General features: G+C 38.4%; 3 protein-coding genes, 2 long non-coding RNA genes and 2 pseudogenes across 13 annotated transcripts; 5 read left to right on the top strand and 2 right to left on the bottom strand.

The window, feature by feature from the left end:
- The first annotated feature begins 87,831 nt into the window (after positions 1-87,831).
- On the top strand, positions 87,832-322,966 carry WDFY3 (WD repeat and FYVE domain containing 3). 8 transcript variants are annotated; one of them, XM_077882761.1, is made up of 67 exons: positions 87,832-87,943; positions 141,701-141,911; positions 154,728-154,851; positions 162,841-162,894; positions 166,550-166,659; positions 170,472-170,633; positions 175,132-175,324; positions 176,960-177,146; positions 179,209-179,375; positions 184,280-184,747; positions 185,756-185,857; positions 188,521-188,714; positions 192,555-193,012; positions 194,436-194,519; positions 198,464-198,641; positions 199,656-199,870; positions 202,434-202,546; positions 204,819-205,050; positions 206,254-206,354; positions 206,490-206,708; positions 212,846-213,027; positions 214,833-215,064; positions 217,016-217,176; positions 219,440-219,551; positions 221,270-221,460; positions 222,883-223,035; positions 227,936-228,009; positions 228,093-228,254; positions 229,592-229,686; positions 234,419-234,539; positions 234,752-234,969; positions 238,798-238,988; positions 240,218-240,352; positions 243,194-243,424; positions 244,788-245,021; positions 251,316-251,415; positions 253,731-253,891; positions 255,010-255,239; positions 256,355-256,464; positions 257,240-257,422; positions 258,297-258,454; positions 259,546-259,623; positions 261,027-261,254; positions 267,544-267,597; positions 270,145-270,313; positions 272,638-272,801; positions 275,208-275,356; positions 276,461-276,581; positions 277,715-277,800; positions 279,404-279,484; positions 282,559-282,613; positions 282,880-282,999; positions 284,573-284,690; positions 286,102-286,208; positions 294,076-294,229; positions 298,591-298,682; positions 298,915-299,127; positions 302,020-302,167; positions 303,431-303,585; positions 304,497-304,655; positions 307,668-307,847; positions 311,042-311,224; positions 312,308-312,404; positions 314,575-314,898; positions 315,474-315,585; positions 315,944-316,141; positions 319,620-322,966. In XM_077882761.1, exons 2-67 carry the CDS (start codon positions 141,732-141,734, stop codon positions 319,741-319,743), a joined length of 10,644 nt encoding a protein of 3,547 aa, XP_077738887.1. In that variant the 5' UTR covers positions 87,832-87,943; positions 141,701-141,731; the 3' UTR covers positions 319,744-322,966. The 8 variants fall into 8 exon arrangements, with proteins under 8 accessions (XP_077738887.1, XP_077738888.1, XP_077738886.1 ...); XM_077882762.1 differs by having other exon boundaries at positions 238,798-239,033; positions 243,194-243,373; XM_077882760.1 differs by having other exon boundaries at positions 238,798-239,033.
- A 14,402-nt stretch (positions 322,967-337,368) lies between these two features.
- Positions 337,369-406,034, bottom strand: CDS1 (CDP-diacylglycerol synthase 1). Its single transcript, XM_077882759.1, has 13 exons — positions 405,786-406,034; positions 384,688-384,815; positions 379,201-379,297; positions 372,783-372,880; positions 370,277-370,416; positions 355,048-355,106; positions 353,268-353,350; positions 351,875-351,962; positions 349,132-349,200; positions 348,028-348,180; positions 346,442-346,561; positions 344,293-344,396; positions 337,369-340,164 (listed from the first exon to the last, which is right to left on the bottom strand). Exons 1-13 carry the CDS (start codon positions 405,900-405,902, stop codon positions 340,035-340,037), a joined length of 1,386 nt encoding a protein of 461 aa, XP_077738885.1. The 5' UTR covers positions 405,903-406,034; the 3' UTR covers positions 337,369-340,034.
- Positions 406,035-450,237: 44,203 nt separating this feature from the next.
- Positions 450,238-451,717, top strand: LOC144304050 (keratin, type II cytoskeletal 8 pseudogene; annotated as a pseudogene).
- Positions 451,718-496,040: 44,323 nt separating this feature from the next.
- Positions 496,041-503,768, top strand: NKX6-1 (NK6 homeobox 1). The gene is made up of 3 exons (XM_077882758.1): positions 496,041-497,946; positions 499,728-499,900; positions 502,190-503,768. Exons 1-3 carry the CDS (start codon positions 497,274-497,276, stop codon positions 502,442-502,444), a joined length of 1,101 nt encoding a protein of 366 aa, XP_077738884.1. The 5' UTR covers positions 496,041-497,273; the 3' UTR covers positions 502,445-503,768.
- Positions 503,769-508,758: 4,990 nt separating this feature from the next.
- On the top strand, positions 508,759-513,537 carry LOC144304255 (uncharacterized). Its single transcript, XR_013371184.1, has 4 exons — positions 508,759-508,890; positions 509,250-509,569; positions 511,446-511,494; positions 511,931-513,537. It is a non-coding gene; the product is annotated as an uncharacterized LOC144304255 (long non-coding RNA).
- Positions 513,538-514,851: 1,314 nt separating this feature from the next.
- LOC144304049 (uncharacterized) lies at positions 514,852-517,629 on the top strand. Of its 2 annotated transcripts, XR_013371037.1 has the most exons (5): positions 514,852-515,070; positions 515,451-515,512; positions 515,615-515,784; positions 516,399-516,604; positions 516,907-517,629. It is a non-coding gene; the product is annotated as an uncharacterized LOC144304049 (long non-coding RNA). The 2 variants fall into 2 exon arrangements; XR_013371036.1 differs by lacking the exon at positions 515,451-515,512 and having other exon boundaries at positions 514,854-515,070; positions 515,554-515,784; positions 516,907-517,627.
- Positions 517,630-534,965: 17,336 nt separating this feature from the next.
- LOC144304254 (ATP-dependent 6-phosphofructokinase, muscle type pseudogene) lies at positions 534,966-536,622 on the bottom strand (annotated as a pseudogene).
- Between the last annotated feature and the right edge of the window lie 723 nt (positions 536,623-537,345).

Raw genomic sequence — 537,345 nt, 5'->3', positions numbered from 1 at the left:
ATGAACTAAATCTCCTTTCCAAAGCCCACCAGTCCCTACAGAATCTGTCTGCCTTCATCAGCAAGTTCAGTACATGCCCTCTGAATTGCCCTCCTCTTCTTTATGTACAGCAGATTGGCTTCTGCCTCATGACCTTTGTGCTTAACTATTCCTTCAGATTCTCATGACTAATCCTCATCATCATTCCAGTCTCAGGCTCAAAAGCCACTCCCTCAGAGGGCCTCAAAGTAACTCTATGTTGTTATCCTGCTTTATTTTCTTAATAGGACTTATAATTATCTGAGATTAACTCAGTAATTTCTGTTACTTATTATGGTAAAGAAATACATAAATTTTACTATCTTAACAATTTTTAAGTGAATATACAGTAGTGTTAACTACATGTACATTGTTGCACAGTAGATCTCTAGAATGTTTTCATCTTGGGAAACTGAAACTCTATATTCATTGAATAACAACTTCCCTTTCCCCCTTTCCCCAGCCCCTGGCAACCACCATTCTACTTCATGTTTATATGAATTTGCTTAACCTAGTTGCCTCATATAAGTGGAATCATGCAGTATTTGTCTTACTGTGATTGATTTATTTCACTTAGCATAATGTCCTCAAGGTTCTTCCGTTTTATAGCATATTATCAAATTCCCTTCTTTAAAAAAAAAAGGATTTTATTTATTTATTCATGAGAGACACAGAGAGAGAGGCAGAGACACAGGCAGAGGGAGAAGCAGGCTCCATGCAGGGAGCCCAATGTGGGATTAGATCCCAGGACTCTGGGTTCACGCCCTGAGCCAAAGGCAGATGCTCAACCACTGAGCCACCCAGGCATCCCAAATTCCCTTCCTTTTTAAGGCTGAATGATATTTTGTTACGTATATATACCAAATGTTGTTTATTTCTTTATTGATCTGGTTTTTATCTGTTCCCCCACTAGATTACAATGTACAAGTTTACAAGCTTCATGAGAGCAGAGACACTGTCTCCTTGTCCACTGCTATATCCCCTGCACATAGAACAGTTAAAGGAAGGTCCATAGAGATGCCAAGACGGAAGCTTAAACTTGGAGCAAATGATTAAATAGAGGAAGCAGTAGTCCCCAAGAACAAAGAGCAAGATTGTTGACAAAGATGTCTGAATGAATATGGCCTGTGTGTGGCACAAAGAGATGTGTATGATTAAATAATAGAGATTAGTGGAAAATAATTTGATACAGGTAATTACAACTCTCCTGATCTGGAATATCAGTTTGAATTTCTAGATTTTATCCTGGAGACAATAAAACAATGAAGTTCTGCAGACAAATGCATTAGTAAATACCATTTACTAAGCATCTGGTATATGCTATAGGCTCTCGCATACATTAATTCATTTAAAACTTACAATCCTACAACAACCCTACTATTACCTTTATTTCTCTGAAGAATATTTTAGGTAAGCATTTAATTAGTAAGGACAATTCAGATGAGAGCAAAAAGAGTACAAGTCTTTATTTAACTTTCATTTTTAAGAACTTAATTTTTCAAAGAGAAATGACTAAGACAAGGTAACAGACTGAGACTGTGAACAGAGAAAGAAACAGAAGGAAAAATTATTGCAAAATTTATTACCAGGGTGTCAGTTGATTGGGAGAGGGCAAGGCTGGTTGGTGGAAGAGAGGAAAATTTTGTTTTGTTTTGTTTTTAAAGATTTTATGTATTTATTCATAGAGACACAGCTAGAGAGAGAGGCAGAGACACAGGCAGAGGGAGAAGCAGGCTCCATGCAGGGAGCCCGACATGGGACTAGATCCAGGATCTTCAGGATCATGCCCTGGGCTGCAGGCAGCGCTAAACCTCTGAGCCACCAGGGCTGCCCGAGAGGAAAATTTTGGCAGAACATTTATTTTTTTTTTAATTTAATTTTTAAAAATATTTATTTATTTGAGAGAGAGAGAGAGAGCACAAATTTGAGAAGGAGAGAGAGGGAGAGAGAGGAAGAAAGAGGCTCTCGGGCAGCCCAGGGGGCTCAGCGGTTTAGGGCCGCCTGCAGCCCAGGGCGTGATCCTGGAGACCCTGGATCGAGCCCCACGTCAGGCTCTCTGCATGGAGCCTGCTTCTCCCTCTGCCTGTGTCTCTGCCTCTCTCTCTGTCTCTATGAATAAATAAATAAAATCTTAAAAAAAAAAAAAAAAGAGGCTCTCTCCTGAGCAGGGAGCCCGACCTTGATCCCAGGACCCCAGGATCATGACCTGAGACAAAGGCAGACACAATCAAAGGAGCCACCCAGGTGCCTCTTGGCAGAATATCTAAATAAAGGAGCTTATAGATATGCAAAATATGTGGCAAAAAAAAATGTACTCACAAAAGATCAAAGCTGGAGACAGAGAATTTGAGTATTTTTCCCTACAGAATGGTGAGATTTTAAAACTGAATTAATGACTTAACAGCATTAAAATGTTACCTTCTTCTTGTTTGATTTTCCTAACAAAAGCAAACTCCACCATATTCGTAAGGATTCTACAAAATTCTCCCCAAGTGAGGTTTAACTTTAGGCACAGCCTTCAAAGCTGACTGGCCTGAGATACCCAGAGAGGAGGGAATTCATAGAGTGAGATCACATAATCACAGAGGAAGTAGGAGAAGGATAGTGCGGGTATAAACTATTGCTTTACAAAGCCAGGCTCTCCCACTCGCCCTGAGATTACTTTTAAATTTCCCAAACCAAACAATGCAGAGATGTTCAGGTATCCCACAAGCCATTCTGTGACTGAAACCTTCAATGATATTTCAAAGACTTCAGACCCTGAAGTCTTTTAAAAAGAGTTATCTTTTATTGTCTTGATCTTCATTATTTTTCTTCATTGAGTCTTTTTTATGTCTGCTACCACTGGGACAGTGTTTCATGCTTGCGTTCACATCCAGTTAAATGCTAATTATTCTTCAACAGCATATTTCTGATTTTCTTCCCTAAATTATTATAGTACTGCATTAGGGAATGTGAGATTTCAAGCAAGCTGTCAAAAGGCTTAGCAGCACTGGATAAAGATAAAGAACAAGTTTTGTTGAATTTGGCTTCCCATTGGGTTTTTCCAAAGTTAAACTTTGAGTGTTATGTGAATATATTTGAATACATTGAACTTTCAATATTTGTTACCTATTTATCATTTACTGGTATAATCAGTGTGAGTGTGTACATACACACACATAATGTACGCCTGTCTTTCACTCTTTTATTAATTTATTCAACATTTCTTGACTCTCTGTGCACTAGGCACTGTATTAAATGTTATTCCAGAAACTTTGATCTTCCTTATGTTATTATCTAATTTAGAGTTAATCATTCTCCAATATTCCAATATGTTTTCTTCCCAAAACTAGTTTTGCTACTAAAAATAAGAATATTAAGACATTAATCCATGTTTGATTCTTAATGATGTTCTATTAAAATTTTGTCTTGCCAGAGTTGATTTCCCACTTCTCTTCAGTTTATATATACATATATTTAAAGATTTTATTTATTCATGATAGACACACAGAGAGGGGCAGAGACACAGGCAGAGGGAAAAGCAGGCTCCTCACAAGGAGCCCGGTGCAGGACTCGACCCCAGGACCGGGATCACGCCCTGAGCCAAAGGCAGATGCTCAACCGCTGAGCCACCCAGGCATCCCTTCCCTTCAGTTTAATAAGCACTTACTATATGCCAGGTACAGTACAGCACTTAGGGCAGACAAATTTCGAAGTGTGGGGTATTCAACAGCTGAAAGCAACACTATTCCAACCAAGTATACACGTAGGCCAAATTACAAGTTGGCCCCAATCTATTTTTTCAGCCACATCTTTATTTTTCTACACACTCAGGGATCTCTATTTCAGCCACGTAGAACTATTTCCCAAATTGAGTTCATAGTAGACTTGAAGCTTTAGATCTTATATTCAAACTCTAAAGGGACAAGATCTTTAAATCTTATATTTAAGATTCTCCCCATTTCTTTTACTTTTTTTGTTTTTGTTTTTGTTTTTCTTTCTGTTTTTTAAGTAAGCTTTACACCCAAGGTAGGGCTTGAACTCATGATCCTGAGATCAAGAACTCATGATCTACTGACTGAGCAGCCAGGGCCCATTTATTTCTAATTCAAATTAAATGAAAGGTAATATCTAAGACCTATCATGTATTCCAGAAAAAAACATATGGAGAAATCACAGAATGGTAATTCTGTATGGACATTTAAACAGGAAAATTGTAGAAATTTCTTCTCAGCAGGGGAAAAAATAAAAATTTTAATTATTTTTCACAAGTCTGGTCTCCAAATAGTATCATACTTTCAAAGAGTTCTGATGAATAGCATATAATTGTGATGCAAATATTTGGGAGGACATTTGTCCAGCATAATATTTTTGTAACAGAACCAAATATTTAAACTAAAAAAATTATACTATACTAATCTATGTATGTAATAGAGGCAGAATAGGATAGCAAATAGGAAGGCTGGCTCGGAGTATGACGGTCCTGAGAAAGAATCTCAGGCATTACTTATTAGCTGAATGACCTCCAAAATCTTAACATCTCAAAGTCCCAGTTTCCTAATCTTTAAAAGTTAGACATACAATAGTCAGGAAAATTAAACAAGAATGTAATAGGATGTATAGCACATTCAAACTATTCCATAAATGTTACCAAATGTTTTATTTTTGTACCTTCACTGAGAGAATTTAAGTTTAATCGAGTTAACAGGAAATCTTGCTTTCAGGGAGAATATTCCTTAAAAATGAGCACTGTCGAGTGTTTAGCTTTAGGGAAGGAATGGAACAATGATGTCAATATTGAGCAAGAGAGACTTGTCTTCTTCTCTCTAAAATAGGATATATTAAAACCTCATATATTGGGATTTTAAGCTTTTCATTAGGTATACTTGACATGCCACATTTTATCTCTGGATATAATTGTACTTTTTTTTTTTTTTTTGCCAGATTTGCCCTGGGTAGAGGGAAGGAACTCAAGTATAAGTCTTATATTACTTTGAGGGTGTTTGTGTTACATTTCAGTGTTTACTGTGTTTATCTGTGCTGAGTGCTGTTATTCAGACTACATCTAGAGTAAAGAATGCTAGCCTCTAATGAAAGAACCTTCTTGGCATACCTGGGTAGCTCAGGGAATTAAGCATCTGCCTTCAGGTCATGGTCCTGGGTTGGAGCCCTGCATGGGGCTCTGTACTCAGCAGGGAGTCTGTTTTTCCCTCTCCCTCTGTCCCCCCCCCCCCACCCCTGACTTCATGCTCTATCTTTCTCTTCTTTCAAATAAATAAATAAAATCTTAAAAAAAAAATAAGAAGAACTTTCTCTTTACCTTTTTGCCCCACCCTACTCCCTCTCCCCCCATCAGATTGCAGGTTTACGGATTGGTCCATCACTGAGGATGAAACTTCTACTAACCCCATATGCTTTTTCACCCCATTTTGTTGAATTATTAGAGTAAAAGTCAATACTCTGGTTTGAGTTTGGAGGTAGAAATAGATAGAATGGGCTTACTTTAAGTCTACTTTAGTATACCTGGTATAATAGCCTCTTAAACACTAAAAAATATTGATTGAATATATGCCATTAAAATGGCATCATGGTAATCTTTGCTAAAACATATAAATACTCATTTCTGCCTTAATTAACCTCTCCCCAGAATGTCATATGGGAGGTATATACACATGTGTATGATAAATCAAGACAAGGTCACACTTTACTAGTGCCTGAGTCCTGTCACAAACTCCCAAAATAAGCCCCAATTTTCTAGATTGGACAAAGTAACAAACTTGTCTCTACTAGATAGGCCTAAGGAGCTCTGATTTGGAAGTTTTGTTTTGTTATTTCTACTTCAAAGCCAAGTTTAAACCTCAGATCTTACTTTGTCAATGCTATACAGAAAGCCAGAGAAGGGAAGATGAGAGCATGCTGTCCCATCTACCCCCTCCTAAAACAGCTTGGATAATATCCTGATGAATCCCGTTCAACACCTTCCCTCACTGGAATGGAGTAGAGAAGGGTAGGGAAGGCAAGTGGGAACTGGGAGATGTAGAAAATATTTCCGGGAACTCTGGGTGGCTCTGTATTCTGAGCACATATGAATTAATTTTAATGTGCTTATGATCACTTCATTTATCAGAAAAAAAAAAAAAAAAAACAGAGAAAGATCACTATCTCTATATAATCCTAAAACAGATAGCAAACTCAACGCTCCAGGACTATTGATGTTAAGTATCAGTAAAAATAAAGTCAACTTGCTAGAGTAAAGAATTCACTAAAACCTTTCTATACCCACAATCATAATAAGTTCATGACTTATTACTGTACATTCCATAGTCCACCATGTTGGAAATGACTTGGCAGTTAATTGACAGCCTTTTCCAAAGCAAAGAATAGTATGGTTAGTGGGAAAAAGTGAATACAATATTTCCCTTTAAAGAGAAGAGGGGACACTTGGGTGGCTCAGTGGATTAAGTGTCTGGCTTCAGCTCAGGTCATGATCCCAGGGTCCTGGAATTAATTGAGCCCTGCATGGGGCTCCCTGCTCAGCGAGGGTATGCTTCTCCTTCTGCCTCTGTGCTCTATCTCAAGTAAAGAAACAAAATAAAATCTTTGAAAATAAATACAGAGAAGACAAGCCAGTTCATATCTATCATAGATGTTTCTGGCAATCATTATTTTTGCTAGACATAAAAGCTAGGCTAGGTAATCATTAACTGGTCAAATGTGAATTCCTTTTCCAAATACCTTTGTGTGCCTTTATAATACAACCTTCCTATACCTAACACTTCACTTAAAAACGAACATAAAGCTTAATAAAGCTTTTCTTCTCATCATGTAACATTTTCTCACAAATGATATTCCAAAATTCTGACACTCTGATCTGATAATTGATACTTTCTTAAAGAAATGACAAGAACCAGTATGATATTGATCTGTTCAACTAAAGAATTACAGATGGTAAAAATTAATCTTACTGACTGAAATGGGAAGACCAAGCAGGAAGATTTCAGTGAAACCCATACATTTTTGGAAATCAGTAGCTATTAAGTTGTTTCTGAAGAGAACCCAGATCTTCATCAGTAGAATTACATTAAAACAAAAGTAACTGGGCAGCCCAGGTGGCTCAGCGATTTAGCGCCGCCTTGGGCCCAGGGCGTGATCCTGGAGGCCTGGGACCCAGCCCCGCATCAGGCTCCCTTCAGGGAGCCTGCTTCTCCCTCTGCCTGTGTCTCTGCCTCTCTCTCTCACTCTCTCTCAAGAATAAATAAATAAATATAAACAAATAAACAAAAGTAACTTTTGAAAAGGAGTAGAAACATGAACAAAAATAATAAGTGCATATGGGAGAGGAGTTAATGTCCATTTCAGAGCAGGGGTAAGGATAAATGGAATGTGTGTGAAGTTGCATTTTAAGTTCCAAGCAGCTGTTAATTATCTACCTTTCCCATTAGACATGCACAATTAAAGTTTTTTGAATGAATGATTGCTAGCTAACTAAATAATCAGTTAAAATAAATGCTTAGTGAACCAAGGAAATGAAAATAAGAAGGTACTGCACTGCAGAATGATTTCTGTGACTCAACCAATTTTCTCTTTTCCTATGATAGGTAAGATTATGATTCCCATTCTAACTGATTTTCAGCACAGCTCTCCTGACATTACTTTTATGCTCATAATATGCCCTAATGCAAGTAAGTCAGAAGAGTCAAAATGCTATAATAATACTTTCCATTGATCAGATGGATGAAGTTCATTGTCTCAATTATTTAAGTCAGCATAGCAACACCTCTATTTGGAGTATTTGTCACTTGAAGATCTCAAGGTACTTTATAAAACTTTAGTGGGATGTATCTCCTCTCCACTTCAAATGGTAAGAAGCAGGGCACACTTAATTTTAACGAAAATTTTACAATGGAAAAACACCTTTGCTCTGAATTTAACACATTAGAATGCAGTTGCCCCTAGTACTTCAAGTTAGTATTAAATGAAACATTGAAGAGAATGAAAAAATTTTCTTTGGAAGATACAACAATGCATTCTTTCCCCTGAAGAGTATACTTCAGAGAATAACAGAAAGAACACTTTCTAAAAAAATCTTGTGAAGCTTTGCGGCAGTTAAGGGCAAGAGCAGATCTGGATTTAGATGGCAGGACCAACCCTTACTAACTGTGTGATTTGGACAAGTTACTTAACTTTGTAGGTCTCACTTTCCTTTTCTATACAATGAAGATGGTAGCAGTAATTCCTTCATAAGGTCAACATAAGGATTAAAGTGTGTAAACCGAGTAACACAGTGTCTGGCACATGGTAAGCATTCAATATGCTGTACACGTCAGCAGCAACTCTAAGCACCTCTAACCAGTGCTATTTAACTTTATGTGTCAGCTTCAAGGCTATTTTTGGATAAGATTATCATTTAAGTCAGTGAACTGTGAGTAAACAGATTGCCCTCAATTGGCTTCATCTAATCTAAATAGAACAAAAAGACCCACTGCTCCAAGCAAGAAGGAATTCTCCAGCAGATTGCTTTTGGACTTGATCTGCACAGTCAGGTCTCCTGGGTCTTTATCCTGCTAGCCTTTGGACAAGAACTGGGACTTTCATGAGTCTCTGTCTATTGGCCCATACTGCAGATTTGGACTTACCAGCTTCCATAATTATGTGAGCAAATCTTCATAATAAATATCTTTCTGTGTATAGACACATTTTATTGTTTCTGTATCTCTGGAGAACATTGACTAATATAATTAAACAAGCTTGAAAAAAAAAACAAGCTTGAGTATCTAAATCATAAAATAGGTTCAATGGTAAAAAAAAAAATCATCACTTAGAATATAAGATCCTTGAAGGTAAGGATCAACATTCAAATATTGACCATGCAACAAATATCCAGTAAATACTCAAAGAGTAAATTAACCAATCAGTGAATTTTATCACAACCATGTAAATACTGTGCCATTTTTTTAACTGTGTGCGAACTGATAACATACATTCGGCAGAACCTTAGGATTATCATGTTAAAAAGGTGTCGATGAAGATGTGGTCAAATCACCAGCGATGCCAGATGGCTGATAGAGAATATGAGCTGCCACAAATGACATCCTAGGGAACAAAATGTCCCAAAGGAAATAGAAAACTAGGGAATGGATGTATCACATCTGCCGTTGTCATGGATACTGTTCATCTTATCTGTGTCAACTTGGAAACTGAAAGCACTACAGAATAGAGGGCTAGCTGTCTAATTGAGGCCTCATCTGTTACTAGCCAAGTCCAACAGAGGCATCCTTAATGTTTAATGAGTACTCCAAGTATAGTTGGCCTCTTGCAAATTCTGCAAAATTTACACAGTTTCTATTCTTTTGTCCAGTTGTTCTCTACTCTGAGGGGTCGTTAGAATTGTTTGGAGAATGTTAAAAAATATCCTGGATAGCATTCCCATCTCCAGATATTCTGAGTTGGTGGTAAAGGGTAGTTTTAAAAGATCCCCAGGAGATACTAATATTATGCATCTAGGGTTAAGAACTGTGGCTCTGGGCTCCTACAGTCTAAGTAAGTCACAGAAACACATGTAACATACACACACATCAACCCTTTCACATATTAATATTATTCATAGTCCTTCACATCTCCAACTCAAATATTCAGAGAATAATAAGCCATGACAATTATATCTTAATGCTTGGGGTTTTTTTTTTTTTTGGTCTTAATGCTTGTGATATTATAATTATATGTATTTGATCCTCATCCATGATTCCTGCCTCCCAGCTTCTAAAACCTTTGGAATTTCGCGTGACTGAGCAATAAAGGTGTCTCTTGTTATTTTAATGCTATGACTTTTGGAAAGCCCTTAGGGTAAGGATAGGGGGGGTTGGTTGCCTGGAGAACCAACTAGATGATTAGAGAATAGGAAAGTTCAGTCCCAGCCAGTCCCTCCCATCCCTCATCCTCTGCCCTACTAGGAGGAGAGAGGGGATTGGATTTGAATCAGCCAGTGGCCAATAACTTAGTCAATCAGGACTAGGTAATGAAGGCTTATTAAAAATCCAAAAGGCCGGTTTAGAGAGCTTCCAAGATGGTTTTCATCTGACTGTTGATTCATATCCTTTATCATATCCTTTAGTAATCTGGTAAACTAGGTGTTTTCCCAGAGTTCCGTGAGCCACTCCAGCAAATTAATCGAACCTAAACAGGAAGTCCTTGAAACCTCCAATTTGCAGCCAGTGGTAATGAATGATGAGGGAGTAGAAGGCCAGCTGAGGACAAAGCACAAGTGGACACCCCCACAAGTCCCTCCCCATGGGATATGTGTGACATTTCTCCAGGAAACTTCCAACTATCTTAATGATAATGTTTTGCTAAAGAGAAAAACAACCTTAGCTTGACAATAGCAAGGCCTCCAGGATCCTGTGAGTCTCAGCGTATGAAAGTCCTTTTGGACATCTCACTTTTTCCTTACCTCCCCCAACTCCCTATTATATATATTCAGTCACCACTCACTATCCCAGGGCTGCAACTCTTTCTGCCCATGGCTATTGTCCCTGGGCTTTAATAAAATCAACCTTTTGCACCAAAGACAGGTCAAAAATTCTTTCTGGGCTGTGCCTCCAGACCTCACCAACATTCCAGAACTACATCAGTAATAGCCTAGAGCTTGCAGCTGTCATCTACACACCCTGCTGGTGTCCAAGAACTGCTGGTGTTTGGGGGAGAGGGTTCCCCTCATGTTGGAATTATCTGAGAATCCCAATTTACTGCTTGAAGTCTCTATCTTCCAATTAGGGGAATGCTTCGCTTTCAAAGTCTATCAAGGTAGGGACATAGGCAAGTGAAAGGTAGCTGGTTTTATAATTGACAAGCCTGAGAGAAGTCATTTGAAGCTAATGGTTAAATCAATGGTTGTGTTAACCTGTGTGTTTTAAAACAATCACATAAAAATCAAAAGACTAATACAAGACAGAGACAAATTCAGTTGATAAATTAACTGAAAATAAACTCATTTGTGAACATATATTTATAATTTAAAGCTCTGCAACATCTACATTTGTAGGGATTCACTAGAGTTACAATGATTTTGGAGAAAATCATCTCATTTAGAAGTTTTAAGTTTAATTTGTGGAACAAGGCATCTAGTGTCCAATAAAAATACTATTTAGAAAATTTATATGTATATATTTAATGATTTGTTTGCTATGTATTCTTTTTTAATTTAAATTCAATTAATAAACATATAGTGTATTATTACTTTCAGAGGTAGAGTTCAGTGATTCATCAGTCTTATCTAATACCCATTGTTCATTACATCACTCAGTTACCCCATCCCCCAACCCACCTGCTTGCTATGTATTCTATCCTAAAGGGATTGCTTGCTTGTGATCAGTTTGGTAAACCCATAACAAGTAGAATAGTACTTCTTAGTTTTATTTATTTTCACTTTTCAGAAACAAATGACAGTGAATAATTCCATTTCTAAGTATATATCCAAAATAATTAAAAATAGGGGTTCAGATATTTGTATACCCATATTCATAGCAGCATTATTTATAATAACCAAAAAGTAGAAGCAACCAAATAGCTATTGATAGATGAATGTGGAATAGAACACAATGTGTTATATACATACAATGAAATATTATTCAGCCTTTAAAAAAAGAAAATTCTAATACTACAACATGGATGAACCTTATGCTAAAGATGACATTATGCTAAGTAAAATAAGGCACTCACCAAAAAGAAAATAAATAAATAAAGCTTGCATTATTCCACTTATAAGAGGTACTTAGAATAATTAAATTCATAGAGATGTAAAGAATGTCTGGTTACCAGGGATGGGGCAGAAAAGAATGGGGAGCTGTTGCCCAGTGGATATAGTTTCAATATTGCAAGATGCAAGGTGTTCTAGATATGGATGGTGATGATGGTTGCACAGTAATGTGACTATATTTAATGACACTGAACTGTATACTTAAAAATGGTTGATAAATTTTGTTATGTGTATTTCACCATAATTAAAAATAAAAACACCAAAATCAGTTGATGTAGGAAACAAAGGCAAAAGAAAAATTAAATTTCCTTACTACTTACAGCCCACTGACGAGTTCTTGAAACAGGCAGAGTGACATTCATTCCTCTAGGAACTCCACTGCTTTGAGGTTAATGCTTTGCTAAGGGCAAAAGGCAATCTTAGCCTGACTTCCAGGATCCTGTAAATCTACTTTAACATATAAAAATTCTTTGGAAACTTGCTTTATCTCTAACCCCCAAGATATGTGTTGTCAATCATCCCGCAAACATATGACCCACCGATACACATCTGCGGAGTCTCATGACTGAGACTTTGTTTTTACTAAGCAGTAACGAATGACATTTTCCTAACAATGGCTGGCCCCCTCAATATCCTGGAAACCTTGTTTTCAAAATACCTTGGAGGCGTATGCTATCCCTAACCCCCTTCCAACCTGAAAGTATATAATGCACAATTCCTCGGACCCCACTGCAGCTCTTTCTGCCCAAGGGTCCTGTCCCCATGCTTTAATAAAACTACCTTTTTGCACCAAAGAAGTCTCAAGCATTCGTTCTTGGTTGTTGACTCTGAACCCCAATATCTTTCCTACATTATGACTCATTTATTTTGCTCATGAACCTGCAATTTGAGGAAGGCTGGATGTAGATGGTACCATCCTCTTCCCATGGTGTCAACTAGGGCCATTCAACTGTACCTAAAAGATCCACTTCTGATGGGTTACTCACATGGCTGATATATTGGTGCTGCTGTTGGCTGGGAGCCCATTCTAAATTATTGAAAAAAAGAGAGGGGCCTTCCTTCTCCCCATGGGCCTTTCTATGAGTCTTCTTAGTGGCATAACATGTTGGTTTGTTTCCTAGAGCAAGTATTCAAAGAGATAGAAAATGGATGCTAACAATCTCTCGAGATTCTACAATAGTACAAAGTTACTTCCATTGCATTTCATTGATTAAGCAAACAAACAAACAAAATTTCACCTAGATAAAAAAGGAGATATAGACCTCACCTTTGTATAGGAGAAATTGTCAAAGAATTTGTAGCCATCTTTAATTTACTACACCAACTAGCCTAGTTTTTTCTTTCTGTATTCTAGAACTCCCCTTCCCCACAAACCCATAGCTTCTGCTTGTAACTCAGATTGTCCTGGTTTTTCATAGACTTAAATCTAATCTCTCATACATGGCTACAAATTTGTGTCAAGGGTTTCTCTCTATGCATCCTCAGCCTCAAACCCAATATTAATAATCTGATTCTTTCTTTTCTCAATTCATGCTAATGGGAGTGAGAATGTGGTTGGTCCAAATCATCATTTCACGGTAAGTCATGTATGTCATAGGTTACAGACCGATCTATGCATTGGCTGCCATTAGATCAAGTGCTCCTAATGCCATACCAATAGCCAAAGGAGCAGAGTCATAAAATATAAGACATGGATGGTTGATTATCTTTTTTATACATGCTGTATAAATGTATACATGCTTTTATACATGCTGAATATAAAGTGAGGGATATAGGTGAGGGATATAGGTAGAGAGAGGGATATAGGTAGAGTAGTATATAGGTCATGAATGCAGCAAGCACTGTAATTCATTTTCCTAGAATAAAGTGAACCCCTTAGTGGCTCTAAAAATACTTACCACTGCTTCCCAGGTCATTAAGGTATGGAAGATAGAACTGGCTTATTTCTTATCTCTTTTATACTTTCTTCCAAAAAAAAATGCATGTGGTTTTCCTATAACATTTTATTTTCCCCTTAAGACTACCCTTAAGATCCACTTAACACTGCTTCCTCTGAATAAAATTCATAGTTGATTTTCCCTGGACTCTGCAGTTTACACAAGATTAATTCTTTTTATTCACATTAGCAGTGAACAAATAGCAATACAGAGGTGATTATTTCTTCCTGGTTGACAAAGACTCTCTCCTTGATCAAATTTCAGTTAGGCTCTCCTAAACCCATTTGGGCTTCAACCTTGGGCTTCACTGTCCACACTTGTTGGGACTGAATTGTCCAGTTCATTAAGAATCCTAGCAAGTCAGTTTAGTAAGAATATTCCTTATGCCTGATGTTTCCTCTTAGTAATTTTTTAAAAAGATTTATTTATTTATTTGGCAAGGTCAAAGGGCAGAGAGAGAGAGAGAATCTCAAGCAGACTCCACACTGATGGGGAGCCTGATGTGGGGCTCAATCTCATGACCCTGATATCACCACCTGAGCAGAAATGAAGAGTCAGATGCTTAACCAAATGAGTCACCAAGGCCCCCCACCTCTTAGTGATTTTCTATACACTGATTCCCACTCTGCTTCTTGGTAATAAATCCCCCAATTGTCATTATTGCATTCAGAATTGAGCCCAGTTCCACACCAAGATCTCTTCTTCCCTATCACAATGATTCCTGAATAAAATCTGTTTTTTTGGGGGGTTGTGGGCAGCCCGGGTGGCTCAGTGGTTTAGTGCCACCTTCAGCCCAGGGTGTGATCCTGGAGACCTGGGATCGCGTCCCATGTCGTGCTCCCTGCATGGAGTCTGCTTCTCCCTCTACCTGTGTGTCTGCCTCTCTCTCTCTCTCTCTGTGTCTCTCATGAATAAATAAATAAAATCTTAAAAAAAAATCTGTTTTTACACTCAAGCTTGAGTTTTTCTTTAACATGGTTTATTATTTGACTTTATGCATCACATTGTATTTCTCACTTTCATCTTTACCTATTCTCTCTTAGAGGATTTAATCTGCACAAAAGAACTTTGACAGAAGGTTTAAAGAGAGAGAAATCCTTAACAAGGGAAATGTTTTCTCATATAGCTGAGATTCAGAAAACTAAGAAACTTCAAAAAGTAGAGGGCAGACCAGAGAGTAGAAAAATGGGTGAAGGCATCAAAAAAGAGTCACATTAATAAGTGTTCATCAAATATAATATGTGCGTGTTTAGCACAAACCTAATTTGGTTGAAAGCAGCAACAAATCCCAACTAAATCAACTGTTTCCAGATTTTGAAGAATGTAAAAAGGTGTAGTGATCCTTATTTTTCCCATGCTACTCCCCGCTTTCCCCTCATGATGCAGAAGAATGAGTTTCCAAAGCATCCACACTACCCCTTTCTCCATTTTCCCCACTGAAACCAGAGTGATCTTTTTAGAATTCATTAGACTATGTCTCTCCTCTCTTTAGAACTTCTCAGTGGCTTTCAACCACAATTAGAATAAAAGACAAGATCACCCATGATCTGGCTCTTGCTTATTTCTCTCTCTCCAATCTGATTTTGTACCATTCACTCCCTTAATCCAGCTGTATCATTACTTTCTTGGATTTTTGTACCTCTTGTTTTCCTTATTTTTTTAAATCAGAGCTTTAATGCCATTTTCTCAAGAAACTTCCTCTGGCATCCCATCAAAGTTATCAGAGTCATTCTCTATACCATGCTCCCTAGTTTTTTTACAGGACTTACCACTCTTAGAGTTACCATATATTTGTACGTTCCTTTGTTACCTTAACCTATTAGCTCCATAACAGTCAAGACTATTATTAGTATTACTAGTTACCAGATCATTACCCAGCATGCCATTTTCTTTTTTTTTTAAGATTTTATTTATTTATTCATGAGAGAGAGAGAGAGAGAGAGAGAGAGAGAGAGAGAGGCAGAGACACAGGCAGAGGGAGAACCAGGCTCCATGCAGGAAGCCTGACGTGGGACTTGATCCCGGGTCTCCAGGATCACACCCTGGACTGAAGGCGGCACCTAACCGTTGAGCCATCCGGGCTGCCCAAGCATGCCATTTTCTTATAAAATATTTGGTGAATGTATGAATGATGAAAGCCTTCTTTCACAAACATCAAGCTTTTCATTGGAAAGCTCTTTCCCTCACATGCATAAATCCCTAGCAACACAATACAGCAATGCTAATAAGTCTTTCCTGTCCTCCAGTGTGTTTTTAAGTTACAATATAGAAACCATCATAAAAACAGCTAAAGAGAGACTGATCCTTACCAATACTGATGTTTAGGTTTAACTTAAACATCCCTATAACTAACTTATGTCTTAATGCAACTGAATTCAGATATTCACCTTTTGCTATTTGTTATTGTGCCTAGATTTATCAATATTAGTTTCAAAGATTAAGATATAAATTTACCTGTATAAAGTGGCCCACCTACATGGAATAGAAATGAAAATTCAAACATGTATATCGTCAAGTAAACTAATTTAAAATAATTTTTTAAATGAAAGCAATATAGGGAATACACTAAGCATAGCAATGATGTGTTATTCTTTTTTTTTTTTAATTTTTATTTATTTATGATAGTCACACACAGAGAGAGAGAGAGAGGCAGAGACACAGGCAGAGGGAGAAGCAGGCTCCATGCACCGAGAGCCCGATGTGGGATTCGATCCCGGGTCTCCAGGATCGCGCCCTGGGCCAAAGGCAGGCGCCAAACCGCTGCGCCACCCAGGGATCCCCTGATGTGTTATTCTAAAAAGACTTGAACACCAAAATGATGTATTTGATATTAATAACCAGTTCCCAGAGAATTTAGAAACTTGAATTAATAGTATTCTTTTAGAAAAGTCCAAGGATCTATAACTAAAGAAACAAAATCATTAGGAAGCCAGCAAATAAAGGAGAAACCATGAGGATTAGAAAGATTTCCTAAGCAATATCTTCAAAATTCCTAATTTATGAGGTAGACCCACTAAGGGATAAGTCAAGGAAATAAGCAAAATGTGACCTATACATCTTATATAATGTTATTTATTTATTTATTTATTTATTTTTAAAGATTTTATGTATTTATTCATGAAAGATACAGAAAGAGAGAGAGAGGCAGAGGGAGAAGTATGTTCCATGCAGGGAGCCCCATGTGGGACTTAATTCCGGGACTCCAGGATCACACCCTGAGCCAAAGCCAGACGCTCAACTGCTGAGACACCCAGGCGTCCCTCTATAATGATATTTAAAATGCCATCTAGCAGGGGCACCTGGTGGCTCAGTGGTTGAGCATCTGCCTTTGACTTGGGGTGTGATCCTGGGGTCCTGCATCAGGTTACCTGCTGGGCACTTGCTTCTCCCTCTGCCTATGTCTCTGCCTCTCTGTGTCTCTTATGAATAAATAAATAAAATCTTTTTAAAAATAAATAAATAAGGGGATCCCTGGGTGGCTCAGTGGTTTAGCACCTGCCTTCAGCCCAGGGTGTGATCCTGGAGACCCGGGATTGAATCCTGCGTCAGGCTCCCTGCATGGAGCCTGCTTCTCCCTCTGCCTGTGTCTCTGCCTCTCTCTCTCTCTCCTCTCTGTATATTCTCATGAATAAATAAATAAAATCATAAATAAATAAATAAATAAATAAATAAATAAATAAATAAATAAAATAAACAAAATTAAATGCAGGCTGACAGGAATGGAGGAATGGTAGAATTTTAATATACTCTGAAACTTCGTAAGTATAACATCAAATCATGCCAGCCTATTTCTTGCATAAGTTTTTATTATGTTCATGAAAAAGCAATCCATTCTATTTCATGTCCAAAAGGATGACCTGCATGTTTTACATAATAATCTAATCTTCCCTACAGGAGAGAAGACGAATAAAAATCAGCACAGAGCATCTGTTCCCAACATTTGGAAGTCAAGGCTTGTAGCAATGCTCAGTTGATTACTGCTGAGCTACAGTAGTGGCATGTGCATCCATCTTTCTGCTGAAATACATTTCAAAATCAAGCTTCCACAGTTAGTAGAAAAATGGTAAAAACAACATGTGCAGGTATAAATATAAATAATAAACATAAATTTCAATGTTAGTAGTAACCTTACTTTGGGGGAGAAAGTAACAACTACAATTGAGATTCTAAAGTATGTGAATTTCTATCTCTCTGTTCTGATGAATTCCAAAATCAAAATTTCATAGTTAATAAAAATTGGTAAAATCAATATGTGCAGGTATAAATATAACTCCAACACTAGTAATCTTAGCTTGGGAGAGATATTAGCAACAGGTACAATCTCATTACTATGGTTTATGAGGTCAAGAAAAGTTATCTTCCTAGATTTCTAAATATATAGTCTATTATCTCTTAGAAAATCACAACAAGCTGGCCCCTGAGATGTAACAGATCAAAACATGAAGGCACAAATGTCCAAGCTAGTCAGGCTATTTAGTTACTACATGGTAACAAATTTCTCCAGGCTACAGAAAGTGATCAAATATACATGAATCTAAGGAGATGATCTAAGATAGTTTTATTCTGTAGATCTCAAGTTGTACAAGAACAGGTCCAATTTGCCACCATCTTTCAGGTTCTCTATTTTGATCCAGGTTCAGACTCTTTTTCCACCTATATTTACTGAATACTTATTAAGTTTGAGGCATCGTAGAACACTGCCCTCATGGAGCTTACATTCCACTGAGGGAGAGACAGACAGTAAATAAGTCTATTATGTGGTATATTACATCCACATTCAATGAGTAGGAGAAGAAATCAGATTAAAGAAATAGGAGAAAGGCTACAAGGGATTTAAAAAAAAAGCAATTTAAAATAAAGTGGTTGTAAACAGCTTCATTGAGAAAGTGATATTTGCGAATACCTAACATCATACAGAATCCAGCTGTGTGAATATTGGGAGAAGCTTGGTCCAGCCAGTGTTAGATGCATCTTTGGACTATTCTAGAAACAGCAAGGAGGACAGTGTAATCAGATAGAAGAAGACAGTATAAGGAGGAGAGTTCAGAGAGATTGTAGGGACCAGATTGTGTGGGCTTTTGGTGTCCAATGCTGAACTTCGTTGAATAATTCGGAAGGTTTTAAACAGAAAATTGATATAAAAAGTATTAAAACTTGCAACTCGCCTCCCATACCCACAGACATTTGAGGTGTGTCTTACCCTCTACAATTCTATTCCACAGTAAGTATCATCATCTTACATATGGTATTTGAAATTACATATTATGTTTATTACTTATTGTCTGTCTCCCCTGGTTACAATTTAATTGCCACAAAAACAGGACTTTCCTCTTCTTCTTCTTCTTTTTTTTTTTTTATCGTGTTTGGTAATGTATTCCAAGTGCCTGACACACAGTAGACATTCAATAAGTAAATATTTGTAGAATGAATGATGTGACTTTTATTTTATTAGGTTATTCTGAAGCAAAGCCGAAGAGATAGGGAGGAACCAGAGGAACTAAAAAAATCAACAGCTAAACACCCCAAAAACAGAGCAGAAATACCAGATGCCACAGGGTAAGCCCGGGTTGCTTAACAAGGTTTAATATTGTAACAAAAGGGCCATCAAACAATTACACTTTCTGCAGTATGAGACCGGAGTGCTGCATTTTCATGACCTCAAATGAGGAATAGCTACCAATGAGGCCACAAAGTAGGCAGGCAAAGGTCAGGCGCTAAAACGCCTTGTATTCAGGGGTACAAAGTTTAGAATTTATCCTGTAGGTCTGGCTATGAAGTAGGATTAACTAGATACGATGGCAAATTAGATTTGGCAAGAGGAGAAAGCCTTGACCTCCAAATTTCTGTTCTGGGAACAGATTATATGCGCTGCACTAGGTTAATAGTTGTGGGGGGGGGAGGGCAAGATGAACTGAAATTCATCCCTAACCATCAGAAGGAAAAGTACGCCCAGGCTTAAAACCTTGGTGCTGTTTCTGACCCAATCCAACATTATAAAATACCTACATAAATAGCACATCTGCCTTCCAGGGGCTTGTTCCCTTAGCACAATATTAATGGGATGCTGTTAATAATGATAACACACTAAATGTTCAAAGATAGGGGCACCTGGGTGGTTGAGCATCTGCCTTTGGCTCAGGTCATGATCCCAGGGTCCTGGGATTGAGTCCCCCATCAGGCTCCCCGCCGGGGGCCTGCTTCTCCCTCTGCCTCTCTGCCTGTGTCTCTGCCTCTGTCTGTGCGTTGCTTATTTTTTTTTTTTTTTTAAGATTTTTTTTTTTTTTTTTTTTTTTATTTATGATAGGCACACAGTGAGAGAGAGAGGCAGAGACACAGGCACAGGGAGAAGCAGGCTCCATGCACCTGGAGCCCGACGTGGGATTCGATCCCGGGTCTCCAGGATCGCGCCCTGGGCCAAAGGCAGGCGCCAAACCGCTGCGCCACCCAGGGATCCCCTGTGCGTTGCTTATGAATAAATAAATAAAATCTTTTTTAAAATGCTCAAGATAAACTGAGGTACATTACAGTATTGAAGAGTGTATTTGAGCATACCTCCACTCAAACTGAACCCTTAGCACCAAACTGAAAGTGGTGAGCAGCACTCCATCAAGTGCAGCCAGAGCAGAGGTAGAAGCAAAGCAAGGAAATTATTTGATTGGCTAGAGCTTAGGCAGTTCCTGGTTGGGAAAATCTAGTTGGTTGGCTGTTTGGTCCTCCTGAGGTTTTGATTTCTCAGCCTTGAGACATGAATAGGCATGGACTCTGGCTTAGCTTTTTTTGCTTTGATTACATAGGCTGCCAACGCATTAGAGCCAGCTTGGTCTAAGGGCCAACCTGTTTCGTAACTTTAACACTATCATTTCCCAAAGCTTATTTTGGAGTCATGATAATAGGAAGAATTGGAATTCTTCATGTTGAGAAATTGACAAAAGGAAATAGTAAGGAAAGATGATTTTAGATGAGGTGAGACTATCTATAATTGAGAGTCTGCAAACAAATCATTATTCCCTAAAAAGATATATTTTATACCCTCGTAAAATCTTCTAGAAAAAACTTTATTACTTTGTTCTAGTGTTTCTCCAAGTCTGCTCTTATAGAACATCACAGTTGTGAGAGCTATGCTATGCTGCTCACATGGGATAATGGTGCTGATATTTTTATATATTTTAAATTTGTGGTGCCGATAAAGAATTTATTGTGGAGGCTGGAAGTCTAATACATGATTATATTACATCAGGGGCAGAAATACTCCTGAAGTTGCAAAGTGTTACTGCTATTTTTAAAATGTTTTTTCTATAACTTAATCCTTATCTATACCAATTGTGGTTTTTTTTGTCTTGCTCTTTCTTTGCCAAAAACATAGCATGCCATCTCAGTTGAGAGGCTCAAATTATCATCTTTGTTACAGGGTTCATGCAGATTATGCAAAACAATGTCTGTGTTTTGTGCATATGCTATTCAGGTTTGAAGCATTCTCATTATGTCTCATTTTTGGAGAGTATTCCCCTCTATATGTTGAACAAATCCAGGTACAAATGCTACATTGATATCTAATTTTTTTTGTGAGAGAGAGAGAGAGATAGAGAAAGCATGCGTAGGGTGGGGAGGGAGAGAATCTTATACAGGCTCCAGGCCCCCCTTGTACCCCATGGGCTTGATCTCACAACCCTGGGATCATAACCTGAGCTGAAATCAAGCGTCAGATGCTTAACCAACTGAGGCACCCAGGTGACCCAATATCTAATTTCAATACACACGTCCCAGGGTAAATGGGTGGCTCAGTCAGGGTCAAGTCCTAATTGAACTCAGGTCATGATCTCATAGGTCATGAGATGGATTACTATTCCCCCCACCCCCCACAGAGCCCTGCATGGGGCACCACAACTCAGTGGGGAATCTGCTTCTACCTGTCCATCCTCCTCTGCCCCTTCCCCCACTCACATGGGTGTGCATACATGTGCTCTCTCTCACCCTCTCTAAAATAAATAAGTAAATCTAAAAAAAAAAAAAAAACCTTAAAAAAATACATATACCTTCTTCCAATTCTCCTTATTCCTTAATCTCACATTGAGGATTATAAAAGCAAACTAGATTAAAATTTACAAATACTCAATGCATTAATGTTTTTAATGAGTCCATAAAATGCAAAGCCTATAATTTTCCATGTGATGATTTTTCAACTGCTCTGTAATGGTAAGTTCTGCCTGAGGTTCTCATGGGAGTGATATCCAGAAACAGACAAACTGGCGTGCCAAAGGATAGTGTGGCTACCAAATACCAATTTTTATAACTTTCTGTCAAATTCTAAAAAATGCTACTCATTGGGGCACCTGGGTGACTCAGTTAAGCATCTGCCTTTGGTTCAGGTCATGATCCCAGAACTATCTTTCTTTAATTGAGCCCCACATCAGGCGCCCTGTTCAGCAAGGAGTCTGCTTCTCCCTCTCCCTCTGTTGTTCCCCCTGCTTGTGCACACACTCTCTCTCTCTCAAATAAATAAAATCTTTTCATAAAAATGTTATTCATTTTTAGGAAAAAATAAAAAGAAAACATGTTCACTGTAGAAAGTTCAGAAAATACAGATTAATAGAGGAAAATAAAAATCAACCATAATACTACCGCCTAGAGATATTCATTGTGTTTCAGGATTTCTTTTCCTTCTGTGCCCATGGTTCTTGGTCATGCCACTTTGAAGAATGAAGAGGTAAATCAAGCAGAGTGGTGGGCAGCAAAGCGAGGTTTATTGAGAGATAGTACAAAGCTCCCTAATAGGGAGGGAACCCAAGAGGGTTGTTACCAGAGTCTCTAAGTCTAGGGGTATTTATGGGCTTTGTTGGTGGGCTGTTTTAATCATATTATCTTTTCAAGCCAGTGCTTGACCCTCCATGCACCTGTCACCCAATCAAGTTTTTGTCCACGTGCTCATCTACCCATTAAGCAGTTGTTCATGTGGGAAAGGGTGGAGGGCTCCTTACAGGGTGGTGTAAAATCCTTTTAAGGGTGGTTTCCTCCTAAGACAGGGGCCTCTTGTCCCTGCCTACCTTTCTTGCAACTGTATTTCATTAATTGTTTTTAGTAATACAAACTTTTTTCTATCATTTGTCTTTTTGAAAAGAGGCATCATACTGTATGTATAAAACCTACTTGTTTTATTTTTTAGGTAAAAATATATGATTTTTTTTGAGATCATTGAGCTGCAAGAAACAAAATATTCAAAGAATTTTTTTTCCCGACTCCCCCTCTCAAAGAATTTTAGAACAAAAGAAGAACTAATAGACAGAACATGAAGATGTACATTCAGTTCAGACTGCATGTGCATCAACTTAAAACCTTAAATCCCAGTATAATATGACTAGTCTCTGCACATCTTGGTTCAAAATATTGAAAGAAAATATATTTGAGATTATTTCTCATACAAACAGCAATGATTACTACAGTAGTATTACTTGATGTAAATGAAACTTATTAACTAAGCCTACCCCTTAAGTAGGGACTAAAATTTAATTGTAAAATAACGATGAGCTAGATGAGTATCTCTAATATTTCTCTTTTTTAAAATTATTGCAAAATAATTAACATACAATGTTACATTAGCTTCAGATATACAACATATTGATTTGACAATTCTACACATGATTCAATGCTCACCACAATAAGTATAGTCATTATCTGTCCCCATACAATGTTATTACAGTATTATTGACTGTGTTTCCCATGTTATACTTTTCATCACTGTGCCTTATTTATTTTGCAACTGGAAGTGTATACCTCTTAATCCTCTTTATCTTTGTCCACCTCCCCACTCACCTCCTCTCTGGCAACAGCCAGTTTTTTCTCTGTATTTAAGAGTTGTTTTTTGTTTGTTCATTTGTTTTGTTTTTAGATTCGTATGTAAGTAAAATTATATGGCATTTGTCTTTCTCTGTCTGACTTCTTTCACTCCATATCATACCTCTAGGTCCATTGATGCTGTCACAAATGGCAAGATCCCATTCTTTTTTATGGTTGAATAATATTCCAGTATGTAATATAATGTATGTATATGTGGTGTATATGTTTGTGTAAATATATATTTATTTAGGTCTTTAATCCACTTTGAGTTTCAAACATTTCTACTATAGCACTGAACTATTTTTCTTGTCTTGTATTTTATATATATATATATATATATATATATATATATATATAGAAGAAGATATATATATCTTCTTTATCCATTCATCTATTGATGAACACTTGGATTGCTTCCATATCTTGGCTATTGTAAATAATGCTAAATAAACATAAGGGTGCATATTATCTTTTCAAGTCAGTGCTTGCATTTTCTTTGGGTAAATACTCAGTAGTGGAATCACTAGATCATAGAGTAATTCTATTTTTAATTTTTTGAGGAACCTCCATGCTATTTTCCAGAGTGGCTGCACCAATTAACCTTTCCACCAACAGTGCATGAATGTTTGCTTTTCTTCACATCTTGGCCAACATTTGTTATTTCTTGTCTTTTGGATACTAGCCATTCTGACTGCTATGAGGTGATAACTCATTCTGGCTTTGATTTTCATTTCCCTAATGATTAGTGATGTTGAGCATCTTTTCATGTGTCTATTGGCCATCTATATGCCTTCTTTGGAAAACTATTCAGATCCTCTGCTCATTTTATAATTGAACTGTTTGGGTTTATTTTTGTTTCTGTTTTTGTTTTTTGGTGTTGAGTTATATAAGTGTTCTATATATTTTGGATATTGATCCCTTCTCCAGTATATCATTTGCAAATATCTTTTGTCATTCAGTGGGTTGCCTTTTTGTTTTGTTGGTTGTTTCCTTTGCTGTGCAAAAGCTTTCTATTTTAGTGTAGTTACAAAATTTATTTTTGCTTTTGTTTCCCTTGCCTGAGGAGACATATCCATAAGTGTGTTGCTAAAGACAATGTCCAAGATATTACTGCCTACATTTTCTTTTAGGAGTTTTATGGTTTCAGGTCTCTCACATTTAGGTCTTTAATCCATTTTGAATTCAAACATTTCTACTATAGCACTGAACTACTTTTGTTGTCTTCAAATATTCAGTATATCATTTTAAGGGCAATAGAGTATTCCTTCACAATAATGCATAGTAATCTATTTAAAAGGAACACCTGGGGGATCCCTGGGTGGCTCAGCAATTTAGCGTCTGCCTTTGACCCAGGGCGCGAACCTGGAGTCCCGGGATGAGTCCCACATCGGGCTCCCTGCATGGGGCCTGCTTCTCCCTCTGCCTGTGTCTCTGCCTCTCTCTCTCTCTCTCTCTCTATGTCTATCATGAATAAATAAATAAATAAATCTTTTTAAAAAATAAAAAAATAAAAGGAACACCTGGGAGGCTCAGTTGGTTAAGTGTTTGACTGTTGTTTCAGCACAGGTCATGATCTTGCAGTTGGCTTCATGCTCATCTCAGAGTCTGCCTGAGATTCTTTCCCTCCCCCTTTGCCCCTCTCCCTCTCTCTTATTTTCTCTCTCAAAAATAAATAAACAAATAACATCTTACTTATCTAGTCTTTCTATATATAACTATAGATAGTCTAACTATATATAGTCTCTCCCTTTCTTTTTGCTCCTCCCTCCATCATGCATTGTGTTGATTCCAATTTCTACAATTATACAAAAAGCTGTGATACTTGCAGGTAAATCTTTGGGACCAGTCATAATTTTTAAAGTTAAATTTTTAGAATGAAATTACTGAGTCATAAGTATGGAAGAAATTACTAGGTGTTCACAAAATCTGTTTATTCATCCTTCTTACACATGGCTGACCAACTAATCTATATTCCTTGAAGATTAGTATATAACTACATATAACTACATTTTCACCATATAAATATATTTTCACTAATAGCATATAAGTGGAAATGACATGTGCTAGGTTGGGTCTTGACAACATTGGACATGCCTCTTCCATATTTTTCCCCCTTTCTTCCACCAGGAAGTTGGATATAGTGGTGACCTAGTCTTTACCACACACATGATGACAATGCCTTACATTTGTGGCGGTCTTTCTACTAACTCATGAATGATTCCATGGAACAGAAAGAAGTATATGTCTTTCTTATTCAAGTCATTGCATTGTAAAGCCTTTTTGTTACAGAGGAGAGAATAGTTTTAAGGTTTCTTATGTGATTTGTTAGATTGCTGTCCGAAAGCTTACACCAATTGCTTTCCCTCCAGTATGAATGTTCTGTTTTTCTATAACCTATTCCATAATGGGCAATCATTTTTTAATCTTTACTTCTTGTAATTTGAAAATCGTTGTGAAATTCAAATATCTTTCCAAATTTTCTGACCATTTGTGGTTTCTCATTTGTAGAGTTTTACTTCCTGTCCCTTATCCGTATTTCTACCCTAGGTTTTTAAGAGCTTTTTTTTTTTTTTAAATCTTTATTTTTTTTTTAATTTTTATTAGTCACACACAGAGAGAGAGAGAGGCAGAGACATAGGCAGAGGGAGAAGCAGGCTCCATGCACCGGGAGCCCAATGTGGGATTCGATCCCGGGTCTCCAGGATCGTGCCCTGGGCCAAAGGCAGGCGCCAAACCGCTGCGCCACCCAGGGATCCCTTTAAGAGCTTTTTATACAAAGTTGTGAACTACATAAAACAAGAGAAGCAAAACATAGATATATGTTGAACTAGAAGATAGCACATGAGGGTTATTATGCTATTGTCTCTATTTACAGATATGTTTAAAGTTTTCTATAATAAAAGTTCAAATTTTCTATAATAAGAAGTTAGCTCTGTCTACTGAAAATGTCTAAGCAATGACCATACCTAGTGACAGATGGTGAGCTCTCTAGATATCATTCGTCAGTAAAAGAAAGTAGGGATCCTTATAAAAACGGCCAGATTCCAGTTCAGATCAGGAAATTTATAAGAAAAGCCTTAGACATCTTGTGGTGACAAAAGACAAAGCGGCCATCAAACTATAAAATAGAGTTTTGTCAAAGGGATATAAGATCCGGCTTGGTCAAAGATGGAATAATTTGAGCATAAAAACAATAATTTCAATTCATTAAAAATAATTTTATATCAACTAATATTCGATAAAGGAGGAAAGACTATCCATTGGAAGAAAGACAGTCTCTTCAATAAATGGTGCTGGGAAAATTGGACATCCACATGCAGAAGAATGAAACTAGACCACTCTCTTTCACCATACACAAAGATAAACTCAAAATGGATGAAAGATCTAAATGTGAGACAAGATTCCATCAAAATCCTAGAGGAGAACACAGGCAACACCCTTTTTGAACTCGGCCATAGTAACTTCTTGCAAGATACATCCACGAAGGCAAAAGAAACAAAAGCAAAAATGAACTATTGGGACTTCATCAAGATAAGAAGCTTTTGCACAGCAAAGGATACAGTCAACAAAACTCAAAGACAACCTACACAATGGGAGAAGATATTTGCAAATGACGTATCAGATAAAGGGCTAGTTTCCAAGATCTATAAAGAACTTATTAAACTCAACACCAAAGAAACAAACAATCCAATCATGAAATGGGCAAAAGACATGAACAGAAATCTCACAGAGGAAGACATAGACATGGCCAACATGCATATGAGAAAATGCTCTGCATCACTTGCCATCAGGGAAATACAAATCAAAACCACAATGAGATACCACCTCACACCAGCGAGAATGGGGCAAATTAACAAGGCAGGAAACAACAAATGTTGGAGAGGATGCAGAGAAAAGGGAACCCTCTTGCACTGTTGGTGGGAATGTGAACTGGTGCAGCCACTCTGGAAAACTGTGTGGAGGTTCCTCAAAGAGTTAAAAATATACCTGCCCTACGACCCAGCAATTGCACTGTTGGGGATTTACCCCAAAGATACAGATGCAATGAAACGCCGGGACACCTGCACCCCGATGTTTATAGCAGCAATGGCCACGATAGCCAAACTGTGGAAGGAGCCTCGGTGTCCAACGAAAGATGAATGGATAAAGATGTGGTCTATGTATACAATGGAATATTCCTCAGCTATTAGAAATGACAAATACCCACCATTTGCTTCAACGTGGATGGAACTGGAGGGTATTATGCTGAGTGAAGTAAGTCAGTCGGAGAAGGACAAACATTATATGTTCTCATTCATTTGGGGAATATAAATAATAGTGAAAGGGAATATAAGGGAAGGGAGAAGAAATGTGTGGGAAATATCAGAATGGGAGACAGAACGTAAAGACTGCTAACTCTGGGAAACGAACTAGGGGTAGTAGAAGGGGAGAAGGGCGGGGGGTGGGAGTGAATGGGTGACAGGCACTGGGGGTTATTCTGTATGTCAGTAAATTGAACACCAATAAAAAATAAATTAAAAAAAAATAATTTTATAAAAATGCATAAGTGATAATGATATTCCAACAGAGAGAGAGAGCCAAAAACAAAAAATTAACAAGAAATCATTGGAGTTAGTTAGAGCACTGACTCATTACTTTGAAAATGGCAATTGTGAGAAAGAAATCAGCTTTTATCACATCAATTCTGTGTAAAATATTTAAAATAGTCCTCACTGATAAAGGAAAGTTACTTAGAGAAAAATTCCAGAAAATAACTGTAAAAGAATTGACGGACTAAGAAAAATTCATTAGGAGAAAAATTGATAGGAAACCTTAACAAAGGAGGATTGATTTGCCATCACCAAAAACCAGTGACTAAACTTAAGCAACAATAAAAGTTGGGCAGACATATATCATGTGCCTTCAAATACGGTGCAATATGGTGTATACATCACACATAGTCTTGCAAATAAATAAATAAATCTGAATATTTTAAGAAAAGATTTAGTTATAAAAAATATTTAGTTATTTATTTGAGAGAGCGAGAGCATGAGCAGGGGGTAGCAGCACAGGCAGAGGGAGAAGCAGACTCCTTGCTGAGCAAGACAGATGCAGGACTCAATCCTAGCACCTGGGGAGCATGACCTGAGGTAAAGGCAGACACGTAGCCAGCTGAGCCATCCAGGTGCCCCAATAAATCTGAATCTAATTAGAACTTCCAAGCCAAATTCTAGCTTAAGAAATATAGGAGCTAGAGGTGCCTGGGTGGCTCAGTCAGTTAAGCATTTGGCTCTTAATTTCAACTCAGGTCTTAATCTCAGGGTCATGAGTTAAGCCTTACATTGGGGTTCCATGCTGGGTGTAGAGACCACTTAAAAAAATACAAAAATATAAAATATAAAAATATACATATATGGCCCCTCTAGGGGCTAGAGGACAAGTTAAATAATACCACAAGGAACCAGGCAAATGGGTCATTTCTCAAGACTCAAGACAAGTGACCCAGTTTCTCCAATAAATCAATGGCAAGTTAAAAAAAAAAGAAGGTGAGACTTTTAGATTAAAATAGAGCAATAATGTATTAAGTGTGAATCTTATATGCATCTCTAATCTAACAAACCAACCATGAAAAGGGAGTTTGGATGCAATTAGAAAACTGAAATATGAACTGTATATTAAATGGTATTAAGAAAATATGTTGAGTTTTATATAATGTTGACAGTTTGTATTGGAAAGAAACAAATTCTTATTTTTTAGTGGTACATATTAAAGTATGTATAGGTAAAACAACCCACTGTCAGGAATTTATCTTAAACGGAGCACAGAAAAAGATGGAGAAGAGAAAGAATAAACCAGTAGATAAAAGAAGGTTGGTGAATAATGGCAATTGTCCAATCTGACAACGGAAATATGGTTCAATATTTAACTGTCTCTGCTTTGAGGTGACTTGGAAAAGAATAGTCTTTTTTCCTCACCTCATACCTAACCTTGGTCTTTTGAAGTTTCATAGAAGTAACAAAGTGCTTAATATAGCTCAATTCTCCACCAAATAGGGTGGATATTAGGATTTCTTAATGCCAAGAACTTCCAACATTGTAGAATTAGAGACCTCTCAGGACAAAGGACAAAGAGTTCAACCTCACTTGGTAACATTCCTTCCACCTCCCTACACTTTATCAGGTAGAGTTTAAAGTATTTTGTGATGACAGTAATGGGGGAAGGTAGGAGAATTGCCTATCTAATTACATAGTGAATTTTCTATAATTAGATAGCAGACAGGAAAAACATGAACTACCTCCATTTTGACCTAAGTCTGCACTTTCTGATTAAGTTCTTCTTCCCAGCTTATTTCTTGACTCAGCTAAAAGACGCTATAGGCAAACCATCCCTTAATGGGAACCAAAACTACCCCTTAAGCAATAAGCACTGCTCTTATTAATGAGCCAGCAAGACCTCAGGTGATAGATTCCAAGGCAATGATCAACCTGACCTTTACTTCCCACCTGCACAAACTCACCCACCTTTGCCTCATATTCTTTTTTTTTTTTTTTTTGCCTCATATTCTTATATAAAGCTGAGAGGATTTCAGCACTTTTTACAGTCTTTGAGAGACTAGTCTACTGTCTTCCCAGTGGTGGCTTCAGAGAATTAAATTCCTTTCTTGTTTCACCATCACTTGTCACTCTGCTTTTGGATTTTGTTTTTTTGTTTTGTTTTGTTTTGTTTTGTTTTGTTTTTTATTTATTTATTTTTTATTTTATTTTTTTATTTTTTATTTTATTTTATTTATTTTTTATTTTTTTTAGCTTTTGGATTTTGTTACCAGCGAGTGGCTGAACCTGGTCTGTTTGGGACCCCCGAGGCCAGATCCTCTTGTACCCCTGCACTCCAGTTACAGACAGACAATTATAAGGAATTTGCTCATGTGATTTGGGAGGCTAAGAAGCTCCAAAATCTTCAGTCAGCAAGCTGTAAACCCAGGAGAGCTGGTGGTATATGATAATCCAAGAGCAGAAGACCAGTATTGTAGCACAGGCAGTCTGAATTTTGTCATCATGTTAGATATTTTGTGTTAAAATGGCTTGCAAATCATTAGCCAACATCTCAAGGGAAAATATACACTTCATGTGATATTCATGAATAATGACGGTGGATATAAATCTATATTTTAAATAGTATCCTTGATTGTCAAAATATTTTTTGGCTAACTGCTCTCCAGATCATTATTTTGTCTTATAATATGGCTGATAAAAATTTACATTATGGGGATGCATGAGTGGCTCAGTTGATTGGGACTGGCTCAGGTCATAATCCTGGGTTCCTGGGATTGAGCCCCACATTGGGTTCCCTGTGCAGGCTGGCAGGGAGCCTGCATCTCCCTCTCCTCTGCTTGTGCTCTCTCTCTCTCTTTCAAATAAGTAAGTAAAATTTTTTTAAAAATCTTACATTATGAATAAGGGAAGTGACAGTTCTGCCATTTTGTAATTTACTTACTTAAGCATTGTTCATCTTTATTCCAATGTTCATCTTTTTTTACAGGAATCTCTGTATGTCATTTCTTTATTTTGTGGGGATGATTTAGTTAAAATGGGTCATCTAAGCTATAAATCCTCTCAAATGGGCACATGCAAGTTACTCTGTGACATGATGAACTGAGAGTAAATACACAAGAGAGGGGCCCCTGTGAAGTCATCTGCATGTGGAGCTTCTACACTTCCATCCAAACATGTCCCATATCCAGAGTGCCAGAGAGCATGACCATTTAAAATGCCGACTGTTCAGCATGCAACAGTCAGTATATTAATATTGGTAAAATTTAACTTCTATGTTTTTTAAGATTTTAATTAATTAATTTATTTATTTATTCATGAGAGAGAGAGAGAGAGAGAGAGAGAGAGAGCAGGCATGCATGAGTAGAGGGAGGGGTAGATGGGGAGGGAGAGGGAAAGAATAATACCAAACAGACTCTCCCCAGAGCTGGCTGGCAACGGAGGCAAGAGGCCTTGCTTGATCTCACCACCCAGAGATCAAGGACCTGAACCAAAACCAAAACCAAAACCAAGAATTAAGTGCTCAACTGACTGAGCCACCCAGGTGCCCCAGTATCTTATTTTTATATTTAAAATATAGACAGGATCATTGTTTCTCACATCTAGTGGATTTTGGGTATAATACCCTTTATTCTATTTTTTAGAGGCCACTGGGGAGCCCATGAGACTTTAGATTAAAAAGAAAAACTAAAAAACTCAGGAAAGTTGCTTAACGTCTCTGAGTTTCATTTCATTCATCTGTAAGATGGCAATTATAATAATAATACCATGCTGACAGATTTACTATGAATATTAAATTGAGCATTATGTACAAAGTACAGTATAAAACACTATATAATTGTTGATTAATACTAACAAACATTTTAGTGGGAGTTATAAGCCTGCAGGGTATTGAGACATAAGATGAGTAAAAGAACTGTGTGAGGCAATCTGCATAATGCTTTTTGTATAAAAGTTTAACTGTTTTTAAGATTTTTTAGAAAGTTGGCATTAAGATGTTCTATTATTATAATAAAACTGGGGAGGGGGGAAGTTGCCCTGATATTATAATATCAGGGAATGCTCAAAACTGACAACGATTTCTCAAAGAAAGTTACTATTACATTCATATAAAATATGTATAGGAATAAAATAATAAGTAAAAATACCATCCCTGTCTACAATTTTAAATATCTCCTGGTTTGAGAACTATGAGTGTAGATGGACTATCTTTAATCATTCTTAATTCCATTAACTCAGCTTAAGTCAATTTAAGAAATTATTTATAGAGGTTACAACGAAGTTAAGTTTAAAGTGTGAAATAATTAAAACAATAATTTGATAATCTTATTTTTCATGTACATTGTCCACAAATAACCATATTTAATATAGATGATTCCGAAGTTTATTTTATTTTTTTTAAAGATTTTATTTATTTATTCATGAGAGACACACAGAGAGAGAGAGAGAGAGAGGCAGAGACACAGACAGAGGGAGAAGCAGAAAAGCAGGCTCTGTGCAGGGAGCTCCATGCAGGACTTGATCCCGGGACTCCAGGATCACGCCCTTGGCTGAAAGCAGGCGCTGAGCCACCCATGGATCCCTGGAAGTTTATTTTTTATTACTACTGTTCTCCTAGTATCTCTTAGAGATTTTTTTCCATTGTCTAAAAAATTAGCTCTCATCCTTAAATAGATTACTACCAAGTGTTTATTTTTGGTACGATTTTCTACTCAGAATTTTAGTCCCTCATCTTAAACTATGTGTAAGATATTTATATTCATATATTTCTCAATCTCCTTAAAATTAAAATTTCTAACACCCATTTCCAGTGGCTTCCTTCTCCCGACATGGCACCAGGCTCCTCTTTTACTGGCATTGGAACTAAAGATGTTTCTGTGATCCTGACTCTGAAGTTGAAAGTCATCTTTCATATGGTTCTTGTTGGCTCTCTAAATCCAAACATAACAAGACTCCTGATGATTCTTCCTTCAAAACATTTATTCCATCATCCCAACCTTGCTACTCTGGTGCTAACATTCTAGTTCAGGCCTTACCTTTCTTTATAGTTAATTCTCTACTCTCACCCTCCAATCCCCCATCCTTTCTAATTTAGTCCTTCTGGCATTCTGCACATAGATTAATCTTCCTGAAGCATTGTTTGTTTTCCTGTGACATTTTTCTGTTACAATTAGGTCAAAATTCTTACAATCTATAGAATAAAGACCCAAACTCCTAAATCTGGCCTTCATTCTAGTAGTCAAATTTGAACACATTTGACCAGGATTCCTAGCATACATATTACACCTTTCAAACAAGGTAGGGAGATGTCTTTGTTGTAAATATTCTTTGCTTTTTTCCCCCCGCCTCTCTCTATTTTTTTCACATCATAAACCAATAGAAATGCCTTTTCTTCTCCTCTGTTCCCAGCTCTTCCATTCACAGCTACTCATTTATTTATTAATCAAATATATACTGAGCATCACCAATGGTCCAGACTCTATATGAGTAGAGGTGAACAAGCCATGGTCCCCTGACATTTTATTTATTTTATTTTTTTAATACTTTATTTATTTATTCATGAGAGACACACCGGGGGTGGGGGGGGGGGGCAGAAACACAGGCAGAGGGAGAAGCAGGCTCCATGCAGGGAGGCTGACGTGGGACTCGATCCCGGGTCTCCAGAATCACACTCTAGGCTGAAGGCAGCGCTAAACTGCTGAGCCACCGGGGCTGCCCGGTCCCCTGACATTTTATTCTGGTGAGTTAAAAAGACAGAAAAACAACTAATGTGATAATCCTGTAATAGAGACATAAACAAAAGGAACAATGCTCACATAAAATCAGCTACTAATCGGGATCCCTGGGTGGCGCAGCGGTTTGGCGCCTGCCTTTGGCCCAGGGCACGATCCTGGAGACCCGGGATCGAATCCCACATCAGGCTCCCAGTGCATGGAGCCTGCTTCTCCCTCTGCCTATGTCTCTGCTTCTCTCTCTCTCTCTCTCTCTCTGTGTGTGACTATCATAAAAAAAAAAAAAAATCAGCTACTAATCTATTTCATTGTATTCCTAAAATTTGAGAGGAATGCCTCAGTCTTTTGAGTTGGGAGTCTACTTTGCCCACCACGAAGTTATGGTAAGCTGGGGAAAACAATTCAGGAAGGGAGTGAGTGAAACCGTCTACCATCACAAAGAAAAAGCAATTGAACTAAAATGAATACAAAATCCAGATCTTCACATATTCAACATTATGGAGCCCATGGACCATCTGTTAATAGAAGTGGGATACAGGATAATGTGGTTCTAACACGACTGCTGCTCTTTAGGCTGGCATTGATCCCTTATGCCCTGATGGATCCCCACTCTAACCAGCATTTAATGCATCTGCAACCACTGTTAGGAGTTGGGGTCAGGTTAAAAGAACACATTATTGATCCAATGGACATTTTTCATTCTTCCTTTTGACCAAGATAGTAATTTTAAAAACAAAAAAAAAAAATAGTTGCAGATATAATAATGATTATCAGAAGCCTAAGCAGTGTTTATAATTTAGTTGATGGTGGTGATTTATCACCTGTTTCATTTGCATCTCGGTGGAAACAATCTAATAAGATAAAATGTTTATTTTCTTGATTTGTCATGCAGGAGTTTATCTATTCCCTACTCCTGCTTGCGGGAAGTCACAATTCTCATTATTTTTTAAATAGAGTCAGTAACCCTTTTGTATAATGCAGAACCAACCAATCAATCAATGAATATTTAGAGAGTAAGTGCAATATGTTGGGAATAATAACAAAGGAGGAGATTGAGAAGAGATGAGAGGTGAAGTAGATGCAGCATAGGAGCAGATGTTTTTGCAGTGCCCTCTTGGAAAAGATAAAGGAAGCTAAGGCAAAGTGGAGTGGACCTTGAGAAGGCAAGCTCTGCTCAGATTTAAGAATGACACACTGAAATCTATGTGAGATTAATGCAGTCAGAGCAGAGACTTAGTAGGTGTCAAGAATACAGGACCAGCCTGCAGGGGGATGGGAGCCGTGGAAGGTGAGGAGAGTGGCCAAGAAATTCTGAAAACAGGTAAGGAGTTTTCTTCAGTTAGCATCCCCAAGTAGAGAGATAAAGTTGCTGGGTGTTTCTTTCTTTTCTTTTTTTTTTTTCTTTTTTTAAGATTTTATTTATCCATTCATAGAGACACAGAGAGAGAGCAGAGACACAGGCAGAGGGAGAAGCAGGCTCCATGCAGGGAGCCGACGTGGGACTTGATCCCGGGTCTCCAGGATCACACCCTGGGCTGCAGGGGGTGCTAAACCACTGCGCCACCAGGGCTGCCCTGGGTGTTTCCATCTAAACCAATGAAGTAATTCTACATCTGGAGCTGTTGGGAGCTTCCACAAAGAACCGAATCTTTATACACAAAGAACTGAATTTTTAGTCTGTGAGCCCCAAAGAATCCACAGTCTAGTTAGAAAAACATCATGTTGACATGAGAGAACAACAAAAATTTTTCAATGCAGCACAGTCATCCCTCCCCAGTTTCAAGTTCATCTTGTGAAAGTTTCAATATACATGGTTTTACTTCTGTATTACTTTTAGCAGCAAGTTTATCTTCATTTTAGATTGAGTATGCCTTGATGTGGATAACAGTAAAGAATCCAGGGACTAGGTCTAGAAAATAAAGGTAGCGTAGATGGCACAAGAGTTGGCCATTGTGCAGTTGACGATTTGTGCAGGTCTTGAGAGAGAGAGTCCAGAGAAAGTAGACTGCATGCTTAAACTGCATAGGGATGGTAATTTTTCAGGTAAGTGTACACTGAGCTTGCAGTCAACTAAGAGTGTTGGTGACTAATCACAGGTCAGGACACTCTTTTCCTCCTTTAACTTCCTATCATAGTAGAAGCAGAGAAACAAAAGCATCACGTTCTTAGTTTTGAACATCAAAGTTCCAAGTCAAGGTTTAAGAAAGAAATATTTTCAATGGACATATAAATAAGCACAATGAGTCTCCTGACTACCACATTTTTTACTCCCAGTCTCTAAATAGTTTCCTATCAGGAGAGCCTCTGCTTGTCTTCCCTCTATCCTCCATAGAGATGGAAAGGAAGCAAGGCATGGACACTGGTATAGTCTCCAAGAAAAAATCAAGTGCTCCGCCACCTTTCCATGGTGGCCCTTATTTCTGATCCTTTGGCTTCTAAAGGAGAGAGGGGATGGTGATGATCTTGCAGGAAATATTGGGGATTTGAGACTAGAAGAGACCTGAGCTCAACTTCAGGTCTGGTTGTACCTGTAAGCTCCTGAGCCCAGAAGTGTCCCTCAACCTTACACAGTATGGAGTAGCTGAGTAGAACCTCTACCCAACATCTAGGAGTCCAGGAGTGAGACAGACTCATGGAGAACCACTTTGTATCCCAAGAAGGAATGACAGAGGAACCAAATGTTTTCCTTCCTGCTTGTTTGAACCCTATGAAGACTGGAGAAATCTCCCAGGTAAAAGAGGGAATTGGGCAATGACACTAATGGAATTGAATGACTAGAAACCAGATAAGGTCAACCAGGATTCAGCAGATGACACTGAGGAGAGGTGGCTGGATTGGGAATTGGAGTCTCAGGCAGATGCCAGCCAAGGGGGCTACAAACAGCTCACACCATCATGCTATGACTACACTTAAGCTCTTTGAAGGTAAACGGTGTCCCAGGGAGAGGAAGAGAAAGAAAACAATCAAGGAAATTATGTCAATGCAAATATTATTTTTCTGCTATAATAGAGGCCCTGAAATATGTTTTGTAGTGAATTTTTGTACTGAAAACCCAGCTACTTTTTAAAAAGATTTTTATTTATTTATTTATTTGAGAAAGAGAGAGAGTGAACAAGCAGGGGGAAGGTATAGGTCTTCCCGCTGAGCAGGGAGCCCAATGTGATGTGGGGCTCCATCCCAGGACCCTGGGATCATAACTTGAGCCAAAGACAGATGCTTAACCAACTGAGCCACCCAGGTGCCCCTAATGTGGTTATTTCTAATGTGGTTAAGGTGTATTATTTCTAATGTGGTTAAGGTGTATTATAGAAAAGAAACATGACATTTTCACTAAACCCAATAGTGTGGCTCAGAAGTTTTGTAAGTGGCACAATAGTATAGGAATTACCTGTTCCTTGAGGATTTTTCAGCTGTTGCTTATGCTTATAAAACTGTCTGGGTCTTGGGGGACCTGCGTGGCTCAGTTGGTTGGGCATCCAACTCTTGATTTCAGCTGGGGTCATGATCTCAGGGTTTTGGGATAGAGCCTCCAATAGCCTCTGCACTCAGTGGGGAGCCTGCTTCTCCCTCTCCCTCTCCCTCTCCCTCTGCTGCTCCCCATGCTGTGCTTACTTGCTCACTCTTTCTCTCTCAAATAAATGGATACATCTTTTTTTTAAAAAAGGTACTTAAAAAAAGAACTTGTCTGGGTCTTACACTTTTTAGGATGTAGCTATTTTTTACTATGACTGATGATACATTGACATTTCCAAATTCATTTTTGCATTTGTTTTTGACTGTTATATTTTCTTAGAAATATCTATTTCGTTGAAATTTATGAATTTAATACCATCAAGGTTCCCCTGATACCATCATGTAACATTTGTCATGTCCTCTGTCTCTGTGGTAGAACCCCTAATGCTTAATAGCATACATTTGGTTTTTTGCTCTTGTTTTGTCCACTAACTTTGATGGAAGTTTTAAATTTTTATTGGTCTTTTTTTTTAAAGACTTATTTATTTGAGAGAGAGACAGAGAAAAAGAGAGATACAATGGGGGGGAGGGGCAGAGGGAGAGAGAGAATCTCAGGCAGGCTCCCCACTGAGTGTGGAGTCAGGTGCAGGGCTCCATCTCATGCCCCATGAGATCATCGTCTGAGCGAAAATCACGAGTGGGTTGCTTAACCAACTGAACCACCCAGGCACTGCAAATTTTTATTGATCTTTAAAAAAGAAAGAAAAAAACGACAAATGCTGAATGTAACAGTTTGGAGTGCAAGTTCTAGAGTCAGAGACTGACTGTATTTGAATCCTGACACAATCCTTTACCATGAAACTTGGCATAAATTACTCGATCTCTACATGTATTTTCCTTATCTGTAAACTAGAGGCTAATAATTGTACCAAAAATTGTAGGGATATTATGCAGATTAAATCAGTTAATACACGTAAAATGCTTAAAACAGTGCCTGGTATTACTGCTTAGGAAAAACTAGCTATTATGGTCAATGTAGGTAACTAATACTCAGCATTCATTCCAGCCTGCTTTAAATGTCAATTTTTGTACTGAAAACCCAAAACCACTTTTTCCAGGTCCATTTAAGGCTGGGTTCTGGATTCATCTAACCCAGCTGCTGCTGCTGTCTGTCCCAGTGGTAGAGAAAGGGGGTTTTTCTGCAAGAGCAAAGGAATTGCAATGGTAGCAGCAGTAGCCTCTCATCCAAGGTTTCTGATTCCTGTTTAAAATCTTTCACAATTGTGTTCTTGAATTCCACCATTCCAGTTGTAGCCTCTTAAATCTCCATCTTCTTGATATGACAAGGTTGAAACCGGCAGTGCAGTTCAGTATTCTTTTTTTAGCAATTCCTGAACGCCCAGCCAAAAGCTTTAGTTTCCAGCCTTTCTAATTATGTTGTAAGTATCAAATTCACTGTGCTAAATCCTTTTCTATTGAAAATAGTTGGAATAGTTTCTGTTCCCTAAAGTTATGTATTTCTGATAGTCCTACTATCTTCTAATTCGTTAAAATCTGATTTCTTTATTCCATTTTCCTATATAATGATTGTTTTTTTTTATTGTTATTTTTCTTGGTTCTTAGATACATTTCATTCACTTCCTTCTTTTCTTCCTTCTTCCCTGCTTCTTTCTTCTTCCTTTATTCCTTTCCTTGTTAAAGAGCAAATGCATTGAAATTTAAATAAAAACTTAAGGGATGCCTGGCTGGCTCAGTCAGTAGAGCATCTGACTCCATCTCGGGGTCGTGAGTTTGAGTCCCACATTGGGTGTAGAGATCACTTAAATAAACATAAATAAATAAATATCTGAAACTTAAAAAAAAAGTAAATACACTGAAAACTATGTACTTTTCTCTGCAAACGGTTTTGGGTCAAAATATGTACTTTTATTACATATTTTTATATGTAATATCGTTGTTATTGTTGTTAATATCTAACTGGTATACAATCACAGGTTTCATTTCTTTTTTTAACCAATGATTCTTTGGTTAACATTTTACTAACATTTGGTTAACATTTTACTATGTTATTTCCAAGGGAGTGGAGAGTCCCTCTATTTTGTTGTTGTTACTTTTTATTTATCTAATTTTATTGCATATGGTCAGTGAATATGGCCTTCTGTTTTTTTGTTTTGTTTTGTTTTGTTTTTATGATAGTCACACAGAGAGAGAAAGAGAGAGGCAGAGACACAGGCAGAGGGAGAAGCAGGCTCCATACACTGGGAGCCCGACGTGGGATTCGATCCTGGGTCTCCAGGATCGCGCCCTGGGCCAAAGGCAGGCGCCAAACCACTGTGCCACCCAGTGATCCCTGGCCTTCTGTCTTTCAAAAATCATTGTATATTTTTTTCACTCAATGTATAATCAAACTTTGTAGATGTTCTTAGGCACTGAGAAATCATGTGCCTTTGTTTATAGGGTACAAACTGATTTTATTTATATTTCATGTATTTTAAATTGTTTTATTTTTTTTGCCTACTCTAAATTAAATTTTCTTGTTTGTATTTCTGCTAATTTCTTCTTTTATTCAAATAGCTTTTGCATAATACATTTTAATACACATGATATTTCATTAAGTTGCATCTGTGAATATTTATTGATTTATTGATTTATTGATTTAAGAGAGGAAGGTGGGGAAGAGGCCAAGGGAGAGAGAAAGAGAATTTTAAGTAGGTTCCATGCCTAGCACAGAGCCTGCCTAGTAGTTCCATCTCACAACCTTGAGATCACGACCTGAGCGGAAATCAAGAGTCAAATGCTTAACCAACTTAGCCATCCAGGTCCCCTTCCTTTATTTCTTATAAAATTTGTTTAATGTAGATGGCTTTTTTTTTTCTGAAATGCATTTGTTTCTTATAGGCATTATACTTTCTTTTTGCTTATATTTTCCTAATATTTTCTTGCACAGTAAACTATAGGCTTATTAAGTTATTTTGTCCCATAAATATTTATAAACAGCATATAGTTGAATTTAATTTAATTTTTTAATTTAATATACTTTTTTTGAATGATTTTAGTTATTTATTCATGAGAGACACACAGAGAGAGGCAGAAACATAGGCAGAGGGAGAAGCAGTCTCCCTACGAGGAGCCTGTTGTGGGACTCGATCCCAGGACTCTGGGATCATGACCTGAGTCAAAGACTCTCAAACACTGAGCCACCTGGGTGCCCCTCGCTGAATTTTAGACGTAGATACTTATTTCATCAATAATTTGTTTTATCTTCTCTTTTTTTATTAGGTATATACATTATGCTTTTAATTTATTAGTAATGAACAAGATTTATTTATAAGAAAAGTTACTTTTATAAAAATGTACACATATCACTTTTTTCCTTTTTTTTTATTTTTTATTTTTTTTTAGGGAGGGTGATGGATAGAGGGAGAGGGAGAGAGAATCCCAAGCAGGCTCCATGCTGCAAAGCCTGATGTGGGACTCAATCTCAGGACCCTGAGATCATGATGCGAACCCAAATCAGTACTCAGTCATTTAACCAACTGAGCCACCACGTGTCCCATACACATTTATCATTTTAAAAATCTAAATAAGCAATTCACAAAAATATGAAGGAGATATGAACAAATTATTCCAAGTCTGTTGCCCAAAAATAGCCATTACTAAACTTTGGTTTAGCAAAATTTCACTTATATTCAGTTATGCAAATAGAATCCAGATGGGGATTAAAGGATTGCTTTTGATAAATTATTCAATTAAAATGTCATTGAAAAAAAATAAAATGTAATTGAACGAAAGTAGAAATTGAAGTGAAGCTAGAGGAATTGGTGACCTTGACATCAATGTTTCTTTACTACAAATAATAAATTTTAAAAAATTTTCCCCTGAATTAAGAAAACTGTGAGGAGGTTGGACTCATGACTTTATAAGCCACATATTATGAACATGCACAGTATCCATGGCCTTCTTGTTTGGAAGAAGGGGAGGTTCATGTACCTAGTTTCCTCCACAGCACTCTCCCAGATTTGTATGACTCATATTATTAATTATATAATGTCAACATGAATAATATTTACATTTTATCTTGCAGTCAAAATTCTTGACACTTTTCAGTGCTGGCTAATTTATGCCTAAAGAGATTGTGTTCACCATCAGTCTTTTTACCTCAGCTAATTGTTTTGTGAGTTCTATGATTCTCTATACCTCTTAGTTGACTAAATTTCATTGATATACTGTTTTTCAAAGGCCTATGGGCAATGTATTCCCTGAGTTTCTGTACCCTTGAGAATATATGTCCTTCTCTTTATAGTTGAATAATAACTAGGCTAGGGAAACATTTTACAAACACATTTTCTCTCCCTCAGAAATTTATAGACTAGACATTATTCCTTTGTGTTCTGGCATTCACATATTGCTATGGGGAAATTCAAGGAGAGACTAAATTTTTTTTTCCACCTTGAATGCTACTTGCTTTTCTGCATATAGTTTCCATAGAATTCTGGTTTTATTCTTAAAATTTAACAATTTGGATGTTTTGGGTACCAGGCTACTTTGTGGTGCATTCATTCTACATCAGTTTTTCTCTTGGATAAAGTTTACTCTTTTAATCTTCAAATTCTGGTCTTTATTTCCTGAAAGTTCCATGTAATTATTTTTGTTGTTGTTGTTATTTATTTAACTACACTTGGTCTATTTTCTTCCTCCATTTCTATGTCTTCCTCAAATCTATTTTCTTCTTTATGCCTATGTTACCTTTTTTCATATCAAATCTATTATTACATTGCTATATATATTTTCATTTTGCATCATACGATTTCATTAGATTGTATAGTCAGTCTATTTTTTTCTTTTCTTTTCCTAAGTATCTGAAAATATCTAAAAATCTTCTTTATTTTTGAGATGAACAAATATGTACAGAGGGAATAAAAGGTTTAAGGGATGAATACCAAAATGTTAACTGCATGTTTCTGGGTTTTTCTTTACTGTATTTTTCAAACATGGCTTTTATCTCTTTCATTTATTTTCTGAGATCTTCCATCTCAAAATTCTCCTTCTCTAATGCCTTAAGTTGTTTTTTTTTTTTTTTTAAATTTTTATTTATTTATGATAGTCACACAGAGAGAGAGAGAGAGGCAGAGACACAGGCAGAGGGAGAAGCAGGCTCCATGCACTGGGAGCCCGACATGGGATTCAATCCTGGGTCTCCAGGATCGCGCCCTGGGCCAAAGGCAAGCACCAAACCGCCGCGCCACCCAGGGATCCCCAAGTTGTTACTTTAAACTCTTGACTCTCTTCTTTGAGTTCTTTCTCTACAGAGAGCACTGTTATCTATTGCTATATAACAATATTACCACAAATTTAAGGGCTTAATCTCTGTGGGTTGGTGTTTGAGCATAGTCTAGTCAGATCTTCTGCTTTGAAGTCCCACAAAGCTGCCATCAAGGTATCAGGCTGCTGTTTCATCTGAGGCTTGACTGGGGAAGGATCTACTTCCCAACTGAACATGGTTGTTTGCAAAATTTAGTTCCTTTTAGGCTGCCAGACTGAAGGCATCATTTCCTTTCTTTCTTTCTTTCTTTCTTTCTTTCTTTCTTTCTTTCTTTCTTTCTTTCTTCCTTCCTTCCTTCCTTCCTTTCTTTCTTCTTTCTTTTTTTTTAAGGTTTTATTTATTTATTCATGAGAGACACAAAAAGAGGCAGACACACAGGCAGAGCAAGAAGCAGGCTCCCCAGGAGGAGGCTGATGTGGGACTTGATCCTGGATCCTGCAATCATGCCCTAAGCCAAAGGCAGATGCTCAACCACTGAGCCACCCAGGTGTCCCAGACCTCATTTTCTTTCTTTCCTTTTTTTTTTTTAATATTTTATTTATTTATTCATGAGAGACACACAGATTGAGAGAGAGAGAGAGGCAGAGACACAGGCAGAGGGAGAAGCAGGCTCCATGCAGGGAGCCCGACGTGGGACTCGATCTGGAATCCCCAGGATCACACTCCAGGCTTCAGGCAGCACTAAACTGCTGCGCCACCAGGGCTGCCCCCAGGCCTCATTTTCTTACTGGCTCTTGAAACCCTCACCACTTTGCTTTGTGGTCCTTTCCAAATCGCATGAAGCTCACAACATGGTAACTTGCTTCTTCAAAGTTAGCAAGGGCAAGTCTCCCTTATGTAATGTGATCATATATACAGTTGACGCTTGAATAACCTGGATTTGAACCGCACAGACAGTAAATACAATACTGTAAATGAACTTTTTCTTTCTAATGATTTCCTTAATAACATTTTCTTTTCCCTAGCTTTCTTTATTCTACTAACATAGTGTATAACATATATAACATACAAAATATACATTAATTCATGTTATCAGTGTTATCAGTAAGGCTTCCAGTCAACAATAAGCTATTAGCCATTAAGGAGTCAAAAGTTTATGCGGATTTTCAACTACACAGGGGTTGATGCCTCTAATCTCCATGTCATAATCATATACACCCTATCCCATTTACTGAAGTCTATTGGTTAGAAGCAAATTATAGGTCCTACCCATACTGAAGGAGAAAAAATAATATGAGGGCATAAGCACCAAGAAGTGGGACTCATGGGAATACCCTAGGATGTGTCCACCACATTCATGTTGTGTATAGTTTCTTGGAGAATGTATTAACTTCCTAGGCTGCCATAACAAAGTAATATAAACTGGGTAGCTTGAAAGAAATATTTGATTCATGGTTCTGGAGTCTAGAAGTGAAAGTAAGATATCAGCAGGGCTATGCTTTCTCTGAAGATCTAGAGAAGAGTCCTTCTTTGCCTCTCCCAGCTTCCGGTAGCTCCTTGATATCCATGGCATTCTTGAGCTTGTAGATACACACTCCAATTTCTGCCTTGGCTCTCACATGTACTTCTTTTCTATATGTGTCTCTGCATGTCCTCTCTTCTCCTTATAAGGCTATCAGTTATTGATTGAGGGCCTACCCTAATCCAGCATGACCTTTTCCTAACTAATTACATTTGCAAAGACATATTTCTTAATTAGGTTACAGTCTGAGGTTCTAAGTAGATGTGAATTTTAGGGGGACATTATTCAACCCCCTTGAAAGACTCTGCAGAAACATATCTTAGCTCTCGGTCTGTTTATGAGGTAATTTATTTTGTACTGTATACTCTCCTCTTCCAGTTCATTTATTTTCTTTTTCTCCTCTTTTTAGTTTTTTTTTTTTAATTGCTAGATCGCATTCTAATTCTTTTTTTAAAATATAGTGGCAAAAATTGCAGATTTGCTTACCTTTCTCCTTCTCAACCAACTATTAAAGAAGCTTTAATAGGTATTTGTTTTCTGTGCCTTCCTTGCAGCTAGGGGTTGCCATGACACGAAGTACTTGTAAATGAGTTACTGGCAAAATTTCATTGAGGACCGAGGAGTGATATGAGATTGCTGGCTCCTTGCTTCTTCTCCTCACGCTGCTTCAGCTCCAGCAATCCTCTTGGCTCAGAGAATAGGCAGAAGGCTGTAAAGATGGCACGCCAGCCTCGTGTCTACTTTAGTTCCGCCAACCCTTCAGCTTCATCTCAGACATTCTGTTTTTGCTGAGGCTCCTCCAGGCCCATATCTTGCAATTCAAATCATAGTCTTTCAAGATTGTGCCTCTTCCTTTGAGAGAATTCTGCATCCTGCTCAAGGTGAAGGAGGGCATGATTTGGTTCTCAGCGCTCAGTCTCTTTCCTCATTTCACTTCATTGCCTGGCAGACCTGCTTTCTGTTTTGTAACTAAGGGTTGTATCATTTCCTTATTTCATTGAAGATGAGGTTTTTTTCCCCCCTTCTAATTGTTTTTCAATTTTTTTATATTAGTAGATTTCAAGGAAGGGAATAAATAAAAATATCTCTTGTCTTTAAAAGCCTATACTGGGGGCTCCTGGGTGGCTCAGTCAGTTAAGCATCTGCCTCTGGCTCTGGTCATGATCCCAGGGCTCTGGGATTGAGCCCCACATCAGGTCTTTGCTCAGTGGGGAGTCTGCTTCTCCCTCTACCACTCTTACCCACTCTTGCTCCCTTTCATTCTCTCTCTCAAATAAGTAAATACAATCTTAAAAAAAAACAAAAACAAAAAAAATAAAAGCCTCTACTAAACTCCTTAAGACTTTTAATGTAATTATTTAAACTCTACTTTTTTTGTTGTTGTTGTTAATATTTTATTAATTTACTCAGGAGAAACACAGAGAGAGGGGCAGAGACAGAGGCAGAGGGAGAAGCAGGCTCCATGCAGGGAGCCCAATGTGGGACTCGATCCCAGGACCCCAGGATCACAACCTATGCTAAAGACAGACACTCAACCCCTGAGCCACCCAGGTGCTCCTTTAACCTCTATTTCTATAATATTCATTATTGAGAGTAAAATGATATAGTTTTAATTCTCTCTATTTGATACAATGAGTTTTGTAAACTTTTTCCTTTCCCAACTTTGCTAATATAGAATCTAGATGCAAGGTGTTACTGTATTAATATTTCATATCTCTTTCCTCTTAGGAATTATTAGTGATATTTAGCTCCGTTTGTAAGCAGATCTTCATCCATTTTTTCAGATATTTGCCCTTTTACCAAGTTTCAGTGCTTGCGGTTAGTCATTTCAAGTTCTCATTTTCTGTTAGCTCTTCATTTTGCTTCATATTTCGCTTTGGAGAAATATTTAAGGGATTTATTTATTTATTTGTAAGATTTTATTTATTTACTCATGAGAGACAAACAGAGAGAGGCAGAGACATAGGCAGAGGGAGAAGCAGGCTCCCTGCAGGGAGCCCGATGTGGGACTTCATCCCAGGACCCCAGGATCACGACCTGAGCAGAAGGCAGATGTTCAACCACTGAGCCACCCAGGTACCCTAAGGTTTTTATTTTAAAAAGTCCTTTAAAGATCGTGTGATAGTATTTGCATATCTGAGAGCATCTTTCTGTTGCCTTTACACACTACTAATTATACATATGGGCATAAAATTCTTTGGTTAAAACTTCTCCAGTTTCAGCTCACTCAATTTAGGCTAGAATGTGTTATGTTAATAAATGAACCCCAAATTTCAGTGACTAGAATTTTAAAGCTTTATTTTCAGTCACCCTATTTCTTGGCAGATTGGCTTCATCTTTATGCCACACCTAAGCTGATGGAGCATCTAGAATATTGTTGGTTGTCCCAGCATAGGGCAAAAAGAGGATGGCAAACTATCTTCTGGCGCTTAAGTATCTGTGGGAAGTGACAAGTCATTACACTTGCATTTTATTGGCCAGAGCAAGTCAAAGGGTCAGAACTGCTGTTAGTAAGGCAGGGGAGTATAATTGTCTCCCAGGGTTGAACAACCAATACTTGTAAATAGTAGTTGTAAACAATAACGTAATTCACAACACCCTCCTTATGTCAGATATTGCCACATTATGCTAGCATTTTCATTGATAAAGAAGAAGGTTAAATGAAGACTTCTACAACTGAGACATGAGAAATAAAAACAGGAATCAGTTTAGGGAAAAGATAATGATTTTAGTTTCAGACAGTTGAGTATAAAATACCTAGCAGTCATTGGATATGAGGCTGAACATAGGGGGGAAAGGTCTAGATTGGAGATATCAAGTTATGTGATCAATGCATAGAACTGAATTTCTTAAGAATTACTGGAAGAAGCACTGGGATAATGGTGTCACCTTGGAGAGCAATAACTGTAAGGATCAGGCAAAAGAAATAGAGTTGGTAAAGGAAACAGAAAGAGTGGGAAGAGAATTTGAAAGGAACCAGGAAGAGACCTGGCATATTGTAGCCAGGACGCAGGTGTGTAAGAACGCCTGGCTCTGGGGGTACACAACAGACCAGCTTCAGCCAAACGTGATAACAAAACCCCCAAAGAAAGAGTAATGAGTGGTGGTGAACCAAGAAAGCCAACACCAGGAAGATAGCAGACTAGCATCTCAAAGACTGTCTCCAAAGTGCTGAAAATCCTTGTAGGTTATATAAGGACAATGTGGGACAAAGGTTGGTGGGTATGTGCAGGTGGGAAGTAAAGGTCAGGTTGATCACTGTTTTGGAGTCTGTCACCTGGAATCTTGCTGACTCAGGTCAGTCCTTATTGCTGGAGAGGGTAGTTTCAGTTCCCATCAGGGGATGGTTTGCCTTCAGGGCCTTCCACCTGAGCCAAGAAACAAGCTGGAAAGGACTAGAAAGTTTAAGATCAAAATGGAGGCAGCCAAAGTCCTTTTTCAAAATAAACTAAGGAAGTAGAGCGTACCAAGGAAAGAAAGTTTTAGCATTTCCAAAATAAGGATAGACAACCTCTAGTATAAAGTGGAAATTATTTAATGCTGCATTAGGAGATTATTGGTGACTTTGGTATGAACAATTTCAACAGAATGGTAAAATTGGACCAGTTTCAACAGAGCAGTAAAGTAGCAGGCAATTGAATGACTATTAGGGATTTAAGTGGAGAAACTTAGTATAAATAGTTTATTCTTTTGAAAAATGTAGAAGGAAAAAAAAGAGATTGGGATGTTTCCTCCATTTGACCAAAAGAATTTGAAAGTGTTTAAAAGACCAAAGATTCTGTGTGTGTGTGTGTGTCCACTTATATTTTATAAATAGATGAATATACAAGATAAAACTGCCTGGAATTTAAGACTAAAATCAATTTACATAACTATGTTTAAATACTATAAAATTTATGTACCTCTAGTCAGTCTTTAATATCATGATATGTGTATTTGTCGGGCTTCTCTAGAGAAACAGAACCAATAGGATATAGATAAATATAATCTATAGATATAATGAAGAGATTCATTGTAAGAAATTAATTCACCCCTATCGGTGACTGAGAAGTCCCAAGATCTGCAGTGAGCAAATTGGAGGCCCAGGAGAGTCAATAGTATAAGTTGCAGTCCAAGCTGAAGTCCAAAGCCAGGAGAAGACCAATGTCCCAGCTTGAAATGGTTATGCAGCAAATAAATTCTCCCTTACTCTGCCTTTTTGTTGTATTTAGGCCTTCAACAGATTGGACGAGGTTTACTCGCACTGGGGAAAGCAATCTGCTTTACTCAGCATACCTATTCAAATGTTAATCACATCTGGAAATACCCTCACAGATAAACCCAGAAGAATGTTTAACCAAATATCTGAGTACTGGATGGCCCACTCAAGTTTGACACATTAAATCAACCATCTGTCATTAAATGAAATCTGGATTTATTTAAAGAAAAATAAATCTTCGATGTTGTATATATAACATAAATTGATTTTACATGACCTTGATTTGAATTCAGAATGATTTAACTTCTTGACGATGCAAGAAAATAGAAATGCATTTGTTAGTGACTGGTTCTATTTAGACTCCCAAGGTATTGCAGGGTACCTGGGTGGCTCAGTTGGTTAAGCATTAGACTCTTGATCTTACTCAGCTCAGGGTCTTAATCTCAGGGTTGTGAGCTCAAGCCCCTACGGTGGAGTCTACTTAAAAAAAAAAACCAAACCAAAAAAAAAAACCCAAAACCAAAACAAAAACAAAAACAAAAAACAAACAAAAAAACCCCAACAACCCAAAGGTATTGAGACAATGTAAAAGTAAAACAAAGAAGCTGTAGGTTGTGTTTTTGGTTGGTTGGTTTGTTATTATGTCCTTCTACTCCTATCCCATTGGCTGGAAGTTTCAAAAGTAGAGTAAAAAAGGAACTTGATTTTTAAAGGCACATAATCATGGCAGAAATGTCAGGAGATAAGGAACAACAAAAGAGGAAGCACAGAACATTTCAGTGATGGGAACGATCTAAAAAGATATTAGGCCCATATTTAACTTTGTTAGTAGTTTCTCCCCCAGTATAATACTGTCTGGTAGATAGTGCGCCCCCAAGTTAGCAAGCATTCTGATTGAGATAACTAGACCCAGTAGGCAATTTTAAAGAAAACAAATATGTTTTCTAGTATCGTTGTGACATAGAGGAAATAAGCAGGGGAAAAAATAATACACTGGTGTTCCAATGAGAGGAAATATTATGTGTTTGGAATCATCAATAATCCAGCTTATTCTATTCATCCCTTTTATTAGTATTATGTCATTAAGCAATGATAGCTCTTAATTGCTTGATTTAATACTTTTCCATATGAATTGGAAAATTTTTGTAATGCAAAACTGTGTTGCCAAAATTGGAGCAATAGAAAGCCCAAACAGACAGTCATTGTCCTCCTTGGATTTATAGACACAAGTTACTTGATAACATGTGATTACTAACATAAAACTACAAAATTGCATCTGTGATGAATGCTGTGAAGAAAGGTCGGGTGCTTATGTGAAAGCTTTTAATGCTGGGATTTTCTGACTTAGATATTTCACTGACGGCTTCTTTATGATAAGTGAAGAATGGAAAGAGAGGGAATAGACCACGGAAAAGCCCTGTGGCAGAAGGAGCATATGCCAAGGTCAGGGTGGCCGCAGCAGAGAAAATGCAAGAAATCATGGTATGAGCTGATGCTACAAAGGTGTGTGGTGAACTAACCATGACAGGTCCTAAGCGCCACTGAATATTTGTAAGTGGCAACAATGGACTGGGAGAGGCCCAAGGGAATGTGGGTAGACCAGACAAGAGGTATTGCATTTGTGAAAGTGAGCATAGAGTAGTGCCAGGGAAAAATGGAAGCATTGATGTTTGAGAGATATTTAGGGATAGATGATGCAGGGAATGAGAGAAATGGAAATGTTATGAATATTGCCTTTTGAGGTTCCTGAATAAAGCAATAGAAAACACCACTCAGGAAGAAAGTTTTCAACTACAGTTTTTGTACAAATCCAAGGAATATTTTTATAGCAATTAAATATGGGAACAAATGCTTATAGACTTCAGTTTATATGAACTGTTGATAACGATCTGCGTGTCCTAATAGAGCAGAATGAAGTACTCACATACTATCCCACATATGCTTCTATTATAATTCTTAATATGTTATCATTTCTGGTTTATATCTGTTTCCTTCACTACACTGTGAACTTTATGAGGGCAGACACTAAAGTCTGATTTATATCTCCAGCAGGCAGTGAAGCTTCTGACATAGCAGCCACTCAAATATTTGCAAAGTGAAATAATTAGGTGGAAGAACCAAACTTTAAAGTTTTCTGTTTTCCAAATAATTTTTAGTGAATTTACATATTTTTGAACAAAAATCTTTACATACAATTTGCCCAATTCAAAATTCCAAGTTAATAGCTTTACTTACTCATTTAAATTTTACCCATAAAAGAAAAATTTCACCCATAAAAGAAAATGTGGATTTGTTAAATATGGCTGCATTACTAATATGGTAAGATTTAATTGTTGGCCTGATTTCAAATAGGGCTATCAACAAAAACCACATGCTAGTATAGAATATAGAATGATATGTTTCTCTGTAGGATATTGATTAATTTTACCCACCATAGTGTTTTTTAGCATGATTAAAAGATATATGGAATAAATTGGTACCGTTTTCTTGAATTTCTTTCTCTTCATACAGAGGCGTCAAAGAGCAACTACTTTTTTCATCTGGTCAGCAGATGGCAGTGTTTTACTTTATTTAGCTAATAGAAGTTTCTTCGGCTCCGATTTAGACTTCCTCTACTAAATAACACAGTATTTTTGAGAGTTAATTTTATACTTTTTGCCCCAAAAATAAATATTATAGAATAGGGGCTGCTCTAGATTAAAAAATAATAATTTCACACATTTTTTAGTCAATTAGAATTTTCTTGAATTCTTTTCCAATTTGCTTTTTACAGGTTTTTTTTTTGAAATTATTCTCATTTTTTGTCAACAACAACAACAACAACAAAAAAACAGTTTCTTTTACCTTATTCCTCAGCTTTAGTTTTGAAAAAGGTCAATACTGAACAGTACTTCTGGAAACAAGGTTTAAATTATATTTAAACTAATGTGGCACAGTTAAAAGTTTCATTGGGCTTCAGTTACCATTTTATAAGATTTATCCTTTCAACTCTGAAGTTTTTGCACTGAAGAGTGAGTCAGGAGATCTGGGTTCTCTTCAGAGTGCCATAAAATATGCCCAAATGACTTATAACAAGGCGTTTGAATTCTTTGCCAACATTTTTTTAATGAATAAAGTAAATCCAGTCTGGGTATCACCATTTTTTAAAAAATATTTTTATTTATTTATTCATCAGAGACACAGAGAGGGAGGCAGAGACATAGGCAGAGGGAGAAGCAGGCTCCATGCAGGGAGCCCGATGTGGGACTTGATCCCGGGACTTCAGGATCATGACCTGAGCCGTAGCCAGGGGCTCAACTGCTGAGCCACCCAGGCTTCCCGGTATCACTATTTTTAATTTGTAAAAACATTTCCAAGATACTGGTTTTAAAAATGTGACCTCTCTATAAGGGATTGAGGATCCAGTGGGTCTTCAACCTTTAAGTAGAAACAGTTCACTGATAACAAAGTGTTCAGAAAACTCCTTTTCTATTATAATTACGATCATAATGATGAGCAAAAGCAAAAATTGTTGCTATTCACTTTCTTCATATGGTCATGGTATCTTCAAAACACAAAGCTTTATATTCTATTATTTATGTAAAAACATAAAAACAATGCACTAAGCGATGACTTCCTCTCCACCAAAAAAAAAAAAAAAAAAAAAGACACTCAAAAAAATCTCCACAAAACAAATGCTTCAGTACCTCCCTCGAATGTATTTATAAGAACAGAAAAAGTCTCTAATTGGAACTTTCTAAAAGCATTTCTCCCCAATTAGAGTGCAGTAATGACTCTAAATGGCACTGTCTCGAGGACAGCTCATCAGTTAATTATAAGGAGTTCTCTAAATTGAGGAGTGAAGAATGATACTAAATTTCAATCAGTGTAGATAAATATGGCTTGTCATTATTCACTTGATATTTTAGACAGTCCCTTTAAAGAGGAAGACATGGAACAGAAATATTGTCTTTTCTAAAAGAATAGAGATTATGAGAATCACACTGAACATTTACTACAAGACTATACTGTTGTCTGGAATATGGTTTTTATAGTCATTCAATTTCCATGACCCCCAGAGACTTTCATTTGCTTGTCCATTTATTTTCCATCCGGCTCTTTCAAACAAGATAAAATAATATGATACTACTACTGCTGTACTTAACAGCCTGGAAAACTGGGTGTGTATTTTAAATACGATAGTTATGTAGTTTAAAAATGTCTATTGAAGCTTCAATTCCTTTTAATTTTTGTGTTCCAACATAATTTAGCACTCTGTATTCTGGTAATAAATATCCTAAAATTCTATAATTTACATCTGTTTCTTTCTGAGATTATCTACCTGCCCAGGTTTAATTTACTCTTTTAGTTTTAAAAGCAAACATTAACAGAAACATTGGTTTAAACAGCAAGTTGTCAATACATGTTATTTATCCTGACAATCTTCCAAAATTGCTCTATTATATTTTATTTTCTTCCTCTTGCTTTTTGATAGTTTTCACGAACCTTTTATCTCTAGCTTCCTTCATTTCAAATTATGCTTTCCTTATTTGTGTTCATAGAATTCTCAATCATGTTAAAAACAAATATGGGTTTTGTTGGTTTATTGTCACAGATATCCTCTTGTTATTCTCCACAATCACCTTATTCATGAATTGTAAGTTGTGGACCAGGCTCTGCTTAGAAATAGCCCTTCGTGTTTGTTCCTCTATTCCCAGAGGAGTTTGCTGCACATGCCTCCATCCCTTTCCATCTGGCCTCTGCACAAAGGGTTTATCCCACTTTAACACAATTCTTTGTTTTAGGGAGGGCCTCGAGTTTATCTGAGAGTGAATACATATGAAACAATAATCATGTTACAGGAGAACCTGATCTGACCTTTTTTTTTCCATACACAAACCCTAAGATGACAGAGAAACTACACCTAGCCAGTAACAAAGACTAAGGGCTATAAGGATGACAGATCTGAAACAGACCTGCAAAATAGTAATGAAGGGTCTGATCGCCTTGGGATACTATCCATTATTACAGTGCTCGTGTTTCTACAGCCTCAGGAAGAGAAAAAGGCGTGCTACTTTTTTGTATCAGTGAAGAACCTTTGTGAGATTTTCACTTTGTAAGACATTAACAAGAAACGGCTGTATCTGCTTACTGAGCTATCCATGAACTTTATTGCAATATATTTCTTTCAACAGAAAAATATAATTAAGGTGTTAATGAATTAAAAAATGTGAACACTTTTTTCCTTAGTGTAAATGACAGTAAGATTCCTGAAACCTCTCATTTAACCGAAAACCCTCCTTTTAAAATGCATGCTGGTCTGTGTTTAAAACAAGTCAGTTGATTTTTTACTCTGTATTCATGTTATCCAATCTTTATTTCTGGAAGTAAGCAGTTTTATAAGGAAATACTTGTTAAGAATTTTGCTGTAATTTTGCTTAGTAATAGACTGGAGAGACACACAATCTAAATGAAGAATAAACATTAAAGGGCTAAAAAGTACACACACACAACACACAGGTCCTTTTTTTTTTTCTCTTTTTTTTAAATGCTTTGTTTTTAATAATTTATTCCAAAATGTATTTGGAATTTGAGACACAAAGCTGTCTGAAAGACTTTATTGAAAGAGTTTTAGATGCTGATGCAGTTGTCGATTTCAAACAGAATTACTGGTTTGAAAGATGGCAACTGAAATCTGGAACCTAACTGGGCACAGGTTACTTTGTGATGATCAAAGAACTAGAACCCCACCTCAATGACCCCACCAAAGCATACTAATATTTTTTATTGAACATGTTCTTTTCATAGGACTTTGAAACACCTTTTTATAGTAACCATGTTTTAGAGTCAAACTTTAAAAAATGACTCATTTTGAGGTAGCATCGAAAACTACATTCGAAAATATTTCTCCCCGTTATTTGTTCTGTTGAAGGAATTAACCTTTGAATGCGTCTAGTTCTCTTATTCTGGAAGGGTAAGGTGCTTTTTTTTTATTTTTTTCTTAATTTTTAATTTTTAATTTTTGGTAGCCACCATCCCTAAGAAACAGAAATTATAGGCCCCCAAATCCAAGTGCTCACATATATAATACCCCGTGTTTGGTGGCAGGTGCTGAACCGTGTGTTGGATCCTTACGAATGGGTTCCATTTGCCAAAGGCAAAGTAGTTAAGAAGAAGCAAACATCAAGTTCCCCCTTGCTTCATCTTCGGTGGAGGAAATTCACAAGCTTCTGTAGATTGCAGTATTAGGAAAAGCAAATTTGTCATTAGAACAATATTGCCACTTCCCACTCGAAGCCTGTTTCGGAGTGTCCCCCCCCCCCTCCCGCTCGTAACTGCTGACTCAGGTTGCCTCCGCCGCCAGTACTGAGGCTGGCCCCAGATCGTCCACTGGGTCGATCAGGAACAGACCACAGAGGGACAAACTGATGACCGCTCAGTAGTTCTGCGTTTACCAAAGCCTGTGAATCAGGTCTAGACACGATGTTTGTTAGGACCGCAAAGGTGTCAGTAATAATATCCTTTACAGGAAGGGGGGGGGAATCCCAAACCCTAAAATTTTGAGTGCACGGGCTCAAGGTCACTGAGGGAAGGCAGCATTGAGACTGGGCTCGTCAACTCCTCGAGGGGTCGAGCTGCGGCTGGAGCCGACGCCGACACCATCCAGGAGTCTCGCAGCCGCGCGGTCCTTTTGTGCCCCGGCTACGGCTCGATGAGCGCGGCCTCCCTTCCTCCCGCCGCTGCCAGCATCCAGCATCCAGCATCCAGCATCCAGCAAATGGGTGTAGGGGACGGAGAGCGGCGCCCAGCGAGCCCTTCGAGGCGCGGGCGCTGGGGAGGGTGAGAAGCAGCCGGGAGGCCGGGAGCCGGGGAGGAAGGCGGGGGCGGCGGCGGAGGGGGGCGGCGGAGCGCTGGTCCCTGGTCCCGGGGACGGAGCCCGGGCGTGCGCGCGTCCGGACGGGAGCGGGAGGGGAGGGGGAGGGGGAGGAGCGGGAGGGAGGGGGAGGGGCGCGAGTGGAGCCCGGACCCAGCGCCCGAGCCTGCAAAAGGGGGCGAGGGCGGCCCGCGAGGGCGAGGGGGAGCGGGAGCGGGAGCGGGAGCGGGAGCGGGGGGCGGGGGGAGGCCAGGAAAGAGGAAGGAAAGGCAGGAGGGGTGAGAGGAAGAGCGGCTGCAATTTCTGCGGCCGGCTCGGTAGGAGGAGCAGGAGGAGGATCCAGATCAGTCAGTCAGGCCGGCCCGGGAGGTGGAGGAGCAGGAGCAGGAGCAGGAGCAGCAGGAGGAGGAGGAGGATTAAAGATGGCCACCGGCAGCTGCGGGCGACGGCAACAGCCCCTCACTTCCCGGGATGGTCCCCGCGGGTCGGCCCGGCCTTGATGGAGAGGAGCGGCTCGCGGAGCGCGAGGAGCGCCGAGGCTGAGGCGGCGGCGGCGGCGGGGACCCAGCGACGAGGAGGCCGCGCGGGAGCAGGGAGCGGGGCCGCAGGAGGGAGAGGCGGCGGCGTCGCTGTCCCGGCCGCCTAGCGCCGCCGCCCGCTCCGGAGGGCCGGTTCCCGCAGCTCGCGGCCGCACAGGCCAGGCCCGCCCCGGGCCCCCCGCGGACGCCGCGCCCGCCGACCCCTGCCTGCCCGACGCCGCCGCGCACTCGGGCCAGGCCCGCCCGCCCGCGCCCGGTGAGTGCCCCCGCCCCGCGCCCCGCGCCCCGCGCCCCGCGCCGCTTTGTCTGTGCCGGGCGGAGGCGCTGCCCACTCGCGGCCCCGTGCCCGCTGCCCCCGCGGACAGGCCGCGGCCCAGCTGCCGCCTCCCCCGGGACCGCGCTGCTCCGAGCCGCCGCCGCCGCCGCGGTTGGCCGCCTGCCCTGTGCCCTCCCTCCGCCGCGGCCTGGAGAGGGCGCCGTCGCGGTGGGGTCGGGGCTGGGGTCACGCGCGGCCGGCGGCGGCGGGGGCGGTCAGCGCCCGACGGGGCCCCAGGCGAGCAGGGCAGGTGTGAGCCGGCGGCCCCTTTGCCGGACCCCGCGGGGTCTGCGCTGCCGGAGGCCCCTGCGCCCGCGCGGCCGAGCGAGGCCTGCGTCCCTCGGCGCCGCCTCCGGGGCTGCGGCCTCTCCTGCCCGCGGATCCCGAGCCCCGCTCGCCCCCGGCGCCGCGGGCTGGAAACCCTGCGTGTGGGCGGGGGACCGAGCGGCTCCTGGGCCGCTGTTTGCCGGTTTAGTGTCTCGGACGCGGGACGTGGTGGCATCGCAGCCCTGCACGGCTACGGCGGGGTTCGAGAGGCAGGCGTGACCTTTCCCTGCCGGAAGCCCCTCGGCCCACCTGGCCGGCGGTTGATCCCCAGGTGCAGCATTTCGTTCATTTACACCATTCGGGTCTGACATCTGCAGCGTTCGGTCCTCTTTTTCGCTGAGATAATCTGACAAAACCTGACTGAAAGGATGTTTACTATATGGGTGACTCCTTGCCTCTACTTCCAGTGCCTTGAAAATGGTTGTTTCCTGTGGGAAAATGGTGCTAATGCATAGGGAAAACATTTTTTTTTTTTTCCCCCAGTAATGGGTGTGAGTTGGTTAGTGCCAGATGCTTATTTGTAGTCTGAAAACGAAACAATTAAAAAAGAAATGCAAAACCTTTTGCTTTGAGATAGCACTGTATTTTCCAGGTTGGAATCGTTTGAGAGCAGGTTTAGAACAATTAGTTTCCACCATCCGGCTAATAAAACAAGGTAAAACAGAACCAAAAATATGTTGGCTAAAAAAAAAAAAAACCGAACAAACGTGTGTGTTAGTGCACAGGTCTAGCAAAAAATTAATGCTGCTTAAAAAGAAAAAAAAAAATCAAACTTTATGGTGGGACTCTAAGCACAGGAAATAGCTTGGTATGTTTTTTTATATTTAGAAATACATATTGCATTAGACGGACTTGAGAACTCTTCCTAGAATATTTGAGCACAGTACTACATGTTATACTTTGAACTACTCATTCTCAGGCTGCTAGAAATATAGATTTAGACTACTAGCTTCTTTTTCTGAGTTGAAATCAATACATGTAAAAAATGTTAACATTTCTCATTTAAAATTTCTGCAAAAAGGAGATATGAATTAGAGAGCATGACGTCCTGCTCTTGCAAAATCTGTTAAACAGGAAAAGAAAATAAATGACCGTATGATATTTCAATATTAGTTGGATTATCTACTCGGAAGATTCTTAAACTTTGCAATTTTAAGAGTTTATATCAGCCATTCTTAATTTGATGCATGTGCTTCAGAGAGGGTCCTTGAATCCTTAGAAAGCCTATGCAGAATGTAGCATATATTTGGATTCTTTTCTAGATAAAGAGTTCGTGGAGTCATCACATTCCCAAAAGATACGGCTCCACAAAAGATTATGAAATACTGGATATATAATTAATCTCCTGAATTTGGAAGGTAAAATTCTTAGAGACTTGATAGTTTATATTTATATCCTTCACCTTGCAGTTATGGCTAAGAAATTTTTGTTATTGAGAGTTTAGCACACACAAATCATTTTTCACGGTCTTACTGAACCCTCAGGAAAATATTAATCCCATTTTACTGATGAGGAGACAGATATTTAGAGATGCTTGTTCAAAGTCACACAGCCACTGGTGGGTCAACGTTTGAACCCAGGCGGTCTAAAGTCGGAGCTAGCACTCTTAGCAACAAGGCTACGCTAAGCTTTAAGTCAGTGATAACATTTCCTTGATGTTACAGTGAGTAATTGATGCTTCGTTAAAATTGAAAAGTGGATCGGAGATAATTATAACATATATCCTGGAATTTTAGAGCCACTGATTCAATGTAGGAAGATAATGCAGGTTATCTCAGCAAAAAAGAGGACCTTTAGTGATGCTAACCTCTCTTAATGATACTAATCTGAAATCATATCCACAGTAGGGCCATTTCTATAGCATCCTTGGAAGGATCATCCAGCCTCTGATTTTCATACCTGTGTGATTACAAGTTCACTTCTTTTTTCAACATTTTAAATCTTTTTCTGTTTATGTAAGTTAAAATCTGCCTCCTAACATTTCTGCTAAATTCCAGTTTCATACCTATGGGATTACAAGTTCACTTCTTTTTTCGACATTTTAAATCTTTTTCTGTTTATGTAAGTTAAAATCTGCCTCCTAACATTTCTGCTAAATTCCAGTTTCCCTTTCGTATGTATGGTGCATTTATCATCCATAAAAGAATTAAGAGATAAATGACTCCTACTCTAATTTTTTTTGTCATCAGGTTTAATGAAGTATAATTTGCATGCAGCAGTAAAAGTTTTGACAAATGCGTACAATTGGATAATCACAATCAAGATATGAAACATTTCCATCAGACCAAAAGGTTCTCTCCCTCTGTCCCCAGCACCTGGCAACTATTAATCTTATTCATATCTCTGTAGTTTTCTCTTTTCTAGAATATCATGTAAATGAAATCCTACAATGTGTAGTCTTGTGTGTCTTCTTTCACTAAGCATAATGATTTTGATACTAAGTTGTTGCATGTATCAATAGTTTGTTTAATGGTATGCTGATAAATGTTGTAACAACCTGCTCTCCAAAGAAAAAAAAAAACCTGATTTACACTATTTGCTAATTATTGCAGCATAAATACTATTATCATGGCCTGTGTTAAGGTATCTTGAGTCATGCCTCGTTTGAGTCAGTTATGAATAAAACTTTTGTAAACAGTGTAAGGGACAAATGTTTTCAGTTTTCTTGAGTTGTACCTAGGAGTGGGATTATAGGGTCCTCAGAGAAGTGTGTATTTGTCGATAGCAATAACTTTCTGTGAATTGCCAGACTTTTCCAAATTGACTATTCTATTTTGTATTCCTGCCAGAGTGTTAGGAGAATTTCAGTTGCACTGCATCCTTGTCAGTACTTATTATTGTCAGTTATTAAACTTCTGGCCATTAATTTGTGTGTAGCAGTCTCCTTTAATGTTTTTGACTTTTTAACTCATTTGTGGTAGTATTTGAACTAACAGAAGCTTATGACTGAGATTGCTGAATAATTTTTTGACTTGTTCATCAGTCATCATCTCACTGTGAAAGGTACAGCACTCAAAATGTTTCTTGATTATTATGAAATTGCCTTTCATGTTATTAGAATGGCTTTTTTGAGAGGAATCACTAGGGAATTCTGAAACTTAGCTGTTAATATTTTTAAAATGTGGCTAAGAAAAACCTAGGTAAAGCTTTGTTTCTTTCATAAAAATTTAGAATTAAAAAAAACCTCAAATTATGAAGCATTTCTTCAACTTTTGCTTAAACAAAAAAAAAAAAAAAAAGAGAGAGAGAGAGAGAGAGTGAGAGACTGAAATAATTTAGTCATGTAGACTTTGAACTCATCCAGGAACTTGTAAGAAGTGTTAATACATAAAAGATTGAAGCATTACTTTTCTGGTAATTAGAAAAATTAGAAAATTAGAAAGCCAATTTTCTTGTAATATTATGTATATTTCTAATTAGGTATATTTTTTTTTGCTACTATCAGTTTGTCAAGTTTTATTTTTCATATATAATGTGTAAGCGTTAATGACATTTAGAGTGCTGATTTTCTTCAGAGAGCTAAAATGGGTTTTAGTTTTTCCATTTGGAGTGACAACACATTTGAAGGCTAATTATTTAAATATAATTTAAAAGCAGTACATTTGTGATATTTTAGCATGCGTCCTTAACTATCACTTGTTACTTTACCGTCCAAATCTTACATACTTGGCTCTGGATTCATATATCCAACTGCTAGTTTAGACATACCCAACTGAGATGTTCCATAGACATGTCAACCTCAACCTATTCAAACCTCAACTCCTAATGTTTCCTTCCTGCAAAGTGTCCTCCTTCCTCCTCTCTTCTCATTTTGAGAAAATGCCATTCTCATCTACCATGTCACTAGGTGGGCACCTGACTGTCATCTTCCACTCCGCTGTCTTCCTCAGTTTCCACTGAAGAAGTCCTCGGTCCATTTGCTTTTATGTTCTAAGTACTTCTCCTCCTAATAGGCCTTAATTTGGGCCTGTAATTTGGGCCTGTATTTCTCTGCTGAAGTATTACAGCGCTCCTCTATACATGATCACCTTAGGTCTGGTCTCACCTCTGCACATCAGTTCCCCTCACACCCTTTCTAAAACAAATGCTTTTTTCTAATTTTGAAAAATACACAATTGTGATGATTTCAATATGCATTTTTTTTTTCTCTTTAAAAATTTTTAAGATATCCTAAGTCAACAAAGAGCCATTAAAGCATGGGCTACTAGTCTGTCCAAAGCTTTTTGTGACCTGGCTGTGGCTTCTCTGGTCTTATCTCTGACAGCGAGTCATTTATTTAAAAAAAAAAAAAGAGATTTGACTGTTTGCTGTGTGCTCTTCAGAGTGCTAGGTGATAGAGGTTTATCAAGCTTAAACTCTAGAGGGGAACAGACAAGTGTCTGCTATTGTCAGTTGGTACTAAGCGCCTAGGAGCAACATAAGGCTGGGTAAGGAGTTAGGTACTAGTAGGTTGCTGAGGTATGGGTGCCTGTGCCCTTAATAGAGGGCGGCTATATGAGAATGCCTCTGTTAATGGTGACATCTGAGCAGACTTGAAGGGACTGAGAGTTTTAGATCTGTGTAGGTGTTGAGGCCTTGAAGAGGGAGGGTGCTTGAGATGTTCAGAGAAAAGGACAGTGAGAGCTGAGGTCAGGCTGGTGGAGGTGCCTGCAGACCCAGCAGGCCAGCATGAGGACTTTGACTTCTGAGCTCAGAGTATGAGCCTAGAGTGTGTCCTCTGCGTGGACAGAGATGCATTCCTGTCTCCTGCTTGAAGTTTCTGAGGTATGCTACCTCTCCTACCTTAAGCCATTCCTTCTCTCAGGAGTAGTGCTGAGTTGTCTCTCCCGTGTTCCCTTAGCACTCTTTGTCATACCTGTACTTAATAGCTGCTTTGTCTGTCTCCTCTCCCTAGGCTGAAGTCCTGGATTGTTTTTTAAAACCTCTAAATTCCTTTTTTTTTAAAAGATTTTATTTATTTATGAGAGACACACACAGGCAGAGACATAGAGGGAGAAGAAGGCTCCTCACAGGGAGGCTGATGTGGGACTGGAGCCCCAGACCCGGGATCACTCCCTGAACTAAAGGCAAACGCTCAACTGCTGAGCCATTCAGGCATCCTGAAAACCTCTAAATTCCTATTTCCTAAATTCCTATTTCATTGCATTAATGTCTGTCGAATTTTAGAATTGCTGAAACTGGGGTAATTATTGAAAACTGGGTAAGAGATACTCAACAGTATTGCCTAGTGACTGCTACGTCATGGGAATGTGGATTCTGTTTTGCCAATCACTGTGCATTTAGTGCCCAAGCAATGAATCGTGCATAATTGTTCAATAAATACTTGGTGAATGATTAAGTGCATACCCGTATGCTTATTCTTTCTTCTCTTTCCCTTAAACCCATGGGCAAACTTCCCCCAAATTTCTTTTTTTTTTTTTCTTTTTTTATTTTTATTTTTTTTAAATTTTATTTATTTATGATAGTCACAGAGAGAGAGAGAGAGAGGCAGAGACACAGGCAGAGGGAGAAGCAGGCTCCATGCACCGGGAGCCTGACGTGGGATTCGATCCCAGGTCTCCAGGATCGCGCCCTGGGCCAAAGGCAGGCGCCAAACCACTGCGCCACTCAGGGATCCCCCCCCCCCAAATTTCTTAACATCCTTCCCTGCTACCTTATCCTTTATTTAATCACAAGCTCAAGAAATGCCAATACTTCAGAAATTCATTCATTCATTCATTCATTCATTCATTCATTATAAATGAATGTAAATGTAACCAAGAAATGTAGATAATTTCTTTCCAGGTTAAATAGGTGGGGGTTATAGCACAATTTTTGACTCATTTGCACTTCTGTTTTCCTTTCTTTGGTGAGAATTTTTTGAGGTTATTTTTTTAGGGGCTCTTGAATCTTTAATAAACAAGATACTGATAGGTTTAGAATATCACTTCTGTAAACAACTGAAGCAGGAGCAGAGTGTGAAAAGTCTAGTACCAGAAATAAAATCAACAGTTTTTCTTAGTGTGTTTCATTTGGATGAACAAACAATTAGAATTAGTTTATTCTCCTTACTATACTGGTGCGAGTCCTTGGGCTCTTTGTGCTCACCACTGACTGAGTCTGTAGAAATGGCCAGCTGTAGCAGGGACTCTTCAACATATAGGTATCATCTTAAGCATGGAAATCTTGGGGCGCATGGGTGGTTGAGTTGGTTAAGTGTCTGCTTTTAGCTCAGGTCATGATCCCAGGGTCCTGGGATGAGCCTCACATGGGGTTCCTTGCTCAGTGGGGAGCCTGCTTCTCCCTCCTCTTCCTTATTATCTCCCCTCTGCTCGTGCACTTTCTCTCTCTCTCTCTCTCTCAAATAAGTAAAAATTTTTTTTTTTTTTCTTTTAAAGAGAGAGACACACACAGAGGCAGAGACATAGGCAGGGGGAGAAGCAGGTTCCCTGCGGCGAGCCGCATGTGGGACTCAATCTCAGGAACCTGGGATCATGACCTAAGCCAAAGCAGACACTCAACCACTGAGCCACCCAGGTTCCCAATTAAATAAAAATCTTAAAAAAACAAAAACAAAAACAAAAAAACCTGGAAATCCTACCAGTAACTCTTTAGTCCCTCAGCCCTTACATCTCAGGCTTCCACATTCTCTCTCCCCCTGCCCCCCAATATCTGCATGTCTTTGAGCCTGCAGAGGAAGACCTTGAAAGAGCCTAACTATCGTGTCTGTTGTAAGATGAGGCAAAGCATTTAAAGTAACATATGTTAGGAATTTTTCTTTGATTTTTGTTTAACTAAAAATCATTGTGTGGAATAGGCTGTCTTATGTGTAATCATAAATATTGGATTTTTGATCTTTAATAGCATTGTAATCTGTTGTGATAGTATGATAGGCCCTTTAGTTTTTTAGTATGTGAAATACTTTATATATCTAAACCCACTCAGTGTGGTTAACTGTTGTATTTTGATGAATAAAATGGGCATTTCACTCTATGCTGAATTTTTGTTTTGGATTTGAGTTTTTTTTGTCGTTGTTGTTTAAATGGTTATGTGTGAGTAGGGCTTTCATTTTATTTCTCTAATAGAGTGGTCTTCCTGTTAAATTTGTACGTTTACTTAAGTCAAGGATGATTATTAGTGATTTATATTAAATTTACTCCCACAAATTAAAAAAAATTGTCACCTCCTTTTTATATATAGTATATTAGTATATGACTTAGGACAGTATTAGTACATTTAGTTATTTTAAATACAGTATATCATTGTTTGTACTATTCCACAGAAGAGCACCACTGCGGTCATGTGCTGCAGTACCCAGGCACACTTGAGACTTGTGGGTGTGCTGTGACAACCCATTCTTTTTGTTACACTGACCCAGTAGCAGACACTGGGAAGCCTTAGGAAAACTGAACCTCTGCTCAGCAAAGAGAACAGACTTAGGTGGTAATGCTACTATCCATTTTGGTGAAGTTACTTAGATAAGTGACTGTAAGTCAACTACATTCATGTGGAAGCTATAGTGGGTTTAAAAGTACTGTGCTCCTATTTTGGAGTCTAGAAGACTACTGGATGAGAATTTATTTATTTTTTTAATAAACTAATTACAGTTATTTGATTCTTTTGTGTATGGCCTAATACCTTTAGAGAAGATAAGTGCATATTTATAATGGTACTTTAGAGGCCCAAAAATTAAGGGATTTGGATTCTTGTACCACCTCTGCCACTACAGAGCTTGTTACTTTGGGCCTCTGATGGGTCTCATCTGGCGTCTGGTCCTCCATCTGTTGGCAATCTTTTTCACTGCAGGTCCCTTAGATAATAGTGGTAGTTGAGTTCTGACACTAGTTCTGTTTGCTTTTCTCAGTTCTTAAGCCTTTGGTACCTGTGTTGTGAGAGGGATCATGTTACAGTGTACCCTTTGACACGAATACAAGATATGTCATCAACACTTGATTTGCATATTTTTAGAAGATATATTTAAGAAAATAAACACATGCAGTGAGCAGGGGTAGTGGGAGAGTCACAAGCAGACTGTGCTGAGTGCAGTGCCCACGCAGGATTCAATCCCACAAGCCCACAATCACAACCTGAGACAAAACCAAGAGTCCAATGTTCAACCAACTGCACCACCCAGGTGCCCTGAATTTGCTGCATTTTTTTTTTTTCTTTTAATTTATGATAGTCAGAGAGAGAGGCAGAGACATAGGCAGAGGGAGAAGCAGGCCCCATGCACCGGGAGCCCGATGTGGGATTCGATCCCGGGTCTCCAGGATCGCGCCCTGGGCCAAAGGCAGGCGCCAAACCGCTGCGCCACCCAGGGATCCCAATTTGCTGCATTTTTAAAAATCCATTCCAGCTTCCTCTTCTTACATGTTTCTTTCTAGCATGTTTCCTTCTTCTCTGGCCAGTTTGGACTTAAAGAGGTCAATTAATTTAATATAAGCCTAAGAAAGGTAAGCATGTAGCATATAGCCATTATATTTATTGAAATATAGTTGACATACACTGTTATACTTAGCCATTATTTGGTATTAAAAACTCATGCCAAAATTATTTTGCATTTTTTTTCCTTCAGGGAGACGACTAATTTGTTTATATCTACATAGAACCTTGTCGGTTTATTGCCTTGCTCTAAATAAATATCCACATACATAAATTTTACTTTATAATTTAGGAGGTGATTAATTATTGTAGGTAGGATTCATCACTTTGTCATCCTTTCGCAGGGGCCATGCTAATATCTCTATTGTTCCAAGTTTTAGTATATGTGCTGTTGAGTGAGTGATAGGACTCAGCACTTTAAAAAGGATCCAACATGTGGGGCACCTGACTGGTGGAGCATGCAGCTCTTGATCTTGAGGTTGTGAGTTCAAGTCCCACATTGGGTGTAGAGATTAACTAAAATAAAATATAGTCTTTAAAAAAAAATCCCACAAGTATCATCTCAAAATATCCAGATCTCTTAGTACATTTTAAGTGTTTGAATTTAGAAAAGCAATTTATATATTTGTTTTAATCTCTCAAACTGCATTACCTTACTAATATACATATTTTTTAATTTTTAAAAAAGATTTTATTTATTTATTCATGAGAGACACAGAGAGGCAGAGACATAGGCAGAGGAGAAACAGGCTCCCTCTGGGGAGCTCCATGCAGAACTCAATCCTAGGACTCCAGGATCACCACCTGAGCCAAAGGCAGATGCTCAATCGCTGAGCCACCTAGGTGCACCCTATATTTTTAAATTTTGCAGTAATTATAAATGTACAGGGTGTTGCAAAAATATAATTCCATGTACCCTTCACCTATCACCCTTTACCTGGTGGTAACATTTTACATGACTATAGTATAATACTGATTTGTCTGTATTTTATTGCTAAAAGCATAATAGTCTTGCTCATTTTGAAAAATGTTGACAGATACAAGAATACTGATATTTTTATTCACCTCAGGGTGAAGAGGTTAGCATGTACAAATTCAAATTTTCCTCTTATTTCCATAGGCACCAGAGAAAGATATATATTTCTTCCTTGCATTTGCTGTAAAAAAAAGGTGATGAGTAACTAGGCAAATGGCTGATTATTTTCCACTGAGTAGTTCATTCACAGCCCTGAATATAGTCATGTAAATTTCAGTTACGTGGCATTCTTAATTTTGCTTTGTTGGACTTCTTTATTTAATCACTAGTATATTTGTTGACTGGGAGCTTTCATTCTTAACATGTATCAGAATATAAAGGACAGTTAGTCAAAGGTTATTTATAAGTACCCTCTATCACTATATTGAATATAAAGGAAATTTTGGAAAAGCAGAAGGGGTATTTATAGTGTAGATGAATAAACAGCTGTAGAACATTACCACATATTGTATAATGTATTTCAGCAAGTTTTATTCTCTAAACACGTACACATAGGGATATAATTGGCCTTCAGTAAGCATTTGTTGAGTGAATGAATGTACTTAGGTAATCATGTTGTCACAAAATTATGTAAGTCTTAAGAAAATAAATGTTTACTGTCACTCCTAGGAGTTCTAAAACTATTCATTATCGACTGAAAGAATGATAATACATGCTTTATTATGTTTTCTTATTCTCTTCACCTTAGAAATTCTTTGGTAAATTCATAATCAGTTTTCCTTGATAAAAGCCTGGGTCTCTGTGACTCTAAAGTCCAAGTTTTTCCCCTGGCTCATTGCTCATTAAAACACAGTATTAGGTGATAAATGCCATACTTAAGTAAACAAGTGTGAAATAAAAATTAGCTCCCTATCAGTTATTTTTAGAAAAATCATTGTGTATTGGTTGCCTATAATTTTATTTAGTTTGACTTATTTCGGTAATGACTATTGACTAAATTAGATCAAATATAAGGGATTAAACTTTCTCTGAGAACTGAGTTCTTATTTCCCAAAATGATGATACACACTGTAAATAGTCTCTCAAAGATGCTAAAAATGTTTTATAGTATGCTATGCTGGGTGCTATGGGAGCTACAAGGATATCTAAGACATGGATAATTTTCGCAATATCTTTATAATATAGTGAAGATAAAATAGACTCATAAGTAATTGAATAGTGTGTGATTAGTCTGTGAGGTATAGACTTTTTTTTTTTTTTTTGAGGTATAGACATTCTATGGATGCTTAGTGTGTAGATAGATTACTTTCAGTTGAGATGATTAGGGGAACCTAAGATGATGTTTGATCTGAATATCAGGGAGATTGATGGAATTACCTGGTGAAAACTGAAATTTTTTATTTCAGAATTACAGAAAAATTATAAAATCAATTGATTTTACTATCAGTCAGATGAATTTTCTAGGAAAAAATTAGTCTGAATTTATTATTTATTTAAATAATGAAGATAAGGATTAGGAATAAAATAAAACATTTAGGAAAAAAATCTCTCTCTTTTTTTTTTTTAATCTCTTTTTAATATGAAAATTTTACTTTTGGGGGCCCCTGGGTGGCTCAGTGGTTTAGCGCCTGCCTTTGGCCCAGGGCATGATCGTGGAGTCCTGGGATCGAGTCACACATCAGGCTCCCTGCATGGAGCCTGCTTCTCCCTCTGCCTGCGTCTTGCCTCTCTCTCTCTCTGTGTCTCTCATGAATAAATAAATAAAATATTAAAAAAAAAAATCTTACTTTTGCTCCTGAAGCATTTTGCAGCTCGGTTACCCTGAAATTTGTACTAAATATGATTTTCCTAGCCTGCTTTATTTTTAGAGATAATTTGATCTGTCGGATCAATGACAAATGTGCTTTATATATTTCATCTTAGTTTGGTAACTCCAGAAATAGAAGAGTTATCTCTTTGCTAAAAATGAAAACTGTTTTATTGCTGTTTTATTATTTCTGAGGTTCCAGTGTTTAAAGTATTTCTGTTTTCTCTGGGTGAAATAGTATTGAAAAATTATCTTGATAGGGTGCCTGGGTGGCTCAATCTGTTGAGCATCTGGCTCTTGATTTCAGCTCAGGTCATGAGATGGAGTTCCACATCAGGCTCCACACTCAGCAGAGTGTCTGCTTGAGATTCTCTCTCTCCCTCCCTCCCCCCCTCCAAATAAATAAGTAAGTAAGTAAGTAAGTAAGTAAGTAAAATCTTTAAAAAAATTATCTTAACGTTGTGAAGTTTCACATTGCTAAGAGGTAGCTCTTGGTGGCAGTTTAAACCGAGGTTAGAGGAGGAAGGAAAAGGACCGTGTGTGTGAATGGCAACACCATAGGTCGAAGGGAATTACTTGTTGTTCAGTGTAGCTGATGCCCTACTGGACCTAGTTAGACCTGAGCATTTCTGAAGGCTAGTTTCTTGTCAAACCTATATAAAGAGAATAAAAACTTATAGAAAGAGCAGAAAATCTTTTGAGTTTGCTTTAGTGATATAATAAATATTAGTGGAAAATGGTGTTAACACATTCGTGTTTTCCACTTCCTTTTCCAAAGAGACCTAGATTTAAATCTGAGTCACCAGGGTAAATAAATTTAGTGATTCCCAGCTTGTGTTAGATTGCATAATCTCACCAACCACATGGGTTGGCATAGGTGTTTCTACTTTTAGAAGGGTGTGGGGAAGCCAGACAGGACATGGCAGCTGCTGAATGGTATGGAGGCTACCATTACCATGGACATTATTTGTGCGTTTGGGGCAGGGCAGGAGAAATATGTGCTGAATTGCCTTTCTTGAGATGACGATATTTAATACTAGTGATGTGTAGGCATAGCAGGGAGAAGAGTATTGTGTCTTTCTTAGAAAGTTTATTCTTTTTCTTCTTTGTGAATTTGCATGCACTTTGAATTTTCTCAGCCTGACTACTACCTCATCAAAAATGAGCCTTTTTTCAAGTCCCACGTTGGGCTCCCTGCATGGACCCTGCTTCTCCCTCTGCCTATGTCTTTGCCTCTCTCTCTGTATCTCTCATAAATAAATGAATAAAATCTTAAAAAAAAAATGAGCCTTTTTTTGGCTGTTGCTTGCCAGTGTTGAAAGATCTTTAAAAGGATCCTCATATTCTGGCCTTTCTTCCTATTATACTTGTTGACACCTACTTTAAGCATAGATTTTAGTAGTTGCTTTGCATATCCTGATGTCAAAGCATTATTCCAGTCCTCAAGATTGTTTAGCAAGTGCTGTTTAGATGGAAGACCAGTTGCATTCCAGTACCTACTATTGTTTTGGTATTTATTATTTAATATCTAGCATGCTTATGTCTATTAATCACATCTGCATGTGCTTTTTCCAGTTTTATTAAAGCTTAAACATGCTCTTATATAGCATGCTGATTTTGGCATTTTGAAAATTTTTGTCCATCATTCTGAGTAACAGTTAAGTACTATACACAAGGTTTGAGTTTGGTGCATTTCATTATCTACTACCATTAAGGGGTCAATAAGTCCTGTTTTTACAAAAAAATTTTTTTCAAAAATTTTTAAAGATGGCAAAGTGACTACCTTAGTAAAGAATCTTCTGGGTTATTGGAGTTATTGTTAAAACTAAATTACATTATTATTTTTCTATCATGTAATCTGTTTTCTTCATGAGAGTTCAACTCACTGTAAGAGGTCTTAACAGCAGTTTAGATGATATATTGGCCAGTAACTCATTCCCAGATGCCTGTAATAAAATGGATTTTTAAAAGATAAATATTAAGCATAGTGTTAGATCGAGGAAAGGGTTACAGTAATGTAAAATTGGAATAGAGGAAAATAATTGACTGGTCAAAGGGTAAGAGCAAATGAAATTAATCCATGACATTGGGATGCATTTTTGCATGTGCTTATTGATGTCAGTAGGGAGTTGTTTTTGGGAAGAGGGACTTAGAACTCACATCACACTTGGTTTTGTTAGAGTAATGGCCTCCCTGGAAGTTGTCATTCTACAATAAATGTATTACATCTAAGATGAGTACTTTTGACATTCCTTTAAGCAGCTATCTGAACCCTTGTTTTTTTTTTTTTTTTTCATTCAACAAAAGTTAACTGTTTTCTGTTTTGAAATGTTAAGATGGTAAAATATGATTTCTCATTTTGAAGAGTTAGTAAACTACTTTAGCTTATGAACAGATAATTATTAAATATTGTGGTAATGACATCTGTTTTGAGGTTCCATTGGCTTTCCTCCCTAGGCACAGTATTTGGGGTTCCTTATTCCTTCATTTGTTCTTACTGTAGTTCTCTTAGCTTATAAGGGGCCAAAGGTAAGTACATACACCTTTTTCCTTGAATCTTAGGCTGCTTTGCAGTTTTCCCTTATACCTGTGATCCCATTTGTGGCTTGAATCAAGGTAGAGAAAGCCAGAAGGAGGAGCAACTTTAATGAAGGTGTAGTATTCACTGAAATGTTTAAGTTTATTCAGTGGAGGTGAAATATAATGAAGGTGGACAAAGTGATGCGAATCCCATTTTGAATACTACATGGGATTAGAAGTTTAAGTTTCATAAAGAAGTATTCAGTTTTGATCAAAAGAGATACTATTTGGGGCACTTGGCTGGCTCAGTTGGTAGAGTACATGACTCTTGATCTCAGAGCTGTAAGTTCAAGCCTCACGTTGGGTGAAGAGATTACTTAAAAATAAATAAAATCTTAAAAAAAGATACTAATTTATGTGACTAGATATTTACACTGTTTTACTGCTCTAATTACCTTATAGTTTTGTGTCAAATTACGGCTAGAACTCTTGGGAATGAAATGGTCATTCTATATGCTATATTAGAATATATAAACTGTGATGTAGTCTTTTTCTCTACTTTTAAAAAATTATAATCTAGTGATCAAAAAAATTCTTTTTGTATGTAAACCTCCAGAAATCATATTATGTTACTTTAATATTACTGTACTACAAAGTTTATAATCTATACCATTTAGAAAATAATTTTTTCTTTCATATACCTATTTGCTTTTTTTTTTATTTTATTTTTATTTTTATTTTATTTATTTATTTACTTATGATAGTCACAGAGAGAGAGAGAGGCAGAGACACAGGCAGAGGGAGAAGCAGGCTCCATGCACCGGGAGCCCAACGTGGGATTCGATCCTGGGTCTCCAGGATCGCGCCCTGGGCCAAAGGCAGGCGCTAAACCGCTGCGCCACCCAGGGATCCCCCTATTTGCTTTGTTTCTAAATTCTGTAAGTTTGCTTACTTGTACCATATCTCAAGATATGATAGAGTTTTGTATTTATGATGATAGAGCATGGGCAAGTTTTAGCCCAGAGCACAGGTTACTATTATACAGGACAGACTAGAAGTCCACGCTTAAAAGTAGTGCTGCATGTTAGAGCCAGTCTTGTCTACACTACAGGTGTAGAGGAAAGGTCTCTTTGGTAATCTGTATCTTGAGTAGAAAAGCCAGAGAGCAAACCTTTTGTTAACTGTGAATTCAGGGTGAAGAAGCACATGGAATCTTGGGGGAAAAAGTGTGTGTGTGTGTGTGTGTGTGTGTGTGTGTGTGTGTATAAATGTAAGTGAATCAAATATCTACAGATACACATATATGAGTGGCTGTAAGAGAATTCTGTTTGTGGGTCCTGGGCTCCAGATCATGGGCTGATTTCTGTCTTTGGGATTGGGACTGGTAATCAAAGGTAGGTATCCTAAGAAGAGTCAAGGTGAAGATCAGACTAGGAACCTCCAAAAGTGTCAAAACAGAAGCCTAGTCATAATAACTGAGGTATGAACAGGACTAGGACAGAAGAAAGGGTAAGAGTAGGACAGAATGTGTATGAGAACAAGCTAGGAACCCTAGTTAGGAATCCTCTAATCTAGGGCATAAGGGCTGGGTGAATTTGTATTAATGACGACTTGATCTGGAATCGAAGACTGGGGCTAAAACTGCTTATGCCTCTCCTGTTACAAGTCCATGGTGGTGATCTAGGATTTAAGTGACAGGAAAAGCGAGGCACATGGAGAGCAGAATTAGACTGGGCTTGACATTTTTGTAAGTATCTTTTAAGGAAAAAAATCATTCCCGTTGTTAATCAGTAATCATTTAGTTTGCTTTATTGGCACTAGTAAGGTGTCACGAGTTGAAAGAACTGCTGATGCCTCATAGTAAAGCCTTAACAGGGAACTGCTGCTGAAATGAACAAACTGAAGCTTTGGAGTAAGTACACTTTCTTGCAAAATAAGAGGATATGAAAAAGCATGGTAGGCATGAGGGTTCTAATGTCATGAATCTGAAGGCAAAAGTACAATATGATAGGAGTTGAGCTTTTGAGCAGGGTAAGAGGAAGCAAGGAAAATGTATGATTACGATAATTCGACGTTAAAATGAGAACCTTCCACACCTTTTTTCACTTCCTAGAAGTCATATTGGCATTTTTGGGGTTGCAGTCAGCTGATACTCATAAGCTTAAGGGGGAACAAAAGCTATTTTTGGAACCCATACTGGACATTGAATGTTGAATTGAAAAAGTGCGACTTGAATGAAAGAAATCAGAGGATCTCTGGGGATCTCATCTGCAGGAGTTTTTATACCTTCTTTCTAGACCCCTGCCATTAATGTGACTTCACACCAAGGATTTAGTCTCTCCGCCTTGCCTTTTCAGTTTTTACATTCCAATAAGAGAGGATTAGATTACCCTGTTCAGTTCTGATCAGGTATCTGTATTCCAGAGGTAGGGACCAGGATTATGAAACATAGTCATAGGCCCTGGAGTCCATGATTGCTGGGGGCCGTTCTCAAGAAGGGGAAATCAAAGGTGGGATAGCCGTCCTAGTAAATATCTAAAATATCTCAGCCTGTAGTAGTTTAACCACCTCTTTTCCCTTCTCTTCTTTCATCTAATTTCTCTCCTCACTTATGTAAGCGTAGATATAATCGTGTTATACCACCTGGGGATACAGTTTTTCCTAATGGGAGAAAATCTCAACACAAGCTGAGGTACCATATCCAGAGGCAAGGCCATAGGGCTACTGGTTCTAGTGTTACGCTGCTGCTGGTTGCATTGTGATTCTTGATATTTTACAACTTAAATTTAATTTCTGCCAACTTGCCCTCTGCGTGATTGGGAGAAGGGAAAAGGAAATAAAAAAGAAAATATGTTTAGTGATGCCTGGGTGGCTCAGTGGTTGAGTGTCTGCCTTTGGCTCAGGTCGTGATCCCAGGGTCTTGGGAGCCTGTTTCTCCTTCTGCCTGCCTCTGCCTCTCTTTGTGTGTGTCTCATGAATAAATAAATAAAATCTTAAAAAAAAACAAACAAACAGAAAATGTGTCTAAAAGGAAAGATAGGTGTACTTACTACATACTGGTGACTAGTAAGGAAATAAGTGCTGGCTTCAGTCTTTAGTATTGCATCAGTGCACACACCCTAATCTGTTTCACTTCAGATTTCTTACCTTCTGCTAGAATCTTGGCTTATCAGGGTTCTGTTTTTAACAAGCTGACCCAGTCCTTCGTTCTTGAGTCTGAGCCCCTCATAGTTCCATCTGTATGGAATTGGGATAGTCTTCTACAACCTTAACATGTGCACAGTCTGTGAGAATGTTTTTGAGAATGTACTCAGAATTCCCTGGAGTTCTTCTCATGGTCTTCCAAGCTCCCAGAGTTATAGTAGCAACCTCTCTTCCCCTTGATAGTCAGGGACAGTCGTCCCCCCCCCCCCCCCCGCCCCCAACCAGTTCTGTAGCCTTTATTTTTGTTTTTGTTTTTCTGCTGTCCTGAGGAAATCAAACTGAACATGATAAGCTCAGCTTTCAATGGAGTGAAATAGTTACTTTGTTTCCTGGTATAAGAATTTTCTTCATTGGGCACTAAAACTCCTAGGTCAGCAGAATTCAGAGTTCTTGAGATAAGAAACAAAATCTTGGGGATCCCTGGGTGGCTCAGCGGTTTAGCGCCTGCCTTTGGCCCAGGGGGTGATCCTGGAGTCCCGGGATCGAGTCCCGCGTTGGGCTCCCGGCTTGGAGCCTGCCTCTCCCTCTGCCTGTGACTCTGCCTCTCTCTCTCTCTCTCTCTCTCTCTCTCTGTCTATCATAAATAAATGAAAAAATCTTAAAAAAACAAAAAAAAAAACAAAATCTTGTGAGCAGAAAAGACATCACTCCACTGTAATCATTGGTTCCCTCCTCTGTTGTATTCTGGAGATGGGAAACAGCATTTATTGGCTGGTGGTTCAGAGCTTCGTTTATATCCTGTACCATCCCAAATTCAGAAGTTTTTAGCTGGGACAGCTGTATATTAAGCTTCAAGAAGCCTTTACTTCCTACTGGGGAGACAGCTGTGTCTGAGTAAGAGTCTACCAGATAATGAGGCCCTGAGCATCCACTTATTGTCATTTGAAATGGATTCTTGGATCAGAGGCCGTGTGATTTATGTGAAATATTTGGTTAACCTTGCATAGTGTTGCTGGCAAGGTGAATTCAGAATCAGTGTCTTTTACAGCAAGAACCAGCCATCACCTTTTAAAAAAAGTTTTTATTGAAATTCCAGTTAACATGCGGTGTCATATTAGTTTCAGATATGACATGTATTGATTTAGCACTTCCATACAACACCCAGTGCTCATCACAAGTGCAGTTTCATCGCCATCACCCAATTCCCCCATCCCCACACCTACTGCCATCTCCCTCCCTCCCTCCCTCCCTCCCTCCCTTCCTTCCTTCCTTCCTTCCTTCCTTCCTTCCTTCCTTCCTTCCTTCCTTTCTTTCTTTCTTTTCTTTCTTTCTAGATTTTATTAAAGAGATGGAGAGGGAGAAGCAGACTCCCTCGATGAGCAGAGAGCCCGATGCGGGGCTTGATCCCAGGACCCTTGGAATCATGACCTGAGCTGAAGGCAGATGCTTAACGCACCAAGCCACCCAGACACCGCTGCCATCACCATTTCTGGAATCGGGGCTTGCAGTATTTTGCATGCTAAGAAGTAGCACCTATGGAGAACTCAGGCAAATGGGTTCTGGACAGTAGAGTCACTTGAGGTCAGTTTTAGTGAGTCAGGTAATTGATCTCTTGCATAACTGCCCTTCCTACTACCTGGTTTGATTGAATTCATGAACTCACTGAGCAAGGACTAGGCTGGCTGCAGGAGGAGTAGTACTTGATCTCTGATGTGGGTCATGTATCCAGTGATCATTAAGAGGCTTCATATTTTGATTTGTTTGCTTTGGCAGTAGCAGGATTCAGTGAGGAATTTTTTAGGCTATGGCCCCAGTGTGAGAGGTTCATTCAAATAGCCACTTCTTAAAACTCCCCATGGGGGAAGAAAAAAATCTCCCCATGGTTTTTCCTCTGATCTTCTTCCTTCAAGGCCATTGATCATGCCACAGGAAGGGGAAGGATCGTAGGCTCTCTAACCACTTCAAGAAGTACCTACTACAGAAGTAATAATATATTTTATAAGTTCTCAAAACTTAAAAGTTTTTGAATACTTTTAGAATATATTTTGTCTTAATTGATTCAAATCTTTTTTTGATTTCATGTTTTATAGTTTCTCAGCCATAAAGGCTTCATTTTAAATTTTTATTTCGTTTATAAAATACTGAAATGCCATATATCCTGTGTTTGTGAAGGCATGTGTGTATGTATATATACATATACACACTCATTTGAGCATAGGAAGTGTTCTAAAAATTGCATACCAGACTGTAATGATTATCTTTGAGCATGGGTTGGGGGAAAAGAGGACTAGGTATTGTGGTAGAGAGCAACTTTTACTGTTTTACTTAAAAAACTGTTCTGCTTGACATTTTGTATTCTACTGAGCATGCACTTTCATTAACATGAAAAACACCATAAGATTTTTATTTCTTACAGTTAAAGTTAGGAGAGAGAATTTCAGGATAATTAAGAATTTATAAGCGCTGTGCTTTTAACACAAACGTGCATGTAATGTTTTTATATTTTTCTTTAGCTTATGTATTTAACAATCATCTACTAATTGAAAGCCATTTCATAAATCAGTTTTTCATGTATTTACACTAAAGTTGAGTTTGTTTGCTTTTCTCATCAACATAAAGTTTTCATTTAAAACTGTAACTAACAAGGACGCCTGGGTGGCTCAGCGGTTGAGCATCTGCCTTCAGCCCAGGGTGTGATCCTGGAGTCCCGGGATCGAGTCCCACATCACGTTCCCTGCGTGGAGCCTGCCTCTCCCTCTGACTATGTCTCTGCCTCTCTTGGTCTCTCATAAGTAAATGAAATCTTAAAAAAAAAAAACAAAACTGTAACTAACAAAAAAGTATAGTACATCCTAATCTAAAATGTCTATAATTCAGAGGTCAAATTATAATAAGGAGTTGCAGGAGGGAGGCTTCCAACATGTTATTCTCTCTTCCTAATTTTAGGTTTCATGTCAGGCATCTGATAGGGACCCAATACTATGAAGGGAAGTAGAAGGATGTACTTTCCAGTTTTTAGTATGGCAGTCCAGATTGTATTATCTTAAGACTATTCAGTAGTTGACAATGATTTTGTCACCTCCCCAAAAGCAGTCCATTTATGTCTTTAAAAACAAAACAAAACCCTATTCCTTCAAGTATATACATAGAGAAAAGTGAACAAATTGTAAGTGAATTTTCTGTAAATGAACATTTAAATGTACCATTTTTAAAAAATTTTTTAAAATTTATTTATGATAGTCACACACACAGAGAGAGAGAGAGAGAGAGGCAAAGACATAGGCAGAGGGAGAAGCAGGCTCCATGCACCGGGAGCCCGACGTGGGATTCGATCCCGGGTCTCCAGGATCGTGCCCTGGGCCAAAGGCAGGCGCTAAACCGCTGCGCCACCCAGGGATCCCTTAAATGTACTATTTTAAAAAATGAAAAGGCTGGCCATAGGCTGGGAAAAATATTTGCAAAATATATATCTCACAGTGGATTTGACCCAAAATATCTTAAGAACTGTCACTGTTTGATAATAAGACAAAGAACTGTCAAAAAATAGACAAAAAATTGAATGCCAATACATCCTGCATAGTAAGATGCAAGTATGTAGAAAGATGCTTAACATCTCTAGTCATCAAGGAAATGTAAACTTAAACCATAGGGTGATACTATTACACACCCACTAGCATGGCTAGGAATAAAGTCAGACAGTGTTAAAATTGGTGAGGATGTGGAGCAACTAGAAGTTTCCTTTCATACATTGCTGATGAAATGGTATTGCCACTTTGGCAAACAGTTGGGTAGTTTCTTATAAAGTTAAAAAACAGTTTCTCTGTGAGCTGTGAATTCCATGGTATATATGCAAGGGAAATGAAAGCATATGTCCACAAAAAAGCTAATGTTCATAGCATTATTCAAAATGGTTCTAATATAATTTTAATGAATAATTAACAGTATTGAACATCCTTTCATGTGTTTCTTAGCTCTATCTACATTTTTCTTAAGATTTTATTTATTTATTTGAGAGAGAGAACTAGCAAGAGGGAGCACGAGCAGTGGGGAGAGGGAGAAGCAGGCTTCCCACAGAGCAGGGAGCCCAACAAGGGGATGACTGACCTAAGCTCCAGACAGACAGTTAACCAACTAAGCTACCCAGGCGTCCCTCTACATCTGTCTTTTTAAGAAGTGTTGACATGTTCAGCTCTTTTTAAAATTAGGTTGTCTATTTTATTATTGAATAATAAGAGTTTTTTATATATTTTGGATATATTTTTCTTTTTTTATGGTGTATGTTTTATAAATACTTTCTCCTAGTTTGGGAGTTCTTTTTTTTTAATATCTTTAAAAAAATCTTACTATTAGTTATTTTTTCAATAAACTCTGCCCTAGACCAACATGGAGCTCAGACTCGCAACCCTGAGATCAAGAGTTGCATGTTCCATCAACTGAGCCAGGAACCCTGGATTTGTTTCATTTTTAAAACTGTATCTTTTGAAGAGAAGTTACTTTTGATGAAATCCAGTTTGTCAGTGTTTCCTTTTATGGTTTGTGCTTTATATCCTATCATAGAATTCTTTGCCTAACTCAAAGTCAACATTATTTTGTACTGTTTTCTTCTAGAAGTTTTATAGTTTAGATTTTACATTCAGATTTAGGATTCATTTTGAGTTAAATTTTGAGTATGTTCTGATGTATGGGCTGGTGAGATTCTTTTGTCTTGCTTTGGTTTTTGCATATGGATGCCCAGTTCTACCACCATTGGGTGAAAAGTTCTGCCTTTCTCCACTGAATTCATTGACGTCTTTGTCAAAAATCAGTTGATTGCATATGCGTATGTCTATTGCTGGAATCTCTCTTCTTCCATTGATCGAGGTGTCTACCTTTCACCAGTACCACACTGTCTTGATTACTATAGATTTAGAGTAAGCCTTGAAATCAACTAATACAAGTACTCTAACTTCTTTTTGTTTTGAAATTGTTTGGGCTATTCTCGTTTCTTTTTTTTTTTTTTTTTATTTTATTTGTGTGTGTGTGTGTGTGTGTGTGTGTGTGTGTAAATTTTAGAATCATCCTGTCAGTTTCCAAAAAAAGAAAAAAATACTAAAAGTACTAAAATTTTGGTACTGCATTAAATCTGTAGATAAATTTGGAGAGAAGTGGTAACTGTTAAATCTTCAAATCTGTGAACATAGTATCTCTCTCCATTTACTCTGGTCATCTTTGATTTATCTCATCAGTGTTTGTAGTTTTCAGGATACAAATCTTGCACATAGTTTGTTAGATTTATCCCTAAGCACTTCATGATTTTTGGTTGCTGTTATAAGTGGCAATATGTGTAATTTTCAATAGTTTCATTATTGATTATGTGGCAACATTACAGATCCTTTTTTTTTTTTTTTTTTTTAGATTTTATTTATTTATTCATGAGAGACACAGAGAGAAGGCAGAGATATAGGCAGAAGGAGAAGCAGGCTCCTTGCAAGGAACCTGATGTGGGGCTGGATCCCAGGACTCTGGGATCACACCCTGATCGAAGGCAGACAGATGCTCAACTGCTGAGCCACCCAGGTGTCCCCATGATGGATCTTTGTATATTGAATTATGTATGCTACAACCTTGCCAAATTCCCTTATTAAATCTAGTAGGGTTTGCTTTTTGTAGATTCTTTGGAGGTTTTATATATAGACAGTGATGTTGCTTGAAATAAAGACAGTTTTTTTATTTATTTTTAAAGATTTTTTATTTATTAAAGAGAGAGAGAGAGAAAGAAAAAGAAAAAGAGACAGAGGGTGAAGCAGGCTCCATGCAGGGAGCCTGACGTGGGACTCAATCCCGGGTCTCCAGGATCATGCCCTGGGCTGAAGGCAGTGCTAAACTGCTGAGCCCCCAGGGCTGCGCTAAAGACAGTTTTATATCCTCCTTTGTAATGTATGCTTTTTATTTCTTTTTTACACCTTATAGCACTGGCTAGGACTCCCTGTATAATGTTAAATACAAAAGACATTCAGTCTTTCACCATTAAACATGATAACTAATTAGCTGTATTTGTTTTAAGGATGCCAAGTATCAGGTTAGATTCATTCTGTTCCTACCTGATGAAGAGTTTTTAATATCATGAATGAATGTTGAATTTTGTTAAATGCTTTTTTTTGTATTGAGATTATCATATGTTTTTTTATTTTTTAGTGAATTATATTAATTTATTTTTTTTATTTTTTATTTTTTAGTGAATTTGAATTTGTCAAATGTTGAATCAGCTTTAAGTTATTTTCAGGAAAAACTCCATTTGGTCGTAATGTAATATTTCTATTATATATACTTAATATTTTGTTAAAACTTTCTCATCTGTCTTCACAAAGGATATCAGATTTCTAGTCTTCTTTTCTCTTAGTATCTTTGTTTGGTTTGGCATTAAGAAATTACTGGTCTCATAAAATGTAGAAAGAGCTTCCTCCAGTCTGGGTTGAACTTGTTAGTTTAACACACATATATAGTCTGTTTTGTTTTGTTTTGTTTTGTTTTAAAGGGTGAGGTATAAAATATACATATATCTGCTAAACTTTGAAAAAGGTAGGGGTAGTAAGAGATGATGGGACCAAAGGTTTATGGGTGGAAATGACACTTTTCAAACTATCTCTTTTTATATATTGATTTTTTTAAGCAAAACATGTTATCTTTCATATTAAAAACAGGGATGGGGAAAATCTTAAACTATTAAAACAAATGAACCTGACTGTATATTCATTTAGTGCTATATTTACATTGAAAGGGAAGAAAGAATGAATCTAAGTGACTTACTAACACAATATTTGACTATTTACTCTTGCCTGGGTGGAGGAAGAGGGAGGGCTTGCAAACAAATCTTGAACTCTTTCTACTGGAGTTTATTTTTGTAGTGATAAGAACAAAGCAACTCCGGGTCGTTTTTAGGTTTATTATGCTTTGAGTAAATGTTTTGAGGTTGCTTGAGCCAGGACCTGAGGAAGGAGGGATATACAAATATGAAATGGGGAAAGGCAAAAATGAATCCTGAGGGAATGGATTGCAATTGAAGGTACTAATGTGAATTCATTATTTTTGAAGCTAGTATGTATACATATATGTGTGTCTACATGTGCCCATGTATGTATATGTATGAACATGTGCATTTACATACGTTTGTATGCATATGTCTATGTATGCACTTGTATTTCCTGGTAGCTTTGCCAACAAAGAGGCTAAGAATGAAAGAGCAGAGAACACTTAATTGCCAAATCTTGATCTCTAAACCTGTTACCAGCACAAAGGAACCAGAGATCCTCAGAGAATTGGCTGATTGCAGGCCTGGGCAGGGTATATACCAGGTGAACCTCAAATCATTTTCCTTATTGATATACTAGAAAATAAGAAAATGTTTTTGGAAAAAAAATGGGAGCATTTCATAAGAAGCCTATTAGGCTTCCTACTGGACCAGTCTAGATTAATTTTATGATCAAATAAGTATAATAATGAATTATGAACCAGTAACAATAAGAATTCATTATTCATAGTAAAAAACTGATAAATGAATAGAGAAGGGAGGTTGGGTACCATGTGATTCCAGATATGATATCCTGAGGGGACATATCATCTGTGTGATAGTCTGGCCAAGACCGCATAACCTGAATCTAATCATGAGGAAACATTAGACTGACTCACACTGAGGAGCATTCTACCTAATAAAAAGGGGAGGGAGCTGTGTTCTTCCAAAACACCAATGTCAATAAAAGACAAAGAGTGTGGAAGTGTTCCATATTGAGGTTTAAGTGAGAGAATCACTAACTGCAATACCTGCCCCTAGACTGGATCCTATACTGGATGGTGTGTGTGTGGGAATACCATAAAAGGACATAATTGGGCCAGTTGAAAAAATCGGGGATGTGGATACTAGACTACAAAAAAATGTTATAATACTGTTCAAATTACTGAAGGTAATGTACTATGATTATAAAAGAGACTAAGGAAATGTACATGAAGTCAACAGAGCCAAGGGCCATGTTGTATATAATTTATCCTCTGTTTGTTTGTTTATTTATTTTTAAAGATTTTATTTATTTATTCATGGGAGACACAGAAAGAAAGGCAGAGACATAGGCAGAGGGAGAAGCAGGCTCCATGCAGGGAGCCTACATGGGATTCAATCCTGGGTCTTCAGGATCACACTCTGGGCTGAAGGCAGGTGCCAAACTGCTGAGCCACCCAGGCATCTCTATCCTCAGTTGGTTTAGAGAAAAAAATGTGTGTGTGTGTGTGTATGTGTATGTGTGTGTGTGTGAAAGGAAAGAACGTGCAAGAGAGAATGTGAGCACAGATGATAAAACAGAGTAGCATTAAAAATTGGTGACTGTAGGTATAATGGTGGTTTTGAATTCTGATATTTGCAGCTTTTCTGTAAGTCTGAAATTATTTCCAAACCAAATATTTAAAACATTTAAAAATATCTGCCCTTTATTTTTAGAGTTTCTTTATTTATAAAGAGTGTGGTTCTTTGTCTGGAACCAGTTTGGAATGAACATTTTTATAATATTTTCCTGTGTGTTGGTGTTGTGGCTCTGTAAGCCAACCATTGTTGAATATGACAGCAGTTAGTGGAAAATAAATGTCACTGTGTGGACAGCTACAGTCTAAAATCTAACTTGGGGAGGGAAACTATTTACTATAGCGATTAATTTAAATTTCTAGAAGTATTAGTTGCAACATCTACTGAATTCTTCAGAGTTATCATTTAACTGTTAAAAAATCAGAATGGTTATTTTATGTAAAAAAATCTAACTCTTGCACCCTGATTAGATTTTCTTGTTTTGAAAACTCAGAAAGGTTGTAATTTTTATTTGTTCATTCAAAAAATGTTTATTGAATGCCTACTGTGTGCCATAACCCTTCCTAGGCATTGAAGGTATAGCACCAAACAAAACAAAAGCTCTTGCCCTGTGGGTTTTAAGTTTTCATGGGAGGACACAAACAGAAATAGAAGTGAATTTAATGTATGTTAGTAACACTGGAGAAAAATAAACCAGAAAGGTGGATTAGGGATCTTGGGACCAAAAAAAATTTTTTTTTTTATTGGAGTTCAATTTGCCAACATTTAGCATAACACCCAGGGCTCATCCTGCCAAGTGCCTTGGGAGCAAAATTGTTAAGATTTTAAATAGAGCGGACAAAGAAGACTTAGCCCTGTAGACATTTGGGCATCAGTTAGAAGATAGTGCAGGAGTGAGGAATGCAGAGATAATTATCTCCTGGAAAAGCATCTGGGCAGAGAGAACAACAAATGTAAAGACTCTGAGATGAAGTATGCTTCGCATGAATAAGGAATAGCAAGGAGGTCTCTTAGGAAATGAAGTCAGAGGTAATAGGGGCCAAACTATGTAGGTTATTTATGCTATTTTAAAGATTTTGGCATTTAGTCTGAGATAAGAAGCCTTTAGGAGATTTTGGACACAGGAGTTACATTATATGAATTATGTAAGATTATCAGGATTGCTCTGACTGCTTTGAAGAGAAAAACTGAAGTAGGGCAAGGGTAGAAGTTGGGAGGCCAGTTACTAAATTGTAGGAAAAATCCAAGTGAGAAATGATAGTTATTCTGGTCAAAGTCTAGGTGAGGAGAAGTGGTCAGATTCTGGATATGTTTTGTAGACAGAGTCAGTACAGTTAACTGATAGGGTGGAGAGAGGGTAAGAACTTGAACTTAAGTGATCAGTGAGAAGAGGAGAAATAAGCAGCGGAGGTGAGGAGTGGCCAGTGAGATAGGATGAAACCAGGAGAGTCTTTGTTCTGGAAGCCAGGTAAAGAAAGTGTATCAGGGCTTGATGAGTCATGCCAGTTGCAGATAGGTCAAGAAAGGTGAGAACTCACTGGCCTTTGGATTTAACAATATGTAGATAATTGGTGGCCCTCAAGTTCAATGACATTTTGGGAGGCAAAAGTCTAATTGGAATGTGTTCAATTTGAATTGAAGAATCTTGAAGACAGAGTACTGACAACTCTTTTGTGACCTTTTGCAAAAAGGAATCAGAGAAACTGGCCATGACCTAGAGGGGTAGTGGTATCAAAAAGGTTCGTTGTTATTGTTTGTTTTCTAATGATTGGAAATATATGTATACACTGATGGTTTGCTTTATCTGAAGGAGGAAATTAGGAAATTGATGATATATGAGAAAGAAGTGGGCCTTTATAGAACACTGCCCTTGAAAAGTAGGGTCATGGTCCTAGTATTAAAGTAGAGGAGCTAGACTTTGACCCAGAAAGTTCAAGCACAGTAGAAGGGTAAGATTTAGGTAAGTTCGTAAGTGTGGTTCTGGAAGTACTCTTCTATAGGAATCAAGGCCAGTGTGTAGAGTGATTCAGATTTTATGTGGCTTTTGATTTTTTTTTTTCCCCTGTATAATGCTGTTCATCAGGTGTTCTGTCAGGAGTCCTGAGAAGGTATAGGAAGGCTATAGCACTGCTTATTAAATTTTTTTTTTTTTTCAGACATTCAACTTTTTGTTGCTCTTTAGTCTAACCATCTGGTTTGTAAAACACTTAGGAAGAAATTCCTAAAACCCTTTTGGGACTGTCTAGAATTTTTTTTTTTTTTCTTATTGAAATTCAAGCCAGAGTATGATCCTAATGTCCTTAGAATTTTCATGTGAATATAAGAAAATCAACTTAAAGACATATTTAGGGCAAGGTATAGTTAATTGTCTAGCCAAGTCTGGAATGAGGATCTCTGTGATCTTCTAGGTTATATAATTTAATTTTTGAAATTCAGTTCATACCTGTGTGCATATTCATAATTCATTCTCACCCCTTTGACAGTATAACTGACTTACTCTAAATTGAAGGCAACCAAAGCATGAAATGAAAACAGGTAAAACGTCAGGGTTAAAATGAGAACTCTGTCTAGAGTGTGATTTAAATTGTGATTTGTATAAAGCTGATACTTGAAATTATATTGCATATTACAGTTACAGTACATTGAAATCATGTCAAAGCATTTGCCTTTGGCTGCATTTATATGAAAATAAAGGATTATAAAACAGGATTATGTAATATTCTAGGCTTCTGGTACTTTAAGACATCAGTAGATTGGGTTAATATACAAAAACATTTGGTCTTCTATCTTACTGTTTCCCACTCTGTCTGGCCTCCTGCTGTTTTGTTTCTGCTTCTTTATCTCAACACTTGCTTGTACCTGGTAGTTCAAAATGGGTAAAACCAAATAATCATCCAAAATACTAAAATTTCTATGAAACAATAAGTATGAGCAAACAACTGAGGAGGAAGTGGCAAAATATATGAATAGGCATTTCATAAAAGAGGAAACATGAGTTAGCCAATAAATCTGAAGAAATACTCAGTATAATTAATCAACAGGAAAAAGCAAAGTCAGACCACAATTTGATGCCAAATTAAGGAGTTAGCATTACTAAGTATTGGATGTGGTTTAATATGAACAGGTAGTTGCTGGTGGGATTATAAATTGCTAAACACATTTGGGGAAAATAAAAATTGGCATCGTCATGAAAAATTGAACATGTGCATATTCCTCAACTCCTAGGCACAAACTTAAGTGAAACTTTGGCACATGGGACATAGGAAAAGGCGTGTGAGAACATTTATAACAAATGGTCATAATAGGGGGAAAAAACCCTGGGAGAAAAATAAGATACTATTGTGAGGAAAATGGATAATTATGATATATTTATACAATGAAGAAAAATTCTACAGTGAAAAGGTATGACCTGCAACTAAGGGGAACAACATGGATGAATTTTTAAAATATAATACTGAGTGAAAAAGTCAAACCCTAGAAGACGGGAGCTATTTTAATACTCTTTTCACAAAATTCAGTGGAATACTATGGGGCTGAGGGATATGTACATATATGATAAACTTTTAAAAACATATTTATTTGAGAGAGCAAGCACCAACTGGGGAGGGAAGAGGGACAAGCAGACTCCCTGCTGAGCAGGGAGCCTGATGCAGGTCCCAGTCCCAGGACTGGGAGATCATGACCTGAGCTGAAGTCCGATGCTTAACTGACTGAGCCACCCAGGTGCCCCTCTTGTGACAAACTATTAGGTAATTTTTAGAGAGAGTACTTGAGCACATGCTAGTGGTGGGGAAGCGGTTGTTGGTAGGGGAGGCAGAGGGAGAGGAAAAGAGAATCTTAAGCAGGCTCTATGCTCCACACAGAGCTCAAGGGGTAAGGTGGGGGACTTGAGATCATGACCTGAGCCAAAATCAAGAGTCAGAGGCTTAACCAACTGAGCCACCCAGGCATCCATGAGAGAGTGAGTGAGTGAGGAGGGGCAGAGGGAACGGGAAAAAGGGTCTGAAGTAGACTGAGCACGAAGCCCCTGTTCATTCCACTAGTGTGAGATGATGACCAGAGCTGAAACCAAGAGTCAGACACCTAACCGACTGAGCCTCCCAGGCGCCCCCCTGCAATAAACTTTTCAAAAAGCCAAGTAATGATAAACACAAAAACAGTAGAGCAGTTAGAGGAAACTGAAGGGGTGAGAGAGGTGGGGCATGGGAGGGGGTGAGCAAGTTAGGAGAACATTACCAGGAACTTCTATTTAGATTCTTGAGTTGGGTGGTAGGTACCTGGGTGTTTACTCTTTCTTTTTCTTTTTTTTAAAACATGTTACAAGTAACTTTTATGTAATAAGTTAAAAAATAGGGAAAGCATAAATTAGGAGACATGTCATCATTTCTGCTTATTCCCTTATTGCCACTTGAATTCCTAATGTCATTCAGTTTTTCACTAGAGGTATCTTGTTTTAAAGTCTTTTATCTTCTTTAAAAAAAAAAAAAAGGGGGGGGGGCAGCCCCAGTGGCGCAGCGGTTTGGCGCCGCCTGCAGCCTGGGGTGTGATCCTGGAGACCTGGGATCGAGTCCCACGTCGGGCTTCCTGTATGGAGCCTGCTTCTCCCTCTGCCTGTGTCTCTGCCCCCCACCCCCCTCTTTCTCTATGAATAAATAAAATCTTTAAAAAAAAAAAATAAAGTCTTTTATCTGATTAGGCTGGGGTGTGTCTGTCAAGTCACTTGGTAACAACTTGTTGGATGAATAACTGAATGAATCATTTGGGAAAATAATTCCAAGATTTTTTTTAAAGGTTTTTAAAGTTTTTTTTAAATTAATTAATTTATTTATTTATGATAGTCACAGAGAGAGAGAGAGAGAGAGAGAGGCAGAGACACAGGCAGAGGGAGAAGCAGGCTCCATGCACCGGGAGCCCAATGTGGGACTCGATCCCGGGTCTCCAGGATCACGCCCTGGGCCAAAGGCAGGCGCAAAACCGCTGCGCCACCCAGGGATCCCCTAATTCTAAGATTTAAAAAAACAACTCCCTAAGAGGTAGATTTTGAAAAATACTTCTAACACTTCAGGCTGGGTGAGCTAGCCAGCAAAACTAGGTTATTGTTATGTAGGCTTTTGAATGATAATTAACTGCATATTTGAAGGCAGTATTTCTTTTTTTAAGTACAACTCTCCTTTAATTATTTTTTTTAAATTAATCTTTACACCTACTGTGGGGCTCGAACTCACAACCCTGGGATCAAAAGTCACATGCTCTACCAACTTAACCAACCAGGCTTCCTTTGAAGGCAATATTTCTGATTATGTTTTAACTCCTGTAATAATATCAGAGAGATTAACAAATACATGACAAAAAACAGTCGATCAGAAAAGCAGAATGTTGCTAAAAGAGGAAGCGATTCATAGGTATAACGTTTTAGAGTTAGAAGGTCCGTGGGAATTAGTTCACCCTCCTTGTTTTTGAATGAAGGCACTTTGGAACCAAAGACGTAATCGATTAAGATCATAAAACTTGTTGAGAATAGAATTAGGAAAGATTAGAACCTATATTTCATGATTCATATACTAGTGTTTTCATATTGAAATACTGAATGGCAAATAAACATTTTTTAAGACTTTTTAAAAAAGATTTTATTTATTTATTCATGAGAGACACACAGAGAGAGGCAGAGACATAGAGGGAGAAACAGGCTCCCTATGGGGAGGCTGATGTGGAACTCGATCCCAGGACTCTGGGATCATGACCTGAGCTGAAGGCAGACACTCAACCACTGAGCCACCCAGGTGCCCCAAGACTTTTTTTTTTTTTTAAGTGATTTCTATATCCGTCATGGGGCTTGAAATCACAACCCTGAGACCAAGAGTTGCATACTGTGTTGACTGAACCAGCCAAGTGCCCCAAATAAAACAAATATTTTACTATCTTATATAAGGCATGCTAAATCACTTGAGGTTGGGTTATAACCATTAAGTGAGAAAACATTGTTTTCTGATTTTAATATAGAACAAACTACATTTACCTTCAGATGCTTGACAAATATACCTTGAAAACTAACAGGAATTTTTTTGCTTTTTTTTTTTTGCTTATATTTGGCTTTCCAAAATGAGTTTGATCTGTGATGTACCAATGAATACTGGACTGGATATGGGAAGAATTACGTTCTGAACCTGGCTCTGCCACTAAGTATCTGTTGTCCTTGATTCTTAGTATAACTTTTCCTGGTCTCAGTAAAATGAAGAAGTTGAACCAGATGGTTTATAGATACCAAATTTAAACAACTGTATTCTTTATGGATTTTATCTAGTAAATTTTATCTGTCTTGAATAAATCATTGTCATGTTTTCCACTACTAAATCACTACCAACAAATAAGGAGATAAAGAAGGAATCAGTAGAAAAATCAACTCATTATGCCAAAACATATTCTGAAAATAAATTGGGTTTTCTTTTTCTTTCTTTCATCATAGGTATAATACTTCTCCACATCTGCTTCAGGAAGAAAGTGCCTGCCACTCCTATTGTTTCTACGCAGGTTCATGCCAGCCCAGAACAGAGAATCAGGTCAGTTTTATGACTGTTTTGTCTATTGAATAAGGAGTGAGGAGCAAGAATTATGGTAGTCTTTTTTTGCATTAGCATTGTAACAAGACCACTGAACTCTGACTCAAAAAAGAGCTAGATTTTAGTCCTCCTTTAATTGCTGATGGCTGGGTAAGCTTAGGCAAACCTGCTTTCTTGAAGGGCTTGTAGTTTTCTGCATCCAAAAAAGGATATATTAGAAGAAATTACTTTCAGTTTCAATTTTGGCTTTAATGCATTATTACTTTTATTGTTGGTACCTACATAGAATAAAATCTTGTTTTTAAAACATCCTTTTCTTTTTCTTCTGGAAAAATCTAGTTGTAAGCTCAGGGTTTGGAACTCTTTAACTCTACTGTATTGTAGTTCCTTTGAGTGAATAGTTTATTTTTTTAATGATTTTATTTATTTATTCTTGAGAAACATAGAGAGGCAGAGACACAGGCAGAGGGAGAAGCAGTCTCCCCACAAGGAGCCCAATGTGGGACTTGATCCTGGATCCGGGATCCTGGGATCACACCCTGAGCCAAAGGTAGGCGCTCAACTGCTGAGCCACCCAGGCATCCCTGAGTGAATAGTTTAAATGATGAGCTATGTTGTAAGGCAGTTGAGGGTACTCCTGCTACCTGTTTGCCTTGGTTTTAGTATTTTGCTTGGCTTTATCGTTACTGAAGAGTTTTTTATGTGAAGTTATTAGTCCTTTGGTAATGTTCTTCAGTTTTTTTTTTTTTTTTTTTTAAGATTTTATTTAGTTATTCATGAGAGACCCAGAGACAGGCAGAGACAGGAGGAGCAGGCTCCGTGCAAGGAGCCTGATATGGGACTCGATCCGGGGACTCCGGGATCACACCCTGAGCCGAAGGCAGATGCTCGACCGCTGAGCCATCCAGGCATCCCGGTTCTTAGTTGTAGAGAGGGTATCTTTTTGACGATGTTAGTTCTCTATTGCATGTGATACAATTCCAATAGCTTAAGCAAAAGGGAAGTTATCAGACTTTTGAGTGTGTCCCAGGAGACATCAAAAGATTCAGGGACACAGAAATGCCCCTGGGCTATACAAGAACCCAGTACCCAAATGCAGTCAGGTTTCCCTCACTGTCAGTGGAGTGCCTCTTTTCTGTGTCTGTTTCACCATCTTCGGAGAGCTGACGCTTTTCACATTTCTCTTCTTTGTCATGGGAAACATGGTTGTTACCACTTCCCACACTCTGTGTCTTATAGTTCAGACTCCCAAAGAAAGGCTATCACTTAAGTACCCAACCCCAGATTTCCCAAAACAGACTCTGATTCATTAGTCAGGTACCCCAGAATAAGTTGTACCTTAGGTCAGAGTCTTTTTAAAACTTGACAATGGCTGTCTTGACATATTTATTTAGAAGCCTGTTCTCTGAAAAAGGATCTGATTTATTCCTACTGAAATGCAGATAGCTCATAATAGGAAATTAGCCCTTCAAGGTGTATTTGTATTTTAATTGGGATCAAACATCAAGCTAAAGCCGTGTTTCCCAAACTGAGTAGAAGTGAAGCCTTGAGTTCCAGTATATAATAATGATTAACATAGATGAAAGAAGAGCAGTAGGGATTGAAAGATGATATTTTAGGGTTTAGGGAGTGGGAGAAAAATGAGCAACCATGTTTGAGTAGTCAGAGAAGGGCAGATAGATAATCACATATATTTCTAAGGTAGCAGTGTTATTGAATATAGCAAGTAGAAGAAAAGCTCTTCAATTTAACTTTCTGAAAAAAAAGATTTGAAGGTTAAGAGAAAGGACCATTAGGTTTAGTCCCAGCTCAACTACTAACTGTGATTTTGCTTAAATCACTTATCTCTTGTGCACCGCAGTTTACTAAATTCGGGCCACTTACCAGCTGTGTGATTTTTTTAACTTCTAGACATCAGTTTCTTCATCTAAAGATGGAATTGATGATAGTGATCTCTCATCAGTTTCTTGAGAGGTATTACTATATATTAAGTGTTCTAAACAGCTCCTAGCACATCAGCATCCTCAATTTTTGAAATAAATGGATTAGATTATATGATTGCTGGAGTCCTAGCTTACTTAAAAAAATAAACCTGTGGTCTAAGATTTTTCTGATAGGACTAATGTCTTTTTTCAGAATTAATACTTAGAAGCTTTGGCCAACTACTTGAGCCTTGCATTAAGACTGATATTGGTACTGCCAATAAAAGTTATTTTGTATTAAGTATATATATTTGTTCTCTCTGGCTATATGTATTAATTTATTAGGGCTTCTATAGCAAATTACTACAAATTAGGTGGCTTAAACAACAGAAATTTATTTTTAGTCTTATAGTCTGGGGCCAAAAGTCTGCAATCAGTGTGTCCCTTCCATGACCCCAAGGACCCCAATCCCTCAAGGATTGGTCCCTTCCATGTGGGAAGGTTGTATTCCAGTGCTCTTTCCTTGGCCTGTAGATAGCTGTCTTTTCCCTGTCTCTTCACATCATGGTCTTTCTTTGTGTGTGTGTGTGTGTGTGTGTGTGTGTGTGTCCAAATTTCCCCTTTCTATAAGGATACCAGTCATATTGGATTAGGGTCTACCCTAATGATGTGAGTTTAATTTGATTACCTCTGTAAAAGCCTGACTGCAAAAAAAGTTACATTCTGAAGTAGTGGGGATTAGGACTTCAACATATGAATTCTCTGAGGGACACAATTCAACCCATAGCACTGCATAACAGATTACTCCAGCGATGTCTGGGTGGCTTAGCGGTTTAGCACCTGCCTTCAGCCCAGGGCTTGATCCTAGAGTCCCAGGATCAAGTCCCACATCCGGTTCCCATCATGGAGCCTGCTTCTCCCTCTGCCTGTGTCTCTGCCTCTCTCTGTGTGTCTCTCATGAATAAATAAATAAAATCTTTAAAATAAATAGATAAATAAATAAAATAACAGATTACTCCAAAACTTAGTGACTTAAGGCAACAAATGTTATGTTATAGATTTTGTTGATCAAGAATCTAAGCTGGTTCCTCTGGTTCAAGGCCTCTTACAAAGTTGCTTTCAACATGTCCACAGGGATATGGTTTCATCTGAAGGCTCTGGCGAAGGATCTGTCTCCAGTTCACTCACATGGTTGTTGGCAGCATTTAGTTCTGCCATGGTTGTTGGGCTGAAGGCCCTAGTTTCTCATATTGGCTGTTTGCCAATAGCCTATATTAATTCCTTTCCATGTGAGCCTTTAATTTTGTAATGTAATCATGGAAGTGTCATCCCATTACTTACTCCCTTTTCTCTTCGTTAAGTGAGTCACTGGGGCATCTGGGTGTCTCGGTTAAGCCTCCATCTCTTGGTTTTGGCTTAGGTCATGATCTTTGGGTCATGGGATTGAGCCCCGAGTCAGACTCTGCTCAGCATGGAGTCTGCTTCTCCCTCTCCCTCCGCTTCTCCCTCTGCTTGCACGTTCTCTCTCTCAAATAAATAAATAAAATCTTAAGAAAAATAAAAAAAAAGTCATTGAATCCAGCAGAGAGGATTACACAGGAGTGTGTGTACTAGGAGGTGGGGTCATTGGGAGCCATCCTTGAAGCTCCCTATAGTAGTATATAAAAATGAAGGGAGAAGATAATATGCTAAATGGAAAAATACATAATTTGATATTGTTCACAAAGCTTAAGTGTTCAACTTTTTAAAGTAATCTCTACTCCCAATGTGGGGCTCGAACTTAATGACTCCTGAGATCCAGAGTGTCATGCTCCACTGACTGAGCCAACCAGGCACCCTTAGTCTTCAACTTTAAACAGAAATTTAATACCCTTAAGCCATGTGACTTTGTAAGGAGAAAGTACCTCCTCACTCTTATTTTTTTAAAAAAGGAAGAAATGTAACTTTTATCTTCAGTTTCCTTATTTAAAATTTTTTTTATCCTTTAAAGGTTGTATTTATTTGAGAGAGAGAGAGTGTGTGTGCAGGGGCAGGGGAGTGGGTAGAGTGAGAGCATAAGCAGGGGTGGGGCAGAGGGAGAAGCAAACTTCCTGCCAAGCAGGGAGCTCGATGTGGAACTCAATCCCAGGACCCCGGGATCCTGACCTGAGCTGAAGGCAGATGCTTAATCTACTGAGCCACCCACGTGTCCCTCTTTTTTTTTTTTTTTTTTTTTTTAAAGCAAAATGGTGCATTTCATTAAATCAGTTATTTTTTGGTCCTATGTAGAAATGCTCAAATGGTATCTGGCTTTTTACTTTGCTGAGTTGTTAAACTATTTCTCATAGAATATCCAAAAGCCTAACCTTATGTCCCTAAAAATATTGAAGAATAAGAGGTCCTGTGTTGTTAAGATTACTTCAAATTTACCAGCTTTACTATGGTTACTTTCTTCAACTGAGTTACATTTTATTTTATTGTAAAGATTTTATTTATTTTAATTTGAGAGAGAGAGCAAGGGCAGGGGTGGTGCAGAGGGAGAAGCCGACTTCTGCCAAGCAGGGAGCCAGACATGGGACTCGATCCCGGGACTCTGGGATCATGACCTGAACCAAAGGTGGACTCAACCCACTGAGCCATCCAGTGCCCCTAAGTTATATTTTATATTGTTAGAAATTGTTAAGACATTTGTAAGGATATTTAATACAGTGAATTGGCTAAAAGAAATTACAGTCATAATTACTTCTACAGAACGTAGTGGCACAGTCACATATGCTATATCTACCAGCTAGCAGTTCTTAATATTTACGTTGATGGAGAAGTACTTGGAAAGTATTATTATGGGTTAGTTTTTGTAATCTTTGTTTGGAAGGCAGTATAGTTGAGTTTCTGGAAGTGAGATTTGACTTAATTGGCATTATCTTTGTGAGTTTAATCCAAGATAAGTTTGTGTGTATGTGGCAAATGGAGTGACATTTCTTCAGTAAATTTGGTCTAACAAAATCTCCACTTCAATGAGAAAAGATTGTTTTAAACAACTTCATTAGAATAGTTTGAGCATATACTTTTTTTTTTTTAAGATTTTTATTTATTTATTCATGAGAGACCCACATAGATAGATAGAGAGAGAGAGAGAGAGAGAGAGCAGAGATATAGGCAGAGGGAGAAGCAGGCTCCATGCAGGGAGCCCGACTTGGGACTCGATCCCTGGTCTTCAGGATCACGCCTCAGGTGGAAGGCGGCGCTAAACCGCTGAGCCACCCGGGCTGCCCTGAGCATATACTTCTAAAGCACTGATTACATGACTGAATTTTCTAAGCATTTGTTTATAATTATTTGTGAGTTATTATAAAATGAATTTGTGAGTTATTATTAGTGAATACCTAATTATTAGAAATGATGAGATTTATTTTTAAATCTTGCTAGGTTTGTAAGTTTAAATCATTTCATACTGTACAAAAGTAAAATGAGTATGAACTCAATAGAATTTGTATGGAATATCCTTTTTTTTACTTGTTAGCAGGATGTGGTTTAACAGAGACCATACAGAATTTTAAATTGAAGACTTTCTTTTGATACACAGAATGGCCTAGGGAATGCATTCTTATGTTTGAACAAATGGTAATATTTTTTCTTTGGAAAAAAGGTCTGCTGCATTGATTATGGCAGAGAGGAAGTTTTATTTATTTATTTATTTTTAAAGATTTTATTTGTTCAAGAGAGAAAGAGCAAGCATGAGCAGGAGGAGGGGCTTTAGACTCTGAAAGAAATAGTGTTGAATATTATATGGTTTAGAAGAATATTACCCAGAAATGAAAGTTTATGTAGGATGCATTCTTTTTTTTTTTTTTTTTTTTTAATTCACTAGAGACCAGAGAGAGTGAGGCAGACATAGGCAGAGGGAGAAGCAGGCTCCATGCAGGGAGCCCAGTGAGGGACTTGACTCTGGGATCACACCCTGAGTCAAAGGCCGACATTCAACCAACCACTGAGCCACCCAGGTGTCCCAATGTAGAATGCATTCTATATAGAAACATATATTGAGAGTTTAAAAAGTTTAAGAAATGGAATTCAATATGAAAAGTACAGGTTTTTTCTTTTTTTAAAGATTTTATTTATTCATGAGAGACACACAGAGAGAGGGACAGATATAGGCAGAAGGAGAAGTAGGCTCCCCACGGAGAGCCCAATGCGGAACTCGATCCCAGGACCCTGGGATCCTGATCTGAGCCAAAGGTAGATGCTCAACTACTGAACCACCGAGGTGCCTCAATACAGGTGTATTTAATGTGAAGCTTAAATTACAAAGTTTTAAAAGTTTTTATTATCAGAAAAAAATAGAAGTTGAAAAAAAACAACATCACTAATTAGAGTATTGGAATTTAAAATTTTCAGCTTTCTTTTATTTCAGGAATTGATACCTTAAGTTCGGGACTTAGAAATATAAATCATTTTTATCACACTTTATCCCCTTTTGTGATTTTTTTTTTTCTGTAGACTTCTGGTGATTGACTAGAGCTAGAGGTTTCTATGACTTCATCTTTGAGTTATTTTTGACCTCGAGTATTCCTTATTTGGCTCTTGTTTGAGGACAAATTATGCATTTTTTTTAGTATATGTGCTGCCAAAGCGAGCACAGACAAATTATGTATTGATCTTCATTAAAAATTATATAAAGATTTAAAAGCAGGTGTGAGAGAGAACTGTAGTGTAGTATATGTGTTGGTTAAGGTACCAAACTTAGTCATATTTCTAAGTTTAAATTTTTTTTTTAATTTTTATTTATTTATGATAGTCACACAGAGAGAGAGAGAGAGAGAGAGAGGCAGAGACACAGGCAGAGGGAGAAGCAGGCTCCATGCACCGGGAGCCCGATGTGGGATTCGATTCCAGGTCTCCAGGATCGCACCCTGGGCCAAAGGCAGGCGCCAAACCGCTGCGCCACCCAGGGATCCCTATTTCTAAGTTTAGATCATGGAGTCATTGCTATAGCTCTTTGCCCTAGTATACATTTCTTAATTTCTCTTTTTACTTCCTCATCTGTAAACTCCTCATCTGTGAATTTATTAATAATATTTAATAGAAGTTTCATAAGGGTTAAATGAGGTAATGTTTGCAGGGTTATATACTGTCATTAGCAGAACAGCATTCTCTTTATATTCTAACCTTAAATTTGTATTGTTTTCTGATTTGCTCTAGGTTTGAGGAGCTATTTTGCAGTCACCAAATACATATGTATTTGGTATTATAAATCTATAACCCAAGGAAGTCAACTTTTCATTTCTGTTTTCTCTTTAGACTTTTACTACTGGCCACTCCTGTTTTTTGTTTTGTTTTGACCTGGGAGAAAGGAGTGAGAGAGGGGGTACCTATTCCCTTCACAGTCTTATGTCTTCTTACCCATAGTAGCATTACCCCTTGCTTCAGTTTTATGAAAACCTCTACCACAGGGCTCCTGTATTAACCTGGTTGTGAGATGATTATGGCCACTTAGGAGCATCCTAAGAAAGCTAGGCTACTTCTCCTTGTAGAAGAAGGATCTATGTCTAAGTTGAGGGAAATACTGAATTTTGGAGGAAGTCTCCTGTTCACATGTTTTGCTGCTAATTTGGTAAGATGTCAGTTTTACTTTCCCTGAGCTTTTTTTTTTTTTTTTTTTTTGGGTGCTTTATGTCAGTGAAAACTAAGAAGGCCACAGCTCTCCGTAGAGTTTGTAAATTGGAAGTGTTGTACAATAAATGACAAAGGAAGAGGAAAGGAAGTGTGAAGCATAATTTCTCAAGCTGTTTTATTATCTTCTTTGTGTGTGGTGGTGAAGGAACCTCAAAGAGCCTAGTCTAAGGGTACCTGGGTGGCTCAGTTGGTTAAGCATCTCCCTTCAGCTCAGGTCATTATCCCAGGATCAAGCTGTGTTAGGTTCCCTGCTCAGTGGGGAATCTGCTTCTCCTTCTCTCCCCCTTCCCCTCTCTTCCTCAAATAAATAAATAAATAATTTTTTTAAAGCCTAGCCTAAATCATCTTTTGGAAAGTAAAGATTTAGTTGTTGTTAATGGAATGAAAGATTGTGTGAGTATGACCATACGCTGAAGTAAAATGTCAGTTAAAGAATGATTTAAAAACATAAAGGGAAGCAAAGATACATTCCATTCTTTTTTTCTTTTTAAGTTTTTAATTATTTTGGTTCTTTAAAAGAGAAATTAGGAAATCTTGGTTCTTTCCACCTCCAAAGAACTGAAGTAATTTATAATGGCTGCCCTCTCTCCCTTCCACATTTACTCCTTCCCTTCCTATTTTCCACATAATTTTTGACATTTCAGGTTGGTTCTTTTATATTTGGTGTTACTGCATGTTTTGTAGGAAGCAAATCATGTTATTGTGTTCATGATAGAAGACTTGTTTTTCTCCTTAAAATATCTGTAGCTCTTTCTTAACTAGATTAATTGCCTAGTCCAATAAATGTTTCAAAGAGATCCCTAAGAACGAATTTTTGAAATTGTCTCAGAACTAATCATGGTTCTTTTTGAGATCAGAGCTAAGATTTGTTTTATTTAAAAACAGTATCTTTTAAAATTAAAATAACCTTTTAAAATATTTTTACTTTCCTCCAACATCAGTAGATCATCATGATGCTTTGTGGTGTCTAAGTGGCCATTCAGGAATAAGGGCTTTTAGGGTCAGAGGTTGTTGAAGGAAAACTTTTACAGAATATAATGAGAAGGCAAGCTGTCCCCTATGGAAGAACACCTTAGTTTATTGGTGCAAAGGCTGTATGATAGAAATTGTGTTTTTTTGCTGGAAAGACCCAGTTATGTGTTTATGATAGAATTGCCTGAGTGGGGAAGGGCAGATTCTGTAAGAAGGGCTTGTGTGTGGGTCACCTGGATGGCTCAGTTGTTTAAGTGGTTGACTCTTGATTTCAGCTCGGGTCATGATCTAAGGGTTATAAGACCAAGCCCTTCATCAGGCTCTGCACTCAGTGTGGAGTCCACTTGAGATTCTCTCCCTCTCCCTCTGCCCTCCCTCTACTCATGCTTGCATACACTTTCTCTAAAATAAGTAAGCAAATAAATAAAATTTTTAAAAAGGGGAGGGGAGGGTTGTGTGTAGGAAGAAAATAAATTATCCATGAGAAAATTTTTGAGATTTTAAGTTTTAATATGTTTTAAGTTTATTGTTTGAATTAGCTCTTTGCTTTTCTTATTTTGCAGTCTTGTTTTCCATGGTTCATAGTTTATGAGCCTGGAGTGGAGATAGATACATTGAAGTCTAATAGAAGAAATGGTCTGTAAATTCAATGAATGGATATTTTAGCTATATCTTATAACTGTATTTTGAAGAATGTGTGAGGCTTGTGAGGCTTGAACTCACAACCTGTGACCAAGAGTCATATGCTTTTCTGACTGAGCCAGCCAGGCACCATAGGTCCTAAAAATATTTAAACAGTATCCTCTGTGATGTGTATTCCAGTAAAAAAAAAAAAAAAAAAAAAAAAAAAATGATGGTGTCAGCCATCTTTTTTACTTTAAGTTCATTGCACTTCTTTCTGCATGATTTTCCAAAGAGCTAGGCCTCTGAGAGTTGTAGGATCTTTTAAGATTAAAAATGTGTCTGGGGATCCCTGGGTGGCTTGGCAGTTTAGCGCCTGCCTTCAGCTCAGGGCATGATCCTGGAGTCCTGGGATCGAGTCCCACATCGGGCTCTCTGCATGGAGCCTGCTTCTCCCTCTGCCTCTGTCTCTGCCTCTCTCTCTCTGTCTCTCATGAATAAATAAATAAACCCTTAAAAAAAAAAAGTGTCTTTCGGGATGCCTGAGTGGCTCAGTCAGTTAAGTGTTTGCCTTCGGCTCAGGTCGTGATCCCAGAGTCCTGGGATTGACCCCTACATCAAGCTCCCTGCTCAGCAGGGAAGACATCTGCTTCTCCCTCTTCCTCTGCCTGCTGCTCTGCCTACTTATGTACTTATGTGCATGCACTGTCTCTCTGTGTCAGATAAATAATATCTTTTAAAAAAGTATCACAGAATTAGCAAAAAGAACATCTATGAGATTGTGTGAAGTATATACAAATAATTCTCAGATTATGAAAATATACTTTACTCCATGACCTTTTGTTTACCTTGATATAATGTTCTAAGGCAGACTGTAAACTACATGGTTTAAAGAAAGATTTGTGCAGTATGACCACAGATTTTCATCTTTGGTAACATGGGAGAAATTAATATGGTTTCATGTTTAAAGTATTGGTGATGTAAAATACATCTGTTTGTATAGGAAAAAAAGTCATGGTTTTGTGTATCCTTACAATGTACGTTACCTGGCTAGAGTGGTACACTATTCTAAGATTTATCAGTTGGCATTTTGTAGACCAATGGGAAGTTTCTTATTTTTGTTCTTTCAAAAATATTAGAAATCTAGAAACAAGTGGAGACTGCTCAATGGTTTTATCCCTCTCCTTTTATTTTTCTGAAGTATTTATTTTAGAGAGAGTAGAGGAGAGGCAGAAGGAGAGGGAGAGACAGAATCCCATGTAGACTCCCTGCTGAGTGTGGAGCTCTGATGCTGGGCTTGATCCTAGGACCCTGAGATCATGGTCAGAGCCTAGAGTTGGACACTTTAACCAGCCGAGCCATCCAAGCAACCCTATGCCTCTCCTTTTAAGCCAAAGTTTGCATTTTGGAAATTTTAAATATACAGAAATATTTATTATTTCTGCAAAATTTTACAGAAAATACAGCATTTATCTAAATACTTTCAACCTTGACTTAGTAGTTACCAGTGTTTTGCCACATACATTCCCATTGTATTTATATACATTTCAGGGAGGAGGGATGGCATCGCTGAACCATTTGAAAGTAATTTCAGCTATCATGATACTTCATAAATACTTCAGCATGGGCCTTCTAGAAATAAGGGTGTTCCTCTACATGACCATTACACTGTTATCATAGGTAACAAAATAACAATAATTTAGTACATTGTTATGTTAAATCCAGTCCATACCCAAATTCTCTAATTATCCCCAAGATTTCTTTTATAGCTTTCTCCAAACAACAATCTAGTTAAGATCCACATATTACATTTGCTTTATATCTCTTTAGTCTTTAGAAATCAAGATTAAGGGATGCCTGAGTGGTTCAGTGGTTAAGCGTCTGCTTTTGGCTCAGGTCATGATCCCAGGGTCTTAGAATCAAGTCCCGCATCTGGCTCCCCACAGGGAGCCTCTTTCTCCCTCTGCCTATGTCTCTGCCTCTCTCTCTGTGTCTCTCATGAATAAATAAAATCTTTAAAAATCTGGATTAAAAAGAAAGATAAAAAAAAAAAGAAAGAAAGATAAAAATCTAGATTAATTTCTCCTTCTCCTCCTCCTCTTTTTTTTTTTTTTTTTTTTTTTAATGATCCTCACCTTTTGAAGAGAGTCCAGAAGTTCTCTTGTTAGCAATTCACATTCTGCATTTGTTCCTTCCTGGTAGCCTGCCCACTGAAGTTAGAAAATACTCCTTCCACAGGAGCAGGAAGCCACATGAGATACATATGACAAAATTTGTAGGGGAATTGAATAGTGCCTGGAAGTGGTTATTACTGGGTTGAGGTTAACAAGTGAGAATAGAGAAGATTTCTTTCAGATTAATGAAGCAGAGTTTGAGAAAGAACAGGAAAAGAAAGAGGTTAAAGGGAATGCATATGGCAGTGACGGATGGCCGCAGGTAATTTGTTTATAGAGAGGAGGGAAGAAAAAGAGAGGGAGGAGAGAGTTGGGGAATCATAGTACCTAGTACCTAGAGGTAGAGGTAGAGGGCTAGATCCTCATTCTGCATTGGCTGAGAGGTTGAACGAATGAAGTCTTTGAATTTTCTGTACTAACTGTGTAGGTAGGCACAATGAACCTAGGTCAGCCTAACTGCTATTAGAAAAGCAAAGGAGGTTGTGTGTATTGCTTAGCTATGAGGTTTCCTGTGAAAGTACAGGGGTCATATTCATATTTTGTACTGCTTCTTTTATACTTTGGCTATATATATATATTAGAATAATTGTGTAGGTAGGTACTCTAAGTGGGAAGAGTTCTAGTTTTATAACTTTTGTATGCAATATACATGTATAAAACATATATGCAGTTTTATATAATGTAGTTTATGTATTGAACCCTTGAATTGAGAAATTTAAAAAAAAGAATACAAAATGAAAGCAGTAGAAACATTCTATGTTTGCTTATAAATATTTTCACTACTCATAGAACATACTGAATAATACTTCTCTCAAGTAATTTCTGATAAAATGTCAGATATTCATAGACATAAAGAACTTTTATCTGATTATGTTCAGTGCTTTTCAACTAGGAGGCATTGAGAGAGCTAGTTAATTCTCAAAATGGTGACATTTTACTACAAGACCAGTCTGTTTTACTGTGAAAATAGACTTTTTTTCTCATCCTTTCTCTTTTTTTCTCTTCTCTCCTTTTCCTTCCCGTATTTTTAAGTAGTGTACCTTTCTCTTCTGTTCCCTTCCTTTTCTTTCATCCCCTATTTTTAATGACCTCCTCTGTTTCTGAACTTCTATCCCATGTTATTTGTGTAAGAACACTGTAAGAACACTGAAGGCACTGCTTAATAGCAGATATTTTATGATTTGATCCAAGAAAAACCTCTGTTGTCTCATGACTGAGTTTATGTTTATGTTATACTAGCTTTTGAGCCTCTAGGCAGTAATTTTCACTTATTTATTACTTCTTAAGATCCAAAGTAATACATTTTCTAAGTGTTGGTATTTCTAAGTTGATCTAGTACGTTCTTTCCTATCCATATTCAGGACCAGTTGAGAAATACAGAGTGACATGATCAGATTTCATTTGGACATGGGTACTCTGTAGCTGTGTGGAGAGTGGTTTAGAGTGAGGGCAGGTGGAAGGATGATTATAAATCAGATGAGATATGCTAAATGATTAGTTCCTGAAACCATTCAGTATGACTGGAGATAGAAGGACAAATATAAAAGATATTCCCTTAGAATATGCTCCCTTTGGGGTGAGAGTTGAAGGAAAGGAAGGAAAATTTTTTTTAATAAGAAATTTATTTTTTATTGGTGTTCAATTTGCCAACCTACAGAATAACACCCAGTGCTCATCCCGTCAAGTGCCCCCCTCAGTGCCCGTCACCCATTCACCCCCACCCCCCCGCCCTCCTCTCCTTCCACCACCCCCAGTTCGTTTCCCAGAGTTAGGAGTCCTCATGTTCTGTCTCCCTTTCTGATACTTCCCACCCATTTCTTCTCCCTTCCCTTCTATTCCCTTTCACTATTATTTATATTCCCCAAATGAATGAGACCATATAATGTTTGTCTTTCTCCGATTGACTTATTTCACTCAGCATAATACCCTCCAGTTCCATCCACGTTGAAGCAAATGGTGGGTATTTGTCATTTCTAATGGCTGAGTAATATGAAAGGAAAGAAATTAATTGAAACCATTGGGTAGGCCAGGTTAACTGCCAAGTTTTACCTGGATGACTGATTGACTCTGTATCCTGTTTAGCTATGTAGAAATTATAGAAGAAAAAATAGAATTGAGGGAAAAAAAAATAATGGGTTAGATTTTTGAGCATAATGGCTTTTTGGAAAGAATTTCAAACTTAAAAAGAAGCTGCCACAGTAATATAAAGATCATCCATGTGTCCTCTGTTCAGATTTATCTATTAGCCTTTTGTCCCTAATGCTTTATTATTAACTTTATAAATGAATATTTCTGTGTATATATGTGTAAATACACACACGTGTACATGTATTCTTTTTGAATCATGCAAAAGTTACATTGAACATATCATATAGCACTTTAGTCCTAAATATCTTAGTGTGGGTTTCCCAAGGATGAGGATAATCTCATATAGAGCAGTCTTAAAAAACTTCAGTAGATTTAAGGGACGCCTGGGTAGCTCGGTGGTTAAAGTGCCTGCCTTCAGCTCAGGGCATGATCCTGGATTCCTGGGATTGACTCCTACATCAGGTTCCCTGCATGGAGCCTGCTTCTCCCTCTGCCTGTGTCTCTCCCTCTTTGTGTCTCTCATGAATAAATAAATAAAATCTTCAAAAACAAAACAAAACTTCAGTAAATTTAACATTGCTATCTATTTATCTATTATTATTATTTATTTTTAAGTAGGCTCCATGCTAGGCCTACTGAGGGTTGAACTCATGACCCTTAGTTCAGGACCTGAGTTGAGATCAAGAGTCAGATACTTATCCAATTGAGCCACCCAGGTGCTCCTATATTGCTTTGATCTGATTTGTCATTTTCTAGTTTTGTCAGTTGTTCACATAAATGTCTTTTATAGTAAGCAAAGTTCTTCTCTTCCACTATAGTATTTAGTCTGTGGACCCATATTGCATTTAGATGTTATGTCTTCAACGTTTTTTAATCTGTGAGAGTTCTTCATCTTTTCTTTGTCCTTTATTACATTGGCATTTTCAAAGAATATAGTCATCCCCCTTTCCCTTTTTTTTCCTTTTTAACAGTGTGTGCCTTATCTTCAGTGTATCTGATGTTTCCTCTTGATAAGATTCAGGTTATGCATTTCTAGATGGAATATCATATAAGGGATGTGTCTTAATATATCTGGAGGTATGCAGTGTCTGCTTCTCATTTGTAATATAAATTTTTTAAAAAAGATTTTATTTATTCATTCATGAGAGACACAAAGAGAGAGGCAGAGACATTGGCAGAGAGAGAAGCAGGTTCCCTACAGGGAGCCTGATGCGGAACTTGATCCCAGGACCCTGGGATCACAACCTGAACCAAAGGCTGATACTCAACCATTGAGCCATCCAGGTGCCCCTGTAATATAAATTTTGACCACCTGTTTCATTATCTGATTTCTTCGCTCTATGGTTACTATACTCTCATACAGTTAATAAGCAGACTGTGAGGAGGTACTTTAAGACAATTAAAATATCCTACCTCTCATCAAAATTTCATCCCCTTAGTGTAGGATCTACCAATTGTTGCCATCGTGGTTGTTACATGATGATTTTTTTCTTTTTTTTTTTTCATGATGATTTTTTCTAACACCAGTTCTCTCTCTCCTTTTACTAGTGATAACTCAGCATTCTATTGAAATAAGAGCCTTTTTATTTATCTATCCATATTGTTTTTATTATTGAACTCCTGGGTTCTTATTTATTACCCAATGATTAATAATTTATTACTATCCTTAAATATTTGGGTTCTCAAATTGTTCCAGATCTCATCAATGGGATCCTCTTTCTCCATGCTGGCTCCTGTTATCCTTCTCCATGCTCTTATCACTTTTTATTTTTTGCTTTTCAAGTACTTCATTGTTTTCTTTTCTTTTTCTTTTTCTTTATTTATGATAGTCACACACAGAGAGAGAGAGAGAGGCAGAGACATAGGCAGAGGGAGAAGCAGGCTCCATGTACTGGGAGCCCGATGTGGGATTCGATCCCGGGTCTCCAGGATCGTGCCCTGGGCCAAAGGCAGGCGCTAAACCCCTGCGCCACCCAGGGATCCCACTTCATTGTTTTCATTATTAAAAATAACCTTAATCTTCTCGGCCCCTAGAGTCAGTCATGTCTCCTAGGAGCCCTGGTCCCTGTTAGTGGGGGAAGAGAAATGATAGTAGGAGCCAAGATCTAGACATTTAGTATATATGTCGCCATTGGGTATTTTTGCTCCTGGGCCCTATGAGGGAACAAGCTAGAAAATATATGTATCTTTATATGTACACATACATATATGTATAAATACATTTGCATGTGCTTATGTAATACAGGTATATGCTTGAATATGGATATATACTTTAGAAATATGAGTTTACACTGGTTCCTCTGTTTTCCGTTTTTGTGTAGTGAGAACACTGATACCTAAATATCAGCATTTTTACTAATTTGCCCTAAGTGAGCGTCATCTAAAATGATTTCAGAATTACTTCACCTTTACCACTATAAAACCAAAACAACACCCCACCCTGGTAGATAATTAACTTCATTGGTTTTGTGTTTATTCTTCTGATTTTTCTTTTGATTCAATAAACAGATAACATGTATTTTTCCTTATTTCCTTTTTTTCTAGCACAAACACGAATGCTGTCTATATAAGTACTTTGGCACTTAGCTGTTTTCACTGAAAAAATATACCCTGAAAATCATTCTGTCTCAATTCATAGAGATCATCATTATTCTTCTGTGTGTGTGTGTGTATGCAAGTTCATTTGTCCTGTCTTCTGTCCTGTCTTCTCTAGGCTATCGAGGTGATTTTGCAGTTTTGGAGTGCTACAATGAATAATCTTGTGCATGTCTTTTTTACTGCTGGAGGTGGGTCTTCAGGATAAATATAGGTGTGGGATTACTGGCTTAAAGGGTAAATGGATATGTACTTTTGCTAGATGTTACCAAATCTCCTTCCATTGGAATTGTACTGTTTTGCATTAGAAAACAATGAATTTGGAATCAGTTTACTGTTTTTAACAGTGAAGGAATGGGGTAGTAATCTATATCAGAGAAATAGGGATAATTATCTGTGCTCTGTCACTGACCCACAATTTTACATTTTAAAGCCTGAACCACAGGAATCTACTATTTCATTTATAGAGTATGCCATTTAATTATTTTAACTTTTTATTACAGAAAATTTCAAACATCCATAAAACTAACACTAGACTTGACCTCTTTTAGGCTTCTGTAACTCCACCATCTCCACATATCTGAAGTGCATAGAAAAAAAGGTGAGAAAGAGAATAATAGGTTAGAGACTATTGTGGCACGGATCAGTGAAAATAGCGCAAAAGCAGTCTGGTTGATGGATGCATTAAAAGTTGTATCTCTTGGGGGATCCCTGGGTGGCTCAGCTCTGCTTATGTCCCTGCGCCTCTCTGTGTCTGTGTCTCTCATGAATAAATAAATAAAATCTTTAAAAGAATTGTATCTCTTATTTCAGGTCAAAATAAACAGTGTTTACTGTATACATATGTATTTGTTATTAGAGCAGAAGCTACAAATGTCTTTTATCAATGAACCTAAAACAACTTACAGACATTTGCTAGCCAGCATCTAAACATAACACAGAAAACGCTAAAAAATTCCAGTTTGTTTAATGACTTAGCCCAAATCAGAAGTCAGATACTTAACTGACTGAGCTACCCAGCCCATTTTTTAATTGGGTTCTTTTTTGATGCTAAGTTGTAAGAGCCTCTGCTTTATGTATTTTGGATATTAAACCCTATGTAAAGATATGATTTGCAAATATTTTCTCCTTTCTTTGGGCTGTCTTTTCACTTATGATAGTGCCCTCTGATGCAAAAAAGTTTTTAATTTTCATAACTCCAATTTATCCTTTCCTTTTTTGCCGTGTGGTTTTGGTGTCATATTTAAGAAACTATTGCCAAATCTATGGTCACGAAGAAATGCTCTTGTGTTTTTTTCTGAGAATTTGATAGTTTTAACTTAAATTATATCTGTGATCCATTTTAGGTTTATTTTTGTGAGTGGTGTAAGTAAGGTATGGGTCCAACTTCATTTTTCTTGCATGTGGGTTTCCAGTTCTCCCAGCACCTTTTTTTTTTTATTTTTTATTTTTTTAAACTTTTATTTAAAGAGATCCTTTCCTCACTGAATGGTCTTGGCTCTTGTTGAAAATCAGCTGGACATATATGTGAGAGTTTATTTCTGGGCTCCCTATTCTATTCCACTGCACCATACATCCATCCTTACACCAGAACGTAGTTTTTATTACTGTATTAAAGGTTTTCTTTTTGACTGACTAGTTTATCATTCTTGGTTTTTTTTTTAAGCTTTTTTTTTTTTAAGACTTTATTCATGAGAGACACAGATAGAGAGAGAGAGAGAGGCAGAGACAGAGACAGAGACAGAGACAGAGACACAGGCAGAGAGAGAAGCAGGCTCCATGCAGGGAGCCCAATGCGGGACTCGATCCCAGGACTCCAGGATCATGCCCTGGGCTGAAGGCAGCCACTCAACTGCTGAGCCACCCAGACGTTCCAAATTGACTAGTTTAACATTCTTTATGTCTACCTTTAAAAATGTTTCTAATATGTGTCTTTAAAATTTGCTTTAAAAAAAAAACATAAAATAAAATAAAACTTGCTTTCAATAGTTACATTTAGTTGACAGGACTTCAACATGAGCTGCAAATATCAACTTTATAATGAATATTGTTGGAGTTACTATACCAGGAAAATTAATATTAAAGCAAGCAAATTTGTGGTTATTTAATTGATACTGCATTTTTTTCAGAAATCATAGGGAAAACCATAAATACAAAAAAATGAATATTGTCTGTACTTGGCCATAGAAAGAACAAAAGGAATTGGAAAGACCAATTATATATATATAATCTAGTAAGTGATGCTTTAATTTCATGTTAAATGTCATTTTCTTTTAGTTCCAAAAGTAATCTACTTAATGAAACTCTTTCAGGAATTTCATAAAAGAAAATAATTTGTATTTTGTGAGGAACATTTTCAATAAGGAGCTAGTTAATGGCAGACTCTTAATTATTAAGCCAGAGCTGAATGGCCGTGTTTATTAGGCTTTTTTATGTTACAGATTTTTTTTTTTTTTTTAAAGATCTTACTTGTTTATTCATGAGAGACATAGAGAGGCGGAAGAAGCAGGTTCCATGCAGGGAGCTCGATGTGGGACTCAATCTTGGGACTCCAGGATTGTACCCTTAGCAAAGGCAGGTGCTCAACCTCTGAGCCCCCCAGGCATCCCTGTGTTAAAGATTTCTGACTTAATTTGTCTCCTTTCAGGCTGCAACAAAATTAGAAAATTAGAACATCAGATGTTATTCTTTCTCTGTTGATATACAGATTTTTGTTTTTATCACTTTTTTCAGAGTAGGTTTATACCTTCTTCCCCTATATTTTAACTGTAGGCCATAAGTAAATTATTTAGTATTTATGAAAAAAATATTTTGTAACAGGAATACTGGGTTATAAATTAAAGGCAGACCTCTCTAAGAAAACATAATTTAATCTTTTTATAGTTTGCTATAATTGAATTCTAACCTGTCATCCAAAATAGATGCTCCCGCATAACTTAGTTGCTTACTTTCACTTTTTTCCTGATAAGTCTCACAGTAATTGAAAGTTGTATAATGGCCAGTCTTATGTTATCTATATCCCCATGTACTTATTCTATCCCTGTATGATTTTGAAACAAATTCTAGACATCATTTCATCAGTAAATATTCTAGTACAGGTGTGTGTGTGTGTGTGTGTGTGTGTGTGTGTGTGTGTATAGAAACAGACTGCTAGTGTGTACAGTTTAGGGCAAATGCATTCAGTAAATTTTTAAAAAATGTCTACTATGGTCTAGATGTGGTAGATCAATGCTAGGGATAGACAAATGTTTAAGATAGTCTCTTTACTGAAGGAACTTAACATAATAGCTTAGACCCGTTTCTTATGCTGAAAATTTGTGGGCTCTGAAGTCTTGAAGAGTTTGAGTCCAGCCTTAGAAACACAAAACAGAATTCCTGAGCCAAATAAACAGTGAATTGTATCTGACATACTGACTCATACTCAGGGAGAGGTAATACAATATTCTCCTAGCCCTTTTATCTTAAAAGAAAAAGAAATAGAGCTACACTTGATGCCAGAAAAAAAAAAAAAAAAAAGTTAGAAATATACAGAGTTAGACTTATCAGTTATAAATCACTATTATGGTTTTAGATCAGGTGAATTAGAATGACTACTATGCTTTCATTATACTGACTTTATAGTTCCTTTTTTTTTTAGAACAGTGGTAATTTAAAAAATCATTTTCCATTTTCAGAATGTGCTGGTGGTTTTTTAAATTTAGAAACTATGTCACGTATACTAATTAAGATTTTCCTTTATTCTAAATATTTTTATATTACTGTGATTTTCCTTTTTTCAGTTTTGAGATATTGGTGACCTTTAATTTTAAATACCCCTGTTTTTAAACCTTCTTTTTTTTCTTTACAGATTTTATTTATTTGACAGAGAGTGAGAGAGCATGAGCCAGCAGAAGCAGGGGTAGTGGCAGGCAGAGAGAGAGGGAGGGACAGACTCCCTGCTGAACAGGGAGCCTGTGAGGCTCTCTATCCCAGGACCCTGGGATCATGACCTGAGCCGAAGGCAAATGCTTAACTCACTGATCCGTCCAGGTGCCCCTAAACCTTCCTAATATTTACTGATTTCACTTACTACTATTTCTTCTTCTTGCTGTTAGCATTTCAGGCCATCATCCTACCTAAACTGAATGGCTGCACTTTCTTTTTAATTGTCTGGATTAGACAAAGCTCCATCTGAATCCTTTTCCATGGTACAAGAATCCTCTTTATAGAGTGCAAATCTGGTTTTCTTACTCAGCTTCTTGAAATTCTCAGTGTTTCCTTACTGTCTTTAGGTAGAGCTCAGAGTATGTCCTATAACGTGTTTGCTTACCCAGCTGGTGGTTATACCTCTAGTCTCTTCATATTTCATCCTTATGTTTTCCTCATCCCTTTTTTTTAAGATGATAAAGTTTCTTTCTTTCTTTCTCTTTCTTTCTTTCTTTCTTTCTTTCTTTCTTTCTTTCTTTCTTTCTTTCTTTCTTTCTTCTTTCTTTCTTAGAGACTTTATTTATTTATTCGTGAGAGACACAGAGAGAGAGAGAGATGCAGAGGCACAGACAGAGGGAGAAGCAGGCTCCATGCAGGGAGCCCGATGTGGCATGTGATCCTGGGATACCAGGATCACGCCCGGGGCTGAAGGCGGTACTAAACCCCTGAGCCACCCAGACTGCCCATGTTTTCCTCATCCCTTAATAAGAAAGTTGTCCCTTAAGTTCTGGATTGCCTATAAAATGAATGTGATGCAGAATTCACTGCTTTAAGGCTTACTGCAGGTCTTCAAAAAATCAAATGCATCTATCTGTGAACTGTATATACCTTTAAAAGAGAAATGATAGCTTTTTAAACTTGTAGTTTAAAACAAAATTTCAACTAATTGTACAAAAATTAAAGTATTTTTAGCTAATATACATAATTTGCTCATTTAAGAAAAATTGGAGTTGCTAACATATGCCAGGCATTTTACTGTGTGCTGGTATATATCAGTGAACAGAAGAGAGATATTCTTGTCCACTTGGAGTCCATGATCTGGTAGAGAGTAGATAATAAACAGATAAATAGATATTTATCAACAGCAATTATAGTGTCTATGGAAGAAATGAAAAAGGTGAAGCGATAGAGAGTTATGGGAAGACAGAGTTACTTCTACATTGTGAGAAAAGGCTTGTCAGGAGAAGTGACCTTAAAGCTGAGAAATAAAGGAGCTATCCCTGCCAGGAGCTTATAGGAAGAGGGAATGCCCTGCAGTGTGAACAGTTGGTGTATGAGGAGTTGAAAGAATGCCTGGAGATGTCCAGGGGAAGAGTGGAATAGAGTTTGAGAGGTAGAAAGAGATCATGTTATCTAAAGTTTAAGAGGCTATGATAAGGAGTATGGATTTTATTCAACACACTGAAAACTATTAAAGGATTCTGAGGTTCCATATTACAGTTGGTGCTAACCAAAGCAAAAAGGCCATTTGGCTGCAAAAGAGAAAATAGGCAAGAGGGGATACACAGATGATATTTAAAGTTGAGAATAGATGAGATCCTTTCTAAAAAGGGGATTCCGTAGGAATTCCAGTTTTTAGGATTTGCATGCATGGGCAACATTGTTGCTTTCTTCTTTAAAAAAGATAAGACAAAGTTGTAGCACAGAAAATTTGGTTATTTCTATCTAATAAATATTAAAGACATGTTTTTTGTTTTGTTTTGTTTTAATTTGGCAGCAGTGTGGTTAAATGAGAAATTTAAATCTCCATCCAGCCACCTGTTGAATGAATAAGCCACTTTTACCAGTTACCATGTGACTTTGGAATTTTATTTCTCTGAGCCTCAGTTTCCTTATTTGCTAAAGAGAATAATAGCAGACTTATTTTAAAGATTAAATGAAGCTATCTAAAGTGCCCGGGTTGGTGTCTGGTGGGAGTAAACACTCAATATTCTTTTATTTTCCTTTTTCTTGCTCTTAATTTGTTCATATGTGTATCTCAACAGGAGAGGTGTTTGAAACATATGTTGTACTTAATGCATTATTTTTTTATATGATGTTAGGTAGATAGATAAGGAGAGATACAAACGTAACATAAAATATGTGTGTGTAGCATAGTTTATTAAATATCTGATAACTATTATTTGCCAAGTGTTCATAGACTTTTTGTCCTGATTTTCTCAGATTGTCATAACTCTCTTGTCTTCAAGGAAAGTCATTTCTGGGGCACCTGGGTGGCTTAGTTGGTTAAGTGTCCAACTCTTGATTTCAGCTCAGGTCATGATCTCAAAGATCCAGCCCCATGTCAGGCTCCATGCTCAGCAGGGAGTCTGCATCTCTCTCTCTCTATCCCTCTGCCCACCTCCCTAGCCCCAAGCATACATACTCTCTCTCAGATAAAATAAATAAAAAGAAGGTCATTTCTTAAATAATGAAACACTAAGATAAAGGTTTGTTTTGAAGTACTTTTGAAGCCTCATGAGTAGGAGAATGAATTACAGCAGTCTTATAGAAGTTATTTCTACTCCTATGTATTAAAATTTTGTAATTATTAATATAGAATTCTCAATTGCATAGTAAATTGTTCATTCTCAGGCAAAAAATTGGATAATCTAATACTTTGAAGACAAAAATAAAATACTAAATTTGAGTCTTTGAAATCTGCTTCTAATTCATTCTTCCCTTCCCTTCCACTTTTACCCCCCTCCTTTCCTCCAAATACAAGCAGTGACTCACAGAGTCTCTTCATGTGTATTCTACTGTGGAATATACTCCAGGGGATATTCCATTACTTTGAAATGTATCATAGTCCTATGACCTTTTATGTGTGAATTTATATCACATCAATTCTAAGATACATCAATTCTAAGATACACATTTTTTTTCCTGATGTGCAGTATTTTCACACTGGAATAATCTTGCAGTAGATATGTTATGAAATTATTATGTCATTTTTTTAAATTGGCAGTGTTTTTTTTCTTGGTACATAAAATAGTTAAGTCTTATAGTTGGTGGTATCTTGGATTTGAAGAAATATGGTAGCCCTTCAACTTTAAGTCTCAGGCCACAGAATACATAAATTTGATATTAATTTATGCTCATGTCAAATATGAATCAGTTTCTTAGAGGTCAGATTATGTTTTTTGCATTTATATTCTCAGTATTGATAAATGTAACAGGTCAGCAAACTCTGCATAGGCTACATAATAAATACATTTGACTTTATGGGCCCTACGTCTGTTGTAGCTGTTCACCTCTGCTGTTGTAGCACAAAAGCAGCCTTAGACAATACAGATGAGCACTGCTATGTTTCAGTAAATTTGTTTGTAACAACAGCCTGGGACAGAATTTTGTCAATAAGCTAAGTTTGCTAGCCCATAGTAGAACATTATAATGATCAAATTACTTCTGAAACATCAGTCCCCAAAATACTTCTAGTTCATCTTTGAGGCTTTTGGTCCATGTATTGTATTTAAAAAGTTTCTATTTGTTCCCACAGTTGCTTATCCATTCCATCTACCTGTCTCAAGGTCATCATAACTTACCTTCATGAACCAGTAGATATTTGTCTTTTCCCTGAGTGAACTTTGGTTTAAGTTTGCAACTGATTTTTCTCTTTGTTCACAAATGATAGTTTGTGATTTGTTATTCCATAGATAAAGTAAGATTGGTGAAAAACTGTTAACAGATTAATAAGTCAGAGATTTTTTTTTTTTTTTTAAGAGAGAGAGCGCAGGAGTGGCAGGGGAAGGGCAGAGAAAATCTTAAGCAGCCTCCATGCTTAGGATGGAGCCTGATGTGAGACTTGATTCACCACTCAGAGATCATGACCTGAGCCACACTCAAGAGTTAGATGCTTAACTGACTGAGCCATTCAGGCACCCTGAGAATAATAGTTTAATTTAGTCCTTTTCCTTGGTTGTCAGAGTTGGTACCAGAAAACTGACTGTATTTAGACCCATGCCTAGGAAGTTTAAGAGGTAACATCATGAAGTTAGTTGAATATGAGAGGTAACATAATGAACTTATTAAGAGCATTAACTATAGAGCCAAATAGCCTGATTAAATCTAGACTTTACCACTTGTTTGTGACAGTGGGATACTTATTCAGTCTCTCTATGCCTCAATATTCTCTTCTGTAAAATGTGGGTAATAGTAGTACTTATCTCATAGGGTTTTTTGAGGATTAAATGAGTACCTAGAATTTCAGTGTCATAAATAAGTAAGATACTTAGAAATATTTCCATTACTATTGAGTTTAAGCCAGAGTAATTTGCCGCTTAAAGTAATAAATATAAAAGGAGTTTGTAATGCATAGTGTTTTCTCCTTTTTACCATGGACGCCCTTAAAATACCATTGTTTTCTCTGTGTTTACTTCATGGTGACTAATCTAGTATCTGGCTCTCAGATGAATGGGAATTTGTTTTTCTCAAGGTGCTAATTTTCCAGTCATTCTTCTGATTTTATAAGACCCATCTTTTGTTTGAATTGGAGAAAGTGGTCTATTGTTCATGTCTGTAGTCCACTAGAAACTAAAATCTATGAGTTGTTCTTAAGGCTTTGTTCTGGGTCACATCCTTCACTTTTCAGTGCCTCAAGGTGATCTTTCTGATAGAGAATGCTAGAACTATTTACAAATAAATTTAACTTTCATTTGAACTCAGATGAGGCTACGTTAATAACATATCAAAATGATTATAGAAAAACTGTATCATGATATAACAATCTTACCTTCAATTTTTCTTCTACCATAACTTGTGACATATGATTTTTTTTAGTTTATAATAATTAGAAAAGCCACTTCAATAATATTTCTTGGTCACCTATATTTTCTTTTTATAACTCTTAGGTTTAACCATATAGTTGCTGGTACTCTACCCCTTCTGACCTAATAAAAATGGCATTTCATTTGATTCAACCTAATAGAAAGTGAGAATTTTGCCTAAAGTCTTTATACTCCTTGCAGTTTGGTTTGACTTCAGCTGTTTGTGACTTTCATTCTTTTAACAACATAATTAACTTTTTTCATCTTTATTTTATTTTTAAAGTGTTTTTTTTTAAGAGGGGGAGGAGGGGCAAAGGGAGAGAGAAACACATGCAGACTCTGTGCTAAGTGTGGAGTCCCAAGTGAGGCTCGATCTCACAACCCTCAGATCAAACCAGAGCTGAAACCAAAAGTTAGCCACTCAACCAACTTAACCACCCAGGCACCCCACTTTTTTCATTTTTAAATGTTGATAATACGCATCTTCCATGAGATATTGAGGACTATAAATGGTTGTTTAGAAGCTGTTAAGCTTCTAATGTCCTGGCAATAAGTAAAAGGCTTTATATATGTTATCTCTAATTTTGACAATGGACCTGGAAGAGTAACGATTATAAATGGCAGAGCTAGGATTTGAATTTTTTTAATGACCTAGTCTTGGAAATTGGTTGTGTTTCTCCCAACAGTGTATTTGTTAGAAAAGAGTTCTCTTTCAGGAGGGAGATAGGCTCCTTCCTCCTTTTGAAGGTAAGAGTGTCTAAGAATTTGTTGACATTTTAAAATCACCACAAAAAACTAAAGACTTTTGAATGTGCTGTCATGATGAAAAATTTATTTTTGCCCTTAAAGTTTTTTTCTTCTCAAAATTTTTTTTCTGTTTTCTTTGATGTGGATATAAATGATTTATAGATTAGTGGTCACTCCTGCATTCTCTTTCCGATTTTAACTTGAGATATGGTTTATTAACAATATACAATGAAAGCAGTTTGTCTGAATGTTCTTACTGGCACAGGATTCTTGATCTTTCAGTTTTTATTGTTTGTTTGTTTTTTTGAAATCTATGTTATTACATTTACAAAATATATAATTTACGTTGCTTTTATTGTTGATTCTGTAAAAGGACTAAACCATACCCCTTGTTTTCCCTGAAAATTGTTTTGTATTTAGCATATTTACCTTTTGATGAATTCAGGGTAGCAGTTTGCAGTCTGCTCATGGGCAATCTGCAGGTCTGGTTGCCAGAAAGAAAATTGCAGACCACGTATAGAATGAAAACATATGTGATAGAGTCTTTTGGTGTATGTATGGAATAAGAGGCCAGATTTTCTAGACAGCTGGAAATGTGAACGAGCTTTGAGAGCAGAGTGAGAAAATGTGTGTGAAAAGACCTGACAGCTTTACTATAAACCACACCTTTATATTTATGACTAATCTGGAGGGAGAATGGAAGTATTTTTTTTTTTTTTTTTTTTTTTTTTGAGAATGGAAGTATTATGAGATAAGTTGAATTGTAGTATTTCTTCATGTAGAATGTTATATTTGACAGGGGAAATATTGTTTGGAGGATTTTTGTATTCCTCCTAGATACCACCTGTCAAACCGTATGCGCAAAAATCATCGAGAAATACTGAAATGGGTTGTTGATTTAATGCCTTATAATGAATCAATGGTAAGACCAGGAATAAAACCTGAGAATATAGTGACCTAGACTACTTTTTCTTATCTGATCTTCTTTGGCAAACTCTTATTCTTTGCCCTGAATTTTTAGAGACTGTTTTCTTGTTAGTTTATTGTTTTTCTTTAAATCATTATCCCAGTCCATAAGATTTTTATTTTTTTCAAATTATTATGAAATAAAATTTATCTTTGGTTGGTATACAGCTCTGTGAACTCTAATAAATATACAGAGTAGTGTAACCACTACCACTTTATGTGCATAGAATGGTTTCATCACCCCAAAAACTTCCTTGTCCTATTCCTTCCTTGTCTCTCCCTTTACCTTTAACTCCTGGCGACTACTCTGACTTCATCAGTTTGTCTTCCCTATAATGGAATCTTACAGCATGTAACCTTTTGAGACTGGTTCCTTTCATGCAGAATAATGCTTTGAGAATCACCCAAGTTATTGTATGCATTGATAATTTGCTTTTATTGTTGAGTCGTATGTCTTTGTCACAGTTTGTGTATCCATTAACCTGTTGAGTGACATTTGGGTTGTTTCTATTTTTTAGCCATAATGAATTGAGCTGCTATAAACTGTGTTTAGATTTTCTGTGAACCTAAGTTATTTCTCAAGTGCAGGGATCAGTAAAGAACTAAATAGTCTGTATTTTAGGCTATAGGATCTCTGTTTTACCTACTCTACTCTTGTAATATGAAAGCAGTCATATACAATACATAAATGAATGAATGCAGTTGTGTTCCAAGAAGACTTTATTTAGAAACAGGAGGTGGGCCAGATATGGCACATGGCCATAATTTGCCAATTCCTTTTCCATGGAAATACCTAGTAACGGATTGCCAGGGACAATATAAATACAGGTTTCACTTGATAAGAAACTGCCAGTTTATTGATTTTTAAATACTGTTTAATAATATTTGACTGTGGAATGTTGATAAACTCAGACCTTATAGTTCACACATCAGGCCTACATAATTTATGCTGTAGGATAAGCTTTGGTCTTGTCTTACATTGAGGATCTGTTTTGACTTCTACTTTTATTCATATTCATATGAGGTCTTTTGGTGTAGGTGGATCATTCCTTCCCAAATAAAGGGTATACCATTCCTTCCCAAATAAAGGGTATACCCTTCTTTCAGTCATTTTTATTTGAGTCACTTAAGATACTATCTTAAGATATTTAGAGTTTTTTCAGGGATGTATTAGGATCAGTGAATCACAGTGAGAACTGATAGGTTTTTAAATCAATCGAACAGTGGATTTTATCCTAGAAATTGAGTGTAACTGAATAGGCAGCCATCACATCATGATATGCAGTCTGTTTAGAAGTGTTTGTTCATTTTTTCAATACCAGACCCAAACTGTTTATAATGGGAGCTCACTCAGGAGATCCTTGGGTCTTTGTATTTTGTGTAAGTTCCTGATGACGAGTTAGGCATTAAATCTTAGGTTTATATCTATGTCCTTGGAATTAGTCTGGGGAACAGGATTCTACAGTTGCTGTTGGAAGACTGTTGTTTCTGTTTGGTTTGTCTATGAGATGCAGAATTAGCTTTCCATAAACAATGTTTCCGTTACTTATGGAAATACTACTTAATATTTGGTTATGATTCCCATTGCTACAAAAGTAAGGATTTGGGGTTGAAAGGGAGGCAAAGATTCTTAGATATACCACAAGCTTGGAGGTGGTGAATCAGAAGAGGTATATATTTTTGGTTGTAGTTTACAATTAGTTTTGCTCTTAACAAGCAGTAAAGCCCTAGGCTCCTGACAACATTATGGAAGTAGAAGAACATTTTGTACTAGTCACAGTTCCACTTGTCTTAATGTGATGGTTGAAAGGCTATATCTGTGGGTGGGAAGTGCTACTGTTAATATATCCTTCTTATAAGAGATAACTCTTTGAAAAAAGAGCTTTTTCCTATCTACTGTAGGCTCTGGCACTGGCAACTGAATCATAGATGGTCTCCTTTGAGAATCAAATAAAAATCATAGACCATCTTCCTAGAATATATGTCTATTCACAAATATAATATGCAGTTTCAGAGATTCATTTAGCCCAAGCCAGCACTGTCTAATATATCCTTCTGTGACGTTTGGTTCTTAATATGGTATTCACTAGCTGCATATGGCTGTTGAGTACTTCAGATATGGCTGGTACAGCTGAGAAATTGTTTTTTATTTAATTAAATTAATATGAGTTTAAGTTTCAATAGCCACATGTGGCTGGTGGCTGCCATGTTGGACAACACAGGCCTGAACTCTTCCATGTCATCCTGGTTTAGAGACCCTATGAGACATTCTTAGATATGCCACTTCTGGGGAGTTTGATTTGTTCACTTTTTTTTAATTTTTTAATTTTTTTAAAAAGATTTTATTTATTTATTCATGAGAGAGAGAGAGAGAGAGAGAGAGAGAGAGAGAGAGAGGCAGAGACACAGGCAGAGGGAGAAGCAGGCTCCATGCAAGGAGCCTGATGTGGTACTCGATCCTGGGTCTCCAGGATCATGCCTTGGGCTGAAGGCAGACACTCAACCACTGCGGCACCCAGGTGTTCCGATTTCAAGTCTTGAGTAAAATATCATCAGAAGAATGGCTCATCAGAAGAATGGACCTTATTGTGCTCATACTTTCAGAACCTGTTATCCAAAGAATTCCCTAAAGGTCAGTGTATGGGAAGAGAAATAAGTGGTGTTTTGGTTTTAATCTTTATTACTATTAAATTTTTTGGCAAATTAAAATTATAAATTACTCATGAGTAGATACAAAATGTTATCTTCTTGAAAATTATTTATTTTCCATTGACTACTTAAAGGAGCACGCATAAAATATATACATCTATAGGCTTATACATATATTGCATATCTTTGCAAAGACATCAAGAAATTGGTAAGTATGATTGATTTTGGGTAGGTCACCTGGGGCCCAATGGTGGCACATTTACTTCTATTGTATATTCTTTTTAGTGTCTTCTTTTTTTAAACACCATGCATACTTTAAACTTCGAAAAATCTTTTCAATGGCTAAACATGGTTTTTAAAAAAAAAAGTTTTGCAGCTACACTTAGAGTTTTTATTACTTAGAAGATAGAACCTCATTGTCAATGAAATTGAAGATACCTCCTTCTTATTTGGTATATTACTTCTTGTTTTAGATGTGTTATTTAGGTATATTCATCTGCTTTTTCCTTTTCTGAACCTAAGTCCTGGGTCTGCACTTTGCTTTAATGTTTTCTCCTGGCTCTTTTATTTCACCAAATTCATCTTTCTTTTTTATCTTTCCCATTAATCCTTATTCCTTTACTATATTTCCTAACTTAGTTAATGGGGCTCTCATTCATCACTCAGGCTGGAAATCTCAGTCGCCTTCATCCATTTCCTCTGACCCTAAAAGACATCCCAGTCCCGGATTGTTGCTACTGTGTCTGTGACATTTCTTGTGTTTTCCCATACCATTGTTCCTTACCCTACCTCCATAGGCACTGCCTTTTATCAATGAAGAATCCTTTAAGTATTCATTCCGCACTTTATATGATGTTTAGAAATACTTTCTCTACATATATTACTCTCCTACTTCATAGTAGATATCCTATGAAGTTTATTGATATCCTAGTGTGTAAGGCTTTTTATGATCTACCCATGTCGACCTATTCTGTACAAGCTTCACCTCTAGTTTTTCCCACATTTACAGTGCTCCAGCTCTGCCAACTACTACCAGGACACAGCAGCATGTCTTGTGTCTTCTCCTCTGTATACAACGGTCTTGATAGAAATGAGATCTGGCCCATTGTCAATTGAATGAACTCCTGTTCAGTTTCTAAGATTTAGTTCAAATGTCACCTTTTGTATTGATCATTTTTGTTTACTTATTTATTGCTTATTTTAGCACTTACCACTTCTGTAATATTTTTTAGCTTAACTGTGTGTCTTTAGAGGGTAGGGACTTGCATAGTACTTTGTTGTAGAAAGTACTAGTGAATGAACAAGAAAATAAAAGGTAAAACATACAGCATTTTTGCACACTTGCTTTATAATTCCTTGAGCTCACTAATTCAGTATTTTTGATAATTTAGTAAGAGCTAAACTAAACTGTACATTTATGGAGAAAGGGCTTACTAGACTGTATAACTAAGATTGAGGAAGATGTTTACTTGTTTAAAGAACTGACTTTTTGGGATCCCTGGGTGGCGCAGCGGTTTAGCGCCTGCCTTTGGCCCAGGGCACGATCCTGGAGACCCGGGATCGAATCCCATGTTGGGCTCCTGGTGCATGGAGCCTGCTTCTCCCTCTGCCTGTGTCTCTGCCTCTTTCTCTCTCTCTCTCTCTCTGTGACTATCATAAATAAATAAAAATGTAAAAAAAAAAAAAACCAAAAAAACTGACTTTTTAAAAGTAACTTTAGATGATTCAGAATACTTTTTATCCAAATCATTTATATCATAAGTCCAAGACATTTTGAATATTATTTAAATCAGAAACCTTTAAGTAATATTTAAAGGCTAATAAAGTAAGCCTTTATTAACATATTCAGAGCTTACGTCTGGAAAGTAATAATGCTGTATTTACTTAACATATAATCTGTTGTTTCGACCTTTTACTTGTTCTCACTGGTATTCATTTGGATATTGATAACTATTTGCCTTTTATAATTTCTTAGCTTCAATATAAGTGTCATGGTAGTAATTTACTGGACTACAATGTGATTTTATGTTTCCTTTAAATACTTTCATATACATTTAAATCGATTCTGTGCTAATTTTTTAAACGAGTTATATGTTTATAGATCTCAATGATCTTTAATCTGTAGTCTGTAGACTTCAGTGATCTAGATTTTCAAATAGGAAAGTGTAGATTGAAGTCAAAAATGTAGGATTTGAAAAAAAAGTGTAAGAATTGAGAAATTTAAGTTTACTCATCTGTAGACATACGTATCTTAATGAATGTCTGAAATAAAGGATTTCCATATTGAGATAACTGAGGGAAAACATTTGTATTCTCTCCTTCCTCATGCTAAGTGAACAAACTAAGAGTAAAGAATAGGGAAGAAAGCTTTTGACTTTAGTGAAATGAGAAAACCATAATCCTAAGCCTCAGGACAAGAAGATCTGCCAGACACTGTGAACTTTAAAATAAATTGAGGAACTGTGAAAACATCTTAAACACAGCAAGAGCTCCCCCAAAGTAGGTGGCCTGGGAACTCTACAGAGTGGCAGGCAAGGGGAGGCTGCAGGAAAAGACACAGATAGACTTTTATGCAGAAAACAGTGGGGAAAAAGCAGCAGAGTGGAGGAGGTAGTTTACAGAACTGTCACCTAGGCGTCAGTTGATGTAAAGCAGCAGATGAGAAGTAAATCCTGAATCACAGTGCAGACAATTGACAGTTTAGCATTTTCCTTTTCTATCTGTGCCTCAGCCATACCGACTTCATTACAATTCTTCAACCATGCTAACTAAGCATGTTCTTACCTTGAGCCTTTGATTTTGCTTGTCCCTCAGCCTGGAAAATTCTTCCCTAGAAATGCTTATGGATTGTTCCCTCATTCAGGTTTCTCTTCTGGTGTTCACACTTTATTTATTTATTTAAAAGACTTATTTATTTATTCGAGAGAGAGAGAGAGAAAGAGAGAGAGAGAGAGAGACAGGCAGAGGGAGAAGCAGGCTCTTCACAGGAGCCCTATGCAGGACTTGATCCTGGATCCCAGGATCACGACCTGAGTCGAAGGCAGCCGCCCAACCGCTCAGCCACCCAGGCATCCCTGGTGTTCACACTTTAAAAAGCATTCCTTGACTTTGCAGACTCAAACAGCAACCCTGGGAACATTCTGTTTTCAAAGCTTACTTTACTTTTCTTCATAGCCATCTCACCAGCAGGCCTATATATTGATTTTTTTACCCCTTCCCTACTAGCATCTAAGCTCTAAAAGGATGCATGGTTAGTAGGCTTCTATTCCCCTTCCGTGTTCTTAGCACCTAGAACAGTGCCTGGCACATAGTGGTTGTTTAATAAATCCTTGTTGAATGGACTATTAAGCAAATACATGAATATAAAGGTGTTCTAGTAGGCAACATAGAATTAATTCTTGTACCCTGTAAAAATTGGGAGATCCACGTGGAGAGGTTTAAGAGACATTATCAACAGATAGCAATAATTTGTCCTTATTTTTATCCTGATTCATGTAAAATAATTATAAAAATGACATTTATTAAATCATTGACCATTGGAACACTGGGTATTTAACAATGTGTATGTAGTGGCACTATAAACCAGTCAGGATTTGGTTGTGAATCCATTCTAGCCAGTTACAGCAGCCAGATACTTACTGCAGGTTTTTTCATGGCTTACAGAGAGAAGGAAGGGCTCAACAAGCAGATTTTACGCTCATGGGTCTTTTTTTTTTTAATTTTTAAAAAATTTTTATTTATTTATGATAGTCACACACACAGAGAGAGAGAGAGAGAGGCAGAGACATAGGCAGAGGGAGAAGCAGGCTCCATGCACCAGGAGCCTGACGTGGGACTCGATCCTGGGTCTCCAGGATTGCGCCCTGGGCCAAAGGCAGGCGCTAAACCGCTGCGCCACCCAGGGTTCCCAGGCTCCTGGGTCTTGACCGTTTACAGACCTTTCCTAGTGTTCTGCCACTGAGCTGGGCTGTTGATCTTTGCTGCTTTCTCTTATATCAGGGTACTGTTGGAGGTAGCAAACTACCACCTGTAGGCAACGTCTGATCTAAACTGTTTATATGTGTCCCTCTAGTTTTTGCATTTTTAAATGAAGAGGAAAAAAGAGAATGTTTTGTGGCACCTTAAAATTATGTGAAATTCAAATTTCAGTGTTCATACATAAAGTTTTATTAGAAAACAGCCACACTTACTCACTTACCGGTCATTGATGGTAACTTTCACATGATAGTGGCAGTGTTGAATAGGTGCAGCAGAAACCACATGCTCAGATATTGATGATCTGGCTCTTAACAGAAAAAAGTTTGCCAGCTCTTGTTCTGGAATACTCACTGCCATTTTAGGAAGCTACCTCTACTGTTGCTTGCTTTACAGCCAGTATTAGGGGCCAGCCAAATGGATGTGTCATACTCTGCTTCCCTACTGGTTACTGAATCTCTGCTAACAGTGCAGCTAAAAATGTAAATGTCAGCAGAGTGTGGTCTCTGCTTCACTTCTGCCTTTCAGAATTTGGACAAGTGAGTTTGATTGGCTGAATGTCAATTGCAACAAGCCCCTATTCACATAGGAGTCTGGAAACTCTGCCATTTGCTTTGTAGCCCTTGTAATATATGAAGGTATATTATTGAAGCAGGGTAGAATGGATGTTGAGCTCTAACTGCTACCATATTTATCATACACTAATTGTAAGAATTTGCTTGGGTTTTGTTTTGTTTTGCTTTGCTTTTATAAGATTTTTTTATTTTTATTTTTTTAAGCAATCTCTACACCCAAATGTGGGCTTTGAACTCACAACCCCAGGATCAAGAGTTGCACATTCCACCAACTAAGTCAGTCAGGTGCCCCATTCGTTGTAAGAATTTGAAATCGATAGTCTCTAACTTTGTTCATTAACATATATATATATATTTCTAATTTAGAGCTATTGACTGGTTTAGCTATAATTGATTCTAGTTATGTAATAACTAGATCTTAATTAGCTAGATGATAGTCACATCACATGTATTCTAACATTCTTTTTTCCTTTAAGATTTTATTTCATTATTTGAGAGAACGAGCAAGATGGAGGAACAGAGGGAGAGGGAGAAGCAGGGAGCCCGATGGGGGCTTGATCCCAGAACTCCAAGATCATGACCTGAGCTGAAGGCAGATGCTTAACTGACTGAGCCATCCAGGCACCCCCTGACATTCTGTTCTTAAAAGCACTGTAAAGCCAGTACCATAGTTATTCCACTTCAGTTAAGGAAAATGTGGCTTATGGTCATTTGACTAATTTTCTTGAGGTCACACAGTGAGTGTACAGAGTTTCAAACCTACATTTTCCTGACTCCAGAACCCTTTTACTACCATCCTTGGTTCTTGCCAACCTATTGCTTGTCTACCTGTGATGTACTGTTTTTATGAATCTACCAGAAATTTTATGTAACATACTGAGAACATTTAAATATTCTAATTCAGTTCTCATTGCCTTTATAGAAACTGTAGCCTCTTATGTTTGTTTCTTCACTAAAAGCAGACTAAGATTTTATCCTTTTTTTTTTTTTTTTTGCATAATACTCATACTTAATGCAAAGGGTCTCTGAATATACAGCACTGTAAAATCTATTTTCTTAGGAGACCATAGAAGTTTTAGTATTAATACTAAATACATTTATATTTTATAAGGAACACATGTATAAACCTCGAGCACAATATTCATATCAGCAGCCTCACAAAGAATAGAGACTTTGCCCTGAAAGTAGCCAAGTATGCTAAATTAGGCCAATCAGATAAGGACTCAGGGAAATATTTCCTGTGAGAATATTTTGGTGAAAGAATATTTTTAATTTATATCCTTAGTCATAATATCCTAACTTTTTGAGGTTAAGTCTAAATATTTTCAAGGCTAGGCCTTGGGAAAAAATAAATGAAAGCACAAAATCAGACTTGAAGAGAAAAAGAAGAGACATAATGAAGTAAATAAAATATAAGCCTCTGAGGTACTAGTGAGGCCCAAGTACAGTGGTGTGCTGATAAATGATTAGCAACTGGCTGTCTAGGAAAAAATTCCCAGAAATCCTGATTGTTAGCATTTGTTGATTTCTTTGGTATAAATACTCTCATCATAGCTGGTTTTAAGTTATTAATGGTTTGACAACTGGTTTTCCACATTTCTGAAAATTTAGCCATTGGCTCGTATGAGCTGGTTATACCACACCACTAAGCTTAGCCTACAAATAAGGTAAAAACACTAGACAAGGCAGGGCAGAAATAGTTTATTTACATTTATATTTATATTGAATATGCAGGGAAAATATTTCATGAAACTTCGAGTTTCTCTTTATTTTTTAAGTTTTTATGTAAATTGCAGTTAACATGCCGCGTAATATTAGTTTTAGGTGTATCATATAATAATTCAGTCAGAGACAAATACCATCTGATTTCACTCATTTGTGGAATTCAGTTTCTCTTGTAAATCAAAGTGTTCATCTTATTTTAAAAAGTATATTATTTACAGAAGAATAAGATGAATAGTTTCTATTGATGTTGGAAGAAATTTTTTCTAAGATTATTTCATATTTTCTCTGTAATGAGAAAAATTGCTCAGAACATGTTAAATTACATAATATATTGTTGTATGTAATTGCTAATATTTATTTAATTTGTATTTTTCTTTGAATCCTGCCAGGAAATTATTTCCTTAATATTCTGAATATTCCATTTTTGGGATTACATGGTTGAGTGCATGGTGTGAGGGCTGGGAAAGACTTCAATTAAAGAGAACAGGAAACTTAAAAAGAAAATGTAGTTAGGTATATGTGGCATTTCCCTTATGTGTCAGATGTATCTAGAGATACTAATTGTTCTCCGCCAAGATATTGCTCATGAATTACGTTTCTTGTTGCTAGTCTGGTTACACCCATGGTGGAAGATACACAGAGTAAACATGGGTTTTGTGTGTGTGTCTTTTTAACATCTTTGGGACGAAAATACTTGAGATAATTTTGTCCAAATGTTTTAGGGAAGAACAAATAGTACTATCATTTCTGGAAATAGCTAGAAAATAAAATCACAACTGCTCTCGTAAATAAAATTATTTCACAATGAAAAGGTGACAGCTTCCATTTAATAGGAAGAACATTGGACTTGGAATAAAGTGTCTCGAATTTAAATTTCAGCTATTTCTACTTATTGGATCTTTTTGGTAAGTTGCTGTAACCTTTCTGAACTTCAGCTTCTTTATCTGTAAAGTAGGCATTCTACCCTTCTGTGGTAGGAAATAAATGAATACAATTTCATTGTACGTGGCTGTGGAATTCAAGTCTGTATTTCCTGGACAAAAACTGACACAGGCAGGAAACAAGAGTTCCTTAGGGATTAACTCCAGTACTGGCTCCTAATTACTGATGCTGTCCCTTTAGACTCTTAAAATGATTCAAGGGCAGAATGGCTGGTGTTTTCCACTTGGAAAAACTGATCACAAACCAATGTGCAGAAAAGTTTTGTGTGTGAAGAATTAACATGGAGAGAACAAAGCTACACAAATGTGATTGGTTAAAATAGCCTCTGGATAGGCCATTGAATTCCACTTTCTTTCTATTGTTGAAAATCTTTTTTTTTTTTTTTAAGATTTTATTTATTTATTTGAGAGAGAGTGCACGTGGGGGTGGAGAGGATCAAGAGGCAGAGGGGAAGGAAGCAGACTCTCTGCTGAGCAGGGAGCCCAACACGGGGCCTGATCTCAGGACCCTGAGATCACGACCTGAGCCAAACTCAGACGCTTAACTGACTGAGCCACGCAGGCACCCCTCTATTGTTGAAAATCTTTGAAAAATGTACTTATTTTCTCTGACACTTTTCTTCCCCATAGCCCTGCCCTCCTGCAGCTAGATCAGGTTCTCTGCTGTACTTTTCCCGAGTGCTGTGTGCTTCACTGGTACAACATGCTTTACCTGCCTATGTGACACCCAGACTAAGCTCTATGAGATCAGATATCACGTCATTCTTAAAAGACTTGGCATTTCAGAACCAGTGGTAAATGCCAGATCTGCTAATTGTTATGGACATTCACCACTGAATCCCAAAGCTCTTTCTGGCACAATGGCTGGCATTTTATAATTTACTCTTAATTGCAGATATCATAGTGCAAAAGTAATAGTGCATTCTGAGCTATAATTTCTTCGTATATAGCCATAGAAAAGATGAGAGAGAGATTATAACAAAGTTATAATAACTCCAAATACTAATAGAAGTTTCTTTTTTTATTAAAGTCAAATCTAGGTTATCAAACATGACAGAAGATCTTAGTATTGCCAATGTGATTTTTTGTTAATGGAGATCAAGGGTAGGCTTGTGTGAGGATTAGAAAAACCTCAGATTTATCATTAAAACCTGCACCATTTGGGGTGCCTGCGTGGCTCAGTCTGTTAAGCATGCAACTCTTGGCTTCGGCTCAGGTCACAATCTCAGGGTCCTGAGATGGAGTTCCACGTCAGACATCATGCTCAGCATGATGGGACATCAGACAACAGTCTGCTTGTCCCTCTCCCTCTGTTCCTCCCTGCTCTCTTTCTCTCTCTTTATAAAAAAACTACATAATTTATTTTGAGGTAATAACCCAGTTTTATTTCCTTTTTTCTCTCTGATACTGGAAATCTTCCTGGAAGTCTCTCTTCTTTTTCTGAGCCAGGTCCTGTTTCCTTAAGGTTTATTATACATGCCGGGTTATCATCTCTGACTAAAAGTCATTCCCTTTCCAGCCCAGGTGGATGGAGGGATGGAAAAACCTATCCAGACTTTGTACCATTCTAACAGTCACAAGTGGCTTTAAGAAAAATGCTTAGCTAAATATTCCTGCACATGTAAGTTTTTTTATTGTTACTTGCATAGCAGATGAAGTCTCCCTTATTTTTTTTTTTTAAGATTTTATTTATTTATTCATGAGCGACACAGAGACAGAGAGAGAGGCAAAGAGAGACACAGGCAGAGGGAGAAGCAGGCTCCGTGCAGGAAGCCCGACGTGGGACTCGATCCCAGGTCTCCAGGATCACACCCTGGGCTGAAGGCAGCACTAAACCACTGAGCCACTCGGGCTGCCCTGAGTCTCCTTTAAAGGATTTTTTTTTTTAATGTCAGGATTAAAAGGAATAAAAAGGCTAAATTGAGAAATAGCTAAGAATCACTTTAGAAAAAAATTAACTACTTGTATATGACTTAAATGTGGTTCAGTTGAAACTCATTTAAGAAATGGTTTTTATTTGTTTGATTTTAGTAATCATAGTGAATGTATAGTTCTTACAAAAAACAGCAGTTTGTTGGTTTTAATTTAACTAAATTCAGAAGTATTACAAAGTATTTCCTTTAAAGACCTGTAATTTAATGAAGGATAAGCACAATAATTTTGAAGCATTTAGTGTTCTTTAGTTAGTATGTGTTCTTGCAAAATATTTATTTTATGTGTACATAATTTTAATTAAAAAATGGTATTCTAAAAACATATTTCATCCTAATTTTAGTTCCTTTCACTCATCACTGTGTTTTTAAGATGCATCTATGTGAAATGTATGCTTTTTTTTTAAAGATTTTGTTTTATTTATTTATTCATGAGAGAGACACAGAGAGAGGCAGAGACAGAGGCAGAGGTTCTCTCAGGCTCCATGCACGGAGCCGGATGTTTGACTTGATCCTGGTCCCAGGATCACGACCTGAGCCAAAGGCAGACGCTCAACCACTGAGCCACCCAGGCGTCCCAAAATGTATACTTTTAAATGAATATATATGATTATCAACTCTGTTTTAGTTACTCCTCTTCTTAGTGATGAGCCATGATGAACCTCTGAATAGCTTCCAGCTCCCTAGTCTCCACAAACAACAGTACAGTAAATATCCTTTTAGAAGTTATTACCCATATGAGTTTCTTTGGAGTATATACTGAGTAGCAAAATGCAAGATTGAATAATGTGAAACTGCCCTTTAGAGAGGAGAAGTAACTGACACCACAGAAATACAAAGGAGTATAAGAGAATATAATGAAAAATCATATGCCAAAAATCAGACAACCTAGAAGAAATGGATAAATTCCTAGAAACATGTAACTTCTGCACATTGAATCAGAAAGAAATAGGAAATTTGAACAGACCAAGTAGGAGTAATAAATTGAATTAGTTATCAGCAAACTCCCAAGAAGCAAAAGTCCAGGACCAGATAGCTGAGAAATTCTACCAAACATTTAAAAACCATTAATACCTATTCTTTTTTTTTTTAAATCTTTAAAAAATTTTTTTTTAAATTTTATTTATGATAGTCACAGAGAGAGAGAGAGAGAGAGAGAGAGAGGCAGAGACACAGGCAGAGGGAGAAGCAGGCTCCATGCACCGGGAGCCTGACGTGGGACTCGATCCCGGGTCTCCAGGATCGCGCCCTGGGCCAAAGGCAGGCGCCAAACCGCTGCGCCACCCAGGGATCCCCATTAATACCTATTCTTAAACTATTCCAAAAAATAGAAAAGGAAGAAAAGCTTCCAAATTCATTCCTGGGTGGCTCAGTGATTGAACATTTGCCTTCGGCTCAGGGCATGGTCCCGGAGTCCCAGGATTGAGAGAGCCCACATGGAGCCTGCTTCTCCCTTTGCCTATGTCTCTGCCTCTCTCACTGTGTGTCTCTCATGAATAAATAAAATCTTTAAGAAACAAAAACAGAAAACAAATTCATTCTATGAGAGCAGCATTACTCTGATACAAAACCAGATAGACTCTACAAAAAACTACAGGCCAGTAATTCTGATAAACATAGATGAAAAATCCTCCCAATTTAGCAAACAAGATCCAGCAACACTATTTAAAAGATCATTCAGTATAATTAAGTGGGATTTCTTCCCAGGATGCAAGGGTGGTTCAATATTCACCAATCAACCAAAGTGATAAATCACATTAATAAGAGAAGAATAAAAATCATATGATCATCTTAATAGATGCAGAAAACGCACTTGACAAATTACAACATCCATTCATGGTAAAAACCCTCTCAACAAAGTAGATTTTGAGGGAACATACCTCAACATAATGAAGGCCATATATGAAAAACCTGAAACTACTATCGTACTCAGTGGTGGTAAACTGAGAGCTTTTCCTGTAAGGTCAGGAACAAATTAAGGATGTCCACTCTTAATACTTTTATTTAACATGTCACTGGAAGCCTTAGCTTCAGCAATCAGACAAAAAAAGAAATGTATCCAAGTTGGTGAGGAAGAAGTAAAACTTTATTTCATAAATGAATGAAAATTAATATACAGAAATCTGTTACATTTCAGTCCACTAAATGAAGTAGCAGAAAGAGAAATTAAGACAACTGTCCCACAGTTGCACCAAAAATAATAAAATACTTAGAAATAAACTTAAAGAGGAAAAGACCCATACTCTGAAAACTATAAAGCGTTAAAAGAAATTGAAGCTGACACAAGCAAATGGAACGATATTCCATGCTTATGGAATGGGAGAATCAATACTGTTAAAATGTCCATACTGCTTAAGGCAAGTATATAGATTTAATATAATCTCTATCAGAATACAAACTGCATTTTTCAGAAATCTGGAACAAATAATCTTTAAATTTGTGTGGAACCACAAAAGATGCTAAGTAGCCAAAACAATCTTGAAAAAGTACAAATTTAGAGCTATCACAAACCCAAATTTCAACATATACTACAAAGCTGTAGTAAGCAAAACAGTATAGTACTGGTACAAAAATAGACATGTACATTAATAGAACAGAATAGAGAATCCAGATAAACCTCCAATTATATGGTCAATTAATCTATGACAAAGGAGGCAGGAATATACAATGGGGAACAGTCTCTTCAACAAATGGTGTTGGGAAAACTGGACAGCTGCATGCAAAGGAATGAATCTGGACCAATTTCTAACACCATCCACAAAAGTAAACTCAAAATGGATTAAAGACGTAAGTAGAAGACTTGAAACTATAAAACTCCTAGAAGGAAATAATAGGTAATAAATTCTTTGACATTTACTGTAGAAGCATTTTTTTGGATATGTCTCTTCTAGCAAGAGAAACAAAAGTAAAACTACTGGAACTATACCAAATAAAAAATTTTTGCACAGCAAAGGAAACCGTGAACAAAACAAGCCTACTGAACAGGAAGAAGATATTTGCAAATGATATATACAATAAGGGATTAATATCCAAAATATGTAAAGAATTTATACAACTCAACACCAAAAAACCAAATATGATTAAAAATAGGCAGAAGACATGATTAGACATATGATCCAGTAATTTTACTGTGGGGTATTTACCTAAGGAAAACAAAAATACTGACTTAAAAATATGTGCAGTCCTATGCTTCCTGCAGTATTATTTACAATAGTCAAGATATGGAAGCACTCCAAGTGTCCATTGATAGACAAATGGATAAGGAAGGTGTGTGGGGGTGTGTGTGTGCATATTTGAGCACACACTGGAATATTACTCAGCCATAGAATGAATGAAATATTGCCATTTGCAACAGCATGGATGGACCTAGAGGGTATTATGCTAAGTGAAATAAATCGTAGAAATACAAAAGCATATGATTTCAGTCATATGTGGAATTTAAGAAACAAAACAAATGAACAAATTAAAAAGATAGAAAAGCACTCTTAAATGTAGAGAACAAACAGTAGTTTACAAGAGGGAAATTGGGGGGAGATGGGTGAAATAGTTTAAAGGGATCAAGAATACATTTCTTGTGATGGTCACTGAGTAATGTATGGAATTGCTGAATCATTATATTGTCCACCTGAAAGTAACATAATAAAGTATGTCAGTTATACCTGAATTTTAAGAAAATGGGGACAAAAAAAACCCATTATTTAGGTCCTCTACCAGACAGCTTTCCCTGTATGTGGGTCTTGTTCACATGTCCAGGAATTTAGGGCATTTCCTAACTTGCTGCTTGTTGCTAATTAAGAGGTGTAAAATGGCATTTCCTTATCTTAGCCTGCATTTCTTTGATTATTGAGTAAAGTAAAAATATCTCTTTCATATTTTGACCTTACAGGGTGCTTGTTCATCTTTTATTTATTTATTTTTTTTTTAAATTGGGAAAGCTGTAATTTTCTTGGGGATTTGAATTTGTTATTTGGGATTTTTCTTGAGATTTTTTTGTTGTTGTTAATTGTAGATTATAATCCCTGTGGTTCTAGACATTTCAAATATCTTCTCCCGTTGTGTTATTTTGCTTTTTGCTTGGTTCACCATGTTCTTTGCTGAGCCAAAATATTTCTAAAATTTTTTTTTAGAAGTGGGGAAGAGGCAGAGGTAGAGGGAGAGAGAGAGATGGTGCCCAGTACAGGATTTAATCTCCCAAACCAGAGATTATGACCTGAGCCGAAATCAAGAGTTGGGTGCTTAACTGACTGAGCCACCAGGGGCCCCAAATATTTAACTTTAGATTTGATCACATTCATTTTATTTTTGCATGTTATGTAGTTTTGAATATATGCTTAATAAATTCTTACGTGATTCATAAAAATATCTTCATTTTCTTTTATAGTTTTTCCTCTGACTGTTCGGTCTTTAATCCACCTTGAGTCCTTTGTGTATGGCTTTAGGTAGAGGTCAAGTGTGTCAGTACCACCTACATAACAGTTACATCCCTTTCTGTGGTCTTTTTCTAAGGTCTCAGCTGCATTTTGGTTTGCTTATTCTTATGTCAGCCACCGGCTTTACTACCGTGATATGGAGACGATTATTTTCAGAATTTACAATCACATAATTTAATGTGCAAGTTTCATTAAGGTTTTTTCTTTTATTTCTTTTTTTAAGCTTTTATTTATTTATTCCTGCGAGACACAGAGAGAGACAGAGACACAGGCAGAGGGAGAAGCAGTCTCTATGCAGGAAGCCTGACGTTGGACCCAATCCCAGGACTCTGGGGTCACACCCTGGGCTGAAGTCAGAATCTCAACACTGAGCCAGCCCTGCATCCCCTAATCCATTTCTTTAAATGCAATTAATTATAATTGCTTCATGGGTCTCTTCCCCATTTGAGGTACTAAATTTTGCTTTTTAGCAGAATCAACTAAAATGTCTTAGAATGACTATAGAATAACTTTGTCTTACATAATTTCAGAAAGAAAAATAAAGCTGAAAAATAATCTATATTTTCTTCAGTCCTAAGTCTTTGCATGGTACACTTCCCTACCTAAAACAATCCAAATTGTGATTTTTAGAATATTATATATAATTAGTAGGAGGAAGTTAAGTAACAAAATGAAACTTCATAGTCTTCATTTATAGAAAATTGCACTTCTTATAGGTTATATTTTCTGTTTAAGGAGCAGGATTCAAAAGCCTAGACATCTGAAATAAAATACTTTACATTTTTAATTTTAACCTCCAAAGATTCAGTCTCTACTAGTAAATTTATGAGCTAGGAATTTTCAGTTGTATAGCCTATACCTTTGTTCTCCAGCTCTAGTTGAGAGGTTAGCTGTAAAATGGATAAGGAGATGAGCAAAATGAGAATAATGCTGGTTTATGCTTGATCCTCTGGTCCTTCAAGAAAAGTCAGTGATTTTTTTTTAGATTGTTCCCACAAAACAATGAATGTTAAATATTATGGAATGTTTAAAAAAATTAACAAACCTAAGAACACTGATGTCCATCGTCGGGGTCACTGCCAATTTGTTTAAGATAGTATTTTATGTATTAACGTGGCATTCTTTCTAAGAGGAGGATGAAATTATTATAAGAAAAATATGGTAAATTGAGTTGTACTCTGCAAAATTATTCACTTTAATAACTTATTTCCCTAGAATAAAGGGCAATATATTTAAAACATTATTATCAATATTTTGGATGCATTTATAAAATGTATTAAATAGCCAACTGTTAAGAATAGCATTTTCCCTCTTATTCTTCCCCAAAGGCATTTTTTAAAATAGGCTACATGTGATCAACAGTGAAATGATGTAATTAGGACATGGCTATTTGTGGCAATCATTCTTATATGCTACTATTGGAACGATAGAGAAATACAGTTTTTCTTATTCTTTTCTCCTCTCCTTCTACCCCTTCACTCCTCAGCTCCCTTCCCTTGACCCTTTTAGTGAGAATGTACCCCTCAGTCATGAGAATGTAAGTATATTTTAATATTTCATTTGTATAATATCTAATGTAAAAAAATTAAAAGAGAAGCAATTAATATTCTGGTTAGCAAAAGGTTATATCTGGTAACAAGTAATCTTTTTGTCCAAAAGATTCATATTAGTACCACCTTTTTTTTTAAAGTATGTTTCTTTAAGGATTTTATAAAAATAAATTTCATAAGTGTTTTCATTCATATACCTCCGTTAAATGATATTTGGATAGAGGAATTTATGGAAAAGTTTTAAGTGTCAGCAGGAAGATTTCTTGACTCACTCTATCCACCTAACTATCATGTAGCCATCCATAAAAATGTATTATTCATATTTGGTATGTCAGGTATGTGGCAAACACCAAAAAGTTGAATATAAAAATATATATTAAAAAATCTATTTGAGGGCAGCCCCAGTGGCTGAGCGGTTTAGCGCTGCCTTCAGCCCGGAGTGTGATCCTGGAGACACAGGATCGAGTCCTGTGTCAGGTTCCCTGCGTGGAGCCTGCTTCTCCCTCTGCCTGTGTCTCTGCCTCTCTCTCTCTCTCGGTCTGTCATGAGTAAATAAATAAAATCTTTAAAAAAATAAAAAAAAATAAAATAAAAAATCTATTTGATAGTTTTAAAATAGGATTGTTCTATTTAAAAAAATACATTTTAAATATATATTTATATTATATATAAATATATATATAATATATATATATTTATAGGTCACTGACTTCAAACTAGGTTCAATGTATGGAAATGGTGGAGCTGCCTGTTCCTAGAGATACCCTCCATAACTTCTAAGATGTTTGTACTATACCTGTGGTAGATTGAGAAATAGCCTCATATGGGATCAGACTAGGTTATTGGCTGTTGACTACAGGCTCAACCCTGGTGGAGAAGTTTATGCGGATCTGTAGTACATGTTTTTCTAGGTGATGTGAAGGAGTCCTGTGGATTTGGGGAGGGTGGATGACAGTCAATGGCATAAAAACAGACATAAGGTAAATGAACATGCATTCTTACCAGAGTGCAAAAAGCTGTCAGAAAATTATAAATTTCTATTTCATTTATTACTGATGAGGTTGTGCACCACCCTTATATATTTGTGGTCATTTGCCTTGTTCTGTGAAATGTCTGTCTTTTGTCTATTTTTTTATTGGGTGGTTTACTTTTTTCAGTGAGTTATAGCCATTCTTTATATATATTAGATCAAATGATTTTTTTGTTCATTATAAGTATTGGAGATATTTCATTCCTAATTTGTGGCTTGTGTTGACTTTCTGTTAATTATTCATGTACAAAAGTTACTAATTTGGTAAGGTTAATTTTGTCTGTGTCTAATTTGCTGGGGTTTTTTTTTAAAGATCTTCTTCCTTACTTCCTTACCTTGAGGTTATAAATATGTTTTCCAACATTTTTTCTTATAAATATTTTAAGTTTTGTGTTTCAGATTATTTCTTAATTGCTTTAATGGCAAGGACATGGCGAATATAAGCTACCGAAAGCAGAGCTAGGTGGCTGGAACAGAAAGAGATTCGGATGAGGTGTGGAATGTCTTGACAAATATTTATTTGAATCAGTGATCATGTTACTATGCTGGAGATAAGTTTAAATTGTATTAAGTAAGATTATGAGCTATCTATGAGAGGTTCCTAGGCAGTAAAAAGAAAATCTGAGGAGGCCATTTTAGGTAGAGGAAAGGCCATGGGGGGAAAGCATGAAGAGTTTGAAATTCCATGGCATATTCAGGGAACAGCGGATAGGTGATTTTCTATGAGCGTAGAATGGGAGGAGGGATATTGCAGAAGACAATACTGCAAAATTGGGTATACAACAGATTTTGAGAAACGTTTTATGCCTTGTAAAGGGTTTTGGCTGTATTCCACTTGAGGCAGTCATGTCACTTTTAAGGGAAGTTATACTGATCTGTTAGGAATTTTAGGAAAGTGAATACACCACACCATGGAGGGTTGATACACTCACAGTGCCTTACATATAGTAGACTCTTGCCATTGCTCAGAATCTAATAGAATATTTTCCTCATAATTAGCTGCAGAGTCTGCAGTGCATTCTTTTGATTATTAGTGGTCAATTTTCAGTCTTTTTGAAAGGATTTGATATTTAGTAATAGGCAAAAGTTATATGGAGAAAGTTTAGGAACTAAGGCAAATGAGCAAACTGGGTAATACCATTTTTGGTAAAACATGATATATGATGACACTGATTTTTAGATAGAGTTTATAAAATGCTCTGAAAGCAATTCTAGAGAGGAATTTTAAAAAGCATTTTGAACCATGTTCGCATCATTCTGTGTACATAGCCTTTGAAAATAATTGGTGGGTAGAGCAAAATTTATCTGAATATATGAACTCTGATACTTTGAGAAACATGAAAGTATAGGAATTCACAATTAAAACTCTCATTATTGTATAATTTAGTCTGTGAAGAAGCCAACACTTACTTTCCCATTCTTTTTTTCATTGATAATGTTATTTTTTTTTTGTTATTTTTTTTTTATTTGTGTGATTTTACTGATCCAATTCTGCACTGTCTTTTGCATTTGTCATTTCCTTTTCATCACTTTCAGATCACTGAGTATATTCCCACTCACACAGAAGTGATTTGTTGTTGATGGTACTAAAGTGACTTCCTTTCTGGATGTTCCTTGTCCTCAAGATTGTTGTTGATACATTGATTCCCTGTCAAAGATTCTGGCTCACTGCTGTTTGTTTTGTCATCATTTGCTTACCAACCAATTCTGTTAGCAGTGATTTTTATCCTTTCTGTCCCTGCCTCCACATTTATAATTCTTACTTTCTGAATTTGTATCTGTTTTCCCTGACTACTTTAGAAAAATATGTTTTGGGTTACCCAATACCTCTCACCAAAAATGGTCATATGGTAATGGTTTACTTTTTCAAATAATAAAATTGAATTTAAACAAACCATAAAGATCGTAGTTGTCTTCTAAGCCTTCTTGTTTTAAAATAAACAGATAAGGAATTTATAGAAAAATTTCCCCATCTTTGGCCTGTTTTAAATCACCTTAACTTACCTTTGGCTTGAGCTGTTTCTAGTTCATTCATCTTCGAAACTTTTGTTGGTCTCTTTTTACTCATTTATCAGCCGTTTCTTAGTCTGTCCTCTTATTTGCCAGGTGTTAAATACTGGGGGAAAGAAGTTGAATATGACGTGAACTTTGCCTTCCATAATCTTATATTGTTTGTCTAGTATTGGAAAAAACAAATAACAGTTATGTAACATTGTGAAAAATGCTGTGATAAAGATATGCACCGGATTGTATGGGAAAGAAGGGATCATCTCTAACAGGGAGATTGGGGAGTGCTTTCTAGAAGAGGGACAACTGACTAGAGATTTTTTTTTTTAAAGATTTTATTTATTTTTTAATTTATTTATTATTTATTTTATTTTATTTTATTTATTTATATTTTTTATTTTATTTATTTATTAATGAGAGACACACACAGAGAGGCAGAGACACAAGCAGAGGGAGAAGCAGACTCCATGCAGGGAGCCTGACTTGGGACTCAATCCCAAGTCTCTAGGATCAGGCCCTGGACTGAAGGCAGTGCTAAACCGCCGAGCCACCCAGGATGCCCCGGACTAGAGATTTAAGGGATGATTAGTAATCAGGTCAATTCAGATAAACTGGAGGGGGAACCCCTTCTCCCCTCAAAGGATTCAGGGTATGCAGAGGCACAGAAGTATGAAAGCACAGGAGGGAGACCTGCATGAGACAAGGTATGGGCAGAGTAAAGTTTGAAAGATTGAAGGTCTTTTTTCTTCTGTAATATATGCATTTAGTGCTACAAATTTCCCTCTCACAACAGCTTTCATTGTGTTTCATACATTTTAATAAGTTGTATTTTCAGTTCAAGATGTTTGTGAATTTTTCTTGACACTTCTTCCATGTGTTATTTAAAGGTGTATTATTTAATTTAAAGTATTTGGGGCTACCTTTTGTTACTGGTTTCTTGTTTAATTCCATTGTGATCTTAGAGCATACTTTGTATGATTTCTCTGCTTTTACATTTGTTAAGGCGTATTTATGGCCCAATGTGTGATCTGTCTTGAAGTATGTCCCATGTGAATTTGAGAAGGATATGTATTCTTTTGTTGGATGGAGTGTTCTATAAATATCAGCTGTGGAGGGCAGCCCCGGTGGGTGGCTCAGTGGTTTAGCGCCACCTTCAGCCCAGGGCGGGATCCTGGAGACCTGGGATCGAGTCCCATGTCAGGCTCCCTGCATGGAGCCTGCTTCTCCCTCTGCCTGTGTCTCTGCCTCTCTCTCTCTCTCTGTGTATCTCTCATGAATAAATAAATAAAATCTTAAAAAAAATAGTTATACTTGAATTAAAAAAGAATAATAAAATTTTATTTTACCTTCATTTATTTCTTCTCTGACATTCCTCCTTTTCTTATGTAAATATAGTTTCCAATCTGTATATTTTCAGTTAAGACCACAGGTTTAAGGAATGAGAAAAGTAGATGGATTGAAAATTAGGATCTCAGAGTGAGATCTCACAATTTGAAATTTCAGAAATAGAGAAATTCCTATCGGGGGGTAGGTGAATATGGCCCGAAAGTTTTGGGCCTGCTAATATTCATCTCACTCTGGAGGTCAGTCTCTCCTGCCCTGTGCCATCCACTGAGGCTACTAATAAATGATCACAGAGCTGAATGATTTGTAGTAGAAGTAGTAGAGGTGTGTGGAATGCAGAAATATGCCAGTGTTAGATAATCACAAATTACGGAAGCATTGTGCTACAAATATTCTTCTTTCATGGATCTTATACAAAATTTAGAACAGAATTTGCATAAAATACACTTTCAGAGAATGCTGGGGATTTCAGGTCAGCCTACAGAAGTTTATTTATTCCATAAATGATTTAATTATACTATAATATTAATCATATCAAGTAACCTAACTGTTGTTTATCTATTGGAGTAAATTTGCCTTTGAGGCTGCCAAAACAGCAGTAGAGGCTGCTAGAAGGAGGGGTTCAAGAAACTTGTCTGGGACATGTCCTCAGTGGCTACTTGTACTTGGAAATCATATGTAAGTGAAGTGTTCTTAAATGGAAGCAAGTCGCTTTTGACTTTGGAATATGCTTTTGTCTATGAAGAGAGAAAAATTAAGCAAATTAAGCATACCTAAAAGATGTTTTGAGAAATTGTTTAGTTCAGTATATATGCAGTAGATGAGTGAACTAGATGGTCTGCAAAGGATGGGGAGATACTGGGAATAGGTCTTAAGTGATTGTATTTTGCTATATAAATAAATGAAGTGGCTGATTCATCTGTAAATGAAGAGACTAAAATCTGATAACGGCGAAAAAGGCAAAAAAAACTAATGCTTTAGCAGGCAGAAAGATTAAATTCCAATTGAGGACTGTATCTATAGGTATTTTTCAATGTGTATATATGTTAGATTGCTGAGTTATATAGAACCAGTGTGGTGGGAGTCTCTCTAGGTTTTGCCCTTTACTCTTCTAAAGTGTAAGAAGTTTTGCTTTTCTTTTTCACAGTAAAGGATTTTTTCCCCAGAAGTTTTAAGAATAAAATAAATACCTGAGAAATTACCTGTAATTCTTTGATGAAATTTTAAGATTTCCTTTAGCCATGTGAACTATTTATTTTTTTCTCTTATGGAATTAAGGGATGTTTTTTTCTTTTTTTAAAGGAAAGCTATTGGGACGCCTGGCTGGCTCAGCGGTTTAGAGTCTGCCTTTGGCCCAGGGCGTGATCCTGGAGTCCCAGGATCCAGTCCCACATCGGGGCTCCCTGCATGGAGCCTGCTTCTCCCTCTGCCTGTGTCTCTGCCTCTCTCTCTCTGTGTGTCTCTCATGAATAAATAAATAAATAATCTTTTAAAAATAAATAAATAAAGGAAAGCTATTTTAAGTTTTTGGCTGTGCTACTCAAAGGCAGCTAGTTACTTGAATAATATATTTTTAAAATTTAGGCTCCTTGTTTTATACCCTTCTGTAATTTAAATAATGGCAGACTCTTTAAAGAATTTTGGGCGGAGAAGATTAAAGTATCTGGGATTTTCAAGCATTAATACAGGAGATTAGAATAAGAAATACTGTCTGGGCTCATTGCAGTAATTATCTCATTGCTATTTAAATAACCCCCTGTTGGCACTATGGTGGTACAAATACTTTTGTGAAACAAAATAGGGTTTGTACTAGAAAACTAGTTCTTATAGAGAATTATCTTTATAAATATTTTGAAAACCTCTAGTGACAATATCCCCAAAATAATCATTCTGTGGTTTGTTGTTGTTATTATTATTATTATATTTTGCCTATCTCTTCTCCATTACTCTGTAAGTTTCTTATTGAGCATCTAACAAAGAAATAAATACTTCGCTAATTTTTTATCATTGTGTAAATCTCTAAAGCCAAATACTGTAAAGTCTTAAACTGTTTTCCTTACTTGCTTAAATAATTAAAAAAGTAAATAAAAAGGATTAAATGTTTCATGATTAGGCTCAAAGGAAGGAAAAAGAATTTATTGAATGTAAACTAATGTGTTTGGCGCTTAATAGAAACGAAGTTCTTTTATGTATGCATTACAAAAAGGCTGTGAGGAAAGATTTTACAGATGAGAGAAACCCAGGATTCAAAGGGGTTCACCTGAAGTTACCTGTATCACATGGATATGTTTTTACAGATTTGATTGAAAAGTGCTTATTCTTTTTAGTCTCTCATTGCTGAATAGTATTTTAAACATGATAGTTCTTATTCTGAATACTACTTCAAATATAAATATTGGAGTGGAGATAAAGCAATAATCCAGCAATCTGATATGCTTAAGTGTTTCTTGGTAAGGAAGGAGAGAAGGAGGAATCTGAATTTTTCCATCACTGAGATTATCTGAGTAAGAGAAATCCCAGTAAACCCACTTAGCTGATTAATATATATCCTTTTGTATCAGATAAATATTAAATAACGATAGTACAATAGCTTCATTACGTCTAGTTACTGTTTGTCGTTCCGTGATCATGTGGTTCCTTTTTTTAATGAAAGTTGATTAGAATCTTAAGAAAAATCAAAAAAGATTTATTTCCCATTCTACTTGGTGCTAAATAAATTATTTCTACAGTTCCAGTTTCTAAGAATTCTGTAATTTAAAATAAGCACGGGAGGAGGGCACCTGGCTGGCTCAGTCAGTAGTGCATGCGACTCTTGATCTCAGAGTTGTGAGTTCAAGCCCCACGTTGGGTGTAGAGATTACTTAAAAATAAAATCATAGGAATGCCTGGATGGCTAAGTGGTTGAGCATCTGCCCCCGGCTCAGGGTGTGGTCCCGGGGTCCCAGGGTCCCAGGATTGAGTCCGACATCGGGCTCCCTGCGTGGAGCTTGCTTCTTCTTCTGCATATGTCTTTACCTCGCTCTGTGTGTGTCTCTCATGAATAAATAATCTTTTAAAAAATAAAATCATAAAAAAAACGCACGTGAATATGAGTTAGGTGGGAAGGGTACTTGACCAGGAGGTAGGAGGTTTGGATTCTCATCCAGTTCTTTATCACTGTGAGATTTTGTGCTTATTGCCCTTGTCTCAGGGCCTTACATAAAGGTAGAGTTAATCCTCTTGTCCACCCACTTGCTTAAGTTAGAATGAAGAGCAAAGGAGAAGATCTGAAAGTGCTTTGAACTAGAGTATTATAGAGTAATAATACTTAACTTTTAAAAAATGACATAGAACCCTTGGAAAGCTGAGATCTCTTAAAAATGTTTTGAAGTGTTAGGGGAACATGAATCTAAATCCTCTTCAGGACTGTCTAGATCATGAACTTTAGCTATGGGCTAAGGAAAAAGCAGAGATAAGCATGATCTAAAATGTTAGCTAATCATCAAAAGTTATAATTCACTTCAAATTTTGTTTTTGTTCTGGGGCTCTCCAGGAGTATAAATAGCACATAGGTGATTTGAATGTATTTATTGAAATCCTTATATTTGAAGGACTTACCTATTTTCCAAGGATGAAATACATTAAACAGCTTTGAACTGGATGATCTTTGGTTTGTCATTTTGTGGTTTAGAGGCTCTTTTGGCTTTTGCCTATGTGTCTAAGTACTCTCCCCCATGGTTGGACCCCTTAGAGTGTTTTAAGTGCTCTCAGGACAGCAGTCACTTAGCATGGCGGAGCCACTGGCGGGGCTCTAGGCAGTGTCTTTCTACTCCTTACCTGGGATGAGTCACCTCATGGCCTCCTGTTGCAGTAGGCTAGATCCTAGAATGCATAAGCATGTACCCGTGGCCAAATATGGAATTCACTCAAAATTCTCAAGCATATGTAAGATGCCAGTTCTTAGAGTATTAAAAATCAGTAGACCAATGTTTAGTAAGTAGAGCTCTAGCCTTGCAGTAATCTTTTATTTCTTAAGAAATGGCATTACTGGCTAATGTGGTTATAGCGCAAAATTAAAAACTGATCTTCAGGTTATTCCTACTTTTCTACAGATTAAAAAGCTAATTGCCTTTTATCCAAATTCTGTATATTCATAATGTCTTCCCAGCCCTTCTGGTTCCTTTTTTAAGATACCCTCTTTTTGTATCTGAAATTAGGTGATTGCTGGAGCAGTTAGTGGTGATTGAAAAGGGCTGATGATGCTTTCTGAATGCTTAGTGTTATTGATTCTGGTACATATCCTAACCCAGTGGTTGGTTTGTTTATTTCTTAACTGCAGCTCTAGTCAGGAATACATTTTACATTGTCATTTAGTATGCATGAATCACCTAAAATAAGTTGCATGAAATAATAATTCCCCTTACCATATGTATTTCAATATCTTCCATTTCACTTTTTTTAACGTGCATCATGATCCACTAAATGAATTAACATGACTTGCCAGAGTTTCAAACTATAGTCTGAAAAAGTGATCTTCAAGCTATATGAAAATTTTTACTGTCATCTTATGATTTGTAAAATACATTGGGATGCATTCATTTTAATTTGTACATTTTCAAACTGTAATAAAGTAGACTCTTCAAACAGGTACCCAAAATGCAATCCTTCATCTAGAAAAAAAAAATTAAAAATAGAAAACCTTATGTTTCCAGGGGCATAGGCTGGTTATTTGTTTTGCTTGTTTGTTTTGGAGTGTTTTTTGTTTTTTTTTTTTTATTGGTTTGGTGTTTTGAGATGAGGGTGAACTTTCTATTCTTCATTCTTTTTATATCTGCTCAGCTATTAAGCAACAATATTAATAGTGAGATTTGTGGTCCCTTTATTTGTTGAACTTCATATGACTTAGTTGGAAACATTTGACACTTGTCCAATTAATGTTCTACATTTTATACACATTGTGCCAAAGCTAGTAGGAATATTGAGTGCCATGATTCCTAATATGTCACTTAGGGAGACTTATCAAAATTAGCTTTGCCTTTCTACATTTTCTATTTAAAGAAGAAGAAAAAAAACATTTCAAACAGGATTTTGTGTTTTTCTGGCTTTTTTTAAGCTCTTGACCTGATCAGGATGATGACATTTTGACTGTCTACGTATGAACATCTTTCCACAGAATTAGAAGTGTTTATCACCAACCAGCCAAGATGAACATGGTGAAGAGGATTATGGGGCGACCGAGGCAGGAGGAGTGCAGCCCCCAAGACAATGCCTTAGGACTGATGCACCTCCGCCGTCTCTTCACGGAGTTGTGCCATCCTCCCCGGCACATGACTCAGAAGGAACAAGAGGAGAAGCTGTACATGATGCTGCCAGTGTTTAACAGGGTAAGTCCTGGTTGCCAAGGCCAGGCCTTCCAAGGCAGGGTGGCACTGCAGGAATTTTAAGGTTATAATAAATCATAGGTAGGAAAAAATGATAGAATGAGTTGTTTTTGTTGTTTTTTTTTAAATATTTATTTATTCATGAGAGTCAGAGAGAGAGAGGGAGAGAGAGAGAGGCAGAGACACAGGCAGAGGGAGAGGCAGGCTCCATGCAGGGAGTCCCATGTGGGACTCGATCCCAGGTCTCCAGGATCACAACCTGGGCCGAAGGCAGGTGCTAAACTGCTGAGCCACCCAGGGATTTTAAGAAGCTTGATGTTTTCATTCCTTTTTTTCAGTTTGCGTAAAGCCATGTGACTATCTGAGACCTGGTCAGAGTGAACTTCATTTAGTTCTAACAGATAAAAGGAAGACTGAGCATTCTTTATATTATTCCTATAGTGGTTGAGTTTTGGAAGGGGATAGGAATTACCACTTGTCATTTCCATTATTTTTTGAAATGATAGTTAATTGCCTGAGTATTTTTTTTTTTTTATTTTATTTATGATAGTCACAGTGAGAGAGAGAGAGATAGATACAGGCAGAGACACAGGCAGAGGGAGAAGCAGGCTCCATGCACCGGGAGCCCGACGTGGGATTCGATCCCGGGTCTCTAGGATCGCGCCCTGGGCCAAAGGCAGGCGCTAAACCGCTGCGCCACCCAGGGATCCCTGCCTGAGTATTTTGTACACTTTACAGAATCATCTCAGTTTGCTCTGTTGTTTGGCAGGTTCTCTTTAAGAGATTTTGAAAGAGGATATTTATAGGCCCAAGATTGAGTCTAAATAGAGTTAGTTTCTTAAGATATTTTGTTAAGTTAAATAGAGTTAGTTTCTTAATATATTTTGTTAAGTTAATTACATGTAGCAATCTTGGTGGGGATATTTAAAATAATTTTTATATTTTTATCAGAGGTGTACAAGTACATAGTTTAAAAAGTCAGTAGTTCCATAGGGCTTTTAGATGCTCCACCATTCACTGCCAATTACTGCGGCTACTTGTAACTCTTTCAGCACTGAAGGGCACCCCTTGAGAGAAAGTTGTCTAAAAGCCTGTGGAGAATGGGGAAAGGACATCTCCAAGAATGTGATGTGGGTGTGCCTGGGCGGCTCAGTCAGTTGAATGTCTCTTGAATGAAACTCAATGTCTGTTGAATGAAACTCTTGATTTTGGCTCAGGTCATGATCTTGGGGTTGTGGGTTCCAACTCCATCTAGGGTTCCGTGCTCAGCCGGGAATCTGCTTGAGACTCTTTCTCTCCCTCTCCCCTTCCCCCTGTTTGGATGCTCTCTCTGTCTCATAAATAATTAAATCTTAAAAAAAAGAAAAGAATATGATGTGATTCTTGAGGTCTTAAAAGATAAACATTAGCACAAATGGAATTAACTAGACTCAATTAACCACGGAGGTAATTTATGTAAGAGATAAAGCTGAGTCAAGGGATGCGTGGGTGGCTCAGTGGTTGCGTGTCCACCTGTGGCTCAGGGCTGATCCCGGACTCCCGGGATCGAGTTCCACATCAGGTCCCTGCATGGAGCCTGCTTCTCCCTCTGCCTATGTCTCTGCCTCTCTCTCTGTGTGTCTTTCATGAATAAAATAAAATCTTTAAAAAAAAAATAAAGCTGAGTCAAGATAAAGGTAAATATTTTCATATGTGCCAGTATCTATAAGGAGTCCAAGACGTTGATTTCATATCGAGGAGGATCAAAAAATAAGACTGTCAAGATTGATAGGAGGCACATCAAGATGGATTTGTATATTGTATTAGGACCCAATTCTTTTTCCTGGAGTCATACAGAGCCAGTGAAGTATTTTAAACAATAGAATAAGAGAATAGAAGGGACCAAGGCAGGTTATCTTCTAGGTTTCTAATTTGGGAAATGTTTTTCCCAGTTGCTGAGAAAAAAAGGTTTAAAAGATCTTTTCACTTTGGATCATTGAGTCTGAACTATTTGTAAGCTTCCCAAGTGGATGTATTCAATAAGCAATTGGAAGCTCAGGTAGAGAATTTGGCTGGATATGTGCTTTGGGGACTCCGGCACAGAAGGGGTAGTTGGAACCCTGGAAGGGGATGAGCAGTTACTCATGGTTTATACTGCCAAGTGAGAAGAGCACTAGGCTAAGGATGAACCATGGTGAATATGAATGTCTGATGAAAGAAGGGGAACCCATGAAAGATACAGAGTATGAGCTGGTCAGTAGCACTACAAAAAGAATCAGGAGAGGGGTGGTTATCGAGCTCAAAAGATAAATGTAAGGAGAGAGAGAGAGTAGTCAACACTATCATGTACCATAGACCCAGTAAGATGAAGATTGAAAAATGTTCATGAAATTTGCCAGTTTGTAAGTTACTAGAATGCAGAGCCAGAAAACAGTGAATGGGGAGTAAATGGGAGATGAAAAGAGACAGTAAGGATATACTGGGGTTGTAGAAATTTTGAAAGAAAAGATAACAAAAAAAATTGATGTATGTGAACTTGCTGATGAGAAGGGTTTTTTTGTATGTTTGTAGTGTTTTGCTTTGTAAAGATGGAGGAGATGCAGCTCATAAAGAGAAGGGAAGGAAGCAGAAGGGGAGATTTGGAAAATTTTAAGAGTGAAATTGAGGGAGGAGAGCATGGAGTCAAATTAAGGGGGGTGGGGGTGGGGGCAGGTGAGCCTTGAGCAGGAGAAAGATACTTACTTCATCCTGGAGGAGAGCACGTATTGTTGGGTGTGCATATGGTTTGTATTTAAATGAAAAGTTGAATAAGATCTTGATGACCTTGGTTTCTTGTAGTCATCAACAGAAGATGTTATCTGTAAAGAGCCTTGGAGTAAATTTAGGGGGCTTAAGGAAATTGTGATGATTTGGAATATTATGAAAGGGAATGAGAGAGATAGTTGAAAAGATGGTAAAAGAATTAAGGTATTGAGAGTCCAATGAAAGTTAGAGATGATAAATTTGTACTGGATCTTACCCATGCGGGTGTGTGATTTTTGTAGGCATTCAGCAGCATGTGGGTAGAAGTAGAGGCAGATACATTAGTTGTTGGGATTGCGGTTTTGCGAGGGTAGTAAGGCAGAAGGGGTAGAAGGAAATAGATCAGTTCACATATCACCTATTGGGTTGAGTAGAAGAGAAGAGCAGGTGCAAACATTAGTACATTTCGAGGATGTTCATTTTCTTTAATCTATGAAATAAGAGACAGAATGATGGACAGAGGTTATGGTAGAGTACGAGTATGCAAAGAGGTGAGGAAAGGTTTAAAATAGCTGTTTTGAAAGTGAGAGAGAGAAACTGATTATGGAGAAGTCATTTTTTTCAAGCCCTGGTGAGGTAACAGTCATTAATTTTTATTGGAATCAGTTCTGGGAAGTTTTTTTTTAATTTTTGTTTTACCTCAGTGTCACTATGTACTATTGTCTACCGGATAGTTTGAGGTAATTTCCTTCTCTCAGACTTATGCACGTTTACAAAGTGTTGATAATGTTCAGAATAGTTAGGGCTATTGTTCTCAGCTATTAACATAAATTAGTAAGTAATATCTTACATATGTGCCTCATGTATTTCATCAGTTGGGCTTCTACAGCCAATTTAATGAGGCTTAGACTGGAAGAATCATCTAAATATTTGTTGTTGTTTTTTTAAAGTAGATTTAAGATGCCTTAGTGATGGGATGCCTGGGTGGCTCAGCAGTTGAACGTCTGCCTTTGGCTCAGGGCATGAGCCCGGAGTCCTGGGATCGAGTCCGGCATCGGGCTCCTGCATGGAGCCTGCTTCTCCCTCTGCCTGTGTCTCTGCCTCTCTTTCTGTGTCTCTCATGAGTAAATAAATAAAATCTTAAAAAAAAAAAAAAAAAAAAAGATGCTTTAGTGATTCTCTATTGCTTAGACTGTGACTCTGTTGTATATTGTCATGTTTCATTAAGTATTCTTTCAAGTCAAAAGTTTTTAATTGCCTGAGTAAAAGCACATATGTATATGCATTGTCTTATATACCTCTAATACAATGAGTGATTTAACTATCATAAAAGGTCAGCTGTTGGGCAGCCCCGGGGCGCAGCGGTTTAGCCCCGCCTGTAGCCCGGGGTGTGATCCTGGAGACCCAGGATCGAGTCCCATATCGGGCTTCCTGCAGGGAGCCTGCTTCTCCCTCTGCCTGTGTCTCTGCCTCTCTCTTCGCGCTCTCTCTGAATGAATAAATAAATAAATCTTTTTTTTTTTTTTTTAAAAAAAAAGGTCAGCTGTTAACTAATGAAAAGAGAGGAAGTTATTTCTGTACCATTATGACCAATTTAAAAAGTATATAAAGAGTATTTATTGGATTATAATAAACTAAAATCCTTAGATAAGACATTCCATTCATTAGGTTTTGAAATGCTTCATGTATTATTTAGTGTTTGACCATTTATACACGAACATTCTCCACTGCTAAGAAATAGCTTTAATGGGAGGCATCTGGGTGGCTCAGTTGGTAAGCATCCGACTCAGGTTTGGCTCAGGTCATGTACTCAGGGTGGTGAGATTGAGCCCTGCATCGGGCTCTGGGCTGAGGCATGGAGCCTCCGTAAGATTTTCTCTCTCTCCCTCGGTCTCTTCCCTACTTCCTCCCTCTCTAAAAAAAGAAAGAAAGAAATAGCTTTGATGAAAAATAGCTCGATATGGCTCTAGAGTTCCTACCATGATTGTTAAAAATGAATTGTACTGTCAATTTTTCGCTTGATTTGTACTCAATTGTAAATAAACCATATTGCTGTTAGTCATGGGCATCTATCTACAAAATTGTTTTTAAAAAAGAGTGCTCAGTAGTGTTATTTCAGTGTGTGATTTTTGCCTTTAAGAGACACAGGTTGAGAAATGACATGTGTTGAGTCCTTTTTCTGGGCCAGGGCTCATGCTGTGGTCGTCAGCTGCCTCCCATGGTCCTCATCGCAGTTCTGCAAGGAAACTGCTGCTGTCATTTGAGAGGTGGTAGTGGAGTCTGAGAATAGCTGAATAATACTTATCCAGCATTTTTAAAAATAATTAACCTTTTCAATCTTAAGAACAAAACCTTATTGACAAAATACTTAAGCTGTTCAAAAATGAATAACATTCTCATCATCTAAAAATTAACTGCCATTATTAATTACTGTGGTATATATTATCATACTTCATTGTGATTTTTTCCTTTTTTTTCATTGTGATTTAAAATACCATTTTACTAACTAGATCTTCTTTTAGAAACTCCCCTTGCTTTTGAATTATTTATTTATTTTTAAAAAAGATTTATTTATTTATTCATTCAGAGAGAGCGAGAGAGAGGCAGAGACACAGGCAGAGGGAGAAGCAGGCTCCATGCAGGAAGCCCCATGTGGGACTCGATCCTGGGTCCCCAGGATCACACCCCGGGCCGCAGGCGGCGCCAAACCGCTGCACCACCGGGGCTGCCCGTTTTTGAATTATTTAGATTTGAAAAGCACCTAAGTTGAATAGAATGTTTTTCTTCTTTTATCCCTTACAAGTGACCTTTACTTTTTAAAATGTTGGCTTTAAAAGAAGAATACTCAAATTGAGAACCAAAGGAGAGATTGATCAGGAGTCACACAGTTGTACTATTTGCATGTTTACAGCGTTGTATTTACATATATACAGTTTACTACTTATTACATAATACCAGTACAGCTGGTATTGGACAATGTAGCTTAGGTCTGTATGGCAGTGGATTGGCTAAATTCACATCTGAAATAGCTATATTTTCTTACCTAGCCATAGGCAAAACTGGATAGTTGGAAGCCCCATACAGAGTAGATGAGAGAGTGTATGTTCTCATGAGGTGGGCATATCCCAAAAGGGAGAAAGGGACTGAGCTAGCTTTCTCAGTTTCCTTTCTCTTGAGTTGGTGGTCCTTCTTAGAAACAAGGAGGATACACATGTTTTCCTAATCATTTATATTAATTAATAAGACTCATTTACTATGAAATAATGCAATTATATCTTCATTGTTAATTTTTAAAACCTTTTAAAATCAGGTTATTCCAGGTCTCCTAATGGTCAGTGCTATGTAACTTAATTTTAGATATTGCATAAGTTTAGGAAATCAGAGCCACCATTTTAGAAAACTTTGTATAAATTCCAACCTCTTTTTATTAGTCCTATTTAATAAATTTTTATTTGAGTAGTTTCATTCAGTAACAAAAATATATTGAGCTTCTATTTTGTACATGGCATTAATAAATAACACTATTGATTTGTTCTCCCTGAGTATGCCAACAGCATTTAGTTGAGGAAGTGCCAGAAAATTTTCTGTAATTCAGGTAGATATTAAAAATGACTCTTCTGATAACAAGACTAACAATGCTGTTCCCCTCTTAAGGTGAAACTGTGAAGTGACAGTGATAGGGTTCATGCGAAGTTTAATTGAGACAACTTAGTACTGAGTGATTTAGAGTATGGCTTGGAATGAGACCTAATTTTAATTTTTGTCTCCACCATCTTCTGGCTTGAGTTATTTAACCTCTCTAAACTTTAATGTCCTTATCTGTAAAACAAGGACACATAAAGGATTTTATGAGATTTGAATGACATTACGTATCAAGTATTTGAATAATACTAGGCACATTATAAATGTTTTGCATGGTAACTATTATTTTTATTGAATTTGCTAGATGGCATGTTTGTTCCTCACTACTCTGGGTTTTTTTTAAATCTGATTTATGAATGTCACGTATATGTTGTAGAATCATTTCTTCTGAGTTATATGTATTACTTCAGTCTCTTGCTTAGCTCTCTTCCTTGGCAGATAGGGAAGTGGAGAACCAGAAAAACTTGACCAGTAGTCTCTGAAGAGGAGGAGAATCCAAGCCTCCTTGGACTCCCAGCTCCTTGCTCCATCCTTTATGGCACACATTTAAGTACATCATTTAAGTGTTGTATGTTTTCAAGAAGTACCATATTTGTGGAAGGTGGTTCAATATATATACCTAATATTTTTGGATTTAATATTGAAGTTAATCACAGAAAAATCTACTCTTTTCTTTGCTACCTTATATATTCAGTATTATCTAAATGTCAGGTTCATATTTTAGTCCCTGTACCTCTCCAATCTTAGTGTGCGTATTTTCCATCTCATAAAATACATTCCAGTTTCACCTGTCTTTGTATTCCTCACGTACCTCAATCTTATGTCCCCTTGGAGAGCTGAGCACAACTCTCCGCGCTGCCCAGAACCCTCTTTCTTTTGCAATCTGAACTGTGTGACTTTGTCTCATCATGCAGTGTCACTCATCCATGCCGGCATCATCTCAGGGAGACCTTCTCTGACAGCCTTTCCCCACAACAGGCATTCCCTTCTAGTTACCTTGTTTACTTCCTTTACTAAATTACTAGTGTAATTTCCATTCTTAATTTGGTTAATATTTGTCTCTTCTACTAAAATGTGCACTCCACAAGCACAAGAATCCTCTTTGCTTCATTTACTTTTGTATTCACAACTCTCTATTTACCTTTGTATTCATGACTCCAGATATTGCCGGGCATGTTTAGATCAATACATGTTTATGAGTGATTAAATAAAAGAATCATTGGACTAAATTTATGTTAAAAGAGAAACAGTTCATTTCAAAATAGCAAATAGGACATAACTCTTTTTCCGTGATTTTTTTTAGTGATTTGGTCAGTTCAAGGAAGACCTATCTTTTGAAAAAAGTTTCTTATGGCAATAAAGCAGTTAAATATCAGGATTTGTGTGAAAAGGTAGTTTTGTTTTGTTTTTTTAAGAGAGCAGCGTTGGGGGGTAGGTGGTGGTGGGACAGAAGGGGAGAGAGAATCCTAAGCAGGCTCCATGCCCAGTGTGGAGCCAAACCTAGGGCTCAGTCTAACAAGCCTGAGATCATGACCTAAGCAGAAGTCAAATGTCGGTCGCTTACCCGACTAAGCCATGCAGGTACCCCAAGTTAGTTGGATTTTTAACAATGTATTTTTCACCTAACATGAAGACTCCTTGAAGAATCGTATCCTTTTTCACTAAGAAGTGATCTTTTAATCTTACGAAGTTGTCTAAATAACCCTTCAGAATAAAATAGCTCTTAGTAATTCTTCAGAGCTGAGGTGCCTAGGTAGCTCAGTCAGTTAAGCCTCTGCCTTTAGCTCAGGTCATGATCTTGGGGTCCCCACATTTGGCTCCCTACATAGCAGGCAGTTGGCTTCTCCCTCTCTGCTCATGCTTTCTTCTGTCCCTCTCAAAATAAAATCTTTTACAAAATAATTCTTAGGAGCAAAAAATATATTAATATATACTGAGTGATAGGAATATTGGCCTATTTTAAATTAGTTTTACAGATACCTGGGTGGCTTAGCAGTTGAGCCACCTGCCTTTGGCTCAGGGCCTGATCCCTGAGTCCTGGGATCCAGTTCCACATTGGCCTTCATGCATGGAGCCTGCTTCTCCCTCTGCCTATGTCTCTGCCTCTCTCTCTCTCTCTTTCTCTCTCTGTCTCTCATGAGTAAATAAATAAAATCTTAAAATAATAAAAAAATAAATTAGTTTGGCAGAAGGCCTCATAAATGCCTTAGCAGAATACACAATTGTTTTATAAACAACAGTTTATATACTCACATCTCTGAGTTGAAAGTAGGACGTTTATTCAAGCATGTGTCATTATTAGGCTTCTCAACTTCTAATCTTTTTTTTTTTTTTTTTTTTTTTTAAGATTTTATTTATTTCAGAGAGACAGAGATAGTGAGTGGGAGGGAGCATGAACAGGGAGGTGAGGGAGAAGATGGCTCCCTGCCTAGTTGGAGGGAGTCCCAACTTGGGGCTTGATCCCGGGACCCTGGGATCATGACTAGGCCAAAGCAGACACTTAACTAAGCCAGTCAGGCACCCCTCAATTTCTAACCTGCCTTCAATTTGTTTGTTAAAGAGTATCAGTCTAAGTGACATAGTTGAGCTATAAGCAAACAACATTTATCAATATCTCAGCAGAAAAAAAGCAATTTATTGAGGTCTTGAAAAGTACAGTTTATTTGTTCTTTGAGATAATGTAAAATTACTCCTGTGTCAAGCTAATGAACAGTCTTTAGATAGTTAAAGTTATATCCTATAGAATTGATTTGTTTGTTTGGTACTTTCAGCTCAATTTGAAGGAGGTTATAAAGAATATATTATCTGTTCTAAGAATGTAAAAAATATATTTCTGTTACAGGGATATTACATTATATCCCTTTTTTGAGGATCCTTGGAAAGAAATTTTCATGCTATTGTATAAAAACACAGATACTTCCTTAAATGTATATTTTTCTTACCTAAGGACATTGTGAACCAGGTGATAGAGTTTTTTTGTTTTTGTTTTTGTTTTTTTTTCTTTTTGAGCTAAAATTTATGACCAAAACATGACAAATACAGCATTAGTCTTTGGTCTTAGATTTTTAATCTTTTTCTTTCCATCCATTCCCTAGCCTTGGTTATTTCCTTTTTTTTGTTTTTTCTTAATTTTAGTTTATATTCTCATGTTATATTTTATGTATCCTTCAATTCTACTTATACATTCTCTAGAATTTGTTGTGGGGAGTGGGAGATAGCATATAAATCAACATATTTAGGGAACATCCCTATAAATTAAAGTAGAATACAAAGATAAGATATGTTCCTTCCTTATGTAGTAACATTTGAATAAATAATAAGAATACAAAATACTATGAGAGCTATTAAAATAGTTTTAAAGACTGTATTTCGTTTTAGCTATACAGAACACTTTTTAAAATAATATTTCAGGGTATATCCAGTTATATAGCCATTATAATACCATTTCTTTCTTTTTTTTTTTTTTAACCATTTCTTTTCCTATGACTATCGGTCCAGGTTTCATTTTCTTGTCTTCTTTGCCGAACTCACATTGTTTTATCTTTAAGAATTATGTATTCTAGAGGTTCCTTGTGGCTCAGTGGGCTAAGCTTCTGACTCTTGGTTTAGGCTCAGGTCATGATTCAAGGGTCTTCAGATTGAGCTCTGCCCTGAATAGGGCTCTGTATTTAGTAAGGAGTCTGTTTGAGATTCTCTTCCCCCTCTCCTTTTGCCCTTCTCCCCTGCTTGCGTGCATGCTCTCTCACCCTTGTTCTCTATAAATAAATAAGATCTCAAAAAAATTATTTATTCTAAAGTTCTTTTGTCTTAGACTTTTATTGAAACAAGTGGTTTTCTTTTCTTTTTTTTTTTTTTAAGATTTTATTTATATATTCATGAGAGACACAGAGAGAAAGAGAGACAGAGACACAGGCAGAGGGAGAAGCAGGCTCCATGCAGGGAGCCTGATGTGGGACTCGATCCCGGGTCTCCAGGATCACACCCTGGGCTGAAGGCGGTGCTAAACTACTAAGCCACCCAGGCTGCCCAGAAACAAGCAGTTTTCATGACCCTCACATTCATTTTCTTTATCCTAGTCTTTTTCCTAACAGTCTTGTTTTGGGAATTTTACAATTTCAAAATTCTGAGCTTTAACATGAGTTTACTGAATTCTGTATTCAGCCTAGGACTTAACCATAGATAAATCCCTGCTTTTCACCATCTGATGTATCTATGTGCCATCATAGAACCTTACCATTTTTCTCTAACTTCTTTTTTTAAAAAAAGAATCTCTTTTAAAAAGATTTACTTACTGATTTTAGAGCATATGCATGTGGGCCAGTGGGGGGAGGGACAGAGGGAAAAAATCTTCAGGCAGACTCCCTACTGAGTATGGAGCCCTACAAAGAGTGGGGCTGGATCTCAAGACCCATGGATCAGGACCTCAGCCTAAACCCAAGAGTCTGAAGCTTGACTGACTAAGCCACTCAGGGTCTCCTTTCTGTAAATTCTTAATTTACGATATCTTCAGAGAAACATCATGCTTTCTAAAATTTATCAGTAAGATTGATTCAAATTTTATGGATAAATAGTCTTTGGCTTTTTATTTCATTTATTTAATCATTCATTCAAAGGTTGTGTAAGGGATCCCTGGGTGGCGCAGCGGTTTAGCGCCTGCCTTTGGCCCAGGGCGTGATCCTGGAGACCCAGGATCGAGTCCCATGTTGGGCTCCCGGTGCATGGAGCCTGCTTCTCCCTCTGCCTATGTCTCTGCCTCTCTTTCTCTGTGTGACTATCATAAATAAAAAAATAAAAAATAAAAAATAAAAAAAATAAAATTAAAAAAAAAAAAACAAAGGTTGTGTAATATGTACTAGGAAGTGTAGCTAGATATGATTTATTGTACAAGTTGTATTTTAAACATATTATTCAAAGTGGTGTTTGGAAAATTGGACAGCTACATGTAGAAGAATGAACCTAGACCATTCTCTTACACTATACACAAAGATAAACTCAAAATTGTTGAAAGATCTAAATGTGAGACAAGAATCCATCAAAATCCTAGAGGAGAACACAGGCAACAACCTTTTTGAACTTGGCAACAGCAACTTCTTGCAAGACACATCTATGAAGGCAAGGGAAGCAAAAGCAAAAATGAACTCTTGGGACTTCATCAACATAAAAAGCTTCTGCACAGTGAAGGAAATAATCAACAATACTGAAAGACAACCTACAGAATGGGAAAAGATATTCACAAATGACATATCAGATAAAGGGTTAGTATCCAAGATCTATAAAGAACATATCAAACTCAACACCCAAGAAACAAATGATCCAGTCATGAAATGGGCAGAGACATGAACAGACATTTCTCCAAAGAAGACCTACACATGGCCAGCAAGCACATGAGAAAATGCTCTGCATTATTTGCATTCAGGGAAATACAAATCAAAACCACAATGAGATACCACCCCACACCAGTGAGAATGGCTAAATTAACAAGACAGGAAACAACAAATGTTGGAGAGGATGTGTAGAAAGGGGAACCCTCTTGCACTGTTGGTGGGAATGCAAACTGGTAAAGCCACTCTGGAAAACAGTGTGGAGGTTCCTCAAGAAGTTAAAAATAGAGCCACCCTATGACCCAGCAATTGCACCACTGGGTATTTACCCCAAAGATACTGATGTGGTGAAACACTGGGACACCTGCACCCCAAAGTTCATAGTGGCAATGTCTACAACAGTCAGAACTGTGGAAGGAGTCAAGATGTCTTTTGACAAATGAATGGATAAAGAAGATGTGTGTATACACACGCACACACACACACACACACACAATGGAATATTACTCAGCCATTATAAAGGATGAACACCTACCATTTGCTTCAATGTGGATGGAACTGGAGGGTATCATGCTAAGTGAAATAAGTCAGTCGGAGAAGGACAGTCATCATCTGGCTTTACTTATAAGTAGAATATAAGAAATAGTGAAAAGGACTATAAGGGAAAGGAAGGGAAACTGAATGGGGAAAATTAGAGAGGAAGACAAACCATGAGAGACTCCTGATTTTGGGTAACAAAGGGTTGTGAAAGGGGAGGAGAATGGGGAGATGGGGTGACTGGGTAACGGGCACTAAGGAGGACACTTGATGGGATGAGCACTGGGTGTTATACTATATGTTGGCAAACTGAATTTAAAAGGAGAGGATACAGGAATAGTCTAGAGAATATAGAAGCAGAATGAGGGCCTGAAATGGTTGTCAGGTGGTTACTCATAAATAGTAAAAGAGTGATCACTCCTGCATTTACAAAAAATGGAAGTTAAGAACATAAAAATAAACATTTTTTCAGATTCAAAGTAGCTATGTAAGAATACTTTTTTGACTTGATTTTCAAATCATAGCACACTTTGAAATGCACAGAATGAAGGGCAGTAGTTGACAATGCTTCATTAATTTTTTTTTTTTCCATCCACAGGTTTTTGGAAATGCTCCGCCAAATACGATGACAGAAAAATTTTCTGACCTTCTGCAGTTCACAACCCAAGTCTCACGACTGATGGTGACAGAAATTCGAAGGAGAGCATCAAACAAATCCACAGGTATTTTTATGAGCCCTGCAACAACAATTTGAATGAGCTATTCGGTAAAAGTGCTATTAAAATTAAAGAGAAAATTGACCCCGTTTTATCCATGTCGGTTTTAATTACCTGTCCATGTTCCCATTCTTACACTCTGTTCTGTTGGTTGATTCAGTAGCTCCCAAGTGGAGCACTTATGCTCAAGGCCATTGTCTTTGGACCTACCATCCCTGCCCCTGCTCTCCCAAGAACACTCTGTTTCCTTCTGGCAAAAATCCAGATTCCTAGCATGACATTCAAGGCAAACCCAGGATCTGGCCATACGAATTTTTTTTAGTCTGCCTTTTATTTCTGGTTTTCTATATTTCAATGAAACCAATGTTCTTATAGTCCCAAACATGTCTGTGCTCTTAATTTTTTCCCTTACTTATGATGGTTCACCCAGAAGGGAGACCCCTGCCACGCCAGTATGTCTCAATCTTTGAAGCTTGGATTAAATCATACCTCTTGATGGAATGTTTCTTGATTCCCTCAATCAAAGGAAAGACTTTTTCTTTAGAACTGCTCTTTGTTTCTCACCTCCACCAGTGGTTATTTGTGAGTGCGTCTTTATCTTCTATTAGATCATAAACTACTTGGGTCCTTAACCTATAATCTTTATGTACAGTAAGTTGTTTATAAATGCTTACTCATAATTAGGTAATTTTAAACTTTTAAAAATAGCTTTCCTTTATCCAATATTAAGATAAGTTTTCTTGAGTTTATTTACCATTAGTCATTTTCTAAATTAACCACATGTCTGAGGAATTTTTATCTTTACTTTGTTTTATTTTGTTATTTTGGTTTTGTAATGGTTGAGTGATAGTTTTCTTATTGAAGCATTAGACTAATAAATTGGTGATTTAAATTCTCTTTATAATGTCCCTGTGGGCAATCACTTCTCTTTTCAGTTCATCAAATTACTATTTTTCCAATAGTAACAGTAATGTTTTTGTTATATAATCTTATTTTTAAATTTTTAATTTTTATTAACATGATATAGGCACATATTTTAAGGGTCCAATAGTTAAAAGGCTTATTGAAAACAGCATCTCTCTTCCACCATCCTAGTTCAACTTCACTTCTCACTCTTACTTATAAAAAATTTTTTTTTGATATTTACCTCTGTGTCTCTAAATAGTGTGCTTACAGTGCACGCCCTTGTTTTTTCACTTTTAAACACTGTTGTTTGACTCCCACAAAAGAAAATGAGACTTTGACTCTCTTAAACTCCTTGCCACTAGCTGTATATGCCTGCTTCCTAGACCCCTCTAATACTGTTCTGTCATTATTTGTTTAGATCAATATTATCTTGTTTAGGCTTTGAAAACACTATTTTGAGATGAGCTGTATGGTATGCTGTGATTTCTTTTCTTGAAAACTTCTTTTCCACCTCCATCTGAGTTAATAATTGCCTATTTTTTATTTACTAGTTTTCTAAATTTTCATCACACATTCATCCCCTGTTGCTAAAATGTTTTTCTGAATCTCCCCTTAATATGATTGAAGGCATCAGATACTCTGTCAGTTTCATCTTCTTGAAATAGCTCTTCCATAACTTCCTGGCTAGGTTAATTCATTAATCCATGGTGGTTGCTCTGTAGGCCAGCCGCACAGCTGTCCCTTTCACATTTCCATTCACATTGTCTGGGATGTCTTTCCACTTCTTTGGAATGGAGCCTCTGTTTCTTGAATCTCATCGCATCTTTTTTTCTCAAACCAACTTTCTCATTTTTGTTAAGGCATCTTTTCCAACAGCTTCCTGAGAAAAGATGCAGGGGAGTCACCATTTTCAGTTTTGGGGTTTGTGTGTGTGTGTGTGTGTGTGTGTGTGTGTGTGTGTGTTTTGTTTTGTTTTGTTTTTTAGAAATCCCACTAGTGAAAAATTTTTTGACTGTTACTGTATAAGACGGGTTCCTTTCTTTTTACCAAGGAAAGTGATGCCTTTAGGCTCACAGCCCATCAGGTACCAGGGCTTAGGACAACACATCATCTATCATGACTTTACTGCAGAGGGGGGAAACCTAAAACAAGGGGCTCAGCAAGAGAAAAGAAGGCACAGGTGCACCACCTGCATTATCTCACAGAAAAGTGTGCTTGGAAAAATCTTTAATGCCCCTCCATTCCTAAAGTATAAGCACAAATTCGATCTTATCAGTGAAGAAATAAACACACCTTTTATGATGTAGGTTACTTGAGTACTGGATTTGAATATCTGTTGGATGTTGTAGGAGCCATTTGCAGATACTAGCTGTTTTGCTCCAGGAGACTTTGGGGCCCAGTGGAAGTTACAGGCCCTCCAACCAGAGAGCGGAAGCTACCAGTGTCATGGGAAGTTGAGTTTAGGTCTAACAACTTCCTTGGGGACATGGTCAGTAAAGGGGGTATCTTAGCTCTCAGTCCTTTTCCAGTCAGCCTGTGGTGAGCTCTCTGATCATTTTGGAAAATCTTGCAGCTTGCATTACATTTATCCCACTTTTAGTGGATATCAGTTTCTAGGGTGAGTATCATTTTATGAGAGAATTTTAAAATAATTTCTCCTTCATATTCTAAACTCCTACACTGCTATTAAGAAATCTGAAGCTACCTAGATTCTTGTTTCTTTCTGTGACCTGCTTTTTGTTTCTTTTTTTTGGTGGGGGGGTGGGGGGAGGCAGGAGCATTTAGGATCCTTACTTTGGCTCCTGTTCTAAAAGTTCTTGATAACATGCCTTAGAACATATATTCTTTTTTTTTTTTTTTAAAGATTTTATTTATTTATTTAGAGACACACAGAGAAAGAGGCAGAGACATAGGCAGAGGCAGAGGGAGAAGCAGGCTCCATGCAGGGAGCCCAATGCGGGACTCGATCCCAGGTCTCCAGGATCACACCCTGGGCTGAAGGCAGACGCTTATGCACTGAGCCATCTAGGTGCCCATAGAACATATATTCTTATACATTACCCTGAGTATTTATTAGACCTTGAAGTCTGGGGAGTCACATCCTTTAATTTTGGGAAAATTTCATGAATTATTTGTATAATAATACCCTCCACTCAGTTTTCTTTTTCTAGTCAGATGTACTCCTGAGATTGTCCCTCCCATTTTCTTATTTTCTCTTATTTTTATTTTTGGTTTTTGGCTCTATCCGTTTTATCATCTGTCCCTTCTGTGGAGGTTTTTTTTCATTTGTGACATAATTTTAATTCCTAAGAGTTTCTTTTTTTTTTTTTTTTTTTTCTTGGTGTCTATTCTTTCATAGATTCTCTTTTTAGCTCTGTTTCTTTCAGGTTGCCTTTTTTGTTAATTTGCTTTTGTCTGCCTTTGAGGTTAGAGAACTTGCTTGGCCATCTGCTCCTGTGTAAGAATGGAGCCATAGAAAGCTGCTGGGTAGCTCTGCAGTTGTGGGTGGGGCTTGAAACTGTGGGCATCAGCCCAGTGAGATCTTGCTAGGCTGTTCTGTTGACTGTCTCCCTTGAGCTAGGCAGAGTCCCCAGTGAATGTCCAGTTTCTCCTTGGAAGATATATGTCTACCTCTCAGCATTTTGGAAGCCAAGTAGGGAAATGTCTGAGGACCCTCTGCATTCAGTGTGTAAGCTTCTGCTTGACCTCCACAGGTCCGCAGTTGTGCCTGGTGTGATGGCCTCACTCCCACTCCAGCTCCAGCACAGTCTCACTCTAGTGAGCAGACCTTCGGTCTGGTGCCCACATAGTGGGATGTGGGGGGCGGGGGGTGTCTTGCTGCTCTTAAGCATAGTAGAGCTTCTGCATACACTCCCACGTTTACCTGTGCTTTCAAAGGTACCTTATGCCTCCAGTTCCTGAGCCTCTTGGGGGTTCTGTGGTAGTTTAGTTGCTTTTTCATTTTTCCTGTGCTTGCTTTAAGATTCTAGAGTTTGCTAAATCAGTTACCACTAACCTCTCTCCTATTTTAGTATCCAAAATGTTGCTTTCATCTTTCCTATTCTCTTTGTCCTTATGGGTTTAGGCTTTTTGAAAAATCCTTTTATAACCATTTTAGTGGGTGTATTAATCTGCTCAAGCTGCCATAACAAAATACCATAGGCCAGTGACTTAAATAACAGAAATTTTCCTTCACAGTTCTGGAGCCTGAAAGTCTAAGATCAGAGTGCCAGCATGATTGGTTTCTGGTGAGATCTCTCTTCCTGACTTGCAAATGACACCTTCTTAATGTGGCTTCAGCTGGAGGAGAGAGAGCTCTGGTGTCTTTCTTTTTTTTTTAAAGATTTTATTTATTTATTCATGAGAGACACACAGAGAGGCAGAGACACAGGCAGAGGGAAAAGCAGGTTCCACGCAGGGAGTCCGATGTGGGACTTGATCCCGGGACTCCAGAATGACGCTGTGAACCAAAGGCAGACGCTCAACCACTGAGCCACCCAGGCATCCCTGGTGTCTTTCTTTTTTTTTTTTTTTATTTATTTATGATAGTCACAGAGAGAGGGGGGGGCGCAGAGACACAGGCAGAGGGAGAAGCAGGCTCCATGCACCAGGAGCCTGATGTGGGATTCGATCCCGGGTCTCCAGGATCGCGCCCTGGGCCAAAGGCAGGCGCCAAACCGCTGCGCCACCCAGGGATCCCCCTGGTGTCTTTCTTATAAGGGCATTAATCTCATTATGAGCATACCACTATCATGATTGCATCTGAACCCTTATTATCTCTCAAGAGGTTCCATCTGTGGTACCATCACATTATGAGTTAGTGCATCACCATAGGAATTTAAGGAAGAGGGGCATGCTTCATTCCATAGCTGTGGACGTGCTAGTGCACGTGCACAACCTTCCATCTTTAACTGGAGCCCGTGATGGAGTCTTTGGAACAACAGCCATTAAAATATTTTTAGAATGAGGGACTAAATCTCTAATTCGGAAGTAGTACGTTATATTAATTGATGTATGGATTTTAAAGTGGGATGATTTAATTATTCTTGCAGTCCTTAAAGCAAGTCCACTGAAAGGTAGTAAGATAGTTTAAGGTAACCTCCCACCCTTGCCTTCTCCCTTCTCCACCCACATCCTTTTGTTTTCCTGATTTCAGTTATTCCTGTAGAACTAAAAAGTTGTTCTTAACTATAAGAGTTGTATGTTTAATGCCTTTTTAGCTATTTTAAACAGGTAACATGAAGGGAAATTTCTTTGTTCTATACTGACTCCTGTCATTGCATTTTCTTTCTTTAGTGATATCTCTAGATTAGAATAAAATATTCCCCAAACTGTATTTATATTTGCTTTCCTGTTTCTGTCTTTTTAAATACCTAATCTGCATGTTTGTAGAAAAATGCTTTTCTGCACTAGAGATTCGATTTCCGAAATCTTTTTATGATTTCACATACATAGGATAGGTTTTTTGACATATTGAAAAGTATCTTAAATGGAGTACAAGATGACTTATTGTTAATATGGTAATAGTTACACAAGGAGCTTTTTTTTTAAAAAAAAAAAACTTTTTATGTTGAAATAATTCTAGACTCACTGGAAATTGTAAACTTAGCACATAGAGTCCCCTGAGCCTCTCCTGCACTGGTGACTTCTTGTTTTTCAGGTATTTTTAAGATATATTTTTTACATCATGTAATTCCATGTAATTTTTAGTTTTAAATTTTTGAAATTTATTAACTTCAGAATCCAATGAATTGAGATTCAATTCAATTTTTATAGGTATTATCTCCACAAGAGAAACTTTTCCTGATCACCCTATCTCAAATAGAACTTTTATCCTCTATCCCTATACCAGTGAGTATTTTATTCACTCACCTTAAGTAGTTCTTTTTTTTTTTTAACCTTAAATAGTTCTTATAGAGCTTTGTCATTTGTAAGTATCTCATTTACTTAATTTTATAGTCTGCTATGTTCACCCCTTATCACCTAGAGAACTACTTGTTACAGATTAGATGCTCAATACTGATTTTTGGTTTTTTGTTACTGATTTTTGATATAGGATTTCTCTGTTTGGTTGTTTTGTTTTCTTTAAATGCTTTGAAAATTGGAATAGTGATAGAAAAGCCAGACTTACTGATGTTTAAAAGGGAAGAGCATAATTTTGGAGTATCTCCTTAGTCTTAAAGAACTCTGGCTGGGGGAATCTTTATTTTATTTTTAGTCTTGAACATTGGAAATTTCTTTTGGATAATGTTGTTATCAAAAATACTTGGATGGAAGGGTACCCAGGTGGCTTAGTCTGTTAAGCGTCTGCCTTCAGCTCAGGTCATGACAAGGTTCTGGGATCAAGCCCCAGATTGGGTTCCCTGCTCAGTGGGGAATCTGCTTCTCCCTCTCCCTGTCCCCTCACCCCTGCCTGTGATCTCTCTCTCTCTCTCTCTCTCAAATAAATAAATAAATAAAAATCTTTTTAAAAAACTACTTTCATGGAGATTTTTTGATCTTTTGGTTTTTCTAGTAAAACATTTTCAAGATCCCTAGGTTCATTCTGACATTCTGAGTCCTTTATTTATTTATTTATTTTTAAAGATTTTATTTATTTGAGAGAAGAGCATGAGTTGGGAGGAGGGGCAGAGGGACAAGATGATTCTCCTCTGAGCGTGGAGCCTGACTCAGGACTTGATCCTAGGACCCTGAGATCATTACTTGAGCTGACAAGAGTCCACTGATTAACCAACTGAGCCACCCAGGGGCTCCTGAGTCATCTTACCTCTTGTATATCCCATTCTCATTTTCTGATCGCTGATTGATTTTTATTGTAGTAAAAAACACATAACACGAGATTTATCCTCCTAACAAATTCTTAGCGTATGGCGCAGTTCACGCAAAGTGAAATGTCCTACAGCAGAACTCTCGGACTTTTTTATCTTGTGTAACTGTAGCTTTGTATTTACTGAACAGCAGCTCCTATCTCTTCCTTCTCCTGGCCTCAGCATCATTCTACTTTTTGCTTGTATGAGTTTGGCTACTTTTGATACCTTACATGACCTTTTATGTCACAGAAAGTTATCATTGAAAGTAATTTTGCTAAAATTTATGTGCATATAATTTCTCTCCAAAAATTGAGCCCTCTGTTGTCTATTTGTTGTGCATCATGGCAAAGTTATTTTTTCAGGACTCTTCTGAATTTGGTGTAAAGTACTTGTTACTTTGTTTGCTACCTAATTACCAGCCACATATAAAGTCTTTCTATCAGATTGTTTCTAACATGGATTGTAGATATCTCAGTAGGAAGATATGCTTATCTGCAATTCTGTTGTTTGAATCTATCCATCAGAATGTAGTAAAAATGGAAACCTGCAAAATGGGTACAAGGACTGATGTGTAATGTATTAGGGCAACCTGACAGTTATCGTTTTTTCTGTTTCCCATAATTCTCTCTTGATTGTTGCCTCCATGTGGCATTTCTTTTTTAAGATTTTATTTATTCATGAGAGAGAGAGAGAGAGGGAGAGAAAGAGGGGCAGAGACACAGGCAGAGGGAGAAACAGGCTCCATGCAGGAAGCCCCACGCAGGACTCGATCCCTGGTCTCCAGGATTGCACCCTGGCCTGAAGGTGGTGCTAGACCACTGAGCCACCCGGGCTGCCCTCCATGTGGCTTTTGTTAAAAATATGTAGTGGCTCTCAACTAATTTGAAAAAATTTATTATTTTGTGGTCATATTGTGTACAAGATAGAGTTTAAGATTTTTTTCCTACCCCCTGTAGGTATTTGTTAAGTGTGACTATGCAGTCTGCTTAGTTCTAAGGGCATATGGTCTGTTTATGTCATTGAAGCAAAAAATCGCCACCCATGTGAAATAGTATCTTCAGTTTATTATATTATAATATATAATATATTATATTATAGCATTACTGCATAATAGGTGCTGCTGTTAAATACAATGGTGTGATCCCCAGTGGGCAGCAGCTTGGTGATGGAGAAGCTGGTGGATGCTTACCACAATTGGTGTCTTATGTAGCATCTGTGGTGGGATTAGTATAACATAGTGAATCCCCAAGTAGACAACACAGCCTCTTTTTTTAAACAGAAAAACAGTGTGCCCCGCTGTCCTCCAAGGATTTCAAAGCCACAACACCCTCAGGTAATTTTCTCAAGGTGTGGTTGTGTATTATCAAATGAAAAAAGAGCATGGAAGCTTTGAGTTCTAATACTATTTTTCTGACTAACTTGTGGAAGTTTTTTTGAGATGGGAAGGAGTTTTTAGGGCTTGGTTTCTTCATTAATGAAAATATATAATGATACTATTGATGTGTTTCACATTATAATCTTGCATAAATTTGACAATGACTATGCTTTAAATGCAAAGGAAAAATTGTATTGCACTAACAAGTTTTGCATTCTGATTGTTCTCAATATTGTCTAACTGAATTCACTTACATTCTGTCTGTAAATTTCTTTTAAAATTGTCAATCAGCTATCATTTAATAATGAGGTCTGCTAACTCCATTTCTGTATTTTTCAGTTAACTGTATGTATTGAAATGCAGTGTGAAAACTAAAGCTTGAATCAAATGATTGGCAACTCTCAAGATGGGTTAATATTAATATGTTCCTTTCATTAACTCTTATAACCTTAAGTTAAATCATTTAAATTTGTATTGTTAAATATTAGTGAAAATGAAAGCTCCTATTGCAGTTTTTTTTTTTTAAACTAGAAGTGTCTTTATTTCAAAGTTTTAAGAAACTATAATTCGTGGAGGTTTAATTTAAAATTATTTTCTAGTATAATTAAAAATATTTTTAAGATGGCACTTAATATTAAATACTTTTACTATGAGCTTCTTCACTTATTTAAAATAAAAGGTGGAAGAACCCAATAAGGTGTTTTGAATGGCAACATACTGAAAAAAGTAGGTGAGAGTAAAATAGTTTTTATGAATACATTTGTTATGTAAAGATCATTTGTCAATGAGGTCTTCTCCACATTCTTCTCAGAAAAGAATAGTAGTTGTTATTAAGTTGGTACAGTTGTTAGATACTGTTAATAATTACACTATCTTGATCTTTTTCAGTATATTTTCATGTGTATTAATCAGGTCATCAATCCATTGTTGTAATGTTTAATAACAATTAGAACATTGAGAGTTTTAAAAACTCTATTATTTATCTGTTCTGATCTTGAGGAATACCTTAATATTCATAGTCATCCAACACAAGAGAAACCACACATTTGTGTAAATGCCCACTCTTGCTCAGATAAATAGAACTGTTGCAAGCCAGGAGTGCATTTTTGGTGTTTTGGTTCTCAAAATAAGCATTAGCATTCATTGTTCATAATTGACAACTTACAGAATAGCAGTTGTTGAGTAGCAGAAAATACCTTTTTGTCCAATTTTCTTTTAACATTAATAGCATTATGTTAAAAAACATGGGTAGCATTCAAATTCACTCAAAATGTGTCTTATCTATATCTCTCTAGCTTTTGTACCGGGAAGGTAATTTTGTTTATTTTTTCAGCATCTTTTAAAAATTTTCTGTCAGAAGCATAGGTGGTATTGACCAGTTCATTTACTAATCAGCTTTTTTGTTGTTGTTATGAAATAGAATTTTGTTACATTGATTTCACAATGGAATAATCAATTTGAAGACTGCAAGTAGTTTTTTAGTATGTTGAGTTACGAAGTTGAAAATGCACAATTTAACACCAAAGTTGCCTAACTTGTACAGAAGCCTAGGAAATGAAAGCAGAACATTGCAGCCTTTGAGAATTTTACTCACTGGAAAGGAGTCCTCTTCCTTACATGAGCATGTAATTCCTATCAAGGAAAGGGAGCTTATGTAATGTAGTATTAAAACCTGGTCCATTACAGGTTTGCAGGAAAACTTGCAAATCCATATTTACCAATGGTCTCAAACCACAATTGCTAAAGTATGTTTCTCAGTGGCATTCTTTTATTTGTTTGCTTCCCTCTCTAGAGAGACCTTCAAAATTTAACTAGCCTTGAATGTTGCTTTCTTTATATTGTTACTCCCCTTCTCAGAACTTTTAGGAATCTTTGTTATCCACAGTAAACTCAAACACTCTTGATGTTTGTAGTAAGTTGAGCTCAAAGTGTCCTTCTTTGATCTCTTTAGGTTCACTCATTTAACAGATATGTGTCTAGGACCCACTTAGTACCAGAGATGTACTTTATACTAGGGACTGGTGGTGTGAACAAGGCAGACAAGAAGGAGTCTGTTCCCATGGTGTTTTTTTTTTTTTTTTTTCTCCAGAGAGGGGCAAGAGGGTATAAATCAGTGAAAATATGAATACAATAATTTCAACACGTTTAAGATGTTGAAATATTAGAAATAAGCCAGGCTTCTGTTGGCTTCCCTCTTTTCTAGTAATTTTTTATTTAATCACTATCTTTATCTCTTACAGGCTAGACAGCTTGGATTTGAATATAAGTTTTGTCACTGACTAGCTATGTGGTTCTAGGCATATTACTCATCCTCTCCATTTCTCAATTTGTATTATTATGACAGGCTTAAGAATAGAAAATAACTCATAAGATTCTTGTAAAAATTAAATGAGCTAAATCCTCAAGTACTTTAAAGAGTGTTCTACAATTAAGACTTAGGAAAAATTTTAGATAGCTTATTTTTACTATTAAAATATTCTTTCAAAGTTTTTAAAGATGAAATATGCCTAGCATAGTATGCTATGTAAGTCTTGTATTCATTCAATTATTTTATGAAACACTTTTATCTTGATTTTCTTAAATGGAGGAAAAAAATACCTCTAAGGCAACCTAAATTCTATTTATTCTGCATTTTGCATTTTTATCATGTGTGTTAAGTGTACATTAGCAACTTATTAGGTTGGTTTGATATGTGAACAGATGGGCTTCTTTTCTGACAACTTTAATTCATCTCCTTTATTGATATAAAAATTGATGAACTCTATGCCGATGAAATTAATCACATGGTTTGGGATTTGTCCTTTTTCCCTTACCTCTGAAACCGTAAATGACTAAATTTACTTTCATAGATTGCTCCAATGGTACCGTGCTGTGCATGACACTATTCCCACTGTCAACTGCTCAAGTCCCTCCTCACGTGTATCACTGTGGCAGCCTCATGATTTGTGTCACCTCCACCAGGTGTCTTTGCCCTTCCAGTTTATTTTACACATCACCACTAAATAGTCTGAGAATGATCCTTTCATCATCTACTTTGCTCAAAAAAACTATATTTGCTTTCTCTTGCTCAGAGAGTCAAATACAGCCATTAGATTACCTTCCTTCCTAAATTGGCTTTGATTTTCTATCACTACTGTTGATACTAGACTCTAATTCTCAAAATGCTCTTGTAGAATATTAACCCAGTGTTATTACAGTTCTTTGTCTTGATCTTGCATATTAGGCTCAGTCTTCTATTTTCACTTTTGTTTTAATACTGTGCTTTTAATCTCTCTGTTCCCTGCCTTCCCTCCCACTTCCTAGACAAACGTATCCTTATTTTCCAGGTACGTTTAGCTCAAATTTTACCTTTCTCATGACTCTTTTTGACTAGCTCATGACGTAACTATCCCTAAAATCTATAGGTTGACTTCTGTGTTTTTGTGTTGATCTGATGATATACTAAGGGCCTAGATATACATTAAAATATTACTCTTTTTAACATATTTTACATAGAGCATGTAATTGTGTTGATATAAAGATGTGCTTAAATGATCGTTTTTCGGCAGGTTTTAAGGAAAAACCTCTTTATATGTGATACCCCCCACCTTATGTCTTTTCTTTGGTTTTATAGAAGCTGCAAGTCGCGCCATAGTCCAATTTCTAGAAATCAATCAGAGTGAAGAAGCCAGTAGAGGTTGGATGCTTCTGACAACAATTAATTTGTTAGCATCCTCTGGTCAGGTAAGTTGTTTTTATGTTTGGTAACTACTTTTTTTATCCTCTTGGAATTTTGTGAAATTTATCACCGTATCCAAATAAGATTTTAATATAACCATTGTATTCTTTTAATCTTTCTTACATTTTACTTCATGCTGCTTACAGCATCTCTATGAGGAGGTTTATGTTTTAGAACATAAACCTGAAGAAATGCCTAACTTAAACAGTGTTTTCCATCTTTGTCACCTCATAACACGCGTATAGGACACAATACCATCCTAGGCATAGCAGTGGACTTCCTGTGACTGTAGACAAGGAGCCCAGGAGCTCTGGCTCCATCGGACCCAGACCAACACTTCTGTAACTCATGTTAGGGAACTTGCCTTAGAAGAATCATCTGAGGTCACTTCACTAATAAGGTATAAATGACATTGAAAATACTTTTAAATTTTCTAATTTTTATGGAAAATATGGGAATACTGACATTTTCAGGATAATATATATTCCCTTCCTGCTTAATCTATTCTGGAGATTGCCCCCTGCCCCACCAATCACCTTTAAAATATCTGCCATGATCTGTATTGCATCTACTTGGTGATGAGCTATTTGGATACCTGATTATTGGTCTGTGAGGTGGACATTCAAGAGGTTTTTGCAGCCTTCTACAGTTCCAAATAGAATTACCCAGCAAAGTTAGTACTAGTCTTGAGAATGGTTATTACAGTGGGCTTTTCAAACAACTATCATTTAATAATTGAATTTACAAAGGTAGCTGTGACACTAGTCTGTTCTACAGTGATGGGCCACAGCGGAAACAATGCATATTCCTTAGTAACCATGTCCTGACACTAATCACTAGCCTAAAGTAGTAGCACTTGGAGTTTTTTCCTTTAGAATCCCCTTTTTTGTTTGCTGGTTTAGGTTTGTTTGTTTGTTTCTCAACATCACAAAAGGAATCAGACCAATTTGCTCTGATGTACCTGGGACTTTCCAGATTTTAGCCTGCAAGCCGTACATCCCAGACAATCCTTGAGTCCTGGGCAAATAGAGGTATTTATTTATCCTAAGTAACCTTCAGATAGTCCTAAAGAGGCCCACTGTTTCATGTATCTGTGACCATACCAGAAAACTATCAAAATGTCAGTTCTATTTGCTATTGATTGTAGCTATATGTCTCCATGTTGTACAAAAAATTTGGTTGGGTTCAGAATAGCATGTAAAAATAATCATTTTTAATTGTGATATTTCTAAGTTTTATTCATATTTTCTGTAGATGCTATCTTTTTCACGTGTGAACAGAAAGTGTATCCTACCAGAATACCTAACACAGTAGAAAGTCAGTAAATGTGGATTAACTTAAATGTGTACAGATAGACAGATTGCCTTAAAAGTATAAGAAAAGAATCAGGAGACCAAATCACTTTTTGAAAAAATTACAAATGATGTTGATTACTAGTTTGGATACCAAGTTATACTTTTAGTCTGTCAGTTATAAAATGAGAATGAAAAATCATACCATTTTGCCTAATGTAAAGGGAAAGCTAGTAATAACCTAACTAGAAAAAGAGACATTTTAAAAGAAAATTCAGTGTTAAATATTTTGAGTTGACTTTTTTGTAGGCGTCCTAAATCAACATGTAGATGACAGAGATGGAGAAGATGAAGACAATCCTATAAAATGCAGTCATGGGGTATACGTAGTACTATGAAAATTGAAATGTGAACCTTACAAATTTCGTAGGTGAGGGTAGGAGGAAAGATAAGGATTAAAGCTTCAGACGTGGTCAGACCTTTAATGTCAGGGAGTGCCTGGGTAGCTTAGTAGGTTAAGCATCTGCCTTTGGCTCAAGTCATGACCCAACTCCGCACCAGGCTCCCTGCTTAGCAAAGAACCTGCTTCTCCCTCTCCCCTCCACTTGGGCATTCTCTCACTATCTCTCTCTATCTCTCTCTTAAATAAATCTTTAAAAAAATTAATAGGGGCAGCCTAGTTGTGCAGCGGTTTAGCGCCGCCTGCAGCCTGGGGTGTGATCCTGGAGACCCGGATCGAGACCCACGTCAGCCTTCCTGCATGGAGCCTGCTTCTCCCTCTGCCTGTGTTTCTGCCTCTCTCTCTCTGAATAAATAAATAAATCTTAAAAAAAAAATAGACTGATCATCAGGTGTTTGGAGACATGGGATAACTAGAAATAATCATAGTGGGAAGAGCAAAGGGTTTTTAAAATACTTAGAGGGAGGAAATGACACTGGAGATGTAGAAAGGGTCCAGATGATGCAAGGGATTGTGATTTTTTTCCCCCCAAAGGATTGTTCTTTAGGCTTTCTCTCTCCTCTCCATCACCCTACTACTGCGTTAGTTCAGGCCCCATCTCTCATATGGTTTTCTGTATTAGTTTCCTAATTATCCTGACTCTCTAGCCCTTTTTATCTAATTTAGATCTATACTATCACCAGTTATTTTTTTGAAATCTGATTCTGTTACTCCTTTGTTTGTAACACTTTAAAACTTCACTGGTTCTCCAATGCCAGCAAAAAAAAAGTCAAACTAGTGTGGGAGACCATATGCATACATAGTATACACTTGGGGACCATTTAACCAGCTCTCTAACCTAAGACAGCTTATGTCAGTAATGAGCTTCAACTGCTTCATGTGTAAAGTAAGGAACATACAGTAATAGAATCTACCTTGTAGGGTTGATGGAGGAATAGATGAGATAATTAAAATTCATAGCCTTATTCTATGATTTATACTCATTAAAGATTTGACATTATTATTGTGGCTTTTCAGGAGTTAACAGTTTTGGACTCAGGTTCCTAAAACATACTGTATACCATATAGTTCAACCTCCTATGTGTCTTCCAGGTGATCTTTCCCCCTCTTAGTTCCTATACTTTTACATTCCATTCCTGGAGGTGTGGATCACTCCCCTTTATATTAGCCTCTGTGTACTGTCATTTCTACCTTTAAGAGATTAAATCATAGTTACTGATGAACCTACTTCTGCTAATAGACTACAGTCTTCTGAAGGACAGGGGTACTTTTTCATTACATGTCCAGTTCCCAGCATACTGCCAGACATACCCTATGCTTTCAAAAAATGCTTGATGAAAATGCTATTAAACTAAATACAGATGATGCCAGCCTCTTGATCTCCAGTGTGATAAAACTTGTTATTCCAAACTGCACCATGAAAAAATTTGGCAATTATTATAGTATACTTCTTAAGAATACTGAAAGGTTTACCATAAATAAAGGTGGATTGTTGAAAATAATATAGAGATTTCTGTGTATGTCAGTGATGGCTGTATCCTTCCAAGTGTCCTTCCAGCCCCAAGAATGTGTAATAAAATAAAAATGATAGTAAAGCAACTAGTAATTTGTAATTTAGTGCTTAATATATCTCACATTTGTTACATATTAACTCTAAGACTTATGTGTCAATGGATCTGTTTCATAGGAGAGGAAAGTGAGGTCCAACAAAATTAGTTTGCCCAAGTTTATGGTTAAGTTTCTTTTTTCTAAATCCCAAAGCTTACGTTCTTTGAAACGTGCTGCCTTTTAATGAATAAATAGCAAACTTAATAAATAACAAACACATCTCAATATTTGATTAAAGCAAACTTGTCTAAATGGAAAATGAATATTCGTCAGCATAGAGTCATTCTTAAATTTTTCAGGCATTTAAAAAGTTATTCTGATATATAATTTTCTGTCTTAAAATTTGTGAGTTAATGATTTAACTTCTGGCTTAAAATTTGTGAACTTACCTAGCAGTACAAATTGCAGTTATATCTGTCTGTCTACCTATTCACTTATTAATTGGTTTGTTTTCCAGAAAACCGTGGACTGCATGACAACGATGTCAGTGCCTTCCACCCTGGTTAAATGTTTATATCTGTTTTTTGACCTTCCACATGTGCCTGAGGCAGTTGGAGGTGCACAGAATGAGCTACCTCTAGCAGAGCGTCGTGGACTACTCCAGAAAGTTTTTGTGCAGGTATGGAGGGTGCTATTTGCCTGCCCATCAATACCAGTCTATTTCAAATGAAGCAGGTGCGCTCATAAAGAGATTTCTGCTTATTCCATTTTCTGTAGTATTTCATGCCTTTTTTTTTTTTTTTAAGATTTTATTTATTTTATATGAGAGAGAGAGAGAGAGAGAGCACACAAGCAGGGGGAGCGGCAGAGAGGGAGGAGAAGCAGACTCTCCGCTGAGCAGGGAGCATGATGTAGAGCTGAATCCCAGGACCCTGGCATCATGATTTGAGCTGAAGGCAGATGCTTAACTGACTGAGCCCAGGCACCCCTTCTATGCTCTTTATTATTGACTTCATCTCATATAACTGTCACATTTCTTGAATATGAACTTTTACTTTGAGGAGTAAAGGAGTGAGGCATTAACAAGTTTATTTCTTTGGACAGATTCAACTATTAAAGTACCTTTGATAAAGCAATAACATCTCCAAAATGAACTAATAAGCAAGAAAAACTTCTATTGACAATCATTTTAAATTTGGGATAATATTTCTTTTAATATCAAGAGATTCTGTTCATTGCTCTAAATACAGGAAATTCCTAGCCTATAAATATTTTTCTTGTACAAGGCAGTTTATTTTAGTAGCTGCTACCACCTCCTCTGCTCCCTGCTTATAAAGTCCTTCTTCACTGCTGTTGCTGGTTTTCTTTTAATAGCATTAGCAGTTAACCAAGGTTTAAATAGGCTGTTGTTAGCCTGAAAATATTGCCATCATTTTCATATCCTTTCTTAGGAGAAAATTTTCAAAACTATACACATGTGGAGCACAGTCTGTCCGTGGGACTAATACAGTACTAAAAAAGCCACATTTAACACAAGAGGACATATACTACATACTTTTATTTCTGTGAATCCAAAGTGGTCAGACTCTTAGCAAGTTGAGTGATGGTTCCCAGGAGCTGGAGGGTGGGGAACAAGGAGTTGTTGTTCAGTGGGTGTAGAGTTTTCAGTTTTGCAAGATGAAAATGTTCTAGAGATCTGTTGTACAACATGCATGTAATGAACACTACTGTACTCTATACTTAAAAATGATTACGATGATAAATTTTGTGTTATGTGTTTTTACCTCAATTTAAAAAAAAACAACAAAAACCACACTTGTTTGAATTCAGTTCTCTGGAATTACATAACTTTAAGATGCAGATTTCTCACCTCTGAAATAAAGATAATGATACCTACCTAAAGGGTTTTTGTGAGGATTAAGTGGAACAATACACAAAACAATGGTTCTCTGCCCAGGGTGTGGTAGACATGAACTGAAAGTCCCTATGATTGCTGCTCTTGCCACCACCAATGCCACCATCGTCAGTAGGAGTGGCAGAGAGGACAGTATCTGAAGTAGATAAGCTGGAGCCAGGTACAGGTGATGATCACACATCATATATTGGGGTCTTTGCTGTAGAGCTTTGTGGAGGTGTGAGCCATGAAGGGACAGGAGAGAGGGAAACCCAGGCAATTTTAGAAAGGAAAAGACATGGAGTCCCTGGGTGGCTCAGTGGGCTAAGCATCTGCCTTCAACTCAGGTCATGATCCTAAGGTGCTGGGTTAGAGCTCCAGGCTGGGCTCCCTGCTCAGCGGGGGATTTGTTTCTCCCTTTCCCTCTGCCTCTGCCCCTCCCCCCCACTCGTGTTCTCTCTCTCTTTCCCTCAAAATAATAAATAAAATCTTAAAAAAGAGACAATTATAAAAAAGTACTAATTCAACAAAAAATTCTCGAACACTGGATTTTTTGGGATACTTTTTACAGTGGTTAGGTAGCATCCATTATCTCCTATAATTTGCAAGACAACCCATGACTTCAGAGGTTTTTCTTTTCCACAAAATGATGATGAGAGCAAATGGTAGAAATAGGATTATTATTTAGGTTTATCTGAGTCCTGAATTAGATTGGTTGAGAAAAGCAATGGGAATAAACAAAGGAGTAAATCTCATAGGAATTAAAGCTTCTTTAAGACATTGCTAATGAATGTAGTGGGTTAGTCTTTGCTTATTAGGCTACTGTCCCTATTTCAATAAAACCCTTCTAAAAATTAATATATTAGGCATTAAATAGAAGCTGAATTTTATGCATTTAATTCTAAATACGTATAGCAAAGATTTCTTCTAAAACTTAAAAAAAACGTTTTTTCTATCTGAATGCAGTGGGTGTTTCCAATGGAATGTGGGATTCATTTTAGCATATTGAATATTAAGGCCAAAAGGAACTTCAAAGAAAATTTGACTGAAACTCCCCATTTAAAGTTACAGAAACTAATAGCCAAGGCTGTGATGCACAGCAGGTGTGTGGCAGGGATGGGAGCCTTGCTCTTCCCACCTCCTAACCCAGTCTTCCTTTAGCTTTTCACTTCTTCATTTCAGTTTCTCATCACAGGCTGGACACTGTATTCATCATTTTGTCTAGAACACCGGTGGAGACAGAATTATTGAGTGTTTTCAGCATACATGTTGTTTGTGGTAGATGAAATCCTTATGTTTATGTTATGTGACAGATGGTTTCCTGGGACCTTAGCATTGGTACTGCTTCATGTAGGCATGCGTTGTATTTTTTTGTTTGTTTTTTTGTGTGTGTGTTTTGTGGGGTTTTGTTGTTGTTTTGTTGATATGGCCAGTTATTCTCTCCTACACTTGGCTGGAATGAATAACAGAGTCCCTGCAAATAGAAATGGTTACTGTATGGGAGAAGAGGAATTGAGATACAGACTCTTTGGTTTTTTATTCTATAAAATAAAAGGATTACATGAGATTATTTCTGAGAATATTTTTGCCTTTAAAGATCAAGAACTAGTTATTTTTAAGAATCAACAAATTTAAGGAATTAAATTCAGTTCATTTTTGAGAACAAAGATTTGATTTAGAAAAATATTTTATTTTTGGATTTGTTTTTATATTACAAATTAGAAAAATGACATCCATTTCTCTAATCACAAGGGCAGTGTGAGAACCAGTGAAAAGTGTAATTGATAATACACCTTTCTGAGGAGAGGTATTTTTGTTGCAGTTGACTGTCCTTTTTTCATATTATCATTTTTGTTGCATTTGACACATATGGAAAAAGATAATACCTATTACATGTATTAAGTCAGTATCCAACAATTTCTCTAGGCATTTTGTATATGTCTGTTGGAGGGGAAAGCCTGTATTTACTGATTTTGTAAATATCTTCTTTCTTTAAATTCTTGGTCCTTTTTTTTTTCCCTTTCTGATATTTGGCAGCTATGAATTAGAAAGCCCTTCTATTTAAATTTTTGCATTGAAGGAAATAGGAAAAGTAAAACCTAGCTATCTCAGACAAAACATATTTTAAATACTTTTTTTTTTGTATTTTGCAGTTTCCCTACAGATACTGAAATACTCAGATTTCATGAAGCACTTGTCTTTCAAAAGAATAAAACTTACATGAATTAGTTACTTTATTCATTATTATATGCATTTTAAAATATTTAGAAAAGAAACTTTAGCAAGGAAGAGAAAAGTTAACTTCTCCTGATGCTGAGTCAAGATTAGAAGAAAAAAATCCACTGAAGGCAAAAACCATAACTGAATTTTGCAAGTAGTGGCTCTTGGTTTTTTTTGAGTCCTTGTGCAATATAAATTCTGCAAATCATAGGTAAGGGATAAGCTCTTATCCCAAAGCTTAAGAAGTTTTTTAAATCTTCTTTGAAAGCCAAGCCTTAGAAGATTTTTGGCTACTAGACATAATTGAAAGATACTTCTGAATAAAGATGATTTTATTATTGTAATATCCCCTTTTACTTGTACAGAGATAAGAACAATTTAAAAAAATACTTCTACAGACCTGTTTTTACTTTCTCACCTCCCTAAAACTGTCCTATTTAAAGAAGAAAATTGTGTCTCACCTAGGACAATCTAAGAATTTAAAAACCAAAGTAGAAAACCAAAATGTTGACCTTGAAAGTTACTATTGATTTATTCCAGTTTAGAGTCAGTATGCAAAAATACCATAGAGAAGGGTACCTGGGTGGTCAATCAGTTAAGTGTCTGCCTTCAGCTCAGGTCATGATCCCAGGGTTCTGGGATCGAGTCCCATGTCAGACTCCCTTCTCAGCAGAGAATCTGTTTCCCCTTCTTTCTCTGCTCCTCCCCTTTATGTTCTCTCTCTCTCTCTTTCTTTCTCTCCCCTCTCTCAAATAAATAAATAAAATCTTAAAAAAAAATAGCACAGAGAAGACAGGATAGTAAACACCAGAGTTGTTGTTGTTTTTAAATAAGCTGATAAAAGTAGGCCTGGCTTACTGTCTTACCATAACATACTTCTGAATTATGGATTTTTTTTTAATGTTGCCTTAGTTAAGAACACCCATCATTGTGGCTTAATGATATCACTTATACTAACCCTGAACTTTCCAAGTTTTTAATAATAAGATCTAGTCCTCTTCTAGCTCCTCCCTTTACCCATCCATTCATTTATTTAAATACATATTTGTTTTGTGTTTTTTAGATCTTAGTGAAACTCTGCAGTTTTGTTTCTCCGGCGGAGGAGCTGGCTCAAAAAGATGATCTCCAGCTTTTATTCAGTGCAATAACCTCTTGGTGCCCTCCCTACAACCTGCCTTGGAGGAAGAGTGCTGGAGAAGTCCTTATGACCATATCCCGTCACGGTCTTAGTGTCAATGTAGTGAAGTATATTCATGGTGAATATTTCTTTATGTTTATTTGAAAGTTTATTTGAAAGTTTCTTCCATTTTCCTCATATGATGACAACACTGCTTTTTTCTCTCTCAATCCTCTAAAGATTGATTTTATTTTGAATTAAAAACAATATTTACCAGGAGAAAAAATTTTTTTTATTCATGAGGCATTTCAAATGTTAGAAATTTTTATATGTTACAACAAAGGATGTTTACAAGAGTTGAAATAATTTCATTGTCTTGTTTAATCATAATGTAAGTTCGGTGTCACAGCCCATTCTTTCCTCCTTTTCTACTAAAAAATATTTTTTTGAGATGCTATAATTTAAAGCCTTTCTGAAGATACTTCATAAATAGGTAGATAAGTATCTGCGCAATGAGACATAAATGAATTTAGATGGTTCTTTATTAGCACTAAGGGGGAATTGTAGATTCTGTTGAACTCCCATATAAGTGTCAGCTACCCTTCAAAATGTCTAAATAAGAGACAATGTAGCATCTCAGATAGTTCACTTATATATTTTTTCCTGAAAATCTTTCAAAATAATTTTTAATACAACGGTTTGTTTACTCATAACATCCAGTCATTAAATGTTTCCTGCCTCCATTCCTATGTTAAATCTTCTTGGCTTTTTTATGTGACACTGAGTTTCCTTTAGACAAACAAATTTTGTTAAAGAGAGAGAAAAATCTTTTTTTTTTTTTTTTGATAGTTTACACTCTGTTTTATTTCATGGAACAACTAATAAATCATAGAGTTATGCCTCATTCAAAACCCCATTTCTATTCTTAAATTTGGTCATGATTCATGAGTCAACCTGCTTCTGCTCGAACTCACACTCCTCCATGCTTTTACTGAGCTATGAGTGTTCAGTGGAAAATTTGCTTTAACTCAAAGGTCAGAAGGGTCCACAAGAACAAATGAGTTACCATTACATCCTAGTGCCTGCCCAGCTGTGCAAGGGCTTCTGTGATAGATGTCACATCCACCCAGCACCTCTCCACAAGGCTCTGTGCTGGGAAAACTTCTTGTAGTTAAGGAGTGTGTGACAGCCTGCTTGGGGGTCCAAGCTCAGTGTTCCTCTGACTGCGAGGCTGAATTGGGCCTGCAATGTGCCTGCAGGTGGCTGAGAGAAAATCTTTTTTTTGAAAAGCCTTTAATTGCCAAAGTCAGTGAGAAGGTATAACTTGTGCTTTAAATTAGTAATATATAGGGCAAACATAACTTAAAGATTTTATTTCTTGAAGTCTTTGTCTATCTCATTGGTCCAAATTCACCCTAATTTGAGTTTTTAAACTAATGATTGGAATTTTCTTTTTAAAGACGTAAAAGATTAAAAATACCATTTGGCAGCAAGGAATCATTTTGTTTAATGAAAAACATCCAAATATGATGTAAAAACTATACATGTCAACTACTTTTCAATAGTTGTATTACTCTTTGTTTACTACTTTGAGACAGAGCTTTTACAGTGAATTTGAATCTTATATTTACTTTTAGAACATGTGACCTTTATCTTACAGTATTTTATAGATACATTAAAAATTTAATGTTTTATTAAACACTGGTTAAGAGTAAAAAATTTTTTAAAGCAATTGACATAAATAATATGTTTATTTAATTCTTAATTTTTGCAGAAAAAGAATGTTTATCTACATGTGTTCAAAATATGCAGCAATCAGATGACCTGTCTCCCCTAGAAATTGTTGAAATGTTTGCTGGGCTTTCTTGTTTCCTCAAAGATTCGAGTGATGTTTCCCAAACTCTTTTGGATGATTTTCGGATATGGCAAGGATATAATTTCCTTTGTGATCTCTTGCTTAGGTAAAACCCCCACAATTTAAGAATATGTTTTAAATGTCTACTCAGTCTTTTTCATCAATGGAAACAGTGTGGTCTGGGACTATGGAGAAAAAGGAATTATTTATTTATTTGTTTATTTATTTATTATTATTTTTTAATCACTTATTTAATGTATACTTTTATCTCGTTGGCTTTAATCCCTTCTCTTTATTCCTGTCTGTCAACAGAGAATAAAAAGTGAGTTTAAGCTGGCTAACGCAGGCTACTCTACTTGGTAGAGTCCGTGGTCAGGTGTGGAAGTAAATCTGCTCTGCAGTAGCTGTGGGAGAAGAGCTTAGATGAACTAATCAGCATCTTCCTAAAGTATAAACTCTGTGTGCTTACTTGTATTTTTGGGATTTATTACAATACCAGTGGTTTATTAATATAGTTAATATTAATAATTACGTGGATTGAATGAGACCTTACAAATATATATATATATAAAACAAAATGTCTCACAAGCCCCCTTGTCCATCCCAAATGTTTCATGTGTATCCTGGGAAAATGACTGACTGCAAATTTCTTAGGAAGAAAATACTCAATGCCTTACTAGTTGTTCCTCGCCCATAACTTACTTTTAAATAATTTTATCTGCACTCTTGTAAATTCCTTATTTCTGACACCAGTTTAACCTAGTTGCCATTACTACTAAGCAGTTCCCTAGAATATAATTTTGCACATATATCCTTATTTATAAAGGAGGACATAAAAATAGATGAAACAAGCATTTCGGGATCCCTGGGTGGCACAGCGGTTTGGTGCCTGCCTTTGGCCCAGGGCGCGATCCTGGAGACCCGGGATCGAATCCCACGTCGGGCTCCCGGTGCATGGAGCCTGCTTCTCCCTCTGCCGGTGTCTCTGCCCCTCTCTCTCTCTCTCTCTCTCTGTGACTATCATAAATAAATAAAAAAAAAAATTAAAAAAAAAAAGAAACAAGCATTTCACTTTACTTAGGGGGGGTGTTAATTGGTATAATCCTTTGAGAATGCAGGTTGATCAGCTACTATCAAGAGCCTCAAAAATGTTGATACTCCTTGAGTGTAATTTCACTTATGGTTATTAATCCAAAAATATAAAAATATAATCCTAAATATAGACAAAATTTTATGTGTATTAGTGCTCCTATATTCTGATTTCTACTGACTGTGCCTTCTTTTCCCCAAATCTGTGGTTGGCTCTTCAAGACCATTGAAAGAATATGTATAGGGATTTTATATTAAAGGAAAAACATTTGTGTTAACATGGGTAAATCAAAAAAACAGGTTATTCAAAGTGAGTTGTGAGGCTAAAACTACTTTTACTTTTTTTCCTACTTGTGTGCATTCTTCAGCTTTATTTTAATGAGAACTTTAATTAGTTCTATGAGGGAGGAAGCCCCAATAAATCTTAGTCTTTAAAAAAGATAGTTTTGCACCCTATTTTGTGTTTTTGATAAAGCCACAGTCAAAAGATAATTCCATAATGACTCCAAGTGTTATTTTTAAAAATTGTCAGACTCTCACAACTTTACTTAAATGTATTCCAAAGACAGTACTTTAATTAATGAAATACAGATAAAGATTTAAAATTCTTTCCAGGAAATTAATTTTTAAAAATTGTTAACAAAGAAATGTCTTTGGAAAGAAATGGTTAGTAAAGTTTTTAGTTGTAAACAGTGAAACTTTATAATCTTAGAATTTTAGGGAAAAAAAAGAATTTTAGGGAATTTAAGAGACATTTCATGTCATTCTTTTATTTTATAGATACTTTCTATCAAAGATTAGCGATCTACCTAAAATAACACTGTTAAAGGCAAGATCAGCACTTATATATATGAGGTCTTAGCATATTTGGCATAATTTTCTTTCGTTGTGGTGTAATGTCTTTATAATGAAATTTGTAGGTTTAAAAAATAGTTTGTTTTTATATAAGGAAAAATTGTATGAAGAAACTTCTTGGAGTACTTTATACATTTATTGCATATGCAAATTGAAAATTTCTACATTAAATTTGAATATACAGCAAAAGAGAAAAAATATTTACTAAACCATACTTTTCCTAGATTGGAACAAGCAAAAGAAGCAGAATCCAAAGATGCCTTGAAAGATCTGGTTAATCTGATAACTTCCCTAACAACATATGGTGTCAATGAACTAAAACCAGCTGGTATTACCACAGGAGCACCCTTTTTATTGCCTGGATTTGCAGTACCTCAGCCTGCAGGGAAAGGTGAGTTTTGTTTTTGTTTTTGTTTTTTTTCCCTATTCTGGACCACTCAAAGATGTAGAAACAATAAATTAGTAAATAAATAAATTTAACTTTGAGTACTCCTTGTTATATGTAGAAAGGTAATAGGCTATTATTCATATACATTATTCAATACTATATATTCATCAGAGTTTATGCTTTATTTATGGTGTAAATTCTTGAGTGACGTTACCAGATCTAATACTTGAAAACAATGTATATTATGAAAATACTGTAAGAATCAGCTTATGAAATTTACATTTTAGTATTTCATCTTAACATTTAAACAGCTTAATAACCTAAACATCCTCTTTTTGAATGTTGGCTGCTAATGCATTTCCAGATTATGTGGTTGGAACTTGATTCACTTTCTGATCACCATGCTTATCTCTATATAAGATATAAACAGAAAGCAGAGGTGAAAATGCTTATATTTTAAAAAATAGGTACAAAGACTTTTTATTTTTGAGAGAGAAAGAGAAGAGCAGAGAGAGGCAAAGGGAGAGAATCTTAAGTATGCTCCACACCTAGCATGGAGCCTGACCAGGGGCTGGATCTCAACCCTGATGTCATGACCTGAGCCAAAATTGGACGCTTAACCAACTGAGCCACCCAGGTGCCCTGTAAAGACGTTATATTATTTCTTTCAGGCTGGAGAATAAATTTTATAATTCACATTTCCTAACTTTGACTCTTCATCTAGTGATTTTTTAACCAAGAAAACTCGTTTAGTTAGTAACATTTAGTTATGTAAGAGTGCAAGCAAGTTTTACTGTTTAATTTTTTTAACTGCATAACTGTTCTGAAAGATCTGAGCCTGAAGGCCTCTTCTAGTTTCTTTCCTATGATTGTCACTTACTACATATTTGGTAGTTACGATATTTACATGTAAAATTTCACTAGCCAGAAAATATCAACCTGTCTGGTTATTTAAGTATCACAGTATGTTATCTATGTATTTTTATTACATAGAAGTCAGCAGTTATAAATCTTTTTCTTCAGTGAAGAGAAATGGATTTACTAGAAAGTCCTCAATTTAATTTACTGGAGAAAATTATATTCAAAAGTCATGACTTAGGGCAGCCTGGGTGGCTAAGCGGTTTAGCGCCGTCTTCAGCCCAGAGCCTGATCCTGAAGATCTAGGATCGAGTCTCACGTCGGGCTCCCTGCATGGAGCCTGCTTCTCCCTCTGCCTGTGTCTCTGCCTCTCTTTCTCTCTGTGTGTCTCATGAATAAATAAATAAAATCTTAAAAAAAAAAAAGTCATGACTTAGATTGGAGTTGTCAGATTTCCTATAGTAAATTGTACCCTCATTGTGTAGGCTATATAGGACTTTTCAAGTGAGTCTCTATGCAATAACTAGAATTCCAGGCATATCTTACCGAGAAGTTCAAGGTTTCACTTTATTTAACACTAAGAAAAAAATAAGAGTCTCAAAAAACTTCTAATTTATAGACTGTAGCTTGAATATTCCACAATTAACTATTTCTTTGAGTTAATTTAAAAATAGCTCACAGCATATATCTTATTTTAAACTTCATTGTTTTATTTGGTTAATCAATCTAATCATGATACTGAAATAATAGTTATAATAGCATAATTTTGTAATGAGAGAATTAATGCAGCACAGTTAACCTTCCTCATATGTTTTCCTTATATTGTCTCATCTGTAAAAGAGATAACCACATATACTGGGGTTACTGGGAGAATCTAGTGACTTGATGTCTACGAAAGTGCAGTTAACTAAAAGGACAGTGCCCCCAGAGTCAGAATTCAGGTGACCATGAGTCATTCAACCTTTCTAAATCATCCCTTTCTTCTTCAGAATAGTTGATGTAATAATAGTCTATAAAGTGAATGGATCAGCTAGATCATTTTCAGTTTCATCTATAAGTCCAAAAATATATTTCCTGTAGCCTGCGTTGTAGAGTTATTGTGCAGACTAAAGGAGATAGCTCTGTTTCATATACAGAGAATATGGAATGGCTTTTTTTTTTTCCTGGTCAACAATATTGAGACATCATTTGCATATATTCAGATCTATTCATTTTAAGTGTTGAATTTGATGAGTTTTCATAAGTATATGTGCTTGTGTAATCACCACTGTAATCATAATATGGGATATTCCAATCCTTCTAAAAATTTGTTTCCCTTTACAATCCTCGCTTCCCTACCCGCTTGCCCTGGCAATCATTGATCTACTTTGGTTTCAGCCTTTCTAGAATTTCATAAACTGGAATCATATAGTATATAATTTCTTGTATCCAGTTTCTTTCACTTTTATGATTTATCCATGTTATTGCATGTATCTGAAGTTTGTTCCTTTTTTGGATAGTATTTCATTATTTGGATTTCTTGTACTTTGTTTGCCTCCTCATCAACTGATGGCATTTATTTAACTATCATGAATAAAGCTACTATGAACATTTATATGAAACAAGTCTTAGTGGGGACATGTATTTTCATTTCTTTGGGGCAAATACCACACAGTAGAATGCTGGGTCATATGAATATGTAACTTTATGAGAAACTGCCAGAATTTTTTCTAAAGTAGCTATCCCATTTGCACTACCATCAGCAGCAATGTGAGAAAGTTTGCTTTATATCCTCAGCAACACTTGGTAGTGTTAGTCTTTTTAATTTTAGATATTCTAGTGAGTGTGTTGTAGTATCTAGTTGTGTTTTTAATTTGCATTTTTTGAAATTATTTCAGAGACCTTTTAATGTATTTATTTGCCACCTGTATCTCTACTTTGGTTCAGATCTCTGTCTGTGCCCAGTATTCAATAGGATTGCTCTTTTTATTGGGATTTTAAGTCTTTTAAATATTCTGGATAAATCTTTTTAAAGTTACGCATATTTTGTAAGTATGTTCTCCTGGTCTTAACTTGCCTTTTTTCTTAGTAGCATCTTTAGAAGAATGGAAACTTTTAGTTTTGATGAAGTCCAACTTATCATTTTAAAAATATTTTGAAAAAAATTATTTTGTATATTTTACCTCGAATTGAAAAATTTTAACCCAAATTCACTAAGATCTGTGTTTTCTTCTAGGAGTTTCATATTTTGATAACTTTTGTAAGGGTCTGTGATACCTTTTAATTTATATATATAGTAGAAAAGAAGGTTTTTTTCTTCCAGTATGGACATCTATGACCTTTTGTTGAAAAGACTGTGTATAACCAGATATCTGTGATTCTTTTTCAGTTCTGCTCCATTGATGGATATGTCTGTCCTTAAGCCTGTACTATAAAGTGTTGACTCTCTATCTAAAGCGACTCTTGAAATAGAGTCATTTAAGTTGTCTGATTTTGTTCTTTTCAAAAGTACTTTGGCTATTCTGCATTCTTTGAACTCCATATATATTTAATAATCATTTCAGTGTTTAAAAACAAAACTAAGCTTCTTGAGATTAGGAGTTGATTGGGATTACATTAAATGTAGATCAACTTGGGAACAATTCGCATCTTAATGATATTGACTCTTTCAATCCATGAATATATATAGCTTTCCATTTATTTGGGTCTTATTTTCTCCAACTATAGTTTTATAGTGTACATCGCACAGGATTTTCAATTCTTTTGTTAAATTTACCTTTAAATATTTTATTCTTTTTGATACTATTGTGAACAGAATTGTTTTCTTAATTTCATTTCAGATTTCTTGTTGCTAGTTTCTAGAAATGCAATTGATTTTTTAAATATTACCCATTTTTAACTATGACTTTGTTAAGTTTGATTTTTGGTTTTAGTGGGTTTTCTTTTTTTTTTTTTTTTGTTTGTTTGTTTTTGTTTTTTGTTTTTTTTTTTTCTGTTGTTAGATATCTTATTAATCTAGTTTTGGATAAGAAATGATGGACTATGCTAATTTCTTGGTACTAGGTTAAATTTTTGTTCACTCTGGCAAATGCCCTATACTCCTAGTAGTTGTGAACCTGGAGACAGTTTTTAGAGACAAACACTTGTTTTGGGTGCTTCAAATACTTTATGTGTTAATTTCTTTATAATTAATTTTATTAATTTGCCTCACAAGAGCTATGTATGTAGATTTTTTTTTTCTCATTTGGTGGGCAAATGAGAAAATCAGATGTTTGAAAATCAGATGTTGGGACACCTGGGTAGCTCAGCGGTTGAGCATCTGCCTTTGGCTCAGGGCATGATCCCATTTCGGGGATCGAGTCCCATATCAGGCTGCCTGTGAGGAGCCTGCTTCTCCCTCTGCCTATGTCTTTGCCTCTCTCTCTCTCTGTATCTGTCATGAATAAATAAAATCTTAAAAAAAAAAATCAGATGTTGAACATAGCTAGTAGTTAGCCATAAATGGCTTTAAAAAACGTATATGTAAAGAAATCACACTTTTAGCTTGAAAACAAAATGCGTTTTCAAATGAAAATTTATGGAAGTTCTAGTGTGGTAATTATAAAGAGGAACTGGAATGTAGAGAATTTTCAACCCCCTGTTTTTGTTCTTGCATTCTTGATACTCCTTGGCCTTTTACTGCTCAGGTTAAAAGTCTTTTAATGAGACGTAACTGTTCTTATAGTCAAGGTCCATCTTACAAATAATAAAAAGTGAAATCCCTGCACATTTCCAAACTCAGAAAGCTAGACTTACATAATATGATTTATTCTCTGTAAAACAGCCTACTGTTTCAATCAATATATAACAATTCTTGAATTGGATATTCATAATAATGCGTTAAAAGTTTAATCAACATTGTTTTTAATTAAATGACTAAAGTCAGATGGAGAAAAACAGAACTTATTTTGAAAACAAGATATGTTCTTTGTAAATAGTTGATAAATGTTATAATCTGTTTAAATAGACTACTTTGCCATGATTAAAATACCATGTAGCACCTACTTTTGTGTTCTTGTTTTCCATTTTAGGTCACAGTGTGAGAAACATCCAAGCCTTTGCAGTTCTTCAGAATGCATTTTTAAAAGCAAAAACCAACTTCCTTGCCCAAATTATCCTCGATGCCATCACAAATATTTACATGGCCGACAATGCCAATTACTTCATACTCGAGTCACAGCACACACTGTCACAGTTTGCAGAAAAGATTTCTAAACTCCCAGAAGTACAAAGCAAATACTTTGAGATGTTGGAATTCGTCGTTTTTAGCTTAAATTATATCCCTTGTAAAGAACTCATTAGTGTTAGCATCCTCTTAAAATCTAGCTCTTCTTACCACTGTAGCATTATTGCAATGAAGACACTCCTTAAGTTTACACGACATGACTACATATTTAAAGATGTGTTCAGGGAGGTGGGCCTTCTGGAGGTCATGGTAAACCTTTTGCACAAATATGCTGCCCTCTTGAAGGATCCAACTCAGGCACTAAATGAACAAGGTAAAGCATTTTCTATGATTTCACTTTTGTTTGACAAAGGGGTTTGGGCAGGGTGTTTTGTTCATGTTTTGCTTTTTATTTGGCTGTTGATTTGAATGACTTAATGTACATTATGGTAATATTCTTGTGAATATTTCCCACAGTTAACTTGTCCATTCAACCTCTGTTACAGAATTGGGAGAGGACAGGCGCTTAGATATATGTCATTGTAGTGGAAAAGAATTTAAGGCAAAAATTGAGGGAAACCTTTATGGTCCACATGACTCATAAGTGCCACTTTCTGCTTCTAAGAGGGAATTTTAAAAGATCCTGGAAACAATTGGGATGTTTAGGTCCCTCAAAATATTTTAAATTATAGATAGCAAAAAAAAAAAAAAAAAAAAAACTTTTTTTAGTCAAGTTATGTACATTTACATATATTATCATTTAAAGTACCTTAAATGTGATATTTTTCATCCTTTTAAATCTGATAAAAGAATGGTAGTATCTGGCACTTAGTAACTATTACATATGCTTAATGAATTAATGCAGTTTGAATAGATAGAATATTCATAAATAGTGCCTTAAAATCTTAGCTTTCTCCTGTTAACCTTCACCTTGATTAGGAAAACCTTTGTAAGAAGAATATATTTAACTTTGGCATCTTCCCTTTTTTTATTTTTTAAAGTTCTATTTTAATTTCAGCTAACATATTAGTTTCAGGTGTGTAATATCGTGATTCCCCACTTCAGTACATCACCCAGCGCTGACCTTTCCTTTTTCCTATTTGTTAGACAGCTGTAACTTTCTAGCCACACCGAAATAAAATCTGTAAACACTGATTTTGGCCTTACTTTTGGTAGCTGATGGAAACATACATCTTTTTGAAAGGTTGTATTATATCAGCTGTATTAGTGGTAAAAGTGAATAGTAAGAAATAATAAATTATTAAAACAAAACCTAATCAAGAAAAAAAAAAGGTAAGCTTATAGCTTTTGTTCTTTGAACCTTTCATCTTTTTTTTTCTAGGGGACTCAAGAAATAATAGTTCAATTGAAGACCAAAAACATCTGGCTTTGTTGGTTATGGAGACCTTGACAGTGCTGCTCCAAGGATCAAACACAAATGCAGGTGACTACACAGGCTACTCACAAATTCTTTGGGAGAGCATTATGTCTGGTTTTGTCTTCTCTAATGACTCTTGCTTCTGAGATGTTCTTGTCACTTACAGAAAAAACTGTTGATTCAGTGATGGTACTGTCATATCTAGAAATACAATACTTTTGACCTTTATAAGTTTATTTACAAAATATATAACATTATTTTATTATTTCATAATATGTTCTTATATTTTATTGCTTTTTGTAGTGTGCCTTGTTTTTGAAGTTGTCTTTTTCTATTTTTAGATTTACATAATATAGACTTCTGGTCGAATGACTTTACTTAAATATTTTCTAAAATATCTGCTTCCTTTGGTGATTTTCTTAATTTTTAGTAATTCAGGTTAGAGTATTACACTTTAAGGAATTATTGAAAAATTATTCTGTATTAAAACTTGCCTCTCCCAGGTAAATTGGATTTATTAAATCTTTATCTTTTGTTTCAACTTCTCTTCAGTCCTTTTCTGTCATTAACAGACAGTCCATTTGTATTTATAAAATATCACCCTTGCTCTTAAAAAAAGGATCACTTGACATTTTAGCTAACATCAGAAACATCTCAGGCAACAATGTCAATATAATTTGAGAAGAGTAAGTAATGGGGAGGTGAATTGAGATGAGTAGCCTGGGCTCACATCATATAGAACCTTTTAGGCCCTGCCAAGGAACATAAATTGTATTTTAAGTGTTACAGGAAGCCACAAATGAATGAAAGAATGAACAAACGAAAAAATGAACTAGTGAACAAATGCATTGCCTGTTTGCCTAAATGCAAAGGAACTCAGTATTCAACATATTTAAAATCTATTGTGTGTCCTAGGCACCATGCTAGATGTTAGAGAAACAGAGATCATTCTTGCCCTGAAGGAATTATAACCTAATGGAAAAGATGTCAACATGTAATTATATATCATTACTTAAATATAGTTTTGGCAAATGCCAAGACAGAATTGAATGAATTTAGTAGGTCGTTTAAATAATAAGTATGGTGAAGTTTAATGGGTATGCTGTTAACATTTTGACTGTGGTATAAAGCATAATCTCCTCATTTCCAATAACTAAGCTAGGTTTAGTTGACTTCGAAGGATTTATCCTTAGAAGGATAAATTCTTGTACTATCAAGAATTTCTTTGGCAGATTATCTTTTGATGACATGACATGGTATTATTCAAGAGGGACTGGATAGTTCTATTGGACTATTGGAGGAGAGTGGAGAGCTTACTCTGTGTGACTACAAGTCACTTAACACATCTCCCAGGGTGCCATACGTTTTCACAAAGTTCTTTTCTTATTGACTATCTTTCCTTATTAAGAAAGATGTTACTTAAGTGTGTGATCTTGGGCACTTGGACAATGCTTTGCTCATGGTAAGTGTTCAGAAAATATTAGCCATTATGATTATGTAATGGGCACTAACTGGCCACAGTTAGTAAGTACACATGGCTTTCCATGTGCTAAATCTCAGCACAGGACTTACACTCATTTGAGAATCATATAATTCTTAAAGTTTGCAAATAAAAAGTCATTACATAGGACAGTAGCCACTGTAGCAAAATACACTGACATCTTTTCACTCAGGAAATATTTATTGAAATACAGCCTAGAAGGGGATCCCTGGGTGGCTCAGCAGTTTCGCACCTGCCTTTGGCCCGGGGCGCGATCCTGGAGTCCCAGGATCGAGTCCCGCGTCGGGCTCCCGGCATGGAGCCTGCTTCTCCTTCTGCCTGTGTCTCTGCCTGTCTCTCTCTCTCTCTCTCTGTCTATCATAAATAAATAAAAATAAATCTTTAAAAATAAAAGAAAGAAAGAAATACAGCCTAGAAGAAAATCCTAAGTTTAATGGGGGACCAAATATACAAACATATAACACTAAACTGTTTGATATAGACTATTGTAATAGTGACATATACAGGGTATTCTAAAAGTCTAAAGCTTTAAAGTTGGTCCATGTAGGCATCAGTCCTGCTCTGTCATTTGTTAGCTGGATGACCTTGGCCATGTTACCAAACTTCTCTGTGTCTCATTTCCTCATCTGTACAGTACAGCATGAAGATTAAATAAGTCAGTCTATGAAAGTCTTTGGAGTGGTACAGGGACTGATGCTTTTTATTATAGAGTTTGTCTTTTTGTTTGTTTGTTTGTGTTCTCTATTTCACCAAAAAGTTTAGTTCCTTATAATTTTTCTCATTTAAGAATATTTATTCCACTCCTTTTTTGCTACTACTTTGGATGCCTATTCAGTTTAACCTCATTTATGGGTTGTTGTTCACCTGAAAGCTTTTTACATAATTTAATTTTCAATATTGTTAAACTAAAAGCCTTTACATAAAAATATTGAATCTCTTAGTACCTACCTGTGAAATTTCTGAATGTTCTAGATTTGTAGAATTTGAACATGGTGGACATATTAGGGCATTAATCTTTCATTAAGGAAATCAAGAGAGAATTTGTTTATGCCTTTGCCGACATCCTACAGTGCAGTTTTGTGTGCTGATTTAAAAGGTGAAATGCCTGGGTGGGTTTTATTTACATTCTTTTCAGTTATCCTTTCTACAAGAAGATAAAATTTTATTCCATCTGAATTGTCTTAGGATGTTTTAAGTTAACCCATGTTGTTCTTTTTTCTCTTTCAAGGAATTTTCCGAGAATTTGGAGGTGCGAGATGTGCACATAATATAGTGAAGTACCCACAGTGCCGGCAGCATGCCCTGATGATTATCCAGCAGTTGGTGCTTTCTCCAAATGGGGAGGATGACATGGGCACTCTCCTGGGCTTAATGCATTCAGCCCCACCAACAGAATTGCAGTTGAAGACTGACATTTTAAGGGTAAATTTAATAAGTGTGTTGTTACTACTCTCGTACCATTAAAATACGTGGTTATTTTTAAATGACTTAAAATTATCATAAGCTATTCTTGTAGTTTTTCTTCAAGTCCAAGATTATGTCAAAATCATAATAGTAAAAGAAAAGCTAGTGTCTTTTCCAGTCTCCAAAGCCCTCAAGGGAGCCGTTTCCTTCCCCTCTGATATCCACCCCTTGCCCCCTTGCCCCATCCTTGGCACAGATATCACAGCAAATATAGCTGCTTTCTAGAATCTCATATTTTGTTTTATTAACTTTTGCTTTTTTCAGTGATTTTCTCATCAGTAAGAAGTTTTTATTCTTTATACTATTGTATATTTCATCCTGTTTTGATTGTGTATAATAATTTTGAATATACATTTTATTTTAAAACATAATCTGACCACAACTTATCTCACAGATGAGAAGGAAGTCTATAGCCTATCAATATTAGGGAATACTTGTATATTTGAAAGTATTGTTCAGGAAAACAAAAAAACAAGTGCCTTCCAGAGATTTTAAGGTGCCAGCTTTTTTAACATACATTTTCCTTCTTTCTTGATTAAAAATACCTTTTTAATTGGATTTGTAAAACATTGTTAGATAAAGCCAACAAGAGGTAATGAGCTGACCTGTAATATTAACTCATTGTTATTCTGTAATGGTAATAACTGACTCTCCGACTGGAGGAGGGCAGGAGAGAGGTCCTCATGTGTTGTATTTACTGATTTCCATGGTGTAAATACTGCCACTATGACCTATTTCAGGCAGCTAATGTGTTTCTGGATGTGGTTTGGAAAGAGATGGATGATAGCACCCTGTTATGTAGTATCTTAAGAGTATAGGTAATAGTAAAATACATAAAATAACTTGGAAGTGATGAGTTTCTGTATTTACTGTTTTTGTTTTTTACATAATTTATTTAGTTGTAGATTTATAGAACTTAATTTTTAATCATGCCGTGTTTTAACAACTGGCACATAAAATTCCAAAAATATAACATCAGATTCAGAATTTCAACCCAAGCATTCTAATTCAAGCCCTTGCATTTAATCTCCAGGCTAGGTGATAAAATGTTTAAAAAGAAGAAAAAAGTTGATATTGAAAGTATAAATACAGTTTATTAAATTTGACAAGATAGGGAAACTGTACTATTAAATCCTATTAAAATGAAAATTATTGGCAGAATAATGGAAGGAATGCATTGGAGTTTAGATTTTTATTTATACAGATTGCATATTTTTTTTAAAAAAATAAGGCATTCTATGTATAATATCTCAATTTCTGAAGCACTATATTTCAAAAGGGTAATTATATTTATTAATATTTGGCCTTTCCCTTCATCATGTACCATTAGTAATATGAGGTATTTTAATAAAATGGCCTTTTCAAATGTAATGATTGGGGACATTACACATGATGTCTTAAGTAACATTAGATACCATGTTGTTCCAGTAGCTGAAACAGAAGGAAAAGAAGCGCATGTGTCAGCAAAAAATTCAGGTTGCTGTTTGGGGCAGTAGTGTTGTAGTTAAGTGCACAAGTAGGTACATCATTGTACATCATATCTTCCCATTGCCATTGTGTAAGTCGTACAATCTTTGGCAAGTTAATTAACCATGTTGAACTGCGTTTAACTATCATGTGGGGGTAATACATAGGATTATGGAGAGATTTAACTAAGCTGATACATAATTTGAAGAAGTACCTTATCCAAAGTAAGGGCCCATACAATGTTAGGTAATTCTATAATGTGTTATTTTTAATAATAAACTAAGTTAAAAGTATGATAGTTCAGAAAATAACTGATAGTTCTGAAAGACTGTTTTACTTGTTTGACCTTCAGGTTTTATTTCATAGGACTTCTAGCTATTCTGGGCAAGAACATGCCTTCAGCCATCAGATTATATTGACTTTGCAAGAGAGAATGCCTATAAGTCCCCTGAAGATACTCCTCTTTCCAAAGCATCAGGATATGGTTGTTTTGTATGAATTCAAATACTTTTAGGTCTTGGCTGCCCTGACTTCTGATCTTTCCTAGAATAAATCAGTTTGTATACATACACAGTCATAAGTGTTCATAGTAGTATAAAAATTATACTAGAATATTTATTTTACTCATTTAATATAATTGCTTTGTAAAAATCACTGAATTCATTGATATCCATCAAAGACAAAGGAAAAGCTTTTCCATCAGCTTTTGGGTATAGCTTTAATCTGCCAAGAAGTATGTGGCAGTGTTTCCTAACACTGATCTTCTGCCTCTAATGTGACATCTTTTAATTGAAGTATAAATTAATATACGGTGTTATTAGTTTCAAATGTATAGTATAATTATTCAGTTATATACATTTCTCAATTTTCATCATGATAAGTGTACTCTTAATCTCTGTCACCTGTCTCACCCATCCCCTCATCCATTCCCCCTTGACAACCACCAGTTTGTTCTATTGGACTCTGTTTGTCTCCTTTTTTTTCTTGTTTTTCTTTTTTTGTTTGTTTTGTTTTTTAAATTCCATGCATAAGTGACAGCATTTGTATTTCTGTAACCTATTTCACTAACATTATGCCCTCTATATCCATCCATGTTGTTGCAATTGAAAAAATCTAGTTCTTTTTTATGACTAAGTAATATTCCATTATATATACACATATTTTATTTATCCATTCGCCTATAGACAGGCACTTGGATTGCTTCCGTATCTTGACTATTGTAATTAATGCTTCAATAAGCAGGGGTGCATGCATCTTTTTGAATTAGAGTTTCTGTTTTCTTTTCATAAATATCCAGGAGTGGAATTATTGGATCATATGGTAGTTCTATTTTTAATTTTTTGAAAAAAAAAATTTTTTTTGAAGATCTCCATACTGTTTTCTACAGTGGCTATACCAATTTGCATGCCTACCAAGAGTGCACAAAGGGTTTCCTTTTTCTTCACATCCTTGCCAACAGTTGTTTTTTGTGTTTTTGATTTTAGCCATTCTGACAGGTGTGAGATGATATTTTATTATTGTTTTGATTGGTATTTCCCTGGATAAGTGATGTGGAGTATTTCACGTGTCTGTTGGCCATCTGTATATCTTCTTTGGAAAACTGCTTATGTCTCCTGCCCATTTTTAAATTGTATTTTTGTATTTTTTTGGGGGGGGTATTGAATATGTAACTTCTTTATGTATTTTGGATGTTAACCTCTTATCTGATAAGTCATTTTCAAATATCTCCTCCCATTCAGTAGGCTGTCTTTTTGCTGTGCAAAAGTTTTTACTTTGGTATAGTTCCCATGGTTTAATTTTACTTTTGTTTCCCTTGCCTCAAGAGACATATCTAGAAAAATATTTATATAGCTCATGTCAAAGAAATTACTGTGTTTTGTTTTTTGTTTTTTTCAGGAGTTTTATGGTTTCATGTCTCAAAATTAGGTCTTTAATCTATTTTGAGTTTATTTTTGTGTATGATGTAAGAAACCAGTCCAGTTAAATCTTTCCAGTGTTAGCTGTCCATTTTTCCCAGCAGCATTTGTGGACATTGTCCATTTTCCCCATTGTATATTCTTGTCTCCTTTGTCATAGATTAATTGACCATATAAGCATGGATTTATTTCTGGGCTGTCTGTTCTGTTCCATTGATCTATATGACTATTTTTGTGTAATGTGTCATTTTTTAATTACTAAAATATCTGATATGCTTCATAGGGCTGCTTAATGGGGAAATTACAGAAACATTCCTTTCAGATACTCATAGAAATGATATTCTCCCTTAACATTCATGTACATTGTTTTAATTTGAATTATAAGGGAAACCCTTTGTTTTCTCATCCCCTGTAGGCCCTCCTGTCAGTCCTTCGAGAAAGCCATCGTTCAAGAACAGTTTTCAGGAAAGTTGGAGGATTTGTGTACATTACGTCCTTGCTTGTTGCTATGGAAAGGTCTTTGAGCTCACCACCCAAGAATGGCTGGGAGAAAGTGAACCAGAATCATGTGTTTGAACTACTCCACACTGTGTTCTGCACATTGACTGCAGCAATGCGCTATGAGCCAGCCAACTCTCATTTCTTCAAAACAGAGATTCAGTATGAGAAGTTGGCAGATGCCGTTCGATTTCTTGGCTGCTTCTCAGACCTAAGAAAAATAAGCCCCATGAATGTCTTCCCCTCAAACACACAGCCATTTCAAAGACTTTTGGAGGAAGATGTAATCTCGATGGACACAGTGTCACCCACTTTACGGCACTGCAGTAAACTCTTTATTTATCTCTACAAAGTAGCCACAGATTCTTTTGACAGGTATGGCTTTGCTCTGAATTAAAGGGTATTCTGTATGACTTCAGCATTAAAGCTTGAATTATAAGTTAACCTGAAAGAGAATGAAAATGAATCCTTTTATTTACTTACCTGTTACTTATTTGTGAATATTACTGTTGCTCTGATGTTAAGGTTTTCAACATGAATATTTGTGTATTATTTGTAAATCTAGGGTCAGTTAGCTCTCGATACACTTAATGAAAGTTTCTATAAAGTTTACTTTCATGGTGGTATTTACTATTGTTCCCTTTTTCGTCTATTCTCAACATTAGGAATAGACTTATTGATATATATTATCAGTAGGAGAGCATGGTTATGATTATATGTATTTCCAGACAGATGATATATTTTCAGCATTCATAATTATTCTCAACATTTCATAATCCTTGTAAAAGAGTATAGATCCATAAGAGACATTGGTAGTTCAAGAGTCTGTCAGGCTTGTTTATTCATGCCTTCATTAAACAAATACTTAATGAACACCTGCTGTGTGCCATGTTATTGTGCTAGTCTTGAGGTTCAAGCACAAGACTACTTTAGACATGGCCATCCGTTAGCTTAAATACAGACACAGAAACAATTACAATATACTGTGATAAAATCTATGATGAGGGAATTCCAGACTTGGAAGGCAGATCATAGGAGTACCACTTTACCTAAATCATTTATTTTCAGTTCTTCAGGTGTTTTCTCAACTTTGAACATAATGTAAGAGTGTGCATGGTAATAATCTGTCCCAAGCATTATCACTTTAAATAATTGCTGTAGTTTTATTTCATAAAATAACTGAATTGTTTCTATATTACCCCCATATGTAACACAAGTAACTCTACTTGGCTAGAGCTTCTAATAACTTTTATATCCTTTACCTAAAGTTAGATAATCTACTTTGAAATACCTACCGAGATGTTTCTTGTTTCTTGATGATATTTCTTAGACCTTACCATTTAGATAAGAGAATACAGTGATGTAAGAAAAATTGTTTTCCCATTTTTAACATCTTGAAAATAAAAATGCACATATACTGTTAGAAGAAACATAGTATGGTGTAATATTCAAGGAATCAGCTGTTTGAAATTTTTATATTTAGATTCAACTTCTTTTCCCTTTTCTACTTATCCTAATTAGTAGACCTCATTTTTAGTTTTCTTTGTCGAAAACAGGGCTTATGGCCCTCTGTTTAACAAACATACTAAGTGTTAACATTAATAAATAAGCATCTGCCTTGAGCATGCTTTTCTGTTCCCCTCAGTGCATGTGTTGTGGTCTTGTTTCTTGTTCCTGCTGAGTATGGAAGATGTTCCTTAGTACACTTTTACTGGTATTTCTTGTGAAACTAACCAGCCGCCAACCTGGTGTTCTCTTCTAACCTCTCAAAACCGCCCTGTCTGTTTTGTGTCTGTAGTCGTGCAGAACAGATCCCTCCTTGCCTGACAAGTGAGTCTTCTCTCCCCTCTCCCTGGGGTACACCAGCTTTGTCCAGGAAAAGGTACTGATCTTATAACAGAAGTCAATCTGTATTTGTGTGGGGTTTTGGGGGTCTGTGCTTAATTATATGTTAATGTGATTGTGCTTTGTATAAAAATTTTTTGGCTATTTGATTTTTTTTTTTTTAGGTTTTAGAATTACCAACTTTAAGTATATTTATGAGAATAAAATGTGTTAATGTTATGAGGATATGAGGGACATTTAGAATATTGTCATCTGATTCTATTATTTAGAGTAAAAGAGACATTTTACTTTTAGAGCAGGCTTATGTCTTATTAAAATTAATTTAGAAATGAGGACTTAGTGCCTCTTTTAAGTAGTGTACTTTTTCTTTTTACTTTAAATGTGCCAGGAATCATTCTCCAGTTTTGCTTTTACTCCAAAATGAACATCACAGACTGGCAAGGAACTGTGTGTTTTCTCAATCAGGTTTAACCAGTTGAAATGTGATGTTGTTGTGGAGACTTGTCACCGCCAACCTTTGAAAAAAATGAATAAAAAAACCTACCCTTGCTCTTGGTTTCATTGGTTCTGTGTACACATCTCTTTCTAAGCTGATCTAGTCTACCTTGTATATAAAGCTTATAAATATAAAAAACCAGCAGTTGATCGACACGAGTACAACTCAGATCCATTTAAGATTCTGTTTGCAACCGGTATTTAAAATGATCGTAGTCTGTACAGTTGGGACCAATACCGTTCCTTCTCCTTTTTCTCATAACCAAGTATAAGTCCTTCAGTCTTATGTTAATATATTCTTCTCTTGCAGTTTTCTAAAAATGAATCCTGAGGTTCAGCTGTGGTGTTGATTAATTTTATGTCTGTTCAGATTTTGAAATTTGAATATTAGTGGAGTTGTTGTATTAAAACTATTTGTAGATCCTATATTTCAATATATTCCAGTATTACTATTTCTTAGATATGTGGACTTTATATTTTCCTTTTCCTTTTATTTTAGACTGGGACTTACACCTCATTTTCTGATAGGATATCATGCAATAGTTCAGAAGAGTCTTAAACAAATTTATTTAAATGATAATTTGACAAAGGGAAGTTTTATTCCATATTATAGAGAGTTATTTAAGGGCTTAGATCAAAAACATTTTGCAACACAGCTACATGTAAGGATGCCATATCTCTGACTTAAGGGGAAACTGTCACTGAATCAATAGTCCTGGTTGAATGAATCCTTTCTGTGAGAATTCTAACTAGGCTTTCAGGTTGGTTTTACCCCAAGGAGGGTCCCAATACTGTTCATAATAATAAGGTCAATGTTGACATTTTCCAGTTGCCATTCTGGTCAGATTACATATGTTTTGCTTAGTGACAAGAATCATAAGCTAATAAAACAATGCTTTTATTTTCAAATGCAAATATGGTAACTTTTGGAATTAGAATATCTCTAGAACATCTCAACAAATTACGCCAGCATCTTTTTCTTGTGGCAAAACATGTGTTTTTAGCAAAAGGAGAAACCAACATTGTATTAGTTTTTATGGCTTGTGGAGTATTCAGACACAAGGAAACTTTGAGTTTGTGACACTTGTCTGACATGTAAAATCGGGAGATTTTTCTCTATTTTAAGAATTAGGGAAGAAAACCTGGAAACCTTATATTTCTGGAGACATAAAGGTTCCTTCCTGGGTATATCCATAATTCAGTATTCATTAAATCTGGAATTTGGAAATAATTTTGGAAGGCCTGTGACTAAAATATGCAAGTAGAATTGGTTTTTTTCTCCAAACTGAGTTATTTTTTTATGTGTAATGAAAAACAGGTTTTTTTTTTTTAATTTTTTATTTATTTATGATAGTCACAGAGAGAGAGAGAGAGGCAGAGACACAGGCAGAGGTAGAAGCAGGCTCCATGCACCGGGAGCCCGATGTGGGATTCGATCCCGGGTCTCCAGGATCGCGCCCTGGGCCAAAGGCAGGCGCCAAACCGCTGCGCCACCCAGGGATCCCTGAAAAACAGTTTTTATGAAATTTCTTAATGGTTGAGAATTTCTATTACATTATAATTATATTTTCTGGATGGGCCAAAATATTTCATAGAATAAAAGAAGCAACATAGGAAGAGGATACCTATTGGTAATAAGTATTTAGAAATCTATCCTAGTAAGTTTAGAAATTAAATATTTCTGAACAAAAACAGCAAAACAAACAAACAAAAAAACCATAAAAAAACCCAGATTTGAAAAAGTGTGTAGGTGGAGGACATACTGACTTTAAATAAACTAGGAGAGCCCACATGCTTTTTTTTTTTAAGTGAAGCTGAATACTTTCCTAGAATCTCTGTTAAAAAGAGAATGGTACTTTAAAAAAAAAAAAAAAAGACAGTGCCAAATCTTTGCTACAAAATCACTGACTTAAAGCATCTGTTTCCCAAGCTGCTCTTGTGCCAGAGAGCTGAAACTGCACTGCTCTCAGTGACAGAGCTCAGCATTAGACAAATTATGCTGAAACCAATTCATTGGAACAAAGAGCTCCCATAGGCTGAAGCCACAAGCATCTGTTTTCTAGTGCCAGGATACAAAATGTGCAAAACTCATGAATTGTAGAAGAATAGTATGAAATGGAAAGTGGAGATCATTGATGAGAAGAAATATGGTATGTTCAGGATATAGCTAGGCTTTCTACCTCATAGAAGCTTATTATGTAAAATACGCCCTCTAAGTTTTTAAAAATCCTGAGGAGTATTTTCAGTGGTAAGTGGGTAAAACAAAAGAATGGGACTGTAGTTCCAAATAAGCTAAAGGAGAACTTCCTTGATGTTTAACATTATTTCTTGTCAGGTAGCCAAGATTCTTAGCCAACCCTTACTGGTTGACCCAGGTATAGAGTGGGCCACTTAGATCTTGTTAGTCCTTGATTATGTTACCCATGGTTTGAGGAAAGGTTACAAACACATAGGAAATTTCAAAAGAAAATCTTATCAAGGAGTGCCTGGGTGTCTCAGTCAGTTAAGCACCCAGCTCTTGATTTCAGCTCAGGTCATGATCTCAGGGTTGTGGGATCAAGCTCCCTCTCTGGCCCATGCTAGAGTTTCTCTTTCTCCCTCTGCCCCTCCATCCCCCACCCTCAAAAAAAAGAACGAAAAAGAGAACATAGAAAATCGTATCAAGGGGGGATTTGATTTAATTTATACCCTCATCACATTTTATCAGAACTTTTGCCTTACCTAAAGTTTTGTTAATCATCATTGTGATTTTACGTGTTTGTTGTATCTTTTGATACAGGTGTCATTTCTTTTCTTCTAGTTTTATTGAAACATAATTGACATATAGTCTTGTATAAGTTAAGTTATACAGCATAATGACTTGCCTTACATAGTTTGTAAAATGATTACCACAATAAGTTTAGTTTAGTTAATATCACCATCTCGAGGCATCTGTGTTGGTTAATTGTCCGACTTGATTTTGGCTCAGGTCATGATCTCAGGGCCATGGGATCAAGCCTATGTACATGCTTAGCACAGTCTGTTTGAGATTCTCTCCCTTTTTGCCCCTCCCCCCTTGTTGCTTGTGCATGTATGTTCTCTCTCTCTCAAAAAAAAAATCCATAATCTCATACAGATACAAGAAAAAAAATGTTTTCCTTGTGATGAAAACTTTTAGGATCTACTCTCTTAGCAACTTTCAAATATACCAGAGAGAATGTTAACTTTAGTCATCCTGTGCCCTTCTTTAATGAAACAATTCAGATAACAAATGGTAAAGACATGTCATAGCCTAGAAGAATTCATACTTAAATTGTTTATACATGACTCATTAAGAATTGGTAATATGACTGTATTACGTCCCAACCTTAAAGTGTTTTGTAGCCCAACCATGAATTACAGAAGTTTTTGCTTGTCTGTGGATAAAGGTTATATAAGAGATGAGGAAGTTGAACAGAGAATTTGATTGGACTTTGATGTTAAATTACCCTTCTTTCTTTTTTACAGGCATGCGTATCATTCTGTTTCAACTCCCCCTGTTTACCCTCCTAAAAACATTGTTGACCTGAAACTACATGTGGCAACTACATCTCTCCAGAGTTCTGATGCCGTCATCATCCATCCTGGAGCCATGCTTGCCATGCTGGACCTCCTGGCCTCTGTTGGGTCAGTGACACAGCCAGAAGTAAGCTTGGATATGTTAGCTCCTTTCCACCTTTAATAAGTGAAAGGACGTGAATGTGACTGTATAAGCAAGGCAGTGGCCAAAAATGACAGACGGTTGGGGAACCATTCTATATCATATACTAATGTAGGAAAGGAAAAAATAGGATTTTAAAATTTAATTCTTAACTTTTTTTTTTTAAGATTTTATTTATTTATTTGACAGATAGAGCCAGAGAGCATAAGCAGGGGAAATGGCAAAGGAAGGAGAAGCAGGCTCCCCACAGAGCAGGGAGCCTGATGCAGGACTTGATCCCAGGACCCTGGGATCATGACCTGAGCCAAAAGCAGATGCTTAACCAACTGAGCCACCCAGGTGCCCCGAATCTTAGCTTTCTTAAGCTAGATATGTATGTTTTAGAATACAATTCGTTTATCACAAATCCAACCACAACAGGTGCTAAAATAATTCTCTTCCTCTTTTATAAATCCTGCTTAGTGGTGGAAATTATTAATAAATAGTGCAGAAAGAAAAATGACTGCAGATACCACTTTGAGCCTATTTATCTGTTTTGACTTACAGTAGTCAAGAGTTTGGGTGAATTGGAGCTTTAGTGACAAATTTGTTAAAATGGTATATGGCCTCTAAGACCTAAAGTATTACAAATATAAATGATAGGGTTTCCTTTAAACTGGCTATTTATCTAGCATGTAAAAGACTTGGTGTTCACTATTTCTATAAAAATTAAAATACTATTATATAGTCATTTAATACAAAAGACTTCAAAGACAGTGGAGTCTACCTCCAGCATGGAGGGTAGGTATGCTGGTATGCTTCCAGCAAAATGAGGATAGGAAATGTTTGCCTCACTGAGTTCTGAAGTTGCTGTATCACTCTGAGTGAGCTTCTTAATTCATCTGAAGGTAATCTGAAACATGTAGAGACTTCATATTAAAAAAGGTGTGCTTCATGTGGAGAGGACTGTCACCTTTTTTACTAAGAATGCCCTGGTGGCATGGATTTCTTTAACTTTAGCATGCTCTGGATCTTCAACTTGCTGTGGCAAATATCTTACAATCCCTGGTGCATACAGAAAGAAACCAGCAGGTCATGTGTGAAGCTGGTCTTCATGCACGGCTGCTGCAGCGGTGCAGTGCTGCACTGGCTGACGAGGACCACTCGTTGCACCCACCTCTCCAGCGGATGTTTGAGCGATTAGCCTCTCAGGCTCTGGAGCCCATGGTGCTGAGGTCAGTATGTTCTCTTTTTCACAGTCGAATAAGCCACAATTAGTAATGACAATTCCTGGAGTCTTTATATTCAGGAGTGCCTGCCTTAATAGACATATATTCAAGTATATGTGGACAAAACCAAAATAACCAAAATGGGCAAAATGCTTGGCATGTCAGTCTTAGGTAAGTCTAGTTATTAGAAAACAGAGTATGTTTCTGCCCATTGGTTATTCCTTCTACTGGAATCCAGCAAACTCTCCTTTAAAAATAAAGTCATGTTATTATGTTTATATGACTTGCGTCTACTTTATATTTAAGAACTTTTTATATGTAAGAACTCTTAAGAAATGCTTTTAAATGTTTTTATTTTAAAATACTTAGAGATTTAGAGAAAGTTATAAAGGTAGACCAGAGATGTTCTGGTCCCCTCCACCACTTTCCTCCAGTGGTTACATCTTATGTAACTATAGTACACCATGAAAAGTAAGAAACTGACATTGCTACAATATATCCTTGTGTTCTGTAGTTCTCTGTTATTTACCACATGTGTAGATTTATTTGCCCACGGCAGATCTCCCTAATGATGCTATTCCTTTATTGTCACATTCGCTCCCCCAGCCCACACCATTCCTAACCTCTGGAAACCACTAATCTCTTTTCTATCTCTGTAATTTTGTTACTTTGAGAATGTTATATAAATGAAGTCATGTAGTATGTGACCTTTAGAAATCAACTTTTTCACTTACCATAATGCCTTGAAGATGCATCCAAATTGTTATCTTTCAGTAGTAGTTTTTTATTGCTTAGTAGTATTCTATGGTATGAATGAATATACCTTGCACAGTTTAACCATTCATGAACTATATATAATATTTCTTATTATATGTATATTTAAATCTTAGTAATGCAAGAGAAGCAGTCCTCTATTTTAGGAATAAACCCTTAAAAAAAAAAAAAAGATTTGTTTGTTTATTTTAGAGAGATTGGGAGAGAGAGAGAATCTCCAGCAAACCCCTGTGAGCGCAGAGCCTGGCGTAGGGCTCAATCCCAGAACCCTGAAATCATGACCTGAGCTGAAACCATGAGTCGGCCACTTAACCAATTGAGCCAATCCAAGTGCTCCTGGGGTGAAACTATTTAAAAAAGTATTTTCCTTAAGGAACGGACATCTGGGTGGCTCAGTCACTTAAGTATCCAACTCCTGGTTTTGACTCTGGTCATGATCTCAGGGTTGTGAGATCAAGCCCTGCATTACGCTCCATGCTGGGTGTGGAGCTTACTTAAGATGACTTAAGATTCTCTCTCTCTCCACTACCCCCTCTTTCCCTCTCAAAAAAATAAATATATGTATAGATTTTTTAAAAAAGATTTTATTTATTTATTCATGAGAGACACAGAGAGAGAGAGAGAGGCAGAGACAGGCAGAGGGAGAAGCAGGCTCCATGCAGGGAGCCTGATGCGGGACTCGATCCCAGGTCTCCAGGATCACACCCTGGGCCGAAGGCGACGCTAAACCGCTGAGCCACCAGGGCTGCCTATATATATATATATAAGATTTAATGTGTAGGTCAACTTGTCCATTACAAAAATATACTTACATATCATCACTATCATATATGAGAAGCTCTCTTTGTAAGATAATTTTTTTTCTGCTGAAGTACTCCTTTTTAATGTAGCTTTTAGTAATTTTCTTAAAATGGTTGCAATTTATATTTTTTAACTGGCTCCAAATAATGATGTATTAAGAATAAACCATGTGACAAACATTAAACAGTATTGTATCAGTGTGTACTAGGCCTTGACAGTACCAAGATGAATGAGACCATCCCTCCTCACTTTGTCTATCATCTTATGGACATATTCAGGAACCTAAAATACTGGAAATGTCATAGAGATTTTCTCCTGATCATTTTTGTTAATCAGCTGCCTTAAAAGTAGAGAGAATGAATGAGACAGAGGGACTATCTTGTACTTGATACTAGTATTTTATTGAATAACTTATACTGCCTAGTCAGGAAACACTAAGCAATGCAGATCAACCATTTGTGTGTGCTCAGTTTTCACTGTGAATGAATTTTCAGAACAAAAGGGCTCATGATGGTACAGATAGCTGAGTTGTTTATAAGCCATATACGATAAAGTTATAAACTCATAAATTGTACTCTACCTGAAAAACTGTCAAAGGATACCTAACTTAAAAAAAAATTTTTTTTTCTGCTATAGGGAGTTGAAAATTCAGAGAAATATTCTTTTATTTTTTTCCTTTTACCTGATGCCATAAATGACTGGATATGAAGGACTCCTACTTGTGTAACTCCAGTTTATTACATTTTTGTATATCACATTTCAAGGGAACATGCTCCTTGAATTTCATTTTTTAGCCCACAATATTCTGTGCTCTTTTCAGTGCTAGGTAATTCAAATATAAAATTAACATTGCATATCATTTTATAGTAACTTTTTGAATGCTTTTTACTTTTAAGTAGTCTGTTGCAATTCATGAAACCCCATTTTTTTGTGTTTTGTTTATGAATTCTGTAATGCTCTCAATCAAGGAATAACTGCTTTGTCTCCTCTTCAGGGAGTTTTTGCGTTTGGCAAGTCCATTAAATTGTGGTGCCTGGGACAAAAAACTGCTAAAACAATATAGGGTCCACAAACCAAGTTCACTGAGTTATGAGCCAGAGATGAGAAGTAAGTTAACCTTTGAAGTTCCCTTTTTTGGTTATTGTGTATATGAAAATCATGTAGGGGATGAATATTATATCAAGAAGTTGCACTGTGAAGGAGAGGAAAGGAAAAGGGATTGTCGTTATTTAAGTGAGGAAACAAAAAAAATGAGGAAACATAAAATTTGGTTGGCTGACTGAAGAGGGGGCCAACTGGGGTGAGAAAGGAGTCACTGATGTAAGCAGGATCCAGAGAAGATGAGAATTACTATGTGCACAGGAACACTTGGCTTGGAAAGGGCAATACCTCTTGCTCGGAGGCTACATAATTTCTTTGCCTTTCTCAAGTAGCCCTTGCAACGTGAACTGAGTGTGGTTCATTGGATTGTTAGCAGGCCATGGGTTTGCAGGACAGCGGCTACAGGAGGACACAGAGGACCAGAATTTAAAAATACTGATAAAAGTAGTTGAAGAGCTACACCAAGGAATATAGGCTGGCTAGCGAGAGAAGTGAAACCAAGCAGCTGCTGCTAGGCCGTGAGAAAACGGATAGGTCACTGTCCTGGAGAATAGCATCTAGGCCAGAAAGCAAATGTAGTGTGAGAAAACGAATGAGAGAACTAGAGGGTTGAGAGGGCAGGGGGGAGGGAGCACAAATAATGCAATAAAAATTGGAGCAGTGAAACACGTGGCAGAAAGGACCATGACCAAATTATGGCTCTTGAGTGAAAGATGGTCCTAGAGCTAGAAGTGAGGTGTTAGATGGGTTGTACCTGTGGGCCTCGATGTCTCCCAGTATACTGGCAACAACCGGGCCAGAGAAGACTGAGGATGATCTGCCAGTAGTCATGGAGGCCACTTTTGTAGAGAGGTGTGCGGTAGATTGCTGAGAGGAACCCCGAAAAGGAGAAGTTTTTGCATCAGGCTGCTGGCATGATGCCTGGCAACTGGCAGAGCACAGGCACTGCCTCCCAGTCTGGCAGGGACCACTAAGAGGCAACAGAGTCCATCAAAGCCACGGAAAAGCATGTCCTCAGTAGAGAGCTGCATTGTGCTGAACTTCTCCCAGTGCCAATTCTGTAGTTTTGTTGGGGTTCTGTTCTTTACCATTTGTTGTGTAGAATTGTGAACCGTAGTGATAGGCATTTGTTTAGGTGGATTGAAGTAACCATTACTAGCAAAGCAAGAAAGAATTAAACTTAGAAAAGTAGAACAGCTTCCCTGAAAGGTTGTAGTGATCATTTTATTAAGCCCTTGTTCTTTCAGGGGAGAATCCAGAAAGTTGAGCAACCTACAACTGTTATTTCAGTCTAAATTTTTTCTCCTGTGAATTATCATCAGTGATTAGTGAATACTGTGTTTTGGAAACTAAGATCTTTTGAGTTTTAGCACGGTATACTGGAAAACAAATTATTGCAGTTTTCCATATCTGTCAATATATATATATATATATTTTTATTATTGTTTTAGTACTTAACACAGTTCTTTAGAATTGGATTCTGATTTCCTTTGCAAAGAGCAGAAACGAAACAGTTCCTTTCTGTAAGAGAATATTGAGATTTTTTTTATGGTTGCCTGAATGCTTATTAGTACGTTTAAGAGGGAAACCAGTTTTATGGAGTTTATCTTGAGAAGGAATATCTTCTCCATTCTTTACATTGGTAATGTATTCCTGAAAAACAGACCAGTTTGTTTAAAATTTGTCTTTTTATTCTTGAAATTATTACCATTTACGTGCATATAGGAATTTTTAAATTCACATACTTTTGTGATTACATATTTAATTTTAATAATTGTAAGGGAAGAGCTAAAAGTAGGGAGAAAATGAGAGAGAAGCAGGATTTTGCTATGTATCTGATTATTTTTATGATAAAGACAACCTATTTTTTTCAATTGTAATCTTCTAGACTATTTTGCTTTCTTCTCGGAGATAAATAATTTTGTGAAAAAAAAATATAATCTGGCTTTTAGAAACATCATTATCTGTAATTTATAATTAAATTACATTGTAACAGTGGCCTGGATAGTGGTTACTGGTGATTCTTATTTGTACTGTGTAGTTTCCAACATTTATGCAATGTGTTTATGACTTTAGTAATAAGTAAAAAAGGAAATGCATGTTATTTAAGTTGAAAAATGAACATAAAGTACATTAAAACTGGATGATAGCTTTGGTGTTTAAAGATAAAATTATTATATATTGAAATTGAAGTATTTAAAAATAAGTCCACTTTGTAAAGTCATTATTTTAGAAATCTCCATGATATTTTCCCCAAGAGATTTCCTTTGACTTACAGGTAGTTTGATCACATCTATGGAAGGTCTGGGTTCTGATAATGTTTTCAGCTTACATGAAGATAACCATTATCGGATAAGCAAGAGCCTGGTAAAATCTGCAGAAGGAAGTACTGTACCTCTAACTAGGGTGAAGTGTCTGGTCTCCATGACAACCCCACATGACATCAGACTTCATGGATCATCAGTTACTCCAGCTTTTGTTGAATTTGACACATCCCTTGAAGGGTTTGGGTAAGGAATTTATAAGGTAGCCAAGCCTTATTATACTATTTTATGCCTCCTACTTGCCTTTGACAAATAGATCTTTGGTTTTAAATATACTTAGTTAAAATATACTATATACTATGTATTCTCAAATGATTGAGTTCTTCGAACATATTATTTTAAGGTTTTTAGATTTAATTTTAAATTATTTATTAGCTAAGTTGATATGTTATAGGACTCTGTAATCTAAGACCCATGGTCCACATTTTTTTTTTTTTTTGTAAATTTTATTTTTTGGCAACTAAAGTTGTATTTTAACACAGCCACACTCAATTGTGTATGTATTGTCTATGGCTGCTTTTGTGCTAGGCAAAGTTGAGTAGTCAAGACAGAGACTCTGATCCGCAAAGCATAAAGTATTTATGGTTTGGCCCTTCCAGAAACTGCTTGCCACCTTTGAGTTAGTACAATAAATTATAGGTAATATGCAAATTAAAATTAGATTAAAGAGTGTTTGGGTTTACTCATCATCCTTTCCCCCCCCCAATTACCTAGCTTAGTACCTTATACATTATAAATATGCAATGACTAGCACATCAAATGAGTAAATAATTTCAAGTGGCAGAAAATGCCATTGTAGCAGAAGCAACAATAAAGAATCTATAGAAAACCTTGAAGAATTTATAAAATCCTATGCCTCAAAACAGACACAAATGCTAATACTGTAGATCTAGGTCTATACTAGTTTTTTGTGGGATTCTTAGACATCAGTCTAAAACTATAAATTGTATTTTAAGAACATTGTCATGGGTTATTATTAAATGATGGATTAAAACATATTACAGAGTAGTCAGAACTAATCGGCACAGAGGAAAACAACACACTGGAAAGGGGCATCAGGGACCTTTTTCTGTGATGAAAGTGTTGCATTGTCTTGAACAGGGTTATACATTGGTGCATTTTTCCATAATGCAACCTGTACTCTGAATTTAAAAAAAAAATTTTAAAAATAAAAATGATGCCGCTGGAGATTTTTAAAATATATCTTTCAGCACTCTTTCATAATTACAAGAAGGGAGGGACCTTGTTAGGTAGCCAGGTTTGTTTCATGTTCTCTTTGTTCCAGTTGCCCTTAGATGAAGGCAGTTTATTTCAGTATGGTAAGTGTTTAGTGGTAAGAGAAGAAAGCAGTTGATCTCTCTCATATGTACATTGTCTTTTCTCTAATAGCTGCTTGTTCCTGCCTAGTTTGGCCCCTCACAATGCTCCTACAAACAATGCCGTCACAACGGGTCTTACCGATGGGGCTGTGGTCAGTGGCATTGGTTCTGGTAAATATTAACTTTCTTTGCTCATGAGATTCCATTTTTTAGTTGGTTATATTTTATTTAGAGTTTATTGCCTTCTTTATAAAATGTAAATATGAATCAACACAAACTCTTTCATTGTTACTTTTCTATTTTTAGGCGAAAGATTCTTCCCTCCTCCATCTGGCTTAAGCTACTCTAGCTGGTTCTGTATTGAACATTTTAGTTCTCCTCCAAATAACCACCCTGTCAGACTTCTTACTGTCGTGCGCCGAGCAAATTCTTCTGAGCAGCATTATGTGTGCCTTGCCATCATTCTGTCAGCAAAAGACCGATCTCTGATTGTTTCCACCAAAGAGGAACTACTCCAAAACTATGGTTCGTATCAGTTTCCTTTTGCTTCTCGTGGTAATTGAAAGTATTAAACTTTATTATAATATTCATCTTTAAGATCCAGCTGGTAATTTTTTTCCAATTTAAATTATCATAGGATAGAATAAGTTATATGAAATGTTGAATATTGTTTACCAGTGAATTTTAAGGCACTTTCAAAAGAGACTTAGATAGAAAACAATGGATAGAGTTCTTAAAATAAGGATTCCTCTCTACTTGCCAAGAAATCACAGCTTTTGCTAGGAAAGCAGATTGCTTGTTTGATGTATTTTAGTAAGGATTTTCATTGGCTATGAATTCTGCTTAGCTAATGAATATTCATTCAGCACCTGCCTACCATATGTGCTACTCTGTGCTAGACACAATAGCATTTTAATTACTTTATCCATCACTTACCTTCAAGGCTTAATGCATTTAATAATCTAATTTTCTAATTCTTTCCAACATGCCAGAATGTTACATTACTATCAGTAGAACTTATTCAAGGCATTCATGGAGATCTTCCTAAATGATGTGAATAGTGTAAAATATAAGTCTCAGTTTACTGAATGTCCTTTGCTCTGAATATAAGTATTTGTAATATAAATACACCTTTTTTATCGTTTTCTAAATTTATCTTTAACCAAATAATACCATGTATTGCTTCACATGTGATTGGTATTTGAATATTAATTTGAATGTTAGCTCAATTAGGTTGTAAGGCCTCTTTTCCTAGTATTCTTTACAACTAGCACAGAGTATGCATCAATATAGTATAATCGCTTTAAAATTCTTATTAGGATACTCTATTTAATCCTGTTGATGTTTTCCTCATAATCAGACCTATCTGCATTCTTTCATTTTCTTTTACCAAATCTCTGACCTCTCTTCTACAACTTCCTTCTTTCTTTTCCATCTTCCCCTTAAAATTAATATTCTCCCAGATTTCATCTTTAGTCTTTGTATTCAAACTTCTCTTCATGAGGAAAAAAAAAATCTTATCTTTGTTAGCTTTAGGTCTTTTTAATCCCAGGGATTCTGAAATTAAAAATTTTTTTATTTATCTGTGTCTCATGCTTTCTCTTCATATTTTAACTGCAAAGTAGACATCTTCATATGAATAGTCATTCTGTAAACAACTCAAAATATAATACTTTATAAAGCCTGCATCTCTATTTTCCTATCTTGGTAAATGACACCTCCTCCACCAGTTAGCCTAGCTAAAAACCTCAAGTCTACCTTGATAATACCACCCCTTTCATTACGTCTCACTGAATTATGCTTTCTTCAAAATTCTTCCCTTCCTCTTATGTCCACCATCATAGATATTACTCGGTTTGGTTTTTTTGTCACTGATCTGGACTTCCAAGATTTTAATTCTTTATTTTTGTCTTTGTCTAGACAAAAATAGAACTAGATGATTGCACATGCTATGTGATTTATTACTTTGGTAATCTGAGAAGCCCTGCCACCCAAACACTTAAAATGTTTTGTAGAAGTGTGAATGAATGAATGAATGAATGAATGAGAAGAAAAGGAAAATAAATATGGATGGCTTGAAAGGGAAATAATGAGCAAAGTGAATAATAATGGAGAATTTAGAAAAGGGATAGAGGTTAGTAGAAAAGTTAACAAATGGATCTAGTGATATTTCAGTAAACTAGGGAAATGTTTTCTAACTTTGCATCATTTTCTCAAAATTTAATTTACAAGACTACCATCGTCTATATATCACTAGAAATTAAAGTAACAGATACATTAGTTATAGATGATGTTACTACTACAAGAATCCATCCTCTGAACAGCTGTAGCCCATTAAGATGTGTAGGTAATTAAGAGTTGTCTGAAACCAGTTGGCTCACCAAGATATCCTGACATGCTGGATATGCCGGATATGGCTTAGTCCTAGCCTGAGTCAGAATATGAAATTCAGAAAATTTTTTAAGTGAAATCTACAATTCTGGTAAGATTCAGTCTATTAACAGGAAAGAAAAAGAGAAGAGTTCCTGGTTTTGAGCATACTTGTTATCTTTCCTTTCACATCCTTTGGTCCGTAAACTAGACTTTTCAAAACTGTTTGACTCTGCTTTTCCCCTGGTTTCTTCAATTCTGTTCCTATATTAGGTCACCTAATATAAGATTGTGCCTTTCTTAACTCATGAATGGGTGTATATTCTGTATTGTCATTTTTAAAATATAATCTTGACATTTCAGTATACACTGATATTTTAGGATTCCAAAAATTAAAGTTAGTATTTTATCATGTACACATGATTGCATTTGGAATGGGCTTGTGGTTCTCTATTGTATTTTTTTATTTTATTTATAATTCTTTCTTCATATAAATTACACTTTTAACTTTTAGTGTATTTACTTGTGTGTGCTTATCCTGAAAAATGGTGGGCCTGCTTTAAGTTACATTGTTACAGATTAGTTCTTTTTGAAGTTTTTTTTGGGGGGGTAGGTGGAGGAATGAATTTTTTAAAAAGATTTTTGTTTATTTATTCATGAGAGAGACAAAGGCATAAGAAGAGGGAGAAACGGGCTCACCACAGGGAGCCTGATGTGGGACTTGATCCCAGGATAAGTCAAAGGCAGATGCTCAATCGCTGAGCCACCCAGGTGCCCCAGGAAGAATGAATTTTTAACATCTGGATATCCATTGTTGTCCCACCCCTTGGATGTTTAGGAAAGTTAAATTAATTTTTAATTAGCTTAACACTAAGATTGAATTAATATTGACCCATTATTTCCTACCATGATCAGGCAATATATTGGGTAGCAGAGAGAAAATAGATGGGAGCCAGGAAATGTTTGCAGAGTGTTAGGAAATTAATCAGAGTTGTCTGTTGAAGCAGGAAACTTGAATCAAAAAATACCTTTCCACGTAGCCATTATGGAAAATAGTATGAAGTTTCCTCAGAAACTTCCATATGATCCAGTAATTCCACTATTGGGTATTTATGAAAAACAAAACAAAAATATTAACCCAAAAAGATCTCTGCACCCCTATGTTTATAGCAGCATTACTTACAATAGGCAAGATATGGAAGCAACCCAAGTGTCCATTAAGAGATGAATGGGTAAAGAAGAGGTGGTGTATATACAATGGAATATTGCTCAGCCACAGAAAAGAATGAAATCTTGCCACTTGCAACAATATGGTTGGAGCTAGAGGGTGTTATGCTAAGTAAAATAAGTTAGAGAAAGACATATACCATATGATTTCATGCATGTGGAATTTAAGAAACAAAAGAAGCAGAGGGGAACAATGAGAGATAAACCAAGAAACAGACTCTTTTTTTTTTTTTTTTTTAATTTTGTTTAATTTTTATTGATTTATGATAGTCACAGAGAGAGAGAGAGAGAGAGAGAGAGAGAGAGAGGCAGAGACACAGGCAGAGGGAGAAGCAGGCTCCATGCACCGGGAGCCCGACGTGGGATTCGATCCCGGGTCTCCAGGATCGCGCCCTGGGCCAAAGGCAGGCGCTAAACCGCTGCGCCACCCAGGGATCCCCACAGACCGCTTTAGAACCCAATTAAAAGTATAGGTCTCTCTCACACTAAACACACACACACACTTGCTTTACATAGAATTTCAGGGAGTTTGTTATGCTCCAGCAGATTTGTCACTCATATTATATACAGTGAGTACATCAGCTGAAACAAATCTGCTTCCTATCAAGTAAGGACAGGAAGTAGCATCATTTTGTGAAGGGATCATAAGAGGCCTTTTGAAGGAGGTGACATCTGAGCTGAAATGTAACTAATGAAAAGTCAGCCTTACAAAAATGTGGCAGTAAATTCTAGATGGAAGAAATAGCAAGTGCAAAAGTCCTGGGGCACTGGTTGAGTTTGGTGTGTTTAATGAACTAAAAGGAGAAGGTGAGTAGAACAGTGTGAGCTAAGCAGGAAGCGTGGCTGTAGAGGCAGGTAGGAATTGGGTCCTGTACAGGAGGGTCTTCTGGGCCTTAGAGTGAAGAGTCTAGATTTCATTCTAACTGTAAAAGAAGCCACTAGAGGAATTTAAGGAATTTAATGATAGGGATGTGATGTACCTTTTTTTAAAGATCGCTGATAAGAATGAATAAAATGGGAAGGGGTTCAGTTTTGAACTTATTAGGAGGAGATACGGTAATAGGATGATGGCTTGGACCAAAGTGGCAATGGTAATAAATACAGAGAAAGTGGGAAAATTCAAGATTCAAGGCACATTTTGAGGTGGAACTAACAGAACTTCATGATGTGATAAGGAAGAAAAAGAGCAATTGGGTATTACTTGTGGTTTTCGCCTTAAGCAACACTGCTATGGGTAGTACCCTTTATTGCCGTGAAGATCACCGAGACAGGCACAGCAAAAGGAAGAGTGGCCGACAGGCATGTTCTGCACACGTCAAGTCTGAAATCCCATTATCATCCATATGGAGTTATCAGGTAGGCAACAGGTACTACTTCCTATCCAGCTGGTGGGTCCCATATATCAGATCCATATTTCCAGAAAGAAAATCGGGACCCCAAGCATAATTGCTTCCCACACATCCCAGCCCGGCAGTCACATAGTAAATTATTTTCATATGTGCTTAAACCTCGTCTTGCAGGTGTTCATACCAGATAGTCATAGTCATAACTGAAATCATTAAAAAACTACTCAAAGGAGGCTACGTTAACCCTGTCTCAGACAATTAAACTAAGACATTCGGTCCTTGAATTTACTTCTCCAAAATAAGAAATAGAATGACATGAAAATCTGGTATTCTAATCTATAAGCCAGAGCTCTCATACTATAACATGGATATAATTTCACATAACTATTATTATTTGAATTGTGCCCCCCAAAAAATGTTGAAGTCTTTACCCCAGTACCTAAGAATGGGATCTTACTTGGAAATAGGGACTTCTAGATGATCAAATTAATATGAGACCATCGAGGTAAGGCTTAATCCAATATAACTAGTATCCTTACAAAAAGGGGAAGTTTGGACAGAGACAAATGTGCACACAAGAGAGAATGTCATGTGAACATAAAGGTCAAAATCAGAGTGATATATCTACAAGCCAAGGAATGCCAAAAACTGCCAGAAGACAAAGCTGCTCCACCAGAAGACAGAAGAGAATCATGGAATAGTCTTCCTCACAGCCCTGCTTGACACCTTGCTCTCAGACTTCTAGCTTCCAGAACTACAGAAGATGTGCTCACACCCTCCTAAACACACAGGCTCCCTCAGAATATTAGAGCAACGCGAGCAGCGCAGCAGCTCCTCCAGCCGGTCGAGCGCGGCGCGGCTGTGGGCCCAGGCCCCGCGCCCGGACGGCTCCATGGCGGGCGCGGGACGAGGCTGGTTCCCGGAGCGGACCCTCGGCCGCCGGCCCCCCGGCATCGCCCCGCCTGGCCAGGGGTACTCCCCGAGCGGGAGCCGCGGCGGGCGGGCGGGCGGGCCCGGGCAACGACCGAGACGCCGCAGGCCTGGCGCCCCAAGAAACAGACTCTTAACTATAGAGAACAAACTGATGCTCCCAGAGAAGGAGGGTTTGGAAGGCAGGGTAAAATAGGTGATAGGGATTAACAGTACACTTATCATGATGAGCACTAAGTAATGTACAGAATTACTGAATCACTATATTGTACACATGAAACTAATATAATAAACCTTTCCACTCCATAAATTACCTCCTTACTACCAGCTATCATAGGGCAGGGGTCAGGGCAGTGTAACTACAACCTGAGAGCAGATAGTTGGCTCATTGTGTCATTGAGCAGAGCATATGGCAAGATTAAAATTTTTAGTTTTCCAACCAGTGCTGTAATGAAATACATGGCAAATGAGAATTTAAAAAGACCTTTTTAAACAGACCATGACAGATAAAAATCAATTAGTCTCTTTTTCTCATCTCTTATAACTTTATTTTATTGTCTTTTTTTATTTCATCAACTCTTATAACTTTATTTAATAATAACTGTATCTTGAGCAGAAGAAAGCAAAAATACATTCCAGGTTTTACTTGTTGCTACAGGTAACATTGTTGAGTGAAGAGGGTATTTTTGTCTATACCAGTATTATATTATTTTAACAAAGTCAAGATCTAGGTATGAATAATTGTTTGAATGAAGATGTTGAGTTTTTTCTTTCTCCTCTTTATTTTAGTTGATGATTTTAGTGAAGAATCTTCTTTTTATGAGATTCTCCCGTGCTGTGCCCGCTTTCGATGTGGAGAACTTATAGTTGAGGGGCAGTGGCATCATTTAGTTTTGGTGATGAGCAAAGGCATGCTGAAAAACAGTACTGCAGCCCTCTATATTGATGGACAGCTTGTTAACACTGTGAAGGTAAGCACACTTGTGCTTGTAAGTCTTAATCTGCCTTACGAGATAGTTTAGGGATAGATGTGTTTGTGTGTACGTATTTGCAGGGGTATATTTGAAATTACTGTTTTAATTTCAGAGTGACCTTTATTACCCATTTGAACAATGTGTTTAAAAGTCATGTGGCTGGCTGATTCTTATCACTTCCTTAGAGAAGAAGAGAAAGAAGAGGTTACTGAGTACTAAAGAAGATTGTAAATATGTTAGCACTTGAGCCGCAGTTTGCTAAGTGATTTTTCATGAAAGAAAAACCAGGTGAAGGATGCCTAAATAACCTATGAGCAGTTTTGTCACTCTTTCTTGTTATGCATTCCAGTAGACTATATTCCTTTGGAGCTGGAACGTTTTTATTCATCTTTGTTTTCAGATCATCCACTTAATAGCCCCTGATAATAGTAGTTAGGTATTCCAATACTGTTTGCTGAGTGAATGAGTGTATAATATTACTCTAGATATAGGTATACTATACTATGATATTCAGAAGAGAGAGAAGAGAATTGAAACAGCCAGTAAAGAACCAGAAGTTCCTTTTTTTGTATCAGGATGAATGCTGCTAGTTACTTCCGACAGAACTCAGCTAGCAAGCTGTTAAAATGCTATAGCTATCTAAAATATAGTATCCATTTTTATAGCAATTATCTGTTGAAAGAAGCAAAGTTTGTCCTCGTGTGTGAATTAAAGTTTAAAAAGCATTGAGATCGTTAGCTTCCTTGAATGTATTTTCTTCATTAATAATATTTTATTGTGACATTTGTATTTCAATAAGATAAACCCTAAAATCCACTCTGTGGGAATTGTATTGTTTCTTCTGTACACATGATTGCATTTGGAATGGGCTTGTGGATTCTCTAATAGGTTGCTCCTTTGTTATTTTTAATATTATTTAAAATAAAAATATCCTCAGCTTCTAGAATTGAGAGGTAGATTTATTATTAATATATTTATATCGTCGTTATCCCTGTGCCTGTGAGGAGTCAGTGGTCCCGTGAAACCAACTTTAGGCTGAGTGGTGGTCTTCATACTTAACTGTTAACATCACCAGAACTTTTCTGTAATATATGGAATGATAGAGTAATCTGAAGTCGAGAACGTGTTACTGTAAAATATCCTTCGTACTATCGAGTGATAGAAGCTGCCTATACCATAAGAAACCACTTGACTTAATTTTCTGTTATGTTCTAATTATATAGTTACTACAAATGAATTGAATGATAATTTTGCACCTTGTCAGTAAACACTAGCGTAATTTCAAATCTGAGAATATATTTTACATTGAGATTATGTGTGTATTAATTACATAACAGACTGTTAAATTTTAGAACTTTTGTAGCACTTCACCCATTATATAAAACACTTCTCATGAATAATTTTGACAGACTCAGATTGAAGGTGACATAATTTCAAGACTACTTGAATTCCATAGTTGGAAAGCTCTGTTTTTATTTCAACCCAAAAATTTCATAGAAGCAATGTTAATCTGATATGCAAACCAATCCCCATACAGTAATAGTATCCCTCTATTTGATTGTTTCCCTTTCTTACATTAGATAGTTTATCAGAGAGTTGGATAATAGCAAATTTCCATCTTCCAAATCAGGTTCCAGAATCTTGGTCTGCCCTTGTATTTCTCAATCCAACTATTTTGTACATAAAGTTACATGACCTTGGAATAATGAAACTATATGCAGAAAGTGATTATTTTCCTGGTGAAAGTGGGAGATTTTGGTTTGTATCTCTTACATTTGCTTTCATTTTTTTTTTTTCTACAGCTGCATTATGTTCACAGTACTCCTGGAGGTTCAGGTTCTGCTAACCCACCTGTGGTCAGCACAGTCTATGCATATGTTGGCACTCCACCTGCCCAACGCCAAATTGCTTCATTGGTTTGGCGTCTTGGACCCACTCATTTTCTGGAAGAAGTTTTACCTCCTTCAAATGTTACTACCATTTATGAACTAGGACCAAATTATGTTGGAAGCTTTCAGGCCGTATGTATGCCATGTGAGTAACTTAATGTGTGAAGCTTAATGTGTGAAGCTGCCATGTAGGTACATGAATAAGTGCATATACACGTGTATATACAGGTTTGTATATAGGGTGTGGATAGGGTTATACATTGTTATCTTATAAAAGAGACTTCTCCTTCACTTTTCTTCAATGTGATATTATTGATGATTCACTCTTCTTCCAGATGCTCTCCTCCACTGATTGTGCTATACTTTCCTGATTTTTGTTTTCATGCCTGATCACTAACTTTCTAGTTTCTCTTATTGGCTCCAAGATATGTTTGCTCTCTAAGAGTCAAACTATAACCTTTTTCTCTTTCTATAATTTTTCCTAAATAAGCATTTTAATTTAGTTTTAAAGATTTTAATTGTAAGAGAGAGGGAGAGAGAGCAAGAGAGAGCACAAGTGGAGGGCAGAGAGAGGAGAAGCAGAGTCCTTGCTGAACAAAGAGCCTCACATGGGGCTCCATCCCAGGACCTGAGATCATGACTGGAGCCAATCAGGCAAATGCTTAACTGACTGACTCACCCAGGTGCCCCATATATAAGCATTTTAAAGTGTTATCTACTCTGGTTAAAGAAAGGAAGGATGTTTCCAGAAAATACACACTCATAAATATTTTTCAGGTTAGACCAATTAACATCAGATTTCCTTATCCCTTTACTCCTACAGTCTACTTCTTGTTATCCTTTCTTCCTAAAGAAATTTAGAGTCAAAGGAACTGATGTAGCAGTACTTTTTCCAAGTGATGTTCTCAGAAGAATTAGGACAAGTTTATTGTAAATGATGATAATCCTGTGGCTAAGTTGTCTTTCTCTTGTGTTCTTTTTGTTTTTTTTAAGACTTTATTTATTTATTTGAGAAAGAGAGCACACACAGCATGACTGTATAGGGGGACTGAGGGAGAAGCAGACTTCCCACTGAACAGGAAGTGCAATGTGGGGCTTGATCCCAGAACCCTGAGATCATGACGTGAGCTGAAGGTAGATGCTCAACCAACGGAGCCACCATAGCACCCCTCTTTCACTCATATTCTTGATTTAGAGAGATCTAATAAGAGCTAAGACTGAGCACTCAGGCTCTGCAATAAGTTAATTCACGTGAAGGACAGAGCTGTTCTGAGTTCTTCACACGTATTTGTTCATCTTTTTTTTTTTTTTTTTAAGATTTTATTTTTTTATTCATGAGAGACACAGAGAGAGAAAGAGAGAGAGGCAGAGACATAGTCAGAGGGAGAGGCAGGGTCCCAGTAGGGAGCCTGATGGAGGACTCAATCCCAGGACCCAGGAATCACAACCTGAGCCAAAGACAGATGCTCAACCACTGAGCCACCCAGGTGCCCCTTGTTCATCTTTTCAAACATTGGTACTTACATACTGTTTTTATAATCCCCATTTTACAGATGGGGAAACTGAGGCACAGAAATGTGTAAGTCACATATCTTTTAGGTGATAAAGCAAAAATTCAAACTTAAGCCATCTAGCTCCAAGACTTTATATTCTTAACTGTTCTGCTATGTTGCTTAGCTTAGAAGAATATAGAGAAGCACATATGGGGGCTCTGGTTGGGGAAGAGACCTACTGCAACAAAGCTTATAGGCATTCCACTCATGTTCATTTTCTTTCTCCTTTGAAGTTAAAGGGGGAAAGGTATGATTTCTTTGATAATACTTAAAACTCTTTTCCTTTATATTATGCTATTTGTAAAACACACTTTAAGATTAAAACTTAGAATGTAAAGGTCTATTACTAGGTGGTTTTCTCTTATTTTGTAAAAAGAAAAAAATGAAGAGCTGAAAATTTACAGTTTTTAAATTTAACCCTAATGTTCCACTTTAAAAGATTTTTCAAGTCCACCCATTTAAAAATGATAGTAAGAATAAAACATTTGTGTAAGAAAAGGAGAAATACTGACAATTTTGAAAAGGATTATTCTTCATTTGAAGGTAAAGATGCAAAGTGTGAAGGTGTAGTCCCATCTCCTGTGTCATTAGTACCAGAAGAAAAGGTGTCATTTGGCCTATATGCACTCTCTGTGTCTTCCCTAACGGTGGCAAGAATCCGGAAAGTGTACAACAAGTTGGACAGCAAAGCCATCGCTAAGCAGGTAAGCAGAATGATTTCACAGTAAGCTGTGGCTGGTTTTCCCAGGAAAGTGTTTCAGAACATCATTATGGGTCCACCCAAGTTTGAATAGTTACTGAAAATAGTGCCTTTCGTGTATTGTTTATATTTGTTTTATTGGCTTTGGATTTAAGCCAAAACATAGTTAGATAATTAGCTTAATTTGGAAAAGTGAGAATTTCCTTCTCTGTGCATGATTTATATTCTTTTTAAAATATTAATATTGGCAATTAAGAAATTGAATTACAGAAAATGAAAGAAAACAATTGCTATTTTTAAGGGTATCACGTAACTTTTTTCTGGATCACCTACTATGTGTCAAGTACCGCTTTGTTTAGGATACAGAGGTGGATATAGAGAAAATTCCTGCCTTTATGTTTCTTACATTGTAGTGGAAGAGACAGATGATAATAGCTAAAGAAATGACCTAATCTTAGGTTATATTAGAAGGTGAAGAGTGCAGAGAATAAAGCAAGGAAGGAGAAAGTGATCAACTTATAGTGCTAAATAGAATGGTTGTAGGAGGCCTCATTCTAAAGGTGAAATTGGAGAAGACTTGAAATAGGAGAGGCAGCAAGCCATGAGAACATGCAGAATGGGATATAGTCACAGCATGGGTGATATTGTCCCAGTGGTATAAGTGCTGAGGCCCTGAGGAAGGTCCATGCATGCTGTAGAGGTGGCGAGGCTGGAGCAAATGAGAGAAGACCTGGGTAGTAGAAGAAGAACTCAGATAGGTAATAGGTACTAGACTGTATTGGATTTATAGGCAGTGGTAGAGACATTGGCTTGAGCCAAGTGAGATGGGAAGCATTACAGGGTTCCAGACCTAATGAATGAAATGTTAGCCAGGATGGCTCTGACCTTCCTTGAATAGACTGAAGGGGGACAACAGACAAAGGTAGAAACAAGGAGACCAGTTTTATAATAATTCATATGACTATAATGGTGGGGACACCTGGGAGGATAGTGGTGGCCATGATGAGAAATGAGGTATATTTTAAAGATGAGGCCAACAGTTTTTGGAGATTGGGTGTGAATTATGAAGAAAAGAAAGAAATCAAGGATAACTCCAAGGTTTTTTTGCTCTAACATTGAGGAAAACAGGGTTGCTTTTTCTGATTTGGAGAAAACTTCTGGAAGAGTACTTTGAGGAAGAATACTCAGAACTATGTTTTAGAGAAATTTGAGAAGTATATTAGATATCTTAGTGGAGATCTCAAAGCCATTGGAAATGTGAATCTGGACTTTGAGGTAGAGGTTTGAACCATGGATGTTCAGAAGTGATATCTAAAGCCGGGAGGCTAGATGCTTTTATCTAAGTATAGATGTGGCTAGAGAAGAGAAAGGTTCCAGACTGAGACCTGGACATCTAGTACTGGGGAGCTATGGAGATGAAGAACCAGCAAAAAACAGTGAGGAAGCAGCAAAAAACAGCAAGAAAGGAGAAAAATTAGGAGAGTTTGATGTGATAGAAATCAGTAATTCACTGTGGCAAATGTCTCTGGTCCAGAAAAGACTAGGACTAAGGACTGACCAGCAGTGGGTCTAACAAGGTGGAAGTCGTAGGTGAACTTGGCAAGCTGTCTGGCTGATTAGAGGAGGCACAGCCCAAGGGAGGAAATCGAGAGAAAGGGAGGAAAGGATTTGGGAACAGTAAGTATTGACAACTCTTGTGCAGGCATATGTCTGTAAGTACATGGACCATCCTTCAAGGAACATGAACTATAGATAAATTTAGTTCTACAAGGAACAATAGAATTAAAGTTTTAGGATTGTGTTTGCTTTGAAAGCCCATTATGTGTATATTTGTGTTACATATGCAAAACGTATCATTTCTCTTTTGTAGGCATGTTTTATCTATAAACACTTGAATAAATTATGTGACATTTACTTGGATATGAAGTAAAGTTAATATTATGTTCACTGATCAGAAATACCGTGAGACAGCTAGTGTTAAGAACTTTAAATCCAAAGATCTCTGAAGCTATTTCCAATGAACCCCTCACCATCTTTATCTCAGTAGATTGTACTTAACTTACTATCTGTGACTTTCTATCCATAGGAAGAGCTTGCACACTTAAAAAAAAAAAAAAAAGAATGTCCATGTTTTTAATATTCTGAGAAGAGAAAGAAATGATGTTACAAATCATGGTCGTGTGTTTGTTTTTTGTTTTTTTTTTCCAATCCAAATGTTCAGACTGTTCTTCTATAGTTACATTTTTCTCCCCTTTCCTATTCTTCAGTTAGGCATTTCTTCCCATGAGAATGCCACTCCTGTGAAATTGATACACAACTCAGCAGGACACCTTAATGGACCTGCACGGACAGTTGGAGCTACTCTGATTGGATACTTGGGTGAGTCAGATTGTCTTACTGTTTCAGACTCCTTTATTGGCCTTCAAATCTGCATTCACTGCATTCATATTTTATAGTGTTCTTACAATATTTAGAAATTAATAACAATCTCAAACTCCAGTCAACTTTAAAAATCATAACCTTTTTAAAAATCCCATTAACTTTTTCCCTATTTTGTCAGCACTAATGAGTGCCGACTACATATTTCTGTGTAATTTCAAGGTAAAATTCACACTACATTTAGGGATAGAGATGTAAAGATTTAGAAATATTGGTGATTATTGCATGGTTTGGTGCAGCAGTGGTGGCACCCGTGAGTGCATCTGTTATTTGGAAATGAGCTAGAAATAAGACCTCTGGAGTATAAACAGTGACTCCAAATATAGTAGAAGTTAAAGCTGGTGGACATTCTACAGAGCCTTGTACTTGATGTGTGCTTAAAAAGAGTTGATTTTTTTTGGTTAGATAGAATCCTGAGACATAATCCAGTCATGTCATCCAAAATTCAGAACCAGCCATTCTATATCTAAAGTACATTAATATTGGTTCTTTATTAGATTAATAAAAAGTTAGTGTTCTATTGGTCAGAATCCTACGTATTTATCAGTCCTTGGCAGTTTTTATTGTCTCAGTGATGTGTACATATCCTAACTTTGGTTTTCTTCATTAACCACATTGCATTATAAAACAGTTTTCTTTATGCTAATGCACATGTTAGTTTTTCTTTATTCAATTCAGCAAGTATTTACTGAGCTCTGCTCTATGTCCTTTGCAAAAATATAACAGCACATGGTATAGTAAAAAAAAATCAGTGAGTGAAGAGTTCAAAGATTGAGGTTCCTGCTCCTATTCTGTAACTGTGTGGCATTATACCAGACATTTGAGCTTTTTGGACTTCAACTTTCTTATCTATAAACTAGTAATACTGGCCCTAATTACTTCAGAAAGTAGTTTTCAAAATTTGGTGCCATAATATATGCAAATATTATGGATACTGCAAAGCACATAGAAATATAAAATGCATATTAGTTTTATTTTTGGAAAACTCAATCTTGATTAGTAGGCAAATGACATTCAAACAGTGCTTTCTTTTAAAAGCAAGGTTAGAAAAAAAAAAGCAAAGTTAGGAACATGGAAGCGAGGTTTCTTTAGTTGACATGAAGTGAGTTCTAGTGCTGGGTTTCCACATGCTTATGCTCTTCTGGAGTCACTGTCACTGGTGTACTGTTACTCAGACTATATAACTAGAAAGTTTTGAGTAATGGCTACTGATGTACCTTGCTTGGCTCATCTTGGGAATACTTGGTCTTTGCCAGGATGACATCCACAACCCATTCCCCAGTTCAGAGTTCAAGGGCTGTTACCTTCCCCAAGTTTATTCCCCAGCAGTACCTAGTCAGGCATTCTCCTCACTCACCTCAGAAGTGAATTCTCAGGGCCTTTATACTTTGCCTTTATGCTGTCCAAAGCTACACAGTCAAAACCTTTGAGCTTGCTCTCGAACCCCAACCCTTCTCTACTCACTCCTTTACTCCCACCTCATCTCTTAGTGTAGACATTAGCATTTATTACATTCCACATCCGACCTTGAATTTTTATTTAGAATTTTTATTATAGGATAGAGTATAATTTAAAATTAATTAAATATTTCTTAAGATGATTTATTCAGTTCTTGTTTACATAGGGAATTTAATTATTTTTCACTGTCTTTTAATCAGGAGTAAGAACATTTGTCCCTAAGCCTGTTGCCACTACTTTGCAGTACATTGGTGGAGCGGCAGCCATCCTGGGCCTGGTGGCCATGGCTTCTGATGTGGAAGGGCTATATGCAGCAGTCAAGGCCCTGGTTTGTGTTGTCAAGAGTAACCCACTAGCCAGCAAAGAAATGGAAAGAATCAAGGGCTACCAGGTTTGTAACCATAAAGCTTCACTCTCATGTTACTTCATGTTTAGGGGAAAAAAAAAATCTAATTTTCATTATTATTTATATTTTTTCAAACTCTGGAAGAATTATTTCATCCAAATGTACTTTAAAGGTCAGTAGTTTTTTAGTAAAAGTAATTTATTTCAAGTGAGAATGTGAATTGTTTATTTTGGCTCAAACTTTTTAGCCTATCTCATCAAATCTTGTTTCCTAAACTCTTGAATTAGGCTTTGTTATTTCAGTTATTCAGTTATTTCAGATCTATTTGCTACTTTAGAATTCTTTTTCTCTGTGGAAATTGGAGTGAAATGAAATAGGGTCATATTGCCAGCCCACGCTAGCTGCTAAATGGGTGATAGATTGAGAGAGTTCCTTGTTTTCCTTGTCTCTCCCCTCCACATCCAGTCATCTTTTACTGACTGCCCGACCCCGCTCTCTTACCGAGGGGATGTAAAAACCACTCTATAATACCTGTGCCATTGCTAGTCCTGAAAACTCAAGTGGGATTAAAAATATGCAGTATTCATGTATCCACAACCTACTAGGTTTAAGCAAAAAGTTATTTGTCAGAAAAGAAACAAGTATTTGGAGTAAAATTTAATCTCTTTAGTATAGATGAAGTATGAATGCCTTCTCCTACTATAGCCAGCAGTTCATTGCTAGTGAATAAACTGTTTACTGTTTGTTTTCTGTAGATTTAATCACATTATTTTGGTAAGTGTTCTATTTTGCAAAACTTTCAAAATGATTATTGTGGCATTGCTCACCACATTTCATGAAAATACACAAGCCCTCTAAATGTTCCAACATTATGAGGATAACTAATAATTCTATATCCATTCCAGAGATTACCATTCAACCTTTTAAATTTGAAATTATGAAGACTATGTTGCAAAAGAAAAATCCTTGTAGTGAAATGTAATAAAATGGATAAAAAGAGTAAAAAAGTTGTATGTACATGTAGGCAACAAATTAAATATATGTGGATTGAAAGCGTTTATGTAGAAGATATTTTAATGATAGAGTAGTTGGGATGACCCTGCTTATTAGATTTGCTCTAATTTTATATTGTCAGGGATCCCTGGGTGGCGCAGCGGTTTGGCGCCTGCCTTTGGCCCAGGGCGCGATCCTGGAGACCCGGAATCGAATCCCACATCAGGCTCCCGGTGCATGGAGCCTGCTTCTCCCTCTGCCTGTGTCTCTGCCTCTCTCTCTCTCTCTGTGACTATCATAAATAAATAAAAATTAAAAAAAAAATTTTTTATTTTATATTGTCATAATAAAAATTTAGAAATCAGCTTGGAAGTCTCAAGGAATTGCTTTACATAGAGTTCGTGTGTGTGTGTGTGTGTGTGTGCGCATATATGATATGATTAATCAATGGGCATATGATACTGTTTCTTCTAGTTGCTGGCGATGCTGCTTAAGAAAAAACGTTCCCTCCTTAACAGCCACATTCTCCATCTAACGTTTTCCTTGGTGGGAACTGTTGATAGTGGACATGAGACCTCCATTATTCCAAATTCAACTGCCTTCCAGGATCTACTTTGTGATTTTGAAGTATGTATATGAACACTAATTGTTAATATACAGTCAATGAATCCAGGTCTTACTCTGCATGTTGATAGAGTTAAGTATTAAAAAATTTGTCTCTAGGATGTGTTTAAGTTCTATAATTTTATGATGCTCCTACTAGTGTCATTGGTAAAGTACAAAAATAGAATAGTGATGGGGTTTCTTCTCCCCAGGGGTATTCCAGTTTACAAGTGGTGTAGAAATGAAATGGTGTATAAGGCATTTATCTAACTATAGCTAATTTGCTGCTTTCTCTAGCATTATAAGAGGCAAACATATATTCATTAAATAATTCTAATAGGTACCACTTACTCTCATATATCCCTTCTCCATTTAACTTCCCATTCACAGTACTTTACAAGTCGTCACTATATACTTTATATACTATACATTTGATGTCGGTATATATCTCCCCTGTGGGGCTGTGGACTTCACGTGTGCAGAGATCCTGTCTTCATTTGTATCCCTACCACCCAGATTGATGTCTAGTACTAAATGTTTGCTGGCTGTAATGTCTAGGCCACAACCCTTCTTTCTCATAACTACTATAATCTCTGTCTTTTCGGTTATTTTAAATTCCTAACAAACAGATTTTGTGAGCACCTGGGTGGCTTAGTGGTTGAGCATCTACCTTTGGCTCAGGTCATGATCCCCAGGTCTGGGATTGAGTCCCGCATCACGCTCTCCCTCTGCCTATGCCTCTGCCTCTCTTTCTGTGTCTCTTATGAATTAATAAATAAAATCTTTTTTTAAAAAAATCCCCCCAAAAAATAAAACAAAAAAACAGGTTATGTGCTCTAATTGCTTTCCTGAAACTTTATTTGAATGCATATTAGCATCCTGGCCCATACTCCATCTACAGTACCTGCAGCTCAGGAGCAAATTCTGCATTTGCTTTCTCTCTCTTTTTTTAGATTTTATTTATTTACTTGAGAGAGAGAGAGAGAGAGAGAAAACGAGTGGGGGGAGGGGTAGAGAGACAAGCAGACTCTCTGCTGAAGGGGAGCCTAATATGGGACTCAATCCCAGGACCCTGAGGTCATGACTTGAGCCAAAGGCAGACGCCTAACCAGTTGAGCTACCCAAGCACTCCAGTGTCTCCCTCTTTTTGCAGCTCCTGACTCTTGCTAGCCTGCAGCTCCTGTATCTTTCTTACTACTTGCCCCATAATTTTCTGGCTTGGAAATTTTTATTATTTTACTTAAAAATGTCCAACTTCTTTACCTTCTTTTGTTTTCTTTCCTTTTTTTTTTTTTAAGATTTTATTTATTTATTCATGAGAGACACAGAGAGAGAGAGAGAAGGAGAGAGAGAGGCAGGCAGAGACACAGGCAGAGGGAGAAGCAGGCTCCATGCAGGGAGCCAGATGTGGGATTCGATCCTGGGACTCCAGGATCATGCCCTGGGCTGAAGGCGGGTGCTAAACCACTGAGCCACTCAGGGATCCCCTTTTGTTTTCTTCCCTTCAGGTTCTTCCCACAGCCTCATCTCTACAAAGTTCAGCCCTAGATCTGAATCTCTAGCTTGGCATCTAAATTCCCCACTTAGTTCTGATCTCTTGATCAACATTTCCATTTTTATGTCCCAGTAACACCTAACCTGAACTTAACATCTTCCCCCAAATTAGTTCTTCCTTCTAACTGTATTTCTGTTAATAAAACCATTTCCCTAGTCACCGAGGCTTGAAATTGAAAAATCAGCTTTCTTCTTCTTCCCTGTTTATAAACAGTCTGAAATTAAGTCCTATAGACTATACTTCCATATTTCCTATAGTTTACCTTCTTGTTTCTACTTTTACATCCTAGCCCAAGCCCTGATCAACTCTTCTCTTACCTGCTAGGGTAACTACCACTTCTTTCCTCCTTCCCTCAACCTATCCATAGATCTTTTGACCTCATTCTTTTAAAGCATAATCATACTAATTATTCAAAAGCTTCTGATGATTTCCCTTCCAAACAATAAAGTATACATTTCTCAACCTGATATTCAAAATTGTAACACACAAACCTCTCATTCTTTTAGAAAATACCTTTTGAGCATCTTTGAACTAGGCATCCTGTTGGTGCTAATGATGCAAAAATAAAGAAGTCCATTAGAAGAGAAGAGCAAATAAATAGACCAATAAAAATGTGTAAAAGTATAGAGATAAAGGTATGCAGAGAGAATTACAGGAGTACTAAGGAGACCTACTTAATCAAGCCTGGCTTTTTTTTTTTATCTGGAAACTGATATGTTTAAATCATGGGTTATCTTTAGTTTCAAGTATCTGATAAAAATCTAATATACAAACATCAGAAATTTGGTTGCTCAACATATTTTGTTTCATTTTAAATTACCTCTCTCATTTTATGACATCATATAGCGTTCCTAATTAATGCAAAACATAATAGTCTATAAATACTTAATTCACCCTATTTTTAAAACAGCATCTGACAGATAAAAATAATAGTAATAGAATTTACAGGCATTTTCTTTTTAGTGGTTGTTCTAAAATTTATAATATACATTTATAACAATTCATTCTGTCTTCAAAGTATATTTTACCACTTTACCTATCGCATAAAAACCTTACAAAGATAAACTTCGATTTCTTTCATCCTGTCCTTTGTGCTGTTACGGTCCAACATTTTATTTCTGTATGTTTATGATCTCCATAATACTTTCTGTATTTTTGTTTAAATAGCAAGTTATCTTTTAAAGAAAATTTAAAAAATTATTTTATACTTACCCACATATATAATATTCATGGCATTTTTATTCCTTTGTGTAGTACCTGATTTCCATCTTATATGATTCTTCTAACTGGAAAAACTAGCATTTTTCATGGTGCCTGTCCACTGGCCTTCAATTCTCCCATCTGAAAAAGTCTTCATTTTTTCTTTTTTGAATAGAATTCTAATTGACTTTTAAAAATTCTTTTTATGCCTTAAAGATGTCCGTCACTCCATTGTCTTTTCTTTTTCTTCTGTTTGGGATTTGTTGACTTTTCTAGATCTGTGAGTTTGTCATTTTTATTGAATTAGAAATTTTTTAGCCATTATTTCTCCAGCTATTTTTCCTAGTGCCTTCCCCCAGTCTCTTCTGGACTCCAATAACATATGTCTTAGATTGCTTGATGTTTTCCCACAAGTCACTTATGCTATATCTAGTAATTTCTTTTTAGTTCTTTTCTCATGCTTGATTTTGAATAGTTTCTATTGTTGTGTCTTCAAGCTCACTGAATTATTTTCTGCAGTATCCAGTCTCCTGTTAGTCCCATCCAGTATAGTTTTCATTTTTTTTTATTTATTAAATTAATTGTTTAATGAATGAATCATTGAACATTTCTCTGAAAAGTTTCAATAATGATAATAGTTCACACATACACACAAAAATGTTCATTATCCTGAATAAATGCTATCTAAATGCTATTTAAGTATGTCTCAAGGTCTTGCTACAGATCATTGTGGTACAAGGGGGTTTGGGGTTCAAGAAATACTTGGAAAACAATATAAATCTTTTTTTTTAGGGGAATATGTGTAGAACACATTAGCAGATTATTATAGTTTTCATTTTAAATATTTTACTTTTCCTCTATAGAAGTTCATTTTGGATCTTTGATTGCTTTCTATTTTTCCTCCTCATGTTCATATTTTTGGTTATATTCTATAGTATATGGAGCTTAAAAAATTTATTTATTTATTTGAGAGTGAGTGAGAGCATGCACAAGTTGGGGGAGGGGGCAAAGGAAGAGGGAGAGAAATCTTCAAGCTGACTCCCCACTGAGCACAGAGCTTGTTGTGGGACTCTGAGACTATGACTAAAGCCAAAATCAGTGGTCAGCTGCCTAACCGACTGAGCTACCCAGGTGCTCCTTGAGCATATTTTTAATAACTTTTAAGAAGGCCTGATAGGGGCACCTGGGTGGCTCAGCGGTTGAGCGTCTGCCTTTGGTTCAGGTCATGATCCCAGGGTCCTGTGATTGAGTCCCATAACAGGCTCCCTGCATGGAGCCTGCTTCTCCCTCTGCCTGTGTCTCTGCCTCTCTCTGTGTGCCTCTCATGAATATATAAGAAAATCTTTAAAAAAAAATAAAAGTCCTGATAATTCTATCATCTCTGTAATTTCTGGGCTATGTATAGTAATTGATTTTTTACCTACTTATGGATCATATTTTCCTTTTTCTTTGTGTTCTTGGTAATTTTTGATTGTATACTAAATTTTACATTAGTAAGTGCTAGATTTTGTTGTGTTCCATTATAAAAGTATTGAACTTTAACGTTGTGGTTATCTTTTTGAGTCACACTTTTAATATTTGTTAGGGTGGACCTAGAGTAACCTTTAGTACTAATTTAGCCCCATTACTCAGGTATTTCCCTTCTAGGGCCTCTATTCAACTCCCTATATATTAGGAAGTCTCCATGCTCTTTGGTGGGGGTACAGACTAGTCTCAGACTCATAAATTACAGGAATTGTTTGTTGCACTCAACTGCAGTGATTGATTCCAGTTTTGGACTCCACATGAGATTCCAGTCACTCAGTCTTTGTCTGCAGGATGCAGCATTCAGTATTCATTCTATTCTGTATGCTGTGTTCAGTATTCAGTAATAATATTCAGTCCTTGATTTACAGATGATTTTTCAATACGTCTTACCTTTCCAGTTGTTTTGGAGGGTAATTTCCATAGCAATTAATCTTTTATAAATAGAACCAGAAGTCTTATATGTTAGCATTTTTATAGGACTTCGCCAAATATTATAAAATATTATAAAATTTTATAAAGTGGTTATATTCAGTCAACTATATAAGTGAAATAAGTTTGTGTGTTGCATGTATGTTTGTTGGATAGTCATTTGGGGTGTTTTTTTAACCCTAAATGTACCACTATTCTTTATTTTTATTGTAGGTTTGGCTCCATGCACCATATGAACTTCATCTTTCCTTATTTGAACATTTTATTGAACTACTCACCGAGTCCAGGTATTAGTTAATACCATGAGTTAATTGTTCAGTAATAGAAGAGATGATAGCATGGTCTATATAAAATTTTCTTTCTCTTACAGTGAAGCTTCAAAGAATGCCAAATTAATGAGGGAATTCCAGCTAATTCCCAAGTTGCTACTGACTCTTCGAGATATGTCTTTATCCCAACCTACCATTGCTGCTATTAGTAATGTGCTGAGCTTCTTACTGCAAGGTTTTCCCAATAGCAATGATCTCCTCAGGTAGTGAAAACTTCTGTATCTGTTTATTAAGTAAAAGTATCAGTGAGGTTAAAGTGAATGAGACAAATGTAATTGGTTCTTATGCATGTGTCATACCTGTAATGTTAATATTCCAGATACTTGTAAGGCATAAAAAATATGCATGTCTCAGTATCTTGTCTTTATATAGCAAAACCAGTTGTTGCCACTAGTGAATAAGAAAATATATAGGACTGAGCCCAGCGACATTGATTGTCCTAGACGTTAAATGTGTTCAGTATAAGAATTCTCGGTGCATCTTCCCTAAGCCCTGCTACTTCTCAAGTGCATGTGCCAATTGTGCACAATCTCCTACCCTGCCCCCTGTAGTGGGCATGCCATCTCTTTTATATATTTATTTTCTGTCACCCAAACAGATGATGAGATTTTATTTTTGTATATTCAAACCTTTCATATGATTTATTATTTTGCAGCTAATGAGAAATGGCTTAAGGCATATTTACAGGTTGTCTGTAGAATAATTTTAATATCTACATGGTAATTCCCATCTTAAAATGGAAGGAAAATGCAGCCTAACCAAAGTATTTTCCAAGTAGAGAATTCCTTAAACTCAATTTGATCACTTTTCATGTACTTGCCCAGGTATCACAGGTAAAACCATGCTGACTGATTAGAATATTCCCTATAGACTAGTCTCTAATCTGTGTACCATGTTTTTTTTGTTTTTGTTTTGTTTTGTTTTTTTACATTTATTTACCTTAAGGACATTTTTGTAACTTTGCAACAGATTTAAAACTGGAGTTTGAAAATTATTTTGGAGATTAGTGTGTTTGTTTTTTAACAGTAACTATTTAAATCTTATTCTGGAACTATAATAATCACTTTGCTAAAATTATCACTGAAACCCATCAAGTTTTTATTTTTATCTACCAATTTAGAAACTAAAACCTAGAGAGGTTAAGTTACCTGCCTCAAGTAACAAGATTAAAAACTGGTAGAGCCAGGATTTTAACATTACCCGTGTTTCTAAAACTAAAGTTCTTAATTACCAGGCTACAGTGGATTCATATAGATAATGTTAGGACATTTTAATTTGGATCATACTGTTCAGTTCTTAAAAATGCATTAAAGGGTTAGTGCATTAAAGGACTCATTTCTGGAGAAATATATTTTATCCTATGCTTTAAAATATTGTAACATATAATGTTAATTACAGTGTTCCTAGGGGAAGTAAAATTTACACAATCTCTTAAAGGTCTATAAAAGATTAGTTAAAACAAGAAGTATTATTTTTTCATTTCTTTGTGTTTGGGGAGAGAAAAAACCTAAAATCCATAACTTTTCTCTTGTTTTTAAAGGTTTGGCCAGTTTATTTCTTCTACTTTACCAACATTTGCAGTTTGTGAGAAATTTGTAGTTATGGAAATAAACAATGAAGAGAAGCTTGATACTGGTGAGTCCAGTCTGGAGCTTGAAAACTAATTGCTATGCCCTGTTTTCTTGCACAATTTATAATTATATGTGATGCTGTTATATTACTTTTCTCCTTACATTACTTTTCATGGTCTTTCACAGATGTATTTATATAATAAGCAAAGTACAGAATTACCTATGGAACTTAATAGGGTGTGAATTCTACTTAAAAACTAAAATCTTTCCTGGTGGTGGGTAAAGAGATGGGTGAAATAAGGGAGATTAAGAGTACACTTACCATGGGTGCCTGGGTGGCTCAGCAGTTGAGTGTCTGCCTTTGGCTCAGGGCACGATCCTGGAGTCCCAGGAGCAAGTCCCACATCGGGCTCCCCGCATGGAGCCTGCTTCTCCCTCTGCCTGTGTCTCTGCTTTTCTCTCTCTCTGTGTGTCTCTCATGAATAAATAAATAAAATCTTAAAAAAAAAAGTACACTTTACTTGATGAGCACTAAGAAATGTATAGAATTGTTGAATCGTGACCTGAAACTAATATAGTATATGTTTGTTTTTCTTTTTTTAAAGATTTTATTTATTTATTTGAGAGAGAGAGAGAGAGCACACAAGTAGGGGTGGGGAGGTACAGAGGGAGAGGGAGAAGCAGATTCCTAGTTGTGTAGGGAGCCTGATTCAGGGCTCGATTCCAGGACCCCAGGATAATGACCTGAGCCAAAGGCAGACACAACCAACCGAGCTGCTCAGGTGCCCCTATAATACTGTATGTTAATTGTAAGTAAATTAAAAAAAAAAAAAAAAAACTCTTAAAGCAGTAAAAAAAAAAAAAAAAGAAAAGCCACAGAGATGAAAGGCACAGCATAGGGAATAGTCAGTGATATTGTAAATGTTGTATAGTGACAGATGGTAGCTACCTACACATGTGGTTGAACATAACATATATAGATGTCAAATCACTGTGTAAAAAAATTAAAAATAGAATTAATTAATTAAATCTTAGAGGATTCATAGCAGTGATCCTTTAAATAGCAAACTATTCTATGTGATTTTTGAATATTAATTTTTAAAAATTATATACATCTTCAGAAACGCAGATACTTGATAGTATGAATTATATCTATATAACTTATTTTCATTTTCCTATGAAATATTTAGTAGTCAGAAAAAACACTTACTGGAATCATTTTATGTAAGTATAAAATAAATAGTTAAAAAAATAAAAATAAAAATAGTTTCATAAGTTGTGGGATTCTGAGCCCATGAAAACCACTTTTTTTTTTTTTAAGATTTATTTATTTTAGAGACCATGAGCAGGGGGAGGAGCAGAGAGAGGGAGAAAGAAAATATCCAGCAGACTCCCACTGCAAGTAGAGCCTGAGGACATGGGGCTTGACCCCAGGACCCTGAGATCATGATATGAGGCAAAATCAAGAGTCGGATGTTTAGCCAACTAAGTCACCCAGGCACCCCCACTTTTCTTTTTTAACCTTTCTTCATTTGGTGCATATTTTTTCCCCTTCTGGTCCATATTTTTCCTTTTATGTATTCTAGGATAGATTTGTTGGGAAAGCATTGAAAGAACCTTTTACATTAACTTGTAATTAAATTCACAATATCTTATATTTGTCGGCATTATTTCCATTATTATGCTATTATTCCTAAATCATATCACATAAATGACTTTCCTTATACCACTATCCACCTGGACAGTGGAGAAACAATGCTGTTGAATCAGTACCACACAAAGGTGTTTTCCTCCGTTGGCTATACCACCTGGAACACAGCCTCTCTGGTGCTTCATGAATAAGAAGAGAAAGTGTTATAATCATGTTTTTCAAAAGAGAACCTGGGATTTAAGAGTCTCTTTAAATTCCTTAAACCTGGGATTTCCTGCAAATTATAGCGGAACATAAGGCTGCTGCTGACCACTCATCTACTCCTATACTTATTTGGAACAATGTTGATATTTCTTTGATAAAGCAGATTAGCAGTGGATGAGAAGCCTAAAGATAAAATCAATGGTTAACACTTACTGAGTGCCTAATATCTGCCATGCACTGTTTAAGTGCTTTTTATATTCTTATAACAATCCTATGAAATAAGTATTATTGTTATCCTAGTTTTACAAGGGAAGAAACTGAGGCCCAGAAAGATTAAGTAGAAGAAATTTACCTGAGATCATACTACTTGCATTTGAACCCAGATAATCTAGACCAACACTGGAAGCTTTTTGACCACTACATTTTTCTGCCATTTGCAAGGATTATTTCTTAGCTCTGAATTAATTAATCTAAGCCAAGTAAATTGGTATTAGCAAAAGCCCTTTAAAAAATCTTTGGAAATATGTAACGTTTATTTCAAATATTAAAAAGATATATGAAAAGTATTTCTCTAGTCTCTATATTTCTTGCTGGCTATTGAATTCAGTTAGTACAACTAATATAACATTTTCTTTGAGAAGAGCACAGTCGTGGAAATGTATAAACTGCTAAGTTTTTCTGTTGATCTGCCAGGTTAATCAGACCGGTATTCTCATCATTTCATTGCCATTTGAAATAATAGAAAAAATCAGAAGTATATTACTGTTCTTGATAGTATAGGGCATTTGCTGTTTATTTAACATGGACAGCAGGTTCCTTAAATAAGTTCCTTAAATCGGTCCAATATGTGTCAGAGCTACAATTTTGGGGGAGGGGCTAATCCTTTTGCTGTTCTGAGCTACTATTGCCAACTGCTGTTGTACATACTGTTATGTGTAAGGGCATAAGTATATTTATTATGTTTGTAAAATTCATTCTGTACAGTTGCAGATCAAGGTTGCTCTTGTTGTGATATACAGGATATTATGTTTTAAAGACCATCTTGGAATACAATTAGAGACTTTAGTATTTTGATGTACTAAGACCTATTTTAAGTTTAATATTTTACCTTTGCAAAAACTTTAATTAAAGATGTTATTTAAAAAAGAAAAAAAAGTATTTTACGAAAGACTATATTAACTGCAATGTGATGTTCCAAAAAATTAAAACCATAGTTTATTCTTTGAAGTAATTAATACAACATTCAGGATATACCTACAAAAAAGAAGATGGCTTAAATAATGCAGAACAGCAGTATAATAATCAGTGGAAAATAAAATAGCATAAAAGGGTAGTGCACTATGGAAGAAAGCATCAGTCTGAGTGGGAAGAGGTTAAGCTGGAAATTCAGAGTTTTATTGTTTTATATTTTAAAATTAGGGGAAGCAAAACTAACAGTGAGAAAACTAGATGTAAATCTAAGGAGAAAAATCAAACAATCAATCAGTCTAAGGAGAATTTTTCACTTCTGTGTGGATCACTATTTTACTGAAAAGGAATAATTGAAAGGAAGCTCTCTGTATCTCAATTTAGGTTGTATGGTATGTTTTTAATCAAGCAGTTTATAAAATACCAGTCTTACCTCTTAGAAGAGAAGGGAATCTTGAATCTCCCTTGGTAAACTTGAAGCACCCTTCCCAATGATTAAGGCACAGAATTAGCATTTTAAAGTTTTTTTTTTAAGTTTTATTTATTTATGATAGAGAGAGAGAGGGACAGAGAGGCAGAGACCTAGGCAAAGGGAGAAGCAGGCTCCATGCACCGGGAGCCGGACGTGGGACCGGGTCTCCAGGATCTCGCACTGAGCTAAACCGCTGCGCCACCCAGGGATCCCAGAATTAGCATTTTAAAAGACAATGTTTAAGGATGAAAGGAATCCCTTGCCCAAACAAATAAAAGCAAATGACCATTGAAAGTCCAAGTTTAGCCTGAGCTTCAGTTCTAGAATAAAGGAAGGCCTGGAGATTGTGATTTACCAAGCCAGAGCCCATCATTGTCAGGCCTGGGTCTGGAACACCGGGCCATGGAGTGCCCTCAGTGCCAGTTACCCCAATCCTCCGCCCACCTCCCCTTCTGCAACCCTTTTTTTGTTTCCCAGAGTTAGGAGTCTCTCATGATTTGTCTACCTCTCTAATTTTTCCCACTCCTTTCCCTTATAATCCCTTTCACTATTTCTTATATTGCATTAATGAGTATAACCATAGGATTGTCCTTCTCCAATTGACTTACTTCACTCAGCATAACATCCTCCAGTTCCATCCATGTCGAAGCAAATGTTAGGTATTCGTCCTTTATGATGGCTGAGTAATATTCCATTTTTCTTTATCCATTCATCTGTCGAAGGACAATACAGCTCCTTCCACAGTTTAGCTATTGTAGACATTGCTGCTATGAACATTGGGTTGCAGGTGTCCTGGTGTTTCACTACATCTGTATCTTTGGGGTAAACCCAGTAGTGTAATTGCTGGATCATATGGTAGCTCTATTTATCTCTCTTTTATACATTACAAATTTATTGAGTAGTTTATGTATCTTATTTTTCATTTTTAAATCTTGTAAATTTATTTATATCCTTCAAAATGAAACTGGCAATTAAGAATTTGGATCGATATTTTTATTCACATGGCTATTTTCACTCTACTGGTGGGGTAAATATTATTTAAGAAAGGGTTTACATCCTTTTATTACTTGTTTTAGATATGTCAAATGTAATGAACAATTTTCAGGTTTCTAAAGAGAAGTAGTTAATAGACCCTTCTGCTTGTCCACATTAGTGGAAAGCACTCCTAGAGAAAATATTTCCTAAAAAATGTATTTTTCAGTGAGATTTCCAAGAACAATGTTGTGTATTTTATACTGGTTTATCTACTAAGGCAATTTAATATATATATTTTCATTGTAGGAACTGAAGAAGAGTTTGGAGGTCTTGTGTCTGCTAATCTTATACTTTTGAGGAACAGACTTCTAGATATCTTGTTAAAACTAGTTTACACATCTAAAGAAAAAACCAGCATTAATTTGCAGTAAGTAAAATTTTCTTAGACTTGATGGTAGCAGTGTCTATTACTAGTTAAATCAGAGTAAAGGAAGAACTGCTACTGGCTTTTAATAGATTTTTTGAACCCTGCAACTTATAGTATCTTCAAACAAAACTAGTCTTTCTTGAAATTTTGAGTACTAATCCTTGAAATTAATGTTCTGTTTTTTTCTTCTGAATTCATCTGCCTTTAAATAGAGCTTGTGAAGAACTGGTCAAGACACTGGGTTTTGACTGGATTATGATGTTTATGGAAGAACACTTGCATTCCACCACAGTTACGGCAGCCATGAGGATTCTTGTTGTGCTACTGAGTAATCAGTCTATCCTCATCAAATTTAAGGAAGGACTCAGCGGTGGAGGGTGGCTGGAACAGACAGATTCTGTCTTAACTAATAAGATTGGAACTGTATTAGGTATGGGACTTACCATCAGCTGCTTTAAAATTAAGCTTTCTTGTATTTTGTTTGTTTTTTAAAAATCTTATCAAAGCTTATATACTCTTCAATTTATCTGACAATCATTAAGAATCATGAATTATTTTTTTCAAAGATTCTATTTATTTGAGAGCAAGCACTAGCACGAGCAGGGGGAGGGGCAGAGGGAGAGGGAGAAGCAGACTCTCCCAGATGAGTAGGGAGCCTGATTCAGGGCTCAATCCCAAGACCCCAAGATCATGACCAGAACCGAAGGCAGATGCTTAACTGACTGAGCCACTCAAGTGCCCCAGAATTATGAATTTTAATGAGTGAACAAATGAATAAAAAACTTAGTTTCAAATTTGGCATTTTTAATTACAAATCAAACTGAAGTCAGACACAGGATATTAACAATGTGAAAACTCAAGAGAATTCCTTATTCTCTTTTTGTTGTTGTTCTGTAGTTCCCTTTCTGATCTGTAAGTAGGTAATTAGCAAATTATCAAAAACTAAATTAAGAACAATCAGTATTTTGAGTGCCAATTCTGTGCCAGTTACTAAACATTTTCATTTTCACAATAACTTATTTTCACAATAGTCCCAAGAGGTATAAATACTATCACACCCATTTTAGAGAATGAGAAAACCAAGGCATACAGATGAAGTCACTTGTCAGTGAGGAAGTGTCAAAAATTGAATCCAGGTCAATTAGATTCAATAAAACTGTGCTTTTAATAGTTATATTGCCTCTCAAAGATCTAAGCTCGAAGTTTCAGCCAAAGTTCCCTATTACCTGCTTGCTAGTTCTATTCTGTTTTTAACATGGAACTAAGCATTTAAGTAAAATTAGAAAATTATAGTTTCTTATGTTAGATTCATTTGAACTGCTATATTTCTGTTCACATTAAAGACATTTTTTGGAAAATATATATTTAAAATAATGTTTTTATTGAGAATTATAGTCATTCAATTCTTAAGGTATTTTTAATTCAAGTATTTTGAAAATATATTCCTTTATAACATTACATTTTAAAATGCTATGTAATTGTAGTCTGGAATAAAGCATCAAGAATACATATTTGCCCGTGTTATTTAGGAGTCCAGATTGAATATGCAATTTATCTGAAAAAAAAATGTAAAAGCATCAGTACTTAGGTGTTGCCTACACTGCTTTCTCAAATATTAAGGAAAATGATAGGAAGACAGATTTTACAGCATAAGATGATTTTATTGTTATTTCATATTGGAGAATGGCTGAAGAAACTTTGTAATGAAGAAAAGAATTCACTGTGAAATGATTTCTCAAGAAAATTGTTGGCTTTCAAATATGTATTCTAAATTATCATTATATATATACTTTCATGATCTAAAAAGTCTCACTATTTTGCAATGACCTTAGGAGAGGGATATAACCTACAAACATTATTATAAACAGTTTGATAGCAAGAGATTTCACTCGTTGACCTTAATGATAGCTGCTAGGAGAGTAAGCAATAAATGTGAATTCTGCTGAATGTGTGTTCTGTTGAATGTGAGAGTTTTAAATACTAATTGATAGCACTGTTTCTCATCAAAAGCCAAAACCACCCACAGTAGTGTTAACACCTAAGATTCATACAGCACATTGTGGTTTGCCAAAGTCTTTTAACATGTGTCATCTCCTTTGAGCTTCATGATTCTGGAGGCAGATGTATATTTTATCATAAGTTATACTTTATAAGAAATAAGCCTAATAAATACAAATTAAGGATTGATTTCTCTAACTAGGAAAGTAACACTGTTAAGTGCATTAGGTTCCTGAGTCAGACAATAATAGTGTCTAAGTAGCTGTCTTCTAAATGGTAATCCTGTTCTTTTGTCTGACCTGTGTCACTTCAGTAATATCAGAAAAAGATGCTTTTTCTGTATCTGACCTACCTGACTTCGTGCCTTAGAATTTGTTTGTCCTTCATTCTGCTTACAAATTGCATATGCTTCTCTTATTCTAAAAAAGAAATCTAGGAATTTAAGTTTAATATAAATTTGATTCAATTTAATTTTCCTAAATACCTGTGTGATAACACACATATTTGTAGACAGATATATATATAATATTATATATATATAATTTGATTCTATTTGATGTGATGAGCAACCTGTTCTTGCATGTTTTATTCACATTTATTAGTTTTTATAAAATTTTTCTTTATAAAATACCTTCTACATAGCTTTAACTTGAATCTTAATTGTTAGTAACATACTAAGTATTCCTTAAAATTAATTATAGGGAAAAGTAGAATGTGAGAATTTAGAAAGGAAATAAATGCTGGTACTAGTTTTCATTTAGGACCTGTAATTTGTTCAAAATTTATTTTCCTATTTAATGTATAAAATTATCACTTTATGTCTTCTGACTTCTTAAAACTCAAGACTTTTTTTTTTGTAGCTTAGAATTCACTATAAGCAAAAACCACCAGTGTCCCACTGCAGCCAGTCTTTCAGAAATGTGCCAGTGTCCTTAAGAAGGCCAAGGGAGACAGTGTAACTTTACAAACTCTAAAATAGAGACATCGGGCTGGAGTCTCCTTACTTTAGTCTCTCTTGCTAAAATAGAGACATACTTACTGGAGTCCTAGGGCCACCACTCTTCAGCTTTGTGACTTTGAACAAATTGCATATTTTCCACATAAACTTATTTCCATCCATATAAAAATAATCATAGCAATTTCTAACTCACAGATTTATTGTTTGAGAAATGAGATGATAATATGAAAGAGATTGGCAAATTGCTATGCAGTTTTTTAATTAGAAAAAACTTCAGAACATTAATTCACATCACAGTAAGCAGTTGCTTAGGATGAAATCATTAAAAAGCTAGCTAGACGAACTTCTCTTTTATTATTTTAAATAGTAGCAAATATGTGCTCACTTCATCCTAGAAAAAAACAAATTGTAAGAAAAAAATGAATATTCATTTGAAATCAAAATTGCTTCAGGGTAAAAATCCTTCTCTTGGTTGCTCTTCATATGAGTTTTACATTGAAACTCTGGCCAACACTTATTCTGTGCCAAGCATTGCACTAGGTATGGGGAGGCAAAAGGACTAAATGTTAAATTTATAGTTGTATCCTGATTAGTTACATAACCAAAGGATCAGGATTGACAGAAAGATGCTATGTAAGCCACATCCATAAACACTGACCATTTCCTAGCAGAGCTGTATTTCTAGGAAGAACCCTGCATGTTCATTCAGATAGCCACAGTCACAGCAGGCTCAGATTTGCTGTCCCAGCGCTGGGCAACCTTCCAGCAGAATCACGGATCATGTTGTGAGGAAGGATTTATTTTATTTTGTCTTGTCTCAAAACTTGTACATAATTTGCAATCAACTAGTTTAACATGATCTTCAGGACAAATGACATATTAACTAAATATAGTTAATTATAATTACATGCTAAATATAATTACGGCAATTTTTGTTTTTTAAGGTACATTTTTGTATATCCTAAATTTTGGCCACATTTTGAATTTTATTTTCTTCTTAGGGAAATTTTAGAGCTCACGAGGGCATTGTTTTAATGAGGAGAATTTACATTACCTCATGTATCTGATTGTCTCAAGTATTTTTCAAGACCTGTACTCCAATAGACAGGCTTGCTGAAATCAGAGATAGTAAAGTAGAACTTTTAACTGGAAGATTAATTCAACAATGGAATAGTTAATTGTATTAATACGGATATTCTGGGTAGAAATGTCACATGTACTGAATTACTCCTTTCTTTGTTAATACAGCATGACAATCAATTATTCATCTTGTACTTACTGTTACGTTTCCTCTCCTCTTAGGATTCAATGTGGGCAGGAGTGCTGGCGGGAGATCGACGGTCAGGGAGATTAACCGGGATGCTTGTCATTTTCCTGGTTTCCCAGTTCTTCAGTCATTCCTTCCTAAACACACTAATGTCCCTGCTCTCTATTTTCTCCTCATGGCATTGTTTCTACAGCAGCCAGTTAGTGAGCTGCCTGAGAACCTGCAGGTCAGTGTGCCTGTCATCAGCAGCCGATGTAAGCAGGGTTGCCAGGTAGGAATTATCTAGTAAGGCGTAAGTGTGATTATATGTGCCGGAAAATCACCACATGGTGATCGGTTACTCACAGTAAAACCGAAAGGCTTCCATCCCTTTCTCACAGTTAGAATTTGATTTGGGAGGAAAAATCTGAAGATACTGTAGAAAACTTTTGCAAAAAGTCCTTTTTCCCTATTTGGTTTTTTGGTTTTGTCTTGTGTTGTTTTGTTTTGTTTTGTTTTGTTTTTGATTACTCTATATGATCCTGTGTGCATAAAGACTTTGGGTGGTATTTTAATGGTGACGTGAAGAATCCAAGTGATGTGATTTTATCTAAAAGTATAATGTCATTTCTATAGAACGAAAAATAAAGAGAGTTCTGATTACAAAAATGTTTTAAATTTCTTAATGATTGGTGACATCCACTTTAGGAAAACACTAAAGCTTTATTTGAATCCTAGTTGAAGACTATTGTGGATATCTATATATAGCTTACGTTTTTGGCACTGTGAAGACTTAGGAATTTAGTTTTCAACTCAATTACTATACTTCCATCATAAAGCCAAATGCTAATTCAGATCTATTCTAGTAATTGACAAAACCTTTTAAACCAAAACAAAGTCTGTACCTTTACATTAAGTCACAATACAGATTCAGGCTTAACAGAGTTTGGTTGGTTATATAATTTTTCAAAATAAGCATGACACCATAGTCATAAAGTGTTATATAAAAGTGCTGTGAATAAGTCTCCTCAACTGATTTTTATTTCGTCAAATCTTATCTGTATGTAACCTAAAAGTGAATTAGAACATTGCTAGGAGAGGGGGAAAAAAGTGAGTCCCACGTGCTTTTTTAAAAGATTGGGCTTAAAATCCTCAGTTCTATAATGTGATCTCCTGGTTAATTAGCATGTACTTTCTTTTTGTTTGTTTTCGTTATAGAAAAAAAGTAGAAAACAATGTTTTTAACATAGGTACCTAAGACAGGATGATACATAGTATTCTCTTTTCTTTATAAATGTAAAAATATACAAATTTTCAAAATTTAGGAGGGAAGAATGTTAGATCTCTCTCTCTCCATCATTGATCACTTTGAAAAAAACCTAATTAGTTTTGAAGTTTTAGAATATTGGAACTTGTAAGGGACTCTAGGTGAAAAAATTGACAGTGGCTAATCTTCATTCACTTTGACCTCTGCAGTTTGATTTAGATTCCATTTGGACATTCATCTTTGGAGTTCCTGCCTCCAGTGGAACTGTGGTCTCTTCTATCCATAATGTGTGCACAGAAGCTGCTTTTTTATTATTGGGGATGCTCCGCAGCATGCTGAATTCAGTAAGTTTACAGACATACTTAAACCTGCTGGTACTTCCTCCTGCCTGTGATATGTATATATTTTTAAAGAGTTTATTTATTTATTCATGACAGACACACACATGGGGGGGTGTGGGCAGAGACCCAGGCAGAGGGGAGAAGCAGGCTTTATTCAGGGAGCCTGATGCGGGACTTGATCCCGGGTCTCCAGAATCACGCCCTGGGCCAAAGGCAGGCACTGAACCGCTGAGCCACCCAGGGATCCCTCATTTATTTAAATAGAAGAATCCTTCGGTAACATAACTGTTTATTACCTGCATGGTCTCTGGAAGCTCAGCCTCTCTGTTTTGTTATCTCTACTGTAAGGATGGACGGTGCAGTTGGTTAGACCATGGACTCTGAACCTCTGCCTGGATTCAAATCCCATGTCTGATACTTAAGACATGCTAACCTCTATATGCCTCAGTTTCCACATGTATAAAATGCTGATGTTAAGAGAACTTATCTCTTAGGGTTGCTCTGAGGTTTTAATGAGGAATTAGTATATACACAAAGCACTTACAAGAGTACCTGGTATGTAGTAAGTGCTTCATAAGTGTTAATTGATGTTATTAGTGTTATAAAATGTATATTACAATGTATACATGTATATAATGAATATATGTTATAGAATATGTCATTGCAATATGTTACTTGAAAATCACTTTCATTTAAAGGTTAAAAATATATTTCTGTTTTTTCTATTATTATTATTTCTAACTTAGAGATGAAGAATTGGAAGACTAAGTGACAAAATGTATGTTCCTATTTATCTCACAGGAATACTGTGAAAAATGACTTAATTTGCTTATACAATTTAAGATCACATTATAAGAGGAATTACTAACTGGACTCTCTGGATTACAAGCACTGACAAACTTAATTATAGTCAAAACTATTCCTATGTCATCTTAGAAAAGGACATTACATTGTATCAATTTAGGATGCTTTGGGACTCTTATTTTGGCTCCTTTTCATAAACATAAAAATCTAAGTTCAAAAAACTCAACTCTGGGCAAGTATCAGAAGATTGGTATTGTCGTCCCCCCCCCCCCCATTTTTAAAGATTTATTTATTTATTTTAGAGAGAGAAAGAAAGCAAGAATGCACTAACAGGGTGGGGAGGGGCATAGAGAGGAGGAAAGGGCAAGCTGCGTCACCGCTGAGCACAGAGCCCTATAGGTGAGGCTCCACCGCTGGCCCACATGGGCTCCATCTCTGGACCAGAGCTTGTGACCTGAGTCAAAACCAAGAGTCAGTTCCTTAACTGATTGAGCCACTCAGGCGTCCCCTTTCTTCCTTTTATCATCATCGTTATTGTTGTATTGCTCTTTTTTTATGATTTTATTTTATTTTTTAAAAGATTTTATTGACTTATTCATGACACACAGACAGGGAGAGAGAGGCAGAGACACAGGCAGAGGGAGAAGCAGGCTCCATGCAGGGAGCCCGATGTGGGACTCGATCCCCGGTCTCCAGGATCAGGCCCTGGGCTGAAGGCAGGCGCTAAACCGCTGAGCCACCTGGGCTACCCTGTTGTATTGCTCTTAAGGAAAAAACACACTCTTATGTGTCTCCTCCACTCCCAACATTCTGCTATAACACTGCTTTACTTCTGACACTATGGTCACAAAATACATGGGGGTGTTTACCACACTAGCTGGGTGTCCACAGCTCAGTTCAGTTCCGATGCTGTTCACCTGGAGATAGCATCATTCCTACCAGACTGTAGTTCCCTACCCCCACATCAGATGCCAGTCAAAAGTCCATGTTGTTACCTGTGCTTCTGACCTGCCAGCTATAAATTGGAGGTTCCCAAATCACTCAGGAAATCATTTTACTTACTAGATTACCAATTTATTATAAAAGGATATGACTCAGGAACAGCCAGATGGGAGAGATGTAGAGTGTAAGGTATAGGGAAGGACACAGAGCTTCCATGTCCTCTCCACCTGTTGTTCTCCCAGCACCTCTGTCCATCAACGTAGAAGCTCTCCAAACCCTGTTCTTTAGGGGTTTTATGCAGGCTACATTTCATAGACGTGATTGAATCATTGGCCACTGGTGACTGAACTCAATCTCCAGTCCCTCTCCCCTTCCTAGAAGTTAGGAAGTGCAGAGCTCTAGTTCTGAAAGTTCTAACCCTCTAATCAGGTGGTTGGTTCCCTGGCAAGCCTCTATCTTTCAGGGCTTTCCTTAAGCCTGATCATTAACATTAACTCAGCTGTGGTTGAAAGGGGTTTGTTATGATTAATGAAAGACACCTTTGTGTCCCTTCTTACTCAGGACATTCCAAGGGTTTTAGTACCTCTGTGCCAAGAATGGGATGGGAAAAAGACCAAGTATATATTTCTTATTATAAATCATAATATTACAGTTGAATATTGTTGGAAGTGTTATTCTTGTCATTTTACATATGACAGTGTGAGGTTCAGAAAGGTGAAGTAACTTCCCCATCTTTTATGTTACTCCTAATTCTCACATGATGGAGGATGGGACAGCTTTGTGGATAATACAGCCACTACTGGCACCAACTATACTCATGGTGATAATGATAAATAATCAAAACCACTGACTCCATTTACTGAGCTGTGAGTATATCAGTGCATAGAGAAACCTTCTGCCAGTCTCTAGGAGAATTGTGTTTGTTTTAGCTCATTTCTAGATTTGTTTATGTATATTTGCTCATGTGTGTAGTTCGTAAGAGTTCTGAACCATCAACATACCCAGTTTTAGAAAAGCAGTGAGTAATGTATTTTTAAAGCAATTTTTAGCAGTGTCAGTTTTTCTAACATATTATTTCTCTTCTTGTCCCCATGACAGCCTTGGCAATCAGAAGAAGAGGGATCTTGGCTCCGAGAATATCCTGTGACCCTGATGCAGTTCTTTAGATACTTATATCACAACGTTCCCGACCTGGCTTCCATGTGGATGAGCCCTGACTTCCTGTGTGCATTAGCAGCCACGGTCTTCCCCTTCAACATCCGCCCTTACTCAGAGATGGTAGGAAAGGGGGCAGAGGGAATGTCAAACTGGAATTACTCGGCTCCAATGGTTAGCAGCATTTTCTTCCCAGTCTTTTAAGCTTTTGACCAAGTTATAGCCTCACCTCTCACATTATTGTCTGGTGTCGCCTCCCCACACTCTCCTTCTGCTTTCCCTAAAATAGAAGTGAACCCTACTTCCTGTTTTGTGTACTGTGTTCTTGCAAATCCTTGGTTAATCACTTCCCTCTTCAAGTCATCGCAGACCATTTCTTGCTTTATGTGCTCATAGCAGTGTTGTTGTGAAATGTCGTATCCAAGTCACAGAACTCTGGTCAGTCTGAATTGGTCTCCACTTTATTTATTTCAGAAATTAGGCATCTCCTAGACTTAGTCTTTACAGATTAATTATAGGATTGGTTGTCTTTATACAAAAATGAGGTCTGTGTTTGTCTTCTTCGTTCAGCTTTTCTTATTTTGTTCAACTTTTAAAATATTTTATAGTATTTTAATAGAAAATTATTAGACTATAGTCATAGGTAATACAGGTACTTCTTCTGTCCTTTAAAACAAAGCTCCAGAGACAGTTACCACTCCATACACTTCAGAATTTCATGATGTTTTCTATTTTACCACTTATTCTAGGGTCTAAAATAAACTGCCTTGTTCATACTAATTTTTCCTCATGTATAAAGGTGAAAAACTCATTATAAAAATGTGAGGAATTTTAGGAGAAAGAGAAATAAAACACATGACCTTAATACCTTGGCTTGTTTGTAATTTTTAAATCCTATATATAAATATGTATATAGCCACATCCATATGTATATAGGATTTATATATATATATATATTTTTTTTTTAAACAGACAATTAATATTATTTCAACACCTTTTCCTTCTTAGCAATTTATAATCTGTCTTTTGGTCTTTTTTTTTTTTTTTTCCTGTTGGCTCAAAATCAGCCCTGGTTTTATTTTGTTTATTGATCTGGGGTTTTCTTAATTTGCAAAAACGGATCAGCCCTTAGGTGCTACCATTGTGCCAGATCTTTCTCTGAAATTCTGTGACATTTGACTTCTCAGTAGCTGTATTTCAATATGCAAATAATGTCGTTCTCATTTCATTTATTTTAAGCACAGTTATCCACAATAGAGCTAAAATTCAACATAAAACAGATACACGGTTAGTGACTGGTCAGCTTAATATCAGAAAGACCATGCATTAAGTAACCATGACATGTGGTTCCCGGTTGCTACCTAGAAATGAGAGTTAAATAAGCAAAGTGAAGTAATGTATTGAATAGCTTAATACGAGGTAAAAGACTGAAGGGAAATACTGTTGCTACTATAATTTAGTTTTTAGGAAACATGAAAGTGAAAATATCATATAAAATCAAATATGATTAGCCTATACTCCTGCTTGATTTTACCAGGTGACTGATCTTGATGATGAAGTTGGATCTCCAGCAGAAGAATTTAAAGCCTTTGCAGCAGACACGGGGATGAACAGAAGCCAGTCAGAATATTGCAATGTGGGCACAAAGACCTATCTGACCAATCACCCAGCCAAAAAATTTGTTTTTGACTTCATGCGAGTCTTAATAATTGACAACCTCTGTCTTACTCCTGCCAGCAAGCAGACTCCACTAATTGATCTTTTGTTGGAGGTAAAGAAAAAAAAATGCATTTACATCTCTTGTGTAGTTTTTATACTTAGAACATTAATAACCAAGCACATTTTATGCCAGATGCCTTTCAGATTTCATATTTTGGGTTGTACAGGCAGAGCATATCACAGACTATGGGAATTTTTTTAAATCTCAGATATGCTATATACTCTAACAACTTATTTTCTTTCCATTCCCACAAGCGTATCCCTAATTCAGCCCTTTATCATCCTTTCCCTAGGCAGGAATTGATAGACTCTTCTGTAAAGGGCCAAAGAGTAAATATTCCAAGCTTTACAGGCCATGCAGTCTCTGTTATAAAACTATTCAACTATAACATTATAGCTAGAAAACAGCCAATGACAATACATAAATGAGTGAGCATGGCTGTTTCAGTAAGACTTTGCCACAAAAACAGACATAGGCTGGATTTGGCCCGTGGGCCTTCATGTACCAACACCTTCTCATGCCACTCACAGCGACCTTGTCTCCTCAGCTTATAACTCCCTACTTCCGTCCCACTTCTGTAATATTATCAGGTATTATTGCTCTTGGGGTCCTGTGCAGCTTAAAACATGGTGCATTGCACACAGTATTTGCTTAATATGCACTTACTGAAATTTCCCCAAGGCAGCAAAGTTCTAGGTTGCTTGCTGTCTTAGCTCGGACTGCTATACCAAATACCATAGACTATGTGGCTTAAGTAAGTAACAGACATTTATTTTTCACAGTTCCAGAGACAGAAATCTTGACATCAAGGTGGCAGCTTGGTGAAGTTTTGGTGCCCTCTTCCTGGCTTGTAGATGGCTGCCTTGCTATACTCTCACATGGCAGAGGGAGAGAGAGAAAGAGTGAGCACAAGAGCAAGCTCTGGTGTTTCTTTTTCTTCTAAGGGCACTAATCTTCTCATGAGCACTCCACCATCATGACCTCATCTAAACCTAATTACTTTCTGATGGCTCCATCTCTTAATGCCATCACATTGATGGTTAGAGCTTTGCCATATGAATTTGGAGGGACACATTTACTACATTGCTCTTGTCCATTTTCCTAATAAATGATACAGATCAGCTGACACATCAAAAATGAGCCCTAAGTGGCCATATTGCTGGCTCTAGAAATTGATCATCCCTGAAAACCAAATGTTCACCTAGGAAAAAATCTCGAAAGATCAAAGGAAGAGAATTTAGTATATGACTAGTTGCCTGTACATTCATATTCTTTTGGTCAATTCATATAGGTAGGGTCAAGCAGTCCATTCATTCCACATCTCTGAAAATAATAACGTTAGCTCTCTAAAGATTCAGTCAGTGCAAAAGACTAACTGCTTTTCTCTCTGAGGAACTTCCCATATGCTCTCAGCCATTTGGCAACCGAATCTGCACTTTCTCTGCTCCCTCTAGTGGCTAACACAGTTAATATTTTTATTTGAAACCTTAAAACTGCAGGAGATATTTTATCCTGTTCATGTGAAAATGTCTCTGTTCAGTCAGTTAAAAGAAATTGCTGATGTAATTTAGATACCAGTCATGCTAAGCATTTTAACCAGGACCACAATGTTTAATATTGGCAGAAAAATAATCACTATCATCAATAATTCATTTGGTGGATTTAAAAGCATGCCTAGTAGAGCTTGTCATCCTTGGAAACTTTTTTCCCCCCTCCTTGGAAACTTTAAGAAGCAAGATGGCTAGAACCTTAGTGTATTGGGTAAGAATTTGAAGCACTCTATGCAAAATGAAATGGTGATCAAGACATAACAGGATAATAAAGTTCAGAAGAAGTGTGTGTAAGAAAGCACAACTGAGCCAAATAATGAAATACACATGTATGGAATATATGGAGAGATCTATCCAGTAATAGAATTTTCAGTCTTGTAGAAACCCTGATAGCTAACTAACTAGCCTTGAATAAATGATATAATTGTCTTTTATTTTGGTTTTCTATATTTTTCAAAAAGAAGATTTGATATAGCATGTGTTAACCTTTAGTTAATACTCTCTTTGTTGTGGATAGTAATTTGCCCTATAGTGGAATTGTATCTGTACTGGGAAGTCAGGGATGCTAGTGTTATATTTCAGGGAGAAACAGGGAATGTCAAGATTGAAATTCCCAGGTAGATTATAAACTCCTTAAAATTAGTCACCACCTTTCACATGTCCTTTAATCTCTCACAGAATTAGTACAGTTTTTTGATGTATTCTTTTGTGTATTTTTTAATCATTTAACTATAACTACATCCTGGCAGTACTCAAACAGGAAAATACGATATCGTCTAATAAGAGATACACATTTGCTTTTAAAAGTTAACTTAATACCTTGAGGACCTTCAACTCTACTACACAAGTACAGAATAAACATACAAAACATTTATTGCACCTCATGTCTTCCTATGGTGTAAAAAAGTGAATGGCAAGCATATGATTTTGAACGTTGGGATTATAAAGTCTTTATCTCTGAAGAAGTTCAAGAAGAGAATTATCCTGTATATTTACCATTTACCTACACATAAAGGATGGGGTTTGAACCAACTTATTTTCAGTTTGGTACATTTGAGGCAGACCATCTTCAGTCTTAGGACTGTAAGATTCTCACCATGAGAGTATCCACTTGATTTGATCTACAAAAGAATGTGTGAAATTATCTTTATTAGTAGTTTATAAAAATAAGATTCCCATTCATACAGGCTGGCCAGAGTGTGACACTGAGGCCAAGTACAGAGGAGATAGTATGGCGTAATTGATAGAGCAGAGGTTTTGGAGTGAGAAATACCTATTTTGAATTCTAGCCCTGTTATTTATTATATAAGAATTTTCATCTCACTGAGCTCAGTCCATTCTCTGGGAAATAATTTATATACAATCTCCCCTATGTGATTTTTGTGGGAGTTAAGTGTATGTAAATCACCAGCAAAAACTGTTTTGGGAAATGTATGCTGGTTATAGCTGTGTGACCTTGGCCATTCTTAGTTCTCTTCACCCCTTATAGTTTGCCCACTTCTCAAATGGTATAAAATAGAACCTGTCTCTGAGGACTGCTGTGAGAATTAAATAAGATAATACATTGAAGATTCTAACAGAAGACCTGGCACGTAAGGCTTACTCAGAAAATGCAGTGACCTATACTGTCATATACCTGTGGATGTCCAGTAGCCCTGCTCCCAACTCATGTGTGTCTCTGCTGTCACCACCGTGTCTAATGGAGGGTCCAGTGAATTTGCTACACACAAATGCCACCATGTTGGCAGGAAAGTAGATAGAAAAGGTTTTGGCTATACCCGAAAGATAATGGAGCTAAGGGGGCTGGGTTGAAGTGTGCTTGTCTGATGCCATATGTACTTCTCCATGGTCTCGGGAGTTAAGACTGTATTCCAGCCATCTTCTAAAAGACTTCCCCATTCAAATCAGTGTGAAATCCACCCTGGGTGACTATAGGACAGTAAACAAAAGGTAGCAAAAGGGGGCAAAGAGAGCTCGATAACATACCTGAGAGAAGAAATCAGTTAAGAGGAATACTGCAGCCAGAGTGAAGAAGCTCAAAATCCTCTTAAGGGCTTCAGCCCATTACAGAAACCACAGGATACAAAAAGTCTTCCTCTCAGAGCCACGTTGCCCTGAATGTGAGCAGCAGGCTCCATGGGCTATCTGGCCTGTGCACGCACAGATTCTGCACAGCGTCTATAGGCTGCAAAAAGGAGGCTGTGATATTTTTGAATACTGGTATTGACTGGCTTCCCTGTTTCTATAGGGAAGGCATCTGACGGCCACAAGCCAGAACAGATCATAGTGCTCACCCTATCTTCCTTCTGCCCTGAACTCATCCCAGTTATCTGGTGCAGCCAACCAGGTTTATCTAAAAGATTGATGAGGAGATTGTAGCAGAGTTGCTCTTGTGCATTTGTTAACTTCACTATGGAGACTTTTAGTAAAGCTGGAAGCGTATGGTATAGCAGGTGAGGCCATGGACTTTACCATCAAAGAAACTGAGGTTTGAATCCTTGTTGTGACTTAACCACTCTAAGCCTCAGTTACTGTATCTCTGAAATGTGATAGTATCTACTTCAGAGAGATATTTTGCAGATTGAGATAATGTACATAAAACTAAGCACTGTATCTGGTACATAATAGTAAGTCCATAGAATGTTTTTTTTTTTTAAAAACAACTCTGAGACACTGTGCATGTATTTGTATAGTCTTAAATCCTTAAAAAGCTAGGAAAAAAGCTACAATAAATGTCACCGATAACATTTAAACTCAGCAATTAGAGCCGATGACAAGTATAAATTCTGGGTCATAATCACTCCTATATCAGCTTCTGTGAGGGGATTCAGAGGATTAAATGTCAATTGGTGACTGAGCCAGCCTTAAATCCTTGCAGAATGCAAAATAATATTTCTTAATTAAGTAAAGATAAAAATTGTTAATGAAGCTACTTCTCTGTGTCCTGTGGTCCCTCTGTTTGTAGACCCCAAAACTTTGTCTAGTTAAGTTTTGATAAACTCTGCTCATTATTACTTACCCATTAACCACCTTTAGTTATTATGATCCAGAATGAACACTGTCATCTTCAGGAGTATTCAAATCCTCCTGTGAGTGGAGAGCCTTACTCTGGTAAACTTTGATCAGCTCAAGCTATTTGATAAAATGGTCTCTGATCTGATTACAAGGTAATCCTCAAAGATCTAATCAGTCTGCTGCTTACCACTTAAAACATTCTCATTTGCTCTTCATTTGGCAGGGATGGGGTCTCACTGTACCATCAGCATGAGGAATAAGCAGGGCATGGGTGACCAGGGCTCTCCTGCTGACCATTGTTATTAATCTGTTCAACCACACAGGAAAATTTATTAAGATCAAAAACAACATGACATGTCCTTCACTTTTTCCTAAATTATTCTAATACCAGACCAAATTCCTGAACAGTAGTACTATTTTGTTTTTTCATTCATCATTCTTTATTGGGACATTGATTTGTTTTAAGATTTGAGTAATACAGCTTGTCTCCTTGTAACACTAGTACTATTTTAACTATTTAAGGCCCATATTTTGTCATTTTAAAACAAAATAAATATGTCTTACAAGGAAAACAGAAAAATGTTTGTTGCAACTTTGGTTTAGTTGGTTTTCAAATCCCTAGAATAAGATTTTTTATTTGAATAGAGAATTTAAATTTTAACTGCTCCTTTAAACCCTTTATCAGTATCTTGAAAATCAGAATGGAAAGAAATGGGTTTTTTGAAGTAGAGCAGATTTTAATTTTAAATTCACAACAGTAGTCTAAAGCCTACTTTTGTAACATGGTCATAAACGTAGTCCCAAATCTATCTGTTCAAGGATCTACAAAGCATCAGTGCTATGCCTGTATTTAAAACATAAAGATCTCTTTTTAAGAAAAAAATTTATGTCCGTTTGTTGAATTGTTTAATATCCAGCCCTTATCAAAAGCTGACTAAAACCACTGGCATTTGAGAATGACAAAAGGATCTTTCCCACCTTTTATCCACTGGACTGCCAGTGCTTTGCCACCCACCTCACAGGTTAGATACTTGACGTTTAGGCACCTGGATTATATTACCCTAATTACCAATAGAAATGCCGTCTGAGGACTGTAGTTTAACTTTGTGCCATAAGCTCTTATTCAAGATAATTTTTAAAATCATCTTTGGACTGTATAAAACCGTTATCAAAAGCATTACCTATAGAGTTATCATTGTCCTCTTTATAAAAACCCACAGAGAACATTCCTCCAAGAACAATTTTAGGAATGCTTCCTGCCAATCTAGTGTGCTGCTTTTTATACACAATAAAAAGCTTTGTAAACCATATCATCTTTTTTTTTCTCCTTGATACATGGGAAGCTCAGAGCTAAATTGTATGTTTAGCTAACCTATTGATATAAACATTCCCCTCCCCATTGATTACTAGAATACTAGATTTCTGAGGCTTGGTATTTGTTTTAATGGCTTTATAATTTTATCTATATCTCATTAGAAATAGCCAGCTGTCTTTGGAAGTGAGATATACTATCAAATATTTATTAAATACCTATAGTGCTTAGAATATTGTTTTTGGAAGACTGGATTCAAAAGAAGATGATGTTTCACTTTTGCTTCTTTTTAATTCTGTGGTCAGAAAAGAAAAGAAAATATAAGCATATCTACCATCTCTCATATCATATTTTGTTATTTACCAGTAGTTTTTTTATTTGACTGTGTAAGTATGATAATATAACTATGATTGAACCCTTATCTTTATTTAGTTGATTCTGTTTCTAATTCTAAATTTTATTGATTAGGCTTCCCCTGAAAGATCTACAAGAACTCAGCAAAAAGAATTCCAGACTTATATTTTGGATAGTGTGATGGACCATTTGCTTGCAGCTGATGTCTTATTGGGTAATACTGTGTTTTACTTCCACTTTTTAAAAGTACCTGGTCATTCTTCTTCTCTGTCTAAACCCCAAGTATATCTCCTTTTTAACTTCATCTTTCCTTTCTGTGCATCTTCCCTTCTTATTGGTATTTTCTGTAGTGAGGAAAAGGCCCATCTAGTTCTTCCCTTTGAATCTGGGATAAAGAATCAGCAACAGGAAGTACTTCAGTTGCTTGTCCACATCTGTACATTCAGGTGGGAGGAAGAGGACAAGTAAAGAGAATGTGTTAACCATATAACATGGATGCTTGAGTGGCGGCGAGTGTCTGCCTTCAGCTCAGATCATGATCCTGGGGTCCTGGAATCAAGTCCTGCATCGGGCTCCCCGCAGGGAGCCTGCTTCTCCCTCTGCCTGTATCTTTGCCTCGCTCTCTGTGTCTCTCATGAATAAATAAATAAAATCTTTAAAAAAAAATCCACATTATGTAAACAAGCTACATTTCTATGAATGTCTAATACTTTTAAAAATTAACTACTGTGATATACTTAATCAAATTATAAAGCTCTGTGAATTAGAACTATGACATCATGACTATATAAAGGCCCTCAGATAAAAATGCTTTATAGACATCCCCAGAAACTTCCCTCCTGCCCTGACCCAATAACTGCTCACTGAATCACTGTCCCAACTTCTACAACAACAGATTCACTTTGCATCCTTTTGAACTTTATAAATGAACTCATACATGTATTCCTTGTAGTCTAGCTTTGTATACTCAACACATTTGTGAGATTTGTCCACGTTATTGCCAAAGGTCAAAAGTCCATTTATTTTCATCACTCTGTAGTATTTTATCATATGAATATATAAATGTATCAATTTTGCTGTTGTTGGACATTTAGTAGTTTCTAGGTTGGGACACTTAGAAATACAGCTACAATAAATATTCTTGTTTGTATTCTTGTATATAGTATTTATACATATCTGTTAGATAAATACCATGAGTGGAATTGTTGGGTTAGAAGTATGTGTATGTTACTCTTTTCTGAAGGAGGGTAGAGGCAGAGAGAAAGGGAGAGAGAGAACCTTAAGCAGGCTCCACACCCAGCATGGAGCTGGGCTTAGGGCTCCACATAGGGCTTGATCTTGTGACCCTGAGAATGTGACCTGAGTCAAAATAAAGACTAGGATGCTTAACCCACTGAGCCGCCCAGGCACCTCGACCCCTATGTTATTCTTTAGGATGGCTTCCAGGACATAAATTCAAAACCTACTATGATGTTTTTTTCTGTATGTCCCTATCTAGTTACAATAAAAATTCAAAGCTTGATACATTTACAGTGGAGCTAACATTTATATATAAAATAATGATAGAATTTAAAGGAGGAGGAAAAGTAATGACTTAACATATTTGTTACTTGAGTTCCCAGTAATAATATTAATCAAAGAACTTCCATCCTATTAAATTATCTTTGTTTTGCAAAATTGCCAAGAAATCTTTAATATTGTCTTAATGTGTAACTCTCAAAGCATGGTGTCAAGTGAAATTTTGCATTTGTTTTTATCACTTGAGAATCTTACTTACATAGTATCAGTCTTACTATGTAAAGATACAAAATGCAGAGTTTTGCATAATGGAATAATTTAGAGTTAGTAGGAATAATAATCACAATCAGTGGGGCTCCAGAATATAGGAAGGGGGAGCTTACAGAGGGCATTTTGTTAGGAAGATTAGTGTTAAAGTGGTATGGACACAGCAAACACGCTGAAGGCACTGGAGTAGCTTTTTGAAGAGAAACAGTACTGAAGGTAATCGTGGAGGGAGGAAGAAGTGCCCCTTTGGCCCCACCGGCACTGATTGTAGTTTATTTTTCACAGTTGTTCTGAACTTCTCCTGCATATATTACTTCATTGTGCTCAAAGGTACATTCAGAACTAGAGTTTTGCTTGATGACTTGTTTTACCCTTTATTAGTTATACAGAATCTATTCACAGCAAATAACCTGACAGCTTTTTTTGTTTTTTCTCAGAGATCCTCTGTCATTGCTAGTTTAAGTTGAGGAACTATTTGCTTATCACAGACATTCTCGAGGCAGTAGGAGACTTCATACTCTCAGTCTATAGCTATTTTATCCTGCAGAAATGGTTTCTTCCAACTTTTGTCGTCATTTCTGGCCATGAACATCATTTTCTTAAAGTAGTACATAAGAGCTAGTGGTCTTATTTTTTAATGTAGTAGATGAACTCATTTTGCCTTAGTTTCATTTATTGGAGGTTCTGGTCTTCTGCTGGTTGATAACAGTTTCTTAGATTCTTTTTTTTCCTGCTCAAATTTAGGGGAAGATGCATCCCTGCCTATTACCAGTGGAGGAAGCTACCAGGTATTGGTGAACAATGTGTTTTATTTCACACAACGTGTGGTGGACAAACTTTGGCAAGGCATGTTCAACAAAGAATCTAAACTTCTTATAGATTTTATAATTCAACTAATTGCACAGGTAATCTATTGTCACTATTAGTTTTAGAGTACATATTTTCTTATTGAAAAACTTTTCCTAATGTGTCAAAATTATTGGAAATAAATGTAACTAATAAGATAATGTTAACATTTAATACAAACAAAGCTCAGCTTGTTGAAAGTGAGTAAAAACCATAGACTTCTAACCCTTCCCCTCCTTACCCATAGGGTGGTACCAGCGTGTCCCTGTAAAGTTGCCTAGTTCTCTTAAGCTCTGGGCTCTCACTGGCTTCCCCACTGGTATTGCTCTTTGCTACCCAAATACCTGGGTAACTTTCTTATGGTTTAAATATGGTTTTAAGTTAATACAATTTGATGACTTGGTTTTTTTGTTTGTTTTTACAGTATGCTACATTTGTATGTAAAGGTTTACAGAGCACAAAGAGTTGATATGAAAGGAATATTTTCTTCTTATAATTAAATCTTCACAGAGTTCATTGTAGTTCTTTGAAGGTGTCATTTTAGTGAGCGAGTGGGTGTGTGTGTGTGTGTGTGTGTGTGTGTGTGGTACTTTTGACTAGGAATGTTGGCCTGGTTTGCCACAAGTGATTAATCTTATTCAACACATAGCGTAGAAACTAGAAAATACTGTTACCACGTGTTATTAGCATATGGTGCATAGGTTCTTTCGTGTCATCTAAGAATTTTTTAAGAGATAAATTTGTGTTTAAGCCAAAGAAAAGTTTACAAGTGAGGAAATCAATCTAGAATGTCAAAGGTTTTTTTACTAACATTTTAGATTTGGTTGTTTGTTTGTTTTTCTCAGTAATTGTGAATAGAGATCATTCACCCTAACAAAACTTTTGTTGCAGGAGATTCTCCTTAGATTACACTTCCATATGTACTCAGGCAGGCTGCTCTGCCTACAGGAGTTTTAGCAGCTCTCCTCAATGGGGCATGTGGTTTTCATCTCATTAAATTATACTTATGTGTCTCTTGGGTTCTGAACCTCATAATAGCAAGAGCTTTTTGGTTTTTAACTTAGCACCTTGTATTGAGCATGGCACCTGGTATGTAATAAAGCTAATATTTATATGTGAATGATAAGCAGACCATTTGTTTCTATTTTACTAAATAAAGTATCTTTCTTACCTTTAGTCAAAAAGAAGATCACAGGGATTGTCACTTGATGCAGTTTATCACTGCCTCAATAGGACCATCTTGTACCAGTTCTCACGGGCACACAAAACCGTTCCACAGCAAGTAGCTCTCCTAGATTCGCTCAGGGTACTGACTGTAAACAGGAACTTGATCCTGGGACCTGGGAACCATGACCAAGAATTCATTAGCTGTCTGGCTCACTGCCTTATTAATCTACATGTTGGAAGGTAACTTTTTCACATTCAGTTTGCCACCGTGAATTTGTCATTCCACCAAAACTCTGTCCTACTTTTTTGATAGTAACATTTTTTTCCTTTTAATCTCAGTTTTAAAACTTCATGGAAAATATAAACACAAGGGTAACATTTTTGCAATAAAAGAATGAGTATTTTTTCTGTAATTTTCCATGTCTTTAAATTGGTCATTAATCACCTTAAGTCATGTATGTAATTTTTTTAAAAAAGTTTACTTTTAAAATAAACAAAGTATACAATGTTGGAGGTTAAGAGGGATAAAAAGGAAAGAATAATGAATAAATGCAGTGGTATATGTTAAATGGGCGTAATTAGTATTTTTCCTTGATTCTTTGACAGATACTTATTTAATGTCTGGACATTGAATTAGGGACTGGGATAAAATGTGAGCCAGAAAGACCTCATGGCAGGGTCTTGGAACATGCAGTCTAGGAGGGAAAATAGACAACTAAGCCAGACCAGGCAAAGTGTGCTAAGTGCGCTAAGTGTTCTGCTGGAAGCATGGCTCTTTGGGTGCATGGAACAGGTGCTCCTACCTGGAAAGAGACACCTGCTGAGTTACAACTTGAATGTGTTTGACAAGGAGGTTAACTCTCCAAAAAAGATGGGAAAGTGATGTAGGAAGAAAGAGCCATCTATGTGATTGCCTTGGGGGAGGAAAGCAGATGGCACTTTCGGGAAACTGCAAATTTGTCACTGCTCCTGGAGCAAAGGGTGATGGGAGAGAGACTGAGGGGAGGTGGTGCATAGGCATATGAGGAAAATGTTCTTAGGAACTTTGTAATTTTTAGGTAAAAATATTAATCATGATCAAAAAACACCTTAAATATTAAGATGCTCATCTTGATGCTGTTGTTTAGTTTAATTACATTTAGTCAAGTGGATTTGTGAGATCATTCATTTAAAATGGCATTTTCATGATAAAGTAGTAGTTCTGTTTTGTGCACCTGCCAAATATCTGTCTGCCAATTATAGAACTTTGTGATAGAGCCAGCATTTACTTGTGTCTGGAGAGTTATACTTAGTCATTATGGTTTTCAGCTATAATCATTTCCTTCGTATAGTTTAAACTGACTGGAATTTTTCAGCAATGTGGATGGGTTTGGACTGGAAGCAGAAGCCCGCATGACTACATGGCACATTATGATCCCCTCTGACATTGAACCAGATGGTGGTTACAGCCAAGATATTAGTGAAGGTAGTTTGTTTTCTTCCTTTTTTATTCCCCATTCTCCCCATTTCCAATTTTTTTTTTTAAGAGAGAATGAGTGTATGAGCAGAGAAAGGCAGATGGAGAGAACTTAAGCTGGAGAGAGAGAGAGAACTCCACGCTGGGGCTCAATCTCATGACCCTGAGATCATGACCTCAGCCAAAATCAGGAGTTGGATACTTAACTGACTGAGCCATCTAAGCACCCCTCATTTCCAATTTTTAAGATATACCCTGTCCCTTCCCCCCAACAGACTCACTTCAGAAACTGCCAGCATTGACAACCAGTGCTCCAGTAGGTCACTCCAGAATGTACATCAATATGCCCAACTGTAGCTAGTATGCTAGGGATTATATAACACTCTTATAGTTATCTGACTTTCTACTGACCACTGCACATTAGAAATCAATCCACCCCAAAGATTTTAATGTACAGTACTTACAAAAATCATTGGGAAAAGAGAAAACAAATATAAGAGAATAAAAACAGTAGTAGCAGCAATCTGTTTCAAGCAATATTTGCACCTCTAATGAGAGGCAGCTAGTACTACTGATAGGCAGCTCTCTTAATGGCAAATGCCACATTAGCATTGGTACTATTACTTGTACAAATGTAAGTATCATCAAGTCTCACAGTGTTATCATGAAGTGTTAGGGGCTAGCAATATCCGTGATTAAGTGGTTTACCCAACTTAGCAGAAGGAGAGCTATAGCTAGTGGGTTGGTATATGTTTTTGATAAATGGCTTTTCTTCATTTCCTAGGACGTCAGCTTCTTATAAAAGCTGTCAACAGAGTTTGGACTGAATTGATCCATAGTAAGAAACAAGCCTTGGAGGAGCTTTTCAAAGTCACTCTACCTGTGAACGAAAGGGGCCACGTGGACATAGCTATAGCAAGGCCACTCATTGAAGAAGCTGGTTTAAAGTGTTGGCAGAATCATTTGGGTAAGAGAGTCCTCAGAGATCCTGTGGCTACGAGACTTACATGCAACTGGGTTGTATATGGGTGCACTTTGGATATGTAATTAAAATTTTCCCAAAAGGGTGTTATGATGGCAGCATTAGTGAAGAGCAACACCCGTTCTAGAATGACTATGTTGAGATTTGGCTTTTCTTCTCAGATTTTTTTTTTTTAAATCTAAAATGTGTTACACATCTGACATCTATGAAGTTGGAACATATACATTGCTTGCAGATGTAATTATGGTCACTGTCTTGGCTACAAATCTATGGTCTCTTCTCTGTAATTCTGAAATTTAAAAAGCCCTAAAACCTAAGGTTTTTTTTCATGAATTTGGTGTCTAAAATCACTTGGTAGCAAAACCTGATGTATTTTTATTCTACGTAGTGTAAATATTCACACATTTTGCTGCAGAGATATTAATGTGTTCAGTTATGGTTTACTACCATTGACCCTCAGTATTTATAAAATACAGTGTATGTATCATATCACTTTTTTAAAATCCAAAACCTTCTAAATTTCAGAGTATTCACAGCACCAAATATTTTAGGTGGGGAGTTATAAATTGTTATTAACATAGAAACTGAATACAGTTAAACTGTAAATACAGTTTACATATTATTGCAGAGCTGTAAAGTTTCTACCAAATGTAAATTCAGTTAGTACACTAATTGTCAAGCTGCTATGGTTATACAAGATTACCAGCAAGTAAATCTGTAATATCTAAGAGAATGTCTGTGTCTGTAATATAAGCCACTTTTAAAACTATAGAATTGTGATTTGTAGCCATGATGCAAAAATGTTAAGACTAATAAATACATGGAGAAATTGTAAAGTAATCTAATTTTAATTTCATAGCCCATGAAAAGAAATGCATAAGTCGAGGAGAAGCTTTAGTGCCTACCACCCAGTCCAAATTGTCCCGTGTCAGCAGTGGCTTTGGGCTTTCCAAGTTAACAGGATCGAGAAGGAATCGAAAGGAAAGTGGTCTTAATAAACACAGTCTTTCCACCCAGGTACATTGCTTGGTTTCATCAATAGCATTACTAGAAATTTATATTTCAAAGTTTAGTTGTAGCGTTTTATATAACACTCTTCATGTGTAGAAGCACACATTATGAAGTAGAACTTTTCTGCATTTTTGCTTTTAGAAGAGATAAAGAGATAACCCAGATTATGGAAACCTCTCCCAATATATTATGATAAAATTGCATTGTGAGTGTTGTGTATGCAGACCCACTTCATAATTGGACATAAGATGAGATTCAGTGATTGATATGTAATCAGCCATGGGTAATTTTTTCCCAGTTTTTCCAAACTTTCAATAATTTTGTTACTGATAATCATATAAATTTTGAAGCAATAGCAGAACAAAATGGGGTTTTTATTTATCATTTTGTCATATGTATTTGTGATTGATTTTTTTTTTAATTTCTGTACCTCCATTAATTTCTTCCTCATCATACTGCCTTTACCATCCTAGAATCTTAGTGGCATCTCTGAAAAGGGCCTAAGAGAAACCATATGTGTCATTCATTCCCTGCATCAGGTTGGGTTCTCCAGGAAGTACACTGAGAGGGTTTTTGGTGCAAGGTGTTTTTTACAGGTGCTCTCGTGGTCCCTGTCTGTAGAAGGGTAAGAAAAGATGCAGGATTGGTTACGGGGAAATACCAGGTTACAAGGTGGGTCTAGCCTCAACTGACCTAAGTGGAACTTTGAGGCCAGAGTGGACTGTCACAGTTGATCTATACTGAGCTGAGATGCTGAACCTTCTTACCTCCAGATCAGCCAGTCATTCAGTTGGGAGTTTCCTGGCAGTTCTCTACAGCTGAGATGATCCCTGAAGGTGTTAAAGGCACCCTCAGAAGCTATAGGAGCTGGCCCATCCCTTGGGGAAGGGTCATGGGAGGCGTTGATCTGTGTCCATCACACAAGCCTCCACTAGATTCGTCATAAAATTAATCCATCAGTTTTTTGTTTTGTTTTGTTTTGTAGTTGTGTCTTTCATGGGATTTTAATAAATTTAGTTAGCATTATTTTAAGGCTAGTTAATATTTTTCCAGGAAAATCCACGAAATATTAAGACTCTTTTTCTGTCCATTGTTAGGAGATTTCTCAGTGGATGTTTACACATATTGCTGTTGTCCGTGACTTAGTAGACACACAATATAAGGAATATCAGGAGGTAAGAATTCATAACCACAAGAAAGGTTTGCTTTGTATTCCTTGAGTGAGAAAGGACTCTGTTTTTCATGATGATTTTACCCCTTTTAAGAGTAAGTTGCTGAGCTGCATTCATCGTCAGTTGATGTTTTTAATTATCCCTCCCAACAGCTGCTTTGGCCATTGTTTTTAAGATAAAAAGTTTGAATTTTCTAGAGGTAGGTGGTATTAAAAAAAACAAACTGGAAATCACAACTGAGTCCCATTGACATTAGCTACTGACATATTGCAAGTGTTGTTCTTAATAAATTTTAAAATACAAGAAAATCCCTCTCAGAGTTAACAAAGAGATTCTGAAAATATGCATCAAAGTCTCTTAAAATTAAAAAAAAAAAAAACCTTAAAGTTAAAATAACTTTTTTTATTATAAGCACTTGGGTGATTATGTTGGTAAGAAGTAAATTCAGTAGAATCCTTTTGGTGAATTCATAATTACTCAGCAACTTATCCTAAATATTTTATTTCCAGTGTGGCTGATTTAGATCTATTGAAGGTTTCTGAATGATAAACTGCTAATATTTTATGGGCATTCACTAGCTAGTTGTTATAAGAGAGTCCCCTCCCTACCAGGAACACATAAGTACTATTGTGATATCACGTAATTTTAAGATTATTCATTCAGTAATCTTCTTAGATTGATCTTATATACTTAAATTCTATGAATCATTAGATAAGGTAGTTATAATTTATAATCATCTGCTAAATTTCTATACATCTTGACATTTGATAATATAGCAAGTTATACCACTTCATAAATTTTCACTTAAGTAAAATAGTTTGAATCTATCCCAGTGGTCATTTGAAAATGATTTTTCTTTTATTTTTATATGATCATCAAGTTCTTTATCAAAGCTGCATGTTTATATTCTTTACCTAAAATCTTTGGAAATGTTAAGCTTACCAGTAAGCTCAGATGATGGCAGTGTGATCCCATTTACTAGATTTTCTCCTGTGCATGTTCTAGTACCTGTTTTTATAACTTGGAGGTGGCAGGAAGAGAGTCATCCTTAAAGTACCATGTTATCTATCAATTTACACTGGACTTAACCATTTCAGTGTATTTTCATAAGTAATATTACCATCTTTCTTGTTTCAGTGTTACTTTGTTCAAGCATACTGCACCCTCTACCTTGTATGTATCTGGTGTTGATGTAAACACTTGGGCCATCCCAAAAATCACACCTTCTCACAGAATTAGCAGGCTGCCGTAACCATAAATAAATGTAACTTTACTTTTATGATATTGACTGAAATGATATATACTGATTTTGTTTCCAAATATTAACTTGGTTTTAAGTTATTTGTAGACTTTTAATGATTACTCCTGCTTTTGCTTGAAAACCAACCTGGACTCCCTCCCCTTAGCGTCAGCAAAATGCCCTGAAGTACGTGACAGAAGAGTGGTGCCAAATCGAGTACGAACTGTTGCGGGAGCGAGGGTTGTGGGGTCCCCCCATCGGTTCCCATCTAGACAAGTGGATGTTGGAGATGACAGAAGGGCCCTGCAGAATGAGGAAAAAAATGGTGCGAAATGATATGTTTTATAACCATTACCCCTATGTGCCAGAAACGGAGCAAGAGACAAATGTGGCGGTGAGTATGCAGAATTAAATGTTGGTAATGGCTCTTCCAAATTTTCTTCTTTTTGGTAGGCATTTTTCTTCTAGGTCAGTTACCTAAAATATCTAATTTCAGGAATGCACTAAACTATATTAAATTCATAATGCAGGGTGGTGGTGGTGGTGGTGGTGGTGGTGGTGGTGATGATGATATAATGAAGCAATGCAGCAGTGTAACAGGGAGACTGGTGAAGTGGTTTAGGTTACAGGCTCTGAAGTCAGACTGCCAGGATTTAAAACCTGGCCCTGCCACTTCACTAGCTGGCTGACCTAGGACAGGCCATTTGGCCACTTTAGGTGTCTGTGTCCTTGTGTCTCATGTGGAGAAAAACACACCGAGAATAACAGTTCCATCTCAAAAGTTGTTGGGATTAGATTGGTTAAAATCAGTGAAGTACTTATATAGTGCTTATTTTTTGCCAGACACTATTCTAAGTGACTGTTAAGTAAATAAATATTGGCATAAGTAATAATCTTTGAAGAAATACAGAAGACAGCTAAAGAATAATAGCCTGAATATGTAGATCTTTCTATGTCAAGAAACTTCATTACTGATTTCCTCAGGTTTAAAACACAGCCTTTGCCCGTAAGTTTATTTTATTCAGACAAGTCACCCTTCCAAAAGCCTTTACTCAGACTTTTGCACATGACCAGAAGAATTCTGTCTAAGTTGATGATGGTCCAAGAATCATGTTTTTAAGTTCAGGAAAATATATACTCTCCCAATAAAGCTACTACAAGTTCAAAAGAGAAAACACAGGGGTATAAAATCTACTGAATTTAATTCTGAAAATCCTTATAACATTTCTAAATAATAATTCGATTCTTCAGTGTCCAGTAATAATCCTTTGCCTCCAAAATGAAGAATACTTTTGTCTGTAGAAAAGTAATTTTTGTCATAGAATCACAGCTTTGGGAGTTGAGAGGGGGTCTCAACCAGTTATCGTACCCAGCTTCCTAACACTATCATTTTAATGTTTAATCAGTTACAAAGACATTATCTCTGAAGCATTTTACCTGTTTTTGTACCTTGTCTTTGAAATGCAATCTGTATTTCATAATTACAGCACATCTCAATTTATACTAGTCCCATTTCACATGGGTCCGCTGTAATGGACCAGACAGCTCTAGAGAATCCCTGACTTTTAGACCACCGTTTTGTGACTTTCTTTAAATGTATACTCCATTTTGATAAATAAAATTCTTACGTCTCCCTCTAATATCATTTAATTTTTTTGAGGTATCATTTAAAATTTAAAAAATTAATGCTGTGACTTTTAAGAAATATAGTCTGGAAAAGCATATTCTGAGATTCAGGAATCTGACCACACTATGCTTCATTAAGAGAGAAAGGTGACTATCTCTGAAGGGAATGTATCCCAAGCTTTGTTTCACTTTTAGTGTTTAGCTGCCTCTAAGATGAATCTAGTATAAACTCTTACACCCAGTTGGGAACCCAGATCACTGCAAAGACTCATCCACTGAAAATCGTTTTTGGCTTGTTCTTCTTGATGTTTGGTTAATACGATTTTAGAATCTATGAGGTCATACAGTACAAACACCTGCCCAGTGTAGAAGTTTTATTATATTTTATTTAAAAACTGAATTTCAAAACCCTCATGGATTTTAAGTACTTTCACATTGTTGACTTTATTTTTGATTCTGTCAACAATTGAAGAAATTAAGATTTACAAAAGAGGCTTAGAACATGAAACTTCTAATAAATAGTTCAGATTCTATAATGTGAGGGCAGTTTGTATTGTTCCAATGTCTCTTTTTTTTTTCTACCAAAACACTGGCTCTGTTTATTTTGTACTCAGTGATTTCACTTCTGTCCTGATACTTCTAGGACATAGGTCTTAGAGCTGCTAATATATAATTGAGATTTTTCAAGATAGCTTTCTAAAGTCCACTTTTCTCAAAGCTATTCCATTCTGTCAAGAACATCATACTTGGTACAGCTGTAACTTAAAGCACCATAATTTCTAGTGATACTGCACTATGGGGAAAAAATTAATCCACCCATATTTTGCAGAGTTTTACTAGCAACTACTTTTGTCTGAGCTAACCAGCAATACAGTCTTTAATTCTTAACCTTTTTCCCCAAATAAATAAGACTTTAAGCTTGTAACAATTTGACAAAATATTTATTTAGTCAACAGTCCTATAAATTGAATCCATTCAAAAATACTAAAATATGAGATAAACATGCTCTCCCAAAAATGTGACCAGCTCACTATTTTTATTTAACTGAGGCATATGTTTTTGAGTTTTTTATTTAACTGAAGTATATTTTTACTTACATAACCATAACATTTTTATATTGTTTATTCCTTTCCTTCTTTACAACAGTGCCATTCACATTATAAAAATATATTTAAACTTCTGTACCAGATAAAAACAAAATAACCTATTTGGAGTTCACACTTACAACCTTAGTAATATTAGCATTTTACGTAAGCAAAAGCGTTCACGAGCCTGAAAAATCTAAACAGACAGTCTCAGAAATAAGTATGCACCATATGGAACTTATTTTTTAACCAGATGGGTTACATATTGGGAAATACAAGACAGTCTAGAAATGTTGGAGATACATTAGCAAAAAAGGAAAGAGCGGGTGGGGAAGGGGAGACTGTTACAGAATGTGGAATCTGTGTGGCTTAGTTCATATGCAAGTCAAGATTGATCTGCTCTGACGAAATTTTCTGAATGACTAATTATTTTGGGTTGCCAGTTCAAAATCCTTGTAAATTTGAAATGCCATTAAATGTCCACTTTTATTTTATGGAATGCGCAATCTGGCAATGTTGAGTGTCAAGAAAATTCCAAAAAGTAGAAGTAACTGTTATCTTACTGTCTTCTATAATAAAATCAAAAAAGAAGATCAAATAAAAGCACAATGAACACAACATGAATACAATTTTCCCAATTTTACAGATGAGGAGTCAAAACCTAGAGAAAGGTCTAGGCACAGCTCCTAAGTAATAGAGTATGACATGAGTATATAGGATGACACTTCCTTAGAAGTTGATTCACTTTTAAATGAGAAGAGATTCCAACCGTTGATGACCTTATCGGTGGACAGTGAATTTCTTCCAGGCAGAAATAGTATACTAGGTTTTGTCTGCCTGATGCTAATAGAGTATCAAGAACTTTATAAATGTTGAATGAGTGGACTACCAGCACTGTTCCTCCCAAAATTAGAGACTTTTTCCATTGCTTTCCAATTCAGCATTCTGTAGAAGTTTCCTAATTCTGAAATTTTTCCACTAAAAAGGGCTGGTAACAAATTATAAAATTTGGGCCTCAAGTATAACTTGGCAGAGGGCTATATAAGAAAAAGGGTGTAAACTTATGAATATGAAATTACTCAGGTGCCTCTTTCCAGGATTTTGAAAGGATCCCGTGGGAAGTGAGGGCTGTTGAAGTTTAAGCTTTCTTTATTAACTTTATAGAAAATCCACCTCTACCCTGAACAATATTCCAGATTACCTCGCAGAGTTAGAGATCTATCACTTCTACTTCTGTTCCTATAAATGTGTTGCCTTCCTTGCCTGCATGTTTATAAAATATAGTCAATATTTTTTGTGCTGTAAGGGGTATGTGCCAACCTAAAAAATGCTTTCAAAGCCTCTTGCTAGGTAAAACAGGCTTTATCTGAGCAAGGACAATTAATTGGTTTAATCTTTTGCCTTATTAAGAATAATTACTGTTTCTAAGTGGCATTTTAATTTTTAGTTCTGTTGCTTAAGCTGAAAGAATACAGCGATGATTAAAATTTATTTTCTTGTTTTAAAATCCTTGATGTATTAGAAATGAATTGAGGGTTTTTTTTTCCCCTTTGGTCATTAAAGTTTTATTTCTTAAATCTTGATACTGCTATATGCTGTATACAGGATAGCTTACCTAACATTCTAAGTTTTGAACTTTGTTTCTTGATTTTTAAACTGGATGTTTATTTATAGAATATAGACTATATTTTTAGAGTCTCATTTGCCTTAGACATAAATGCTTTGAAAGTTTATCCCCAAAAATTATTTTAATAAAAGCAAGAGTAATAATTTTTGTAATGAGAAAAATTAGATACATGTAGGAACTTATCTATTCTCACATGAAAATAATTCCTCTTTGCACAGTGACTTTCCTTATGGGGTAATTTCCATAACAAAACAGCTATGCTAAATTGCACTGTAATTCTGTATTTTAAGAGGTAATGTCAGTTGCAGATATTGTTAAGATGTGAGCCTTGGATATGATGAAAATATAAAATCCAGTGGCTTTTCAGCAACTGTCTCATTACTCTGAATCCTATGGAAGGAGAATAAGATTCCATATTTTGCCATTATAAAATCATATTTAGGTATAAATACCAGGTTTTAATTCTGTGATCCCCTTATTTTCGTGAATTTATTTTGATGGAATAATAATCTCAAACAAATTAACTATTGTTTGCAAATACCATTGTGCTGAAGACCCCACTGTCTACCTTTTAATCTGGGGCTGCTTGGGACAGAAGGGTAAGCGACTTACTCAAAGTTTCCTTTTCTAATTAAAGGAGTCTCCTGTGACTACCCCTACATATATTTTTTATGTAATATATAGATGTCATGGAACCCATGGAAACTAAGCAGCTCATTCAGGAAATTTCCATTGCTAGCAATATAGAAAAATTTGAAGAGAAAAAAATAATTATTTTCTAGAAATTTTGACTTTGAAAATTTAAGACTTCTGTGTAAATATAATTATAATAATTATAGAATTTTAAGTAAAAGAGAGCTATGATAACACTAAAATTATTAGCATAGCATATCTCTTTACAATTGATTGAATGCTGTGCCTTGTAGTAAAATGAGAGCCCCAGGCAGTGGATCAATGTAAATATGTATTAAACCAGCACTGTACTATATGCTGCAGGGAAAACAAAGAGTGAATGCCAGACCTTTCCCACATTCTGGTTGGGGGGTAAACAGTGGTCATTAAAGTTGCTTTTGACAGCAGTAATAGGTCTATTTTGCTATGTTGGTCTGTCACACATCCAGGAAATTATCTTGTTTTGTTTTTTAATGAATTTCAGAGAGAATTGCAGAATCAGTACCCTTCACTCCTTCATAATTCCACATGTACATCAGTAGAGTTCAGTCTTTGTAATTCCGTTTTGTTGTCATAAATTTTACATACATTGAAATATACAAATCTTAAGTGTTCCATTATGTGTTCACATCTGTGTGTTTTACACTCGTGTAGCCAAAACCCCTACCAAGATAGAGAACATAGATGTATATTTTAAAGATTATTCTTCATTACAAGGTATGTTTTTAAAAGTTGGGTTTTAAAGAGAAACATTTATTAAAACCATGTGAAGTATTTGAAAGTATGCCCAGTAGTCCAGTGTTTGTTTTGCCTAGGGAGGAAACATTTGTGAAATTATTTTGCCGGTGCATGTTTATGTGGGGAGAAGTACTAGATGTCATCTCCAGATAAAACTGTGAAAAGGAAGAAAAACTGGATTATTCTTGGGTCCGTTATTGCCTGTATATAGCCTGTATATTTAGGTGCCTAAGCAACACAGGACAGCTCAACAGATGTTTTTGCCCTTTTGTTTGATTCGGAGAATGAAATATAAAGCAACCATCTAATACTTTTTAAAGTACTTTTTACCAAAACTTTTGGTCTGGAGGCTGATGACCCAGTCTCCTGCCTTCTGCTTTTAGCTTTTCTGGGGTATCTGTGAAAGGAATAAAGAAAGTAGGTCACTGGGCTTTTATGGGAGAATGTTTTTTCCACTAATAAGCACCTCATGTTTTCTGCGGTATGGGGAATTGGAGATAATGGAGTAAACCAGTTACTCCTGTTACAAAACAGATATAGGGATAAGCACAGTGAAAGGTAGGTGGAAGGTAATAGCTAGTATTAGATTCTGTTGTTCAGTTTTCAGTTTTTCCTTTTCAAAGCCATGTGGAGTTGCCTGTCAGTCATCCGTGACTCTGGCCACCTGTGCTGAAATTTTGTCTGTGATTTATAAGTCCTGTTCAGTAGTCTTGAGAATTTTATTGTAGTTTCTACTTTAAAACTACTTTTGATAATAATAAAAAAAGTTACAAGATGCTAAATGATTGTTTCAAACAACATAGGATATCATATTAATTTTCTTTGAGTATGTGCATCTTCCATATTTCATACAATCCTCAAGAAAATTTTATTTTTGTGGTGTTCTTTATGTTGTTTTTTTTCTGATATTTCTATACTTAATACCCTGTTTTCAGTCTGAGGTCCCAAGTAAACAGCCTGAGACACCTGATGATATCATTCCTCAAAAGGTAAAACACAAATTACCATAAGAGAATGCAAAATACTTGCAGTTTTCTTTGTTTGTTTTTGTTTTTTAGTGCATGGTAGACTAGACTAACATAAAAGATTGACTTTCCATTTGTTCTTCCTGTAAGTTCCTTAGAGTTGAAAAGTTGGTGTCACTCATGCTGAGAGGGGTTTTAGTCTTTCTCGGCTTTGTTCTAATTAGCTTTCTAGGGCCTGTGTGCTGCTCACTAACAGGCTGAGTATTCACTGCTTTCACCATAAAATGTATATTGCTTCACATATAAACTAACAAGTTCTGACGCATGTTAGTAATGGGCAGCCTGACACCTTCAACTTTTTTTTTATTTGCTCATTTAATTCTTCCAAATACTAAACAGTGTGTATTTTGAGAATTCAAGGAGTATTCTCTTTTAAAAATTATTTTTCAATCAGAAGGAACTAATGAAAACTAAGAGTATGAATAGATTACTTTTTAAAATACAATTTTAACTTATTTAAGTAGTTAAAATAGTTTTCTCTTTCCAGAATGATTCAGTACATAATTCAGGAAAAAAAAAAAAAAAAAAAGATGTAGTTCTTTAGAATCCAGAAATATACCTCAAAATATTTAGGGAAAAAGACTTATAGTTCCAAGTTGAAGTCAGTAATCAAGTAGATGTCCCACATCTATTAATTCATTGTCTTGCCCATCACTAACTATGCTTTCATCATTTTCAAAATAAACAATTTTGAGTTGAAGATAATTGTTATACCTTGTATAGAAGAAGGGGTATGGTACAAAGTTTACTGCCTTTCTTACATTTCAGAAATATTGCAATATTCTTGTTAGTTTGCTCATCAGATTGGTTCTTCCTTCATTGTAATATGATTTTACCTCATTTTAATACTTTTCTTTGTCATATATTTCAATTTCCATTTCTTGTGTATCATTCCACAGTTAGCTTACAGCGCTTTGGATTCCCTGACTCTGTATCTGAATGTATCTAAATTTAAAAGAAGGGCAGTGTGACTTCAGTTACATAGTTTTTTATCTCAAAATAGTTTCAGTGTTTTAGTCTAAATATTCCAACCAATTGGACACCTGTTTTCCACTTGAATTGGAAATCATTTGTTTAAAATGGTCTTGCTTGAAATAAACATTATTGTGGATAATACATATTGACTATTTGACTTGAAGAGTAGGGCCAATAGAGTATTTTTAATTAGCTATTCTGACTTGGAAAAGAAAACTGAAATAACGTTTAAAAAGTGAAGGGTTCTTTTTTTAAGATTTATTTATTTTAGAGAGAGAGAAAGTGCATGTGAGCAGGGGGGAAAATCTCGAAGAAGAGGGGGAAGGAGAGAAGCTCAAGCGGATTCCCCACTGAGCACCGAGCCAGTGTGGGGCTCAATCTCAAGACCCATGAGATCATGCCCTGAGCCCAAACCAAGAGTGGGGCACTCACCCAACTGACCCAGCCAGGTGCCTCTACAAAGGGAAGGTTTTAAAGCATGTTTAAAACCGCATCCTTTTTTTAATTGTTAAATCCAAAGTCTGGGTCTAATTCTGATCAAGGAACCTGTATACATACTAAATTTTCCCTATGGTTTTACAGTTGTGTAGGACATTTGAGACCTTATTTTTTTTTCATTATTTTATGGTTTTAAGGGGGAAAAGAAAGGTTTAGGTCAGTTGGAAAGTATATTTTTAGGATAAATATTAAATCTGAAAAAGAAATGCTCTTGAATCATATGCCAAAAATTTCAAATCTTTTCTAATGTTTCTAGATAATAAATTTCTTCTTCAAGATGGATATATATATGTGCATAATATATATATTCTGAATATACTCATTTAGTTAGTTTATGGAGCATATTATTTTACACAACAAACAATAGGGATGTCTTAGCAAATTGGAGGTACCAGCTTGGAGGAGCAGGCCAAGCAGAGAGTACCATCTGGCTTAAGATGGTTGATTCTGTGTTGAGTCAGAACTCTCAGAAGGTTTGGGCCATTTCTGGAGCTTTAGTAAGAACTGGAATATGAGGAAGAACACTGCAGTTCTTAGTCTTTACCTCTAAGTATCTGAAGTAACATTGGCACTGATGATTCCAATTGAATGCATTTGCCTTTAGGCCTGACTACTTACCTTATTTGGGATGGAAGCAAAGTTCCAGCCCTTATACAAACCAGACATCCTCTTGCAACTTGATGCTCTCCAAAACTGAGTGTTCTCTTTACTGTCTAGGAAGGTTTCCTAATACATCAGTGAGGCCATATAATACTAACGTGAAAGCGTTATTTGACTAGAGATGATTTATTTCTATTTCAGGAAGAAAAACTGCTAATATTGTTTTTTGATATGTCTGTTTTAAAAGTCAATGCATTTTAAAAATAGAGAAACTTAACCCAGAAGTCTGTGGATTTACTGTGTATAAATGCAGTCTGTTAAAAATCCCTTTAAAAAGGTAACACCTAAAGAAGTCTTGATACCATACTTCCTTTGGGAAGCTTATATTTTAATTCTTGAAAATAATTTATTTGAATCCTTTCTTCTGCTATTTCTTAGAAACCCGCTCGATACAGAAGAGCCATAAGTTATGACAGTAAAGAATACTATATGCGACTAGCCTCTGGGAATCCAGCCATTGTCCAAGATGCCATTGTAGAGAGTTCAGAAGGTGAAGCTGCTCAGCAAGAACCAGAGCACGGTGAAGACACTATTGCTAAAGTCAAAGGTCAGCCTTCCTCTTTGATTGAAGTAAAAATCTCTTTGGAGTACTTCTTATATTTGAATTTTTATGAAAATATGAGCTACCATAAAAAGTAGGGTCAATCCTCTAGATAAAAGTATCCATACATATTTTACAGTCTATTCGTAAAGAATCTTAAACAATCTTCTTAAAGATTGTTTTCTGTATCAGAACTAAAGAGACTGGCTCTTTATTGCCTACAGATGGATGGAATGTGCCTTTTTGGCTTGATAAAGTTTTTATTACATTTGGCAGGATTCTCAGTGACACCTGACATTTTAATTTAAGGCCCTGATAACTAAATAAATATTTATAAAATTAAAACAACTACTAAATGTGTTATTACTGCATGTTAGACAACAGTTAAGAAATCATGGTCTTTCTTCCTATGAGCTAAGACACATTATTCCACAACTGTACTTTATGAGCTTAGTAAAATACACATGAGATAATTTGGACTTTTTGATTCTGTACTTTTACATATGTGTGCCCTCTCCCCCTTGATATGGATCCTGACAAACCCTACCCAGCCTCAAAGACCGTGGTCAAATCATCCTTCTCTGAAACATTTTCCCACTCTCCTGTCCACAGATACATTTGCCCATTTCCCAAATTTCAGTGATTTTTCACTGATTTCTGTTTTCTAAATTATGAGTTTCTCAGGGGCAGAGATAATTTTTCTTCTCACTTTATGGCTTTTGGCACATGCCTAGCACAAAATGGGGATTCGGTTTCTATTGAAAAAGTAACTCAACCCATTGTTTTAACTCTTTGAAGCCTCTGATCTTGGCATACTCTATAAACAAAGCCTTAGGATATAAATTAAGAACTTTAAGTTAAAAATTAGTTTCAGATCCCATTGATTAAAAAATTGATAATATATGACCATGTCAGCAAAACACACCATTAAAAATTATGACCCATTTCTCTGATTATAATTTTCCTCTTCTCTCTCATGGTGACTGTGACTTATTAAGCATTTCATAATTTATCTAACATTTTAAATAGAATCCTAAAACTTTTAGTAGTGGAGCAAGTTTATAAAAGTCTTCTAGTTTTCTTGACAGTACACCAGCAAAGTTATGGAAATGGATCCAAAGCTATTATTTGAGCATAAGTGAAGGTATAATTCACAGAGTTAGTCAGAGGGCTTGTGTTTGGGTCTTTAGCACTTCGCTTGTCTTGGCCTCATTTTTCTAATTTCACAAATTTTGGTGTCACTACTATGCTATGCAAGGTGTTATAATAGACATAGAATTGGAAGTTTTAATTTATTAAAAATAATGCAATGATATGGGCATCTGACTGGTTCAGTTGGTAAAGCATGGGATTCTTAATCTGGGTTTGTGAGTTCAAACTTCATGTTGGGCATAGAGCTTACTTTTAAAAAATGTAATTATAAGCTGTATCCCCTTATGGATATTCTCAGCAGGATTTCAGCTCTCTTTCTTACTTACATACTCTTTTATATGTGAAAAGAAGGTTCTTAAGGCAAAGAAGAACCTCTGATCTATGTCTTACCTTTTTCAAAATTCTTAGGGCAACTATCATTGGTAGGTGTAACATGACTTTTTTTGGAATAACTAAAGAATATTAATTAAATGTGGGATTTAGAGTGTATTTTGAGTGCTTGTCATACTTTGGTATCTCATCAATTGATTTTAATGTCACCTCCTGTGATTATTAATAAAGTTATCAAAATGTAGACAATAGAATGCTTTAATCTGCAAATTAAATGATCTGTCCCTGTATTTTAATCACCTCTGTTCATATATGAACAATCATACTGTTGCTTGTGATATAAGTCTTGAAATAGTCCTCATGGGCCCTCCGAGTAGGTGAGATCTTTTATAATCATATTTATAACTTATTCTCTTTAATTTTGTTTCTGATAGTGATTGATCATTTATTTATGGTATCCCCACAATGACACCTGTCCTTAGCAGTACCGTTCTTACCATCAATTACACTATGCTCTGTTACTATCATCATCTGATACTTATTTAGAATTTACTATTAAGCATGATACTAAGCATGAGTAACTCATTAAGTCCTCCACAACCATCTAAGATAGTGTTTTTGTCCCAGTTTTATAGATGAGAAAGCCAGTTTGGAGAGGCAGATCTTTGTCCAGGGTTATACAATTATTTAACTGTAGAGCCTCTGTCATTAACTACTGCACTGTGTTGCCTCCCTGTACCAATTGAGACTTATCTCAATTTGGAAATGTTAGGAGGGACTGGGAGCCCCAACGGCTTCCCAAATGGCCCCTGCCAAGGTCACAGGGCTCTTGTGTTATGATCCCATAGGTCTGGTCAAGCCTCCTCTGAAACGGTCTCGATCCGCACCTGATGGGGGAGATGAGGAGAGCCAGGAGCAGCTACAAGACCAGATTGCAGAGGGCAGCTCTATAGAGGAGGAGGAGAAAACGGATAATGCCACCCTGCTACGCCTACTGGAGGAAGGAGAAAAGGTACTGTGCTTCTAAAAAAGTAAGGATTACATTGAAGTAACTCATTTGCATTTTACAACAGGAACCTGATAGGATATTTACTTGGTGGCAGAAGATAAATATTTTCCTCTCTATAATGAAATACCGTGTGAAGAGTAAGCAATATTTTGGTTTCAGTACTCTACATGTCCTGGTTTCAGGATTTTTGACCTGTCTGAACATACTAAACCCACACTGAACCCAAAATTTCATGAGACACAATATTAACACTGCATTCCTAGTTCATTCTATCTCTGTACCCTTTATTAGACTGTACTTCTTGCTGTAATTCTCTATTTTAGATCATGCACACCATTCACTAATCTGGTCTTGTCTTTTTTTCTACACCTGCATAGTTCCATGAACCATCTACAGGCAGCTTCAGCCTATCTGTACTGTCATTCATTCTCAGGGTTGTATTTAAGCCCTGTTCTCCTTCACTCACAGAAGACTACCCTACCTTTCTGTTTCCCTCTCCGCCAACCTGTTCGGGCTCTGCCTTATAAGCCAAGGCCCCTGCAGCACCTGTATCTGGCAATTCACTACATCCATAATGCTATTTCTTTACTCTGTGCTTTTAGTCACTGTGTTTTTTGCCAGGATGCCCCTCTCTCCATCACTTGCATAATCTCTATCCTAGGAACTCCCCACTGGGTACAGTCTCATTTCTCAAGATCTCTTGAGTAAATAAAAGAATAATTAAGTAAATGAAGAAATGAATTAATTAATGTGCTGAATCACCTTTTTAAAAGAATGTTCTTTTTGCCTCTCATATTAGATCTTTGTTGTAACCTTTTTAATCTTACCCACTAAGATATAGCTAGAATTTAGGGGTTAATTTTAAAAAATCTCTTTGAATATACAGCTCAATTAATCTTGAATGAAAAATTTTTTTAAGATTTTATTTATTCATGAGAGACACAGAGAGAAAGGCATAGACATAGGCAGAGGGAGAAACAGGCTCCCTGCAAGGAGCCTAATGTGGGACTCAATCCCAGGACCTAGAATCACAACCTGAGCCAAAGGCAGATGCTCAACCACTGTGCCACCCAGGTGCCTGAATGAAAATATTTTTAAAAGACACATAATTTTAAAAGTACATTACATCTGATGGAAGCATAAGAGAAGCTTCTGAAGTCCTGGGAATGTTCTATATCTTAATCCAAATGCTGGCTACATCATATTTTTAGCATTTGAAAATTCATCAAGCTGTGCACTTACAGAAAACATTTTTGTGTTTGTGTATTACACAATAGAATTATTTTTAAAATATCAGTGTTTTTCCTATAACATTCTACGTTTTTATGTAGTACAGATGTGATGAAAATGAATACATTTGTGTATTTTACTGTTTTCTAATGCTGTCATTTCTTAAACTTTTAATCTCATGAGTACATTTTTTAAGTTTGAGTACTGCAGGAAGTGTATTCAGACTAACATTTCTTTGACTCTAGTTTAGTTGCTGATATTTTTTTCCGTGACTCATGTTGAACTAAGTTTAAGCAAGAAATAGTTTTTAGGTAAGAAAAACTAGATCCTGCCTGTTGGAAAGAAAACAATACTTACATTGAGAGATTAAGCAACTCTTTCTTCCTCTGAGGAAAATACCACCTCTGCCAAGTTTGGCTTTTTACAATGGCACAGCAGTCTGCCAGGCAAGCAGGACCCCAGGTGGGGAGCAAATAGGGACAAATGTGTCACAGTCCCGGTCCCTGGAGCTGTTGTGGAAATAGACAAAATTGAGCTGTGTGAAGAGAAGGCAGCCAACGGTTTCTAACATGGTCACGTACATTACCTTAGTAACTCTCACAACGTGCCAGACTGTATCTGAAATTCACAGAGGAAGACACAGAGGCCCAAAGAAATTAAGAAACTTGGCTAAATCCACAACTAAGTGACAGCATTGGGAATACACTCAGGTTTGTCAGACTCAGCAGACCTGTTTTCACTCTTGCCTCACCAAGGGCATGATCCTAATCTTACATATACGCTTCAGTCCTCTTTTTTTCCTGCCAAGTTTATTGTCTCTGTCTCTTTCCTTATCTAACTTGTTCATCGCTTCTAGAGCCTAGTTAGTACACATGTCCCTGGCACCCAGTGAGTACTCTGTGAATAGTGGGAGAAGTGAGTTAGATGGATAGGTGTATGGATGTGAATAAAATGGTTGTCTCCTTTTACTAAATTCAACTGCAAATCAGATGGCAGTTTTAGCTGACTCTTTTTAACATGCTTAAACTCAGGTTTAATACGCTTAGCTCAGGGGATACCATAACAGACTACATCTTGGTAAAATCCTGCGTGCCCGTTAAATCCACATTTCGTTATATCAAAAAAATTATCAGGGTTTTTGTTAACTATATTAATAAACATTTATGGTTTTCTTTATAGATTCAACACATGTACCGCTGTGCTCGGGTCCAGGGCCTAGATACCAGTGAGGGGCTACTTCTTTTTGGTAAAGAGCATTTTTATGTGATTGATGGATTTACAATGACAGCAACCAGGGAAATAAGAGATATTGAAACCTTACCTCCAAAGTAAGTAGATGAATGAAGAGACACAAAGTGCAGCTATCTTGAGAAAGCAATCTAATTATATAGTCCTGTTTTAATACAAAAATTGTGTTTTAAGAATGTTATCTTTTAGTTTGTGTGTCACTAAATATTCACAAGGGTAATAGTTATTTCAAGGTAAGAAAACATTTGTCTTATTTATCAAAATGAAAATTAAATAAAATTTTTTGTTATGCATTAATAGCATTAGACCCAAATTCCTTATATTATGATCTGCATATTTATAAATTTATTCAGAATTTGCAAACTGTTGTTTTTAAATTTTAGTACAAACACAGTTACAGGGAAAATGCAGGTAACTACACAACTCTCTTACAAATGGTGGAAGAGTGTCCATGTCCTCTGAGTACTCTTGAAGCAGTGACTGAAGCACAGGCAGGAATTAACTGACTTTTATCTATCTTCCTTTTCTTCTGCTGGTCCTGTGATGGGATGATAGTGGGTAACAAAAATCCAGGAGACAGACAAAGCCAGAAGGAAGACAGAAAGCTTACAGCTTACAAAGTCAACATGCTCTTCTCTCTAACATTTTGAATACCTAACTGCCAAATATAGACGTGGCCTCTGGGGTCCATTCCTAGAAGATGTTTCGAATACTGAACTATCAGCAACAGTTAGGGCCATATTATGACTTCCAGTGGCCCCTTACTCCATATAAAAATACTAAAAATTATATTTTGTGACTGTGTTGTTTAAAGATAATATATTCATATTATATGTTAAACCATTTTTTCTACCAAAAAATTGTTTTTTCTTCTAATTTCAAAAAAAATTAAAACATTTTCTTGGGCGCCTAAAAGAATGTGGGCCTATGCACTATACTGGCTGTGTCTCTTAGATAAGTTAGCCCTGAGAGTGACAGTGGGATTTTTTAAAAATTAATCAAAGAGGGCTCTTTGCTGAGTAGTTGATACATTATTCTCTTAAACATTTTTTTTTTGAACTCCATATTCTGATGTATTGTTCCCTGGTTTTACTCATAGGTTGAAAATAACACACCCTTTGTTGAACAGTGAATTTATCTCTTGCTGTGCTTCTGTTTATCTTTTTTCTCTTGGCTGCCTATAGTATGCATGAGCCAATTATCCCCAGAGGAGCCAGGCAAGGCCCCAGTCAGCTCAAGAGAACATGCAGCATTTTTGCATATGAAGATATCAAGGAAGTACATAAAAGGAGGTATCTCCTACAGGTGAGTTGATTTAGTAGTACTAAACATCTTGTCATCTTCCTTTTTTCAGAGGATGTATTATTTTAAAACTCATATTTGCCTTTATAGGATCTACACTATCTCTTACAGTATTTCCTCAGATGATTTTATAATAGACAAACTCACATCACATGGGTGCACGACGCTCTATAATACATCTCTCTATTTATTTATTTATTTAAAAGATTTTATTTATTTATTCATGAGAATATATAGAGAGGAGCGAGAGTGAGAAAGAAAGAGGCAGAGATACAGGCAGAAGGAGAAGCAGGCTCCATGCAGGGAGCCCGACATGGGACTCGATCCCAGGTCTCAAGGATCACGCCCTGGGCTGAAGGCAGCGCCAAACCACTGAGCCACCTGGGCTGCCCTCTCTTTTTTTTTAAACACAGCCTAAAACTTGAGTAATATCCACCTTTCCCTATAGCATCCAAATCAACATATATTATCTTTTAATATAAAAATTGCATCTTCACTATAATTTTTCTAAATTATAGTTTTATAATTATCTTACCATTAGGGACACCTGGGTGGCTCGTGGTTGAGCGTCTGCTTTTGGCTCAGGGCATGATCCCGAATCCCAGGATCGAGTGCTACATGGGACTCCCTGCATGGAGTCTGTTTCTCCTCCCTCTGCCTGTGCCTCTGCCTCTCTCTCTCTGTGTCTCTCATGAATAAATAAATAAAATCTTTAAAAAAATTATCTTACTATTCTATTAAAGATTTTAGAAACAAAAATTGAACAGAGTACATGGGCTTTTTTTTTTTTTTTTTTTTTAAGATTTTATTTATTTATTCATGAGAGACAGAGAGAGAGAGAGGCAGAGACACAGGCAGAGGGAGAAGCAGGCTCCATGCAGGGAGGCTGATATGGGACTCAATCCCGGGACTCCAGGATCACACCCTGAGCCGAGGGCAGACGCTCAACCACTGAGCCACCCAGGAGTCCCACATTGGCTTTGTTTATTTTGCAATTTAATCTGCTGGGAATTCATGACTCTAAAAATGTTCTTTAAAAAGTTAATTTCTTCAACATTATAGATATTCATAGTGGAAAAGTTAATAAATAACCTTGTTTGTGTTTTTCGTAATGTTTTTCTCTTTGATCATTTCAGCCTATTGCTGTGGAGGTTTTCTCCGGAGATGGACGCAATTACCTCCTTGCTTTTCAAAAAGGAATTAGAAATAAAGTCTATCAAAGGTATTATTTATTAGGAATACTTGATAATGCTATCATGGGCAGGGGTGAAGGAAAACAGCACCAGATAAGCTAGTTTTTTAAAGTCTAGGCTTTTGAGATCAGTGAGTAAACTTCTTTGAAGAAAATACTTGTTTCATTTTTGCCAACCTCTTGAAATATGATTCTTCTAATTAGCTTTTAAAATGATGCTATTCTGTTTTAAAATACCATTTATCTTTCTGGTCACTATAGTAGATGCCATCACTTTTATCACTGAGTCCCGTGTCTTTAAATATAAAAGAATGGTGAAACTGTAGCGTAAAAAATAATACTTCTGGTTCAAAATAGGCTTCTTTCCTATTTACCAAAAAAGAAAACAGTGCCATTCCTTGCATTGCATGCATTGCATTGAATGCAGAGACTGAGTTGACTTAGAAATTATAATTATATGAGACTTTCTCTGGCCTTCGAAGGGAGGTTGTGACTTTAAAAAGTAGCATAGCCAAATAAAAGCAGTTAATCTAACTTAATCACCATATTTTACTTTTGATAAGCTCTATTTAAAATCTGCCTTGTAAAAGAAAAGCAGTTATGTATGCATGGTGCTTGAAAATATCTGTTGCATGCATGTATAATGAGGCTTTTATGAACTGATCACAGATATGAGAGACCTTCTCTTATTCTTTGAAGGTTATTACAGATCCTAGCAAGTCCTCTGCTAAGGGAAGTTTTATATTTCACCGTACTTCTATGAGGAATGTCTGATGCCAAGCAACATTGCTTATCATTGCAGTACAGTAATACTACCTGTGACCAAAGGGAAATGAGGGTAGTTCTTAAAGTGCATGGTGATTGGTAATCCAAAACTCTTTTCACTGTGGGAAATAATAAAGTGACTGAGATTTTAGTTATCTATCTTGTCCACTTCTAAAGACAATGTTTTCGATGCTAGGAAATTATTTGCTCTTATAATTAGCAGCTGCTACAAGGAGATGAGTTTGTCTTTCCCTGAGAAATTTCTGTTAAAGTGCCAAGGTCAGGATTCACGTCTATTCTGAGAATTTTCCTATAATTCTCTTCTGCCTTTAAAATATTTATGTTGACATTGTGAGCAACTCTGAAGAGGTACAAGCATCACATAAAGTTGCTTTTCTTGTATGTATCTTGTATCTTGTATCTTTGTTTAGTGTTGTCCCTGTTCTGTCATTTGTTTAGTTATCATTGTTACTTGCTATCATGTGAATATTTAGCTGTTAGTCACTCTTCAGGACTATTAAGTTGACTCAGTTTCTGTGAATCAGTGTGGCAAGGCTTTTTCTTCCAGTACTATGACAGCATATTTAAAATCCAGAATGAAAAAAAATTAAAAAATAAAAAAAATAAAATAAAATAAAATAAAATAAAATCCAGAATGATAGATTTTGCTGTGAACCTTTATATTTGGCTTCAGAAGCTATCATCTGACCCTTTTTTATAAGAGTATTCCAGTTTTTGTGTATTTCCTTTGCCTGGGTAGTGGAAGGGTAAATGCAACAGTTGAGGTCTGAAGAATCCCTTCTGAGGCTCCCATTCAGTCCTGACTTTCACTTCATTTCCAATTTTATGCTATTTTTAAATTTTCCAGGTTTTTGGCTGTAGTGCCATCTCTAACTGACAGTTCAGAGTCTGTGTCTGGGCAACGACCGAACACCAGTGTGGAGCAGGGGTAGGTTGTTTGCTTCTTGCATCTTAGTTTAATAGTGAAATTAGGATGGTTTGCATCTGCATTGTATTATTTAATTTTTTTAACATTTATGTATTTTATTTTTTAAATTTTATTTAATTCAATTAATTAACCTCTATTATTGATTTCAGGAGTAGAGGTCAGTGATTCATCATTCTTATATAATACTCAGTGCTCATTACATCATGTGGCCTCTTTATTGTCCATCACCCAGTTACTCCATCCTCCCACCCCGATCCCCTCCAGCAACCCTCAATTTGTCTCTTATGGTTTTTCTGCCTCTCTGATTTTGTCTTATTTTTCCTCTCTTCCTCTGTGATCCTGTTTTGTTTCTTAAATTCTACATATGCATGAGATCATATGACAATTGTCTTTCTCTGATTGACTTATTCTGTTTAGTATAATATCCTCTAGTTCCATCCACGTCATTGCAAATGGCAATATTTTTTTGATGGCTGAGTAGTATTCCATTGTGTGTGTGTGTGTGTGTGTGTGTGTGTGTGTGTATACACACCACATCTTCTTTATCCATTCATCTGTCGATGGACATCTGGGGTCTTTCCATAGTTTGGCTATTATAGACATTGCCCTTACCAACAGAATGGGAGAAGTTATTTAATATTTTTAATGAGTGTTTTCCCCTCCTAGTGGTTGTACAAAATGTTTTAAATACTGAAAACTTAAAAGGAAAAAGACATGGTATGCATGATTGCTCCTGTCAGATCAGCACTCCCAGTTTGATCGATTTCCTTGAGTCTTTTGAACAGGCATATGGTCCTGTGTGTATAATTGAGTTCATACTCTAAACACAGATTTTTATTTGCTTCTTCCATTCGGTGTTGTATGTAACTATTTCCCCTTGCATTTAAAAAAAAATTCTTCAGAAATATTACTTTTATTTACTACCTATTCATTGTATGTATAAAGCATTGTCTTACTTTTGGATACTTCATCTTTGTCAAATTTCCTTGTTCTAATAATACAAATGTGATTGCTCATTATTTTTTTAAGGTAAAATTCCCTTCATAAAAAAAATGTGTATGAATCTTAAGGCTTTTGATATACAAAACCAACTTGATTTCCATAAAAATTATACATGTTTATATTCCACCACTAGTGGATAAGTTAACTTCTCTCAGTAGATGCTTGCCAGCTTTTTATACTTATCTTATTTTTATTGATTTTATAAAATGCTTTCTCATTTTTAGATGCACATTTATCTTACTAATTTTGATCTCTGTAATATTTGTTAGCCCTTTAAAATCCTCATTTTGAATTATGTGTAACTTCATCTATTTTTTCCTGAGTTCTTTTTTATTGTTGGTGGTGGTGATTTGACTTTCTTTTTTTAAGTGAGATACAATTGACATATAATTATAGTAGTTTCAGGTATACAACATAATGATATGATATTTGTGTAATTGAGAAAGATGATCACGATAAGTCTACTTGACATCTCCTCTGAGTTCTTATTATCATTTTGTATGGGATTTTTCTATAATAATATATTACTCTGTCGCTTATTATATTTGTTGAAAATTGCCCAGTCTTCTCTTAATTTTGTTTTTTTAACATTTACATTTAAACTTTTGTTTTTAGGTGTTCAAACCTATCAGTGGTTCCTTTATGCTCATTTCACCTGCTTTTAGTCTTAGAAAGTCCTTCTGGATGATCTAGCCATTTCAAGAATCCATTTATAGTCGTTCAGGAACGGGTAGCCATTTATAATTCATTGGAAAAGAAGCAGTGCTTTTGGGCTACAAATGATTGCAACATGCAAGAAAATGACTTAAAATTTTACTGGGGATTCTGTAATTTGTAAATAAAATTTTATTCCAGTCTGTGTGCATCTAACTCTATTAAATTGTGTGTTTCTCTTTTAAATTGTTGCTTTCTTTTTCTTTAGCTGAGGTTTAGCCAATACAAATGCTACATATGTGCTTTTGTTAACCTCAGATCATGTTCTATTCCTAACCATTTGTATTAAGATAAATAACAGGAAATAATAGGTCCCTTTACAGCACATTGAACCTTTTTTTTCTACTTGTAATTAAGTTGCCAGTACTTTCACCTGCTTAGATAATCTTCAACTTGTTATTTTATTATTCTTGCTACTTTCTGTGCTGAGTTGGCAGTTCTTAAAGATCTGTTAAAAAGCTCAAAGGCAAGAAGCAGAAATTCATTTCCAGCTTAATCTTTTCAGTTGTTCCCTTTCTTATAAAGTTGAGGAATCAACATAGCTCTTTTTCCAGGGAGAGTTCCTGTACATTCAGTTTGCCTGATGGAAACTCAATAGAAGTAGAAAGTATTACCTGTACTATTGAGCTGGAAATGTTTAAGAACTAAGGTTGATAAATCTGTTGATTTCCTTTCATACAATAAAATACATAGTTCAGTACTTTCCAGTGGATTCAGTGAGCAATTCACAATCTTCGAATCATTAATTACTAATATTATAAAGCTGTTAAACCTTAAAAAGAGTTTTATAGCATTCTAAGAACATCTGATATCCCAAAAAGTCCATAACTTCAAATGACCTAAAAAGCAATGGCTTTATTGTCATAAAATATTCATATTTTTATTCACTCTTCAACATCTCTTTTAGGAAATGTGCTGTGTATACTATTTCAATTATTCTGATTTAATGTCTTTGAATTTGTTTACATATAGACCACTGTAAAAGGTGGACAGTTGAACTAGGTCATTGTTTTTCAAACTCCTGCTGTAACCCATAGTAAAAGTATACTTTGTTTACATTACATTTCAGAACCCACAAACTGAGTTACAAATACTAACAGAAGATTGACTGGAAATACTTTCCCTTACTGTGTGTGGTACCCTTCTGTGTTCTGTATTTTCTTCAGTTTAATTCCATGTTATTTCATATTTTTGAATGTTGATTACAACACACTAAGCTGATTTCATGACCCATTTGTAATAGGTCTTCCATAGTTTGAAAAATTCCCGGACCAGATGATTTAAATTTTTCACCTTGATTATTACTCAGATTTAAAATTATATTGCCTATAATTTATTTAATTATTTCTTGTTTTTAGATCTGGGTTGCTTAGCACTTTGGTTGGAGAGAAGTCTGTGACTCAAAGATGGGAGGTAGGCTTAATGAAAATATAAGCTCCGTTCATAATTTGTAGTTAGATGCACTTCAACAGTTAAAAGCACTTCAACAATCTGTAAATTACGTATATTAAAAAAAAAACCTTTGGTTTCTGTTCTTTTTGGGAGAAACAAATGTCTTGTTGTCTTGAAATCTGTAAGAAAGAAACTGACTTTTACCTCATTTTGCATAAAATTTTTTTTTAAAGTGAACGTAGTAGTAATAATTGTCCTGAAATGAACCTTTATTTATATTTCCCAAGAGAGGTGAAATCAGCAACTTCCAGTATTTGATGCACTTGAACACTTTGGCTGGCAGATCGTATAATGATCTCATGCAGTATCCTGTCTTCCCCTGGATCCTTGCAGATTACGACTCAGAGGTAAATCTCAAAACATTTTATGTAAGTGGAACACATTTTCAGAAGTAATTAAGAGGTACTTAAATTGCTTGAATGTTTTACTTGCTTTATTATTTATAATTTAATTTATACTATAATTTATGATTTTTATAATTTAAAGTTCTTAACAGGCACTTATTTTAAGAAGATGAGAAGAGTTTTAGCTTGAACTTGTACAAAATTTAGATCACTGACCAATATTTTAAATATTTATAATATCTATTTTGTTTTCTTAAGAGCTAGTTAATTTGTATCCCCTGGTAGGTGTCCCTCTGTCCTCTACACTGCAGCCAGTTTTAGAAACACTACTGTAACTAAGTCATCGCTCTGTTTAAAATTACTCAGTGAATGATCATCACAACTTGAAAAGAATTTAGAAACCTCAGCACAGCACCCTTCACAAAGTAGCTCTTACACATATATCCGTTGAGCACAAAGAAAACAGTCCCGGATCTCTCCATTCCCAACCACTAGAACGGGTCCATAAATCGCATACAATTAATGTTTGTTAAATTAACCAAAAAAGTATTAATGAGGGATTTTGCATATAGATTTTGAGAAGACAGATTTATAATTAACTTGACTTATATTCATGGAAGTAGATTAATTTAAAGTACAAGTTTGGGCACTCCAGGTGGCTCAGCAGTTTAGCACTGCCTTCAGCTCAGGGCCTGATCCTGGAGACCTGGGATCGAGTCCCATGTCAGGCTCCCTGCATGGAGCCTGCTTCTCCCTCTGCCTGTGTTTCTGCCTCTCTCTCTTTCTCTCTCTCTTTCTCTCTTTCTCTCTTTCTGTGTCTCTCATGAATAAATAAATAAAATTTTAAAAAATAAAGTACAAATTTGACAAAATTGATTGGTCGTGCTGCCCTTGAAAGGACACAGATTAAATATCTCCCTGGTACATATTTCAGATTTTTACTTTGGAAACCTCCAGTGGTAAATTTTGGTTCTAAGTATATGGATTAGGTCAGTTAGAAATGAACTTTTAAAATAATTGGTGGTAGATGAAAGATTCCATCTCATTTGGAAGTCCCATGGTCTAGTATGATGACTTTCAGAGGTGAACGAGTTACCAAGTGCTCTAGTTTATTTCACTTTCTGATCACCTCTAAGAAGAGAATACTGAGAAGTGACATCAGGGTGAAATGGGGGAGGAGAGGAAGAGAACAGAAAAGGAGACTTGGTACTCCAGTTGCATGGGTGATGGAGGATAAAGATGAATTAGGGCTCCTCTGTCAAGTCTCCTGCCATGTTCTTGCCAAGACTGGGAAGGATTTTCTCTTATTCCTCATCTCCAACCTGGATCCTGAGTGTCTTCTATAAATACTTAATTTCTTAAGTAGTTGCTTCAAACTTAATCAGTTAACAAACTGCCTCGTGCCTGTCTGTAAAATATGGATAACCAGCAGGTACAAGGCATTGTTTTGGAGTCCCTTCTGCCCAGTGTAACCACAAATATTTATAAATCATTGTCTGCTATGGCTACTGTATCTTCACTGGCAAGAATGAAAAGTGTAGAGTAATTTGGAATTGGATTTCATTTTGTATTTTAGGAGGTGGATCTGACTAATCCCAAGACATTTAGAAACCTGGCTAAGCCAATGGGAGCACAGACAGATGAACGATTAGCTCAATATAAGAAGCGGTATAAAGACTGGGAAGATCCTAATGGTAAGTAACTTTTCTAGTCATTGAACTTTGTACCTTAGTTTCACATGTAAGCCATGATTTAGTGGCCTGACGTCCTTGTATCTTTCCCCAAATTGCTTATATATCATGACATCTATATAGGTTACATATTCACACATATATACAGCTATCAGATTTAACATGCCACCGAATGGCCCTGCTTAGAAGGCGTGTTTTAGGTGGCTTATCAGGTACTGGCAGAAAACTAAGTGTCTACTTTGTGTAGGTTAGAAATTTCCCATCAGCTAATCTGCTTTTATTTCTAATCATATTTAAACCAGGAACTACGGGCAGCCCGGGTGGCTCAGCGGTTTAGCGCCACCTTCAGCCCAGGGCTTGATCCTAGAGACCCAGGATCGAGTCCCACGTCGGGCTTCCTGTGTGGAGCCTGCTTCTCCCTCTGCCTCTGTCTTTGCCTCTGTTTGTGTGTGTCTCTCATGAATAAATAAATAAAATCTTTAAAAAAAAAAAAAATACCAGGAACTACAGTTTCCTTAATTAAACTGTCTTCTAATTTTATTGAGGCATTTTTTGGCATCCTTTTACTTTAACAACAACAACAGTAATAATAATAATAATAATAATAATAATAATAATAATAATAATAATAGATTACCTCCTGAAACTCTATACTTATTTATTATATTTAATGTTTTGATACTGTTTTGTTTTTAAAGACTTATTTATTTGAGAGAGAAAGAACACACGTGTCTGCTTTCATGAGTTGGGTAAAGGCAGAGGGAGATGGGGTGAGAATCTTAAGCAGACTCGGCACTAAGCACAGAGCCTGATGCAGGGCTTGATCTCACAACCCTGAGATCACAACCTGAGCTGAAACCAAGAGTTGGGTGCTTAACTGACTTCACCACCTAGGCACCCCTATTATGTTTAGTGTTTATCATGTGTCCCCCTGAGATGGATGAAACAAAGGAAAGAAAAACCTAAATAAGCCTAACAGTATTCCCTGTGTGGACCTTTTTTTTTTTCCCTCCAAGGAAAATATGTGATAACAATTGCATAATATTCATAGACAACAATTTAAAGAGAGATCATTGCAAAGCCAGAACCTCATGAAAAGTAGCTGTAAGTCAATATCCTACTTTAGTGGAAGATCGTTTGCTATTAAGGCTTATCTATTATAGGAAGCCTCAAAACATGAATTGGTGGATATGCTAAGTTTGTGGGGAAAGGCACTGAGTTATAGTTAATTTGGATTACTGCCAGATAAGCGAGGGATAGTGGTGCCATAAAGTTTTCAACTCCACAAATGCTAATACTGATTGTGTTTAGTGTCACAACTATCACGTGTTAGTGTTTTCAAGCATATTAATACCAATTTTATTTTTCACCTTTACAGTTTTGTTTTCAATTATGCTTTAATTTTTTTGAACAGGAGAAACTCCAGCCTACCACTATGGGACCCACTATTCATCTGCAATGATTGTGGCCTCGTATCTAGTAAGGATGGAGCCATTCACACAGATATTCTTAAGGCTGCAGGTAAAACTCTAAATTTGCTATTTTTCTATTTTAGTCAGACCTCCTTTCTACTTAAAATTGTTGCTTTTTTTTCTTTTTAATGTTGGTATACTGCCTTACAAGAAGCCCTTTGAAGTTTTAGACACAAAACATAGTCAAACAAAGTGGAATTTCACTGGATCAAAATTAATAAGTAAACTAGAATTTGTTTATAGTAAGCAAGAGCTAGGGTCCTTTTGTTAAAGAAGCAAGTACTGTGTGCTCTCTACCTGACTGGTTTAAATTAACAACAAATATTTTAAAAAGAGTAATATACTCTAGCTTATTCCCTGTCTTCTTGATTATAATTACTTTTCTCCACATTCTCTGTCATTTAATCAGAAAATGTTTATTGAATACTTACTATGTACCAGGCACTGTTCTAAGTACATGGAAGATATCAGTGAATAAACACAAAAGCTCTGCTTGGTAGAGCTTATATATTTTACTTGAGGGAAACAAGGCAAGAATAATAAATAAATACATTTTAAAGTATCTAGGAATATAATAAATGCTATCAGAAAATATAGATCAGAGAAAGGAGGCTGGGAAATATAGGAGTAGGAGGTAGAGGAGGGTGCAGTTCAGTTATAAATAGAGTGGTCAGAGTGAGTCTCCTTGAAAAGGTGGCATGTGAGCAAAAACTTGAAGGAGATGAGGCAGTTATTCATGCAGCTATCTGGAGAAAGTGTGTCCTAGGTGGAGGGAAGAGTCCATGTGAGGGCCCAGAGTTAAGCATGTGCCTGAGATGTTTTAGGAGCAGCAAGGAGGCCACTGTGTCTAGATCAGAGTAAGTGGAGAGAAAACTCATAGAGGATGGCATCAGAGAGGTGGCAGGCCTTGGTGGCATTGTATGGACTTTGGCATTTTCCTGCAGTGAGCTTCCTCATGAAGACAGATACACTGTGTCCACCTAAAACAGCAATAGGGAGTTCGTTTGAGGAAGGTGTGGTATATCTATGAGGCTATGCAATCAAAAGAAATCCTTTTTCTATTTGAATTTATTATAACTTTTTGGGCTTTCTTAGTTTTTCTTTAATTTTTCTTATTAGAGTTCGATTTGCCAACATATAGTATAATACACAGTGCTCATCCTGTCAAGTGTCCCCCTCAGTGCCTGTCACCCAGTCACCCCATCCCCCCGCCCACCTCCCCTTCCACTACCCATTGTTCGTTTCCCAGAGTTAGGAATCTCTCATGCTCTGTCACCTTCACTGATATTTCCCACTCCTTTTCTCTCCTTTCCCCTGTATTCCCTTTTGCTATTTTTTATATTCCCCAAACGAATAAGACCATATAATATTTGTCCTTCTCCAATTGACTTAATCACTCAGCATAACCCCTCCAGTTCCATCCACGTTGCAGCAAATGGTGGGTATTGGTCATTTCTGATGGCTGAGTAATATTCCATGTGTATATAGACCACATATTCTTTATCCATTCATCTTTCGATGGACACTGAGGCTCCTTCCACAGTTTGGCTATTGTGGACATTGCTGCTAGAAACATTGGGGTGCAGGTGTCCCGGTGTTTCACTGCATCTGTGTCTTTGGTGTAAATTCCTGGCAGTGCAATTGCTGGGTCATAGGGGGTAGCTCCATTTTTAACTCTTTGAGGAACCTCCACACAGTTTTCCAGAGTGGCTGCACCAGTTCACATTCCCACCAACAGTGCAAGAGGGTTTCCCTTTCTCCACATCCTCCCAACATTTGTTGTTTCCTGTCTTGTTAATTTTCACCATTCTCACTGGTGTGAGGTGGTATCTCATTGTGGTTGTGATTTGTATTTCCTTGATGGCAAGGAATGCGGAGCATTTTCTCATGTGCTTGTTGGCCGTGTCTATGTCCTCCTCTGTGAAATTTCTATTCATGTCTTTTGCCCATTTCATGATTGGATTGTTTGTTTCTTTGGTGTTGAGTTTAATAAGTTCTTTATAGATCTTGGATACTAGCCCTTTGTCTGATAGGTCATTTGCAAATATCTTCTCCCGTTCTGTAGGTTGTCTTTTATATTTCTGGACTGTATCTTTTGCTGTGCAGAAGTTTTTTATCTTAAGTCCCAATAATTCATTTTGCTTTTGTTTCCCTTGCCTTCATAGATATATCTTGCAAGAAGTTGCTGTGGCCAAGTTCAAAAAAGGTGTTGCCTGTGTTCTCCTCTAGGATTTTGATAGATTCTTGTCTCATATTTAGATCTTTCATCCATTTTGAGTTTATCTTTGTGTATGGTGTAAGAGAATGGTCTAGTTTCATTCTTCTTAACATGCCTGACCAATTTTCCCAGCACCATTTATTGAAGAGACTGTCCTTTTTCCAGTGGATAGTTTTCCCTGCTTTGTCGAATATTAGTTGACCATAGAGTTGAGGGCCCATTTCTGGGTTCTCTGTTCTGTTCCATTGATCTATGTGTCTGTTTTTGTGCCAGTACCACATTGTGTTGATGATCACAGCTTTGTAGTACAACCTGATATCTGGCATTGTGATGCCCCCAGCTCTGATTTTCTTTTTCAATATTCCCCCTAGCTATTCAGGGTCTTTTCTGATTCCACACAAATCTTAAGATGATTTGTTCCAACTGTCTGAAGAAAGTCCATGGTGTTTTGATAGGGATCCCATTAAATGTGTAAATTGCCCTGGGTAGCATTGACATTTTCACAATATTAATTCTGCCAATCCATGAGCATGGAATATTTTTCCATCTCTTTGTGTCTTCCTCAATTTCTTTCAGAAGTGTTCTGTAGTTTTTAGAGTATAGATCCTTTACCTCTTTGGTTAGTTTTATTCCTAGGTATTTTATGCTTTTGGGTACAATGGTAAATGGGATGGACTCCTTAATTTCTCTTTCTTCAGTCTCATTGTGAGTGTATAGAAATGCCACTGACTTCTGGGCATTGATTTTGTATCCTGCCACACTGCCAAATTGCTGTATGAGTTCTAGCAATCTTGGGCTGGAGTCTTTTGGGTTTTCTATGTACTGTATCATGTCATCTGCAAAGAGGGAGAGTTTGACTTCTTCTTTGCCAATTTGAATGACTTTTATTTCTTTTTGTTGCCTGATTGCTGAGGCTAGGACTTCTAGTACTAGGTTGAATAGCAGTGGTGAGAGTGGACATCCTTGTCATGTTCCTGATCTTAGGGGAAAGGCTCCCAGTGTTTCCTCATTGAGAATATTTGCTGTGGGCTTTTCGTAGATGGCTTTTAAGATGCTAAGGAATGTTCCGTCTATCCCTACACTCTGAAGAGTTTTGATCAGGAATGGATGCTGTATTTTGTCAAATGCTTTCTCTGTATCTATTGAGAGGATCATATGGTTCTTGTTTTTTCCTCTTGTTGATATGATCTATCACATTGATTGCTTTACGAGTGTTGAACCAGCCTTGCATCCCAGGAATAAATCCTACTTGGTCATGGTGAATAATCTTCTTAATGTACTGTTGGATCCTACTGGCTAATATCTTGTTGAAAATTTTTGCATCTGTGTACATCAGGGATATTGGTCTATAATTCTCCTTTTTGGGGGGTCTGTCTGGTTTTGGAATTAGGGTGATGCTGGCCTCATAGAATGAGTTTGGGAGTATTCCATCCCTTTCTATCTTTTGGAACAGCTTTAGTAAAATAGGTATGGTTTCCTCTCCAAAAGTTTGATAGAATTCCCCTGGGAAGCCATCTGGCCTTGGACTTTTGTGACTTGGGAGGTTTTTGATGACTGCTTCAATTTCCTCCCTGGTTATCAGCCTATTGAGATTTTCTATTTCTTCTTATTCTAGTTTTGGTAGTTTGTGGCTTTCCAGAAATGTGTCCATTTCTTCTAGATTGCCTAATTTATTGGTGTATATCTGCTCATAATATGGTTTTAAAATAGTTTGTATTTCCTTGGTTGGCTGTGATCTCGCCTTTTTCATTTGTGATTTTATTAATTAGAGTCTTTTCTCTTTTGTTTTTAATAAGACTGGCTAATGGTCTATCTATCTTAATAATTCTTTCAGAGAACCAACTCCTGGTTTTGTTGATCTGTTCCATGGTTCTTCTGGTCTCTATTTCATTGAGTTCTGCTCGAATCTTTATTAACTCTCTTCTTCTGCTGGGTGTAGGTTTTATTTGCTGTTCTTTCTCCAGTTCCTTTAGGTACAAGGTTAGCTTGTGTATTTGGGTTTTTTTACAGTTTTTTGAGGGATGCTTGTATTGCAATGTATTTCCCTCTCAGGACTGTTTTTGCTGTATCCCAAAGATTTTGAATGGTTGTATCTTCTTTCTTATTAGTTTCCATGAATCTTTTTAATTCTTCTCTAATTTCCTGGTTGACCCTTTCATTTTTAAGCACGATGGCCTTTAACCTCCACATGTTTGAATTTCTTCCAAATTTCTTCTTGTGATTGAGTTCTAGTTTCAAAGCATTATGGTCTGAAAATATGCAGGGGACAATCCCAGTCTTTTGGTATGGGTTAAGACCTGGTTTGTGACCCAGTATATGGTCTATTCTGGAGAAAGTTCCATGTGCACTTGAGAAGAATGTGTATTCAGTTGCGTTTGGATGTAAAGTTCTGTAAATATCTGTGAAATCCATCTGGCCCAATGTATCATTTAAAGCTCTCATTTCTTTGGAGATGGTGTGCTTAGAAGATCTGTTATTTGTAGAAAGCACCGTGTTAAAGTCTCCCAGCATAAGTGTATTATTATCTAATTATGTCTTAACTTTGGTTATTAATTGATTGATAGACTTGGCAGCTCCCACATTCGGGGCATATATATTGAGGATTGTTAAGTCCTCTTGTTGGATAGATCCTTTAAGTATGATATAGTATCCCTCGTCATCTCCTACTATAGTCTTTGGGATAAACTTTAATTTATCTGATATGCGGATTGCTACCTCTGTTTTCTTTTGAGGACTGTTTGAATGGTAAATGGTTCTCCAACCTTCCATTTTCAGGCTGTAGGTGTCCTTAGGTCTAAAATGAATCTCTTGTAGACAGCAAATAGATGGACCTTGCTTTTTTATCCAGTCTGAAACCCTGCACCATTTGATGGGATCATTAAGCCCATTCACGTTCAGAGTTACTATTAAAAGACAGGAATTTAGTGTCATCGTAATACCTATTCCATTCCTGTTTTTGTGGGTTATATTTCTTTAGGCGTCCTCTTTCTTTTACAGAGTCCCCCTTAATATATTTTACAGAGCTGGTTTGGTGGTCAGTTATTCTTTCAGTTTCTGCTTATCTTGGAAGCCCTTTATCTCTCCTCCTATTCTGAACGAGAGCCTTGCTGCATAAAATATTCTTGGTTGCATGTTCTTCTCATTTAGGACCTTGAGTATGTCCTGCCAGCCCTTTCTGGCCTGCCAGGTCTCTGTGGAGAGGTCTACTGTTAATCTAATATTTCTCCCCATATAAATTAGGGATCTCTTGTCTCTTGCTGCGCTAAGGATTTTCTCTTTATCTTTGGAATTCGCAAGTTTCACTATTAGATGTCGGGGTGTTGAACGGCTTTTATTGATTTTAGGGGCGATCTCTCTATCTCCTAGATCTGAATGCCTGTTTCCCTCCCCAAGTTAGGGAAGTTCTCAGCTATGATTTGTTCAAATACACTTTTGGACCTCTGTCCCTTTTGGCGCCCTCTGAAACCCCAATTAAACATAGATTTTTCCTTCTAAGGCTGTCATTTATTTCCCTTAACCTTTCTTCATGGTCTTTTCATTGTTTTTCTCTTCTTTCCTCTGCTTCCTTCCTTGCCATCAACTTGTCTTCTATGTCACTCACTCTTTCTTCTACCTCATTAACCCTTGTCTTTAGGACCTCCAGTTTGGATTGCATCTCATTTAATTGATTTTAAGTTTGGCCTGATTAGATCTTAATTCTGCAGTCATGAAATCTCTTGAATCCTTTTGCTTTTTTCCAGAGCCACCAGTAGCTTCGTAATTGTGCTTCTGAATTGGCTTTCTGACATAGAATTGTAATCCAAATTCTGTAACTCTGTGGCAGAGAGTACAGTTTCTTTCTTTGTGGTGAGTTCTTTCTAGTCATTTTGCTCAGTGCAGAGTGGCTAAAAATGAGTTGTACTGGAAAAAGGAAGAGAAAAAATAAAAAACAAGGAGGGGCATCCTCTGGTTCTATATACTGTAAATCCCTCGACTTCCCCTGGAGCTTTCCATCCAAGTTCTTGCTTGGCCAAGAACTTGCTCTTCCCCTGTCCTTCCAGCTGGTCTTCTGGGGGAGGGGCCTGCTGTGTTGATTCTCACGTGTGTGCACCTGGGGGAGCTGCCCACCCCCTGCCAGGTGCACAGCTCAGTGCGAGCTGTTTATGCTGAGGCCCCTGTTCCCTGGCAGCCCCGCCTCTCCAGGCACAGGATGACACCAAGAGGAACACCATCCCTAAGGCGGTCACCTCTCCAGCCCTGGAGTCTGCTCCCGCAGTAACTACCGCAGCTCCCAGTCCCCAGGGACCTGGATGCTCCGGGGACGGGGGCGCCGATCTGCACAGCTGGAGGCACCCGGCGGCAGGAGCGTCCTCTCTGTCCTATGCCCTCCCTGCCTCCGCCTGTCCCGGGGAGAGCGCAGGATCCTGGCTGTGTCCCCGGCACCCTGAGCTCTGGAGTCTGCGCTGCTGGAATCGCGCTCCTGGGCCGCGCAGGCCCCTCTGCGCGGAGTCCCCGCCTGAGTTGCTCCCCGGGCCCACCCGGCGCCTGCTCCAGCCCTTTACTGAACTCAGCCCGCGGTGTGTGGCGCGCTCTCCCCCAGGCACACTTCCTCTCCTAGTGACCCCAGGAACCTGGGGGCTCCACCGCCCCTCCTGGGATCCTGCCCGAGTTCCCTGCGAGTGCCTTTCCCTCCGGGAAGAATCTGGTGCAGATTTTTAAAAGTTCCTGCTTCTCCGGGACTGGGCTTTCCTGTCAAGAGGCTTTTGCCGCCAGGCCTTAGCAGGGCTCCTGACAGCAGCCCTCCCCCACTTGATTCTTTTTTATTTATTTTATTTATCTATCTATCTCTCTGTCTAATTATTTATTTTCCGTCTTCCTACCTTGTTAGAAGCGCGACCTCTTCTCACTGTAGCATTCCAGCTGTTCTCTCTTTAAATCTCAGGCCGAATTCATAGATTTTCAGGATGATTTGAAGGTTATCTAGGTAATTTGGTGGGGACAGGTGACTTGGGGACCCTACTCCTCCTCCAGCTTGCCCCGCCCTACTTTCCTAATTTTTCACCTAATTCTTAGAAGTGTGAGAACTTGAATGTCATGTTAATTTAAAATATCAATCAAACATATATTTAACTTGAATGTTTCCAACTGTAGATGGCCACATTAGAATCTTATTTTTAGGAGCATCATCAAACTGTGGAAGAATTCATATTTCCTTACACTCTTGCCCTCTCACTAAAAACTAATTTTTAAATGACTTCTAAAAGTCTTTGTATTTGGATTTCACTTTGATTACAAAATATACATTCATTAAGCACAATTATGAAGCACTCCTTTTAAGAAGCACCCCCAAAAGAATGAGACTAATTTTCTTTTTGTGATTTTTAAAATTGTGTGTGTGGGGATCCCTGGGTGACTCAGCGGTTTAGCATTTGCCTCCGGCCCAGGGCATGATCCGGGAGTCCTGGGATCCAGTCCCGCTTCGGGCTCCCTGCATAGAGCCTGCCTCTGTGTGTGTGTGTGTGTGTGTGTGTGTGTGTGTGTGTGTGTGTCTCGTGAATAAATAAAGAAAATCTTAAAATTGTGTTTGGTCTAGGATGATGGGAAATTTGAATTGTGACCAAATGTATTTATTTTATTTTTTCAAGCCAGTGAGCTTGACAGAAGCCATGAGGTAGGGACGGCTCTCTAACAGAGCAGTGTCTTCTCATTTTGCCCACAGGGAGGCCACTTTGACCTGGCTGACCGGATGTTCCACAGTGTGCGTGAGGCCTGGTATTCAGCATCAAAGCACAATATGGCAGACGTAAAAGAACTTATCCCAGAGTTTTTTTACTTACCAGAATTCCTGTTCAATTCCAACAACTTTGATCTAGGTATGTACAGTTGTGGCACTGTCTTAGGAACATTAACCTGGAAAAGACCAATAGAAATGAAACTTTCCTATATATTGTCTGCAGTACACACTGACAGGAAAGGACTTCCTTGTGGTTTCAGCAGATATTATTTACTGTGTGTGGGTGTAAATGGAAAAATAGATTTATGCCCAAAATAGCTGTTTCAAATGTGGAATCTTGGGAAAATTTAAAAACTAACAAAGATTACATTTAATGGTCAGAATATTGTGACTTCAATAAAAACAAAGGTGAGGTGACAATATATTTCAAAATTATTAAGGTTGAAGTTAATAGCCAAAAATGATATAGCCACATTTTTCATGTATTGCTTTAATCTTATGTATTGCCTGAGGCATTCTCAGCTTGCATGCTAATATGTTTTAAAATTAGAATTTTAGAATAACTTTAATTCCTCTTCTCTATCCTGTTAGAGTAGTATTATCTAGAAAAACAAACAAATCAATAGTTCTAAGAAGTAGAGAAATTTCGTCAGTACTCTGCTTTCTTTATATAATCCAGTTACGGGAAATAGATTTGATTTCGGCTACAGTTTCTTGGAACATAGTTTGCTGATCTAGGTTTCTGAGTATTTCTTTTTCAACATCAAAATTCCATTGTTTCCACTTTAGAATATTCCTGCCAGACATTCTTCTATTTTCATATATTTTTAATATTTCATATCATATCATATTTAAGAGTTCAACATACTGTACTACCTCGAAGTTTTGTTAATAGAAAATTCAGGGAAATGTTCATATCCAATACATCTGAGGATTTTTCTTTTTAAAACTAGTTTTAAATGATTTTTAATTGTCCATTGGCAGTTCTAACTTTGTGAAATTATTGCTCCAGGTATAATGGGAAAGATAATAAGACTCTCTCAATAGCTCTCACAAAAGACCTGAAACAGTCTCATCACCTGTGATCGGACCTAGAGCTAACTTTTGAGAAACTAAAAATACCAAGTTGTAGACCTTGGAGTTGGATTGAGTGATGGCTCCTTAAAGGAATAGAATAGATGGTGAACAGGGAAAAACGACAAATGCATACACAGTATTTGAATATGGATGCACATTTAGTGTTTTATGTGTTCACTTATAATTCACATTTGGAAAATGCTACTCTCTTCTCTGGGGATACTACTTTCAAAGAGAAAAATATGGAGAGGTACAGAAAGAGCCCCATTCTTCCAGAAACACTAGATCAGTTATAATAACATACGTTGCAAAAATGTTTTAGCCCAGACCACTTACAAACCTCACTAAATTACCCAGTTTTAAATAAGTAAATTTAAAAAGGGTCATGTATTTTTGTCATGCTCAGCTTCATAATAAATCTTCCTTCCATGAAATCACACACTTTAAAAAACACTATTTGCATGTAAGAGCTAAAGCCATAAAGGAAAAAAAAAAAAAAAAAGCTAAAGCTGTAAAACTCTTACAAGAAAACATAGGGTTAAATCTAAATCTTACTGATCTTCTGTTTGCTGATGCATTCACAGGCATCAACAACAAAAAAGATGACTTGGACTTGATCAAAATGTAACACTTCTGTGTCCAAGAGCATTATGAAGAAGCTGAAAAGAAAACCTACAGAATGGGAGAAAATATTTGCAAGCGATATATCTCTTAAGGGTCTAGTATCCAGAATATAAAGAACTCTTATAACTCAACAGCAAAAAGATAACCCAATAAAAAAAAAAGTGGGCCAATGACCTAAGTAGACATTTCTCCAAAGAAGTTATACAAATGGCCAGTAAGCACATGAAAAGATGCTCAGCATCATTAGTCATTAGGCAAGTACCAGTGAAAATCACAGTGAGGTACCACTTTCACATCCACTAGGATGGCTGTGGTGAAAAAAAGCCACAGCCATGGAAAAAAGTAAGAACTGAAAAGAGTGTGGAAAGAGTAGCAGCTTCATGCACTGGTGGTGGGGATGTATACCATGGCTCAGCTGCTGTGGAAGACAGCTTGGTGGGTTCTTAAAATTTAAAAATAGAATCACCATAAGACCTGGCAATTCCACTCTGAGATTTCTGTCCAAAAGAACTGAAGACAGGGACTCAGGCAAGTACATATACACACCTGTTCATGGCAACATTACGCACAGTAGCCACGTGTTAGAAGCAGGCCACATGTCTGCCGATGAATAAACAAATTGTGGAATATACATACAGTGGAATGTTATTTAGCCATGGAGAAGTAGGAATTACTGATACACGCTCTAACATGGATGAATCTCAGAAACATTATGCTAAGTGAAAGAAGCCAGACACAAAATATCACTTAATTTATGATTCTGTTTATAGAATATCCAGCATAGATAAATCTACAGACAAAGAACATAGATCAGTGGTTACCCAGATAGGGCAGGAGGAATGGGGAACCACTGTTTAATGGATATAAGATTTCCCTGTGAGGTGATGAAAATCTTTTAGGGCTAGATAGAGGTGATGGCTACACAAAATTGTGAATGTACTAAATGCCACTGAATTGTTCGCTTTAAAATGGTTAATTTGGTTAGGTAAATTTCATTTCAATTACCAAGAAAAAAAAACCACACACACACAAAAACGTTGTTTGGCCTCTAACTGGGAAAGATAGAAATGATGTGAAACAAAGTGCACTTGGGTTTTTTTTCCTGGTTCTGGGATGAGTAACATTCTCCCAGTCTTCTTATCTGTATACCCTTGGATATAGGTATACATGCAGGGAAGCTGCAGAGTACCAGAACCAGACCAGGAGTATACTACAGAATGTTCCCTTTAAATTTTTAAATTGCAGATAGTGCTGGTGAAATAAAATTATATAGCACAAATATTAGGGATTATAAGCATATTTTTTGAAAAGTAGATTATATGTCAAGTCTGGGGATTATTACTTGCTTCTTATTGAAAACTTGGGCCTGAGAGGAGTGGACTGAGAGTGTGAAAGAGAGGGAGAGATGGCAGTAACTTGGTTGTTTTATTTTTTTCTTAAGTCATATGGTATTTTTTCCAACAAGTTAAGACATTCCTTTAAACAATAAACTGATTTTTGTTTTTCTCACTTTATATCACATTGTCAGTAAAGCCATTAAATAACAGTGATGAGGATAAGATTGTTTCTGTGGGAAATATTTTTATTGGCCCTCACTTGAAACTGTCTTTGTGTTCTAGAATTTGAACAATTTGAACTTCTCTGAAATTTTCTAATACGACTGTTTATCTGAGTCAACATAACTATTCATAGAATCATTTTTTACATTGATCATCTGATTTGTATTGAGGAAAACTGTAATCTAAGGTTGACTTTTTGATCTTTACTTCATAAAAATGAAAAGACAGGACCTGTTTCCTGAGATACCAGTCCCATGTAATATGTTTTGTTTTGGATGGATTTTATAGCAAACAGTTTCTTTAATATTTTTCAGATTATCTAGCTGTGACTAAATTAACAGTTTCTATGGAATAAATATCACTTCCTTGTATTTTTTGTTTCTGCCAATAGCCCCATAGTTTTTCTAGATGTTTTTTTGTGTTAAATGGTATACTGATAGCAAAAAGTTACATATCAGATTTGATTTTTTTTAATGAGAGTCCCTACGGCATAATACATGTCAGTTCTACAGCGCTCTCTCAAGAGTTTAAGAATCAGAAATAGGAGAAACCACGTGTATCGCGAATATTTCTGAAAGGTTGATATTTTCATTTCCTCTTTAGCAAAAAGAGCACTCAAACATCTCAGTGACTTAGAAATTAGGTATTCCTCCAGCAGCCTTCATGTGAATGGCAAAAGTTTGTCAAAACATAAAGATAAGAAATTCAGTAGTGGTTCACTGCTGATGACTCACCAAGTTCTAAGCATTCAGGAAAAACACAAACAAAAGATTTGAGAGAAATTGCTGATGATCTTCCAAATGTGCAGACCTAAGGGGGTGGAACTTGAGCATTTTTTCCAAACTCAAAACAGTAGCCTCACAAAAGTTTTCATTACAAAGGAGTCCCGTGGTCAGTTAAATTTCAGGAATGTTGTGCCTAACACCCCTCCCAGAGAAGGGCTGTGCCTCTGAGGAGTCTTGCAGGAGGAAACATGTTTAACTTTGGGTAACTCAGCATTTCTGAAGTCATCTGACAGGGCGGGCCCCTTATTTTTGCTAACGCTTAATAATCTGAGAGGGAACACTCTAAGGAGCAAACTTAGGGAAATACCAGAGTAGATGATCTCAGAGGGCCCTTTCTGGTGGTAAAATCTCATAATTCTGGTGATGAACCTAACCCACTATTTCTCTGTTACTTTAATGTAAAGTTACTATTTATCCTGTCTTTCATTATATCTTTAATTTATCCAATTGCACAGGCTGTAAACAAAATGGCACCAAGCTTGGAGATGTTATCCTTCCACCATGGGCAAAAGGGGACCCACGGGAATTCATCAGAGTCCACCGTGAGGTAATGGGAGCCCCCTTTGCAGTTGAATTTTGAGCCCCCTTTGCAGTTGAATTTGGATTTCCTTACAAAGAGAGGACTTTGAGCAAAATATCACCCATTTGTTCAAATTACAGATATGGTTCTTATGATTTTTAGTTATCTTAGTTCCTTGTGATCTCTGACCAGTTCTTTTTGCTTTCTGAGCAAGTAATAAAAGTCAGCCTGTGACTGAACATGTGTTTTGAAATTACAGGCTTTGGAATGTGATTACGTGAGTGCCCATCTGCATGAGTGGATTGACTTAATCTTTGGCTATAAACAGCAAGGCCCTGCTGCAGTAGAAGCTGTAAATGTCTTCCACCATCTTTTTTATGAGGGTCAAGTGGATATCTACAACATAAATGATCCACTAAAGGAGACAGCCACCATAGGATTTATTAATAACTTTGGTCAGATCCCTAAACAGGTACGGATATTCTTATTGTTGCTTTCAGTTTCATTTTTTAAGCTTTAATAATATTGCTATAGATGGTGAATGGCCATATAATATAATAAGTTTAGGCTAAGTTTTCATTGAAGAGCCATACCACCCGATAGGTTCAGTAGGTTCCAAGATGATTGCTTTCTCCTCCCTTCTGCAGTCTAGGTAAATAGAAATGTTCAAAGAGAATTTCCCCTCAGACTAGTGCAGAATGTGCTTCCGTGTATCTACACAAGACCTGGTGGGAGGATGGGAAGAGCACAATCAGGAAAGAAGATGGGGTCTTGGGGGCCATAGCACACCCAGAGGGGGTTTCATCCCAAGGTGAGTAGGAAGCCAGTGCTGACTTTGAACAAGGAAATAGCATGGTCATATTTTGATTTTTTTTTTTTTAAGATTTTATTTTTGAGTATTTTTGAGTAATCTCTACATCCAGCATGGGGCTTGAATTTACAACCCCTAGATTAAGGGTTGTGTGCTATACCGACTGAGCCAGCCAGGTGCCCCCATATTTATTTCAGTTTTAAAGATCATCCTGTCCATAGTCTTATAAATGCACACACTCTAGGGGAACCAAGTTAGCAGGAGAATACCACCCAGGAAGCTCTTAATAATAGTCGAGGGAACAGATGGTGGTGTGTAGATTAGATTAGGGATGCAGGTCTGATGAGTGCTCTGGAGGAGATGCATGCCATGTGAATGGCAAGAATTAGCCCTGTACTAGCTGCTCTAACTGCTGTCTCCAACCTGAACAGAAAGACCAAGAACATAGCCACCCAGTACCCAGATGGAGTAGATCTCTCACTTCATAGTGAGCAAACCCCTATTAGAGACTTTATACCGTCTTTCCTCCCCATCCTCCAGACCACACCAGAAGAGTGTGATGTGCCAGGGGTAACCAGTGCTGTTGGAAAGACACACTTTGCTGGCCGTTCAAACCACCTGCTTTTCCGTGCCCCAGGCTCTGCACTTTGTCCTAGCTATCCTTCTCTGGTCCTGCCTCAGATCTCTCTCCTGGGCTCCCTTTCTGTACATTAAACCAACTTGGAGGTTTCCAGGGTTGATAGTTGGGAACACTCAGAACAAGGACACATCTTTGTATGACATACAGCAGGAGAACCTGTAACCACACCACTCATGGTGCAATCTGACCCCCCAACCAAGGAGCTATGTTTACTTTTAAAGAGGGAGTTGCAGAAGGAGAGGGAGAAAGAGAGCCCCAAGCAGACTTCACGCCCAGCCCAATGCAGGGCTTGATCCCACAATCCTGGACCGAGACCTGAGCCAACACTCGAGTTGGACGCCTAACTGACTGAGCCACCCTGGCACCCTGGAACTGTGTTTACTTTTAATGTGAAATGCTTATTGATGACCTTTAATTGCAGCTGAAGAATCTCAGTCATACCTTTCCTTTTTACTGAGGTTTACAAGCACAGGAACTGTTTCATACTCTCTTAAGACACAAATATTCTGAACAAAAAAATCAAGACACATGCACTAAGGATTTTAGTCCCACTTTCTTGAGTTTAAGAGGCAGACAGTATGGGAACTATAGTTTGAATATTTCTCAGACATTCCAGTGACTGATAAGAGTCCTTCGAAGTATGCCATTCTAGAAAGTCTAGGTTTAGATACACCTGGGTGACTCAATTGGTTAAATGTCTGCCTTTGGCTCAGGTCATGATCCCAGCTCTACGTTGAGCTCCCTGCTTAGCAGGGAGTTTGCTTCTCCCTCTGCCTGCCACCCCCAACCCCCCTCCCCCACCGCCACTCATACTTTTGCTCTCAAATAAATTTTTAAAATCCTCAAGAAAAAGAGAAAAATCTAGGTTTAACTGTCAGCCTATCCATACATTGTTATATACCCTCGCCTGGCAAGGTGCTCTATCCCTAGGTCCTCTTAAAAGTTTTTCAGCAAATGTCCATTTATGAACATGCTTTAAAGTAGGGGGGTCTTTTTATGCAACTGAAGAGTCTGTGTCATTTAGAGAAAATAACAGAACCCTGATCTATGCCTTATATATATATATATATATATATATATATATATGATAGGAACAATGTGTTTGAATGTTTGGGTGTCTAAAATGTCTTTCTCTGTACAAAACATTTTTTCTTCGGAAATCCAGAATGTCAAATTCACAAAATGTGAAGGTTTTCTAGTCATTTTAAATCTCATTTTCATAAGATTTTCTAAGTATCTTCCTCAGACTAACAGAAATAGCTCTATGCCTATTTTGGAGATCTATAGTATTTGAAAAAATCATCTTAAATCTGTATTGATAATTTTTTAGTTCTATAGTAATACCGAACCGAACAGGGATGTCAAAGATTTTATTTTCTTTTTTTCCCCTTTATAGCATTGTAATGCACAAAGAAGGCAATAGTGTTCATACTTTGAACAAATTAGTAGCATCTAAAAGACACCAAAATGATGTCACAGAGAGAAAGACCATGTTGAAGCCAGAAATAACTTAGTTAGAATGTCTGCCTGCCAACAGTGGTACAGAATGGTATCTGGCTATAAAGAATTGGTTACTTTTTAAAATCATTGGAAAATAATTGTTGGTCAACTATAGTTTGAGTAGATTGATTTACTCCTGAAAAGTTACGAAATCAGAACAGCATAGAGCATGGTGATAACCCAAGCTTTTAAAAAGTTTCATGGTCCCGTCCCTGCTTGCTGAGATGGGGGAGACCTCTGGCATCCTACTGAGCCTCCCTAAAAGTTCTTTCCTCCAGGGGAAGGTGTGGTAATGTAGTGCCTAGTGGTCATTGTAAAGCTCAAGTGAAATATAAATGTAACTACTGGCATATAAAAGGGCGCTCAGTAAGTGTTAGCTTTCATTGTAAAATGTGTCACCTCTTTCATCCTAGTTATTTAAGAAACCTCATCCACCAAAACGAGTGAGGAGCCGACTGAACGGAGACAGTATGGGTGCCTCTGCCCCCCCGGGGTCCTCAAGTGACAAGATCTTTTTCCATCACCTGGACAACTTGAGGCCTTCTCTAACACCAGTAAAAGGTGAGGTGTGATAGGAAGTCGGCCTTTGTTTGTGGGAGTAGTTAACAATCTCAGCTTAACAATAGCAAATGTGTTTTTCAACATTAGTGTCATTTGTAGTAAGTGCTGTGTTTTTTGTGATAAATCACCAAATACTTGTTAGATTTTTCTCCTTTTCCTTTTAGTTGGTTTGGGTATTTTTGGCCTATTGGATTTTTCATCAAGAAGAACCAAACAGGTTTCTCCTCCCTGCTAAGATAGCGAGAAAACTCTAATATACCAAATTTCGTAGGTCAACTTTTTATGTGTAGAAAAACCTTTGTAATCTACAGTTATATGTGTTCTGTCAATTTAGAGATAACAGTAAAAAGACTACATTTTTGATATGCAAACTAAAACTATCTGTCTTTTATCTAATGTGGTTGTGAGTTATCTAAAAGTACTTTTTTGAGGTACCTCGGTGGCTCAGTTGGTTAAGCAAGCCTTCGGCTCAGGTCATGATCTCTGGGTCCTGGGATCAAGCCCCAGTCAGAGTGGGCTCCCTGCTCAGCAGGGAACCTGCTTCTCCCTCTGCCGCTCCCCACCCGTTCTCTCCCCGCACCAAATAAAATCTTAAATAAATAAATGTACTTTCTCAAGTGGATTTTTTTCCCTTAGAATGAAAAAATGTTATTGCTACATCTTGAGGTTGTCACCGTTAAATCCAAAAATTGGAGTATCAAAGTCTGGTTAATTTGGTAGGCACTCCGTGCCATTTTGGCTCATTACAGAAACTGACCTGTGCCAACTCCACTCACCACCAGTAGTGGTTATGGAACACTGGTGTGTTCAGCAGTGTTCTGGGGCAGAGCAGGGAGTCGGACCTCTTGAGGGACAGCATGTCCTTCCTTCAGGAAGTCTAAGGCTGGATATCATTTGGGAGGTGCTGAAGGCTTAGGTTAATTGAAGGTCTGGATATGGCATTCTGGAGAGCATCCCAGATTACTCTGTGCTGTCCAATGATCAAGAAGACTAGCCACTTGCTAGGAACCAAACCCACATGTGTCAAGAGACAGGAAGGCTGGAAGGAAGCCCTGCAGAACACTTGTCAGGGTCCAAGTCCATCCACCCAGTGGAGACTCAAAAGCCAAGCTCATTGGCTAAGGTTATTTTGTCCTAATGTACATGTCAGGATACTTGATTCATATGAATATTTGAGAGGACAATCCCTTATAGGGTCATGAGGTTCATTTTTCTTGTCCCTGTTCTGTTGATGTTTTTTTGTTTTTTTTTTTTTTTTTACAGAACTTAAAGAGCCTGTGGGACAAATAGTGTGTACAGATAAAGGCATTCTTGCAGTAGAACAGAATAAAGTTCTTATTCCACCAACCTGGAACAAAACTTTCGCTTGGGGCTATGCAGACCTGAGCTGCAGGCTGGGAACCTATGAGTCAGACAAGGTTTGCATTGTTTCTTGCTCACTCATTTAATCTTGCTCTTTTGTGGTTTGGATATCCTGCTTCAAAGGGGTGGGAAGAGCCTGGGCCAAGGGCTAATCAGCTGCTCCTCCAGAGACTCGAAGAAGGGAGAGCTTTACGGCATCAAATCAGGTTGAAGGAGTTGTGGACAAGGCATGTTTCCTACAGAATAAGCCTCTTTTGAAAAGTTGTGCACTATGCTCTAGCAGTTTCCCTCTTAAAGAATTCCTCCGAGAGGTCCTAGCCAGTCAGGTATTCACCATTTCTGACAACTTAAAAGAGCCTCTTTTTGGTGGATCACGGTCTGGCCCACTTACCATTTCAGTACTTTTAAGTGGCTGATGGAAAACCCGTCACCTGTCACCCAGGCAGCAGCAACTACTGTGTGGAGTCCCATAGTAGCTCTTGGAGAGGCTCTATGTGTGACCGTTCAATTTCCTTTGCTAGCCCTCTGCCGATCCCCTCCTGAAGGCAGGTGAGATCTAGTTTATGCAAGTCTGTGTATCGCTGTGTGACACAATTCTATTTAGTTAACGTTCTTGTTGAACAGCAGCACTGTAATCTCCATTCACCTCTAACTGGCTACAGCAAACACATCCTTCTACCAGGTTGTCCCCTGCATCATACACAGCATCACACAGTCAGAACATCATTTTTCTGGACTGAAGAAACTGGAGATACCCACTATGAGCAAAGTCCCTTTTAATATGATTTCTTACCACAACTGCCGCTAGAGGCCGTAGGGCTAGTTCAGGGTAGAGCCTCAGCAGAAATGTTGCCAGAGTGAATCCAGTCCAGAATTTATGTGGACATTTGCCTATGAGGTACCTACGTGGGGGTTGTCCTTCACTCAGTGTGCTTGGTGTGTGTCTTACATCTATTTTATTTTACAGGTAGTGACTATTTACGAATGTTTGTCTGAGTGGGGCCAGATTCTCTGTGCAATCTGCCCCAACCCCAAGTTGGTCATCACAGGTGGAACGAGCACAGTTGTCTGTGTCTGGGAGATGGGCACCTCCAAAGAAAAGGCCAAGACCCTCACTCTCAAACAGGTAACCAAATAAATGGAAGATGGACCTATCCCGTCTTGGCATCCTGTGCTCTAGAGAAACTACAAAGCTTCCTTAATTCTAAGGTGCTTCAGATATCATGGACAAAATTAAAAAAATGTATGTTCTTTTGCTACAAATGGGTCGTAAGAAAAAAATGAAATCAGATGGTACTATTTCTAAAAATGATCTAAACTGGGCCTTTTTTAAAATCTAAAGCAACAGGGATCCTGGGTGGCTCAGTGGTTTAGCACCTGCCTTTGGCCCAGGGCGTGATCCTGGAGTCCCGGGATCGAGTCCCGCGTCAGGCTCCCAGCATGGAGCCTGCTTCTCCTTCCTCCTGTGTCTCTGCCTTTCTCTCTCTCTCTCTCTCTCATAAATAAATAAATAAATAAATAAAAAAAATCTAAAGCAAGCTGTCTTTAGATAATATATTAATATGGGTTCTTGGGTGGCTCGGTTGAGCATCCAACTCTTGGTTTCAGCTCAGGTCATGAAATCAAGGTCATGGGGTCAAGCTCCGCCTCAGGATTCTTTCCCTCCACTTCTGCCCCTCCCCACTCCGGCTCACATGTGCACATGTGGTCTCTTTCTCTAAAATAAATAAATAGGGATCCCTGGGTGGCTCAGCAGTTCCGCGCCTGCCTTCGGCCCAGGGCGTGATCTGGAGTCCCGGGATCAAGTCCCACATCAGGCTCCTTGCATGGGGCTTGCTTTTCCCTGTCCCTGTGTCTCTACCTCTTTTTCTCTCTGTGTCTCTCATGAATAAATAAATAAAATCTTAAATATATATATATATATATGTATATATATATATATATATATAAATAAATCTTAAAAACAAGAACAAGTGTGTGTGTGTGTGTATATATATATATATATACACACACACACACTTTAATATATTTAAGTAATACAGTTGAGCCTTGAACAACATGGGTTTGGACTGACCTGGTCCACTTATACACAGACTTTTTTTCAATAAATCCAGTATAGTGCTATAAATGTATTTTCTTTTCCTTATGATATTCTTTTTTTTCCTTTTGATATTCTTATTAATATTTTCTTTCTCTTGCTCACTTTATTATAAGTATACAATATAGATACAAAATATTTGTTAAATAACTGTTTATGTTATCGGTTAGGCTTCCAGCCAACAGTAGACTATTAGTAATTAAGTTTTGGGGGTTTCAAAAGTTACACACAGATTTTTTACTAATCAGGGATCAGTACCCCTAGCCATGTTGTTCAGGATCAACTGTGTTGTATGTAGATTGGATTTTTCCAAGCCAAATTATACTTGTGATTGATTCCTATTAATTATCTTTCTGGGTGATTTCTGTTTGGCTAAACTAGTAACTCTTTGATTCATTTTTTTCTCTTTCCTTATTTATCATCTGATTATTATGTACTTGCATAAAGTTTTACCTAAAGCAAGAAACCTTTTATAATTAAAGCCATCTTTTTTTTACATTTGAGTTGTGAGGGTTTTTTTTATGTAGTACACATCTAAGTGTATTTTATGATAACAGATTTGAAAAACAATGTAACAATAATATCTGTTGTATATTGAGCATGTATCATGTTCAGAACACTGTGCTGGGTGTTTTAAAATGTAAAACTCCAACCCTCACAATTCTACGAGGTAGTTTATAAGCCTGTTTATACCTGAGAATACCACTGCTTGAGGAGATGAAGACACAAACCCAAGTCACATTTAGAAGTAAAGCCAGGATGTGAATTCAGTTCTTTGTGACTCCAAAGTTCTTTAGAAGCCAAACTCAGACAGTGGCATCTTAAATATCTGTGGAAAGAATGGACCCCCTTGTACTTACACCACCAGTCATGTATATGGGCCAAAAACTTCATTGGTTGCTGAGTTTAAATATGGACCACATAAAAAAATACAGTGCCAACATGAACAAATACAAGGTTGATACTGTAGTTTGCTGATCCAGACTCTCTTACTTAACAATATTTTCAATTTAGAAAATAGGCTTTGAACCTAGTGTACCTGCCAGTAACCCCTCAGTAGAAGGCACTTACTTAAAAACAGCCTCCTGGGGTTTTTCCTAAGCATACAGAAGGGATTTATATAGGACAAAAAAACTATAAACCAACCCATTATTTATAAATAGTTAAACTGTCAGGAACTTTTAAGAGTAATCTGAATCTTCTTCTCTGAAATGCTTCTTCTCCCACATTACCATTTTCCAGTGTCCTGTTTCTCTTCATGTTCTAGCAAAAGACAAAAGGTTCCTATTCTAGTCTGAAGAAGGATCTCTTGGACATAGATGTGTCCAGGTCAGTAACAGGAGCTCAGCACACTCGTCAGAACCACGCTTTTCCTTTATCTTGCTAGGACCATGTACCCTAACTATGCAGTCCTCACCGCATTTGTTTTTTAAAGATCCATCCAATTGTAGTTCCTCAGACTAACAGGAGACAGTAGCATAAAAGAATCAATGCAGAGTTTAAATTGTATACTTTGAGGGCCATAATGGATGCATCTCCATGTAGAAACAGGATGAAGAAACCTAAGCTGTGTTGCAGCTTCCATTCCCCCTTCTAAGATTCTGGCCCAAGTCCAGGAAAGAAGTGATATAAAGATGAACGTTGGGGGATCCCTGGGTGGCTCAGCGGTTTAGTGCCTGCCTTCGGCCCGGGGCATGATCCTGGGGTCCCGGGATCGAGTCCCGCATCGAGCTCCCTGCATGGAGCCTGCTTCTCCCTCTGCCTGTGTCTCTGCCTCTCTCTGTGTGTCTCTCATGAATAAATAAATAAAATCTTAAAAAAAAAAAAAAAAAAGATGGAGGTTAGAGCCTCCAGAGCTCTCCAGACTTCTGTCTTCCCCTAGTAGGATGATACAAGGACTGTCAGCAAAAAAGGAAGACTTTCCAGATGCTGCTGCTCCCCACACACGCTCCTTTCATTCCTAGTGCATCCAGGACCTTCTGGAGCCCCTTGAAGTACAGTCACTGTGATCAGCCTGGTTTTTTCTGTTTTCCTTCATAGGCCTTACTTGGCCACACCGATACTGTCACCTGTGCCACAGCATCATTAGCCTATCACATAATCGTCAGCGGGTCCCGTGACCGAACCTGCATCATTTGGGATCTGAACAAACTATCATTCCTAACGCAGCTCCGAGGCCACCGAGCTCCAGTTTCTGCTCTTTGTATCAATGAACTAACAGTAAGTAGTCAGTTGTCCACTTGATTTATGGTTAGGAAGACAAGTATTTCTGGCTAATGTAAACAAAAAATGACTCTGAGTGTTTTCCAAGTTGATAGGCACTCATTTTATAAATGCTACTACAGGGACACCTGGGTGGCTCAGCAGTTGAGCGTCTGCCTTTGGCTCAGGGCATGATCCTGGAGTCTCCGGATGGAGTCCTGCATCGGGCTCCCTTCATGGAGCTTGCTTCTCCCTCTGCCTGTGTCTTTGCCTGTCTCTCTCTGTGTCTCTCATGAATAAATAAAATCTTTAAAATAAAAATAAATGCTACTACATGTTCCTTGATTTATGCAAAAAGCGAATGGATATTAAAGTTTGTAACTCAGAAATAATTTTGTCTTAAAATCCATTCACTGCTGCATACTTTGATGAGCAAGATTTAGTTCAAAACAACATTCTAGACTAGCTTTTTTTAAAAACAAGGAATTTGTAGGATTTGTTAGGAATGTTAAAGTTGTGTTGACCTTTTTATGGAATATGTTCAGATAATTTATTATGTCAGGTGAAAAGAGTAACATTTGGGTAACCAAATGAGCAGAATTGTTATAGAAACTATTTTCGAAGTTATCCCAAACTTACTGGAGGATATTATCTCTTCTCAAAAAATAAATATTTTATATGTAAATAAATAAGTCAGCATAAAATAAATGCACTGGCCTAGAAGACCCCCACGGAGACTGAGCCCACCTAAGGTGGGGTGCAGAAAGTATAGTCCTTGCTAAGGTGTGTGGGAAAGCAGGGGAAACTAAGGGTGGGCATGCAAAGACTGAGGCCCCTTTGTCTGAGGGACAAGTTAGCACATTCATGGGTTGGTGATGCCCGCATATGCAAATCAGTCTTGCAAACAGACCAGAACTCCCCAGCCTCACTGCTTCTTAGCTGTATTCATTCCCTCCCTCATCCTTAGTACTGTCCCAGTGTCTTCTTGTGTGACACCATGTAGCCACACCATAGCATCACCCACACAGACAGCTTTTCTTTGGAGGGATGCAAAATCCTTAATTTCCACCAGAAGATACTAACTTATGCTTTTAGTCAGATACCTTGTAGTCAAAGAAGAAGAAAACAATTCAGTTGTAGTGAATGGCACATAGAGTGGCTGGTAATAGTAAGAGCAATCAGACCTGGCAATGAGTGGGGAGCATACAGGGATAAAAGAAGTCAAATTCATTTTTTGGTATATTTGAAAGGTTTAAGATGTTTTTAGAACAGCACCTTGGGTTGGTCCTGCAAACACTTGTACTGAAGAGCTTAATGAAAACCTCAATGCAACAGAATGGCTCTGATCTGGCAGTGTTGCTCTGAATGAAATGCTAAAGGGCACTATTTTGAGGGCTTTGTTTTTGTGTTGTTCTTAACTTTAATACAGAGAATTTTATTTATAGTCAGTTGTTATTCAGGGAAGTTATTCTGCTACAGATTGCAGTTGTTATTGTGCAGTGGATTGCAGTAGTTGCAGCAAACACCACAGATGTGTTTGATTTTTCCCTTTTACGTGCTCTTGTAATCTCTTAATAACACATGAAAAGATTTCTATTTCTGTCGTATCTTTTGCAGCCAGTGTCAAGTCTGCGTGGCTTCAGTCTGCATTTTGGGCATAAGCGACCTTGCAGCTGCCCTTTAGCTCCTCTTACGCTTAGCCCTCACAGCCACAGGACCTGCTCTAATGCTCTCTAATTGAGGCACCCTGGAGTACTGGATGAGAGCCTCACACAGTGCACAGTGGAGCAGTAGCTTCTCATCTCTTGGAGAGACCGAGGCCATTAATTACAGCACAGCTGCTAATACTCATTGTCCGAGGTGGTTCAGTGGCTGAATCAGAGGTAGACATAGCACTACTTGGCCAAGTGTCTCTTTTGTTTGGGATTTGGTTTGGTTCTTGCCATCTTGGTAGAAGAAAGACAGAGGAAGGAAGAGAACAGTAGCAAGACTGACGCAGAAGGTGGTTTGGGAAGGCCCCAGGCCTCCTCATCATGCCACCCTTGGCTCTCCCTTCCCTTCTTTCTTGAGTTGAAGCCGCTGTTCAGCTTTTAGTTTCCTCCTGCTTTTGATGGCCATCTTCCTATTTCGATAGGTCCTCATGTACCTGTTGACTGTACTGAAATTCACCCGGTCATTTCTAAAGTCGGTGCCTGGCATTGTGACATCCAGGCTGTCTTAGGGATTAGGGAAGCAGCATGGTGTGGTCCATAAGCTTCGGGGCAGAGAGGACTGAGTTCAAATCTTTATCCTGTGACAATGGGCAGGTTGCTTAAGCTCTTTGCACCTGACTTTGATCCCTTCTTCAGGGGCACTGGTAATCGCTAACCTGAGGCTGTTGAAAGGATAAAATGGAATGTCTGAAGTGTCCACCAAACTAAGTGACACATAGTAGATGCTTCAGAAGCATCTTCATTCCTATAACAGGAATGAGTTGGATTCTCACCAGGTTGGGTGGAGCCCTACCTGGTAGAACTTAAGGGGAAAAGCCTATCCTTTTTCTGTCTTTGGAACTTACAAAAACCTGAGTTAACAGCTTAGAGAGTCAGTTTCCCAAGAAGTGACCTATATTCCAATTTTCTTCTTTTTTTTTCCTCATTCTCCTCCCCTTACTATGAATACAAATTGTAAAAAAGGTGCTACAGTGTTGTCAACATTTCATCTTCATTTATTGAGAAGAGAGATATAACTGTATCTGGACTGAAAGATTTCTTTTCTACCTTGTGGGGTTGGTGATTGGACTGATTTTGTAAAATTATGCAGAGGTGGATTCCTGCCTCTAAATGAAAGATATAAATAGGTTTTGTAAACAATGGGAGGCACAAGAGTAGGGCCTCACCTCCAGGCCGCTTTCCCACGAAGTCAAGCATGACCCAGTAGTATCCTGGTGCAGAAACTGACAGCGTGGAAGGGGGCTCTTGCCCTTCTTTCCGTCTGAGAACACCTGAGCCACAGCATCCACCAACCTGTGAATTCTTTAAGAGCTTCTCTGTTTGGAGTATATTTTTAGGTCCGCAAGTCCTGAATTCCAGGCTACCTCAGAAATCCCACATCACCCATCGAAGAACTTAAAAGGTTTTTTGAGAGCTAGGCCAAAGATCCACTTTGCTTCTGAAACCAGAATGTGATACGAAGGGAGCAAAGAGAGTGAAGAGGTTGTTTTACCTTCTCAGGGGGACATCGTGTCCTGTGCTGGCACGTATATCCATGTGTGGAGCATCAACGGGAACCCTATTGTGAGCGTGAACACATTCACAGGCAGGAGCCAGCAGATCGTCTGCTGCTGCGTGTCGGAGATGAATGAGTGGGACACACAGAATGTCATAGTAACGGGACACTCAGATGGCGTGGTCCGGGTAAGTTCTCTGTGAGGAAACACCCTAGGGGTTAGCTGCCCTGGTTTACCAGAAGCTCTTGGAGCTGTCCACGGTGGAGAGACCCCTGAACAGGTTGTAGTATTAGTGAGCCAGCTTTTGCTCAGATTCAGACAAGCCTCAGCAGCTGCATTCTCAGACACAAGCAACATCAGTGACTCGGCCCCTTTCCTTTCCACTACATCAACCTGTTAGTGCCAGTAACCACCAGACAGCTTGACCCAAGGCCACACAAACATGATTTCCCTGTCACAGTGGATGGCAAAAGTATTGGCTTTTCAGCCTCTTAGGTGGCTTCGTGGGGAAAACAGGCACTATCTCTTCTTTACAGAGAATCACAGAGCTGGAAACCGCTTTCAGAGGACTCATGTTGTCCGATCCCTATCTAGAATCCTGGATAATTTCACCTAAGTCCTAGTTTATCCTTTTCATAGTTTTCTTTGTGTTGGGCTTCTGCAGAGAACAAAATCCACAGAGTCTTCCTTTACAGTGTTTTCAAATACTTGGGCTTTTCTCTCTCAGGAGATTTCCTTTGTGTTCTTTGTAAAAGCAGAGAGAGCAGATCATTGCAGCCCTGTAGTCAGTCACTAGCTGAGCGAACAATGAGGCAGTCAGCCCTGGCCACACCACAACCTGTGCCTTAGGCAACAGGCACCCCCCATGTCTTCTGGCTCCAGAGCAGTGTTCCAGATGACTCCACCCGAGGCATTTGGGGATCCCGCTTACTACATGCCTCCTTGGAGATCTAGAGTATATGTTAGTATGCACACAAGGCTCTCAGGTTTTTGTAGGAAATAAAAGTGTGCTCAGTTGAACCATGTTTTTCCAACCTTCTTGACCCTCATCCTTTTCCCTCCACCATGAAACACTCACCAATAACTCATGGAACCAAGTTCAGGAAGTGCTGTGTGTTCACAGTCCTCTCCCACATTTTTCAAGATAGAGGGAAATTTACACAATAATAAAAGATACCTGTTTAACCCCAAGAATTCGTCTTCATCCAGTAACATGTAAGTTGTTTCTTGAAGCTGCTTAACTTTTATTTTCATACTTATTTAAATTCAGTTTTGGAGAATGGAATTTTTGCAAGTTCCTGAAACACCAGCTCCTGAGCCTGTTGAAGTCCTAGAAATGCAGGAAGACTGTCCAGAAGCACAAATAGGTATTAAATACTCTCTAATTATTCCATGGTTTTCATATTTCTTTTGTTTGTTTAAAGTCACTATGGATCAACTTTCATCAAACAGCATAAACCAGTAGCCTAAGGCTGAGTGTAGCTGTCAGAGGCACGATTGCCACCGAACACGTGAGATTATGGGGCAGACACACAAAGATTTCTCCAGTTCATCAGGCAGTACTTGGTGTGCTAGCGTCTGTGGTTGGCTTCCTCATCCCATGGTAAATAGAGTTGCTAGCTTCCCGGAGGCTAGCAACCAAAGGCTTGGCCTTTCACTTCTGAAAATACAAGCAAATCTGGAGGGCACAGTGGTAGACAAATCAGATGGCCCTCAGTCCCACATCTGTTCTGCTCATCACTTAACAGGCTCAGTATAGATGACAGGGTGGCATCATGTTTGTGGAGGCCAACCAGAATCCCCACCATAGGTCTGCTGAAAAAGGGTTTTTGTTCAGACTGAAGCTTGGTGTTCTGTACTCTGTTACTTGTTCTTTATGAAACACTCTAAGGTTTTCCAGAGGAATACAGAGATGGGTGATTGCCATACAGAATGATTGGAAGCAGTGCCATAAACCCAGACTGAGATCTGCTTTGGGTTGCTAATCTCCAGAGACATTACCTCCTCGCCTTTGATTTAGAACAATTGGTACAATGGACTTGCCAGAGAGGAACAGGGTTTTAACTTTGACCTTCAGATTGTTTCTTCTTGTTGAGTTTTTGTACACTGAGAATTCTGCATGAGTTTGATGATATGAGAAGAAGGGCTTATTATCAGAAAGGCATAAATCACTTCTCCTTGTAAGCTGAAAATAGTTTCTACCTAAATCCAGTTCAGTTCAGTAAGTATTTGGGGGTTACCTGTTGTGTTAGACATTGAATTAAGCAGTCCGAGGAGAAGTCTCCTTTAACAAGGGTTTAAGTGAATAAAAGCAGAGGATGAGATCAATAATGAGGTAGAAGAGGTCACATTCAGGAAGGAAACATACTGGTGTGTCTTCTTTCCTCTTACCTATTCATATTGTGGACAGAGCTTGAAAGAAGTGGCAGTGTGGAGAGCAGCCCACAGGGAAGGGTTGACTTTGGACAGCACAGGAGTGGCAGGGCTCGAGGCAGTTGCCTGGATGAATAGGAAGGCAAGCCAGTGGTTTGCTGGAAACGAAAGCCATTTTTAAGACAGTTTGTCATTGAAGACCTTAAAGCTCATAGTCATAAGCCATTGAAATGAAAAAAAAAAAAAAATCACCCAAATTAGCCAACTAGACTACTAGTGTCAGTACAAGGAATTTGTCCTGCTAAAAAAAATGTGTACTTATAGCGAGCTGGTGCTTGCACACTTGTTCTTGGCTTTCTGGTTTTTTCGATTCTATATATTTATTTCTTACAAATTTTTTCTATGTCAGACTCTTGCAGGAGAGTAGGGAGTTGGGTTGAGGCAATGCATAATAACAATGGGAAAAAGGAATAACCCCACATCAATAGATTATGCTTTCATCAATAATTGATTCATCTAGATTGTCATTTATACTGACTGCCAAATGGAAGGCACTGTGCTTGGGGCTGACCACTGTCTTATAGAAAGATTACCCAAAAGTAATATTTTGGGGTGAGAATTCCAAAATGCAGGGCATACAGCTGTTGTTCAAGGAGTCCCGAAGAGTGAGAATTACTTTCTGCTGCAGGAACCGGGTAAGATTTGAGCAAAAGCAGAATGCCCACTCTGCCTTGAGAGATGGGGTAGCAGGGTATTGTAGGACCAGCAGCACGTGCAGCATTGGCCATGAGGGGGAACAGAATTTCGTGGAGAACAGAGTTGGCATGGGCCAGCTGAGCCATGGTAGGGAATGTGCAGCAGGCACTGAGAAATTCACAAAGGCAGGTTTTGGCCAGATTGCAGAGCATGAATGCCAACCTCAGGATTGTGGCCAAAGCATTCTTTGAACTCAGAAATTCCTTTTTTTTTTTTTTTTTTCCTTTTTTCCTTTTTGCTATTGTAATCTAGCTGAAAATTCTGGTGGTGTTGTTATTATTGTTATACTTAGCTTAAAATGCTATGTGTGTTGGGTCTTAACTGGTAGAGGGAAAATACCAGTGGGACAAAGCTGGGTCTAAGCATAACATGTGTGGGTGTTTTCTATTCTCCCCATGCATTACCCAGGGCAGGAAGCCCAGGACGAGGACAGCAGCGATTCAGAAGCAGATGAGCAGAGCACCAGCCAGGATCCCAAGGACGTGCCCAGTCAGCCCAGCAGCACCAGCCACAGGCCCCGGGCGGCCTCCTGCCGAGCAGCGGCTGTCTGGTGTACGGACAGTGGCTCAGATGACTCCAGGCGCTGGTCCGACCAACTCAGTCTGGATGAGAAGGACGGCTTCATATTTGTGAACTATTCAGAGGGCCAGACCAGAGCCCATCTGCAGGGTCCCCTTAACCACCCTCACCCCAGCCCCATTGAAGTGCGGAATTACAGCAGATTGAAGCCTGGTAACTTGAAATCTGGTGTCAGTGTCTTGCTCCTTGTGGGTGGTGTGTTGATGGAGTGAGGCTGTGGGCTCTAGTTCTCCCTACACCTGTCTCTGTGGCCTCAGGGACCCACAGAGAAGGCCTTTGAAATTTCTTATATAAAATGGACTTAGAGATCCTGTCCCACAATGGTTTGCTGTATGTTGGGCGTTTCTTAAAGACCTTCACCTCAACCCAAAAACTTCATTCTTTCACAAATCATGAAAGCTTTTGAAAACAAACAAGTTAAGTTACTGATTACAGAGAAATAAATGAAACCATATTTACAGGTAGCTTTGGCTCTCAGAGAGTTAGCGGCTAGGTTCTCAATTGGAGGCATTCTGTCTTCTTACACTGAACATGTCCCCGTCTCTGCATTTGTCTTTTCAAGTGGGGCGCTCTCTGACCGGGCCCACGAACAGCCTCACGATAGATTTCTCCCCCTTTAGCCCAGGCAGCGGCCGCTGCTCTGTTAGCACCCTAACTCTTGAGGGCACCCCCACCAGATGCCGGCTTTTCCCATTCAGAGTGTCATGTCTCACACTTTTGCACTGCAGGGTACCGGTGGGAACGGCAGCTGGTGTTCAGGAGCAAGCTAACTATGCACACGGCCTTTGATCGGAAGGACAACGCACACCCGGCCGAGATCACCGCCCTGGGTGTCTCCAAGTGAGTGCCAGACCTTGCCAGCTGCTCCCCCTCACTGAGTCATTGGCCTAGCTCGTGTCCACACGGCCTGGACCAGTTAGGGGAACACAGATTGCATTTGCAGTATCAGATGTTGCTCGAACAGACAAAGCACATAGATTTTAAAATCTCTGCTTTTCGAGGTGACGGCAAGGTTTGACCCAGAGAGTTGAGATGAAAGTGTAAATTCGGGCTCAGTTCTGTTTTGTCTCCCCAGACACACGACCCCCACCCCAGCAGGGCACAAACACCCGCAGAAAACCGGAGAACCGCAGGGGTGATCGTGCCTGTGCCGAGGCTTCCCCCCGGGTGACACCATGTCCTGTCATGTCCCCTGCAGGGATCACAGCAGGATCCTCGTTGGTGATAGCCGAGGACGCGTGTTCAGCTGGTCTGTGAGTGACCAGCCGGGCCGCTCCGCCGCTGACCACTGGGTGAAGGATGAAGGCGGGGACAGCTGTTCGGGCTGCTCTGTGCGGTTTTCCCTGACAGAACGACGGCACCATTGCAGGAACTGTGGCCAGCTCTTCTGCCAGAAGTAAGAGGGGACGTGAGCTCTTTGAGTTTCCGTGGGTCAGGCCCGGGGTGTTAATTCCCATTTGCTCTGGGGTCCCTGCCACAGCCTCACCCAGCCTTCCCTTCCTCTTTGTTCTCTTTCATCACAATTGTGAATAACCTGTGTCCCGTCGCAGTTGTGGAGATGATGCTCACAGACACCTGGTCATCCGTGACTCAGGATGGGAGGGTGCTGCGGTGCCGTCGTACTTGCATGTTAAACGCTGTGCGGATGCTTGCCCTCGCGGTCACTGCCCTCCTGGCCTCCTACTTAGAGTGCGAGTCATCTCCATAAACAACACCATGTTACTGTTTCATGTTACATAAATACAGCATAACTGTCTATACCTTCTAGAACTTCCTTTTTTTTTGGCCTAACATGGTTTTTGAAATCCATTCATATAAATAACTAATATTTTCATTTTAACTGTTGTCATACATTTTTTGCATGAAGATATAAGAGTTTATCTGCTTCCCTTTTGATGGGCTCCTAGGGGACTTTTTCATTTGGTTAGTGCTCTGAACAGTGCTGCAGCACACACCCTTGGTATAAATGCCCTCCTAATACGTGAGCTGGAGTTTCCATAGAGGAGGGACCTCAGATTGGAACTGACAGATGATAAACATACTCGTGAGCTGCCCTAGATATTGCCAGATTGCTGTCCAAACCAGCAGTGCTGCTCAACATGACCTGCGGCAGGCTGTCCCCGTTCCTCGTACCTGGGATTGCCACACATTCTCACTTTCACCAGTGCAGGAGCCAGCACTACTTGGTGGTTGTAACGCGCAGCACTGCCGAGGTGGAACAGATTGGCGTGTGTTTGTTGGGTGTTTGAGTTTCCTCTTGGGGAACATGGCCCATTTTCCTTTTAGGTTTGCTTGACTCCCCCCACCCCCCCACCTCCCCCCCACCGTCATACTTGAGAAGTTCTTTATTCTGGTTTCTAGTTGTCTTCTATATACATCTTGCAGATAGATACCTTCTCCAAGTCTGTGGTTTATGTTTTCACTTTATGTATGTTTTTTTCTGACAGACATGTTTTTAATGATGTAGTCACATTTATTACTTTTTGTGATTTTCTTTTTTCTGGCTTAAGAAATCTTTCCCTGTCCTGAGATCATTAAAGACAGCCTTTTTTCTTTCCTTTTACAACATTCAGGGTTTTGTTTTTCACGCTTAGGTCTTCAGGTCCAAATACACTTGGAATTTATTTGGTAGCATGGTGTGTGGTGAGGATCTTTTTTATTTTCCTTGTATGAGAAGTCAGTTGTCCCCTCACCATTGACTTGGATGCCATCTCATATGCTGGGATCCCCAACATGCATGTACAGTCCACACTTTTCATGGCAGACAATGGAAAGGGTCCCATAGGCAATGGTCTTCAGTGCTCACATTGCTTAACTATAGAGATACTTTCACAGAAAGCATGAACCATATAGTTGTTTTTCAGCCAGTTATTGTGGTCTTGCAGGCTTTGGCTTATTGAAAAAGGTGTGGTCCTTGGGTTTACAGTGACCAAATACGTCCTGGGTTACTGTCCATTATGTCATCTCAGGCAGGTTACTGACCCTCCCTGAGTCTATTTTTTTAACCTGTAAAATGAGGATAATGACACCTTCTCATAGAGGTGCTGAGTGAGAAAACAATGAAATCATGTGTGTGAATGTTATAAAACACCAAGTATAGGTCTTGTAAAAGATGTTATTATAGAATGGTAGTTTTGTTTTGTTTTGTTTTTGTTTTTCAGATTGATGTCTTAAACCATTTTCCTAGGAAATCTGATTCAAGATGAGGTAGCCAGAATGTTGGTGCCAGCCATTCCTTCTGGGACTTCCTGGAGGCTGGCAGAGGATTCTGTCTTTTGTTTCTGGGCTTTAAGAAGCCCACTCTACAAAACCTAGTAATCTAGTAATTTTGGGTAGTCAATACCCCTGTATATGCACTGGCAAATACAGTGTTCCTTGTAGTGTCTAATTTTCCAAATATTGTTTAAGGGTAGATAATTCTTTATCCGTTGCTATCAGATATTAGTTGGAGGCTGTATTTGAAAAACCAACCAACCAGTGATTGATTATGATAGAGCAGACACAGAAGGAAGAGCTGTCTTGGCAGAGCACAGCATCACCCTGCCATTCTTTGTGCCCTTCAGTTGGTGAGAGTTTGTCAGCGCTTCCTCTTTTTTTTTTTTATAGTTTTCTTTTTAAGAGAGAGAGAGAGAATGTGAGCTGTGGGGAGGGATACAGAGAGAATCTTAAGCAGACTCCTCGCTGAGAGTGGAGCCAGATGCAGGGCTTGATTCCATGACCCTGAGATCGTGACCTGAGCTGAAATCAAGAGTTGAACGTTTAACCAACGGAGCCACCCAGGCGCCCCTAGAGTTTGTCAGCACTCCTGAGGGTCCCTCAAAGTCCAAGAACAGCCCTTTAAACCCCTTAGGCAGGCAACCCGGGTGGCTCAGAGATTTAGCCCCGCCTTCAGCCCAGGTCATGATCCTGGAGACCCGGGATCGAGTTCCATGTCAGGCTCCCTGCATGGAGCCTGCTTCTCCCTCTGCCTGTGTCTCGGCCTCTCTCTCTCTCTCTCTCTCTCTCTCTCTCTCTCTCTCTCTGTGTGTGTCTCTCATGAATAAATAAATGAAATTAAAAAAAAGCCTCTTAGGCTAGTGACACTTTGTTTATTCTCTGGACACCTTTACTGGTACAATATTGGAGAAGATAGAATTTTCCATTTCAGTCTCATGAAAAGGCAAGTTTAAAGTGATTAAATGCCACATCCAAGGTCACACCCTGCTTTATTCCAGGAAGAGGAATACTTTTTAAAGAATTTGAGCACCTCTTAAAGTAGAGTCTACTTCACGGAATTCTATCAAAATAAACAGAAAATGAGACCATTTGGACCAGACAGAAAAGCCAAACTACTGTTCAAGAAATCACCGAGGAGTTAGATCAAACAGTGTTTAAAAGCCCAGAGGAACTTGATAGTGACCAAAGAAAGAGTCTTTTAAAACTAGTAGAAAATCTTCTGCTAAGAGAAAAAAGTTAAGCTCCAAATAGGCATTGGCATCCCTCCCAAGTTTCTAGGGCAGGAGGGCCAGGCCCGCATAGCTGTTCAGACTCTTGGCTTCATCCTGTAGGAAAATCTGGCCTTAATAAATAAATAAACCTGGCCTTAATAAATGTATTAATAAATAGTATACACCTAAATAAATATATAAAAATTAAAAAATAAAAATTCTGTCAAATAGATAGCTTGCCTCGATTTAATATTACTTTTCGTCACAGACTGAAACGACACGGTAGTGTTTGGGATCTTGGGTGAACCACACGACACAAACCAGCAGGTCTTTGGCATGACAGCGCAAGCTTTCTGCGGAGTTTTTCAGTTTGTGTTTCTCGGCCCAGTGGGCCCAGTGATCAAACGTGGAGGTGACCTGTAATACCTGATGTTGCCTTCCCTTCAGGTGCAGTCGGTTTCAGTCAGAAATCAAACGCTTGAAGATCTCCTCCCCGGTGCGTGTGTGTCAGAACTGTTACTACAACCTCCAGCACGAGAGGGGTTCAGAGGACGGGCCTCGGAATTGTTGAAGATCCCACAGGCTGGTGGCAGACTGCAGTCTGTAGACCCCCTTCCCGATTCCCCCGTCACGGCTCACAGCTCGGGAGGCATCGAAGCAAGTCTCCGTTTCTGCCTCTCTCCATACCGCGTGTTTGGAGCGTTGGATTCCGAGGGATCAGCGAAGAAGCGGGTGTAGAGTGCAGTCGGGGGGCGGACACCTTCCGGGGGAGCAGCGCCAGAAGAGCGGCAGGTGGTTCCCAGGAGCGACTTCTCCAGTATCCCACTCTCCCTGTTACCAGTAGCTTGTCTCCAAGAGAAAATCCTCACTTATTAACTGGCTTTTCTTGCGTCTCATTTTTATAGATCTACTCATCCTTATTTGGAAAAACCACCACCAACAAAACAAAAAGGCTTTTAGAAAATGGTTGTAAATCTGACTTCTTTGCAAGTAACTGTGTATATTGTAAATAGGTATAAAGGCCTTTTCTTTTCTAAATAAGGACTTAACTGTCTGTAACATGAGACTTCAAACTTAAACCACTAACTCAGTGAACTACTTACGGTTTGTCTGACACCTCTCACAAATTAATTATAAATATGTTTTTTAAATCCTCAAAGACATAATCTGTGGTCTTTTCTCCCCCCTTCCCAGCCCAGCCTGTGTGCCCAGTGTGCTTTCTTTCAAGTTGCCCACAGTATCTCCACTTAAACTAGGCTAGTAACCAAAACAATGTGGACCTTCTTTACTTTAGGAAACAGTGTGGGAGACTATGCGTCCTGCCACAAGATACCCTGCAAATAGCTGGGCGACTTACACCTGGCTACGTGCCACCTCGGTGTTGTTCCAGTGTCCTAAGGCCCCTCATAAACTCATATCTGGACTGCCATGTGGCCACAGCGTCCCTTTTAGTGTTGCAGAGTGTGGCGGTCAGGTGATCGATGCGATGCAGGAGACAGCCCTGCCTCATCTAATGGAAATATACTTGCATGTAACCCACATTAGCTTCTCTTGCATAGAACATAATAAGTATGTGTCTTTGGGGACACTAATGTTCTACTATATCTTATTTTCAAAAAAGGGTAAAAAAATGAAAAAAGTGTACAGAATTAACATATAAATCTTGTAAAACTGGATCATGTCAGAACTGCTTATAATTAATCTTTACCATTTAATGCCATCTACCTGAAAACAGTGAGATTTATACTGTATCAATGTCTATTTTTTTGTTTTTGCTATGAATATAATTACAGTATTTTAATAATTAGTTATTTAATTTGTTCTACTAGTTGGATACAGAACACACAAATCTAGGGAGACTAAAGCTGGTTGGGGCTAAGAGAGAAGTTTAGTTTACAGAAAAAAGGCTTTGGTGGTGGGATTTTTTTTAAATGTGTGTTATGTACATATATATATATATACATATATATAAAAAAACAAATGAAACAATTAATCTAGATTTTAACATTTTCAGATATTTAGTGATAATATTATGAACAATTCTAAAAGCCCTGTGATTTGAAAAAAAGGAGAATTATTTATGGCCCAAGCAAGGAAGGACAGGCCTTCACGCCCTCATGGAGGTATCATACAAGGACAGCGGCTTTGGCTTTCCCAACTTTTCATCTTTAGGCCCTGGTGACAGGCACACTTATGCACTAAAATGCACATATATGCACATGCATTCAAAAATAGGCATTGGTACAATAGTAACCTTGTACCTAATGGGCTGAAACCAGCTTAAGAACAAATTTGTTCTTCCTGATAACTAGGTCTCCAAGAGAAATATAAAGGCTGCTTTAGTGCCTTATGCTCACTAAATTTAACCCTTTATTTACCTAGGTTTGAGCCTACAGTCTATTTATGATTACATATCAAAATTGATTAATACACCTCCATTTCTAAAAGTTCAAATACACTTGTTAATAAAAGGATTATTGGCATTAATACTTTAACTTGAAGAACAGTTGTGTTCTGTTTTCCTTCCTGTGTCTTAACTCCCCACCCCTCCCCCACCCCCACCCACCATCTTACTCCAATTCTAATAAATAATGCTGGATGTTCAACAGTGGCAGGAATTGTGCTATCACATAATCGTGGGCTTTGCCCTTGTCCGGCCCTATAGATGAGTTGTAGCAGTGTTATTCTACACTTTTTAAAAGAAGCGTCCTCCTTGTGTCTACGAACCATGTTTACCCCAAACCCAATAGCAGAGGTGTTCTTTAAAGACTTGAATATATGAATGTGTGTATGTAGTTACTTAAAGGCTATTCCTCTATGTAATATGAAGTTATATGGGATGAACACTTTTAAACTTTCCAACACAACTTCCATAACTAGAAGGTGGAAACCAAAACCCTCATGATAGTATTTCCTCTGGCAGCTGGTGCTGTGGGCAACTGTTTTATTCAGTGGGATTTCTTTTCTTTTTGCTTTCTAATGTAGAAATCACAAATCACTCACACATGCAAGTACACTCACATACATAAACTAATTGTTTCTCTGGATGTTTTTCTATGTTCCATGTAAATTTGTTTACCAACATATATTCTCAGCATGTACATCCACCTTTGTGTGGTCTGTATTCTTTCTCTGAGAGTACCTCACAGGGCTCCTGCCTGACCTTTGTAGTTCCTTTGTTCATTCATCCACTTATTCTAACATTTGTGTGTAGCGTGCGACCGTAATGTCATGCTTCCGAAGGGGAAAATAGCTGCCCATAGCAGCCATCCGTCTGGATAATAGCAAAACACTCTAGATAAGTTATTTTGCACTTTCTTATGTATAAAGTTGGTAGAAACTTATTTTTGCTTTGTATCATTTAAATACATTTTGTTTTGGTAAATGAACTGTGTATAAAATATTTATGCTGTTAAAACTGTTTTTAGAAAGTATTTTTAATTTCAGCAAGTTTGGTTACTTGTTGCATGACTATTAACACAGCTGACTTTTTGTGTCAGTGCAATGTATATTTTTTTTGTCCTGTTATTAACTTGTAAGCCCTAGTAATGGCCAATTATTTGTACAGCAACAGAAGTAAACTGAAGATACTGGCTAAGACTGGATTGATTGTGGACGTTTGTACTATACTGCAGAATCCAATATCTGTTCTTTGGTGGTTATGTAAAAGGCCTGAAGAATTACTATCTAGTGTGCAATCTGTGATAACTGAATGTTCATTGTATATCTGTCTCTGATGCAAAAAGGTAGAGTAACACAATTACAATACATGATTAAATGCAATAGTCCAGGTACTTTTTTTTTTTTTTCATTTCAAATAAATACCTACTATTTACCACCCAAAGAAAAAAAGTTGTTTTTAAGCCAGTTTATTCAGAGAAGGAAAAACAAAACAGAAGGCAAAAAGTTCCCTAAACTTTGTAGTTCTTTTCTAGCTGTGAATATACCTTCCAGAAGCTCCTGCTTAAAGAAATGTTGGCTGTTAGGGTCTGGTTCAAGCTCTTGTTTGATCCATCTTTGAATGCTTTCTGCATCAAGCTTCCCGGTCGTGCTGGCTTCCTGGGTTTGATGAGTGTGTGTGGACAGCTGCGGGAAGCAGCAGGTGACTCTGAGACATGCCTGCAAACTCCAATGGACCCATGGACAAAGCCTACATAGTGTGGTTTGGGGTCTTTTTTACTGAGCCTTAGTCTCTATCCATCACATTGTGAAAAGTATGCAACAGTAAATCATCTATCTCCTACCCCTGCCATATTCACATCAGGAATATTTTGGTAGCCCACCCCTTTTCTGGAAGCACAGCATATTTCTGTCCCAAGCTAGTCTTTTTTTTTTTTTTAAAGATTTTATTTATTCATGAGAGACACAGAGAGAGAGGTAGAGACACAGGCAGAGGGAGAAGCAGGCTCCCCACAAGGAGCTCAATGTGGGACTCGATCCCAGAACCCCGGGATCCTGCCCTGAGCCGAAGGCAGGCACTCAACCGCTGAGCCACCCAGGTGCTCCTATGCTAGTCTTTCCATTTCGGTTTTCAGTCTGAGAGTTAAGAAACTCACAAATCCATTCTTCCTGTCTTACTAGCTTATTTAGTTGTAAAACTGCCTTCTGAGCCTAGAAAACACACTGTAAACTTATTTAAGCTGCTTTAGCAACTTTAGTTTTCCTCTTTCTAAAGATGCTAACAAAATTCCAGTTAATACGAGATTGAACAGCAGAGTCCCAATATTGAGGATATTGGGCTTATTGCAAATCCCACCTCAGTGCAACTCCCTTTGGAGGCAAAGATAGAGGAATGCCAAGAACTTCTAAGACAACAAACAGCCATTTCTTCAACAACACAACAAAGTGGTAAGAGAGAAAACAGGGTCATTCCCATTTCTCTAGTCATTCCCACCATTCTTGAGAATAGTGCAATACTATTCTAGTGACCTCAGAGATGCAGTCAAGGATGGGCATTGCTGAAATTTTTTAAGGCTTTAAAGAACAAACAGAACAAATGATCACTAAGTCTCTTGCCGTTTGCTTCTCATCTTCAAGAAAATTCCCTCTGCACCCCTCAGAGAAGAAGCAGGCCGATGGAATTGATCTAGCATTGGCTTAGTCTTTTTCTTTTCTTCTTCTTTTTTTTTTTTTTTTTGGCTTAGTCTTCTTTATTGCTATTCTCACCTTCCCCACACACTGCAAAGCTCTTTTTTATTAATTGTTCCTTTTGACTTTTGCTAGAAATGGCAGCAAGCCGAACTACCACACTGAGAGCCAGCGCAGTGTTTCGGGGAGCCCTGAAATAGGAGTCGAGAGCCAGAGGCTGCAGGCACCCGCAGCTTGTGAACTTGAGAAGCTCGAGAAGCTCGAGAAGCCTCTGTTGAAGCAGCTCAATGCGTCAGGTTTTCCTGTGGCCCTGTCCGCCAGGAGCAGGGGGTTAAGATAGCGCTTCCTCAACTTTCTGGTTTTAGAACCTTTGGTCCTTAAAAACTATCAAGGACCCCAACACTTCTGTTTATGTGGTTTGCATCTATCAATAGTCATTGTATTAGAAATCAAAACAGATTTTTTAAAAGATAATGTTAATTCCTTTAAAAATAACAATGATAAAATAATTATATATTAACATCAATTATATATTTCAATGGGGGGAAAAACCTTACACACTCAAAAAAAATTAATGAAGAGTAGAATTGTTTTAATTTTGCAAATCTCTTTAATGTCTGTCTTAATCGAACACAGGTGGACTCTTGTGTCTGCTTCTACATTCCAGTTGGGGATACTTCATTTTGGTGGAAGCAGATGAGGAAAATGCAGCTTAACACAGGTATGTGGTTGGAAGTGGGGGGGGGGGCAGTATTTTAATAGCATATCCAGATTATTGGGGTTTTCTTAAAATAATAGTTTGTTAAAGTTTGATTACTGTATAGCATCTGGAACTACACCCGTGAACTTTTGATAATCTTACACTGTGAATCCATCATTCACCCAGGCATAATTTATAGCATGCACTGGTCTTTTTAAGATTTTATTTATTTGTTCATGAGAGACACAGAGAGAGAGGCAGAGACACAGGCAGAGGAGAAGCAGGCTCCAGGCAGGGAGCCCAATGTGGGACTTGATCCCAGGACCGGGGATCATGACCTGAGCTCCCCAGGTGCCCCACGCGCTGGTCATTTAGACAATACTGATTCACTGACAGAGTAATGCAGTATGTCACTACTATAACTGAAGTGTGTACAGATCTTCCAAGTGTTGACATATTTCATTTCAAAGTATATATATTAAAAATTATATATAACATCAACTATCACCCGCAGTTTCAGGAAATTCTAAGCCAAAGAGTGATAGATACAAGGTTTTCTAGTAGAATTTTTGCTTAAAACCTAAAGTTTTATCACTGCCAATAAATAGTTTGCTGTTTTCTTTGAAGCAATAGGTTCTCTTTTTTTTTTTTTAAATGTAGGCACAAGTTTTTTTTTTTAATTTTTATTTATTTATGATAGTCACACACAGAGAGAGAGAGAGAGAGGCAGAGACACAGGCAGAGGGAGAAGCAGGCTCCATGCACCGGGAGCCCGACGGGGGATTGGATCCCGGGTCTTCGGGATCGTGCCCTGGGCCAAAGGCAGGCGCTAAACCACTGCGCCACCCAGGGATCCCCTAGGTTCTCTTTCTTAATTTCAAGAACATCTTTGCCAAAGAACCACAATTTGTCAGTTCTTTGATGTAAACATGGCGTACAGTGAGAAAAGCAGCTAGTTCAACTCACAACTCAATTAACACAGTACTTTTCTTCAAGGCCAACATTGTACTTCAGGATGGGGGTGCCTTATGGGTACTTCTCATTTTGTTTTGTGTTTTTTGTTTTTTTGTTTTTTTTTATATTTTAGGTTAGTTTATTCTTTCAAGAAGTACTAAGTACACTGAAAATGCAGTAACTTGGAAGATGAGTTAGGATGTTGCCATGTTTTCTGGTTTGACTGTCAAGTTTCATGAAATATACTCAAAAAATATTTTCAAAGCTCTCCATTCTTTCTACACATTCAACATTAAATTTCTGTCTTTTCTCTTCTGCAGAAATGGATTCATATATCTCCATGACATTTAAACGTACGTTTTGGAGGTCTTGACTTAAAATATAAGGTATTAGGCATTCACATAGCATTGAAGGATTGGTATTCATGTTACAGAACATCTTCAAGCATTGATTTGTGATGGTACCTTCTACTGTGTGTTTTCTATTGCTACTGTAAGAAATGAACACAAATTTTGCTCTTAAGACATAAATATATTAACTCACAGTTCTGGAACTGAGAAGCCTTGGTGGTCTCTGCCAGTTTCTCTGTTCAGGGTCTCACAAGGCTGAAGTAAAAATGTCAGCTGGTTGGGCTCGTATCTGATGGCTCTGGGAAGTTACTAGTACCTATAGCCCCTGAAAGCCTCTCTCTTCCTTGGACTTGGGCCCTATGTCTGAGAGCCAGCAAGTGGTACACTACATCCTTCTCATACTCAAAATTTATCTAAAATTTTCTGACTTCCCCATCTGAAGTCATTTCTCTACTGCCTTCTTCCGCCACACATCCATTTATTTATTTATTTATTGTTTGTTTGTTTGTTTAGCCATTCATTCATTCATTCATTCATTCATTCATTCATTCATTAATGGGAGACAGAGAAAGAGGCAGAGACAGAGGCAGAGGGACAAGCAGGCTCCCCACAAGGAGCCCGATGCAGGACTCAACGCTGTGATCAACGTCCTAAGCTGAAGACAGATGCTCATCTAGCCACCCAGGCATCCCTCATCTCTGACTTTAAGTAGAGAAATTTATTGTTTTTAAGGGCCTGTGTGATTAAATTGGGCCCATCTGGGTAAGCATGTCTAATCTCCCTCTGTAAAATTCCTTATGCTTAATCATATTTACAAGGTTCTTTTTGCCATGTCCCAGGACATATTCACTGGTTCCAGAGATATTTGGTGGTGGGGGTGGGGGAAGATGGTCAATGATACTGTCAAGGCTAGCTGGTGTATAGCAGTCCCCTCTTAACCACAGGAGATGTGTTCCAGGCTCCACAGAGGATGCCTATAATTGTGGATGGTACTTCTCATTTTGTGTCACACAACTTAAATTTCAAGATTTAATAAAAGCAAGTTTTACTGCTTTTTTTTTTTAGATTTTTTTTTTTTTTTTTTTTTTTAGAGAGAGAGAGCGATAGAGCCAGAGAGCACAAGCGGGGACTGGGGGGTGGGGGAATGGCAGAGGGAGAGGGAGAAGAAGGCTCGATGTGGAACTCGATCCCAGGACCCTGGAACCACGACCTGAGCTGAAGGCAGACACTTAACCAACTGAGCCATCCACGCGGGCCCCCACCCCAAGACATTCTTAAGTGAAATGGGCACTTTCTTTTTATAGCAAGTGCTTGAGATAAGGAATATCATGATCCTACCAGCAGTTTGGTGTGTAGATTCCAGCTTGATTAATGTGTAAATTCCAGCATTTTTACTCACCATTGCTTCTGCACCTCAGTTCAGTACAAATAGCGCCAACAGTGTTTTAGTATAATCATGAAAATAATCTTCTCTGGCAGACCCCCAAAAGGCACTCAGAACTCCCAGGGCTCTGTGAACCAAACTTTCAGAAGCACCGGTCCAAGGAGATGTGTGAGGACACTACTCAAATTGTAAAGAAGCGTGTGTGCAGTCCCATTTGGGAACCGGGTTCCCAATCATAGGCCTGGGCCTTCCAACTGGGCTCCCACGGAAACCTGCCAAGTGCAAGACCAGGCTCTGCCACCCAGCACCTGGCGGCCACACCCCACTATGGGAATACCACCCCCCGGCTCAAAGCAGAACAGAGACCAAGAGTGAGTTTCTGAAGTGTTGGGAGTTTGTGTGTCCTTTTCTTAGTTCTTTTAGTCAAGACTTTCAAATTATGATCAAGTAAAAAACCTGTCAGTAAGGACTATCCTCGTGTTAGGTGCATTTCTACCTAGTGTAATACACCGGTGAGGAGCATGGAGCCAGAGTCGGTCCGGGGGTTCAGTGCCCGTTCTACCACTAGCTGTGGAGGGGGCTACCACTCTGCATTTGAGTTTCCTCACGTGTAAATTCTGTATCATGATGCCTGCCCCCAGAGAATTGTTGCAAGAATTAAATCAATTTATAGATGTGGGACATGTCGTGCCTGACATGTATGTTCTCAATATATTGTTGTGTCAATGTGGAAATAGGAACATAAAAGGAATGTGTTAAAACATTTCTAGAGGCCCAAATAAAGCCAGTGGTAGGTGGTTCATCCTCAGTCTGCTGCACAGCAGCCAGAATGTTAAGTGTGGGAAGAGGCCTTAGAAATCACCTGCGCAGACCCTGATTTAACGCAAGAGGAAAAGGATTGAGAGAGGTGTCTGGTCTGCAAGCTGTGCTGGTGTTGAGTATCCTGCTCATCTCCACCCCTCAGCTCTGGCTCCCAGGCCAACGCTCTTTATAAACAGCTCCCAGTTTGCATTTTCTTGTTTGTTTGTTTGTTTGTTTGTTTGTTTGTTTTGAGTGAGTGCAGTGAAAATGTACTTAGGATTTTTTTTTTCAGTATCATCCATACATAATCATGCTTACTTTATTGGGAAAATAAAACACTAGGACTTCAGTGTTGGCCTTCTGCTGTCACACTTCCTGCTCTACAAAAGAAAGGTGCAAGCTGCAGTCGAGAGCAGAGGAGTTATTTATTTATTTTATTTTTATTTTATTTATTTATTTATTTATTTATTTATTTATTTATTTATTTATTTTGAGGACAGTTATTTAAAGACAAACAACTTGGGGCGCCTGGGTGGCTCAGTTGGTTAAGCATCTGCCTTAGGCTCAGGTCATGATCCCGGGGACCTGGGATCAAGCCTTGAGTCTAGCTCCTTGCTCAGCAGGGAGCCTGCTTCTCCCTCTCCTCCCTGCTCCTACTCTCTCTCACTATCTCTGTCACTATTTATCTCAAATAAATAAAATCTTTAAAAAAAAAAAAGACAACTTATTAATTTGTCCTCAAACAGTACTCCAAATTGCAAACAAAATCTATGCCCTAAGTGGTATTTCTATTCCACTTTTTTGCAACCTCATTAGAAACAAACTGTAGAACAAAGGTCAACCTAAGGAGTCTTTGGTTATAAAGTGGAGAATCCTCACAGCCTGGCTCTGCAGCTGATTCTGCCAAAAGGAAGGACACAGCTACCAAAGCAGCGGCATCCGGCATGCGTCTGGCTCAAATTCGGGTGCACCCACGTGGACGCATCTGCCTTCTCCAAAGGGAGTTTCTGAGTTCCTGCGGGCACCAACCCCACTGGGCCTTGAGGAGGGCAGAGAGATGCCACGACTACCCCCTTCAGGGACTTGCTAGCCAAGCCCAAAGGCTCGCCTCCATGCAGCTGTCCGTAGCTCAGTCCTCAACACGTCCTTCCACTCCTCGCCGTTTCCGACTCGGTAAGGACGACGCGGCCTTCGCATCTGTTTTCTTAGCTCTGCGATCATTGACCATTGACCATTGACCATTGACCATGCTGTGATTTCGCCATCGCCTCTTGGATACGAATTGAATGCACGTTCTTCTAAGTCATATACAACACAAAGCCTTACCAGAAAGTTCTCTTCTACGGGGACTGTTTGCACCCCGCCAACGGGCTGGGTCGTGCTCTTCTGCAAGCGTTTTTCTGCCCACTTGCTGCCTGCCTCTGTTCCGGGGGCGCCTGACGCCGGTTTTCATCTTCCTCCTTCGCAGTGTGGCCCCCCCCGCCCGCGCTTCAGCCTCAGCCTCTGAGCTCCAGGGACAGTGACTTTTCCACCCGGTCCTCCCTACTCGAGGGGACGTGCTTGTGCGGGATCCCTGCGAGGAGCTCGACGTGGGACTCGATCCCAGGGCCCCAGGGTCACTACCTGAGCTACAGACAGACACTCAACCCCCGAGCCACCCAGGGGCCCCTGTAGGAAGACCATTTAACCTGAGATCTATCCCCTCCGCAAGTGTTGACCGTACAGTTCCCGGCTGGTGAGCGTTGGCACAGGCCTGTGCAGCAGACCCCTACCCTCGACCATCCTGGGAACGGAAGGAACCGCCTTATGCCTGTTGAAGAGCCTCGCTCTGTGCCCCCTCACCCCAGCCCTTGGCAAACTCCGTTCCTCGCTCTACTTCTAGGAGTTCGAGTACTTTCAAGAACTCGCGAGAGGGGAATCGTAGTGTTGGTCCTTCTGTGACTGGCTTGTTGCACTTAGCATCATGTCGTGGATCTTGAGCCTTAATGTAACCCGCTCTGCAGGAGCTCTTCCATCCTTTTTAATGTGTTGAATTTGAGCTTTCATATACCACATGCCTGAGTACTTGTGTTTCAAACTGTCACGGGGATTCAATCTGAAACATTCAAATTTCCTCAGCTCTTTTTTTTTTTTTTTTTTTTTTTATGATAGTCACACAGAGAGAGAGAGAGGCAGAGACATAGGCAGAGGGAGAAGCAGGCTCCATGCACCGGGAGCCCGACGTGGGATTCGATCCCGGGTCTCCAGGATCGCGCCCTGGGCCAAAGGCAGGCACTAAACCGCTGTGCCACCCAGGGATCCCAATTTCCTCAGCTCTTAAGGGCACCTTTGAGCAAGGCAGCCTCTCCCTACTGGGAGAACCGGCTGCCTGCCAGGCCAGGATAGCAGCCTTAGGGCCTTTGCAGCAACACCAGAGGAGACAGCCGGCCCTCCTCCTCTTAGTCTCACCTAACTGGTAGGCTGAAATATTCCAGCACAAGCCCCATCCTCAGTACTGCCCATCGGACAGTTCAGGGAGGTGGGACCAGTTGTGGGGTCCCACAATGGAACCTCCTGGCCAGCCCTTCCCTCACCCTCCCAAAGCCCAGAATAGCTTCCCCTGCAGATCCCATCATTACAGATTCCTAAATCAGATTTTTAAACCATTTTATTGAGCTATAATTAATGTACTATAAAATTCACCAATTTAAAGCGTACAACTCAATGGGTCTTACCATGTTTTCAGAGTTGGGCAACTATCACCACCATGTGATTTTAGAGCATATCGCCTCCAAAGAAACCTCATACTGTTAGCAGTCACTTCCCCAACCCCCTGCATCCACTAATCTACTTTCTATCTACAGCTTTGCCTATTCAGACATTTTGTGTAATGGAGTCATGGTCTTTAGTGACTGTCTTATTTCACTTAACACACGTTAAGTGTGCTACCATCCATATCGTAGCATGTATCAGTAGGTCACTCCTTTGTATGGCTGAGCAGCTTAAGCCACTGTGTGCATAAATTACACTTTATCCATTTACCACTTGATGGATATTTAGGTTGTTGCCACTTTTTCACTATTTGTGAATGACCCTGCTGTAAACATTTAGGTACAGGTTTTTGTGTGGATGGGCATCTGATTTCTCTTGGGCATAGATGCCCAAGGGTGGAACTTCTGGATCATATGATAACTTATGTTTAACATTTTAAGGAACTGCCAAAGATCTACAACAATGTGAGAGGCATTTATGCTTGAATAACTGCTGCACAAGGAGGTCTATGCAGTTGTCTCCCCAGGCTACTCCCATTCCCCTGCCAGCTAAGTTGACATGAAGGTTTGGTCAGAGTGTGACAGAACTATGAGGACAAATATAAGCAGTCAAACAGGACTCACTAAATTTGAAACGATGGATGAAACCTGAACCCAGTAAGGTTGTCAGTGGAAGTGACAATCTCAGCAGAGAGTGAATTGGGGGAGCTAATGGGCCCATAAGCCTGGAAGTTTGTGGTTGAGCCAAGCATATTCTTGGATGAGGCTATGTCCATGCATGGTGGAGACCTAGAGAAGGTCTGGGTGATCTCCATCCTCCTGGCTGACCTTGACACTGCCCACAGTATTCTCAACAGGTAAAACTGATTATCATCAAAATCAAAAGGCATCAAACTTCAATAGACACCATTAAGAAAATAAAACCAAGCCATGCACCTAACAACTGAGTTTCAAACTATGTGAGCCAAAACCTGGTAGTGCATTCATCTGTTTCTCCTTAAAGTACTATCATAGTGGAAGACCAACATGACAGTATCAGAAATGGATAGATCTAGCAGGCAGAAAATCAGCAAGGACACACTTAAACTCAACCCCATCAAACAACTGAATATAACTGATGTCTACAGACTAGTGCACCCAACAACAGCAGAATACACATGCTTCTCAAGCTCACATGGACATCATACAATGTCTGCTCTGAGGACTAAAAATACCTACAATTAACATTACACTCAATGGTGAGAAACTCAGAGCTTCACCACTAAGATCAGTTACAAGGCAGGATGTCCCCATTCACCACTCCCTTTCAAAATCATACTGGAAGTTCCAGCTTATGCAATAAGATGAGAAAAAGAAAAATATACAGCTTGAAAAGGCATAAAACTGTCTTTGTTGGCAGATGACATGATCATATGTAGAAAGTTGAAAGAAATTGATGAAAAACCTCCTAAAACTAATGAGTATAGAAAGGTTGCAGGATATAAAGATAATATACATAACCTAATCATTTTCCTAACAATCAACGATGAACAAGTGGAACTTGAAATTAAAACCATGCTATTTACATGAGCATACCCAAAATGAAATACCTATAAACCTAACAAAGTATGTACAAGATCCCTATGAGGAAAATCACAAAATTCTGACACACAAAATCAAAAGAATCAAATAAGTGGAGAGATATTCCATCTTCATGGATAGGAAGACTCAATATTGTCAAAATATTAGTTCTTCTCAACTTGATCTATAGACTCACTGCAATCCCAGTTAAAATCCTAGCATATTGTTCTGTGGATATCAATAAACTGATTCTAAAATTTATACAGAGAGGCAAAAAACCCAGAACAATATCATAGGAGAACAATGTTGGAAGTCTGACACTACACAACTTGAAGCCTTACTTATATTAAGTTGTAAATCAGAAGCTTACATATAGCAAACAGTAAATACTTATGGCTACAATAATCAAGACAGTGTAGTAGTAGCAAAAAAAATAAACATACAGATCAATGGAACAGTACACAGAGCTCAGAAGTTGAAGCACATGAACATAGTCAACTGATTTCAACAAAGCAGCAAAGGATATAATAATGGAGCAAAGATAACAATGGGTGGTGGAACAACTGGACACACACATGCAAAAAAAAATGAGTGTAGAGATAGATGTTACACCTTTTACAAAAATTACCTCAAAATGGCTCATAAACCTAAATGTAAAGTGCAAAACTATAAAACTAGAATATAACATAAAACCTAGGTAACCTGGTATGGCAATGACAACATCTAAGTTGTTGTTACATCATAGTTACTGCATCAAAGGCACAATTCATGAAAGAAGGAATCGATCGACTTAACTAAAGATTTCTGGGGGCACCTGGGTGGCACAGTCATTTGAATGACTGACTCTTGGTTTCAGCTAGGGTCTCAGGTGGTAATCTCAGGATTGTGAGATCAAGCCCCACATCGGGCTCAGTGCAGAGTCTGCTGAAGTTTCTCTCTCCCTCTCCCTCTACCCTTTCCCCTTCCCCTGCAAACACACGCTCTAAAATAAATAAATCTTTAAAATAAATAATAAATAAAATTTGTCCTGCAAAAAATAATGTCAAGAGAATGAGAAGATAAGGCACAGACTGGTAGAAAATATTTGCAAAAGACATGTGATAAAGGACTATCATCCAAAATATACAAAGATTCTTAACAGTAAGAAAACAAACCCATTAAAAAATGGGCCAAAAACCTTCACAGGCATCTCACCATTTAAGATCTACAGATGACAAGCATATGAAAAGATGCTCCACTGCTGCCTCCTCCTGCCGCTCCTGGTGCTGCTCATGTGCCGGTTGGCTGTGGACCTGGTACCTCTTTTGTGAAGTGGCAGCTAAGGAGCTTCTGGCACTCTTCATGGCTGACAAAAAAAGCCCAAAGACTTTTCATCTTTCCAGTTGATTTCAGCGGCCCAACACAGCTGTATGTTCATTTCTCATACAGAATCCGAAACCTGTTGATTTCTGGAGCATGTTGGGCTGCTGCTACTTTGGAAGGTTCGTCAATGAAGTGGATCAGATTCCAATTCCATGAACCAGTCCATGAAACAGACACACCGCACTGTCGGAGATGGAGGATGAAGATCCAGTTGATGGTTCCAGCAGCAGACAAGAGGTGTCTACTAAGAAAGGAGCCCGCTACTTTACTGCAGACTCTGCTCCTCCAGACCAAGACGACATTCTCAATTAGAAAACTGCAATTTGGTCCTGCCACCTCCCAACCACTACAGTTTTTTCTCTTTCATTTTTTTCCTTCCTAATTCCTTCATTATACATAAAGTAACTATGTATGTACACAAGCATATTGCATTTTTGTGACTAAATGGCCAATGGTATGTTTGGATCAACATCAAATGGAGATGGATGGGGGAAATACTGTTCTGTAAAAATACCTCTTCTCTCCATTCATGGCATGCTCGTTCAGCTCTTAGCTTTATATTCCAGGAAGTTACTTTGCTCTCATTCTTTAATGAAAAAAAGAACAATATAAAAATCCTTACATACCTTGATTAGAGAATTTTAATGTTTTTCATTGTTCATTGTAAAACCAAGGACAAACTTATAACTTAATAACTTTTTTGTATGTAGCTATTACATGGAAGGCAATCTGTCTTTAGGCATAAATACTCTAAATGAATCCTGATCATTTTCCCTTCAAATGTCTTAAGTAACTGGTAAGAATGCAAAATGATATAGTCATGTTGCAAGACATCCTAGCAATTTCTTACAAAACTGAACATACTCTTACCGTATGATCCAGCAACTGCAATTCTTGATATTTATCCAAGGGAGATGAAAAATTATGTCCACCCAGAAACCTGATGTTTATAGCAGCTTTATTCTTAATTGCCAAAATTTGGAAGCAAGCAAGATGTCCTTTATTGATGAATGGATAAACTGTGGTATATCCAGACAGTGGAATATCATTTGGCACTAAGAAGAAATGAGCTATTAACCCATGAAAAGCCATGGAAGAAACTTAAATGCATACTACTAAGTGAAAGAAGCCAATCTGAAAAGGCTTCTGTATGATTCCAACTGTATTCAAGCTCTAGGACATTCTGGGAAAGGCAAAACTATAATGCCCTAAAAGATCAGATTAGGGGTATGGGAAGGAATGAATACGGGAAGCACAGATGATTTTTAGGGCAGTGAAAATACTCTGTATAATACCACAATGATGGGTACATAGCATCATACTTTTTTCCAAATCCAAAGAATGTACAACACCAAAAATGAACCCTAATGTAAACTCTGTACTTAGGTGATTATGATGTGTCAGTGCAAGTTTATCAGTTGCAACAAATGCATGACTGGTTGGGTAGGTAAATAATAGGGAGACTATGAATGTGGTGACAGATAGATGGGCGGGATGCAGAACAAAGGATTTATGGGAAATATCTGTACCTTTGCCTGAGTTTTACTGTGAACTTTAAACAGCTTTTAAGAAACTCTTTAAATTCCACATATGAGTGAGATAATATATTTGCTTTTCTCTGATTGACTTATTTCACTTAGCATAAGAAACAAAAGAGAAGATCATAGTGGGAGAGAGGAAAAAAAATAAAACAAGAAACCAGAGAGGGAGACAAACCATAAAAGACTCTTATTAATCATCGGAAACAAACTGAGGGTTGCTGGAGTGGGGGAGGGGGAGGGGTGGAGTAACTGGGCGATGGACATTGAGGGCACGTGATGTAATGAGCACTGGGTGTTACATAAGACTGATGAATCACTGACCTCTACCTCTGAAACCAGTTATATGTTAATTAATTGAATTTAAATACAATTAAAAACAATAAAATGATAAAACTTAAAAACTTCAAAAAGTCTTAAAAATGAAAAAAAGAAACCAAAGAGATGAAAAACCACAGCCTGGGAGAAAATAATTGCAAGTCATGTATCTGATAAGGGTTTTGCATCCAGGGTATATAGGGATCTCTTGTAACTCCGTACGAAGAAAACTACCCCCATGTAAAAATGGGCAAAGATATGAACAGACATTTCACCAAGGAAGATACACAAATACCAAATAAGCACAAGAAAAGATGCTTAGCCCTATCAGCCATAGGGAAATGCAACTAAAACCATCTTCAAAGGGATGAGCACTGGGTGTTATACTCTATGTTGGCAAATTAAATTTTTTTAGAAAGGTTAAACAGATAAATAAAACCACCTTGAGATACCTCTATATCCCAGCCAAAATGGCTATCATATATATATAGACATGACAGGACGCCTGGATGGCTTAGTTGGTTGAGCATCTGATCTTGATTGTGGCTCAGGTCATAATATCAGGGTCTGGGATTCAGCCCCGTGTGTGGGGGGTCCTGCAACATTAAGCCGCCTGTAGAGGTCAGAATGGTGATCTCCTGTTTTCTCCCTCCGGTTTATACATTTCACTGTCCCAGTCAACATCCCATGATGGTGTCCCATCACCTTGTTTGGTGCCAGAACAAAGCACAGTGCTGGGTGTCTAGGAAATGCTGTAGGTTTGCTGAAGTAAGCCGGTGGGCCGTCTACCATACAGGGGACTCTTAATGTTACCACCACCCAAATCATAAGCAGCCAAATGTGGTTTCCTTTCTGGTCAGTTCTACTAGACTGTCACTTTGCACTGGCCATGGGCAACAGAAGAGGAACAGGAAGAAGGAAGGTAACAAAAGATTACTCATCAGATTCCTCTATGCTGGACACAAATCATGGTACATTTGTACGAATTTTTTACGTAATCCTTAAAACAACCCTAAGAACTAGGAATGATGGCATCCATTTTAGAGTCATGCAAAATGAAAACTGGGGTGGGCAGGGAATAACCAAACCAATGCCATTCAGCACCCATCAGCTTAAAGCTCTACTGGGGCCCAGATCAGAGATCCACAAAACTAAATGTGTAATTATAAACTGTGGAAAATATAAAAATGAAGTACTCTTTCTATTAAGAGGACATCACCTTTCAACAAACACAGAACTATGTATCCCAGCCCTGAAGATGTCGCTGCAGATGTCGACGGTGGAATATACACAATATGCAATGCTGACACATCCGTGGTCATTTTGTAAACACTAGCTAGAACGAATGATTCTTCTCCAAAGAGAAAATAAATAGCACAACAAAGTCAAAATGTGATTTGTTTCCATTTTATTTTCCTATCTCCATTTCAGTAAAAGATTCAGAGAACTTATTGATGCAAATAATAAGCTATCTCCCACCCATATACAGTACATGTCCACTGTTCCTACTTGTTTTTTCACTGAACAAGGTGATAGTCTTTGTTCAAACCAAAGTACCAAGGAAGAGACATTATAAATAAAGCAAAAAGTGTCGTCTTTTTATTCACAGACAGTAAATGTGTATGTAACCACCACAAAGGGAAAAGCACTGAGGAAACATTTGCATCCCACAGGTTAAAAAGTCAAGCAATTAGTACGAGTACCTCCAAAAATAGCAAATTTGGAATTAGCCATTACTGTGAAGGAAGTCCCCAGTCTTTTATTTTTCTGCCACCACATTCCCACTCTGGAATTTAAGCTCTCTTCACAGTGCAAATATAAAAATGATCGAAATCAGGGTTTCATGGCAATCTTTTGCTAAAATATATTCTATTTTAATATACATGCTATAAAAGTACACTAAAAAGTCAATCGTTAGAGCTCTGTTAAAATTAAGAATTTACTTTTTTACATACAGAATAATGTACACCCACCTCTAAAAGTATATTTGAGGAAAGCTATTTACTGTGACCCCAAATATTTCTAGCTTCATATTTTGTTTATAATATTATTGATTTTATAATACACGTATTCAGTAATGCTTTCTTGTAATCCTGTATTGCAGTGCCTCACCAATTACTTTACAGAAAAATTGGGGAGGGAACCGTGTATCTCCATGCAGTTCTTACTGTATAAATCACCCAAGTTTTTATTGTAAGTTCTTGTGACAGGTTTTCCATTTTATTTTTTAACCTCTGCTAATCTAAATTCTTTTATGATAACATTTGGAGCTTTTAATGCGGCAAATATAAGTGAGAGATGCTGCAAATTAAACCTGTAGGTAGCCTGACTTTAAGAGGAATAATTCCCTCCTGTAATAACATTTCCAGTGCCAATTCTACGTTTTTACGGGACGGATGGTCTGAAATAACGCTGACTGAACACATCCAGTGCAGACGAACTGACTGTGTGCATGCCAAACCAAGAAAGCAGACTCCTGGTATTGAGTTCAACTATATCTACGAATCATGTAGTGCGCATGATGAAGCTGCTAGTTAGATTTAGATCCATGGATCTCAGGCAGATCTGTGATCTTTTATTTCACGTATAGAACGGAAATATAAAATAACTGAAATTTGTTTCTGATTTAAACAAAAATATTTACTCTTCTCATTAGCAAAACATTCTTTAAAATATATCAATTTCTCCTCTCTGAAGAGCCAAGGAGCACTAGGCAATTTTCTGAAGGTTTAGTGCCACCTGTTCACTACAATAAATACGGTTGTAGAGGGCACACAGCAACTACAGCTTATTTACATTCACTGATGAGAATAAATTTCTTATCCGGTTACAGTGTCCTGTCCAACAAAGGAAAGGTTTGGCATTCGTGTGCTTTTTGTTCTTGATGAGAGTCACTTCTGCTTGATTTTCATTCTTGGAAGAAAAAAATCATCAGCTGATGTCCTCAGATTTAATGACATGATGTGAAAGAGGAACGGAGCAAGGATGAACTGTTACCATGGAGTTAGTCCCGGCTTGAATCTCTTCTCCCCAGGTGGGTGTCCTGTGGGTGGCACAGGGGCAGCCCCCAGGGCACTGGCAGGAAGGCCCCCAGGACACAGGCATGCAGAGCCTCATCCGGGGACGGGCCACTCTTGCTCAGCGAAGCACCCCCTGCTCTGCTTCAGCCACCACCCCTACTCGCTACCCTATATATTGATCTTATGTGCTTGAGGCCACAGAACTGATAGAAACCGGCTAACTGGGAAAAAAGGAAAAGGAGAGAATTCGACCAAGAGGTGGCCCGGGTCCCACACCATTGTCTTACGCTGCCTTCTGAACTGTCGTCATCTGTGGAGATAATCTGTGGAGGATGTGTACATTATGTTCTTCATAGCAGAATTCTCCTTTGTTTCTCTTGAAAATTTTTTTTGCTAGTGTCATGTTTTTCCAAACAATTTTATCAGGATTAGAGTTTGATGTCTGCTCTTTTTGAACCTACCTAAAAGTGGAATGTTTTTCCCAGGCAAATAATTACTTACTTCTTTGAAAATTGAACAAGTTTTTTTTTTTTTTTTTTTGGATCCAACTTAGCCCTTCAGAAAGGACTTCAGACTAAGAGGAGGAAGTGCAGGAGAACTAACATCCTATTGTGCCTCACATAAAACATTTTGTTAAAATCAAGAGCAGCTCCAAGTACAAAAGTAAATATTTGTGCAAAGGGCACAATGCCAGATCTGATCTTAAGACATCCTCAATTTACTCTTTTTCTGTTTGACTCTTTAAAATACAAGTCTTTTTACATTATGAAACCTACCAAGTCAGGGGAAGGAAGTTAACATCAGAAAATACACTTTAGAAAAAGTACAGGATCTTTTGCTGATAATTTGCTACTTATTTCATAACTAAGATCAAGTAAGTGCTAAATATTCACAGTAATTTCGAGAAGGAACATTTGTGTCTGTAAAACTTCAATCTATTGCATTTTCAACCAGTTTTCTGTACAATCACAAAATTTTATCTGCCAGTGCTTTTCTGTAGAATTCCTTATTGTCAGTCCTCCCCTTTCTGGATCCAGCTATACCTTCAAGGTGGGCTGTAGGATTCCTTTCTCAATCAGATGAGTCTTCAGGGTTTTATAAATATTCAACTGCTGTTCTGGTTGAAGCACCAACAGCTGCTGTAGCACTTTGCTGGGATTTGGACCCCTGATAACAAAGCAGAAAAGGCCAAGTTCATGCTATTTTAAGAGAGCTAAGGGAAGCATATTCCCCCAATTGAAAGTAAACCATACACTTAAGTGTAGAGTAACAATCTTTACTTGATCAGCTCACTTTAGTGCCCAACATTAATGTCAGAGGGAGAAAAAGACCCAGAAATATTCTGCACTGAGAGGCATATGGTCTAGATTTGGGAAGAATGCACAAACACAAACCCCAGGAACAACACAAGGCAATCTAGGGGGTGCAAATCTAAGTTCTACAAAGCTTCTCAAAGAACAACCTGAGTTAAGGTGGAGACAGGACAAGACACAAAAATTAACCTGTAAGGGAAGGAGCAAAAATCCTGGTTGATGGAGATAAGCCAAAAGAGAACATGAAAATATACTTTAAGTTTTTAGCTTCAAAGAAACTCCAAGAAATGCCCCTGGGTATTACCAACGTTCAAGGGAAGAGGACACAAAGGTGCTGATCTAGCACTGGAGCCCCTACTCAGGGCCTACAGATTTGTCCAAAAAAAAAGTCTTAGGTGAACCCCAATATAGGAAACATCCTCCTCCTTTCTAGCTGATGGGAGGAGGAGGAGGCAGGCAGCCTGCCCCTTGCAGGCCCAGTAGTGAGGCAACGAGGCCAGGCAGAACTGAAGCCACAAGGCAGTGATGTGGTGAGCTCCCCCTCCTCTCTAAGGGACATCTCAATGGCCAGCGTGGGTGGGGGGGAGGGGGGCTCCTCCGCAGCTCCCCCAGCATCCCTGCTCCAGGCCTCCTCTTCCCACCCTTCAATGCTGCACTGGGACTCAGGAAAGGTCCTAACCAGGACTCTTACCCTTTCCCTGCTCTGACACTTTGACAGTCAGGGGTTCCTAACTTTCCATCCCCAGGACTCTAGAATTCAGGCCGTTTACACATGTGGGATCTTCTAGAGGGCTATTTTCTCAAATTCAGAATGAACCTAATTCAGATTTTAGTGTATACGTATTGTTCTCTGCAATTTCTACAGCCTATTTGAATGAGAAAAAGAGATTATGGTTAACTTTTTATAAAGAGAGATTAGTAAAATCCAATGGAAAAAAGCAAGACATAAATGATATATGGAGAATGGCACCTAATTCTGAGAAAGACATTTACACAGGGTAACTAAATTTATGATCTACAAATCACAACTTTGAACTGAACTTGTTCAGTTCAAATGGAATTCCAGGAAATAAAAAACCCAGCAACAAAAGGAATGTCTGCTATATAGGGATATCACAACAAAAGCATTATTTAAAAAACTGCACCCCCCAAAACAAAATTTCACAATAGCACAGATTAGCCCTTCTTGCACGTGGCTCAACTCATTTGCCAAAAGTGTGGCCATATGTCTCTCACAGCCAATATCTATTTAAGTCAGGGCATAGCTTGTCTTCCATGTCTTCAAGAGATTCAGCAACTTCATAACAAACCCAGAGTAGGGACCCACAGGGAAAAGGAAGAGTACTATAGCAAGTTCAGCTAAATGCAAAATTATGTCAGCAGGTGCTCCCAGCTAGATGCACCCTGGCACTAGCCCTGTATTTCTAATAGTCTAAATATTTGCTTTCAAATGGTGGACAGCATGGCTCAGCATGACTTTCCTCTGCTGAGAGAATTGCTGGATAAAAAAAATGTGAGTTAATGCCCTAAAAGCTGCCACCATCTGAAAACAGAGTTCCAAGGATTTTAAGCATTAATGACTAATACTCAGATATATCGGTAAATGAATCATATAAATAGATTAAACACTCCAATTTAAAAAAAACAAAGGTTGGGTATGCCTGAGTGGCTCAGTTGGTTAAGCATCTGCTTTTAGCTCAGGTCATGATCTCAGGGTCCCGGGATTGAGCCCCGTGACAGGCTCCCTGCTCAGTGGAGAGCCTGCTTCTCCCTCTCTCTCTGCCTCTCCCCAAAACTGTGCTCTCTCTTGCTGTATCTCAAATAAATAAATAAAATCTTTTTTTTTTTTAAAAAAAAAAAGAGGTGATCATCTGGGTTACCAAAAAAATAAAAAAATAAAAAAAAACTAAAACCAAGGTACATGCTTGTTAGAGGACAAAAAGGATAAAGAAATGCTAAAAATAAAAGGATCAACAAAGAAACATTATATAAATACTAACAACACTATATAAATACCAAAAGAAGGCTGATGCCATTCTTCTAATATCCAAAAAGACAGGCTTTGAGCAAGTAATATATCAAGATGGATGTCATTTAATGACATTAGGAGCAAGTCAATAGGGAGATATGACACTCTAAATTTGCATGCACCTAAAACCACCTCAAAATACATAAAGCAAAAACTGGCAGACTAAGAATAGATAAATTTACAATCACAGTGAGAGAGGGGCACCTGGGTGGTTCAGTTGGTTGAGCATCCAACTCTTGATTTCAGCTCAGGTCATGATCTCACGGGTTGCGAGGTTGGCCTGCATTGGGCTTCTCACTGGGTGTGGAACCTGCTTGGGATTCTTTCTCTCCCTCTGCCCCTCCCTTCTTGTGTGCTTTCATGTGTGCTTGCTCTCTCTCTCTCTCTCTCTCAAAAATAAAATAAAATAAAATAAAATAAATAAAATAAAATAAAATAAAATAAAATAAAATAAAATAACCAATCATGGTGGGGGATTTTGACAAAGCTCTCTTCCTGAAATAATGAAAAAATGGATAAAACAAAGCAAACAATCAGTCAACCTTACATCCCTAACCGGCAGAAAGCACACTTGTTCCATGGGTATATGAACATATACCTGAACAGATAATATGCGGGGGCACAAAACAAGTCTCCATATATATTAAAAACTGAAATAATAAAGAGTATGTTTTCTGACCACAGTGGAATGAAGGCAAAAGTCAATAAAGGAAAGAGAATAAGAAAATCTGCATTTGTTTGGAAAGCAATCAATACACATCTAAATAATCCATATGTTAAAGAAGATACCATACTGGAAATGAGGAAATATTTTTAACTGATAATGAAAAGGCAAACATAACATGTAAGATGAGAATAAGGTAGTACTTAAGAGGGATGTCTCTATTAGATGAATCTATTATACAAGAAGGCTGATGATCAAAATCTAAGCTTTATCTCAAGAAACTCAAAAAGCAACAGCAAATCGCGTCTAAAGAAAGATGAAGGAACGAAAGATGCAAGTGGACATCAATGAAACAGAAAGTTAACAAAGCCAGAATTTGATTCTTTGACAAGATTAGTGAAATAAACTCCTAACAAGACTGCTCAAGAAAAACAAAAATTAATTCAAAATTCCTACACTCCTCTGGGTATATATTTAAAATATGTGTTTAGGGGTCTACAAATATGAGTTTCATTCCAAATACTTTATGAAGGAAATACATATTTTCTGTGGTCAAGCACTTAGTAGAGACCATGGAAAATAAAGTGAATGTGTGGTCGTTGAGGTTTGCTTTCACACTCCAAACTAACATTTTAGGGCAGATCCAAAAGCTTAAGGTTTAACAACAAGAATAAGCCACCCTATATAAAAAAGCAACACCCCCTCCACTCACCCCACCTCTTCATCCCTCATACAACCATAATCTCCTGACTTGCTTTATTTTTCTCTGACACTTACCACCTCCTAACAAACTAGGTTTGTTTTCTATTTCTGCCCCTTCTCTCTCCAACTCCCCATTAAGAATGTAAGCTCTGAGGGCAGGGCTTTTGTTTGGTCCTTTGCTACATCCATGCCTAGAACATTCCCCAGCACATCACAGGCACTCAGCAATAACTGGTGGACTGGATCTTTTTACTTTGTGTTCACTATCATTGTAATACCACTGAAAATGAAAAATCTGATGTTTCAATCCATCCACATTACCCAGATTTTACCTTGGTCCTATTAAAGATCAGGACATATACTATTTAAGTTGTTCAAATGTGTGCAAAATAATTATGATTTAATTGTTTCTTCTTAATCATACCTCTCAGGGCTATAATGTGACACAAACTCCGGGGGCCACCATTCCCTTTTTATATCATAAATTACCATTGACAGGAAAAGTAACTAGTTCAAATTAATGCCTATGGAAATGAGAACTCAAAGGAATCATCTAATAAAACCTTTTGTAAAAGATCTAAAAGTACCTTATAAAACTTGTGATGTACACATGCACAAAAGTCGCCATCAAATACTGACAATCAAATCTGTCCATTATCCCGCCATGTCCAGGAATGGTGTTTGCAAAATCCTTCAGAAACAAACAAACAAACATATGAGCAAATTTTCAAAAAATCACCTGCTATTAAACTCCTACCTGCAAATGCCTCTTTGGCATCATGGGGCTCTAAGGGAAATAACTTTACTACGGGATTTTTTCACTAACTACTAGAACATGTCTCACAAGTTAAAACCACATCTTTCAAATATGTACACACATTAGAATGATTCCCGAATTGACCAATAGCATTCAAGTAGTACTGATTATTAATTAAATCTAGCACTAACTTTTTTTACTTAATAAAGCTTTTTCTAAATCAAAAGTGCTATCGGCTATTAATCTAATACTGTAGCTTACTTTTCTGTGTAAGCAGAAATTATTTGAGGAGTTTTTAGTGTTGTTGATCAATGTACAACTAGTTCTAACTCGTGTTTATCCTAGTAGTTTCTACTCTGAAGTAAATATTTTGCTACTATAATAAGTATCCTTTAAGCATTGGGGTAAAAAGAAAATCAAAACAGATCTGGGACACATTAGTCCATTAAATGGCCAAACTGACGGAATGGTTAATAAGTCTCTTGAATGGACTCTATAGATATATCCACATGTCTGAGTGCTAAGGATATGGAAATGAAAGATTCTCTTCTGAGTTTACTCAGATGACCTAAAAACATCTAAATCCAACAGCTATTATGCCTTACTTTAGACATGCCAAATAATCTCATCACTCAAAAAGAAACCTTGCATCAGAGACCACTAAAGAAAATACCATTGTAAATGTAACATTTTCCTGTTTTAAAACAATTACTGAAAAATTCTCTACTTTTTGCCAACACATTTTCTTCCTTCCCTTCCCTACTATCTGAAGGAATAAGAGGGCCACAGTAACTCAATGCCATTCTGCTCTTTGAGGCCTTTTCAGGACACTTTTCATGCACAGCTCTTGCTGTGGTTCGCTGTGGACATGTGTTATCTCCCCTAGTAGGTGGTGAGCATCTGAAGAACAGAGACAGTATCCTATACACTTCCGCATACTGCATTCCACCTAATACACTATCATCCCCATTTTAAGCACTCACTGAGTTAGTTTTTCTATTTCTCTGGCTTCTGTGGCCCTGTGTAATCTGTCCCCACCAATTTCTGCACTCTGATCACCTACTCTCTACTGCAGCCACACTGTTCTCACTCCCCTTCAAACAAGCTAAATTCCTCCTCTCCTTTGCACTCGCTGGAACTCTCTTCTTTAGATTTCTCTACAGGACTCATTCTCCTTTCTTTCTCAGACCCCTGCTCAAATGGCACCTCCTCCAGAGAGGTCTGCTCTGTCCACCCCACCTTCAGCAGCCACTCTCCCAATGGCATAACATTCAGTCTTAGTGAAGGCATGTGAGGATAGCTGAGATAATAGGGCAAATATATGCGAGAATCCAAATTAAATTAAATATAGGGATAATTTTAAGTATCTGGAACAGGGATCAGCAAACTATGTCCCATAATCCACGTTTCACCCACTGACTCTTTTAGTACAGAAAATTTTATTAAAACCCAGTCATGTCCATTCATTGACATATTGCCCGCAGGGCTTCTGCACTACAGAGGCAGAGTTTAGAGTTGAGTAGTTGCAATATGATTAATAAATGTATGATTTCTCCCTTTACAGAAAGAATTAACTGGCCCCAGATCTAGTAAGAATGGATGATTATATCCAAACGCTCTTCTGCTTGTCTCTTCAAATGAGACTATGGCACAACACATAAACTTATTCATAGCTGGATTTTTAGATGAGCACTTGAGGACCAAGATTCCGTGTTTGTCCCAACATTAAGTGACACATGCCATTTCTATAAATGAGGCTGACATAACACTTTGAAACGTATTAACGTAGCATGACCAAAATTTACAAGATCGAATACACTCAAATTAGCCAGGAAGCATTTCTGTGAGGCTAAAACAAATAGTACGTATAAGTTTTTGCCCATAGACTTAAAGTGGGAGACCAAGAGAGAAACAAATTACAACTATATCACATTCCCTAATGATATTCTCTAATAATGTAACAGATTCTAAACACACACCTTGATTTTAAAAGCTCTTTTGAATCCACTGGCAAAGAAGCCTCCAAAAGGACCAATCAAAGATGCAAATGTTGAAAGAGCAATGCTATGTATCTGGAAAGGATACAAGCTCACTGTTTCCTAAAGAGAAAATAAAGAAAAAGGGTTTTAAGTGCATTAAAATTATATCTGAGCATGCCACCTAAACTAAAAATGGTATAAATATTAAGTCAAATCATTATACCACATTTTTGTTAACTTCATAAATTTTCAGGATCATGGGAGAAAAAAGTATGTGTAAGCTCTCATTTCCAACCTCTACTTAGCCAGCACTCTCCATTCCCTCTCTAAGCATACTGACAGCACCTGGCACAGTGAAATCTTGCAGTTGACAGGATACTCAAGTTCATCTAGAAACTTCTACAACACTTGAGTTGTAGGATTACTAAGAATCGGTTAATTTCTGACTTTATTTCTTACCAGTAGAACTTTATATATTTTAATTTTGTATTTTATTTCACTTTTATATGACAAAATGAGGGAAAAGTTTGTCATTAAGTTGATTTTAAAAAGACCACCAAATTGAGCATCAGCAAGACAGTCATAAAAGATTCAGGGAGGAGATAATAAAAACAGAAGAATTCTGCAGGCAAATTATTTTGTAAATTCTTGGTTCTTGCTCCACTTTAAATAAACTGAAACTACAAATTGTAGACAGTGCATAAATAGGTATGGCTTAAAAAAGATCATTCAGAACACCAATCTCTGGATCTGTTCTCAAAGCAAAGGCCTTGTCCCTCATCAAAGATTGATATCATCAAAAAGTTTTGTAGCAGGTTAGATGGCTAGGACATTGGAAAAAATTCTTGGATTCAATGTATTATGCACTCAAGGAGAGAAATAATTTGTTGGTCAACATGCTCCTCAGAAATTATGGACTTTAGTTTAAAATATTTCAGATACGCACACATACACAACACACACACACACACACACACACACAGAGCTGTTTGATCCTTACTTTAACCAAGCACCCACCACTCCTGATGGCACAGATCAGCAGGGTTCTATTGGGCAGCATGTCAACATTCTTCAGTGAGAGACCTCAGCAACTGCCTTTAAATGACAACAGTGTGCTTCTCAAAGGGAAACGGTTTTTTAGAAGCCAGAGCTTTCTGCACTAGTAAGGGTCCCCTAAAAATCAAGGAATCCTTGAGCTATTGAATTTTACTTAAGCTTCAAATTGAGTCAGTTCCTACCAGTTACAAGTGAAGCTCACTGTAACCCATTTGTAGAAACCTAAGGAATCCTGAAAAATGTTTTCAAAACAAATATAAGATAAATTACTATCAGTAATCATTCAAATCATTAGGTAAGTAAATTCCTAAAAGACAAGTGGTTTGTGATAGTAATATTCATTTTATGTTCAAGAAAGGGGAATCACAAGGGGATAGAAAAGATTATTGATGCTAAGTAGACAGTGATACCACTTCTGTATCATAGAGTTAAAGATTCTATAAAAACTGATTTCTTGGAAAAAGTTTAGTCCTATTTTTAAATGAACCTTTATCTTTGGGATACAAGATCCTCAACTATGTTTATCTTACCCGTCTCAACACTGCCTTTAGAAAGGGAGGAAGTGAATAACTCTGAAGCTGGAAAAGTTCTGAGGGTTCACATTCTGTAACAAAGGAGTTTACATCACTTCGGTATTCCACTGGGCAGACAAAGTATTGGTATTTGGATAACATGTAGGCAGCCTGAATAACAAAGTAAGAGTCCATGAAACATTGAATTAAAAAAAATATATATATATATATATAAAATATCTATCCATCTTTTTTCATTAGGCTCCAAAAATTAAACTTCCTAACAGTCATTTTTTTGTATACTCATCTTATATCCAGCCACTTTATTGTCCTTTGATTCTCACAAAAACTCTTTAAATAAAAACCTAAATTTCATAACTGTACACTAATTTTTTTAAAATTTCTTTTTTTTTTAATTTTCATTTATTTATGATAGTCACACACACAGAGAGAGAGGCAGAGACACAGGCAGAGGGAGAAGCAGGCTCCATGCACCGGGAGCCCGACGTGGGATTCGATTCCCGGGTCCCCAGGATCGCGCCCTGGGCCAAAGGCAGGTGCTAAACCGCTGCGCCACCCAGGGATCCCTGTACACTAATTTTTAAAACATTAACAATACCCATTATGCATGGCTAAAAGTAAATGTCCACTATTTTTAACAAACTTTTCCTGTAAGTTGGGGCTCACAGTAGCATCCAAAAAGCCAATTAGCCGGCACTCATTAAGGAGGCAGAGTTCTTCAACATCATTTGTCTTCTATACTTCACTCAAAGCCACTACTTGTCCAAACACCTGTGTCCCCCTTAAGGCAGAATAGCTATTAGAAACTACCAAAGCACAACAGCACAACAGTGGTCCCGAGCCTGGGTATATATTAGAATCAACCGGGGGAATTAACTGACTTGGGAGGAGGCTGGAACATAGATTTTGTATAAGATCCCCAGGTAATTCTGATAAGAGGCCACATCAAAGCTACTGGGGTACAGAATTGGTTCTGTTTAGTGGGTTTCAATAAATACATTATTAGCATTTTGTGGTTCAGTTTTTTGGTTTAGAATATCCTAATAAACTTCCCATCATTTTTCAAAATATAAATAAAATAAAAACTTCAGTAAAACTCACAACGAATCCAAATACGACTGTGGAAAAGAAACCGCCAATGAATCCTTCCCAAGTCTTTTTAGGAGACAGCTAAAAAAAAAGCCAAATAAATTAAAAAGAGTTACTGCATTCACAAAACACACAAATACATATGCAAACTCTCTTCAATGAAGTCCCACAATACCTTATACATCTCTCCTTACATTTTGCTTATTGGAATGGCTTTGCAACCCTTTTTCCTTCAGTCCATGATCCTAATTTATTTGTGCAAATTTCTTTAATAATATCTAACATATTAGACCCTCAAACAATTGAAATACTGTGAATTTATGTTTGTTTCTATATAACTTCCACTTATTTTTTCTCTCTCAAAGAACTATAATCTCTAGATTGAAATCATCGTCCCATGACTTTTATGCTTACATAAACCCCCACAATAGTGTAGTTCTCGCAATAAGGATGAGGCGTACTCATTCCAAGTACATATGGTCTGTATTGACCTACTACTGACAAAAAATAGAATGAGTATAACAAAACACAGACATTGCAGCGCACCAGATTTTCATATGTTCCCAAAAATGCCATGCATACAACAGACCTCTTTCTGAAATGGCAAAACACTCCAGATACAGTATTTGCTCCACAAGTATTCACATATCCTTCTCCCTTTGGTCACAATCTATGTCTGTCTCCATGAAGAAAGGAACATGTTGTGCTTCTAAGAATAGATACTGTTTCAGATTCCGGCTATTGTTTCTCAGTCAATGGGGCATTCAGGCAGAGAAATCTGGAGGAAAGTTTGGAAATCAGTGATGCAGGGGCAGGAGGGAAAGATTTGGGAATGGACAGCACTAACTGCCTGAGGTGCCCTGTAGGTAAGGCCTGATAAACAGGGATCTGGTCTTCAGGAGATCATGGATGACCTCTGTGAGGATCCTTTCAGTGGATGGGTGGGGACAGAAGCCATATAAATATCAGGGATGGGTGGGGACAGAAGCCATATAAATATCAGACAGAAGTTTCTGCAGACAGAAACAGGTGACAGGCTAACCTACCTGATCTCTTTATAGACCTCTTGTCCTACTGATGTTCATAAAGCCCAAAGCTAAAAGTGTTGATACAGTTTCTTGACAAATCTGAGAACAATTCTGCCACAGAGAAGAGACTGATATACACTATTTCCTAGGATAATTCAATATTACTGTCATGGAGTAGGAGCTGAATCAAATTCAAAAGTGCCTGTTGATTATTTTAAAGGTGACTTATCAGGAGCCTGGGTGGCTCAGTCGGTTGGACAGCTCACTCTTGACTTTGGCATAGTTCATGATCTCAGGGTCCTGGGACTGAGCCCTGTGTCAGGCTCTGCACTCAGCAAGGAAGTCTGCTTGGGGATTCTCTCTCCCTTTCATTCCTTCCCTCCCCACAACTTGTATTCTAACAAATAAATCTTAAAAAAAAAAAAAAAAAAGATAACCTATCAATTAAATTGATCTATATCAAACTGATTTAGGGGTTAAGTTGTTTAATTACATATGGGTATATATTATACAACTAATGTAGCCTGGTAAATTCACTAGAAATCTATGTTAAAAATCAGACAGTAACATTCTTCTACAACCATAACAGCCTCTCTGAAGGCTTCCTAAGCCAAAAACTTCTCATCTGGTATAGATGCCTTGAATATTTAATCACTTCTCTTATGCTGAAGCAGCTTTAGAAATGTTAAATATATATATTTGCTTTGCTTGCTTGCCAGTATCCCTACAGCTCAGCCCAATGCTGTATGCTGGACTCCTATGTGGGGAAGAATTTACGGAAGATTTTTTTTTTTTGAAGTATAAGCAGCCCATGCTTTTCTCTGGAAACACTTAAGCTCCTCTTGCATCATTCTGATCAAACAGGTTTTGTATCTGTACAGCTGTCTCAGTCCCTCCAAACTGCCTTCATAGAGTAACATCAAAATAGCCAATTAACATATTTGTGGGAATATTACTAAATATTTTGCCCAATACATGAATGGAATGAAGCATATCTAAAGCCCCAACATGAAAAGTTTGTTTAAAAGTAATTAGTTCTAGTAAAAGTTCTGTTTTTCTACAAGGACTTAGTTTCCCCAAAATGAGAATTGTGTAACTTACTTCTTTCTTTGCCTCCACTGACTGTAAGTAGAACCAAATCTAAGGCAAAACGACAAAATCTGCTCGTGTCTCTTTCCCTTATCTTAACATTTACTTATTACTGCATTATCAGTATTTTATTTTAGGGCCTCAGGGTTTTGTTTTGTTTTTTAAATGAGTTTGGGTGTAAAGTTTACAAATAGACATGAGTATGTGAAGATGGTTAAGTGTAGAGAGACTTTCAAAAAATTTGGTAAAAGAGGTGACAGATGAGATGGCTTGAGGGGAGAACAGAGTCTAGTAAAGGCTTGTTTGTAGGGTTGCTGGAGAATGGAAGAAAGAAAAAATGCACTGTAGCTAATGGAAAGGCACCAGCAGAAAGGTGAAACGAGCCTTCACAAGGTGGAGGATAACTGATGGAGCCAGGTCCTTCTTGAGGAGCCAACAGAGTATCTCGTGAAGACTCTAGATGGAATCATTGGGAAATATGGCTCACTGCCCCTACACTGTAGTTGTTAAATACAGTTAAGCAAAATCAAAGCACCTCAGAAATAAAATGTGCGACAGCACCAAGTTGTTGGAAATTTTCTCCAGTGGCTCATCTTTAAGGTTATGGTAATGACCTGCTTGTGATGTTGTTCCATTACCTTAATTAATGGAGTCCTCCCAAAAAAAAATCCAAAAAGGTAAGCAGTTATGTCATTGCAAATAACACTTGATATTGGAACAAGGAACCTTAAAAAAAAAATCAGAAAAAAAGTCCATATGATTAAGTGGCAAACGTTTATACAGGTTATGACTCATAATGAACCAATGCAATAACCCTTTGGATTACACTGCAGCTTCATCCAGAACATAATAACATTTGCCAAAACATTAGTAGAAACGATGCATATCAAGTAAAATTGCCCAGATCTGCTTAATGCAATTCAGCAGAGCAAAATCTATAAATAAACTAACATGCCAGGAGAATATTCCTAAGGAAAATATTAATCAATTTAATTTTAATATTAAGCAATCTATTTCTACAGCTATAGACTTTCAAATTTCAGTTTTGTGAAGAATAAGTTATAATAGTACAAAGAATAAAAAAGAAAGAAGTATTTCAAAATGGAAACAAGGCATTTGTTTAGACACAATATAATTTCATAAATTTATACCAAGCTCTTAGCACAATTTCTTGTTCAGGAATAACTATGAATTTTAATTCTACCTTAGTCTATAGTTACATTAAACCCTACTAATTGTACAGAACCTACTAATTTCAGTAACTGCCCCATATCAATTGAAAGTTTGCATATGGAAGACAATCTTAAAATGATTCTGATTGTTTTATGTACATACACCTTGGTATAAAAACAAAATAAAACATGAAGCTGTGAGGAGGGGTTTTATCTTGATAAAACCTAACAACTGTAAGAGATTTTAATTAATGGGTTTAGAAAGAATATGGGTATAATATGTCAGATTCTTAAATTGTTTTTCTTCACTCTGATTTTTAACTAATAATTTTTATAATTTTAAAACTAACAAAAATGCTTTCTGAACCTGCAAGGCGCTGCTACATAGCAAGTAACTCCATCTGAAATCTGGATACCCACTGCTACATAAAGGCAGTGTAGAACCTACCCAACTTTCACCCAGAGAAAATACATTGCCAGCACACTCTTTGCTGACAAGCCAACTTTTGTGTTCTTTTTGCATTCCACAAAAATAATATATTCTTTTTAAAGTCTGGGTATGCTTTGTAAAAAGCCACACTAAGGTGTAGTAACACCTGAAAATATACTTAATTTTTGGAGCTTTCACAAGGACTTCCTGGATTTTATTTGGAACCCCAAAAAGAAGGGTTTTCAGGTTAACAAAGTATTTGTCTTCAGTTGTCAAATAGTAAGAAAAACTCAGTAAGATATTTTAGTGACACAGAGCAGCAACAACAAAGAGTACATTTTAGTAGCAATCTACAAGACACTGTCCAAGGGAAAGAGCTTTAAAAAGGCTAGGACATAAATACAAAGCAGCATAATACTGTCCCCTTACCATATCATGCCTTCAAACAGATTTTGGATGACAAGATGTGACTGAGTAACTGTTATCAGTAAAGTGACATGAGTCCATGCGAACTGTTAATAGCCCAACAACACAACAATTAGTGAATACAACTGATCAGTGCAGCCCTGGAGCAATAGCAATTTTGAAACACAAATTTCTAGCATGATTTCTGGTCAAATTTTGTATGATAGGGTTGTACAAAATAAATGCTGTTAGTAAATTATATTCATTTTGGTGCCTACTGGAACCTTAAAACCATGAAGACATTTAACAAAGGAATCTTAATTTATACACAAATGGAATGCTCAAAATACTGAGAAACACCACTGGATTTAAAAACGCATACAAAATATACAATAATCTCAAATCATTAGATTAAAATGATAATGAGAAATTTATGGTGGTGTTACAGCATTTAGAGAGGAACATTTTACTCTGGCTGCATTCTGCATTAAAATTGCTAAAAGCTATTCTTTCAGAGTTCATTATGGTAACTTTTTCCCATAAAGAGTTATTAATGACTTCAAATAATTCAAACCAGCAGGGACCAATTACTCTTAAATGCCAGCTTTTCATACTTGAAAGTTGTCTTCACAGTACTGTTCAATGATGGCGTTCAACTTCAGTTTCAAACTTGTGGATTTCATCAAGCCCATCTAGCCTAAGAGATGCCACTTTAGTAATTTTTCGCATCACCAGCATGAGTACAATATGAATGAGAAATTTGATGTTTCTAAATATTTGTCTCATAATTTTGACTAGAATTTAGGAAACATTCAAAAGTCTTACAATTTTTGATTTATTCATAATTAACCTATTCCAATTTTGTCAAATAATATATTAGCTGTTTTGTTTTATTTTTATCTGCATAAAAGATCCAATTTTTTTTTTTTTTAAGATCCAATTTTTTTTATTCCAGTTGCTTCAAAATGCTTAAATGATTTTTTTCCAATAGGCACCATTTATATTTTCATAGGAGATACTATTATTTATAATTTGTCTTGATGGTTTCTAGATTTTCATGGATCATTTTACTCTCCTCTCAGGATCCCTAGAAATTAGAAATGTAAGAAATACTACAGTTACCCAGTGATGATGCTCAGCAGAATGTCTCAATGAAGAAAAGCAAAGCATAAAGAATAGGAAATATACCCAAATCCAGAACAAGCCTTACTAATACATGGATTCACAGATCTAAATGCTATATTTTCCATTTTGCAACCTTTTAATTAGCTATCTTTTAAGAAAATAAGAAAGTTCATCATACTCAGTTTGCATCAGTGATAAATTTCATAAGATACTAAACACAGTTCAATGATACACTGCATAAAATACCTTAGGGCAAAAAGAATTATGTAATTATCTGTGTGACTAACCATAGCTAGCAAGAAAATGTATGTTTTGTTCTATTTATGTGCAGGCTAAGAACAAATATAGTTACTTTCCATAAAAAAATATGGTAGATATTTTCCAGGCTTACTAACTATTCAGGAGACTATAAAAACACTTCAAATACTTGATTTTAATTTTACAGTCTTTGAAAATATTCAAAGAAAGAGTTGAGTTTTTAGGAAACTTTGAAACCAGTTAAAAATTTTAAATCTTCAAAAAATTGTATAACTTAAATCCTTTATATTTAATAATCATCAAAAATTGAAATACCCCTCACATTTAGGCAAAACATCAACTAGCAGATTAGATCTTCTCACTATAGAAGAAAAAATAAAGGTAGGCGTTTTTATTATATATAGTTATGGTTAATACAAACCATATAAAACTGTAGACGATAATGTTTCTTCACCAAGCTCAGCACAAACATGCAGAAACCTGTTTGAGAACAAAAAAACATGTGCTTGTTGTGCAATCTGTTACAAAATGTAAAATCCACTGAGCTCAAATAATCTGATTTTCTTATCACTTCAAAGTACACTATAGCATTTATTCATCAGCCACCTCTCCTACTCATAATAAGCATGTTAAATAAGTTTCTTGAGTAAAATGATCTTATATTCTCCAAAATGCCTAATATATTCCATGGTACGAATTCAACAAACATCGCCTTCATTAATTAAGTGAATTAGTCCCCTGCAAATATGTGGACATGGACAAACAGATTTTGAATTTCAGTTGAATGAAAGTTATTTGCTAAGAGAGAAACAGTTACCTACAAGGGAAAATCTATAAGATTTTCAGCTGATTTTTCAGCAGGAACTATGCAGGCCAGAATGGAGTGGCATGCCAGTGCTGAAAGGAAAAAAACCTACAACCAAGAATATTCTATCTGGCAAGGTTATCATTTAAATTTGAAGGAAGAATAAAGTATTTTCTAGACAAAAGATAAAGGAGTCTTACGAGAAGAGTTAAAGGGACTTCTTTAAGTAGAAAAGAAATGGCTATAAGTAGACATAATACAATTTTGAATAAAGAGATGTGGGACACCTGGGTGGCTCAGTCAGTTAAGCCTTGGACTCTTGATTTCGGCTCAGATCCTGATCTCAAGGTTGTGAGATTAAGACCTACATCAAGCTTCATGTTCCCAGCATGGAGCCTGCCTAAGATTCTCTCTCTCCTTCTCCCTCTGCCCTTCCCCCCACAAACACATGGGTGTGCTTTCTCTCTCAAATGAATAAATAAACCTTAAAAAAAAAAAAAAGATGTAGAGGCATCTGGGTGGCTCAATGGGTTAAATGTTTGCCTTCAGCTCAGGTCATGATCTCAGGGTCCTGGGATGAAGCCCTATGTTGGGCTCCCTGCTCTGCTTCTTCCTCTCCTGCATTCACACTCTCACATGCACTCTCAAATAAATATTTTTTTGAAAAATTGTAAAATATGGTCACATATACATAAAACATGAAGGCAGGAATAAAGAAAGGGGGAGATAAGGAAAAGGAAATGGTATTTTTTCTTTTCCTGTTTTTTTTTTTTTTTTTTAGTAAGAATGTGTTTGATTTTAAATGACCACTAAATTGATATAGACTGCTATTTACTTAGGATGTCATATATGAATCTCATGGTAACCACAAACCTAAAACCTATAATAGATACACAAAAAATAAAGAAAGCCAAACATAAGACCATAGAAACTCATCAATCACAAAGAAAGAGAGCAAGAGAAGAAGGAACAGAGAAGAACTACAAAAAAACAAATAGAAAACAACAAAATGGCAGTATCTATCAATAATTATTTTTTTAATATTTTATTTATTTATTTGAGAGAGAGAAAGCACAAGCAGGAGGAGGGGCAAAGGGACAGGGAGACACAGACTCCCTGCTGAGCAGGGAGCCTGTGTGGGGCTCAATCCCAGGACCCCAGGACCATGACCTGAGCCAAAGGCAAATGCTTAACCAACTGAGCCACCCAGGCTCCCCTATCAATAATTACTTTAAATTTAAAGGGCCTTAATGCTCCAATCGAAAGACACAGGATGGCAGAATGGATAAAGAAACAAGATCCATCTGTGTGCTGCTTACAAGAGACTCATCTCTGATCTAAAGACACATATGGACCAAAAGCAGAAAGATGACAATGCATTTACCATGGAAATGGAAGCGGGGGAAAAAGAGGCAGGGAAGCAATACTTATCTCAGACAAAGCAGACTTTATAATAAACTGTACTGGACAAAGACGGGCATTACATAATGATAATGGGGTCAATCCAAAAAGAAGATAGAACAATTGTAAACATCTATACACTCAACGCTGGAGTACCTAAATGCATAAAGCAAATATTAATGGGCATAAAAGGAAAAACTGATGGTAATACAATAATATTAGAGCACTTTAATATACCACTTACATCAATGGATAGATTATTCAGGCAGAAAATCAACAAAAGAAACAATGTCTTTGAATGACATATAGTAGCAGATGAACATAACAGATACACACAGAACATTCCATCTAAAAACAGTAGAATAGGGGCAACTGGGTAGCTCAGTTGGTTAAGCTTCTGCCTTCAGCTCAGGTCATGATACCAGGGTCCTAGGATTGAACCGTATGTCAAGCTCCCTGCTCAGTGGGGAGCCTGCTTCTCCCTCTCCCTCTGCCTCTCCCCCTGCTTGTGCTTGCTCTCTCTCTCTCTCTCCCCCCATTTCCTCCTATCAAATAAATAAATAAAATCTTTAAAAATAAAATAAGTAACAATAAAAATAAAAACAATAGAATAGGGGCACCTGGCTGGCTCAGTCAGTAGAGCATGTGACTTTTGATCTTAGGGTTATGAGTCTGAGCCTCACAATGTGTGTAGAGATTATAAATAAATAAGCTTTTAAAAATACATAAAATGGAATACACTATTTTCTTTTCAAGTGCACAAGGAAAACTCTCCAGAATAGATCACATATTGAGCCACACAACAAGCATCAATAAATTTAAGAAGAACGAAATCATACCATGCATCTTTTCTAATCACAGTAGTATGAAACTAGAAATTAATTACAAGGAAAAATATGGAAACAACACAAACATATGGAGGCTAAACAATATGATCCTAACAACTAATGGGCCAAAAGAAGTCAAAGAAATAATTTAAAAAATACATTAAGACAAATGAAAATGAAAACACAATGATCCAAAATCTTTGGAACACAGTGAAAGCATTTCTAAGAGGAAAATACAAAGTGATGTAGGCCTTCCTCAAAAAGGAAGAGCTCAAATAAATAACCTAACCTTACAACTAAAGGAATTAGAAAAAGAAAAGAGAGGCCCAAAGTCAGTAGAAAAAAAGGAAATAATAAAGATCAGAGCAGATATAAGTGACACAGAAACTAAAAAACACATTAGGAAAAAATCAATGATACCAAGACCCGATTCTTTGAAAAGATAAACAAAATTGATAAACCTTTAGCCAGACTCATCAAGAAAAAAGACCTAAATAAATAAGATCAGAAACAAGACAGCAGTAATAACTAAAACCACAGAAATAAAAACGATTAAAAGAGACTGCTATAAAAAAAAAAGAGACTGCTATGAAAATTTATATGCCAACAAATTGGACAATCTAGCAGAAACGGATAGATGAAATAGATAAATTTCTAGAAATATGCACTCTTCTAAAACTAAATCAGGAACAAACCGAAAATCTGAAGAAATTGATTACAAGGAAAGGAATTGAATCGCTAATCAAAAACCACCAAAATCAAAGTCTTGGACTAGATGGATTCCCAGGTGAATTCTACCAAACATTCAGAAAATAGTTAATCCCTATTCTCCTCAAACTGTTCCAAAAAAAATAAAAGGAAAACTTCCAAATATATTCTACAAAGCCAGCATTACTCTAATACTAAAGCCAGACAAAAATACCACACACACACAAAAAAATATAGGCCAATATTCCTGAATATAGATGCAACAATCCTCAACAAAATATTAGGAAACCACATACAACAATACATTAAAAAGATCATTCAAGGATCAAGTGGAATTTATTCCAGAAATGCAAGCATAATTCAATATCCACAAATCAACCACTATGATACACCAGCATCAACAAAATGAAGTATAAAAATCATATGATCATCCCAAGATGATATTCATGATAAAAAAAACCCAACAACCTCTCAACAAAGTGGGGCTAGAGTATGTATGTATACACACACATACACACAAAACCCACAGTGAATACCATACTCAATAGTGAGAAACTGAGAGCTTTCCCTCTAAGATCAAGAACAAGACAAGGATGTCCACTCTCCCTACTTTTATTCAACATAGTACTAGAAGTCTAAGCCACAGAAATCAGACAAGAAAAAGAAATAGGAGGCATCCATATTGGTAAAAGTTAAACTGATGAGGACATGAGACATAGAAAATCCTAAATATACCAAAAAAAACTGACTAGATGTAATAAATGAATTCAGTAAAGTTACAGGATACAAAATTAATACCTAGAAATCAGTAGTGTTTCTACACACTAATAATGAGGTAGCAGAAAGAAAAATTAAGAAAACAACACCATTTACAATTACACCAGAAAGAATAAAATAGCTAGGAATAAATTTAACCAAAAAATAAAAGACCTGGACTCTGGAAACTCCAAAACATTAATGAAAAAACTTAAAGATAACACAAACAAATGGAAACATATTCTATTCTCATGGGTCATAATAATAGTGTTAAACTGTCCATATTACTCGAAGCAATCTACAGATTCAATGCGATTCCTTTTTTTTTTTTTTTTTTTCAATGCGATTCCTATCAAACTACCCACAGCATTTTTCATGGAACTAGAACAAATAATACTAAAATTTGTATGGAATCTCAAAAGATCCAAAAAGCTGGAGATATCACACTTCTAGGATTCAAGATATATTACAAAACTATAATAATCAAAACACTGTGATACAGACACTAAAACAGACACAGAGATCAATGGAACACAATAGAGACCCCTTAGATAAACCCATGATTGTATGGTCAATTAATCTATGACAAAGGAGGCGAGAATATAAAATAAGAAAAAGGTAGTCTCTTCTCTTCAATAAATGGTGCTAGGAAAACTAGAAAACTACATGCAGAAGAAACTGAACCACTTCTTAACACTATACACAAAAATAAACTCAAAATGGACTTAAGACCTAAATGTGAGACTTGAAACCATAAAAATCCTAGAAGAGAGCACAGGTAGTAATTTCTCTGATATCAGCCACATCAACATTTTTCTAGATGGTATCTCCTAAAGCAAGGGAAACAAAAGCAAAAATAAACTACTGGGACTATCTCAAAATAAAAAGCTTTTACATAACAAAAGAAACCATCAACAAAACAAAAGGCAACCTACTAAATGGGAGAAGATATTTGCAAATGATATATCCAATAAAAGGTGAATATCCAAAGTACATAAAGAACTTCTATAACTCAACATCAAAAACACAAAGAATCTAATTTAAAAATGGGCAGGGGACCTGAATAGACATTTTTTCCAAAGAAGACACACAGATGGTAAACATGAAAAGATGCTCAACATCATTAACCATCAGGGAAATGGAAATCAAAACCACAATATCACCTCATACCCATTAGAATGGCCAAAAATTAAAAAGACAAGAAATAACAAGTTTTGGCAGGGATATGGAGAAAAAAGAACTCTCATACACTGTTGATGGGAATGTAAATTGTTACAACCACTGTGGAAAACAGTATGGAGGTTCCTCAAAAAATTAAAAATAGAAAAACCAGGGATCCCTGGGTGGCGCAGCAGTTTAGCGCCTGCCTTTGGCCCAGGGCGCGATCCTGGAGACCCGGGATCGAATCCCACGTCGGGCTCCCGGTGCATGGAGCCTGCTTCTCCCTCTGCCTCTGCCTATGTCTCTGCCTCTCTCTCTCTCTCTCTCTCTCTCTCTCTCTCTCGTTCTCTCTGTGACTATCATAAATAAATAAAAATTTTAAAAAAATAGAAAAACCATATGAATCAATAATTCCACTACTGGGTATTTATCCAAACAAAGACACTAATCTGAAAAGATACATGCACCCTATATTTATTGCAGCATTATTTACAATAGCCAAGATATGAAAGCAACCTAAGTGTCCACCAAGGGACAAACAGATTAGGAAGATGTAGTATATATATATAATGGAATATTATTTGAGAATAAAAAAAGAGGGGATCTTACCATTTACAACAACACCGATGGACCCAGAGTATTATGCTAAGTGAAATAGGTTAGATTGAGGAAGACAAATACTATATGATTTCACTCATATGTGGAATCTAAAAACAAAAAATCAGTAAATAAACAAAAAACAGAACCAGACCTAAAAATACAGAATAAATTGACAGTTGGCAGAAGGGAGATGGTGGGAGAATGGGCAAAATGGGTGAAGGGGAGTAGGAGATACAAGCTTTCAGTTACAGGATGAGTAAATCATAAAAAAGCATAAAAAATATAGTCACTGATATTGTAATAGCAATGCATGGGGATAGATGGTAGGTACACTTGTGGTAAGCATAGCATAATGTATAAACTTGTCAAATCATTATGTTGTACACCTGAAACTAATGTAATATTGTATCAACTAAACTAAAAAAAAAGTATCACTATGAAAAAAAACTTATTCGCTGTATCAATCCATTAAGTGTACATGTATAGAATGTTTCAATCTCTACAATAATAGGAAAATTAATAATTATATGGCAGCTAACATCTAGTGAACACTTATTGTGTTCCAGGCTCTTGTCTAAAACATTTTACAAATATTAACTTATTTAATGCTTCCAACATCCCCATAATGAACATATCTATTATTATCTCCATTTTACAGGTGAAGAAAAATGGACAAAGGACTTTATTAATTGACTGAAAATTACAGGGTTAGGAAACAGTTAGACCTTCAGATCCTATTGACTCTCAAGTGTCATGTAGTTCCATAAACCATTATCAGTAAGTTTCAGGTTAAGAATGACTTGAAATTTCTCAGAACCATATTATAATAATTGTAGTAAAATACAACACTCTTAATAATTTAAAAATTTATAAAAGCAAATGTTTGTGCTTTGTGTTTATGTTTATATCCCACAAATTTATTACAATGACATTATACTAAATAAAAAGTCTACCTAACTGAAATTTAATAATCATACACAAAAATAATGGGAGGCAACAGGAAGCCCTTTTTGCCCAATATATCAGAAAACTTCTAAAGAGAAATATTCTTTTACATAGGTAGATATTGCAAATGTATAAACAAAGTTTAATTTCAGATTAATAGGTATCCATCCATTCTATTCTGCAGTATCTTTACAGTGAGTTCTCCAAAATAGAAAATGAATTATCAGGTAAGTTATCCCACATGAAATAAATGCTAGATTTTATACATACAAGTAATACTTACCAAAGCGATTCTACCCACCAGAGTAAGCAAGGTTCATACTACTCTGACCAGAGCAAAAAAATCAACCAGCAGCTTCCATGACCTATTTTCTGAAGGCTAATTTGAAACACCAATGTAAAGGATAATGACAAAGGAAGAGAATACATACTGGTTCCCAGATCCCATCTCACCTCCTATTTGTCACCTATAGAGTAATCTGACTGAACTGCAAAAGAAATATGGGAACATTTTCAAATGCAGCACAACTGAAAGTCATCTGTCACTTTCTTGAGACAGAGAAAGAAACTGGGAGGGGGTAGAGAAAAAAAAAAAAAAACCCATGAGTTTGCTGAGTCTTGAGACCTTACTGGTGGCTTTGAAATCACTAGCAGCGTTAAAAAAAAGAAGAAAAAAAAAAAAAAAAACACCTCTTTAAAATCATTGCTTTTAAGTTTTTATTCTATAACAGGCAGGTTTATTTTGTGGCTCAAATAATAATGTAAATTCTGTGTTTTATGCTACTGCTTCATAGTTAGAAATGAATGGAAATTGGAATTGGTGCAGAGGCAAATGGGGTAAGAGCTAAGCTAAGTCCGATGCCTCTGAAACCTCCAAATCCATGCAAATGGACCCCTTTGACTCTCCCAGCATGACCTTGGGAACTTCTGAACATCATTATCTGTGAATTACCTCTTCATGAATACTGCTCTCACATGTATGGTTTTCTCATTTTTGAAGTCATATAATACCATTCACCCTTAAGCATTTCTTGAAACAAAATTACTAGCAGAATTATTCAGTATTGTCCTAATGGTGATTTTATCCAGGACAGTCTTGGCTACTCACTTTTACCTGATCCAATTTTACTGTTAAATCACCAATAACATTCAGCTTCTTGGGTGCTTTAATAAAGGATATAATTGTCTGACTTCTAGATACATTAAGATAACATAATTTTCTAATTTGGGGAAGGCCTAAGTAAGGTGTTTTCCTAGAACATCTAAGGAATATTATTTTTAAAGAAAAACAGTCTGAAAAAGAAACACATAAATTTACTTTTTCATTCACAACCATATAGCTATGTATATATTTTATGTTTAAATGTGTAAAAATACATTATTCTATATTTCAATAAATCTAATGGAAAGAAAATTTTCATCCATTTGGATCCATAGTTTTTTTTTCCTAATTAACAATGAACCTCTGTCTTGTTACATTTCCAAAAAAAAAAAAAAAAATAGGATATAAGTATTATAAATAAGAGTATTCACTGAAAAAGTTTCCTAACCTACAGTTCTTATTATGTAATTATGTCTAGTTATTATTACTGATCACCATTTATGTACACAGCCCTGTGCCTAGTGTTGTCCGAAGATGTGTACATCCTGTTGTCTAGTATATCAAAGAGCTCCCAAGGAGTTCAGGAGATCAGTTACCCAATAGACTAAAGAGAGGTATATTTGAAAAGAACAAAAAAGAATGAGATTTCTAAAGGAGTCAGGAGAAGTAAAGGAGAAAGAAAATATTCAGAAGTCCAAAAGATGGGATAGAGGCAATTTCAGAAAAATGGAAAATCAAAAAATATTTATTGAGCACTAACGATATACTAGACACAAAAAATGAATGTGACAGGTATTCCCATTCAAGGAACTCAAAATCTAGTCAAAAAGAAAACATAAATTAATGAAGTTGTTTTTAAAATTTACTATTGGTAATCAACTAATTCAATAAACACACATAGTCCTTAATTCAAGACACAGACATTAAGACTGGCCCAGGATTAAATACTGGAGCTTAATGACTCTTCTTCAATCTTCCATGTGGCTATATTTTTCAAAACATTTCAGATATCATGTTAGGTTAATTCAGAAACACACTGCATTATGTGGCCCCTATTGAGGCACTATACCATGATGGAGTTTTTAAGAAGTCTTAAATGAATCTGCATTGTAGAAATTGTCACACAAACCAACCATTATGCTAGCTAAGATAAAGAAGTTTTCTATTAATCTACATGTTGGGTTTAAAGTGTAGAACGACACTGGCACATGTGCACAGAGTCTAATAGTCTTTAACTCCAAAACTATAAGTGTAGTTTTGGAGGTAGAGTCCTCTGTGCACAGTTATTTGTGATATCTTTCTAAAGATTTCATCAACATCCTTTGAGATAATAAGATATACAGGATGCTTGGGAGAAAATTTCTTAATTATGTATTCATTTTAGCTAAGTTTAATTTCATATGTCTATTGATTTTCTCAAATTCAAAGTATTCAAGTTGTACTTTCTCTTTAAGGGTTTTTAAAAAAATCAAAATAGCCATGCATACACAAGGAAAAACAAACAAACAAAAACAACTAAAAATAACATGCATGTCACTGGTTGGCTACATAGATGTTAAGGTGATAATATTAAGAGTCAAACATTTCTAAGCTTATTCACTCAACATTACTCATTTATAATCACACGGTTGCTCTGGTTCCTAAAGAGCCTCAAATCCAAATTACCAATATCTTTTAAAAAATTATCTAGACTCTAGAGAAAATGTTTGCCTTATAACCTTCAGTCTCACTGATTTTTTTTTTTTTTTTTGCCATCAGGCAAATTCATTTTACAACAAAATTATCTAAATGTCAGAATGATTTTCTGGGTCTTTGTCAGTGAGTCGTTCTGTAGGATATTAGATAAGTCACTTAGTCTCATGGGTTGTGGGGAGGAGGTCAGACCTGGAGATACCCGTATTCTATTTTAACAAAACTCCGCATCAGTGAAAGAACATGGGCTGTCTCTGCTATTTAAATCTGCTAAGACCTATACCTTCCAAAGTCATTTGACCACAGCAGAACTAAAATTCTGACAGAACTCTTTGAATATTGTTATATGAAAAGAATTCCAAAGATTCTCACAGAATCATTTAAGAGAAAGGCACACACACCTCGACAAAGCATACTTTCTATTTCCTCACTCCAGTTTTAAAGTCAAATTCCATTTGCTAGACTAAGCCCATGAAATGTTTACCACTTCAAGAATCACCAGTAGGGTCTCAAGACTCAGCAAAGAAAACACTGATGCTGAAAAAATATCTCTGAAAAACACTGTATATGAATGTGCATGATCTCAGCCTCTTGACTGTGCATCAAATATGTATTGGGAACCTAAATGCCAGGCCTTGCACTAGGCACTAGGAATTAAAAACATAAGACAGACACAGAGTGACAAAACATGAGACACACCTAACTCTGGAAAACGAACAAGGGGTAGTGTAAAAGGAGGTGGGCAGGGGGTTGGGGTGACTGGGTGATGGGCACTGAGGGGGGCGCTTGGCGGGATGAGTGCTGGGTGTTATGCTAAATGTTGGCAATTTGAACTCCAATAAAAAAAATAATAAATAAAAAAAGAGGGAGAGACACAGAGAAGGTTGTTTATGGTCTCACAGGACCATATTTAGGCCACATGTAGAATGGTAACAGATACAGAATATTATGCATGATGTATATTTGACGTTTCATCATTTAACCCAGTAGCTCCTAAGAAGGTTGCATTAGGAAATTACATTCACAGGACTCTAATAATGTCAATATCCTGGTGTGATATTGTACCATGGTTCTGCAAGGTACTACCATTGGTGGAAACTAGGCCATGTGCATAAGGGATAGCTCTGTCGCTTCCTACAACTACATGTAAATACATGATTAGCTCAACAAAAAGTACATTTTAAGCCAATAATATATGGAATACAAAAACAATTTTTCATAGACTGTCATAAAGCACAGTTGGTTTCTGGGATCAGCCCACAGTATTTTTATTTTTTGATGTATAACCAACCCTCTTCGTATTTAAATACAAACCCCAATGGCTCGGGCCCTTCTTGTATTTAGCATGAGCCACAGCAACAGCTTCCTGTTTGTTCATCCTATTAATGTCTCCCAATCCATCCTTCACTTTACTACAGATCTAGCTATATCATCTCTTAAAATCTTCCAATGGTTTCTTAGGGATAAAGTCCCAACCCTTCCTATGACACACAAAGCTTCTCAAGATGTGGCTCCTGCTCACCTTTCCAACCTTTAATGCTTGCCTCTGGTCCCAAACACACAATCCTCGCCCATTTCCAAGCCTTGCACAGCTGCTTCCTCTGCCTCGAATGCCCTTTACCGTTATCCACTTAGCAAATGCCTACTTGTTCTTTACTTTTCGTGACACCTGCCATCTCTTCTCAAAGGCCTTCTATGGTCTTCAGCAGAGCAGATTTCTCCTTACCCTTCATGAGCTTAGAGGTCCTTGTTCACATTTCAGCAGCGCACAAGGGGACTAATGTCTCACTAGTTTCAAGACCATGGAAGGCACCCTATCAGCCTTATTTCCCTCTCTGTCCTCTAAATCATTCACAGTACCTAGCATTTGGAAAGCATTCACATGTTTGCTGAAAAAATGACGACTTGCAATGAGCTTTTATGATTCTAATAGCCTAAAATAGCAAGAAATTAATCAGAAAAAAGAGACATTGATTTTACTTTAGAAAAAAAGAAAGTTTAATGTATGAAGCAATTACTAAAAGTTAGAGTATATATTACATGTAAAATAAAATAAAGAAAATAAATTCAATCCTTTACCAACTCAGTGGGAACAGTTATTCTCAAATATTAGTTGTAACAAACTCCAAAAGGAAAGTAAGAAAAGGAAATAGCAGTCACCCTATTTTCTCACATTCTACCTCCGGTATTACAGTATGCACATTAACAAAGATGCACTAGGTTTAGATGTGCTGATATAAAATCATCCATAAACTGCATTAACTGGAAGAACAAACAGTTAAGGAATAGTGTATACTCATTTGTATTTTAAAAATGAGGGTGGAGAGGATATAAACATATAAGCTTGAATACTCAGAAACTTCCTCCAACAGTAGTGGCCAGTTTCTGGAGATTGTATGTAAGGCTCTGAGGCAGGAGGGAGATTTCACAATACTCCATTTTAGTCCAGATTTTTACTATGGGTCTGTATTAGGTTTTTATCTTTAAAATCTCATTAAAACAAAAACAAACACAACCTACCTAAGGACTCTTGAAGCACTTGGCTTTTGGCACTCTCCCTGTTCAGAACCCAGCCATTGTGCTCTAAGACATCCAAGCCCCAACAAGAGGCCAGATGTGTGTGTTCAAGTCAGTGGCCAGCACAGACTATGGCCCTGAGTGAGCTACCTCAATCCAGCTGAGTCAAGACTGAAATGATGAGCACTACTTCCACCTGACTGCAATCATAAGAGAGCTGCCCAGAGAAGCCAAGCCAACCAGGAGAGAAAAAAGAATAAATTGTTTTAAGCCAAAGGAAAAAATAGAAAAACTAGTTAAGGATTTCTGCCTTAAAATGCAAGTTGATCACATGCATTTATTTAAAATCTGTCCTGGCAGTTCACTAAATTAACATTAAAAGAAATCAAGGTGAGAGGATGCCTGGCTGGCTTGGTCAGTAGACTCTTGATCTTGGGATTCTGAGTTCAAGTCCCATGCTGGGTGTGGAGACTAATTTAAATAGAGAGAGAAAGAGAGAGAGAGAGAGAGAGAAATTAATTAATTAATTAAGGTGAAAACCCACAGAGCGAGGAGAACTGAAGACATTTTGAGGAAAACTTAAGAGGAACAGCTGCAAAAGGAGAACAGACTGGATAACTTTTAGCAGACCTGAGAAATCAGGGACCAATAGTACTTTCTAGAGAAAACTGAGCAGAAAAGACTCAGTGGAAGGCAAGTCTAAGGCCTAGATTTCTAGACAAGAGTACTAAGTAAAAATCTACTAGTAATTAGTGCAAGCCCTACCCAAAGCAGTCAACTGTGAGAATATTTTGAGAAACATATGAACATAAAACATTTACCTTCCAAGTGCATTTCACAGGAAACTATTGGAGGATGTCAACCCAGAAACTGGAAGATGCAGGATAGAAGAAATGAGGAGGCCAAATCAGGATACTGAGTCAGGAGGCCTACAAGCAGACAGTCCAAATGCAATAGTACTACAGAGTTTCTAGAACAGAGTGAGTCTCAAGGAAAGAAAAAAAACTGATACACGGATTGGTGTGAACATGGAAAAAAAACTACCAATAGACACTGAACAGACCCAGAAGAGAAATTAAGGATTCCTACATGAAAATTTGTAGATGTGGAAAGGAGAAGGTGGAGCAGTTACTAAGTTCAAGAAAAAAACAAAAGTTGTATAAGAATAGAAATGTAATCACAGACACTATTTGGATCCCCAGTAAGTGATATTTTAGGTATCTGTTTAACAATGTCAACAATGACAATAACAAACAGTATGGAGAAGAGAGAAAGGTTGTAATAGGAAGTCAATAGGTAATGCCTGATAAAAAATTAAGAAATGGGCATATTACTTAAAAAAATGAAAAAAAAAAAGTCTGTAAGTGGTGGGGTGCAGGGTTGCTATTTGCATTGTATTTTAAAATTTATTTTCTTAGACATCTATTAATGCTATGAATGATTTATATTTTCATTAATCATAACTTTGTTATCAGCAAGTACAAGAATGATCTTATGAAATAACATAAAGTTGTTGGGTTCAGCAGCAGAAGCCACTACAGACATATTTCTTGCTAATAACTGTTTTTAAAATTCAAAATACCAATAAAGTCTTGCCAGTCTATATATAAAGTGAGAAGGCACTGTATTCTTCTCTCTAATAACAGTAAAGAATCCATCTCAATATCTACCTTACATTTATCAGTGCACTGGTTTGATTAGTGAGATAAAACACTCAAAGTTTCTACCAAGAAAAAAATGTCACATATGTGCTTTGATAAACACAGAATCAGAGTCAAGTGTTTTTCTTTCCCAAATCTTAGCTGGTATTGGTCATCAATAATCTCTCTGTCATCATGATTCTTCTAAACTAATTCAAATTTAAAACTGAAGAACTAAAATGAGTAATTTCTTATGCCCTTGAAAGAACAGGAATACCTTTCAATATCTTTTCCTAAGAATGTACTTTCTTTAGATGTATTAGTAATAATTTTTAAAAATATAGTAAACAGACTCAGAAAACTAGACTATGCAAAAAAAAAAAAAAAAAAAAAAAAAAAACCTGAATGCAAAAAGAAGAAAACTCTTGAGAAAATGCAGGTTCCTCCTACCCCAAAAATGATTCTCTGAAAATTACTATTATCATTTCAGATTGTGTTTCACTTTCTGACTTTCTAGATTCAGAAACAAAATCAGACCAGGATCTGAGGAAGGCTTTATTAAAACGGGAACACTTTGAAGGAACAACATAACAACTGAATAAAATGACATACTCCTAGAGAACCTGACACACTTCCTCATATATTCTGCGTATGTCTATTTTAACGAGAAATAGAAAACCCATGTTGTATTCAGTTTCCAAAATTGTATTGAGAACTTATTTATTGGAAAACTCTTAAGAACTACAACAGTAACTATTAAGAGCTAAAGTAGAACTCAAAGTTCATATCCTCCTTTAAAATGAAAATAATGACAGTGCCTAGATGGCTTAGTTGGTTAAGCGTCTGACTCTTGATTTCAGCTCAGATCGTGATCTTAGGATCTTGAGATCAAGCCAAGAGTTAGGCTCTGTGCTCAGCAGGGAGTCTTCTTGAGAGTCTCTCTCCCTCTCTCTTCCCGCTCCTTCTGCCCCACCCCTTACATGCTCTCTCTTTCCCTCCCTTCTCTCTAGAATGAATCCAATCTTTAAAAATAAAATAATAAAAATAGTATACAATAAACAAATATGTATATAACATTTATATATATATATAAATGTATATAAAGAATATAAAATAAAACATGTCCGTAAAACTAAATACCCTGATTAATTCTATATGAACACTATTTCCTGGGAACAAATAAAGCAAGATATATGCAAAAATGTATTTGTAAATTATACTTGGTTAACAACCAATTCATATATTAAAAGCTTCTTTATTACAATTTCCAAAGGAAATTTTGAAATCTGTGGACAAATGAGTCTGTACTTCTTATTAGTCACATTAGGGAGTAACTGCTATTTAAGACCACAATGAGAGAAACAGCTTTATACACAGGACAGGTGAAAAGAGAAGCTGGGTTAAAATGTAACAAAGAAGGTTGTGAATTTAAATCACATGAAGTAAAAATAAACACGTAACATATACTAGCAACATATCAATACTATTTTCCTTACCTGCCAGATAGAGGGCAAATGATATAAATCTATGATAGCGAATGAGGAATTGGAGTTGCTCTTCTCTTTGAACAAATGTAGCAAAATAATCAGCTACAGTCTCTCCATAGAAAAAGTAGTTTACACACAGTAGAAAGTACCTATAATTCAAAAACAATTAGCCTTTTTTATATTCGAAGCCTTCTTTCCCTGTGAAACTCAAAAGACTATTCTCTACATTTTGATGATCCCACAAAGATCAAAAACCAAATTAAGTAGGCAGGTTTAGGATATTCCAAAACATGTTTTTCTGCTTTTAAACTCAATTCCAAATGTATCCATCAACAAAAATTGACTGAAAATAGCTCATGCCTCTACTTAGGTCAAAATCTAATGCCAGACACATTGGGAAACAATGTAAAAAATGCTACACATACACAAACACACACATTCTTTCTCTCTCATAGACACACACAGATACACACATTCAGTACTGATTATAATGAAAATTCACTCCCAACTACTCACAGCTCTAAAGCCTTTTAATATGGCAGATCCTATGCCAAACCCCCACCTGCCTTAAGGAAAATCAAAGGGGAAAGCACAAAGAGGTAATTTAACCTCTGACCTCTCTCTTCACTGCTCTGTGCATACTGGTGTCTTTCTTCCTCTCCTCCATGTAACAGATGGATTCCAGTGGCACAGTGATTCTTAAGAAGTAGTAGTGGGTGATGGGAGCAAGCGGCAGGTAAAAATCTCTAAGAGAAACCTCTTTACACTGTGTAATCACCTATCCCTCCACCCAGCTCTGTCTGGTATATCCTTTCCCTCTAGGAGGGATCCATCCTTTGATGGATCAACCGTGACATTTTGCTGATGGCAGCTTGTGTGAGCCAGGGGAAAAGGCTGAGAGACACTGCCTCAGAGTTCTTCTCTCCCTCTTCCTTTGAAGAGCAGAGTTCCAGGTGGTCAGGAGAGCAGAGGAGGAAAGGAACAATTTCCCTTCTAGTTGTCATAGGCTGAATCAGATCCCAATGTTTTCAAAGTTAAAGTATTCTCATTTCTATTAGCTGTAATACCATTTTCCATTCTCTTACAATGGAAATGGTCTTTGACTCCTCTCTAAGGCTATCAAGGCCTACTCTAGCCCACCAATCCAACTTTTTCCCCATTATTCTGCCCAGGAAAAGTCTCTCCATCTGTGGCATGTGCCTCCTCCATTCCCCATCTAGAACCTGATGAGTGTGTCCTCCCCAATCCAGAACACTCTTTTCTATCCAAAATTTGTCTTTATTTCAAGTGATAGTTTGTTTCTCACCTTCTCCATAAAGACTTCTACAATCACTGGAGCCCATCCTTAGTTTTTTTTCCTCCTATACCTAGAATCAATCAATCCTTCATGGTTTAGCATTTAATTGTTCCCTAACTGCTTAATCTACCTAACATTTCCCATATATTTTGCCCTTCATGAGAAAAACCTGCTATAAGGGAAAATTAGCTATTACCAAAACCAAGAAACTATTTTTTGACCCCTTTAAACCTCAAAGGTGATACATTTGTTTTCTTAAGACACTGGACCCTCTGGCTGATAATAATCTTAAAACTATATTCAAAGGCATGGCTAGTTAATAATGAATAATCATATTATCATGTTTCCTGATAAAAGTCTTAATAACTAAAAATCCTAGCTAAAAAGTTGTAAAGATATATAAGACTTTAAATATTAAAATCACATGACTTTTTAAACTAATTTTTACATGTATTTGTACATATACAATATTTCATGGGCTGGTAATTGCCAGTGCTACTTATAAGGTTGCCTTATACTGCCCCCTCCAAGAGTCTTACTCTTCCCTCCAACTACCCTCCAGGTAGCATGTCATGGGGTCCCAGGCCTGAAGACAAGATCAAACCAGGAACAACAAAGTTAGGAGCCATCATTCCTCTCTCTGTGTCCTCCACATACATACCCCATCCCTGCCCTGTCCCCAAAGCCTACAGGGAGGTGGGCCAGTGAGGGTAGGAAGGAGACAGCTATTTATCCTAGGCTTTCCTTCCCTTGAATAAGCCACTCAAGAAACAAAACAGAAAACCCACAACTATTTTCGTATCTCATCTATCACTCTTTGTAGAGATAATCTAATTTTGTGTGTGGTCTCATGTCAACTGAGGCAAAATAAAGCAAATCATGCATATTTATAACATTTTACAAAATGAAATTTTATTAAAATTATCATTATAAAGGATATAAAAATGTGTCCAATATAATGTTTTTTAAAGAGGAAGATATATACAGATATAAAGTATCTCTACAAAGACTGAAAGAAATGAAAATAGTTGCATTGGGATGGGAGACTTACAGGTGATTTTCTTCTTTTCAAAATCCAGTTACATTCTTTTTATTTATCTTCCTCCAGAAATCAATCTATACCATCAACTGTGTGATACTGACCAATCAGGATGCTTCCTTTTCAAACTTTAGAAAAGAGTCAAATGTTCATATCTGAAACAGCTTTAAATTACTTACCAGCTTAATGTTCTAAACCATGGCAGGTCATAAGAGCGATAGACTCTATAACCTATAGTGATAATTTCATGGAAGCATTTCACTTGGATGCCTAGAACCTGAAACCAAGAGAATACATTAACATACATCTCTTAGTGTTTACATTTGTGCTTCATCCTTTAACACACAGTTTGTTGTCATACGTATTTTAAAAATCTTTAGCCTGCCCATTTTTAATTATTCTAAATGTCAGCAGCAGAAGTTCAATAGTTGGTGTTTCTAAAATCAAGTGATATTTCAGAGGGGTAAGCAAATCAACAGGGATAGAGTCTGGTTGGTCTCAATTGACTAGGCTTTATCCCTCATTACTATTTCATTTCATTAGTCCATCTTAAGATGGACAATCTTTTTGTCCATTTTGTTTCTTGAGTTACCCTACGAAAACGATCATATGTGCAAGTTTGCTTATATGTATTTCTTTACATCCTGGTATGCTTTCTAAAGATAAAGATACTGTCAGAACAAGTGGTTAAAACATCTATATACCCTGTCACCCAGCAGGGTTTGGGCACAATCTTTTTATTCTTCCAGCTGTGCCAACTCTCATATAGCCAGCTGCATACATCTCTCATCAATCCAAGTGGTGCTACACTGGCAAATTATAAACAGCCTTCTACATTTGCAGCCACGTCAGCCAGTCAACTGATTCTATGTGTTTTTGTTTGCACAGTGTCCTATGTACATTCATAATAAATGGATTAATATTTACAAATCCTTTTTTGATGGTCTACTTAATAGTCCTTCAAACTGCTGTATCCATCAACTTGGGTATACGTAACGCTTGCCTTAAATCAACTCCAAAACTTCAAGAGCAATTGACAAGTTGAACACTTACTACCATGAACCAAGAGACTGAAATCTTTGTGAACGTAGCAGACTAACTTTTTCAGTCTCTAGAGAGTATACCCAAGGGCTTGGTTTAGTACAGCCCTGCACCTAAGAACAATTATATCTATACACATACACACACATATGTATATATTATACGTATATATATTTTTTTAGATTTTTACTTACTTATTTGAAAGAGAAAGAGCAAGAGCAGGGACAGAGTGAGAGGGAGAGAGAGAAGCAGACTCCCCATTGAGTCCCCAGGATCCTGGGATCATGATCTTAACCAAAAACTGATGCTTAACCAACTGAGCCACCCTGGTGCCTCAGATTTTGTTTTTAAAAAGTTAAAAACAAAACCCAAACATGATGTGACTGAGAAATATGTGGTTCCTTAAAACCTAAAATATTTTCACCTGCTTCTTTAAAAAGCTTACCAAACTCTGCCCAAGAATACTTTGGTGTTTCTTTTAAGCTTTCCACAAATTAGCTTTCCTAAAGCTAGTGTTCAGGATGTTCTTAAGTTGTATTTCCCATTTTACCTATTACATGTACATATTTAAAGTAATTGTGCCCCCTCAGCCACACTATAAGAAAATACTAGGCCAAACTACTATAAGTATTTTTTTAAGAAAAAGTCATTACTGTTTTATAACATAAAGACAAGAAGAAATTCAAATAGCATCCTTCAAGTAAGCTTTGAATATAATGTCAAAAGTCATTTTTTAAAATAATCACAGAATGGAGACAATGATAGACATTTAAATACAATGGCAAAGCCATGCTATTTGTAGAACCAAAGGCTTTTAAAATATCAGATGTACTGATGCAATTTCTATTTGCTAAATGAACACATTTGCTCAAGAACAGCCATTAGCACTATACATGGTATTTTACCGAGGGGGGAAAAACTACTTTTAATAGCACATACATATATATTTATATGACTGTCAATCACAGTTTGCAAGTAGAATCAATATAGAGCTACTGGGAAAAAAGCAAATGGAGGATTCAAAACAACATAGCTAAAATCCTTAAAATACATGTGCATCTTCCAGGCTGGGTGATCACATGGAAACTAAATTTCCAGGCCATCAACACCGGTAGCAACATACATTGGTAGGGCTCTGCTGGCCCCATAATCAATACCGTTAGCAACATACCAATGTAGGGCTCTGCTGGCCCCATAAATGTATTAAGAGCCTTAAAAACCACCATCAATATGTAAATGCTGACTCTGCTAGTTATGGAGGATTTGGAGAAATAATATAGGACATCTTTCCTCAGAGAGGTATAGCCTGTCAGGGAAGACACAAGTGGCTACAATACCACGTCGAAATAGCCACATGGATGTAAGCATGAGCAAACAAAACACCTGTGGCTGGCAAGGGGGACAGGCTGCAGTTGGGACAGAGAAGGATATATAGAATCACATACACTGGAGAGGATGACACATGTTAGAGAACTACAGGTAGTTCAGAGTTGCTGAGACGCAAAGATGGGGTTGAGAAGCAGAGACAAGCCTGGTCACAGAATCACAGCAAGCAGCACCAAGCAGTACACAAAGGAGTTCAGGCTGATCACTAAGGGACATGATCAGATGTATGGGTTGGGGATAAGAGAGGTAGAAAGAATGGACTAGAGCAGCAGCAAAAGTAGAAAGAGTAAGGCAGGCAAGATACCACCATTCACCCAAATGCAGATGACTCTTTAACTGGGCCAGTGGCAGAGGGGGATAGTATACAGAATAAGAAAATGAGGAAGTAGAACCGGCTGGATTTTCTGGTGGAGGAAACTGCAGGGCGGGGGAAGGGTGGCTAAGAGAGACTGGGGAACACAGAATAACATCTGGAAAGATTTATGCAGAATGGCTGGGGATGAAACAGAAGTTCAGATTTGGATATGTTGAGTTCAAACTATGGTTATCCGTGGGTTATCCAAATAAAAGTGCCCATTTTCACTTCGGGAATCTATTCAAAGAAAATAATCCTGGGCAGCCCAGGTGGCTCAGCGGTTTAGCGCCGCCTTCAGCTCAGGGCGTGATCCTGGAGACCCGGGATCGAGTCCCATGTCAGGCTCCCTGCACGGAGCCTGCTTCTCCCTCTGCCTGTGTCTCTGCCTGCCTCTCTCTCTCTCTCTCTGTTTCTCTCATGAATAAACAAATGAAATCTTAAAAAGTAAAAGAAAATAATCCTGCATGTGAAAAAGAACATGTTCAGGATAGTGTTATTCAACATAAAGAAAAACCAAAACATAACTTGAATGTCTGAAAATAGCACAGTGGTTCATAACTTATGATGCATTCCATTCCACTGAGTCAATGCATGTGTTAAAGTTGATAGGGGCTGTCTGGGTGGCTCAGTTGGTTGAAGATCTGACCCTTGGTTTCGGTTATGATTTCATGGGATTGAAGCCCCCACAGGGCTCTGAGCTAAGTGAGGAGTGTGCTTCAGATTCTCTCTCCCTCCCCCTGTGATCCTTCCCCAGTTCATTGGCACACATGTGCACTTTCTTTCTCGCAAATAAATAAATAAAATGTTAAAAAAAATTTTTTAATGAAGTTGATGGCTGTAAAGATGGTGGAACAACACAAAACAGTCGATATGATATTTAGTTTGAAAAGCAGGATACAAAAGTCTAGTCATATTATGACTATAGCCATGATTTTTTAATACATAAAAGAGATAAAAGAAAAACAGAAGTATTAATTGGGTTTTGGTAGTTGATGATAGGGTTAGGAGTGATTTTCAAAAAATTATCAATTTCCCAAAGTAATTTTAACACACTTGTATAACTCTCACAATATGAAAAAATAAACTAAATATATAATTTAGTTGTAAGTAGTATATTATAAATTATATAATGTAAATTAAAACTTATAGGCATTTCCAAGGAGACGAGGCGGGGAGCCTGTTATGTTATCTGCCTCTATATCAAAATATGCTTTAGTATCTCCATCACTTAGAACGTATGACTGCAAGCTATGAATGCTACAATACTATAAGTAGAAGGCTGAAGGAAAAAAAGCTCTTTTTATTTTAAGGAACATCTTATTATTCATTACTCATGTTTTGAGTTCCATCTTATTTTTTTTTTTAATTTTTTTAATTTTTTATTTTTTTATGATAGTCACAGAGAGAGAGAGAGAGAGGCAGAGACACAGGCAGAGGGAGAAGCAGGCTCCATGCACCGGGAGCCTGATGTGGGATTCGATCCTGGGTCTCCAGGATCGCGCCCTGGGCCAAAGGCAGGCGCTAAACCGCTGCGCCACCCAGGGATCCCTTGAGTTCCATCTTAAAGTAGTAACTATCATTTCCTAGAAATAAGTTTTCAATAAAATTCCCTTGAATTAGTCATTTATGAATGTTGATATTGTAGGGCAAATTCAAGCTAGATACAATGCATACTTCTCAAAATATAAATGACCTCGTGAGTGATATGAATATAAATAAGACTTTATAACACATAAAAGTAGTATCAATTGAATACCAACAATGTGTGCCTATGTGTTTATTCATCCATATTTCCTTAATGTGAATACCATAAATACAACATAAGTATGGATGCATGTGCACATGTGTGCCTGTGTGTGCATGCACTGCAAAAACCTAAGTAAAAGCAATAAGAGTTCAAATCTACTTTAACTAGATTTTTAATATTCTTTGCTGATTAAGCTCACCAATGAAAGGAAGAACTTGTAATAAAATGGTATTTTCCCCTCATAGTAGAAAGAGAGACAAGAGAGCCTAAGTACTTTAGGTATGCTTATGATTCTTTTTTTTAAATCAGAGTCCAAATATGTGAGGATGTCTCTAAAAGTGTTTTGAGGCAGGTGGGGGGAACGGGGTGACTGGGTGATGGGCACTGAGGAGGGCACTTGAAGGGATGAGCACTTGGTACTATACTATATGTTGGCAAATCGAACTTCAATTTTAAAAAAAAGTGTTTTCCAGCAATTGCACTGCTAGGGATTTACCCCAAAGATACAGATGCAGTGAAACGCCGGGACACCTGCACCCCAGTGTCTATAGCAGCAATGTTCACAATAGCCAAACTGTGAAAGGAGCCTCAGTGTCCATCGAAAGATAAATGGATAAAGAAGATGTGGTTTACGTATACAATGGAATATTACTCAGCCATTAGAAACGACAAATACCCACCATTTGCTTCAACATGGAGGGACCTGGAGGGTACTGTGCTGAGTGAAATAAGTCAATCGGAAAAGGACAAACATTATATGGTCTCATTCATTTGGGGAATATAAAAATTAGTGAAAGGGAATAAAGGGAAAGGAGAGAAAATGAGTGAAAACATCAGTGAGGGTGACAAAACATGAGAGACACCTAACTCTGGGAAATAAACTAGAGGTAGTGGAAGGGGAAGTGGGCGGGGGGTTGGGGTGACTGGGTGATGGGCACTGAGGGGGGCACTTACTGGGATGAGCACTGGGTGTTATATGTTGGCAAACTGAACTCCAATAAAATTTTTTAAAAAGTGTTTTGAATTTTCTCATTAATGAGTGGTTAAAAATTAGCCTTTATCTACAAATTCTGGCCTGAGTTACCATACCAAACAGTTTAGTTTGGAGAAAAATGTTAACTTACTCACAGGGAGCCCACCAAACCAGCCTGAATCCAAGTATCAAGAACGTTCATGTTCGTCAATGTCTTAGATCAAAAGTACCTTCTAAAGGGGAATAATAATTTAAGTGATCCCCAATATTTTCAATGGCTCCCCAGTGCTTTACAAATAAATCCCAAACTTCTTCACACAGTATTGCAAGGGCCTTCAGAATCTGATCTCCAATTACTTTTGCAAGTTCAAAGGTGCTCCAGGAAGAGTAATGCTCACCTTGTTCTGACGCATCCAGCCATTTAGGCGTTTGCTCAGCGCTCACTCCACCCTGATATACCCTCAGGTCCACTGAAAGGTCCCCTCCTCCACCAAGCCTTACTGAGCTGTCAGCTATAACCCAATCCCTTCATCCCCTGCCCTGACACTCAGCACACAGCACTGAAAAGTGGTCTGCACACACTCACTCCTGAAAGGCCCAAGTGGTGGTCGCTGGCACTCACTGCCTTCTATGGGTTCACCCTGAGAAGATCAGGAGTGGCTGGATTAGATATTTTTTTACTGTGTTCAACCAACAATGTCTATCACAGTACTCACCCACTTATGTATTATACTATTTATTCACATGGTTACTTATATATGTCTCTGCCATTAGATTGAGTTCTTTGAAATTAGGGATCTAGCTAATAGTCCTATATGATAAAATCATGTGTGTGTAAGCAATATCTAATGCTTGGCAAGACGTATTTATTATGTATACTTGGTCTCTGCTGAGTGAACACACTGAATGGCCATTTTGCAAATAGAAAAAAATTGGTGCAGGTCATTTCATGAACTAGAAGATGCCTAAGGGAACTAAATTTGCTGTTAGCAAATCTTGAACTACCTTCTTTTTCATGAAATGCTCAAATTACTTCAATCAGATCAGTGCTGAAAAACAAAGCAAGAAATACTTAGGTAAATGTAAAACACTTACAAGAAGCATCAGCATAAAGGATCCCATGTAGATGATCAGGAAAAACAACGAAATCATAGTTAGAGTAAGAATTCCACGAATCCACCAGTTTTTCCACCTACAGAGAAAATGTTTATTCAGTTAGCATTTAATGTATTCTTTCCTAAAGTTTTTTGTGTGGTCTCAGTATGGATTTTCCTAAACTCCTCTTAAGAATCCCTTACTTCGGGATCCCTGGGTGGCGCAGCGGTTTGGCGCCTGCCTTTGGCCCAGGGCACGATCCCGGAGACCCGGGATGGAATCCCATGTCGGGCTCCTGGTGCATGGAGCCTGCTTCTCCCTCTGCCTATGTCTCTGCCTCTCTCTCTCTCTCTCTCTCTCTGTGTGTGTGTGTGTGACTATCATAAATAAATAAAAATTAAAAAAAAAAAAAGAATCCCTTACTTCACCTTATACAATAATAATGAAAACAAAAGCCAAACAAACAGCATTGATTCACTTACTTAGAGCTAAATTAATTGTAAAAATTATGTTAGCCAAAGAAAGAAATGATTTTTTGTTCAGCATGATTGAAGATGAATCACCAGGCTAGGCAGTGAAATGGTCAATGTGTACATGTGCACACCCCACCAGGGTTATTCAGAAGGGAAGAAAAGCCCTCTGAAAAGATGCTCTATCCTTTTGGGTGGCAGATAAAAACAATAATGATTTTATTAGGATGGTTTAGAGAACACAGCTTTCCAATGAGAAAAAGTAAAGAAAGGTTAACACAGAAGTGAAACTGCAGAGCATAGTGGTTTAACTGAAATTTCAGAGGACACGAGGTCGTCAGTCACTAAGGACAAGGCCACTTCCTTCACTTCCTTCTAGTGCTCAAAGTAAGCTGCTGGTTTTCCTCACTTAGGGACAGGAGCCTGAAGTACAAAAGCATTTCCACATCTGTGGGCCTTCTCATGTTCCTTAGGGTAGAGCTTCTCTGCCATATGCCTGGCTAGCCTGAGAACTAATCTCCCTGGATCCTCTGGGTGTCAGTAAGGGCACGGGGTGCCCAGTGGCCCTCCCTCCATACCCAGGAGACTCACACTCATCCCCAGCGTATTTTACAAGTACTGTCACTCTTTCTGTGGCCATGTCATGAAAAATGTCAGCAGCCACTATGTAAAACCAAAAGGATTCTAATAATACCTATAAATGCATGGTATTTCTGAATTTAAAATTCCTTTCCCCCTGTTTTATTCATTCTACAGTCCTTTTATACTGAACTCACAGTAAAGTTTTTTTTTAAGACTTTTCTGGGTTTTATTAATTCTAATGATAGCATTGAAATTATGTTACAAGAGATCTGGATTCACCTTATAGTAACATACATACATATATGTGTGTATACACACACATATACACACACAGTGTTCAAAGCACAGGCCTTCATTGTCCTGTCTATAGAAAGAAATATTAGCTGACTTCACCCATTTGTCAAATATTGATTGCATTCCTTGCTTTCAATCACTCTCCTATACAGTCTAGATATTTCTTAAATATGCCTTTTAGGATGTCATTTCTGCACTCAAGTTCTAAAATGCCAACAACACTGAATTGAAACTCTTTCATCTAGCTTCCCAGGTTTTTTATGAAGTGGTCAAATTGTACTTACCCAACTCTATTTCCCTCTACTGTGTAACAAACTATGTAGACTCACCAATTTCTCATGAGACTGTAACTTTTAGGGCTGAACTGAAGTGAGTAGAGAGTCAAAAAATGCTACAGCTGAGAAGTTCCATTTGCTTTTACAGACATAACTCTTTGTGGATTAATGAATAGACTGGGAACTGGGCTACGTCAGAGGGCTAGTCAGAAGTAAATAAAGGACCAGAAGCCAGTCTCCTGATAATAATCCTGTCTTGTCTGTATGAAACCCAGAAGTGTATTTAGCTCTCCTTTATAACTGACCCCTCAGACTTGGGATCATTGAGAACCTTCAGAAGAGAATATTATGTAGGTGTCAGAAATCAGTCCCCAGGTAAGGATGTTGCCAACGTCCACCTGTACCTCTGTTAGATGCCTGGCTTTGAACTTCAAAGGATGGTAGCTACTGAGAACCAGAGATCTTAAACAGAAAACCTACTTTCTTTATATTATCCAAAAATTCAATGGTAACTTAAAACCTGAGCTCTCAAGAAACATATCCTGATTATCTTTTTTTTTCCTGATTATCTTTTATATAGCTTTTTCCCCCTCCCACAAAACTATCCTCCTTAAGCAAGGCCAAAGACTTAATTCCCTTAATTATTTTAACGGATTCCCCAAATCTCCTAAGAATACCTAATACAAAGTTAAGCCAGTAAAAGAACATACTTAAAACATATATATCCATTGATGCAGTAACTGAAAGTCATCTTTTAAGACAGAACCACTGATTTCAAAACAGCATGATATGAGAGAGAAAAATCATTGCTACAAAAACCAGACGATAGCCCGATTCTAAATTTAAAATTCGTTATTTCTTTTACCATGCTACCATAATCACATTAGAAAAGTCTTAATTTCGAATTCAAGCCATCATCTCATGATTGCTTTGGAAAAAGGAACTCAGAATCAGTAAAGAAGAACTGCATTCAAGTCTCATGTCTCCAAGACTTACATGAGCTAAAAATGAAATTTCTAAAAAGTATATAATTAAGCAGCATCCTTAAAAGTGATTATGTAAAGTGGTTATATGCTTATTGCTCAAATCATTCATGAGATGTACAACGTCTTACTGTACTACAAATATTAAGTGGTTTTACTTCAAAAGTAATGGTAAGGTTTAAAAACTTATTTTCCTAGTGGCACAAATATCACGAGTCATCAAGAATCTGGGTTGGCAGGCAGCCTGGGGCTGGGGGGAGAGGGGGGTGCCCTCAGTGGTTTAGCGCCACCTTCAGCCCAGGGCCAAGACCTGGGATCGAGTCCCACGTCAGGCTTCCTGCATGGAGCCTGCTTCTCCCTCTGCCTGTGCCTGTGCCTCTGCCTCTCTCTCTCTCTCATGAATAAATAAATCTTAAAAAAAAAAAAAAAGGAAATTTAGAAACCAGCTAAATGCCCAGCAATAACCATTTACTTAATGAACTATAGCCATCCAAAGGAACATATCATATAGTCATTAAAAATATTTAAGTATATTTAATGATGTTGTTCCTAAAACGGCAGAATGAAAATATAAATAGAAAGGTAGGAAACAGTATAAAGATATTTTTATATTACACAACCCCCCACACACACATATACACACAACAAACAAGAAAAAAAAATTTTACTATTTTTATATATAAATAAATATATTTATATATATTTATAGTATATAAATATATAGTAATAATATAATATATAGTATATAAATGTATAGTAATATTTTTTACTATATAAATATAGTAAAATATATAAATATATATAAATATATATAGTAAATATATATAGTAAAATATATAGTAAAATATATATAAATAAAGTAAAAAATATAGTAATAGTATAATATATATAGTATATAAATATATAGTAATATTTTTTACTATATAAATATAGTAATATTTTACTATATTTTACTATTTAAAAATAGTAAAAATCACAATATTTTAAATATCAATGTTTGGGGAGAAGACTACAGGAGTTTTTTTCCCCCTGCAATTCATATATTTTTTAAATGTAAATAGTATTTTTAATCCCATGCATCTACAACTTCTAAAACTTTACAAAACAGACATTTTGGGTGTTAGCTTAAAAAGAGCCTAAAATGAGTAAGATTTTGAAACATTCATTGCAAAGTTTGAGAAGATTGAAACTGGTTATATATTATGCATTATTCATTTTTTAAAACCAATTCTTTTATAAACAGCACAATACCTAGGGTCACAATGTGGTTCTATCACTTACTAACTGCATGACCCTCGTATATAACATTTCTGTGCCTCAATTTCCTCATTCATAAAAAAGGTTTATATAACTGAACCTGTGTTACAGGGTTGCTATGAGAATAGTCAATATGTATGAAGTGCCTGGAGTAGTGCACATAGTATATATTCAATAAATATCAGTTGCTATTATTTGCTATTGTTACTTTATGCCAGAAAAAAAAAAAAAGAAAAACACCTCATCATTAAGGAAAATCTACTATAAATGACACAAAGGAATCCAGCATCATTCTTATATAATATCAATATAAGAAAAATTTCAGTTCTGAGATAGACCTGATAATACTTTAAAGCAAACATCTGTGAATGATGTCGGAAAAACTGAGATCAATGACTGAAATACTAATCATGTTTTCAGTAACGAACAGCAAAAAGTTGTTCTATTGGTTAAGAAATATGAAAACTCCTGTTTGAACCAATTTATTCTAATATGATTATCTGCTAGGAATCAAAAACAAAAAAACTCTTATAACATTTATTAGATACAGCTAACCAATGGCTTGTGTTTTGACCTAGGGATAGTAAATCAATTTAGTAAGTCACATCCAGCATTTTTTGTTCAGCAATACAGGACAATATTAAACAAAAGAAATCAGAGGGCATCACACAGTAATAGCAAGAACTGCTTCGTAATATTTTTGCAACACCTAAAATACACATTTGTATGTCTCTTGGGATGTGGTGTAAAATGTATCTCTTACTGTGTGTCACAGTCAAAAAAGTTGGAAAAACACTCTTCTATATCAACATTTAAGATTTCATACATTAATCTGGATAAAAGCTTATATTTATTTTGCTTTTATAAATTTTATAATTCATATTACTAAGGCATACAATGGAGGGCAATATAAGAGTAGCTCAAATTTGCTGATGACCAAACATCCAAAACTATAGTAAACATAAAATGGTAAAGGGTTTGTAGAGTTTGGGCTGATAATTTTAAACTCAGTTTAAAAAAAAATGATGACCAGGATCCCTGGGTGGCGCAGCGGTTTGGCGCCTGCCTTTGGCCCAGGGCGCGATCCTGGAGACCCGGGATCGAATCCCACGTCGGGCTCCCGGTGCATGGAGCCTGCTTCTCCCTCTGCCTGTGTCTCTGCCTCTCTCTCTCTCTCTCTCTGTGACTATCATAAATAAATAAAAATTAAAAAAAAAAAATGATGACCTATTTTCACCTGGCATTTGAAAAATGGGGAGCAGAGAAAACAGAATTTTCTTTTCTGGTTCCAATACCAGAAAAGGTAACTTGATGTGGTAAATGGATCATTCACTTGAGAAATCTGACAGATTAGGGCAAGAGTCCCAGGTCTGCATCTTCCTAGCTCTGTAACCTTCCCCAGTTAACCTCTCAGATTTGGTTTTCTCATACTTCACAAGACTGCAAGGATTAAATGAAAGAATGTACATCAAGCATTTAGTACCATGCCTCACATATGGTGAAAAGGTAAAAGCCTTCTCTTTCACAGCTCCAAAACTTAGAAAAAGGGAGATTTATTACATCGACCAGCATTAACCTCACAACTTCTCTTGAGCACCCATTATAGTCATCTTCATTCAATCATACCTTGAAGATAAACCAGACAGAGCTTTCTTGAGGATCTCAGGGGTTCTATCTGAAGATGGTGGAATTTCTGGAATATCAGAATCTGGTCTGGAATCCAAATCTCCATATCTGTCATCAATATCTGTTTCCTAAAGTTAAAGAAAAAAGAAAATCACTTTGCAAAATTGAAAAAGAATGAAAAAGCACGATTGCCAAAGCATTTATTTATTGTTCAGTGTATCAAATCTTAGTTATATAACTTGAAACAAAGAAACAACTATTAATTTATCTTGAACAACCAAGCACTGTTGTACTTCCCTGTTAGGAGAGTTTGATGATCTTTGCTAAAATCTGTCAATATAAAGGATTAATTTGAACAAAAGACACAACTAGAAACTTCCTATATTATCTAAATCAGAAATTTACCAACAAGAATCAAGTGTTTGTTGTTTGGCTATTTAACTGGGAGAGCATGGTGTTATTTCCATATAAATTCTGATCAACTGTGCATAGTCCCTTTTTTGATTACAATCAAAGCACCACCAACAAAAGCAGGATCTTACACCAGCAGACCAATACATTTGTGTGTGTGTGTGTGTGTGTGTGTGTGTGTATACCTGTTTTTTCATCCATAAAACAAAAGCATTTAATATAATACTGAGGACTTAGTAAAGTCAAAGAAATAACAAGCTAATATTATGATTGAACCAAAGCCTTCCATTAAGTAGCTTACCAAATAAAATTTTAGCCTTGGGGGAGCATTTTCATTTTTCATAAAGCAGTAATAAACTTTTGTTTACTAACTATAACTTTCATATTAAGCAATTATTAAATGTCATTATTCCAAAAATGATAAATGAAATACACATGCTGAATTCTCACTGTAAAGAGTCAGTTGTCTCCAAAGTAGCTTATACAGAGAGAGATGCGGACTAATAAACCACGAGCCAGAACACCCCCCGAAAATCTCAAGGCATCTGCTCTCAGTCCGACATGCCATCAGGTCTTTGACATCTAGAATGATGGATCACTTTTTTTCCCCCTTTTCCCTGCTACTCTTTTTTAACCTTCAATAATACAGTGTTGTAGGTGTGGTATGAGTAGTAGTAGAGATAGTGTAGTGACTAATGGATGTGACTCCTGAAGGCAACATCATCATGTTGCCAAAAGAGCACTAGACTAGGAATCAGAAGTTGCCAGTACTAATTCTACTTCTGCTCTATTACTGTGATGAAAGGCAAAGTACTCGGCCCTTCGGTTAAGAAACTCAGCCCTTGGTTTCCCCATAAAATAAAAACATTGGACTAGAATTCAAATTGTGCCCTCCAAACACTAAAGCTCTCAGTAAGCCACTTCAAAGTCCACTTGGCAATAATGGTGATATGACACAATCCCCCAACCCCGCCATGCACACATTCTCAAAACAGCTGCCCTGCTTTTATTTTTATTATTTACCCTTCTAATTTCTATTTTATACACCTTAGAGAAACACAAAATGAAACACTTAAGATTTAACTAGGCTTCTTCAATTCCATTCCAGTAACTAAATAATGAAAGATAATTCCAAAATAATGACATTTCATTGAGCAATGTTACTCAAATACTTCAGTGAATGGCAGACTCTATGAATGGCAGACTCTATATTTCTTATATGGGACCCGTTACAAGATACCAAAACTGGCACACACACACACAAAAATGAGTGTAACTGGAGATCATGGGAAAGAAGTAGTACTTCAGTGATCAACTAGAGTCATGAAACATTGTGCCTGCTGAATGAAGGTACTTAAAATGTTTGAGAAAACCAAATTAGGGGCTTCTTCTCAAGCCTGTAATTTAAAGGTGATGATCCTCCACTTTTCATCATAAGCCCTGTTCTCTCCCACAACTTACCAGGGTATCCAATGGTATCTAGCCTCTTCGTCTCTGTGAACTCATGATTCTCCAAAGACCTGCATCTCTAGCTTCCAACATGCCATTTCTGAGTGGGTGGGCTTTCCATGAACATCATCTCAAATTCAACATAAGCAAACTGACTTATCTTTTCCACACTAAACCTACTGCCCTTTCTGTATGTCCTACTCAGGTAAAGACACCACCACCAAAACAGTTCAACAATTAACTCAGGTTTGAAACTTGGCTATCAACACCTGCATTTCCTTTGACCAAAACTCATTCAGTTAATACTGAACCTGTCATTCATCTTTCTCCCTGTCTTGATCCTTACACACTGCTCTATCCTTGCTGAGCATCCTCTCTTGCATAGCTCATCCCCTTGCCCTCTGTCCTGCCTTCTCTAATTCATTTTTTAAAAGATTTATTTATTTGAGAGAGAGAGAGAGAGAGTGTGTGTGTGTGTGTGTGTGTGTGTGTGCGCGCGTGCATGCAAGAGCAGGAGGAGGGGCAGCAGAGGGAGAATTTCAAGCAGACTCCACACTGAGCATGGAGCTCGATCTCACAACCCTGAGATCATCACCTGAGCTAAAATCAAGAATTGGACGCTCAACCAACTGAACCACCCAGGCAACCCTCTAATTCATGTTCAACACAAAAAGAATCTTTCTAAATTGCAAATCTGATCTTACTACTCCACAGCCTAAAATCATCAGGATAAAGTTAAACTACTTAGCATTGTTTTTACTGTTTTTCATGACGGGACCCTGCTCTCCCAGCCACTCTTTGATGACTGCCCAGTTTCACACAGTGCCATACTCTCTTGAATCCAGATGTTTGTTCTATGTATAAAGTACAAATTGTACACTTTTTCTCTCTGGATCCCAGTTCCAATCTTCCCTTCTCCATTTCTCAAACCTAGCTATTGCCCATTCATCCTCTGACCTCAGCTTTCAGGTCATTTCCTTTTGAAATGTCTTCCCTGACCCCCTAGCTAAAGGTTAGCTGCTCTTCAACTATGTTCCCACAATCCCCTTAATTTTTACCTATTAGTTTACATTAAAATTACTTGTTTGCTTATCTTCATTTTCCAGTAGTCCAAAGGCTTTGTGAGAAGTGGAAATACTGGCCTCATTTTTGAATCCCAAGACGCCAGGAGAGGAACTTGCCCAGTGGCTGACATTTATTTATTAGACACTACATAAATATGTCGAATAAACTGAGTCTGTCAACTCATGCTAATATTTAAGATTAAAAATAAGAAGTTCTCATCTGTTCTTGCTGAGTAGTCTTGGCCAAGTTACCTTGCATGAGACCTCAGATGCACTTATTTACATGAATCAAAGGCTGCTGACTATGAAGGACTACTATTTTCCAAATATTAAATTTTAATGAAAATATGTCTGGGAAATGATGGCTCAAAGTTAAAAAAAATAAGTTTATTTTCCTGTAAATTTAATTTCTACAGAAGTATATTTAGAAAATAAGAGCAAAAGCACTTTAAAAATATTGATTTATTTACTGCTCACATTACCATAGAGGTAGGTAAATAATCATTTCCATTTTCTAGGTGAAAAAATTTAGGTTCCAAAAGGCTAAGTGCCCAAGTTTTACACAGCTTTCAGCAATATAGCTGGGATTTGAAACCATGCAGGAGGGAAATTTAAAGGACAGTTCTCCTACAAATTGATCTATAGATCCAATGTAATCCCAATAAATATCTCAAAAGGGTTTTTTTTGTTTTTGTTTTTGTTTTTCTTTTTTTGGTCGACATGTATGGGCTGATTCTAAAATTTACATGAAAAGACAAAGGACCTAGAAGAGCCTAAGCATCCATGGAAAAAGAACAACGCTGAAGGACTAACACTACCTGTCTAACTGTTATTATAAAGCTGTAATCATGGGACATCTGGGTGGCTCAACAGTTAAGCATCTGCCTTTGGCTCAGGGCACGATCCCGGAATCCCAGAATCGAGTCCCACATGGGGCTCCCTGCATGAAGCTTGCTTCTCCCTCTGCCTATGTCTCTGCTTTTCTCTCCCTGTGCGTCTCAAGAATAAATAAATACAATTAAAAAAAAATAAAGCTGTAATCAAGCTGTGGTATAGGTATGAAAGAAAAAATGATCAATGGAACAGAATAAGGAGCCCAAAAAATAAACCCACACGTACACAGCCAACTGATTTTCAACAAAGTTGAAAGGTAATTCAATATATGATGCTGGAACATTTGGATGTCCATATGTAAAGAAAGGGAAGTGAAAGAACTTTGGTTCACATCTCACACCATTTACAAAAATTAATTCAAAAGACACTCTTAAGAGAATGAGAAAACAAGCCATAGGCTAGAAATCAAGTAAATCAGATACCAAGTAAAGGTCCTGAATCCAGAATACATAAAGAGTTCAAAATATAATTTAAAAAATCATCTCAAAATACATGGGCAAAATATTTGAATAGATATTTACCAAAGGCAATACATGATGGCAACTAAATGAATGAAAAAATGTTCAGCATCATTAGTTATTAGGGAAATCCAAATCAATATCATATAAATACTACTACACATTGAGAAACATGGCTAAAATTAAAAAAACAACAAATAAAAACATACCAAATGTTAGAGAAGATGTGGAGAAACTGAAACTCTCACACACCACTGGCAAGAATGTAAAATGGTAAAAACACTTTGGAAAATAGTTTGGCAGTTTCTTTTTTTTTTTTTTTTAAGATTTTGTTTATTTATTTATAGAGACACAGAGAGAGAATGAGAGGCAGAGACACAGGCAGAGGGAGAAGCAGGCTCCATGCAGAGAGCCTGACGTGGGACTCGATCCAGGGTCTCCAGGATCACACCCCAGGCTGCAAGCGGCGCCAAACCGCTGCACCACCGGGGTTGCCCAGTTTGGCAGTTTCTTAAAAAGTTAAATATACACCCATTATATGACCCCATCATTCCATTCCTAGGTATCTGCCCAAGAGAAATGAAAGTATATATCCACACAAAGACTGTACACAAATGTTCATGGCAGCTTTTTTTTTTCCCCCCATGGCAGCTTTATTTGAAATATCTCCAAACTGGAAATAAATGTCCACCAGGGAAAAGGACAGGTTGGGCTACATCATGCAAAGGAATACTACTCAGTAATAATATGGATGAATGTCACAATAAGTACACTGAATAAAGAGGACTTATAAAAATGTACATATGGGGTACCTGGCTGGCTCAGGTAGACCTGAGATGTGAGATGTGAACCTGGCTGGTTGGTAGACCATGCAACTCTTGACATCAGGATCATAAGTTCAAGCCCCACACTGAGCATAAGCCTTGTTTTTTTTAAAAAAAAGTACATATGTATGTTTGTATGCATACTTGTATGTATAGTATTTGCTTTATATAAAAATTCTAGAAAACACTAACTCATCTGTAGTTCCAGAAAGCAGATCAGTGGTTAACTGGATTTGAGGGGGTAATTACAAAAGAGCAGGAGCAAACTTTTCATGGTGATGGATATGTTTATTTATTATCTTGATTCCGGTGATGAATTCACACTGTTATACACGTTAGAACTTACAAAATTTTGCAGTGTCTGTATGGCTTAGTGTATGTCATTTATAACTCATGATGACTCCTGAAGAGCACACAAGAGCCAGTGGTCAGGGAAAGAGAACCGAAATACATGCCAATGCTGGGGATTCAAGGATAGGAAGGAGGGAATGGCTCCAGTCCATACAAGATCATGCAAAAGCTCTAAACTAATTATGGTAAGCAGCAGTTTAGAATTCAACAAAGGATAATATATTAAATCACTCACACTTTCCAATCCTTTTATATCTGATTCCCTAAAAAGTCAGTCAGTCAGGGTCAGCTTCTCCACTACTGGTTCCTTGAGGTTCATGTCGATCCCTGTACTAATTCAACATTAAAATTGCAACTAAGTAAATGGAAACCCTCAAGTGTGCTTAAAAGGAGGAGGGCTTTTAAAAATCATGAAGCTATAAAAATGTATATTGTGAAAGATCACTGTAGATCATTTTTTGAAGGCACGTATGAATTTTCTCAAAAATATATTTCTTTCTCTATAAGATGAAAATCCCAACTCCAATTTTGGAATCATAAGCCATCTGCAAACACATTTGTCCTATATTTCAGGCTGCATTCCTCACTTCCTCTCTACATTATTAGTCCTTTCCCAAGGATATTATACACATTCATTCCACAGTTGTTTTACTACACTTCCCTGACAAGAAGTCTCTTCTTTCCCTATTGAACCTTCTCATCCTGTGAGCCAGCCCATCAAGCAAAGTTTACTGATCTTGTTCTATTTGGTCTCCTGTAATTCTCCCATAAAAGTGATCTTTTTTTAAAATTTCATTACCTTTATCTTGAAGTCAGGTGATATAAATTATTGTAAGATTAACAATAGATTATCTTTATTCCTGGGGTATGTCTTATTCTATGAGTGGGGAAGGTAATTATAAGTAAAACAGCTTGGTGCCTGAAAAAAAATCTTGATGCTAAGCAGTTCTTACTTGAAAGAATATTAGGTTATATTTCCAATTTCAGCATCTTCTTTTGGTTCCTTCATTGTGTCCACACACACATGGATTCCTCTTCTTCAAGGACAAGAAGTGAACAGAGGACAGAATTGCTTATATCTGTGCTGGGGAGGGAGACTAAACTGATTTATTTCCTGGTGAGTCAGCAGTACTGTGAACTAAGAGTGAAGAGTGGCGTACAGGGGTCTTCAAGACCTTTGTGATGATGATGAATGTTTTACATTCTACAGATAGAAATCTGATTATCTCAGTGACCTGCTCTATGGTCCTATCCTATATTTACTATGATTGACAAAGCCTCTTTGCCTTTTCCAAATTTGAATTGAAAAGAAAAAGACAAAAAAAGAAAAGAAAAGAAAAGAAAAGAGAAAAGAAAAGAAAAGAAAAGAAAAGAAAAGAAAAGAAAAGAGAAGAAAAGAAAAGAAAAAGACTGGTCCTCAAATCTTTGCAGCCCTGTTCTAATCACCCACTGAAGGAAAGAGGTGACTTATTATACTCCAGTGCACCATGATACTATTCTGATCAGGCATTACATCACACTATTTAGTAGGTCCAATGTCAGGATCAGAGAAGATTCAATATGCATCAGCAACACATAAAATGCCTTGATGGGGTGCCTAGGTGGAGCAGTCCATTAAGCATCTGATTCTTGGTTTCAGCTCAGGTCGTGATGTCAGGGTTGTGAGACTAAGCCCGGAGTCAGGCTCCCGCTAGGCTTTGAGTCTGCTTAAGACTCTCTCTCTCGCCTCCCCCACCCCGCCCCCACCTTCCCACATGCTCACTCTCTCTCTCAAATAAATCTGTAAAAATGATGCAAATCTGATTCTGTCAATCACCCACTTAAAATCTTCCAGAAACTTCCCATTGCTCAAATCCAACCTCCTCTTACTCTCCAGCCAGGGCTCTCAGTATGTCCAACCTGCCACTCATGCTCTGTGGAACTGAACTTCTTGCATGCGCAGAAACAACAGTCTTAATTTCTTGACATTTTCCACTTATAATAATGTTTCCTCCTCAGAGCATAGCTTTGTTGGCTAGCATCTATTTATCTTGAAGGTCTTAGGGCTTTTTTGTTTTGTTTTTTGTTTGTTTGTTTGTTTAAGGTCTCAGTTTTGATATCACTTCTAGAAAACCTTTCTTCAGGGAGCCTGTCATAAGCTCCCTGAAGAATAACAAGGGTGCCCAAAGATGTCCTCGTCTTGAGGAACCTGTGAATATGTTACGTCACAATGCAAAGGAGAATTAAAATAATACATGGAATTAAGTTTGCTAATCAGCTGACCTTCAGATGGGGAGATTAGCCTGGATTATCCAGGTAAATTTAATATCATCATAAGGGTCCTTCAGGTGAGAGAGAAGAGAGGAGAGTCAGAGTCAGAGATGTTATGACAGAAACAGAGGTCTCAGTGATGCTGGCTTTGAAGATGGAGGAAGAGACCATGAACCAAGGCATGTAGGCAGCCTCTAGAAGCTAGAAAAGGCAGCAAAACAGATTTTCCCCAAGAGCCTCCAAAAGAAACACAGTCCTGCCAACATCTCAGTGTTAGCCCAGTGAGACCCATTTTGGACTTGTGATGTCCAGAACTGTAAGACAGTGGATTTGTGGTGATTTGGCAGTAGCAACTGGAAACTAAATTCAGAGCCCCCCAGCCCAGTTGTGCTGCTCATGCCCCTCAAGCAGCCTACCTCTGCCACAGCCTACATGACACGTAGTGAGGTTTCTGGTTTGCCCACCAGAGTCTTGCCCACTATGGCCACTCCTACAACAAGGAGCCCAGTGAGTGTGTCCTGAGGAAATGGTAACTAGTCATCTCTACCCCCAAATAGAATCAAGCTGATTCTCCCAATCTATAGTACCTTTGTTTTTACTTTTTTTTTTTTTTTTTTTTTGCCATTCCTAGAATGCTACCTACAATATTCATATCCAATCTACTTTCCAGGCCTCTTTTTTTTAAGACTGTATTTTTAAGTGATCTTTACATCCAAAGTGGGCTCAAACTTACAACCCAGAGATCAAGAATTTCACATTTTACCACCTGAGCCAGGCAGGTGCCCCTCTAGGCCGGTTTTAAATCTTTGCTAAATTTTTGGCTCCTTCAGATTTTCCCCTAATGACACCCAATTCTATTACATATTAAAATCTTACTAGATAAATCTTATTAGATCTTATGGTTTCATTTATATGAGTGTTAAATTCCAAATTAGAAATAAAGATCTCTAAGGGCAAAATCCATGGGATAATATACACGAGCTCAGAAATTTGAGGAGTTTTATTCAAATGTGAAATATTACTATTATCACAAATTTGCATTCTATCTGAGATCATATTAGTGCAGGGCTCTCCGTAGGGCTTAGGGCTAAGAGAAAGAATGCTTACAGCTCATCTTGCTTTTTGGAAAGAAAAACAAGTATATGCATTAAGAGTGATTAAATTTGTCCTTGGATATTTTCTGCAATGTGTGAACCTTGACTGGATCTTGGTTTGAAGGGAAAGGGTAGAGAAAGAGAGGAATCTCAAATAGACACTTGGCAGCAAATGGGAAAATATGAATATGAACTGTTTGTAGATAAGAAAGTTATTGTTAGTTGTTTTAGATATGATAATGGTATTGTGGTTACAAAAGACAATGTCTTCAAGAGATGCATGATTTAATATTAGGAGTGAAGGACCATGAGATCTGCAACTTATTTTCAAATATTTTGCTCATTAGCAAAATATTTGCATATGCATATATGGCAAGATAGAGCAAACCTGGCAAAATCTCAACAATTGTTAAATCTAAGTGCTGAGTGACAGATAATCACCATACTAGTCCTTTAACTTTTCTACATTAGAAACTTTGTAATAAAAAAAAAAACTTTTGTAATAAAAATCTAGGAAAAAAATTCAGAACTACACAACACCAGGGATATAAATATGTTGTAAACCTACCAAAAGAAGGAAATACTAAATAGAAAATTCAAGCTGTGGTTAGTTAGATGCCTACGGGGTTCCTTATAATCATGATCCTTTTGTATCAATTCTATATTTATTAATAACAATCAATATAAATTATTATAAGGAGCACCACCACATGCAGAATTCCAGGGGGCACCATCTACACTAATCCCTACATGAATGGTGTCCCAGAGTTGTTCAAAGACAACACAGAAACAGTTCATGTACGAACACAGTAAATGGGTGAAAATAAAATAAAAATAAAAACCCTGAAAGGGACAGGAAACTAATTTGATTTTCCAGATCTGGATTTTTGTCTTTTGAGGTAAAATGTTAAGCCTCAGATGAGCTTAATAAATATTTGCTGCCCCAAAGAACTACATTGTTTTCAAATTACCTGCTTAGAATAGGAAGGTGGCATTGAGCCCAATCTGAGCTGCCAAGGTTTGGTTTCACCTGGGACAGACAGTTGATGAAGTCAGATTGGCTTTATCAGCTTCACATAAAGCTCTTCAATAGCTGGCCATAGGTCCTGGCAAATAAAGGCAACAGCAAGCACAGCTAGGAAACAGAAAAGCAACACTGCTTTCCTAGCCACCAAGTTAGCACAAAGGAACTTTAAATTTCCATTGGTATGAGCTCCTCATGTTGGCCTAGATTCTTGTTTCTCTCTGTGCATTCCAATTTTATATTTAAAAGAAAGCTTAATAATGTTGATAGTTCTGAGTCTTAAGCAAACAAACATTCAATGACATGACATGAAAAATAACTTTGACCTCTCCTGTGGATAAGAAAACTAGTAAACAATTCGAAAGATAACTAAAATTGGCATATGATCAATAACCAATTAGTCACTAATGAAATTACTTTCCTGGAGTCACTTCAAAAATCTGACATCATTCTCATTAAAAATAAGTTCTGAAACATCTCCCAACTAAATGAATCAAAATATAAATGCCTATAAAGTAAAAATGTATGACTTCTTCTCCTAATCAATCACAAAAATAAGTGAAAAAGAAACTATTTTGGGTTTTGTTGTTTTGAGAGAGAGTGTGTATGGTGGGGGGAGGGTGTGCAGAGGAAGAAGAGAGAGAATCTTAAGCAGGCTGTGCCCAGCGTAGAAGCTGACATGGGACTCAAACTCATGACCCTGAGATCATGACCTGAGCTGAAATCAACAACGGGATGCTCAACAGACTGAGCCACCCAGGCGTCCCTAGAAACTATTTTGTTTGATTTGAATCCAGGTACTTAAAATCACAGATTTATAGGTTTTCAGTTAAAAGGTTCTAATTGAACAGAAAAGCCAAATTAGTTTTAAAAAAATCACACAAGGGGTAATAGTTAAAAAAAAAAAAAAAAAAAAAAAGGTTCCACATGGAGGTTGTGGCTAGTAAAGGGGAGCACATGTGGAACAGTGTGCATGGGACAAGGTCCCTGGGATGCTTGTATGTGAGGCTGCTACTTAAAAAAAATTTTTTTTACTATTTATTAATAGTAAAAAAAAAAAAAAAGGTTTTAATAGTAAAGTAAAAAGTATCTTAATTAATTTTATAAATTTAAGACCACATACCTAATTTCCTCCTTCACATATTCTTACAAAATTTAGGGTAAATCCCAGCTCTTAATATCATATGACCTTGGGAAAGGAATTTCGGTTTTCTCAGGCATAAACTAAGGCTATTTCCTGTCTACACAATTGTTAAGAGATTCAAACTGGCATTATGTGCAAGTGAGTATTTTGCAAACTATAAATTACTTTATTACCTTTATTCCATATGGCTAAAGTCCAAAGTCCAAGAAATTAGTATATATCCTACAATTAGTTATTGAACAACAAACAAATCCTGGCCTCGCCCCTTTTCTCAAAGGTATAAAGAGCCACAAAAAAGAAAACTTTTAATCAGAACTTCAAACAAAATATGCATCCAACAAGTATTTACTGAATGCACAGAAACAGACAAGCCTCATAAAACATGTCTGCATACAAATTCTTAAATGACCTATTTTCCTTATACTGGACCAAAATCTGTATTTTTTTTAAAAAGACATTCCTAACTACAGAGTAAAGGAACACAAACAGAAAACAACTTTATTTTTACCTGTGCTATCTATGAAGAAACGTGAAGGTCTGTTTTACAAAACTGCATATATATTAACATAAAGGATAATCACACTTTACATATATACATTATTTTTCTTTATGAGATAATTTTCCAGAGTACTACTTTAAATTGTCCGACTTTTCCCTAGTATATTTATGACAAAATATTGTTTGCATCAAAAAGTCCACTGCAGTACACATCCAAAGCCTGATAAAACTGATGACATCATATGATAAAACTTCTCAAAATATTAAGAAAATAAACCGTTTAAAGACAAGATCACAGGGCAGCCTGGATGGCTCAGCGGTTTAGCGCTGCCTTCAGCCCAGGGCCTGATCCTAAGACCCAGGATCGGGTCCCACATCGGGCTCCCTGCATGGAGCCTGCTTCTCCCTCTGTCTGTGTCTCTGCCTCTCTCTCTCTGTGTCTCTCATTAATAAATAAATAAAACCTCTAAAAAAAAAAGACAAGATCACAAATAGTAAATAAAAATTCATATGGCAACACCAGGATATTCTTTAGATGTCCCAAGAAAAATATAAAACATAATTTAAAGATATGAAAAGAAACTAACACCCCCTCACCTCCACAAAGTTTACTGACTACATTAACAGGACTTTAAAATGTGCCTGTCTACATTAGCATAACTTTCCTATTCCTGGACACTCGGTCTGGAGATCACTGTTCACCAAAAGAACTTCTGAAATACACATCAACTCTTAAATGCGAAGCATCAACAAAGAAGTTTCTTTCTAAGATTCTCTGAACGCTTGCCTTAAAATCATTACATGGCTGTTGCCACCAATCCCAAACTGTTATTTGCGGTCTTTACTCATTCCTAAACAGTCCAAAGATCTGCCTCAAGCCAAACTTCCAATTCTCACTAAAATCCCACTCTGCCTTTCCCACTCCAAGACTCTGCCAAAGCTCTATTGAGGTACTGTTCTCCCTCAACACAGGAAGCCATAAATTCACATTTACCTTATCAATTGATTGGTTGGTGATATTTTAGGAGCCAGCAAGCAAAAAATGTTAAATAAAATGAGTGTGCTGCAAACGACAAAAGAACATGGAAAATTACTTAGGTGGTAATATCGATTAATAATTAATCAACAATTGGGGAATATTAGTCTAAACAGTATTCTAGATGTCTATACACAAATATTAGTATTTATTAGTGGCCTAGATTTTAATGAAAAAAAGGGAAATGTTTACAGGTGATACCAAGACAACCCATAGAGAAGTGTGCCAAAATGAAGATTTTACAGAAACACAAGTTCCAAAACTAAAAGTTTATTTAAAACAATATTAAAGTTATTAATGAAAGAAACTACACACATCTGAAATGAGGAAGGACAGAAATTAACTGACCAGACTGTTTCACCCTCAACTTCACAAGCCAAAACCTGTATTGAAGCAGCAGCCTCGGGGTACCTGGATGGCTCAGTGGTTGAGGATCTACCTTTGGCTCAGGTCATGATCCTGGGATTGAGTCCCGCATCAGGCTCCCTGCAGGGAGCCTGCTTCTCCCCTGCCTATGTCTCTGCCTCTCTCCCTGTGTCTCTCATGAATAAATATTTAAAAAAAAAATTTTTTTTAAAGTAGCAGCCTCACATACAAGCATCCCAGGGACCTTGTCCCATGCACACTGTTCCACATGTGCTCCCCTTTATTAGCTACAACCTCCATGTGCACCCCCTTCTTTCCCACTTTTGGTCTAGGAAATCAGGTCTTAGCTTGATTTCCAATTGCTCCATCTCTCTCAATCCACTCAGAGCTTCAATAGCTCACTTTCGCCTTCAGTCTACTTCCTTTGCCTACCCTAACTTGTGGTCAGTCACTTCAATTTGCTCTTGTTGATTTGTTTGTTCTTTTGGCATTCTTGACTTGGCATTTCCAGGCCGAAATCACACCTACTGCCTTTCTTATTCTCAGCCATTAAATGATGGCTATTCCTAACACATATAGTAGTTGTGAGAAACAAAGTAAGATGTTAGGGGTGAAGAGCAGGCAGCCCCAAGATGGGACACTTTGACTTGAAGATTTTTTTGAATTAAAAGCAATCAAAACCCAGCAGACAGGAAAAGTCTTTACCTCAACCGCATAAAAGAAATTAGATAGAAGACCTGCTCCAGGTAGAGAGCTATCACCACAGATAACTATATTATACTACACACTAGGATGACAGGGAGGGACCTAGATACGCCTGTTTGATCAAAGTCCTCCATGTCCCATTGTTTCTCAGTGGCCCAGCAAACATTTCGTTTATCGAACACTTACTCTTTATCATCTTCCTGTGATATTGCATTCCTTCCCTCCAAAATCCCAGATCCCTACTCCCTTTCTCCTTATATACCATATACACCCTCTTCTCTTTGTGTACCACGTATACCTCACGTTGCTTGGCTGTGGAATTTCCATGTCTGTCACGATTCCCTGTACATATAAAATTGAATTTTATATTCTCTTGTTTATCTGTCTTATTTCAATCTCATTCTTAGTCCATCTAGAAGGACCTTGAAGAGCAAAGTCTTCCGCCCCAATAATGCAAAAGTACTCTGTGAACTCTAAATCACTCTACAAGCATCAACTACTATGACCAATAACACTGAGTTAAGAACTATGCTAATTTGGTAATAGTAAATTTGTTTTATTTTAGTTCAACTGAATCTGCACTGAGTGATAATTCTACCAGTTGCCTCTCAGTCATTTCATATCACACTCCTTAAAATAACACTCTAAACAGATCCCAGTCAGAGATTATTTCTAGTTCCAGCTCTGCTGCTTGCATTAGGTCATTTTGGGAAATAACAACCACACTCTAGACCAAGTTTATTATTATTATTATATATATTAAACATATAGTATAACATAAATATATAATAAAATATATAATATATATTTAATTCTATATAAAATGTATATATTTATATATGGGGGGGGAGACTGTGTTGAACTAAATTACTTAAAAGATCCCTCAAAGCTCTGTGGTTCTCAGATTCTACTGAGAAAAGTAAAAGCAAAGATACTAGCCAATAGGATCCAACAGTACATTAAGAAAATTATTCACCATGACCAAGTAGGATTTATATCCGGGACACAAGGCTGGTTCAACACTCATAAAACAATCAATGTGATACATCATATCAGCAAGAGAAAAACCAAGAACCATATGATCCTCTCATTAGATGCAGAGAAAGCATTTGACAAAATACAGCATCCATTCCTTTTTTTTTTTTTTTAAAGATTTTATTTATTTATTCATGATAGTCACACACACACACACACAGAGAGAAAGAGGCAGAGACACAGGCAGAGGGAGAAGCAGGCTCCATGCAGGGAGCCCGACGTGGGATTCGATCCCGGGTCTCCAGGATCGCGCCCTGGGCCAAAGGCAGGCACCAAACCGCTGCGCCACCCAGGGATCCCTACAGCATCCATTCCTGATCAAAACTCTTCAGAGTGTAGGGATAGACGGAACATTCCTCAACATCTTAAAAGCCATCTACGAAAAGCCCACAGCAAATATCATTCTCAATGGGGAAGCACTGGGAGCCTTTCCCCTAAGATCAGGAACAAGACAGGGATGTCCACTCTCACCACTGCTATTCAACATAGTACTGGAAGTCCTAGCCTCAGCAATCAGACAACAAAAAGACATGAAAGGCATTCAGATTGGCAAAGAAGTCAAACTCTCCCTCTTCGCCAATGATATGATACTCTACATAGAAAACCCAAAAGACTCCACCCCAAGATTGCTAGAACTCATACAGCAATTTGGTAGCGTGGCAGGATACAAACCCAATGCCCAGAAATCAATGGCATTTCTATACACTAAGAATGAGACTGAAGAAAGAGAAATTAAGGAGTCCATCCCATTGACAATTGCACCCAAAAGCATAAGATACCTAGGAATAAACCTAACCAAAGAGGTCAAGGATCTATACCCTAAACACTATAGAACACTTCTGAAAGAAATTGAGGAAGACACAAAGAGATGGAAAAATATTCCATGCTCATGGATTGGCAGAATTAATATTGTGAAAATGTCAATGTTACCCAGGGCAATTTACACATTTAATGCAATCCCTATCAAAATACCATGGACTTTCTTCAGAGAGTTAGAACAAATTATTTTAAGATTTGTGTGGAATCAGAAAAGACCCCGAATAGCCAGGGGAATTTTAAAAAAGAAAACCATATCTGGGGGCATCATAATGCCAGATTTCAGGTTGTACTACAAAGCTGTGGTCATCAAGACAGTGTGGGACTGGCACAAAAACAGACACATAGATCAATGGAACAGAACAGAGAACCCAGAAATGGACCCTGAACTTTATGGTCAACTAATATTCGATAAAGGAGGAAAGACTATCCATTGGAAGAAAGACAGTCTCTTCTAGATGGTTCTGGGAAAATTGGACATCCACATGCAGAAGAATGAAACTAGACCACTCTCTTGCACCAGACACAAAGATAAACTCAAAATGGATGAAAGATCTAAATGTGAGACAAGATTCCATCAAAATCCTAGAGGAGAACACAGGCAACACCTTTTTGAACTCGGCCATAGTAACTTCTTGCAAGATACATCCACGAAGGCAAAAGAAACAAAAGCAAAAATGAACTATTGGGACTTCATCAAGATAAGAAGCTTCTGTACAGCAAAGGATACAGTCAACAAAACTAGGAGACAACCTACAGAATGGGAGAAGATATTTGCAAATGACGTATCAGATAAACGGCTAGTTTCCAAGATCTATAAAGAACTTATGAAACTCAACACCAAAGAAACAAACAATCCAATCATGAAATGGGCAAAAGACATGAAGAGAAATCTCACAGAGGAAGACATAGACACGGCCAACACGCACATGAGAAAATGCTCTGCATCACTTGCCATCAGGGAAATACAAATCAAAACCACAATGAGATCCCACCTCACACCAGTGAGAATGGGGAAAATTAACAAGGCAGGAAGCCACAAATGTTGGAGAGGATGTGGAGAAAAGGGAACCCTCTTACACTGTTGGTGGGAATGTGAACTGGTGCAGCCACTCTGGAAAACTGTGTGGAGGTTCCTCAAAGAGTTAAAAATAGACCTGCCCTACGACCCAGCAATTGCACTGTTGGGGATTTACCCCAAAGATACAGATGCAATGAAACGCTGGGACACCTGCACCCCGATGTTTCTAGCAGCAATGTCCACAATAGCCAAACTGTGGAAGGAGCCTCGGTGTCCGTTGAAAGATGAATGGATAAAGAAGATGTGGTCTATGTATACAATGGAATATTCCTCAGCCATCAGAAATGACAAATACCCACCATTTGCTTCGACATGGATGGAACTGGAGGGTATTATGCTGAGTGAAGTAAGTTAATCGGAGAAGGACAACATTATATGTTCTCATTCATTTGGGGAATATAAATAATAGTGAAAGGGAATATAAGGGAAGGGAGAAGAAATGTGTGGGAAATATCAGAAAGGGAGACAGAACATAAGTACTCCTAACTCTGGGAAACGAAGTAGGGGTGGTGGAAGGGCAGGAGGGCAGGGGGTGGGGGTGAATGGGTGATGGGCATTGAGGGGGGCACTTGACGGGATGAGCACTGGGTATAGAACACCAATAAAAAATAAATTTATTATTAAAAAAAGAAAAGTAAAAGCATTAAATACTTTGATCTCCCCTTTTCTGCTTTTCAAAATGTTTCTATATCCACCCTCCATTCCTTCTTTCCTTTCCTTGGATACCCTAATCTACTGTACTCTCTACACAATGTCTGTTTCTTTTCTAGGCCTGCCCATCCTCATCAGCATCTTTACTCTCACTTGATTTCCTTCATACAAATAACTATCTTCCCTCCTTTGAAAAAGGAAATTTTCACTTGAACAACTTCTCTAGCTGCTATCATATACTCCCCTTCACTGCCACTTCCTGACATTAGCTACCTGTACTTCACCTCTCACATTCTTTAACCTAAAACCTTGGCTTCTACTAGGATCTTTTGCTAAACTTAGTGTTCTATGCCTCACCTTTATTCCTAAATACTATTAATGATATTCTCTAAGCAATCCCTCTTCCTTCAGCTCAGAGGACCTCATTATCTTGGTTCCTTCCCTACATCTACAACTCCGCTCTATACATGGGCACCTCCCAAGGTTCTGTTTTCAGTTTTCTCCCGTCACTATTCTAACCAAAAGTTAACATTTCAGAGGCCTGACCTTTCATCTTAATTTCCATCACAACCTTGAATCACCTCTCTTATTCTAGAGAACGACAAACCCTGCTCAACCCAATTCACTCATGCTTACCCTCAACCTGCAAAATTACCCTGAAATTTCTGCTTCTTCCCTTAAAATCTCTTAAATTATGGATCAAAGTACATCTGCCAGCAGGCTCTTACTGTATAACTCTTACTGTGATCACTCTAGTCTAGGTCCCATAACCATCATCTAAAATATACATTCTCTCTCAACCCTTTTTTTTAAATTATTTATTTATGAGAGAGAGAGAGAGGGGCAGAGACACAGGCAGAGGGAGAAGCAGGCTCCATGCAGGGAGCCCGACGTGGGATTCGATCCCGGGTCTCCAGGATCATGCCCTGGGCCAAAGGCAGGCGCCAAACCGAGGCGCCATCCAGGGATCCCCTCTCTCAACTCTTATTTCCCTGTCCCTACCAGACCCACTACAAGCTCTCATCATGTCATATCTAATACATTTGCAATACGCTCCTATCTGGTTTCTTTGTAGCAGGTGTCTCCAGCTTCCAACATTTTCTCCAGACTGCTGCTAGAGTGACAGGCTAATGTCTCTGCAAAAACATTCCAGTGACTTCCCAGGGTCCACAAAATAAAGCCTAACCTCCTTCACAAGACTCTCAATCTCCCAATTTCACCTCCCAAATATACACAGTTTATGCTCCAGGATTATCAAACAAATTTCAGTTCCCTATGCTTTGAATGCTGACTCAAGAAACAGTTCCTCACACCCTTTGTCTAGAACACCCTGCCCCAACTCTTGCACACCTGATGAGTCCTCAGGCATCTTTTCATTCCAAGCTCAACCCTCACCTCCTCTTTAAAGCTTTACGTGTTGTCTCCAATATAGAGTCCAAGAAGACCCCCTATGCTAACAATGAGCCTTGTTGAGACTTTTAATATATCTAACTCATCTGTCTCCTGGGAGTTTCTTTGAGGAGATGGTCTTGTCATCTTTCAAGTATTACTCCAGCATTTAACAATTGGAAACACTACCCTGCAGTAAGACACACTTTTTCACTTGCTCATTCTCTGGAGCACAGAGCCTTCTCTCAGCATGTCTCCAGGTCCCGAACAATGAGAATGTCAAGTTACCAACACTACTATAAAAAGATTACTAAATGGTATGGGAGTGTACTAGAACAGTAGAATATAATGCACCTCCTCTACTTCATTAATTCCCCAAGAGTTCTACCTTCACTTCGACTTGAACGGAGAGGGGACTTAAACAGTTTAAATGGACCAAATATTAACTAGCCTCTGATGTGCAAACTGATTTTAAAACAGCCCTTGACCTGGAAATACAGGTGCATTCAAATATACACCCTGATAAGAAAGGACAGATAGGGGATAGAGTTCAATGTCTCAGAGCCTGCCCAGTCAAGGGTTCCTTGTGATAAACTCTAAAAGTGCAGCAATATTTTAGTTTGAAAATGCTCACTGTTGTCTAAGGAATCTTAATAGACGGCAACATCTACTCTCAGAAAACAAAATCCAGCTGGGTATGTATTAATGAAAACCAACAGCACCGTATTTATAAATAAATAAATAAATACACAGTGAGGTAACCCATTCACAGATAGCTAGAGACAACAGTTCTAATGAGTTAAATCAAACCACAGTAGTTTCCATTTTTAAATACATTAGGGTGTTAAGAAGCTAAATTAATTCAAAAGTTATTTTATGCATGACTTCCTGAACATGTTTTCTCCGATTAAAAGCTTGTTAGCTTCTGCCGGTATTAAGTAAGTCAACACGGGGAAGCCGGTATTTCCTTGATTCTAAACTATACCAGTGCTAAAACAAAACAAATCCCAACCTAATTAATTCTATTTTTGGTCTAGTTTCCAAGGCAGTCTTCACAAAGACTATTCTCAGCTCACTGTTTCTAGCTTTGTAACACCAACCTTCAGTAACTGGAAACTGTTATATATTTTGTGTAATTCCTTGACACATATGTTCTATCATAGATTCTCATTTTATTCCTCCTTGTTATCAAGAGTAGAAAATAAAAGGATCTGTCATCCCACTGATTCTAAAGTTTCATTCCTGAAATCACTGTTAAATTGATTATTTCATGATACCCCGTCACGTTCCTACCAGGACTTTATAACTTGGGTACATCAAGTTCATCAACATCAAGTTGCAGGTGGAACCCTCCCCAAATCAGAACTGCCAGTGAGGCTCAACAACAGTACAAACCGGAAGAAAGGGTTATCAGGAAATACATTCTACCTCCAAAAGGCCACTGACTTGACCTTGGGCAATCCACTTCACTTCTGTAATTCAAACGGCAGTATCTGCTCTAGAAAAGAAGGCTTCTAGGAATAGTTTTAAGAGCTTCGGGCTTCTAAAATACAATGGAGCTGCATAAACAGGTTTTATGAAACAATCTAGTTTCCATCTAGTTTAAAAGGTCAATTCCCATCTAGTTTAAAAGATCATAAAAGTGCTTTGTTTTCCCAAAAGTCCTACTTGGACCACTCTATTGTGGAATAAGCTGAACCCTGACTCTTTTTCTACCCTTTAATAGAATGGGAGTTCAAAGTCTTCATGAAGGGGAACCCTGGGTGGCGCAGCGGTTTGGCGCCTGCCTTTGGCCCAGGGCGCGATCCTGGAGACCCGGGATCGAATCCCACGTCGGGCTCCCGGTGCATGGAGCCTGCTTCTCTTTCCCTCTCTCTCTCTCTCACTGTGACTATCATAAATAAATAAAAATTTTTTAAAAAAGTCATGAATTAGCATATCAGGTCAAATGAAGCCCGCTATAGACGGAAGAGCTGCCCTGTCCTAGACTCCAAAGAAGCTGGAGGAGCACAACTGTGTCACGTGTATGATACTCTCAACCCTCCCCCGCGCCCCCCCGCCCCCTCCCCCCTCCAAAATCTATCATTCAGAGAAAGGGCAGAGGAAACGGGGGGGGGGGGCGGGGGGGGAGCGCCATCAGCGAAGCTTCCAGCGTCAGGATCCGATGACCTGTGAGGAACGAAGGCGCACGTCTTAACTTTAGCCCTTCCCAACTTTATTCCTCTGCGGAGAAGACGTGCTGGGCGGCAGCTACGAGGGTGGCGGGTTCCATCCCGCGTCTGGCCTCGGCCTGGGACGCCGGGGAGGGGCCACCGCAAAGGCAAAGGCAATGGCAAGGAGCTGAACCGTCCAGCTCTGCCGGGCGGCGGCCGTGGTCCTCCCGGGCAAAGCCCCGTGTCTGGTGCCCTGGTGCCCGGTTCCAGCCCCGCCTGAGCAAGGAGGAAACAGCGCCAGGCCGGAGGGCGGCGCGGCGGCCCCAGCCTCGCCCCCGCGCGCCCCGGGGCCCAAGCCAGGACCCGGCCAGGGCGCAGGTGCGCGCCCCCCGCGGCTCCGCTTACTTTGTCGCTGGTGCTCTCGGTTTCGTGGTCGCCGCCGGCCGCCTCTCCCTCGCGGGGTGGCGGCGCCCCCGCGGCCCCGGGGCCGGGGCAGCCTCCCCGGTGCCTCAGCTCCAACATCCCCCGCGCGGCCGCCGCGGCCTCCGCCAGCGCCCCGAAACCCGAGCTGCTGCTCCGCCACCGGCAGGCGCGCCCCGACGTGGGCAGAGCCGCGGCCGCTCACACGCCCCCCGCCGCCGCGCCGGGTCACCCCCAGAACGGCATCAACGAGCGAGCGCTCGAGGCCGCCCCCGGAGAGCGCGGCGCCGGCGAGGGGCGAGGGGCGAGGGGCGAGGGGCGAGGGGCGAGCGCCGGGGCCCGGGGCGGCTCGGGGCACCCGGCCCGAGCGGAGAAGGCGGGCACGCCGCGGGGCTCGGCCGCCGTCGCCAGGTGCGCGTCTCCCGCAGAGGCCCAGGTGGGAGGAGAAGGAGGGGCGGGGAGCCAAGGAGGAAGCGCCGCCGCCCCAGCGCTCCACCTGGCGCCCGCCGCCCGGCCCCGCCCCGCCCCCCACACCTCGGCCTCCCGCAGCCGGGTCACGCGCCGCAGGCCCCGCCCCGCCCCGCCCCGCCCCGCCCCGCCCCGCCCCGCCCCTCCGCGCTGCACTGCGGTCCCCACGGCCCCGCCCCCTCGCGGAGCGCTGACGTCACGGCCCCCGCGGCCCCCCCCGCCGCGCCCGCCGCCAGGTGGGACGAGCCCCGGGCTTAGCGGAGAAGGTAAGAGCTCGCAGGCTCGCCCGCGAGCAGCCGAGGGGGCTGGAGGGGCTCCCGGGGCGCCTGCCTGCCTGCCTGCCTGCACCCCGCACCCCCGCCGAGGGCTCCGCGGCCGCACCCCCCTCGCTCCACCGCGGCCTGGCGGAGCCTCAGAGGCGTCCAGAAGCAGAAACTTGTCCGGCAGGATGAACGCGTTGACTTCGCGGCATTTGAACCCAGGGTCATCACCCTGAAAACAGATGCCAGGAGATGCGTCTACCCGCACGGGGCGTCCTGGAGTGGACTGGCCAGGTTCAGTGACAAACCCAAGCTCTGCCTCCTAGAAACTCGTTGGATCTCACAGAGTTCACTGCCTACGGGGTCCAAGGAGAGATCCCAGACCCTAAAGTGACTCGGGATGCATTTGCCAACCAGCTAATCTCTAAGCAGTCGGGGACCTTGGGCTGCTAAAGTTGGAACAGGAAGGGCACAAGATCCGCATTAATTCCATTCCAAATCCTGTTACAAGGTGATTAGTTTTCTTGACGTGTATCCACCACCTGGTCATTACTGACACGGGAGGGCGAAGTGTGGGGAGACAGGCCGTCACACAAATGCAACAATGTTCAGGAAGACACCCTTAAGACAAATCGACAATACAGATTTCTCAAGGTCATTACCAACACGTTGAAAATCAGTAAGGTCATTACTAACACATTGTTCTGAAAATTTAGTAACAAGCGAAACCAAAAAGTCAGAGTAGGATGCATTAAAGACCAGAGCACAAGCACACCATTTTATTTCACCAAACAAATCTTTAAACCTCTAGGTTCAGATTGGGTCATCACATTTGCTTTCCTTTTTTTTTTTTTTTTTTTAAGATTTTATTTATTTATCCATGAGAGCCAGAGAAAGAGAAGCACAGACACAGGCAGAAGGAAGAGAAGCAGACCCCATGCAAGGGGCCCGATGTGGGGACTCCATCCAGGGAATCGGGGATCACACCCTGAGCCCACGGCAGACGCTCAACCGCTGACCCCCCAGGGCGACCCAGGTCGTCACATTTTCAAAAGGATGTGGGGAAATCAGATTTATGGGAAGCATAACAAAAATGATAAAAGATATGAAAGAAATCCTTTGAGAGATGGTCATAGTGAGGTTTTCTTAAAGGAACAGAATACTAGGGGGTGACTAGATTAATCAGTTGTCCTCCATTTCTTTGAAGGCCCAGAAATGAAGGACTACCCACTTGTCAAGAACATAAGGTTGAAAAGGCTACTGAAGGCAGTAGTGAAGTTTCCATCCCCGGCTCCTTCACCCAACTCAGTGAAAAGGGGCATAAGAAGTTCTCCACTGGTCCATTCTGGCCTTCATGGAAGTTAAGAAGCCTGAGTTCCGGTCTCGCTGATGTCGCTCATTGGCTTGAATTAGTCATTAAGCCTCAATGTCCCCAGCTATAACATGGATACTGAGGAGGATGGCCCCTATGGTCCCTTCCAGCTCACACATGATTCTGCAACTAAAATCTCACTTTTTCAGAACCCAGTCCTTCCTTTCCCCCATACCTCAAGAAAGGGGGACCTACCATAGCAAAACACCTGTAAGGTTTCCTCCTTCTCTTTTCCCTAGTCAACCAAATAGCTCCTTTGGCTTTCTTCTCCTTTTGCTGCAGGAGGAAAAAAGGGTGAGAGAAGTAGCAGGAGGGAACAATAAAGGATAAAAGTGCATGAAAAAAGAAATGATACTCCCTGACCTAGGAAAAGTGAGACCTATTCAGAGACCACCAAAATAGACTGGTTTACTACTTTACCTCACCTTTCCTTAAGCTCTGCCTACTTCCTGAATTTCAGCTGAGATAGTAATTTCTTTGTCCTCTTCATTATAATTATTGCCACTTGTCGAGTGATCATACTGAGTCCAGACAGCAAGAACCGTAATTAATTCATCTTCATAGGCCAAGCCGTTGCCATAGTGCTGGCCCCTACTCCCTTCTAGTGAATACATTTGTTGAAGAAGTGAATGAAGAAATGAATGAGTGCAGCATAGTCAGGAAAGATATATGGTATTTGTGCTTTTGCAATGGAAAGATCTCTTTTGGATTAAGGTAGGTGCTCACTTGTCATTTTTCAGTTATATGAAAAGAGAAAGATTGACTTTAGTATGTATTAAAAGGGGGTTCTAGGGATCCCTGGGTGGCGCAGCGGTTTGGCGCCTGCCTTTGGCCCAGGGCGCGATCCTGGAGACCCGGGATCGAATCCCACGTCGGGCTCCCGGTGCATGGAGCCTGCTTCTCCCTCTGCCTGTGTCTCTGCCTCTCTCTCTCTCTCTGTATGACTATCATAAATAAACAAAAATAAATTTAAAAAAATAAATAAATAAAAGGGGGTTCTAGTAATGACTTGCACATTTTACTTCAGATATATTATGATATATAGTCAGCCACAAATGGCCTTCCTGAGTTCTGTGTTCTCAGACTTTCTTGGTGTCTTTTTTTTTACTTTTTTTTTTTTTGATACACAATGTTACATTAGTTTCAGGTGTGCTTTTTCATTTTTATCTTTCATTTTTCTTCATTCGAGGAGCTTACTTCTTGAGGTTTCTTATACTTATGTACAGTGACACAGAATCTGGCATATAATGGTTTCGAAGTCCTCACCTGTTAGTTTTATGAGAGTTTAATCTGCTAAAGGGCATCATGTGAACCACAAGTGCATGCATGGACTACTTACACAGGAGACACTTTGCCAATACTTCTTGGTTGGTTTATAGATTCTCTACTTTAATGATATCGGGATGATTTATAACCCTCAGCAAGGGATTTGCTAGAAGGGAAAGAGGGAGAATACTAACATTATTATTTATATGGTTTTTATTTTAGTTTGATTTTACCCAAAGATGGACAGACCTTGCTTGGAGTGGTAACTGGATGAAGTGGGGAGACCTGTTATCACTGTCTTCCCTGAGAATGTTCCCAGACTGATAAACATTCTCCTCCTGTGTGGGATTTGAGCTGCTTTCCGCGTCAGAGCCACAAAGGCCCCTGACTGGAATGTCCCAGCTTGCTGGGGGAGGAAGAAATCTTCCTCAGGCAAGAGTCATTTCCGGTTGCTTGAACACCAATGTTATAGCTCTCCTCACTTGACCTATCTTTTTCTGTTGCCCTCCGTCAGTTTGTAAGTTGGTAGTAGAAATTTCTGGTATAGGCCTACCAGAGAACCATTTTGTGGGAAATTCTTGAAGGATAATTTCTGTTTATGTTCTTATTTTTAATGAAATGACACAGGAAATTCATGATGTACTACCAAGTATCAGAGGAATGAGGGTAGTGGTGTAGTTAGAAGCACAGGGCAGCCATGGGGTCCAGGCATAGCTCTGCCATCTTCTAGCTGTAACCCAGTTTAGTTTGTGAAACATCACATACGGCTGGAGCCGTATGCTTACTGACATGACCATTCAAAATTTAAGTAATAACTCTTCATGTAGCACTTCACAAAGCACTTTTATTTTTTTTATTTATTTATTTTTTCACAAAGCACTTTTATATACATTATTTATTCTATTCAACAACCAGTGAGGTAGGCAGGACAATTATTGTTATTCCCACTTTACAAGGTAAAAACATCTGAGGTTCAGTATGTAAACTGCCCGGGTTTGGGTTTTTATAGTTCAAATTCTGTTGCGCCCACTCTGTACTGCAAATAGGTCATAGCAGAAACAAATAATTTCTACGAGGGGACAACTTATCCTAACAACTAAACACAGGACCTTGGGAGCCTACCTGAGTTCAAATCCCAGGTCTGCCACATAGTGGCCTGTGCTATCAGTCAAGTAACTTAACCCCCTTGTGCCTCAGTGTCCTTGTGTCTAAAATAAGCATAAGGGTAATAATATTTTCCTCCTAGAATTCTTACGAAGATGACACTGGTTAGTATATATAAAATACTTAGAACTGTGCCTGCCCGTGGTGAAGCACTACGCCAGTGTTATCTGTGATTACCATTTGTGTTACTAAAAGTTGCATTTCTCAAGAACAATGTTCAACTTCTAAACTAACTGGAGCCTCAACTCCCCCAGAATACTTTGAAGCAGAAAGGATATGCCAACATTGTTTTGGTAAGGTGGATAGAAATTATAAAACGGAGTAGGGCAACTTTGCAAATAAGTGCAAAGGAATCATCAGCTTATCAAATTAATTAATTTTTGCTTTACCCTTCAGTGGTAGTAAAACTAATGAAATTGGCAGTCCGTATCATTAACTGGAATCCGTTCCTGCCGTGTAGCTTGTATATGGTGTGGTAACTTGCAAGTTCCTTCTTTTTTCTAGCTTCTCCAATGAATCAGAATAACTCTCAGCAAATTTTATTTTGGTGATTTAATTCTCTTATAAAATAGGCAGTATATTCCCTCTGTAACTTTTTGAGTTATGCACTAAAAGAATAGATCTAGGGGTCCTTTTGATACTGCGTAGTTCAACTATTCTGTTAATGTTGAATCTGGCTGGATTTATATCTCTTTTGGAGGTGGTCGTTTAGAGAAGTGGAAGAGATTGGTTAACTGTCCTTAGAGGGGCTGAATTACGGATTTGTTCCTAATTATATCAGTGGTCTCGGTCAACAAATTGCTGAAATCCAGAAATACCAGTCAAGGTTCTTAGTTGCAAATCAGGCTGATGTAGGCAGACGAGGAATTTACTGAAAAGAAGCTCACAGAACTGTTGCGAAAGCTGAAGAACCCATATAGAAAACTGGTAGAAACAAAAGATGCTAAGCAGCAGCCAGGACTAGAGTCCAAGCGATACACCAAACCAGCCAAATGAGGTCCCAACTACTGGACCCATTGGGACAAGCCACCATAGCTTGAACCATTTCCGTGAGGGCAGCAGCCACTGGGTGCCACAGTTGCCACAGCTGCCTCTTTCTCACTTAGGTTTTTCTTCACAAACTTTTATTTACTTATACTTTTAACAACGGGATTCATTTCTTTATAAGATGTAATAATAATGAACAAAGAAACCAAGAGAGGAGCAAACAAAAAGCCAGACTCTTGAATACAGAGAACAAACTGGTGGTTGCCAGAGAGGAGGTGGGTGGGGCTGTGTGTGAAATAGGTGAAGGGGATAAAAAGGTACAAACTTCTGGTTGTAAAATGCATAAGATATGGAAATGAAAAGTACAGCATAGGGAATATTGTCCATAGATTGTAATAATGTTTGGTGACAGAGAATAACCACACTTATTGTGGTGAGCACTGAGTAATGCAGAGAATTGTTGAATCGTTATGTTATACACCTCAAACTAATATAATAGTGTATATTAATTATATTTCAATAGAAAAAGGGAAAAATAATTTGAAAAGATGCAATCAATAATAGCCATAAGAACTTTTTGTAAAAAAAATCCTTACTGAGCAGAGAAATAAAAGCTATAATTCATGTCTGTTGGAAGACATAACGAATGCCATATTTCTTCTAAGACTCCCCCTTTTAAAAAATTTTTATTTATTTATTTATTCCAGAGAGAGAGAGAAAGAGAGAGTGCACAAGCAGGGGGATCTGCAGAGAGAAAGGGAGAAGCAGCCTCCCCACTGAGCAGGGAGCCCCACGTGGGGCTCAAACCCAGGATCCTAGGATCATGACCTGAGCCAAAGGCAGACTCCCAACCCACTGCACCATCCAGGTGCCCCTAGGACTCCCTTTTTATTTACATTTCAACCTCTCTAAAATCATACAAACCAACTGTGTCTTACAGTTGATGTGGTAAGAAAACATTGTGTCTTATTTGAATTGGCTATTTTATTTATCTTAGCAGAACATGAAATAATGGTGTAGTTTAAAAATGATGGTTTAATTGAGTCAGCGAAGCATAAAGCACTTTAAAGATTGGCATTGGTTGGTTAGGAAGATCACATATCTGGGATTTTCCAGATGGGTCCTAATTACATACATTTTTTTTTTCTTTTCAGTAAGGATATTTGTTTAATATATAACTATAATATTATTAAGGTTTCAAAAACTTGAAAAACTTTTCCACATTTATATATTCTCATAGCAAACAACAACAAAACCCAAAATAAAACAAACAAATACACTTTTTGCTAGACTAATTTTTGGCTTGGAAAATAACATTAGCAAGCACGTTTAAAAATTTGTTTCAGGGCAGCCCCGGTGGCGCACCGGTTTAGCGCCGCCTGCAGCCTGGGGTGTGATCCTGGAGACCCGGGATCGAGTCCCACATCGGGCTCGCTGCATGGAGCCTGCTTCTCCCTCTGCCTGTGTCTCTGCCTCTCTCTCTCTCTGTGTGTCTCTATGAATAAATAAATAAAATCTTTAAAAAAAATAAAAAATAAAAAATAAAAAAATAAAAAAAAATAAAAAAAAATAAAAAAAAAAATAAAAATTTGTTTCATTAGTTAATCTATTTTATTCCTGCATCTGAAAAAAGACTTCTAATGTTAGATATATCTCTGGTAATATCTAATGTCTGTTGCCCCTCTTACAGTTTGATTTACTAAAAATATTTTTATCATATTTTAAGATATTTTATTGGTTCCTAAATTAATATTAATATCCCAAATTACAAAGATTAATCTCATCCATCCCCTTAACAACAATAATTGATATCTTGATCAATGAATATTTGTGTTGTTTTTTTAAAAAATATTTTATTTATTTATTAATGAGAGACATAGAGAGAGGCAGAAACAGAAGCAGGCTCCCTGGGGCAACTGGGTGGCTCAGTGGTTGAGCATCTGCCTTTGGTTTAGGGCGTGGTCCCATGGATCGAGTCCCACATCGGGCTCCCTGCAAGGAGCCTGCTTCTCCCTCCGTCTCTCTGTGTCTCCCATGAATAAATTAATAAAATCTTTTTAAAAGAGAGAGAGAGAGAGAGAATGCATGAACAGTATCAATTTGCATATATATGGATTAAAGAAATTATTCAGAACTATGGAATCATCAACAGAAAAGAGATTCATAAGTGTTCCAAAACATCAAGACAACAGATGATTGTTAACATAATGGTGTCAGGAAAAATTAGCAATGTTTTGGAAAGAAGCAAAAAAGATCCTTGCAGTGGATGTTAGCCATTGCCTAGCAGGTCCACTGGGGGTTATCTGGTACTATAGCGGAATGCACCTTTGTTGTCTTAGTCATCTCAGGCTGCTATAACAAAAATAGCACAGACTGGGTGGCCCATATACAATAGAAATTTATTTCTCACAGTTCTGGAGGTTGGGTGTCTAAGATCAAGTTGTCGACTTGGTTGAGTTCTTTTAAGGGACCTCTCTCAGGTTGCAGACTGCTGGCTTCTCAAATCCTCAGTTGGCAGAAAGCAGAGAGAGGAAACAAACTATCTAATGACTCTTATAAGTCACCAATCCTACTCATGAGGACTCTATCCTCCTGGCCTCATCTAATCCTTATTACCTTCCAAAGGGCCCACCTTCTAAAACCATCACATTGGAGGATACAGTTTCAACATATGATTTTGGTGGGGGGGCACAAACATTCAGTCTATAGCAATTGTAGTTGATCACTGAGGCTATTTTATAACTCTGTAGGGATGAAAGTTGATTTGTGGAAAACTAATGATCATGGACATGGTTCTTGTTCATGACAACGTAAGTGAATTTTGTCCGATAGACAATATTTTAAGTCAAAATACCATTTTATTTTTTTTTTATTTTTTTTTAATTTATTTATGATAGGCTCCATGCACCGGGAGCCCGATGCGGGATTCGATCCCAGGTCTCCAGGATCGCGCCCTGGGCCAAAGGCAGGCGCCAAACCGCTGCGCCACCCAGGGATCCCTACCATTTGATTTTAATGTCTTTCTGGCTCCCTCATTAATTAATGCATTAAAATCTTTTACATGTGTTCATTTCATATTTTCATGAGATTTATGATTCATGATTTTTGGAAATTATACTTTAGCAGCCATAATAATGCATATCTGTTTTCTTTACATGGATGTAACAGATATTTATTATGTACCTACAATGTCAGTGCACTATGCTAGGTACTTTATGAGATTCAGAGATAAGAACCAACTGAAATCCCAATATGTAGATTTGTTTTTTATTATCTGTGTACGCACACATCCAATTACAAATGATACATGAGTATATACTCAAAGCTAAAAGTTAAACAATCTGTATTATCTAGAGTATATAATAACATGTAGTCTTCTTTCCTTCTTCCTGAAAATATACTACTTTTCTGGGAAATAACCATTGTTTAACTGTTTGCTGGACTTCCTTGCTGATATATATATATATATACACACACATATATACACATATATATGTATATTTATATATATTCATATACATATATACATATACAGACACATATATAGAGATATATACATTATATATACAAACACTACATTATACATTATATGTCATATACATATATGTGCTACATAATATTCTGTAACATATTTTTTAATTTAATAATATGACTTGGAGCATATTATTTAATAATATGCCAACTATGGGACGCCTGGGTGGCTCAGTGGTTAAAGCATCTGCCTTTAGCTCAGGTTGTGATCCTGGAGTCCTGGGATCGAGTCCTGCATCAGGCTTCCTTCAGGGAGCCTGCTTCTCCCTCTGCCTGTGTCTCTGCCTCTCCCTCTCTCTGTGTCTCTCATGAATAAATAAATAAAATCTTTAAAAAAAAAATAACATGCCAACTATCAGAATGGGGAATGTGACTGGAAATGGGCATTGGAAACCAGTGTATTAAAGAATTAACTTCATGGCATTATGCCTCCACCTCATTCTTGTACACGGAATGCTTGGCAAATATCAAAGACTTATTTTCCTTAAGATAGTGGACCAGTCCAAGAGTAGAAAAAAAAAATCTCTCCACCACCTGCATCTTATCCAGTTCTCAAAGCAACTTCCCTTATTTGACCAATCCCACCCACAGGCAGTATCATGATGTGATATTTCCAGCTTTACTTTAATATGAAAGTGAAAAAAGGCACCAGACATTTAAAGAAAGCAGGCTACAAAATAAAGATATAGATATCTAAGCAGTAACAATTACCCTTGGCAAAGGTAATTTCAAAACTAGAAGAGACTTTTGAAATAAGAATGGAGTGCTATTTTACTGGTACAAACTCTTTGGGTTCCTGGACCCAATTCCAATGTCGAGGGACCCCCCCTCCATTCCCCCACACCAAGCAGTTCTCAGACACCAACAGGATGTCGGAGAATTCAATCACAGTCTACCCAGAGATAGTACTAATTCCTCAGGTTAAGGGCTCGGTCCAACAAGATTGCCCCTAACCCCCCACTTCAGACACCAGTCTCAAGCTGTTACCTGTGCTTCTGATCAGTCTGCTACAGATTGGGGGTTCCAACAATCTTCTCCTTGGATTTCAGATGCCAGTTGCAAGTCCAGGTTATAACCTGTACTTCTGACCAATTGGCTATAAATCAGAGGTTCCCAGAATCTCTTCCTTCAGTTCTTTTAATTTGCTAGAATGACTCACAGAACTCAGGGAAACACTTGATGTTTACCAATTTACTAAAGGATATGATAAAGGATACCAATCAATCAACAACCAGATGAAGGGATACATAGGGTGAGATATGGGAGAAGTGTGCAGCACTTCCATGTCCCCTTCAGGCATGCCATTCTCCTTGCATCTCCACCTGTTTACCATCCTAGAAGCTCCCTGAAGCCAGTCCTTGTAGGTTTTCATGGAGGTTTTGTTACACAGTCAAGATTTACTAAGTCATTGGCCATTGGCTGATTCTACTTCCAGCTCCTCTCCCTCCCTACAGCTCAGGGGGTGAAGCTGATAAGTCCAAACTTCTAATGATATGGTTGGTCCTCCTGGCAACTAGCCCCCAGCCTTCTGTGGAATCCAAAATCACCTTCATTAGTAACAAGACATCCATGTCACCTTTATGGCTCTAGAAATGTGGGTGAAGACCAAATATATCTGAGAAATATATATATTTCTCAGAAGGCATTGTATCACAGCTTTTGTGAAAAAGGGAAAAAACAATAAGAAAGAGCTCTCAAAAAACGGAAAATGATTGTGAAGCAAAATTTAATAGTAAATAAACAAAACCAATAAGATATATATCTCTAGAAAGAGATTTATTATAAATGACTGGCTCATGGGATTGTAGAGACGAAAGGTCCTAGTATCTGCTGTCTGAAAGCCAGAGGCCTAGAGATGCCTGGTGGTACAGTTCCAGTTCAAACCCAGAAGTCTGAGAGTCAGGGGAGCCAATGGTGTAAGTCTCAATCTAAGTCTGAAAACCCAAAGCAAGGGACCTAAGGTGTAATCCGCATCCAAATCTGAAGGCCCAAGAACCAAGGGTACCAATGTCCAAGAGCAGGAGAAGATGAATATCCTAGTTCAAGCAAGAGAACAAATTCACTTTCCACCAACTTTTTTTCTGTCACCCCTCAAAGGATTAGATAATGCCTATCCATTGGTGAGTGTGGTTTTTACTCAGTCTGTAGATTCAAATGCTGATCTCTTCTGAGAGTACCCTTACAGACACACCTGGAAATACTGTTTTCCCAGTTATCTCAGCACCTCTTTACCCACTAAAGTTGACACATAGTTAGCCATCACAATGGTAGAGCCAGGATCCAATCTAGGTCCCACTCTTAACCGAAGAAGAGCTTGTCAGAAAACTTGTGATTTCTCTTGAGGTTCATTTCTGGCTACTTTTCCCTGCAGTGGTCTCCTTAGCCTTTCCCTAGCGCATCTCTACCTCTGCATCATCCAGTTTTATTTTTATCAGGGATTTTGATTTCTCTTTTCCTGGTATTTGGTAGGTGGTCTAGTGCTTTGGTGATTGAATGGGCATGAAGGAGGATAGAAATGGACATGTCAAAGGTGACTCCAAGATCTTTGAGATCACTAGAGAATGACCGTGTTTGCCAAAAAAGCAGGGAAATTGAAAAAAACTGCTACTTCTGTAATCCCAAGAAAATTAGCAGTGGGTGGGAGCTGAGAATTTTATTTGGACATGCATGTTTTGAGATGCTAGTAATACTCTGAAGTAACAACATTGAGGTTGTGGGAGTTGATGAGACTGTGGTATAAGTGGGAGAACAAAGATTGAAGGTAAAAGACTTACAAGTTGTTAGCATGGAGATGAGGGCTGGAGGAGAGAGTGAGTGTGCAAAAGGCTCACTCATATTGGCAGGGAAAAGGCAAGAATATAAGGTAGTGACAAGCAAAGGATGAAGACATAAGAACAGAATCAAAAAAACTGTTGTGGATGCCAATGAAGTGAATGTTTTTATTCAACAAGAACAGTAATAGCCAACATTTATAAACTTTTAATATGTGTAATTTGAGAAACAAAACAAACAAAGGAAAAAAGAGAGACAAAACACTCGTAACCGTAGAGAACAAAGTGATGGCTATCAGAAGGAAGGTGTGTGGGGGATGGGTGAAATAGATGATGGGGATTAAGGAGTGCACTTGCTGTGATGAGCATCGGGTGTTGTATGAAAGTGTTAAATCTCTATGTTGTACACCTGAAACTAACATTTTGTGTTAACTATACTGGAATTAGTATAAAATAAAAAAATAATGACATGCATTTATTTCAGTTAAAATTCTCAGTAACCATATGATCAAAGTACTGTTACATTATACCTCTCCTTGATGAGGAGGAAACTGACGTATGAAAGTTAAATAATTTATTGAGAGTCCCATAATTGGTAATCAAATCCACATTTGATTCCAGAACCTTAGAATCCAGGCCCTTAAGCCCTACTCTGGAGAATGCATTTGAGAATCCAGAGTTTCTATACAATTATATAATCCTTATTGTGTACCAAGCTCAGTGATGTGCCTTTTATATACTTAATGAATATTCACACACTTGTCAGACCTTCTAGTCCCAATTAAGTTATTGAGAAGTGTTCATAACGCACCTTAGTTGTTAGATAGTGGGGTTGGAAAAAAAAAAAAAAGATAGTGGGGTTGGGATTTGAACTCTATAAGTCTGTTCTGGAGTTAAAAATATATATATATATAAAGTTAAAGTGGGGGGTAAAAAGCCATTATTCCATGTTAGCAATTAAATATATCTCATGAAACTAAAGTTTGAAAGCCACTGCCTTAACCTCTGTCAGGTGGCTCTTGTACTTCTACCTGTGCTGCATCTACCTTACAAGCTCAGCCTCTGAAAAAATCATGTCTTATTCATTTCATGGTCTCTTGCCTCCTTTTGACCCTTTTCTCCTTCTCAGCCACCAGAGAGAACTTGACATTTCTGAAGGGTCCAATAGTCCCAGTTGAACAGGTTTAGTTGCAAGTAGAAAATAGCTGACCACCCTAATGTGACAAAAATGTTAATCGTGAAGGTATTATTTTCTCTTTTCCTTCTCCATTTCTTTTCTTTCTGATCGAAGCCAAGACAACTATTAAATATTTTCTACTCCCTCTTAGGCTAGTATTCTTCCCTCCTCTCCCCAGATTTAGCAAAAAATGCAGGATGCCCAGTGGAATTTGAATTTCAGACAGACAACAATTTTTTTCTTTTTAGTGTAAATATGTCCTATGCAGTATTTGAAACATACTTACACTAAAAGTCAATATTCACTGTTGATCTGAAATTGAAATTTAACTAGGCATCCTGTATTTGATCTGGCAACCTGACCAGACTATGAGTTCAGGTCATCTTTTATTCTGACTTGGCAATTCAAATTAATTTAACCCAGCAACTCATTGCACAAAATGAGAAATGGTACAAAATGTTGCCTCTGAGATTCAGTTCCATTTGAACATACTTGGAGATATTTATAAACCATACTTCCTGAGTACTCAGATGCTGTGGACAACAGGAAACAGGACGCCCACATTTCCCAAGGAATGGAGCATGACATGTAGCTAAATTGAATTTTATTTGTGCTATAAGTTCAGTCTGGGTGTCTCATGGCTACATGGGTTCACACTGAATTTGAACATTCACTGGCTAAATCTATACCATTAAAAATTTGAGTCAATTCTGTGATTTTCAAGTTTATTTAAACTAAGTAAATGGCTACTCAAAAGTCCTGCCAAAGCCTCTCCTGTTTACTTTTAAATACCTGACTTAAGTCTTAGAGGTTAGGTAATTGTTTACTAGGTTATTCACTTTCTCACTTTCTATAGTACTCTACCAACTCCAGGCCCCTTTTCTTATCTATAAAACCATTAAAGATGTCCAATCAGAAACAAACATGATTGCAATTGAGATAGAATATATGTTGATTTGTGGTTTTCCTACCTTAGGCTTCTTTTCTTCTGCTAGATATAGTATCTTTATACATATTAACAGTAAAAAGAACCAATGTATGTCAACACCATGAAATTGCCATAAAGTTAATATCTGTTAACAAATCCAAAAGAAGAGAAAAAGGAATTGATTCTTTGTCATTTATTGATTCAGCCAATAAGGATTTGCTTTGAGCCTGGCTGGGGATGCAGCTGTGAGGTATGGTAGCTGATCTTCATTTGTGCCCATCCACCGCTTCAAAAGCTTTATATGTGTCATCCTACCCTCACAGCACTCTTTATGAATAGATACTTTAATAATTATCACCCATTTTATGGATGGGTGATCTGTAAAATCACCGATCTGGATATGCAAAGGGAGGTTGAATAATTCTCCAGCATCACATTCCCAGAAAGTGTCAATGGCAGGATGAAACTCAGGCAGTTTACTGCTCAAGCTCACTCTCTTGTAATGTCCAGCTTCTCTGTGAACAAAACGGGCATGGTCCCTGCCCTTCTGGAGCTTATAATAATCTCAGATGCTCTGTGCAAAACCCAACATCGGTTAATAAAAGGCAAATGTGCTTGTTAACTTTCAAAACACATGAATATATATTTGCAGTTTATTTTTCATCACAGATATTGATAAAATATTCAGTAATGATAGTCTCAAGTGTTTATGTTTGATTATGCAGATCTGTAAAATATGAGCAAGAATCTGGAAAGACTCTGAAATCTAAATCAATTTAAGCTTTTAACGAAACCATCCTTATTGACGTGGCATCCTTGCAAAAAACATTTCGCCAATATTTGCAAGTTAAAAGGTTGAGATGATTTAGTAAACTCTGACTTACCACCTACTCACTCGTTTTCCACAATAAGAATTCTCAGAATTCAGAAGATCTCTACTTTTCAGAAACCAATCTTACTCCAAAGTGATTGAACTAGGACATCCAGTGTGGATTCACCATACAGCATAACTCTCTGGTTTATTTGTCTACATAGAATAATTCACTTTGTCCCTTTCAGAATAACCATTTTAATCAGATTCCTTTATACATTTTGTATAAAGATCTTTTAAAGTAGTTTTTTTCTTTTTTTTTTTATTAATATGTAATCATTGAGGCTTTTTCTCCACTTAGTCTTTCTTTTTAGACAAAATGTTCTCTATTTCATAATAAATCCAATGTGGTCCTTTACTCTTGTTTTTATTCTATATTTTCTGACTTAATTCTGGATGTACTTTGTAAGGGTGTGTGTTTAATGTATCAATCCAAACTGAATATCAAGAAATCCAAATTTGCCCAAATTAACATGCATATGCATATATATATATACACACATACCTCATACATGCAATCATTCATTGCCTTAGAGGTGATTTTTTTATGGTATTACCTTATTTTTATTTTTTTTAAATTAAATAGGCTCCATGCCCAACATGGGGCTTGCAATCATGACCCAAGGTCAAGAATGGCATGCCTATTGACTGAGCCAGCCAGACACCCCTATGGTATTACTTTGGAGAGCATGTCCCTCCCAACTAATTTTAAATTGTGTTCTAAATACACATACTTTAAAGAAAATATCTATTTTCTGATCTCAATCCATCTGACCTGAGGAGAATAAACTTCTCAATAGTTCTCGACTTGCCCTGGCCATCCCTGTCAGTTGTAGCAGGCACTAGTGAAGGTGGAGGGGGAGGAAATGGGAAACCAAGAGGTTGGAAGAAAAGATGATGGGCAACTTAAGCCATTTGGGGTAGCTGGCTTTGGAAAACTAAATAAATTTCATTTAATATGGAGTTGGGGGATGACTGGATGGTTCAGAGGTTGAATGTCTGCCTTTGGATCAGGGTGTGATCCCCTGGTCAGAAATTCCTGCGGGGAGCCTGCTTCTCCCTCTGCTTATGTCTCTGCCTCTCTCTCTCTCTCTCTCTCTTTCATGTCTCTCATGAATAAATAAAAATAAAATAAAATAAAATAAAATAAAATAAAATAAAATAAAATAAAAAATGAAGTTGGGAGGCCAGAATGGGGCTGCTCTCACACTATTGCTCCTTGCAGCCCTTGGCAGACCCAACAGGAAGAGATATACTTTGCATTCTTACTACGGAAGAGGGGAAGGAAGATTTTCTTCTTGCCTGGTAGCAGCTCAGCCAGTGAGACATAATCAGAGTTTAGCCAATAAGGACAGTCACAACTCAGCCAATGAAAAATCACTACATTTTAAACTCCCAGTTTATTCCAATGGATTTTTTTGTGTATGACAGCCACTCTGGCACCATCACCCTTTCCCCCTATTAAGGAGCAGTCCTGGCCTTTGTTTTCTGGATTTGCCTATGACTTACGCTGTAGCTTGCATGTCCTGAATGGCTTGCAATTCCTCTGCTATTCCAAAAAACACATTTTGCTGGTAAAATAGCTAGCCATTTTATTTTTAGGTCAACAACTTCTAAAAGCCAGCTCTGGAAAGGTCATGCCATTCAGTGGATAGGAGCAGTTCCCAGGTAGTCCGTCCTAGTTCCTAATTCTGACCCTTTTACTTCCCAACATGTGGCTTTGGGCAAGCTATTTAATCTCCATAAGCCTGTTCTCTCATCTGTAAAATTGAATGAATTGCACTATGGAACTCATAGGCTTGGCCAACAAATACCTCCTATTTATTCTAGTATTTAAGACTTGGTACCATTCTAATTAGCAATTTTATGTAGGCATTCTAGTTACAGAATACCATGGCCTTAACTGGACAGGTGAAAAAAAAGGTGTTATTTTAATTATAACTAGTAGGATGTTACCACTTAAACATATTATTCCTGTTTTCACAGGCAGCTCACAGTGCTGCACATAATTTGCTGCTGTGAAAAATCCTTAAGCACAAACAGTATCTCTTTCCAGGAGGAAGTTAAAAGCAGATAATGACAGCCTAACTTCAAATTCATTTCAAGATATTTATCAGCAAGATTTTTCATTGTTTTCTTCTTCTTGAGCCTCGCAATACAAAAAAAAGATTAAACCCAGAGTATCAGCTTTCTGTGTGAAGAAGAAAGAAAAATAAGAATTGTAGGACTCTGAAGTTCCCACTTTCACTACCCTGCTGTCTTCTTCAGACACACCCAGAAACAATCTTAGAGATCATTATCTCAACCAAGAACCAAAGCCCACAAATCAGCATGCCTCATGAATGATGAGATAAAAAAGAACACTAACAGCCCAAGGGTTATTTATTTCATTGTTGTTAGGATGATTACTTGGATTATTTTTTTCCCTGCTAAAACTGAAGTGAATTTTATGGAGTTTTGGTTGGTTTGTTTATTAACTCTTACTCTTTAGAATGATTATTCTTTCCCCAGGATTTGGATTTTCCTGAGATCTTGCTTTATTTTTTTTTTATTTTTAATTTTTTAAAAAGATTTTATTTATTTATTCATGAGAGACACACAGAGAGAGGCAGAGACACCAGCAAAGGGAGAAGCAGGCTCCCTGCAGGGAGCCTCATGCTGGACTCCATCCCAGGACCCTGGGATCATGACCTGAGCCAAAGGCAGAGGCTCAGCCTGCAGCCACCCAGGTGCCCCTGAGATCTTGCTATAAACTTTAAATTATTATTGATCTTTTGACATATTGCTTTCTAGTCATTTCTGGAAGTACCCACAGGCACATAGACACATGGACACATATATATGTGTGTGTGTATATATATATATATATAATCTGCATACACTGCATTTTAATCTTTTTTTTTTTTCACTTAATAATATAAGCATTTTCCTAAGCAGAACTCTTAAGGGCTGGATTACACAGGAGTTTTTCTCCTAATTCTATCTATGAATTAGAACTTCAAGCAGCTGGCATGATGTGGCAGTGTCACCTCTGTGGCTGGGCTGTGGGGCATCTGGTGGTGTCTGTCGGACCCACTGGCTCGTTGCTGGTTTCCCGGCTTAGCCGTTACCTTGCATCCTAAGCAGCACTTTGAATCACTCAACCTCAAGTCCGGACAGTCTTTATTTCCCTAGTCACCCGCACCCACCTCTGTCACTGGTTGTCCATTTTTATAGAGTGTTTGCCAGACCTTCTTGAAGATGAGAAAATGGTGGGGAAATGGCAGCCGATTTTCTTTTTTTCATAATGCTAAGGTCCCACAGCCCTTATCTGTGTGGCAGTTATCCACACAGCTTTGATGCTGTCCCATGGTCTATCACAGCCTTCCTCCACTTCCCTCAAACACCCCACAATGTAAACCAAAGAGGGCTTAGTGGTTTCCATCCATGTAGTGACAGGAAGGGTGACTATCTGTAGTAAGTGGGGTACCACTTAGTGAAAGCCTACTAGAGGCCAGAGACTCTACCCAGAACTTTACCTATGTTCTCTTTTAGTTCTTAGACTGACAGCACCAGGTACTGTCATGACTTCACATGTGCTTAAACTGAGTTTCAGAGAGGGTAAGGATAAGAAATTTGCCAAAAAAATAAAATAAAATAAAATAAAATAAAATAAAATAAAATAAAATAAATAAAAAATAAAATAAAATTAAATTAAATTAAAAAAAAGAAATTTGCCAACGGTGTAATAGCTAATAAACAGCAAAAGTACACTTTGAACACAGGCTAAAGTGTTGTTCTTTCCACTATGACACTCTGACTCCCAATAGATGATGATATTTTGGAGTCCTTTCAAGTTAGTTTATTTCAGTGAATCCAAGGGCCTTTCTTATATTATTTTATTTATTTTTGAATACTGCACATTATTCTGTGTCTTTTCCTTTTTTGTTTAACATTATGCCTTGGAGCTTCTTGTATATGAGGGTGTATCAATGAACTTTATAATGTTAATGTCTGAATAGCATTGCATTTTCCATTGTACAGTATTGGTCATGATTCTTAGTTGTGGATGACAGAATTTCCTCTGGATGATTTAAACAGTAGAGAATTTGTGGAAGACTACTGAGTAGCTGAACAAATCTCTGGGACAACCAGAGCCAGGCTTTGAAGCTCTGCAGCCAGCAATACTGCCCCTAAATATCTGCTGAGAACCCCTGTGCGTGGTAGGCCTTGCTGACCTATGGACTTCATTACTGTGTGATCAAGTATTGAATATTGATATCCTTTTTTTTGCCCCCTTGATTTGATTGATTTCCCCAGAGAGACATTCTTCAGCATCTGCATATAGAGTTAAGTCTGCCTCTCATGTTCTAGAAGCCAGATGGACATTGGTGGTGGAGTGGAGCAGATTTGGAAGTCTCACTTTTGAGGATGTGGATGTCATTACTTGCTTTCAGTTTAGTCCCTTCCCGTTGCTTTCCCCTATGTCTAGGATCTCCAAGTCCATGGACTCCAGGGTTCAGAGAGTTAACTGGTCTTCTGCCAGACTGGGAATGGTACTAGCCTAGCCACACAGGCTGTACATGAGGATCCTGAACTCCTTATAATTTTATTTGCTCCTTATGTAGGATCTCAATAAATCCTCCAGTTTTTTGCCCTACTCCCAACTTCCCATCTGCAGGCAGGCAGGGTGTTATAGTGTTTTTTCAATGGCAGGGATAAGAGGCAGAGGTGCGGGCAGCCCGGGTGTCTCTGGTTTAACGCTGCCTTCGGGCCCAGGGCCTGATCCTGGAGACCGGGATGGAGTCCCACATCAGGCTCCCTGCATGGAGCCTGCTTCTCCCTCTGCCTATGTCTATGCCCTGCTCTCTCTCTCATGAATAAATAAATAAAGTCTCTCATGAATAAATAAAGTCTTAAAAAAAAAAAAAAGAGGCAGAGGTGCCTTGTATGAGAAATATCTTACCCTGTACTGGCTTTTCTCCTTGGTAACAATTCAACTTCCGTTTTATCTGCTCTGTACTTTGGTTATTATTCATCTGTCTACTTCCCAGTTTCCAAGATTTTGTTGACATTTCATCTGCTCTCTTCTCATTTCCATTTCTTTTCTTTCTTTCATCTCCCTGTTTCTTGATTCTTTTGGCTTTATATCTTTTAAAATTCCCTTCCTGTAGTTTCAATGGGGTTTTGGTAGATGGTGGTGATAAACATGGTACTAAGTATACCATGTGTGAATGGAGATCCTTATTGCAATATGACTTAAAATAATATTTATCAGAAAAAAAGATCCCAGCCCTGCCCTTCGTGAACAGGTGATATTGTTGTAAGCGTTCCTAAGCATATCACGTGAAGTTACTCAGTTCGTCCCTGAGGAAGCTCAGGTCATTGACTTCAGCACTCCAGGAGTGTTGACCAAGTTGTGCCTCATAATGGCTTACTCGAGTGGTAAATGAGAACTTGGCCCATAAAAAGATGTCCTGGTGCCAAGAAAATATGATAATAAAGTGTGGGTTTTTACTTCTGAAGACTTATTCAAAAGTCATAAGACAGCTTAGACACTATTTTGTAGTGTTCTATTTTTTCTCCCTTGGAGCTTTTGTAAGTTATTCACTTAGTACAGTAGTCATGATATTTTTCTTTTTTTTTTTTTTTTAAGATTTTATTTATTCATGAGAGACACAGAAAGAGAGGCAGAGACATAGGCAGAGGGAGAAGAAGCAGGCTCCATGCAGGGACCCCGATGTGGAACTTGATCCCAGGACTCCAGGATGATGCCCTGGGCCAAAGGCAGGCACTAAACTGCTGAGCCACCCAGGAGTCCCTATTTTTCAATTTTTATAAGCAGATTTTGTTTAGAAGGTATTTGGAAGTTGAAAAAGATGGGCATACTGTAAATTAGGGGAAAAAACATCCAAAAATGTTTAGATGTAAAAGAAAAAATCTAAAAGAAAATACAGTAAAATAATTCACATTATTAGTTTAGGTGACTGAATATAAATTGAAGTTATTTTGAAAATTCCATTTTTATTTATTATTGCATAATGAGGAAAATGGTGAAGATTTTTGAAACCTTTGGTTATGACGCCCTACTATGCTTGGTTCAATCTTTCTCAACTCCTTGAAATTAATTTGGCTTGATGAGATGGTTTGATATCTGGGATTTGTTTCAAAATAATTCAGTGGAGGGGGTGGAAGGAAGTAAGTGGGAGTAGAGATTTAATAAGATTAGCTATTGTGTTGATAATTACTGAAACTGGTCTGATGGATTCAATTTATTCCTTCTAATTTTATATTTTTGAAAAAAATTACAATAAAATCTTTAAAAAGAAAAAATTACTTGAATAAAAAAAGACTAGTTTTTAAGAGCAGTTTTGGTGCATGGTAAAATCAGGCAGAAAGTACAGAGAAGGGGCACCTGGGTAGCTCAGCTGTTTAAGCTTCTGCCTCTGATCTCAGCTCAATTTTCATCTCAGGGTCATGAGTTCAAGCCCTGCATTGGGTTCCATGCTGGGCATGAAGCCTTCTTGAAAAATAAATAAAAAGTATGGAGAATTCCCCTATATCCCTTTTCACCACTCCCTGCCTCTCTACACAGTTTCCCTCACTATCAACACCCCCCACCAGAGTGGTACATTTGCTACTATTAACAAACCCACATTGACAGATCATTATTACCCAAAGTTTATAGTTTATACTAGGGCTCACTCTTGATGTATGTTCTATGGGGTTGGACAAATGTATAATGACATGTATTCACCATTAAAATATCATAAAGAATAATTTCACTACCCTAAGAATCCTATGTACTCTGCCAATTCATGCATCTCTCCTCGATAACCCCTGACAACCACTGATCTTTTTTTTTCTCTCTCTCTTTTTTTTAAAGATTTCATTCATTTATTCACAAGAGATGCAGAGAGAGAGACAGGCAGAGACAGAAGCAGGCTCCATGCAGGGAGCCTGACATGGGACTCGATCCCAGGACTCTAAGATCACACCCTGGGCTGAAGGCGGCACTAAACCGCTGAGCCACCTGGGCTGCCCAGCCACTGATCTTTTATCATCTCCAGAGTTTTGCCTTTTCCAAAACTAATCACTGGGAATTAAAATCACTGCTTTTTAAAAATTACTACTCAAAATTAAAATCGTATATTGCCATATGAGTTTATTTCTATAAAAATGAAAAGAATTAAATATAATGCAATTTATAAAAATTTAAATACTTTGGGGTGCCTGGGTGGCTCAGGTCATAATCCTGGGGTCCTGGGATTGGGCCGTAGTTGGGTTTACTGCTCAATGGGGAGTCTGCTTCAAGATTTTTCTCTCTCAAAAAAAAAAAAAAAAAAAAAGATTTTTTTTCTCTCCCTTAGCCCCTCCCCCTGCACACTCTCTTTTTCTCTCTCTCAAATAAGTAAATCTTTTAAAAGAAATCAACCCTAGACTGGGAATTAGGAGACCATGTTTGCTTTTGCTTCTGCTGTGAATCAGCTATGTAACTTTAATAAGCCTCATAAACTCCCTGGGTCTAAAGGCCATGGTGTCGGACTAGTAATAAATTATCATCTGGATCCTGTTCATCTGTGTGATTCTCTGGTGCTCACTCAAAAGAAGGCGCCTCAAGGGGAGCTCAGCCAGTCTTCAGCTGAGCTCTTTTAAAGTTTTGTTTTTAGTTAACTTTTCAACTAAATGAAATGTGTCTAAGTAGTATATATTACTTTACTTCTTTTCTTTCGTTCTTGCATCCCCAAACGGATCCTCAAAGTATGATTTACCACTGAGTGGCAGGGGTAGTTTGTTCTCATGCAATGACTTCTTTCTCTAAGATTCAGGAGCATAATGCAATGTATAATTCATCAAATATCTTTACTTTTAATGCAAACATCTATCTGGAATACTCATCAATCATTCAATAATTCTCTACTCAGCTTTTGTTAGGCTTTTGAGGCAAAACAAAAAGCCCAAGGAAACAAATTTATACCTGTGGTGGCCAGCATCCAAGATGGTTCTCAGTTCTTGCCTCTTATATTTATCCCCTTATCTGTTTCCCTCCCCATTGTGCCAAGTGGTCTGCATGACCAAGAGTACATGGCAGAAATGATGTTATATCACTTATCGTTGGCACTTATCTTGATCACTTTATATAGGCATTTTTTTTAGATTAATGACATTAAAAATTTTCTTGTTATACCTTTCATTTGTAAAATTATTCATTTTTCCTTAAACAATGAATGACTGAAATGTTTTTAAGTTCCTTATGATTTTTTAAAAAGATTTTATTTATTTATTAACTTGAGAGAGTGGGCACGCATGTGAGTCAGGGAGGAGCAGAGGGAGAGAATCTCAAGCAGACTCCCTGCTAAGCACAGAGCTCCTTGCAGGGCTTGAAGACATGACCGTGAGATCATGACCTGAGCCAAAAACCAAGAGTTGGACACTTAACTCATCAAGCCACTCAGGCACACTAGTTTTTAATTATTCTAAGAGAATAATTATGGAAGAATTGCAAAAAATGAAGGTAAATTGAAAGCAACTTTTGTATATTTATGTCATGCACAGTGCCTGATTACCAGGATAACAAGGTGTGCTTAGTGCAGTTCTGTTTTTTGCTTATTGTCTGGCATAATTATTAATAATGCTTCCTTTCATTCTCAAAAGTGGACTATTAAGTATATGCTGACTGTGGGCAGACCAAGTCAACAAATTAGTAATTGCTTGTTTCCTACCACATCGGTTCCTATTTCAGCCAGGGCTACCTGCTTGGCGCCTTAAGGCCTAAGTGCATTCATGTACATTCTCAGATTGGTTCTGGCCAGGTCAGGCCATGCTCAGTGACTCCTTGTCTAGGACACCTTTAGCTCAGAATCAAGCAGCACTCATGAGGCCCATTCCCTACTGGTGTAAAGAACAGGCACTGCAGTTAAACAGATCTGCTCTTAGACCACTGCTCCATTACTTACCAGTTATCAGATTGGGTTGAATTAACTTAAACCAAGCTGTCTAGTAGCACTTCTGCAGTAAAGAAATGTTCTATGATTTAGCCCTGTCCAATACAGTAGCTACTCTCCACAGGTGGCTATGGAGTACTTGCAGTGGGGATAGTATGAATGAAGAACTTGATTTTTAGCCTTATTAAATTTAATTTGAAAATAAATAGCCACATGTGGCTAGTGGCTGCCATGTTGGACAGCATAAAAACTCTTTGGGTTTCAGTTTCCTCTCTTCAGAAGTGGAGATAATACTTTTCTTTTTTAAAATATTTTGTTTATTTATTTATGAGAGACAGAGAGAGAGGCAGAGACACAGGCAGAGGGAGAAGCAGGTTCCCTGCAGGGAGCCCAAAGTGGGACTTGATCTCAGGTCTCAGGATCACACCTTAGGCTGAAGGCAGACGATAATATTTACTTTTCAAGGTTGTAAAAGATTAGAAAAAAATGCCTCACACATAACTGATACCCAAATTATCATTATATTTACATGCATCAATTCTTTGCTAGATTCTGTTCACCACGAGACCACTCTTGACTCTTTGCCTTGACACCTTCTTCCCCATTGTCCCCAACGTCTTTGTATAGTTAATTCCCACCTATTATGATTACCTACACTCAGAAATATCTCTTGCTTGGGGCACCTGGCTGGCTTAGTCAGTGGAGCATGAGACTCCTGATTTCAGGGTTGTGAGTTGAGCCCCATGCTGGGTGTGAAGATTACTTAAAAATAAAATCTTAAAAAAAAATTATCTCCATCTCAGGAAAGCATACTCTCCTAGCACCCTGAATTAGGAGGGAATCAATTCTCATTGCATCCTGCCTTGTTCCTTCGAGATGCTTATCACAGACTGAAATTCTATATTTATTAATGGGATTTTTTTCTTTTTAAACAACAAATACTCAGGCCTGACTATATAAGCTTCAGGAATACAGGCCCTGTTTTTCTTTTGCTCACTATCGTATTCTTTGCATCTGATACAACATCTGGCTCATAGCAGATAGTCAATATATTATTTGTTAAGTGAAGGAGTGAGACCACGGAAGGTGATGGATTTTGCAGTAGGTAAACTAAACCTGCACTTAGGACAGTAGCAAAACAGGACATATACACAAAAGCAAAGAGGGAAAGAGAGAAAAGGAAAGAGAGGTAGGTTGGCAGGGAGGGAGGGAAAAGGCGAGAAGGAAGGAGAGACAGAAGTTTGGTTTCAAACTATTGACTCAGAAAAGTCTAGATATAATCTATTTGATTTCAACACATATATAAGTTTTGTGTTTTTGTGGTTTACATAGAATTACACTGGGAGTGGATAAGCTATCTTTTCAGTGCTTAGAGCTTCTAATGTTCATAATCTGGCCCTAATTATGACTGATTTTTAAAACTTTGTATGTATCTTTCAAATAAGAAAATGAACTATATTACTTTTAAAAATACTTTGTTTAAAAGATCAGATTAAAAGATGTTACTTATATTGATAAATATTTTCAAGTCCAGCATCATTTTATGATTTAGATAGTATGAAAAAAGGAAAAGTACACTAATATTGCACTAGATATATCCATAATATTTTTTTACTCTTATGTTCGGCACATTAGGCTGAAGTAACCAGAAATCAACAATGAGCATGTGCTGATTTATGAAATAAATCCATTTTGTAGCAAAGATATACATGTACAATCAGGAAAAAAACTTGAAAAAAGACAAGAATATTGAAAACATTTGACATACTGGATTTGAGCACCACAGATTTGATAAATATATGAAACATTTGAAAATAAAAAGTGGCATCATTGATGGCTAAGTCTGAAATTTTCAAAATAGAGAAACAAAACCATACATATTCAGAAACAGAAAAACATTGTAATTGTGTATAAATGCATCAATATTATTTAAAATCATACTAGAAAAAAACATTGATTAGATATGTCCTTAGGGACACCTGGGTGGTACAGTTGGTTAAGCATCTTACTCCTGGTCATGGCTCAGGTCTGATTTCAGGGTCATGAGACTGAGCCCCACCTTGGGCTCCCTGGTTTCTCTTTCCCTTTCCCTCTGCCCCTCTCCAGAGCATGCATGCATGCACTCTCACTCACTCTCTCTCAAATAAATAAATCTTAAAAAAAAAAAAAGAAAAGAAAAAGAAAATGTCCTTAGACAATGTGTTTTAAAAAAATCCTTAAGGCTAAATAGTAGGTGAAATAGAACCCTACCCCCCCACCCCCAGGGAAAGAGAGAGTATGCAGAAATTCTTAAAAGGGACTGACACTTGCCTATCATATATGGAATGTTTTAAATGAATTTTAGGTGACTATATAGTTTAATCATAGCTGAATTAGTTAAGGAAAATTGTTTTAAGATCAGTTGATCTGATCCTAAGGTGGGAGGAGTGATGATATTGGTGAAGAAGGGTAATATTTGCAAGACAAAAATGCAGGACTTGGTAACCATTTAGGTATATGAAGGTGACACAAAAGGAGTAGAAGACTATAAGGTTCTTTACTTGAACACCTGTGTGGATGGTAATACTCTATCTTGTGCTGAGAGGATGAGGCACATGTAAGGGCAGAAATTAGTTCATTTTGGAGGATACTGGGTTGTTTTCTTTTAAAGATTTTATGTATTTATTCATCAGAGACACACAGAGAGAGGCAGAGACAGGCAGAGGGAGAAGCAGGACTGGATCTCAGGACCTTGGGATCACAACCTGAGCCAAAGGCATATACTCAACCACTGATCCACCCAGGTGCCCCTGGAGCATATTGAGTTTGAAGTGCTTCTCAAATAGCAAGATATGCCAGTAACAGTTATAAGTATAGAACTCAGGAGAAAATGGGGGGGGGGGGTCATAAAAATTTAGAATTTGGAGGGGGAGGGGCAAGATGGCGGAAGAGTAGGGTCTCCAAATCACCTGTCTCCACCAAATTACCTAGAAAACCTTCAAATCGTCCTGAAAATCGACGAATTCAGCCTGAGATTTAAAGAGAGACCAGCTGGAATGCTACAGTGAGAAGAGTTCGCGCTTCTATCAAGGTAGGAAGACGGGGAAAAAGACCTAAAGCAACAAAAGGCCTCCAAGGGGGAGGGGCCCGCGAGGAGCCGGGCTGAGGCCGGGGCGAGTGTCCCCAGGACAGGAGAGCCCCGTCCCGGAGACGCAGGAGCTGCACCGACCTTCCCGGGGGAAAGGGGCTCGCGGGGAGGTGGAGCAGGACCCGGGAGGGCGGGGATGCCCTCGGGCTCCCGGGGACACTAACAGACACCTGCGCCCCGGGAGATGCGCCGAGCTCCCTAAGGGCTGCAGCGCGCACGGGGACCCGGAGCAGCTCGGGAGGGCTCGGGGGCGGCTCCGCGGAGGGGGCTGCGGGGCGGGAGCAGCTCGGGAGGGCTCGGGGGCGGCTCCGCGGAGGGGGCTGCGGGGCGGGAGCAGCTCGGGGGGGCTCGGGGGCGGCTCCGCGGAGGGGGCTGCGGGGCGGGAGCAGCTCGGAGGGCTCGGGCAGAGGAAGACTCCGTGCGGAGGGGGCTGCGCGGTTCCACGAGCAGCTCGGAGGGGCTCGGGGGCGGCTCCACGGAGGGGGCTGCGCGGCCCGGGAGCGCGAATCCACCAGCGCAGGCCCCGGAGCACAGGGCGCCGGGACACAGCCCAGGATCCGGCCTCCCCTGGGACAGGCAGAGGCCGGGAGGGCCCAGGACAGCAAAGACGCTCCTGCCCCGAGCTGAGCAGATCAGCGGCCCCGCCCGGAGCCTCCAGGCCCTGCAGACGGAGTTCCTGCCGGAGCTGACTCCAGGGCTCCAGAGCTGGCCCCACCACTGGGGTTGTTCCTCCTGCGGCCTCACGGGGTAAACAACCCCCACTGAGCCCTGCACCAGGCAGGGGCACAGCAGCTCCCCCAACTGCTAACACCTGAAAATCAGCACAACAGGCCCCTCCCCCAGAAGACCAGCTAGACTGACAACTTCCAGGAGAAGCCAAGGGACTTAAAGTACACAGAATCAGAAGATACTCCCCGGTGGTTCTTTTTTTTTTTTTGTTTTGTTTTGTTTTGTTTTGTTTTGCTTTTTGATTTGTTTCCTTCCCCCACCCTCTTTTTTTTCTCCTTTCTTTTTCTTTCTCTTTTTCTTCTTTTTTTTCCTTTTTTTTCTTCCCTTTTTTTTCCTCTTTCTCTTTTCTTTCCTTCTTTCTCTCCTCTCTTTTTCTCTTTTTCCCAATACAACTTGCTTTTGGCCACTCTGCACTGAGCAAAATGACTAGAAGGAAAACCTCACCTCAAAAGAAAGAATCAGAAACAGTCCTCTCTCCCACAGAGTTACAAAATCTGGATTACAATTCAATGTCAGAAAGCCAATTCAGAAGCACTATTATACAGCTACTGGTGGCTCTAGAAAAAAGTATAAAGGACTCAAGAGACTTCATGACTGCAGAATTTAGAGCTAATCAGGCAGAAATTAAAAATCAATTGAATGAGATGCAATCCAAACTAGAAGTCCTAACGACGAGGGTTAACGAGGTGGAAGAACGAGTGAGTGACATAGAAGACAAGTTGATAGCAAAGAGGGAAACTGAGGAAAAAAAAGACAAACAATTAAAAGACCATGAAGATAGATTAAGGGAAATAAACGACAGCCTGAGAAAGAAAAACCTACGTTTAATTGGGGTTCCCGAGGGCGCCGAAAGGGCCAGAGGGCCAGAATATGTATTTGAACAAATTCTAGCTGAAAACTTTCCTAATCTGGGAAGGGAAACAGGCATCCAGATCCAGGAAATAGAGAGATCCCCCCTAAAATCAATAAAAACCACTCAACACCTCGACATTTAATAGTGAAGCTTGCAAATTCCAAAGATAAAGAGAAGATCCTTAAAGCAGCAAGAGACAAGAAATCCCTGACTTTTATGGGGAGGAGTATTAGGGTAACAGCAGACCTCTCCACAGAGACCTGGCAGGCCAGAAAGGGCTGGCAGGATATATTCAGGGTCCTAAATGAGAAGAACATGCAACCAAGAATACTTTATCCAGCAAGGCTCTCATTCAAAATGGAAGGAGAGATAAAGAGCTTCCAAGACAGGCAGCAACTAAAAGAATATGTGACCTCCAAACCAGCTCTGCAAGAAATTTTAAGGGGGACTCTTAAAATTCCCCTTTAAGAAGAAGTTCAGTGGAACAGTCCACAAAAACAAGGACTGAATAGATATCATGATGACACTAAACTCATATATCTCAATAGTAACTCTGAATGTGAACGGGCTTAATGACCCCATCAAAAGGCGCAGGGTTTCAGACTGGATAAAAAAGCAGGACCCATCTATTTGCTGTCTACAAGAGACTCATTTTAGACAGAAGGACACCTACAGCCTGAAAATAAAAGGTTGGAGAACCATTTACCATTCGAATGGTCCTCAAAAGAAAGCAGGGGTAGCCATCCTTATATCAGATAAACTAAAATTTACCCCAAAGACTGTAGTGAGAGATGAAGAGGGACACTATATCATACTTAAAGGATCTATTCAACAAGAGGACTTAACAATCCTCAATATATATGCCCCGAATGTGGGAGCTGCCAAATATATCAATCAATTATTAACCAAAGTGAAGAAATACTTAGATAATAATACACTTATACTTGGTGACTTCAATCTAGCTCTTTCTATACTCGATAGGTCTTCTAAGCACAACATCTCCAAAGAAACGAGAGCTTTAAATGATACACTGGACCAGATGGATTTCACAGATATCTACAGAACTTTACATCCAAACTCAACTGAATACACATTCTTCTCAAGCGCACATGGAACTTTCTCCAGAATAGACCACATATTGGGTCACAAATCGGGTCTGAACCGATACCAAAAGATTGGGATTGTCCCCTGCATATTCTCAGACCATAATGCCTTGAAATTAGAACTAAATCACAACAAGAAGTTTGGAAGGACCTCAAACACGTGGAGGTTAAGGACCATCCTGCTAAAAGATAAAAGGGTCAACCAGGAAATTAAGGAAGAATTAAAAAGATTCATGGAAACTAATGAGAATGAAGATACAACCGTTCAAAATCTTTGGGATGCAGCAAAAGCAGTCCTAAGGGGGAAATACATCGCAATACAAGCATCCATTCAAAAACTGGAAAGAACTCAAATACAAAAGCTAACCTTACACATAAAGGAGCTAGAGAAAAAACAGCAAATAGATCCTACACCCAAGAGAAGAAGGGAGTTAATAAAGATTCGAGCAGAACTCAACGAAATCGAGACCAGAAGAACTGTGGAACAGATCAACAAAACCAGGAGTTGGTTCTTTGAAAGAATTAACAAGATAGATAAACCATTAGCCAGCCTTATTAAAAAGAAGAGAGAGAAGACTCAAATTAATAAAATCATGAATGAGAAAGGAGAGATCACTACCAACACCAAGGAAATACAAACGATTTTAAAAACATATTATGAACAGCTATACGCCAATAAATTAGGCAATCTAGAAGAAATGGACGCATTCCTGGAAAGCCACAAACTACCAAAACTGGAACAGGAAGAAATAGAAAACCTGAACAGGCCAATAACCAGGGAGGAAATTGAAGCAGTCATCAAAAACCTCCCAAGACACAAGAGTCCAGGGCCAGATGGCTTCCCAGGGGAATTTTATCAAACGTTTAAAGAAGAAACCATACCTATTCTCCTAAAGCTGTTTGGAAAGATAGAAAGAGATGGAGTACTTCCAAATTCGTTCTATGAGGCCAGCATCACCTTAATTCCAAAACCAGACAAAGACCCCACCAAAAAGGAGAATTACAGACCAATATCCCTGATGAACATGGATGCAAAAATTCTCAACAAGATACTGGCCAATAGGATCCAACAGTACATTAAAAAAATTATTCACCATGACCAAGTAGGATTTATCCCTGGGACACAAGGCTGTTTCAACACCCGTAAAACAATCAATGTGATTCATCATATCAGCAAGAGAAAAACCAAGAACCATATGATCCTCTCATTGGATGCAGAGAAAGCATTTGACAAAATACAGCATCCATTCCTGATCAAAACTCTTCAGAGTGTAGGGATAGAGGGAACATTCCTCGACATCTTAAAAGCCATCTACGAAAAGCCCACAGCAAATATCATTCTCAATGGGGAAGCACTGGGAGCCTTTCCCCTAAGATCAGGAACAAGACAGGGATGTCCACTCTCACCACTGCTATTCAGCATAGTACTGGAAGTCCTAGCCTCAGCAATCAGACAACAAAAAGACATTAAAGGCATTCAAATTGGCAAAGAAGAAGTCAAACTCTCCCTCTTCGCCGATGACATGATACTCTACATAGAAAACCCAAAAGTCTCCACCCCAAGATTGCTGGAACTCATACAGCAATTCGGTAGCGTGGCAGGATACAAAATCAATGCCCAGAAGTCAGTGGCATTTCTATACACTAACAATGAGACTGAAGAAAGAGAAATTAAGGAGTCAATCCCATTTACAATTGCACCCAAAAGCATAAGATACCTAGGAATAAACCTCACCAAAGAGGTCAAGGATCTATACCCTCAAAACTATAGAACACTTCTGAAAGAAATTGAGGAAGACACAAAGAGATGGAAAAATATTCCATGCTCATGGATTGGCAGAATTAATATTGTGAAAATGTCAATGTTACCCAGGGCAATATACACGTTTAATGCAATCCCTATCAAAATACCATGGACTTTCTTCAGAGAGTTAGAACAAATTATTTTAAGATTTGTGTGGAATCAGAAAAGACCCCGAATAGCCAGGGGAATTTTAAAAAAGAAAACCATATCTGGGGGCATCACAATGCCAGATTTCAGGTTGTACTACAAAGCTGTGGTCATCAAGACAGTGTGGTACTGGCACAAAAACAGACACATAGATCAGTGGAACAGAATAGAGAATCCAGAAGTGGACCCTGAACTTTATGGGCAACTAATATTCGATAAAGGAGGAAAGACTATCCATTGGAAGAAAGACAGTCTCTTCAATAAATGGTGCTGGGAAAATTGGACATCCACATGCAGAAGAATGAAACTAGACCACTCTCTTGCACCAGACACAAAGATAAACTCAAAATGGATGAAAGATCTAAATGTGAGACAAGATTCCATCAAAATCCTAGAGAAGAACACAGGCAACACCCTTTTTGAACTCGGCCATAGTAACTTCTTGCAAGATACATCCACGAAGGCAAAAGAAACAAAAGCAAAAATGAACTATTGGGACTTCATCAAGGTAAGAAGCTTTTGCACAGCAAAGGATACAGTCAACAAAACTCAAAGACAACCTACAGAATGGGAGAAGATATTTGCAAATGACCTATCAGATAAAGGGCTAGTTTCCAAGATCTATAAAGAACTTATGAAACTCAACACCAAAGAAACAAACAATCCAATCATGAAATGGGCAAAAGACATGAAGAGAAATCTCACAGAGGAAGACATAGACATGGCCAACACGCACATGAGAAAATGCTCTGCATCACTTGCCATCAGGGAAATACAAATCAAAACCACAATGAGATACCACCTCACACCGGTGAGAATGGGGCAAATTAACAAGGCAGGAAACAACAAATGTTGGAGAGGATGCGGAGAAAAGGGAACCCTCTTACACTGTTGGTGGGAATGTGACCTGGTGCAGCCACTCTGGAAAACTGTGTGGAGGTTCCTCAAACAGTTAAAAATAGACCTGCCCTACGACCCAGCAATTGCACTGTTGGGGATTTACCCCAAAGATACAGATGCAGTGAAACGCCGGGACACCTGCACCCCGATGTTTCTAGCAGCAATGGCCACAATAGCCAAACTGTGGAAGGAGCCTCGGTGTCCATCGAAAGATGAATGGATAAAGCAGATGTGGTCTATGTATACAATGGAATATTCCTCAGCCATTAGAAATGACAAATACCCACCATTTGCTTCAACGTGGATGGAACTGGAGGGCATTATGCTGAGTGAAGTAAGTCAGTCGGAGAAGGACAAACATTATATGTTCTCATTCATTTGGGGAATATAAATAATAGTGAAAGGGAATATAAGGGAAGGGAGAAGAAATGTGTGGGAAATATCAGAAAGGGAGACAGAACGTAAAGACTGCTAACTCTGGGAAACGAACTAGGGGTGGTAGAAGGGGAGGAGGGCGGGGGGTGGGAGTGAATGGGTGACGGGCACTGGGGGTTATTCTGTATGTTAGTAAATTGAACACCAATAAAAAATAAATTTAAAAAAAAATTTAGAATTTATTTATATGTAAGTGAAATCGGATGCCATGGGAGTAACAACAACAAAGCTTCCAAGGATATTGGAATATCCAATTGGTATCGAATGATGCCAATATTCAAGATAGTCAAGTCTTGCTCCTCGGTGCATGGCCCACAGACCAGTGTGAATGCCAGCCTCCAAGATAGTGCCCACCTCCAGGTGTTTGTGACCTTGTATCGTCCTGTCCCACAACAGATAGGACTGACTTGTGTAACTAGCAGGGTATTGTGTAAATGACAGAGTGTGACTTCTAAGGAGAGTTCGTAAAGAATGTTGCGGCTCCTTTTTTGTTTGCCCAAAATCACTAACTCTGCAAGAAGTCAGCTGCTATGTCCTGAGGACAGTAGAAATACCCAAGTGATCAGGAACTGAGGGATTCTCCCACCAGTCATGTGGGTGAGCTACCCTTGCAGCACATAATCCTCCAGTCCCACTTGAGCTTTACATGACTATAGTCATTGCCAACATCTTGCCTACAAGATGAGTTCCTGATCCAGGATCCATCCAGCTCTTGGGACTTGGTAACCATCAGAAACTGTGTGAAATAATTCATTTGCTGTGTTAGGCTACTAAATTTTGGAGTGAAGCACATGCAGCAATTGATAACAGTCACAGCTGTTATGCAGTTGACCCTTGAGCAACACTCAAGGTTTGAACTGTGTGAGTCCACTTATATGTGGATTTTTTAAAAATAAATACAACACAGTACTATAAATGTATTTTCTTTATGATTTTCTCAATAACTTTTTTCTCTAGCTTACTTTAAAGTAAGAATATAGTATATAATACATATAATATACAAGATATGTGCTAATTGATGGTTATGTTATGGGCACAGCTTCCAGTCAACAATAGGTTATTTATTAATAATTCAGTTTTAGGGGAGTCAAAAGTTATGGTTGATTTTTGGCTATGCAGGATGCCTCTAACCCCTGTGTTGCTCAAGGGTCAGCTGTATTTTGTTTTATATACATATATACAATTTAGTTAGCCATCTAGTAAATTATACTTTATTAATACCATCTTATAGGTTTAGCTTTTTACAAGTAATATCTTCGTTTCCTTTATAAAGTCTCTTTAAGTATTATTAAAGAGAAGATGAGAGTCCTGAACCTTAACAGCCCACATTGAAGAAGGACCCTGCTGCTAAGATGAAGTGAACAGATAAGAGTCTCTCCTTAATGAATGGTCAGCATCCTAGGAACAGGGGCTGAGATTGGGACCTGTTTGGAGAAATGTCAAGAGTGGATAAAGCTAGAAGACACATGTCATATGTCCATGGAAGTCTACCAAGGGTTAAGTGGAAGAAACAAAATCTATCATCAGGTAGTAGGGATGCTGGTGATGATGAGGGGTGAGGTGGCAGCCAGGGATGGAACCAGAGGCTAATTCGTGCCAGGGTTCAGAATATGTCACTCCCAAACCCGCCATTTTGGCATATTGACTATCTTGAATTAAAGGTACTTGAGGGGATCCCTAGGTGGCGCAGTGGTTTGACGCCTGCCTTCGGCCTAGGGCGCGATCCTGGAGACCCGGGATCGAATCCCACATCGGGCTCCCAGTGCATGGAGCCTGCTTCTCCCTCTGCCTGTGTCTCTGCCTCTCTCTCTCTCTCTCTCTCTCTCTCTGTGACTATCATAAATAAATAAAAATTAAAAAATAAATAAATAAATAAAGGTACTTGAGAATCAGCCAGTGTATGAAGTATATTCCAAAAAACACAGCAGATAAATCTCCCATATGAAAGTTACCCTTCCTGTGCCAGGAGGCTGGAAGACATCCTTATCACCGTTGTCTGGGAATTTAGGACTAAGAAGGCTACATAAACAAACATTATTACTTCTTTACCATTCTGCTACCCTTATCCCAAACCCCTTTGTCTTGTCAATTCCTTACAAATCTATTGTTTCCTTGTCAAAAAGGGATGAAATCTTCCTGTTCTGGCCACTTCTTTGAATGTCAGGCCTTTGTGGGGTTTCTGTATGTTAATATGTGTGTCCATAATTAAATTTGTTTTTCTTCTGTTAGTCTGTCTTTTTATTACAGGAAAGTCTCAGCCAAGAACCTAAAATGGAAAGTTATTTTTCTTCCACTACACTTGAATATATTTAGGAAACAAAGCAGGAGTAATTTGGGAGAGTTCAAACTTTTGTTGTAAACAAGGCTGAGCTCCCTCACTGTGGGCTGTCTGCATGGTTGGACCTGGGCTTAAAGTCTTGTGTCACAGCTGGAAGGTGCCTCACCTGGTCTGATGTCATGTGGTTGCCCAATTCATTACAGATACCTTAGCTGTTTAGAGAGTTGCCTCTTCCTTCTTGGGCTCATTCCTTGCTCCCTTTCACTTCCTACTTCCAAGTATTACTTGTAAACCCTTTGCTATTTGTATTAGTCAGGGTTCTCCTGAGAAGCAGAACCAATAGGATAGAATCTATCTGTCTGTCTGTCTATCTATCTATCTATCTATCTATCCATCCATCTATCTTATCAAGAAGAAAAGAAATGGAGATTTACTTTAAGAAATTGGCTTGTGGGCTTATGTGATTGTGAGGGTTGACAAGTCCTAAGTCTGCAGGGTTGACTGACAGGCTGAAGACCAGGGGAAGAGTTGATGCTGTAATTCAAGTCCAAAAGTAGTCTGCTGGCAGAATTCACTCTTCATTGGGAGAGGTCAGTCTTCTTTTATTAAGGCCTTCAACTGATTGGATGAGGCCCATCCACATTATGGAGAATAATCTGCTTTTTGCAAAATCAACTGACTTAAATGTTCATTTCACTGAAAAATGCCCCCACAGAAAATTCTAGAATAACATTCGACCAAATATCTGGGTATCATGACTAGCCAAGTCGACACAAAATTAACCATCATGCTATTATTCTCTTTTCACCAAAACTCAGCATATTAAAAAAAGAATTAGTTGATTCTTGGAAACTTGAAACTCATTGTAGAGATGTGTATTAATTTTTATGCTCTCATTATTGGGCTCTGACATTAGCATGGCCTAATTTCTACTACCAGGAATGGGATGTGTGCTGTGCTAATGGGAAATGATATATTTAGTGTTTTGTAGGATCATTCTTTAGTGTCTATGTCCCTTTTGTTGGATGAGAGCCCACATGGAGTAGCTGGATGAAAGTAGTCCTTTCTGCTTACTCCTGCATTAGAAATAAAAGAGAGAAAGTATGGGTGTGCTAAAAGGAAAAAAAAATCCATTATTTTACGGTTATTTATGGTATTATAATCAATATAATAAGTTTCAAGTACCTTCTAGTTAGTAAGCTCTGCAGAGGATAAAGTAATTCCCTATCAGCTGAAGCCAGTGACTTCTCTGTTGGGTTCAATTCCAGTTGTGCTTTAAGTGATACATAAAACTTTATACAAATTCATTATGCTTAGCCGATAGATAATATTTTTTTAATTAAAGTAATTTAAATCAATTCACCGTCTCAATACTGCAATCAATTTAGCTTCCGTAATATGTTAAATAGCCATATTCAGTTTATGGAATAACATAATGGTATGAAACCGATTTTTAAAAGCATCTTGACATTTCTTTGTCGATGTGGGATAAAAGATAACATCTTCAAGCCAATCTATTTATTACCATGGAAGATTAAGACAGTGACAGGTACTATAGATTTCTTAAAGGTAGAGACCAAAGCTCCTGTTTACCCAAACAAGGAGGCTTAGCATGATGTTTTAGCATAACTGAGGAAGAAAGGTTACGTATTGTTTCTGGGGTGAACCTGGGAACATCCTGTCAACTCCAGTTAGGAATAGCTTTAAAGTCTTCTTCATGCCCTGGGGGCATTCCTTTAGCGACAAGAAGGGCGATTGACGACAGAAATGGGGCATTTTAAAAATCAATGCATTCCCATCAACAGAAAGGGTTCCCCTTTCTACACATCCTTGCCAACATCTGTTTTTTTCCCCCTGAGTTGTTCATTTTAGCCATTCTCACAGTTGTAAGGTAGTATCTCATTGTGACTTTGATTTGTATTTCCCTGATGCCGAGCTATGCGGAACATTTTTTCATGTATCTAATTGACCATTTGTATGTCTTCTTTGGAGAAATGTCTGTTCATGTCTTCTGCCCATTTCTTGACTGGATTATTTGTTTATGGGTGTTGAGTCGGCTAAGTCCCTTATAGATCTTGGATACTAGCCCTTTATCTGATAAGACATTTGTCTTCTCCCATTCCATAGGTTGCCTTTTAGTTTTGCCGACTGTTTCCTTTGCTGTGCAAAAGCTTTTTATCTTGCTACTGAAAAGTATAGACCCTAGACCTACAGCATCAGCCTCACCTGGGAGCATATAGATTTACTGAATTATAATCTTAAATTTAACAAGATTCCCAAGTGATTCAGAGGCACATTACAATTAGGAGAATAACTAGTCAAATCCAGAGACAATTTCACTACTTCACAGAACTGGAAGGTAGTTCCAGCTTCCCAGGTAACATCTCTGTATTTTTCTTAGGTTTCCACTCATGTTCTAAAAAAGGCTGCCATAGCTCTGGACATCATATCTTCATGTAACTTTGTTCAAAGACAGGAAGGGCGGTTTCTCTTTTGGTGTCTCTTTTTTGATAGGGAAGAGTATCTTTCACCAAAGCCCCTACCAAACCTCTTTTGGTGTTACTGGCCCCTGCCTGGTGACTCTGTTAGCAGGAAGGATGAAATTGTCAAGATTGACTAAAACTAGTCAACATTCTCTCTGAGTCTAAAATAGGATCAGCTTTCCTGGGCACACAATCACACAGGGGCTCTGCTACTGAAAAAAGGGTGGGAAGAGCAGGATACCAGATGGGCATCAACTATGCCTGCCAAAACTATTGCTACTTTCTGGTTCTTTATCCCGACATGTCTTCAAACAAAGACATGTCATCAGATTTTCACATGATACCACAGGAATCCATTTCTATGATAAACACTATAATTTTCATATCAAATAAAAGTCTTCTTAAGACTATTTAAAAAGAAAAAAAGCCAATGCAAATTCCTGGCCCCATTGCAGATCCGTCCCATCAGGATCTCCGGTGGGAGGACTGGCAAACTATTGTTTGAAGATCTACCAGGTTGGGTAACCACTGACCTTGAGCAGTTTCTTTAGTTGTTAGGCTGATCTAGCTCACTGAGGTGTTACTGTGTAGTTCTCTAAAATAACAACTGGAGTAACAATAGCAACAACAACATAATAAGAACAATGTAACAATAGCAAATACTTTTCTAGTGTTTACTATAAGCCAGGTATTATTTTCAAACGTTACATATATTAACTCCTTGAATCTTCGTGGCAACTTAATAAAGTAAGTGCCTTTATTATTTCAGCTTTTCAGATGCATAAACTGAGGCACAAAATGATTAAGTAACTTGTCCAAGATAGACACTGTTGTTATTAGACAGCATTTGAACAAAGGCCATCTGGCTCTTGAGTCTGTTACTAAAAGAAGAGTTCTATGATCAATTTTTTTTAGAAATTCTGCTCTTTTTTTTTTTTTTGGATTTATAATTTACTAGTGCAAAACTTTGAGAAGCCTTTCTGTAAATAATCCTGCTGATATCCTACTGATAATAATCAGTATCAAATTATCTAATACAGTTCATAAATTTATCTTTGGAACTCTTTTCTATATACCATTTATTAATATCTTGAGGAATTTGTATTCCGATGGATACCATCTGGTAAATAATAATACAGATATAGGGTGTCTTAATTACTCTTATGTTTTGTTTTGTTTTTTTTTTTTCCTCTCTCTCTCTCTCTTTCCCTCTTTAGATACTGTGATGTCGTGGACATCACATCATAGTCTGACAAAGACAAAAAGTCCAGAGACTTAGATTACAGCTCAGGCTATCTCTTTTGCTGGCTCTGTCACCCTAACTCACGATTCAGTGTTGTAGACCTTGGTTTCCTCATGTAGGAAATGAGAAGGTTGGACCAATTGCCAAAGTCCCCTCCAGCACACAAGCGTTTGGATCTGTGATTTTCAATGGATGCTCCATGGATTATGTTGAATGGATCCATTTATTTTCACTAAGAAGAATGGAGTTTAATTTTAGCAGGAGGAACTTAAGTAACTTTTAAGAAAAATATTCTGAACATAAGGATTATATTACTTTGAAACATTTTACCATGAAAATGTTCTTATAATCAATCATATTAATAGCAACAATGGCAACCAAATAAGTAACCAGTAACCAAATAAGTAGTCAGGCTACTACAGTTTACAAAGTTCTTTTACCCCTCTATGTTGTATTTGGCAACCTCTTAGGTGGAGATTACTACCATTTCCATTTTAAGGATGAATAACTAAAAGTCACTGAGGTTAAATGACTTGCTCAGGAATTAGAGCCAGTAGATAGTTGAGCTATTTCAGTCCATTGCTTTTAACTTCAAATCCCAGATCCTTTTCTTTTCTTTTTTTTTTCAAAGACTATTTGTTTACTTATCTGACACACAGAGAGAGAGAGAGCACAAGTAGGCAGAGTAGCAGGCAGAGGGAGAGGAAGAAGCAGGTTCTCCAATGAGCAGAGAGCCTAGTGTGGGACTCGATCTCAGGACTCTGGGATCATTGATCTGAGCTGAAGGCAGTTGCTCAACTGAGTTGCTCAGGCACCCCCCAATTCCAGATTCTTTCAAGGTTGTCACATGAGCTTTGGTTTACATGATGACTGATACCCTACTGATCGAGATAGATGGCCACCCACTTGGCAGCTTAAATGTAGACCTCTTGGAATGCAGGACATGACCTTTTGGTTTTAGGGAAGTACTGATATTCTTCAAGAATGTTCTGATTTTTTTTCTCTTATATTTTCCATGGATTTCTTTTCTTTTCAGATAAAGACATAGGTACAGTTAAACACTATATAGAGTACAAAACAATTCAAAGAGCAGTGTCTATTAAAGTGTTAAGATTCTAGCCATAGTATATGTGCTGCCAAAGTGAGCACAAGATTCTAGCCATAGTTATAATGATAATGATGTTGTTTATATTTGTGAGAAATTTTTATCATCATCACTATCACTGTCAAGCCCTGCTTTTCTCTTGTTAGCTCTAGCTAGGGTATTTCAATGTCATTTTTCTAGATTATCTGTCACCACTATATTCCTGCAAGTTGAGTGATATGATTTTACCTATAAAAACTAGGCCCGACATTTGAGTATGCATGTTAATAAGTCTTCTTGAACAGGTGTTTGCTACCTTAGAGTTTCAGGGAATTTTTTACGTTTAAAAAAATTTTTTTTTTACGTTTAAAATTTTTGTTTAAAGATTGTTATTTATTTATTTATTTATTTATTTATTTATTTATTTAAGATAGAGACAGAGACAGAGAGCAGGAGTGGGAGGGGCAGAGGGAGGGAGAGAAGGGGGGAGAGAGAGAGAATCTCAAGCAGACACTATGCTGAGCATGGAGCTTGATGAAGGGCTCAATTCTCGAACCCTGAGGCCATGACCTGAGCTGAATCTAAGAGTGTGCCACCGAGACACAGTAGAATTTTTTTACATTTTTTAAAAAGATTTTATTCATTTATTCATGATAGAGAGAGAGAGAGGGAGAGAGAGGGAGAGGGAGAGGGAGAAGCAGGAGAGAGAGAGAGAGAGAGAGAGAGAGAGGGAGAAGCAGGCTCCATGCCCGGAGCCCGATGCAGGACTCGATCCTGGGACTCTAGGATCACGCCCTGGGCCTAAGGCAGGCGCTGAACCGCTGAGCCACCCAGGGATCCCCTTTTTTACATTTTTGTATGTAAGTTTTCCAGCATATACACAGACAGATAAAAATGGTATAATGAACATTCATGCAGTTATCCAGCCTTAACAATTATCAACTCACAATTTTCTTGAGCTTTTCTAACCCACTACCCTGCCACTCCCCATCTTGCAAAACCTAGACATTGTATTGTTTGTATCAGGACATATTTTGATAATAAAGCTTTCCTATTATTGTATTTAGAAACATCAGTGGGAAAAAATGAGAAGGAATTAAAGACATATCTAAATTTTTAGCTAAAACGGTAAAACAAAATGATTTTAAAGAACAGTCATTTGATAGCATTTTTCTTGAAAAAAAAAAAAAAAAAAAACCCAGACAATGTATCTCTTCTTGGAATGAAGCAAAATAACATAATCAGATTTTAAAAACTTAAGTTTTCAGAATGCTATATAATTCACAGAGCACTTTCAATTATATTTCAGATTTGATACACAAACAGATCTGTGAGGTAAATAGGATGTTACCATTTTTTTTTAAATTTTTTTTTTATTTATTTATGATAGTCACGAGAGAGAGAGAGAGGCAGAGACATAGGCAGAGGGAGAAGCAGGCTCCATGCACCGGGAGCCTGACGTGGGATTTGATCCCGGGTCTCCAGGATCGCGCCCTGGGCCAAAGGCAGGCGCCAAACCGCTGCGCCACCGAGGGATCCCGGATGTTATCATTTTAAAAATGATAAATAAGGCTCTGAAATGACTGCTCCAATGTGTCTTAGTCTGTTTGGGCTGCTATAACAAAATACTGGGCAGCTTATAAACAGTAGAAATTTATTTCTCATGGTTCTGGAGGCTAGAAATCTGAGATTAGGATGCTGTCATATTCAGGTATGAGCCTTTTTCTGGGTTGCAGATTTCTTGTTGTGTCCTCACATGGTTGAGGGGAAAACATGTTCTTTGGCTCTCTTTTAAAGACAATAATTCCATTAACTAAGTCTCTACCCTTCTAACCTAATCATGTTCCAGAGGCTACATCTCCTAATACCACCATCTTGGGGGTTAGGATGTCAATAAATGAATTTTGGTGGGGATAAAGACGTTCAGACCACACCACAATGTCCAGCACCTGCTAAGTGTCAGGACTTGAAACTTAAACTATTTTAAATTCCAGTTTCTCTTTTCTTCCCCCACTATACACTGCAAATGCAATCTCAACAAAGGACCAAACTTATATGTAGCCTTTCTTATTAGCAATATTTTGTTGTAAATGACACAATGTCAACTCTAATAAGGTTGTGCAGAAGGGCAATGTATAGATTTAGGAAACAGGAAGGTGCCAAGGTAGGTCATGCTCGGATACTGCACAGCCAGGTGTTCAGTCAGAGTCTATCTCTTGCTATGCATTGGGTCTGCTCTCTTTTGCTCTAATCCCATTCTCCAAGAGTTTCTTTCCTTTGGTGGCAAATATGGTGGCCAATAATTCCAGGCTTACATTCTACCAGTTGCCAACCCTAGCAGAAAGAGATTTACATTTATTGACCCCAATTGGGTGAAATGCCCACCTTTGGAATAAGGATGAGGTTAGCCCCATCTGTACTGTGCTTATTGGTAATGAGGAGATGCATCTGGAAAGGGACATTTGAGTGCTGGTATTAGTAAAAGGGGCGCGGGGGGGGTGGGAACTGCTGGATAGATTAAAGGCTTGGCACAAGTCCTTACAAAGGAGCAGGAAGTTCAGAGAAGCATATTGGCAAAGGGCCAATGCTCCTGATTCTCTCAGTCAATTAGTCTGCTCACTCCAAGAGCTTACTGAGGAGGTAACAATGCTGTGATGTGAAGTTCCATAACCAGAGTGTTTTCATGGTTTAACCACTAGATGGTTTTAAATTAAAAGGCTTTCATGTTTACAAAGCACTTTTATGTACATTATTTTGTAACCTTTATATTGTGAGGCAAATATCACCTGCCCCAAGGCCTGGAAATGAGACTAACCTATGAGAATGTAGGGATGGGCTCCACTTGGACCTATCCCCTCTCTTTCCTAACAATACATTTCAAGCCCACTAGTAGGATGGAGAACTGTCAGGTCACAGGGTGTTTGGGCACTCCAAGCCAGGACTGAGCACTGAAGAGAGTTCCATTTGGGCAAAGCAAGTCACTAAGCACAAAAAAGGATATGACATGTTATTTGTATCTACTTACAGGAGTTAGCAGGGAACCTGAGCCAATGTATTCACCCCAAAGGGCTAGTTAGATAGGAGGCTAAAAACTGCCGAAAATCTAGCTAATTAAACAGAAGGCAAATTTGAGAGATGGTCCAAAACTCACAGAAAAAATGACAAAATGATGAAAATTATGAAAGTTTTAAATGAGATAGGTGGAAGAAATCTAATCTCTCAGTGAGAGGAATTTTGACACAATCACCACAGAAGCAGTAATCAAAGAAGATAAATTTATTGATCCAAAGAGAGACTCCACTTTAGGTTCCTCAAAAAGTTGAAAATAGAGCTATCCTATGACACAGCAATTGCACTACTGGGTATTTACTCCAAAGATACAAATGTAGTGATCTGAAGGGGCACCTGCTCCCCAATGTTTATAGCAGCAATGTCCACAACAGCAAAACTGTAGAAAGAGCCCAGATGTCCATCAACAGATGAATGGATAAAGAAGTGGTATGTGTGTGTGTATATATATATATAGGAATACTGCATATATATATATGGGAATACTATATACTATATATATATATATATATGTATATAAAATGGAATACTACTCAGCCATCAATAAATGAAATCTTGCCACTTGCAATGACGTGGATGGGACTAGAGGATATTATGCTAAGTGAAATAAGTCAATCAGAGAAAGACGATTATATGATCTCACTCATATGTGGAATTTAAGAAACAAAACAGAGGATCATAGGGGAAGAGAGGAAAAGAATAAAACAAGATGAAATCAGAGAGAGAGACAAACCATAAGAAACTTTTAGTTATAGGAAACAAACAGGGTTGCTGGAGGGGAGGTGGGTCGGGGGATGGAGTAACTGGGTGATGGGCATTCAGGAGGGCATGTGATGTAATGAGCAGGGGGTGTTATATAAGACTGATAATCACTGACCTCTACCTCTGAAACCAATAATACACTGTATGTTAATTAGTTGAATTTTAATTAAAAATATATAAATGAGCATATATATAAAATATATATGCATATATATTAAACTTTCATACTTGGGGAAAACCAGAATTGACTTATCATGGTAGTGATAGACCTTTTTTTAAAAAAGATTTTATTTATTTATTCATGAGAGACAGAGAGAGAGAGAGAGAGAGGCAGAGACACAGGCAGAGGGGGAAGCAGGCTCCACGCAGGGAGCCCGATGTGGGACTTAATCCTGGGACTCCAGGATCACACCCTGAGCCAAAGGCAGACACTTAACCACTGAGCCACCCAGGCATCCCAGTGATAGATATTTTTGATTAATGTGTGGATATCCACCTAGAAAAACATCTCTAAATTCATGCTTCAGTCTTACATCATTTCCCATTTTTTCAATTCTTATATTGAAAATGTGTAAAACATACTACTAAATAGATAAGAAAAAAATACAGCCCACCTAGAAGCAGCTCCTCACGCTCCTTCTAGAGCCTCTGTCAGGTTCGGCCTCCTCGCCTCCACTCCAGCCTCCGTGGCAGCCTCCACCATGTCCATCAGGGTGACCCAGAAGTCCTACAAGGTGTCCACCTCCGGCCCCGGACCTTCAGCAGCCGCTCCTACACGAGTGGGCCTGGCTCCCGCATCAGCTCCTCCACCTTCTCCTGGGTGGGCAGCAGCCGCAGCAGCTTCCAGGGTAGCCTGAATAGCAGCATGAGTGTGGTCAGGGGCTACGGAGGGCCCGGGGGCACCGGGGGCATCACGACTGTCTCAGTGAACCAGAGCCTGCTGAGCCCCCTTAAGCTGGAGGTGGACCTCAACATCCAGGCAGTGCGCACCCAGGAGAAGGAGCAGATCAAGAGCCTCAACAACAAGTTTGCCTCCTTTATTGACAAGGTCAGACATGTGGAGCAGCAGAACAAAATCCTGGAGACCTAGTGGGGCCTCCTGCAGCAGCAGAAAACTGCTCGGAGCAACATAGACAACATGTTTGGGAGCTCCATCAACAACCTTGGAGGCAGCTGGACACCCTGGGGCAGGAGAAGCTGAAGCTGGAAGTGGAGCTTGGCAGCATGCAGGGGCTTGTGGAGGACTTCAAGAATAAATACAGGATGAGATCAAATTGCTTCCAGATATGGAGAATGAATTTGTCCTCTTCAAGAAGGATGTGGACGAAGCTTACATGAACAAGATGGAACTGGAGTCCCGCCTGGAAGGGCTGACCGATGAGATCAACTTCTTAAGGCAGCTGTATGAAGAGGAGGTCCATGAACTGCAGTCCCAGATCTCGGCCACGTCCGGCCACGTCCGTCATGCTGTCCGTGGACAACAGCTGCTCCTGGACCTGGACGACATCAAGGCCGAGGTCAAGGCCCAGGATGAGGACACCGCCAACCACAGCTGGGCAGAGGCCAAGACCATGTACCAGATCAAGTATGAGGAGCTGCAGACATTGGCTGGGAAGCATGGGGATGACCTCCGTCGCACGAAGACAGATTTCCGAGATGAACCCGAGCATCAGCTGCCTCCAGGCTGAGATCAAGACCCTCAAAAACCAGAAGGCTGCCCTGGAGGCTGCCATCGCCGATGCTGAGCAGCGCGGGGAGCTGGCCATTCAGGACGCCAATGCCAAGGTGGCAGGGCTGGAGCTGGAGGCCGCCCTGCAGCGAGCCAAGCAGGACATGGCCTGGCAGCTGAGCGAGTACCAGGAGCTCATGAACGTCAAGCTGGCCCTGGACATCGAGATCGCCACCGACCTGCTGGAGGGCGAGGAGAGCCGGCTGGAGTCTGGGATGCAGAACATGAACATCCATAGGAAGACCACCAGCGGCTACTCAGGTGGCCTGAACTTGACCTATGGGGGCCTCACAAGCCCTGGCCTCAACTATGGCCACAGCTCCTTCCAGTCCATCTTTGGCCCTGGCTCTTCCTTCAGCCACAGCAGCTCCTCCAAGGCCATGGTTGTGAAGAAGATCAAGACTCGTGATGGGAAGCTGGCGTCTGAGTCGTCTGACATCCTGCCCAAGTGAACAGCCACCGTGGGCCCTCCCAGGCTCCTTGCTCTTATGGCCCCCATAAAGCCTTTGGGGGAAGGAGCTGTGCAGGGGAGCCTTGCTTGTATGGTACAAGGCTCAGCCCCAGTCCTCAGCCTACCCTTATGGGGAGTCTATTGCCCTGGGTACCCCTTCTTGTCCATGCCCCCAACTGAAAGCCAATTCAAGTGTCTCTTCCCAAATAAAGCTGCTGCCAGTCCCCCCAAAATAAAAATAAAAATAAAAAAAATACAAGTAATAAAAGTAAAATAATCAAATAGAAAAGTCAAAAATTATGTGTATTCCCAAATAGAGAAAGTTCAATGTCCAATAAATATGTGAACATGTACTCAAAAAAACACACAAAGACCCCACTTTGAAAATTAAGAGCAAGTGCCATCTATGTACCAGGCAAATTTTGCAAAAAGCAACGTGCCTGAATATATTCTGATAGAATTGAAAACTTTAATGATAAAGAAGAAATCCTACAAGAATCCAAGAAAATTGTTATCCACAAAGAAGTGGCAACATCAGGGAGGTCTCAGTCTTCTTCTGTGTCACATCTGGTACCGGAAAGAATTGCAGTCTGGTTCCTCCTTGAGAATGGAGACTGAGACAAGAGCTTGAGTGCAGGCAGCTGAGGTGGGGCCTGGGTAGAGCTACACTGAGTGATTTACTTGACATTCATTTTCTTTTCTTCCACTAACATCTGTTTGATTTAGGTGAGTGTGTGACCCAGGTTGGTTCTGTGGATTTGGTCCCCCTGCAGTCTGAGTTCTGATTGGTTGACACAAAGGCTGGGAAACTGATGCCCATCCATCCCAGAGGTGGTGCTCTACAGGGCATTCTGTTTCAGAGCCTGGAGCTGTGAGGGTTTTGGACTTGCCCTGTGGTTGTTCAGCTTTTCTGATGACTCTAGGAGCTGCCACAGGTCCGTCCCAGTTCCTTCCTCGTCCAGGTTAGGCAGAACTCAGTCTATTGGTTGTGAGGAATACTGATTGACTACTACTGTACTGTGGCCTGCTTTACTCAATTAACTTTGACGTTCATGCAATTACAAGCAAAACTCCATTTGGAGAGAATAGGTCAGTGACAGAATCTGTCACAAAAGAGGAATTGGTATTGATGAGGGGTATACCGTGAAAAAACAGGAAAAATAATAGGATATATTAGGAAAATTGGTAATTAGGAAGAAAAAAATCTATTTGGTTTCCATGCCTAATACGTGCACTTTAAATAAATGAATAAAAATAAATTTCAAATGGATTAAAGAATTAAAGTTTGTGAAGAGGAAAAATGCAGGGAAATTATATCCAAGTTGAAAAATCATGAGTGGCTACCTCGCAGGTCCCTGCATGAAAGACATTATAAGCACAAAAGGAAGGAGAGGAATGCAATAGAAATAGATTTAACATAAATATTAAAACATCACTTAACATAAATATAAAACGACCTGGGGATCCCTGGGTGGCTCAGTGGTTTAGCACCTGCCTTTGGCCCAGGACGTGATCCTGGAGTCCTAGGATCGAGTTCCACGTCGGGCTCCCCTCATGGAGCCTGCTTCTCCCTCTGCCTGTGTCTCTGCCTCTCTCTGTGTGTCTCTCATGAATAAATAAATAAAATCTTTAAAAAATATATATATGAAATGATCAGGGACTTGCCTATAAGAGCAAAGAAAAGAAATGCAATCTTCCAGGGCTGGTGGCAAACTCTGAAGTACTTAAAATAGTGACCTTCCTTTAAAGTTCTATGATTTATCTTAAAAACTTCACATGAGTTTGATAATCCATTACATGTTTGAATATGAAAATGTATTAAAATGATCACAGAATGAACTTTTCCCTCTGCTCGTCATCCCCTTTGGATCTGCCATCAGCTTCCGAGGTGATAAGTCTCTATATATTCTTACCTTATGACTCTCAGGTGCAGAAAGTTGAGTTAATCAGACTCTAGTCCCTACTCAGTGAAATGTTCATTCATCCTTCAATACTCACCTTGATACAGAGGCTTCACTTAACTGCACAACTCTGCAGAGAAGAGAGCCACGTTGTACCACTATCCTGTGGACATATATAATAATATTATATATTACATCAGAGTACCTCTTTATGGCTTTATCTCCCCACTGAATGCTGAGCTCCTGGAAAGTAGATGCTGTCTGGAAAGTGCACAGCAGGGATTGTTGAGTAAATCCTTGCTAAATAAGGAGTTTTATTCTTTGGATTACCGGAATCTTCTACTCCCATCACTACTCCTTAGCCTTGGACAAGGGACCTTGCCTTCCCAGGCAGCCCCTCCTCCCTCTGTTGAGTATTATTGAAGGAGGTGTGAGGGAGATGGGGATGGGGTAAGGGTGTCTGAAAGCTTCTTGTCAAAAGGCTGCCAGTTCTACTTCCTGTCATTTCTATTTACTCAATTAGAACTGAGGAGAGCTATGAGTTAGTTTAAATATATATAATAGAGCCTTGGAGTGTATATACAGACACACCACACACCCACCTACCCCCACACCCATTTTCCAGGTAAAATAACATCTGCCAAAATAGGTCTCCTCCAACGTTTACTTCAGATGAAGGCACTGCCTTTAAACTCACTGGTAAGTACTAGGCAGGAGAAGTGGAAACTGGTCCCAGTTGTCCTTATGTGCCTTTATATTTCCTTCTAATCTGACATGTGTCTCTGAACATACACCATTTTTTGAATAAAATATTTATAATATTTTCTTCTCACCTGTTGCTCATTCCTCTTCCTTGTGCTTAACTCCATTTTTCTTTCTCTTCCCACCCGTCTCTAGCTGTGAGAATTCATAATAATAGCTAAGAGTTCAAAACAAAACAAAACAAAACAACACTTTATTTCTCAAAAAAGCAAAACCAAAACACAGGAGGAAAAAAAGGCCTTTTCCTTTAAGGATATGAAGAAAGAATAATAGTAGAAATAAAAAAATCAATAAAGCTTAGACCCATGAAAACCAGGGGGAGAAATGGTCTCAGAAAGAATGGAAGAACTATCAGTTAAATGTTGCAGAGAAATCAAGTAAAGTAAGGACCAGGAGATCGTATTGGATTTATCAACCAGGAGATCATAGCAAACACTGTTTTGGTGAATTGGCTGACATGGAATATTTCAGTGGTTTGAAAGGGAGTGTGAAAATGAAAGAATTAGAGAATTAAAGGCAGTTGTAAGATGGTCAGGTAGTGAAGCTGATAATCTTGAATTTACCATGGCAGCTTCTCTAGCAAGACTCAGAGGTCAGGGGTTGGGGTTGGGGGTGTCCTGTAGATTAGATGCAAAAAGCTTTACACTTCTCAATAGCCTCCAAGGAACAATTATCACCACATGGATTATTTAGAGCATTTGACTCCTAAAATGTGCAGAATCATGAATACATTATGTTCCTTACACTCTGTTTAAAATATAAATATGTTAAATGTATTTGTAAGTTGGTTTTAAAAATGTATATCAGCATTGAAGTGTCTATATTTGTTTTCACTTGTGTTTTAGAAAAGTGATTTCTGTGAATTACTATATTTCTCAATAATGACAGATGAAGACAGTATATTATAATAAAATCATAGAAACAGCACTATTACACTATTATTATTGTAATGAAAATAATAGAGAGATCAATAGGATATTTCCTAGAGTGTTTTGAAGTCAGATATTTTCTTTTTTTTTAATTTATTTTTTATTGGTGTTCAATTTACTAACATACAGAATAACCCCCAGTGCCCGTCACCCATTCACTCCCACCCCCCGCCCTCCTCCCCTTCTACCACCCCTAGTTCGTTTCCCAGAGTTAGGAGTCTTTACGTTCTGTCTCCCTTTCTGATATTTCCCACACATTTCTTTTCCCTTCCCTTATATTCCCTTTCACTATTATTTATATTCCCCAAATGAATGAGAACATATAATGTTTGTCCTTCTCCGACTGACTTACTTCACTCAGCATAATACCCTCCAGTTCCATCCACGTTGAAGCAAATGGTGGGTATTTGTCGTTTCTAATAGCTGAGGAATATTCCATTGTATACATAGACCACATCTTCTTTATCCATTCATCTTTCGTTGGACACCGAGGCTCCTTCCACAGTTTGGCTATCGTGGCCATTGCTGCTAGAAACATCGGGGTGCAGGTGTCCCGGCGTTTCACTGCATCTGTATATTTGGGGTAAATCCCCAACAGTGCAATTGCTGGGTCGTAGGGCAGGTCTATTTTTAACTCTTTGAGGAACCTCCACACAGTTTTCCAGAGTGGCTGCACCAGTTCACATTCCCACCAACAGTGTAAGAGGGTTCCCTTTTCTCAGCATCCTCTCTAACATTTGTGGTTTCCTGCCTTGTTAATTTTCCCCATTCTCACTGAGGTGAGGTGGTATCTCATTGTGGTTTTGATTTGTATTTCCCTGATGGCAAGTGATGCAGAGCATTTTCTCATATGCATGTTGGCCATGTCTATGTCTTCCTCTGTGAGATTTCTGTTCATGTCTTTTGCCCATTTCATGATTGGATTATTTGTTTCTTTGGTGTTGAGTTTCATAAGTTCTTTATAGATCTTGGAAACTAGCCCTTTATCTGATACGTCATTTGCAAATATCTTCTCCCATTCTGTAGGTTGTCTTTTAGTTTTGTTGACTGTATCCTTTGCTGTGCAAAAGCTTCTTATCTGATGAAGTCCCAATAGTTCATTTTTGCTTTTGTTTCTTTTGCCTTCGTGGATGTATCTTGCAAAAAGTTACTGTGGCCGAGTTCAAAAAGGGTGTTGCCTGTGTTCTTCTCTAGGATTTTGATGGAATCTTGTCTCACATTTAGATCTTTCATCCATTTTGAGTTTATCTTTGTGTCTGGTGCAAGAGAGTTTCTAGTTTCATTCTTCTGCATGTGGATGTCCAATTTTCCCAGCACCATTTATTGAAGAGACTGTCTTTCTTCCAATGGATAGTCTTTCCTCCTTTATCGAATATTAGTTGACCATAAAGTTCAGGGTCCACTTCTGGGTTCTCTATTCTGTTCCACTGATCTATGTGTCTGTTTTTGTGCCAGTACCACACTGTCTTGATGACCACAGCTTTGTAGTACAACCTGAAATCTGGCATTGTGATGCCCCCAGAGATGGTTTTCTTTTTTAAAATTCCCCTGGCTATTCGGGGTCTTTTCTGATTCCACACAAATCTTAAAATAATTTGTTCTAACTCTCTGAAGAAAGTCCATGGTATTTTGATAGGGATTGCATTAAACGTGTACATTGCCCTGGGTAACATTGACATTTTCACAATATTAATTCTGCCATCCATGAGCATGGAATATTTTTCCATCTCTTTGTGTCTTCCTCAATTTCTTTCAGAAGTGTTCTATAGTTTTGAGGGTATAGATCTTATACATCTTTGGTGAGGTTTATTCCTAGGTATCTTATGCTTTTGGGTGCAATTGTAAATGGGATTGACTCCTTAATTTCTCTTTCTTCAGTCTCATTGTTAGTGTATAGAAATGCCACTGACTTCTGGGCATTGATTTTGTATCCTGCCACGCTACCGAATTGCTGTATGAGCTCTAGCAATCTTGGGGTGGAGACTTTTGGGTTTTCTATGTAGAGTATCATGTCATCGGCGAAGAGGGAGAGTTTGACTTCTTCTTTGCCAATTTGAATGCCTTTAATGTCTTTTTGTTGTCTGATTGCTGAGGCTAGGACTTCCAGTACTATGTTGAATAGCAGTGGTGAGAGTGGACATCCCTGTCTTGTTCCTGATCTTAGGGGAAAGGCTCCCAGTGCTTCCCCATTGAGAATGATATTTGCTGTGGGCTTTTCATAGATGGCTTTTAAGATGTCAAGGAATGTTCCCTCTACCCCTACACTCTGAAGAGTTTTGATCAGAAATGGATGCTGTATTTTGTCAAATGCTTTCTCTGCATCCAATGAGAGGATCATATGGTTCTTGGTTTTTCTCTTGCTGATATGATGAATCACATTGATTGTTTTACGGGTGTTGAACCAGCCTTGTGTCCCAGGGATAAATCCTACTTGGTCATGGTGAATAATTTTCTTAATGTACTGTTGGATCCTATTGGCCAGTATCTTGTTGAGAATTTTTGCATCCATGTTCATCAGGGATATTGGTCTGTAATTCTCCTTTTTGGTGGGGTCTTTGTCTGGTTTTGGAATTAAGGTGATGCTGGCCTCATAGAACGAATTTGGAAGTACTCCATCTCTTTCTATCTTTCCAAACAGCTTTAGGAGAATAGGTATGGTTTCTTCTTTAAACGTTTGATAAAATTCCCCTGGGAAGCCATCTGGCCCTGGACTCTTGTGTCTTGGGAGGTTTTTGATGACTGCTTCAATTTCCTCCCTGGTTATTGGCCTGTTCAGGTTTTCTATTTCTTCCTGTTCCAGTTTTGGTAGTTTGTGGCTTTCCAGGAATGCGTCCATTTCTTCTAGATTGCCTAATTTATTGGTGTATAGCTGTTCATAATATGTTTTTATTTTTTTTAAATATTTTTTTTTAATTTTATTTATTTATTTATGATAGTCACAGAGAGAGAGAGAGAGAGAGAGGCAGAGACACAGGCAGAGGGAGAAGCAGGCTCCATGCACCGGAAGCCCGATGTGGGACTCGATCCCGGGTCTCCAGGATCGCACCCTGGGCCAAAGGCAGGCGCCAAACCGCTGCGCCACCCAGGGATCCCCATAATATGTTTTTAAAGTCGTTTGTATTTCCTTGGTGTTGGTAGTGATCTCTCCTTTCTCATTCATGATTTTATTAATTTGAGTCTTCTCTCTCTTCTTTTTAATAAGGCTGGCTAATGGTTTATCTATCTTATTAATTCTTTCAAAGAACCAACTCCTGGTTTTGTTGATCTGTTCCACAGTTCTTCTGGTCTCGATTTCGTTGAGTTCTGCTCGAATCTTTATTAACTCCCTTCTTCTCTTGGGTGTAGGATCTATTTGCTGTTTTTTCTCTAGCTCCTTTATGTGTAAGGTTAGCTTTTGTATTTGAGTTCTTTCCAGTTTTTGAATGGATGCTTGTATTGCGATGTATTTCCCCCTTAGGACTGCTTTTGCTGCATCCCAAAGATTTTGAACGGTTGTATCTTCATTCTCATTAGTTTCCATGAATCTTTTTAATTCTTCCTTAATTTCCTGGTTGACCCTTTTATCTTTTAGCAGGATGGTCCTTAACCTCCACGTGTTTGAGGTCCTTCCAAACTTCTTGTTGTGATTTAGTTCTAATTTCAAGGCATTATGGTCTGAGAATATGCAGGGGACAATCCCAATCTTTTGGTATGGGTTCAGACCCGATTTGTGACCCAGTATGTGGTCTATTCTGGAGAAAGTTCCATGTGCACTTGAGAAGAATGTGTATTCAGTTGAGTTTGGATGTAAAGTTCTGTAGATATCTGTGAAATCCATCTGGTCCAGTGTATCATTTAAAGCTCTCGTTTCTTTGGAGATGTTGTGCTTAGAAGACCTATCGAGTATAGAAAGAGCTAGATTGAAGTCACCAAGTATAAGTGTATTATTATCTAAGTATTTCTTCACTTTGGTTAATAATTGATTTATATATTTGGCAGCTCCCACATTTGGGGCATATATATTGAGGATTGTTAAGTCCTCTTGTTGAATAGATCCTTTAAGTATGATATAGTGTCCCTCTTCATCTCTCACTACAGTCTTTGGTGTAAATTTTAGTTCATCTGATATAAGGATGGCTACCCCTGCTTTCTTTTGAGGACCATTCGAATGGTAAATGGTTCTCCAACCTTTTATTTTCAGGCTGTAGGTGTCCTTCTGTCTAAAATGAGTCTCTTGTAGACAGCAAATAGATGGGTCCTGCTTTTTTATCCAGTCTGAAACCCTGCGCCTTTTGATGGGTTCATTAAGCCCGTTCACATTCAGAGTTACTATTGAGAGATATGAGTTTAGTGTCATCATGATATCTATTCAGTCCTTGTTTTTGTGGAACGTTCCACTGAACTTCTTCTTAAAGGGGAATTTTAAGAGTCCCCCTTAAAATTTCTTGCAGAGCTGGTTTGGAGGTCACATATTCTTTTAGTTGCTGCCTGTCTTGGAAGCTCTTTATCTCTCCTTCCATTTTGAATGAGAGCCTTGCTGGATAAAGTATTCTTGGTTGCATGTTCTTCTCATTTAGGACCCTGAATATATCCTGCCAGCCCTTTCTGGCCTGCCAGGTCTCTGTGGAGAGGTCTGCTGTACCCTAATACTCCTCCCCATAAAAGTCAGGGATTTCTTGTCTCTTGCTGCTTTAAGGATCTTCTCTTTATCTTTGGAATTTGCAAGCTTCACTATTAAATGTCGAGGTGTTGAGTGGTTTTTATTGATTTTAGGGGGGGATCTCTCTATTTCCTGGATCTGGATGCCTGTTTCCCTTCCCAGATTAGGAAAGTTTTCAGCTAGAATTTGTTCAAATACATATTCTGATCCTCTGTCCCTTTTGGCGCCCTTGGGAACACCAATTAAACGTAGGTTTTTCTTCCTCAGGCTGTCGTTTATTTCCCTTAATCTATCTTCATGGTCTTTTAATTGTTTGTCTCTTTTTTCCTCAGTTTCCCTCTTTGCTATCAACTTGTCTTCTATGTCACTCACTCCTTCTTCCACCTCGTTAACCCTCATCGTTAGGACTTCTAGTTTGGATTGCATCTCATTCAATTGATTTTTAATTTCTGCCTGATTAGCTCTAAATTCTGCAGTCATGAAGTCTCTTGAGTCCTTTATGCTTTTTTCTAGAGCCACCAGTAGCTGTATAATAGTGCTTCTGAATTGGCTTTCTGACATTGAATTGTATTCCAGATTTTGTAACTCTGTGGGAGAGAGGACTGTTTCTGATTCTTTCTTTTGAGGTGAGGTTTTCATTCTAGTCATTTTGCTCAGTGCAGAGTGGCCAAAAGCAAGTTGTATTGGGAAAAGGAGAAAAAGAGAGGAGAGAAAGAAGGAAAGAAAAGAGAAAGAGAAAAAAAGGAAGAATAAAAAACAAGAAAAAAAAAAAAGAAGAAAAAGAGAAAGAAGAAAAAAAGGGGGTGGGGGAAGGAAACAAATCAAAAAGCAAAACAAAACAAAACAAAACAAAAAAAGAACCACGGGGGAGTATCTTCTGATTCTGTGTACTTTAAGTCCCTTGGCTTCTCCTGGAAGTTGTCCGTCTAGCTGGTGTTCTGGGGGAGGGGCCTGCTGTGCTGATTTTCAGGTGTTAGCAGTTGGGGGAGCTGCTGTGCCCCTGCCTGGTGCAGGGCTCAGTGGGGGGTGTTTACCCCGTGAGGCCCCAAGGGAACAACCGCAGTGGCGGGGCCAGCTCTGCAGCCCTGGAGTCAGCCCCCGCAGTAGCTCCGGAGCTCTCCGTCTGTAGGGCCTGGAGGCTCCGGGCGGGGCCGCTGATCTGCTCAGCTCGGGGCAGGAGCGTCCTTGCTGTCCTGGGCCCTCCTGGCCTCTGCCTGTCCCGGGGGAGGCCGGATCCTGGGCTGTGTCCCGGCGCCCTGTGCTCCGGGGCCTGCGCTGGTGGATTCGCGCTCCCGGGCCGCGCAGCCCCCTCCGCGGAGCTGCCGCCCGAGCCCCCCGAGCTGCTCCTGGAACCGCGCAGCCCCCTCCGCACGGAGCCTCTTCCTCTGCCTGAGCCCTCCAAGCTGCTCCCGCCCCGCAGCCCCCTCCGCGGAGCCGCCCCCGAGCCCCCCCGAGCTGCTCCCGCCCCGCAGCCCCCTCCGCGGAGCCGCCCCCGAGCCCCCCCGGGCTGCTCCCGCCCCGCAGCCCCCTCCGCGGAGCCGCCCCTGAGCCCCCCCGAGCTGCTCCCGCCCCGCAGCCCCCTCCGCGGAGCCGCCCCCGAGCCCCCCGAGCTGCTCCCGCCCCGCAGCCCCCTCCGCGGAGCCGCCCCCGAGCCCCCCGAGCTGCTCCGGGTCCCGCCGTGCGCGCTGCAGCCCTTAGGGAGCTCGGCGCACTCTCCCGGGGCGCAGGTGTCTGTTAGTGTCCCCGGGAGCCCGAGGGCATCCCCGCCCTCCTGGGTCCTGCTCCACCTCCCCGCGAGCCCCTTTCCCCCGGGAAGGTTGGTGCAGCTCCTGCTCCTCCGGGACGGGGCTCTCCTGTCCTGGGGACACTCGCCCCGGCCTCAGCCCGGCTCCTCGCGGGCCCCTCCCCCTTGGAGGCCTTTTGTGTCTTTATTTCTTTTTTCCCGTCTTCCTACCTTGATAGAAGCGCGAACTCTTGTCACTCTAGCGTTCCAGCTGTTCTCCCTTTAATTCTCAGGCCGAATTCATAGGTTTTCAGGATAATTTGAAGGTTTTCTAGGTAGTTTGGTGGAGACAGGTGATTTGGAGACCCTACTCTTCTGCCATCTTGCCCCTCTCCAAGTCAGATATTTTCTTGTTTATTTATTTTATTGGACTTTTGATATTTAAGACCTCAGAAAAATTATAATATTACAAAGAACTTCTAGATATTATATTTGCTACACATATATTTCTAATAAATATGGTTATAATATACAATATAATTTGTACAATATTTTTTATTCTTTTAATTATTTTCTCCTGAACAAATTAGAAGTAAGCTAGAGATTATGGCCCTTTATCCCTAAGTACCTCAGTATCATCTCCTAAGAACAAGGGCATTGCCATACATAACCATGGTACTATTATCAAATTCCGAAATTTTAACAAGAAACAATTCCGAAATTTTAACAAAACAAATTTCTAAACTGAAATTTTGACAGTGTACTCAGTAATGTATTTTATAAAAACAACTTTTTCTCCCTAATTCAAGATCCAGTCAAGAACCACACATTCAATTTAGTTGTGGTGCCTCTTTAGTTTTCTGTATTCTAGAAGGCAGTTTCTAAGTCTTTCTTTGCCTTTCATGACGGTGACCTTTTTGAAGCATACAGACCTATTTTGTGGGAAAAAAAATCTCACAGGTTTTGAAATTTGAGGTAAGAATATCAACATAGGGTCAGAGATATGGGATTCTAATTGATGATCCACCATAAATGAGATGTGCATCATTTGCATTCTTGGAACCAATGTACTCATCTTTAATATAGGGATAATGTTGTTTCCCTGGGTGGCTCAGTTAAGTGTCCCACTCTTAGTTTGGCCCAGGTCATGAGACCAAGCCCCACATGTTCAGTGGGGAGTCTACTTGAGATTCTCTCTCTCTCTGTCTGTTCTCCTGCATCCTCACTCTTTGTCTCTCTCAAATAAATAGTAACTCTTTTAAAAGAAAGTGGGGATAATTTTGCCTGACCCAACTGTCTCATAGAGCTCTTCAGAAGACAAGAACATGAATCTAGAACTATTTCCAAACTGCAAAGCATTTCATAAAATGAAAGGCATTTTATAGATGTCCATCAACAGATGAATAGATAAAGATGTAGTATATACACAATAGAATATTACTCAATCATCAAAAGGAAACAAATCTTGCCATTTGTTTGGTGGAGTGAGGATGGAGCTAGAGGGTATTATGCTAAGCAAAATAAGTCAGTCAGAGAAAGACAAATACCATATGACTTCACTTATATGTGGAATTTAAGAAGCAAAACATATGAACATAGGGGGAGGAAGGAAAAATAAAATAAGATGAAAATAGAGAGGGAAGTAAACCATAAGAGATGCTGAACTCTAGGAAACAAAACAGGATTGCTAGAGGAGAGGTGGGGGAAACGGGGTAACTGGGTGATGGGCAATAAGGCAGGCGCATGATGTAATGAGTGCTGGGTGTTATAAGCAACTGATGAATCACTAAATTCTATCCCTGAAACTAATAATATACTATATATTAACTAAAGTGTGTTTAGATAAAGAATAAAAAAAATGAAATTCATTTTAGTTGTGAGTTAATGCTACAGGTTTTTTTTTAACTGCCCACATTTTTGGTTCTTTTTTTAAGATTTTATTTATTTATTCATGAAAGACACAGAGAGAGAGAGAGAGAGAGGCAGAGACACAGGCAGAGGGAGAAGCAGGCTCCACGCAGGGAGCCCGACATGGGACTCGACCACGGGTCTCCAAGATCAGGCCCGGGGCTGAAGGCCGCGCAAAACTGTTGAGCCACCCGGGCGGCCCCATTTTTGGTTCTTTATTAAAAGTAGTATTATGAATTCTGCTAAGATATTCTTTGAAGAGCATGTAAAATTCAAATTGCATTTTAATGACCATACAGAAGAAACACTGGACCTCTTTCACCACTTTCTTCCAGGCTATATTTGTTCCAACATATCTTTTTAAAATTTCAATGCTACAGATCTTTAAATATCATCATTTGTAGGTGTTGTCTTCCTGATAGACTCTCTCTCTGCACGAGTGCACACACATACCCTTACCTCTACTTTCCCTAGAATGCGACATAATACCAAAGGTCAAGCAGCAAGAAAAGAAAGTAACACATGGAAGATTTCAAATCCTCGGTGGCTCTAACATTAGAGATATATCATCTACTGCTTCATTGGTGGCCAGTTCTGAAAAGTGGTGGGTGTAAAACATAAAACCATGGAAGAGACCTTAGATAAATTCCAGGTTGGTGTGTTTATCTGGGGGTGGCATGATTTGCTCAGGCCATGGCTAATCTGTGGGGTCAGGATCAGCCAGGTGCAGACTCCTCCCCTCCTTGTCCAGGGCTCTTTACCTTACACCTACTCTCTGATCTTATCCAGGCCGCCGGGAGCCAGACAGTTCATTAAAAGAATGCAGTCGGTTTGGTCACGTGGCCTCAGATCAGAGGCCTTTGAAAGAAAGGGCCACTGCACAGGTGCAGTGCAGAGTGGTGGTGGTGGTTGGGGGGGGGGGGGTGCAGAGCTGGGTGCAGGTAGCAGCTCCCAGAGGGCATCTCCTGCCACTCTCAAGGTAGCTGTGACTACTGCTATTACTTTATTTACATGTAAAATTGAACTTGGAAAAATTTCAAGCTTGCAGAAAAATTACAGAAGTCAAAGTAGTATGAAGAACTCCCAAATGTTCTTTACCCAAAGTTACCTATCCTTAACATTTTACCCTGTTTGCTCTATCATTTGCTTACTCTCTCTTTGTCTCCCCCCCTCTCTCTATGTATGTTTTCTTTAAATTTTTATTTATTTATTTGAGATAGAGAGGGCATGAGCAGGGATGGGGTGTGGTGGGGTAGAGAGAAGGAGAAGCAGACTCCCCACTGAGATGGGAGCCCCACTCAAGGCTTGATCCCAGGATTCCAGGAACATGACCTGAGTCGACAGGCAGATGCTTAATCAGCTGAGCCACCCAGATGCCCCACCTTAAACCATTTTTAAGAGCACTGTTCAGTGGCATTAAGTACATTCTCACTTTTGTGCAACCACACCCCGATCTGACCAGGCAACTTTTTGTCTTGCAACTCTGACATTCTGTGCCCACATATATGTACACACACCCTTTTTCCTGAACCATGTGAGGGCCCATTATGTACATCATTACCCTTTACCCCTAACTTACCCCCATACGTTTCCATGTATATTTCTTAACAATAGAGATATTTTCTTACATAAGCACAGTGTAGTGCTCAAGTTCAGGGAGTTTCTTTACACTGATGCAATACTTTAATCTACTACTTCTTAACAAGGTGGCAGCTATAGACTCAGGTGGGTGTGCAGAAAGAGGGGAATTATAACCCTGAGACAGGAGGACTTCCAGTCTTTCTGTGACAAGCAAAGTAGAGAGGATAAATAATGCAATAATCTAGCAAGCAGTTTTGCTATTATGAGAAAAACCAAGTTTGAGATGTAACTTGTCTTGTAGCTGTTAATAATGGCTTGGAGCATTATTCTATTCTGTGGAATGTTCCCCTTTGAATCAAAATGAATTTTATACCATCTACCCTAACACTAAAGAGCTGGAGTCAGACTACCTGGATCCAAATTTCACCTGTCACTTGCTAGCTATATGTCCTTAGGTCAAAGACTTCATTTCCTCATCTATAAAGTGAGATTAGTAATCACATTAACAACATAAAGTAATACAGGGATTAAATTAAAACCCCATTTAAGTACTGAGCAGAATCTATAGCACAGAGTGAATCCTCAGTAAAACATAGTTAATATTATCAATCATATTTATTGACTTCTTTGTTCTTTTTCTTTTTTTCTGTTTCAAGGTGAATGCAAAAAAATTACACTATTCTTTTCTAGTTGAAAACCACTCTGCAGATGGGGTAAATTCTTGTGAGTATATGCAAGGCTGAAAATACATTTAGTAACATTTAGTAACATAACTCCTGCCACTCTCATAACTTTTGTTTGTATGTGTGATAGAAAAGCTCTAAGAAAAGGTAGTAAGTATTAAAAGTAATTGCTCTAAATGGTGTTAAAAAAACAATAGTGGAATGTTCGCTAGGGGGAGCTATTATAACAAACTATGTGGTATTCTTTTTAAAAATATTTCTCATAGTTTATTGACAATGTGTCTTTGCTATGGGGTGAAAATTGGTAAGTACTATGCTGTACTTTTGGGCAGACAATAAATATGATAGCTAACTGCTTTAAAAGACAAACATGAATTTAATTTGGAGATAATAAGTATTTACTAAACTTTGAAAACTGCATTAGGATCTCATTCCATCTTGGCCAAAAGGATTTTGCAGAAATTGTAAGAGGTAAACAAATAATCGGTAGAGCTGTATTGTATAGTTAAATAAGGTCACATTAAATAGGGAAATTAAAACAAACCACTTAAAATAGTTAACAGCATCCTCTGAAATGACTGTAGAAAGTAAAATAAAGACGAATGACAACTTAAAAGTGGCTCTCCCAAGTCTTGCTCCCCCAAGAGGAGGGGAGACTTTTAATGGAAATGGAATGGCTTTGAATCAGAAATAATCTGGCAGTTAAGAGACTCAGTGTGACAGAGCAGCATAAGAAAGGATTGGCCTAGTAGTCTAGTTGGGTGACCTGGGTTTGGGGGGCCAGCTGTTTTGCTGTTTGACATTAGGTAAGTCATCAGCCTTAGTTGCTTTACCCCTAAGAGAAAAAGATAGGAGCTCCAAGGGTCTTCCCGATTTGGATACTCTATGATAGTGACAGTAAACAGCAGTAAATTAGTGTAATTATGTTTAAGATAGGTGTTTGATTAACTCTTAATACCTTAGGTGTTATGGTCATATGGTCCTCGTTTTGCTCTAGCCAAACCTCCTGTAACACCAGAATCAGAGTCATAATTTACTCATGCAGAAATCTTTAACATGTAATTATTTTTATTACGTGCTGTGTTTTGATTCTTTTTGGAGGATAAGAGAATAGTTTCTTAGAACTGGACCGAACTGAAGAATGTTTAAGCTGGCTATGTTAGTATAGCTAAGAAGAATGAATGGGCTACGGCTTACAGCACAGAGCCAAGACAACTACCATAAGAAATATATATTTTTTAAAAATCAGATTTAAGTTTTCAACTGGAAACTTCCATGTCAGTCATGAATGTATTTGTAACTGGCAGCCCCAAATCATATCTCCACTTTTTATTTTGTTTGAGAAAATCCTTTTCAAGTTTGGAAGATTCGTTCTAACAAATAATATTTAAAAATACACAGTTCCCATTTCAATCAAAATGAATTTTATACTATCTACCCTAACACTAAAGAGCTGGTAATTTGCAAAACTGTCTTAAAATATTCATTTATCTCCTACAAAAATGATGTGTCCATTTGTAGACCTTGTTAGAATGCTGATGCAAACAAACTACATGTAAAAACACATTGATGGGACATTTGAGAAAGTGTGAACACTGAAGGATTTCTGGATGGAATTAAGAAATCTAACTAGTTTTTGGTGTGTAAATGGTTGTTAATAATATAGCGGGCTTTTTAAAAAAGAGTCCTTCTCTTTTAGACATACACACTGAAATAATTACAGATGTAATGATGTGTTGTCTGGGATTTGTCTCAAAAGAGTCCAGTGCTTGAGGAGAGAAAAGAGGGAGGGACTATAGAGGAAATAAGCCTAACCATAAGTTGGTAATCATTGAAGCTGGGTCCTCAATATCTAGAAGAAGGTCATCATCTATTCTCTCTGCTTCTGCATATTATGAAATTTTTCATAGTAAAAAGTTAAAAAACAAATTACATGCCAAAAAAACTCCAAAACCCAGTAGTTATTATTTAATAACTTTGAACTCAGTATGTACCTATGAAGACATCTTTTACCAGAGAAATTTGCAGTTCCAAGTCTTTTTCTTAATGATTGGGTCTGAATGTGTTAATCAATGCTGCCCTGTCATAGCCCCTGACATAAGGAAAATGCTGAAATGTGATTTTTAAATCATAAAAATGTGCCCATAGTAATAGCTCCATCTTTTGCATAATATTTAAATCAATTCATTGATTTCCAGTTGCCTGATACTCTTATTTCAGTAACAAAATAAACGATACATAGTTCAGTAAAGTTGAATCCATTTGGGTTCATTTGTGCTCAAAGTCTGAAGCCAATTAAGATCTGCCTGTTAGCTGTGTGTCGGGGGATGGGGCATTGGTCTCTCTGTAAGACTTGGCTTTTTCCTTCTTCATTGTACAGTTGCTAGTCATGTTTATGAAAAGAGAAATTGAGAGTAAAACTTATCTATGTCCTACCTTGGCTGTTTGTGTACTTACATATAAAGAACTATGAATAAAGTGTCTATAAACATCTTATAAACACCTCCATAAAAATATTTCAGGTGACAAAGCCTCTCAACCCTCTATTCTCCTTCTTCCTGTTTTTCCGTTTCTTTTTATAGCATGACTACTCAAAAGAGCCATCTGTATTTTGCTGTCCCTAGTTGCTTTCCTTGTATCCTTTCTTGAATCTACTTCGTTAGGGCTACCTGATGCAGCTACCATCCTGCTCTCATCAAGGTCAGTGATGACTTTCCCTTTGCTAAATCTGAGTGTCAATTCTTAGTTCCCATCTGACTTGACCTATTAGCAGCATTTGACATGGTTGATCCCTCACTCTGTGCTCCCTGATATGCTTGTTCACTTTTAGATTCCAGTAATCTGCAGCTTTTCCTTAGACTTCACTGGTCATTCTTCAGTCTTGCTTGCTGGTTCTTCCCCAGAGTCTTGATTCAAAAGGCTCAGGTCTCAGTCCTTGAAATTCTTCTCTTCCCTATCCATACTCGTGATCTCAGTATCATTTAGTCTCAATATAGCTCTAAGCATCATATAAATGCAGATGTTCCCCAATTTACACCCAGCCCAGACTTTCCCCCATGAATTCCAGACTCATATTTGACTACTTCCTGACATCTTGGATGTAAAAAGGCGTCTCCGAACTGACATGTCCAAAACAACTGCTAATCTTCCCTCCCATCCAGACCTGGTCCACCTTCAGCCCACCTCCTCTCGGTAAAAGGCCACTCCATTGTTCCAGTTGTTCAGGCCAAATCCTTAGTTATCCTCTCTTCCTCTTATAACCCACATCCAATCCTGCAAATCCTTCTGTTTCAACCATCAGAACATATCTGGACGGTCTACCTCCCACCATCTCTGTGGTCATCACTTTGATCTCTTTTCAAAGCCTCCTAGCTAGCCTTTCTTTATCTTTGCTGCTCAATGGTCTACTCTCCATACAGTAGCCAAAGTAGTTCCTTTTTTTTTTTTTAAGATTTTATTTATTTATTCATGAGAGACAGAGAGAGACAGAGATAGAGACAGAGAGACAGAAAGGCAGAGACACAGGCAGAGGGAGAAGCAGGCTCCACGCAGGGAGCCTGACATGGGACTCGATCCCAGGTCTCCAAGATCATGCCCTGGGCTGAAGGTGGCGCTAAACTGCTGAGCCGCCAGGGTGGCCCCAAAGTAGTTCTTTTAACCTGAACCTGGCCATTCAGTCCTCTGCTCAAAGCTCTTCCATAGTGACCTTGGAAGACCTTGGATCTTGTCTTTTTCCTCCACACCACTCTCTCTCTTACTCATTTTCTACTACTGTCCCCCTATTTTGCTCTCCATAGGTATCCTGCTTCCTTGTTGTACCCTTGCTGTACACCAGGCCTCAGGACCTTTGTGCTTGTTGTCTTCTTTGCCTTGAACCATCTTTTCCATCCAACATCAGATATTAGCTTTAAAAACATTATAGTCCTGAAGCCTTGTCCTAGTTACATAATTTATTACACCTTCCTCTATCCCCTTCCCTTCTTCTCTATAGCTCATTATCACCCTTTGATGTAGTGTTGGCTTTCACTACTTATCATCTCACCCCCAGCCCCCATTAGAATATAAACTTTCTCTCTAGGCAGGGATTTTTGTATGTTTTTTCCCTGCTATATAACCACTGCCTTGTTCAGAGCCTGACACTTTGTAAATACTTAAATATTTATTTAATGGAATGGAATGATTGATTGCACAAGTCAGTTACTGAGCATTTCAAATTCTTATAAAAACACCATATTGCCAAATATTAATAAATAAAACACAAGAATGTATAGAACTGAACAGAAGAATAAATAGAACAAAGAAGGGTATAGGATGGCTGTGTAGAAAGGTATTGGGAGTAACAGTTTGGTTGGAAAAAGTAAGTTTGCTTTTTTTTTAAAGAAACATTTTATTTATTTGAGAGAGAAAGAGAGCACAAGAAGGGGGAGAGGCAGAGGGATAGGGAAAAGCAGATTCCTCGCAGAGCAGGGAAGCCGATGTTGGGGCTCCATCCCAGGACCCCAGGATCATGACCTGAGCCAAAGGCAAGTGCTTAACTGACCTAGCCACCCAGGCACCCCATAAGTTTGCATTTTTATAGCAAAAATTATGATTTTACTTTGATTGCATTTGGGTTGAATTGAGAGTGGGGATGATGAAGGTGGGAGAGAGAAATAAAGTTACGCCATCAAGTTCCTCCTTAGTGCTGTCATTTGTACAAGAGAATTTATAATTTATGAAAAGCCCTACCATATACATTATTTTTGTTTTTGAGCTTCACAACAACCGTCATGAATAGGCAGTCCTAGGTAATAGAAGAAGAATCTGGGGCCATGAGAAGATAAGGAAACGTCCCAAGGCAGAACACAATTTAAATATCACATATTCTTTGGTCTCACTGGAAAAATTATAACTCTAGTGCAGTGGTTCTCAAACATTTTGGCCTCAGGATTCCATTATATTCTTAAAAATCATTGAGGATTTCAGAAAGTTTTTGCTTATGTGAGTTATATCTATCAATATAAATTTCAGAAATGAAAACTGAGAACTTAAAAATGTGAATTTATTAATCTATTTAGAAGTAACAATAATAAACATATTACATGTTAAGATGGATGATATAATTTTTTAAAAATATTTTTATTTAAAAATGTATTTAATAAACATATTGCATGTTAAGATGAATTATATAATTTTTTAAAAATATTTTTATTTATTTAAAAATGTATTTTATTTATCTATTATTTTTATTTATTTATTTGAGAGCAGGGGGAGTGGCAGAAGGAGAGAGAAACACACTCCCCGCTGAGCAGGAGACCCGTTGTGGGAGCTGATCCCCGGATCCTGAGATCACGATCTGAGTTGAAGGCAGAAGCTTAACCGATTGAGCCCCCCCGGTGCCCCTGGATAACATATTCTTATGAAAATAATTGTATTTTCAAAAAAATTAGTGAGAGGAGTGGCATTATTTTACATTTCTGTAACCCTCTTTAAAGTCTGGCTTTATGGAAATAGCTAGTTTCTCTTACCTCCTTTTGTGTTCAATCTGTTGCAATATATTGTTTTGGTTGATTTACATGAAGAAAATCTGGGCTTACGCAGATATGTAATTGGAAAAGAGGAGAACTTAGTAGCCTTTTTCAGATGATTGTATCTATTTTTCTTTGATACCACATCAAAATTCAACAAGTACTAATTTCTAAAAGATTAGTGAAATTTGGAATCTGAAACCACGTCAATAACATTTTTGTACTCTATAACCTGAAATCCATGTGCCTTGCAGTTTGAATGGATCTTTTACTCATGCATGATTTTGAATATCAATCACTGAACATTTCAAAAATGTTGACTCACTAAATTATGCAGAACTTTCAAATGTTGATACATATCATTTAAAAATATTTTTAAATCACAATTGTTAATAATACTATCTGTTGTAGTCAGAATTATGGTCCCCCAAAGATGTCCACACCTTTGAAAACTGAATTCAGTTTTCAATCCCTAGAGTATGGAAATACATTAGATTACATGGCAAAGGGAAATTAAGGTTGCAGATGAAATGAAGTTTGCTAATCAGCTAAGCATGAGATCAGCCTGGATAATCCAGGTGGATGCAGTGTAATCAATCACAAAGATCTATAAAAGTGGGAGAAAGAGTTGGAAGAGAGGGTGAGAGGAAAAATGATAGAAGCAGAAGTCAGAGATGCTATGTTACTGGTTTTGAAGATGGAGGAAGGGGCATGAGCCACGGAAGCCTTTAGAAGTTGGAAAAAGCAAATGAACCAATTCTGCCCTGGAACTTCCAGACAGACCTACTGACACCTTGATTTTAGACCAGAGAGGCCTGTATTGGACTTCTAGCCAATAGAACTATAAAATAAAACATTTGTGATGGTTTAAGCCACTAAGTTTATGGAAATTTGTGTCAACCATGCATCATTTTTCCAAGAGAATCAGAAAGGATTTAAATATTAGAAAGTGGTCAGGCTCATAGTAGTAAATACAAATATTCAAAAGTTCTGCTGAAAACCTTACATTTTATCACTGACAAAAATACTGCGAGTTGTTTTCCTTAAAGTGAGAAGCTTATCATGTTTATATTTGAAAAAATGCCTGCCAAATATTAGATCTATGTGTCTAAATTGTTCTTTCAAGTAAAAATGGTATTTTTTTGGGAAAGTGTCTAGTTTAACTTGTAAGGAACCACAAATGAGGTCAAGGCAACCATCATATTTTGGTATGCATCAGAAGTGCTTTGTGTATACTTCCAATTTCATGACACAGAATATTTAAAAGATATTTACTCAAATGTCAACATTAGTAAGATTGTAATTTTTACAGCTTCATCAGGGACATTATTAAGTAAAACCATCATTATTTAGTTTTTCTTTTCCTGCAAGTGCATGGTGGTAAAGGACATAATGACTACTAGTACACTTTGGTGCCATGACCTAAATTCATTTTAACTTAATAGTAGTCTAACTCCCATTGCCTTTATACCATAAAGTGATCACAGTGAAAAATGCAAAAATGTCCTGGGATTGTTATAAAAGTAATTTGAACTGGTGGACCCCCCCCGAAAAGGTCTTAAGGACTCTTAGGGTTCCATGGACCACTCTGTGAGAACCACTGCCCTACTATGATTTAGGACAAAAACTTTTGTTAAGTAAAATATTATTTGTTTAAAAAATTAATACCCTTAAGTAGCTTGGAAAATATTAAAATGCTGCTTATTCTTTAGCTTTCTTACTTTCTATTTTTAGGAGGTTTTCAGTTTTCAAGTCATATTCCAAAAATATCTAGGAGGGACTCCCTGGTTTCCAGAAAGGAAACTTTGTCCAGTATTAAAAATATTTGGAATAAATTTTTAAAATAAACCTTGTGGTTGAAGAGTGAAGTCATAAGTTTTGAATCAAACTGGCCCCGCCATCCTTTTTTTTTTTTTTTTTTTTTTGGCCCTGCCATCTTAAGTGAAGTATAACTTTCCTTAAAACCAAATTTATTCATTTATTCAATAAGTATTTACTAAATGTACTGGGCACTATGCTTTGTATTGAGAAGGAGAAAGGGAATAAGAAAGTGTCCTTACCTTTAAAGGGTTTACATTCAAATGAGGAAGACCAGAAAAGTGACAATTTTGGTATCCATGGGATAATATGATGCTGGAGGTGAGCATAGGGTGCCATGGAAACACACAGAAAGGGCACCCAATGGAGGAGGATGGGAGGCAGGAGGTTCTGGAAGGCTTCCCAGGATGCTGACAGGTGCATGGAGGCACAAGTGGTGTTGGAGTGGGAGCCGGTGTGTGAAGGTGAGGAAGGGATAGCAAGTGGATTCTAGTTTGGGGGACTAGTAGTAAGAAAGGTTTAGTGGTGGGAGAGCTTAGCATATTCAGAAAGTTGCAGGCAGATAGTTAGCTGGGAGCACTGAGTTGGGTGTGAGGGTAAGCCAGGGTTCATAGGCTTGGTAAAAGGGACCTAAAGAGACAAGCAGAGGAGGTGGCTCTTTCTTCTGCTTTTCTGAATCTCTGGGTTGCTCCTCCATCTTTCCTTTGACTTCTAGTCAATTTTCAGCATGAAATTACATCTATTGTCAGAGTAGTTTGTTCCTTGGATGGACACTGACTGGTACAAAAATGATATAATTGATTAATATTTGGGAAAGATCATTCAAACTGCAGGGGAAAAATGGATTGCATGGAGGAAGACAGAAGTGGAGAGACCAACTGAGGATGGCGCAGTAACCCAGGTGAGACATGTTGAGGGGTTGAATTTAGGCAGTGGTCAGAGTGTAAAATGAAAAGAGGTTAATTGGAGAGATTTTAAGAAGGTAGAAACCACAAAACAAAAACAAAAACAAAAACAAAAACAAAACAAAACAAAAAAAAAAAAAAAGAAGGTAGAAACCAGGGGGTCCTGGGTGGTTCAGTCTCTTAAGCCTCCAACTCTTGATTTCGGCTCAGGTCGTGATCTCAGGGTCTTGAGATTGAGCTCCATAATGGGCTCCCTGCCCAGTGGGGAGTCTGCTGGAGAGCCTCTTCCTCTCCCTCTGCCCCTCCCCCCCATGCACGTGTCTGCATGCTCTCGCTCTCTCTCTCTCTCAAACAAATAAATCATTAAAAAAAAAAGGAAGGTAGAATTCACAATAGCTGCACCTGATTGACTATGAGGTGGGAGGGGGAGTTATAATGATACCCATGTTTCTAGCTTGGGCAAATGGGTAGATGATGAGGCCATTCCCTAGGTGGGAGATACTGATGAAGAGAGGAAGATGATGGGCTCATATTGGACCTGTGGAGTCTGAGGAGCCTGTGAAATCAGTTACTGGACAGGTAAGTGGAGATCTCAAATAAGAGACCTGGTGAGAGAGGCATCAATGAGCCACAGCCACAAAAGTGGCAAGATGATACAACGTAGTGCATAGAAAACAGAGAGAGGGGAAGGGAAAACATAGATGGGAAGAGAGGCTTTGGGGGGACTACACAACTCTGTCAGCAGCCTACTTTCAGATTTATGAGGATCTGCAGTTCTTTCCTGGTCTGTTGATTCAAAGCTTCTACTTACCTCAAAAGGAGGCTGGTTAGAAGACGCTTTGGGAAAAACTGGTTTGAACAAAAGTAAAGGGTTAGAAGATGCTCACTCAGGTATGTCTATCTGGGATCTGATACATGAAGCTGCCCTCTCCTCAAACTCCCTCTATTAAATTTGAAGTTCAGTAACTATTGTCAAAACTCCATTTGCCTAAGTACTGATAAGTATGAGCCCATCTTTAATTACTATTTAGCATACAGCATTAGATGTTTGACAAGGAAGAGATTGCCCTGGGTTGGCAGGACCCCAAAATGACTTGTAAAGGTGGCTGAGCCTTTAGGTTGGGGCTTGGCCAGCAGGAGAGGAAGGGCCAGCAATCCCACTTTGCTAGAGAGGTCAGCAAAAAAGGCAAAGAAATAGGTCTGTATCTATTCACAGGACTGAAAGACAACAATTTGGAAGAAAGCAGAGAGTTTACAGGAGATACTGGGACAAATATGGTAGCCCTAGAATATAAATGCCAGGTTGAAAAGACTGACATATTAAGGAGAAAACTGACTTCTCTGATGACCAAAAGGTGGCAGTCAAGCTGTGAGACAAAATTTATAAGCATCGGAGTTTTGGCTTTGCCAGAGATCTGCAAGACAAAATGCCTAGCCATGGTAGGTAGTGAGTTCTCTGTCATATGTGTTTGAGATGGACAGAAGACGCTGGAGAAGTTGATGGGATCAGATGCATTTTTTCCAAACTGCTCTTCATGGTCTATTAATGGATCATGAAATTGATTTGGTGTGTTATATTAATTTGCTGGGGCTGATGTATAACAAAGCACCACAGATGGGGTGGCTTAAGTAACAGAAATTTATCATCCTACTGTTCTGAAGGCAAGAAGTCTGAAATTAAGGTGTTGGCAGGTGGCTGGCAGGTGGTTCCTGCTGGAGGGTGTGAAGGAAGGGTCCGTTTCAGGCCTCTCTTCTTGTCTTGCAGATGGACATCTTCTCCCTGTGTCTCTTCACATCGTCTTCCCTCTATGCATGTCTCTGTGTCCAGATTTCCCCTTGTTATAAGGATACCAGTCATACTGGATTAGGGCTTACTCTTATAACCTAATTTTAACACAATGACTTCTGTAATATGGAGATACCATCTCCAAATAAGGTCACCCTCTGAGTTCCTGGGGGTTAGGACTTGAACATGTGAATTTTGAGGCAGGATACAATTCAACCCAAAATATGTATCTTCATCAGAACTTAAAAAGAATGAAATAGAATAAAATAGAATAGGAAGCATTAGAGGACATCATCCCTATAGACATGTATGTGTGTGTTTCCTGGGTTGCAATGCTAAATGTCACAGTTCAAATTTCTAAACTGAGAATTTGGACTGTGGACTGAGGGAAAGTTCAAAGGAGGATTTCAGAGTGGTTTCCACTCTCACTCAGAGATGGGAAAGACAGATCTGAGCAACTCTGCCTCACTTCCTGCTACTCAAGGACCATCAGCTCTGTGTACATGAGGTGGGCCCAGAGTTATCTTGGCAGCTCACGTCTGCAGGTCTGTTTTGGCTGGATCTCTGCCTTCCTGATCCATGCTAGTGGGTGTTTATATCTGCCTGCTTTTCTATTCCTGTGTGTTGTGCCCACTTGCCCTTATTAGATTTCATTCCATGGTGCAGGAATCCTCCTGTGCCGTGTTTTCTTTTCTTTCTTCCTTTCTTTTCTTCTTTCTTTCTTCTTTTCCTTCCTCCTTCCCTTCCTTTCTTTTCTTTTTTTTTTCTGATAATGCTTTTACTTTTACTTGAAATTCCATCTGTGGAACTAATTTATTCTAAACTTAACATTAAACTGAATTACGTGATATGAACTATATCTTTGTTAAAGGAAAATATTAGAAAAATATAGCTGTGTGGAAGCATACCATATTTCAATTAATTGTGGTGTTAGTCAGAGCTAAACTTATAAATCACATCACCCTCTGTCTGGCTTCTCTAGCAGGTGCTCCAGGTGACATTTTCAGGGCTAGTTCTCTGCTTATTGATGGAAGAGGTAGACCTGGTTTTGGCCATGTGTATTTTATGGCTGAATAATGCTTCACTTAACTCAAAATTTTATCAAATTTGTGACTTGGCATCTGTAGTCATCTGGGTGACTGTATTTTTTGTGCATTTGAACCAATTGACAGGAAAATACATCTTTTTATATAATTGACAGTTTTCTCCTAACTACAGAAAGGACCACTCATTGGTGAGTGCTGTTTTGCTGGTCAAGCTTTGGAAGCAAAGGTCAGGATGAAGAGATGTAAATAGATACTTAGAGTAGGTTGCTTTAGGCATACAGAATGGATCAAGCTCTTACTCTGTGGTTTAAAAAAATGCAATGCATCATGATCAATGCAGTGTAAAAGCACAGTGCTTGGGGATGCTCTTCTGCAGGTGAACTCTTCAGGGCCTAAAAAAGGTGCATTATGTGATGCATCAGTTAAGTATAGAGATTAAGGCAATGCAAATCTGTTATAGAGCTGCTATTTTTATGTTTCATCTTCTTTCCTGTTAATTGAATCTTGATTGGGAGTCAAAGAGGATATTGGGAATTTCTATCTTGAATCACCATTATAATAAGCTCTTTAGGAGAAACCAATAGATATTTTCCCCGACTAATAGGTTTAAATGTAACTCCTTTGTCAGCAATTCTGAATCTAGGGCACAGCTGTACTTTTTAAACTATACTGATAAAATAAAAATGAGAAACAGAAACAACATTTTAACCTGTTGTTGGGGGCATCCCGGGTAGCTCAGCGGACTAGCGCCACCTTCAGCCCAGGGCATGATCCTGGAGACCCGGGATCAAGTCCCACGTTGGGCTCCCTGCATGGAGCCTGCTTCTCCCTCTGCCTGTGTCTCTGCCTCTCTCTCTCTCTCTCTCTGTCTCTCTCATGAATAAATAAATAAATAATTTTTAAACATTTTTTAAAATTTATTTTTAATTTTTTTTTATTGGAGTTCAATTTGCCAACATATAGCATAACACCAAGTGCTCATCCCATCAAGTGCCCCGCTCAGTGCCCATCACCCAGTCACCCCAACCCCCCACCCACCTCCCTTTCCACCACCCCTTGTTTGTTTCCCAGAGTTAGGTGTCTCTCATGTTCTGTCACCCTCACTGATATTTTCATTCATTTTCTCTCCTTTCCCCTTTATTCCCTTTCACTAAGTTTTATATTCCCCAAGTGAATGAGAGCATATAATGTTTGTCCTTCTCCAATTGACTTATTTCACTCAGCATAATACCCTCCAGTTCCATTCACGTTGAAGCAAATGGTGGGTATTTGTCATTTCTGATGGATGAGGAATATTCTATTGTATACATAGACCACATCTTCTTTATCCATTCATCTTTTGATGGACACTGAGGCTTCTTCCACAGTTTGGCTATTGTGGACATTGCTGCTAGAAACATTGGGATGCAGGTGTCCTGCCATTTCACTGCATCAGTATCTTTGGGGTAAATCCCCAGCAGTGCAATTGCTGGGTCATAGGGCAGGTCTATTTTTAACTCTTTGAGGAACCTCCACACAGTTTTCCAGAGTGGCTGCACCAGTTCACATTCCCACCAACAGTGCAGGAGGGTTCTCATGTCTCCACATCCTCTCCCACATTTGTTGTTTCCTGCCTTGTTAATTTTCCCCATTCTCACTGGGGTGAGGTGGTATCTCATTGTGGTTTTGATTTGTATTTCCCTGATGGCAAGTGATGCAGAGCATTTTCTCATGTGCTTGTTGGCCATGTCTATGTCTTCCTCTGTGAGATTTCTGTTCATGTCTTTTGCCCATTTCATGATTGGATTGTTTGTTTCTTTCCTGTTCAGTTTAATAAGTTCTTTATAGATCTTGGATACTAGCCCTTTGTCTGATTCTCCCATTCTGTAGGTTTAAATAAATAAAATTTTAAAAAAATAACCAGTTGATGGAAGAGATGCACCTTGCCAATAAGCCATTTATGAAATACCTCTTATAAAAAGTGCAGATAAAGATGATCCCATTTATTGGGCCACCTCTACTTTCTGCAAAGCCTGAGATCTGGCCAGGCTGGTCAGATCCTCAAGCCATGCCTCCACTCTAAAAAGTTAGGAACCAAGTATTGGACCAATAAGACAAAGAATTCAAAGTTCAGGCCCTTTGCTTTCACAGGATGGGTCACATTGTTGACTGTCCACTAATCACTCAACAATCCAGCTTCTGGTGTGGGATGACCCTTGCTGCAGAAGCTGCTGCATTCACAAACCTCCAGCTCTGATACATTCGACCAGTCACTGGGGAGCTCCATCCTGTTACTAAGTAACTTTTACATTCACCTCTTCTTGATCCATTCCCACATTTATTGTGGCAACTTTTTTGACCTCTCTCCCTTCTTACATCACCAACTTTTCCCTGAATCTTTCCATCAGATGGGTGTTTCCTGTTTACCTGATAGAAATTTCCTTATCTATTTTCCTACCCTAAATGTCTGTGGGTTTTTCTTTTTAATTAAAAAAAAAAAGTTGTCAGAGAGAGAGAAAGAGAGAGAGAGCACAGCAGAGAGACTGGCAGGCAGAGGTTTGAAGCAGGCTCCCTGCTAAGCAAGGAGCCCCACGTGATCCATCCCAGGAACCTGGAATCATGACCTGAGCCGAAGGCAGAGGCTTAATGGACTGAGCCACCCAGGCATCCTTCTGTTTTTGTTTTTGTTTTTGTTTTTATACCCTGTCTTGCCTCCTTCAACCCTGAAGAAAGGTTTACCTTTCCATCTTTTCTCATCCTCTTGGAAATTTCTTAGCAATCCTTCTTTAGAATCTTCAGTCTCTCCCATTGCATTTTCTTCCTCCTGGTTTCTGCAAAAATGCGCATGAACATCTGGTCTAGGGGAAAATGCACAAACACATATTCAAAAGTGAAAGGGCCCAGCATGGATTAGATTCTGTCTTACTTGCGAGTTTCTCTCTGACCAGAGGCTCTCTTCTCAATGAGCTCCCACTGATCTTCCTAGTTGACCAGCCACAGGCATGGTACTTATCAGTTAGCCTCTGCCATGCATTGCTAGTTATCTTTTTACATAAATGAACTAAGTTATCAGTGGGTACTCAGCACCTCGCTGATTTAAGATCAAGACTATATTCTACATCCTTAAAGTCAAGGGGTAAATTGATGTTCTAGATTATCTAAACAAAAAGTCTAAATTATCTAAATGATTTTTATTTATCTAAATAAAAAATTACTTGGAGCTAGAGAGTATGATGCTGAATGAAATGTCAGAGAAAGAAAAATACTATATGATTTCACTCATGTGGAATTTAAAAAACAAAACAAACTACCATAGGGGAAAAGAGAGAAATAAAGAAAAGGCTTTTAACTATAGAGAACAAACTGATGGTTACTGCAGGAGTCAGGAGAGCGAGGGAATGGGCCAAACAGGTGATGGGGATGAAGGAGTATGCTTGCTGTAATGAGCACTGGGTAATGTATGGAAGTGCTGTATCACTATACTGGATACCTGAAACTAATATTACACTGTATGTTAACTAACTGGAATTTAAATAAAAACTTAAGGGTCACCTGGCTGGCTCAGTCAGTAGAGCATGTGACTCTTGATCTTGGGTCATGAGTTTGACCCAACTTTGGGCATGGAGCCTGCTTAAAAAAATGCTTGGTTAAAAAAACAAAAAATTACCTTTATTGAAAATGTTAGGATAATTCAAGCAGAAGTAGATTGTGATATAGTGTCCAAATAATAATGCTAGGGACACTCCTAAGGATCTTTTTACTAGAGTTTCAGGGTCCCTTCTCAGACCAGCAAAATTCTTTGTTACTCCTTTCCCATTACTACAGACTCCAGAAATTAAGTGTACTTGCCTCTCTTCTTAGCAGCTGACATACTCATCCAATTTCTTCACATCAGAATCTGTCAAAGGTTGATAGGGGCACGAGCTACTTCTAGTTTTTGAAGTTTGTGGTATATTGATAAATATTAATGTAGATCCTACAAAGACTATGTGGTAGGGTAATGGGACACAGGATTAAAATTGAAATTCCATCTTTTTCTTTCCATTGGTCAGTGTATATGACTGTGATTATATACATTTTCTATTTTGGAAACTTACAAAATCTAAATGTGAGGCCCTTTTGTGTGGAAGCTGTAGGCTAAACAGCCTTGCTCCACTGCCTGTCCACTTTTTCCAGTTCACACACACAGACACAAGGATACATACACACCAGGTAACATGCCTTGCTTGGAGATAAGATCTCCTCAAGACCTGTCAAGAGTGGTGGGAAGTCTCCTAGGTATCATTGTTGCTTGCTGTACCTAAATATAAGCACACAGAATCCCTAGGCTTTGGGAAGGAAAAAGAAAAACAAGGGTGCTTAAGCTTGTAACTTAACTAAGTTACTAACTTCAAGAAATTTTACAAAAGCTTTTTTCTAAAAAAAAAAATATTTTATTTATTTATTTGAGGAAGAGAGCATGAGCAGGGAGGGAGAGGGACAATCATACTACCCACTGAGCAGAGAGCTCAGGACCCTGAAATCATGACCGGAGCCAAAGTCAGAAGCTTTTAACGGATGGAGCCACCCACTCATCCCTACAAAGATTTTATATTCCTACTTCCTCTGCGTATCAGCTGACTCCCTGGACTGTGGGAGCTCCGTGATTATGTTCTCCAGCTCTATGATTTTGAAGTCAAAGCTTATTGGAGGCAATCTCTTATTCTTATTCCATCTTTTGTAAAGACCCCTTGCTCCAGCATGGCCCCTTTCCCTAGCCCTTAGATGTTCAATGTAGCCAAGATGTCCCATGCCGTGTTCCCATTATTAAAGCTTACTCTTAGGTAAGGATCTGCTAAATTCATTACACCTGGACTTATATGATTGCTAAGGCATATCACTCAGTCTTTCCAGGGACTTTCAATTTTAGCCAAAGACAAAGCCTTACTTTTAAAGAGGAGTAATTGATAAAGCACTGTAGTGTTATATACAGTATGAACTACTCCTATCGACTCTTCAGAGATTTAAGCTTCTGATCCGATATTCTGCTGTAAGGCATTTTCAATTTTGATTTAGAGATCTACACAGAACTGGCTAGTTGATAACCAGGATCTCGCTTCTTGCCCCAGGCCTTTAATGTATAGAAATAATGAAATGGGAAAAATTCATCCACTTGCTTTGTAGACTAGCCTGCGAGTTCTATTTTTCTATAAAAGTATGAACATAGTATTCAAGCATTCCTTTGAGAATACTTAATCCTTCAGGGGAAAAGAATACAATGTATAATGTTCCTGCTCAGAATATTAATGAAAATCTTTATTATAATTTAGTGTACTGTTGGCTTGCATTTTTTTTTTGTGATTTTACAAGAAAATTTCCATTTCCACATATCCATTAAATATCTGATTCATTTTCTTGGCTCAAGATAATGCCTTACACCTGCATCACCAGCAAACCAGTGTCTGCACTGGGCAAATAGAAGACTAATTGTGATTAAGCTATTATGTACTTTTAATTCCCTTTTACTATTCCTTGGATATAGTATATATTTCTGAGGAAGCAAAAGCAGCATGGAATACTTTGATATTGCAGAGCTTTATAGAGCTAGCATATGGACTTGGATTATTCATCATAATTGGCAGAGATTCTGCTGTACAGAACCTTGCAACAACATCTCAATTTTCTTGCTCTAGTGAATGTCATAATGAGCACATTTACAGTGTGAGTTATGGAGAAGAGTGAAAAATTTTAAATCTTTATAGCATTTTTATGTTCTGCCTTCCTTTTTTGTAATCAGGTTTTGATTAAGAGGTAGAATTAACACCCAGTAGGACATCAACATTTCTTGGCTTAAATGCTCTGCATACCTTTTCTTGGTCTCTAGGGCAGTCAAGGACTGATTTATGGATTCTATGATTCTAAAATAGTAAAAAAGTATCTGAAATGCACATTTGTTGTTTCTACAAGCCAATTACATCTGGTTTACATATAAAACATAAGGCAAACCTAGAAGGAAAAATAAGTGAGTTGGTGCCATGTTTTTACATTGTGTTATTACATCTTACTTTAGTCTTCCTTTTATATGGCAGTCATCCCCATGCCCTTGTCTTCAGGTATCGATTCCTTTAGCTCCTAGCACTTGGTCATTTCCCTTCCAGCAGATTTCCTTAGGTGAAGATGATAGTGGCTTCTCATACACAAATAGAGCATTTTCCTTTCAGTCCTTCACACAATCTCTGTCTTGTTTAAAAAATAGTTTTATTGAGCTATGTATGTTTCATATGCCATAAAATTCACCCATTTAAAGTGTACAGTTCAGAGATTTTTAGTATATTCACAGAGCTGTGCAACCATTACACGATCTCATTTTAGAGCATTTTCAATAACTCCCAAAGAAGCCCCCTACCCATTAGCAGTCATTCCCATTTCTGCTTCCTCACCCCATCCCATCCCCAAGGAACCACTAATCTATTTTCTGTCTCTGTGGATTTACCTATTCTGCACATTTCACATAAATGGAATTATAGAATATGCGGTCTTTTGAGACTGGCTTCTTCACTTAGCATAATGTTTTCGAGGTTCGTCCATGTTGTAGTAAGTGTCAGTATTTCATTCCGTTTTATTGTCCAATAATATTCCATTATATGGATATGCTACATTTTATTTATCCATCAATTAGTTGATGGACATGTGGGTTGCTTCCATTTTTTGGCTACTGTGAATAATGCTACTGTGAACATTAGCATAAAAGTTTCTGAATAGACTTATGTTTTAATCTTGTTTGTTTGTTTGTTTGTTTGCATGAGGAAAACCAGACTAAGTGCTAGCACCTAAGATTCCAATTTCTAGTAAAGCACTCTTTCTACTCACTATATTCCGGAAAGTTTGGAAATACAAGTTACTTCTAAAACTTCAATATCACACCTTGCTTTATTTCTGGACTTGATTTGCATCCAAAATGTAGAAATATATTTTTAATTTTTTCTCAAAATATTTTAAACATCTTTGTATCTGCCCATGTATCTATTCATATTCCAAATTGCAGGTAGGCAGTCATGGCATCCTTCTAGTAAGTCTTTGAGATCTGTTGCCTGTAATATAATTTTTTAAAATAATAAATAATTGTGAAGGAATTCTATGGAGAGTTCTTACAGAATAAGCCACCGCTGTCACGGGTCTTAGAATGCTGGGGAAGTAAATGCTGTACAGACCTACGAGACTGTAATACATCAGCACAAGGTAAACAGTGTTAAGTTAAAAATAAGTGCCTAAATGAGCTGTGATCACAAGTGTGCTGCACTGCTCCAAGCACAGAAGTTGGATACAGCCAGTGGGTAGCAGCCTCCCAGGAAACCAGCCCTCTGGAAGCCAAACCACAGCAGCCGGTTAACAGTATTTTCATTTGTGTCCTTCTTTGGAGTCTGCTGGTATTTCTCACTGGTTTCCTATGTTCCAGCCTTACAGTCTGCTTCATATTAGCCTTTAGATTGCTTTTTTGCATACACCTGGCTGTTGGTTGATTATTAGACCCATAGAGTATGAGACTCAAAAGGAACCATAGAAACGTCCTAAAACAACTCTCTGCTTTACCTGTGGACACTTTGAAGGTGAAAAAAAAAAAATAGATCTGCAAAGATAAAATAACCCATATGATTCTGGGACCCCTAAATACTAATCCAGGCTAATCCTAACAAAGAAGGGGCCCCAAACCTGGGAACTGTGGCTGTGATTGTAAAACATGACATTTGTTCCTTAGTGGTCTGAGTAATTTTATTGTCTTTAATTTAGACTCCTGAAGTGGGATTTTTAAATGTGGCTTAGAAACTCTAAATCTCTCTGTTCTTATTCCTGTGGAGTTTAGTGTCCTAAGCTACTGATTTCTCCGTGTGTTTTAAGTCTAACTCTCCCAGGGGCAAGGGGAGGTACTTCTGGCACCTTCCTTGGCCTGATCCTGTGTCATTTGCCTCCATTCTGGGTTTTGTTTTGTTTTTTTTTCTCACCTGATTGAGGTATGGGCAGTTAAGTCCTGCAAAAATGGATCCAGGGAATAATAGGTAAATACTAATGGAAAAAACACAACTTGAGGGCAATTTGAGGAAAGCTCATATTTTCAGGAAGAACTAAAAGTTTCTACCTCTATGAAGCAATGCCCTTTCCTCACTGCTCTATCTGTTTGTGTCAAGGACACAAAAGAAGCAGCTAGTAAATGCTACAGTGTATTTTAATATCATCTCCTCCCTTGCCAACATCACTTTCATTTCTTTCTTGATTTCTTGACTATGTGCTTTCTTTCTACAATGCTCCTCTCTAGAACCAGAATTCTCTTTCTCATTCTTCTTATGCAAATCTTGCTTTCATTTAAGACCCACCATAAGTGACTGGCTCTTTTTCACAAGTTTTCTCTTCTAAGCACGACCCTTTAATTACATTGTATATCTCTGTATTCCTGCAACATTTAGTTTAAACTTTTAAATCACAAGCTCTACTAAATACTGATTAATTATCTCCAGACATTTCATATATTGCATGTGCTTAGTTTCTCCAAGGACAATGGACTGCCATGGGCTAGGGTTATGCTTTCTGTATCTGTTAAGTTTCCACCATAGTACTGGGCACACAGATGGGAGTTAGTAAATATCAAGTTCTTTCATTTAAACTAGTTAATAACCTGGATTTCAAGATTAATTTTATTTACATCCACTTTATTTGAGAGCGTGCATATTTTCATATCAGTTACCCTGCAAAATGAGGATCAAAAAGGAAATGCAGTACCAGGTACTGTGCAGGGTACTGGGGATGCAAAGATGAATAGGTATGGTTCTGGTCTCAAGTATATGGTCCAGTAGGGAGACAACTATGTAAGCAAGTAGGTTCAAAAGTGAAGTAACAGGACATTCTAGACACAGGACAGCATAAACCAAGAAGTGGAGAAAGAGCTGAGCATAATATGTTTGTGTGTGTTTAAGATTGTTAGCAGCTTACAGGAAAGAGTGGGCCATAGGGAGGCAATTGAAAGTTTAACAATAAATTGAAATAATATACTAGTGCTGCCTAATAAAACTTTCAGTAATGGCAGAAATATTCTATATTGGTCCTTTCTGTCCAATGTGGCAGCCACTAGCCATATGCGGCTATTGAGCACTGAAATGTGGTTGTGCAAGTGAGGAACTACATTTTAGTTTTCATTTTATTTTTAATTAATTTAAATAGTCACATGTGGCTAATGGTTGCCATATTGCACAGCCCAGGTATAGTCAAGCTAGATGCAATGGAATTTTCTGGGTTATATGCAGAATTTTATCACTTGTTCTGTCTGCCTCTATACTCCAGACTGATGAGTCCAAAAAATGACAAAGATGTGCTGTGGTGAATGGCTTTGAGTTTTCACATCTCCTTTTACAGCTTCAATTTCTTCATCATTAAAAATGACAGTAATGATATACTTCTCATGCACTTGGGGAGGATTAAGTGAAATATATATGAGAATGCTTTGTAAACTTAATATTTATATAAATACTTTCTCAACTGTCTCAAGTTCTAAAACAGTGATTTCCTTTGGGGGCATTTGACAAATCTGTGGGTGCTTTTCCTTTGTCAGATTGGTTAACAGACAGAGCCCAGGGAGGTGAGATATCTTATAATATATGAAACATTTGTGAAAAAAGTAAAATTTTCAATTCTCCTAATGAATATTTACATGTGTAAAAAAATCTAGTTATTTATTATTGAGCCCAGCATTTACTTCATTTGATATTTAAACAAAAAGGTTTTTAATAATGATTTCAATAAACACTGATTTATCCGGGAATGTAACTTCCACATAAACTAAGAGAAGGACATACTTTGTATCATTCAAGAGTTACTCACCATTTCTGAAACTCAACACACAAATATCAGTGCCACTAATAATATTTGAAACTCCTTAATCAGCCTATATTTGTAATGATTGCATCTACTGTGATTCTATATATAAGTATGTCTGATTATTTCATTGTCTCCAGTGTAGATAGTCCCTGTGCATTTATTTTATTTTTTTTTTAAAGATTTTATTTATTTACTTATTCATGAGACACAGAGAAAGGCAGAGACACAGGTAGAGGGAGAAGCAGGCTCCATGCAGGGAACCCGATGTGGGACTCGATCCCAGGACACGGGGATCACAACCTGACCCAAAGGTAGACGCTCAACCACTGAGCCACCCAGGTACCCCATATCTGTGCATTTAAATATAGAATTACACATTCTCTCATTATAAATAGTTCTCTTTTTATTTATCCTTTGTGTTATAGTTCAAGTTCTATATTGATTCTTTTTGGAAATTATGTGGGTAGGGAGATTATATTGCCTATTACTATAATTTCAGAGTAGTAAAAGAACCATTACCAAATATTCATTCTATAGTACTGGTAGCACTAGTTTTAATACAGTTAAGAGCCATTGTTTTAAGCCAATGCAGTCCTTTTTCTCATTGTCTGCTGTAATCTCTTAACCTGTCAGAGGACTGCACATTTCTATGAAAAACACAAATTGTCACCTCTTCTATTACACTAAGGCAACATTTCTGAGCTGGAAGGGTACCAGTATCCAAGGGTATCCAAGTACCTGGATAGCTGACCTAGACGTCCTAGGAGGGACACAGACCTCTCTTTAATATTCTGTCCAAACGTGGACAGTGGATTTGTACTTTCCAGGAGCAATTCATAGACCATGCTAGAACATTTAAACAAAGCCTTACTAATAATCTAGAGGAAATTGAAGTGCAAAAATGAGTATCATAAAACTAGATAAGCTAGTTTATACAACACACTCATCATTGATTTGGGGTTCCTCCCAGGATTTCCTCCTTTCTAGATTGAGTTTTGCCTCCAGTGACAGTGCTTATCTTTAATCTCTACCTTAAAAACACCTTGGAGAGCTCAAAATCCAAACCAAAACAGGGGATACTGAATGAGATAAACATTTCCTCTTTCCTAATTATCTAAAGCTAGGCTTCAAGTATCTCCTTCCTTCCTTCTTCCTTCCTTCCTGTTCTTCTATTAATAATTCAGACCAGGAAAGTTCCCTTCTGGCGAGGAAACCTCACCCCTATATACACAAGAGCAACAATCACTGCAAGATCGCCTCTACAGGACAAGCTTAGGGAAGATAATGCACTAGATCCAGCCTCTCTTCAAGAGTGCCAGTTTTATAGAAAAAGTAACTAACTTAACTAAGTTAAGTTAACTAAGATGACAGCTAGGAGGGTACAGGGCATGAGCCAGAACTTGGTAGAGTTGCTGAATTCCAGGGTGATAAATAGTACATTCATTTTAATAGACAAGAGTATCACTTCTGGTTGGTTGATAGCTATGCTGTGCTGATGTAAAATGACTTTAGTACCACTTAGATTTGCTCATTACTCCATGATAACTGAAGTATTCCAAGTAATTGGAGATTTTCTTGGTGACCAAGGGGATAACCTACATCTTTGGTAATTTTGTAGGATAAGATGGTTGGGATGACTGTTTGAATGCTACTTGGTCTTTGAATGGCTTTTTAAAGCTACAATCTACATTATCTATGAAGCAAATCCATGATCAGGGATGAAGATAGGAAGCTGAAGTGTGTATATGCTAAAAGAAAAATTAAAGCTAAAAAGTAATTAGAATACCTAACACTGCTCTAAAAATAAAGTCCATTAATTTTTGTTTAAAGATTTTGTTTATTTATTGACAAAGAGAAAGAAAGAGAGCACAAGCAGGGGGAACAGCAGGCAGAGGGAGAAGGAGAAGCAGACTCCCAGCCAGGCGGGGAGCCTGATGTGGAACTTGATCCCAGGACCCCCCGGGATCATGACCTGAGGTGAAGGCAGACACTTAACTGACTGAGCCACCAACGTGCCCAAAGTCTATTAATTTTAAAAAGTAACTAAAATCAACATTATTCTGAAACTTAAATACTTGTCTTGTGTGTAAACCAAGGCCTAATATTATTTTCAGGAATTATATTTGTGTTTGAATAATTTAAAAAAGAATTCAAGAAGCCCCACTTTTATTATTTATTTTCTAAATAAATTTATTTTTTATTGGTGTTCAATTTGCCAACATATAGAATAACACCCAGTGCTCATCCCGTCAAGTGCTCACCTCAGTGCCTGTCACCCAGTCACCCCCACCCCCCACCCACCTCCCCTTCCACCACCCCTAGTTCATTTCCCAGAGTTAGGAGTCTTTATGTTCTGTCTCCCTTTCTGATATTTCCCACCCATTTCTTCTCCCTTCCCTTCTAGTCCCTTTCACTATTATTTATATTCCCCAAATGAATGAGACCATATAATGTTTGTCCTTCTCCGATTGACTTACTTCACTCAGCATAATACTCTCCAGTTCCATTCACATCGAAGCAAATGGTGGGTATTTGTCGTTTCTAATGGCTGAGGAATATTCCATTGTATACATAGACCACATCTTCTTTTTTTTTTTTTTTTTTTTTTTTTTTAAATTTTTATTTATTTATGATAGTCACAGAGAGAGAGAGAGGCAGAGACACAGGCAGAGGGAGAAGCAGGCTCCATGCACCGGGAGCCCGATGTGGGATTCGATCCCCGGTCTCCAGGATCGCGCCCTGGGCCAAAGGCAGGCGCCAAACCGCTGCGCCACCCAGGGATCCCCAGACCACATCTTCTTTATCCATTCATCTGTCGATGGACATCGAGGCTCCTTCCACAGTTTGGCTATTGTGGACATTGCTGCTAGAAACATCGGGGTGCAGGTGTCCCGGCGTTTCATTGCATCTGTATCTTTGGGGTAAATCCCCAGCAGTGCAATTGCTGGGTCACAGGGCAGCTCTATTTTTAACTCTTTGAGGAACCTCCATACAGTTTTCCAGAGTGGCTGCACCAGTTCACGTTCCCACCAACAGTGCAGGAGGGTTCCCCTTTCTCCACATCTTCTCCAACATTGGTTGTTTCCTGCTCCCAAACAAAATTTTTTTCAGTTGTCAGAGGGGCAGTTTAGTGTAATGGTTAAAAGTAGAGATTTTAGAGCCAGACTACCTGGGGTCTAAACCCCACCTTTCCCAATTAGTAGCTGTGTAATCTTAAATGAGTTACTTAACTTTTCTTGCTTTAATTTTTGTTATCTTTTCCCATTCTTATAATGAGGACCACTATAGTACCTAATTCAGAGATTCAGAGTTGCTGTTGAATTTATACCATAAAGTACACAGAATTGTAAACACAACACTCAGTGTTAACTATTATTATTATTATTATTATTATTATTATTATTATTATTCCCTAACATTCTAAGAACTAGTGACAAAGTGTCTGAGAATCTGAAGGGGTTAACGGTGAGTGGAAAAATCAGGCATTGGAGCACATTGCCTCCATGCAAGATTACCTTTTTATTGGACCCAGGTCTTCTGACACATGTTCAGGGCCCTTCCCACCTCACTGAAGACAAAGTCTAGGATTTTTCAGTGCTGAGCTGTACCTGCTACAATATGTAAATAAAGCAGGTTATTAAAATGGACTTAAGGATACAATGTTCTAGGCTCAATATGGTCTCAACCATTAAAACAAAGCATAGAATAAACCTGGAGAAAAGATAGCAAGCACGTGGGCAGCCCGGGTGGCTCAGCGGTTTGGCACCGCCTTCAGCCCAGGGCCTGATCTTGGAGACCTGGGATCCAGTCACGCCTCGGGCTCCCTGTATGGAGCCTGCTTCTCCCTCTGTGTCTCTGCCTTTCTCTCTGTGTCTTTCATGAATAAATAAATAAAATAAAATAAAAAAAGAGATAGCAAGCACATATGCCAAATATCAGAAGCATTTGCCCCTGAAGGGAGATTATGGGCCACTCCTTGTGTTTCTATCATTGTCTCTACTTTCCAAGTGTTCTGTATTGAGCATAGTATTGTTTTGATAATCAGGGAAGAAAAGTAGAAAATGAAAATGATTCCAATGAAAACAGTAATTTGTTTTACCATCATTGAGTCAAATAACAGAGCATCAAGACCCAGTAGGTGAGGAAGAAAGATTTAAAATCTAAAATGTTCATTTTAGAGAGCTCCCGCTATTTGAGAAAGCAAGAACTGCAGACCCACACTTCATTTTATGAATTTGGCATTTCAGATCAAATTAAATAAATGTTAGTTAGAGACCACTGCAGCGAAACAAAGGCAGACGCGTCACGGAGGTAATCAATCCCGAATAAGGCACTTGCAACCGGGGAGGCCGGTCTTCCCTCGACAGAAGGAAACGCTACGAAGTTTTTATCCACAAGAGGGCAGTAACTGCTCAGGGTTTTTTTGTTTTTTTTTTTTTTGTTTTTTTTTGTTTTTTTTCCAAAGGGCCTCGTGAAGGAGCCAGACGCTTGGAAACCACGCCGCGACCCAAATGAAATAAACTTTTTCTGCATGAAGAATAAGGCGCCGCACGTGTGAGGAAGGACCCATCCTGACACACTCACGCACACCCGTCAGAAGCAGCAACTTTAAGCAGGACACAAAGAGCAATTAATTTATAGACTCGTTGGAAATTACCTAAATTATGTTCGGTGGACATTATTTACACAGATAGAGGAGTTTTTCATGGCCGTTCACATCAGACACGAGATAATCTGGTGGATGAAACCGGGCTAGCCTTTAATTCCGCAAGGAAATTGTAGTGCCCCGCAGACATGCCTTCAAGCACAGGGCGTTTTGCAGGAGATACTCCCAAGCGAGGGGGCTCCCTGGAAGCCCACGGATCTCTCTCCGCAGAAAATGCTGCAGGGGAGAGGAATATATATATATATATATATATACATATATATATATATATCATATATTTTATTATATATATGCATATATAATAAAATATATGCTTTTATGCATATATATGCTTTTATATGCTTTGCTTAAGTTCAATATATGCATATATTATATGCATAATATATATATAAAATATGCTTTTATGCATATATATGCTTTGCTTAAGTTCAATATATGCATATATTATATGCATAATATATATAAAATATATGCTTTTATGCATATATATATGCTTTTATATGCTTTGCTTAAGTTCAATATATGCATATATTATATGCATAATATATATAAAATATATGCTTTTATGCATATATATATATATATGCTTTTATATGCTTTGCTTAAGTTCAACACCTGTTTTCTCTCCAGCAAGGTATTTAAGTGTTTTCTTGCATTTAATACTGTCATTCCTGAATTGGGTTTTGATATTGCAGACGTTTCTGGACTTGAGAGTTCTCCATCTTCTGGGACGTTTCAGAACCCTCCCGGGTGCGAGTATCCCCCTCCCAGCCCGGCCTCAAGAGAGCTCAGCACCTATTCCGTGATGGTGCAGCAGGAGGAATATGCTGCCACTTGGAAGATCCCTGAGGAGTATCCTGGCGTGGGGTTCGAGATCTTTTTGGTAGTGGATTCACGTCTACACCAGTCACCTCCCTCGCATATTTTGTTGGGCTCCCTTGGGAGAGCTTGGACCGCAGGATCCTACAGCACTCTCCATCACCGGGCATTTGTTGGCCCTTTTCGACTCCAACACTCCCCCAAATCCGCCCCCTTAACTGCTGGTCAGCAGAAGCAGCCAAGGGTGCAGTTTCCACTCAGCGTTTGCAGGAGGCAAAGAGAGGGACAAACGGAGAAGCAGCGCGTCTCCCCGTCTCCCCTGCTCTCCTCGGGACTGGCTTGTTTCAAGCTGGGGGCCATTCTCCTTCCTCCCTCGAGCTTGCCCGACCCCTCTTACAGCACTCACAGAAACCCAGCCGGCCTGGGGTTCAGCCCCTACAGGCCCCGCTCTCTGGCAAGTGGAGTCGTTAAAGATGTTATCCAGGTAATTCAAGCAAACCCATACCAGAGAGGTTTATGGCCTGAGACACACACCTAATTCCCTTCCTACCGCCACCCCTGCCCGTGTCCCCGGTCTGTTGCGAGTGTAGAATAGGCTTCTTGCGGTTGCACTGGAGTGTGCTGCCATTTGACGTTAATATATTTGGGGAAGAATAGTTATTCATTCCCCACTGCTGAATTTAAGTACATTTAGCTGAGATTTCATTTGCATTCCTTCTGCGAGTTACCCTGAATGCACTGGCTGTTCTTTAACTTAAAGCAGAAGTACCAGAACGCGCCAGGAGGTTCAGAGTCGAGGGTTACGCGGAGGGTAGGGTGGTCAAGTGGGTCGCACAGGCGGCTTAACCGTAGAGCGGGCTAACAACAGTAACTGGAAAACGGATCCGTTTATTCACGGGCTCAAGAAAGTCAAGGGAGGCGTGTTGCCTTCCACATCCGGATCATTTTAGCTGTTTTTTGCAACCTCAGAATTTGCCAACGCTCTTTCATTTATTTTTCAATTAAAATGCAAATCGTTCACTTGCAAACACAGCCCCTCCATATATATATATACAGTGCAGAGATGCGAGGGGGCGTCGCGACCACGTGTTACGCGTTCTACTCCTAGAGTCTACTCCTAGTGGGACTTAGAAATGTCCGACTTTATTGGGTCGTGGGCAGAGAGGCGTGAGGGTCCTGGAGATTCCCCAGGGGAAAGTCCGGACTCTGCAGGGCGTCTGCAAGCCGCGCGTAAGAAACAGGCCTCCCTGGTCAGCGTTGGGATCTGCTCTTCCAAGACTCGGCCCCCCAATGTGGGAATAGTTCTGCAGGGGCAGGGCCATCTCTCCCTGCGAGTGACAGGAGCAGCCCACACCCCTCGGAAGACGCCCCTAGCTCTTCCCGCTCCCAGCTGGAGACAGAGCAGATCGGTGACAACCAGCACCAGGCAGGAGGCACCGCCTTCCTTCAGCGCAGCGCAGCGCAGCGCAGTGTGTGTGGAACACAGGCGGCCCCACGCGGGATTCAGGCACCCAGGGTTCACCCCCACCCCGGGGATCGAGGTACACAGACTCCAGAATTGTTTTATTGTCACGAGAAAAAATGCTGCTATTCGAATTCCTCAATGTGATTGATAAATAAAAGCAAACGATGGGGACGCCTTGCACCCAGCTTTGCAGCTATTAGCTAGTGTCAGTTAAGCCGGAGTTGGTTGGATCGAGTTGAATGTCTCTCTCATATTTCTCTGTCTCTTTACCTCACTTCTCCCCATTTCAGATATTGAATTTACAAAAGGAGACTATCCAATTCTTTCCCGGGGCACAATATTTACATGAAATAAAGGAGGGATCGCTTTTGGAAATTGGAATCTTTGGGGATCACTAGCCACCTCCCCCCCCATTCCTACTTCGTTCTTGAGAATGTGAGGTCCTGGGGGAACATGAAGAGGTCGCGGGTGGCCCAGACGAGGGGTTCAGGAGGGAGATTGTGTGCCACTGTCAAGGGGTAGTCCGCTGAGGCAAGGAAAAGTTTCGTTTGTAACGAAGCGAGAGGCAGAGGGGCCCCAACAATTCCGACCCGCCGGCCTCTCCGCCTCATCCTTCTGACGCAGTCTTTTGGCCGAAAAGGCGGGGCGCTGGAGTTTCGACCCCAGGCCAGCAGAGCATCTTCCCGGGTAAACGCAGACGGTCCCCGCAGGACCTCTTTTCTTGTCCGACTCAGCATAATTCAGGTGGAGGAAGGAATTCACCTTGTTTCAGGCCAGGGTCTAAGGTCTGAGAAGTGATCGATTTAGCCCAGGCTCGAAGTTAAGGGCGGAGGGTGGAGAGGGAAAGGGGGGACCAAATAAAAGCAAAATTCCTTTTATCTCAGAAATGAATACTAAAAAATGGCAAAGGATAAACAAAAACATTTAAAAAATAACTCAAGTTCAAGCTGCCACCTTGAAAAGACCAAAGCTTTAGAAAGGAGGGCTATCAGAGCAGCATGAGCCCTCCTGGCTTTTGGTGCTTGGACCCACATGAGTGCTTTAGCACTCAGCCAAACTCCATCCCTGGGTGGTACCGCTCAGATTTTACTCTTGAGCTATTAATTTCTATTTGCTGAGAATTAAGTTTGGACTTAATGATCTCGCCCAAATTGCTCTAGTGACTACCTCTCACTGGTATGTTACTTCAATATCCTGAACTCTCAAAATTGTGCCAAGGTCTTCCTCCTCACTTGCAGGGCTCAGCCCTGCCAGCGATTTCAAGATCTTTTTGCAAGGGACCAGGGATGGAAGATACAAAAAGAATAAAGGAAATCACTCTCCAGATCTTAGACCTCCCATCACCACAGCCCAGAAGCCCGGACATCTCCATCTCTCCAAACAACCCTGGAGTTGAAGGCAAGGGGACAGAGTTTCCGAGGCAGTTTTCAAAAACGTACAGTCCCCTGGGGGAGCCGGGTACCCAGATACTTCTGTACACAGACGCCAATTTTGGTGATTCTGCTCCCGCGTAAACTCAGAACAAATAACAACAATAATCAGAGGAATGAAAAGCCAAAAAAATAATAATAATAATAAGAAAAAAAAGTTCATTCCGCTCAGGTCTAAACATCACACGAAAAACAAATATTCCCATTAAGCTGATTCCGTTGTCTGTGTATTGAGTAATCCTATAAATGGCAACATTGCGGAGGAACCTAGGAATGAAAAGAAAAGTAACGAAGAAAGAACAGAGAGGGAAAGAGGGAGGTGGCAAAAATGGAAGAGGACGATCCTTCGGCCTACTAAGGGATTAAGGACATCTATAGGCTTAAGGAGCAACAAATTAATTTACACAATTCTGGGAGAGCCCAGATGGCCTTTAATTAATCCCTTCAAAAGAAGGAGCTAGGCCAGGGCTGCGCCGGCTGCCCGCTCCATTAGCTCCATTTTACAAGGGACCAGACTGTTCGAGGTGAGGCGTCGCGAGCTCGCAGGGGCAAGGGGGGTGGGTAGGGGGAGGCGAGCAGGCGAGGGGGGAGGCGAGGGAAGAATATGAACTGCTTTTCCATAAAAGGGCTGGGTTTTCATTATTCTTCTCTTTAAAAAGTAATACCCTCTCCGTCTCCGCTCCCCCCTCCACTTTTCCATTTTATTTAACACAATTAATTGAGGCGTCCGCTGGCCCCAAGGCGGAGCCGCACCGCTCGCCAGGCCCCGCCCCCCGGTCCCACCCACGGGAGGGACGGAGGAGGGAGGGGGCGGGAGCCCCGCGGGCGCGGCCCTACGGCTCGCCCTCCCCAGCCAATGAGCGGGCGCGGCGCTCCGGGGAGGGCGCGCCCCGGAGGCGCCGCGAGGCCCCAGGCCGCGCGCAATTGGAGACGGTGGTTACGCCCCCAGCCTGCACCCGCTCCTGGGCTCCGCCCGCCGGCCGCCTCCGGTGACGTCCCTCAAAGTTCTCATTTTGGACCCCCACCTCCCCCTCCTTTTCGTCCCCCAGCTAAAGAGGGGTAGGGAGTGATGCAAATGTTTTATTACCTTTGAGAGCTTCATCTGAACTGTCAGGCCCGGAGGGAGAGAGGAGAGCGGAGAGGAGAGAGGGAGGGAGTGGAAGAGCCGGAGAGGGTCAGCTTGGCCAGAGGACAGGGCTTAGAAGAACGAAGACTGTAAAGCTGCGAAGAAAATGCGAGAGAGGAGAGGCAAAGGCGGAGAGTGAGAAGAAGAGAGGGTGCTGGGGGGGGGGGGGCGGGGGTCTCCAGGCCCGTCTACGGAGGTGGACCGACGAACGGAGCCTTCAGACTTTTCACACTTGGTCTTTGTTTTTCTGCGGGCTTCTTTTTTTGCCCCCTCCCTCTTTTTCTTTTTCAATATTGCAACTCCGGTGCCCCGTGGCCCAGAGGGGAAAGCGGGTAGGCGCGCCGAGTCCCGTGGGCGCGGGGATTGGTGGCACTGCCCTTCCTGGCGCACCCGCCCCGGGCCGAGCCGGCGGAGGAAGGCCGCCCGGAGGCGAGATCCTCCCGCGGGCTGGATGCGCTCTCTCCTCGCGAGCGGGGAGCGCCGAGTGCGAATCAGCCTCGCGGAGAAAGAACAGAGCGGCCGAGTGAGATTGGAGGAGCGCGTCCAGCGGAACCGGGAGCCCTCCGAGCCTCCCCAAAGACAGCGAGCCAGTCCCCACGCTCCAGCATCCAAGTGGAGACCCAGTGACTCTTAACTTTGTTGCAAACTCTGGGGCCGGCCTGGGTCTTGCTTTGCTTATTTCTCGGGGAGGGCGGAGAGAAGATGAGAAGTAGCGCGCACTGAGAGGCGAGGAAGAGGGAGGAAGAGAGAAGAAAACTGAGATCGAGTCCACGACTAGGAGCGAAAGGACAGCCAAAGCCGCCCGGACGCGCGCGGATCCGCGAGCCACCGCCTCTCCAGCGGCGCCTTTGGACATTTCTGCTGCGCAGCTTCGAGAGCACCTCTCGGCCGCCGCGTTCTCGGCCCAGTGGGCAGGTCGCCTCCGGGAGCGCGGAGCGGCGGCTCGCTCGCGCCCTCGGCACTCCCCGCTCTCCCGAGCCCCGCCGGGGCACCGGCCGGCGCCCCCCCTTGAGTGGCTGCGGGCTCCGGCCGGGCCGTGGGATGTTAGCGGTGGGGGCGATGGAGGGCACCCGGCAGAGCGCATTCCTGCTCAGCAGCCCGCCCCTGGCCGCCCTGCACAGCATGGCCGAAATGAAGACCCCGCTGTACCCCGCGGCGTACCCCCCGTTGCCCGCCGGCCCCCCCTCCTCCTCGTCCTCCTCGTCCTCTTCGTCGTCGCCCTCCCCGCCTTTGGGCGCCCACAACCCAGGCAGCCTGAAGCCCCCGCCCGCGGGGGGGCTCTCGTCCCTGGGCAGCCCCCCACAGCAGCTCTCAGCCGCCACCCCCCATGGCATCAACGACATCCTGAGCCGGCCCTCCATGCCCGTGGCCTCAGGGGCCGCCCTGCCCTCCGCCTCGCCCTCCGGTTCCTCCTCCTCCTCCTCCTCCTCGTCCACCTCCGCTTCCTCCGCTTCCGCAGCCGCCGCGGCGGCGGCGGCCGCTGCAGCCGCCGCCTCCTCCCCAGCGGGGCTGCTCGCGGGCCTGCCCCGCTTCAGCAGCCTGAGTCCGCCGCCGCCGCCGCCCGGGCTCTACTTCAGCCCCAGCGCAGCGGCCGTGGCCGCCGTAGGTCGGTACCCCAAACCGCTGGCTGAACTGCCCGGCCGGACGCCCATCTTCTGGCCAGGAGTTATGCAGAGCCCGCCCTGGAGGGACGCCCGCCTGGCCTGCACCCCTCGTGAGTATGGTCGCCCCGAGTCCAGTTGTGCGTGTCCTGCTCACGCTTGGGCCATGGCCCCTGCTGTGCACGGGGATCCGTGCACCCTCTTGGCTCCCCAGTAGTTTGGCAGCGCCAGAATCGCACGATACTGTAGGCTCTGCCAGCGTTTTCGTGGAGGGACTCTGGCTTCCCTGAGCCTGCGTCCAAGCGCCCCCCTCTCTCCAAGTCTTGGGCACGCCTCGAGGAGCGGGTGTGCAGGAAAACATTTCGCGTTGAAAACAACGCGGTGCCGGGCGTGGGTCTCATGCGAGGCCCCGGCTGCTCTGGAGCAGCCTGACGGCAACCTCAGGCCCTGCCCGGGTTAAGGATGTGGGAAGGGCAGGTGAGGCCGCTGCGCCCCCGCCTCCACCTCTTCTTTCCCGGCTCCCGCGCGTAGTCGGCTGGGGCTGCACCCCACCTACGCCAGCCGAGCTGGCCTCTCTGCGGACCGGGGTGGGGGGCGGGGAACGACAGCTGCAAGCCCCCCACAGCCCCGAGCGAGCGCGTATATTTGCACGTACGTCTCGGCCCAGGGAGTCCCCACCTAACCTCTCCGCCTTCGAGGAGCTCCCCCACCCCCACCCCCACCCCCACCCCAGTACTTTCGGGCCCAGTGAGCCCCTAGACTCCAGGCCCCTCGGCAGGAGCTGGAGCGAGCTCAGTCACTCGGGCCACTCCCCTCCGCGGGGCTCTCGCTTTCCCACCTGCCTTGGCCCCGGGAGGGGAGGGGGGTGTGTGGGTGGCGAAGGGCCGGGACGTCTTGGGCCTGGGAATATTGAGAGGCATCGCGGCCTCCAACATCCTAACAAGAAAACGAACCAGAGGAAAAACGAGGTCGCGGCAGAAGGGCTGGGGAATGTGCACGTCCCACCACGACCTTGCTTGTAACCGAGTTGACCGGCGATCGTTCCAACCTTCTGGGTGGTTGGCCACCTCCGCAGAGGCTCCTAGCCTTCCAGGTGGAGTTCGAGACCCTGTCCGGGTCTTTTTCTTGCTCTGTTCTCTGCTCTTGACCGAGTCCCGCAAGTTTCCACTTGATGGAAAGAGAAAGAGTCACACCTCTTCCGTGTAACTAAGGGAGGTTGCGGGAGCCAAGGGGAGGCTCCCTCGGGAAGCCTGGGGACCGAGGGCGGCCCAGGCTGGTGAGGGTGTCGGGGAGACGCTATTGTATTAGTTCTGATGGCCCTACAGGGACCGCCAACAAAGGCGGAGGGACCCCCCTCCCCCTCGGCCGCAGCGGCTTTAGACTTGGGGGGCGATTTAGCTCTCTTGTGTGCAAAAAACAAGGCGTCCTTTGTTGTGCAGGCACAGGTTAGGAAAGCGTTCAAGGAGAAAAAAGAAAAGAAAAGAAAAAAGAAAAAAAGAAAAGGAAGGGAAAATTAGTCATCCTCGTGCAAAGTCTCCGAGGCCGAGCGAGCACTACTAGGCTGGGAGGCGAGAGGGGCCTTCTCCCCGCATTCCTCAATTTACGGGGGCCTGGCGATTCCGCCCCGGAAAACTTCAGCAATGCGCTGCCTCACTGTTTGACGTCTGGGTTCAACAGAAGGTTGTTTACTGCTGCTCCAAACACACCGGGCTTTTCAAAACAGGTGGGCGTAGAAAGGCCAAGGCGCGCGGTGGGACTGGAAGCGCCAGACCATTCTGCTGTCTGCGACGGTACAGGCTGTCCAGAAAACACTGTTTTTTGAATTCGTTTCTTTTCAGTAGCGCCGCTTGTAACGGACTGTCTCCCCACTTCCCTTGTTTATCTGTTCTCGCAGATCAAGGATCCATTTTGTTGGACAAAGACGGGAAGAGAAAACACACGAGACCCACGTTTTCGGGCCAGCAGATCTTCGCTCTGGAGAAGACTTTCGAACAAACGAAATACTTGGCGGGTCCCGAGAGGGCTCGCTTGGCCTATTCGCTGGGGATGACGGAGAGTCAGGTCAAGGTGAGCAGACCTTGCAAACCTCGAGGGATGGTCTCCCAATCCCCAGCACACGCGCGCGCGCGCGCGCGCACACACACACACACACTCACACACGTGCGCGCGCGCGCATCCCCCTCTAACAAACAGCCGCTCGGGGGTGCGGATCTGAGGAGCCAGGGGAGAAGATGAAATCAGCGAAAGGGGTGGGAGTGGGGGTTACAAAGGCCCTGGGGTCTTGAGGCGGGCAAACTGTTGATGAACAAAAGGAATCAAGCCCCCGCCTTTGAAATTAGGTTAATCTAGATAGCAGCCTGTGCTGGGGGAGCTCGCCATTATTGGAGAATAAAAGCATTACCGAAATATCAGCCCAGAGTAGAGATCAGGCCAGTTAGATAGCTTCTATTTATTCTATCTGTAAGGTTATTCAAGCTTTTGTTTGTCAAGTCAGGCTCCGTTAGTTATATAATTTCCTGATGTAGATCAGCCTTATAGGGGCTAGCTACTATGTTAACTTGCAGGTTAAAAAAAAAATCGGCAAGATCCAACCACTTACAGGGATGAATCTGCTTTTAGTTCAGCTGAGGATCATCACTTTGGAATAGCAATTTTCCAAGTGATTTGACAAGATTATTACCGTGTTATGAAAGAATCCTGTCTAAGTTTATAAACAGAAGTACCATATTTACTGTTTGTGACAACAATTTATAATTAAAATGTCACTTAGCTTATAATTGAGTTGTACAATATATTTTCTCAAATCAAATTTGAGAAGTCTTTCCCTGAAAAATAAAAAGATTGAACCAGCTAGGTAAATTAAAGTGGTTTCCTATATTTCCAGTATTCTCATTTGAGTTTCTTCTTCAGTTTATTATATTTGGGTGGTTTTTTTTGGGGGGGGGAGGAGGGAGGAGTGTAAGTCTGTTTTCATTAGTAATTTTGTTGCTCCTTAAATTAAGTAGGAATAACTGTTAGCCACGTCTGCTGGTTAGAGTGTATTTCCCCTGGGGGCAAGCATCATAAAATGCATTTCAGAAGTGATTTTGTATGTGACCATTAGAATACCATCACAGTAAAAAATTATTTTTGCAATGGTTGGTACAGAGCCTACCACAGTAATCTGGAAGTGTTCATTTGTCACCGTAAATATGTCTGTGTGGCTAGAAGTGAATTATTATAGCTGTATAAGGAAAATAAAAATCACTTTCTTAACAATTCTGATTCTCTAGATAAAATACATAACAGATGAGAAAATGGATGAGAAGCCTAAAAAAGAGGATAATATCTTTGGGAAATTGGTTGCTTATTGCTGATGCTTTAGGTTAAATTATGTGTATCACACACGGTGTCAAACACCGTGAATAGCTAAAATATTTGTTATATAAAATAAATGTCTTGGAGAAGAACAATATTAAAATAATATTTGAAAGGGTAGTCATGCTAACAGTGGGAAATAATTTAATTGGCAACATTTCACTTAAAAAACCTAGTGAAAATTTCAGCTTGATTTGGTTTTATGAAAAACATTAAGCCACAGAGAGAGACTCACACACAAACTACTGTGATGATTCTAGCTAACCTACCTATTCAATATTTTCAAGCATCTATGTTGATTATTATTAGCGATTTGAGGTTTGTGTTTTAGCAAATCCTTTTTTTTTTTTTTGACTTGATGTGGTACATTGCGAATGTAAATGGGGAGGAGAGTGTTTACCTACCGTGTTTGTGTGGGTTCAGACTTGAGATAGGGGAAACGGACCAACCTCCAAAATCGAAAAGGAGAACAGAGGTAATTGGGGTAAATGCTGTGCTTTCTCCCACAAGTCACACTAAAAAGCAAGAACGCTTCAAGTCGTTTGAAAGTATTCATCTAAGAAAGTAAACAACAAATAAAATCACAGGCATATTGTGAAGCAAACTTAGGAAGGCGAGAGCTCTTCTACTTCAGACTAGGAAGTAGGAAGGCGGACTCGTTTTTAGGGAAACTTCAGTTCCCGAGTGTTTTCTCTTCGGAGAGCGAGCTCGCTGACACCGTCCGGCCCCCTGTGTTACCATCGCTATGGCAACGGCAGTCGGTCCGTCGGTGCCGGATCCTGGGAGGAAGCCGGGGCGTTGGGCACGGACAGTGACGGCCCCGGCCGGGGAGGTCTCGGAGGGAGGGCGGGAGGGTGGCCGGGGGCGGCCTGGGGGCGCGACCTGGGGGCGCGGGAGAGGCGGCTGTGCCTGGATCCGCCCGCCTCAACCCCGGCCGCCCCGTCTCCGCTCCCCTCCCCTCCCCTCCCCTCCCCTCCCCATCCCTCTCTTGGTCCCCAGGTCTGGTTCCAGAACCGCCGGACCAAGTGGAGGAAGAAGCACGCGGCCGAGATGGCCACGGCCAAGAAGAAGCAGGATTCGGAGACCGAGCGGCTCAAGGGGGCCTCGGAGAACGAGGAGGAGGACGACGACTACAACAAGCCCCTGGACCCCAACTCGGACGACGAGAAGATCACGCAGCTGCTGAAGAAGCACAAGTCCGGCGGCGGCGGCGGCCTCCTGCTGCACGCGTCCGAGAACGAGAGCTCGTCCTGAGCGCCACCGCCCCGGCCCCGCGGGCGCACCGGCCTCCGCCCCGCCCGCAGGGGCCCTTTGCTATTTTCTGAGATGTACATGTCTATTTTTTTAACCTGGAAATTGAGGGGGGCGGGGGAGAGAGAGAGAGAGAGAGAGAGAGAGAGAGAGATGGATGGAGAGATGGAGAGATGGAGGGAGAGGGATGGAGATGGAGAGGGAGACTCGGGGGCTGATCACAAGGCAGAAAAGACCACGCACCGCGCTGCGTTCCAAGGCACCTGCCCCAGCAGCCGGCCGCCCCCCAGCCCCGCTCGGCGCCCCGGACCCGTCCCCCGCGGGAGCTGCGGCCCCGCACCGCGCCCTCCCCTCCCGCCCGTGCCCCCCGCGGCGGCCGGGGCGGGGGCGGGGGCGGGGGCGGGGAGGTGTTCCCGAAGGCTCCACGCCCACCGCAGGGACCTCGGAGCGGCGCGGGCGGGCGGCCGCCTCGGAGGGGAGCGGAGAGGGAGCCTCCTACCCCCGCACACTGCTGTGCCGACTAAAGCAACCTGTTGAAGGCTCTTTGTAAATAAATCGTGAGTCACACTGACTAGAAGTTACTTTATTGTGAATATTTAAAATGTAAAATGCTTTTTTTGAATTTGGTATAAAAAGATGGCCCTCCTCCTTCCTGCGCCCTGCCTCCTTTTAAGAGCTACTCAAACCACACGTTTCCCTCGTATTTTGATTCTTAATTTGAGAAGCGAGGCAAGAATGTTCTCCACCACCACCCTCCACCCCACCCCCTCGCTCCTCTCTCGGGTTTGGATTTGTTCAATCTCACTTTTCCCTTTGTCCCTTCTTGCTCGTCCCTGACCACCCCCCTGGCTCCGCGCCCCGCTCCCGCCTCCAGGACTTGAAGTAGAAGACGTGGAACCAGGGAAGGCCTCAGACCTGCCTCTCCGTTCCTCTCTGAAATTGCACAGTCGTTTGTTGCTATTTATTAGTGATTTAAAGAGAAGTATTGGGGAGGGAGGGGCTACAATAGCTTGTATTTAATTTAATTCCTTTCTGATAAGATTGCGTGTTAAAGTAGATGGTGGGAATTGTTACAACTGCTCCGGGTCAGAAACATAAAAATCCATTTAGTTGCTGTAATTGAATTTGAAGTGTTTTGTATCATAAGAATACTATAGACTATGTATATTGTTTTCTTTTTTAAGCTAATAATGGTGATATATTAGCATCTTTAACCTTTATTAATTTATATAAGGAATTCGGTTTGTAAAGAGAAGAGAACCCCCTTTGCAAGACCAGTTAAATGTAATGCACTTTCTGTTTCAAAGGATAAATCAAATTAAAAAAAAAAAAACAGTTTGAAGATGTCCGTTGCCTTGAATGGAAGGGTACAGATCATTTGATCTCGCCAGAGATCTCAAAAGTCAAGACCACAAAATTATTAATATTGGTTCCTTGGGTAAAATAGCTGCCGTTCATTCATTCATTCATTCATTCATTCAAGAGGGGGTCACAGCTCTCATTCTCTTGGATTAGGAAGATAAAAGAAATGTAGCTCCACTCATGGGGCTTCTTGAACAGACTTGTCTAACAGGCTGCTTCTGATGTCTGTGTTGTCTAATTTTTTCCTGATTGCTTTTTTTCCTTCTCAAAGAAGTCCCTGGAGGGTTTGAGGAAGGCCTCATTTCCATATATCCAAGATAGCTCCTTAGTGGAGCCGTGGCTCCATTAGCTGAGAGGAGGCAGAGGAGATTCCTGGCACTGCAGCACTGTTTGCAATGTTTGATGCTAACATTTAGCCACCCCCTGAAGCTTGTAAGAATGTAGAAGTTGGTGGAAAGACAGAACCTTGATTTTGCTAACCATTACAATAAAGAAGGATGAATTTAAAGAAAGCTTTTTCTAATGGATGCAAAAGTCTTTAGGGTTATGGAATCAAAGTCCCAGCTTCTGCAGCTAAATTTGCAGGGGGTGGGTGGCTGGGAAGGAATCCTACCTAGGGAGAGGGGCTCTATCACTATCTTGGGATCTTTTTGTTTTCAGACACTCAGTTATAGGCTTGGTGAAATATAGTTATCCCCTTAGTGTTTCAGGTTAATGAGCTTGTGTTCAAAGAGAGAAAAATCAATAGAATTCAGTGGATTCTTCAGGCTAGCCTTAGGTAAAGAAAGTGTGGGTCTGTTTTGTTCCCTTGGGGAAAAAAAACTGTGAAAACTGGGAATGAGATTGCCTGAAGGAAATTATTATAGAATATATTCCTGATGGCATGGTGTAATGGAAAGAAAGGATGCAAATCTGCCCTATTTCTTTTCTCTAGTTTCTCTGTGAAGTTCCCAATAAGTTTTAAACTTCTGAATTTCTGCATTCTTAGCAAGATTGGGGTGTGTCTCCTATAGAGAGGTAGCTATTTCAAAAGAGTTTTTGTTGTGCTGGGGTAATATAATTTGAGCCTTAGTTATAAATAATAAGAATTTCTTTCCTTCCTTCCTTCCTTACCTCCCTCCCTGCCTCCCTCCCTTCTTCTTTTCTTCCTTCTTTCTCTTCCTCCCTCCTTTTCTCGTTTCTTTCTTTTTTTTATGAAAGGATCTGGGGAGGGGGCACTGTGAAAGTCTGTTATAAACTTCACTTTATTATTTGCTGATGTGCAACAAATGAAAGTGTCTTACCTACTTCATTACTACTTTTTAACCTTTTCTACCTTGAAAAGCCAAGCGACTTTTTACTTATTCCTTCTTCCTAAGAAAACAAAAATTCACAAGATAATTAGAAATGCTATTCTTAGAATAATAACAACTATTATTAATATTGTTGGTAGTAGTAGTAATAGTAATATAGTAGAATCAACCATAGAAACTTGGAACCAAGACTGAAGCTTTCTCTCAAGAAGCAAATAGGGTTACAGTATTTATTCCAAGTTAGAAATGTGGAAAGACACTTCTTCCAATTTTTTTAGGAAGCATTCCTTCTGAGCTCTTCACCTTTACATTGAGAACACCTGTGAAGTGGAAGTTGGTGGGCTGGCCTGTGCCCTACGGGTGATTATACGGAGAGCAAACAGGGTCTTCATGCTTCTGCTAAAGTGCTCTGAGTTGTGTGGGCAGCAGCCAGAGCTGGGCTCATGGGCCATTCTGCACTGGCTTCGTTCCTTTTTTCCAGTTGACTGCAACAGTGACTTGACATTTCCAGTTAATTTACTTCCACCCAGGATTCCAGCTGGCCACCAGTTGCAACTGGCCCCAGAAAACTGGGAATGAGGGATAAGTGGGTGAGGGACACTTTACTTAGGTGTTCCTTTATACGGGTCAGTTTGATTTGGTTTTGTGTATGTGCAAGAATAATTTTTTTTTTTTAAAGAGTTAGCATGGTGGGGAAGCTAAGGAAACTGCTCAAGCAAGGCAGAGTAAGAATCATTTTCCATTTTGGCTTGAAACTTTTATGGCATTAACCAGCCATAAACATTTGATTAAGGCTGACACTCAGTTATTACAACTAAAGGGGTCATGACTTAAACACAAAGTGACAGCAAGTGACCTGATGGACTACTTTTATTTTTAAAATGTTCCCACTTCTATTGAGATATAATTGGCATATAACATCATATCCATTTAAGGTACAATATAATGATATATGTATATATTGTGAAATGATCACCATAATAACTCTAATTAACATCCATTATCTTGCATAGTTACACTTTTCTTCCTTTGTGATGAAAACTTTTAAGGTCTGTTTTCTTAACAACTTTCCAATATATGATATTGCTAACTATCACCATTACATGGCCAGATGTTTTCTACCTTTGACCACCATCACCCATTAACTCCCCAGCAGTCAACCTCTCCTTTTAAAAATGCTTGCAGGCAATGAAATGTCAACATGGAAATATGAGAAATGAGAAAAAAAAAGGGGGGGGGTGGTTTGTATGTGTAGTGAAAGGAAGGGTAAAACTGCTTTTTCATTTGTGTTTTAAAGTGTGTGTGTTTCTGTTCCTTTTTCTGAAAAGAGAGTCAGTGAGGTTGGGTGAGAGATATAGATGGAAGGGAAGGGCCCTATCTGGGTCTCTCAGATGTTCCAACAACATTTACAATTCTCAGCTTCTATAAAGTTATTTTCCTAGTCTCCAGAGTCCAAGCTCAGTTCTCCATTGCTGGCTAACTTTCTCTTCCATTCACATTCAGAGGATTCTGTAACTTAGAGCTCTATGCTTTCTTTCCCAGAAGCTGTGGTAGAGTGAGCAGCTTTCCAAGTTTGGGAAATCCACCTTTAATCCATTTTTTCTTTCACTCCTTGGGAGACAGTGGGAAGAGGGGGCACTGAAAACCACTCATTCTTCTCTGGAGAGATGTGCATTTTGTCACTGCTTACTGTGCAGGAAGTTCGGACTGGAGACCAGCTCTTCTTGGAAATAACGTACTAAGCAACAGAGTCTGAGGGTGCATTTGAAATCCCTTGGGGCCTAATGTCATGTACATGAGTATGTTATTAGATCCTCACTGTTTTGTCCTTTAAGCTGGTCATCGGTGGGGACACACACACACACACACACACACACACACACACACACCGGGAGGTGAAATTCCACTTGGGAACTCCTAGCACTGAATAGCTTAAAGAGACAGTGGCTCCTTTGTTAATCATTGACAATACAATCATGTAATAGCAACAGAGGTAAGCAATAGATTTCATCTATCAACTCTATTTTAACCTAAATTGGACAGCTTTCTCTGCGTTAAATTTCCTCGCTCTTACCACACATAGATACATGCACAAATGGTCTTCTCCCCTCTTCAGTAGGACTTTTAAAAAAGCCGATTCCTCAGTACACTTCCTTTTTTGACAGGAAAGTATTTTGTTCTGCAATATTTAGGCTACAAGCTTCACAGAGAAATACATTCTTCATAACATAGCCCTTTTGCAGATCTGCAGAAAACACATTCATACAACTCCTCTCCACTGTTAATGTAAAGTCTGACTAGGGAGCAGAGCAATGGTGTGAAGGGATGACAAAGGGATGGGGTATCTTCCTGAATTTGGGGCTTTAGCATTCCATAGATTGGCTTGGGGTTGCTCCACAAACTGGAAAGTTTATCTGAGAGCCTCAGTTCACTATCTACTCTTCCTCTTTCATCCACCAGATCATTCAGCCTAAAGATAAAATCTCTAGATACGCATCGCATCGTTTGTTTTCTGGCCCCGACAAAATGTGTTCATTGAATACCACACTTGAAGACTTTAAAAAGTAGAGCATGATGTCTCTGTGGTGTTTAATATCTATCGGAGTCTGGCTAGAATTCTGAAGCAGAAGCCTCATCCAGAGCTTCTATTTAGTATATTTTGAATACTAAGGGCTAGTTTGAATGAAGATACACATTCAACGATGGATCTCTTCCTCATTCTAGGGAGAGGAAGAGTTTTTTCTACAGAATTGAAAATGAGCATTATTGTCGTAGAGGAGCCCTACCACTTCACTGATGTTATTGCCTCCGTGTATTTTGGTAAAGGCAAAAGAAATGTCAAGATATAATTATTCCATATATTTGATTATTACAAGGGAGACAGATATATCAAATTGAGAAAGAAAACCAGCACACCTCTATAACGGTTTTATTTTTGGATATGCAAAAATTATGAAAAAAACACTATTAATCACCAGTAAATTGTTCGGGACCAGTTTGTATAGATCAGAGAAAGGCAAGGTTGCTGAAAATCTATTAACTTTACTACCAAATGGCCTAACCACCTTCAAATAAAGGCATCCAAATTTTCCTGCCTCCAATCTGAGCCTCCTCCATGGGTCCAAGGTTTGTAGTAATCCCTCTAGTCATCATGGGTAGCTGTGGTTCTTGTGCTTCAGGCTGTGGCTCAGCTCTTTTTTGCTGTTGTTGGGTTTTGTTTTTGTTTTTTTTTTCTTGTGGTTCAGCTCTTGAAAAGAATTTTGTAAACCTTTTCTCCCTGTCCCCCGCTCCCACTCTCACACTGGATTTTTCTTCTTTCCTCTTTGAGCTCCATACTTGGTTTGTAAGCATTTGCCTAATTTTCTCCCAAATCCAAATGGTTCCAAGTGAATGAGAGGGTCTGAGAAATGGTTTACCTTTGCCACAATCAGATCACATAGTGGTTGAGAGTAGGACTATGAAGCCAGATTATCTGATCTGAATTGCAGGTCTATCACTGACTGGTTGTGTGATCTTGGTCAAATGACTCTCTCTATGCCTCAGTTTTCTCATCTTTAAAATGGAGATAACTGTATGCAATCCATAGGATTATCAGGGGAATTAAATGGATTAACATGCAGAAGTTCTTAGAACAGTGCCCAGCGAATAGTAAGCTATGGAATTCTTAGCCATCATCACCACTACCAACACCAGGAACAGCCAGTTTCAGGTTGCTCCTAGCTTGGACCCTGCTGTCATGTGCAGAATAACTATTCAACTGAGGAAAGGTTATGAAAAGTGAAAGTGGGAAGAGAAGTAAGCAAGGGATATTTTCATTTTATGTGAAACTTTTTTTTTAATTTTTAAATTTTTGTTTATTTATGATAGTCACACAGAGAGAGAGAGAGAGAGAGAGGCAGAGACACAGGCAGAGGGAGAAGCAGGCTCCATGCACCGGGAGCACGACGTGGGATTCGATCCCGGGTCTCCAGGATCGCGCCCTGGGCCAAAGGCAGGCGCCAGCCAAACCGCTGTGCCACCCAGGGATCCCCCATTTTATGTGAAACTTAAAAGTTAACTACTGGTAGTGGTTTTCAAAGATTTCTAAAATTTCTTTGGTATTCCTTTCTTTTAAAAATGTATCCTAATCTCCTTCTTCTTGTGTCTATGTTTAGTGACTTAAATGAACAGAGTACAGCAGAAGTGATGGTGTGTGATTGGGTCATAAAAGGCATTATGGCTCTGGGGGAATTCAACTGCCATGTTGTGAGGACACTCAAGCATCCCTATGGGGAGGTCCATTTGGGAAAGAACTGAGGCCTCTGGCAACAATCAGTCCTAATCTGCAAGGAGTGTAAACAAACTCTGGAAGCTGATCCTCCAGTGCAGCCAAGCCTTCACATGACTGCAGACTTGGCCAACATCCAGACTGCAATGTTATGAGCCCCAAGGCAGAATCACCCATCTAAGCTCTCCAGGATTCCTTACCCACTGTGTGAGATACTCAGTGTTTATTGTTTTAAGCCATTACATTTGAGGATAAGTTGTTATGTAGCTTAGATAATTAATACAGTATCTAACAGAACTATTTCTGTTCTCTGAATAAAGAGTAGTGTAAGACAGACTCCTGAGAAAGACATCTTTCATGATTACTTAAAGTCATTTGAAAATGCTTCCAGAACGACCCCACATAGTATGAAAGAAGCCTTGGGTAACTTATCAGGGTAAAAAACTTGAGCCCTATTGCTCATTTCTATTTCTTGATGGTAAATTGACCCCCCCCCAAAGTTACTTAACTTAGACAAGCTTCCATTTCCTCATCTATAAAACCATCTGAATTACTACCTCACAAAGTTGCAAAAGCCAAAGGGCTTCATAAAGCATGAAGCAGCGCATAAACGTAGGAGGTGATGACTGTCCTATAATACAGATGTATATAGTTTGGTTAAACATGTCATACTATTGTTTCCCACAAAGGAATCTCAGACATAGAAAAAAGTCTGAATCTGGCTTTGCAGGGTGGTATTTTTTCTCTCCCCATGGAAAATGGCCCAGATACACTTCTACCTTTACTCAGACTGGTTGGATGCTGGAAAATCTGGGGTGGGGGAGTGGGGGGAGGTGGGAGGAGCTCAGGAAAAGAAAAAAAAGATGCAAAGGAGAGAAGGGACCCTGGATTTCAAGTTAGGACTGAGGGTTTGGAATTGTCCCCTTTACTTTTCCTTTGAGAACTAGGGACATGACTCTGTTTCCAAGACAGGATGGCAAGAAGGCAGGAGAGAGAGAGGGGGTGAGTGATGGATGCTGAAGCTGCTGTTGGTTACTTGGGATTAAGGAAGAGAGGCAACAAGCCCCTAGAACAACAAAGGAAACCTCCTCCACCACACCTGGCCCCAAAGTCAGGAGAGCTCTTGATTAAGAAGAAAGCTCCTAGAGACCTTGCTCCTTCCAGGGAGCTTGGACATTATTTGCCAACTGAAGTTGATGGGGAGAAGTTCCTCTTCCTACTTGACTCTTGGACACTCCTTCCAACAGAGCAGCAGAGCGAACTCAGTGCACCAGGGTAACAATAAAAACGGAAAATACACTTGAGGACGGGCTTCGTTGCCTCTGGTGTAAGAAGCCATCCTGTCTAGGTATTCTGTTAAAAGCAATTACAGAGAAAAGGAACTGCAAAGGCAAATATGAAATCAGCACACTGTCATTAACTTCCATGAAATAGAGACTAAGGCAGAAGTGGATGACTTCAAGGGACCTTGCTTTCAGCACCCTTAAGATGATGATGTCAGCCAGGGACCCATGCTCTACCTGGAGACCATGATGGCTTCCAAGTGGATAGTCTACCTGCTACCCTTCCTCCCTCCCTTCTATTTTCCTTCTCCTCTTTTCTTCTTCTCCTTCTTCCTCTTCCTCCTTCCCTTTCCCTTCTTCTCTCCCCCTCCTTCTGTACAGTATAGTGCTGTGCATTTCACCTAGGGGAAGAACGTGCCTCAGAAAGATCCGAAAGATCAGAGTGGGTTACAGTTTGGAAGAGGTGCAACTGTTCTACCTGTTGGAAGACTGAAACCCAGAATAGGAGGACTGCAAGGGACAGGACTATACAGTCCTTGCTTACTGTTGTGACCCCAGGACATTGTATGGTGCCTGACACGTAGAGGGTATTCAAAGAACATTTCTTGAGTGTCTGCACTCGCACATGAGCATACACTACACCCCCAAACGCTGAAGCTGCAGGGAACTTTGCTTTCTCTCACAAGGTTTTTTTGTTTTGTTCTATTTTTCCCTTGAAGTTTTTTTTTGTTTGTTTGTTTGTCTTTTTTTTTTTTTTTTTTAATGATAAACCTGTAATGTAACCTTTTCTCTTCTCCCAGCCTGGAGGCAGAGAAATGATCTCCAAACTATCAGGAGTCTCTTTTAGCTGTGAGTATATATATATAAACATCTGATAAATTGCTGTAAAAATAAGCACACACAGGTTAAGTAGCATGAGGGAGTTCAATGTGAAGATTTTCCTTGGGTAAAATGGAAGATCAAGTAAGGGTACTATAACACATTCATTTATCAGCTCACAACATAATAACTGTAAAATAAAATCTTCAGTACAATCATCATTTGTAGAAATGTATGCCTCACTTTCCAAGGCACATGGGTTAAAATGCTGCATGGAGGACTTATTGGCCATTTCAAGTACTCTTAGCAGTTGAGACTCATGTCTCGTTCACTGATCCCATCAGAGAGTCTGGAATACCAATCTTAGATTTCCAGCAATATTTTCCCTGAGACTAAAACTTAGAATGATATAAATTAATACAACCACCTCCTACATATTTTAACTAGGCTTTCTTCTCTCTCTAAGACTTGGAAGAATGTCTCCTGACCACTCCTCCCTCTGTGTCTGTCTGATGCCCATCTCAGTACCTGAAGAGTCTGGATGCACTGGGAGACCTTTGTTTGCATCTTTAGAGCCCCCTTTGTGGTGAACTGATCTTAGAGGCTGTGTGAGGGCTAAGAAACCCCCAGCAGAACTTGCTGCACTTAGGTGGTGGTGGGGCTGGAGTCAATTTCTCTTAACCTGTTGGCCAAGGCTACAATTACGGCTGTTTTCTTTAGCCCACTCCTTTTCCTTTCCTCCAGAACAGGGAATTTAGGAGCTCCTAGTTTTTTGTTTACTCTTCCCCATTAGCCTCTGTATGGAAAGCCAACTGCCAATAACCACTTCTGTTTCCAAGGGGAAGGTTTAAAAAAAATTTTTTTTCCCCTGAGGGCCATGAACAAATTTAGGGTCTAAGGAGGAGGAGAAATGAATAAGTCCAGACCTCGGGTCTTTTAAATAAGATGATAAAACAAGCAATAGCTGCCACTCCGCAGCTCTCTATCCCCACCCCCTCTCCAAAGGGGTTTGCATTCTTCCGCTTGTAATGACTTCATTGGTCGACTCCTTTTCTTCAGTACTTTTTTCCCCATAGCTGCATTATGGCAATAGCCCCCTCACTGGCCCCTAGAAGCCCAGGCAGCCTAGAAAAACCCTGTGGTATCTTAGGCTCCCTCCAAATCTGGGCGTCCTTTACCGGGGGAGTGGGAGCATGGTTCGCGGGTCTCAGTCCCACAGCTGAAGTCTGCGCTCTCTTACTTTACCTGATTCTGTTCTGCTGGGCGGAAGACTTGTTTCCCTTGCAAGGAGCTGTTTCCATGATCCCACCTTGCACCTCATACTGTCACAAATGAGGCTCTCTTTAAAGAGCTGGGTATGTTTGCGAGTAGAGAATGAGGAAACTTGGCTTCCCTAGGGTGAAAAGGGCCATATCTGCGCATAAAGGCTTCCTGCACTGGGACATCTGCAACATGCTCAGTGGTCCTATTTACTGGCTGGGGCTAAAGTAATCTCGCCCAATATCTGGCCTGGGCCTCCCACCACTTTCCATCCAGGTGAGGGGAAAAGGGAAGCCTGCAGGGCCTAATTGAGTGGACCTCTCAGGGGTCCTACTGGTTCAAAAAGGACCTAGAAAGAAAAGATGCTGAGGCTCCCTTTGAATCACAGGCAGAGGTGAGAAGGAGACAAATCCGAATTCGTCTTGATCAAATGGAAAGACAGATTTAAAAAAACACTATTTGCTTGTGTCATGCCATCTGCTATGAAAACGGCTCCCCGCCAGGGAGTCCTATACACATGCTCAAGGTGGGTCCTCTCCTGTCTTTCTAATTTGCACACTCTGGCTTCCTGAGTCCACGATTGGAAATGGAGAAGAGAGGGCAAGGGCGAGTCAGCAGCATGGGGTTTAATGGTGGTGCTCGCTATGTGGGTGATGCCAGGACATTGGCAGTTGGGCCCCGTGAATGAGTTTGCTTCTCTAGTTTGCTTGTGGACACCTTTAAGCCCGAAAGGTGGTGCCTCTGAGGACACTTGTCCAGGAAACACATGCCTACACGCAGAGGAACAGGTGCTGCTGGTCTGGATCCTTCCTGGAGATCCCCCTAGAGCCAGAAAGGGTGCCAGTGGCCGCTGCCTTCTGTCATCCGACTGTCCCTTACTTTATACACCTCTTTTCATATACTTCTCTGGGACACCTTCCCACGGTTTGGATTGAGCTAAAATCCAGCGGGTCTCACAGGAACTCATTTCCACACCAGATGCTCCCTACCACATTCATTCTTTGGGGGGACCGCAAGGCCAAGGCCCCGGAAATTCGAGAGACTTTGGAAGTGCCCGGCACCCTACTTCCCCTTCTGGTCCTGATTCGGCCTTTGGCAAATTCCTTGTTGAGCCCAGCTGGACGAAGTCCTTGTTTGATTCAGAACCCTGATCACATTTGGCCCCAGTTCGCCTGTAACTGGGGCAGGGTCCACCGCGGAGGCTGGGTGCACACTTGCGGGGGCCTGGGGTGCTCCTTGCCCTCACCGGGTGTGCGCGATCAGTCCCGGACCCTCCCCTAGACGGCCTCTCTCTGAAAAGAGAGGGCTTGAGCAGCTCCCTGGGGAGTCCCTGACCGTCCTCTGTACCATCCACCCTCGATTCTGCTGTCCCCAGGACTGACCCCGTTCCTGCCGAGGCACCTGACAGCGCAGCTTCACAGAGGAGCAAAGCCACGGTGTCCAGGGCCAGCTGAGCATTGGCAGCTCCCTCGTTCTTGGCCACCTCGGGTTTTTAGTCGGAGCTTGGAGGAGGAAGCTGAGCTTGGGAAGCCTGACCTCGGAAGCCCCCAGCCGGGCCCCCGACGCCCGGGCGCGCCCTCTGCAGGCTGGGCGGTTTGTCCCGGCGGGCGCTGCGGATCCGGACGAGGCTGGCCCCACGCGGCGGGGCCGAGCGGGCCCCCGACGGCCGCGCGCTCCGGGGTTGAGCCCCCAGCGCCGCGTGCAGCTTCCCTGCGCCCGACCTGGGGGATGCTCGGCTCCCTGGGGGCTCCGGGCTCACGGAGCTGCAGCGCTGGGCCGGCGGTTGCGGGTCTCGCAGCTCGTGCAAGTGTGGGCCCTCTTCCCGGAGCGCCCCAGCACCGAGGCTGGGCGCTCGCCTCCGCGGAGCAGTTTTCGGTCTTCTCTCTCCCTTCTGGGCTTTGCGATGAAACCATAAAGGCCACCACGCTAGGCTAGACCCCACCGTTCAAAACAAGCTATTAAACGGTATCTTTAGAGAAGTGTGTGCACATGTGTGTACATCTGTTCCCTCTCTCTCACACACACACCCCTGATTCTCCCCCCCCCCCATTGCTGCCTCTACCTCCCTCCCTCCCCTCCCAGCTCCCACCAGGTATGTTCTAGAACAGACACAGGTTGCCGGCGCCGTCCACCAGCTGTCCCGAACATCCGTTACAAATCTCTGCGAGGGACGAAAACATCTGTTCGGGCAGAGGCTGGAAGCCGAGGCGGCGGGTGCGGCGCCGCGGGGAGCACCCCACCGCGGCGCAGCGCCAGGGGAGAGGGTCCCTGCAGGTAGCAAAGGATTTTCCAGCCCGCAGGCACCGCAAGCCGAAGGGCACCGCGACGCTGCCCGAAATGCGCGAGGTGGGCGCGCTCTGCGGTGTCCCCCGCCCTGTGCTACCCACCTTGGCCCTTTGTTCTCACTCCACCACCCAGTAGGCTCCGGGTGGGTGGGTGGGTGGGTGGGGGGGCCTCTCCTCCTCCACTGTCCTCGCCAGCTGGAGGTGAAGGTTTGCACCTGCGCCCGTGTCCCGCGAGCTCGCCGGCCGGGGTGGGTGCAAGGGCGGGCGCGGAGCTGGGGCGCGGAGCTGGGGCGCGGAGCTGGGGCGCGGAGCTGGGGCGCTTCCCGGTGCGCGGCGGATACCCCGCGAGCGGCGCGTCGGAGCGGCCTCCTCTAAGACCAGGAGGAAAGGCGGGGCCGCCTCCAGTTACAACTAAGTTTTATCTTGTGTATATTGTCCTAGATAGTGCACGCGCGTGATGAAAAAGAAATTTAAACAGGACAAAAGGACGCACATGCAGGCAGGTATTTGAATATATCCTCCTGGGTGTCTTCTCTAAATCTAGAGTGTCTGAGCTCTGGGACCTCTGGGCTCAGAAAGACCCTCACGGGTGCATGTGGCCACAGACCCGGGAGGATCATTTCCTGGACCATCCGCGTGCACCGACAGTTCGTCCCTGGGCCGTTTCTCGCCGCCTCTGCCCAGCAGCAGTTGGCCTCGCGGTTCCCGGGAGAGCCGCCACTTTTCCTGCCACGTTCGTTGGAGTCGAGCGTGGGCAGCCTCTGTAACTTCCCAGGTGAGGGCTCCTGGTATCAAACGCTCATTACTGACTACCCTGACGGCTAATGTGGGACGAGGCATATGGGGAAGAGGAGGGCAGCTCCATTCTTCTTTTTTCATTTCCTCCGATTCCATTCACATTGAGCATTACGAATGGTTCATAAAATGCAGTTTGCGACTGTGATATGGGGACGGATTGGTCCCAATAAATGTCACAAGATATAAGACAAAAAAGTACCCTGCAACTGTCTGCGGGACTGTATTGCTCTCGGTTTTGGCTACGGATGCACTAAAATAACCTGTTAACACACACCAAAGTGCATCCCTATAATAACCTCCTCAATCATTTATTAAAAGTCGTGTCAAGCAGGCCGGTATAATTCATTTCTATGCAAATACATCAATGTCAGGCCATTAGTGTATTGCTCAGGTTTTTATTAAAGTGCATTCTTTTTAATTCAGCCCCGTAAAATACGAGCCCCATTGCTCAAGAATTATAGCAACTATTAGAGTAACATATGGGCAACATGCACTCAGAAAATAAAAACCAACAGATAAAGTGGCAGGGTCACATCGCAGGAGCAAACACTTAACAAAATGGCAGTGGAGGTAATAGATTTTTTCTCCCAGGGCTTTTGGCGAAAGGGTGTCATGGGCACCCGCGCCTCGGGAGAGGCAAAAGGCTCGATCTCCCTGGGTGCTGTGCGAACCCCGGAACCAGCCCCGGGTAGATCCCCTCAGAGTTGGGAGAGGGAAGGCTTCCAGAGCTCTGCTCCCTACCTGGCCTCCCTCTTTTGGCTCCAGGATCTCAACACTCACCCGAAAGAAATGCCAAGGTAGGGTTTGTGGCTCAAACCATTTCTCCCTCTCCAAATCGCTCTCTCCCCCTCTCGCTCTTTCCCTGCCCACCGCCCCCCCCCCAGGCCACTCTCCGTCTACACTGGCCGCAGGGGGAGCCCACCCCACCTGGAGTCGCTCCGGGACGCTCTGTCCCCCCGGCCGGGACACTGCGTGGGGGCAGACGAGGCCCGAGAAGGCCGGCGGGCTTGCTGGCACCTGTACCCTCGCGTGTGGAAGCCCGGGGAAGCACTCTGTGCACCTCCACCCCTGGCTACATCTTAAGAACGTTTCCTTTCAGCTTCCACTCTGCGGAAACCTAGGTGCCCCGTGCAGGCTCCACCCCGCACCCCCGCCGCGTGTTCCTGGGTAGAACGCTTTGCCGAAAATTTTGCTAAAGCAGGGAGAGCGCGGGGCGGATGCGGAGGGCGCAGGGCGCAGGGCGCAGGGCGCGGGCCGTGGTGGTGCCCGGCGGCCCCTGAGCCAACGCCCGGCGTGCGGTGGGGAAGGGGCAAGGTGGGCCCACACGGATCCGAAACAGCAGCTGACCAATCAATCCACTGGAGGAGCCAGCAGCATCGAATTCAGTTTTTTTTTTTTTAATTGCCATTGGGACCATCAATTTCCAGAGGCCTAAAAATAAACCTCAAATCCAAAACACAACACAGCCCTCACAGAAAAATAGAAAAGGGGGGGAAAAAAACTAAGAACAATCTCCCGGATTTAATGAGAGAGTCGCCCACATCCTCATCACCCCAGCATGGTAATTGAGCAGATCTATTAACTTGTTACACTAGATTTGTTTAAAGAGACTATTACACAGTCATTTAATCAATTTGTTACACTGGAGGTCCTGACTTATGAGACACTTGCCTTATGATTCCTTAATGACTGAATTAATTTGTTTTAATAAAACCAACATTGTGTACAAGTACATTTCTAGAAATGTAATTTTGGAGACAGAACAGTCCAATGCTTCATCTGATTAGGTCCTTTCTATGGTTTATCAAAGTCTGTAGTTTCTGACATAGCTGCTTGTATGGAGTATTTTTCTTTTTTATAGCGCCATTAATTTAATATGGATCATTAGTTCTTTATACACATGCATGTTCTGACAAATGTACCCAATGAATAATGCAGCTAATGTGCTTAGGCCCAAATGCATCACATCATAAACAGAGACCTCTGCAAAATAACAACAGTGAAATAAAACACCCCCTCTGGTCTCCGTGGTCATCATTAGAGTAACATTTTGAGTTACATTTAAGTCTTGTTTTGCAGAGCAAGACATGTTTGGCCCCAAGATTCTATCAACATAGCCAACTGGGTCTAACTATGTAGTGAACACAAATAGATTTATGGTGAATTAAGGTTGTCTTGAGAGCAGATGCAGGACAAGAAAATCGGTTTTGCTCTTGATGGAAACTGACGTGTGTAGAATAAAATGTAAATAAACAGAAAGTCCCCAAGAAAAGGGACTTGATGTTATTGATTATGTAAAATAATTAGAACATTACAAATGATAATGCACTACAAATAGTTGGCATTTATGTCTAGATTTTTTGCAGGAAGAAACGATTTAGGCTCTGAAACACCACTTGAAAAATGGGGCTTGATCTGAGGGGCAATGAAAAAATTAATAAATGGAGGGATTGGAATGATCAGTTTGTAACCAATAACTAATATAAATGATAACTGAATGAGCTTACTGCCGAGGTAAACATTTGAGCTTAGAGGAATACAAGGCGAATGATGGCCCTACATGATCAGTGGAGGCATAAAGTGCTTCTGCATAATGTGAGTAACTATGCACAGATGCCAGATATTGACTAAATAGCTTAACAATTATTACAGGGAAGAGAGAGGAGCTGGATATATTTCCAATAAGGTGATGCTTTCTTTACAAATCTTTCTTAACAATGCTGGACAGGCAGGCATTTGAACTTGATTTCATTTTGAAAAAGACTCTAGACTGCACACATATTAACAGTATATTTGAATGCTTTCATGTCCTCCTTTTGGTGTCCTTTTGAAATGGAAATGGACATTAGGGTGATAAATGGAATTTGTAAATAAAAAGATACAGCTCCTTCTGCTGTATCAAGAGTAATTATGATTATTACGTATGATGAAACTCAACGTAGAGTTATATGAATAGAAAGAAACCTGCTCTATGAATAGTGTACCCCTCCCCCGCCAACACACACACACACACACACACACACACACACAAGGTTTCAGTAAGAGGTACAAAAATCAGATGTGGTTGTATTTACTGGCTTTGGTTAAATAATTGTATGTAATATCATTCATAGTTGGGATTCTCTTTTGAAATTAATTTTCCCAACGTGGTTCTGTTGATCAAAGAGGCTACTTTTAAGTCATTTCCCCTAAAGCTTGTGGATAACATGGGGGTTGCGACTAGAGTTTTGGTTTTTGAAGCATAAACATTTGTAAAACAGGAAAGAATTTTAGAAATCATACAGTTCTGACATTTTCACAAGCTACATTTATCTTTTCCCTTTCATCATAGCTCAGTGATTTCTCTGCCTGAGACAGGAATGTTTATGATGATAAATCAGTGTTGTTTAATTAGATGCATCTTTACCTCATTTTAATGTTAGCTGGAAATGTATTTCTTTAGTTTATAAAAATGAATAATTTAATCACTTTCTGGTATAAAATAAGTGGCGTGAGACCAAAAATCAATGTTGGAACCTTTTTGGAATTTTTTGATTTATTCTAAATTCCTTATGTAATATCTTACTTGCTTTGACAAATGAATTTTATGCGTTCCTTCCTATTTGTGAGTGGCTAATGCAAAATATATTTGCTATTTATTACTAAGTAAATGAATATGACCTTTTGCCCATGTCACCAGATGCTATTTCTGACCATCCCAAAAAGCCTGTTTAAAGTCAACAGTATGAAGCATTTGAGGTCACAAGACCAACTCAAGGTCATTTTAATACTGGCAAAAGGTTAATTAGATCACTGCATTAAAACAGGAATAGACTTTTACTCAACTTCATCTAAATAAGCATAGACAAGCTTGGCTTACCTTATAAGGTTTCCTGAGAGATTTTAGCTCATTTCTTAGAATGGTAAAAATAACTTTTTGTAAGTTTAATTTTTAGGTTTTCTTTTCTCAAATTTTAGCAATATTTTTCATTTACTGGGTGCTCACCACATACCAGGCACTAAGTAACATACTGTACACATATTCACGTACTTCACATCACTTCATGTAATCCTATCAATAATCATATGAAGTAGGTATTATTATGGTCATCATTTTATAGATGAGGATGCTGAGCCTCAGAGAGGTTACTTACTTAACTTTGACTAAGAGAGCTATTAATCTGGAGTCAAACTTGGTCCCTAAAACAGTTAAAATGCCTGATGGTGCCTTCATGAAATGTGTCATTTAAAACACTTCCATTTGCAAACTGTTTCTCATCATTTTAGACTCTTATCTTACCATGCAGCTGTTGTTTTTCAGTTTAACATGATAGAAGAAGAAGGCCTAAGAAATGTATACAGCTACTTCGGTTCTAAGAAAAAATAAGCTTTTGTACTTAACTCACACAACACTGATAAACAAGTAATTGGGTAGGATGATAAATCAGTGTTGTTTAACCAAAACTGTCTCATAGTGTTGGGTTGCCTGACTGGCTCAGTCGTTTGAGCCTCTGACTCTTGATTTCAGCTCAGGTCATGATCTCATGGGTTGTGAGATCAAGCCCCCTATGTGGGGCTCTGCATTCACTGGAGAGTCTACTTGAAGATTCTCTCCCTCTGCTTCTCCCCCCACATGCACACACACACACACACTCCAATAAATCAATTTTTAAAAAGATTTATTTATTTATTCATGAGAGAGAGACACACACACAGAGGCAGAGACATAGGCAGAAGGAGAAGCAGGCTCCTCGCAGGACCCCGATGTGGGACTTGATCCTGCATCCCAGGATCACGACTGGAGCCGAAGGCAGCCGCCCAACTGCGGAGCCACCTAGGCATCCCTCATCAATCAATCTTAAAAACAAAACAAAACAAAAAAAAACCTGTCCCATAGTGTATATGATGGTCAACACCACCAAATGTAAATGGCCTGCCTGATGTCTGTAGTTAGGAAGTTCTTTGAGGTAACTGAGATAAAGAGAAGATCACAAGGAGCCCATTGCTGCTATAGTAATTTCCTAAATGATTCCTTTCCTTGTGACTCCCAAAGAAAAAAAGATTTGTACTTTCTTATTTATTTATTTATTTATTTATTTATTTATTTATTCATGAGACACACACACACACACACAGAGATAGAGACAGAGACACAGGCAGAGGGAGAAGCAGGCTCCATGCAGGGAGCCCAATGTGGGACTTGATCCTGGGACTCCAGGATCACTCCCTGAACCGAAGGCAGGTGCTAAACCACTGAGCCCCCCAGGTGTCCCAGATTTGTACTTTCCAAAGGACAGTTTCTCATGGGACTCTGTCATTCCTAGAAACTTTTTCTTAGTAAATTGACTGGGATACTGTTAATTATATCAGATTAGCTCACATGGGTGCCCCCAAAACAAAAAAAGTTAAGGTAACTTTCAATGGAATTGAGAAAGTTTCAGACAAGCATCCTACTTCAGAGTTACTTTTCCTGGAGCTTGGGAGGGTTTGTTATTCAGACTCTATACCTCAGCACTGTATTGGTTTCTGTTTGTTTCATCTATTAACCTGCTTTCTCCATGTAGGCTGGACCAAACCTTTTGAAGTGAAAAATGCACATTTTTTTCTGGTCTTTCTTTATCCAGACTATTTTTTCTACCTGGCCTCTGAAATGCAACTTTCTGGGACACTTGCAGGTCACAGATTGCAGGGACAATCTGTTCATAAGCTTGTATTTAGAATTAATTAGAAACATATTTGGAAATAGAAAATATAAATATTTCTATTTCCAGATGCTCAATATTCATTATACACTGTGGAAGATTTTTCAGTGGGATGAATCTGGGCTCAGAGCAATGGAAGTTTCCTATTCTGCCTTCCAAACAACCTTGCCCTTCTTTGAGTGCCTCTGACGTTGGACACTCTCTGGGACAGGGTTAAAAGTAAAGAAAACTTAAGAGGAGACGAGCATGGTCAGTTAAACACATAATTTCAGGGCCCAGCATAGAGTTTCCTTTTTTCCTTTATGAATGGCAAAATTAAGGTAAAGGAAAGAATATACCCAGATTCTGGAATTATTCGATTTCTAACGTAGAACTTAATTCTCATGTATGAAATATGACAAAATCTAAAATCTGCTCTGAGAACTGGCATATAAAATTTATGGTCTCCCAATTGCTATTGATAGTTAAATATTTCAACTCCAACATGTTGGACCATAGGGGCAGCAAATCCTATTCCAAATTCCAAGTGTTGAGACTCTATTTAAGTAGCTCTTTGCTAGTACTTTTTAGCTCTTGGTCACTACTGGCAGACTGGTTGCCCTTGGTTTGGGTGAGTTCTAAGACGAGATGCTTCAACTGTGAGATTTGGCCATAAAACTACAAGGCAGAACTTTTACCTAAAAGTGGATCTGGATTCTCTTCTTGGGTTTTCTCCTGGTTCTGCTTTAAGATCTGGCTCTGCTCTTTTGCCTTTCCAATGGGGCTCTTTCATCATATCCCAATTCAATTTTTAGGCTGGGCTGAGGCTCCAGATTGCATATGAAAATGTAGCATCTTCTTGCTTTATGACTAATGGCATAACTAAATTAAGTGAGATAGTATGTAATGTGCCTACAGTAATGCTTGGTACAAAGTAAGGGTGTAAAAATTGGTAGCTGTTATTATTATTGATACTATTACTATGACTGTCACCATACTACTTTTTTTCCACCTTTATTGGGATATATTTGACATGTAACATTGAGTACATTTAAGGTATATGGTGTGATGATTTCATACACATATAACAATAAGATTAATTAGTACATCCTTCATCTCACATAATTACCATTTTTCATTGTTGTTATGGTGAGATTTTTGTTATTGTTATGGTGGTTAAAGATTTTCTCTCTTAGCAACTTTCCAGTATACAATGCAGTATTGTTAACTATAGTCACTGCTGTACATTAGATTCCCAGAACTTATTCATTGTACAACTGAAAGTTTGTACCATTCAACCAATATCTCCCCATTTTCCTCATTACCCAGCCCTCGGCAACAACCAATCTACTCTGTTTCTATGAGTTCGGCTTTTTTAGATTCCACTTATAAGTGAGATCATATAGTTTTTGTCTTTCTCTATTTAACTTATTTTACTTAGCATAATGCTGTCCAGGTTCATCTATGTTATTGCAAATGGCAGGATTTCCTTCTTTTTATGGCTGAATAATATTCCATTATGAAATAAAAATATTTCACATTCATATATCTATAAATCAACATTTATAATATATGACACTATATAATGTTTTCTTTATTCATTCATCCATTGATGGACCCTTACGCTGTTTCCATGTTTTGGCTATTGAGAATAATGCTGCACTGAACATGGGAGTGCAGGTGCTGTTTGAGATCTTGTTTTAATTTCCTTTGGATATATACCTAGAAGTGAAATTGCTAGATCATATGGTAGCTCCATTTTTAATTTTTTGAGGTACCTCCATACTGGTTTCCATAGTAGCTGTACCAATTTACATTCCCATCAATAGTACACAAGTGTCCCCTTTCCTTTTTTTTTTTTTAAAGATTATTTATTTATTTATTTATTTATTTATTTATTTATTTATTCATGAGGGACACAGAGAGAGGTAGAGACATAAGCAGAGGGAGAAGCAGGCTCCCTGTGAGGAGCCTGATGTGGGACTCAATCCCAGGACTCTGGGATCACGCCCGGTGCCGAAGGCAGATGTTTAACCACTGAGCCACCCAAGTGTCCCAAGTGTCCCCTTTTCTCTACATCTTCACTAACACCTGTTATCTCTTGCCTTTCTGATGATAACCATTCTAACAAGTATAAGGTCTCGTGACTTTGATTTGCATTTACCTGATAACTAGTGATGTTGAGCACTTTTTCATATGCCCATTGGCCCTCTGTATGTCTTCTTTTTTTTTTTTCTTTCTGTATGTCTTCTTTGAAAAAATGTCTATTCAGAATCATTGCCCACTTTTTAATTGGATTATTTATATTTTTACTATTAAGTTGTATGAGTTTGCTGTTATTGTTAATAAGGCCAGGTTGTAATAAGAACAACAATGGTCATTATGATCTTAATCAACTTCAACTCCTGGGAAGGACTTCTTGAATTCTGAAGCGCCTTCCTCTGAGTACAGTGCAATGGCTGACATTTTATTTTTGGTACTCCACAGAAGAAAGAGTCAGTTTGAAGATGGGTCTCCCCCTAACCCCTGTTTTATAGGATAGCAATAAACATGGCTGTATCTCATTAAATTTAATGAGTCTTCATAAAATAACCATTACATTCTGAAGGTAATGAAAGAATAGCTTTGATGGCTAGTAAATAAACTACCAAAGGCAATTTCATCACATTCTAGGGCTGCATACAGGAAACATCAGGAAGGGGCTGTGGCATTTTTGTGGTAAGATCAAGCCAGGGTCTGCCTGGCTTCACTATATGAAAGCCCATGGAGCAATCTTCATTTTAGCCAGAGTATTTGTAGCTATACTTTGGTTGTGAGATGTGATTAAATTGATTGGTTTAAAAATCTGCTAAAGGATTTTATGTATATCATGTCACTGATATTGAATTTAAATACTATTGTAGTAGGTTAGACTAAATAATTTATCTTATAAACATAGAGGTAGAGCAGATTGAATAGAGTATGCAAATTTATGTAAATAACCCTACAAATTCAGACTCTTCTGATCCAAGAGCCCTGTACTTTATAAACAGGGCTGTAACATTGTAAATCAGGGGTTATTAACCTGTGGTCCATGGCCCAGTAGGGTCCTGAATTTATTTGCAAAATTGCATGCCTCTGTGTTTTTCTAGAGAGAGGGTCCATAGCTTTCGTCATATTCTCAAAGGGGTTCAGCATCCAAAGAGTCTAAGGACCATAACATAGTATAAATATTCTAGATGGTTCTATTAAATCAAATCGCGTTTACACTCTCTGTTTTTCAGAAAGTGTTACTTAATTAGAATATCTGCTACTTATTTATGATCCAGCTGGGATGAAAAGTTCTTGACTTTTTAAAGAGATCCCTTAGTTTCCTTTGTAGACATACAAATTTAAGAAATCCTGTTTCATATACCTGCATTTTTCCACCCCAAGTGACTCTCACCTGAATAAAAAAAATCATAGTTTTAATTTTCAATCTTTACTTCTTGAAGTCATTTTCGATACCAAGCCACCGAAGGTTTTGGTCAAATGAAATGGGTCTGAAAAGAGACTAAACAGGAACAAAGAAAAATGAATTTCTATATAAATGATCCTTTCTGGTGTTATGTGTTTTTTTTCTTCCTAATGTTGTTGTATCCACATTATAAGCTTTGCAAATTAATAATTACCCAAATATTTCAGATTGAAATGTAGCAGAAACACTTACATCCATGGATAATCCCTGTGAGATAAAGTAAATAGTTCTATAGTTGTGCCAAATGAGATCCAAGGAAATGTAGAAATATGTTTAGGACCCCAGGGGCCAGGTCTCCACAGGTATAGGAAAAGCACAGAGTCAGAATTTCAGAGTTGGAAAAGATCTTTGATATTACAGAGTCATTCTTTACCAAATTAGATTTTGAGCGAGAACCAGAGTCTGTTAAACCCCAACCTAGAGCTTATTTATGATACTGTATCACCAACAGCAATTAGGTGTGTATTTGGAATCAAAGTAAACACAGAACTCACAATGCATACCAACTCAAAGATAATGTCCAATTTGGCTTTTTCTTTTTCTTCCTATGATTGTATATGTATGTGTGTCATACACACATCCATACATACATATACAAGTATAAGTACATAAAAGCTCAAATGTGTACAATGTTATTTATGTACAGTTAGAGTGAATTATTTCCATTTCTTGTTTTCCAAAAAACTTCTCTATAAGCAAAATCATCTTCTTTATTTAAAGCACCCAATTGCCCTCAAAATGAAGGCATTTTGGGACAGGGATATTCTGAAAGTGTCACTGGAGTTAGTCACAACTTATTTATTGTTTTGAAAATAATAAACTGAGTGGGCACACCAGAAGGACAGAGGATGTATATAAATAGCCTTGAAATTTTATCACTTTGGGATATTTAATATCATAAATAGTGGATGCCTAGCCTCATACTGATGGATGGATGGCATTACTTGAGATAATGTGTATGAAAGTATTTAGCAGCTACATGTCTTTTAAATACAGGTCATTACTCACTAATCTAAAAAAAATTTTCTCTCTTGATTAAACAAATGTAAAAGAAATCCTAGTATATTTTCCTTTACAAGGTGCCTGTGAAACGTGAGAATATCATCAGCATCCACTTAGTTTATAGAACTAGCGACATCCTCATCTCTTATGGGATCAGAGATTATTCCACATCTTGGAGCCTATGGATTTTTACTCCCCATATTTTCTCTTACTTCTCGTAGCTTCTAATGAGAACGTCTATTGGGAAGTTGAAGGCTGAGCATAATCTCTGTTTTGCAGGGGGTCAGCTCAGCTGAACGCTCATAATAGGCATTCTGAAATGCCACGTGGAGAAAATGCTCAGATGCCTCATTGTGGCCCAGGTTGCCTAATGAAGGCTGTTGAAGACTTTTCATTTAATCTTTAACCTTTTTGTCTCTATATAGTTCCCTGTCAAATAGGTCACTACCTTAAAACTGCATTCATAAACTGTTAAGAAGGCTTGAATTGAGGGACAACTCTAGAGTCCCAGGATATAGTTTGACTATTTGTTAGCAATTGGAATATAAGGGTAAGAATAAATTTTTCTTAGTCCTTCTGTTCTTAGTACCCTAATTAATGATAAAAAAGGCACTATGTGCTTATAAAGAGATTCCTGCCTTGCCAATAAAATTTTTTCCACTAGTATTCCCATTTTTTTTTAAATCTCTTTTCTATCATTGGAAAAAGGAGTAGAAATGTGTGAGCCCATTCACAAATATCGACTCACATTAACACCAGGAAGCAGAAACACGGAAAGCAGTGAATGACCTTCATAGTGAACTATTGTATGCGTGTGCTGCAAACTATTACATATAAAATAATTATCATTATTTTATTGTAGCATGGTTATAATTTTTGTTGCATTATAAATATCGCAGATCCAATTTTTTTTCTACTACCACAGCAGTTTCTGAAGACATGTAAACCCATAGTGTTATTACTCTCTAATCTAGTTGAGGTGATGAAATAGTGCCAAAACTCTCATTGCAATTTCATTAGCATATTCATGAGTCGCACTTTTGCAGTGTTGCAGAAACAACACAAATTGGTTTGTGGATTGTGAACTCCCCCTTCTTCTCCTCTCCAGAAGCACAGACTGTGGATTAGCAAATCAAGTTGGCCCACAAACTTCTGAGCACTAAATTGCATAAGTTTTCTGCTCTGCCCTTTATTTCCATATTTTATGATTTTTTGTGTTTTTGAAGGCCATGTGAATGGACATACCGCTCAATAGAAGAATGAATGTCGGGGCTCAAATGGTTTGGAGAAATGGAAGTTCTGGAAAAGCCAGACACTAAATTGCCCCACTAGGAGAGAACTTTTCTTCTTTTTCTTCCTTTTAAAAATTGTTCTTGATGTTTGTTTTCTTTCTTTTTTCTTGTGAATAGGGGTTAAGAGAGCATTTGTGGTTTGGCTGAGACTAGCCTGCAGTCTACTAAGCCAAGTATCTTTCCTTTTCAGCACACAGATAGATCACATTTTCCAGTCTCCCTTGCATTTAGGTGTGACCATAGTACTGAGTTCAGGCCAATGCAATGTGGGTGGGAGTGATGCATCTCACTTTCTAGGCCTGACCCAGAGACGCTTTCTCCGTGATATTCCCATCCCTCTTGCTCCAGCTACTGGCTAGCTGTTTATCCTTAGGGCAGCACTGACAGCTAACAGTTGATGACAGCCTTCATCAGCCTGGGTCCCTGAATGACTCCATGGAGTTTCTATTCTCCCTTCCTCCCTGAACCTTAAGTGAGCAAGAAATACCCTCTTTGATAATCCATTGAGACTTCAGATATTAAATATTAAGTCAGTTAGCATTATCCTGATTGAATGCTATCTTTATTGTTCAGATTTTCTGCTGTTTAAAAACCTCAGTTGCCAAAAAAACAAAACAAAACAAACAAAAAAACCCCCCTCAGTTGCCGTTACTTAAATTTTTATTTGACGTGAGAAATGGAACCTTGAGGATTAAAACATGGTCCATTTCTGCTGTTTGCAGAATATAAATACTGCTGTTTGCAGTATTTTCTTGCTATGGTTATGTCTTTTGGCTTCTTTGTGACCCATTTTTACTAATTACATGCCCTAAAGGGACATTACATAATTAAATAAACCCAGTTCTTCAACCTCTCATAGTAAATTAAATGTTGAGGGAAATATTTGTGAATATGTTCAAGTATAGATAGAACACTGGAGCCCACCTATTAGTTTACTTTTGGAAAACTCAAAAAGTCAATTTAGCTCAGCATCCAACATATTTCAGAAGTTAAACACTCAGAATATTGATAATTAAAAAAAATGTGTGTAGCACTTTTGGCTTTTCAAAATACTTCCACATCATAATATATAGAATAATGTATGCTTGCTCAGTTCTTTGGGAGATTTGGATAAGAAGATTTTTCTGAGGATGAAATATGCATTTTTTTAAATGAAAAATCTCTCTCATAGTAACAACAATCACACACTGCTAACACATTGAAAAATGGATCTTACTCCTAACCTTATTAGGCAGCTAGGGAAAGTTACTCAAGGTGACCAGCTCTTCTAGGCTAACACTTACATTGCTTTTGATTTATATGTTATGTTGTTGTGGTACTTTGAAAAAATGCAAAGCCATCTGGGCTTTGTGTGGGTAGTTATAGATAGGAGTTACCAAGGCACAGTGAGAAATGTATTATTGAAACTACAAGAATAGATAATCAGGGTAGGGCTTGGTACAGACAAAAGGTCACTGTTTCTGGACTTTTTCTAGCTTATTTGAGAAGACTGTGTAGAAATCTGATGAAATTTAAATATATTATAAAATCTCTTTGGTATCTCTCACCCCAGCCAAGAATCCATTATTTTTAGAATTTAGAGGTTTTTCTTGAACAGACAACAGGCAGTGTATGAGGTGGCCCAACCATGTTTATATACATTTGAATTATAAATTTGCTTTATTTAATTTTTCCATGGAAAGATTGCTGTGGGCGCACACTGTTCACATGATATAATGCAACATAACTGATTTAATTAAAGCCTGTTTTCTTGGCTTTCAGTCTCTCTATATTGAAGGGATTGCTTTTTCCATGGGAAAAAAACTATCAGTGGGTAACACGATTTAAGAGACAACTGCAGAATACATTCCCTTTGCTTTTTTTCAGGCTTCAATCCATTGCTCAATTTAAGCATGGAAATACTGCTTGTCAAATACTTCTTGACACATGAATTTTACAACAAAATATCAGCACACCTACTGCTTGGATTTCTAACTCATTTACTGTACAATATACAGCTAATCCAATCTACTGGCGCAAACATGGTTTGTGCAGTTATGCTCGGCTACAACATGACAGTTTTCTTTAAATTGGAGGGTTTTCTGAGGTTTTATTTTCCTTCCTTGGGCAGAAAAACATAGATGAGACCTAGCTTACTTGATAAAAATGATGGTGTTGAGTCCATAGTATCGGGAGAGTGGGGTTAGCAGAGCTGTGAAATTCTTGTTGCCTTTGGGACCATGAAGACAGAGCCTTCTGAACCTTAAGTGGAGAATCTAGGAGAGTGTGGAGCAAGAACTCAGAGATGATTCATAAGGAAATATATGTAAAGCTCTTAGAGAAAGATGCTGTAAAGGAGAAGAAATTATTTTACTTGATCTGCGGCATTATTGGTGAACTGAGTTAAAGCGGGAGAGAAACAAGTGTTTAGAATTTGCATTGAAAAAAGGCGGGACACCTGGGTGGCTCAGCGGTTGAGCGTCTGCTTTTGGCTCAGGGTATGATCCTGGAGTCCTGGGATTGAGTCCCACATGGGGCTCCCTGTCTCTGCCTCTCTCTCTGTGCCTCTCATGAATAAATAAATAAAGTCTAAAAAACCCAAAAACGTAAAGGATCATCCTAGACGTGTGTTCTATCACCTGCTTTTAAAACGTTCACCAACGTATTTATGACAGTCTATCTCTTCATGCAGTATAGTGTATGTGGGGAAGCAGAATTCTAAGAATAACCTACAATGACCCTAGACTTTTCATAAGCCCCTTCCCTTTAAGTGTGGGTGGAACCTCTGATCATGATGAGATATTACTCCCTTGGATAGGTCACATTCTGTAGTAAAAGGGAGACTGTCTGGGTTTTCCTTTATTATTATTATTTTTTTAGATTTTATTTATTCATGAGAGACACAGAGAGAAAGAGACAGAAGCAGGGTCCCTGCAGGGATCCTGATGCAGGACTCGATCCCAGGATGCCGGGATCATGACCTGAGCCAAAAGCAGATGCTCAACCACTGAGCCACTGAGGTGCCCCTGGGTTTAGGAGAGTTTTTCTCTAGCAGATGAGCAGGAGAAGACAGATTTGAAGCATGTGGGGGATTCACGGTGAGGAGGACCCTGCTGCTGGCCATGAGATATTGTGAATTGCTTATGGAGGGGCCACATGAGAAGGAATATAGGCAGCCCCCAGGAGTTGAGAATAGCCAGATGATGACAAGGACACAGGAACCTTAGTTCTGCAATCACAAAGAACTGGAATCTGCCACAACCCTAATGGGCTTGAAAAACTTCCCTAGTGGAGCCTCCAGTGAAAAATATAGCTTGACTGATACCTTGATGTCAACCCCAGGGGACCCAGTTACATGGAGCCAGACTTCTGTCTTATAGAACGGTGAGTGCACGAGTAGGTGTTGTTTGTGATAGCTTGTTACACAGCCACGCAGTAGTCACACAGTAGTCTATGTGACTACTCAGGCCTTCAGATTCCTCATCTGTACTGATTTCAGAGAGATAAAAGGGCAAACAAAATGAACTTCAGGATTATAGAGACATGATCTTCATTTATTCATTCAATTATGTTTAATGACCACTGCTATATGCCAATTGCCAATCACTGTCCTAAATGCTGGGATACATCTGCGAAAAGCAAACAAAAATATAAGCAGCCAACTTATTTGGAAGGGTGCACAGGAATTGTGACTACAGCAAGAACCCACATGCATTTACCATTTTATATATTACAAAGCATTTTGACATCCATGTTCTTATTCTGCTTCCCACTGGAGTTTATGCTCTTGCCTTAGAGATGAAGGGACTCCACAAACTCAGCTAGCTGTTAAAGGAATAGCTGAGACTCTTTGCTCTTCATATTACATGTGTCTGTTGTTTACTAACAAAATAGCTAGTATTTTAAGGAATGTTTTTCATGTGCCTGCTATTGTGTTGAGTTCTTTACATGGTTTATCTGATTTCATCTTTACAGCTACTCTATAAGGATGACTCAATATCTATCCTCATTTTACAGATGAGGAAATTAGATTAATGAAGGCTTAGTAGCTTTTCCATACTGAAGCTAAGATCCAAACCTGGCAGGCTGACTCCGTGAGCCATATTCTTCATCACTAAACTAACTGCCTTCCCAAGCCAACATTACTGTGTTGGCCTCCGGGGAGATTGGCTGTATGTGCACACTTATGCTCTGCTGCATATCACTTTAGGGCCTAGGTATGTCCTCAGTTTTTATGACTTTTTGTGTTCTTGCTAATGTTTATTTTCTTGTAGGGCATTTTTTCAACTCATGAAATGCAGAGTCATAGGTGAACAGAAAATTATAGTTTATATTCTTATAGTTTTCATTAAGAATGTGTGACATAATGAACACTATCATAGGGTCAAGCATTGTCTGCTTCTCAGATTTTTATCTCTAACAATGCCATCAAAAAAGTTTAAATGATTCAATTTATACCCCAACATAACTCTGTCTCTTAGCAGCCTACTCTGAATTGTTAATCCATGAATGTACACTTCTTTTAGGCGGATTATAAATCTTGAAGAGAAGGTCCATGTTTTAAACATTTCTGTCATATCTAGTATTGTTCTGGACACAATAACAGGTACATTTTCACTAAATTAAATCTCAACTTATCTCAAATTGCACTGAAATTACACACACACACACACACACACACACACACAAATTTTCCCCAGCCTGTTTCATTTCTTGAAAGTAAGAATTTCCATGTTAGCTATCTTCCTTCCTTTGCTCTATAAAAACCTCTTTCCAATTTCAATTGGTACTCTAGTGTTCTAGGGTTTGATTAATGAGTTCATGTTTAAGCTGTCCATTCCATTTAAAATGATATTAACTTTGATTGCATCCCCTTCACCCTTTGTCGCTAAAACTAAACAGTCTTACCTTTAAAAAAGTTTAACCTCAAAGACTATGGCCTTAGCCATCCCATTTAGCCATTTCATTATTATTGAAATATTCTTCTCCAAGGCTTGCTTTTTAATGCTGCAGTGACCAGAATTTTGTGCATAACTTTTAATTTTGTATGAAAGTAAGGTACTACTTCTTAATTTTATTTACCCTGCCTCTTGGGTTGATGTTTAATATTTTTGTATTTTTGACTACAGCAGAATCCTGAAAAGGCTTGCAATGACTTATAGGTCCATTAACTGGGCAGTGACACTCTGCCCTGTAATTTTTATGTATATTTGGAAATTTTCTTAACATGCTGTTGTGGTGCTATCATTGTATATCTCTTTAAAAACCACATTAAATTTTATATATAAATCCTATTTGAAAGTGCTTCTTTTTTTTTTTTCTAGAAGAGGTAACAAGCCCTTTTAGAGAACAATTTCTAGGGTAAACTGATATTTTTGGAAATCCAAATCAGATTTTGCCTTAGGTTGCAATTTTATAGAATTTGACTGAATTATTGAATCTCAGAGATAGTTCAATTCAAATTCCTCCTTGAATAGATGAAACAGGCCTAGAAAAGGCCAGTGACAGGATATAGGTAGGCCAGTGTCTTGAGCAGTGAAAATTGAGTAAGGAAACTTAAATCTACTAAATGAAAGAGGAGACAATTGGGTTAAATATAGTAACTTATATTACACTGCTAGGATTTTTAAATTTTTGTTTCTTTTCCTTTTAAAGTAGGAGAACTAAGAGTCAAAGAACCACCATTTTAATTATCTTTAAAAGTCAAATGTATATGCTGCCAGAGTGGCTCAGTCAGTTAAGTGTCTGATTCTTGATTTTGGCTTAGGTCATGATCTCAGGATTGTAGGATTGAGCCCTGCATTGGGCTCGATGCCAGCAGGGAGTTAGTTTGCTCCAGATTCTCCCTCTCCCTCTCCCTTTGCCCCTCTGCGCCTCCCCACTTGAACACACTCTCTCTTTCTTTCAAATAAATGAATAAATACATCTTTTTTTTTTAAAAAAAGTCAAGGGTAAATAATTTTTTTTGGAAAATGAAAAACAACGAGAATCAAAGTAAGAGTCATGAATAATTAGAAGAGCTGAAAATATTTATCAAAGTAGGTTGAAATCTTGGAGCTCATGACCTTGGCCCTGGAAAGGCCTTAATTCCCAGATAATGATCTGAAATTAGAAAGGAATGGTCTCTCAATTCGTGCATAAAACCAGGTAGTTGAGCATAGTTAAGAATTAATGTGTAAGTGCTAAAGTATATTTAAATATTTAATTTATCTTAATTTTGGCTATTATATATAGCTTTCAAATACTCTCTAATATCATTATATTAACATTTTGCTGAACAGTTACTTTTATACTTAAAGGAGACAAAAAATCTGATAATGTTTCTTTGGTTACCTGGTAATTGAAAGCTTGACTTCCATGCATAAAATTACTGCTACTCTTCTAGATTAGATTTACTCTAACCGCAGAGTATTTAGAGAAAATAAGCAGTCTGTTGCATGTTGAATTTCTACACCTAGACATGTGAAGTGTTGATAGCAAATATCTCACCATAGAGAAGCTTGTCTTCTACTCTCACACTTTTGATTCATGCACTGATGTTATCTTTCTAAAGCTTATACACTTTCTACAGTTACTTATTTTACTATTTTATAATGCATGATGCCTCAACAACTTGGATATTTCATCTTGTAGGAGCTTTCCTCCATTTTCACTTAATCCCACCCGATTTTTCCTTTTTCTTTTAAGTTAGTTTTTTATTCTTCCCCATTAATCTCACAGTTGGCTCCATTTCAATAACAATTTTCATGGGAATATTATAAAAGACTTGGGAATGTAACGTCAAGATAACTCTTATGAACATTCCTTTCCCACAAAGTGTACTAGCTTTTTGTTATAGATATCTTGTGATCATTTACATGTTGGTCCCAACCTCTTTGAACCTTCTCTATAATACATTGGTTTTGTTTCTAATGGTTGATGTCTGAAATGTTTAATTTCAGGAGTGGAAGAAGAGCAGTAGAGTGTAATGGTGGTTACTAGGTTAAATCCCACTATTTTTAATAATATTTTTAAATTTTGAATTAATTTCCAAAATTTATATGTTAGGGGATTTAATACAAAATATTTACATTTCTGAGATCTTTATCTTCTCTTAAATAATTAGAAGAGCTGAAAACATTTGCTTTGCATCCCACATGTCAGTAGTCTACCGGAACTCCTCAGATGGGCCATGTGTTACACAATTTGCCTCATTCCCCACTATGTCCCTTCAACCTTCTAGGTTACCTGTCTGACCTAGTTGAAAGCAAATATTAGAGGCTTAAATCCATATTAAGTATATCTGAAATTCCCATCTTCCTATGTGTATATACCTTTAACCATCAATTTTAGTTCCTTCGGTCCCTGTTATCGGATAAAATAGACACAGAAAGCTAATCAGTAACTAAGAAAGGCGATTAGAGTTCAGGGTTTTTGAATCTCCAGGTAAGGACAGCCAATAACTTTCCTTTGCAATCGAGAGAGGATAGTGTTACAAAAATTGTTTTGACCTGCTTTTTTGCATTCGTGATTGTGACAGGAAAACCATATTAGATCCATTGTAAGGAACTTCTACAGATCTTTAAGTATTGCTTTCTTTCTTTCTTTCTTTTTTTCACAGTGACCAGTTGGCATTTATTAGTGTAGCCATTGTTTGTCACTGCAGTAAAAGTAATAGGGGAACCAAGACTTTGTTATCACAAATAAATAAATAAAGCTTATAAATAACCGAGTAACTGAAATCTAGCAGTAGCACTAGAGGAGCCCAGTCTTGTGTGACAGATGAAGCTGGGGTAGAAGTTGATAAATTCCACCTAAAAGGAGCCTCTACTCACTGCCCACTGCCCCAACTCCCTGGCCAGAGCTGATCATGGCTACAGTTGCAGAATAAAAGGAAACCTAAAGAAAAATGAGCTAAAATACTTGGGGATACATGGACTTGGATCTATCAGGGGGTGAGCTGACCATGATCAGACAATCCATGACCCTCACTCCAAAGAGGGTTGGATAGAAGTTTCTCCAGATCGCTTCCGACTGATGTGCTCCAGGTGGGCAGGCTCTGTGGTGTCCAAGTCAATCTTGTACTTGGCTAGGATTTTGAGGATGGGCCTCAGCTTCAGCCGCCACTGTTCCTTGGGGATGTGGTGATCAAAATCTGTCTGGTCCTTCAGCTCAGTCACTGGTTGAAAGACCAGAGCCCTCTTACGCATCCCCAGAACACAGCCTGAGTCTGGTGTATTGGCAAAGATCCTCCCATCACGGTAACTCTCTTTGATTTTCCCAGACATCCAGTTCATAGCCTTGGTGCCCATTTTAGTGGCAAAATTCCTGTCAAACGGAGTTGGGCTCCCACCCTGCTGCATGTGGCCGAGCACATTCTTCCTGCTGTCGAAGATGCCCTTCCCCTCCTCAGAGTACAGGTTGAAAATGAAGTCCGTGGTATAGTTCTCATTGCATTTCTCATTCCTTAACACCAGGCCCCTCTTCACAGTTGTTTTCATCTTTTGCACCAGATGTTCAACATTTGCCTGCAGGTCCCGAATGGTGAAGGGCTCCTCAAAAATGTAGGCAGCATCCGCCCCAGTGGCCAGGCCTGCCATGGTGGCCAGGTAGCCGCAGTAGCCACCCATAGTTTCAATGATGAACACCCGCCGCTTGGTGCCTGCTGCTGACTGCTTGATGCGGTCACAGGTCGTGCAGATAGTGTAGAGGGCTGTGTCAGTGCCCACGCTGAAGTCCGAGCCAGGGACGTTGTTGGACACCATAGCAGGGATGAGCACTAACGGGATGCACAGCTCATCAAACTGCTTCCTTCCCCTCCATCAGCTCCAGGCCCCCAGTGTAAGCCTCAAAGCCCCCGATGATGATCAGGCCCTGAATGTTAAACTTAGTGATGTTGGCACTGATCTGCTCAAAGCTCTTCTTGGGCAGAGTCCTCTTAGTCCCAAGTTTGGAACCGCCTTGGCCAGTCCAGCCCCCCACACAGCTCCAGCCAGCCTCCTCCATCTGACCCTTGGCTAGGCCCTCAAAGCCATCATGCACAACCAGCACCCGGTTGCCCTGGATGAGGCCAATTCTCATGGTGGAGTGGACGGCAGCATTCATGCCTGCGGCTGGGGCATCCACGTTTGTCACGGCCACTGTGTGCATGCTAGCCAATGTCTTCGAGACAGGAGGTCTGATGTGAGCCAGAAGCTTGTACACCTCCCAGTTGTTCATGAAGCTCCGGCCTCTCAGCTTCACGGCTTCATCGAATTTCCTGCGTTCATGGCCTTGGTCACATCCTTGGTCACCTGCACACACTCCATGAGGGGCAGGTGCACAGCCTGGTTACCAGAGAGGCTCACCAAGCAGGCCGGGGTGTCCGGGGTCCCCACCAAGAGTGCCATCACTGCTTCCACACCCATCCTTTCTTTTATGCACATATTTATCTAAAGATATATTGAGAATATTAAACAGTTTGGAAAAGATACACTAATTGATGAAAGGACCTATTTATTCAAATTTAACAGAGCAAAACCTTTTAGACATGTGCTCTGGACACGACAGGACTTGCCATGGTATGGAACTTGCCCTCCCCTCATAAACAACTAAAAAATTGCAGAATCGAGACAACAGGCCATCCAGGACTCTGATCCCTTAGAAAAATATAAGACCTATGAATGCTGTATCTCTAGAGGCAGTTTTTAAACAATGGCAGAGGGAGGAGGAACTCAAGGAAAGCACATTGCACTTAACTGATTTGAGGTGATAGAGATTGAAGGGCTTAAGCATCTTGAATTTGAAAACAGAGTTCCAGAGAAAAAAAAGCTATGTAGGACAAGAAAGAAAGCTTCTTGAACCTGCATAGAGGGGCCCTAAAGTCTTTGAGTGAATACTTATCAGTGCATTTCTTTATAAAGCTAGGAAAGGAATATGTGTCACAAGAGGGCTATAAAATAAATTCAATAGCTCACATAAGGCAGAGAGATGACCAAATTTCATCTAGCCAGACTAGAGAGATCTCATTGAACTCTTGGGGCAATTCATAGAAATATCAGAAGGGTCATGCCTCAATAACAAGGCTAAATTAGTTTGAGAGTAAAGTTCCTAAACTTGCCCTAACAAAGTTTAAACAAAAAATCTTAAAG

This window comes from Canis aureus, chromosome 33 (assembly GCF_053574225.1).
Source record: "Canis aureus isolate CA01 chromosome 33, VMU_Caureus_v.1.0, whole genome shotgun sequence".
In the NCBI taxonomy this organism is placed as follows: Eukaryota; Metazoa; Chordata; class Mammalia; order Carnivora; family Canidae; genus Canis; species Canis aureus.
Note: the sequence above shows the minus strand (reverse complement) of the source record. Positions and strands in the feature narration are given on the sequence as shown.

Bases quoted from the DNA above. Each gene is read 5' to 3' on its own strand.
- CDS1 (XM_077882759.1), bottom strand. From the start codon at position 405,902: ATGTTGGAGCTGAGGCACCGGGGAGGCTGCCCCGGCCCCGGGGCCGCG. The intron at 348,181-349,131 runs GTGAGTTTTACT...TTTGTTATTCAG, and splicing joins CAGTCGTATTTGGATTCGTT to GCTGCCTACATGTTATCCAA. The intron at 340,165-344,292 runs GTACTTTTAGAT...CTTTGTTATCAG, and splicing joins TACATCACAAGTTTTATAAG to GGGTCCAAATCCCAGCAAAG.
- WDFY3 (XM_077882760.1), top strand. From the start codon at position 141,732: ATGAACATGGTGAAGAGGATTATGGGGCGACCGAGGCAGGAGGAGTGC. The intron at 185,858-188,520 runs GTGACTACACAG...TTCTCTTTCAAG, and splicing joins AGGATCAAACACAAATGCAG to GAATTTTCCGAGAATTTGGA. The intron at 206,709-212,845 runs GTTCGTATCAGT...TCTTTATTTTAG, and splicing joins GGAACTACTCCAAAACTATG to TTGATGATTTTAGTGAAGAA.
- NKX6-1 (XM_077882758.1), top strand. From the start codon at position 497,274: ATGTTAGCGGTGGGGGCGATGGAGGGCACCCGGCAGAGCGCATTCCTG. The intron at 497,947-499,727 runs GTGAGTATGGTC...CTGTTCTCGCAG, and splicing joins CCGCCTGGCCTGCACCCCTC to ATCAAGGATCCATTTTGTTG. The intron at 499,901-502,189 runs GTGAGCAGACCT...CTTGGTCCCCAG, and splicing joins TGACGGAGAGTCAGGTCAAG to GTCTGGTTCCAGAACCGCCG.